This window comes from Chaetodon auriga, chromosome 16, assembly GCF_051107435.1.
Source record: "Chaetodon auriga isolate fChaAug3 chromosome 16, fChaAug3.hap1, whole genome shotgun sequence".
Lineage (NCBI taxonomy): Eukaryota > Metazoa > Chordata > Actinopteri > Chaetodontiformes > Chaetodontidae > Chaetodon > Chaetodon auriga.
Genome location: NC_135089.1, coordinates 4,066,864 through 4,585,169, shown reverse-complemented (window position 1 = coordinate 4,585,169; position 518,306 = coordinate 4,066,864). Strand labels below are relative to the sequence as shown.

Here is a 518,306-nt window from a genome sequence, read left to right as displayed (position 1 = left end):
TTCTCATCATTGGTGGATCTATCAGTATAACTGTGCTTCATAAGTACTTAAACAGCTTTATCGCCCCATGATTCAAACTTTTTGCATGTGTGAGCCTTTCATCCACTTTGTGTCACTTATCGTATTTTTAGAGTAAGAACGTCTCTTGTTGATATCTGAAGAGTTAAAGGTGGCCGCTGATCCTTCCCAGACAGTTCTGCTGGGCTAATATGGCTGCCAAACACAGCTACCAGAAGAAAAGCTCCCTGAAGCTGCAGTAAAAATAAGGATTGAAGAGAGCTCGTCTACTAAACCGCTTAGTTTCGGGTTGTCTTTAAAGTGTGAGATATGGTCAGAACTTTAGTTTAAAACATTCAACAAATGCACTAACACTACCATTGTGTTGCAGAGATAGCCACTGAAGTTGGCAAGCTAGCCCTTGCCCATCCGTTGCCCAGTGCTAACTGAGCTAACTAGCTAAAGGCAGCTACTAGCTACAGCCATAGATAGCTACAGCACAGGGTGCGGCTAGCAGAAGTTTGCAGTTACGCTGGTGAGACGCCGCCCCCTATTTGTTTAGATCAACCTTCGACAGGTCGCTGATTCTTACACATTGCACCTTTAAGAGCTCAGAAATAAACTTAAAGATGATTCTGAGTTGTGTTTTCTTAAGGTCTGACGGGCGGTTTGACCTGCCTGGCCTCTAATTTACCTCAAACATGACTAATGTCACGATGTGGGATAACAGACTGAACATGTTTTTGTCTGTGAACGACTTTGAAATTAAAAAAAGAAAAAAAGAAAATATTAGTGCCTGTATGGCTTATAGGACACTTGATATGCCTTATGGTCATTTCTGTATTTTGTCCCCTTTAGTGAATGAGCCCAGTTTGTGGCAAAGGGAACAATACATATTCTGTAACAGTGGGGTTTTTGGGACCCCAAACAGGAAGGAAGTAAAGCCAGTGCTGAGGATTAAAGGTTCCCTGTGGAGTTTTTGACCTCTCGCTGAGCTATGGAGCTGATTTCTTTGACTGGACAAGCACACAAGGACAAGGTTTCACAGTGCACAGTCCCACCAATGGTGTCACACTATTACACTGATCAACAGGTGGCGCTGACACGCCAAGACACACCTGTAAAGGCAGGGAAGAAGAAGACTGCAAGCCAGACAACATGGATGACGACAATGGTGAATTTAAAGTACTTCAGACTTAAATGAGCTTTTTAAATGTTTAATCAGGGTGGAAATACATTACAGCAGATTAGTTAGATGTCAAGGATGCACTGTTTGAGTGAGTAACACTGAATATAAACAAAACAAATACAAACATAACTCAAAGTCCACAAGGCCCCTTTTCATTTCAGTCAATCTGTCCTGTGACTCTTCTTAAATTCAGTATGTCTGGAAATTAACGCAGAGTTCAACATTCATTTGCTGTATTGCCTTTGCAAACAGCACGCTCTCATTCAAACTGAATAATAGCACCGGTGCAGTTCATTATGCAGACCACAGCAGCAGCAGAAGGCTTTTGGGCCTAAATGAATGGCCACATGAATCACAGTATTAATGAGATTATTCTTAGAGGTGGGGTTGATGTTGCATTTTACACAGAAATACTGCACCTCCCTGCCTGCTCTGCAGCACTTTGTCACCCTGAGTGATGAAGTGTTTGAAGGCCTCGGAAGTTTTATGTTGGTGTTTGTGTAAAACCTGCCGGCAGTGCGCTGCTGTGGCATTAGACTCCAGGAGGCTGCTCCTTACAGGCTCTTAAAAGCTGGGATTTGGTTTGCTGGGAGGCTAAATCTGGCTTTGCCAGGCCTTAATCTTGGGCACTGGGTCACTGGAGCACACTGTGACTGGCATACAGGGCTACAAATCAAATACACATGTGGTGTGTTCATTTGTGTTTGCATGTACAGAGTAAATGTGTGTGTGTTCATTGTGTTTCATCCTGATCTGTAGCTTAAATCAGTGGCTGGAATTTAACACTCGTCTGTCTGTGAGTGAAATAACACAAATTAAAGAGTCACAGAGAGAGAGGACGTGGTGTTTGACTGAAGTGCATTCAGAGACTCTGGATCAAGCTGCTGAGCTTTTTAACTCCTCTGCATGGATTAAAGTGGTGAAGCTGAGGCGTTGTGATGAAGATCATCACATTTCTGTTTACTGTATTTATATCAATCACGTTGTGCCTGCAAAGATTTCTTGTGGTTTCAGTTTGGCTTGAAGCCGGCAGCTGCTGTGACGTTCTTCTAGCTTTTTCTGTCTTCTTCTGGATATTGACGCATTTTGTCAAAAGTTTTGGGACAGCTGGACTGAAGCTCACTCATGTTCAATCAAACATTGACATGGAGCAGCTGAACATGTTGGTTTAGGCCACTGGACTCATTTCATTTCATGTCGTAGGGCGATGGAGGTGTGTCCATTAAGATTTTTGGCTTTGGTGTCAAATCTAGGAATATATTTTTATCTTAGATTTCCTTTTCTACCTTTATTGTTCCTCAGTGTGATACAGGCCAATATTGTAAGCCTAAAACTCTCTTAAAAGCCAGCACGTAACATGAACCTGGTGGTAAAAAAAAAAAAAAGCAGCATTTCCAAATTGCTTAGACATCAAATGTATAAACGAAATTCCCCATTAACTTGAACTACTCTGTCAACTTGATTTTCTCATTTGTAATGAACTCCCCTCTCTGTCAGCCAGGGCAGCTGTTCCAGTCTGTGCAGGAATGCATTGTATTTTACCCGTTACCTGGCCTGCTGCAGCACATCCCATCAGCCCACGGGCTCAGCTGACTGATCGATGGACCACTTAGCAGCCATGAGCTACACACATCCCCGTCATTTGACCTGCCGGAGCTGTGGGGATGGCCACGCAATCCAATAAGCATCGAACCGCTGAGACAAGCGAGCTGGACCACAGACTCGAGGAGCTTCCTCCTCCCTGAGAGGCTCGGGATGGGAGGAGGTGCAGATCACACACACTTATGGTGAGTATACAATCAGCTCCTCAATGAGCTGCTGATTCTGGCTCTCATGTTAATACAGAAAGTGTCCACTGAAGACCACAACCCCGGACGGGGACATGAAAATTCAAACTTAAAAGTAAAATACGTAAAATTTTATACAACTTCTGGGCAACAACACACTGGAAAAAGTCACAGTTGGTATATTTTGATGGTCTCTGGGGTCTTCTACCAGAAAAAAAACTCCAAAAGAATTCATCCAGGAGGCATCTGGAGCAGTTTTTCTTGTTGACATACTGGGGATTTGGAGATACAGTATATTCTGTATTACTCTTAAAAATGAATGAGCTGCCTATAATCAGTAAATCTGTCTAATCCTCCCTGGAAGCACCTGAGTTAACAGCTACTCATGGCATGAAATTTAACGACGAGAGTTTATTTGCAAGTTCATAAACGTAACAGAAATCCTGTCTGAGGATATTCCACCGGCGTGTTGCTTAGTTCTGGGACATCACAACCAAACAGCAGACAGACTGCAGCATATGAAGCAGTCTGAGGCGAAGCTCAGAGGCTTATTAACTGCAGCAGATGGAGACGATAGTTTGCAAACACTTAGGTTTACAATCAACCATCGCCAACAAAACAATCTAATAAATTCCTGCCAAAAGGCCCACAAAGGAAGCCGAAGCCACCTGCTCGGCCACTTTACTGCTGTGAATGAGTGGAAATACGCCTTCCTCCTCCTCCTCCTCCTCCTCAGCTTTCGCTCCCTCCCGTCTTCACACAGAAGGCTGTAATTCACTTCTGCTGATGCTGCTCTGCAGCAGCCACATAGCATTATGAAACATTTCCCAGCAGCCTTATAGAGCTTAAATAACACCTGCCAAGAAAAAAACCCTCCACAGTCCTCGTCAGCCTTAGAGCTGCTTGATAGAGTTCTACATGATGAAGGGTAAAGTCAGTGAAACTTGGCTTTCCAGTTTACATTCACCAAAAAACTGTTTATTCAACTGTTTAGATGTAAAACCGTCATATATAAATAAAGGAAGTCAGTGACTGAACATTTAAAGAGGATTTTATTAGACAGGAGAAGAATAAATGTGTTCGTGGTGACTTTAGCATTTCTTTAGCATGACTTTAGCAGGTCATTTTGTGTCTTTTGTCGTCATTTGCATATCTTTGAAGTTGTTTTTGTGCCTCTTTGTGATCATTTCTGCATCTCCTTGGTGTTGTTTTAGTGTCTCCTTGTGGTCATTTTTCATCTTTTTGTAGTGACTTTCCAACAACAGGTATTAAATTCCTTCCAGGTTCTGATGCTGACAAGCCAGCTGCCTATCACCTTCTTTCTCTGGTGGGGGGTGGCACCAAGGCTGGCCAATCAGATTCTGGAATGGGGGTCATGCCACCTATATGGCCCCATCTTTTGCTTGGTGTGATCACCTGATTTAAATAAAGGAACAACCTAAATGTTCCCAGAAATCTGAGCTCTTGAAGCTTGTTTGTGATCCCTCGCTTCACTCTATCAGAGTGGATCTGTAACCTGATTGGCTACAACCTGATTTGTTATCCTCCCATCTCCCATCATTATCTCAGACGGTGGGGAGGAGAGAGCAGTGGGAGGCCTTGGAGGAGTCTGAGTGCCAGCAGATAATGCAGTGAAGGCCAGACAGACAATCATATCGATGCCTTTTGGAGGCTGAGAGAATGGTGAGAAAGTCGTGGCGCCAGGTGGACATTAGTCTAAGAGGACATTAAGCCTCCAGACAAACAGCAACGATCACATGAAAGGGAGAACAGTAAATATGATTGCAGTTAATATCATGCAGAGAGGTGATACCTTCTGCTCTCTCTGTTAATCCGTCCCCACTTTCGGGTCGATCTGACCCATAAAACTCCACAAACATGGGGTGAAGAAGAAAATTGTACTTTTTGTGGAAAAACAAGCAGAGTGTTTCTCCGTGTCTGGTCACATCAGCAGCCTCAGTTATTTTTATTTTGCTGCGTCTGTGCCTCTGTTCATTGTCATCATCCACCCTTTGACTTTCCCACCTGTCACATCCACCTGCTCACTTGTGTCTCATTCTCCAATCACCTCCATCAGGATACATAACAGCCTCTTGTCTCCTCAGCGGAACCTGAATCTGAGTCTATGCTTGAAAACACCTTTCACCTGCCCATTTCCTGTTAATCTCAGGATTCTTGGCTTCTTCTGTTTGGACTGTCTGAACAGTTCTTATCAAAAATTCGGTCCTTGCCTTGTTCACACACTTTAAGCCCACATTGGGACTCTTGGCTCATACAGAGGAATGATTTGGGACTCTTCTTTTGACCTTTACTCTAATCAATAATTTATTCTGTGTGTATTTTTAAGTATGATTTTCTTTTCCTCTTGTTTTTCAACACTTTACCTCATGTGCACTTTACCCTGCTGAGTGCCATCTGACACAAAAATACCTTTGTGAATCGTGGAATCTTCAGTTTTGGCTCAGGCTGCTAACCTGCATGCTAATATTTAATTTAGTTTTTTATCGGTCCTGTAAACATTAATGTCAGACAACGCCTGTACTTTTGGTGCACCAGCTGGCTTTTGTTCCTTCATGAGAAAATGAATTGTTTTTTAGCATATTTCAGTCATTGCTGCTTTGTTTTGTTTGCAGGATGAATAAGAGACGAGAAGTCAGAAGGACTGTCATGAAGGTAATGAGGCAGACATATTTCGCTACGGGCCATGTCTGGCTTCAGCTGTGCTTTTAATAGGACGTAAATACATGGCTTCATCATTCTGTGATGCTGCAGCATTTTGTAGCACAACACATCTGCAGTCAGGTCAGAATAATGGCTCACAGAGAGTCCGGCATGTGCCTTATTATCTGAAGTCAGTTCTGTCCATGCGGTCCCCCCAGAGGACATACACAGACCCAGTTTGTGACCAATTTGTGGGGTCAGGCGCCAGCTTGGACCTCCTGCTCCACCCCTCACCGTGGACTCTCCTGCTCCCCAGAGGAGGAGGTTAGCAGATGCCTCTGAATCAATTTGGCTGAAGACCCGTAACAACCTCTGTTGTAATTAATGGGGATGTTTGGACACTCGCTCTGTCCAGCTGGCATCCAGGGAGCACCGCTGTAACAGGTCAGGACTTTTTTCATAATAAGCTTATTTTACATGAACAATATATATTAATCCGCATTTCAAATAATGTGAAAATGACATGAAGAAAGGAAAATAATAAGAAAATCTATGTATTTATTGTCAGAGTCTGCATATATATAATATAATATATAATATGTATAAATGACCAGCGAAACCTCCAGCTGGTAATTAATATGAAAATCAACTCCATGTTCAAACAAAAATCAAGAAAAATTATTCAAAATTAAAAACACTTAATCTCTACACATTTTCTTTAGCTACAGACGTGTAACCCTCTACATATAAGACAAAACTAAAACTCTCAGATTGCCCACAAAGCTGCCACCGGATCAGTTTTGGACCCTGACTTTCTTATTGCCCCTTTGTTTAGGCATCATATTGAAGAACAACACGTGGATTACCTTTGAGTTCGCTTTAATTGAATGAAATCTTGTGTGTCTGCACGCTCAGGCCTGTGTGTGCGGTTCACTTCTTTGTATCCTGAAGTCCTTGGCAGTCTGGACAGGGAGGGGGGAACCAGCCACAAAGACAGACTGGAAACACCCACAATTATCATGTGAATGCAGGGGTGAGGTGGAGGGTTTGGTGGGTGTGTGTTCAGGGGGGTAACCCCACCATTAAGATGCTGTGTGTCTGCTGCATGAGCTACATGCAGGCAGACAAAGAGCGAGCAGCCACTCCTGAGCTGGAGGTGGACTACCACAACCTCAGCTCAGTCCTGCCAGGCTCAGGGAGGGGGAGGGGGACTCTATCAGAGGCAGCCTATCGGATCCAATTAGCCAAAACAACATGCCAGAGTGGATTCAGGCCAAAATGAATGAGAAAATAGAATAAACAGCTAATAGTGGAGGCCATAGTGGTGGCGTGTTTTGGACCCAGTTTGTGGCCTTATTATCATTTGAGTTGCAGAGCTAACAGTTTTGTTTTTTTTAAAAGATAAATCCCTGCAGATCTTTGAAAGGGCAGGAACACTGATTTGCATGAACAAAATGTACGTTTTAATAGGTTTATATATATATATTATTCATATTAAAGCAGTATCAACAGATATTTTTGGCCACTTGGGGCAGCAGAACAAGCTTTAAACAACACTGATCTGTTATCACCTTGCAAAGTTGATTTAGCTCAGGTGCTTGCAAACTGTTGCCTATTTACACATCATGTAAACATGGAACATTATCAGCACTCATTTGCAAAAGAGTGCATGAGAATGACTCTCAAACTTTTCATAGCTGTTTTTGTCTCCACCAGCTCCGCAGCAGCGACATCTGTCTCTTTAGCAGCTAAATGCTAATAGCACTCTCTAGCTTTCACTTGCTAGCTAATTGCTAACTTTGCTAACAGCATCGCTGTGAACAGGAAAACCAAAACAGCTAGCTAAAAGATGCTAAAATGCTCAGTACAGATGAAGGAAACTGCAGAATCATGTGACATATCTCCGCCTGAGACCTCCTGCATGTTTGATCCATTGTTAAGATAGAACATTGATTAGTGCAGCTTTCATGTTATTTTTTTTATTGTTGTATTCACTCAGTTGCCAGTTTATTAGGTACACCCAGCTAAAACTAAAATAGTTGTTTGTGCTGATGATGGAATTTATTGCATTATACGAAAAGGTGTTTCTGTTATTTGGTAAACCTGATTTATATAAATGTGAGCTACACCCTCCAAAATGACCTGACAGTTAAATCAACACCTCTCTAAAATAGTTTCAACTTCATGAAAGTAGAGTTTACTGCAGGGCTGTTGTATTAGACTGAATTAGTTTCAGTTACAGGTGTAAATAATGAGTATATTTTCATTCATAGTATCACATTTATGTTTTTGTTTTGTTGTACTAAGCCAACAAGGAGGTACGTTGTCAGATCTTGCTCTTGTCTTTGTTGGAAAATCTTATTGTGCAGTAGACCGACTATTATTATTATTATTATTATTATTATTATGTGTGCAAACTGGGGTTGCGGCATCTCACAGGCAGTAAAATACAAAGCTCCTACAGCACTCTTCATCCACTGATGCTGTGGCCAGAGGGAGCATCGGGGATGTAAAGGGAGGAGGCTGGTTAGGGGAGGGGCTGAAAGAGGCAGAGAGAGAGGAGAGGGGAAGAGGCGGACACTCAGCGGCAGCAGGTTTGTGAGAGCAGCTGCCAGAGGAGGAGGAGGAGGAGGAAGAAGAAGGAAGGAGGAGGAGGAGGAGGAATCAGAGCGAGAGAAACAGTGTGGCTGCAGTCAGGAGGGACACAAACACTGAGAGGGAGAGGAGGAGATACAGAGAGAGGAGAAGGTGAGAAGGGAGATCCGCTCTTTTCTGTCCACGTTTGTCTGTTTTTAGAGCCTTTCTGCTTTCAGAGTGCGACGTGTTGTGTTCACAACAGAGCATCCAGTGTCTGTTTTCCTTTTCTTCCTCCGCCTGCCAGCTGACGGCGTGCTGTATGTGGAGAGAGCAGAGCAGCGTAGCACTGCAGAGTGATGCAGAGAGATGGAGGAGAGAGAAAGAGGGAGGGAGGGAGGGATGGAGGGCCGGTATTATGCTCTACAGACAGACACGAGGAAGTAAGAACAGAGAGGAAGAGGAGGGGAAATGGGGAGAAATAAACATCTGCCTGGGCTTTGCTGTGTAGCAGTGAGGGGGTGGGTGTATGGGGACTGAGGAGGGGGTGTAGCGTTTGAGTGACAGTGTGCAGGAGTGTGTCAGCTGTCAACATCATAGTTTCCCTCCATGTTGGAGATGATATAAGTTTCTGTCTGACCACACCCTCTGCTCGCCCATATGAGATGAGATTATATGACGGCTGGTTTTGTGGTTGCGGCGGTGTGAGGGTGTGAGTCTGGGTGTGTGTGTGTGTGTGTGTGTGTGTGTGTGTGTGTGTGTGTGTATGTGTGCGAGTGTGTGTGAAAGGCATGTTGGATGCTGGCCAAACATGCTTAGTGTTGCCTCCCATTACTGTCAGGGCAGTGGATTAGCTGTGTGTGAGCGTTCATTCTCGAGGCAGGCGAGGAGTCGAGCCAAGGCGCTCAATCACGTCCTGACCGAGATGCTGTCACTGTCAGGACGTCTGCATGGATGTATGCTGTCTGCCGGCGTGTGTGTTTATTTGCCTGTGTTGTGTCAGTACGCGAAGAACACGTGAAAAATGCCGTAGTGCAAAAGGCTGCAGTGCTAAACACTCATCCAGCCTTCTGCTCCTGGCATTGCTCAAATTCCTCACTTCCATCATTTGGTGACTGATACAGAAATAACACCCTCCACCATATTGCAGAAGGATGTAGCTCAGAATGAGGGTGAATGGTCCTGAAGGAGGGACAGGAGCAGGGTCGACTCCCGTCATCTGGCAGACTGAAACAGTCAACCCTCCGAAAGGCTTTCTGTTTAGAACAGCTTGACCGAGCATTTGTTGTTGTGGCGTCTCCATGCCAAGGCATTTTCACAGCGCTGTGGACAATACATTTTCATTAAGAGCCGTTATGTTTGAGAGGGTGTTCCTCGTGCTCCCTATACCCTCACAGGCATCACGATAAGCACTCCAGATGGCAAATTTTGTGTGTAGACATACATGGAGAGATGAGACATATTCTAGCAGAACATAAACAAGGGGGACTGTCCTCCCGGGACGAACAGCAGCATCAGTCGTTATAGCAAGTGGCTCCAAAGAACATATGTTTATATGTGACCTATAGAGGCCAGGAGAAAAGAGGAAGTGAGGCAAAGGTATTATTGAGCAAAACATTGGAGTAACGTAGGAAGCTGCTGTTTGATGGACGTTCTCTCACAGTTGTTCTCTAACCTTAAATTCATGTTAGACATCTGAAGATTTTCATTCATCCAGGTCATGGTACTTTGAGCTTCTGAACAACTGAAGAAACCTTTTGGATGAGAGGTGAAACGTCTTCTAGAACCACAAACAAGCAAACTGTTGAAGCAAATGGCAAAGATCAGATCAGAAAATGCTGCGTTGTTGTTGAGACGTATTTGGTTGTTTAATTTTGAGGATGCATTGAATCAATGGGAAGCAGCTCTACAGCACGATGGAAGCACAGCGTGGAAGGAATCAGTGCTGAGGATGATCCTGACTTCCATTTCAGTTTCCAGACGATAGAACGAAGGTGTATCTTAAGAGATAAACACACTTAATGGCTGTCTGTGTTTGGTATACGTTGTGCAAGCCCCTTTCTTTCCTCAAAAGGTTCTCAGACCTGAATCACAAAGTTGGTTGATTGGCAGTGTCTTCACAAACTGATTGTTTTTTGGCTTGCCACCACTGTGGCTAAGGTCTGGTTAAGGTTGGTCAAATAAAACAGCTCTGTCGAGGTAAGGAGAGGACTACCTATAACCTTGAGGAGGGTACATTAGTGAACTTGACCCTCTTTTTGGTTTATACATCCCAACCTCTTCCCCAAAAGGTCATCAATACTTCTCTCTTGGTTCCTAAACACAAACATCTCAGTAAATTTGCTCGCTAGTCTTTGTGGTGAGACCTTTTTTATGTCTGTGCCGACTGTATGTCCCAAAAAAATAAAAGCAGTAGCAGAACCAGATGTTATGTCACACTATTAAGGACACAAAAGTGGATGTTTTTTAGGTTGTTTGGTCAAGTTTGTGTTCATTCTACTGCCACTTGGAGTGGCAGAAGCTGGATGTCTCAGCCCTTTTTTTTTTTTTTAGCAATTTCACCCTTTATACAATCGTTTTACCTTAAAACGATTGTATAAACTGTTAATCCATTAATTGCAGATGTCTACTTCAGTCATGTATTTATTACAGGACATTTTTTGTTACATTCTGACGTTGTGTTGAATATAAAATGGATCAATTCATAAAGAAATAATCTACAGATTAATCAGTGATGAAAAGCCCGCCGTGTTGCGAGTCCTCAACCAACCTCATACCCACACACTGGTGGGTATTATAACCTTGCTCAGCTTCAGCACAGCAGTGGCTGCTCTGCAGTGTCTTCACAAGCTCTTAATGGCTGAGGTCTTAGAGGATGAGGGACTCTGGGAGACCCGATGAAACTCTTGGCACCGCGTTGACCGCCGCGAGGGCCAGCCGATGCCACGCTGAACCTGCTGATGTCACACCACCTCCAGGGCTCGTGACTGAAAGCAGGAGAATAAAGCGCTTCTGCACGAGCTTGTGTGACAAAGAAAAAGATGAATCAGGGATAAAAAGCCTGAATAGAGACATGAGGGGAAAGAAAAGGGAGAGTAGGAGCAGAGAGACAGGATGTGTGAGTATGTTGGTCGTGTATTCGTGTGAGTTGAGTGCATATTTGAGTCCAAACTATACTTACCTATTTCTGAATGAGTGTATCAGGTGTGGAGGAACAACACAGAGAACTCCATTCAGTGTTATTTTGGTTTACATATCCCTTATTTAACACAGGATCATGTTATTAATGCGGTGACAGCGGTCGTAACGGCTGATCCGTCTGCGTTTTAGCTAAATGTGTCTACATGAACGTCGTATGACGAAGGCTGTTATCTGGTCAGCTGACTAATGAGCTTTTTCTGTGACCTCACTGGGGCTCCATCATGTTTGTGTGATCTGCAGCTAAGCTCTTAACTAGATTTGAACTGAAAATGTCATTTTTACTGGGACGAGATGCAAAAAGTGTGATGTCTGAGGCTATTTCTGGATCAGTGACGTCGGGCGATCTGATGTTTGTAGTAGTGTTTTTGCAGTGATGTGAGACAGATAGCAGGGACGTGGTGCTTTCTGGAGGCTACACTGACTGATTCCTACTGGTTTTCTGAAAGCCACAAGTCGTGTAAGAGAAAGAGCGTATAAATATTACAAATTTTGACCGTACACCTCAGTGAACATTTCTTTAAAGCAGATGCCAGAGTTGATTCTTAACGGGATTCAGGCTTTTCTTTCACTGTTAACAAAAACATTGCTAATGAGACTTGAGTACTTGACTTAATAGTCATTATCTATCAGTAGAGTCATGTTAATACTTTTCTGGAGTACACACAACTTACCCACATTTAAAATCTAAATACACACTTGGCAACCATGACCTCAGTACTGATATGTACTATAAGAGACAAGTACAAATTTAGCATCGTTCTCCCATAACACTGTGGGATTCAGTGTGGACAATTAAAAAACACATCATTGTATCACATTAAATGTTCATCTATGTAGAAGACATTTAGCCTCTTGGGGCAATAGCCAATGTCTGGGGACTTTTTGGTGTACCCAGTGGACATCCAGGTGATGTATAATAGATATCTGGGTCAACATTTCCTCGTCTGTGCGCTGTCATTGTTTATAGTCTGATTAGAAATTTGACTTTCAAACTAGAAGAGTCAACATTTCAGGTAATCTCTACAAACAGTTATCTGCATACAAATACAGACACATTTTAAATGAGAATTGCCAAACCTTGGCCTTTGACCACCAATATCTAATCAGTTCATCCCTGCACGTATGTGCAGAATTGAACAAATTCCCTCAAGGAGTTCCTGAGATATCACGATCATAAGAATGGGACAGACGGACGGACAGACAGACAACACAAAAACGTAAATTTGCATTGCTGACCAATTGCAAATCATCTTGAAAGTGCTGATCTTTATGGAAACAGATGACCAGAGAGTCCAAAATGAAGTAAAACCTCATTCCAGCTGTGTTGTACCATCTAATTTTAGACAACCCTGCTCTGCCAGACCTAAAACTACGAAACAGCTCATACAGGCATACACAAACAAACAACACTACCTCAGTCCGTCCCCCTCATCGTTTGATCCTAACCCCCCAATGAGTGCCAATTAGCGTCACTCCCACAATGCCTCTCTCTGATGACCTCACCACGTCAGTGTAAGAGCAGCTCAGCGGATGATGTCATTCTTCCAGTTGTTCAGCTGCTGCAGAGGGAGATGTAACGCAACACACGCGTTTGATTGTTTAAAAGCTGCAATTTCTAAGCGCATCCACATCCAGTTAATTATTCAGGAGAACACAATTTGGCTGCAGATTTTATCTAATCTAACATTAATGAACTTATTTTTCTTTCTTCGGTGGCTTTTGTTTTGTTCAGGCTGATTTTCACAGCGTCGGTGGTGGAAAAAACAAAGGAGCTGATGATGTAAAGAGTGATGACAGTGATGAAGAGAGTCTTCATCAAAGGGAAGCATGTTACATGTTGGAAGCCTTTGAAGCAGTCCACAGGGCCCCAGCTAAAAAATTTATCATTTTTGGAAAATACTGTGTGTGTGAAGTCAAACCCAGAGTCAGATTTGATGGTCCTCCAGTCAGACACCTCGTCCTCATAGTCAGGCATTCGTATGTCTTAACCCTTTAGTTCCACTTTAATTCTGAATAGACAAATTTATTCCTAAAATTACGAGAAAGCTGCTTGGTCTCAATTGTCTCCTGAAAAAGGAAAAGCTGTCACTGTTTTGTGTAAAATGTCCCCATAAACCACCAAATTCAGATGCTTGATTATCCAGTCAATGCATTCTTCAGTTTTTGAATTATAGATTAGAGATATAGAATCATTGTGTGTGTGTGTGTGTGTGTGTGTGTGTGTGTGTGTGTGTGTGTGTAATGTGATGCTGTGTACATTAAAGTATATTACTGGATTCAGTCAGTTAAGCAACAGGCTACAACTTCTTTTGGTCTACATCTTTTAAGATTTTGGTAAATTGGCACCATTAGAAATATACCGAATTAGCTATTAGCAGTTTCTCTTTGCTATGTACCTGCAGATGTCCAGACAACTGGAATCAAAATGTAAAACTCAAATGAATTAAAGTCAGCTACAGCTCACATATCCATCCATCCTTTCCAAGTCTTTTCCAAGTCTCATGAACACCTTAGCTTATTGAGCTAAGTGACCAAACACTCGCCGGGAAAAGTGCTTATTAGCTTTGAGCTGCAGCACATTAAACAGTTTGTAAATGTACCTGCAGTGTCACTTTATAATTTCAGTTGGAGTGAATCAATCCACTCACACCATGTCTTTATTAAAAATCTACACTTTAAGTCTTTATTTGCCCGTTCAATCAGTCACGAGATGAATGGGAGGAAACTTTTAACAGGTTTCTTTGCTGAAGGTTGTTGGTGGCATCAGTGAAACGAACCATCAGTGAAAAGTGAATATTGATGTACAGATTAAAGCTCGACATCGTTCCCAGAGACTCTGTATGGACAACGTTTTTCCCGTCTTCTCTGAGTTAAATTTAATGAGGTTATATGGAGAAAATCCCTGCTGACACGCTGGAGAATAAAGCGATTGTCTCGTGTGTGTTGATCCCACTGATTCTCCTGACAGAACAAAAAGAGGAAGAAGTGCTGCCTTCCTCCTTCATCCTCTCCTCATCCCTCTTTATGGCTCTGTAATAACCCCTCTGTTCATTATTCATGAGCTCATTGCCGTCTCTGTCTGTCTCAGCTAATCATCCGTATTATGTACCATCAAAGCACAAGGATACTTTTAGAAATGCTTTAGGAGGATGAGAAAATCGCAAGCTTGCAGTGTAGAAACATTAAACTTCAGGCTGACATGCTGTTCGGCGTTTCTCATAAACAAGCTTACAGAAAAGATGCAGTCTGTATTTCAACAATACTGTGTGTGGTTTGTCTGTGTTAGTGATGGCAGTAAAACCTGAAAACACGATTTGTCATTCCAGCATTACATATGTGCAAAGTGGCGTCAAACTACTGACGAGTTCAAGTCTGTTTTATTTCAATGAACAACAGCACAAATGAGGTCAAACTTAATTTGCAGGTTTAGCAGTTTGTTCATGTTGCATTCAGGGACGCTTCACTTGCTGCACTACGTAGGGATGCTGATGTTTTTAGGGTAGAGAGACTAAGAATGCAATTCTGTATCACAGATTTTATGTCATGATATGGTTCCGTGTTGGATGCACATTGAATGGACAATATAGGATTTGTGAATGGATCATAAAAATGTGCATAATGAGAGTCCACAGCATGCTGGAGGCTGCACAGGGCTGTTTTTTGGGCTAAACGCTAATGCAGCATGCTAACATGCTGATGTTTACTAATGTTTACCATGTTTACCCACTTAGTTTGGTGTGTTAGCATGCTAATAATTGCTAGTCAGCGCTAAAAGCACAGTGATATGAATATAAGTTTTGTAGTTGCCATGTTTGAAAGAACTCCTGCTTTCCTGCCACTCATCTTGATGGACTGTTGATAATAATATCTTCTCTATCCTGCATTTCTAATCCCACACCTGCTGTGCCTCACCTGTCCTCTAGAGGCCAATGCAGACTTTGCTTCTCCTCTGTACCACCTGACCAAATCACCTCCCTGCACACGTTAGCTCCTCGGTGAACTGGATGTTCTGTCAGTTGTTTCCAGTATTGTTCCTGTTCGGGCCATCTGCCTTGGCCGTCTGGTCTGGTCCTGTTGACTAAGTAAAAAACTGCTTTTACACACCTGTTTCTCCAGTTTGCATATTACTCTGTAGCTTGCAATATCAGTGGCTAGCATGCTATTCTTCAGCGTTACACTGGTGCATTTTTTCCTCTTCTATGTCTTCAGATAGTGAAAAAGTCATCTTAATAATTGTGCCTCTGAAAGGCTCGTTGGTTGTTAGCTTCACTGTCTCTTTTTCTAACAAACAGTTTGAAATATTAATGCAGGAATGTCTTAAATCAAACATTACAAAATGAGGAACCAACCACACACTGAATTACTACAAAAGAGCGTGTACAAATAACAGCTGCTATAAACCCTACAGTTTCTGCATGAAGCAGTACTCCACAAAATGATGCATCATCATGGCAGGCCTCCATGAGGTGGTGGACGCTGTCACACTAACAGCCCTGTGCTGAATACATCCGTTAAAATGCTTATGTTTATTTAACACATGCAGAGCAGACAGGTGAAGCTCTTGGGCCTCTGCCTCTTTTCTAAACAGCCATATTTCACCAGAGTAAATACGGCTGATGATGTACGATTACATAAAGCAGCGCGGAGGTGTCACATCCTTAAAAAACGATCTTAAACGAGCCCTTTATGTGTGATAGAAAATAGAGAATTTCAGAATAACAGATAGCATTTAATGTCACTCATATAAAAATGTTAATACTCTTTATTGGGCTGTTCCGGCTTTGTGATGCTTTCTGCTCGTCATCGGACCAAAGTGATATGATGGAGTCTGTGGTTTATGTTATTGACTTGAGTTTCCAGTGGGAGGAAGTATGGAGAGTATTGAGTGGAGTGACAGGGATATTGATCGGTAGGGGCTGCGATAGGCCGGCAGTCTGTGCAGAACTTCAGCCGACTGTATCTTTGAGTCACTCAGGGATCTGCCAGTATATGAATACAGATATGCAGAAACTTACTGTACAGTTTATACTGCAGATACTCTCTTAGCATGTTCTTTAGTCCATTACTGAGGAATGATTTTCTTCAATTGTAATACAAGGACATTTAAATCCCTTTCAGTACAATCGAGTGGTTTATGTTATTACCAATAATGATATGTATTCTTAGCTATGCTAGCAGCGTGGCTCTAGAGATGGTAATAGCTCAACTGTTGGATGGACTGCAATAAAATTTTGTACAGATATTCATGTTTCTCAAAGGATGAATCCTAATGACTTTCATGATCTTGTGAATTTAGTTTATGAGCAAATACCTGCATAACTTCAGCTTCAGCTTTTTGTTGTGTTTAACACTAACTAGCAAAGGTTAGCATGCTAAACTAAGATGCTGGGCATGGTAAACAGTGTTAGCATTGCTAGCATGCTAGTTCACTTGACCTACTGGACTTGCACTGGAAATGTATGGGAAAAGTGGACATGCTTTTTACACTTAAACACAACATGCTACGTAGTTATTTCAGTTTATATATAAATTATTCTCCTCCAACAGAAAAAGGGCGTGAATGTTTTATGTGAAGCTTCATGCCGTCGAGCAAAGTGGGCAAATTTACGACACAACTCACGCTGTATGCTATACAGTCGCATGTGAGATGGAAAACTTCCTACAGATTAATGAGTTGTCAGTCAGACTTGTGTGGCTCAGTGTTTTATTTCAGACCGGTTTGTGCCAGATTTTCCCACTCTCTTCCTCTTATCTTACACACAAAGCTTGTAGGAGGGTGTGGTGAGAGTCCGTGTGATTAATAGTTCCAGCAGTGACTGTTTATCTAACTAGTACAGCTCTATAATACAAGTAGATGTACGTGTACACACCTACGCGTTCGCAGATGAAGCAATTGCACTGCAAAATGGGAAATGCAGCCTGGACTTATGGAATGAAGCCTACAAGGAGATGATTTACGGCCATAATTACCGCACATGGGTCTCCAGATGCCTTTATATCAGCCGTGCACGCTCACACAAACACAAAAACACCATTACCCTTCTCTTTTTATGTTATTTGCGAGGAGTGCAAATCTTTTTTTATCCTCCCAGACAGAGAAATCTCTCAGAAAGCAACAGTCAGCATCTGTATGGAGATTATAATTAATCTCTTTCTCCTCCTCCTCCTCCCAGGTTCGCCCCCACCCCTCACCTCACCGACCCATGAAAGAAGCCATGCCGGTCCTCACAGCAGGAGCAGGTGAGATGAGTTGGCACAGACGCTCAACGCTTACTGTCCACGCTGCTTGAGACGTGCTGTGCTCCATCTGTTCATGTTAATATACACGAGGGTCTTCTCACTCCCCTCCTCTGCAGGGCTGCACGAAACGTTGGCCCTGCTGACCTCTCAGCTGCGTCCTGATGCCAATCACAAAGAGGACATGGTCTTCCTCAAAGATGTCTTCAGTGAGAGGAGCCTGGGATACCTCATGAAGGTGAGGTTGTTGCTCCATGAGTAACATCATTATTTACACATAGTTTTATATGCAGCCGTGTGCCTTTTTAATGTGAGTATGCAGCTTTAGAAAATGCACACGAAACTATAAACATAAGTCATGTTAGACATTAAAGGAGATGACGGAGAACTCAGTGTATTCATGCACGGTGCAGGCCATTTTGGGTGGAAGTAATTTGATTACCTTGACCAAGGAGGCACATTTATTTATTTCCTTTTTGTTCATGGCCATTACAAGTTGCAAAGATTGCGTATTAGCAGAGATGCACACTTTTTCTGTACATATACAACAAGAGTTTTTAAGCAGTATCATTTCTGATCTGCTCTAAAGCTGCTCCATGGAGCATTTTTTAATGTGTGTGTTCCCACTTTGTCTCTTGTACGAGCGTGCTCATGCACACATACTGTATGTGCACGCTATCCATTGATCTATAGATCAGCAAGAAACGTAGCAATGCACCAACAAAGGCAGGGAAGAAGAGATTAAGTTATAACAGGCGTAAACAATGCAGGATTCAAAGGATGAATTGGTTCTGAGGGAGTGAAATGCATTCATTTGTTAGACCTAAAGGATTCACGAGAAAACTCCTGAGGGCACCTTTAACCTTCAGCTTTTTCCAAGCAGTGATAAATGTGTGTGTAATGTAATATTATGTAAGAAACTCCACGTGTTTGTGTTACAGATTCATGAGAAGTTGAGACAGTACGAGAGACAGAGTCCAACACCCGTCCTCCACAGTGCCTCTTCTCTGGCAGAGGATGTAAGTTCATCACACACACACATAATCCTCCCACGCACACACCCTAAATTACTTTTCCACTTGGGCACAGCAGTCAGTCACAATGAGTTAGCTCCTGCAGAGAAGCAACGCAGGTATCAAAAGTGAATTTTAATGTTCTCAAAGTGCTGAATCATTCCGATGCTCATCTAATGAAACTCCATATCCTGCTGCTCTCTCACTCACACCAGTCATCAGTGGGGGGAACTGCTGACCTCAGCTGCTTGCTACTTAGCTTCCCCCATGTGCCCGTCTGTGTATCTGTCTGCATTTATTCTATGGTGAACCGCAGCGTGCATTACCGACACGCCCGGGTTCACACCAGGTCAGGGCTCACGGTTCATGTGTGTGCTGCGGTCGTAGGTGGCGGAGGAGCTGCAGAGCGGACCGATGAGCACCGAGGAGAAGGAGCTGCTGCACCTGCTGACGTCACCGCATCTCAAGGTAGACACTCAGGAGGAGATGGAGCACAGGCGTACATTTCCTGTCACACGTTTTATTTGCCCTGACATCAGACGGTAACTTCATCTGCGAGGCTGTTACAGATGCTGGCAGACGTCAGGCAGCTCAGCGTCAGCAGTGTGATCAGCAGCACGTCTGTTTTCTGTCCCATCAGGCCGTTCTCTCTGTGCACGACACCGTGGCTCAGAAGAACTTTGACCCCGTGCTGCCGCCGCTGCCGGACGACTTCGAGGACGAGCTGGAGGAAGAGTCGGTGAAGATTGTCAGGCTGGTGAAGAACAAGGAGCCTCTGGTGAGTTGCGATGGAGGAGAGCGGAGAGGAGAACAGGGAGGAGAACAGGGAGCGAGACCTTTGCTCTCATTTGTTAATGATCATATTCTTCCGTCTGTGCTCCAGGGAGCCACCATCAGGCGGGACGACGCCACCGGGGCGGTGATCGTGGCTCGGATCATGAGAGGAGGTGCAGCTGACCGAAGTGGTAAATTATTATTCCTCTTTTTGACACTCTGGGCTCTCTGTACCTCAGCCTGAGGGCTGGAACACAGACACCACAGAGTGAACCGGTCTAAAGCTGTTTGATTGAACTGCAGACATGTTTTTAGAAAATCCTGAGGCTGAACTGACCCTTCGTGAGCCTCCATCATCTCTCTCTTGCACAGGAAGTGTGGTGCAACAACGTAATGGTGGAGAAAGAAACATCATATGTCTTCACTTAAAGTCGAAGACAACCAAAATACACAGCGTGCGTGTATGTTGTCATGAGAGTCCAAGATCAAAAAGCAGTATAATTAAGTGTATTAGCAGTATAATTTAAGTACACTTTTACTTTTTGTGCTTAATTTAAAGTATGTTTGCCTTAAACTTTTCAAAAGTGTTCTTCTAAATAGATGCCATTAAGTTCTACTTCAACGTATTAAAAACAAATATACTAATACTGCAATACTTTGAGTGGTATTTCAAAGTACTTATAAAGTGTACTTTATCATAAGTGTTTAATAAATTACACTTAAGTGTACTTTTAAAAGTATACTTTTAATAGTAATAAAGTGTTCTTATGAAAAGTGTTCTTCTTGTAATACAGTATTAGCATGCTTAATTATTTTAAGTATATTTAAGAATATTTCCAACACACTGGTGATATAATACAATACCTGCAAAAACTTCAGTAATTGTACTGCAGGTGTGTTTTGAATGCTCATGAATCCTGATTTTCACTGGTGTACTTCAGTAATTTAGCAGCTATTTACACTTCAAGTATACTCAAATATTGCTCAAGTGGTACTGAAGGACTACTTGAGTACACTTAAGTATACTTGAAGGCGACAAACTGTGTACTTTCTGCAAAAAGTATAATTGAAGTATAATATTTGCTCAGCTGGAGTATCACATGCTCTCCACATAATTCTACTGGAGAATATACGAGTCAGTTTACAGTTTATCAATTGAATCGATCAGTTTGTGCTGCTCACAGCTCGTGCACATGCAGCCTGTGACCAGGTGTCATGAGTAGATATTGATTAGTGTTTGGGGTCAATGGCAGAATGTTAAAATATGAGGTTTTGGGACATTTTTGGTGTTTAGTTAAAGAAATGGGACAGACTCATGGATGACAAGCAGAAAAAAGTTCCCCCACATGGACGACAGCCAGGACGTTGCAGTAATGTAGCACAGCCCTCAGGACGCCGCAGGAGGCTCCTGAGCTTCACAGCTGTGAAACGGTTTTCACACCAAAAAGTATGTGTGTACAGTACGCACGCGCTAACAAGTCAAAACCTGATTCTCTGATCGCAGTCAGATCAAAGCCACAGTGAGAGCGAGATGCAGCAGGAGGAGATAAATGATGGGATGGTGTGCTTGATGCTGAAACCCGACCCTCACCACGAGTCCCCAGAGAACCAATCACACAGCATATAGACCCCGATCCTTTCATGGGTGTTACCATGGAAATATCCGCCACATGCAGGTGTTACCTGGCATTAGAAACATGCATGCTGGGAGAGTAAACCGATCAGCGCTCATACCCATTAATCATTTATGTCTTCTTCCCTTTTCTCGCTGTGTAAAGTGATGGAAAGCGCTGCCGTTGGCGAGGAGTCTGAAGCTGTGGAGACATTTCAGGATGAGCCTCAGGTCTCTTTATATGTCTGCTGAAAGCATACAGTAAACACGTATGGACGCGCACAGTGTGTCTGCGATGTGCCGCCCTGTCCTGAGGGAGTATTGATCTGACTTCTCTCAGCCTTTGATTTCATTGTTGTGGCTGCAGCTAAACAGATCAGAGCTGAGGAGCGGCGGCCCGTATCTGACAATGATACCGATGCTAAGATGTGACTGATAAACCCCAAACACTCAGGAAGCTGAATGAAGACTCTTTGTGCTGCCGTTGATGCGCTCGGTCTGCGTCCTCATAAGGTCTCTCCTCCTCGCAGGTCTGGTCCACGTCGGAGATGAACTCAGGGAGGTGAACGGAGTCTCTGTGATCCACAAGAGGCCTGATGAGATCAGTCAGCTGCTGGTGAGACTGTCAGCTTTAATTTCTGCTTTGATTTCAGTGTGTAAAGAAATGCCGGTACTGATAAGCAGTACAGAAGTGCTCAAAAAGACGACTGAAGACTGGGTACAGGAATTTATTTACCGATTATGATTTATAATTAAATGTTTTTACAATTTAGCCTAGAATTTGCACTTTTAAGCAGTTTTATATCCAAAATACTTGTGTAATGAATGTAATTACAGGTTAGCAGGATAGAAGCCCTTTCATATCCTGTTCATGCAATCAATGTATTTGTACGCAGTGTTTTTATCACCATTAACACTTCACGCTAACGTCTTACATCAGATCTGTACTTTGTGTTACGAGGTAATATTTTCAGCTGTTCCCTTAAAAGTGGAATCCACCTTAAATCCACTTCAGGGTGCCTTTAAGTATATTTGTCTTTAATCCGAGGCTGCAGACACAATCTTGTCTCCCCTGCTTCCTCTGTCTATTTGTGATCTAGTCCCAGTCCCAGGGCTCCATCACTCTAAAGATAATCCCTGCCATTAAAGAAGAGGACCGCCTGAAGGAGAGCAAGGTGAGACGAAGCACGAGTGACTGAGCGAGCGAGCTGAAACTGAGAGGAAACGCTCGTCTGCTTTTTCATCTGTGGCATTTAATACGTCGAAAATGGTGCTTTCTGTTTTGGATTGCAGGTGTACATGAGAGCCTTGTTTGACTACATCCCATTGGAGGACAAGGCGACGCCCTGCCAAGAGGCGGGACTTCCCTTTAAGCGGGGCGACATCCTCCAGGTCGTGACCCAAGACGACCCCACGTGGTGGCAGGCCAAGCGTGTGGGAGACAGCAACCTGCGGGCCGGACTCGTCCCGTCCAAGCAGTTCCAGGAGAGGTGAGGAGCACGCAGCAGGAGGCGAGGGTCACATGACGCGTCCGTAGACTTTAAATGAACAACCTGTGTGGAAACTCATCAGCGGCAGGCGTGTGCGGCTCACCCGCTCAGTGCTGACATTTATTTTATCCAGCCATTTGTAATCTGTCAAATCCGCATTCATGTGTTCCACTTTGAGGGGTCAACTATGATTAGATGGAGCATCAAAGCAGCGTGGAAAAAATAAATTGAAACACAGCCTTGAATAGGCGCATGCTGATAGTGTTAGTGTCATAATCTGTCAGTAAGATGATCTCAGCGGGCCGGGAGATCTCTGCCAAACACTGCAGCGTCTGTTGGATTAATGACCACAGCTTAAACGCAGAGAAAGACACAGGTCAGAGGGCGTCCAGGCTCTGAAGAGCTTCAGTATGGTGTTTTATAGGTTAAATAAATGCTTAAGATGAAATAACACATTTCTGCTGATGCCGAGCTTTCGGTTGAAACAATGATGAAGGAGAAAAATGTCTTTGAATGCAACAAAATAGCATGAGCTCACATACTGTGATGAACGGAGCCTCTGTCTGAAGGAACTTTGGATATTTCTTGTTAGAAATTAAAACAACCACAAAGACGTGCAAACTAAGGACAGAGAAAATAACAACAAAAAGACACAAACCAACCACAAAGAGATGCAAAGCTAGCACAAAAAGACATAAAATGACCAAAAAGAGAAGGAAAACAACCACAAAGACGTGCAAAATAAGGACAGAGAAAACAACAGAGACGCAAAATGACCTCAAAGAGACAAAAAAGTGAAGGAAAACAACTACAAAGAGACATAAAGCTGACACAGAGATACACAAAACTACCACAAAGAGGCACAAAATGACCATGAAGATTCCCAAATGACCCAAAAAGAGACCAAAGATGCACAAAAGTATAATGGAGAGATGTATAGCAACCAAAAACGGATGAAGAACATCCACAAAGAGATGCAAAATGACTGAAAATGGAGGCATCATGTCTCAGTAGTGTCTCCTGGGGTCTGGCTGTCCTCCTCATGTGTAGCAGAGGCCTTTGACATGTTGCAGCTCGGCGGCTCGTTGTCTTGTGAACTGTTGATGTGTTGTTTGTTCCTCTCTCACCTCTCGGACACTTCCTGCTCACCTTTTGCTTGCTGTGTTTTTCTGACCTGATGATTCCTGCCTCCGTCTTTCTTTGGGCCCCGTCCTCCAGGCGACTGGCCTACAGGATGAAAATGGGCACGCTCCCGAATCCAAAATCCCCCAAAAAGCCTGTGTGTAAGTTTCTGCTCTCCAGATTCCACTGCATCTGTTTCATAATGAGCGTTCACTACCTGCAGCCTGTCTCGCTCTCAGCTCTCCTCTCTCCGCTGATGTCCTCACTCGCTCTCTTTATGGGACAATAATATCTCCGCTGGATAAATGCAGCAGTGTTTTCACTGACATTTATTGACCTTTCTGGCTGGTAATTGGCATTCTCAGAGGCATTAGCATTCGTTGTCCGTCCTCTCCATGCTGCTACGTAGACATGTTTTAAAGGGGATGAGAGGGAGACGGGGGGGCACAGGGATGGAGGGAGGGATCACAGATATGAATTAATCTCTTTCATGTTTGGTCCATCTGGCCAGCGAGCACTTCAGCTTAAGAAGATCCAGACAGCTTTACGAGCTGCGCCCACTGAGAAACAAAGCCTCAGCAATACACATTACATTCTCACTTTCTCACTCGATACTATGGAGGAGGCGTGTAAACAGACAGGTGAGTGGGTAAAGTGAGCCGCTGCTCTTCGTGGCGCGTAAGCTTCACGCGATCCGATTAGGCCCGAGCCACGGGGAGACAACAAGAGCTTAGCAATATGGCAGCTAGCCCTGCTACGCCACGCAGCAGCGGGCCTGCGGGGACTCTTCTGTCTCCTCCACGCTCCTCCAGCTCTCTGATTAATTCCCCTAAATCCCAGCAGGGGCTTTTTAAATGTGGACCCCCCGCCCCCCCCCTCTCGTCTCATCTGTGACATCACTGACGACAAACCAAAAAAAAAAAAAATTAAAAAAAATCAAATTCTACAAATCCTTCTTTCATAAATTTGCAGATCTCCGTCTTTTATCTGCCGTCTTCAGCAGAGTGATTTGTCCTTTATGTCTCTAACGCTGATGTCTTTGCACTCTGTCTTTCCTTGTTGCATTCGATTATCAGATGACCAAGGATGTGATAAAGGTGGGATTCATCTCCAACACACACACACACAAAGACCACATGACTGAAAATGTTCATGGAGGCCTCAAAGCCTCAGTGTGTATGTGTATGTGTGTATGCATGTGTGTGTGAATGCGTGTGTGTGTGTGTGTGTGTGTTTTAGTGGGGTGTGCATTTGGGATTTCTCCTGCTTCCAGCTTAATTCCTCCCCTCCTGCTGTTAGTGCACTAGACCAGAATAGAGATTCTTTGCCTCGTGTGTGTGTGTGTGTGTGTGTGTGTGTGTGTGTGTGTGTGTGTGTGTGTGTGTGTGTGTGTGTGTTGTGTACCAGGTGATGTGCAGGCAGAACAGCATCCCCGGAGACTTTAGCTCGACCAGGCAGAGGTTGTTAAAGATAACAATAGCTCGTCTTTTCTTTTGCGTCATCCTCAGTCTCTCTTATGTTTTGCTGCAGTTTCAGCTGCTGTTTTCATGTTTTCTCTTGTTTCTGTGCTCTCAGAGCTTTTTTTTCCCCCCACCCCTCATTTGTGCATTTTCTAAAATCAGCGCACATTGTCACACATCAGATTTGAAGAGAGGGCAGAATTTAGACAGACTGAGCAGGAATCGACGTGTTTCTTCTGCTGTGGATTTGTAGGTTTCTGTGTGTGACGCACTTTGTACCTCAGCTGTGCTCCTTTGGGGAGTTCAGGCTTGTTTACACATGTGCGGGGGTCACGAGACTCTGCTCACAGCTGGCTCCTCTCCAGGCGAGGGAGAGCCAGCTTTCTCCTCTCTCCTCTCATCTTTCGTCTCGTAATGTCACCTCTCTCCATCAAGCCTTCGTTAGCGGCCTTCATTTCCTCTTGGCTGCCCCTCCACTCTCGCCTCCTGCTGTCTGCCTGCCTGTCGCCTGCCCTCTCCAGCGCCCGTGGCCCGTCCCCCTCTTTAACTCCTCCACCTCCCCTACTCCTTAACTCTTCCAGGTCTCTTACCCTGTGCTTACCCCCTCTTTTCCCTGCTTGCCTCCCTACAGAGGACTGTGACTGTGAGGGCTATTTCAATGGACAGTACATAGGTGAGAGCGTGCACACCTTTCTCCTTCTCCCTGTCTGCTCTTTGCCTGCTGCAGCCTGGCTGTTCGCTGGTTCCCCGGGTGCTTTTTGGCTGGGGGTCAAATTGATGCTTGTAGGTTTGACCTGTCTGGGGCCGGGGGTTGAGGGATAAGAGGATGGGGATGATGGGGTTAAAGACAGGTGGACGATGGACGAGGGTTCCCGATTTATTTGGGCAAAGGGAAGATGTGTGCAGATTTGTATAAAACGCGAAAGTAAAGTAGAAAAAACGTGTTGGAAGTATCGTCTCGTGCTTCTGCGGGTGCTGCTAACAGACCTGCCTCTTCAGAGACTCTGTTGCATAATTAGAGTTAATAAGTAGTTCAAAGTGTCAGATGTCAGAACAGAAACAAACCTGGACTTGTTTTACTTATGAAACAGAGCTGCTGATTATGACCCTATAATTTACTTCATCCTCACATGGTTAACGGTGTGAAACAGTCACAGTTTGCTTAGGTTAACGCACCAAAACTGCTTGGTTAGGTTTAGGCAAAAAAAGGTTAATAAGGTCATCACTGTTACGTAAGTCCATCCACCCCACCTCCTCCAAATGTGGACTTTCTTGCTCTTTACGTCACCTCACTTCTTCTTTTGCTCCCGTCATATCTACTACAGCCACTAGAGGTCGCTGCCTAACAATAAACGTGAATATGAGTCGTAATGCGTACCTATATGGTCATTTCTCTAGAGAGGACGCTTCTCTCCAGGAAACTTTCCTGTAAATTATTAAAAATTACAAACCTGTAAAATAAAATAACACCATGTATTACCACAGTAAGGGCGACTGTTGGTAGTTGTTGCACTAGTGAGCTTGACCGAATTCAAATGGGGGCGCAGGGAATACGTGATTCCCCTTTATCCTCAACCCCTCTCTAGCCTTCCAGTGACCCTTCCCTCCCTCACCCCTCTTCAGCCCAACCTGACCCCCATTTACTCCCACATCCTGTGAGCTGCTGGAATGATAATAACGGAGTGATCTAAACACAGCTTATCAGCACCTTGTTAAAACACTATCTGTGCTTCCTGTCGTGCATTCTGCTTTGAGCTCTCCATCCCTCCGTCAGTCCCCTCCACCTTGCAGTGTTTGGATCCTCCTAAACCTCCCTCCCTTCCTCCCGCCCACCCTGCATCTAACTAACTGCCCCTGCTGCCGCGCTGTGGCCAGTGCACTGCTTCCCCCTTCCCCAGAACACCCTCCCCGCAACCCCCATGAGGGCCCTGCTGCGTTGGACGCATTGCACACTCAACCACCAGGCACGTTTGCTGCTCGTTCACCCTGTGTGGAGGTGTGAGGCTGGGTTGTGTGATGCTCTAACGCCAGTTATAGTCTCTCCTAAGTGTAAAGCAGTGGCGCCCTCCTGTGGCCAGGTGTTTTCCTGGGAATTTTATTCAGGTACAGTGCCCGGCTCATTCCCTCAGGTACACACCACTGACGGGGTATACAGACAGTCCTGGCCATGGGAGACCCTGATTTGCAGTCACTCTCTGGTACTGACGAGGTGTTTCTCAGGGCCAGGCTGTCCTGTCTGTCCTGCCTCAGCACTGTAGCCTCGTTCAGAGCAGCATGCCTTGTTTGGACCTTAATGTTGGAAAATGATGTGTGTTTTGGGTCACTGAGATCTGTTTTGAACTGCTGAAAGAGTCTTCATCACCGCTAAGATTGAATCCAAAGAATGTTTTGCTTAAAACAGAGTCTGCTTCAGTCTCAGGCTTTCAGGGTTCCACCTGATGTGTTGACTGTCAGCTGCATGTAATCCAGTTTTCAGTTGAAGCATGATCGGATCTAACTTCAGCTAATGTCTCACAAGTACTTACACTTCAGATAAGAGTGAGCTATTCATGTGCACTTTACAAAGGTTTTTAATGCATGATTATGTATGAGTTGGTCTTGAATTTATTGCTCTCTGCACTTTTCTAGTAACTGTCTTTAAATGCACAGAGGTTGTGTCTGCATCATGGAAGTGACGTACTCATGTAAAGTAATGTTGTGTAAATAACTTCTACGACAATCTGACCCAAGACCTGTTTTTTTCTGCTCCCTCTTTCCTCCCATCTCTGACCTTGCTGTAGCTGGTTTACGGAGGAGTTTCCGTCTGAGCCGCAAAGACAGGCAAGGATCCTCCGGAGAGGGCTCCGACCCTGGAGAACCCGACTTCCTGACTTACGAGGAGGTGACCCGCTACCAGCAGAAGCCTCATGAGAGACCCCGTCTGGTGGTCCTGATTGGTGAGACTGAGCCACTGAAAGGTTCAAATCTTCTCCTGTGGTGACAGTGACACCTAGTGGAGCAAACTATGTGTTGCAATATGCCGATGACCCATTTCTTGCAGCTTTTTCAACAGGATGATGCATGTGAGGTTAAGCATCTTCATTTTCTTCTTACAAAGGTTCTCTTGGGGCACGAATCAATGAACTCAAACAGCGGGTGATTGCTGAAAACCCTCATCGCTTTGCAGTGGCTGTACCACGTGAGTCACATTTATACACTCTGTGCTCATCAGTGAACCTTCATTCCCCTTCACATGCAGGTAAATTCCTCTTTTGTGTTGCCACAGACACGACCAGGCCCAAGAAGCCTCATGAGAAGGAGGGCGTGGAGTACCACTTTGTCACCAAACAGCAGTTTGATGCAGACGCTTTAAACAACAAGTACGTTTCCACTGATGCTGCGCTGCTTTTGTGGAAACTTTTATGATTTGCTTTCTGCTGAAGGTAAAGTTTTGTTTTCTTCCAGGTTCATAGAGCACGGGGAGTACAAGGAGAACCAGTACGGCACAAGTATAGAGGCTATCCGCTCTGTACAGGCCAAGAATAAGATGTGTGTGGTGGACGTGCAGCCTGAGGTAGGGGTCATGTAACGACCACTGAGCAGATCTGCTTTAATGTGCATCCAGATTTATCACAATACACTCTGTTAACATGTCACGAGTTAGAGATCCCGCAGGCAGCAGCAGTTTGCATGAGGGCGGCAGTCGCATCAGATCTGCTCACTGCGTGGAGCCTCTGATGCATCACTGCTGACTCTCTCCTATCATGTCTGAGTTTTGACCTCTGTTTGCTCTGTTGTATGTAAACCCTCCACCGCTCCAGGCCCTGAAGAGGCTGCGGACAGCCGAGTTCAAGCCCTACGTAATATTTGTCAAACCTCGAGTTCCCGAGAGCAGACGTCGCCGCAGCGCTGCCACCTCACCAGGAGGGGGAGAGCATGGCCGCATCACAGTGAGTTCAGAGTTTTATCTTTGTACTAATCAGATACTTTATTGGGTATCAGTGGAGGGCAGACTGGGTCAGATGCAGGTTCTCCCATTGAACAACAGTAATAAAACAGAAAAAAGACATATGAAATATCTCAGAAAACATGTAAAAATGTAAGAATTATGTAAAAATATGTACACTGAACATCAATATAAATCAACAAGAAATCATGAAAAAATATGAAATATGTAAATGTAAACCATGTATACTATGCTACAATAAATAGCAACTGTCCATATAGAAATCAAGTAACAGGAATACTATTACTCTACAACTATACTATGCTAATACTATAATACCAATAATAATATATAGTAATATTAAATCGTAATAAGAATACTAGTAGTTGAAGAATAATGCAGTATAACATGCAGATGATAACAGTTGTGTTCCAATTCAGTGGTTTTTAAGGCTTCTTTAAACTTGAAGTACATGCGTTTTTTACAGCTCTAAATACTGGATAATACTTCATGTACCAGTACATATTGAACAGGAGAAACGGAAAAAGTAAATATTAGAAGCGACACACAAACTTTACCGTTTTAGTTACTAACCTCTGGATATGTTGTTAAAAAGCATTTAATGTGTGTGTTCATGTCAAAGTGTTTAACGTCACAGTCGGTAAACTCGTCACCGTTTGTCGTCCAGCTTCACCAAATTTAAAACGTACAAGCTTGAGACGGCAAGCTTGTTGATTTATTTATCAGACGTCTGTTGAAAAACAAATTCCTGCGACGTGAGCACACAAGAGGCAAGTCGCAAATTTATCAGCAATTTGTAAGCAACAGTTCATTTCAGTTTAATTTAGCACTTTATTAATTCAGCTTGGGGAAATTCAATTTTTACACTCTGGTGTTAGTTCATTCACCACACACACACACACACACACACACACACACACACACACACACACACACACACACACACACACACAGGGCCTGCAGACATGCATTAGCGCAGAGCTGTCAGAGTTATGGGGCTGCTACACAGTCGACACTTCGAGCGGTTCAGGTGTTTGGTGACAATTTTACAAGTAGAAACCAAAAGCTGTGAAGCTAAACAGTCTGACCTGTGGAGGATTCAGCCTGCAGGACTCTTGTTCACGGGATGCATCCTTCAGAGGTTTAAACCTGCTCAGTCAGAGTGATTCTGTATATGTTTCTCTCCCTGTGTAAATCATTTCATTTTGCTCTCTGCAACAGGACGAAGACCTCCAGGAGATGCGTCAGTCTGCCATTCAGATTGATCAGCAGTATGGACACCTGGTGGACCGAGTCCTGATCAAGGAGGACTCGGCCAGTGCCTGTGCAGAACTGCGAGGTATCCTGGAGAGGCTGGAGCGAGAGTCTTTCTGGGTGCCTGTCAGCTGGGTGCGGACCTAAACTCAAACCCCTGCTTCCTCCAGAAGAACTTTACAACCCACCCACCCCAAATCCTGCACCAGTCCTCTCCCAGTGAGCTGATCCCCTTCCACCCCAGAAGGCCTGCTGGCCGGCCTGGGAGCCTGCCGGACTTCCTCCATGTGACTGATGCAAGGCTGATCAGACAGCCGTAAACCGAGGCACCAAAGGGAGAGGATGATGTCAGAGGAATACCTCACCGTCTGGGGTGTTGCAGCAGATCGGCGGCTCTCTCGGCTGTTTAAATGCCCAAAAATCGGAGTCTTACTGTCACTTCCTCGAGTCGTATTTATTCAGGTTTTGGTTTTAATTTATTAATGACTTCAAAGACAAGGGACAGATGAAGGTTTGTAGTTAAAGAAGAGCTTCTTTCCTCACGCTGAGGGTGTGGTTTCAGGTTTGGGATCCCGCTCAGAGGATCGCTCAGTCAGTCAGCTTTATTGTGACTCTTGTTGGAGTACCTTTAGTAGCATGTTTTTTGTTTTTTAAGTTTTATTCAACTCAATGCCAATCGCAGAATGCTTCCTGTTAATTGTGACTGCTCATGCATCCTGTACAGCTTAAGAACCAATCGTTAGAGTCAACAGGAGTGATTGTTATATACAAGTGAATGCCATTTTTGCTAAAACCATCATTTCCACACTGACACAAACGAAATTATATCCAAATGGAATGTGAGAATTTTATTTTCTACAAAGCTGTTTGTTTTTAGGAAACGCATGACAACCGATTATTTAATCTCAGATGTACATATTGTAAATGTTACTCCTCGCGTGCCAACGAAAGATCTCGTAGCACTTCAATGCAACCTGTTTACCGTCGATCCCGGGAACCCACGTCCGTTTGTGTGTAGAATAACGCCGTGCACGAAGTTTGTGTGGATGGATGTCACCATGTGTTTACATACACCAACCTGAGCTGCTTCTCTGACGTGCAGGAATGAGTTTTGTACAGTTTCCTCGCACGTATCTGTGCTTCTGACTGCAGAAGGAGAGACGAGTCCGAGATGTGTGCTTTCTTTGATAATCAGGGTTTTGTTTCACTGATGTCTCGTCAGACTGGAGATACAGTATCCAAAGATTTTACGGTGGAATTGAAACAGCTGGTGAATAAATCGATCAATAGGAAGTTAATTTTGCTACTATCATTTATTTATTAAGCAAAAGAGCCAATCGTTTCCTGGCTACAGCTTCTCAATGGTGTGATGGTAAACGGACAGTGCTGGAGTTAGTTGGACAAAACAAGCAACTTGCAGACATTGCCTTGAGTTTTAAAAAGACTGTAATGACATTTCTCACATTTTACAAAGAAAATAATTAATTTTTCAAATTTAGGCCTAACATTGAGATAATCTACAGTATAAATTTGATATCATTCTGGCTTTAAAGGTGGAAAAATAGTCAGGTTAAAAGAGACATTTCTTTTTAGAAACACTGACGTGCAGTGAAAGAGTTCTTGGTCATTGTAATTGTTCAGCTTCTCTCAAATGGCTGTGAAAAACATCCCTTTCAAACTGTTTTAATGAAAGTGATTAGGATCCGACAGCAGGGCTGCAGAGGTCCAGGTTAGCATATTAGCTTCAGCTGACAAAACAGAAGGATTTTGTCCTCCGTCACAAACTAAAATCACTTTAGGAAGTACGGAGAGGAGAAACTATCACAGCGACCAAGAGCTCCTTCACATCAGCATGTGAGTATTAAATCAAGACTTGAAAAGATGTGAAACTATCCTTTAATGAGAACATTTAGGATAAACTATCACTCCTACGCCGGCATTTTCTTGAGTGTGTGTTGAAAATTAAGCAGCTTCCAGACCCCTCCTGTTCTTTTTTTAACAAACATGCAACGTTCTCTTGATCTCTTCATGTTCTGTATGAACCAAGGAACCCTGAATGTTGACTTTGTACCGTGACATGTAAAAAGTGCCATAATAAAGCTAGCTGAACGAAATGCTTGGTATTTCATTAGAACGATGCTTTTAAAAACGCTGCTCGCTCGCTCGCCCTGTGAAAGCCTGCAGTTTGCAGTAACGTCGTGATGTCAAAATGTTTAATGTGTGTGTTTACCTCTGGGCTGTGGCGCGGTCCGTTTAAGTGCATCAAAAGCACCGCCAGGAGTCCTCGGCCTGCGTCCACAAAAGCACTCCACACATCACGGCTCTGTTCTATCAGCGATGTTGTCCAGGTGGTTCACTGGGGAGAGATTGTTGTCAGCGTGAGAGATAAGGCAAAAACAAATTGAAGCTCTGGAAGATTTAAATACACTTCAGAGGAACCGGAGAGCCCCAAGTTCAAACTATTTCATTTCTTCGCTTCAGAGGTGGAAGAAACTAGTTATCAGTCACTACTTAAGACGTCATGTAACGTAATTCTAAGAGTCAACAGAACAGATATATAACAAAAGTAATATTAGATACCAGTAATATGAAAGTCATTTGTCAATATCATACTCTCATATTGTTGAATTACTACTGACGCATTAACCCGTAAAGCAGCATTTTAATATTGTGCAACTGGTTGAAATGGAGCTCATTTTAACTACTTTATATACTGTCAGGTCGATTTATTGAACGATATATATACTATTTATACATATAGCTGGAACAATAAAACGATTGCCTGAACATTCATTGGTTTATGCGTGAACTGATATGTTCAGGTTTTAGATTGATTCATTAAAAATTGTTAGTTGCAGGGCTAATTTATGAGAACATATTATTGTTATTTTGCATAAAAAGTCTTAATCTGTAAAGCACTATAGGCTTCAAATTAATTCAGAGGGGTAAAAAGTACAATATACAGTATGATATAGTGCAAGTACAATGAAAATGAAAATAGAAATAAATAAGTATTTGCCTGTATTATTACTGCTGCATTTACAACAATGACTGCGTGTCAGTGAATTTGGGAACAGATTTGTTTTTAAGTTTTTTAATATAAATCTAAATATTATATTAGACTTACTATTAGAAAATGGTAATAAACTTTATCTGTGTATATAGCTGGTTTCCATGACTAAAACTGCTCCCAGCGGAGTTTGAAAACTTATTTCCTTTTTATGACTTTTCCGCAGTAAACACCTTTTTGGACTTTGCACTAATTCCTCATTACGGTCTCCAGTCTCTGTAATTGAAAAAGATAGGAAGCCCATTATTCTGTCTTTGTCGCGCAGGTTTTGCAGTAAGTTTTGTGTGGGTTCATCATCGGCTCTCTCTCATATGCAATTACCTCTGCGAGCAGCCTGTGACTCCTGAGACTGATGCTGACAGAGGCAATTAAACTCGGTAACAATCATTGTAATTAGTGGAGCTGCTCCACGGAGAAAATGGAACCATGTCAGTGTGAAGGTGTGCTGAGGCTGCACACAGATCCACTGACGTCCATTATGAGCAAACAAAATATGCTGTGACTCACAAGCTCAGCGGTTAATATGGAGGCCACATACTCTGTATACCTGCCAAGTGGAAAGAACCATTTGCTCTGAGGGAGAGCATCTGTCAGAGTGATTGCAGAGGCTGCCACAACCATTGATCCTGTTTAAAAAATAATTATGCCAGTTTAAATGTTTTTGGAAAGATTTGTTCTGCTTCTCCAATTTCATCACAATTTCCTAAGAATCAGCTGAAGACACTTCAAGGTGGTGCTGGAGTCATGATAAACTAGTGCATTAGTCAATTTTAGGATTCACGTCAATTTCAAGCGTTTCTCCCCTCCGATATCAGTGACTTTCTATTTCATTTCAAAGGAAAAGTTCACATTTTGGGAAGCACAGCTATTTACTTTCTTTCCAAGAGAGTCAGAATACCAGGATGTGTTTTGCTTCTAGCTTAGCATGAAGCTTTAAACAGGAGGAAACAGTTACCCTGAGTTTTAAGTGAGAAAGTACATCAACCAGTACCTCCAAACTTCTTAAGTTAGCTTCATGTCTTTAACCTTTACATAAGCAGGAATCTAACAAGGCTGAACATCTACAGCCATGCTAGATGCTCATGCTAGCAGCTCTGTGAGGCTGCACTGAAACAGAGTGCTTCTTTAACTTCAATGCTAACATCCTCACAGTAACAGTGTTAGCATGCTGGTGTTAGCACTGAGGAGCACCATGTCATGTATAAAAGTACATCTGCCAGTGCCTTGAAACTTCTTAAGTTGCCTTCATGTCTTTAACCTGTTCATAAGCAGGAATGTAACCAGGCTAAACTTCTACAGCCATGCTAGCAGCTTTTTGAGGCTGCACTGAAACACGGTCCTCCTTTGACCTCAATGCTAGCATGCTGGTGTTAGCATTGTGGTCAAAGGTGTGGTCACTGTATCATCTATAAAAGTAAATCTGCCAGTACCAGTAAGTCAGCTTCATGTCTTTAACCTTTACATAAGCAGGAATATAACAATGCTAAACATCTACAGCCATGCTAGATGATCATGCTAGCAGCTCTGTAAGGCTGCACTGAGACACAGTGCTCAATGCTAACATCCTCACAATAACAATGCTAGCATGCTTGTGTTAGCAGGTATGTTTGCCATATTTATACCATCTCATTAGCATGTAAACACAAAGTATGAATGTATCCAGTAGCTGCAGGAATTCACAGAGCCGTGCTGCTAGCATGATTAAAAACCAACAGTTTGTGGTTTTCATGTGCTGAAACTGATTAACAACGGCCAGTTGCAGCTTCCTCAGGTCTTGCTGTCACAGTGAGGTGGCCAAGTCTAATACCGTGGTGCTTGTACAGAGTCCAAAACCTGTAGTCACTAACTATATCTGGCAAGCTGCACGATAGCTGGAGACACTGCACAGACAACCTGGCCAGATGGAAACACTGAATAGCTCCAACACATTAAGTGTTAAACAAACAAGATAACACAGTGTAAATGAGACATCTTCAGAGATTTCAGTCCGTAGATTTTGACAGAGCCTTTAAGCTCAGACAGCCTACATGTGTCCAGACCACACATCATCAAATCTGTCAGAAAGAAAGAAAATCTCTCTTAATTTCCTCTCATTTGAGCCTTTGTGTGATTTACAGTCTAATGGCCTTTTCGCTCAATAAAGTTAAAGTGGAAATGAATCTGCTTTATGGTTCATAATCATTTCCTGTGTCAAATCTTTATCTACAGTTGTATTTCTATTCAGGCTTTAGCTTAAAGAAGTTAATGCAGAACAATTATGTGTCAGCTCAACAGGAAAGACTGCTTAAACTCCACTTCGGTTTATTCATGTCGTTCGTTAGCAAAAAGAAAATCACTGAGAGCATCTATTAGATTACATGGAGCAGTTCAAATGGGCTTAAGATTTCCTCAAGGACAAAAGAAAACAATACAAGAGAGGACAAATGCAAAAACTAGTTGAGGCAGAGAGAGGAACCATGCAGAGAATTGTAATTAGGGGTGTTTTTATTTTTACTTTATGATTCATGATATTTTCTAATAGCTTCACTTCTCTCCATTTGCTCATAATGAGGCTTTTTAGAAGAGTTTTTTTTTTTTTTAAACATTGTGAGGCCAATTAAGTGAGAGAAGAACATAATCAAATGGAGGTTTAAGACATCAGAAAACTTCATGTTCAATGGAGTGAAGTAGTCGTGTGTTTTGAGGCACGGATGGCGGAAAAATAATTAAAAAAAAGACGAACATGAACTCATTTGGGCCTTGAAGGCGGCTATAATGATGATGATATATTGAGCTATGATTGAATCTGAATTCAATTACAGGTATATGGTTTGGCCATGAGCCAGACTTGATGTAATTCAGGTTTAGCCCCGGATGAACATATAGTGGAACGTGGACGGGTCTCATCTGAGGGCTTTTTCTGGAGATGGATGAGATGACCTTCAGACTTAAGAGGGTGAACTTCATGCTCATTTTCCTGTTTGAATTACGGACTCACAAATCACTCGGAAGTGTGTTAACTAAAGCAAAGGATTAGAGGAAATAAATAACCTAAACAGAGAGTGAATTAGAGAAGGTTGACGTCTCTGAAGGATTGCAGGAGGATCTGAGGTGATTCTCTGAACGCCTACAAACAGGGTCATGCTTTGTTTGAGCTGTTCGTTGTATTTCAAATCTAATTGAATTAGAAAGAGTTTCTACATTTCCTGAAGCCTCATCTTACATGTTATGTTTTCTCTGTGGGGATGTTTGATTTGTTGTTTGCAACCGGAGATAATTTGTCATAAATCAAGCCATTACCCATCTGCTTCTCCTGTGTGTGTGTCCTCTGTGATCAGATGATGACAGGTGTTGTCAATGAGATGATTAGTCAGCTGCAGCGTGAGTCACTTTGTCCAGGGACTCGCTGTCGTTTGTAGGAACCACCGGAGCTGCTGCCAGACGCTGCCATTATATTAAAAGCTTCATAATCTATAGAACAAATGAGCAAATAAAGTAATAAAACGACAGGTGCAACCAGCTGACCGAGTCTTTAAAGCCTTTCAGTACAAAAAGAGAAAAGCTGTTATCATCAATTGGGCCAAATGTAATATATGAAAGGAAGGAGCCCTCAAGTTCCTGGAAGCCCTGAGATATTATATCACCCACAATATGGCAAAAAGTATGTGGACAGCTACATACTTTTTGTATGGGGATTTTTTATGGTTTTGTCTAAGCGGTTCTAATTAAGGAAAATCATAAAGTAATACGTCATCACATCATTTTTCTTTTTTACAGTCAAACTGTAACTGTTGTAACTGATTAAGATGTTGAAAATATGGAAGAGTTGTTAATTTTTGCATGCAAAAAATGGCAAGATGGACAGTTTACGTAGTATTACTAGTCGAGTCAGATGGGTGAGAGGATTACTCTGTATTTTTAAATGGTCTTTCATGCTTTCAGGTTGTAGAAAGTCAGATGTTTTGTATAAAGGGTTTGCAAATATAGTAATGTTTTGCACATGGAGAACAAAACCAGACCGACAGAGAGGGCAGAAAGAGACAAAGAGACCTCTGAGCAACATTTAAATAGTAAGAACTCAGCAGCGATTGGCCAATGAAAGTGAAATCTGAGCATCGAAATCTGTGTAGGTTTGAACAGGAACAGTTTGATGTGCACAAAACTACCTGTTACAAGCTGAAAGCTATTCTTCAAACTTCAAGGCGTAAAATAGAAGGTCGGTCTGAGGTTAGCTTACTTGGGATCGGATCACAGAATATCAGAAGAACATGCAACAGACTGACAAATCTCAGTTTAAATTGAATCAATCTAACCAGAGGGCCCAAAGATAAACAGGTTCCCAGAGCGTTTAGAGCCCTGCTGCACCGTCGTGGTTCAGTACTGATCTGGGATCACTTACTTTTGTCTGGACTGGAAAACAAGTCAAAATCAAAGGGTCTTTAGGGAGGAAATGGCAACACTGTGGGGACTAAAAGGAAGTTTTAATCATTTAATTATTCCTTTTTGGGGCACATGTTTGGAGTCTGAATTATGCTGTTTATTTTATCTGTGTTAAAATAGCCATTCCAGAAGAAAAGGGGAAAAACATCAACACACTCTTCAGGTAAAAGACCAACTCCTGTCTTCATCTCATCCACAGCTGTGCATAAACAAGCTAACTCCTGCAGAACGGCTCCTGAATCTAAATCTAAAGAGGCGTGGAGCAGGCTAAAGATGCTCAACAGTCACATATGGGGGACATGTTTGAGTGTCTACATACTTTTGGCCACGCATTATAATAGAAAATCTTGTCCTGATTTTAAAGATTTACATGACTTCATCATGCCATCAGAGGATAGAAGAGATGTGATATTATAGGTCGTATCAAGTGAGCTGCTGTATTGCCACAAGATGGCACAAGCAGAGCACGAGGCAGAGGAGAGCGGCCCAGATATTTTTGGCAGGAGATGGTGTTGAAGATGTTTTCACCCTAAACTTGTTTTGTGATGATCGTGTTAACATCCTAATTCTAACTGCCTTCAGGCACCGAGAGCCATGTCACACTCAACTTTGTTTACTCACTTGTGCTGTGAGATATGAGATGAAATAAAAAGCTGGTAAATACATATTTCTCAGGGGTGATTCTGATAAAGGCCACATGTTATTGAATCAGAACTCAACATCTGGTCATGATACCACGCAGCAGCGGTCGGCCTCTCCGCTATCAGACCATCTAATCTAATCCGTGCTGCCTCTTAGGTACGATACAGCATGAGGCCTCGCGCTAATCTCCCCAGATGACTTTTTTCATAATGTAACTTGTAGCAGGTGGATTTCTCAGTGATGGATGAGCCCGAGAACAAATGATTGCAATTGTGGAGGCTCCTCTGCAAAGGTTTCCCCCATGTCCTTGGTTTCATTGCTTTGGCCCTGATCTCCTCCCGCAGGTAGTGTTATCTATCACTGTTTGGCACAACACATTTCACTGAGGAGCACACACACCGTAACACACACCCACACATGAACACACATGCACTCGCGCTCATTTCCCAACCTGTTCCACCATAATGACTGTGATTGCTTTGGGATTTGCGGTCTCTTTTATTATTCATTTGTCAATTTCAATTTAAGTAAAAATTAGAATTTCGCTTGGGTTTTCCATTTGCACTGGCGAGATTAGATTCTATTTCTCCAGAAAGTTGTCTAATAATGTGCAACTTCTACAACCTGTGGCATCACTGGATGCACGATGTGTGAGGATCTCTGTTCTTTTGTTGAGGTTTCGATGTCTTTCAGTTAAATTACATCTCAAAGGGTTTTCATCAATTATTATCGACATAAAAACATCACAGGCGCATTTTTTCTTACAACCCCAGGGCCACAAAAGTTGGGACGCTGCGTAAGACGTAAATAAAACAGAGTCTGATCATTTGCTATTCCATTTTGACGTATAATCAATAGATACAGATGGGTAATAAATTAGAGGAAGAATGTGAGTAAATGAGTGGAGAAACATAAGTGCACTACATGGTACAATTATGTTAACCTTCATGTACAAAGCATGTATAAATGCTGTAATATAATATATAATATATATAATATAAATGCTAAGCAGGCCCAGCTTATTCAGATTTTCTATTAATATGCAAGTGGGAATGATCTAAGTGACTTTGAAAGAGGGTTCATGGTTGGGGCAGCGATGGCAGGAGCTTCAGTCACAGAGACTGCTCAGCTGACTCATGTTTTAGTAGGAAAAGGGCCTAAATTGACTTCTGCATGTAGGTCTATGGGAAAGACATCAGTAAACGAGGTCAGAAATGGTGTTTGACAGCTCATTTGATGGCCGCGATGCTTGTGCGTTGGTTCAATACGTAAGGACAAACATGAGCAGCAGTTCTTCAGGGTGTCAGAGCAGGACGAGATCAGTCCGTGGACAGTTACTCAGAGGGGGATATTACGGTGGGTCTGCAGCTCATAAATCCCTCATTACAAAGATGAATGCACATTTGAGAGTTCAGTAGACACTGGTCTACAGAGATGTGGGAAAGAAGTGATGGTCAGATGAGTCATCATTTATCATTTTCTCTACAAGTGGGCGAGTGCATGTGTGGCATACACCAAGAGAGCAGTGCAGGCCTGAATGCTGCTGATTCAGTGGCTCTGCTATGCAGCGGCGGGGGGGGGGGGGGGGGGGGGGGGGGGGGGTGCTCTCGTGACTGCTATTTGCTACTGGAAATGTCTGTCAGTTGTTCCACTTTTTAGTTCAGACTGAAATACCTCAACAGCTGTTATATCTGTTGATATATTAACACTTGAAGTTCAAATTAAAGAATTATGAAATTTAGTACATTCATGGTCCCCGGAGAACATTGGTGATACCTTAACTCTTCATCTAGCGCCACCATCAGGTCAAGATTTTGTCCGATACTTTTCTTTATCACCAAATATCTAATGACAATTAGCAAATGTGAGCACGCTAAGTATCAGATTGTTAGCATTGTTATTGTGACCATGTTAGCATGCTAACATTGGCGTTTAGCTCAAAGCATCACTGTGGCCGCGTGTCTTGTTTCTGATGTGCACGAGTTGTCTGCAGCTTTAGCAAAGAGACATTTCCTCTCTCAACTCCTCAGAGGCTTTCAGTGAATTAACTGTCAACTAAAAATAGACATAAATTTGTGTAGTAGGTGTCCGTCTTCATTTCTTTCGTGGCAGAGTCGGCCATAATACCATGACATGTTCGTCGAGTCAGCCTGAGGATTCACATCGACAAAGCTGATTTTAAATCCGTCTCTGGGTTTCACCACAAACGCCACAAGTTTCTTAATCTGACCGACCAGATTTTATAAAACATGTTTGGAGTTCAGGCTGAAATCTGAAGGTGTGTTTCTATTGTGCACACGAACACGGCCCAACACACACGTCGCTTTATAACTCCACTTTCACAGTCTTCCTGTAAATCTCTTTAAGGGAATTTGTACGGGGCTTTAGCTCATCAGGCTGTGACGACTTGAGAGGCATGTGGGATGTTGCAGCCTTGTTTCAGTAATTATCACGGCACGCACAGACTCTCCAACACGTCTGCAAAACTGTCCTGAAGGATCTCAGGAACATTAACACTCGGCAGCCGGTCAGGTGGATGCATGTGTCGTTTCATTAGCCAAATGGATTATTAGCGAAGCTAACTATTCGGAATACCACTGATTTCCCGCGGGCTCGTTAGGAGCGCAAGAAAAAAACGCCCTGATGAGTCTGTGGCTTGTGATTAAACTAATAATCAACTTGCTTAAGCAATAAACGGAGTCAACAGGTAATTAAATGTGATTTAGCCCCAGGTAATAGCCACTGAGTGTGTACGTTATATTAGCATTGGTGAGTATTTTTAGGGACCTGTTGTGAGAACAAACATAAGCATAAACTATTTTCGAATTCCAGTCAGCAAATAGACTCTTTCGGTGCCAACACATATCATATTCAGTCAGGTAAAGTCAAGAGCTCTCCACATCTGTTGTCTGTTTTGAGTTAGAAATTCAATTATGTCGCCAATTTCGCTTCCATGTCACCAAATGTGCGCTGGCATTAATGACAGATCTCAAGGTTAGAGGCACGGTCCTCAATGACTGAACTGAAGGCTTCCAGGTATCAGGTTGGAAACTGTACCGAGGATGGAGAATTAAATGGAATACACACTGTTCCCGCTTTGTCAATGTTCGGCGGAACTGGTGAAAAAGAGAAAATGAATCCGTGGTTTCAACCTTCCATCGCGTCCTCGCACCTAAACGGCAGGTAAGTTCTGTACTTTCGTCTCTCCAGAAGCCGTCTTACTGTCAGTTAAGGACCGTCTCTTTGTTCAAACTCTAATTATCTCTCATTTTCTCTTTAATCTGCTCACTCCGCACAAAACTGCCTTTCTCTCTCTGACACGAACGAAGAGCACAAGCATGTAATGGCTGATTAACTGTGAACGCTGAGAAGATCAAATCAAACCGACTCCAAATTCAGCTCGATCCTGTGTTCTTTCGCTGGTGAGAACGGTCTGAATTCATGAAATAAGTTAGAAATTCTGATGCTAAATGAGCATCCTGAGCTGCCTTTAAATAGACGATCGTGCTGATTTTTGAGGATCCAAATCCTGAATATGCTGCTGCACCATCCGTCCCTGAGTTACGCTAAGCAGGTGCTCAAATAGGCCACACATACAAGAGTTTGGCAAACTATCATATGCAAACTGTGTTGAATGTCAAAAAAACTAGATTCTGTACATCTGTTTTTTGATCCAAGTATTTCCTGGAACAGTTTTAGTGAAGACTGGATGAAACTGAGATGATAGAAAACATCTAAAATGGCCAAAACAAGTGTTCAGGCAGAAATGAATGGAACGAAGGTGTACTGAGACGTTAATGTGCAGAGGAAGAGGAAGACATTTGACGAGCATCTCCTTCACCCTCAGCTAAACTTTTCAAGTGCTTTCATTTAAATCAGTTAAAGACTTTTTTTGGAATCTGCAAATAAATACCCTGATCTGAAAAGAAAACCTCCTTAACAAAGGAAACAATGATCTATAAGATAAAATGCGTGTTAACAGACTTACGGACCTCCTGGGCTGTCAGGCTGGCAGATGAAGGTCTACATCCGTCACTGCTGGGACACCTGGACGCTTCAGGTTTAGCTGCTTGTGTGTTCTTGCTTCAGTGGACACAAGTCACAACAGTAATGAAACTCTTTTGATTAATTTTCTGTTTCTGTGAGAAGTGCAGGGGAGTAAAATGCAAAGAGATCTTTGGTTATGCCTCCCTCAGCATTTAGTGTAGCTCCAGGGCTGAGTCTTTTTAATTTGTCACACACCGGCTCTTCATCTTCATCACACAGAGACTAAACGACTTGTGAAACAAGGACAAAGAAGGACGAAAGAGCAGATAAACGCGTCTCTGCTTCTGAAGGCCGCATTGTACAAGATGTAGTTTTTTTTAGCTCTTCAAAAGAGCTACAAGATGCACCAGCTCTGCTTTTTCACAAAGCTTTAATGTCTGCGGCTGCAAACACAATTGATCCTTTCGGGGAAAAAGTGGATTTCTAAAATTGCCAAAGAGATGCACAGTTAAAGAGCTTTATGGATCCATAACGCCTGCTCGTGGAGAAGCAACCCCTAAAAGCCATCAACAGTCCCTCTGTTAATGAAGTGAAAGGATACAAGCACTCTAAATGACTTCTGCAAAGTGACTAAAGCAGAGCTGCTTTCAACTCTCCCTCCAAAAAAAAACTGAACAAAACAAACAGAGAAAATGAAAAGAGCATCCAGACAGACTTTGGAGCACAAACTCTTCTGGTACCGGCTGGACTCTGACATGAGTTACACACCCCGGCTCCCTTTTTGTCTTCGGCTGAGCACGACGTATCTCTCCTCTTGCTTCAGCACATGAAACTGATTCATGAAACACTTAAACGCACTGAAGTATTTATTCTTATTGTTTCTGCAATGCTCTTTTAAGTACTCGTGCTGCCTCTGCTGTGTGTGAGTCCCCAGCCTACCGAGGCAACTGGTGCGCTTACAACAAGCTGCTGATGCACTATGAGTGACCTGCAGGCAATTTCCGCTGCCTAAATATCTGCTAATTGAACTGAGACTGAACCGAGGCTGAAACCCAGCCTGCAGCAGCTCCTAGATAAGAGTCTCTGGCAATGTTTAGAATATTAATATAAAGAAACCTAAACCGGAGATCATTTCCTCCAATGGTTTACTCAGAAGAAGCGACTGCTGCTGTGCTCTGATGTTAAACTAAACCCCAAGTCCCCGTGAGGAAAATCCCTCAGCCACACGGTATTGTTCATCCATTGACTACAATCAAAAAGCCTTATTAGACTGAATTAATGGAACAAATGTGTAGCCAGGAGAAAGGACAGACATAACACTCTCTGAGCTCCGGCGCTCACTGCTACTGCTGTTGGATTTTCTTAGCAGTAGCGATGCTTAATAAAACCCGACCGTCAAGCTAAATCAGGTTTCAAGCGGATTTTTCCGCCGCTGTGGCGTGACTCCTCCATTGTCCAACTGCTGTAATCATCTGAGGCTGAATGGGGGAACATTTCAGCCGCTATTAAGAGCATGCAGCACGGACGTCAAAGGGAAATTGCACCTTGCCAAGCTACTGTGCATTTGATCCAGCATGGCTTGCTGCTCTCCGGTTCTTTCTGCAGGAGCTGTCAGTGCCGGCTACAGTCCCACTTAGAAAAGTTGAGGACGTCCCTGAGTAAGTTCACAGTTCACTGTCCAAGCCTCCCGAGAAACGACACGTTAACTGAGGGCGACTGCGAGGCTGCACACTCCCCGGCTCCTCTGTTTACCACCGCATTTCATTAGACTAAATGTGGGCTTATTTATTCGTATCTCTCGCTGCGCCGTAACTGCATGTTCAAATTTTGCTTATTTAGATCTTCCATTTTATTTGATTTCATTCTAATTGTATTTACCCACACTGGAGGCACGACTCCAGGAAGGCAAAGTCGCTCAGGCGGAAATATCTCAACAAATACACTGGATGGATTGTTTGGATTTTGTACAGACATTCATTGTCCCCAGAGGATGAATCCTGCTGACTCTGGTCAGGTGATCTGGCTTTTCCTCTAGCGCCACCAGCAGGTTGACATTCCCATCCCCCTCAGCAGTATTTGTGATTGGTGCTAATTAGCAAACACACTACACTAAGATGATAAACACTTTAGCTACTGCACATCAGCATGTTAGCATTTTCATGTTAGCATGCTGATGTTAGCATTTAGCTCAAGTCCAGCCTCACAGAGCTGTTTGCATGGACTTGTTGTAACGTCTCATGTTTCTTTTATATCACGATTTATGTAAAGCAGTTTTAATGACCTTCTTATTGAAAGACTTGAACTTGCCAACTCGCTCAGCCTCGCCACAACAGGACGCCACCACTGCAAAACAACTGTTTAATTTAATTGTTTCACATTAAAAACACACACTGTATGCTGCATCACAAAATGAGAAAATGCTGTCCCGCGACAACAATTGAAGCCAAAGTAGAGAGAAGAAACAGCCAGTGTCGTTGCCACCGGGAGAAGCGAGACGCGCTCGTCTCACGCCCCCCGCAGGTCAGCTGAGGATTGTGTTCGTCTGAAGCCACGACATGAGTACACAGAGACAGCAGGTTGAGCCACAGATGGGAAATCATAATTCAAACAGTCTCACGAAGCACTTGAATTCATTCCGACCTGTAATGTACATTATAATGATGACAGGGGCCACGCTAGGATGGCCGTCAACTCAAATCGCCCACATGGTCTCACACAAGCTTTTGGTGTAAAGCCACATATATGCAACTGTTGCTTCTGAGGACACTGAAGGTTCAGCTGAACCTGTATCGGAAAGGATGCCTGGTGCTCATAGCAGAGTGTGTCCTTCATTTTTAGCATGACATTCAATTACCCCGAAATGCTACTGCCTGTTACGTAACATCCCCACCTCCCAGGAGCCGCAGATTGAGCAATGTTATGAATAAATGTGATAAATATGTAGTCACCTCTGGACCTGGAGTCCATGCTGTACCAAAATTCTTTTAAATTAGATCTGCTCCAGGCATGTCTGCGTGGTACCCGTTTTTATGAGAAAAAAACACAGATATTTACACCACAACACAGCAGAACCTGAATCCTAAAAAAAATCTTGGCTGAACCTTCCTCATGGTGCTTTTGTAATTACTTTTATAATCATGAACATTTTTTAAAACTGTCCAGACTGGGGATTTTTTTTTTTTTCTTCTCCCCGCAAAGGACAAAATGATGCCATCCTTAATAAAGTGTTAAAATGTCTGAAATATCACCTCACATTCTCTTAATGACATAATGGTTGAACAACACCCGGAGCGTATTCATTTGCTGCGGTGTTTTGTGCACGGCTCGCTGTCTGGCAGGCAAATAAATTCAGATCGTACCTCACTTCGCTGGGCGCTGTAGTGAGGTGCAGCAGCCAGAAGCCAGTCATTTATTCCCATAGATTAACAGTGAGAGTATGACATCCCTTTAAAGATGTCTGTGGAGAACAGCTTCGCGCCCCGGGAATCACGTAGCAAACATGCCTTTTAGTAAACTGATTAAACTGAAACTGACAGGTGAGAAAAAATACGCAAAACGTGGGCCGCAAAATGTTTGGATTTCACTCTGTTGTCAGTAAACAAAGCAAAATGTTCAGGTGTTGTTTTTCCCCTCACTAATGCTCACACATCACCAACCTCTTCCCCTTCAAGACAGTTGACTAAGAAATGACAAATCGCTCAGCAGAGTAGGTTTTCTAAGGATTGGTCACATCTGAACTATGATTTTAAACAACCATATGTTCAATCTGTACATTCGTAGTTGGACATCTCACCCGGGCTCTTGTCACAGGCCTGTCCTGCAGATAGAGAGACGAATGGCACACATGTACAGTAAAGCAACACTGCAGTCCAGCATCAGCAAAGAGAGCAAGATAGGTCGACGCATGCAGTTTGGACAGTTCAAAACCAATTTTGTACAGTTCATTTGGCAGTGACCGACGTATGAATGTGTTTGTTACATAGATATGCTGCACAGGGATGAGCCCCCTTCATGGGTAACTGCCCCACCCAGTCTCTGATTTTCTGTGTGCAGGTTTGTGGAGACAGACCCCGCTGCAGGTCTGGCACAGTGGAGGCCACCCTCCCACTACAGTACAGTGCAGGGTGACGGAGAGGGCCGATAAGTCCGGCCGACAGCTCCTTAATCCCCATTAGTGCCTCAGACAGGGCGGTGTGACAGAGCGCAGCGCTGTCCTTAGACCAGGCCCTGATTTTGTCCTCGTCTCCTCCCCTCCCCTGTTACGGTCCTGCAGGGCGCCCTAACAGAGGATGTAGCGCCACCCGGAGAAGGCCGCCTCTGGACGTGTGTGGCTCTGAGGGGAAGGGGGGAGGGCCTCAGCAGGCAATCTCCTCCAGGGTGCCCAGCGTTGTCTGCAGGGGGACTGTCACAGTGTGGCTGATGGACTCTGAGTGGTTTGCCACCGGGTCACAGGAACTCTGGGGAACAAGATTGATAGGGTCTTAGTCCTGGTTCAGACTGGAGAGCGGCAACACAAACTTCAGATGGGCATCTTTGTAAAATAAGTCGAGCAGACTGCCGTGCTACCTCGGCTGAAGAGTTAGATATATGCGAACTAGCCAGCAACATGCTATCGCTAACTGGTCACAATAGTTTGGTTGTTAACAGGACAATAAGTTTTATTGAAGACATGAATCTTTAACCGTCGACTCTGATAAAATGATCCAGTAACTTCCTGCGTTTAAGACTCCCTGAGCTCATTGCTAAGTGGTGCTAAGGTTTGCAGTTTGTCCACAAAATAAATGTTCGTTTAAATATTCATTAAAGTTGAACTCAATATGAAACTTTGATGCAAACGAATTGTCTGATGTCAAAGATTTAGTTTAGGTGAATTAATCTTGGTCCTCTGGAAGGAAAAAGCACGTTAGGGTTCGTGTTCGGGCTGACAACAGTCAAAATATGCATCAAAGAATGAAAGGTCCTTTTTCAGCAGGGTGCTGCCACCGAACTGACAGCTGCTTTGTTCAAGCTGCACCATCAGTGGCTTATTTACTGCTGCTTGGCTACCAGCTCACTGAAAACATTCCAATAATATTCTGCCGTGCACATTGACCATTCTGACCTGACACATCTCACTGACTGCTCTGCAGATACTGTCATGGAAATGTCTGCAGCCGCAGCTCGCTCCACCACCGTGACCTTCTCCTTTGACTGGATCTGTGGGTGCTGATGATTTAACGAAGATTTGATGTGCATTCGTGTGTTTGTTCAGGATTATTTGCTCCTAGCAGAGTCTTTGTTGCTGATTCTGTAGCGCTCCCTCAAAGAGCAGAGCTTTTTCGTCTTAATTGGCACGCTGCTGTCGGTCTTCAGGTGCATTCACATGCGTAGCTTGTTTGTTTTGGTCCGATTCAGGGGCTAACGAACCAAGTAGAGGAGTGACAAAGGTAACTTGTTGATTAGACATTTTGGTGATTGACATCGTGCATCATCAGAACCCTCATGGGCAAATTTCGGCGACTGACAGAAGATAAAACAGCGCACATTTTTGTTGACTGGTGTCACAAAGAGCTCACAAAGAAATAACTGATTAGAAGCATTACGGGTGTCATTTCTCTGAAAATCGACCGCATGTTATGAATAATGAGTAACGAGCAGAGACGAGACGAAAAGGAGGCGTCGAGCACAGCAGTGATTCAGGGCTTATTACTGAGGAATCACTGTCACACATCTTTTAATGGACTTAATGAACTGACAGAGCACAAAGTGGGATACAAGCACAGCAGTTTTCACAGCTTTTGACCTATTAAAGTTCACGAGCTGACATTGCTATGGCTACCAAACCATTTGCATGAATATATACATAAATGCAGATCAATTATAGGAGTGCTTACTGGACAGATTTCACGATCAGTGGATGGATTTATTAGTAGTTCAGCTTTTGAAATTGTGCTAAAATCACATTGGTGCCATCACAGAATTCGGGCGGGTGGTCCATTAGGTTTCACACCACAAACAAACCGCTGCAGGGTTCCACAGGGAGTGGGAGTGCGACTGCTATGTTCATATTTGCTTGAACAAACAGATGTTTGGGAGGGAAACTCTCGAAACGTCTGCTCCAAACAGGACATGGGTGAATACGCCTTAGGTTTGCAGGGGAGGTCTTGATATGCACGACCAAAATGAGCTGACGCGCTCCACTTACACACTTCACTCTGAAGAAGGCTGACAGGTGAAAGGTTAAAGGCCGCTCTTACCACATCCTCTCCATGGCTCTCCTCCTCGTCCTCTCTGCTCAGTAAATCCAGTAGTCTGTCTTTCACCACCTGCCGATCGGGAAATAAAAGTCAGGGAGAGACTTCATTCCGTCTGTTAGAGGAGATCTCCATGAGCTCTTCTTGTAATTATTGTGTGCGGAGGAACATTTAACTTCAAAGTGGAAAGTAATTAAGTGGCAACAAACTACACCATCACAATTATGTCAGCATGAAACCTGTTAAAAGTTAGAACTGCTTATGTCAGCGACATGAGGGTTTCTTATCACCGTTACTGCATTATGGCCATTAACAAGAAAAAAAGAAATCTCTTGAAAATGACTTTTTCTGTGTATTTCCAAAAGCCTAGGGGAGGCCAACACTATTATGTGCTTGTCAGAACTCCGAGCAGCTGAAGGCAGCATGAGGAACTCTAAAGATGGGCACAGAGTACAGCAAAGGTAATGGAAAAGTATCACACACTCTCCCATCTCAGCCAGCTCTGAAGTAAATCCAGCTCTTATCTGCTTTGTGTATCAGTGACATAGTTTCTGTTGTCAGCTTCCACGGTCAGCGCTCTAACTCCTCGCTGACAAACCCCACACAAAAGCTATTTAAGTTTATTGCACCGACAAAAACTGTGAGAGGCTGAGGAGGAGTGATGTGTGGGTGTAATTACATGTTTCGGTTGGTATACGGGAGCAGAGGCGTGAAAACAGCAACTTCACACTGACCTCATAAGCATAGTCAAAGAGCTCCAGGATGGTGAGGATGCTGGCTCCAATGAACAGACCCATCTGACCACCGATATCACCTGCAGAGAGGACAGGAAGAACAAGAGGGAGATAAGCAAAGGTTAGGCCTGATGAAGGGGCCGAGGAAAAGACTTGGCTGGCGGGAATCATTCAGAACATCTGAATGTGTTCTGAGTCAGCGTGTTAGATAAATAAACCACAGGTAAGTGGGTTAAACTGTCAGTTTATGACAATTTGAATTTGCTTGCCAGTTTGCCTGTGGTTAGCGGCCACAGCACAGACACAACGAGACACTCCGAGGTGTCCTGAGGAATGACAGCAGCTCGATAGAGTTCTGCAGAGGCTGGAACTCAGTCCCCAGAGGACCTTTTGTGTGTGTGTTAGAGGCCAACATAGGTTCAGTTGGCTGCAATCTGCAACCTCACCACTAGATGCCACTAAATCCCTCACACTGGACCTTTAACATCTGACTCAACTGAAGCCAAATTTGAGACCTGAACATACACTGAGGTGATATTTCTGCCTTGTTTTATCTATTAGTGACCATTAGCTTGCGAGGCTACAGCGACACCTCAGCTACTCTCTGTCTGTTTCTCTTTTCATTGGACATTTTGTGGAAAGTGAGAGATTTCATCCTAAATTGGGTTTGAAAATAAGAAAAAACCCAAATCCGAGTCTACACGTCTGCCTCACTCCCGGCAGATTACAATAAAGACCGCTTGTCTCAGTTAATTTCTCAATATTAAAACAAGTGACAGCAGTAATCCTCCTTATGTTCAGTTAAAGCTTGTGAAGAGGCTAATTGCTGCTCGTTTCATTTATTGATTTGTCTCTGAAGAACTGGCAAAATTGTCAAAATCTATCCTCTTGCCACTAAAATCACAACACAGCGCCGGCACTTCGTTGATGTCTTGTCACACACTGCAGTGTCATCATCAGTTTGTTGACCATCTAATTATCTCATCTAAATCTGCTGCTGTGAGTCAGACTGGGCCACGGCTGCGACTGTAGACTGGATCCAGGACCGGAAAATCAGATTAACACAGAGTGAAACCTACCCAGCAAACCCGCCACCTCGTAGGCTTTCTTTTGCTCGATGGTCTCGTAGTTCAAAGCCTCAAAGAACACGTCCAGCACCAAGATGTTGTCTCTGCGAAAGGCCAAACAGGTCATTTGTCCACTCATTCATTCATTTATTCATGAAACGTGCAGGCTGCTTGCTTTTAATCCACTTGTATATCTTTGTGAATTAGACCAATAAGCACATCAGATTCATTCACAGTCTCTTGCATCACCTGCTGCCGGTCAGAACAGAGGAACAAGAAGCTCTGGCTACTTACGTGATGTACTTCTCTGACTTGTTGAACTTCTTCTGCAGGTAGCGGGCCGAGGTCTTGCTGGGGATTTTGACCATGGACAGCTCTTTGTTGTAGCGGGTCATGTTGCACGGTGTCCTGCACATGCAGTTGCTGCTCTCCACAGCCGATAGTTTGGCTTCACGCAGGAAGGGTGATGGAGGGGGGAGGCGTAAAATCGGGGGTCAAATGGAACATGATGCGGGAGGATGGGTTGAGGATGATGAAGACAAGGGAAAGGTGCTCGTTTAGACACAAAGGGAGGATTTTCTTTACATTTGTCCACGCCGAAGGCAGAAAATATCCCTGATATATTTTCCTGTTGTTACTATTTTGGGTGTAAAGTTCCTGATGTGGTCATGAATATTCTGCTGATCATTTGCAAGTTTGGCTGAGACCTTCACCCCGGCGAGAAGTCATATTGAACTGGCAAACTTAAATCTTCCCTTTTATTTGGAGAAGTTCTGTGCAGACTGAATAATGATGAAATTCAATAAAAAGGGCAGGAGGGGAGTCATCTGCACAAATCAATCCCTTCATTATTCTTTTACCTTATGAGAAAATGACTCACTGAGAGAGCACGCCAGGCAGTATGTGTTATTAAAAGTTTGATATGAAGAACGGTCAAATTAGATAAAATCAGGTATAAAGTTAACACTACAGGAAGTGACAGGCATTACACATCACTGTCCAGTGAGCTCACTGTAACCTTTTAAACACATTTTAGTCTCAAAAGAATTTAGAAACTATTTTCATACATTGCTAGAACTTGTTTTTTCTTCAAGTAAAGTTTTTCAAGCAAAAATACCATCATTTGACTTCAAACATGCAAAAACAAAGACTCTGAAGACATCAGAGTAGAATCTGGGAAAGTTCACGGCAATTTTACTCTATTTAGTGACATTCAGAGACTAAATGACCATTTGATATAGCTGAAATAACAATCAAAACATATTCTGATGATTGCTTTCCTAATAGAAACACTTATCAGGGCGTAAAATGATTAAACAGTTCAACCATTTTAAAAATATGTTATATATTGTCCTCGTTGAGGCTAAAACGTCACTAATAAGAACATTAAGCGAAGTTGCACCAGTGGTTCAGATAGCTAATTACTTGAGTAGCCACGTCTTTGCAGCGAGTCACAGCCAGCTGTGCGCCTCTGCTTTCTCCCTGCTGACAAACATTAAAGCTCGCTGTGCTCGAACTAAAGCGCCGGCCTGAAGCGTCTGCAGCTTTGTGCTCAGAGCGCCGGCTTGTATATCTTCAGAGAGCCGCGGGAAAACACATCTAGCTTCTCTTTCCTTAATCTGACTAAAAACTTGAATGTGTTCTAACCAGCTCCTTTGTTTTCTTTTGTTTTTTATGTTTTTTTTTTTAGCTTTATTGGACAGAACAGCTGCACAGAGACGGGAGAGAGAGGACGCAGCCTCGGTGCAGAACAAGAAACTCTACCGGCTGAGCTCCTTCCCCTTTGTTTACTGCTTTGAGCCACTTACCTTGAAAAACAAGGTTAGAGGGAATTGTTAGACTGTGCAGTAAAATTACAGACACACCTCTAAATGACCTCTCACAGGCGAGCCACAAACGAGGCCCAGTCACCCTCGCTGACCTTTTAATCAGTGCATCTGTAAATACATTAAAGAACTCACGGGTCCCTGCTGCTATTAGCTTTTGAATAAACTGTCATTTTTGTGTTTTTTTGTCAAAATTGTTTGTGCACTGATTGGTGTGATGATTGTATTACTGCCGCCTGCTCGACAAATCACCCCTCTGAATAATAAAGATTACTTCGACCTTGAAAAACAGAGGTCACAAACGCTGTGCCTTCACACACGGCCGTTCAAATGACACAGACGACTGCACACACAGCTCCATTCACTCTGCGTCTGCAGTCGAGAGGATGTTTACTCCATAAAAGCCTAATGAGAGCATAAGTCAATGTCATTATCAAAGTCACAGAGGAGAGAATGTAAAGCGCCGAACGTGAAGAGGCCCCGAAGCAGCAACCGTGAAACCGCCTTCACCTCAGCAGAGACAAAGTCCTGATGCAGAAGTGCCAGCCTCAATTCACGGCTCCGCTTTGTCACTTTGACTCAGAGAAAGAAAAACAAAACAAAAGAAAAAAAACTAAAATGCGCTGGATGATTTCGTGTTGAGCCCACAGCCTCAGAGATAACACCAACTCTCTGGCGGTGACGGTAATGTTAAGCGACACGAGCTTGTCAAATGCGGCTCCGTCAGAAGCCTCTCTGGCGCCGAGGCGGCTCACGCTCTTCACAAATCACTTTCTTAAGCTGAGGACTGAATTTCTGAAGTTGCAAAGTTCAAACAGATCTCATTTATTTTCACCAAAGATTACCGAGTCCTTTCTCACTCCCAAAAAACTCCTCTCTCTGGACTCCCTTCAAATCTCCCCGGCACATCCACCTCTTCCTCCCTGAACGGGAAGCAGAGGAGAAGTTATGGGGCTTATTTCTCGTGGAGACGGCTCTCTGTGGCAGAACCTACCGATCACAGAGCGCGAGGCGGCTATCCCCCACGGAGCGCTAACAGCCGGCGAGGCCACACAGTCACGTAATTGCAAGAGGAAATTCAATATGGCTTCTCAGTGGTCTCTTATTTTTATTCAAATGAGACGTTATTGGATACACAGGAGCAAGGCCTGGCGCATTCAAATGATTGATTTCTTTCTCTAAGCCTCTCACCTTTGTCCACCGCCTTCACTCCTTTTAAACGCAGAAGACCAAATCACCATAATACATTCCTCCCCGATAACTTAACACAGACGTAGCTGTTCATACCACCTGTTGAAAGGTCTTTCTGACAGGAAGTTGACTGATATAATCACTTGTTTAAAACAGTTCTGGCAGGTTGAATCTCCTGTTCAGCAGCTGTTTAAAAAATCGGAAATGTTGCGTAAATATAAGACGTATTTGTTTCCTCAAAGGCTTGATTAGCAGCTTGTTCACAGAAAGCAGATGCAGCCGCCTCCTATCAAAAAAAAAATATTTCACTGCCGTCTCCAAAACTTGAGTGACACAGTTACAGAGAGAGAAAAACCCAATCAAACTTTGCTGTGTGAAATGTCCTCTGGTGGGTGCAGCAAATTGGCACTGAGTTTAAAATGAGAATTCATTTGCATTCAATGATCCAAGTTGAGTGAATCTGTGTGTTTGCGTGTGTGTGTGTTGGGAATGTGAAAGCCCGACTGTTCCAGAAATGAAGCCAATTACAGGAAAGAGAGAGCTGTCTGGAATAAGCAGCGAAGTCCTTTACGCTGCTGCTGCTGCGTCACACGGAGTAACGTGTGGTTTCCAGTTCATGCAAATGGCACGTTGGTGAGTTACGCTGGATGTTCTTATGGTGTGGGAGCCTGCAGCCTCGATGCTGATTGCCTGAAAGTTTTGTTGCCTACAGCTAAGTTTTTTTTTTGGCAGCGTTCTGACTCTAGAAATAATTTTCCTCGGGGCGGAAGCTGAGCAGAGAGTCTGGTGTGGGAGGAGAGCGAGTTTGATGTTGCTGTAACTGACCAGCAGCTCAGGTTGAGAAGGTCACTGAGTCTGAATCAACGTACGAACCCGATTCCACAAAAGCTGTGAGGCCGCGTGAAATGCAAGTGTGATCATACTCACAGCACTGGAGTCACATCCAGGTAACCTCTAACATTACTTCACCTTGTCTCATTACTGAACATGAGACGACCGCTGAGCAGTCACTGTGTTTGTGTTCAATGGTCCACACAGAGCAGTGATGGCAGTGAACAGGAGGTCTGCAGGGTAATGGCTTTGTTAGATGGGCGTTACTGAAAGAGAAGAAGACTCGTGGAAGTCTATCTTCAGCTTGTTTAATGTTTTCTTCGCTCTGATAACCTTCTTGCAGTGTGTGGTTACATTCTTGAGGAGGAAAATGTCCAAAAGCAGAATTTTCTCCACGTGATCAGACCCTGCTTTACACGTCCTTGTTACTCTATTCTGGCCTGTTTCTTTGGTCGAATGTCTTTGTGTCAAGTTCATCATCATTTTCAAATGCACGCTGGGATAGGCTCCAGCCTGCCTTCTGATCCTTAACACGATAATCAAACACAGGAAATGAGTGAGAAAAAAAATCTTTACGATCCTGCTGCTGAGGAAGGCTCAAACCTTTAAACACTCGAAAGAATTCAATTTAGATAAAATCACAAAATAACCTTCTCATCTGACTTTCATGAGTCTCCCTCCGGTGTGCGGCTTCAGCAAACGGTAAAATATTACAGAGACATTGAGGCGGATTCAGAAAAAAACAAAACAAAGAAAATCAGATCAATACCTTAAAACATCTGGATGAGCCAACAGTTAATAAAACTGACAAAGTTAATGTAAAATCTTGAATTTGACGGGCTGGATAAAGGCTGCCAAAAGCCTCCTAACTGGCTGTGTAGTTAAGCTCAATACAGGAAATATGAGCCATTATCTATCTGACCATCCATCCATTAAATTGAACTCTAACACTGCAGTCCCTGTCTGCTCTGATGTTGGTTACAGACTTGATGAGCCCTTCGCGCACAAGGGGAAATATTGAGATGAATCCTGTCCTCTTGATAAATCAAAAAGTTCCGACCTGACACATCCACTCCCCACCATGAAGGCCTGTGGTCTAATTAGCAGACCAGTTGCCTGCAGAGTTATTTGAAAATGATATGCTGAGTTATTCCTTGACAGTGCAATTTCCTTTTTAAATGGGGTCCAATGATGGACAGTGAGGACGTACAGTACGACGGTGGACACCGCCCATTCCTGAAGTACATTTTTTTTCCTACTTCAGTGCTTTGGCATTCGTGATGAAACACTGCAGCTGCTCTTCAGCTGAGCACTTAAAATTCTCTCTGGTGTCGCTCATCTTTAAAGCAGGTTTAACATTAAAGCTCTGTATCAACAGGGAAAACGCTAATCCTCATCCTAGCAGAGGAAAATAATGATATGTAAACCAGAAAATACAGTCTGTGTGTGTGTGTTTGTCATCCTGACTCCCGCTCATGGGGTTGTGTGTTGGTGCAGACTTACCAAGGGCAGGCTCGGCGCAGTCTTTGTACTGCTCAGGTGTGCAGTACGAAGCATCACCTGGGAACAGTTTGAACGAAACACTTCAGAAGGGGAATTCAGACAATGGCAGATTTCTTGGAAGACTCCACAAACAAACTCCAAACAGTTGGATGAATGTAGAAACAACGTGTGAGGCCTTGTGCAGACACATAATCCTGGCGTTTTATTAAATGCCTAGACCTAATCCAGTATTGACTCGTCGTATCAATATGAGGCCTCTCATTGCATTTTATTCTCACATAAAATACTGAAACCTTGCTGAAAACTTCTGTTAACGACCTCATGGTTAATGCTCCACCCAAACAAGCTTACCAGGCATGTGCACCATCCTGCAGTTGCAGTTCTCCACGATGTAGCGTGTTTCACAGTCAATCCTGCAGGCGGTTACGCTGTAGACCTGGAAAAAACCCGACTCCAGAGCCTTCCACTCGCACTCTCCCCACGGGGGAGGCAGGTAGGTCAGCTGCAGGTGAGAAAGGAGGCGGGGGGTTAGTCTGGAGGGTTTCTGCAGTGTTCGCTGAATTCAATTTAAGACCTCTTAACACCTTATTAATACTACATAGAATGCAGTTTAATACCGTTTTCATGGTCACACCAGTCAAAGACTAATAGAAAACTAACAGGGACAACAGGGCCTTACAATAAATATCACGTCTTCTTTAGTACTTCTAGGCTGTACTAATTAATATCAAACAGTGTGCTCTATGCACAATCCACTGTCGCACCAATCACACTTAAATAGACGTACTGTATGTCTCCCAACAGCCCACGACCACATGCGGTGAAATAAAACAAACTTAGAGCTCATGTTACTGTGCACGGCAAGCAAGGAGAAACTATTTTAAGGACTTTTTAATAACTCTGAAGAATGTTCAAGACATCCTTCACACACACACATACAGAGAAAATCCATGTATTAAGCCTGAAATGTGGGCAGCAGCTCTCCAAAAATGCGTCCTTGAAACCCGGCCAGTACAGAGAAGCAGAAGAGCTGCACAACAAACCAGGTGGTGCGGAAAACAATTCAACAGATAGCCAGACTCTGTCGGAGAAATCCCACAACACCCGGCGATGGGAGCACAAAAACTCCAAATGTTCTCCTCCTGCTCCTGCGGCTCTGAGAACTGGGACAGCAGATGAGAAACGAGGGACACCGAGCCGAGCAGTGTGGAGGCCCATCTGCTCCACAGCACATGCAGCGCACTCCAGCCACGCTCTCGGTATCCATCACCCACCACCCTCTGTTCCCCGGTTCCCCTCATTGTCATCACAATGCATCCCAAGCGAGGCCGCTTCCTCTGCCAAGAGAGCAATTTTTTTTGGATGAGGCAAAACACAACATCCTGCCAGGTGAAATTTGGCCACCGTTTGCTTGTTAGTACTGACAGAATTTGAAACCCTGCTCCTCCTATCAGGCGATGTTGTATCTCTGCTTCCAGGGAGTTTTATGCTTTAGGTCTACAGATGCAATCGCTTCACTAACACTTAGCACAATAAATTCAAACGCAATCCAAACAGCAATCTAGCATGCTGAATATTTCAACATCCAAAAGCCTCTGGCCATTTCTGGGCTATAGTGTCTTTTGTGATAATTAAACATGCCCTCCCTGATGCCACCAGCAAGCGCGAGCGATGAACGCCGACATCCAGACGATGTAAATTTTATCAAGGGACTTAAGAAAGGTGCTTCTCAGCAATCCTTAACCTTTAAAGTCACCTTCATACCTCAGCTAATCTTCACATCTGGCCTCATTAGAGTCAGCTGGGGCTGATTCGAGATCTGATTATTTCTCTGTAATCAGATAATCCAAGGTGCTCAATATCACTTTTCACTGCGTTGAGACCTGCTGACCTGATTACGGTCTATCTAATAAGAGCCAAGCCCTGTTCCCCACTCTGTGTTATTAATCAATGTTCCTCTGTTGTACCGGAGCAATGCTTTAATTAGGCTTTACAATTTGGTCAGCAAGGGACATTGTTAAAAAAGTTGGATATGAGAACAGGTTGGGTATAATGAGGTCATTGTATTAGCGCTGGATGGGTGAGCGGCAAAGGAAACAGTAGAGTTTGAGCTGGACCCAACATCAACACATTTCTAAAAGGGCAATCTGCTGCCAAAAGAAAGAGGAAGAACCCACAGCAGAGGAGCTAGAGCAAAATACAAAGGCCCTCAGCTTGAATCAAGAGGCAGCAAAGGAGTAATGGCATAATGGAGACTTTTTTTTTTTTTTTATTCCTTTGGAAGAACGACCTTCTCAACCAAGGGACCACAATGCCCTTTCAGCTCAGTCAAAAAACCAACAGAGGGACAATTTCTGTGTTTGGAGAGCTTAAATTCAAAATTGCCTGCTCACATGAGACGACTCATCCTGTGTACTCTGTGCCTTCGGCTCACTTGATTGAGAGGCTTTGATCTTGGCCCATCATTATTATCCAAAATGAGTTCATTTAAACCCTTTGTCAAAGTCATTTTCACAGGCAGACTGACTGGCATCCTTATAAAGATCCACTAATCACCATTTTTTTTTAAAACATGCTCCACCAACCTCATCATCCTAAATCTTCGCCCCAAATACTCTACCCAATCACCATTTTCGTGGACACGTTTGAAAGTGCCCTCCGGGTTTCTACAGAACATGAAGCTTGAAGAGACAGGTGGGAACTTCACGCAGCAGGAGGGTTTTTCCCAGAATTCTGGTACAAAGTGCAGTTCTGCATTAATTAGCTGGAGCTAAATTTGCTTAGTTTCCCACTGTGCCGGCTTGTGGAGAGGGGCAGTGTTTTCACAGCAGGCAGGCAGGCAGAGGAGGGTCTGTCTTTGCCCTTCCAGCCACAGAAGTGGGCTGACAGATGAGGATAAAGAAACCACGGAGGCTCATTACCCAGGAGATCTAACTCATCTCTGGATAGATCTCTTCACCTGCCTCTCTACCGCCGAGGTGACTCTCTGTATCGCAGCACCACACCGAGCTGTGATGTCGCGCTGCAAGGTTCCAACTGAAGTGAGAAAGAAAAGTTTCTGAAAATCATTACTTTTTTATCATCCTCAAATTTCATTCACTCTCCTCCAGCGCAGAACATGTTTACATACACTGTAAACCCAGTTACTCTGACTTCCTCATCTAGAAACCATTGTGTTTGATTTCATCTGTATCAGTGATGACAGACGAGCATGAGCTGTACAAACAGTCAGTGTTTAGCTGAGGGAACTGACTTATTCAGTTTTGGTTGAACTTCAGATGGAATTTTAAGTATGCTAATAAAATCGCTGCAAGCAGTGATCTGTCCTTTTATTCTCATGCCTTTTCTGAAGCAAGTCAGAAGTCCTTGTCATGCACACGCTTGCATAAAATGGATTAGAAACCCAATAATGTATTTACGAGGCCGACAAATCTCCAGTAGAGGTTCAGCTCTCCCCTAACCTGATGATGGAAAACTGGTTTCTCCTTCACACGATGTGGCTGACTGTGACCTGATTATTTTAGGAGGCTAGAATCACTACTTTTAAATTACCAATAGATCACAATGGATCATGTGAATTTATGTTGACTTCTAGCTAATTATTTTTGTCTTACAGGCCACAACTTTATCATTTTGGTTGACTCTCACAGGTTTGCTGTTGGCTGCAGCTGGTTTCAGTGACAAAGCTCTGAAAACCATCTGCCCAACACCAAACAGCAGCCACACATGGTTAGAAACGAGCTGGTGAGCATAGCAGAGCATTTAGTGGCTTAAGATGCAGATATTTTGCTGAATATGTCACACTCTGTATCTGCTGGACGAGTAAACTGCCAACTGTTTGCTGAAGAGATCCCAATATCAGTTTTAAAAGTTGATGATATGTCAGTGTTGTTTTCACAGCTTGTTTCTCGCTGCCCCCAAGTGGCCAAAAAAATCAGTTATTGCAGGTTTAATTGCATACCAAAGACTCACTGACAGCCAGAGTCTGCCAACAGAAAAGACAATTCATTGAAAGGTATGCCAGAAACAGAGAACCACTTTAAAAATGAGAGGGGAACGAATTTATCTTGACAGAAATCTGTCTGCTCAACTCCCACTGTTGAGGCAGACGGTACATTTTTAAAAGCTTCACTTGGAGGCAGAAAAAGAAAAATAGAAAGAGACAGAAAAACTGACAATAAAAGGTATGAAACCCTCCTCAAGTCTTCTTGACACTCTTCCCACATCTTTGTTTAAACATGTTATTTATTCCATTGGTCCTTGTGTGCTTTCTATAATCAATAAGTCATTGACATCTGGTCATGCCCCAGCTTATTTCCATCAAGAGCAGAAAGAAAAAAAAAAAAAAAAAAAAAGCCAAAAACCCAAAACAAATCTTGACCCTTCGTTGCCCCTGTACTTCAGGCCTTTTGTAGCTAAGGTCAAAGAAAAAGTTGTTGCTGAGCAGCTAACAGCTGCCTTTTCCACAAGTTTCAGTCTGGTTTCCGTCAGTTGTATTCAACAGAATCAGCTCTTCTCAGTCTCAAATGGTCTGTTAATGCAGGCTGATGCCGGAGAAAGGTCTTTGGATTGGTTCTCCTTGTACTTGTCAGACAGGACCTTCTTGATTAATGTTTATAATTATGCCTCATTAACTGAATCTCTCTTTGTGGTGTTCCCCAGGGTTCTGTCCTGGGCCCAATGCTGTTTGCATTGTACAGGCTTCCTCTCAGGCAGATAATCAGTTAATTTAAAGGTATCTTCTACCGTTGCGATGCAGACGATTTCCAATCCCACATTTCATCCAAGCCTCAAAATGTTTCTGAACTGCCTGCTCCACTGAATTGCCTCAACTTAAAAAGACTTGAAGGCAGAATTTTCAACATTGACAAAGCTGAATTTCTTATTCTGCCCCAGCTGGCGTTGTCCTGAAGGACAAATTCAGGCGCATTGTGCCCAAAGCTGAGTATCTTTTTTCTTCCCCTCTTCACTACTGCAATTCCCTTTTCACCTGTCTTAACAAGACATCCCAGAACTGCTTAAAAGTGGTCCAAAATCCTGCTGCCACTCTTCTGACCAAGTCCTACACAAGGTTTCATGTAACACAAATCCTGCTTTCTTTGCAGTAGCTTCTCATCAAATTCAGATTAGCTGTTTAGAGCGTTGCACCTGCCTACATTAAGGGCTACTGCAGCCATATAATACCAGTTGGAATCTGAGGTCCTCTGGTCGGGGTTTGTTAGCTGTTCCTGGCTTCAAGCTCAACACAAAAGGAGCCTGTGTTTCTGAGGTTGTAGCTCCTAAACACTGGAACTTTCTCCCATTGACTGGAGATCTGTGGACACCTTTAAAAAGCAAAACCATTTCTTAAGGCTTGCTTTTCTCGATTTGTCTTGTTTAGGTTTGTTTTGGCTTGTGTTTCTAGCTTGAAGTCTGCATTTAATGTCTGTTGCTCTGTCTCATTTTTTCACTTTCGTATTGTGTGCTCTTGAGAGGTGCTATATAAATAAACTATAAACTGTACAAACTTACTTAAACAGTCAATAACCTTGGTAATTTCTAACTGACACAGCTAACAGGAGTCACAGTATAAAGACATGCAGCTTGGCAGTGTTCAACTTTTAAGCTAACAGGATGGAAAACAGAAGAGGTGAAAAACAACCTTGTGATGTAGTAGCCTCTGGTGACACAGAAAGGGTTATTTATACATCAAATACCTTCAGCTGTATATCGTATCTGTGAGACCTGCAGCCTTTCACACTGGCCTTGTGCGATGGAACAAAGCTTCAGTATGATTGAGTGGGTCTGAGTTCCAGTGAAGCACCTTTCTACCAGCAAGGTCAAAGCAACTGGAAGTTATCATTTGTCAGTCAACAATTACCAAGAGACCACAAAGGCCGGCGGAGGGTCCAGAGGGTGCTGGTACACACATGCGGCCACAACCTCATCCGCACACTCACACACATGCATGCACTCTATCGCATCATGTCTGTTCTGGCAAGTTATTCATCACAGAATTTTTTCCTTTTTTATCTCTGAGCGATACGCTCAGCATGCAGATTAGTTTAAATGGAAAACAGCACAAAGAAGACAAATGATAAAAAAAAAGCTATTAACTGTGTATAAGTGGAAAGATGAGACACATACCCTCTGCTCCTGTGTGGCTACAAAAGTCTGGAAGCCGGGGGCCACGCCGAAGCCCAGCTCGTGAACAAAAGGGGGCTCCGCCTGGCTGTGGATCTGCACCCGCACACCTGCCTCGAACGCTGTGTCCTCTGGAAGGGAAAGCAGATGGACAGACCCAGTTAGTGGACTGATTAGCAAACAGAAATTTGCAAAAAAAAAAAAAAAAGGGAGAAAAAGCTTAAATGTCTTTGGCTTTTTGACTGGTTCAAGGAATAGAAGAGCAAAAAAAATAAATAAATAAAAGGTGCTAACACTCAACAGATGCTGCTGCAGGCTTTTAAGAGCATTATAACGCACGCTCGGAGAGACGTGCCATCCCATTTGTCTTAACATCAAACGCAGGTAGTGAAGGAGGAGCATAGACAGGAGGCATAAAAAAGAAGGACCTCCATCGTGCGATTCAGAACACACACACACTCATGGGCATGGATGAGGAGAGCCATAACATTTATGGGGAAAGAGAGAGCAGTCTTTGTAGAAATCGATAAAGTTCTCTCTCCACGTCTTCACATTCAGTGGCGCGCTCCCGGACATTCAATCAAGGCTTTCCTGCTGCCGGCCGATCGGCCCGACACCTCGTGCTGCTCTGCGACCAAGACATTGAAGCCTTTCAGCCCGACCGGCGTCACAAACACACACACAGAGCAGCAGCGTCGCCCCACGGTGACACACTCATCGATCAAGCATCTGCAGTGACTGATACTGCGACAGCTTGGATGCATTCACACTAAGGAATAGATGAAGAGATCAAACATGCTTTTTTTGGCTGCATGTGTATGTGAGAGTATAGTAAGTGTGTGTAAAAGAGTATGAAATAAACACTGGCTGTGCGTAAGAGTGGACTCATCTGAATGTGTGTGTGTGTAAGAAATGATGTCCTGTATGTAATGGAGGTCTTGCACTGCAGGTTTTTATGTCCTTTATGTCTCTTCCTAGACTGTCCAGCTCTGTGACTTGTCCTTTTCAATGTGCTCGTTGGACCATTAAGAAGCTATTAGCTTTCTGTGTATTTAGCACAAACAAAGCTACACACAGGAAAAGGCAACTGCAGCACAACAATCTGAGCTAGAAACTAATTAAACAATTAATCTGCTGCTGTTACCGCCTCCACTCTTCTGGAACCTGGCTGCAGAGATTTGCTCCCCTTCAGCCAAAAGAGCATCAGTGATGCTGGGTGATAAGGTGTCCACATACTTTTGGCCATATAGCGTTATCTGGTGCTCTGGGTCCAAATCAGGCAACATTTCATTGAATATTTTGAGTCTAAATTCAGGGCATAAACCAGCATAAACTAGCAGTTTGGCCCGGCTTTAGCAAAGCAGACTAAACCAGTTCGCATAGTGCAAACAAAGATGAAGCTGAAATTTAATCACACTCCCTCACACAATGAATTAAACCAGTCATTTCTTCATGGAACTGGCTTTGAACACGGTCATCGTCATGTTGACCAAAACAAAGCCCTCCCCAAACTGCTGCCACAAATCTGAAAGCACATTATTGTCTAAAATATATTTATATGAGGCAGCATTAAATGTTTCCTTAATTAGAACTAAGGATCCAGAGCAAACCATGAAAAACTGCCCTCGGCCGAGAAAGAGCATAAAAACGTCATTTGCCACCGGGTGACTGAATTCCACTGATCTGAATTCGTCATGTATTTTAGTTGCTAATGTTAATGTGGCATGTAAAAGAAAACACATCAGACCCAACTACACCAGGTCTTTATCATAGTTGTTGGACTAATGCTCCATTAGCAACCAGAGCACAGCTACATCTTAAATAATCAGCCACTGCTGTCCAAAAAACAATCAAAAACACATAAAGCAGCCGTACTGTTGCGCTGGGTGACATATTCCTTCATTACAATGAGCAGTAAACAGCGTAAACAAGGAACTGCATCCCTGAGCCCACACGCTGACGTCTGCACGGCATGAAAATATCGACACTAACTATGTCAGCTGTTCATTGAGATAAAGGAATATGTCACCCAGTGCCACTGTATGGCTCTTTAGTGTGTTTTTAATCGTACTTGCACAACAACTTTTATAGTAAAGAGGTATACGCTGTCGGGCCGTCGCGGCATATACAGTAGTAGCATATAGACGTCATTAGTTTTGGTGTTGAAAACAATAAAAAGATCGAATAAATTGAACTTAATCCTTTAATACAGGCCATTCTCCATAGTTACATTTGCTAAACACAGTTTAACCAGTTAGTGACAGCAGTATGGTCACTGTTTCAGCTGCCTGTTCCCTGTTGTATCTGCTGTTTGTTCAGCTGCTGTGTGTGCCTGCTGCAACATAAACATCCACATGCTAATGAACTGGATGGATATATACTGGACTGGATCCCTGCAGTGAATACTGAGTAATGTAAGAAATGCTGGGAACAGACTGAACGTGAATTCAGAGCAGAAACATGACATCAGCTGTTTCTCTGTTATTCAGTCAACTCACAGGGGCTGGAGATCTTCACGGATCCGCTTGACTACTAGTAACCAAGACTCACCGGGCCCCGAGTTGGCCCTTAGGTCTGTGCGTCGATATTTGAGTGGATCTGAAAAGGTGTGGTGTCTTTGGGTGACTTAACACTCAGGAGGGGGCACGCTGGAATCAAACTATGTCATCCGATGTGTCGTTCAACCCTGTTGGAGGGCAAACGTGTTAACAGCTGTTCTGCACAGTCAAAGTTGAAGGTGGCGGTCGTAGAGAGGGTCGAGACATGATAACCATTCAAATATGTTCAGACAGTCGTTCCTGGAAGGCGCTCATAGTGTTGCTATGAACGGAAAGTGACAGATGTGGTCCTGTAGAGAATTAATAAAGAGAGCTTGAGAAAGAAGTTTAAACACTGCTTCTTTCTCACCTGGACAATTGCAGTGTGAAGCCAAAGTCGGATTATCAGTTTTGGTTAGAAACAGAAAGTTGCTGAGAGTTTCAGATGCTGTTTGATCATCCAGCAAGTCCTTCAGTTGGAGCACGCTGACCCTTTAAGAGGTGCATTTGCTACTCAACCTGCTCGTTATTTCACGTTGTCTCACGCTGCTGCCAGTGTTAGTGTCGCCCGTCTGTCTGGAAGAGGGTCTGCGCGTCCTCAGATCTTTCACAGACCGAGCTTCATCCTTTGAAAATGAGTTTCTGCGTGTCAGGAGGTTTTTTATGGGCCTCTCTTGGACGAGGTCCAAAATTCTGAACCCATGAAGCTTTTTGCCAGGACAAAAGAGACACTGGGCGTCAAAAAGAAATAAATGGGTGAAATTTGCACCAGCACTATGACTAACAATTCTATTCCAGATTAATCAATTAATCTTCTGGTCCATAAAATGTCTGAAAATAGCAAAACTTAGCAGTGACACTTTCCTAAAGCCCAAGGTGACATCTTCAAATGTCTTATTTCGTCTGACAATAAGTCCAAAATCCAGAGATATTCAGCATTATCCCATCAGAAACACCTGAGAAGCTTCAGCTGTCAAACGTTTGGCACTTTCGCATGAAATCGGACTCCATCTTCTTATTAATAGTCTAATTGTTTCAGCTCTAATTCCCGTCCAGATTTAGCGCATTACGCTCGCCTGTTATACTTGAGGCAGATGACCAAACAGATGCTGATGCAAACGTGTTCCGCGTGCAGATCAAACACTGGCCACACAAACTCAGAGAACACTGAATAAACTGGTGGATAAATCCTCTGCAGTTGTAAAAAGACAGTAATCCCTGACTGAGAGTGGAATTTGGATATTTGTATTTGCATCTGTATTTCTGAAGAAACAATGAGAAAGTGTGTTTGTGCGTGAGAGATGAGAGCAAACAGGCCTCGCTGTGCTTGTTTGTGCTCCAGTCGGTTCAGCTCTCCATATCAAAACATGATCAAGAGGATCATGGCTAACGATGTTGGTTGTGTATGACCACGGCTCCAGCACAATCAAAGATAGCTCCGTAGGTTTGTACTTACTATGTATTTCATCACCGCTATCACACTCATTTGGCTTCAAATGACTCAAAGTAAGAGAGGCCGGTTAAATTAAGATGCTATCTGCTGCTGCGATCGGAGCTCAGATCTCGCTGCTTTGTGTGACAGTGAATAAATTCAGGTGGTGTTCTGATTTCAGCTCCGTTCTCTTTCGGCATTTCAAGTGATTCTCGCTGTGGGAAAACACGAGAGGGAGAGGAGGGGATCGACTGCGTTAACTGAGGAAACTGTGCATCCGTGAGTGCTGCACACAAAGGACTGACGCGCAGGCTTTGGTTCGTTCTTGACCTTTGAAATCTCTCACAAAGTCTGTTTAGCAGCTGTTTGGGAGCTTTTGTCCATATCACATCATCTCCATCAGCCCATGAGTTTCCCGGTTGTCACAGAAATACAAATGTTCAAATTCCCATGTTATCTGAGCACGTTAAGGACTTCTCATGTTGTTCAATCCCTCATTACTCTGCTTCTCTACTTTCCGTTCGTTGATTGGTAGGCTACACAGTTCTACTTAAAGGTTGTTCAGATATTGTCTTCAAAACCATCCTGTCCTGTTTCCTGGAAATGTGCCATATTTTGAACCTTTTTAAGACACAAAAACAAAATAACTTCCCCTCCAGAACAGCAGGTGGCAGTATGTAGATCATTAGCTATAACACAGAGTGACAAGAAGTCATTCCCTCAATGGCACCTGCAGAGAAAACCAGAAGAAGAGGAAGAGAAAGGATGAACACGAGAGCGATGGAGCACCTGCCAAAAAGGTAGAAGTTTCTCACCAAAAGGGAGGAAGCTGACCTGAATGTAATGAAGAGCCGCGTCGGTCAAAGTCATGCTTTTTGTAAAATATGCAGACTTTAATGTATCACACAGAGGAAAAAGCGACATATCTGCCAGCATAAGCTCGCCCACGAGACGCAGAAACATGCTCCACCAATGTGCTCTTTAAGGTTTTCATTTATATAACGCAGGGATGTTCACAGCATTTCACCTTCAACCAGGCATCATCTAACTGTTGTCACTTAATGTGTTTAGGATTCACTCACATGGAAATTTCCCTTAGTTTCAAATCCCAGTGTTGACAGCTCTGCTGAAAATGAAAACGTCCTCTAAATAGCAGCAAATGAGCTCTGCATCCAGAGAAAGCTAGCGTCGCCCGTCACACTGCAGCCGAAGTTCACCAACATCAGCACGAATTAAAAATGCATCACTTTAGGATGATGCTTAAATATTAAAGAGTTACTCCTCGCAGCCATTTGTCCTCGTCGATGTGAGAAACCGTCTGCTGCACTGAAAGAAGAACGGCTTAAATCTCAAAAAAGCAAAAGCAATAGTTAGCCACAAACACACCGGAGACCATCACAGTGACCAAACACGGCAAAGGGAAGGAACACAAGCAGAAAACATAAAAGGATCAAGGACTTTCGACTTCGCATTTAGTTTAACCTGTTGTTGAACAAACAACCTTCTGCTCCTTTCAGGTGCTTCTCAGAGTGCTTTTTACCATCGCTTTGATTTAATACCAGCAGACACAAAGAGCACAGACGCACGGCCAGAGTTTAGCACTGCACTCAAACGCTCGTCGGGCTCTACTCGCCTTTTTGCCACATAAAATGAGAGTTACGACCTGACGTGATGGAGGGCGCGTTGATGGAAAACAGAAGGAAATGTCCAACTCAGACTGGAGATGAGACACGAGGCAAAGTGAGACATTAAAAAACTCCATGTAACACTGAGCGCACTCATTTCAGAGGGGTCAATAACTCAATAGCTCTTTGTACGTCTTTGGCTTTCTGCATCCGTCCATCAGCGATTGATTCAGTTAAAAATAGACATAGTGGGCGAGCACAATGGAACTGGTTGCTGGGGAACTCCGATATGTCTGATTTCCAAGTTTAGCTTCCGTACTTGATGGAAAACAAAACCCTGTGAAGTGTATGGTGAAAAAAAAAAGAAAAAAAAGTTATGGTGCATATAGGAAGAAGTTGAACGTCATCACACTTCCACAGGCTGTGATGTGTCTGAGGGGCTTTTCTCCAGACGGCAAACATTTTGTAGCTGTGCAGCCGAAGGGAAGCATGTGGCGCCGCTGAGTGTGGAAACAGACCACTTTGATCGAGACGGCTTGACGAATTTGATGTCGGAGAGGCCTGTTCCCCGCTGATACTTTAGATGACTTTTCAAAACAGGTCAGTGTGTAGAAGGAGCTGAATCACCCCCCCACCCCCACCCAAAAAACATGAAAGCTTTGACTGTACACTGTGAAAAAATTAATTTTACATAACAAAAACTGCTTGTCTGCTTGCATTTGCTGTACTTTTAATGAAGTTCAGACTGTAAACATGAAGCTTGTGTTTAGGATTGAGGGCGGCGTGTTGAAGATGGAGGTGAGGGACACTGGGTTACACTCTGCAGCCCGTCTCCGCCTCAGCTGGCCTCCATGTTACAAATACTGACGGCACAAACACAACTTGCGGGCAAAATTGTCAGATTTAGAGCCTTACATGCCACGATTGATTTCCTTGTGCCTGTTGTGTTTATATTTATGGTCCACTTGAAAAAATATGCTCTGGACATTGACAGTATGGATGGAAGTAGCACAGAGACACATCGAATCGATTCATTATTTCCATCGCTGAGCAATTTGCAGCGCAAGGAGGACAAAGCTGGGTATCCAGGCAACAAGCCATCTGTTTTCCTCCACCACTCCAACTTATATACGTCTCCATTTTTCATGCCATAAAACATGCTGCTGTTTTTTAGCGTTTGTCCATCACGATGAATTGCGGAGGAGGATCATGGCTGCCTGCAGCTCCCTGGACAGAGCAGCGCGCTAATAGAACCCCAGACGCCGACTGCCGGCCTGTGGATGATGGACAACAAGAGAAGGCATGTGAGCGGAGACGGTGTGGGGGTTGCATGGAAAAAGGTAATTGGTGGGAAGAGTCCCTGTGCAGTGTGCGCCCATCATGTCTGCTCAGTGAAGGGACCTGGCTCAGCCAAGGAGACCCGGCGCTCCCCGCTGAGGCTGACTCAGCTGATCTGGGCTAATTAAACCACGCAGGGACAAACAAGGGCACTGGAAACCTGGAGCCTGCTGGGAGACGAAGCTCCACACGCTCTCAGGGTGGTGGCCGGAGTACTGCCTGTACAAACAAAAGTAAAACCAAGAGGAGCTGAGGACAGGGGGCCGAGGGACCTGCTGTCCAGATAAAAACATAAGGAGGATTGATAGGAGACTTTCTCATGATGGATCTTCTCTAAGTTGAGCCCAGAGTAAATAATGTCCATCTGTTGTGCTGCTCGTAGCTTGGCTAGCCGCTCTGGGAACTCCCGTCTCCCCTTCCACCAGTTCAGACGTGAGCTGGTCATTCAACGAGCCTCACTGTGGAAGCACTCAGGCAGCAGGCCTCCCTCCGACACCGACACTGAACCACTCACAAGATCTCTAACTCGCACATCAGTATGGAAGCTAAGCCGCAACACTTGATAATAAAGACCATCAAAGAGGCAGCAGAGCTCGTCTTGAAATATTGAATATGCATTATGATCACTGAGATGTCGACGTGCTCTAAGGAAAATGATCATCACTGACAGTCAGAACTGGAGCTTCAGCGACTGACAGTGACTTGAGTCCAAAAGAAGTTGGGACGCTGCGTGAAACAAACAAAACAGCTTGATGTCCAGAATCAACAGCGTGACAAGAAGTGCTTCAGCTGGGCTAAAAAAGGCAGCAGAGCTCTAAAAATCAGACTTAACAACTGGGTGGCAAAATCCTTCAGTAAGAAGGACACGGCCAGTCAGAGCAGTGATAAAAAAAAAAAGAGCACTCTGAACAACAACTGTGAACCACAGCATAAAATTCACCTCATGCACATGTTTAATACTGAAGAAGATATCTGCAGCTGTTTGAGGGCCATTGCGTAAGAGCTGATGAAGATCATTTCAGACATCTTCTGATCCTAAACTTTTCTGGAGCGTTATTTGATTTAAAATTTAATCAGTTTCTGGGTGTGAAGCTGTCCCTGAAGTGATTTCATCAGGAGGACACTGAATCCGTTCTGTGTTAATTACGGCTAAATTAAATAAAGTGAATGAAAAAATACTCGTGGCCCAAAGGCTCAGCGCGAGACACAATTGGGGAAATAAAATTTTAAATACTTTATTTGATTTCCATCATGGTCTCAGATTCACTTTGAGGCTGTGTTATTAATGCACTTGTTCAGTTTGGATGGATTTCAACCTGAAACTTTTTTGGCTCCTTCTGGAGAAAAAGGTTTGGAAGAAGGTGGCGTGACTTGTGATGCAGCAGGACAGGTGAGGTGAGGAGGTGGTCGTGCCTACCCGTGTCCCCCCACACCGGCAGGTACTCGTCCTGCTGGATGTCCAGCATGATCTCCAGGCCGTTTCCCGTCCCTCCCTTCATGGTGGTGCGGAGCGTCTTCCCCTCCTCGGCGGCGTTGAACATGTAGCACTTCCCGTACCTGGTGAACACCTGAGGGGAGACACAGAGAGGGAAGGGCTGATAAGTGAGGACTCGTTAACCCTGATACACACACACACACACACACTGCAAAGATAACGCTTGCTAGCCGTACATCCATGGAGCCAGTTTATTATCATGCATGAGGAACTGTTTTTTAGCCACAAGCAAACATTTGGAAATCAAATTCACTTGTATGATGATGAGCTACAATGTTTTCTCACGTTATCAGAGTTTGATGGAACACTTCCAGAGAAAACAGCATCCCAGCAGCCAAACGTTATCCATCTGTTATTAAACTTATGGCATCGTCACTCCATGCTAAAGCTCTGCAAGCCACGAATAATTTTTTCGGTAACTATTCTGAAATGCATACGATTGGCAGTGTACATGTTCGAGGACTGTTTTTGTGGGGGGAAAGGATCAGACATTTGAAATCGCTTGGGGTGTTTCTCTCTCGATGCCTACATGGTCCAAAAACATCATACTAGTGATGACAAAAGGCTTGCTTATAGCATAAAACCAAATAAAAAAGCTCATTTTCGTGGATTTCATTTTCAATCTTTTTGTTTATCATTGCGGATTTGAGTTTTTACTGCCACAGCTCCCATCATGCTTCGGGTGATATAAACCAGGAGTGTAATGTTGCTGTGCGCTGTTGATGGATGGATTTCCTCTGACACTGAAGAAAATGTCTAAATGTGACGATTCAGAGGCAAACTCCTAAAAATCAAGCTTTTTTATGAGACTTCTGAGCAGACACTGACTCCTACCTTCTCTTATCTCATATCAGTGGACAAACCCAGCTGCAGCAGTTGTCAGAGTGTGTGTGTGCTCTTGTTCGACTCCAAAAAGAAGTTGGTCGACTTTTGACCTGAGTTACATGAGTTGAGGTCAGCGGGTTAAAGTCATTCATGTGTGATCACACTGGAGGTAGTGGTTGTATTTTTTCCTTTTTCTGTCAGAAAAATGGCTGATGTCCTTAATGACTTCCCACTATACACACACACACACACACACACACACACACACACACACACACACACACACAGCCTTGATGGCCACAGGTGTTATTGTTACAGGTGTCTTTGTGAAGAAAAGGTCTGGCAATAAATGCAGGCTGCCAGAAAAGCACTCTGTGTCACTCTCACACTGTTTCCCTTTCTTTCTGCTGGAGCGTTTGAATTGTGCACAGCCTCTATGAGCTAAAGCCAAGCAACAGGTAATATCCTGTGTATTCACTGAAAAGCAGAGAGCATTGTGCCATCACCGGCCATATTAAACAGGGCTTCAGCAGACATTATAGAAACTCTTCATTCTGTCTGTCCTATGTGTGTCTCTCTGCGAAACCATCACTTCGCCAAGAGCCACCAAACGGCTTTGAGCCATTTATGAATAATAGATAGAGTTGAGAAGTGTGTGTGTGTGTGTGTGTGTGTGTGTGTGTGTGTGTGTGTGCGTGTAACACAAGCAAACATGTAAATGAGGCTGTAGTTGTGAGGTCTCCACTCATGAATAGTAATCACCATAACAACCACCCACTTCAGTCCTGCAATGACCGATCGAAAAAACCCAGAGCGGCGATGCCCTCTGGATCTTTATCAGCAAAATTAAAACAACAACATCAATATGATGTTCTCGTATAACTTCCAGATTCCAATCTAGAAGTTCCCTTCTTTGGTTTGTGCTGCAGTGTTGTGATTTCATCGGACCTTTATACCGCTTACGCCTGGTATTCACAGACAATCTGTATGGGCCTATTTTATCTGACAGAGGAAACACGTGTTGATGCAAACATGCAAATGTAAATGTGTGTGACTGCAATCAAGCTGAAAAGCCTTTGAACTCCGCCTCATCCTGCTATCTGAAGCTGCAGTCGAGCTCTTCTTCTGCAAACTAAACAGAAGCAGCGCCCACAGAGCAGCGATGCCAGTTTCCCACAGTAAAAGTCAGGTTAGCCACGTTAGCAGGGTCGCTGAAGAGCAGGCTATCACGTGGCCTTTGCCTTGCGTGCCAGTGTTTGTTAAAAAGTCAGCCAGCTCCACAGAGATTCAAGAGAATGAAAGTTAAAATCAGCTGTATTACAAAGGCATGAGATGGTTTTTCCTCCAGTTCCCAGAATGACTTTCAACAACCTTCGAACAGCCATGCAGCATTTGTGTGAGAGTTAATGTAATTCCCACTTTCTGACTTGGAAATGTGCTTTCAGTCAACATCAAGTCATTACTGTGACTTGAGTCAGTCAGTCAGGTTTCTCTGAAAGCTTTGATGTATCCGGATAAACAATACAGCCGAGCATGAAATGGGAAACAAACGTGAATGTCAGCCAACATCTGTTATTCAAGGCAATTAAATGCAAATTTAGTGTTGGAAACACGGACATATTTTCCATCAATACCTTTCATCCTACATGATTCTGACACAGCTGCAGACTTGTTGGAAGCAGCTGTTTGTCTTCTGTTCGTAGACGGAAACAAATGATGACTGTAGTAATTATAATTATGCGTTAATAAAGATCAAGACGCACTCTCCGGGTTTTCCTGACTATTAGAAGGCGTAGGAACAGCACTCAGGATGTTTTGGCCACATGAATCTACAATGAATGTGGAGAGCATCAAACTGAATGACTTTCAACAGATCGGGTGGTTGTAGATGCCACCAGCTTCTTGGGTGTTGTTTATTTTTCATCTGCTGCAGCTTTTCCACATTTTTGTAGACAAGCATATGACCTACCCGTCATACGCCTGCACCTTTAAACCGAGCGCCGTCTCCAGTCAACAAAAATGGGATTTGTGCCTCTTACTGAAAAAATACCATCTGCACTGCATTGTGGTCTATCGAGGCTACTGTCAGTGTTGATTATTATTTATCTATAAGTCTTCTTCCTTGAATGTTCAGGACTGGCTAGATTTTCTGAGGCGAGAAATAAACGCTTTGAGATCTTAGGGATTGAAACCAGACCTGATGTTTACCCCAAACATTTCATGTCGCTGCAAAAGCCAACAACATGTAAATGCACCGCCAACAGCTTCTTTCACTGCCGGCTTGGATGGATTTTTCATTTCATGCTCCTCCTCCTTTATTGACACTGGCCATCTCATGGATGGTTTACTGACATGACTGATCGACTAGCTAATGCCATACCGCCACAGGGGTGGAGTGGATCGGAAGAATATGAAGTACCACATTACAGGTTCATTCACCTATGCTAAACAGAGGCGCTCCCGACAGATATGTATCCGCACAAAATAAATGACACGCTAGGAGTGTCGGGGCGTAGTGAAGAGGGCAGCAGATAAATATTCATGACACCATCACTCCTTGTTTGCAGGTAAAAGATGTGGTGTTTTTTTTTTTCTTTCAGACTCGAGAGACAGCACAGAGGTCTCATATGGTGGTGGTCCAGCGCTCATTTGTCATGTCTGCTGAGGCCTGGTGGTTCAATCACAACCTTACTGCACAGAAGCCAGTTTGATTAGCGGAAGCAGGGTGGTGACGTGGACCACACGCCGTGACCTTCACTCCTCCAGAATAAAACGTAATGCAGATGGAAGTGTTCCATGTAACCCTCACTGGGTAATTGGTTGAAAACTGTAGCATTAAGTGTAATTACCCAACAGCCATTTGCTATTCCATTAGATATTTGTGTGTATGACGAAAGCACAGATTAGACTCCACATTCTCAACAAAGCAATTGGCTCCCAAGTGTCTACTCTCAACATCTCTCTCGCCTCTGGCTTTCTCATATAGGAAAGAATAGCTTTCAGGGGGCCGCTGCTCGCCCCTCTTTCACATCTTTTGTCAAGACTGATGAGGTTTGACAGACAGAACCAGGCCTGGGTCAACATCCCATTAGACCCCAGCCAAACACAAAGGCTCCTCCTCAGCCACTGGATGACAAAGACACTAACAGAACCTTGACAGCGGGGTTCTGTTATTCTGAAAATCCTCACCGATGACCCTGCCTCCGTCTCTCCTCTCTCTCTGGCTTCCCGCCTGATCTGCCGCCTCAGGTAGAGCTGTCAGATGGGGGAAGTTAATGAGTTCTCAAACCTGTCCAGAAATGTAGAATGGCGCAGGAAACACTGCTGTGCCTGAGAAATGTATAGTGGCAGAAAAGACTTATCAATTCTCATTTACCAAGTAAATTGCACCAGTGAAAAGGCAAATAGATAATATCCATCAAAAATAACTATCTCCGTCTGTGTTAGGAAGTTTGTCCCAGTTGTCATTTCTGTCAATGAGGGAGAAGACTGCAACAAACAAGGCCATGATAACCTGTGCTCAGCTGGCACTTGATCAATGCCAGTGAGCCGATACTGCTGTTATTTCATTATTTGCTGTCCTGCTCTAATATAAGGTTTAATCTCTTGTTTTGTTAAAGCTGCACTCATCAATATTTTCATGTAAACAAATGCTCAAATTCCTGCGTGTAACGCCGAAGGTCTCGCTTGTAGTGCCAATGAAGTGGTCACTGAACTTATTTTATGAAGCAAAAATCCAAAAGTACAAAAGCTTTATAGGATTGTGGGGCGGGAAAAGGTCAAAAGCAGAAAAGGCAGTCTAAAACAGGCAGAGGAATCCAACAGGGAGCATGGAAGAACCAAAATCCAATAACATGAGAGGTCCAGGTAAACTCGGCGAAAATCCCAAATCATTGCAACTAAACACTGGGAAGCAGCTGGAACGGTGGACAAACAAGACCCAGTTGGTCTGGAGTGAGAGAAAAACACTGACTTAAATAGACTGCAGAGGGACGGCTAATGAGGGAAAGGTGAAACTAATGAACACTCACAAAGGTGGGAAAACACCCAGGAAAGACAGGAAGTAAAACCCAACACGAGGAGAGTGAAATCATGGCAGCAGTCCCTCTCTGCTACGGATCATCACACTGTTTCAGGTTTGACAGCCGGTAGCTTTACTGTTCTGGTTGACTGTACGTTTCCTGCCAGGAAGTCAGACGGTTAGCGACCAGCTGGTTAGCATAGTGAGGCATTTAGCAGCTAAAGAGCCAGATATTTCCCTCAGAAGCTGGTGGAGAACAAAACAGAGTGAAAAGATAAATGCTAATGTTTTTCCAGGCCTGCTGGATGTGTAAACAGGAAACTGCTTGCTTACATGTTAGCTCGTTCTGCTGTCACCACATGACCACAAGAGAAAGAAAGAGCAAATGAATGCTGTGCAACAACAAGAATAAGAGAAAGTTTCAGTTCTTATTAGGACTCCTTTGTGCTGCTCGTGTGCGTCTCATTGTTAACGCTGAACATCGTCTTGTATACGATGTCACAGAAGTCAAACTCACTTGCTGTCAGTATCACATTCGCTTCCCCCTTTCCAAGCCAGAGGTCTGAGAGCCGACCTGCGAGTGAGAGCAGACGTAGCTGTGCTGCCAATTAAAATGCCTTTTGACCGGCAAAACACGTCTCATTAGTATTCGCAGCTGTGAGTGCGAATGTCTGGAAGCGTGGAGCTGCAAACACGGCATGACCTCGCTCGCTCGCTGTGTACTGCCTCCCTGTATATTCCTGTCATGATGAAAGGTCAGTTGTTAGTTGCAACCACCCACAAATCAGATTATTAAACATGCTCCGGGGTAATGCAAGGAACTGGAAATCTATGTATGCACGAATGCAGAAACGTGCCACAGTGGGTAAGTGCCTGTGTCTCCGCTAAGCCCTCCGTGTTGGACTCTCGGAGACCCCGACCACTCTGAATTGCTTTCTTGCATAGAATCCTATTTTGTTATCAGTGTTTTCCAAATGGCTCGCTGACATGACGCCAGACGACTGGCAGCTTACTGCTCCTGAAAGGGGATGCTATCTTTTCTTTACTTTGTGCTCCCATTGCCACTTGCCCCTTATTTATCTCCTTCTGTCCATGTAGCGTTCAAGCCATCAAAATGCCCCGAAGTGCGCCACCATATTAAATCCAACTTTTAATGGCACTGACACAGCAAGGCCATATCTGCCACACTGGCCCCTGTTCAAACATCTTTTTCATTATTTGCGCTGATTCAGTGATGCAGGCAGACCATTTTCTGTTTAAATCGATAAACAGAAAGAATGAGTACATTGCGTTTGTAATATTACAGCCCGTCTGAGATTGGACGCAGCTTCTCGAGGAGCTTGTTCGTCATGTGCTGCATGCTGACTTTGCTATTACTTTCTGTCAGCTGTGTTGTTCATGCACCATTATAAAACGCATTACTTCCCACAAAACTACAGGAAATGTTCCTGAGATCTGTTTTCATTTGTTGCAGGATGAACATTCCACTGTCACCGCTCTCGTATTTTTCCATTACAGAATAAGCAGGTAATAAGACACTTCTCTGGCTCATCCCATTTGCTTTGCTGGCAAGCGGGACATAAAGTGAAAAGCACAGAGGAGTAAATTGAAATGTTAAACGTAACAGTCAGCCAGCGACTTTTATCACTTCTCATGAAGTGGCTCCAAGTTTCAAGGTTACACTGCTTCCACATGAGCTGTCTGTTGTGATCTGCTGTTATTGTTTGACAAATCAATATCCATTATGGGTGAATTTAGCAGGCGTTTTATGATAACACCAAAGCAGAAATGGAGCTTGAGGACGAGGAGACCCCTTTTATCCTCAAAGCTCACTGAGAGGAAAGAGAGGAGTAGAGTTTATGAAAAAGGTCTTTGAGTTGCAAGGTGTGCACTTTCTCCGCTGCCGAGAAGTGGTTGTACTGCTACGGAGATAAATAATGCAGAGGGCTGCTGCGTTAGCGACAGGGCTGGCACTGAGTAGAAGAAAGAAGGGGTTTAAGCACACACACACACACACACGTATACAGCTGCCTCACTCATCATTATGGCTTTATGCACGGCACTCCACTACCTGCATGCCGATCCAGCTCCCCATACAACTTAAACACCCTCACATACCAAACATATTTCATGTCACATTAAACAAATTCAGCTGTTTATGTGTTGGGAGTTTTATGGAACGTATTTACCATTGCACCCAAATGTAAATTTACCATGCCAGTCCATAATATTTTATTTTACAAGACAGCACATGCAGCGATAGGACACAAAGGATTGCAGTCGCTGCTGCCAGCTTGGTATTTATGCTCTCTGAGAGGAGGAGAAAAGAGGGCGAAGAGAGAGCAAGAGAGATAAAAATGAGAGGAGGGTAATTCAGAAAGAGAGAAACTAATCGGGAATCAAAAGACAAACACTCCTCGAGAGTGAAGGGGTGAATTAAACCCCTGTGGCTGAACTCCGTCCAGGGTTAATGTCTTCTGCGTGGATTGTGCGTTGAAGTATTACTCAGCGTTTACGAGAGCGTGGTGGTGGAGACAGAGAGGCTTTCACCGCTGCTCTCTGATGGGAAGCTGCTCTGTTCGGCTTTGTTTTCCACTACTATTCATTTCCTCTTCTGTCCTTTGAATATCATTTGTAGTAAGTGCAGCCTAAACTGAATATCCACAAAGTTTGCGGGTTGTGTTTCATGTCAGACCCATTATGAGGATATAGGTAGAAGACAAGAGAGCATGCAGCAGCAGCTGGGGGGATCAGGACAGGATCGAACCAGAGTGTTGCAGTGCAATACATCATCATGCACTGAGGCTCCTGCCTGGCCAATATGTAAAGGCCATACTATCAGCTTCATTGGTGCCTTAAAGGAACAGGTCAGCATTTTTGGAAATGCTTTTATTTGCCCTTTTCCCCCCGAAAGTGACACGAGAACTTTAATTAAAAAAAAAAAAAAAAATCTCAGGTCTGTGCAGAGCTGGAGGCACGATGTGGTTCGTCTATCTCAGGCTGGAGGTGTGAAAATATGTCCACCAGTACCTATAAAACTTCCTTTTAGTGTTGTATATCAGGGTGTGTATAGAAAATAACTAGAGGGTCAGCACTAAGGTCACACATGAGGACATGAGATGCGCCAAACAACTAGAATTACTGCCTTGTGGTTGAATGAATCTGCCACCTGGTCAAATCACCAGTTGAGGACACAGTGGCCTTTGACCTTAAACCACCGAAATCAAATCAGTCCATCCAATCCTTGCCATTACTCTGTTGGCAGGCCGTTGTGAACTGACAGAAAGACTGAATTTTAAATTTTAACTGAATATGGATTTGTCACGTCATGGCTGATCCTTGATCCCAGGATACTGGATCACTGATCCATTGCCAAGAGGACAGCAGAGGACATGGAGAGTTGCATCACCCTCAATCATTCTATTTGTTGCTTTGGACTCTATGTTGTACACCTTTTTCACCATTTAATCAAACAGTCTACATCAAGAAAGAAGCAGGTCAAAGTCAGAAAAGGGTCAACCAGCAGGATACCAGCAACCACCTCCGAACCGTTGTGGAAGTTTATCCAAAGGACAGTTTGTCTGTCCATTGTGGACTTCTGTGCAGCTATACCACAGGTTGAGCACAATGACTTTGTTTTAGTGGCACAATGGTACCAAACCTGGCAACCTCAAAAAGACTACAGGACGCTGGAAACAGTTTTAACTCAAAATGCCTACTAATTCAGTTTAGATATGCATAAAACACGAGACAAAACTTACTAATTAGGCAACTATAGAGGCATTGGTAGGTGTATTAATCTTCTCATGTCACTCTGGGTAAGAAAGCCCAGAAAGAAAAAAACACGCATTTCTCTGAATGCTGAACAAATTTTTAAAGCCAGAAGTCACTTCTAGCTTGAAAATCTTTCCTTTCACTAAAAAAGGTGTCAATTTTCTCTCTTTTCAGAATTCTACCACACACAAGTTCAATAGCTTGTTGAACATAGAGAAGGTGCATTAAAACGTATTTATCTTACGACTCTGTACTGTACTTGATTCCTTTCCCTGTTAGTGTGTTCCCCTGAAGGTCCTGAGGTTCAGATGGTGCCTCAGAAATACATAAAAAAAAACAAAACAAAGACTTTACTTTCGGTCGAGCATCTTGCCCTCTTTGAATAATAACTGTACTGCTCTCCTTCCCTTGCAGGTGCAGACAACTTTTAATATTAAAATCGCATGTTCTCTCTCGCTCTCCATCTCCCCCGGCATGCCAGTCATGTCACAGCACAAAGGTGTCCAGATATGGCAATGGACTACCAGCTGCCACCCCAAACTCATCAATCACATCACACACCCACTCATTATTTTTAATCAGTCATCTCTCGCTGATGGCCGGTGGGGTTCGTTCTCACCTGTCACAGTCTCTGCCAGAGCTGACGCAAGGCTGAGTAATGGACAAAGGGTGGGGGACCTGTGGCAGCTCTTAATCACAGACAGGAAACCAACTCATGCGATTAGATGACATGTCTTGTCTTTCTGACACTGGTATGTGGAGTGGATGTCGGCTGTGTGAGGCTGCTAACATGTGCTTCGTGCACTGCCAAGCCAAGATTATATCCATTGTCATCCATAGCAACCTTTCCAAAAGGCCTTTGTGAAGAGGACAGAGACCTTCTGACATTTCAGGAATGTCAAGAAGAATCATCTAAGACGAGTTTGTTGCTCAGAGTAAAGGACTGCTCTCCCGGTTTGTGTGACTTTTCTCCACATCAGCTCCAATCTTCGACAAGCACTATTGATGCCTACAAACGAGCAAGACAGTGGAGCTTCTTCAACCCTGATGTGATCAATACCAGCAGCAAAGCCTCATTATCCATTAATATTCGATGATGCTTGCAGCGGAGTTTTCAAATGGAGACAAAAGGGAAAACAAAACACCTGTTAACTTATTCGATGTGGTAACAACAATGGCTCCGCTCACATGCGCTCTACAACCGGAGATATGATGATCTGTCCAAGTGGGGATCAGCTTTCTACATCCAGTGCCAACGTTCAGCACCGGTATGGGATGTCTACAGCGCCCCAAGTGAAATCATAAGATGGTGTTAAAAAACTGCATGTTAACTTTGTCATGATGAGCACGTTAGCATTCAGACGTGTGCGTATAGCTCACACTCGTATGGCCGTGTGTGTGCATGTGTGTGCACCCTTGGCTGTTTGTAAAAGGGAAATCAGTACAGGATAAAGCTCTATACTCGAGTTTGTCCCAAAACCAATAAGTCTGCCCGTGACACCCATCACCCTCACAGAATGCCAAAGGCAGCTATGTTTAAAGCTAAGCTGTTTGGATTTATTTGCTCATTGCATTTCCTGTTGAAATTCAGGTGAGAACGTGTAACTCCCTCTGGAAACATTATTTTCGTCCTATCTTATCTTATTCTTGGTGGAACAGAGATACAGCAGACACATGCACACACAAGCACAATTGAATGAAAGTGTGAGAGTCAAGCTTTATAGAAGAATCCTCAGTAGCCTCTCTATGAAAAAATAGCTCACAGTATCTTGACAAGGTGGTGTTTTTTATTGGAGAATAAAAAATAAAATAACAGTGGGCCAAAAGAGGATAAAAAAAAGTCTTTGGTGGGGAGTTAACTCTTCCTGTAGACATACATTTTCCTCCTTGTGTAAGTCGCTCTAATGAATTTGTGATTTTGGCTCAGTTTCCCTGAAAATGAGGAAGAATAACCCTTGGATAATAAAGCAATGTAATGTACTGACCTGACAGCAGCTTACAGCCATGCTGGAGCAGCATTTCATGTCTGCTGTGCAGCAGAGCCACTGGTCCATGAAATAACACAGACAGAAATGAAATAACCGCTGATCACTGAGGTCACTAATGATTTTAGAGCCACAAATTTTAAAGGAGTATGTATGTATGTATGTATGTATGACAGCATTCAAGACGGAGGAGGCAAGAGATGCTGTGTTTTTACATGTATCACCATATTTATGTTTGTTTTTTGTTTATTGCCAGTCGAGAAAAGAATGCAGGGAGATAACAAATCTTAGCTGGACAAATCAGTTTTCAGCAACTTCATTTCTTTTCTTTTCTTTTTGTTTTAGTCTTACTGAGTAAACAGGAAGACGAAGGTAAAACTGCGAAGGAGTGGGAGGATTCCCACAAGATCATGCTTAATGCCTGCTATTGTGTGAAACTATAATTACCACAACATTAGCAAAAATAATAATCAACTGCACGCCAACACCATTTATTTGTGAGTGAGCAAGTGAGCAATTGGGTGTTTCCCACACAAAACCTTCATCAGCATGTGAATGAACATAAATACAAAGCTGCCTGGAGCCAAGAGGGATGCTGAGAACAGTTTCCAGTTAGATCCAACACAATAAGAACACACTGAGGTCTGTCTGATTTCATTAATAATATCCAGTATTTCACTCTGACTCTGGGACTGTAAAACAATGCCTGTGAGGTATTTTTCCATCATCAGAAAATTCTAAATAAAGTACCTGAGGTACCTCGCATGCCGCAGAGTTAATGACATCTTTGGGTTTATTTCGTGATGAATGCAAACAGCAGATTTTTGCCACAGCAGCACAGCCAGACTCCCAGCTACATGTCCCTGGAAATGAGCTCCACAAATATACAGCAGACCCACACATTTTATAAAACACCATGGAAACAGTAAGTACCTGCTCCGAATGCGCATGGCCTGACTGTGAATCACTTATGTCCCACTTTGGAAGACAAACAGCTCGACGCAGACAACTTGTACAGTGCTTTAATTCACAGCCATGCCCAGAAACAACGTTTCAAAGAGCAGGGTGCTCCATTATGATGAAACTTCAAGTTGTGCTTCAAGAGGAGCTTGAGAGGACTAAGTCAGAAAAGCTGTCCTTAGAAATGTTTTGTGAGAAAAATACGACTTTTTGAAACGTATTGATTGGCAGTGGAGAGGCGATGATGCAGGAATGGTTCGTTTCAATGCGCCCAAGCTGACATGACCTGTTTTCTAAAAGTATTCCACTTATGATCTTTTCAGTGAATCAAACAGGTCTGGTGTTGTGCTCATTGACAGCTCTGTAGCTGTCCTGAACAGCCACAGCAGAAGGTGGAATGAAAAGCCGGCCCTCATAGAGAGAGGGCAGACATTGTTTAAACATGGGGGGATAATGGTGCACATTTTCTCTTGGAGGACATTTACAGCGTTGCACTCGGTTGTACTCGTGGAACTCCGATGAAATGAAAAAAGAGAGTTAAAGAGAGAAGTTAACACGCTGCCTGCCTTCTCACCTCCACACAGGTGGCCATTTACAGCGTCAAACGGATGAAAGTTACAGAAATGATCAAAAATAAACCTACTGCAAGCTTGTGACGGGATCACAGCCACTGCAGCGTCCGTCAACACAGTGACGTTTGGACCAATGAGGACTCAGCAGTCATTAATACATGAGTACTTGGTACTCGAGGGTCAAACCACACCATTCTTCATGCTGATCTCAACTACACACCTGCAGAGTTTCCTGACTGCTTCCTGTCTGACCAGCACTCCTGGTGGAGTATACTGGCCACTTCAAGTTAAGCCAAACCAAAACCTCTGCAGAGCTCCAGTTTCATATTTAAAATACAGATTTTCAGTGTTTCATTATAAGGCTTCTGTCTGCTGGTAAGCCCTGGACAAGTTGTATTACATCTTAATAATCTAGTCCCCTTGAAAATTTTAAAGCCATGTCAAAAGTCCATGTAACTGAGAAATGCAACCGTCTCATTCGAGCTGGATTTGGTCTCTTCCTTGTGTTTCCTGTCTGCTGAGTTTCATTCCTGTTTAAACTGTAACTGTTGTGCTGTCTCGGCCAGGTCTCCCTCCAAAAAGAGATTTCAATCTGAAGGGATTTCCTGGTTACATAAAGAATAAATTGGAAAAAAAAAAAAAAAAATCCTGCTTTCACTGTCACAGAGAACTCTTTGATATTCATACAGACGATCAAAGGAGAAGGACACTCAGAAGCTCTGTGAGGTTGGAGCTCGTGCTAATCCCTGCACTCGTAAAAGTGAAGATCTGTGTGGAGCATAAAGCAGCCCATATTGCGCTGGGCAGGCGGGGTTGAACAAGAAGAGCATATGATTTGCATAGTAGCGAAATGAAATAACAATATGGCAATGGGTCCCCTCTGCAGTAGTACAGATAATATTACATCAGCAGTGAGATGACAAGTGACACGGACAGCTAAATGTAATTGGGGAGCCATCTGCAGAAATGAATATAGCTGATCTTGCATTTCCAATATGTCAAAACTGTGCAATGTCTCCCTCTATTACGATCCAGCGTCTATTCCAAGTTCTCACAATGGAAGCTTTGGCTCTCTGCAAAATTCATGGATGGAGCGGAGAGAGAAAAAAAATCAGATAATGTCTGCATTGTTGCATTCAGCTGCATGAAATTGGATAAAGTGATGGGAAATAGATGAACAGTAACGCTGGGAATCACTGCGAACAGATATGCCAAATACATAAAAAGGCATTTCCCTTAGTTTGTCATATTCATACGTGGGGACGGAGAGTGGGTGGAGGGACACACTGATGTGAAATCAGACTGATTTATTGCCAGCAGTCCCAATGTGCTGTGTGTGCAGGGATCCAGCCACATACAGACACAAGCAGGCTGGCAGTAAGAGGCTCAAATTCCCTAAAAAATCATCCAATCAACAGATTATCAGTCATCTCCTGAAGCACTGTTGAAAATGTATTCCGTGTGTGTGTGTGTGTGTGTGTGTGTGTGTGTGTGTGTGTGTGTGTGTGTGTGTGTGTGTTGTAAGTGGTTGGGCCGAGTGTGAGGAACGGTTCCAGAAGCATCTAATGAGTAGATTAAGATTGATGTCGTTCTGATTAAGAACTGGGAGAAAGCACTTAAAGATCCGTCTCACTGCTGAAAGAACAGAATCCTGATACTCTCTTCTATGACTACTACTACTACTACTACTACTACTTTCCTTTCTACTCCATTATTCACCTTGATGTTGCTTTCTTATTAGCCAGCGTGCAGTTAGCATACTGGCATCCATCTTAACCCACTTTACCGGCACGACACGTTGTCCTTGAGGTGTGTCAATGCTCCTTAAAAGCAGCCGTTTCATCACATTCGCTGCCTGCGAGCACACCGAGGCTTCCTCCTCTGTCTGCGTGTCCACCAGACTACATTCACAAAACCTGTCACTTTACCGAAGTTGCTGGCCTACCGTTGCCTCACTTGGTTAGCTTGTGTCGTTGTGTGACTTTTATACATTTTAATACACCTCGACAGACCGGACCAAACCGGATCCTCGGAACAGGCAGAACCTTTTGGTGTTGCAGTGCAACCCCTGAGATCCCCGGAGCTCTGCAAGCTGCTCCCATTCGCCAGCGGCCTATTTGTCACGTCGTCGGAGTGTAAAGGGCTTTGGAACGAAAGAAGAACGCATTAAATGTTTTTTGATTCAACTTGCAACTGCTGCACCTTCGTCTACCTCGCTGGTTACACATGCTCCAGTGCGCTTCGATACTGCAGAGCTGGTGCTTTCAGGAGCTCCTCCTGAAAGACTTTGTTATTTATGACTTATAGATTATGGAAGCCTGAACACGCCAAATGAGTTTTCTGCTGCAGTTCTGTCTTTTGCAGGTTTCCCTCAAGGAGAATCAGACATTAAACTAAAGGTTTGTTCTGAGGAACTAAATCCAGGTCAAAAATCCTGCTTGCATTCCCACCTGGTTCTTGTATATCTGTCTGCGTTGTAAAGCACTTAATCTATTCAGCGTTGATCTGAAGGTTGAAACCAGGCTGAGCTCCACTCATGTCAGGAAGCAAACACCAAGGGAGACATCCAGATAGATTATTAACCACTGCAATGAAGCAGACACATCTGGGCCAAGCTGAAATCTATTGTCTCAGTCCACTCCAGTGTGATTTATTTGGCTCTGCTGCTCAAATAACAGTTAAAACCACACAGATTATGATGGCTATGTTCTTAAGCCTGCCTGGACCTTCACAGCTCCACCCAGGAACAAGGATTGGTCTTTAGAGCCTTTGGTAACCCTGATCTGTCATGTAGTTACATCAGGGATACATCAGTATATCCACACCTCCCCCATGACATTATCAGCTGTTGGACAAAAAAAAAAGGACAAGCTCCCGCATTCCACGTTTTATGAAACAAAAAAAAAATCCTATTAGTCCCAGAAAATGTCAACAACAGGGCAAGCACTCCCCTGTCTTCCACCTCCCACACAGAGGAAACTGACAAATGTCAGGCCTTCAATCACCAGCTGCTGGCCTTTCCAAAGCTGAGCAGCCAGACACACTCGTTTCACCTCCAGAAAGAGGATGAAAGGGAAGGAATGGAGACGATCACAGGGACAAACAGAGTGTCACCTTCAGTGCATCACCTTCACTAAATGAGGCCGTCATCACACAACATTACCTCACTCAAATCAAGGACAAGCGCTGAATTTGGATGAAATCTCTCTGATTATCTCGCGCCCTCACTCACACTCTCACACACACACACATTGATTCTGCTCTTTTCTTCCTGCTGGCTGAACTTGAGTCAATGGCTGAGTCCACGCCGCAGCAGCAGAGAGTCATAAGGCTTCTCCCCAAAAGACACGCGAGCGCTCAGAGGTGGAGAGCGCGTCCATCTGTTCGTGTGCACGTCCATCTGCTCCACAGATTCACCCTTTCCATCCGCATTACCATCGACAACGGCCTCATCCGATGTCGATGGGCAGCTGGGTTTTATTCGACGCACTGTAATGCTGCTGACACAATGAACACCTGAAAGGTTTTAGCTTTTTAGGTCTAAACCTCCTCAGAGTTCTTTTAGTCACACTCACACTCTGCATGTGTCGGTTACACTTGGAGCCTTCCCAGCAGACACTCTGAATAGATGCTGATGCTGTACATTGACCTGCATTGGCGGAGTGAAACTGTAAATAACCTGCTACTGTGAAGGAGTGTGAGATCTGGAGATCTGTGGTGCTTCGTGGTTTTTCAGTCTATAGGATCCTATTAAATGTGGATGAGCTTATATTCCTGCTAGAAACTGTCACGACTGAGTGAGCATTTATTGTTAAATGAGACTAGAATTACAGTTTGGGCTGCAACTAATGACTGTTTTCATATCAAATACGTGGATATTATTTTTAAGATATCAATAAATTGCCAGAAAATAGTGAAAAAATGCTTATAATAATTTCTTCAAATTGCTTTTTTTGGCCCAGCCATCGGTCCAAAGCTCAAAGAGCCTCTGTCAATAATAGTCTGTCTGCACTGACTGGCATGAATATTAAATGCTAATACTCAAAATGCTTCTGTATTATCTCTCTGTACTACACTAAGTATTAATACAGGCACGGTTATGTGATGAATGATCATATTCCATTACACCCTTTTACAGTAATGTGTATCAAGCGACTCCTACAGTTACATATAAATGCAGTATTACATAATATTTACAATATAAGGTACTATTATCAGTGCTTTCTATTATTTACTTCTTATTTGTCAGTTAATTTTTCCTCCATCTGTGCTTCTTGTCATTATGTTGCTGCAGCACCTGGATTTCCTCCCTGGGGATCCATAAAGCCTTATCTTATCTTATCTCATCTTAATTGTAAAGGTAAAAGAACGAATCTAGTGAAAGGGGTCAATCAATACCTCGGATGAGGGTCTATAAATAACACAAAACAAAACTGCAGCAGTCATTCGTCTCTTTGTATCTCCAGCAGCAGCATTTTTAAATGTTGCCTCATGAGTGAATTTGGAGGCGTCGGCCTTCATTTCAAATAACCCAGATATTTCTGACGTGCACCGTGAAGCGGCCGCGGCTGCATTTGTCATCGCCGTGGGGTAACGCTCAACACATCCTCCCTCCGGTGAGCCTTTATTATCAGTAGCAGGTGTGCCAGTGGGACTCCTCACACCAACATTCATTACGTCTGCAAAGCTCACGCAAAGCAAGAAAAATGGCCGCCCATAGGCAATAACCAAGCGCATCCCCACAGGGGATAATAACAGTAAATAAATAAATAAATAAATAACCTGACAGCTCGTGGCTGATATTGACATGTATATTGTTGCCTCATGCATGTGGACAGGGCGACGCCTCAGTTTGATGAATAATGATCTTTATTGGAAGTGAGGTGATTAATGAGCTTCCCATTACTGACACACACACACAAACACACACAAACACACACAAACACACACACACACACACACACACACACACACACACACACACACACACAGTATGCAGCACCACTGTGGTGACGAAGACTCAGTCTTGCGTGTCCCCGCGTGGACGCAACAAGTCCAGTGGATCCTGTCTCGCACAGAGCAGAACTTCTGTAATAAATACATCGAAATGAGGCGATAAAGTCTCACAAACGGGCTCGTGAGTGAAACGAATTAGAATTGCTCATTTTCTTCAAAGCGCCAGCACGAGCCGGTTATACGGCGAGGTCCACAGATAATGTGAACTCATTATTCTTTCTTTTCTTGTATATGTGTGCTATCTATATTTTTTCAATTTGTTTCTCTCCGTCTGTCTCACAGTCTTATCGCTGCTTGTTAAAATAGCACTTATTTACAGAGCAAACCTGTGCTGTCACACACACACACACACACACACGAGTCATTTTATCTCTAACATGTAGCCTCATACTAACACCAATTACCTGATTGTATGAGAGAGGACGGGGGGGCGGGTGTTGGAGGTATTGACAGACACGGTGTCCCTCTTTTATTAAATGACCATTGTTTACTGCACTGAACATCTATCACACATATTCTAACGAGTTCACGAGCCGTAATGAGACATTTTTAAACTCGGAGCAAAAATCTGTGACTGCATCATTTGAACCTTTAGAAAGAGAGACAGGAGGATGCTAATGAGAGCAGAATCTATGTGGGATGATAACAACGGTGGGTGGAGTTCATATGAAGAAATGTTTATTCCACCTCCTTTAGGTTTAAAGGTATAACAGTATTAAAATTGAGCTTGTTTGCTTTCTGTAGTCGGTGTGTGAGTTTTCCTCCCTTAATAAATCAGCTTTAGGATCTGACAACACGATGGTGAAAATGACAAAAATCGGATGTTTACCAGACCTCTGTAGCTCTGCATCTCTGCTCGAGGCCAGAAACTCCAGGCTACATTAGGTGTTATTTGAAAAGCATTGCATTGTGGGTAATGTAGGCGCCAGGGAAGAAGAAAACAGATATCTCAGGATCTGCTGCAGCAATTTTGATCCTCTTAATTGTCCATCATTCATTTTAAACGTGCAGTGTGTAATGGAGTGGCCAGCTAGCGACTTGCTGACTTCCTCCTTCACTGTCTCATGTATCATCTGGATTTTCTTGTGTTTTCCCAAAAATTCTGGCAACTAGAGCTGATAAAGTGACGCCATTGACAGGCAGCCAAATGAAATGCACCATCACCTCCCCTAAAGTTACTCTCGTCGTCTCTCTGTTTTTAGCCATTTTAAAGTGGAAATGTTGCATATTATGACTTCAGTAATGCTACAGCAGTGCGATGATAAATCGCTGGAGAACTGGAGGAACACACGCAGTCATTTCATCTAAATAATCTAATGTTCAGTAGTCTGTAAATGACAGGTGTTCCTGGAAACAAATAATTAATATTACAGCGAGTATTAATAATGTAACTGTAAAAATGTCTATCTCCTTGAAAACACCTTGTACACCGCCACCTTCAGCCTCCTGGGTGGAGCTTCATTAATAAGGAAGAAGTCAGGTGGCTGTATTGGCCTCCCTCTGTGTCGTCATGCTCAGCTCTCCCTCTCATTCCGCTGTAATCGCCAACAGAGAGAGAGCTTGATGAGGCATTTTAGGCCGAGCAAGAGAGCCGGCATGTCCCACGGTGAGGGAGGTACACTGAAAGCCTTTTCACAGCCTTTTCAGAGGCTCTCCTCCGGCTGCTTTTATGCATAAAGGAAAGCACTTCTCGCTGAATGTTCATCTTTATCTGATGCGGACCTGCAGGAAGTTGTGCCGCAGTCAGATACTGAAGTGAGAAGAACCACTGATCCACTTCTCACTTCCTTTGCTTGTAAGCCATTAGGGAGTGTCCTTCAGTTGGTCCAGTCACTGTCTCTCCACAGGGACCCACACTAACAGCCTGTTTTCAACCTCTGAGGCACGTAAAAGAAACCTCTTCAGCCACCTTGTACGTTTTATGGGAAATGGGTCTTACAGGCAGGTGCTAACCTTCCCTCCTGTCCCCAAAATCCTGCTCGGCATGAGGGCACAAAGCAGACTTTGAAGCCGTTCTGCAGCTCCCATCAACATACACGTGTTGTTCTCAATCATAACCACTGATCTGCATAATTTTATGCCGCACATATGGAGGTGTTTCATATTTCTGCCCTGTCAAATCCCATGAGACAGACGCAGGTTTCAATACCCAATGTGCATATTTCCAATTCTTTCATTCACCCTTGAAAAGAAATTGAAAGTCAGTCTTTGCACACTTTTCCTGCCATACACGATTTATTTATACAATTTGCCTCAAGGGGCTTTAGGATCCCTGCAGCATACAACACCCTCTGGCCTTAAACCATTGATCCGGACATGGAAAAAACCCCCAGACAAACCCTCAACACAACATGGGAGACATCCCAGGAAGAGCAACAATAATAATCTCAGTGGTATAAAAGATAATGATAATAATAAAGCATGTGGGAGACATGTCTCTCGAATGCATTTGCTATAATAATACTTGCAACAGGTGGTGAAGCCAATAGGTGACAGCCTTGTTTCGACATAGCAGGTAAATATTTTCCCTGGTGAGCGTGACAGATCTGCGCGAGGCGGTTTAAAATTCACCCACAATTAACTCCGAGCTCGCCATTTCGTTTTTCCTCAAGCGAAGATGTAGTTTCGCCTTGGCAAGGCCACCTTCCTCCTCACAGCGTGTGAAAAGCAAATCTGTCTCCCACAGAGCAGTGAAGGTGTGCTGCTCCCAGAAAAAGATCGACTCGCCCAGGTTTGATCTCTGGCTTCTCATCTTTTTGTTATCTTTTAATATAAGGCATCACAGAGCAGACAGGCTGGTAAACATGAGCATGCTCAGTTAAAAAAAACTTAAAGATGTGGAAACTTTCGCCCGAAGCTTGAAGCTGCTGTGAGGAGATATTTTATTTTATGACTCAGATCATTTATTGAAGTAAAAGTAGTGATACTGCTATGAAGAAATACTCTGCTACAAGTTAAAGTCCTGCATTCAATCAAGTAAAATCACAAAAGTATGAGCATCAAAATATACTTAAAGTATTGTATTAATGATCCAAAGGTGTAAAGTAGTGTCACAGTATTCAATTTACAATGTGTCCTTCTGAAATGTAGTGCAGTCCAGGTATGAAGTAATGGAATTACTTATACTTAGTTACTTTCCATCAGGGTTTATCCATGTCTGCAGAGACAATCGTGACTAAATCGTCTTATCCTGGTTTTGATCTCCAAACCTGCTTATTCATTTCCCTGTTTACATGGTCCGAACTGTATCCACGTCTCTGTGTGCCGTCATCACAGTCCAAAAACCACAGTCCACCTTAACTGTCAGTCGACAATAGGGATGGGTACCTTTCACATCTGAATCGATACGATACCGATACTCGGTACCTGCAAATCAATACCGGTATTTTTCGGTACCTGTTTTCGATACTTTTTTGGGGGGGGGTATGTGTTTGGTAATTAAAGTTATTTTGTATATTTAAAAAAATAGTCAAAACTTCGGAATTTATAACATTTATTCTTCAATAACATCAAGTGAAATAACTCCAACATAGAACTTGAGAAAAATGTGTGTGGGGATAAAGTAAATAACTTAAAAATAAATAGATTCAAAATAAATAACTGTATAAAATGTTTCACATTTGCACCTGCTGCCTGTACAGTAACAAACAACTTTCAAAATAAATAACTGTATGAAATGTTTAACATTTGCAGCCTGTACTAGGCGGGTTTCTTTCAAAATAATGATGCTGCTGAGCTAATTGAAGCTGCGTCGTTGTCGTCGTCGTCGTCTGCCTTTTTAAAAGGGGCGGTTGTTCTCCTTCCTCGAAGCTGGCTGCAAGTGTTGAGCCGCTGGCTGCAGCAGGCTTGCTGGCGCCGGGCGAGTAGCTGTGGTAACGTTAGCCTGTGTTTTTAAACTGTCAAAAATCGTGCACTCCTCCGCCTTGAGGAGTATTTGGTGTTTAACCAAGTGCTTCCTCAAGTTGGACGTCTTTCCTTTGCTGGCTTTGTACTTCGCATCACAAATGTTGCACCGTGCGTTGTCGGCATCCAGCTTGGTAAAATGAAGCCAGACTTTGGAGCGCTTGCGGTCCACTGACGTAACCGCTTCACCGAGTCCTCCGCTCTCGCCGACGCATAACGTCAAGGTGCGTACAGGGTAAAAAAAAAAAAAGGTGCGTTCAGGTACCGAAATGTGGTACCGACGGACTTCCCGTGAATCGATACTCGGTACTTCAGCGGTAATTCGGTCGGTAAACAAAAAGTACTGAAATTCGGTACCCATCCCTAGTTGACAATGTGTTCATACATTTCACAGGTAAATTTATCTTTGCTGCGCTCTACTGTGTGAACGTGAGCCTCTTCTTTCCTGAACAGTCTCTGGCTTCTCTGACTCTGTGGCTATTCAGTGACTCCTGATGTTATTACATCTAGATTGATCCCCCTCATCTGTTTGTCGCAATTCCAGTTTGGACTGGAGTTTTAATAATCCTGCCGTAACATCCTGGACTCACGGTCGCCGCTCCTCTCTCCCCGTTATGCACTCTTTGGTTTAATCAAGTCTCACTTTGGCTTCATCTGTCTCAGCCTTAATTACCAGCTGCGACAGTGTGGCTGCTATTGTTTTCACCTTGTGAGTCTGTCTATTGTAGTGGGAACTAACACAGAAGTGGTTGTGAGGACTTTGCCGGGTCACAACTGTGCCAGCTGCAGTCATGAAACAGTGCAGGGGTGCAGTTTAGATCAAAATGAGAGCCTACAGTTGGGTTTTCTGTCTTTATGGCCGTCTTTTGTCACCGCCAAACTCTTCCTGTTCCTTTTCCAACTAGTTTCTGTGGAGTTTTAACAGTTTCAAAAGGCCTTTCTGGTTGCCAGGAAATTGTCCTGTTAATGCCATTCTTGTAGATTTATAAGTGCAGGAACAATCTTGCAGATTGTCAAGCTTGTGATCCTGCAGCAGGATTTAGACTATCCAGACAACTTTCACTGCAACGGCAGATAAGTACCTACACTGGGAAATAAATTGCTGTATTAAGTAGTATTAGTGGAAGATGATGGTAAGGTGGCTGACGGAGAGTCCTATATTTAAACTGCAATTTCGACAACTCGACCACCAACCACTAAACGCAAGCAGGGGGGCACTCGCTCAATCAATCCACCATTGATTTGTTCCGCCGGAAAGGAAGTACTCTGTGCTTTTAAGGCGAGGAGAAAAACAGCCTCCATCAGGGCACAAACAGAAGAATGACTGAAACGAGGCCCACATAGGCTTTTTAGAGAACATCAGAGTTCAGAATAGCCATGCGATGACGGTCAGTAGCTCTGGATTAGATTTCGGCTGATGGTCGGGGTAAACACAGGTGGACAGACAGTAGGAGCTGGCAGGAAATAGAGGGAGAAGGACAGCGTCACGGTAAATAATGAGCTCGGGGAGCTTTTCACATCCCCAATCCTTCTTGCGTTTAGAGAGGTCAGTCACCCGCTGGGCTGCAGGATAATTGGCTTTTAATTAACGTCTGATCAGACACACATGCAGCCACACCGACGCACACACAAACACCGCTGCCTGAATGCTGGGGGATGGGTAATGACAGGTGATCACCAAACGTCCTTGGCTGTCAGCTATTATGCATCTGAAGGGGTTTTTACTCCAAAGTTTGGCTTCCAGCTGCACACACAGCAAGGCCTGATCTTTAATCTTCATGGAAAACACGCTATCTTGCACTTTTTTCTTCTAACGACCATGCAGTGTTCCAGGAGTTGGGGATCACTAATGTTTAACCTGTGCGCCTCATCGCTCAGTAACAGGCATCACGTCTCCTTGAACTGTGAATGAAATGAAAATGAGGGTTTTGTGGGCAGAAGGGCAAAATCAAACATCTGTTTTTCATAATATAATGCTAGATACAAAGCAGGTCTCTTGAAAAACTAAAAATAAATGCATTAGTGTACTTGATAATGCAGTTTACAATGGGTCTTCATATTAAAAGAGAGCTGACCTCTACAATCATAATTCCTTCTTTGGGTTTTTCAAAGCCTCAGCCTGTAAAAGGCCAGACTCTTTGGAGGCTGTATGGCAGAGTTCACTAACTCACACTCACAGCATTTTCACAATCCTTGAAACTTTTCTGTTGTCAGTTCTGAGAGGTCAGCTGCTCATATTCTCTTCTGAGAACTGCTCAAAGTGCATCTTTTACTGTCTGATTTTAGGTCTTTGTTGATTTGTGCTCGATGCCAAACAGGCAGCTTCGGTGTAATCTTTAAAAGCAGATATGGCTTCTCTCATCTGCAGCGGATGTTTGCAGAATGACGGCCTAGACAAGTGGCTTTCAAGGCCCCTGTAGACGCTGCTATAACAGTCAACTCGCTGGCCCATAAATGTCAATGATTTGAATTGTTAGGAGAGGAGCGCCTGAGTTGAACCTGATTAAGTCGAACCAACCACAAAGAATAACAGCGCCGTTGTTCATTCCATAACCTTAAACAGGTCAACCAAGGTCCACCAACCTTAAAGAAAAGTCCACCATGTTTGGCAAACTCTGCTGATTTGAACTCAAACCGTCGCTTTTCCCTGAACCTAACGTGTCGCGTTGTGCTCGAATCTGTTGGTTTAATTTGGAGGGCTTGTAAGAGGAAGGAAGAAAAACAGAAGGCATCTGCGCCAAGCTGGGATCATTTTGGATTTCCTTCTAAGTATGAGCAGAAGACTAAAACATGAACATCAAAAAGACATTTTTCTCACTTAAACCTGCTGCTTCCCTCCACCACTCACTCCTCGGCTCCGTTTCTCCTTCTTGTCACTCTGCCATCTCCTTCCTCACCCTTTCATCTCCCGTCCTCCCCTCTCATTTCTAACTGAGGTAGTCTGAACAGCGGGAGGTCTGCATAATGACGTTAGATGTGAGACTGGTTGCGGCTTTCTGATCGCACACATGCGTTTACCGGCGGATCAACAGCACCTCCGAGCTCAATGACCTGTCACGCCCACCGAAGCCCGAGTGTGGCTTCAGTCAGACGAGAGGGAGGGAGACACATGGAGACGAGGTAACGAGAGTGAAATACAGCGCAGAGGCGAAGATAAACATCCTTTGAAATTAGGGACACAATCCGCCCTGCAGAGGACATAACGAGGCTCACACTAAAACCGGCCGTGTGTGAAAACACTCCCACCACAAAACAAGACGTTCAAGGAAATAAGAGGAGAGTTCGAGCTGCTATCTGTGTCTCCGGCAGAACAAAACGAGGGCTCGGCGGCGCACGCAGGAAGATGATATCATCCATTCTCTGTCTCTGCCAGGTATCTGCGTGGGCGTAGATGAATCGTCTGAGTCTGATGCGGTCTGATTGTACCCTCATATGAGGTGAATGTCAATAGGCATAGTGGTCTCGCAGCGAGAGCGGTGCACCTTGGGCAGCAGTGTCATTGACATTTAACTCTGACAGGGATAAAACCCCTCTCTGCGGCGATTGATGACACAGGCCAGCCGTGATGACTCAGCCGCGCTCTACTTCGCCGTGGCGAGAAATCAGGCAGGTCTCCTTCCGTGATTGGGCTCATTGTGCAGCGGTCACATCCAGTGACAGGACGGTGAGGAGGCGCAGCGGCAGATGTAAGACAACATACGGCTCCGGATTAATATCTGCTGCGCCACCGAGCCACTATGACCCTGAATTAATGAATGTGCGGTACACAGACTGCAGCTTCCCAGAACTGAGCCGTCCACAAATATCCTGCTTGATTATCTTTTAATGTGAAAAACAACTGTCCCACTGGACGGATCCTCTCCTGCTGGACGACTCTGATAACATGACAGGTCAAGATCAGACACGTCACTTTTCACCGTAGCTGAGGTCACCCGAAGCTTCGCTCCCTCTGGAGACATCTCTCATCTGCATCGTCCGTCCACAGTTCCTGTGTTCAAACAGCAGCAGAGTTCAGAAGTGGGATGAGTTATTTTGGGTGTCGTCCTGTTCATGTTCCGCACAGACAAGGTTAGCTGACAGCTGGAGCATGAAACTCTCCCAGTTGAATAATCTGTTCAGCATGAAAAACATGAGCCACTGTGTGAGAAGATGTCTGGCCTCCTGATAAGACAGACAGCGTCCATAAAACGGAAGGACAGAGGTAAGAAATGTGCTCGACTGGTCTTCAGATTCTGTTGCATGCAGCATTCACTGCAAACGGATGCTTTCAGGAAGAAAACTGGAAATTATGAAGCAATGTTTTGGCCCAGATTGCAATGATGAAGCTTTATGTGTTTGCTAAGGCTCTAATTTGTGCATCTGACAAGCTTCTCCTCCACAGAGACGGCTTGAAGCTCACGAGCATCGCACTACAGAGCAAACTGGAAAACACACAACTTTAAAGTTTAAATGATTCAAACTGTGGCCACAACAGGAACCTGTGAAATGGTTTCATTATCCAGGAGACTTGTGTGTTTTGAGGGACATGGAGGATGTCACGGACGAGTAGCTCCTCCTGTTGTTACTGGAATTTTATGGAAGTTTCTGCCCTGGGCTTTGTCTGTCAGGCTGCAGGCTGTCCAACCCTTTGACTGTCACTATGATTAAAAGGTACACTATGCAGGAATCGTTGGTTAGTAAACACAACATTGACACTCGGACCCCCTCCCTCAGATGCACACGCCACCTGCCGACTCAAGAGCAGCGTACCTGACTACCTGCAGGACAAAGAGTGATGAAGTATCTTGAAAATATATTCTCAAATACTGTGTGTGTCATGTGTTAATGGCACTGTTTGTGCATGTGAAGGAACAGCTATGCTAATATTTGGATTACTGGCCCTAAGTAGCCAGTGAGCTTAGCTGCCTTCAGTCTAGCTCACTAATGGGCATGTCATGAATCTTAATGTCATGCAAACAACGTAATTCCAATGCCTCGTAATCTGCTGAGTTACAGACAACAATCAACAAGCCAACGGCAACATTAGCTAATTGTTGATGGGTCCGAACAGGAGGATTTAGAGGAGCTTCAGATGCATATTACCACGTCAGCCCTGACTTCACCTGAGTGCCGTTATTAGCTGGAGGCTGCACACACACTGGCCAAGCAGCCCAGAAAGGTCCCGAACACAGAAAAATAAGAAGAAAATAAGAAAATACAGGCAGAGAGAAGAGCCACTGTAGATGAATACAGCACCACACACTTCTCCTGGGTCATAAGTGAGGATTGAGGGGGAGATTCTGTATGAGTTCATTCCTTGTTTTTTAGGAAAATCCTACACAATATACCTTTAAGCCTTATGACATTCTGTAGGTGAGATTTGGAGAAAAACCTCATCTAAATGCTTTAATTGCATACATTTTCCTTTCAGAGATTAGAAACAGTATGAGGAATGAATACTAGTATCACTCATACAACTATTCGTTCACAGAAACATTATCACAAGCACAAACTTAGCCGACCTGCACAGGAACCCTGGAGCGACTGCAGATTCAGCAGAGAAACACACACCTTCTCTCAATCTCCACATTAATGTGCAAAAGCAATTTTCTGGTATCAAACCGTCTCCTGCTCCACAAGGTGAGCTGGGGATTGAGACGAGGGACGAGAGGAAGTGACACGGGGAATCTCAGCTCTTTTTTTTTTTCCTTGACGGGGGGAAGCATCTAGGTGTGAGGTCTTTTAAGGAGGAAGTAAAAATCCTCCAGGGTAGTTGTCAAAGTGTGCGACAAAGCCCGAGCAAACTCTGCTGAGCTATTGCAGACTGGAAATGTGCAATATTCAAAGTGCAACATGAAAAACACGGGCAAATGCGGGGTAAACACAGGTAGACCCTGGTGTGAAGAAAGTCCCTCTGAATCGCCGCCAGCTATAAAATGGCAGCCTCATATCTTTCAGATCACCGCCACGGCTCCCAGTGGAATGAATCCTTTGAATGGCCCATTAAATCATTAAAACAACCTCCCGTTCAGAGACCCCTGCTGCATAAGTTATTAACTACACGCACTCTCACACAATACAAACCCTCTCTCACAGGAACACTCGAAACCCATAACAAAAAAAAATCTGAAAAGATAAAAGATAAAAGCGCCGCAAAGTTAACAAACACACTAAAAATTTTACATGAAATTCCAAATTCACATTCAGTCATACTGCCTCTTTCTTGCAGCATTTCTTTGAGTAGCTGATAATGAAGCCGTCTTTTGACTTCACAGAAATCAGACGGCGGGCAGCGCTGACAGATGAGACATCTGCATTTCTACAGTTGTTTTTATGTTTTTGGAGGCGTGAACGCTGGTGTTACAGGACGCGTCAGCACTCTTGATGTGATGACTTTTTTTTCCTGGAAAAATGCTTTTTTAATGTACTACAGGTCGCACAGAAAGCAGCATTTCTGTGTCTTTACAGGATCAACCTGAGGCTTTCATTCCTGTGTGCGTTTTCTACAAGCAGATGGACGGTCAAAGCCAAACCTGCTGAATTTTGTGGTCCTGCTTTGTCCTCCAGCCTCACATCTGGTCATTTTATCCCCGAGCTTATTGCTTTTCTCTTTCTCTTATTGCTAGCGCTTTACAGTGGCAGCGGGGACTGTACGTACTTTTTCTTATCGCTACAGAAGCCTCAATAAATGTGGTAATTCCTCATATATAATCCAAAGAGAACATAGATTTCTAGAAGTGAAGTGCCACAACACTGCAGGACTATTTTTAGCAGATCTTCGGTGGTTTTGTGCCGTTTGATCATTTGCAAGTCATAAGTTGTAGTTTGTATATTTTGCAGAAGCTACCGGCTGATTCTTATTCTCCAAGCAGCTTTTCTGTGTTTGTCACATGCTCCTCCTCCGCCACCACTTCCCTCCTCACGCTTCCTGTCACCACGGCTGTGAAAAACCATGCAGAGATAAAATATAAATAAAATATATCCCTTCCCTCCTCAAACGTCTCTGGGTGTGTGTGCCTATTCCTCCAGTGTCTGGGTGTCCGGGCCCATTCTGTACCTACAGCTCAGCCTGCCTCATTGCATAGTCAAGCAGTCACAAATTGTTCTTCAAATTATGGGTGACAGCAGACTGTTGGCTGGAGGCCACTGGCAGCGGTCTGAAGGGAGCTTGAGCTTTACATGCTTCGAACATTAGGATACACGAGGCCCAAAAAGGCAGTGGCCATAAAGAGAGCTAAATCATTCAGTGGATTTAGATCAGGCTCTGGGATCAAAAAGAAAACAGGATCACAAAATGTTTGTTTCGTGAATTTTCCTGTGAAGTGAAGCAATCCACTTTAATTGAAAAAAGGGCAATTAATGCAATGTGACTTTTCTTTTCTTTTTTCTCATTTCGATAAAACTTCTCGTTTTTAGAAAGACTGACATGTTTTTTAAGTGTTTATGTCAATATCGTGGGGAAAGTAACTCAGGCATGTCAGCAGCTGTTGACTTCCAAATGCAGCGTGTGATCAAAACATCAAATTACCCCTTTTATGTGATCTGCAGTGTTTATTATTCCACATGCTTCCATGCTAAACCCACAGGGTTCGACTGACAGCTTGAACTGCAGCTCTGAGGACACGGCGTCAGGCAGCTCAGGCCTTCTTGTAACGACAAAACTCTTAGCTTGATACCCCCGCTGCTCGGGGCGACTGTCAGCGCTGTCACCCACCCCTCCACTGTCCTCTTCACTACCTGCTGCATCTCTCATCTCTTTGTTTTGAAGGATTTAAATAAGAAGGTTTGTTGCGTTTTGGAGCTCAGTCAGATTTTGGCGTTTGAGAAAGCAAAACAGTTCTGAATCAGAAAGAGCAGACGACGAGAAGCCGTGAAAGCTGAGAGCAGCTCAGTGTCAGCGTTAAATCAGCAGGCACACATACAGACATGTGCACGCTTCATCCCGGGGTTTGTGTGTGAAGAGGTTTGGTTTGCTGGTTGAGAGGGCACAAGCAAATCAAGGGAAACATGTACAAGACTTTTATATTTAAAACAAAACATGGAAGCATTGCACAAGACGCATCTAGTGATTAACATCACAATAGACTGACGCTACAGAGGGTGCACAGCAAGTATCATGCATCAGATGTTAGCTAAATCCTAGCCAATCATACTCAAGAGGTCGGCGTATGCATCAGGTTTTAGCATCAACCGAAAATTTCTGTTGCTTTGCGTTCAACTCGATGATGAGCTTTGCTTCCTTTGCATGATTTTTCTGAGGGCAGCCACAGTCCACATTCTTCCAGTAACAATGAGGGAGGCATAGTTTGTGGCGATGAATCTGCAGAGAATTATCACCTGAACCTGCAGCTTCCCTCAGCTCTACGCAGCTCCACAGTGAGTTTCAGCTCATTGTTTGTCTGCCCGGCCCACAGCTTTACTGTTTTGGGCCACTCTCACTGCTCTCATAGGGTTGTTTTTCAGAGAAAAACCTGAAAAGCAGACATTTAGTGGCTAGCTGGTGAACACAGTGGAGCATTTAGCAGCTAAAGGGCCACATATTTCCCCCAGGCGGTGGTAGAGACCAAAACCAGAGCTAGAAGAGTGTGACTATTGGACTTTCATTCACCAGGTGTCCAGAAACACTACTCCAGATGAAAAATAATGCTGGTTTAAGGTTGAAATTGCTGAAACCAGATATCATTTATTCTACCAAGAAAAGTCTTTTCCAACCTTGACATCAGCCCCTCCAGGATCTTGTGAATTGGAAGATGTTTTGCACTTTTTTCTGCCCAAAGTGAACGTGTGCAGTGGCTTTTCCACTCGTGAGCTTGTTCAGCTGTAACAAATTGCAACTGCTGAAAGAACGTACTTAGCTCCAGTTCCAGTAAGAGCTGGAATCTCTTAGGACATTAGGAATGCTCTGTTGGAGTGCATTTCTGTCAGTAGCCACTGGCCTGTGCATTGAGCTAGCCACGAAGCTGAATGCAATAACAGGCTTTTTTCCCCGGTTATTAAGCCTACATGGCAACCTAATTGCTTCTTACCACCATGTAAACCAAATGTCAGCTTTCAGCGATCACACCAGGTGGAGAGATTTGGCCTCGAAAGCTACCTGCAGCATGGATGAGAAGACGACGTCTAGTCAGAAACCACAAAGTTTGTTTGTGGGGAGAGACTGAGGCGTGATTTTTATTTGGCTTTACGTCGTAAAAGCGGTTCTGATTTGTCGTCTTTTAGTTCGACCATTTCTTTGCAGTAAAAACTGGTTGAGGAGGAACAACCAGCCTTCACCGGTGCCACCTGACATTGAAACCACATGTTTCTTGGACAAGGTAAAGCTTGGCATAGAACAGAGTAAATTCTCGACCGCAGCACTGACTGAACATCTCACGATAGTCTAACCTTGCTTCCTGATACGTCGTGCAACAAGCTCACCTTCACCCACCTTCATGTTGACTTTGCACTTCATCCTTCATTTTTATCTGCTCCTGTCCTCCTCGCTCCCCTCAGACTCACTTGTGCCTTATCTTGCCTTTACTCCCCTCCCACATCTGCCTGTCCCTCCATCTCATCTCAATATTTGCTCCAACAACTGGAGAAAAAGCTCGCAGCGTGAGCGACGGCGTGTTGATACAAGTTGGTGTCATTTAAATGAAAGGAGAAATGTGCATGACAAGCAGTTAATGATGTCTCAGTGGTGAGGGAGGAGGGCGTGAAGACGGAGGTGATGGAAAAGTGATGAGAAGTCACATCAATACCTGAGTGAATTCTGAATGAGAAACTCTGGCAGAGAGATGAAGGAAAGTACAGCTAAATATAGACCCAAGGATGAGAGGAATCCTGTAAAAATGAGTCAAATTAGGAGTACGTGAGAGAGAGAAGAAAGACAAAGGGAGATTAAAAGGGCGAGAGAGCCACAGTGTATAAATAAATGCTTGACTTTCGGCATGAAACAGTGTTTAGACCATTCAATCCAGGCCTCATTACGAACATAATTGATTTTCTCTGAAGTACAAAGTCATGGGCTGACCTGCTCATTTACCACATAGAGCCACTTTAACCTCAGCCATCTGCATGAGGCTTAAACATTAAAGGTGATGGGGAGTCAATTGTCTGTGGTGCGAATGCACAGTGAGGCTGCAGACATGGTGATGGGTCTATAACAGCTCTGTCTGCCTTCGCCCGCTCGCTCTGTGCTGCCACTGAACAAACCCAGTCCACCCATCCCCTCCAATCTGGCTAACAGCTGATGGAAATAAAGGAATACAGATATGGAAGGACGGGAACAAAACTTTTTCCCACCATTTTCTCCCTGACAGCCTCTTTGTGTTTCACTGAATAAGGCTGGCAGTAAGTAATTGAGATGAGCCAAAAATGCTCATTACTTCCACACTAACTGAAGGCGGACTGAAATGAAATGCACAACGTGTTTCTCCGACAAAAGAGAGATATTTTTTCAGGGGAAGCATTTTATACTTTTGGGTATCATGTAAGGCTGGGAGTCAGTGGAAAGAAGGGATATAAAAACTATATATTTTTTTGATAGCTTGGCTTGAGAAACACAAACATGTCTTTCTACAAAAGCGTATTTTCATCTAACAAAAGAAACCAAATGTCTCAACACAAGCAAGAATTGAGTGAACTTCAAGACACGATGATGATTTAAATCAGGAGCTGTTAATGGATAAAAGTTCGGACGTTCAACACCGAGCCAGTCTCATGAGGACCACTAGCTCCCTGCATGCTGCTGGTTATGTATTGTTATAGTAATGATTATTTTCATCACTGTTGAATAGTTGATTTATGAATTCTCAAAAAGCTCAAAGTGACGTCAACAAGAGGCTTATTTCATCTGACCAACAGTCCCAAAAACATTCACATTACTATCATAAATCACAAAGAAAAGCATCAGATTCTCCCTTTTGATTAGCTGGAAACAGACAATGTTTGAAAAATGACTAAAACGATTTACTGATTATTCACTAATCGACTAATCCATGCAGCTCTAATGTATCTGTAGTTACATTGATGAATGGAAATGTTTTATTAAACTGCATGTGGAGGGAAATCAGAACAAGCCCAGGTTTCTTCTCAGCACTGTATCCAGTCTTTCGGAGATCTGCTGTATTCTTCCAGCCCTCAGCAGTAACAACCTCATGAGCTTCACTAATGATAAAACTCTTAAATATTAAAGACTAAATTCATCACCTCTCTCCCTCCACTGGTGCCGATTCCTCCTCAACCACAGGAACATTGGAAACAGCTCTAAAACCTGATGCATGTGTCGACTGCTTCTCCCATCGACCTTCACCAGATAACAACTATTTCTTCTTCCAAACCATCAACCTGAGCCCATCCCAACTAGCTGCTTAAAGAAGTTTTTCCCTTAATTGGCATTTCTTTACTCGATAGGACCAACCTGTCTTTATCAACAGGCTATGTAGCACAGGCCTTCAGAGCAGCTGTGATTAAACCTCTTCTTAAAAAGCCTAATCTTGATCCAGAGGATTTTAGCCAAATATAGACTTAAAGTTCCCTTTTCTCTCTAAAATCCTCTTAACATAACAATGGTAGCACAGAGACAGCGCTGGTCAAAGTTAGACGACCTTCAGATGCTTCAGACAAAGGACTTGACCTGATCTGCGCATCGTGATCTTGATCTTTTGTCATATATCAGACGGTGTATCAGACGGTCAATAACATTAGGGGATTGATCGAACTTAATCAAATGAAAGCTCTTTTTATCTGCTCATCAATCAATCACATGTACTAACATTCTGTCGTCGGAGTGGACCTGACAGGATTAGATGCAGGGCGGGGAGAGCAGGTTTTCACTGGTTTTGAGTGGCATGTGTGACATTCACGGACTGTGGATGCACCTTTAGCTTGGGTATAAAAAAAAAACAAAACACAATTTCAGTTTTTGCTTGCCAACTTGAGGGCAGACAAAGAACAGGGACAGAAAAGGACAAAAATTGAATCCATTTGTTGGATTTGTATTGTCGAATGTGATTTGAATCCGTGTGATTCATGACAGGTAGAGTCCCACAGGTGATTAACTAGAACGAGCCCTCGAAGGTCAGAGTGAGAAAGTGTCTGTTAAACCATTAGATGGATCATTAATCAGCGTACAGGCAGGGTATCACAGCAGCGTGCATTACAGCACAGGGTCTAACAGCTCAGCCATGGGGGTAAACATGGTATACGACCAGGAATCCTTACGTCGTTTCCCTTTATTGCTATAATGTGATCTGATGCAAACTGCTGTTTCATCATACTGTACTTCATACTGACCAGTTAGCACACATATCCACAGGTGGGTAACAGATGAATTCTGATCACAATGTTCAAAAAAATCCAACAAATAAAACAGAAGAAGCACCACAATTCAATAAAGAGGTGAGTCCTATTTGTCCAGTGTTGTAATACAATTCATGTCTGAGTCACAAATATTGGGAAAGTCAGCACAGGCCAACAGTCCTCTTACTGCCAGCAGTGGATGAAACTGCTGCTGAATCCAGAGTGAATGTCAAATATCCAACTAGAAACTAACTTCATTCCTTCATTTTAGCTTTTTAAAGCTCACAGCGCTCTGAAAGTGTATCCTACGTGCTTCTGTAACTTAAGCTAACGTAGCTTTCATCAGGATCATGATCTCACCGAAACTGTGAATGTGTCATTTCCACGATGCCTCGACGCAGATAATGTGCACGCGCTTGGTGTAAGTGCATCAAAGCAGTTTCTGAGAGGCACAAAAGTTTTGGTGAAATAAAAAAAAACTTTTGGTTTTGTCAGAATTTCCAAGAAAGGCGGCTCAGCTTTGAGTTGGACTGGGAGAAAAAAACCCGTGGAAAGAAAAAGAAAAAAGGCAGAGAGCGGAGCCACAGCGGCCGACGGGCATGTGATTCTCATCGTGGCGAGCCGGCGGTGAAACTCCTGCCCTGATGTTCTCCTTCCTCCCCCTCTCCCCTCTCACAGCCTGGTTCTGCTCCAGGTCTCTGCCTGTTGAAAGGTCCTTTTCTTTGCCTTGCTCACGATGGGAACTGTTGGGTCCCAAGGACAGTCTAGACCCGCTTTATGTGAAAAGTGCCCTGAGATAGCCTCTGTTATGATTTGCCGCTATACAAATAATATTGAGTAAAAATATGTAAGCACTGACCTCTCCGAACCTGCTGAAACACAGCCGGAGGCCACTTTGAAAACAAATGTGCACAGGAGGAAAGCACAAGTTCAGACTTTATTACTTGGCCAATTAAGTGCAGGAGGCCGACAGCTTAAAAACTAATCACGAATGTCAACATTTAGACTCTGGAGTTGCTTTAACACCACACAGCTCTGCTGCTTCAGTATCACTGCACTGATTGGCTGCAGACACTGGATCATGTCTGTTTGGCCTCATTTTTCTCTGAAAACGAGGTTGTCCTCAAAAACCTAAACTATGGTAAAACATTGTTTCCTCCCCACAGTAACACCCTGTCACTAACCTTAGCTAAGTAGTTTTTGGACTAAAACTTAAACCAAGTCTGAGCCATAGTCATTAAACAGTCATAACTCCTTTCTGTATGAATCACTTTTAATGGTTTTGGATGACATTCAGCTGCAGATGAGGCCGACACACGGGTCGTCTGACAAAGGACATATTGGATTTGTCGTTTAGTTTGGAGGATTTGTTGCTGAAAAACAATTAAATGTACTTTTTATTTCCATTTTAATTATGAAAAATGTGACTGACACATTGTGAAATCCCATTCGTTTACCGCACACGTTGGCTTTTGTCATTTCATCTGGGCATGTTCGTACTGTGAGCTGACACATGCTTGGGATTTGTTGCAATGCTTGTCTGCGGTTACACTCACAAACGCGTCTCTGAAGTGTCCTTCTTTTACCTTCCTCACATCTCCAATATAAAAGTGCAGCTGCATTCAAACAGTCAAACCTTTTTTAGCACTTATTCTCTCACAGCCTTTCATCTTCCCTTTATCTGTCCAATTTAATTAGAAGTCTGTCGACTCTCGTGCTTCTTTCTGCCTCGCCTCTTTCATCTCTTGTCCAACACAGATCAATTCTTCATGGCGCACATCCCCCCCGGTCCCTGTTGATGCTGTCAGGCACAGAGGACCAGGGAGCCACCGCAAAGTTCACACGTCCCAAAACACCACAAGACCTTGTAAAAACTCAAGTGATCGATGAGTCGCCCGGCATTTTGTGTTCTTTAAACTCTCGTGTTTTCTTTTTTCTTATTTTTTTAACCTCTGACCCTGTTAAGACAGGCTGTGCTCAAAGTCGCCATGTTGCCTCTGGCTTGTTGCCTCGCTGGTGAAAAATGTCTAAATCATACAGAGCAGCTCTCTGCAGAGGAAGCATAGAGGTGTAGGATTGGTCAGAGGGCGAGGGACCGGATCGGGGGACAACTGGTGAGGGTGAAGGATGAAGACAGAGAAAAGAGCGACTAGCGGGAGATTAATGGATGGAGGAAAATTCAAATCATGAACGCACCACGTGTATAATATGAATGTGGCTCGCACACTGTCCCCTCGCCCCCGGCCTGAGCTAATTGAATCCATTTGTTGGATTTGTATTGTTAAATGTGTTAAATTTGAATCCGTGTGATTCATGACCGGTAGAATCCCACAGGTGATTAACCAGAACGAGCCCTCGCAGGTCAGAGTGAGAAAGTGTCTGTTAAACCATTAGATGGATAATTAATCAGGGTACATTCAGGGTATCACAGCAGTGCGCATTACAGCACAGGGTCTAACAGCTCAGCCACGGGGGGAGCGGCGTATAATTGCATAATCCTTACGTCCTTCCCTGAATTACTGTAATGTGATTTGATGCAAACCGCTGCGTTTCGTCATACTGCGTTTCAGAAATCAACTTGCAGATGGATGCTCAAAGTAGAGAGCTTTGTGCAGGCAGCGCTCGCAATTAAATGCCTCGGTCCTCGGTGAGATTACATGATAAACAGCCCACTCTGTTCCGTCCAGCACCCACGGCGAGCGAAGCAAAGCGTGGCTATCTATCCATCGATTGTCTCTATCTGAGCCGGAGCCAGCCGCTGAGCCGGGCTCCAGCTGGAGGGGCCTCTGCTGAAGCTTAACAGCGGGAGCAGAAAGCACAGGCAACAGCAGCAGCAAGCAAAGGAGTGAGTGACCCTGAGAGGCGTGGGGAGAAACGTGTGTGTGTGTGTGTGTGTGTGTGTGTGTGTGTGTGTGTGTGAGGGAGGCAGGAGAGCTGGCTGCTATTAGTCCTGCTGGATTAGCATCTGACACCCAGCACCTTCAGATCCTCAGTCAAAAAGCAAAAACAAAAATGGAGGCGTCCAGCTGAAGCAGAAATGGCCGGGACACGAGGTCCAGCCATCAACACACAAACACACACACGAACACACACACAGGGGAATGGAAAGGGATGACAGGACAACCCGAGGGCCCAGAGAGCCATTCACTTCCACTGTGACAGCAGAGTGTGTGTGTGGGTGTGTGTGTGTGTGTGTGTGTGTGTGTGTGGTGAGGTGTGTGCTTTTGTCAGCCGGAGAGGAGCTCAGCTGCCCAGAACACAGGATGAAAAACTAATGATGTCTCAGTCAGAGTAAGCCTTAATCCCCAATGACATTTCTGAGTGGAATTGTTTCTGTAGTCCATCTTTAATGAAAGTGTTGAAGGGGAGGATCTTTTTTTCCTGCTGGGGTCCAATTACAACCACGAGGACGCAACAAGCGAGACGCGAGCAAAGGTCGGACTTCATCTGTGACATTCACAGGTTCGCTGTGACTGACCGAAGCAGCGTGGCTCAGCTCGGTCGGCGGTAAACGGAGAACGATTTGGAGCATTCGCGGTAAACTAGAGCATGACCACAGGGCTCAATCAATACCTCTGGGAGATTCTTTACAAATACATGAGTGTAATAGAGGCAGCAGTGCAGCAACAGCTTATCAATGTCTTGATATGTGGTTATAGATATGCAGTTTTATATCCCGTGTTGTCTTGGTCTAGTGGTCATCCACAGAATACCAACATATTATACAGCACATGCATTGTTATTAAGGTATTTGGTAAAAAATACTGTATTATGGCATTTGATTGTAAATTATGTTTATTCTGAGGTACAACTGAGAGTGAGCACCACCTGAAATGTTAGTAAGGATCAGTGGATACAAGTACTTGGATCATTTGCTTACGCAAAAGTAGCAATACCACAGAGTAAAAATAAAAAAAATCCACTAAAGTTCAAAGTGTGAAATTATGAAGCTTCAAAGTGCCAAAAGGTCATATTTTTTTCTCCCGTTGCACCTGTGAGGGCAGGTGGAGCTTCTATTCTATAAAAATGCATCATTTTTAAGATGCTGATCACGTTTTGTACATAAAATCAAACTGCTAAAGCAGTTAAATAAATGTTGTGGAGTAAAAAGTAACACAGCTTTTTAAGATATTCTTGATAATTACTGCAATGTAGAGAAAGTGCAGCCGAGCGTGAATAATGTTTAACGTGAAGATACGCTTTTAAAATGTGATATGAGTCACCCTGACACACGCAATCACCGGTCGCTGTTATCAGTCCCTGCAGTTTGTCAATTTCAGAGCTTCCATCTGACCTCACTGCGAGTGGTTCTAAAAAAAGAAATCCACCATTTCAGAAATATAACATTTGATAAAATGACTGCTGGCAGAAAAGCAAAGTACTTTTTTGGGTCGCTAATGAATTATGAGTCTTCTGAAGACCTTTTCACACACAAAAAGCTCTGTTTTTCAGGACAGAACCATCTGTGTTTTTAAATATTGATTCCAGAAGCCAGATTTCTTCCTGCGTGGTTGTGAAGAAATTTGGAATGAAACTCTCGCATTAAGAGCTTCAAACCAGCAGAATCGTCTTTGAACCTCTGAGACTAAAGATTGTAGCTTCTGGGCTACTTTATTTCTCCTTCCTCTTCTAACTTCGCTGCATTAAATGTGACTGCTGGACTCCTCTACTATGTGTTATAAACTCCCAGCCCCCCGATAAAGAGGTTCGCATCACACAGTTTTGAGCGTAAGCACACCTACACACTAACATGGGAGCCCTTACCAGTAATGGCATCTATAATTATCTCTAACCCTTTGCTTGATTGCAAATTCAAAACAGAATTTAATGAAATGCACCTTCGTAAACAGAAGTCAAGAGGCAAAAACCTGCTGCAAAACCCAAAAAAGCTTTACACTGAGTGAGCATTTTGTGCAGACGGTAGCATCTCTCAAAGCGCTGTGACTCCCTCTTAATGCATAAACGAGAAAATATCTGGCAGAGCTAATTACTCTTTTTATTGTGCATGAACTAGAGTCAGAATTTAATGGAGGAAATGACTTTGATTGTTATTAAAGTGGCATGAAGAGGGCAGGAAAGGGGGCCCACTCACAACTCAATAATTTAACTCCTAACCCGCATGCTTATGACTACTGCCCTCCCTGGACCAACATAAATTATTTGTGGGACTCTGTGACCGCTGGTATTACTGCCAGTGTCCTCTCAGTGGAAAAAAGAGCATTTTTCCCTGACAGAAAACAAGCCAGCACACACCCTGAAACAGTAGTAAAAATGCTGGCGGCGGCAAAAGAAGAAACTCATGATCTCCCGTGTTTCGGTAACGACTGCTCATTTGGCCAAACTTGGCTTTGAGAATGTTTTTGTCTTCTCAAACTGTGAGCTGAAGAAGGGTTTCAGGGGGAAAAGAGGCGAGGCAAAGACACCGCGTCAGGTGAAGGGGACAGGTGCACGCCGGCGTGTTCAGAAAACAGGAAGTTGGTTATTTTAGCTTGGCCTGCCGATGTGGTCCACCCATCAGTCAGCAGCCGAAACTGCAGCAGCTTAAGGAGGCAATTAATACACATTATAACCCTTCATGTAATTGCTGTAATTTGTGTGTTTTGTGTCTAAACTGTACTTCTTCTGTGAGTCGTAACTCCATTAACTTTGAATGCACATGATTCAGTGCGATTTTCCAAGGATATAATTTTCTCCAATGTGCACTGTGAGTTCACGTCCATGAACCTGCTCAGAAATCGCAGAAAAAATGCTGCTCCAGAACTTGCCTGAGAATCATCATGTTTTTAACTTTTCTTCAATACCAAAGCTGCCCATGCAAACAGGAGCTGCTAACAGCCAACTCGGCATCTTTTGACCTCCATATTGTATTAGCAGCATGCAGAACATACATGCAGGCAGGCTTCTCATATTTAGGATGATCTGACGCTGATGGCAGATAATTTCATCTATAAGTTATGAATGTTTATACCATAAACTACTCGCCAAAAGCCCCAAACAACACTCTGCAAGTCAGCGTCTGCTCTTGGCCAAAGATTATTTGTGAGTGAGAGAAGCTGGAACTCCAGCGCTGGTGGTTCTGGTATTCGAGCAAGGTCAGCAGAGCGCTGAATGTTTTCCACTGAAACAATCTCTCCCAGTTAAAAGTTCATTCATCTCATATCAATAATTTACGCCTATCAACTTCCTGCTTTTGCACTGGGGGCGAGAGAATTTGGATCAGGCTGCTTACGAGAAACAAGGTGTGGGAAAAGTAGGCTGAAGCAATCACCATGTCACGTCTTCTGCTGCTTGTTTTACTTTCAGGCTGAAAACAATTAACTGAAAAATGTTTCTGCTTCTCAGCCAACAATAAGTGCAAATCTATGTGGAGTCAGGAATTTATTTTTTTTTCTACCTTATTTTGCAAATGCTGAAAGCAGAGCGATAAGGAATAGAATGCTATCGAACCCCAACAATCACGTGTCAGTACTTCTAATACCCCGTATTAAAACCTGTTCAACCCAAGGCTGAAACTTTCACACAAATACTTAAAGTGTGTGTGAAAAATGGGAGAAAATTAGAGGCGTTCAGCCGAATAGTGATGTTGCCTAGATTATCGATCTGTGTTGATGCTGTATACATGAGGCATAACTCCATAAAGATGCCGTCCTGATCTTCTTCTTCTTCTTTTTTTTTTTCTTTTTTTTTTTGCAGTGGAGGAGGAGGAGGTTGAAAGACTGCGGAGCAAAAAATCATCAGAGGAAAAAGAGAGCTACATGATTCTAGCTGGCAGGCAAACGGAAAGAGAAAAAGAATAGGAACACATGAAGGTTTGAGTTTCTGCCTCATTGACAGAGCGCACAGGGAGGTCTGCACACAGGTTTCACCTCGTCTCTGCGCTAAAAATCCTTTCCAGATAAATTCACGCTGGACCTGCATGTGTGAGAAATGCCTTCACTACATAATTTCTAAACTCATTAGCGACTAAAAGGCTGAGGTGCACCGACGCAATCCAGCCTCCAACAGAACCAGCGGAACAGCAAACATGCAAAGCTCTCATGTGCTCGGTGAAACGAGGTCCTGAAAGACGCAAACAAACCAGGCGAGGAGAGCGAAGCAGCCTCATCCTGACACGACCTGCTGCACGCTGGAGTCTGACAGAGCAGCCTGCAGCGACTCAGTAACTCAACATTCGCCGCTGTTTTCTCATGAACTTGTTTTCTTCCTCCTTTTGTGCTCCGGTTCATCCTTTTTATTTGGAAGCTGTCAATAGCTCAGCTCTCGTCCTAAATCACCCGTCAAAATGCAGCGATTGTTGACGCACAGACACGAGCTCAGAGACGCGTTGGCTGATGCCGACAGACGCACGAATCACACGATCAAAACAACACAATGGTTACTGCTGGACTCTTTTCTTTTAACTCTCTGCTCCTGTTACCTCTCAGCTCTCAGTGGCTGGTTAATTAGCTACACCTAGCTAAAACTAATTAGAATTTATCACTAATTATAGCCTTCATGAATAAAGTTCAGGATTTGTGGAGGCTGTTGTAGAGAAGTGATGATTCCACTTCATGACTATTTTGGAGGACGTAGTCTGAGACGGGTTTCTGTTATTAGTCTGTCCTCATTGATATGAATGCTGTGGACAAAATAATGGAAACATCTGTCAACATAACCTTGATGAAGGTGGGATTTATTGCAGGACTGTCGTATTAAACTGCAGACCAGAATCAGGGATAACTGGACCCGATCCAACATGCAGTTCAGAGAGAAGACCAATTAAGCTAAAACACTTCATTTATATGATTGACAGAAAATTAATCAGTGACTGTAAGAATCAATCGTTTATGTAACGTCTAGCTTCTAAAATGTGAGAGTGAGTAAATTCAGTTCAATGGAACATCTTTGCATGTTGGATCAGGAAAAAAAAGACATCTGAAGACCTTGGTTTCAAAGTTTAATGGGTATTTTGCTCTATTTCCTGACACCGTATAGTATGGCATATAGTATTACACACACTGGAGACTCTATCCAGCCTGATTAGACTGAATAAAATTTGAGCCCAGGCCCGTGTCTGGCCACGATCAGGGGAACCAGAAGGACCCATTAGAGCTCCACAATGCACTTTCTAACCCAGAGTTCGGCCTCTGAGGCACTTCTTTTTCTTCTACTTATTGAATTTCACCTTACTTTAACCTTCTCACGGAAGCATTAGCATTTTGACTGGTGGAGTATGTTGGGGGATGGTGCGCGGCACTGCTGTAATTTCTGCTTGAGAGGCTGAAGGCATGTGGAGACGTGGACTTTGAACCAGCATCTGAAGGCTACATCTCAGGCAGTTGTGTAGATTTTAACCAGCTGCCGCCGTCTTGTAAATTTAATTGTTTCAACCAGGAGCGAGGCCGTAGCACCCTTCTCTCCATCCCTGAACATTTTCTTCTTGCTGTTATTGAGAAGTCATTTGGGAAATGTGTGGGTTCAGCGCTGCAGCTTTCAGCTTGACCTTCTCATGACATTACAGAAGTTCAATTCACAACAAGCTACGATGACAAGTTTCTTTGTTACACAGTTCATGCTGCAGCAGCTTTCCTCCCACTTCATTTCATTTCATTGTTCAACTCAAACTCCAAGAGGTTGAGACTCTGCAAACAAACTCTGTCTACTAACAGCAGTTTTCTGAAGTGTAGTAATCGCCTCTATCCAGCGCTCACAAAGTGGTGAACCTCGCTCCACCACGACACTCTCACCTGTTATCGATGAGCCTGTTTACCTGTGGAATGATCCAAACAGGTGTTTTTGGAGCCTTCCACATCTTTCCCAGTCTTTGAAACGTGTTGCTGCATGAAATTCAGAATAAGCAGATATTTACAAAAATCAGTGAAGCTTTGGACTGTTTTCAATTGAGTTTATGTCAGAAGGGATTAGCAAATTTTCACATTCTGTCTTACTTATGGTTTAAGTAGCATCCCAACTTTTTGGGATCCGGGTCGTATTAACAGAATCAATAACTTGTAATGTCTTAGTTTTAGTCTTAATTTCACATTTTAACATTTCCTACATTACTGTTGCAAAGCTGCCTCAAATCAATACACTCATTACAGAGGAGCTCATGTCAACATTTAAATGAATTAGCAGCTGTAGCTCCAGTTTTGGAACCACAACCAAAGACACAGCTTGATGTCCCCCAACCTGGGTTTGACATTCCTGTGCTCGTACGCGAAGATGAAATGGGTGACAGACGCGGTCGGTTTGAACGTAACTAGCCATGGACTTTGGTAGTAGAAATGTGGAGGTGTGGAGGACGAGTTGAGGAGAATCTCCTGACACGGAGGAGGCCGTGCGAAATCTGTAGAGCTTTGATTAGGAGGGATTGACTTTTCCTCTAAGTGGAGATTAAAAATGAGAGAAAATATGGGCATTGCAGGTGAAGGAGGAGTTTGAGGGAAACAGAAGTAAACTTTGTTAAATCAGAGTCTCCACAGCTCAGATGAGGATAAGAGAGAACGCTGGCTCCAGGAAATAAGTCCAGCAGCAGCAGCAGGAGATGGATTCCGGCTGGAGCTGCAACAGTGGGACACACACGGTCTAATATTTGCTTTGTGTTCAGGTCCAGAGGAGCTGAGACAACCCAACTCTTCCCCGTATGTCTATATGAGACACAACCAAACCGGCCTCTCGTTACAGTTATAGACTCATCTAACACATCTCACTAAGCACAGAGATAACATGAAGTTTAAACCAACAAACCTGTAAATGCACTATTGTCTCATTAGTCGTAGTAAAGTGACGTGTGATGATGTTAGTATGTTTTCTGTAAGATGAGAGGCGACATCACGCCACAGCACCATTGCGTGTTCGGATATTTTTGTCTTTGTGAGACAGGGACAAAAAGTTAGACTCGCTGAGCGTTAGCTTGTAACATTTTAATGAAACCAGTGAAGACGTGCGAGCTCTGACAGGAGTTCAGTGGCTTGTGGCTGATGTGAGAACCGTGTCAATCTTTAATTCAATTACCTCATGCAGTTTTAACCACGACAGATCTTTCAGAGTGATCGCTCATTTCTGGTGCTCTCTGAGGCCGACTGAGGGTTTGTTTTTAAAATAAGGGGAGTCTCAAAATCTCAGTTTTTTGCCTGTTGTTTGTTTGTTTGTTGGGTGCTTGTGCAACATCAGTTTGATTCCCATTGTTTTACCTCATTTGTGTGTGCGCACAAAAGATGATATAAAGAGCAACTGCTTCAAAAAAACGGAGAGAGAATAAATGTTTGAAGCGGTTTCCATAATAAAACAGGATATAATTGTAAAGCATTAAGGAGACATGCATTTATGAGAGCATGAGTAGGGAAATCAGGGCTGTAGCTTTCATTTTAAGAAGTCTTGAGCTCATAATCCAAACATGGCCCAGCACTCCCATTCACCCAGAGACATGTTCGACTGTTCACCACTAACACTTTCACTTTCATCGTATTTCTTCATTTAAGTTGAGTGATATTTTCTTTTAATCATATTTCCCTTCCACGGTGGTCCACAGAAAAAAGTCTCTGCACCGGAAACTAAAAGGCTTCGTCTTATTCTAACTGAACTTTCTTCAGTCACATTTAAAGATAACGACCACAAAACCTCTCCTTCAGTTTCTTTGTCACCTCCTCCACTGGTTGTTAAAACCCTTAAATTTGCAGAACTAAATAGTCCAAACATGAACTTGGTGTCCTCAAACGTCACTACAGACCTTCTGCACTCAATAATATCCTTTTCTTCTTGTTCCTACGGTTGAATGTTTGAGCTTCCTGTGCAGAGTTTGATCATCTGCTGAAAGTGGAACGCTTCCATGTGCTCGCGAAAATCCACTTTTACAGAGGCGGGCCAACGAGCAGGATGTGTGACATCACCAATATTTTGGAGGCCAATCCTGGTCCAGTATTCTTCTTAGACACGTGTGATGCGGAAACTTGAAGCCTCCGACGCTCAAGCACTGAGGATGAACCTGCAGTCAAGTAGGAGACTTCTTCTGTAAAGTGTCGGAATGACACATATTTGCATAATCATAGATTCTGGGTTTTTTTAATGAGGGAGATGGAGTAGATGTAATTTTAAGGACTTTAATAGAAGAAAAATTTCTGCGGAAAAACCACGTGAGAAACAATTAGTCAAAGTACAGTGTTTTCTACATCTTAAGTCATGTCTGGAGGGGATCTTTAATTATTTGGCAACAGGACTGAGGCAGGACTCACTCATGAAGCTGATGTCCTGTTTCTGAAAATGGACGTTTTATGGAATGACAAAAATTGTGGTTAGCCGCCACAGTGCACACGTGCTAACGCCGGATGCCCCCATGTGAAACACGCTGGTCCGTTAAAACTCCAGGCCTGTTTGATGCTTCACCTGGGTCTCCGATTTGCATAATCCCTGCCTGAAGAGTGAGGGCGATAAGCTTTTAGGTCGAAGTTGCGAGCTTGTGGCAGTCAGCAGTTTTGTCCCAGAGGCATACCGTTTGTGTTCTGTGGGCAAACATAAAAGCCCAGACAGGCCCGATAATGGCTTAACAGGTCTGCTGGGGGACAGCCTTTGCACGCACACTCACTTAAACAAGAGAGAAAGAAAAACAGCGACGACAATCTGAGCCAAAGAGCATAAAAAGTCAAGATTACCCCGCCTAGTTTCAGAGTGCTGATTCGTCAGTCTGGGAGTATTCAGGCTTATCGGCGCTCCCGTTCACTCGGAGTTCTGCCGACACAAACAACCGCCTTCAAAAGGAAGTGAAACTTTTAAGGAGACGAGATTGTAAAGCTAATAGCCTCGAGTCTCAAGCAGGCAGTCCCAACCGGGCCGGTTTCCTAAGACAGTTTCTCCATCAAAAATCTGCGTCTCCGTTTCTCTCGTGCTGGTCCTCTGCCTGATAAAACGTGGTGGACTGAAGTCTCTCCACTTCTGGTCTCTGGATGACTTCAGGCAGCTTATCCTCCTCTGGCCTGTCCAGGAGCAGCAGCCCCTGACCTCTGCTGTCAACCGAGGGCTGTGCTGCCAACTGAGGAGGCGGGTAATAAAGTCGACAGAGTACAGAGACTCTCATACATACTGGAACACGCCAGGAATGTCCAATGCACGCCAGGCGGACACATTCTCAGCCGAGACCAAACAAAGCCAACGAGCAAACACACAGACTTTTTTTTTCTTTATCGTGTTGGCATGTTTGTCGTCCGTCAGCTTAAAGCTATTTACTGTCAGGATAAACAGTAAAACACAAGTACACAAACATAAATTAACCAATGAGCTTTATCTATTCTGACACTTCACTCCATCTCATCATTTTTATTTTTATTTTTTTTTACAAAATGAAATATATATTTCTGTGACATTTGTATTTATTCACAATGTGGCCAATAGTATGCAGACACCCCCTGTCATTCATGGGCTCAGCTGTCTCGGTGGTCACACCCGTTGCTAACAGCAATAGAACAGCGAGCATTATCTCTAATGACAAACTCATAATGACACAACTTTCCACTCTGAAGAGCTCAGTGACACTGTCATAGGATGCCATCTTTCCAATGAGGTCATTTGTCAAATTTCTGCCCTAGTTTTGCCCCTGTCAACTGTACGGCTTCTTGTTGTGATGTGGAAATACCTAGGAGCAACAACAGCTCAACCATGAAGGCATGGAATGGGATTGCCGAGTCCTGAAGCACAAAGTGTGTAAAAATAATTTGTCCTTAGTTGCAACGCTCGCTAGCAAGTTTCAAACTGCCTCAAGAAGCAACATCAGCACAAAAACTGCTCCTCAGGAGCCTCATGACATCAATTTCCATGACCAAGCAGCAGCCAGACAAGCCCAAGATCACCATAAGCAGTGCCAAGCGTCACCAGTGGACAGTGGAGCGGCAAAACATGTTTTTGGGACTTAGGAATCAAAATTCAGTATCTGGCTGTTTAAAGGACAAATATGGGTCTGGACCCTAACCTTTGATGGACCAGGAATAATGCTCAGGGGCTGTTTGTCACGGTTTGGGCTAATTAAGGAAAATCTTAATTCTACAGCAGAATTCTTCACATTTTGTGTCAGCATTTTGAGAAACGGCCTGTTTTTCTTCTTTCCTTCAGTAATGGCAATATTAACACAGTTCAGCTGACAGTTCAACACAGCTAACCCCAGACTAACCTTATATTTTTAAGAATGGCTTTGCTAAAGCAACACACCTGTTCACTCCGGCTTGCTGTAGGTATTACTGTGCGCTCGATACTGAAACAGGAACCTGTTCCTATTTAGACCTGCCCAGAGTTTGATGCTGAGCTTCCACTTTCTTTAACCAGTGATTCGTGATTTTATATTTAACCGTTGTTCAGAAGTATCCTTGTTTTCTCTTCTGGTTGAACTGCTGTAGGCTACAGCGTTTGTTCTCCATGCACAAAGCATTTGCCCTTCACGTAGAATAACATCTATTTGTACAAAGGACTTTCTACAACCTAAAAGCATGAAAGACCACAAACAGTGACCAAAAACCAGACTAAAAAAAAAGCTGTGACACTGTGTAAAACATGGATAAAACTGAATATGAAATCCTGCTAATCCCTTTTGACATATCGTCAATTGAAAACCGTACAAAGACAAAATACCTGATCAGCTTCATTGATTTTTGTAAATATCTGTTTATTCTGAATTCTATGCAGCCACACGTTTCAAAAACGTTCCACAGGCTCATTGGTAACAGGTGACAGGATCATGGGCTCAGGAACACTTTGTAAAAACGTTGTCGGTAAACACAGTTTGTTTGCAAATGATTGCATTCTGTTCTAGTCCCAACGTTTCTGGAATGGGCGTTAACATCCAAATCAAGACTTCAATCACATTTCCCAGCCCAACATACAATATGAATGTACACTTCCTTCGTTTTTTGCTTTGCCATAATCCAGCATACGGAGGCCCCAGAGAGTTTCCCTTCAGAAACACCAGATGAAGGGGAGAAGAATGAGTTGCTACTGACATGGAAAAAAAAGAGATAAGGAGGTCCTCAGAGAAAATAGATGGTTCAAATTACACAGACAGGCAGGTCTATTAATATGGGGGAAGAGTATTTCTTTTGACGCCGTGTCCCCATCTAACATGCTCTATCTATCTGATGCAGCAAGTCGAATCCACACACAAACACTCGTACAGAATACAAAGACGTGTCTGGAGATTGGCGGTTGCCATGTGTGGATACATGTCGGGGTGTACTGTAAACACACAGCACATCACCGTGCGAAGCCAGGAGGCCTTTGATGTTTCTGCTGCAGTGGTGCGCAATATGACCTCAATCCACATCCTTCATTGTAACTGAGGTGAATACTGGCGTGTTCATTATCCCCCCGCCTCCCCCTCTTCTATCCAAAACTACTCACACAGCCCGAGTGTGAAGATGCAAGCAGCGTGAATATACGTGTCAGCGCCTGCACGCACGTGGAACACGCACTGCCCTCGCGCACGCACACGTGCACACGCGCCGGGATATAAAAAAAAAGTTGAGATGCACCCGGGAGTCTTCAAAGTAAGCCCACAGCTCAGCGTCTAGCCAGGAGTTATTTTTTCTGCCATTCTCTTCTCTTCACATCAAAAGCTTTCAATCGGATGACAAGCAGTGTCAAGGCAGTTCCAACTTGGTTGACTATCAGCTCTTTTAGTCAAAGGATCTCTTTTTCACTCATTGCCCCCTTTTTTTCTTCTTTACTTATAGACTCCACTTTGAAAGCATGACAGCTGCAGAAAAGGAGGGGAAAAAAAAAACAAATCACTCATTCTCACAGATTCGTAGCTGCCGCACTCATGATAAGGTGAACCGGACTATGATTTATTTCATATTTGCCAGCTGTCATCACTGTCATTGACATGCTCATCCTTCTTTCCACATCACCTGGTTTAATACACAGAAAAGTCGCGTTCAAACAGATGCACACTGCACAGGCTCAGGGTTTCTACTTCACCCGCTGACGGATTGACTGATCATTTTTTTTACAAACATCTGCTTCGATCTGCTTGAATAATAAAAGGCTAAACAGAAAACATTGCGCTGCAGGGTATGAATATATAAAACATCGGTGGGGGGGGCGGAAGGCGAAGCAGTCAGTAAGGGAAGAGATGATAATGATGAGCCCTGAGACCGGCGACTATTTTAAGACTTCCTAAAAGTGAAACAACAGCTTCAGCGGACTGGAATATGATTGGTTTTACATGAGCACATACGGTGTTCAATTCACCGGCCCACTGAACACTGGACGACGCCTGCGGTGCCGCCATTCAGGCAATTATAGATGATGGCTGGGCTGCAGATAATGATAGTTCTCCTGATTGATTAATGCGGTTATAATTAAAATGTTTTCTTAAGCCTAAAACATGTCAGAAAATGATGAAAAAACCAGCCTGTCCTCACCAGAAAAACAGTCGTTTACGTGGTCTGTGCAGGTAGGTTATTACGATCCAGTGGTCAGTGATAATCAACCTATTCAGTCAGTCAGGTATGACATGTGGGGCCTTCAAAATGCTTGTTTTTCCCCAACCAACAGTCCAAAACTCGAAGATATTTGGTTTCATAGCACATAAGACAAACACAGTACAGCTACTGTAACTCCTCACATTAGAGACGCTGACAGCACATGGCCAAAAGTGTGTGGACACCTAAACATGATACTTGCTGAACTTGTCATTCTATTAGCATATTGCTATGATATCTTTATGCTCAGAGGTTTTGTCATATTGAAACAGGTCTTCCTCAGACTGATGCCACAAATTTGGAAGCACACAAATGTCTAAAATTTCATTGTAAGTTGCAACTATGTGGCAAAAACCATTAAGAGCAGCAGCAGAACCAAAGTGCTCACAAGCATGCAGGTGTCCACATACTGTTGGCCATATAGTGCAGACAAATCAGTTGGTTTTGGATGGATGGATACATACAGTGTATGGATTTATGACAGCGGGTTCTGTAGTCTCATAAAGGCATGCTCTGCACATCTAAAATCCCTGGCCTTGTTTCTCCAGTGGACGTCACACTTTATATAATGTGTTCTGACAGGAGCATCACACCCCCTGGATTCACACAGTATACGCCGCTGAGACGCAAGAAGAGCTCCCAATATATCTACGTATATATGGACACACACACACACACATACATGCACACCATCAGCAGCAGATCCAGCAATCAGAACGCTGCAGCCCACCAGGGAGGTACGAGCTGAGTGACGACAGACTGAGAATGACAAACAGGCTATGAAACAGCATTATCAAATATAAAAGGAGAGGAGATCTGTTCCAGATCCTTCACCGCCACATTCAACAGAGGCTCTTGAATTTAAAGCAGCGAACTGAGACGGAGGATTCTGCAGCAATGCAGAATGTGTAAGTGGGGTTGTTTGGTCGAGACGCCTGGGTCCATGTTGGTTAAAGCTAGAAGTAAACACAATGTGACTTTGCTGTTTGCTCACTCGCGTCTCTCGGAGCTCTTAGGGAAGTGTGCCACTGACATCGCATGCAGCAACTGTAACTCACAGCGGGAGACGAGGGAGTTGAAGGCTGTGGTTTTAGATTGCCTGCTCTACTGTCTGGTCTCTGTCATCTGAAAATGATATTTTAAAGTTGTGTTTTTAGAGAGGAAGTCTTTGTTACTTTAGCTGTCAGGGTCCAGGGCAGAGCTAAGACCCTGCCAGACCTGCTTCAAACCTGACAAAGGGACACCACTCTAACTTAAATACTGAGCTAGTCACAACAGAGCTACTTCTGAGAGACTGGAGAGGTTGTGTTTAGAAAGAATTCTCCACATCATTACACTTCATTATTATGGATTTCAGCTGCCAGCTTTGTGAGTCATGTTTGTCTTGTATTGTATTATACAAGAGAATGGTAATAGCCCTCATTGGAATGAATTGAAATTGAATAAATTGAAAATGCCTGGCACTTTCATATTTTATTATAACAATGAGAAAAAGAGAAAGAGGGAATGAGAAAATACAATCATGTTAGAGCTGTTCATAGTTTTCAATTTTTCAACAGTAAATTAAATATATGATACAACAGTGGGAACAGTGTCGAGTCAGAGCCTGGGGCCCTGGGGGGGTGTTTCCTATGGTGTCCACTGAGAGAGACCAGCCGACAACTATCATCATACAAATGATGAGAAACACCTGCATACTGTATAGTCTACAAACACTGATATAAGTCCAAACCTGAGCTATCGACCAATAGCTATTTAAACTCTCTGTCCCTTTGCAACAGTCACAACATTTGGGGGGATCCATTGTTCACATTCAACCTGATAAGTGGAAGCTACTTAGCCTAGCTTGCTAACATTACCACTGCTGCTACTAGACATTATTGTCTACTCATGTTTTTTGAGCCCACCCTCACCTGCAAAACAGTATAGCTTTACTGTGCTCGCAGGTTATTATGACTCACATTTATTTCTTTGTTGGGTGGCGACCCCTAGTGGCCATTGTAATCATGACAAGAGCAATGGAGGACGGCAGGTAATGTAGTTTAAAGAGCAAGAAAGTCCACATATAGAGGAGGTGGGGTGGACAGATGGGCCAAGCATACACAGGACCTTCACCCAGAGGACCACTGACCACATGCCCTGTGTGAACCGCATGTCATTGCTGACTAACTTACGTAACGTACTTACATGACGTAGCAGTAACATTTTAACCCAAACCATGATCTACACTTCATCACTAAGTGGTTTTGATGCCTAAACCCAACCAAATTGCAACGTTTCACGACGTTAATCATGTGACGACGAAGATCTGGTACACCCATCGCTGGTGCTGTCAAACTGTCAAAGGTTATTTTGGGAGTCACTGGCAATTGACTGTAAATTGACTGTGAACTCCTTGTGGTGATTGTGTTGCCTTATACAAAGCAGGGGGTCTGCCTCATGCTTCCAGGTGTGGTAATGGCCAATGACTAGATTGTGGAAAAAGGTAGTCAGAGTATCAGAGGGAGTGCTGGAATCACAGACGGTACGAAGCAACACCCAACAATACTGCCCTCCTCACTGGTTAACCGCCTTTGAATGTGGAGAGTGAATTCAACCTATGAACATTAAACTCAATAGGTTAAACACAAGCCATACAGAGGAAAGTCCATCTGACTTAAATGTCACATAAACAAAGCAGCTCTCTTCTTACTTTAACAGCCAGGTGTGAATGAAACTCCTATAAAACCTGCATGTGCAGCTTTTCTGGGCTGTTGCATAAAACATCAATAAATCACCAACATGGCAGTATGAGTAATAAACTCATCAGCAATGGCTTCTTATTTACTGGGGGGTCTTATTTCCATCCCATAATTAAAGTTTTATGCTCTGTGTGTGTGGCTGTAGCAGTGAGCTGCACAGTCTCAGCTAACATTTACAGGCTAGCTGAGTGCAAAGGTCTTCTCATGGCAACCGACATGGTTTTATACCCAAATCGACATGACAGCGGCAGCCATGAGGTGCTGTAGGTCCACATGGATCCACACCTGAATGTGCAGCACACTGATGTGAGGTTAGCGGTGCATCATCTGTGCTGTTTTATCCTCCGTGATCTCAACCGCTTTTTTCAGCGTTGGTGTAATGCAGGTTAGGTGAGTCAGACTGCTCGTGTGTGTGCTAGTGCCAAGAACAGCAGGACACGCTTTGCAGTGCACGGGTCAGTGGTGTGTTCAGGCCTTTTTGACTGGGCCACTGACAAAGCCAAGGGCGGCAGGATGGCTTCAATTTACCATTTTTCATGTCTCCTTCAATCACCACCATGACAGTATCTTACAGTTTCTGACATTCCTGTGCTTAAGTTTATTTCTCTTAAATTCATTGAGCTTTCGACTTACAATAAGTATATTTAAGGGATTAAAAGATCAACAGTCCTATCAATCAGTGGCATCATACAAATATAATATAAAGCTTCCATAAGTTACTGTTAAACTACTCTGAAAGAAAGTGTACCCCCAAAAGAAGACAACAAAAGAAAACAATGCAAAGTCGAAAATACTTGTCAGACAGTTGGTTCAAACTAAGATCCCGCCTCTCCCTGGGCAGATAGCCAGTCGTGCTTTAGGACAATGGGGTAGCACTTTGGGGGGGCAATCAGATTCCAGGCTCCCTTTGTGGACACGCCACTGGCAGCGGGCAAGCTGAGGGGGAAAATCTGAGTGACGGGGGTGTCGGTGAGCTGTGGTCTGTAGCCTGAGAAGCAGCCAGACGTTCCAGTCAGAAGCCTCTGGAGACGAGGACTGTCTGTTCGGCTAGCTGACGCCGACACACACCGCGGCCCGTTTGGCTGCCACACCAGAGCTCGATCCCCTTGGTGAATGATACTGACAGCTGAGGCTTAGCTGCGACTGAAAACAACCGATAAGCCGTTTTTATAAGCTAATTGGCTTCTGTAGTTGTTGCTCGAGCTCAGAATCCTTGAACATGATAAAGTGTTGAGATAAATAGATGTAAACAAGCGTCCAAGTAGCTGAAATTAACTGTTGGCGTGTTAAGGTCTAGTGATGGAACTGAAAGCTGATTCAAGCATCCGAGGGGGACTGCAGGGGAAAACACAGTGGGAAGGTTTCTGGACTGGACTTTGCTGTGAGCTATGAACTACAACACGCTCAGGCAATTTTCATTTCCAACCAAAACTCTACAGCAGTGGGCACCAGAAGTATGGCGCCAAGAGTTTGGAAAGGCAGCCGACGACAGCTGCATTCACACGTCTCTCCCACGTTTCCCTTCTTCTCTACTTCACTGTACTCATTTTCACATTTTCACACTCGTGCTTTTTCTTTGCTCGGCTCCATTGTATTTATCTCTCTGTTGACTTTATCTTGCACTTTTGCAAACGCAGCACTTGTTTCATCATCTGTATTCCAGAGATTTGTTAATTAGTAATCCATTACAACAAGGACACGGTTACCTTGAGTTACATTTGAGATGCTACCAGCAGCGCCATGCGTCTCATAAATCAGGTTTTTTTTAAAAACCAAGCAGAGAGAGCACAAGAGGACAACATGCTTTTTAGACTTTCAGAGGGCTGAAAAACGTAATGTCATGGCTCAACGGTTCTGTCCTCCCACTGGGCTGGAACTGAGCACCACAAGCCCAGCTGTGATGGGAACAAAGGTCAGCGCTGTGCAGGTCAGGACCGGGTGGCTGGTCAGGAAAGAGAGGGCCAAAGAGGGAGAAACTTCATTTTACGGCAACACTTTACACAGCACCTGGAGCTGGAGCTGCAGCTTTATCACACAGCAAACGGATCATCACAAATGAAAAAGGCGTTGGGTTGAACGGCTTTATAATGCATACAATTCAAAATTACCGCTGTGTGAAGGTCTTGGGGGTTTCCCAGATAATCCGGGAAAATCCAGAAATAATAAACAAGACTGACAGCCAGAGCAGAAATATCACGCCTGATTTGAAGCAGCCGGGTAAAAATAACAGCAGCATGAAAGTGATAAAAACGCTCTGAAGTTTTTAAAATGAGCTTTAGATATATGAAAAGAAGTTTTCAGCTGCAGAGATAAAGATGAAAACTTCCAAAGCCACTTAACTTTTCCGAGGCAGAGAAATAAATCATACGTTGCACCTTGTCCCCGAGGATCTGCACTAAAAGAAGGAGTCTATGTACCATTATTATGATATAATCACTCGAATTCATGACTGATGGTGTGATTAGCACCTCGGTTGCGTATGATGTGTGAAAAACACCATTATGGCATTAAAGAACAAATCCAGTTTGAGTAGCACAGCTACATCTGTATGCAAATTATATAATTTACATTATTGTGTTTCATGTAATTGTGAACCCAGCAACTTTGATAATGGGGAGTTCTTGGTAGGTTTGCCTGTGTCAAATTAAAGTTAATGAATATTTCCTCATTGAATGAATGTAGCTTGTTTCATCTAATCAATGTAATTTGTTAGGAAAGCTTCGCACGACCCAGACAGTTCGATTATTGCAGCACATGAATGCAAGTCATGCCTGTTATTGGGGAACAAGGGCAGAAGCCAATCATTATGACAGTTATAGATCTGTAGAGTCTGTTTATGAGAAAATCTGCAGGATGGCATGCGTGGTATGAGGACGTGTTGCGCTCCCTTGTGCTTTGGTCCAGCGTTCATGCTGATGTTTATTAGCTTGCAAAGCTGGGCATGATACGCGCTGCAAATTACCACAGGCCCCCCTGATAAATCCAAAAGATAGGATCACATCGGACACAATGCCGCATGCATAGCAATTGTTGAATGGGTGCTTCTTATTGACTCAACCTTGAAGCGGCCTCATGTGCTTTCTGTAAATAAAGACAGAAATGTGTGTCTGTGATATTCTGAGCATGTCCCACCGAACGGTCCGAGCAGAAATTGGTCTGCATGTTTATTCGAGGACCCTCAGGAGTTCTCTGCGTTCCTAAGTGAATTATGATACACGGCGCATGATATGATTCTTCAAATAGACGACGCTGATAAAAAAGGCGGAAAGAACCAAGAGCACACAGATTCTCTGCTGTGTGGTTAACGATGGATTTAATCTCTAGTGAGATTTCTGCATCTTATTTAGAAGATTTTAAACAAGAGTTATAATCCCCGCTGTGCTCAAGCCAATCTTAACACTGGCTTAATTAGAAGCGTGTTTGGGGGATGGCTGAATAGGAAGTCTGCTGCTAGGTGACTTGTCACCTCCCAGGACGACACACTGGGAAAGGATCATGAAGGGGCAGCATAATGGCTGCCATTTCCCCGGGTGAATAGAAGCAGCTATCTGGGCCATTCAGCTTCTTACTGCTTCCTTGTGGCTGAGAGGCAGCACAGGTCCACTGAAAAGATGAGCTAAAGCTCTGCATCTGCAACAGCGGATATAAGTTACGGCAGTAATCAACATGGAGAGGAGGGTTGTTTACCGTGATAAACGTCTCAACACGTGCACACAGTCGGAGTGACTTCCATGTGTCTTGTTAATGAGGGTGGTGAGACAAGAAGACAGGCCTCCGCTAAGAGTTATGGAGATGGATTTCCAGCCTGTCTACATTACTGGTTGTAGAAAAAATAACAATCTCCCAAAATGATCACCGACCATGCATGTCAGCATGGAGAATGAATGCTGCAGGTACAGAGACAGAGATCGCTTCGAGAACACTCAACATCTATTTCTGTCTCTCGCTCTTTCCAAATTTAAATCATTTTTGAATGGTTTAAAATGTGTCATCAAATCCAGCAATATGTACAATTTCAAGAGTGAAATCAGTGATGCACCGTCTCAGCCTCTTATAGTTATGCAACACGCCTGTTGCTAGAGGGAGTTATTGAAGACATTAGATCAAATGTTTAATTATGGATATCTGATGGGGGTGAATTTGTACACGCCCCCACCACTGCACCAACTAGCTGTTGTGGGACAAAGTGCCACATACAAATGTAGTCTGTGCACACACGTGGGAGCGCGCACACTCAGACTAAGGCGGTGCATTAATCATATTATAATCACGGTCTCATTTTTAAAACCGATTAAATTCATAAACACTGATCAATGTGCTTTTGCATAAAAGCAGCCCTCTTGCTTATCCACAGTGACTCGTGATGCTGTGACATTTCAATGTGGGCACAGAGGCGACAAACAGACCAGACGTCAGAGAGAAGAAGCTGAACGCTGGAGAAACAAATAGCTTCATGCTCATAGATGAAACGAAGATCATGACGCTAACGTGGGTGACTGAAGAAAAGAAGGGCTAATTTTGGAGGGTTTACAGACAATATGGAGCGGCTGTGGTTCAGGAGGTACAGCGATCGTCCACTTATGGTTCAAGGAACACTTTTTGTACGAACAGGACACAGTTCGAAGGGTTGCTGGATTTTTCCTGGCCCTCCTCCACTGTGCTGGACAGCTCAACTCTTGGAGACCAGAACAAAAATGCTGAACATGCAGCGCTGAGCTCAGAACAGATGCCCAGAGCCTCGTCACCCTGCTGGCTTTGGTAGCAAAGTCCACGGCGCTGCCATTGCAAACAATACAAAAAATACGCTGGCCCCAGAAAAAGAAATGCTTTGATGGACGGAGTCCTTCACGCAGCTTTGGTTAAAGATTCCAAGTTTTAGACCTCCAGCAGCACCGTGGAGCTGTTTTTCTATGAGCGGGTCTCTGCTTTGTTTATCTCCTGCACGAGAGAGAAACGACGCACATCAATGCTGTCAAATGATTCCACTGATCCACAGGTGGCGGTAACACGTCAGCAAGCACTGCAGTGTGCCAACAAATGAAGGGAAGAAGAAGCCTGTTGTCACACGTGTCACTTTGTTGGACCTCAAAGACTCACACGATGCGTTTTATGAGTGACTGGATGGAAAAGTAACTTCTGTTCGTTTACAATGAAACTCCAGCAGCTCTTTGAGGTTTGGATTTAGCCACAAGAAGAAGGCTGAGGGAAAGTTCAGGGTTTGCTTTAAAATCCCTACTTTGTTAAGGTGAGGGGACCTTTGTCATCATGGTTCCAATGATAACCACTGAGCAGCTGTGGCTTCATAAGAACGTCAAAGCTCTTCCTCAAAATCTTACTGTGTGCTGAAGTCAGTCTGACAGTCACCCAACAGCAACATGACAAATTATCAGAGCAGTTTTATTCAAATAAATCTGTGAACTGCGATTTAGCGCGCTTGCCTATTATGTATGTATTTATTCACATTTGAGAATAAAAACGTATTTGTATGTGTAAATGTACACACTCATTCTTTTACTGTCTGAAGCTCCATTAGGATGGTATTAATATTACAGAGGGAGGTCGGTAATAACACATTCGACCTTATTCTCAGTAATTAGACTCATAATTCCTGATGGCATTTTACAGGTTTTGCATACAAAGATAAATTATGGGAAAAGTCTGTGACCTTCAGCAGCAGTGGGCTCGTCATAGTATTTTATTTAATATTATTATAAATATTAGTGTTATTAAATTACACATTTAAACATGTCGAGGTCACTGCACATAAAACGTCGACCTGCCACACTGCAACAGTGCAATTAATGAGCCGGTGGGTGTGGGGGTGGGGGTGGGGGTGGGGGGTAGGGTGGCTCTCATTGCTTTCCTTTCTTGTGGGTTTTCTTTATCATGAGTTGACGAACACATCTGAACTCATTACATGACACACAGTGATGCAGAGTTCTGTATTCTATGTGCAAAAGTTTCCCTTTTCCATTTCCCATAGTCAGACTGAAACCAAGCTGAATTATTTACCACAGCGCTCTCCCAGCCACATCACAAAGCATACCTAATAAATGGGCTAGGTCCTCCGACACTTATGCACTGCTCAGCCATTGTCAGTATTTAGTAGGTGAGCACCTTGTCCACGACTGACATCTGCCAAATTTATTAGCATGACTGAATGAATGAAAGAGTATTTAGCCATTCAGTTCAAAATTCTCTTTGTCTAACGGCATCTAACAGATTGGAAAATGTTAGGATGCTGCGCCCCTGAGTTTAAAACAGAGAACGGAGCAGAAGCGTTGAGCTTTCAGAAGTTCAACCGGCGAGAAAATCTGATCGGCGATATTATGCAGTTCAAGATGAGGGCAAGTGATGATGCCAGAAGAAACAGACTAATCAGTGAACAATGAAACAAACAGTATAGTAGAAACCCTATGAGACTATAAGACTTATTAAAAACCAGAATCAAAAATTGCTGGATAGATAAAATATGGAGAAAAAACATGTATCCATAGAGGGGCAAACTTTATCAAGTTTTGCCTGAGGGTGGAATCCAAAAGAGTTGTTAGCTGAATGAGAAAGTAAAAATCCTTAATCCTCTGTGCAGAAGCCACTTCAGCACTCAAATGATCAGGATCACCTGGTTCAGTCTTCATAGAGTAATTTGATCAGATGAATATTTGCTCTGCTTCTCCTTCACTCAACCTGTTAGTCTGACGACTTGAGCTCCGTCAGATGGGATCAAACTTTTAACCTTGAGTTTGCAGGATTAACTTATTATTCTGTCCATTTATGCGTATCAATGAGAGCAGGCTAACAGCGGCACCCCTCTGTATGATATAACACAGCTCAAAAGCACCATAAACTTCATCCTCCAAAATGATCAAACAGTTGAATCAGCACCAACAATAAACCTTCATGAAGGGAGGATTTACTACAGGACTGTACTGCATTAGCTTTAGCTAGGTGTACCTAATAAACTGGCAACTGAGTGAAGCCTGCCACATAACGCCCCATGAAACAAGAATTAAACAAAAACAAGACATAACATGTTAATTAGCAAGCTTTAGAGGTGCTGGTTGGTGGATTTTGTCACCTTTCGACAGCTGAGTCCCACTTGTTCACAGTATTTGTTCTCGGCTAAGCAAATCGACCGTTGGCTGTCGCCTCATAATTAAGGCACAGACATGAGAGAGCGATCTGCCAGAAAGCAAAATTAAGCAGATTTTAAGCATATTTCCCAAAATGTGAAGCTATTCCTTTAAGGTTAGGGACACATTGTGGTTACGGTCAATAAAAAGGCTTTAATTGCAGGTTTTGCTTTGGGAGGTGAGCTCTAATCTCCTGCATGAAAGCCAGACGTGCTGCATGACCACCGACCTCGACATCACTTTCCTCCTCGCTGCATGAGGGCAAACTGCGACCTGCGCTGGCACTGAACAGAGCGGGGCAGAATCATCCAGCATGGATGTAATGCTCATGGATAGCGTGCCGCTAAAGAGACGGACGGCAATGTGCACAAATGGAAAAACACATCAATGCATCCGTCCATCCACCCACACATCTCTCTGTACCTCCCTCCTCCCCACACCCACACAAGTAGGACCAGCTCAGCCACGAGGGAGGAGAGAGATTTGACAGTTTTCTCTCTGATCACTCTGATGTGGTCCTGAGAGACTCGGTTGAGGACACCAGCTTAGCGCACCGACACTGCCCAGTATTACAGCTCCACATGCCTGCTGGGAGGTCGAAGAGATGCCCTGCCCCACAGCTTCACAGCTCCACAGCTCGGCAGGCGTGGAAGGAAGGCCGGGGGATACGGCAGTGTTTGGACACGACTGACAAAACTGCACCATCATACATTCACGGCTTAGGAGCACGCAGACCATTTGTGATGCTAACTCAAGCTGACAGACAGAGGCAAAGAGACAGAGGTGCCATATGAGAAAGAAAATCAGAACTCAGATATGAGGGCAAAGGTGTGAGGAGACAGCCGTAACAGTGCAGGAACACCGACCAAAACATATGCTGCTACCTGCCCGGCTGCAGAAAATAAGTGTTTTCTTTTCCTGGAAGCAGCGACTTTGAGAAGAATGTGACAGATGACAGATGACACCTTCAATTAGAGCATCTGCTTTGATCAGGTTGTTAAGGATGGGAGGGGAAGCAGCTAACAGTTAGTACAGCTTTCTGACATCCCCTTTAATTGTTCGCTCATTTAAGGTATTTTTCATCGGCTTCATTAGCGACTGGATCTAAGTGTCATTTATTCCCTGCTAATTGTCGGGCAGAAAATTATTTTTAATACAGCCCACGTCACTGGTGGTACAATGAGACACAAATTAATCTGAATTCAACTTGTCAGCGGCTGATGAACAAACACACACAACACGAATAGATGAGTACTTTTTGTGTATAATTACCGTTTTCTTGCCGCCCTTTGGAGGAGTTTCCCCTCTCAAACTTTAAATGCAGATGTACTTCACAATGACATCTCGCTGTCAGACTCATCAAACCAACAGCTGTCTTATCGGGGGTGAAAAGGAAGCAGAAAAAACAGCTAGTAATGTAATTTTTAATGAAATACTTAGTAAAAATACAGACATTTCTAAAATATAAATGTCGTGTTTCCCGTATTTTCATAAAATATTCTGCTTATAGATACAAAAAGAGCAAAAGTGTGAGAGGAAAAACTTTTCTCTACTTTCAGGTGTGAAACAAATGAAAGAACCGAGAGGATATATTAACTCCAACGCCATTATTAACACATCATATGCAAAGTCTTTGGTTAAATTATCTTTTGTTATACAGTCAGGCAGTATCAGCTCTCACTGCATGAGTATAATCAGTGTAAAATGCAATCACGACCTCAACAAATGATGGAATGTCAAAGCCGCTTCGAGCTGTCGTCTGCGAAAGGAGCTGTGAAATCAAGCCAATGTGTGATCGCTCCCTTTTATTATCTGCAGTTCAGAATTTATGCAGATGTCCCTTTTAATCCTTTGACCAGGAACGTTTATTCCAAAGACGGAGGAAGAAAAATGTGAGGGAAGGAGTGATCCGGCATAAAGTGAGCCTCCCCTGCACTGCATACAGTGTCTATGAGAGGAGCCGATCACCACCATCACGTCACTGCTGGTAGATGGGAGACGTGCAGCTGAATATTTTGGGAGACGGAGCCGGGGAGAAAATGGCCGTTCTCAGGAGGACAGCAGTCATACACGAACAGCCTGAACCACCACGGGCAGGTGCATTACTCATCACGACACTGTGTGCTTCCGCTGGCAACATGACGGAGTCCAGCAAAGTGGAGCAGACAAAACATGAACCCGGTGAGGTTTTCACGCTGCCCGCTGGCCACGGTACAGTGGCAGAGGGGGATTTTCATTTTGCATGCTTGACTTAGAAAAGGAGCATCTTTCCTCCGGTCATCAATGATTACAGAGGAACTTCTGATATGGCTCGATTAAGCCGGTGGAAGCTTTGGCCAGTCCTGCGCCCTCCCTCCAGGACTCATCTCGGCGTCGCCCGCATGTGTTCCGCTATGGGCCATTCTCTGCTTGCCTTTGCTCAAAGCCTTTAAGAAGCTGTCATCATCAGTGAGGACGGCTCCAGCATGTCCTTTTCCTGTCCTCCGTCCAAGCAAGTCCCCTCGGGGCCAGAAGCACCTGTCGTTCAGAGGAACAGCTAGACCTGCTGTCAGGACCGCCGTTCCATCTGCAAATCTCAAGGCCTCGGGGGAAATGAGGAGGGAACAAGGATGAAGGGTTGAGTGAAGAAAGGGGGTCCTGGAGCTCAGGGTCCTTGTGCTGCAGGAACCAAGGCACGCTAGTGATTACTAATCACTCCAGTGGGGTTTACACTGGCCTTTGACGATGGCCCACGTGGGAATGGAGTAGCTTTTTCAGTTAAGTGACACTTTAGAAACAGCAGGTGAGCATTCGTGACATTTTGTGATAAATATCAGCTCGTGGCATAAACCAGTCCAAATACAGTGTGTTCAAAAGTACTTCACACAGAGTACAGGGATCTGTACAGTACACATGATGCAGCATGAGCAGCTGACAGGGACGTGTAGGTTACAGCCACCAGTTTCAAAGTGTGATTTCAAGCCTTAAATATTCTTTGTTGAACTCACAGAGAATCATCAGCTGAATGTGCAGCTCCACACAGCTTTCCAGAGCTTTCCAGCAGCTTTTAGCTCATAGTTCAGCCGTCTGGCTCCAGCTTTTCTGTTGACTGTTCACTCTCATCGCTGTTGTAGCATCGTTTTCAGCTGCAGCAGGCAGCTGTTTTCGGCCAAAAAGCACTGAAAACTGTACGGTACCTGCTCAGCATCAAACTGCAGACAGTTAGTGCGACTAGCTGGTGAACACAGTGGAGCGTTTGTCAGCTAAAGAGCCACATGCTTCCCTTGTTCAGTGGCCTGAAACAGGACCACAGCTGAGTGATGATGTTGCTCCGTAACTGCTGGATGTGGAAATAAGAAACTGTTTGCTAACAAGTTCACCACTTCAACTTTAATAGGTCAGTATTTTCTATGTCAATGATGTGTCACCTGACTCTACTGTCCAGACGTAGCAGCAGTCTGGAGTGTGCCAATCCAGACAGCAAATTTGATAGAAATTGATTTTGTGTCGGTGGGTTTAAATAGAAAACAAAAGGCAGGGGCTGTTGTTTCGCTTGTGTAATCTACATTTAATATGGTTAGGGGTGTTATTGAAGTCTCAAATGATTCAGAGACACAGACCATTTTACTCATGACGTATAAACCATATGCTTTAGTTACCTGACTGGTTCTTTGTCCAGTTGCTCAGCCTGCATGTTTGTTTTATAGACTCTCTGCAATCAAATCTTAGGCTTTTACACTGATATGGATGCACAGAGCAGCCCTGTTAATACCTGCTAATAATCTGGTTCTGTGCTACCAGATAACTCATGAGCCATGGTATGCTCTAGTTCTGCTGCTCTTCAAATACAGTATTAAATCTTCAAAGAAAAAAAATGTCTGAATGTCATCTGTTGAGGACGGTAATTCGCCACTCTGGCAGTGGATAGAGCTCATGTGAAGGGTACATTGCTTTGAGTGCTGCCAACATATGGAACCTATAACGCAGGAGGGAACGATCACAGTCTGACAACACAGAGATGTTGTCATGAATGCCATCAACGCTCTGCTGCTCACTGCGAATCACTTACACGTTCACATGCATCTCTGGATTTTACATTACGTGAATGTGTCTGTGCTTCTATGTCATACTGGGTTCAGCATTCAGCATGAATGTATTCATAACTAATGGTGGACCTGACTGTATTGTGTGTATGTGACTGGAAAAAAGAGACAGAGTGAGAGCTCCACAAACACTTTCATCTGGCCAAGTCTGACACCAATCTCTGCCAGTCTAGCAAGCTTCCCCCGCCTTATTTCTGTGCATACACTACCTACTTTTACCTGCTTGGTTGTTTTTCTCGCACACTGTGCCCTTCTATATTTACACAGTGTGCATAAATCCTCCTCAGAGACGTGTGCAGATGGGAAGCTTGCACAATGCAGGTTTAATTTACGTAAGTAGTCTGTGTTACTTTCATTGTTTGTAATGAGAGGAAGTGCAAATTTCTCTATCCTGAGAAGGAAAAGCTCAAACTGTGAAATATGCTTTTTTCTTTGAAATAGTAGATTGCCTCAATTTTCCTGGTTGTTTCTTTGTAGTAGCATCCCACACATGTCCTGACCCACACAAATACTGCTTGGCGCAGCAGGGGGCGTGCTAATAGGAGCCCATATTTCCCGTTGCCCATGAAGGACAGACCGTGGGGGTTTGAGTAATGAGCCGGTGCCACCTGTGCCCACGACACTGTGGACTATAATGCTGATGAGCTCCGTCACTCAACCTCGCCACATCTCCATCCATCTCACAAATGTTCTTCGCTTGAACTTTGCATCTCCCATTTCACCCGTTTGAGTCGAAAGCTTTGCCCGGACAGCGTAAAGAAAGCAGCATTTCGGTGAAAGAGAGTCCAGGGTCTCATTTGCTGAGGAGGGAAGTGGGGGGGCACATTCGCAGCACTGCAGTGCTCAAGCTTTTAGTCTGCGGTTGGGAACACGCACGTTTGAGGAAGGAGTGAAAAAAGGCTTTCTAATTGCTGTACTCAGGGAGCAGCAATTAACTTTCAGAGACTGCTGCGACTGGAAATTTCAGCATTAAACAGTAAATGCACCAAATTATTATTCATACAGACGGATGTAAATTTACATGAATTAAGAGGTTTTCTCAACGTGCGTGTACACACTCTGACATGCAAGAGTACAAACCGAGCTGCTATCAATGGATGACTCACGTTTTTACAACCTGGGACTCATTTTCTTACTTTTGGCCGTGATGGAATTACTCGATATTACTTCCAGTGTCGTCTTATGCAAATACTCAAAGTTCAATGAATTTCCTTCGTGACAAGAAGGGATATTCATCAATAAAGCTCTTCTGTTAAAAGCAGCTATATTTTCCATTTCTTCTTACTGTCAACAAATCCCATGAAAGCACCAGCACCAACAAGGAATTATTCATATTGCCTGTGTAGGCTATCCAAAGCCTGATTTAGCTTATTCCTCTGTTGTCAAAGGCCTCTATTGGTGTCAAACACAAACACACACACACACACACACACACACACACACACACTGTACTTTATTTTAAGTCAATCCCACATACACCCTTCTGCTGCCAGAAATACTCACCAGAGCACCAAATGTGTGTTAATCTGCCACTGAAAATGGTCCAGAACGGACTGTTTCTCCAGTTTGAGTAAAGTTCCAGTTCAGAAGTTCAGTTTTAGGAAACGGCAGCGCCTTTTATAAAAATTAAAAAAAAAAAAGATTCACACCTTCAGTTGGAACAAAGAGTTTTATGGATTTTGGTGAGAACAACAATATTTTCTTATCTCAGCTACAACACGCACTTCAATAATCACTTAACCTCAGACATTCGATGCGTCAGCACTAATCTTGGCAGGACTGTGTTCATATGCACCTTTTAGTGCAGATGATATCATAAAATTGCGGATTTGTCTGATTGGCTGAATGCTCCCGTTCTAGCATTACACCGCCGGGAAGATAAGGCCAAAAATGACAAGTTGGATTTATGGAGAAAAAAAAAACAACAAATAAACTGCAGCTGGCAACACCTGAAAACACAGAGATAAAGACACTTCAGGGTTTTTTTTTTTTTTTGGTTGTTTTGTTTATACTAGAAAAAGGGTTTTCATTCTAATTTTGTTGTAGCTGAACACTAGGCATTGTTTTATCTCTGCTCTTTTGCATATCCATACACCAACTGCAGTATTAAAATCCCCAGACTGACGAAGCCCAAATAATTCTAACACAACTAACACATAATATCCAAATTCTATAATAATATCCCTCAGACAGACAGAACAAACACAACAATAGGAAAATATGGAATTCAAATTTATATATACTGTTTATTCTAAGTTGAATAAGGACTGCAGTAATTAAATCTGTCTGACATTTTGGGGAGAGCGATGGAATATCCTATCTGCCACACTGTAGATATAAACAATGGAAATTATTCACGGTATACATTTATATATACAGCAGTGTACGGATAAGAAGGTAAATCTGAATTAAAGTGCGCTGTCAAGTCGACGGGATGAATTGCCGTGGATTGCTTCTTGTGTTTCCATTATTCATAAAGGTATTCAGGTCTGAAGGAGAGGCACAAACAACGCAGAGACATTCAGTGTGTTACATTATTGACGGGGCGTCAAGATCTCAGAGAGGTTTCTCTCTTTGATACTGTTCAGGTTAAATCTGGCAAGCCGCTGTGTTCTTCACCTCTTGATGCCCACCTCCTTTTCCAGGTTGTTTACCTTTTTCCCTTTCGACTTACACCCCCCCCCCCCCCGAGTAAGACAGACTCCTCATCTTGAAGTGGGGGATAAAATATTTAAGGGTTGCTGAAATCACAAATCATGAAGCAGGAAGGGAGACGCATTCTGATTCATTGAAGTGGCTCTAATCTTATGGTGTGTGAGATGATTAAACACACACTTACAGCTGTCTTCACTTCACACACACTGCGTCATACTGCATTTCTCAAGCAGCTGATGGATCCAAACGGCCAAGTGAAAATCCAATCCTGAGCTACTGACATGTGGAAAAGCTATAAAATATGGATTAAATCAGATGTCAATACAGTCCAGCTCAAGACGACTGACGTACCAACGGGTCAGGAAGAGTCACCGGGAAAGCGCTGTGAGTCAGAAGATTGATGGTGGACGAGGGAAATGTGTGTGAGTGATGCTAAAACAGTGGATCAGGTTTCATCAGAGATGCATAACCTTAAAACAGACTCTCTGGAGAATTCGCCAGTATCCCTCTGTTGATTCCTCCTTCAAAGTCTTGCGAGATTAAAGCGAGAACAAACATCCACGCGCCGTTTCAAGTCGGCTCACATTTGCCTCTGCTGTGGTCCTTCGCTTTAAACCCTCATTTCAACAGGTTTAGATCTACAGTAACAGTTTGAGGCTGGAGGCACACATGCTCAAACGCACACCTGCAGCTTTGTGGTGCTCAGTCCTGATCAATCCGACTGAAGGAGAAGGGGATTAAGTGCTTGCTTAAAGGCACAATGGCAGCAGCATTATGGCTGCAATCTTGTTTCACTCACCTTGAGAGTCCTTGATGATTCGGAGTTGGAAAAGAAAACTAGTGCCGTGTAAAGGAAGTGCTATCTGTTTTCGACAGATAGCCCCAGAAACGGTAGAAATTCTGCCAGCAAGCACATTTCCTGGTTGAAATAGTAGCGGCATTGCATGCAAGAATCTGATAAAAGCAAGAACAATAAGATGAAATGGCTGTTTCACTTTGCTGCACATAGCTGAGGTGGCTGACACCAGCGCCAGTTATGATCCAAAAGTCTTTGATCAAATCAGATGCATGGCAGTAATGCACACTAGGGAACCAAGCGTGATAAGCAGGGTGCAGCTACAGTAGGTGAGATTCAAACAGCATGGTTAATATCTATAACACGGCTGAATCTGCGGTTTTTGCTCAAGGCCTGGGAACTTTTGCCATCTGATGCCGAGCTGCAGTTTGACCTGAACATCCTCAGAGCTCAGCTAATCCCTGCGGACTTCAACCTACGCACCACCACACTATATAATGCCTGAGACATCGAAGGAAACAGCCCTGGGAAGGTCAAAGCGTGCTACCGCAGGGGACCGCAATGCCATGACAATCACAAATTCAGTGTGTGGAATCAGAAGTCTACAAAGTGTGTGGGATGTAATGAATGAGAAAGATGTTCTTGGCCTGTCTCCAACATGTTCCAATGTAAGTTTGCCAATGCCAAATGAAGTCTTTTGTATGTGTCTTTCAACACTTGTGCAATTAACCTTTTATGCAAGGCGAAGATAGTGTGTAATTTACTGAAAAAAGCAAGAGAAGAAGTGTGAAGCTCAGAATGCCGCTGGGAGTAAGAGATCATGTGCTGCAGAAACCAGCTTCGCCATTTTCTTCAGACTCCAATTGCATCTTGTGTCACTGTGTGTGTGTGTGTGTGTGTGTGTGTGTGTGTGTGTGTGTTTTGTGTGTGTGTTTATGGCTGTGGGCTGATGGCTGCCCTGTCACATGATAAGGGACACCTATGAGGAGGGCCAGACAGAGCCAGTATCACACGCTGAGAAGCCCATATTAGTGTCAGCGCCGTGCCTGCTGGTGATTGATCCTCCAAACAAGTCCTGTGGACACGGCCAGCTCTGTTCCCTGTCCCTGCGCTTGGCTTCAAGCACTAACGGGTTGTTTATGTGAAGGTGCAGTGCAGCTTCGCACATGCAGGCCCTTCAGGTACATTTTGTCATCATTTTAACAAAAGCACAGGTTCATAAAGACGTCACCGAGGATACAGCTTTGCCCACTCTTGCCCATATAAACAGAAAGGTGTTTCTTGACAAGGCTCAAATAAATATGTGATGACTGCATTGCAAAAAAAAAGAGAAAACGAGTGACTTTCTGCCTTAAAATCTTAGTTCTGCCGACATTAAATTCACTGAGTTAACCGAGGTTTGACTAATTGAAATAATTCAGCATTAAACAGCTGTTTAATGAAGTTGAAGGGTGGTAGTTAGGCACGATTCACAGTTGAGTTTTTTGGCATGTATAGCAGTTACAAGCCTGATCTTGCATGCACAGAGCAGCTTGATCACTACACATTCTGCTGTACTGTCAGAAACTGCCTTCACACCACTGTCAGTACTGATCAATATGATACGTGTGGCTTCAGTGAATGATAAAGAAAGAGTAAGGCGCAGCTGTTGAAGGGAAAATCTGATCATCATGTTTGCTTTACAGACATAAAAAGATTAAAAAATATCTGAAAACAAAGGTAACATACAACCCTCTCATCATCCATCCCATGTGATGCGAACAGTGCATTAGCCTAAACACAATGTATGCTGGGATACGTGCTAAATAAGCTAACAATGTTTCAAAACTACTTAATGTGAATTCATGCGCGAAGGTGGATATTTAATCAACTCATTATTTTAAGTTACCGCTGAACTAGCGGTAATATCTGAAGTGGTTCTGAATATGCTAATTATACATTATAAATTCACCTGACTTGAAACTGACAAACTCATCAATGGCAATTAAACAGAGTTAACAAGTTAATTTAATTAAAGTTAAAAGAGCGGGTGGTGAGTAAGCTGGCAGAATTATCTGCGCAGTTTAACAGTTGCACTGGAGCAATGTAATGCAATCAAATACAACAGCAGTGCAATAAATCTTACCTTTGTAAAGCTCAGAATGGCTACGTTTTAGTTGACTATGTGTCAGAGAGGGGTTGATGCAACTCCAGGGAAATTCTTGTTTTATTGTTGTAATGTTTGCTGTATTGCATTATGCTAAAGGCTGTTACTTATATTATGTCCATTATCATTTACATACCTGCCCCCTCAGAGGCAGAAACGGTACTGAAGGTGGGTGTTTGTTGGCCAAAGGTCCTCGCAGTGAATATAGATTGGAAACGTGGGCGCTGTAGTACGCATATCTTTAGTACAGGATGTGTTTGTATGCGTATGACGGAGATGAGCCGCGAGGGAAAACACTGAATGGTGAGACAAAAGGTCAAACAAGCCATACATAGTCGTTTTTCACATACTGCAATCACTGCTTCAGTCATCGCTTTGTCGAACACAACAACACATGTTTGTCTTCAAACAGTGTCAGAGCTCACCTGCAGGAACCCTTGCATGCTCCTCACAAGGTGCAATGGAGGTTGGATGCAGCCTCAGCTGTTTTATGGTATTCAGGGAGGAGTACAGCTTCCATTAGCTTTCTATTTCAAACACTAACCTTTAACAAGTCCTGTGGTTTATGCATCGACGTGACCTTATGAATACTAACCACGTATAATCTTTTGATCTGCATTCAAGGCTTGCATTACAGCGGGAGATTAAGGTGACTGTTCACTGTGGCCCATGGCTGGCTGTCAAACAATTATCGAATGGTGGCTGCATCCAGTGGCTGTGGCATATCAATGACCAGTGCAGTGGCCTTCATTATTAAGACACAGCACTGTTATGGTTTTTAATGTAAGCTGCAAGTTGGAGCTCATGAAACCACTGAAGCCATTTGTTTTGAGGGGGGGGTGGGGTTGGATTGGGGGTGCAGAGCATGGTAAGCGCAGGGGCACCTGTGTTAATGAGATCGCTGCAGTTGGAGCTGCTTCCACCTGACTCCCACTCTTGTTTATTTCAAGCCAGATCAATAGCTTATGGTCTCGCTTTCCAGAATCCTACTAAAAAGGTCAATGATGCACGAGGGGAGAGGAGACCTGCATTAATACCTGGATGTGCTTAAAACTCAATCACCAGCCCCTCCAGGCTCAGCAGTGATTGACCAGGCTTTGTGGAGGGCTTCACGAGGCCCTCTGCAAATAAGCCTCTGTCAGTCTCCACATGGCGTTCGTACGGTTAATGTGGAAAGTAAGAGGCGGGGAGTCAACAGGTGCCTCCGATCCGTCCGTATTCCCAACGCGCAGACAATAAAACTGCAAATAATTAGAGCTGAAGAGTAAAAATAGAAGGTGTAGCTGAAAATAAGTCAATGCAACGTGTATGTCTGCTGACTGAACAACACAGGGAAAAATCTATCATGTACCTGCAGCTTCCTGTTTCAGCTCTGAGACATATTCCACAAACACATCCCATAGAGCACCCAGCGGAAGTGTTTAATCGTAAAGCCGCTCTCACATTTTCTGTCAAAACGCCACCAATTCTTAAGGAAGCAGATGTGACTGAGCAGTTAAACATTCATGCTCCTCACTACCGCTGTTAACCTGCAGTATCAATACAAGGCTCAAACTGAGCTGTGTGCAGAAAAGGACGTGTAATTCATGGGGAAAAAAGCTGAAATTAATGCTTAAAGGATTACAGGTAAACATGACAGAAGATTTTGTGATTTTGAATTCAACAGTAGAGAAAAAGGATTTGTTTCTTAATTTGCTTTGCTTTCTTAATTTACATTTATTAAACTCTCTCAGTTAAATGTCAAACTCTGCACAGATTAACACCATTAAACCTGCTGATTCTTTGGTAACTTGCAGGCAGCAGAAACAAGCCGTAAATACAATATATTATCACCGTTTAAGCTGATGTGACAAATACACAGAGTTGTGTATTTACACATCCGGTCGACAGAACAACATTGAAATTCCATGGGAGTCATTTTTCTGGCTTCCTGATAAATCTAAGTCCAATATTCACTCTCCTTTTCACTCTTGGGGGAAATATCTGTCTCTTTAGCTCACCAGGTAGTCGATGGTGAGATGAACAGTAAAGCTGCAGGCCGTAAAAACCAAAAAAAAAAAAAAAAAAAAAGAGCTGAAAGATGCTAAAATATTTCAGAAACTCTCAGTCCTGCTGTGTGTTTAGCTCTGTTAGCTGTTAGCTCTGTTAGCATTATTAACTTTGTTATATGTTAGCTCCATTGGCTCTGTTAGCTCCAACACGCTGCAGGACTATCAGCTACCAGCTAACTAGCCCTCCTCCAACCGATTTCAACACGGATTTGTTGTTCACAAGGGAATAAATAGTGATTCACCTGTCGAAAGTGAGTCTTTTCAGATTTTAATGCGTTTTGTTTTTGTAGGTCTCGCGCTGAGAAGCCAGCTAGTGATGGTAACTATGCAAACAACACGAGAAGACATGCTCGCCTGTCGCCAGTCGGCTCAGTTTGTCATACATACGTACATACAAATATGCTTTTTGTCCTGGAGGCATCCCGGGGGAAGATCTCTGATCATCCTAAACACATTTTTATATTTGGGATGCTGTTCATCTCAAGCCCTGAGCTAATAACACTGAACCTGACACGCAGCATTATCCCCATATAATTCACAGTTTGAAAACACATACGAGCAAACCCGCCGAAGCCAAACACTTTAAGACTGGAGTGCAGCATTACTGTGGCTCTGCCATTATGAGATTTCTCTGGAGAGAGTTGATAGATTACAGTGGCCGGGCACAAAGATCCACCTTTTTTCATCCCCTTCCTGGAGCGTGATTAGGGGCTGCTTTCCACCTTTGAGCGCTGTTTAATTTGTCATCGCAGGTGCAGTTATCTAGCCCGGGATGAAGCTTGGGAAAGGTGGAGATGTGTATCTGCTCCACAGAGAGGCTTAGCTAGCTGTGGTTTGATAAGGTATCACTTACATTTTATTGGGGATGGTTGGATCGCTTTAGTCCAGTTCTGTTATATCTTGCTGTGAAGTTGCGACTAGCTAGGGGTGGCTGAGAGTATTGGAGATGTGGGAACAACACAGACCGCCATAAACTACAACACGGAGCTAATAGATTTATTGATTAGCCAGCCTTCTACTGGTTCCAATTCACTGTGATACAGTAGATTCAGCACATGAAATCCTGCTGGTGCAAGAGGTTGGCCAGAATTATGGGACACATTTGTATTCCCAACCAGATGCTTTCTCTCCATACCATCTCTCACTTCCAACCTCTGGCTGTACCTTTCTCCTCCTCCTCCCCCCCAAACCACCCTCTACTCGGCAGTTCAAAGCATCCTCTGTACTCTTAAGCCTGTAAAACCCAACCTCTATATCACTGGCTTTCTCACTTATTCTCCGAGACATTCATGTATGCAGGTTTACGGATTTGTACACACACAAGACAAGGTCTCTTTATTTACAAGTCTTTGCCTGTGTTCCCCCGTTTAATCTTGTTGTTGCATCCTTTTTGGTCTTGGAGTGACAGCGCTCTAAATGTAGTGATAATGAATAGGCCTCGGGGAGTCTTTGCTGACTTGCAGCAGCAGGCTAATGAGATTAGCAAAACCACATTGGGGCCGTTAACGGCATGAGGCCCCCTACAAGGTAGAACAAGATGAGGAAGCAGGCAGGACTGGGCATCGATGTGGCTCTGATTTACAAAGTAAAGCTGACGATATCCAACACACTGCCAGCATAAAAACCTAAATATTCTGAATGTAGCAGTACAGAAACACACTTCAGGTTCAGATATTATCACACATATTATTAACAGGGCTCATGCTCTCACCCCCCGTGACTGTACAGATTGGCTGTTTAAGGTTTGCACCATAGCTGTTCCTCATCATCAGCAGCTCCATTCTTACAAAATGTCCAGACATACTGAACGCCAGACAATCCTTCCTCATACTGCTGCTGCACTCCAATCCACTCAAAGAGCTCACAATGGGAGTAGTCACTGTGATAGTGAACCCACAATCTCGAATGCATTACCTTGACATAAAACCCGACCTGTCAACACTGAGGCGACAAAGAAAGCACATTAACAAACCTATACAACCTTTCCAATGCTACGCCGAACATCCAAATTCAACAAAGAGGGAATATGTTTCTCAGCACTAAAATTAATATGGTTGCTTCAAAACATTGTTGATGGCTACAATGCTGAGGGCAGAGTTCAGGCTAAACACTTAATTTGCATGCCAGTGGGCCGAGGCACCTTGTACTGTTACTGACAGAGGGTAAAGAGTCTGAATAAAGTGGACAAAAAGAGCAGCACCACCCACCAGGGCTGAATGAACTCATATATCCAGTTTTTATCAAATCAAGTACAGCTGCTGACCGCTGTTTGTGAAAGACTAATAAAAAACATGAGCGTGTGATTTCATATACTGCGTTTGAGTGAAAGGACCCCAGTGCTTCAGCATCGTAATCATGCTGCCTCCAAATGGCGACCATGAGTTTGTTTAAACAATGGGGAGTCCACTGCATGATCTGCTTGACACTCCAGAGGTTATCTGTATTAGAAAACTCTTATTTGACAAAAGGCAGCGGGCGAGTTCATCTCCATGCCGTTCAGCTTCTTGAAACGGTAAATGATTTTCTGTTTTGTGCAATTCAATGCCACGAAGCAAACAAGAGAATGGGCAAACAGAGAATAGTGGAGGACAAAAGAGACAGCAGGCTCTGCTGTTGTCAATGCCACAACCTCTGAACTTGACTGTCTTTTCCATTATGAAGTTGTGAATAAAATAACTGTGATCATTAGAATGGACTTCCTTCACAGCCCTGTATGAAGACTCTGCCAGCCAGACATCATACAATTCATCTTAACAGATTTAGACTGATTAAAGTTAGATTAATTGTGGCTGATATGGCGACATCTGTAGTTTCTTGTAGCAATGGCAGGTGCATTTTAATAATGTTTTTTTAGTGTTTAATGACCTGGAAATAAGAATTTTTGTGCTTTCGTTACCTTAGGATGAGGCCTTTATATCACCAGAGGGAGTGGGTCCTCTCCCACCTAGTCCATGTTTCTACAGGAGCCTAGAATGGACAAATCAAACAGCTTTGTGGCCGCCATAGTTTCTTCTACATGCATGGGGTATTCAGCTGGTTGCAATTTGCAAACTCAACACTAGATGTCGCTAAATCCTACAGTGGTCCTTAAGGGATCTTGAGACCGCTGGGGCAGTAAACTGGACCCGAGTAGTCATTCTATGAGAGGTGCAACAGAAAGCGAAGAACTCACATCTAGTTAAAGCAAATCCAAACAGTTTGTCATGTCACGTTGAAAGAAAGATGAACACAGACAGCTAGCGATGTTATCTGACTAGGAAATACTAAACTCATGATCAAATGTCGTATTAACATCAACAATATCATCAGTTTTATTCCACGCATTCTTTCTTGATAAGACCTGGCACCTACAGCACCCACAATGCAACTCGACCCCTCGACTGTTTGATCAGCAATTTGGGTGTTTTATGCTTGTAGTGGCTAATTTAGCCTCGAGCCACTAGCCTTAAGCATGAGATGAGGAGCGGGCTACAGAGGTCTGCTAAGCTCACTTCTTTATAACTCGACATCCCCAGATTTGATTGTTTTGTTGTCATTTTCAGCCCCAGCCGAGACTTTGCGCTGCTCCCTCTGAGGCCACAAAGGCTTTAAGCAACTTTGTGACATATTCAGAAGCACTTTGCAACACCTGTAAACACTTTGATGTGTAAAATCTGTGGAGTACATCACACGCTGTTATGTCTTCATGTTATGGACTCCACCACTAACAATGAAGACAACTAGCCAAGCAACGGCAGCAAATGACAATTATGTTGGCTATAAACAGTGTCAAAGTAGGGTTTGATGAACACTTTCATCATCATAACTTGAAAGTGCAACAAGAGAGGGCAGCAAACTCCACAGCAGCAAAAACACAGACAAGCGACACAGCAACCAGCATGCACAACCTTTCCAAACAGGTATTTATCTGCTGTCTCTCATTTCACTGACACCGAGGCCACAGACCAAAGCATGGAAAGAACACAAATGAAATAACACAAAAGAAAAAGTTTCAAAGACTCTTTGAGCGTCTGCATTACCGCAGAGAAAACATCTGCCACGGTTCAGGCGAGCTGGGGGAGTGGAGGGAAGAGCGGGCACACAAATCCTCAAACCCACAACCACCCACACAGAAAAGAAGACAGATATGAGAATGATGAGGCCCAGAGGCAGTAAATGCCTCTGAGGGGGCTGCACAGTATTGGAAAAGGAACTTTTTGATTTGTAGCTTTGCTTCATGTAACCTATTTCATCCATGTTATTATTGGACTGTGTTTTTTACTCTGCAAAAGCTTCATGCATCTGTTTTCTTTGTTGTATAAGCATCCATTTAACAAGAGCTGCAGTGCTGATTTAATAATTGCCCTGTGCAGCAACGCATTTGCTAATCTTTTTGTGTGATGACTAAGGAAGCTTTAACAGTCAGCTATAACGAGAAGTTACGACAGCTTGTATACAGTGTTTTTACAGGCTAATAACTTAGCCATTAAAGCAGGTAAGTCACAGGAGAATCTCCACTGGAAGATAATGAAATGGAGCAATATGTTGTGTCAGCATGATGCAATGCATTTGCAACTTTAAAACTGCAGCTAATGTTGAGATAACTGACAGTAAAGGCAGCATGCAAGGAGGAGGAGATACTGGAGTGTTTTTCATGCAGAGTCGGCAGAAAGCTTCCAGAAAACACGACAGAAGAAGCTGGACTTACAGAGGAGAAGTTGTGAGCGCCGCATGGCTCTCCTCTGTACTTGCATGAGAGGAGCATGTCGTCCAGCTGGTGGCTCAGCCTGTCCATAAACTCCAGGTTGGTTCCCTCAAAGTTTCTGGGTGGCAGAAAGAGCCTGAAGTCCGACAGCTTCCTGAACCAGGCCTGACGGTCCTCTTGAAGCAAGTCCAGAACCATGGGCCTCACTGTCCGGTTGGCCAGCAGCAGGCCCAACCAGTGGCCGGCGAAGTACAGGTCGCTCTTGGTGAGCTTGTAGAGGCGGATAGGGTTGTTGTTGCAGATAGTGACCGCGGGGAAGGCCAGTTCTTTGGCCCACTCGGTGTGGACCCGTGTGTATGTGGGGAAGGAAAGCCAGTGGAGGAGGCGGTTAGAGGACCAGGATAAAAGCAGCCCCAGGGAGGTGCATAGAGCCAGTAACCAGAAGGCCCTGCGGCCCACAGAGCCACCAGGGACGCAAACGTGCCTGAGGCCGTGCAGGCGTGTCCTTGACAGCAGAGTAGAAGTGACCCGAGCCAGAGTTGTCTTTGTAGGACGTCGCTGACGACCTTTTCTGATCATGGCCGGGGACCCCCGCCGGAGACAGCGCCCCTCCAGGGCCATAGCTGCCCACAGCGCTCCTACAGCCGCGGGAAAGGCTTCATTTCCCAGCCAGGCCTCAGGGGCTGGGGCCCACATGTAGCTCCAGGATAAATCCACTACTGTAATCCACACCTAGATATGTGTTTGGCCTTATGAATACTAATGACCCACGAGTTCTTAACTGTAAATCTACTGTATGCACACGCAGAGGGACCCTCGAGGAAGTCTTTGTGTTTTGAAGTCGTCTTCTTCTGGTGGTGCAGGAGCTCTAATGCACTCAGCAGCAGCTACTTGTTGGTCATCTCTCCGAGTCTCTCTATCCGAGAGTGGTGCAATCATCCAACTCAGCAGGGGAAGAAAAAAAAAAATCAGCTAGGCAAATGTGCTCCAAGCAAGGTGGCTTCTACATGAGTGATTCCAGCATCCACCGCAGTTAGTGTGACAGTGAACAAGAGAGGATGAGACAGAGAGAGCAAACGCAAGAGGAAGAGGGAGGGGAAGAGAGAGGGAGAGAGGAGGATAGAATACAAAATACCAAGGGCTAAGCAGAGAGGACAAAAAAACAAATGAAAGAAGGGAAGGTAATTAAAATAATGAGACGAGAGCGGAGGGAATTGGTTGGTGTGGTGCAGTCTGTTAGAGTGGAGCTTGCCTTGTTCCAGCGCTGTGGTTTCTCTTCTTCTGAGTTACGTGTGTGTGTTTTTTTTTTGGCTTCACTGGTTTGCAGAGGCGTTCGGCAGCCAGAGGCAGCAATCAGTTCCTTGTCACTATTAAGTACGAGCGTTAATTTAATTCAGAAAAGTCTCACACGCTCATTTGTTCTCTGTCCCACTTTGCGATCTCACTTTTGGTGCCTTGACTTCCTCGTGATGTCCCCGGTCTGCTCCTCGCCTCTCCCCCCACTTGGCTTTAACCAGTGTTATCAGGTCCTGCGGGTAACCGCGGGGTAGCTTCGTCCCGTAGCGGACCCGCTCCTCGGCACCACGGCGAGAAACATGCTACAACACACTTTCACATGGAGAAGGAGGCACTCATGCGCACACACGGACATACACTCCCAGCAGTTTCCTGCGGGGAACCAGACCAGAGATAATTTGTTCTGTCACACTCTGATCTCAACATCTCTCCCTCTTTTCTCTGCCTCCTGTTATTCTCTCTTCTTCTTCTTCCTCCCAGGTTTTTCCTCCTCCACTCAAAGACAGCATCTCTAATCTCAATATTCCTCTCATGTCTCCGCTCCTCCTTCTAAAAATACTCTCTCCAAATCACATCCATCAACTTGCCCTGACGCTCCTCCTCCTCCTCATCGCTCTCGTGTCAGTCAAGCCCCGTGAGCTCGACCTCCTGTCAGGCTCCCTCTCTTCCTCCGCTTCTTTTTCTTCTTCTTTTCCACTTTGTGCACGCGCTCCCTCACTTCTCTCCCACGTCAGGGAGGGCTTCTCTGTGCGCTTTCCTCCCTCCGTGTCCTTGTCGGCTTCATCCAGCTTGCTCCCTGTCCCCGCTGCGAATGACTTCTCTCCCCTCACTGATCTCTCTATGTTTCTGCCTCCTCCCTCCCTCGTGGTCTGTCGCGCTTTGCTCCCGGGCTTTGCTCTGTTTTTCAGGCAGCTTGTCCTCCCGTTGCACCTCCTCTGCTCCTCCTGCGCCACAGCTCTGTCCACGCAGCCGGTGAGCCCGTCACTGATGAGAGCGCCTGTCTCTCTCTCTGCTAACTCGCGCTGTCCTTCGCCCCCCTCTGTTTGTCTGCCGCTGCTGCCGAGCCACACGGCTACGGCGCAATTAGAGAGCGCCGTTTGCATGAATGTGAGGGTTTGTGCAGCAGATGAGAAGACGGCAGCTACAGAGCCCCAATTTTAATCACTGAAATGGAGGTTTTAAGTTTGCTAACGCAGTGAGTGTGAATAAAAGGGTCTCAAACCCTCTCTTAACGCTGCTCTTGTTTTTTTAAAAATGTGTTTTTATGGCATTTAAACTTTCCACTTTCATACAACTTCAGTTTTATTCAACTTGATGAAAAGTCACATTTGACATTGACGTGATTTTCTGAGTTTCGGTCAACAAAATATCTTCGTCTTGTTTGTGAGGTATTAGCATTTTTTTCCCATGCTGTTTTAAATTGCTTCTAATTGTCTTCTAAGTGTTTTGAGGCTTGTCTGCATCCTTGATGTGAACAGTTGCCATGGTTACAGGTATTAATTCTCATCTATGGCAAGGTTCGGCTTTATCTGTTGACAAAAAGTCCAAAACTGCTCTTTGTTTGGTTCTAGTTTTATTTACTCGACAAACATCAAACATTTAGCTTTCATTGACTAAACTAATACCATTTTTGGCATAAATACTGTTTTCTAAAGACTTTGAAGTTTTTTTTTTTTTTTTAATCATTATTTTTGAGTACAAATCACAGAACAACCTCATTTTTAATTCTGGATGTAGACATGTTGAAACAGTTTGAGATTTAGCCTGTTTGTGTCATCTCTGACTTAGCGAGGCCAATATCAGCGACTGACTGAAACACTGACGCAGTTACACAGTTTGCCCACCAGGGAGCACCGACAAGGTGTTTTTTTCCAATTGTCACAATTGTTTAATAACCTAATTTAAGGAGTCACTATAAATCTTTTTATCTTGTCTCTTTGTATCAGCTCTTGAACATATGTCACTGGCACACAGGAAGACCCTGACTGCTGTGATAGATGTTGTTGTAACTGCCAAGCATTCATTTTTTTAAGAGAAAGAGAAATCACCCAAACCCACTACATAAATTACCTTTAATCAACAAATCTGGAAAGATTACAGACAGGAAAGCAGGCAACTAAGTGGATAACTGCCACCAACATGCGAGCTACAATTTCTCATCTTATATTTTCCATAAAACCTGGATCAGAGCGGTACTTCACTCTCACAGCATGTCCTCACTGGCTCCATATAAACACACCAAAAACCCCACACAGGATCAGCTCTTAAACAATCTGTGCAAGGGAGATATCCTTTCACCTTAATTCTCATTTAAACCCACTTTTTATCCCATTCATGACTTCAGTGCCGAAGCGTTAGCTCGTATTGTGTCTGCCAATATCACATCACAGAGTCAAATTAAATAAGCTTCATCAAGACAAGTAAACAGAAAGCTTCTGAGCCAACTCGGCGTCCCTGCTCTTGGTCACTTGATGCTGCCGTGCGTGGTTTCATAAAATTCAGGGTTTTACTCGCTGGCATTCATCAGCGCTCTTCAGTCAATTACAGCAGAGATCCTTTTCTCTCTGTGTGGTGAAGAAGGGTGTTTTTATTTCATCTTCATTCTGTAAATTTCTTAATTGAGCTTGCCTAAGCTGCTCTCTGCAGAGACAGAAGATAGAAACCTAAACCCACAATGTAGCTCTGTTTTTAGATTTTGTCACAGCCATGTGCAGCAGCTCTGAGTCACCACAACAATCAGAGATTTTTTGCGGTTGTATGTCATCAGTCACCAAGGCTAACCAAATTACTATAACACAGTTTTATAACAACATAGAACAAGACAAATATGTGCAGGCTTGACATTATTTTGACTCAAACTCGTGCTGCTTTTCATTGTTTGGCTGGATGTTCGGCAACACTGCCTGACAACTCCCTGTGATCCAATCTTTGAATATGCGATGAAAAGACATTTTTAACTTGGGAGCTCAAAGCCCACACACGAGCCTAAAGAAACCTTTCACACTGTCAAAAGACATTAGCGCAACAACTCGAAACACACACACAATGAAAGACGGTGTTCCCAAACAGCAGAACCAGGACTACTAAAATGTTTAAAGAGTAAAGCAAATGCATGTATAATGCATAACCGGTCAAAATACAAAGAACGGGAATGTAGAAATGTCAAATGTATGCGCAAACACTTATTTCCTCTAACACCTACTGTATGCTACAGTGGCACGCACACACACTAACACACACAAACGCAGCCTACAGCTAGAGTGAGAGGCAGCCTTCCAGAGCCTGGATCCACGGGCTGAATAATTAGCTTGGAGCCATAAAGAGGGTTTCTCAGTCCAGCTATGCAGTCGGTGTAAAGAACAGCTCAAAGGCTCAACATATCCAATTTGCAATTCTAAAACATAAGGGAAATCACTGATTAATTAGGGATATATGGTAGCCAACCCATGCGTCACATACAATTACACAGCACTCTGTTGGCAGCAAAGCCATGCATTTCCTATAAAATGTTCTCGTACAGCTTTATCAACCACATCTGCTCAGATCAAAGGACACATAGTGGTAATCTGGTTGTGAGAGAGCAGGCTGTAAATACAAACACAATTAAACATTCATGGGTTCATGTTAATGAGGCCGAGAAGGTTTCAGAGAACGCCTGATGAAAATGGCTCGATAGCAGGACAGTGGCTCTGCGACGCTGGACTCACGAGGGAGGCGACAGTTGGAGATGATTCATGAGGAAACAAACTTCACGCTGGCCTCGTCTGTGAAAGCACAGGTGCGGCCCTGGCACTCGCAAGTAGATGGAAGATGAGCGAGGTGAATAAAACAGTGTCCGCCATCTTGTGGCAGACTGCGATTCATCAAAACCCCGGTTTGATTTAAAGTGACAGTGATGGCAGGTGAAGCAATCAAGGGCCGTTCTCTGCCTTATGAGTTTCCTATTCTGACTGCAGGAGCATTTGTCAGGTGGGGGGAAAAAGGTTTACACTGGGGGGGTGGCGTCACCTTCCGCCTTCTCCCTGTGCTTATTGGTTTTTTAATGAACACAAAAAGGATAAATCCCTGGGTAGCCACAGATTAAGTGAAAAGATTGATGGTCTCGTGGTTGCTGCTCATTTAATCGTCATTACATCTAATAGTTGTTGTCAGGGTTCCTGGAATAATCTAGACATGGTTTCCTTTGTGATGACGCAGTGGAGGTTTCACGGGGGCCCGTCTGTCATTTTGAGTCACTGTGACTGTTGCCCTGCGGTGATCAACGGTGGTTCTACTGCAATCATTAGCACCTGTCCTCTGGGTGGGTTCATGGAGGCAGATATACACCAATCAGCTGCAACATTAAAACCACTGACAGGAGAAGGGGATAACATGGATCATCTCGTTACTTCAAGAGGGACCACGGCATGGCAACGGCATTCCCTGATGGCAGTGGCGGCAGGACGATGGGCAAGACCACATCATAAAAACCAGGCTGATGGTGAGGCTCAAGGTGCTGACCTGGCCCCGCAAAATCCCTATGTCTAACTCCAATCAAGCATCCGCAGGATGCACCGGAACAAGTCCAATACAAGGAGACCCCGCATCGCAACCCACGACACCCAAAGAATCACCATTAACATCCTGTTGCCGACACCAGAGGAGACCCCAGAGTCCCTGAGTCCACGCCTCGATGGGTCAGAGCTGCTTTCTGGGCACGAGGGGGACCCACACAACATTAGTTTGTGGCTGATCAGTGCACAGTGCAGACTCAGCAGACAGAGATGCAGGATGCTGCTATTCTATTTAAAAGACCTTAAAAGTCAAGGTCTGATCTGATCTCACCAGGTCAGATTGTATCATTTTCATATCACTTTCAAAACTGCACCAGTCTGAACTGGATGCTGTCAGATGAATGTAAAGGCTGCAGCAACACAATGTCAGACATGCAGAGAGCAGAATGGAGATTAAACAGACGTCTTTTACTGGCCGCTAAGATAACTGAAACACGCTTTACACACAGTCTGATCAATTCATAATAAAACAATATTGTATTTCTGGGTCAATGCAGCTTTAAGTACAATATAAAGATGAACTGGATGAAGTCTTTTTTTCCTGAATAAAATCCATGTGTGTAGAGCTCCTCTCTTAAAGTTAGAAATACAGATTTTTCTAAGAATAAGCACAAAACACAAAACAGCCTTCACAACAAGTTCAGGAATCCATCCAGAGAAATAATTTTGCTTTTTGTAAAGACTAATTAATATTTAGCCTTCAGCATCCTCTGATATAGAGCAAATTTAGAGTTGTTTCCATGAACATGAGCTGTCAGTGTGCTGTTCACTGACTGTCAGGGAGTTCACGTTTTTCTCACCTCTCTCTTATCTGTAAAGTACGCCACCTGCAGATTTAAACGGGAGAAAACGACAATCGCGGATCAGACATGACAGAAGCTGCTCTTTGTACTCGCCTGTGTACTTGTTTTGATTGTAAAGTTTTTAATACTGTGACTCACAGAGAGAACAGGGAGCAGCCGCTGAGCTCTTTCTACCTGTAGACGGCAGCGCTGTCAGTTCTGCCGGGGCAGGAGGTGACACGACTCAAAGGAAATTACCAAAAAAAAGTCTCTGCAGGTAAAACCGAACATTTAACCGCAACGGAGACGTTCAGCTGAGCTGTGATTCAGCCTCAGGCAGGAAGGGAACAATCCTTGACTGAGGGAAGATGAAACCACAGGGGGGACTTGGTGTGTTTTGGACAGAGCCCTTTCATTTCATCACTTATTTTATTAACAGCAGTGAATGGAGGTTTGTCCAGTATGTACAACAGCTGAACATCTGAACACAGCTCCATGTGCAGGGTACGTGTCGACTTTAGATGAAATCACATTAAAATCCATGAAGCTTTCACGGTGACTGTGGGGATTTGGGGTCGAGAGAGGGATTTAACTAAGAAGCTGAAGCAGATCCTACAAATTAAACACAAATTAAAACAGAAACAGATTTTTTACTGTCGGTCTTGTTCCTAATTCATTCGTTTTCCTAACTAATGAAAAGCAGATCCACTTCATTTTCAGTCAGCCAGTCAAGGTTAAAGTGAACTGACTGCAGGCCCGCTGGCTCGAGGGCGCCTGGAGGCCACACAAAGCTGCAGCTGCTGATACTGCGACAGCACCGCAGGAAACTCTGTCCAATCCCCTATTGACAAGTCCTTAATTAATATGTGATTAACATCCATATCTGTGGTCAGAAGACACCAAAAACAGCAGCGCTCATTCACAGCTGGCTCGCTCACTTTGAGAAACTGGCTTGTCGGGTTGCACCCGCCCCGGTTGGCTATGGTCGTATCTCACATCAGCTGCACGTCAGGGCTGATGGTTCCTCTGCCTGCAGCATTTAGCAGAAGGTTATGAATTTATCTAAGCGGAATATTTTGTTCTTTATGAATCTTTTAAGGACAGTGAATCCAAAATGCTACAAAAATACTAGTCTTATCCAGGATTAAGAGTACTCCACATACATTACCCATAATTTATAGTTTGATAGTTAGAATCTAATGAAGCCTCAACCTGGCGGGCTGCAGAGGTCTGGTATGATCACATCTTTCTTTAACTTCTTCAACTGATGCTGAGTGTTTGGTTTGTCCTTTCTGGGCTGCTGCATCACGGAAGACTCTCTGTAGATATAAAATAAAGTTTGACTATTATATTCCATTTCTTCCAATAGATCCCCATCACTGAATAAGCTGTAGAGATATCGCTGATAATATACAGTGATTGTTCGACTCAGTGGCAATGCTAATTGAGGACATATGAGACACATGCTGCAGGGTCTGGTCAGATAAAACTGCATCCCTATAGTTCTTCATCATATTCAATGGTTGATTAAGCATATGTTCATGCTGCTCCACTACTTTTTTTTTTTTTTTTTGATCAATCCGCCACCGCCGTTTTGATTGAAAGACACTGGGAGCAGCTGCCTTGGATCAGGCTTTACACCAGGAGCAGCAAGGCTTTTACAGTTTGAGTAACAACTAATCACAACTGAAAGGTGAAGGTGCTTCGACGTGTGTGTGCGTGTGTGTGCGTGTGTGTGCGTGTGAACACCTGGTGCTCGCAGGGCTGATTACAGGGTTAAAGTGTGTGCTTAAATAAGTGTGCCTTTATTGTGATAAAAATTGATAGGTTGTTTATCCAGCTGGATTCCCATCCCTATGATTATAACATTAGCTCTGGTTAAACTAACAGTCTCCCCCAGCTGACACTACCTCAACACTGTCTGACAGTTTGGCAGCTTCCCAGCTGCTCTCCGCACACACACTGCTGCCCTTTACGGCTCCCCTCGGCCAGGAAGCGCAGGAAGATGTACATCCTTTGAATTAATCAAAAGAATAAAGGAAAGGTTTTGGAAGTGTAACGTCGGCAGCTAATATGCAATTTAGCTGGATTAATTGCTGCAGAGCATTTGTGCAAAATCAATATGCTTTCTGCTTTGTGTCGGCTTCAAAAGAGACAAAAATGTTGATTTTAATGTGCCTCAATTATTCAACAAAAAGGCATCACTGTGAACGATTGGTCTTTGAAAATGTTTTGAAAGCTAAAGAAATGCAGTGTAACCGGATACTATCAGAGCATCGCGCTGTTGAAGGTTGCCTGTTGGAAAACTGATTATTCACCAGCATATTAGGCTCTTTTTTGATCAAATAGGATCTTTTGCAAGACAGATTTTTCCAGCAGCCACTTGGTTTTACTTTGCTTCTCTGCCATATTGTGCTCGGCTGTTAGTATATAGTGTACCCACTCGGTTACAGCTTGGTTGCTGAAAATATATTTTTTTAGTTGTGGGGTTTGTTGGCAGGTTTGACAGCACATACTCAGTGTGTGCAGCCCCAAAAAAGCAAAACAATGAGCTGAAAGAGGCCAAAGGCAGCAGTGATGTGTGATAGAGACTGACAGAAAATTAATCTGCAACTATTTTCAATTTTATGACTTTTTAAAAGCACAAATACAAAAATGTACCAATTTCAAGCCTCTCAGTGATGATGTAGTCTTTTCCTTTGTGTTAGGTGACAGTAGAATGAAATGTAATTTGATTTGGGGTTTTTGGTTGGACAAAAGAAGTAATTTTAAGACCATCACTTCAGAACTCGGAGAAATGTGAGAAACATTTTCCACCATTTTTAATAATCACCAAGTTGCAGCCCAAATTTATTTAAATGAACTTTAATGCGTTAATCTTCTAGCCTGGTTTCGTGTCCATTATTATGCTTCTGCCACAGCAAGTCAGTGCAGGTGTAAGTGTTGTGTGGAGGCTGGCAGAGCTTCTCTTTGACTAACTCATTTCTTTATAGTATCTTTATGAAAGTCTCAAAGTTGTCATGCTCATAAAATGAAGTGTTTAAAACACATTTAAACTCAATGAATTCATATCTGCATGCAGTCAATGGACAAAGCCAAGATGAAGTCCCTTTCCAGATGTTTTAAAACGTATAAATCTCACCGTTTTCAGTCTGTGACTCCCCTGAAAGGATCCGATCATTTTAACTGTCAAATAAATCACATCCGTTTGCACTAAGTGAACTGACAACCAATGGCACGACTGTGGAGGCGGGGATGAGAAACCACAAAATAAGCTGCAAACTTTCTCTTCATTGCTTATTTCTTCTTCGTGCAACTTAGTGGATTCGCGAGCTTACGGCTGCAGCATGTCAGCTTTAACAAGCATCAGAACTCCAACCGTGCTCAAAGCTTCCTGTGTGTGTTGGACTGTGACTCAGTACTTATCAGCCCCGTACCAACTTTAACAGTTGGTAAGGGGCAGCATGTTGATCGTGTTGGCTCAGACGGCTGACTGCTCATGTGAGACGCCACTCCAGTGTCGACACCGTGAAGATGTCAGCTTTTGCTGCATCTGAAGATTGTCGGGGAGGCCATTTTGTGCCGATGGAGGAGGAGGACGCCACATGGATGTGGAGGATTCTGTCCAGTAGTTCATTTCACACTGGCAGGAAATCAACTACATCACAACCAACACACTTTTTGGAATTTGTACGTTTTCCTGAACATATGCCTGTTCTGTCGTTATATACATACAATCAGCACCCAGGTGCTAATGTGCCACTGCCTCTAATGATATGTACTCACAGGTCTTCCTGCAGTGGACTTGGCTGCTTTCTGTTATCATTTCTCTTATTAAAGCATTTGTCCTGGGGTTTCCAAGGTAACAGCAGCTCCAGCTGGACCGATACGCATGGGTGGGACTAATGAGAAACCTTAACCGTCCTATGATTTACGCTTTACTTTACAGAGAATCAAAGCCAATTATATGTAAAATGAACCTGTCCCGAACTACTTTCTAAATAATAAGAGAAAGGATGAAGAAAATCTCGGCGAGGGAATACAAAGCCCAGACTGCCACAACAGTTGCAGCTAATGATGCTATTAGTGCTTCGGAGCAGCACAATCAATCAGAGAAGTGATTAGCATGAGCATGTACAGAGAGCTGGGCCATTAGTCTGATGTGCTGTGTATAACCTTCAAGAAGCACGGCGTCCACGCCTGCGCACTAAGACACACTTCACCACAGTGTATTATGAGTAAAACACAGCAATGGCCCTGAAAACAATGTGAAACAGCATAATCGTGCTGTGTGGTGGTCTGTGGCGTTCAGGGCAGTCTGTTCAGAAAGGAGCTAAACATCCACACTCGGTCAAAGATCGGATAAAGTAAAGCATGCAGGTAAATCAGCTTTCGGTCAGGTGTATTATATCTGACCCGGGCAGTAAAAGCAGTCTTCACTGTCTGCAACTGCACGATGGATTAAAGTGTTCCCTCTCTCTGCTGCAGAGTAAAGAAACTTCAGAGTTAAAAAAACAGAAACAGCAACACAATGAGCTGACGCTAAGCCAGGCCAGACGAGGGTGCTGAGGTGAAGCAAGTGAGCCTCCGCTACAGTCAGGAAGCTGAAAATTCATCAGGCCTACAAAATAACACATTTCGTAACGACCTCTTTGACATTATCTGGATTTAATGTAAAGGCTCCAAAGGGAGCAGTGTCAGAAAGAGGCAGCAGAAGCAGCTGACATTTTGAAATCTGAGGGTAAATGTCAATGAAAAGACTTCATTTTCATCAAGCACCAAATTCAATATATTTCAGAATATGCAAAGGGATCATAAAACATTGATTACTTCATTCCTGATACAATTTTAATGAAGCAGGAATTATGAGACTCAGAGAGTTGAAATACGCCAAAGTCATGTGGCTTTTTGACGGATTTCATGTGAGTCCTGAGTTCATCCTTCAACCATTCACATTTCTGGCTGCAGTCTACTTTTAGAGCCACAGGTGTATAAACTGAGACAAAACACTGACAGACAGAGAGGAGGACAGAATATGAAACCGCTATTGTATTTCATACCCACTTCAACACAAGCACACAAAAGAATGTGCCTGAATACAAAAATGACGAGTGGCGAAAACCTTGGCTAAGCAAAAAAAATCCTTGAGTGAGGGGAAAAAAGCATTCAAAGGAACAACTGAAGGGATGCTCATTTGACAAGAAAAGACCTGAGCTGCTTAGTTTCTTACTCATTGGTCATTCCCTCAATCATTTCACAGCTCAATCAATAAAGAGTGTCACGAGGTTCTGCGACATTACAAAGCTCCATTCCCCATAAAGGTGGGGTGAGTCATTCTGGATGGACTGATATTACCACCTCTTCTTCTTCTTCTTCTTCTTCTTCTTCTTCTTCTTCTTCTTCTTCTTCTTCTTCACAATGCCACCTGTTGCTGATTGGCTGGAATAGTGTTGCGTGGCTCAGTCCATGTGTGCTTCCCATTTACAGAGCCAGGGCTGTGCACAAAAAACTGTGTGCGCACACACATCAGACAGCAGACCGTGAGGAGATATTCGCTGAATTTCACCTGCACATTGTTCAATATAAGACTTAGATTTTCACATTTTATCACTCCCTCATTTACATGAAAAACCTGCGTGAAGGGAAAAAGATTATCATTCTGCAGATCCCAAAGCTTTTCACTTCTTCATGACTGAAGGATAACAGCAATGTCACAGCCAAAGAAGAATTATCTGTACTTACAAAATTACAATTTGGTGAGAAAAATGATTATTATGGAAGTGCCAAAATTTGGTTTTGTCATTTCTCTAATCTCCCATGGATGATTCGAATAAGATTAAAATCAGTATCAACGTCTGCACTTGAGACAAACCCTCAATTCTCAACGGTATCAGTCACATGTGATTGGGGATTTGAGCAACACAGCAGTCACACTTAAAGTAGTTGCGAGGATCCTTCGCCACTCTTCAGTGCTGTGAATTTGCTGTATTAGGTCCAATTTTCAGCAAAGAAATAACATCCTCTTTGTCTTTTCTTTTCCATCACTTTCTAACCAGGAGGAAATTGCCACAGAAGAAGCTTTTTGAATCAATATGCACAGCAGCACCACCAGCAGCAGCACCACCACCAATGGCGGCGGCAGCGGTGCAGCTGGATTTGGAAATCCTTGCTGCAGTCTGTCAACACCATCAGCCACACTGCCCTCAGCAAGCCTGCACGCATGAGTTCAAGGACTTTGATCTTGAACCGAAAATTAATTTTCAAATATGAATAAAGTCAGAATGGTCTGATGGTGAAGCTAGACAGGCAGGCGAATCAACATTTTCCTTTCAAACCACACTAATACCCAAAACAGAATTTCTCCTCAAACCTCACCCAGCCTCCATCTTTAAAGTAAAAAAGATATGCCATTAGAACTTTCTGTGTTGGACCAGAATTCAGGATTTATGCCCCGACAACATCTGTCTGCTGCAGAAGAATCTTGCAGCTTCCTAATGTCCAGCCTGGGCTGCAGTGATAGCACACATCATTAAATCTCCTCACACTTATGATGAGTGGGTCCTTCTGAAGGAGAAGCAGGAGGGAGAACGGGAGGAGAACTGTGGAAGCCGTTCAATGGGAGGCCTGTGTCCAGCTGTTACCCCGAGGAAATGCTGACCGTCTCCGCTTTTAGCCGGGTACAGGAAGAAGATCGCCGTGGCACAGCACTCTAAGTGTTCCCATGAATTAAAGATGAGCTCAAGTTATTCTTCTGGCTTGAACTGACTGGAACAGATTTCCAATTAGCATTTTATTTGAAAGCTCATAACCATCACGTCCTTTCATTTGCAGCATCATATGTCACACTGTATGGCCAGGTGTCAGGGTCACTCTGGACTGTCAATCGGCCCGGAGTGGGACGCTCCCCCCTGCCAGCTCTCCTGACTTGTTAAAAACGAAATATGTGAAGGAGAGTCGAAAGAAGGTGTCGGCGCTCTCCTCGGCGCTAATGTGTTACCAACACTGCTGTTTGAACAGTGGATGTCTTCACGGTCACAAGTCTCAAGGCCACCATGTTCTCTCCCTCCTACAGCTGTCACTCTTGAAGGGAAGATGGGTGACAGCGTTTTAAAGGCAGATACACTACAGCAGGCCATTGGTCCCTGTTACTAAAAAAGGAGAGGAGCAAAAATCTATTGAATTGCAGCACCGTTGTGGACTGCCCACCATCATTCTGGACAAACTGTTTTAATTCAAGCCCCGATGATCCAGACACATGCAGAGTGCCGTCATGACAGGTGTCGCTGCCACGCTCTAACAGAGTGAGTGCATCACTACACCTGGGTTATTTACTTCCTTTGCTCCTCTCAGCCCCAGTCACAAAAGTGATGGAGTTATTGTATTTTAAAGAGGAAACGGAGGCCTACTCAAGAAAGATTGAGATGCTGCACAAGGACGTAGTTCCCCCAGAGCATAAAGACAGATTCTCCTGCACTTGCTGATTCTTGTTAAAGAACAAGTTGAAGAGTCCACAGCCATGCTAGCAGCTCTGTGCTGAGGTTGTACTTAGGTACAACTGTGCTTTGAGCAAAATCCAAGCATCATGCTCACAGTGATGATGCTAATATGCTGATGTTTAGCAGGTATGCTGTTTACCATGATCACCATCATCGTTTGGCATATTAGCATGCTAACCACTGCTGATTAGCAATAAACCCAAAGAATAGCTTAGCCTGATGGAGAGTTCATAAACCAAACTTTGACCTGATGATGGTGTTTGATGACAAGTGAAGGGATCATCAAAGTCATTAAAATTCATTCTCAGGGGAACGTGAACGTCTGAACAAAGTTTCAAAGGCAATCCAACGGTTACACTGAAATTTTATTTAACACCACAAATTTCAACTACTTCGTGGCATTACAGGAAAATTTGGGAGATCACCAAAACCTGAATATCTGTACAGAATTTCATGGCAATCCACCCAAAAGTCCTTGACATATTCCTGTCTTTACCAAAGTGGTGGAAAGACTGACTGGCAGACTGACAGCTCATCCTGAGAGCCATTCTGCTAGCATGGCTAAAAACTGGATATCCAACTCATTCGAGGTAAGCAGAAGAAGTAACAGGGCACAAATCGATTTGGATGCTGACTTAAAAGTAGCTGGAGCTGGTCCAGCGGGGCAACTGCTCGGGGCAAGTCATGGGACGTTCCATCACCCTTTGCTTCTCAGTGAGTAGCCTATGACTATAGCACATCACCTGGAGGCTACTCGGGCCCAAGCAGTAAGCTTAGCAGAGGGAAAGCAAGAAGTGCTAACCTAACCTAGAAACTGCCCTTTACACATCAAGAGTTCTCTCAGGTCCTGGGCCGCTCAGCTGAATGTCTTTCATCTTCATCCAACAGGGGAAAAATGGAAGAAAACCTGAAAGAAATATGTGGCTGTGCTCCGTCTTTGTTACACTCACAGCGAAGGCACCCTGCAAACCTGAGCTGGAAAGCTCTTGCAGAATGCTTCACGCAGACTATGGCAGTCTTGTTGCTTGAGCAAAGAAAAACAGCAACTCCAGGGTGACCAATTATAAATTGGGACTTACTGTAGGTCACAATGTCAGTGTCACAAGAGGAGCAAGCATTAAGCTTAATGAGATGATACACAGCCACTTTCCACGGGCGTGAATGGGCTCCTGAGCATGTGCTGTATATGTAAAGTTTGCCGCATGGTCTGGTGAAAAACTGCTCTACAACATCGATCTACAGTCAAAGGGTGACTGCGGCACTGTGAGAGATATGTTAGAAACACACACTGTTCCTCAGTGAGTTCCTGTGTTTGCCGTGGCAGCCTTTTTCTCTTGCATGTGCAGTACATGGAGTCTGAATTAAAGGTCAGACATGGTGGCACAGGGGAAAGCAGTAATGAGGTTTGTTGAGGGTTACCTGCATTACATGTACACCACTGTTTGGGACTTTTAAGATGAAAGCAGAAACCGTATATATGTGGTTTTGAAAGGAAAAATGTCACCTGTGTGTCGCTTACCTTCCACTTCTCGTGACCTTTTACCCAAACTATTTGTGATCTGCAGTATGTCATTACAGCACAGCTCGGGCAGAGCCGACTGATCCCAGATACCACGGTGAAAGGAAAGTCGTATCACAGCTGGAAACTGGTGGACTAGGTGCAGATGTTTCATTCAGCAATCAGAGGATGATCGCGGCATCAATACCTTGTAAAACTGGAGGCTGAAGGTACGTTCATGCATGTAATAACAACTAAAATGTCACGTAGAAGGTCAGTGTGGTGTAAAGCAGATTATTATGATCTTAAAGAAAAATAGGCAATAGCCAATTCCACAAAAGTGTGTGTTTTGTGGAATTGGCTGATAGTAATGACTGCTCACAGAAACATTCACAGATACATTTGGTGACTTATATATAAATGTGTCTCTCCCAATATTCATTCTACACCATCCACATCTACACATTACAACAGTATCGCCTTCCACTAATACATTGTTATCAAGATTCCAGTAACATTATTGCAATTAGCGTATGACATACTGCCTATTAAGTATTTAGCAGCTACCAGTGACATCAGGCCTTTGATGGTATTGACCAGAGGTGACACAAGCTCATAAATGCTGTCAGTCAATACAGCTGGGGTCAGGAGACGTACCACCTCACGAATGGTTCAAACTCAAGCAGCTCAAAAATGACAGTTACCAACATAAACCACCATGCTCTGAACACACACACAGCCTCTGGTCTGCCTCCTTTGCAATAAGTCGATAGGTGCATACGGTCGGTAAAATAGACTTGAAGCGTAAATAAGCACTTCAGGTCGTGGTTACGCCTGTCAGACACAGCTGAGGTGCACAGACAACCTCAGAGATTGAAGTGAGAGCTTATCTGTTGAGGAGGAGGAAAAAAACGTCCAGTGAAGCTTAAAGTTAGCTAATGTCGAGATCGGGTAACGCTGAGTCTTCAGTACACAGCGCTACTATTTGAACTCAAAAATAGTGTAATCATTTTGACACCGCAGAATTAAGAGCTGCTAAAATTTAATACGATCATTGAATGTCACTGCCCTCGTGTTTCACTGAGCTTCTCCACGCGCTGAGTGAACAGTCTCGCAGTGAACGATGAGCTAACATGCTAACAGATTTGGTGGTTTTGTGCTTTTAGCTGAGCTGGACCCGAGAATGCTCAGTTAAAACAGGTCAGTGAGCTGTTTCAGCCTCACTGTTCTCCATGAAGTTTGCTCAAAGTCATGTAAAGCAGCACTGTTTAAAAAATAGCTTTTTAATTAAAACATTGCTCGTCAGTAACCGGTCAAATGGTAACTTGAGGGGCAGTTTGGCCTCCTGTGTTCTGATTAACTTGGCATGCAGTAAACACACCAGTTCTGATTTAGTTTTCATGAGGACTCCTGGTGTTCTTCATCACTGTTTTGGAGGAAGGAAATGATGTGAGTAACAGACGACCCAGTTTTAAAAGTGACATGTTTTCTTTTTAAATAATTGCTGTGCGATGGATCTAAATTATGTGAAAAGTGGTTCATGTGGATTTCAAAAACTAACTGCACATGTAAACAAAAAAAAACTTGAAAAAGTTTGGTAGTAGGTGGAGAAATATATTTCTCAATATATTGCTGCTAGTACAAACTGAACCATGATTAAAAAAAATATAAATAATGACTTTGTGAGCACAGAAAGAACAACTCCCATGAAAATTTACAAGCACAGGTCATCGTAAATTTCACCAAAGCGCCCTTCTAAAGTCAGTTTCATCGACTCGTTTCTTGTCGAGCTGTGATGTTTAGACTCCAGAGGTCTAGGGGCTTATGGGAAATGCTGTTCCTTAAAGGCCGTGAAAAACCGGCCATCGAAAACCTTGAGACACATGACACCAGGTTTTCGTTGTTCCGTTGTTCCATGTTTTTAGGCAACAAAAAAAGGGATTTTCAACAACTATGACAAACACTATTAAAGTCACTGCATTCATCTGAAAAACAACATTTCACCTCCCTCCACCCTACGATTATGAAGGATTTGAGGATATGTGTTCCTCCAAGGAGTGAGTGATGATGAAATAATGATCTCTGAGGAGGGATGTACCTCAGGGTATCATTTAAGTAACACAGAGCGCTGCAGATCCTTCAACAGGTTTTAGACTTTCCAGTTCTCTAGAACGACCGGGATGCTCTGATCTGGAAACATTACTGAAGACATCTCATCAGCATCTAAACAACCAAATTAGGCACAGGGCTTTGAGAGGAAGCTGCTTCAGCTGCTGTTTGTTTCATGGCAGGGTGCAAATGACAAAGAGCTCTGCAGGTTAGCGGCGCTGATGATGTTGTCTTTGCAGCAGAGCACTGACGGACAGTTCAAACTATCAGCGATGTGCTTGTTTTCAGAAACATCTGCAGGATTTGCTGATTTGTATGCGTGTAGATAACATATATTGTACATGGACTTCGTGTGTTGAAAGATGGAAAACTAATTTCCTCTTTCTCTAAGATACGAATTGAGAAATGCATCAAACACGGCATGAGTCAAACGAGTCTTTGGAGAAATGATTAGTATTAGGCAAGTTGCTGTTATTGCTTGGTGTCGGCTAATGATGTCTATATTTCACTGTCTGAAGATCTAAATCAGAGAATTCAGGCTTTGTGTGCCATACTGTTGTTATACATGTCCATTTCATCAGATGTGCGGATGTTTTAAAACCAAGAACATGACTTTATAATAAAAACCATGATAATGTCTCATTCAGACAGTAAAAAAACAGATGGTTCTTGGTGTCTCTTGGCTCCTGGATTGTTTTACCGAAAGAAAATAAAAATAAAAACTCTCATTTTCCTCAACTCCAATGATGGCTTTCTTTTTATCTACAGTATCTATTGATTTGTTTTCCTCCCTTCTTTCCATAGAATAACATCCCTCCCAGGAAAGTAGCATCCACAACCAAGAAACTGTGCAGAAACATAATACACGGCCCCAGAATTGACTGCTGTAATCATTTAATCCACACTTATTGTTTACAGTGGAGACGCTGCCAGGCTTGGCCACAGCCGATGCTGACTTATCAGGAAGAAACCTCATCAATAAATGACCTTGATGTCGGCTCCGTATTAAAAATGTACTCAACGGACTATAAACTCTTCAGATAAGAGATGAGCTGAGGGAAAGGGGGGACCGGGGGGGGGGGGGGGTGCCACTGTTTGTCATGCAGCCGAGAATCCTTAGCGACACTCCTGGAAATGGCAAAACATAAAACAAAAATGACCAAAGAACTGGAAGCTCCACTTGGGCTCTTTCATCATCGTCCAACAGACCACATGCTAAAAAAAGCCCCCTGAAAGTCAGTCCGAGTGCACATGGTGGGATTTCTGAAGGATTATCTTCTGTACGCAACTTTAGCTTAATGTGTTTTTCAGCTGGTTTAATTACAGACCAAAAAAGAATTGAGTCAAACACAAAACAGGATGAAGTGAAGTAACGCACGATGTAAATGAACACAGGCTTTAAGTTAATCAGCCTCACTCTTTGCCAGCTTGCTGAGGCCTCGCCGAGCTCAAGTGTGGGTGTGTTTGTCTGCACCCTCAGGGAGTCCTCACCGAACTCATCAGCACACAGAGCACAAAAACATCCCCCAAAATCTACAGCGACGGTGATCAAAACAAGGCACGCAAACAAAATACCACTTTATTGCTTTTACAGCTCCATAAATTCTTTCTTACGGTCTTCTCTGCTCTCTGCTTTGGACTCCAGTGACCCTCACATCTGCTGCACTTCTCTCAGTTCACCCGGATAAATTTTGGACCAACCAAAACCGGAGGACACAGAGTGCAAACCAAGCAAGTAAAACATAAGTTACAAGAGGAAAAGTCCAAGCAGTTTGTGCTGTTTACTGAAACCTCCATTTCCTGATAATACACCAATAAAATCGATTCTTCTGCACAATATACACTCATTAAATCACATTCATCGAATGATTCAGAGCAACACAAACACTTAAGACTTACTCTGTTTACACGGGTTGAGGCTACCTGTTTCCACCCACAATGATTCACTGTTTATCAGAAGGCATTCTCACCGAGAACATGCTTTACATGGAGGCTAATAATTGTATTTCTCAGAACACAATGCCATAAATCAAGGTTTCTCAAAGCCCACACCTTGGTCCACATCTGGACTGAACGCTCAATCTGTATGCAGCCAATAACTCACAAACTGTCAACTGGCAGCCCACAGGTCCACATCCATCCCACACAATATTGATGAATTCAGAAAGTCTGTCCACCTAACGTTACCAGTGGAAGAAGCCCAGTCCGTCTTGAGTGTGACCACTGATTAGATTGACAAGCCCTGGCAATGAGCCCAAAAGTCTGCAATTCATCGTTCATTCCTTCTACAGCAACAGATTATTCTCCAACTCCGCCCTCTCTCCTCCGCGGACCCTCCATCGAACCACCCAGCTCCCTGGAGCAGACAGCAGCACACTTGGCTGGACTATGGGAGGTAACCCTGGAGCCTTCCCTGAGCTTGTTTATTAGACGTGAAAGCAGTTCTTTGGGTTTATTCTGGCCAACTATTGTCTCATACTGAGTATTTTTGTTTGCTTCTGGAGGTTTTTGTTGAGATTAGGACTCATTCATTGGTTGTTGAACTGTGGGTTTTGTACTGACCGTCTGCTTGGCAGATATCTGAGAGCATTTTCTGGTTATATTAAGGATTGTCTGTGTTTTTAGGAGTCTGTTCACACTGATAAAAAAAATACATATATCTTTGTAAATCTTAAAGTCCAGCACTCACAGTGTCAGCTCAGAAAAATGCTGGCTCTTGGACACATGTAGTTGAGGATCCCTGTCATACCTACAATATGTGATGAAGTACAATTTTTCTGTTTTGAAACAAATTTTCTATTGATCAACAAATTGCTGGTCATGTTGACTATACAGTGTAGCTGAACATCAAGAGTTCAGAGTCCAGAACGTGTCTCATTACCTCTAGTAAAGCTACAAAGTCTATAATGCCCAAGATTAAAACACGGCTGATGATGACAGGTGTGGTATGTCAAGCGTGCTCGAGTTTGCATTATGTGCATTTATGAGAAGTCTGAGGAAGAGCTTGGTACTCAAAAAATTTACAGCATTAAAATCCTTCCAACAGGAGCCACTTCACCCATTGTTTCAACTCAGCTTGATGTTTCTTTGATCCAGCACCTATCCTACTGGGCTTATATACACCACCAAAGTAACTTAGAACAATACTTCTTTAGGGAGCACTAGACTCCTAAATATAATCTTACATTTGTGAGGTTTTTTTGAAATTAAAACCATTACTTTGCAGATGTAGAGAGATCAGGAGGAACAAAGTGAGCTCAGCAAGAAAACAAAAAAATTATTTTAAAAATGATAAATGTATGCTCTTTCAACTTCAAAAGACACGATTTTTTTTCTTTTTAAATATCCACCAAACATGACTTGCTCTGATTTTATTTATAAATTCCCCGAGAGATGATCGCTATCCTCAAAAACTTTCAGGTTGACTATACTCAGTTGGCATGCAGTCTGACATGCAGCTGCCAGAAATAACACAGATAATGTGTGTTAAAAAGGATCTCAGCACAACTGTTACCAAGTCTGACAAATGGAAATGTTGAATGCTCCCATAGACTAACTGTGAATGGAGGGCTGGGGGGAGGCAGAGCCTGCAAAGCCACAGTTTAAAACCTGCTGCATCTTCCGTCCTCTTATTTTTAATGATCTCTAAAGGCCACATATTCAAATGCATATCATTTTGATGACCTGACTCCTTTGACCTTTTCTAATGGTCACAATACATTAAGAAACCGCCAGACAAAACGTTTCCTCTGCTGTGAGCTCCACATGACTGCAGCGGTCTGCTTCCTGGGAGGATGGAGGTTATCTTCTCTTTGATCTTCTGAAAGCTGTTTTCTTTAATGGTGTCGTCATTGTCCGACCCGGAGCTCCGCTTCCCTCGGAGGAAACACATCCCTCTTAGATCTCATGTTTTCCCTTTCAGATCTGATGTCACTTTTCATCTCTTGAGATGACACACGCTGAGATGTCACTCAGTGCACTTTTGGCAGAAGGGGCACCAGCTGATGTGGGTCCACCACTGGCTGTAAAGAGAGTCCTAATGAGTGGGCCTGTAAGTCACCGAGACACTCTGGTCCTCATTAACTCTGCTTTTGTTAGCCTCCATTTCTCATTAGCGCCCTTCATTATCATAGAATAGGCTTGGAGGGGGACTCAGCGTTTGACGCAGTGACCCTGTAAGCATACAGCCCTGGATCACTCTAAAAGGACAACGTGAATCTTACGGGATGTTGTCGGATACAGGCTGAAATGTGGACTTCATAGCCTCTTTTGATTTTCATGTCTCTGGATGGGGATCTATTATCAATACCAAACAATGACAGTTGGAGAGCCCAGTGAACTGCTGGCTCGACAACAAAAAGACTGCACGCTGTTTAATGCGAATGCTAACAACAGAATACAATCCACCTGCTCCTCTCTTACTCATGATGGTGTCTGTGTTTCAAACGCTAATCTGAGCTCATTTCCTGCTTTCAAAAGGATGCATCCATTCTGAGGACACTGACACCTGCTGGATGAAAGCAACAGACACTGACAGAAGCAGATCTTCTGCTCATACAGGCGTACATTCACCTGCTACTGGACTTCTGAGGCCAATGTCAATATTGATATTAGAGGTTTTCTTGTAGACACAAAAGATGCCATAACTAGTCAAAAAACAAACAAACAAACAAAAAAAAACTGCTGAATGTATTTTCTTCCCCTTAACACATTTGCAAAGCTGATTTTTGAAGTACTTTAAAAATGCATGTGCATTAGCGTTCAGGCTTCTTCTTTTCTGCCTTCTCTGCGCTCTGCTGTGTTTCTTGGTGCACTGCTGCCCCCTGTGGATCAGAGTAATACTGTGAAAAAGTGATGCACCTGCTGATCGACTGGGCCGGGTAATTAAAATATTCTCCCTCATAGTGGAAGGGTTGCAGTTGTGTGCACAGTAATGTAACTTCAATGATGGTTTTAATCAATGCAACAGACTGACAGGATCGATCAGGATCTAATGTTGAACGCTGAACGAATGATTTGTTCGATGCTTTTTACACCTTTGATAAGGATCCTTTAAATATGGTGGTTAATTGTACAAACAGCTCATAAGTGCTCTCTGCTGTGATGACTACTGTTTCCAAATGACCACATACGTATCTTTTGGTCCTTATTGATCGAATTATCATCTGATCACCTGTATTCAGCCAGGCTGACTCACTGGTCAGACTTCAGTGTGGATGAAAGGGAAGACAGAGGGAATAATCACACTTATTTATTTATTTATTTTTTTGTTTGCTTTGTGCTTTTACAGAGTTCTGGAGGAAAAGTTGAGCGTTCCTGGAACACAATTTGAGAAGCACATAAACAAACATGGTTGTGTTTATATCACTTTGTGTGTCCCTCAGGCGTAGCAAACATATTGAGTTCATTTCCGACCTCATAAAACATTTGCAAAGCCCATTGTTATGTTTTGAAACTTGATTCGCTTACATTGCTTGAGGTCCTCTGCTTCTTCTCTTTCATTGGTGCGATTGTACGTTTTACAGTGTATCAACAACAGCAAACGCTGATATGGATATTTACATAAAAACTGATGTTAGATAGTTTTTCCACCATTATTTACTTCCCTTTTTTAATCATACAACTGCTCTCCTCCCTTTCTTCTGATAGACTTTTTATTTAGTTCATGAATTTTCCGAAATCTAATCTTTGATGTCCCAAACCAACAATAGAATTCACAACTAATCTGATTTACTACAGTACAATATCAAGATCTGTCTGAATATTGTTTACTGCTGCTTCATTCCTTGTAGATATTGTTTATTTTATATTTCTGCACTGCTTAACGTATTCTTCAGTCTTTTGTTTGCTGTCCTTGATGAGCTTCCTTGATTCCTTGTATGTGCACAAGATTCTGATCCTCATGTTTTTCATTTGAATCATGTATTTAATTAAGTAACTATGTTCTTCTTTTGTCCTGGTTTTGGAGGACAGACGAACACACTGCTCTAAAGGGCTTATTGGATGAAATTGGCTGAAAATTTAAAATTTAAATTTGGCTAAACTTTGCAGCCTCTTGCTTGTATTTCATGCTCACCAATCAGACTAGTCCTTCCATCTATTGTACCTGTATACTTCTCTCACTTGAAAGCGTAACATAAATTATGCCTGTTCTTTGTCGATGTCATGTACTGCACAGGGACTCATGCAGAGCGTCCTTCACAGAGCTGAATGAAGCTTGTGTCCAGCGTGGCGTAATTTTTTCAGCTGAGCATTTCTGCTCCAGTTCAGTGCGATTCATCTCCTCTGGGAAAATGAAACAGGCTCCAATGATATTCACTCGCATCCATGTTACTTTGCATATTAAAGCGACAGGTGTTGGATGTTCAACTCTCATTATAAGCAGTAATTATGGTCCTTTTATGGAAAAAGCCACGTGGCAGTTCACATATAGAGTGGTAGTGTCAAAGCTAATCATTGCTCTTCTTATGGCTCCCTACAGATCTTGCTAATCTTTCTAGTCCTGGGAGGATTTGTGCGTCTGTGCTAAAGATTAGAGCTTTAATGGTAATAGAGAATCGGTAAAAGAGAGGAGCACAAAGGGGATTTTTCCATTTTGGGGCCAAGGTAATGACTTAATTAAAGTGAGAGTAGAAGTAAAGCCGATGTGAGGGAGGATGTGTCCAGAAGCACCAAAGCCCACCTGAATTGACTTCCACTTCTGACTTGGCAAAGTAGGATTTTCTGCAAGACCACGAGCTTGTCAAGAGTTTAAAGTGGAAACTGATGTAAGGCGAAGAAATATAGACGTCTTTTAAGTACCCTGCAAAACATATTTTACCACCAAACCTCCCCGGAGGGAAAGCAGGTCGTCAGAGGAAGGGACTCCATCAGTAGAAAAGTGACAATGGCGCAGAATTAATGCTACAAAAGAAGAGAATACAGCACAGTCTTCCTGTATCTGACACACACACACACACACACACATACTGCACGCACACGCCCGCTGAAAGAGCTTAGCCATACCTTTCTTGCATTTCAGTCAATACTGTGAGATTAATAGTGGGAGAGAAATGGTTTAGTCATCACAGTGAGGTGGCCTCGTTTTCTGAAAGTGCACGGCGCAGAATGCCGATTTATTTTCACACGCAGCGGTTCAGCGGCTTTGATCTCATCGTTACAGGCAGAAGAATTGAGACTCTGCATTTAATCATTTTTTTAATGAAAAAAGGAAGAAATTTGATAGGATGTGTCAGTCACCCCCAAGGGGGAACTCAGCTGATTGAGAGAGTGTAATCCATAGTTACATTTACGTGTGAATAGAGAGCACGGCGGCGTGGGTGGCAGCTCGTGCTCTACCTTGTGAAAATTACAGCTTCACAAAGAGAAGGCGAAATTGCAATATCATCTACAGAAAGGAAAATCTGGCTGCTGCCTTGGGTGTGTGATATTAAAAGAGCAGACATGTTTGTGTTTTTGTAAAGAGATGTTTGTCTCTTAAACATTATTTACACTTCTGTACGGCCAACATGGGACGGAAGACTCAGAGGAACGAGATTAAAAAGGCTAATTATTTATTTAAAAGAAGTAATGTTAGCGAGGAGGGCTCAGCAATTAGACTGGAGATTTGTGGAGATGAGCTCAAAGGGCGTATACAGACTGACTGACTGACAGAAGCTGAACTCAAACAGCTTCTGCAAAACATTTATGTACAAACAAATTCTCAGCCATTTTTATACGAGTTAACTGCAGTCTTCTTCCCACTCCAACATTTAATGCATTTTTTTTATCAAATTTACAATATAAAAACAGTACTTAGACCTTTTAATTAAAAGTGGAAATGTTAATATTTAGTAAAACAAGTCCTGCATTGTATGTACTCAAAGTCCAAATTCAAAAAGTTTGATCGCATGTTTTTTATGCAACACTTTAATCTGCAAAGAAATACAGCTGTCAAATAAATGAAGTGCAGCAAAAAGTACTATTGCTGCCTCTGAAATGTACAGAGGTGGAGTAGAAGTACAAGATGGAATAACATGAGATCAAATACAACACTAACATACAAGTACAGTATATAAAAACTGTGCAAAAGTAAATATCCTTCAATGCTTTCCACCACTAAGGCACTTAATATTAAAGCACTGACTGCTGGGTATAAAGAGAAAACATGCAAACTTGGTCATTCAGTGATCATTTTTCGTGCTTTGCTTGTGTATTCACAAACTGTTACAGCTTTTAAATAAGCGACGGAAACATCACTGAGCACAAGCAGCGTGGACGCTGCTGGAAGATTCACATGTTGCCGTCACGCTGCTTGCTTTGTGCAGCCAGTGTGGACTTAACTTAAGCGTCAGCACAAGACTGAACCATATGCTCCTGCAATCTGTTACTGGCCTACAGTAAACAGCACACCAAGTTCTGGAAAAGCTGCTGCCCAGCAAGAGTTTTCTAAAGCTGTAATATTAAAATCTGACAGTTATACAAGGAGGTACTGCTGGTGCTCACAGCCTCTTACAAGCTTGAGCATTTAGAGGCTTTGCAGAAAACATTTTAGGATTCAAGCAAACAAAAGGTATAAAAAAAAATCATTGAATTGCTGCAATGAAGAGACCTGAATAGAAAACACTACCTGGGCCTTCAATGCATGAGGCAATACCACCGTGCTGGTGTTTTAAAGCTCCCAGTCAAAACCAGGTCACTCCGAAGTGTTTTGTATTCATGTGTCAGTCAAAGAGAAAAAAGAAACGGTGAATGACAGAAGATGGGAGCCACAGAGAGAGAAATGAGAACAAGAAAACACAGGAATGCTTTTAAATCACAACCTCAGCTCCAGTTTAATATTTACTCTCTTTCTCTTCCCATCACACTAATTGATACGGCCCAAAATATTCTCATCTTGTCTGGAACGTCAAGGTTTTCAGCTCTGCACAACAACAATTACAGTCCACAAACACACAACCTCCCTTTTGTCAACGCTGGAGACGTATCTGCGAACATGAAAGTGCCTGTGTGTCGCTGTGGGGGCTTTCAGGATTGAAACTTCACCTTCAGCGCTTCAGAGGAGAAGATACTTCATAACCATGGCGGTGAAAAATACAGACATTTTCAAATCTGAAAAAAAAAAAAGAGGGAACAAATAAAAGAATAGAGAGAATCCACATCGGATGCTACGTGGGGAAGCCTGCCGAGCTTGAAAAATGAGGAGCTGCATGTCCGAGCACGTAAAACTGAAACACCTCTCCTCTATGTGGACCGGTGTTTGAGAAACATACTGGGAAATACAGTAAGTGACACAATTCTGCGGTTCAAATAGTTCATTGTGAACAGACAGACGATACAAATGCTTGAACAGCACTTGAGTGGCTGTTGTGTCTCTGACAGAAATGAATGAGGGGAGTCTCACAGCGGATGTCTGGAGAAAAACTGGAAACTGAAAGCCAGCTGGCGGACAGCCACCGGGCCTCCTGCTGGGACGGGCGAACTGCTTACCAAGACTGTTGTCCAAATCAATCAATTCAAGGGAAAAAGGCAGAGGTCCAGTTTCCAAAAATGGAGGCAGCATTTCAATCAGTTGAAAGCTGAATGATATTATCTTTCTCTGTAGACGCTGCTTCGGACTTTGCGTTTGTCTTGGACGGTTTCACCTCTTCAGGCTTCTCAAATGGTGACGAGGCATCGCAAGCAGACACGCTTCATTTTTAAGTCAGAGCCTGATGCTATTTTACATTTTTCTTGGCAGCAAGTTCCACAAAAAGACCAAACCCCCTCCCAAAAAAAATCAAGTATTACAAGTATTGTCTGTGTAGTCAAAGCCTGCTTCATCTTATTCCTCTGTGCCACAGAGCGCCACATTAAAAACACATCAGTGAGCCCCTGATATGTTTCTTTGATGGCATGAAAATGAGCAGTGTAGGTTCTTTTGTGTCAGTCCCACATACACCGCCAAGCAGCTGTCAATGCTCACTGGAGCATGTGTACTAATCCGCCACTGAAAATAGTCCCAGAAAAAGGCACTATTTAGTCCTGTTTGAGTAATATTTGCTATAAAACTAAAGCACCCAGCTGAAAATCTTTTTTTTTTTTTTTTTTTTTTTTAATGAAGCTCTACACAGTATACGTGACCTCAAAAAGTTTTCTGAAGGAACCACTGAGCTTTGGGCTGAGTTTCAAGTTTCTACAACCAAGTCCAGTTGCCCTTGATTCAACCGTCCTTGGATAGAGTCTGCATTGATACCCAGTGGAAGCGTAAGGCCTGGAGTGAAGTCAGGGGGAATCAGAGAGCAGGAAAGGGAGGAAAATACATTTTGTCTCGGAGGTCTGAATCTTCTCTACATCGTTAACCACACTGGTGTATTAATGAGGAAAGCAGCAGCTCGCCGGGGAAGGCCCCTCCCACTGTGAACCTGTGAAGTCTGAGCATGTGCACGAGCGCCAACGCCCACGCCATCCCTCGTCACCTGGTAACTGAGATCATGAGGAACTTTCTCCCATTAGAGGGTCTGGGAGCGCAGGAGCGAGCGACTGAAGCGAGGCGAGCATCACGTTCCCCTCGTGACTGGAGGCCTGACCGTGCGGTGGGAGGCGCACTGGGAGGCTGCGGTACGTTGCTCCGGAAGACAAATAGCAGCGAGACGCTTGGGTGGCTCTGCATGTGTGTGGCCAGGCTCGCATAACCGCAACAGATGGCGAGGTCGGCACAGCTCTCTCCTCCAGATTACAGACTTTCTCATGAAGCCTTAGTGTGACCTACTGCTCGTCCCCGATCACTTAGTGAGCATATGAGACAAAATGTAAAAAGAAAAAAAAACAAAGCATAAACAGCATTTATAAAATCAATTTTAAATGTAATTTTTAAAAAGCAGGCCAGAGAGTGCTTTTTGAAAGACATGGAAGGGACCAAAATAACCTCCGAATGGAGCCTATAATTCAGTACAGACCTTAATGTATTAAATTCAGACAAATGTACCTCATATTAATTCCATCAGCATTGCCCTTTTTTCAGCCCATTCCCCTCCATTAAGTTGTTTTACTCTCCTTTGTGAATGATGCAAACTCTTTTTTCTTCCCGTAGGAGCTGCAGTTTTAGCAGCCTCCTCTGCTGGAAGTACAATCTTACGGGTCTGATGTAAGGCATTACTGGAAATAATTGCTTGTTGTCTGTGTGGTGGTTTGCATTTTTTGCTTTTATTACAGCCAAAAAAGTAAGCCTCTCATTTCATCAGGCATTGTCTTCACCTGAGAGATTTAGAGGCCTGGAGGGAAAGTCATGAAAATGCATAGCGGTGAGCAGGAAAGAGCTAAAGAGCTAATTACTGTAACAACTGTTGGGACTGCCAGTCAGAGTGGCACTTTTCTGCTCAGTTGGATCCATTTTCAAGTGCAGGGCTCGGGGCGCCCACACTCGCTCCGCCTGGAGATGATAATGGAGCAACATATGCGTACATTTAAAATGTTTTTAGAGAAATCACTGCCATTACGCCTCTACAGCTGCGATGATGATTTCCAAATCAGGCATAGCTTTGAGCAAAGTCGCAAATTACAACGATAACTTGACAATGACAAGAAGGCATTATCACCTAACTTTGACTAAGAGATGAGCTTTTCTGTCCAGTCTGCTGTCGCCCACTTTCCACATGCATTAAGCTATTAAGCAGAATATATCAGTTTAGGGAATAATTTGCCATAAAGTCAGCTGAACACTGCTCAATGTCTACTTTCCACTCTGTATAAGCGAACTGGCTTCATGTTTTAGTGATTCAACTCATGGCCACTTCAATGCATCCCCACTGACAGGTGCATCTTTCCCTACCTGAGCAAAGGGGTGTTCACAGACAGTAAGTGAAGTATTATGAATTTCAAATGTTTTCCAACACACAAAGAAAAAAACAGGCAGGTGTCAGGAGCAGCTGCTGCAAATGAACGAAGAAACTACATCTAAAGAGAAACTGTCACGCCGCCGAAAGCAACAGTTTGTTTCATTTCTGATGGAGAGTCAGATGAGAAAATTGATGTCACTCGAATGTTTGTCTGTTAAATGTGAAGCTACACCCGCAGAGCGTTAGCTCAGTTCAGCATAAAGACCGGAACTGTAAATTAGGGTCTGACTTTCCAAACTGAGAGGATTTTTGTACAAACTGGTGAGTTTTGTAAAAGGGAATCTAAATAATAATTTGGCGCTGGAAGTTGTTGCTGAGAGCCTGAAGTTGTTCTTGGAGTGCCACAGTTGTGCATTTAATTAATTAAACATTTTATGAGGTGATCCAGCTGGCAGAGGAGTCCCTGCTTTCCTCCCCTGGAGTCCTTTGTTCCCACTCTGCAGAGAGATGACATTGTCTGGAGCTGATGGATGAGTCTCCGCTCTCTTCATTAAGAGGCTCGGCTCCTCCAGCACCTACTTGATTCACTGGGGTTACCTCGCTTCAGGATGTCTCTGCTAACAGCTCTGAGGTGAAAATTATTGTTTCATTATTTTGATATGCCTGCTGCAGCATGTTTCTTTCAATATTGTTTTTTGCAGGGTATGACCAGGATTAGCGTGGCTCCGGGCTTTGAGCTTGGCTCCATCTTAAAATTTACATTACCAAAGCTAATTATGCCCGAGCATTGCTTTGATAATTTCAGTCCGGGATATGGGACGTGAATGTAAAAACCTGCCGATGTACTGTAATGTACTCTCATTTGTTTTGGCTTCTGGCCAATTCTGACTGAAGTTGTCCTGAGTTGCTCTCTGACTTCAAACCCGATAAGATGCCTCTTTTAACACACAGACGCACCCACATGTGCAGGACCATCCGGCAGAGGGTGTTACACATTCAGACCCTGAACTGTGTGATTCAATCAGTGGAAAGACAAAACATAAATCATCACAGACACACAACTACACACTAAACATGTTCTCAGTCCAGGTTTCAAAATCAAAATAGAACCTGGACGGCTACACACTGAGACGGCTTCATGCATCTGAGAAGAACAGCTCAAGCACAAAACCTCACTATTGTCACTCTCAGTACATACAGCTCAAAGAAGCCATCAAGAGGGAACTAAACATCTAAATTTCCATAATGACAAAATCCTAAAGTTGCTGAAAATGCCTAAAACTATCTTTGCAGACATATAAATTTGTTCTCATCACCAACACACGCAAGAATCCATTTTAGATTGGCACAGTATATGCAACAGCACATTCTCCATGACTTGCCAATCTAAAACCAAATTAATACAATGCCAGGTCCTTCACAGAGTGAAGAGGACTCACACGGGACTTTCAAAGATGATTATTTTCATGGCTTCTGGCTCAGCACATCGCTTTAATCTCTCTGCTCATGAGCACAAGATCCTGGATCTCTGACCCCGGCATGCCCCCGCGTCCAATCATCTCACTCCCGCACTTCACATCACACAAGGCTTTAAGAAACTTATTTTAACGGCATTAACAGCGCTTCAATTGCAACAGAAGGTACAGATAGAATTATATCATCCATCCATCACTGGCAGGAACAGTTCCTCTCTCAGTACCTCGGGAGCTGAGCTCAACAACCCCGATCACCCGCCTAAACCTCAACATAAAACTTCAACACGTTATAAAACAGTCGTCTGTCTTCTACTGTACATTTAGTGACAGCCGTGGCACAAAGTGTGCATAGATAACAGGTTGTAGACTAAGTATTAATATTCGGAGAGCTTTTGAGGAGTGTTGTGTGGAAGGTGTTAACACAGGGGAGCTGGCCCTGCCAGATACGAGCTTATTGACTGTCACCGTGGTGGATCTGAAGGACAGATAACACTGGCTAAGCCCCGAGATGCTGCTGCCACCGGGACGAAGGTGGGAGCCCTCTATCAATCTAACCAGCCCTGTCCAACAGTGTCAGCTCCGTGTCTGAGAGCTCTGACTCTTACGTCTTTCCGCTGGCACTCCGAGACCCTTCTGACAGCGAACAGTATCAGAAATTAACGTTTTGGCTCACCTGCCAAGGGCTGGTACACGGAAATAAAGCAAACCTGTCAAGAAAGAATAATAAGAAATGTGCTTTTTAGATGTATACCTCACCCGCTGGGTGTTCTGTGCCATTTTCTGTGCACGATCAAATACTTTCAACAAAGAAGAAAAAACCCAAATCAACTCATTCAAGCATGTAATGAATCATGAAGCTCTTTTTGAAAAGGGAATAACATTAAATTTGAACTAATGCTTGCTCCTCGCTGTCACCAAATGAAAGGAAAAATGTTTACACTTCTTGCTGTTTTCCATGCTTTGCCTTTGCTGGTTTTGAGCAAGACTATATACAATCAAATCATTCAAATGGGCTCTCATCACCACCGCCCAGCGTTCAGCTGTGATTATGAACGACCTCGAGGGATCTTTCCACCTCCACAAGCACCTTGTGTCATTAAGGCTCCAGTTCCATTTCCATTACCTTTGCATACCACACCTGAAGGAAAATATTACAAAGGAAAGGCTTAAAAGATGAACTCTGTGTCTTTAATGCCCAATCAGATAAAACAATATCAGCCAAACAATGTGCCCACTTTGAAAGACGTACATGATAATTTGTCATTTAAGCTGTGGAGTGTAAAACAAACGCGAGCAGACCTCACCAGGCCAAAATGTGTCTGTCCTCTCCCACCTTGTTTGACATTGTCTTGACTTAACATGCTTAACACTGAACAATCATCATTTCGTACATACGGGCGGCTGTGGCTCAGGACGCAGAGCAGTCGTCCACTCAGCCGTCCATCAGTTATGTGAATGGTTAACGCTCGTAATGAGCAGGTGGCCTGGTTACCTTTGCGTGAATGTGTGTATGAGCGGGTGAATGCAGATTTGTGTTGCAAAAGCACTTTGTCTTACTTCTTTAAACATTTTGTTGAGGGTTTTGGATAAAAACTGCTGCCAGATAATAAATACAATTAAGTACAATAAAGAAAACATATCGCTACAAACTATTACAAAGTAACACAACACAAAATGAATGTGAATGTACTGCCACTGATTTACTGAAGGGATCCTACTAATTTTATTTTGTCTTTGATTTGTTCTCTTTTTGTCCAACAGCTTTTGTTTTCAGTGTGTTTTGTGAGGTTAAACGTTCACGTCATCAGACTGTCAGGTGTGTTACATGTATTACTGGTCTGTGTTAAAGAGTGTAAGCTGTGGCTGATTCAGGTTTGACATGTGGCCTGACAGGTGTGTGAAGATGAATCAGAACATATGTGGAAACCAGTGAAGTCAGAGATTCAGCTGCACTGATACACGACCGCAGATCCGACACAAACTCGGCATGAAATTGTGGGAAAAATAAATTGATACGGCTGTCAAGTAACTCTCTCTATCTCTGTCTACAGTCCTGTGCCTCTAGCCTGTGTGTGTGTGTGTGTGTGTGTGTGTGTGTGTGTGTGTGCGACCCATTACGTTCTGCAAACACACACCTGCTTCAAGCCATCCGCGACATTCCCACGCTGAAAAAAGGCTGGATGTCTGCGTACAACGCTGCCTGACATTTCATTCCATGAGTAGTCTTTAAAATGTGCATCCTAAAGTATGCTGGTGGCCCGCTGAGCTCACAACTAATTTATGAACGCACCGACATGCACACTAATATTCCACTGTTGTTCCGAGTATCACGTAACATATTACACGCACACAACATATTCCAGTAGGATATTCAGAAGTACGATGTGCAATGTGAAGATATTATCCAGGTTTTAGGAGCAGTCTTTGGACATGCATGCAGTGCATTTGGAATATTCATCCAAAATGGGGATTTTACTGCAGTTCTACGACACATGGCTTCTTGTCTGATAATGGTCAACACTGTCAACAAACTAGTTTGCAAGGTTGGTGTAGAGATGCATGCACAAAAGAAAAGCCCACATTTCTGAGCCCACATTAGAGTAAATCCAAATTACAGCTTAACTGAATCATGTCATCGGTAAAGTTATTTATATGCATTAAATAATCTGACAAAGAGAGATACACAACCCTGCAGTCAGCCATTACTCCCATTACGCGCAGGTCAACACCAATCCCTCCAGTCATCCTTTGCATGCTGCCAAAGCGTTCGGCCTTCCCGCTTTATTTACTTGTGTTAGACTAAAATCAAATCATGCAATTTGAACCTATAATCTGTGCTGTGTGTTTTCAGCTCAGAGAAGACTTGAATGCTGGGTAATTCAACTTCTCTGTTTCACACACACACACACACACACACACACACACAGATACCATCTTGGTTTTTAATCACAGACCAAAGCGAGACATTAAACAGTCAGTGAAAGGCGATGGGTGATAAAACTACACATTCACTGCTCACCAAACGGTCGCAGTCAAACCCAATTAATTTCCGGAATGTGCTGTATAGTTTGCATTACTGCTCATTTAGTGGGTGGGGAGCAACCGAGACAAGTGAGGCACACAGGAGTAATATTGTCTTCCTAAGTCACTGTGTTAAATGGGGGTGGTCTGGTATCTGTGTCACAGAGAACTCCAGCTGACAGCACAGTGGCAACAGAAGCCGACTATTGAGATAATGGTGCAATTAATAATCAGCTAGCACGCCACTGCAATTAAAATACTGAGCTCCATCAACAGCAGCAAACAGTAAAGTTATCAACACTGAACGAAAAATAATGTGCTGCCACACACAACAAGGTGGTGATATCATGGAAGAGAGAGAGTGGCCAAGAGAAGGTTTTCTGGATAACAACCTCGTTTTTAAAGAACCGCATCATAAAAGGAAAACACACATGGAAGAATTTCTATGACTTCCTATGCAATCAAACCATAAATAATGTATAAGAACGCAACTGAAATAAATGAAAGGAATATAGTGAATGATGGATGAGCCAGCGTAGGAGGTGTGTATGGACAGCGAGTAAACAGGTCAGAAATGGAGGCGAGCATGTTGGCCTACAGTGATTTGGTTTCCATACATTTTCAACATTTTATGACCGACGGTTCCTCTGAGCAGAAAATGTCAGATCAACACCGTCAGAACAGGTCATAGAAAACAGGCAGAGCATGCAGCAGCATGGTAAAACATTATGAGTGGAAACCTGTCCAAGGTTCTGATTCAGAGGAAACTAGAACCACAGAGCTGTCCAAGGTTCTGATTCAGAGGAAACTAGAACCACAGAGCTGTCCAGGGTTCTGATTCAGAGGAAACTAGAACCAGAGAGCTGTCCAAGGTTCTGATTTTGATTAAACTAGAACCAGAGAACTGTCCAAGGTTCTGATTTTGAGAAAACTATCAGACAAGAGAACTGTCCAGTAAGGTGCAAAGGTAGGGTTAGGTAGCACCTTACCTTTAAAACAGTGCGTAGAAACAGAGGGTTAACATCTCCGTTGTTAATTCAGACCTCCTTTCTATTGGAGTGCAATCCACACAATTTGTTCCCGCTCTGCCCTTTCAGCAGTCCTTCCTGTTGTTGTTGCATTTTCTTGCTAGATCCTATTATAATAGACCAAAAAGAAAACTGAACCACGGGCTCAAATTCTGTGGTATAAATATTTACCTTATGAAATAAAGCAGCCCATTATTTTTCACATGCAGTTACACACTGCCGCCTAAAACAAGAAAGCAGAGCTACAGAAATAAATAAATAAATCAACTGAGTGGCTGGTGGACAAAAAGGTCAATTTGTAATCCTGCACAGCACTCAGAGAGCTGGATTAATTACTTCAGAGCACATTTAGTTGAAACTAGAATTACTGCCCCGTGGTTGTTTCCATCCTTGTCTGTTTGGACTCGTATAACATGCTGCACGTGTGGAGACTTTAAGGAAAGGCACTGCTTTGCGATAATACTTCATTGTCATGTATGATTCCAGTGAGAAACACGCTGTCTTCACTTCGAGTCTATTTTTGCAGAGGAGCACAGAGGACTGATGGAGAGCTTCATCATGACAATCACCTGAAGCTCAATCTCAGCACAACCAATCAGCTTGTGGTGGACAGCAATGCTTCAAATATAGATGTTGATGTAGATGTATAAATGCTGCTCGCACGGAGGCATAACAATATCTCAAATGTTTCTGATGAGGGGTGAGCGGGTCATTTTGTTTCTTAGAGGAAATGACTACACAAATATGTTTTACTCTCATTTCACACATGCTGCCCACAGCTTCTGTCATGTATGCAGCTGTAAATTTGTAAAAATAAGTAAACCAGAACCCTTTCCTATTTTTTCCGTTCAGTTCAAAAATCAACTACACGTCCTGCAATGATTGTATCAAATAATTTCTGAGAGGGGTGGAAATGCTTTAGCCACCATTTTTAAGGATTGATTTTTTTTCATTGTGCTGTTGATGACAGCCTCTAGACTGACAATTCCCTGATATCATGTAATTGGCAAGAGTGGTTTGATGCAGGGGATGTGCCAAAGGGCTGCTCCACAGCTGTTATGATGCCGAGAGCATTTATGAGAGGCTCTGAAGTGGTGTCAGAGATCGCATTTTCGAGCACAGACATCATGATGAAGTGGCCACATGATCACTGTGTTAGTGGAGATTAACCCTTCCATGCCCAGGCTGAAAACTGGGTTTTTATACTACTTCCATTTATCAGCCGGTCGAAGTCTCCCCTTAGCTTCAATGCTGGATGTATCACACATTTTCCTCTTCAGGATAACAACGTCCATTTGAAAAGTTATTTGATGAGGAAAGGGTCCTTCAAGATTTATCATGGATTATAGATACATGTCAAATTTTTACATTTGCATTTCATCAAAACTCTGAAGATGTCTAATAGGATCGCTGTGGTCTGTTGTGAATGGACGCTGGCCTGGACTGAATTACTGTCCCAGTCTTTCCCTGCACCGGACCACCCTTTACAAACGGAAAGGAGATAATGTCGTCCCAGAATTCCTTGCAACATTTAATGCGACACACCATTCAGCCATTCACGACAACAAACGAACAACATGTCACGTTACATATCTACAGCCTGCATCAGCCACAACATCCTCAAACACAATAAGTCAACATTTGCATGAGTTGTGTTGTTGTTCTTCAGCTGTTACACGCGCAGGCTGTTAATCAGATCCCAATCAACATATCAACCAGAACACAGAAAAAGGGATGTGAGATGTCTTTGGCAAGATGATGTTCAGAATTCACCACAGTCGAAACTTAAGAACGATGTGCAGCGGTGGATTTGTAGGCCTGACAGGTTATGCTTACCCTGCAGAACCGTTTACACTCCAGCAGACCGTAAATTCCAGTACTTCCAATACCAACATACTGTATTTTAGCAGCCACAGCAATGACACAGTCAACAACAGGCAACTAATGTCTGAGAACCACAAGGAGATGAAGAGGGAGAGACAGCGCCTGCACGCACAACCCACAGCTCATCATAGTTTATAATGCTGCAGCGCAGTGAGGATACAGACGTGTCGTAGAGGAGGTGAGCGAAGCCGGAACATGGATATATCTGCCTCTTTGTCACTGTTAACAGAGACTCAGTCTGCAGTGCATTTCATAACGTCAGGCTTCAGGATCAAAGAAAGGTTTTAGATCACATCAACACCTCTGTCCAATGTCTCACGCTCCCTCCCTCTCTGCTGCGAGCCTGCAGCACACCTTTCTATGGTTTCATAATGCCTGATTTTAGGGGGTGCTGCAGCCCCCGCAGCATCCCTGCTCCTCACATCCATAACTACATTCTTTTTTTAAATTTATACTCCAACCTCGGTAATGAAGTAATATTTTTCACCGAGTTGTCCATGTTTATACAGCCTGCATGAAACAACAAAACTGCAGAGTCACTCGCCTCACAGGCGTCTCTGCATGTGTTAGCGTGGGGTGTTGTCAAGCTTTTATACATAAAATAGAGGTTACATGCGCTCTTTTTCTGAACGTGTTTTCATCAGTGTGCAGTTTTGTTCAGCAAAGGAGGGTCCATTTAAAAAGCAATGCTAACGTTACACGTGAGGCTAGCCAAGTTGCACCATTGTTAAGCGGTGCGAGGTTTTGGTGCTCCAAGCGCTGACAGTAAATAAGTTGGAAATGCTGTTGATAGCTACTGTGTGCAGTGTTGTTCTCTGGTATCAGGAGGGTTAGACGTGCTCATCTGAGCAGAGCTTTATCATTCATCACTGTTTAAACGCAGGACATGTGTTTGGTTACTTTCAGTTAATTTCTTTGTGTAAATGTTACACTGTAAAATGTGATGATTTGTTTTAACCCTGCTGTGAAAGGCTCACATTTTGTGTTTCCTTTTTAGCTTTCACTGTGCTGGAAGAGACGCCAGAAGAACAAATCAGCTGCACCTGTTAGAGACTCTCTGCTATTATTCTTGATGTCAAGAGCTGCGATACACAGGTGGGGTTAGGGGTTCGGGTTAGATGCACTTTTAGTAGTTCCACTTCGGAACATTGTGGTTTCACCTAAGTTGATAACATCTGTCATCTGATAATTATGTTGCAGAGCGTAGGTGCAGATTCTCTTCTCTGTCTTTTCCTAAGCCCTCATGAACTCTCCTTCACATCTTTTCTTGACCTCATCAGGGTCAAAGCAATGCGGTTCGGAGAGGAGATAGGATGTAATTTTTTGGACGATTTGTCTTCACGGCTATTGGTATGTTCTTTGACAGTGAGACAGAACAACTGGTTTGCATGCAAGCCTCACTATAACAGCGGGCGAGACATGGGTGTTCTGATTGGCTAACAGTAAACTGAAGACTGGAGGGACTAAAAGGACTGTGTGACACTGACTGTGGAAGGTCTTTGTGCTACAGCTATGTCAGTCTGACCACACTCCATGCATATTCACAAAAATGTGGAGGTTTATCGACACCCTCAAAATACTTCAAACTCCATTTTCTCCCCTAGTAGATGAGATTGAGCTGAATCTTTCCGCGGCGCTCCTCTGGTGCTACTTTCTTCTTTGAGTGAGTCGCCTGTGATCTGAGATTTGTCACTCAAAAGAAAGCAGGATTGCAGCTGTCATCCACACTTGTCAGGAACAACATGTTCCCATCCGCCTTCAGAGGAGCCAAGGTGCCGGCGAACTTCACATTCATTCGCTGCTGAGCTGAGCGTACACTGTATCAGCAGCTCTGCCCTCATAGCTGCTGACTGTGCATCAGACCAACTTTAACTTATTTTTCAACTTACTTGTCAAAACTAAACTCTCAGTTGAAGACTAGCACTTAAAATCTTCTTCTATTGTTGTGGTTGTTTATGTGTCCTGTGGTGACTCAGAAGCCTCCAAACAGCTTCTCTTTGAAGCTGTATTAAGGGAGGTTTATACAAGAAGCACAGAGCAGACAGATTTGAAATCCTTCCTCACCTTTACGGCCTGAAATGCACTGTTTGTCAACGCGGCGCCACAGCTACCCTACTTTCTGATCCCTGGGGGTCGGCTGCTTGCGTGTCTGCCAACATGCTCCAGTGATTACCTGTCTGCCAACCAGACTTACAGCCTGTCGACTGGATTTAATTACTTCTTCCTGTTGCCATTTTTCAATATCTGCCAGCAATCTGCTTCACTTCATAATGCTTTCATACATTCTAATTTACTTCTAATCAGCATAGGCTCTCCGAAAGCCACGCTCCTTGTGTGAGCAGGTTTGTGTAGCAGCATAAAATAGAAGAATATCTCATCTTAGTATCTTATTTTCAAAGACACTAACAAGAAAGTCATTACAATGTGGCAGGCAGCAGGAAGAAACTGGCCGTACAGCTCCAGCCTCTATTGACTACACTCAGCCCACAAGGCCAAGACAGGGCAAGGCAGCAGCGGAGCCAGGCCAGGTTTCATTTCACACATCACTGACCAATTCACAGTGACACAAAACAAAAGATAACCACGCCAAACGCGGCAGAGGTCGGTGAGCCTCCACACTCTCGGCCCGTGGCCTTAAAATATAGAACTGCTTGTGGAAACAGCAACAGCGAACAGCAATACTTAGACAGCAGAGGGAGCAGAGTGAATACAGCAGTGGATGTCTACATCTCTGATCTAGGCGAGCATGAAATGTTCACCTGAGTGTACAGAGGCAAACCATTTAGGCTATAAATGCTGAGGGATTGCCAAAAATACTTGATAACTGTGTTTAGCTGTGATGCCGAGCTGTGCAGGAGCAACTTCTGTACATTTAAGCTGCAGCTTTAAGCTCCGCTTCAGTTTAAAGAAGAAAAAAACATGCAAAAAAAAAAAGTGTACAACTTAAATAAAGCAGACAGTGATAATTTGCTGGAAACAGTAAAAACACAATAAATTTAACTTTTGACCTCATCAGCTTCATTGAGTTTTGTAAATATCTGCTTACTCTGAACTTGATGCAGCAACACATTTCAAACACGTTGGGACAGGAACAAAACACCTGTTTGGAACATGAAACATTGTGACATGATCAAAAGCTCCACAACAGCTACAAAAGAGACCTTCACCTGACACGGTTTGTCAACTGCTGGTTCCAAGGTCAAGAATCTGAACCTGGCTCAGCAGAGGCCTTTTGGCGGCGTGAATGTATTCAGTCAGATGAACAAAGTACTGCAAATTCAACACAGCAGCGAAATGACTGTAGCTGGATGTGTAGCTGCAGAGGACTGATGTGGAATAATCAGACCCACTCATATTCATCAGATGACACCTGACAGCTGCCTCAAAGATGGAGGACAGAATGAATGGGAAGAGCTGAGGTGTGTAAATCAAAGAGGCTGGTCTGAATGAGACGGAAATATGTCTATTATGTTCCTTTGATTGGCTAAAGTATTGAACCCACCTCCTTCTAGATTAGAAATTCTTCCTGATGATTCAGATCTTTGTGATTCGTTTGTGACGAATCCCATTTGCGTTTTGCACTTCACAAACACAGACGCACAAATGAGCATGCACACACACCCGGCTGGATGTGAGCAGTGAGGGAACATGGGGGGGCAGCGACAGTGCAGGTCTGCGGGGCTCCTCTAGGACCCTGATGCTGTTCAACACAAAGCCGGACGGGTCGTATTAGCATGCTGTGCTCACACGGCGGCACTCAGCTCAACTTTGATGGAAAAATGACACTTTTGTTGTGCCATCCTTTGGGAACGGATAGGAGGCAAAGTCATTAACACTGGCCCCCCTTTTCAAAGCTTTTGCTGGCAGATGCTCACCCCCGTCTTCAGACGAGCACAGAGTCACCACTGATGTATCTGACACCAGCTATCTAACCACGCTGAGATCCGGTCTAATCCTCAAAGCACTTCAAAGCTGAGGATGAGCGTGTGGTCCTCACTGCACTCTGCTGTGCCCTCTGTCTATAAATCTCATTTGCACTGCTTCTGAAGCAACAAACCCTCAAGTTAAATATTTGTCTCATGTGACTTGGATTCAAAAACCTGTTGTTATTTGGCTTTGATGTTTGATTAACTGGGAAAAGCTACAGAAGTGTGTTGAGAGTTGAGATGGTTTCACTTACTATCAATCAGGATGCCTCTATCATCAGTGCACCAATTGGAATCAGCTTGTGATGATAGCTGGAAGGTGTTTGCTCATGTTGCAAGGCCACTGTCAATCAAATCTATCTTATATTTCCTTTGCTTCAACACATCTCCTGCTGTTTGCACTGCACAACATGTGTTTGCTGTCCAAAACACATGGTGTGTATACAGACGAGCAGCTAAACGCCTTTCCCTCATCAGGAAAATAATTTTAAAAAATTAGCAGCTAAATTGCGACAAAGAGGCAAATAAAAAGGGAACATGAAGTTCCTTAACCTTCATGATGCAGAATATCTCACTTATAGACTTACAAACATGACACATTATGAACTGATTTTTTTAACTACAGACACACACAACCTCCAAAAAGCCCCACAAAACCATAGAGTGGCTGTTAACATAAACACATCATCCACTTAGGTGCTCATAGGTTGATTGAGAAGAAACATATGGAAGTGTGACAGCAGCTCGGCCACCCGTGTGAAGGAAAACTGACATTATGCACAAGTCATTAGATTTGCAGTGCCGAGCTGGAATCCAGCACACATGTCCGTCTTTAACTGCTCAGTAAGTCTTCCTCTTTTTTTTAATGGGATATTTTGAACAGTTCATTGGTGCAAATCTCCTCTCTGCGGTGGTCTTTGTTTAGCTATCAATCATTTAATTTCATCTAAATTACACAGTGCCTTCAGTTGCCTGGATCAAGCGCATAGCGTCAGTGCGATCAGCCATTCGTAGACCTATCAGGATAAAAATTCTTCGAATGAACACATTTTGACTCAAACCAGAAGAAACTGTGTCAACCTGGCAAGCTGCCAAAACTCTTCCACAGAAACGGGAGGTGGGGGAGGCGAATTGGGAGAAAAAAATGAGAATGCAGGATAAAAAGACTGAGCTCTCTGCTCTGGTTGTGCCTGAGCGAATCAACAAAACAGCCCTAAATCATGAATAAATTACATAAAATACATTGGGAAATTTTTCTTGATTCACTTGAGTTCGATTCTGCATCTTCTTTGCAATTCATTCTCTTTCCATTGTATTCACATTTGGCCGGGCTCTGGCTGTGCAGTGTGATTGATACCCGGCCCTGCAGCAGTGAATGAACCCATGTTAAGTAACAGCCACGTCTCAGCCAGGCATACATGTGTACCGTGCAGCAGCTTTGACATCTGGCAAGAAAAAAATCCAGCTAACGCAACGCAGAGCCATGGTTTGGGTATTCACGCCAGCTAACATGATGGCCACTGACCTGACAGAGGATGAAAGCCTTGGGGCTGGAGTCAAGTAAACACCCTCGCTTGCCCTCATTATGTAGAGTTGTCAGGGTAGACTTCAGCTCACTAATACAGTACTGCAGAGGAAGCAGGGAGCAAACTATTTGTCCTCAGATCTGACCCCTCATTTCTCCACAGACAGTCTAATTAATTTAGAGTTAAGAATTAATTAAAATGTTCACCTGTCTGTGTAGGGAACTGTTACATACTACACTGACAATGCTCAAATAAAAGCTCTCAGCAGAATGTCAAAGCCCAAAGTTGATCTCCTGAAAGATTTAAAGATACAAGATCTAATGTAGCTCTGACTGGGGGGCTAATTAAAATCTTAATACATATGAGACGGAAAAGCCCCAGTGTAAATTAAAATAACATTAGCCTCTAGGTTATATGGTATATCCTTTTGTATTCTCACCTGTGGTATGAAAATAATGAACATTATCCAACAAATGTTAAAGATAAAAACTGCATCAGTTTAGCTTCCAGGTAGAGTTATACAGCCTACATTTTGGGAGCAAAACAAACTGGTGGGAGGACAAATGTTTCTTAAATCTTTACTGTAAATGATAAGCAGAATATCAGGTGATCGGCATCATCTGTTCTCTCCATCTGCTGACAAAGACAATAACATGCAGCTGAAAAAGCTCCTGGGTGGACTTGAGTGAGCTCCATCATCGTATTCCTCAATAACTATTCATTACTGAAAAAATGGCCACTTGGGAACACTTTGTCCCATCATCACTGCTCTTGCTGTTGTCATGGTCACAGGTTGTCATTTTTGATTGGCTGCCAAGCATCAAGAGGGCGAGTCTTATCTAGTACGGTACGTACGGCTTGACAAGCTTGCCAATCAAGGCATTCAGTATATGTTGTTGCCTGTTAATGGCTGGTGTGGCCATAACGCTTAGAGGTAATCAAGGCCCCAGACCTACATGTAAACACAGGTCGATATAAACTGAGGGCTACAAGTTAATATTATTTCCATCACAATCTTCAAGCTGAAGATCACCGTCTTCATGCTGCTTTTTTCCCTTGAAACAGTCCCACACCCAGAGGCATCCAGCTTCCTAAAGACAAAGAAATAAAAAAAGCAAATGTCCACAGCTGAGAGGCTGAAACTGGTCAACATTTGGCTTCTCAGCTTGAAAAATCAAAACAATGAATCGATCATCAAAAGTGTTCATGATTAACTTTCAGTGGATTGATTGATTAGAGGTCTAATCATTCGAGCTCTGCAGAAAATAATGAGCAAGCAACAGTGTCATGTGTAAATGGTAAATGGAGTGGACATATTTATTTTTTTACATTACTGATGGCACAGCATTGCCCAAGGATACTTCGACACGTAGACTGCCAAGGCCGGGGATCAAACCGCCGACCTTCTGATAAGTGGATGACCTCCTGAGCCACAGCTGCAAACTGGCAAAACAAAGAAATTTAAAGGCGGCGAATAGAGAATAGCAGAGTCACTATCAAGATAGCGCACTGCGTTAACATTTGAGAGAGGAGTCATTGATTTGCATGATGATATTTATAGAGTAAACAGTTATTATTTTTGAGGACAGATCCGATCTCGTTTGCATCCAAGAAAGCAAGAAACTTCCCCCTCAAGTATCTGCCCACATGACAAGCCTTCTTCAAAGCGCCAGGCAAGAAGGAAATAAATTTTCTCGAAAGGCGCACTTTCACTCATTGTGAAAGGTTACAGAAGCTTAACGCACACTGTGCTTACACATCGCACTAATTTCCAAATGTAGTCAGTATTTTTTAGCTGCCAGTCACATGCTGGCAGGCCGCTGCGGCACAGCGGCTCACCTGTCGATTCTAAAAACAGTTTCAGTTTGTGATTGCATCACAATCCAGACAAGAAATGTAACCAAGCAATTAGATGTGCTTTTATACATTTATGTTTTTAGGAGACGGAAACATCGCCGAGTCGGTGGAAGGTGTTATTTTTCCTTCCCCAGAGGAGCGACTTATGATTAGAGTTGGCAAAAGTTTGCAGGATTTGTTTGCTCACAGCGTGTTGACATGCAGGCAGGGGCTACCTGTCTTGTCATAGCTCTTTTTTTGTGACTGTCAGACCTTCCCTCATCGAAAATCATTTTATGAGCATGACCCTGCTTGCAGCCAGCGCACAGATCTGCAGGGCAGCATTCAGCGGCACTTCCATTTAGTGGAAGTTCGATTTCATCTCTAGTGTATTGGAGTTTCAGTCATGGATGGTTTTTTCAGTAGATCTATGGAGCTTTATGCTGATTGATAGAGCGTAAACCGTACAAACCACGGATCATCTCTCTGCTTCAGATTTATGGGGTGTTGGACTGGGACAGGGCAGATATACCATACAGTATATAACAGGTTGGCTTTATCTTTGGCAGTAAATTACTGGGGAGGTGGCGGTAAATATGCAGTGGGAGTTGATTTGTGACTATAAATGTGATTGCATGTGTGTCACGGTACAAAAACTGTTTTTGTCATGGTAATCGGTGGTATGATCTTGGCCTTTAACACAGTTCAGTGCCTGCGTGGCCTTTTTCAATGTTTATTAACTGGGCGGCTCAGTGGTTCAGTGGTTTGGGTCATGTGTTCAGCGGTTTGCTCTCTCTGTTGCTTCACATTGACTTAATGCAGTTTCAGTACCTTCACTGCAATTATGTTTATCAAAATGGGACTTTCATCTTTGAATTAAGCCTCGCTGTGTCTTTTCGTGCTCCAGTGCACTTTTGTCTGATTTATTTGTTGTGTGGGTTCCATCCAAGCTATACAGTAATTTTGTTTTGAACCAGCGGGCCCTGTGGGCTTTTGTAGGCATGGTAGCAGCCCTGGGTTTTATTTTCTTCAGCTGTGTTTGTATGTTGGAGCATAAAGCTGATCTTCACAGTGCAACATTACATTTAAGGGTGCGTGTTGTGACTTAATAGGATGGTATTGTTGGTTGGGTTACATCTTTATACTGCAGTGACGATGGACAGTTTTCCATGACATTCAAGTGTTCAGTTCATGGGATCTTGTTCAATGGTTAGATTAAAGTAAGGATAAAGGCTTTGGCTGGCTGTGCTTGATGGTTAAGGCAACAAGTCTTTTGAATGAAATGCTCATGACAACTTGGTTAGGTACAGAGAAAGACCATGGTTTAACCTTAACTACTTTGTTAAGGTTAGGGGACCTCCATCATCAGAAGCCAATGATGACTGTCAGTAGGGGATATTGTCCATCTTCTTAACTCTATAACACTACTTCCTCAGGCTGCAAGAGGTAACATAAGTGAGGAAAATATGGTTCTCCATGTGCTCGGTGTCATTCCTGTTCCACACATGACAAAGGGGCCTGTGGTCCCCACTTCTACATATGTGCTCTCCCAGGGTCCTTTGTTCCTAAGATCCTGTGCTCCCAGGATTTTGACCTGAACACAACAGGAGGTCAGGGCTCCAGAGTGCAACCGTTGAGCTGCATTTTACAACCATTTTTGAAGAAAGTGCACCTAAATTGTAGAACTTGAAGCACTTGAACAGTCAACTTGCAAATATAATGACTGTTCATTTGTTTTTTATAATCATCATCGTATATCATGTGAAACATCAAGAGCAGTGTTTCCGCTGGTAATGTTTGCCATGGCGGGCTGCCACAGCAATATAAAAAAATCACATGAGAGAACAAAAACAAAACATGCCACAATCAATCATCTCAGCCGCTTCCTCGGTACAATTGTGTTTGCTGCTGCTGCGATTGTTACTCTACCCATGAGACCCGACCCACCCCAAGAAGAAGAAGAGGGAGCGGGACGGCGCCTGAACCCGGGTGAGCCACTCTGCAGTCATACACCTAAGTGATAAAGCAGAGGACTGTAGAGCAGAAAGTTTTTGTATCATGTGTGTTCTCTCCCTCCCTCCAGAAATACAGCACATTTAAACATTAACAATACTCTGACAAACCTCCATATTTTAGAGCAAGCTATAGTTCTCAGATCAAGAGCCAAAGCACACATCCTATTGTACAAATAACCCACGAGTGTCACAGTACGGCAGCAGTAATCACAGCTTATGTGCTCTCTCCAGGGGTCCGTCTGACCCTCATGTCACCCCAGTGCTTTTGTGTGTGATGCAGTCAGTGTTATAAGGAAATAGACAAAAAACAAAGACCATAGTTTTAACACTACGTTTAAACTTTCTTTAGCTGATGGTTTATAAAATATCTGGTCTTAGGAGGTGATGGAGAACAAGATCATGGAGAATGACTTTCTATTAAAGCACAACTTTTTCCTTTAAAATAACACAGCACATTTCTATCAATTGTCTATTTATGACCAAAACAGTCATCAGTAATACAGTTAAGATGGAAAAAAATAAAAATAAATGATGTGTTGCATTGCATGTTGAAGTGCTGCTCCAAAATTTAGAGCTGGTGCACCTAAAATTTTCAGTAGGGAGCACCAGTGCTACGAGTGCAAAGTTATTCTGAGCCCTGAGTGTGTTCACAGAATATTGAAGTGGGGAACACGGGACCCTGGGAACATAAATATTCCTGTGTGCTCATGCGTGTGTGTGTTTGCGTTAGCGCGACAATTAGTTTACAATTATGGTAAACAGTTAAGTTTGGTGTAATGGCTTCATTCAAATCATCTCGCCAGCCAAATTAGAAAGCCATCTCAAAGTAGGCAGAGCAAAAACAATACACCCTGGTGGGACATAACAGCAAATAGCCTGAAGAGCTTTGATCGGTGTTGTCTGTGCAAATGGTTGACAACGTATTGGACAGATGGCATATATACAGTGCGAACGCCTGGGGCATTGGTTTCAAGTATGGGGTTAATAGTGCAGCAGGGACAAACACTGCGAAGTGAAAAACAGTTAGCAGCAGTAACAGTACATTTATTCATTATACCGGGTCACTGCCAGAGTTTTACTCGCATCGTTTGTTAACCTGTCGTTGGATTTTTCCCGTTTGTACAGTGTTTTTCTTGTTGTTTTTGTTGTTAATCTAAGCTGTCTGTTATTCTGTCATTTTGGCCAGGACACGTTGCCCTCGTCTTGACAGACTATCCTGATAAAATAAAGAGTAAATACTAAAACTGAAAATGCATGAAAAGGGCAGGTTGAAAATGAGAAATTGCAGGTGATGATCAGTTGTTTTGGCTGCAGAAATTACTTGAAGTGATTCTACACCATAAACCCTGTTTTAAAGCAGTGTTATTCTGTCTTTCACCCAATGCATGCTGGGAAAGGCTCCAGTCCTCCCCTGACCCAGAGCATAAATAAGCAACTATAAAAAAATAAACGCACATTAGAGTCAACTTTTTCCCCGTGCCGCAGAAACTCCTGCAACGCATTCATGTGTCTCTGTGACAGATTTACTCGTTCCATATCAACCCACAGGTACTTAGTGTTCACAGGATTACAAGTTGTAAACACAAAATCAGCTTGGGAGTTATTTAAAGAGGCTTGTATCCCGACTTGAGATAAAAAGAAGCAGTGGGATTTATCAGCGAGATTGTGCAGGTTGACATTCAGACTTCGGCTGTGGAGAGCTGAGCAGCTCCTCATGCAAGGCAGAGTTTCCCTCAGAGGCCTTCTTAATGTAAAACACTTCCTGCAGTTCTTACAGGAAATGGCTTCGACATCAGCAGCAAATTTGGATAGGACTTCATTTTAGACACTATTTAACCTACCTGAACTGATGTGAACCGAAACTATTACCAGGCAACCTCTTAGACCTGAACTCATGTTCAAATTACAGTGAAGCACTCAAAGGAAAATGGCACCAGTCCTTTTTTATTCTCTTGAATCGTGGTAGAATGTATCAGGCTGTGGCTTCACAGACAATAAGATCAATTTATTGTTGGTTTGTTTGTTTTTTTCCATGGGATTTGTTGCGAATGAGAAAAACACACGCTGCTCACAGTCACAGCAGTATGATTTTTTTGATTAACAAAAAAAATCGTATTGCACTAATATTAATATTCTTGACTTGTTGACATAATAACATCATACATTACAAAAAACATGGCTAAAAGCGAAGGTAACTTTGCTACTGGCTCCACAGTGGAGGAGTTGGTTCCAAAAGCAGGAGCGGCTTCAGTAGCGTGAAAGCGGTTTGCTTACAAAAGTTCAGATGTCCAACAAACCACAGCGAGAAAGAAGTCCAAGAAAAGACGGCAACAACAAAAGGGAGAAATACAACAAACGTGTTTCACCACCTCAAGCAGAAGCACCGACTGAGTGCGAGGAATCCCGTGAGGGTTGTGGGTTCTAAACCAAAAAAAATCTTCAGTATTTTATATCATCAAAAATATCATTATTATAGAAATACCCTGAAATATCGTGATTTTTATTAGGGCCGTATCACCCACCTCAAGTTCACAGGAATCGGACAGAATACAAAGAAGCCAACAGCGTTTCAGTGTGATGGTCTTCCTTTGCAACAGCTTTTACATGAGAACACTAAAAACTCTTTTTCTGGAGGTCTGCAGGTCCAGTCAGGCCTGTTCTGAGGATGAGGAGGTGAACTACAATTGATGACTTTGCGAAACATAAAAGCAGAGCACGATGACTTTGGCAAAACCCTGAGGACACACTGGGGTGATACCTTCAGATGGACCACGAGCACGCTTCACACAAATCACACAAGGCTGTCCAAATGACTCATATACACAAGTACACACGCAGTACAACCGCAGGGCTTCATAAATTAGATTGATTAAATCCGAGTGTGGCAGTATGTGTGTTACACATTGATGTGTAGTGTAACCATGCTTCAAATGGACGGCTAATGGAAAGCCCCTTCATGACACAGTCATCACTTCTGGCCGGCGCCTCACAGGCTCTGGAGCACAAAGTGTTCTGGACGTTTTGAGGCGAAAGCAAACATGGGGAAAAATAAACTCTCCAAAATAGCACACTAACGCACAATGAGTAACAACATTTTCAAAGAGCCATCAAAGCCCATCAGCGTCAAGTCCAGGCATGACTGGCCTCCCCCTACTGGTGTTGTGGAGCTTCCAGTCTAAAAGGCTAACAGTGACTGACAACACCCCCTGATTATTTCATCATTGAGTAAGGTGTGCTGAATATAGCACCGACTTCAAAAGCAGCAGCCTTTCAGCAAGTCAGGAGACAAGTTTCCCACTTGTAGCCAAAACGAATCTGCTAATGCGGCCTATTCTGCTTTCAGATAAAAACGCATCCGCAGTTTGTTTAGTCAGCGCACAAAAAAAAAGGTCAAAACAAAACTTATTAATCACTTGTTTCACTGTTGCATAAACAAAGTGAAATTACCATGCTCTAGCTGTCAAGCTGCGCTGGTGTCTACAGAGCTGCACGTTGGTTTAATGAATTAACGAGCCAAGAAAGAAGATTTTCCATTCCGACAGCTCAGAAGTGACTCATGTTTAATTGATGAGTGACTCAGAGTTGTTCAGAGTTTGATGTTGGGGACCGGTGGGTTTTACACTTGGGGGGTTTGCTCTCATGGCAACAGCACAAGGATCCATGTTGGGATTATAGCTAGTTTATTATTGCTTATTGTTTTCCCTGATAATATCACTTTCTTGCATCTGAAATGCTCCAAATCTTTCACTGTCCTCCTCCCTGTTACCTCACCAGTTTTCAAACATTATCACACCTACTTTTACATCTTCTCCCCACGTTAAAGTAGCACATGCAACTTCAGGATAAACACCAGCTGTCCACCTCAGTAAAGATGACAAGAAAGACTGTTGATGGACTGTTTTCAAATCAATTTTTCCATATTCTCACAAGCATCTGGATTCAATGCTGAATGCAGTTGACCCAGACACTGAAATGCAGCACAAAAGTAATACAAGTTGTAGCTGGTCTTTCATACAGGGCCATTTTTGAGCAACAGAAAACAGAAGAAGAGAAAATATGAGTGAGAAAACAGAAAAGTGACATGTATTTGAAGTGCTTGGTGTTGTTTTTTTCTGTATATGCTAAACCTGTGCTTACTCGTCTCTCCAGACAACATGAAAGGTGATAGATGCTGCTCCAGTCTGCAACCTCGGTTCATATCATTCCCATTTACCTGAAAGGCACATAAACACAAGCACTGATGGAGGAGATTCTCTATGTTTTGCAGATACAGAAAACTGCAATTACCATATAGATTAGTGTAATGTCTTTGTTGTTTTTTTTGAAGCTTTGCAATGTGGAAAAACATTAACAGCACCACTGGTAGATCTCACTGCACTCGGGGAGCTGATTTAGAGACTGAATTTCTCGAAAAGTCAACTACTTCGGTGTCAGATACGACAAAAAACAGGTTAAGGAGACGTGCCATGAGCCCACGTGTATCCAGCTAACCAGAAGATGTTGTTAATGAAGTGCAGGCCATGGAGCATTGCTGGCAGTGAGTTACACTAATCAAAGCCCAGTGCTGAGCTTCTTTTGGGTCACAAACCTGCCACATGCCCTGTGAGAACACACCAGTTTCATTACTAACTGCACTCTCCCAGGCATGCTTGGCAACTGCAATATCTTAATTATCAAGTTTCAAATTTCCCATTGAGGGAGCCTCATCTGTTCTCCCTGTCTTCATTTCTCTGTGGCAAACCTGTGCTCACAGAGCCGCTAACTGGGCTTCATGTCTGCCTGGTGTGTCTGACAATGGGGAGACATTATGCATGTGAAAAACATCATTCTAATGGCTATGCATTTTGATTTCATTTCACCAATGTAGCAAATGGGATTTGTTTTTGCTGGATGCTGATCTGACTTATAATAATTTACTCAGACAAGCAGCCAGTTGTAAAAAAAAAAAGAAAGAAAAATCTTCAGGAAAAAATATCCTGGCCTCAGAAAACAAGCACTGCCTGCCAACGCGGTAACTTGCTGGGGGCTGTTTCACTTCTCCCAGTCCAGCCAAAACCATACTTAATTCATTTAAAATAAGACCGCTGTTACTGCTGCATAACTCCATCAAATATGCAATATAATTTGATATAGTGTTTAAGGAAGACTTAGGTCATCAGACTGCAATCAATAACCAAGTATTTTTAAGGATCTACAGCAGAGTTTGAACACACAGAGAGGCTGATTTCACTGCAACGAGGAAGCCCAGAGGACTCTGCAGAGGTCTGATGATCCCTCCGGTTAGTCGCTACTTCACCGTCAACCCTGCACCACTGCAGGTGACAGAGCAGCTGAGGCGGACGGACATCACTTTAGTCTATACTGTGCAGGTTACATAATACAACAGGGTGTTAGGGATAACCGGGTGCATGTTCTCTGCTATTTTAATGTCTTTAGCTGCTGCAGATGGTTGCTCTAAGTTGCACTAATTCCACTAAGTATGTAACGCTTGTTTGACTTTGATTACACATTCTACAGCCAGTGCGCAAATTGAAATACACATAAAGGAGTCTAATGTGATTACGGCAACAATGACAGTGTTAATTCATACTTGCTTAAGACTCTCATGGTTTGTACCAACGTCTGTAATTCACAGCTACTTTTAGGCTGAATAATGATTTCCTTTAATCAAGTGGCGATACAGTTCATTAAATCTGTAAAACCATGTGAAGGCAGACGGACATCTGCAGCGTCTAATTTGAGAGATGCGTTGTTAAGTTAAAACGCGTCATGTGATCATGCACTGTGATTACCCAGATTACATTGTGTGCAGACAGCAGCAGGCTGTAGCAAGCCCAGATCTTTCTGCTTTTGTGCACTAAGTGCCCGTAATTGGTGGGCTGTGATTTGGTATTTTTCACAGTGTGTCCCATACAAAGCAAATCCACTCATTTCACATCTTCATTCAACGATTAAAGCTGATCAGGCTGCAACAAGCAAACTCCATGATTTGTCCGCTTTTTTTCCCAGAAAGTCTCCCCAAACTCGGCCAGAAACAATCTTATATTTCATTGCAATGGGGAAAAGGCCATAGAGCAGCCAACAACATCATGAAAACATGATGTTGTTGCTTATGTATAACTTATGTTTTGGTCCTGTATTCTGGTATGTTACTACATACCAAGACAGACATAACTCCCAAAAAAACCACCTTCTGAAAAATTACTGCTGTTTATGGATTTTGTCGTGTTCATGTGGATTTTCTGATCACTTTGGTAAATTTGATAAGTTTATTTTGACATTCTCACAGTTGTCATTTAGTCAGGAACTAAAGGAAGAAAAACAGTATTTGTGACCATCTCCAGCGATGTAAACTATAGATGTATAAGGTTTCCACAGATTTTGTCCTCACCAAGTTGTGGTCTCATGATTATTACATATCAATACATTCGTATTGATCATTACTGTAAAAAAAAACCAAACCCTGACTTCTCCGGAGCATTCAATCATTTCTGCTGTCGGTCGATATAAATGTGCTCACAGTCTAACCATGCAGGTGGTGCAGAGGAGGAAATGTTGCCCTCCACCACATCAGCCTGGGCTTGAAACCTTCAATTCTCACTTTTACCTCTCAAGCTCTCAAAGTGTTAGTTTCTGAACTTCTCTTTATCTGCGGATCGTTTGTCCTGAATAGATTTTTTGTTATTGGAAACCTAAAGGGGAGGTTATTAAAAACCACCAGTGTTTGTGTGGATTACAGTTTGTTCTCACACTGTATGTGAGGTCAGACATGCGAATGCAGGGCCAATTAGTCAAGCTGTCTCCATGCAGAATACAAGCTGAGCTGGTTAAAGAGGAATAAACTGTTTGTTTCACCTTATTGTCTTGATTTAGTTGTACTGGGCTCCAGCCTGTGGAACAAGCTGCGCCCACTATATTGACTTTTGAACGTACTTAAATGTCTTCTCCTTAATGGGCTTCTATAATGACTGTGTGATTAGTTTTTCCTTTACTCATTGATTTCATTTTGATCTCTGCATGATTTTTGTTCTCTGGTGATCTTGTTTTCTTTTGCTTTGTTTAAAATGTGCTATAGAAATAAATTTTACTCAATTTGACTTAATTGTTACACCCTGCTGTCAGTCCTCTTTCCGCTGGGCTCAGCTGGGAGTTAATCAATTTGTTGACTCCACCACAACACTGAGAGGAACCTCACATTAAACAGAACACTGAGCAACTATCAGAGCATGAACCACTGTGCACACATCCTGCAGAGAGGACCATCACATCTTCAAGCAACTTGAAAGGAAATGTGCTTGAGTGTATAATGAAAGAGATTTTTCTCCCGAAAAACACCCTATTAAAGATTTCATGATCAATACTACTCAATGCTAAGATGAGGGCGTAAGATATTTTGAGGGCTTGTTCAACCAGTGGTGGACAAATCAGGATTAATAGCTGCTGGTGCTCTCATTAAGGAGTCATTTCACCTTTGCTTTTGACCTTTTTACAACATAACACAGGAGGAAACAATAAAAATCCACAGGAGCTTTCCCTCGAGAGGTTCAATGTGAAACAAATCGACAGTGGTTTCGTGACTCAGGCTTAGTTTTAATGTATACGTGTCAGGCTCCAACATCATCTGATCTAACTCATCCCCTGTATTTATTATTCGCAATCCAGGACAGTAACAGATTGAAACCCCAAAGTTCAGCTCTACCACTGCAATAAAGAAGCCAACCCTCTGCTGTCTCTCATTTTATCTCTGCTAACTCATTTAAAATGGCAATAAAGCCGCTCGCACAGCTTTTGTCATTAAGCTGTATTTATGCTGATCTGGATTGTACAATGATAAAATAATGCTTTGCAACAACAAGCTGTAAATAACTGCTGTGGGAGTGATTCTGAGACGCCTGATCGATTCTGTCCAGGCCATCAATTTTCATTTGTAACACAGGATTCAAGTGTGCGTGTGCCTGGACTTTCCCGCCACCTGTGAGGGTCGCACTGATGGGCTTATGTGTCAAACAAGACACACTGTGTGATCGCATAGAAGTTCAAAGAGAAGCTATCGATGAATGTCAGTGTCCATCAAACAAGAGGAAAGCTGGATCCCCTCTGTGAAAACACAGAAGGTCTAAGATAAAGTCAAGTCTGCAGTTATGTCCTGGAAAAAATACAGGCTAAAGGTGTGAATCCTCAGCACAACCAGAGGAAAAGATTGCACACAAGAGGTTTCCTCCTCCTAATCTTTTCGCATCTTTAAAAGCTGCCATCCCAGTTTTCAGTCCATCAGACTGGAGCGACCACACAACCAATGTGACGAATGCAAACGCAGTCAACACACAGAATTACAGCGACACTGTCAGTAAATAGAAACAAGCTTACCTTCTGCATTAGGCCTGCACATTTTAACAGCTTGTGTCGTTATTTCCTGGTAAATTGGAGATTGTTCAGAGCAGCACAGATTGAGGATGCAGAAACATATAACAACGCTATCTCTGTGTGTCAACGTTTCTATTTCATGTATCGGCTACGTGCAGGGGCTTTTACCTGTGTGTAAGCTCAGCATCACTCATGCTGTGCAGAAAAAGCACAGTAACAGTGTTAAGGTTTGACGCTTTTAAGGGCTGCTACTGCAATGATCGTTAGAGGCACTGGTAGGTGGATTTTGGACAGAGTCAAGCCAGCCATTTTTCCAGGCTAAGTTAACTAACTGCTGGCTGTAGCTTCACAAACTACAGTGCAGAGTGGCATAGATCTTCTCTCTAACGCACGGCTAAAATGCTAATAAGCAAATTTCTTCAGCATAGTCTTGCTCATTATTTTTGGCTTTTACCTTGTGGTGGTGCTCAATGACGAGGCTGAAGGTCGGTAAAGTGATTAGGAATCATCTTATCAGGACCATGAATATCTGTGCTGAGATATCAAAGTGTTGAACCGACAGACGGACTGAGAAGCGTCAAGTTTAGACTGGGGACATGGTGCATCAGTCACATCCATTAGCTCGTAAAGAGGCAGGACAACATGAAAAATAGGAATCACCTTACGGTCCATTTACATTTCTAAATGATCTGCCAAACTTTCAAACCTTTCATGAACATACAGAGTAGTTGTGTGAGGAGCTGCTTCTGCAAGATGAAGTGTTTCAGCTTTTTAGTTTTTCAACCCCTGTCTGCATGTTCTATTAAAGCATACAAATAAAGGATCACTTCAGAATATGTTTTGTCATTTCACTGATGGACGACCTTTTGTTATCACGAACCAGACTTTTTTTCCCTCCAGCTTTACTTTATCACCACAGCACTGCCTGCAAAGCCTGTTCATTCAAACCACCCGATGCTCATGAAGATATTGTGGAAGTGATGTGAGGGATTGTTTACAAATTACAAAAACACTCGAATATGTGCTGTCTGAGCGAACACTTTGGAAGGGTTGTCACTTTATTAGAGTGCAGCCAAGATAAGTGGGGAAAAAGGGAAAACAGTGTGGAATACAAATTGGGCTGTAGCATGGACTAAACGTTCCCCAGCAGCAGAGACACAGCCTGATTTTATGTTTGAAATGCCTCTAAATGATATGAAAATATTCAATCTCATCTCGATCTCTAAATATCTATTCTGCCTCCCAATCCGCTGAAAACAACACGAAAAGAAGCTAAATATAACTATGTGAATGCATATAGATGTGACCACTTTCTGCCTGAAATACAGGCAAAGCCACATAATTATGCTCATTTGGTGATAAAGCAAACATTTAAAATGTTCTTTTTATGTCCACAACTTAAAAGTCAAACTCAGTGCCAACGTCTGTTACTGCTTCCACACATCTTTATACAAATAAAATATTCATAACACTCAAATCTGCTACTTTTGTCACGGTGCACATACATCTTCATCTTCACTATGTGAAGAACACAGCAGAGGATTAAAGTCATGATGTCACCCACCTTTTTATATCCCCCCTCATTTAGCTAAATGCTGCCCTGTGCAGTAAAGTGAGACCACAGGCTTTCAAGACCATAAAACTGGTACCAACAAGACCCGGCATGCTCCATCTGCCCATCAGCTGAGAGCACTCAACTACAGGAGGCCTGCATGTGGCTTTCATCCAACTGGATGAATAGAAACAACAGGAGATTAAATATACATATGTACGCCTTCCCGAAAGGGATTTGTTTCTCTCGCTGGAAGTGACTGACAAACATCACAAGACAAAGTCTCTGTTAATTTCAAGCTTGTGAGAAGCCTTTAGAACTATGCTGATGGAACATTATGAGCTTCATTAGCAACATGAAACAAGTTCTGTCAATCCTGTTATCATTCTTTGTCTTCCATGTGGTGGAAAATCATGCTCCAATTTTGGATCTGCAGGCTTTGGGGGATGTAAACAAGAAGTACAATGTCGCCCTGGAGTCAGCTGGTTAGCTTTCTACTCGTGGCAAGTACACTGTGGCAATGAGGCGCTGAGGATTTTAAAAGACATTAATTGCTTCTGTGAGCTGTGTGTCATGGCCACTGCTGCAGCTTCAACCGCTGACCGTGTTGGTGAGAAAGAAAAAGCAACAGGCCAAATACAATAACTTCAGAAATCCGAAATCACCTGTCTACCTGACCTCACGCAGCATCTTTGCCTGACGCCCTACAGTTACGTCTCTCCCTCACATCAGTTGGAAAAATTCTGCTACACGTGATAAAAACTGCCTGAATTGATCTGCCGTTCACAGGCTGCTGCCATGTGAAATGTGCTGCTCGCGGTGGTTCAAGTCTTCATCTGTGGCCTTTAGAGTCCATGCAGTGTTTGCAAGAAACACAACTGGATGAGCATTCAAACACCTCTACACTTTCACACAGGCAGTGTCGTGCATTCATGACACACCTGTGGTAGCCATGTTTAGTCCTTCATTCACTTGAGACAGAGCATGACGGTGGGAGGGTTTGCACTGAAAATGTCTCCTCTGGCTGCATCACAAAACGCACATTTCCCCAGCCCCCGAAAAGGCTGATGTTTACTGACTTTCACAATCATTATGCAACAACAGTCATGTCGTATTTATTAATTCACTTCATGACTGCAAGCAACTGGACTGCAAATGACTGTGCTAGATCACCCAATATAAATCTGTCAAGCGTTATTGGACAGGAAATTACTTTGCTCAACTTGCTCTATGTTCTCTTCACTGTCAACAATCTGTCCTGGCATCTGAAACATGTAGAAGAAAACGCGATGACACTTTATATTACAGTCGTCATATTCACCATTCACAAGGTGCGTGTTCACATGCATTCTGTATCAGCAGCATATTGACTCTTTATTAGTCATTCTAAAGTGCTTATTAATGCCTCATTCTGGAGGTAAGGGTTATGGTTGGATGATTAAGATCATAATTCATGCACAACCACTTCCTTACTTAGTATCAATAAGCAGTAATTAGGAGGTTGTTGAGGGAAAACTCTTCATTAATGACCTGGTAGTTGTAGAATATGATCATGCAAAATATAGCATTAATAAGTAAAGTATAATAATAAAGAGTCAATATGTTACGAATATATGAACTGAAAACCACATGTAGACCAAGCTGACCAATTAAACTTTTTGTGGTTACTTCAACAGCTTCAGCAAATGATGCAAACACACCTATTAACAGACACAGTGTTTACAGTTTCAGTTGCAGTTTTTCAGCTGGAAAACCTCCTGTATTTTACAGCCATTAAAACGACGTCATTATGACACAGCCTGACAAAACAAAGCCCCACTGTATAATATCATAAAACAATTATCCCACCATTGTGGTTTCAATCGGGTATTTGTGCTTAGTGCACTCTGTACCTCTCAAAATCAAACAGCACTTCCCAAACAATAGTGCTAATAGTCTATGAGTTGTGTTTTCATCAGTCTGATTTTAGCTGCAACGCGTAGCTTTCCACCAGTGCAAACTCTAGCAGAAATGAAAGGCCATATTTGTTTCATCTTGTTGTTGTTGGTAACTCTAATGAAAATGGTTTTGACACAGTCAACTGAAAAAGGTGCAACCGGACAAACCCAATCAACAGCGGAGTATGAGAGGCATTTCAGACTGCGACTGAAAATGGACCATGTCAGTGCAAAAGGCCACACTGAAGCACACAGGACACTAACCGAAGGCAAGTCAGCCTAAGTTTAGGAAATGTATGGTGCACGCATAAAGGTGGATTTGAAACAATGCTGATTCGGTAACGTGCATGTGAACACAGTGCAGCCTGAAAATGCGAGAAATGCAAACATCAGAGCGACTCCTGCTGAAGCTGTGTCAGACTTTTAACGTGAAAGAGGGAGTGTCCGCTCTATCAGACAGGCAATGGACCAGCGTTATTGGGATTTAGCACTGCGATGGCTCTCTGACCTGATGGCAATTATCAGCAGGTGACACAGAAAAGAGGCAGAACTGAGACAGAATGAGAAAAGAGGCAGACGAAAAGGACACAGACGTTGCAGATGTATCTGGTCTGTGCTGTCTGCCTTCTGATAAGAGCTTGCTAATGGCATTACGGCTCCCTCTTATTACCTACTCAACAAGACAAATGTCAGGGCTGATGAACAATCACTGACAAGCAAAAGAGCCACAGGTCATAATTGCCTTGTCACACAAGAAATAACAGTTATTAGCAGTTGGAAAGGAATAGCTTGGGTTGGTTTGCGTTACTCTGCAGTTGGCCAGCTCTGCCTGAGAAAACACAAAGATATCAACATGCTAATACGCTCAGAATAGCAGCACGCTTTCATTTCGCTATCATTTCTGACCACCAATATGATTTATGTGTCAAGCATGGTCATAAATAATCATTCAAAACCAACTTTTGTCAAGATTTCGTTTTGGGGTAGGTACCATTGTGAGAACAGGGGTGAGAATTGAAAAGAAATGTCTTGTTTATTCCAAAATGTCACTTCAATTTCAATTTCCTTAAAAGCTGGTTAATAAAAAATGCATACTGTTAACACAGCAAAATAAGAGACAAAGGAGCCAATCATCACTGGGGGGTCGTTGAACTCAGCAATGTGGTTTTGATCTCAAACAAGCACAAATGTTGAGCAAAATCTTTTGTTTTCGGATGATAATGGCCCGACAATCAGGGCCGAAGCTCAGATTATAGAGGTCTAAGTGCCAGCCCACAGCTCTACCCAGAGGCAGAAAATCCTAACCAGACACCGTCTGACTTTCATTACATTTTCCTTCTTATGCATTTATATATCCGATGCATTCGTGCCAACCAGCGATCTGCCAATAACAGAAGATAAACTAAAGATAAGCACTTCAGGGGAATCAAACCCTCATACATACCAAACAAACCGGAGACAACCTCAGTGTCCTCAGTACTGCCGCCTCGCCGATATCAAATATTTCACTTTCAGCTCACAATATGCATGTAAAAAAGGTAATAATGGACAAGGAGCAATAAGTATGTAATAAGGAGCAGAGTTATGAATTCCCACCATGAAACGACCTGATCTGAACCTGATGTTGTATCTTTGTTCAAGAGGAAACGTCTCCAGTTCTTCAGGCTCTGCTCAAAGTGGCACTCGACTTCCCATAAACCTTCACTGATGCTCAGATCTGCATTTTGAGGCTGCGGATTCAGTCTGGCTTAATCTTGCTGTTCATAAACAACCCTTAATTTGTTTACCACTGTGTGAGGGGGTATCGTCATCTTGGAATGTGGGAACATCAAAAGGGAAGAATGTTTGTACCTGAGGTGCAATTCTTTCTGTCTGGAAAATGGATGTTACATCACCATGCAGAGCAGCCACTACATGAAACCATGAGACCCTCCACCATGTTAGACACTGTGCTTCTAAACAGATAATGGGGATTAAAGGAATATTTCTTACTATTAATCTATCCAGAAGCAGATGAAGACAACCCGTTCTTCTATGTAACCTCGTTGTAATGCTCAGGATTTTAGCTGCTTATAGCAGATTAATGCGTTGATGTATTTGCCTCAAATACACTCGGTTTGTGAATGTCAGCCCACTGTTATATTTGTACAGTATAATGATGCCACATTCAGAGGCTAATGATATGGAGTTTTCATTGTAATTGTTCCATGCTGGCAGATGGTACTTGGGGACAATATATTTTGGTGTTTAGAAACTATGCTCCCGCCACTGTCTCATTAATTTTGTCTGTCGGTTATTTGTGGACTTTTCTGTCTGTTTCTTTAACCGCATCACATTATTATGGTGTTGACTGAGCCAGTACAACCACAACTCAGGTTAACCCCAAGAGCTGGCCTCTTTGGAGCTTTGTTAACTGTAGAAAAGTCTACCAGCAGTGTATTGGGCATATGGGGGGATTCTGATCTGATGATGGCGTGGGATCACCAGAGTTATTATAATTTATCCAGAGAGGGACATGTGGGTGTTTACCTTATTGCATAGAACTCTTTCCAATAGTTGTTGAGATATTTCACCCGAGACCGAGACTGACACAGCCAGGCTGCTAATATGACTAAAAATGAGAACAAAACAGGATTAAACAATAAACCTGAAATGATTATTAGATGTCTTTTAGCGCAGACACACGCTGCTGACTGACTTTCACTTTATCTGACATGAATCACCGGCGTAGCTGCTTCTGTAATTGTGATTTAATCATCCAAAAAGTCAAGTATTTACTCCCACAGAGCCGCTTGAGCCCTGTTCTAGCTGTATGCATCGATGTTGAGGTGCACTTTATGACATTAATATTAATAACCTCTTGCGCAGAGTGAGTACAGTCATCACAAATTCATCAAGGGGACCTAACAAACCGAGCTTTTGTTCCCTCCAGCCTTCTGGTGCTGACATTTCCTGTCTGAGGGAAAGATAAACCAGGTCAGCTCACAGCAATTGCCTGAAAATACTGGACGCCACTGGGATGTAGAAAGACGCTCTGTACCTAATGGGCAGAGGGAGGGAGCAGCATTTGTACCAGTCTCTGAACTCGCTCCAGCAAACAAACCAGGAGACATTTCCAACCGATGAAAAGTGATCTATCCGTGGATGTGGGCTCCAGCCGTTGAACCAGCTCACACTGCCACAGATAATGGTTTGATACACGTCTGGACAGAGCTCAGCTAAGGGTGTCACTTTGAGCATTTAGTGTTTTTAGAAGGTAAAAAGAAAAATATGAGACATGCTGATGTGCACTTAAAGTACAGTGCATGCAACATAATAGAAGAAGAAAACTGTTCTTCTCCTGCTGTGGAATACATTCAGACAAGCACACAAACAAGAGAAGAGTCAAAAGCTCCTGCTCAGCCTTTTGTTTGCCACTTTTTAATGTTAGGAGCTGAATCCAAGACATCAATCTGTGCCAGTCCGTTCCCTGTTGAGAGGCCTGTTGATATTTTTACCCTGATAAAAAGGATGGTGTCTCTCTTCGTTTTTGGTAGCAGTCCACATTTCAGTGACTCAGTAGAGTGTAATCAATGTTGAGTGCACACCGATTGATTACATTTAAAAGCTAAAGGTCGAGCTGATGGAGACTTTGGTGGCTTTTTTGGTGTATTGTAAAATTTTAAAAGCTGGTTAGTGACTATTTTTATTTTCATTATTTAGTTTCAGAGGAGACGCCTGAGGAACAATGTGCTGTTTGTGAAGCTCAGTCAGTCCAAAATGCAACATTACATCACGTTTGTTTGACCTCCACTTCACAGAGAGCCAGGCTCATAATAAAGGCCAACTTCACCAAATTCAGTATTTGTCCAGTATAATTCCATCAGTACAGCAGGTCATATGAGGTACTGCTCTCAACCGTTGTCCCCAAAAAATGTCACCATGAAAGAAACTTTCCCTCCAGAATTTTCCATTTAAAATCTGGCAGTTTTGTTGACAGTAGCTTAGCATTCATCAGGAGTACAGCAATGAATAAAATGTCTGGAATTAATTGAGCATGAAAACAGTATTTCTGTTTGAAAAAAAGACAAAGTCGACAGCAGAGGGGTGAGTAACTCCTGCTGCTGATGGTGAATCAGTGGTGTAGAAATGAACGCCCAGTGTGAAACACCAGCTTTTTATGAGAATTTATGCTTAAACACTTGACACATGAGTCACGGCAATTAAGTAAACCAAGCTGATTCAAGTCATGAAGTTACTCTGGAATACATTTAGTAATAAGACTCACAGAGGTGCAGAGGAGCTGTATTCATTTCATCCTGTGACCTGGACTAATCAGCTTTATTTCCCGATAACCCTGCCTTTGTATTTCAGTTCATAAGACTAGGCTGGCTATTTTCTGAGACCAGCTGTGTCAGGGCTCTCCCCAGAGAACAAAATAATGGCACACCAACCTTGTTCCAAACTTCAATGCTGTTCACAGCCATTCAAAAAACCTGATTCAATTTTGGATTTTTGTTGCCTTTTAAACCATCAGATACGAAGCAGAAAACAGTTTTCCCTGTCTGTGCATGCTGTCGACATACAGGCACTTTAAACCTGACAGCCATCGCCAGACCATATCTAGCTCTCAAAATGAGGTGGCATGTGTAACATAGTGAGGAAATCTGGCTGAAAAGAAGGCAGACCGGACATGAGTGAGGTGCAGATTCACAACAAATCACAAACACAAAGAGCAGATTTCATTTTTCGCTTCATCATAGGTTCACTTTGCAGTTTGGAGTCATTTCAGGGGAGGAAAAAATCCTTTTTCCAGTCAGAAATATTGGAGACAAGCAGCCTACAATTAGCTGGAGATGTATGAGGAATAATTCATGGTGCGCGCGGGAAGCAGTGCCGATGTCAGAATAAAGTTAGAGTGAAGTTTGATTTTCATCACTGGGGCTTTTTTTCATGAGGTTTGACAGCATCAGATACTGTCAGAGGATGGTTTGCTTATTTTCACTGGAGTCTGCTCCCCTGAAACATCCTGCGACTGGAAAACCTCATGGGATCACACAGCTCAACCACAGGATACAGGATACAACACGGAACTCATTAAATCACTGTTTGACCTTCAGTTCTGATATGAAGTCTTATTGTACTTCTGTCGACGCTGCAGGAGCCACAGAATCATTAAACTCAATCACATCGTTTTAATTAGATGACCGACTTGTTTTGCTGCATGATAATATTTTTAATATTTTCAAGCACTCACATCCTCCAACATACTCCTGTAACACAAAGGGCAAAGAGACTCTCTGCTTTGTCATGTCGTCACGAATTATGCAGTCAGCTCAAAGCTTTTGTTCCTTACAGTTCTTACTTCACTGCAAGCTGAATAACCTTGAATAATGTTTTCAATAAATATAAATCTGCTCCGTTCAGTGAATTCTACAAGTTGTCATAAGAAACGTTAAAGTACTAAATTTTTCCCATGTTTTCAAGGTATTACAAACTGCTCTTTATTGCATTTCGAAAAATAATTATTTGTTTATACAACCCAGGACAGCTTGTTCCCACCAAGCAGCTCTGTGATGCTGTTCTTAAGAAGAACCGTGCTTTGAGCTGAGCTTCACATCAGCAATTTAACGCACCAGCAGTGATAAAGCTAGCAATGCCAACATTTAGCATATTATCATAGTAACATTTGCTAAATAGCATTTGGTAATAACCCAAAGTGGACTAACAGACATTTTGAGCCGATGGTGGCGCCTGATGAAAGGTCGGCGAATCAAAGTTCTTCCAGCTCATCCTCTGGAGACTGTGAACATGTGTATTAAATTTCACTTTAATGTCTTTGACAGCTGTTGAAATATTTTGATAAACACCAAAAATGTCAACCTTCTGGTGTCTGGACATCGCCAAAGTCATGAGAGTACAGCGTGTGGGAAATAAAAATGTCTGCATCTCATTTGGTGCCAGTCAATCAAGTCGATGTGGAGATAATTCACTGAAGAGGTGAAAACTTTGACCTACTGCTGGCAGAATATGAAAAGTCTGAGGATCACCAAAGTCATTATAATTTATCCTCCAGAGAACTTCAGTATCTGTGGCACATGATATTTGAATCTATCCTCTATTTGACAAGTTATGTCACTCTGAATTACAAATGCCAATCCCATGATGGCTGCAGAGGTAACGTCACCAACCTACGTTAGCAGGATTCTTGCTCTGGAGACCCTAAACATCTCCGCAAAATTCATGAATAAATAGTTATTTCACATATTTCAGCCTGGACCAGAGATGTGAGCTGACTGGCCGATCAATAATTCCATCCCACCCCATTAAAATGCAGATGCATCCGACCGTATGAACCCGTTTGAGTTGAGTTTAGAGGCTGGAAACTGTAATCCTGTAAATAATAATCTGACTTTCAAAAACCTTCAAATAGTGACACAGTGTTGGCTTATAGAAAGCTTGAATCTGGGTCACACAGGTTATTTGTATGTCAACAGCAATTCAATCTCATGCATCAGTTTCTGAATGCTGCTGTGGCTGATGCAAACGCACAAACGTGTGTGTGTGAACTCTGAAAAGCTTTGGATGTTTACAAGGAGAAATCAAGGCAAATAATGTGGGTAACACAATGATTTTCACTCAGGCGCCAGTGGATGGTTCATCACTCATGGAAATCGCCTCCTGCTCCCGATGTGCAGCCAGCTCATCAAACACTCGAGCTCGCGATGAGTTCTCACTTCAGAAACAGACATCTCACCTCCTCTGCCTCTCCCTTTCTCCTCTCTCGCTCACTCCAACTAAAATGCACAAAATGCCACAAATGACTCCTACCTAGAGAGAGAGAGGCTGGAAAGTCGACAACCCAAACACTAATGAAAAACAAATCCCCCCTGAATCCCATCTGAAAGGAATTGCAGCCAAATATGCATCATTCATTTCTGACTACAAATCCCCTTTTGGCATTTCACCATCCCATTGTTTCCAGCCATACCTGTGCATGTTTCCTCCCTCATACGCACCCTCAAATCCTGCTGTAATGCCAAAATAAGAGCAGGGCGTTACCAGTGCCACAACAGATTTCTGGATATTTAAATTTAAAGGTTTTAAAAAGTAATCTGGCTCTTTTTCACCATCTGTCAAAGTTGGAAATGATAATTTTTTGAGTCAGCTCTGATAGTAGTTGATAAGCAGACCTTTAGAGAGCTGCTTTAATATCATTCTTCCAGCCCTGCAGTCACTGGGGGCGAGGGTTGAAACAGACTTTGAATGTGACAGTCATACTAAGTAGCAGGTAAAAGCCGTAGGGTCGAGCAGGTGCAGCTATTGGAAACATGCATCATAATAACAGACCCTCTGTGCTCCTGCAGGGCTGTGACAATCACACCAGGAGAGACGAAGTAAGAAAAGACTGAATCACAGAGATCAGCCAATCGACTGGATTGTGTCTTTTTAAGTAATTCCTGCCAGCAGAATCTAAAACCAGCTACTGTGAGTCTGAGTCCAGCAGCTTGGGGTGTAATTTTGGAGAACTGGTCAAGTAAGTGAGCAGTTAAGTAATTGTTGTGCCGTGCTAAATGAGTGTGCTGTATTCAAGCTGAATAATTCAGAGGTTTCTGGCTTGACGTTGTTCTCTTTGAAAGCCTGGAAACACAGAGGTACATCCAGAAAAGACAGGTACGATTAATCTCCAACAGCCGTTATTCACCTGAACTGCTCAGAGGCTTTCATTTCAGACAGCCTCACAGTATATTAGACGCTGGTTTTATTCCTATTCTCTCTGTTTCATGTGTATGTTATATTTTAGTGGGAGGCATCCGTTTTTGATCCGCTTGCCTATAAATGTGCTGTTGTCTTCTTGCTGTTAGCAGAAGTTCAACACTTCCTCCATGTTTACCTGCTGGCTTGGTGATTTAATAAAATGTGTATTTGCACAGCACAGACTTAATCAGTACAACAACAAAGGCATGTCAAGTTCACCACTCTGCTGCTTATTGTCTTTTTTTTATATATATATATATAAAAATTCTGCTGTGATTCAAGCTGTTGGTAATGAAACTCATCACTTCCTGTGCACATTAAAAGTCAAACTACAGCTAAACACCTGAACCATTACAGAACAATCCCTTCGACCTTTTTTTTTTTTTTTTTTTTCATCAACTTCTGAGCATTGACAGCACTGAGCATGTAGCAGTGATTTAACAAGGCAAGCCAACACTTAAAGTAGACGGCCATTAATTCCAAAGAGTCCATTAAAAATATTTGGGTAATACACGACTTCACACTGGATCTTTCGTTGACGCAGCTTTATGAAATATTGATGAATAAGATTAAGAGATAGAATAAAATAATACGAATTTAGCTGTACAGCAGTGTGATTTGGGATTACCCATTTGGGAGGAGTAAATGGTGAGAATCCTCATTATCCATCGCCTCCCTTTCCATCTCTGCTCCCTGCCAGCATTGTTCAAAAGCATCCTCCCTTTGAAAATTGGGTTTCTGCTACCTTTTGAAGAGACGAAGACACATTCCACCACTGAGCTTCCTTTTGAAGAGGTCTGTTTCATACCATGTAGCCATTGTACAAGTTCAGCTATTTCTTACTTCATACTTGTTGGACTGCTGGTGCAACTTTCCCTCTCTTCCTCTAGAAAATCTGAAGGAGAAGCTTTCCTCTTTTTTCAGTTTAGATGTTACAGGAGATGGTCTATGAGTGACAAAGCTGACATTTTTGCAGCGTACACACCAGGCTGATTCTGGTTCTAATCTGAGGTCGATGCAGGTGACAAACACATTGAGTAAAAAATCTTGATTTGTTTGCTTGCATCCCTTTTCTTTGCAGCCAGTATGGAGCAGATGAAATAAAAGGAGAACGTGGCATTTACTTGGATTCACCTCATCAGAGTGTGCACGCTGACACACTTATACAAACACTACCACCACATTTGCAAATGTGTTGATGTTGAGTAAACAGAGAGGTGTCTGTCTATGAATAATGCACGAAGAGATGGCGGATATGCACGGCATGCTAGACCTACATGCCTTTATTTTTAAAAGCTAAGGGGACTAGGCATTATTCATGATTAAGTCTGTTAGGGACCGTGTTGTCTGTGACTTTGCTTCTGGGTAAAACTTGAGGCAACTAATCCCTTGAATACAATTACTCATGTCCTGTAATTAACGTAGAGCTTTCATGGCGTGCAACTGTTTATCACTCCTCGAGAAGCCGAAGCAACAACTTGGAAATGAGCTTCATTCTCGTCCCACACTGCTTTAAGCAAGGAAGAAAACATGTGCAGCGACAACATTACCTCACCGTCTGCGGCTCCTCATTATCTGGGTTTAATAATATTTGCTCTCACAGCATGTGCAGTGTTGTATATGGTTGTACAGTACCACAGGGTAGCTAAACATTGGACCTTACCAGAAAAAAACTGATATGAAAAATGTCCTGAAGTAAACTTGACGCACAAGTACTCCAACTATTGCTGCAGCAAAATAGTATGTGGTTCACAACCTAACCTCGCCCACACATTATTCTTCTTTTAGCATTTGAATATTTACACAATATTACACTTGCCAGTAAACAAAGTATAATATTTTCTCAAACACATCGCAGGCACTTAGGTTTCCTGTCAAGATGTGCACTCAAGTGATGTGTAAAGTAATTCATCAAGTACAGAACACTTTAGGAAACTGCCACTGCGCTGATAGGCTTAGTGTCATTGCTGTGCTGACTAAAGGGAAGTCAAATGAAGATGAAATTCATATTAATTTACTACAAAAGATCACAGCAGCTAATATAAATCTTACATCAGACTTACTTACCACTTAGACTTTATAGCTTAATGTCCTGGAGTCTTCTGTCATTCAGTCAGAAATCTAAGTTCATGCTAATTAGCTAATGTTATTTTGCTAATTACACGGTTGACATGTTTAGATTTTATGGCCACAGAGGGAGGAATCAAGCACAGATGATGACCTAATGTGTTGTTTTCTTTTATTCTCTCTTCAGGAAGATGAGTGTTTTTCACTCTGTTTGACATGCATGTCAACAAACGCTCCAACGACAAGAGCTGACAAGTGATTGTGAATTGCTACCAAGTGAGAGCATCACAGCCAATCAGAGAACAATTCCCTTGTCTAAATTCTGTGTCGTCAATCAAGCTGTCGATCCCTCGAAGATTTGGCCTTCACCAAATAGCCGAGAAAATAACAAAAGTAGCTGTTAAGAACTCTTTGCTGGAAGTGCCCATTTTCCACGATCACTGAAAGGTCGGCCATTTCAGATGGAATTTTTATAACGGCAACTGAGGAACCTGAGCATGGCTTCAGGACTGTATTGAGGAATATGTGAAGAATGTACGCGAGTGTGAGTGGTGGGAAAATTCACAGGAAGAACTGCATTCACTATGCAGGAACCAAGTCTGCTTCTATTGTACATAACATGAGACATTATGGAACTGGCTCCAACAACAAGAGACTGAGACTGAAGTAAATCAACATTTATGTTGATTTATGTTTACGGATTGTACAATTTTTCCATCGTAAAGGTCAATGGTTACAAATGAGAAGTTTAATTCTATGAATTCTTGGTCTGACAGGAAAGATAATGTCAACACTGTTTTTTTTTTAGCCACCCTGTCAGCGTGGCTGCTGTCCACACTGAAATATCTCAATGACCCTTGGGTTGAAATTTTCTGCAGGTACTCATGTTCTCTGCAGGATGTAAAAGCAGTAATGTTTCATAACTGGAGAACAAAACGCTGCATGCATCAATTCTCCCATGTCATGCAACGATGTGGGGATCAACTATCTGTGCTAAAATAATAATGACAGATAATTCCAGATCATCATAGACTGTATGAACCATTAGGTTTCTGAAGCGTCACTGCGAAGCTCAGTGACAATGATTCCAGTCGCCTCCATCTTCAGCATGTATTTGTTTACATTTGGCCAAATGGGACCATTAAAAGTATGCCGAATTAGCTATTAGCACTTCCTCATTGCAGTGTGCCCATAGATGTACAGACAGCTATCACTGGATTACACTGATACTGAAGGAAACTTAAAAATGTGACAATTCTCAGGCAAGTTCTGTATAGTCTTTTCCTCTCTGATTTCCAAGTGGATTTATTTGCAATAGACATCAGAGATGATGATATCCTCAGAAGTGTAAGTCACACTGAATTATACTAATGTGTTTCATGTATGTGTTTAGATTTTAGTTGAATTATGACTGATCAACAAGTACAACTCGGACTCAAATTCAGCTCACGCAGTACGTTTGCCTCGCGTCTCTCCCACCGCGGCTCCCCTTCAACTTCCCCATTCCCCCTGGAGGCTTTTGGCTTTCCCTCCTGGCTTTCCCAGGTAGATTTTCTGTCTGTTACAGACCATGTCCTGTAATTTTCAATGATAATTTTTTTTAGAATAACTACATCATAGTACATGCCTCCCACTACTCTCACATTTGGCCTTGTAATGATTTCTTTCACAATTGTCCGATGCAGCCTCAGAAAACGAAGACCTCTATCTGGTGCCCTGGAGGAAACAAAGCGTTTGCTTTTCCAGGTTCTTTCTGCCACCGCATAAGCAGGATAGATTTCACTTACAAATTTCATCCACAATTTCATCCACTTCAGTCATACTACACAAAAGTCAAGGCTCTCAGCATGATAGCTCCTTCACATAGCTTATCCTTTTTATCTCTTTTAGCTCTGGAATTCTTTATGTATGAATGACTAAACTGCATTTTACAAGCTGTGTGAATTTTGTGCGCCATTTAACAGACAATCCGAAGCAGAGTTATCGAAACAAAACCACCACTGAAAGGCTTGGCTATTGTTTTGAGACGCACATGTTTTCAGAGTCATAAATGGTTCAGACGAAGTTTAAAGTTGTATTTCTATGCGGTAATGGAGCCAGCAAAGCAGCTTTTTGGAGAACAAAGAAATCAGCTGTGCACATGCATAGTGCTATCAGCCAGCTAGGATTTATTCATTTGCGATTTTTGGACTGAGATAATTCCCTAATTTGATTGTGTTTTTTCATGGATCATTGTCTTTCCATCAGAAAAAAGAAAAAAGTGGCCATGGATTAAGACAGCATTTCCTCCCGAAATCTCAACTGGCAGAGCTGTGACCCCTCTGGTGCGCAGTAGTAGAGAAAATGTGTTGCTGGTTGTCTGGGCACAGACGACGAAGCCCATACAAATGAAAAGTGGAGACACTTCTCGCCGCTGCAGAAATGCTCTGCGTGATAGCGACATCTCTGTTAACTTTACATTTCTCTTGAGCGTGAACTTTGCACAAGAAATTATGCTTTCTCCGTTTACTCGGCTTTTCACCGACACTGAAATACGTCTGACAGCTGGCATAATTGAAAACCGCCTTACAGAGCCACTAATGACAGTGTTTCTCTCCAGAGTGTTTAGACAGATGTAGGTGATGTATTGTCTTTCGCTGGGAACTTGCAAAATGTTTGTTGGAGCGATTCAGAGGCTTTAAAGCGATGAGACTTTCCATCAGATTAATGGATTCTGTATATAAACACAACACTGGTGAATTCAGCTTCCAGTGTGTCTTTGAATGAATAAGGCATTGCTCTCAACCTTCGACTGTTTCATTAGCGGCGGGCTAAACATAACTCCAGACCGCTCTACTTCCATTTCATTTTCTATGTATACTGTCAGTAAAAAATAAATACAGCAATTAACTCCTAAAAAACAGAAATCATTTATTTTACACACTCTGGTTAGTGTAGTTTCATTCAGTTTTCACTTTACACTACGAAGTGTAGGACTTTCCTCAAGCAGAACACAGTCAATGTGGAAAGACTCTCACACCACACTTACTTTCTGTATGAAAGGCTGTCACTGAACGTCCAAAGCAGCTTCTTTGTTTACTGGTACAAAGACTCCTCGTCTCTGAACTGACTTCAGTTTCAGCCCCTGAATCTTCATCTCACGCCCTGAAGCAGCAGCACCATCTGTTTCCCTGTTGACACCACCGAGCCAACTGAGCCGCTAAACAAAGGGTCACACGAGTAGTACCTTTCTCTGCTAACTGGCTGAATGTGATTATAATTGGCTGTCAAAACCAAACATGAATCTAAATTTATGCGTGCTTTTACCAGCTGCTCCAGTGACGGCCACTAATAATTTTATTTGATTCATTCATGTGCTGCACACTTTTCCTGCCAAGTCTGGTTTCACCTTCATTTACTGTTCACTGTCTCATCATGTACACTTAGTGTGTAACTGTTTCACTGTTTAGTCAGCCTTCCTCATGTCCCCTAGAGATTAAAGTTATATACTAATAATTTGTTTTCCCAATTACATGACCAACGTAATCGCGGCCAGGACTATGTTTGCAGGCAAGTGGAGCAGGATGACGGCGTACAAAGAGCAGGATTTTGACAAAGGAGTTCGCGGTTCACAATCACACCATGTCACTCAATATTAAGTTACTGGAAAGGGAAAATAAAAGCTTGTTGAGCTAACAAGCCTGCTAACGTTCAGTTAGCTATTTAGCTTAGCTTGGTCAATAGAGAGACACACGGTTAATTCAAAAGAGGTATGTCAGTGTTCTCCACAGAACGACAGTGTAACTGTGGCAGAGATGAATAAACACATTAGACTATTTCTAGACTATTTCACTTTTTTAATTCTAATTATTTAATATAGTTTAGTGTTTACTCACAAACTACTTTCAGATCCCGCATCAGAGATGTGAGCATTAAGGAAGTGACCTCTAATTTAAAAACTAATCAAATAATTAATAATTATCTCTCTCTAATTAATAGTTATTTTGTTGCCTGGCTGAAATCTTGGAATTCTTGGTAAATAATCAGCTAGGGTCTCTATCAGTCTGGATTTAGGCCGACGCATCGTCCTGTTTCTGCCTCTGTATAAATACCTTGGCTAGACAATAATCTTAATTTCAGGCACCACATTAACACACTGTTAAACTGAGAACAATACTCGGCTTTCTGTACATAAATAAGAATCACTTCCATATTCATCCCATCCCATTTTTTGTTTGTTTATTTTGGATTATGGGGATGTTATACATCCCCATATACGGCCTCTACTTTGACATCCCGGGCTGCTCTCTGCCAATTAGCCTGAAGGTTTTTAAGTGTGAATGCCGACAGCACTCACTGCTGCCTCCTTCACCAAAAGGTCAGCAGGCCATCTTTGGCTGTGAGGCAGCACCAGCATTAGTTTTTATCCATTTACAAAGCTTTAATACAGATGCTTCCGCCCTACATTTCATCCCTTTTAACTCTGAACTCACATAATCTTTGTGCTCGTTCACAGAATAGTGCTGCACACTCCATTACTCAGATCTGAATGAGGAAAAATGTAATTCTCGTAAAGTGCACCTTATACATATCATAATCTGCTGAAGGCCTTAAACTTGGACTCACACCATCACTACAGCTGTTCTCAGGCCTTATTTCAGATCCTGTTTTCATTGATTATCAATGTTTTTAACTTTTTATTACTATTGCATCTATTTCCTTTTATACGTCATTGTATCCATTTCTTCTATCTTAATATTTACTCCATGGCATGTGTAATATCCTGTATTTCCAGCTATCAATCATTGGTTTATCAACTCCTCTAAAACTCACTGGGACAAGTCCAAAACCAGTACAACACTACCATGATACCTGGATGCTGATTCGATTTGTATTGCGATTCAATATTACCATTTACTGTGATTTTTGTTTGCATTTTGAATAATAGGTCATGGTGAGAAGTTGAATCATACATCTCCAGAGAATGTATATCATGAGTAATATTTCCAAAAACAATGCACATGTCAGTCAGTCTTTCTGAGTCTTATTTGAGCAGCATGTTTGCTATACTGCATAGAAAAGTGGAAAATAAAATACACCTGTGGCACACAATATCTCTACTGGGAATTTTGAGTTTTGACTCTTTCGGGTTGCTACAGCTGGTCAGTGTGTAGTGTTTCAGCTGAAGTGTAGCAGATTAAATTCATAATGGGATGTCAGCAGCTATTCATTCGCTTCCACAGAGCAGAGGACATACATGCCTGCACGTATGAGAGCACATGTCATTTTATGTTAAGCATGTGAAGTGAAACGGATCATTTGTGAAGATAATATTATTGCAGTCACAATGCTGGATTCTGTTAATAGCACATTAACAGCGATCCCCATTGTGTGATAGCATCAAGCTAACAGCCTAGGTGCTATGTACTTCATATATAAATAAAGAACAAGTTTATGAGCACGGATGTCATCTCAATGAGGCCGCATGAACTCAACAGGATTGCTACTCGTTATATCAGATTTACTGCTCATTCTGTTGAACAAGACAAAGTAAACCATTAAAGTGTAAAATGGTCTTTTTGCAGAGACACTCTTGACTGGAACCTGAGGTACTGTAAAATGATATTGCACATATTCCCTCACCTTCACAGAAGCAGGACAAATAACTAAATATTACACTCATATAACCGGGACACACATGCCCCAGGATGTGGAACACATGCCGTGCTTCACACATCCGTGCAGACTGGAATATCACCTTGGGTGCAATGTACCAACAAGCCTGAGAACAACAACAACAACTCATATGACAGCTTGGGAATTACATCCTGTGGATAAATATATGTCATGTCTTCTCCTCATCACTGAAATCTCCTTTGCGTTTTCTCCTGCCCACCCAGTCAACACCCAGGAAGCACTGGAAAAGTACGGATGGATGAATATATTCATAAATCAGGTTTGAACACACTGCATACGATCACATACACACTGACGTACAAAACGGTCTTGGCAGAAACTGTAGAACAGGTGCTTCGCCCAGGGGCAGCACTTCCTTCTAAACCCTCAGTGTGATTGTTGTGCCTCTGCTGCCAAAACATCAACCTGGGTTAACCTGGAAAACAAAAGTTAACATTTTTACCTTCAGAACTGGTTTACAGAGTAGCACGACCGCTGGATTAAACTGAACATCAAATGAGGATTGTCCAAGAAATGGCTGAGCTGATGTGACAGACCACCTGAATCAAGGCTACATTTCATAGAAATGTATTAATCTTTAGATGATATGAGCAAAGGTGGTCTTTGTTTGAGCTAAGGTGACCCACAGCCCTAAAGTACAAAAATCCTATCCATATTCCACATTTGACTTATATTTCTTAAAGTATGGTATCTAACAAGCATAATTTTGGAGACAGTACTACAACTCAAGTCTAACTCAATCCAGCCCCAGTGTTGACACATCAGCAACCACAGCAGACAGACACCCAGGAAGTCCAAAGTTCTCTTTCAGGAACCGAAAGCTTGTCAATGAATCATTCCTTCTTAAAATGTGGACACATTTAGAACTGTTTCCCAAGACCTAACGGCATCAATCAGTCTTAGGACATCTGATCATTACGGAGGAGCAGAAAGACATGGCTGCAGGTAGGTCTGTCAAATCTACTATATTTAGACTGCTGCCTCCACAGCCCAGAGCAGGAAACCAGTGGATGATGAATTAACTTGGCAAATATTTGTAGATCTTTAACAAACAGTATTAAGATTATCAAGTACGTAACCTTCACTAGCCTCTACAAATATATGTGCCCTCCAAACATGGACATAGTTCTATTCCTGGGGCTCCTCATCTATCCATTCTAATAATGTCATCAGTGCAACATGCATCCCCACAGGGCCGAGTCGCTCGCTGATACTCCTCCGCTCCCCATCAGCCTCAATCATCACTCTCTCCGCGGGGTTCCACTACAAGCCACACTTTACCAAACAACTTCTCTCAAATGGCACGTTGGCACCCAAAGGCGGAGCCGCGATGCTTTTAGTGGAAGTGGAAAGCGCATAATGCCTCTGGCCACCGGTGGGCAGGGCTACTGCCGGAACACAGGGCCAATCTAATCATACCATTTAGTTCAAACGCCAACTCACAAGGCTCTTGAGAGACAGGATGGCAATGGCTAGAGTATTAGATGCATTTGTTCTCCCTCTCGCGCTCCTCTCCCCTCATTCTGGGCTGTCCCCTGTGGCTCTCTTAATCTACTGGAGAGAATGCAAGAAATTGGCAGAGCCCCGATACCTCAGCATGGATGGAGAAAGAGTGGGATGTAAAGTCAGGTTCGGAAATTAAAGAGTGGGAGGACAGGAGAGAGAGGACAACTCATCTCGGGTCACTGCGGGAGTATGTATTGAATGGCTGCAATCCCAATGTGTGTCACTTCATTAGAGAGCTGATGGCTTCTGGAAGCAGCTGAGCTGGAACTGAACCACTAGTGGTCCATGAGGAGCTGGGTTTTCACGAAACACTCTCGATGATCGTGAACTGTGTAACACACCACCCAGCATGCAGAGTTTAAATTACGTGCAAACTTTCCTCTGTGTGGTCTGAACGTACACCTTGCATACTGTGCAATCATGTAAATAAGAGCCAGGTCATTGTGGCACACTAATTCAGAAATAATTGTTTTTCTGGCTTCCTCCTCCTCCTATGCGAGGACATATTCAACACTCGACAGGCTAAAAGATTGCCTTCTTTACTTTCACTCTGCCAACTCTAAGAATCTCCATGATTTCTTGCCTTTATTTGCTACAACACCACAGGGAACAGGGAACAATGGACTGGACGTTTATCTGAGAGAAACAATTCATTGATTTTTGTGCACAGTGGCCGAGTTGGAGAACAGTGTGATACCTGTTTATTTGTGTTTATATGTGTGCATCTTAGCGAGTGAGAAAAAGAGGAAGAACAGTATGAGTTTGTGTATTTAAGTGGGGGTATGTGCATGTTTTAGTGTCCTTGTTTGCATTTAAATTAGCAAAACTAATAAAACAACTCTGCTATTGCTAGAATCATTTCAGAATCAGCATACATCACAGCTCATGGTTGCATCTCCTCCCAGAATCCCAAACTCCCCAGTCAAAGGGCTGGCTCTCTGGACTCACTCCAGACTTCAGGACAAATCTGTACCAGTAAACCAACAGACTCTCCATGACGTCTAAACACACATGGCTGAATGCTGCCTTTCCTTCCAAAATTCCTCTTTTTTCCTCCTAAGAGAACAGTGTGGAGCTGCCAGTTGCAGCCAATTGCTAGCAAATGATTCAGCACATTGGTTTATTTGGTTCTAGCTCCTTTGGTCATGGCAGATAAGGGAGAGTTTGGGGGTGCAGGAAGGTATTTCATCAGTTGCAGAAAGAGCACAGACAAAGCCTGAATTATTGGAGTGATTAATCTTATTAAGGTGATTTGATTGTTCCGCACACTGTAACGTACCAGCAGATCACTGGCCAGACAGATTCTGCTGGCAAAGCAAATGGATTTCCCCTGAAAATGAAATCTGAATCTGAAACCACCTCATCACGCGTGCGTTGGATCTTATCAGAGGAAGGGAAGGGAAACAATAATCGAGACACAGACATGCCTAAAATTGCTCATTACTGTCTCATTAGCCTCAGGCTCAAGCTGAGGTAACCAAGGTCTCACCTGACGCAAGTGAAATACACTGAGAGACTATGACATCTGAAGGAATTCACTTTGAAAACAGTCTGATGGAAGATTTCTAGAAATTATGAAATAATGGGTATGTCAGGTTCACGGATTTACAAAAACTGGAAAGCAGGGTTAGGATTAAGAATGGTCATTTTCTATTTGTCAACTTGTTACCATTGAAATACACATGACTAAGAGTTGACTTGTGAGGCCTGAAAATACGTTAAAAGCTTAAAATGCTAATACGCTGATGCTGATCTTGGGATCTAGTTGCCAAACTCTCCAATGTCATTAATTTGGCATGAACCAAAGTATGGAGCTAATTCAAATTTTGACCCGATGATGGCGCTAGATTAACTAGACGAGCTGGACGGTTTGTCACACAGACCCATGTGGGAAGTCGTCCATGCTGCCAACTGTCTGGAAAAGCGCAGAGACTTTCAAAAAATACCTGGCAGGTGATTGGATGAACCATCTGCCTATCTACGTCCATCATGGGCTAGCTTCAACCAATGAGACCAGAAAACCATATGATGCAGAAAGACTCGAGTGAAGAGAGGAACGAAAACATCTTTTCCACGAAGAAAAGCCTTCAGTGAAGAAATACTCTCCAGTTCTGATATTACTGATGCTACAGAAGCATCTGTGTGATCTTGTGCGATCTCTTGATCTCGCAAATCCAGATGAAAGGATCATGTATAAAGTACTTGATTAAAGATGACAAGATTCAACGAGAGATTCTAAACTGGATGCAGATTTGATAAAATGCGATTGAACCCTCAAACCCATTCAGATGCAAGCGGTGTTGAGCCATTGTTCCCGGCTTTACATTTTCAAGTTCAACTCTCTGCAGAATGAAGAATTATTTATACCCACTGTAGGCTGCACAGCTGATGCTTCTATCACATTCTGTATTATGTGCCCGAGATCAACATTTTCTTCTATTTCACCACTTCAATTTATCATGCTGTTATTTTTTTTCACATTTCAAGCACTTGTAATGTGAAAAAAAAGTGTGTTTTACAGACAGCGGGACAAAGCATATCTAAATGCTTTGCAGCCTATAGTGAATCACAGCCCTCAGACGGTGACAGAGAAAGAGAAAGGGAGCAAAGGAGCACGTAAGAGTCCTCTGTTTATCTTTGGTTGAGTCCTGAGAAAACAGAGAAAAATGCGGGAGATTTTATGAAACCGCAAATTTCAAGAGCAGCTCAACATCCAGCAGATAGTCTGTAACACACGAGCAGACACCTTAATAAAGATAAGAGATTTCTCCCACAGCAGTGCAGAGCAACAGCAGTTTTTCATCTTTACCTGGATCCCCATTAGGTGCTGCTAACATGACCGCACATCTTTCTGGGGTACACGCATAAGATGAACAATTTATACGACAAGAAAGCAAACACAAGGACACGAGGCGAAGATGGGAAAAACAAACTTCTTCTCAGAACTATGGACAAAAAACTTGCCAAAGCACCAGAGGTACTGTGCGGTGCAGCGTATTCATTAATAGCAAAGTCGAGCTGACTGTCTGTGTAACTTGGAACTGAATTTGAACAATTATGAAAATCTAGGGCAGGTTAGAGAATAGCTTTGAGAACTGTCACATCATCTGTTCTGCAGATCACCTCAGGGATCATCTACTCTTTTTTTTCTCCTCTTTGCAATAATAAAACCCTCTTACCGATGACAGCCTGCAGAAATGAGGACTAATTCAAAGTACTGGAATTACTTTGTTTGAAGAGATGTTTTGGAAGAAGCTGACTTTGCAGTGTACTTAAATGTGCACACCACCAAAATGTCTGGCTATCAATCGACCTCATCAAGCACTGAGCTGCTGAGAGTGAGTTTCCCCCAGCAGCTCCTAACCTCTCTGAGACACAAGCGAGGAAACGGTCTTTCTTCAGCTTATGCGACGTGAAAACTTGTGATATACTTCAGAAGTGCCTCCCTTTTTCTTATTCAGTAGGTACGGAAGGAGTGGACAAAGCAAAACAACAGCACCAAGGGTCAGAGTGGCTATTCCTGAGGTGGCACAAAAACAAACTGTGTTTACACAGAAAAATGGCCAGTTTGAGACAAAAACAAGGTTAGCTCTGGTCCCCAAGGCATGCCAAGGCCAAACTAAATCTTTACACAGCTTGTGTCACTGCTCCCCAGGGCATGATCAATATCACAACATCACCTCATGGGTTGCATTTTTAAGTTTGTCCATATGGCTGCATTTGTAGTTCACATCACGTTTTCTTTCTTTACTTCTCTTCTCTTTTGATGAATCAGTTTGAGGCGGAGGTTTTCAAGTCTGACCATCCATCCCCCAATCCAACACAGCTGGAGCCACATTTTTTTTAGCCTATTTGTTTACATTTTGGCCAAATGGCACCATTACAAGTATGCTGAATTCGCTATGAGCAGTTCTTGTTTGCAAAGGTCACACAGACGGACGTACAGACAACAATCACTGGATTATTTTGATACTGAAGAAGACTTCAAAACACAGTTATAAGGAACTTTGTTTTCTGTGATTTCTAAGCAGATTTATGGGCGTTTCTTCATGTTGGGCATTGAAGATATTGTCCTATTTTCAGAAAGATTAGGTCACACTGAATATAAAAATATGTTTATCTATCACACCAGTCTGTTCAAATTTGACTGTTAAGACTGCGAGGAGAATGATCTTTAAGCAAATTGCAGCAATTGGCATCAAGTGCCTCAAAGCGCGTTAATTAGCTCCACGAGCTGTGCGTCACAGCCGCCGCTGCTGCACCTCCAACTGCTGACCATGTTGGTAAGCTGCCAAATCAGCGGGCCAAATTATACTAACCAACTTCATGCTTTTTTTTCAAACATCGGCATGCACCTGTCCCTTTCACATCACACAGTATCTTTGCATCACTTCACCTCCTCTGCCCCCCCTCGCATGCCTCACAGTTGGAAACCTGTGGTTTGAGGTGCACAGACAGGACTGCCTCCTTCTCCCTGGCTCCAAAGCTGGCATGAAGCAATGTACTCAGTATAAATGCTCAACAGATTTGGTGCCTTTTAACACCTTGCTAAAAGGTAGCTTTGGTCTAATTTATATTTTTCAATAGCAGTATAACATACCTGAGATTCCCTGCGGATACCAAACAATAGTCTGGTATTTTATTTTCAGCCGGCTGTTTGTTTCACCGGCTGGCAGTTTTTATCAGCTTGTTTTCACAATAATTCAGGAACTAAAGCAAAGGATCGAATCAGTCGAGAGTGCTAGAGTGGATCAAAGTTGGCTCCTCTGGAAGGCCACCACTCTATTATTTTGATATTTCACTAAACGCTAATGTGATGTGATGAAATGATCAAGCTCATTGTGTTACATCCTTTCTGACTAGGCCTTTGCATTTAGCTTGGTAATAGTCAAACTCAAACAACAGCAAAACAGCTGGCACATAATTCATCGCTGTTGGACTCTGCCAGTAAAACCTTTAAGCGTATTAATATTTCAAACTTAATTAGGATTGCACTTTTTAAACCTGTCTGTCCGTTAAGGTCTCATAAATCAAGCTGCTGTGGTGAGAAGCGAACATCTTACAGTAATGACCACTAGTGTGGTTTCCTGCTCAGTGTGAGATCCATTGTTCTGTCGGTAAACTGGTTCGCTTTGAGGCTGGTTCTCTGAAGCTTCCTCATTTCATTTAAAAGTACATTTATGTTATGTGTTTTTGAAGTATTCAGATTCAGAGTTGGAGCCAGATACGGAGCCACAGAGAGCTTACTTTTTCTCTCCTCAGAAATGCATCTTGTGAATCGTAAGAATTTAACATGAAATTACCATTTTTTGGTTTTTCTGTTTGAAAATAAGAACCCTGGATATTTTCAATGCCTTACTTTGCTGAGTAAACTTGTTTTTCCACAAAAACCCCACGAGAGGCCACACTCCTCCAGTGCATCACTGTTTAATGTTCTCTTAATACAAACAGCTGTCCAAAAACTTTGCAGCTTCCTTCAGCTGGTCCTGGAGGAACGGCAGAAAACCCACCAACCTGATGCCGACCTTAAATTACCTTTACAACGAAGAATAAGAGTGCAGCCCTCGCTCTGACTGATATCTGCGCTGAATTGCTCGAAGCAATGACCACATCACCTCAAACTCCCACAGCACCTCCCACAGGAAGCCCTGAGGTGCACGGTATGTGGGCCTTTTCCAAATCCACAAATCAGATGAGGAGAGGATTAGCAAAACTTGGACTGAACAAAGTGGAGAAAGTACATGAAGAAAGATTCAGTTGTTGGATATTGTGAAGGCTGTATGGCTGCAGTTTGTAGAAAGTACACTTCTTAAGTCAGCAGTTTACTTAATGGGCTTTGAAAGAGCTTTTAAACCTTCATGTTAAGCAACAACATTTATAGGAAGTGTATCTACATAAGTAATCGAAATTATTTTTCATTAGCTTTCTTTGTGGCTTGTGCAGGGAACTGTTTATGCATTGGGGAGATTCATGACAGTATTTCTAAAATCCTGATTACAGAAGCTCTGATCACTGCCAGCTCTGTGGACAATAACATAATCCCGGGGAAGGTATTCTGTCCAAAATTTGCTTCTTAAAAACACACATAAATAACCACTTCTAATAAGAATACCACCGCGTGGCAGGTTTAGTAACATCTGCTCAGAACTGAAATACTACAAACGCACTTCCTCCAGAGTATTGTGAAAAATTGAGCCAACAGAAAACAGTATTACTTGATTTTTTTTCTTCCTTTTGGTCTCTTGGGGCCAGCAGAAGAAGCTGTAAACATCAGACTGACATTTCATCATCTCTGAATGGCTGTTTACACATGCAGCAGATTCTGGTAAAATTAGTATTCATTAGTTGTGCTTCTGACCAGCTCATGAATGTAAGTCTAATATTCACTCTCATTTTGGCTCTGTGTTCGTCTCCATTAACTCCTGAGAAATATATCTAGCTCTTAGCTGCTAAAAGCTGCAACATGCTGACCAGCTGGGTGCCAGCTTCTTCCGTTTGGTGGTGGGCAGGTATCGCAAAGTGGATTTATCAGATTTAGAGTGAAGCTAAACAGGGAAGAAAATCCAAACCAATGGGCTGAAAGACACGTTGAAAGGCTGAGGGAAGCTGCGGTGTGATAATCCATCAGAATGAGGGATACTTTAACATTACACAGACATCTCTCAGTGAGAATCCCTGTGAGATTATCAGTGACAGAAAGTACTGCACTGATTACAGATTGTATTATGAACATGGTTTGCCGACTGACAACAGAGTATTGTATATAAAAAGAGTCCACTTAATAAACTGCATGATGCACATAATGCTGTATAATGATTACAACCTTCAACCACTTTGTCTGGAGCAATTTTGGAATATTTTCTTTCCTTTTTTTTTTTCAGACATATCGCTTCTCCAGCGGTCGGCTCCATTAGAGTAAATGACCTTTAGCAAGGTGTTGAGAAGCACTGGCACAAGTACTCATTGTTATAATTATCTCTGACTGTGAACACGAACACTGATTAGACTCAACAACACAGCCTGGAACTCTGTGGAGGGTTTTGTGCGAATTAGCAACCTTGAAACCCTCTAACTTCCTGCCTGGAACACGTTGAATATTACTGAGAGAGACTATTTTTAATGCCAGAACTCTGCCTCGGCCCTGGCATAAAATAAGTTTTCCTGAAGCCAATTTAGGCTGCTGTCAGAACATTTTTTTCTTCTTTTAGGGACTTTGCACAAGCGCACCCTGTTATTACTGGATGAGCTAAAGTCAGACAGATACTTAAAACACTACCACAGAAAAGAAGCACAAGTCAAGAGCAGGATCATCTCCTGCAGGTTTGAGGCAAAACCAAGGCCCTTGAACCAGTTTTAGTTTAGAAAAGTCTGTTGTCTGCCATGTGAGCTGGAAAATAAGAACAATCACTTCAAATATTTCTGTCTCAGCGTCTCCTGCGCTGTTGTTACCCGTCATCATGTAGGCAGCCGCATGTTGAATCGGCGCCACAATAATGTCTCCATTGTGATGCAGCCATACCTGCCGGCTGCCAGCAAACAACTGACTCACAATGAAGAAACAAGCAGCGCTGATTTGATCACCTTGCTTTGTGCCTGCGACACTGCTCGACTAATCACAGTCACCAGCGTGGTTGAAGAGTGCGACCAATTATTTTTACGCTGTTAACCCGTCAAGACCCTGTCAGGTCTTGTTATCCTGCTGCCGCGCTTCCAACAACACGTCTCGTGTTCCTCGTACCTGACAATCACTGTCAGAGCCGGTTTCAGGAGCATAGCTGCGGCACGGCCGGTGTCAGCAAACACCGGAAGCATAGAGGCAACTGACAGGTGTTAATAGGTGGATATCTACACTGACAGGTCCACACACACACACACACACACACACACACACACACACACACACACAAAAGCTAACACTCCCACAACCACATGTGTACCACGGTTGACTTTGAACCAAATTCACCCCTAAGCTGTGACAATGAGAGGGATCACAAGGGAGGATTGACAAAAGCAAATGTTTGCTCTCCGTCTCCCGAATAAAGAGCTGCTTAATCTGATGAAACCCTAAGACATACAGAAGCACACACACACACACAAACAGACAAAAACACACACAGACAACCTCCCTCCTCTCCTCCAGCAGCTACTCTTTCACTCTTGACTAGGCTATACCATCTAGTGGAGCACTCCGGTAGAGCAAGAGCTGAGCAGAGGAGCTCAGTGCTGCTCGGGATGAGATCTCAGTATCGATCAGAAACATCACGCTGACAACAAGCTGTGAATGTGTATCAGGGTGGAAAGCTTCTCCACACACAGTGCCCTCTCTTAGCAGAGAGGTTAAGGTGGGCGGAAAGGCTGTGGGAGATGTCCGATTGTGGACCTGCCACTGTGAGCATGATGGAGTCCAATAATGGGCTGCAAGCAAATCTCTGCGGGGTTTGACGGAGACGAAATGCTAGACTGTGAAAGCACCAACACAAGAGCAGGGGAGTAAACACAAAGCATTAATGTGACTGAGCACTGTATTAACATCAATACCTGTTCAGCAAATGTTAAAGCCACAGAGAGGCAGCCTGACGTGAGATTTGTGCCAGCAAAACGCCACCAGGGGGAGCAGTGATCAGACGCTTTCCATCCTGTCAAGAGGTTCAAGTGGAAATAAAAGGCCATGCTACATAGATTTATCTATCCAGGGGAAACGAGGCGGATGCTGTGTGCACGCGCAAAGAAAAGGTGTGTGAGGCTTCAGACGAGTCTGAGGAAACCAGCGGCTGCCTCAACAGTGAAATCCACTTTAAAGGATTGTTTCTCCCTGCAAAGACAGCCGCAGTCCGACAGTCAGACTTATTTTTCTATTTGCGTTGCCGCCTCTGAGGTGCGCAGTGCATTAACGCACCCCGGTGACATGGCAGCCTCTGGTACGTAAACATGCAAGCAGTTTTTGTCCTGAGACGTACGGTTTTGAACACACCTGTGCCTGAGCCACACAGCTTTAAAAAGGAAGTGAAAACTGAATTTGTGAAATCAAGCCAAAGCCTAAACTCGCAGGAGCATCAGTAACAATCCCCTTCACTGTCAGTCTGCAGGAGAGGCTGTTCGCTTAATATTCCTCCTGACCTGCTCCCTCTCTCTCACACATTTGTCACTTTTATATCAATCTTCCCTTTTCACCTCTGTATCTGCGAGCAGATTACATGTCTCACAAAGGTCTGTCCTCTTGCAGCAACCACAATTTGTAACAGCTGCCTGGCTGGCAGACCACGAAAATCATACATCCAAGCTCGGGAGGTCATGGTGGGATTATTATGCTTTTTCATTTTCTCGTTTTCTATCTCTCACAGAAGATGACATGATTATGCCTTGTTGTCATACTAGATTACATGTCATTTATTTTCACATTTCCTGAAATTCATTGCTAAAACATGTAAAATCTCTTTCATGTCTTGATACATGAATAAACCAGCGATTTCTTCTTAGTTGGTACAGCGTGTCTCTACAAGCATGTTCCACTGACTGAGTCCTAAAGTCCAGTCCAGTCTGGCCTGGTCTGGTTTGGTTTGGTTTGGTCCAGTGATAAATCTCTGCCCCACCTCAACTGTGAGAGGAGACTCTAGTGTTGGAGGAGCACCCCACAGAGCTCCACAGCCAGGGGAGGCAAGCTGTGAGTAATATTTAAAAACAGAACACTTACCTGAGACAGCCAGCCGAAAAGAGGCAGAGAGGAGGAGGTGCAGCCCAGAGGAGAGCCAGGATCAGGGGGGTGGAGACGGCAAAGGTGACCCAGCAGCATTGATGGCATTCAAGGAAAGAGACAGAAAGAGGGACATTTTTAGAATGTGCAACAGCCAACTTCAACCAGCCAGACTTTAAATCAACATTAAGATGGTCTCATCCTTCACTGCTTTATGTTAAATATTTGGGAGAGAAGTCATTTCCTTTATCCAATCATGGGTTCACAAAGTGGTGAACCTCGCTCCATCCTCACTGGGCCTTTCCAGGATGCCCCTTTCATACCCAATCATGATATTATCACCTGTTACCAATGAACCCGTTTACCTGTGGAATGATCCAAATAGGCGTTTTTGGAGCATTCCACATCTTTCCCAGTCTGAAAAGTGTTGCTGCATCAAATTCAGAATAAGCAGATATTTACAAAAATCAATGAAGCTGATGAGCTCAGAAATTAAATTTATCGTCTTTGGACTGTTTTCAATTGAGAATATGTCAAAAAGTATGTTTTATTTCTGTTTTAAACAGCATCCCAAGGTTTTTGAAATCAGTTTTGGAAAGTAAATGTCTTTGGGTTTTAAACTGCAACTTAAAATAAGACATTGAGAGACATAACCTTGGTCTCTGCTGTATTTTAACAAGCATTTTGATGATGTTTTATAGATTCAATTTGCTAATTTAATAGTAAAATAATGGTGAGCTGCAGCATTCCACTAACCCTGGACTGAAACCTTGAAGATTTACTGGATGTGTTCTTGTGTCACTAATGATCACAAATGAATCAAACACAAAATACAGTTTTCCTCCTACGCTGCAGATTGCTGGAGTCACCAACACTACATTCCTCTGCGGCTCGGTGACAGCTTTTCAACAGAAAACCTCCCTTTTCAACTGAAAAATGGGCTGCAATTTGTTGGTGCTCATATGCAACTCATACTTATCTGCCTCCTTATGTGTAACTCAAGCTAAATGTGTGAGTAACGTCTCCACTGGCGTTGTGGTTTCAGGTTTTGCTGTGTGTTGCTCTAAAGCTTTATGGTGTTTTAACTGTCAACATGAGATGAGTTATTCTGCATTCTTAACCATCAAATAAATGTTATGTATGTTCAAAGTAAGTAAATTCAATAAAGGTGTAGAGCAAACACCAATATCACACATTTAACATGAAACTTATGTACACGTGCACTGCAGAGGTGCATCATTATGATCACATATAACAGCCAAAGGAGTGAAATCAAGGGGAACCCAGAAAATCTGCACTGCCTGAAGAGTGTTACTTAGAAAGCTGAAGTTTATCAGTTAATGATATGTTTTATATACGCGGGCAGGATGAAATTCGAGAAACAGGCACTGGGGAACTGGCCTGCATTGTGTCTTTGTTGACTCGTGGGTTTGCTCTTACACATGAAGCACTACTCAGGAGGAATGTTTTAAGCTACTGCAGCTTTTGTTAACCTCCAAAATTAACATACCTGAGCTCTCTCACAGTTTCTGTCATTCATGCCAACAATATAACAGTGTGCTTAATGGATTCTTAAATTATTATCATTGTGAAACCACAATACAGGCCCTGAACTGACTTACATTTATAGAACCGCAGTTAATGGAGAAAGACCTGGAGTTGAAGAGTCAGTGCTTTCAATTTAGGCAAGACAGACGCAGCCTTGAATACAAAGAATGGAAAATGAAGCTCAGGAGAGGGAGAAGATGTAAGACAGCAGGTAACAAAAGTGCTTAAGTGTGAACTACTCAACCAATATTTATTCAAAACCAACCAGCTTCCACCTCCAGAAATCTGAATGAAAATGACAGAACAAGATGGAACAAAACGAGAGCTGGACACAAAGGACTCAAGACAAAAGAACGTATTCAATCCCAGAAACATTCGAATCAAATTATGCAATGAACAAACAATTTACCACAAAATTAACACTAATTAGGATTGTAGGGGAGTCTACATCCATGCTAGCAGCTCTGCGAGGCGAGACTGAGACACAGGGGTGCTTTGAGTGAAATGCTAACACCGGCATGCAAACATGATAATGATGTTAAGCTGTTATAATGTTTACCATGTTCACCATCATAGCTTAGCGTGGCAGCTAGCCCACATTTGCTATTTAGCACTGCACACAAAGTACACTTGAGGATGATGGAGATGTCAGTTTTGCCAGACTTGTCTGGACTAATGAGGTGGACTGACCAACAGACAGACAGACAGACAGACACTGTCACCCCTGGAGCCATGCTGCAAGCGTAGCTAAAAAAAAAAAAAAGTGCTTGAAAATAATACCTGCAGATGTATGTTAGTCAGATTAGCAACATCAGCCTGATGAAACCTCTCGTTAAATATACGGCCTTTGCTGTGTGATTTAGCATCTCTGCTCTTTCACATTTAAGGTTATATTTCATGAAAATATTCTACTTTCTTCTGACATTAGCAGTAGTGGCATTTAATTCAGGCAAAGTGGCCTCTTTCTGCTACAATGCAGGAAATTAAATTTGAGTACAAATAGATTCTCCACACACGTCGGGCCACACCAGCAGCAGACAGCGTTGAGGAAAGGTTATGCAGGCCCTGAAGTGGTGACTGGGTGATGGTGCCTCAGCACCTTGTTGCTACACAATGGGCCATTTTAGGGAGGACAGCTGAAAATGGATCTGCTTTGAAATCTCTGTTCGGAGCCTGCAGAGTATGATTTAACAAGATAATCAGGTTGTGTTGTTCCCAAGGTAACAGCCCCCCTTTTCCCCTCCTGTGTGGTGAGTGTCTGCGCCATTTGGCAGAGCAGACTCAGCTGGGGATCGTGAGAAGATGAACCGACCTAACAGAATACTCGTCCAGCCAGAGACAGACAGGTAAGGGTCCAGGTAATCCCTTAATTGGGAGCAGGACTTCGCAAGGGCGTCTGATTTACCCGGACAGTCCGCCGGGCACGGCTGTGCAGTGCTCCAGCTGTTTGTTCCATCGTCTGCGAGGCTTCAAACCTCACCGAGAGCGTTTCAGAAGCAGAACAGTTTGCTTGCCCCGTTTTGCTGACTTACTCAGATTTAGTAGATTTTGTCATTTTTCCTTGACATTTGTGCTTCTACCACAGGCTACAGTGTTTTCTGTCGATACACAATTCTCTGCGCCGTTCCTGTCTGACTCCCAGCCTGGCTCGATCTGCTCTGTGCAGCTTGACGTGGCTTCCGTCAAAAATTGACAAGGTGCGTATTCTCTGCAGAGCTGACGTCCACTTCCGAAACACACTCTGGTAATCCTGGTAAAATCACAAGCATTTTCTGGAAGGGCCGCGATCAGCTCCAGCTACTGCAGAGAACGTGGGACGGTCAGAGCAAAATGATACCTGATCAAAAAGCGATTAACAAAATTAAGTGAAGCTGAGAGCGTGACAGATGACAAAACTCTGTCTAAATGCAAAATCAAACAGTGTATCTCTCACATGCCTGCTCTGCAGCATCAGTGTAAAGAGGCAGAGTGATTACAGATGAGAGGGACTGTCTCTGCTTGTCTCTTTTTTAATTGCCTTCCCAACTTTAATAGGAACCATCTATCACTCTCTGCAGCCAAGAGGCAGCCTGTGGAAACTCTCACGCCTCTGAGGGTATTAAATACTTCTCACAGCACAACATCCATCTACTGTTCAAATCCACCCATCCCTCAACCACACACACACACACACCCACACACTCACACTCACACACACGTCTGACCTGACTGCTGTCACACACTCTGAGGATCATCTCCTGCATTTCAACCACTCAAGCCTTCAGACGTGAGTGAAGGGATGTTAAAGGAGAGGAAAGAAGGCTGACTTTCAACAGTCAGCATCTTCACTTCTCCAGAGGTCGATGAGGTTTTCTATTCCAGCCACCGCCACACTGCGACCAATCTATCACACACTGCACCTAATTTCTATGAAACAATACAGTGTTTTATCACGTGTATTAAACATATAACATTAAACAACCTTTGCAGTAAAAGGAACAGAACGCATCTGATGTGTGACTATAAACCCAGCTGCCCACTTTTTATTGTTCAAAAGGATGATTTTTATATAACAACAGACAGTTAGATGGTTGTGGTTTATGGGCTTTATTTTCACGAATGATGCTACTACACCAAGGTCTGTTATTTCTAAAAATGGTTTTGAGAAGATTAATGCCATCATGGAGTAAGAGGGTCTTGAAAACCACCACTGTGAACTCCACCTGTACCTTGAAATTCACTCATATCAAACATCTGCACGGGTGAAGCTACAAAGACCATGAGCTTGGCATTTTTTAATCAAATACTTGCTTAAGTCAGCAATTTTTTTTCTTTTTTTTGTATTCTTTGTCAAGATTTTCTAAAAATGCTTAGAAGTGACAGAGCCGGAGCAATTACTCTGCAAATATTGGCTTATTGTAGATACTTTATATATGAATATTGACACATCTTATGTACTAAGTCATGCAAATACAAACAGTAGTACATATGTGTTTTGTTGAAATCTTTCTGTTGTGGTTCTGTTCACTTAAACGTGCAGTTTACTTACTTTTACTGGTGAACACAGTGGTGCATTTAGCAACTAAAGAGCCAGATACTTCCCTTAGGAGTTAATAGAAACCAAAAACTGAGCTAAAAGAAGGTGAATACTAGATTTACATTCATCAGGTGGACACAAACATGGCTCCAAATGAATGACTTCATAGCTGCCCATAAGCAACTGTTTGCTAACAACTTCACTCAGAATATGTCAGTGTTGTGTTTAAGGGAGGGCCCTCGGCAGTCTGTCTTATTTTTTCTAGCTTCTGTGTTTTACGATTATGTCATCAGACAGCGTTTAATCAGGTGGTGGATGAATACAATTTCAAGAATTCACTAAGGAAATACTAAGAAATGTAATGAATACTAATGAATTTGATGTAACACAACCTTATCTTTTATCAAACAGCTTCAACATGCAGCACGCCGACAAAGGCTGCTCTCACATTTGGGCTTCGCTCCCCCTTGTTTACAGTGCTCGACCAGAGAGGCACTGTGGAAAAAAGCAGGGAAAACCCTGGTTTCACAAATTCTGCGATTCCATCCATGTTTTCTGCATCGCTGAAAGCATAATTTTCCACACTGTCTGCCACTATGATACTCCTCTGGAATTTAAAATAAAGTTCTGTGAGTTTGAACAAAGCTTGGCTGCACAGCATGAGTTCTGTAATGATCGGCCGACCGGTCAGTGGGGTTTGACAGGTTAATGAACATATCTGAGGAAACATTTCCATGTCATATCATTAGAATATAGCAATAACATATCAGTACACCTATATATTGTTTGAGCTCTTATGTGACAGAACCAATATGAAAATATACGGATGCACCTAGTTAATGAACTGAATAGCTGCTCTGCTAATGTAAAAACCTGATGTGTGGAGTTCTCCAGTCCCTATCAGAGCCGCGTAAACATGTGTGGTGCCATGTTTATCCGTCCCGCTGTGGGTTCGTGTCTGTCCCTGAGCTACTCTCTGCATTTATCCTGAGGGGAAATGATTTGAAGCCATGCAGCACTGTCACCAGTGAGAGTTAATACCTATTCACCTGCACTTCTGTTGAACAAATCCCTCTGTACATGCCCAGACCATTAAGGTGAATCAAAGAAATGTGCGCAGAACAACAGCAGCTTGTCACAACAGGCTGAGCAATGAGGCTCCAACAGGCTATCAAAGCAAGAACAAAGAACAAGCAACGGGGCTGTGAAAGCCCAAATTTATTAAACAAGAAGCTGCACAATACAGGTGAATAGAATACCTACAAGTCAGAACATCTTGACAGCAGTGGCCTGAGGAATGGCCGCATTTTAAACAACGTTTGGGATGTTCGACAAGCACCTAATCTTCAGCCAAACCTCTCTTCAGTCAAGGAGAAGATAGTAGAAATATCTATTGGACTAGAAATTTACTCGAATACACCATATGAAGTATTTATTATTTACTGTACAATATGTTCTGTGGATAAAACACATTACAAGTTATTTCAAACCAATCATGTGACAGTCTTTTAGGAACAAACTTCACAAATTAGGCACAGCAGGGTTGGTCAAGCAAGCTAACCATCAAATCAATACCTGTGATATAAAAATCAAAGGTATCAGTTATGCATGCATCCATTCAAAGCATGTAATTTAATACAGCAACCAGCAGAATGTAAATGTCCACAGATGAACCACTTACATCCACAAACCTATGAGTCAAACTTATCATGAATGTTGCCCACAGTCAGATGATAATCCTGATTTTTAATGTTTTGGATTTGCAGTTGTAAACTAGGGTTAGTGCTCTCTCTAAAAACAGTTCATTATGCTGAATACTGTTCCTGTTCTTAATTCGCAGTCTTCCCTGAATGAAAACAATGAAATGGAAAATGAGGCCTGAAGCGTTTTAAGCTGAGCAGACATTGTCGTGTGAATGATTGCCACGCACATGAGCTGCTTTTGAGACTTTTCATTTTCCACAGACACAAACTAAGCTCTGTTTACATGACAGGACCTGCCACAAATGACAAGATGGAGGCTTTAATGCTCCCTGAAGGACGACTGGCATCAATCTAACTCACTTCAAAGTCAAGTAGCCCTTTGACAAGCCCAGCTGCCGCCCAACTCACCTCCTGCTACAAAGCCAAATTCATTCAGCAGCACAAACGGCCCGGAGGTTAACTTCAACCCAAACAGGAAGGGAAGCCTGACTGAGGTGTATATTTACTCTGAACATCAGCCGTGATGACACTGACCAAACATTTTAAATCAAACTCTGGACAAACTGATGGCAGGCTTCCACTTTTGAGGGCAAAAGCAATGAACAGTGCAGCACATAAACCACAGTCAGACTGACTGAAGTGTCAAAGAGACACAAAATGAGCTTTCAATCTGTGTCGGACCAATATCATTTAGTAATCCCTTTCCAGAGGTGCACTTAGGGTGACAGTCATTTACTGAGGAGACGACTGACAGCGTGACATCACTAATCACACAGCTTATCGCCAACAAGCGATTCCTGCATTCAAGCGACATCACAATATCAGCATCCAGCCACCTAATGCACACACACATATACACACACATACACACACACATGCACAGAACACATCATTAAAATATTAAACGACTTTTTTCCTTCATTGAGATTTCCAAAACCTCCACTCCACTGATCCCATGGATCCAGATGAAAAGGTTTAAGTGAAAACAGTTCCACTTTTCTTTTCTCCTGCTTGCTATTCAAGAGTCTTCCCTTAAACACATTCACTTGGAATTACACTGTATAATCCATTATGAGGAAAGCTTCTCCTCCGCCTGTGTGAAAGGCAAAGCTCTATATTCTTTAATTAACGGACAGGAAAGCAGACAATAGCTGAGTGAAGCTGGTTTAAAGGGAAAAAAAGTTAGTGCAGAGGCAAGGACACATTCAGAGTCCTTCAGAAGTCACATCAACACAACATGATGTACACTCTGTCTCCCTGCAGCTCCAAAGGAAGGTTTGATTGCATGTACACAGTCGGACTGTCTGTCAAGGCCACAGTGGAAAACATTTCCGTGCTGTGTATTTGTATTTTATCTGTTTGGGTTAACACAAGACAAAGCTTTAGGCAAAGTCGAACGAGTGAGCTTCCCAAAATCGACTGTTTGTGAGAGAAGTTCAAGAGAAAAAATGCTTTTAAAGCTGCTGACACTTCATTTACACTGTGGAGAACACTGCAATTCATGAAAAACATCATGACATTGGGATGAGTTTGATGAATTTTGAACTGAGTGGGCAAAGGTTTAAATTCCCAAACTGTGGAGGGTGCGTTCAAACCTCCACCTTTTTCTCCGTGGTGGTAGAAAACAAACTGGTGCTGCTAACATGGATGTGTGAAGAGAATTGATTGATTGATTGCCTTGCTGCCAAATTGTCCCAGTGGCTCACCTGGTAAAGTGTGTCTCATGCACTGATCCGTGCAAAAAAAACCTGCCTTGCTAAAAGTTTTGAAGAATGAAACACTGCTGCTATATTTTGGTGTCACACACACACACACACACACACACACACACACACACACACACACACAAAGAAGAGGTCCACCGAGAGAAGCAGCACGCTAGCAAAACCTCATCACTTCAACAAACTGTCAGCAGTGCGAACACACGCAAGTTTGTTGAAGACGTCGTGGCTGCATGCACACAGTCAGTTTCTGTTGGAAAAAATGAAAAAGCTTTATCTGTTTCTGGTCAAACATCATGAACAAGAAGCAAAGCTGCCCAAATGTGAGCACAGATTTTGGTGCAATCAGTCTCTAAACATGCTTGAGGTTCTGCCTGAACAGGACTTAAACGAAAAGGTCACTCTAATGAACTGCCACCTCTATAATTAAGCTCTGGTTAAGTTCAGGCTATCAGAGCTAATTGGTTGAGGTCAGGGGAGGACTGTGGCCACGGTGTGGTCGTATAAGATCCCGTTTATTGTTTGATGTGCTAACACAGATCTCTGCTCTGAGTCCAGCACTCGGCACAGCCATCTGTGGCACTGACTGAAAACAAAGTAGGCCGATTTTCTGTTTGTACAAATGATAAATGCTGTCATTTTTCTCTCGAGAGGACGGTCTGCTGTCTTTATGGCTCTTACGTGATGACAGAGGCAATTTAAAAAAAAAAAAAAAAAAAAAAAAATGAAAGAACAGCTCTGTATTGAGCGAGAAGCACAAATTATTTCCCCTTGAGGTCCACAGTAGTGAACCCTGATGATGTTGCTGACTCTCACCCGGAGTAGCAGATCAGTGTGTGGTGGTGTTAAGAGGATCCTCTCACCTCTGAACACACACACGCACAGACACACACACAGCAGCAGTACATAGCAATTTGTGAGCCTCTTTAATCTGCTACTGCATCCTCTCTGGACCACTCCGTCAGCACAGGAGGGGGAAAAGAGCAGGATTACGACTCAGAGCCTTTCAATTTATTAGAGCCCCGCTGACTCCTGATACTCGAGCGTTCCAGTTCACCCTGATGCAAATCAACTCCCGATGAGACAAGAAGCGGGAGTCGGCTGCTGGGAAAGAGGAGCTGATGGTGCACGGCACTCAGAAAGCAGTAGAAATGACACGAGTGTGTAATGCAGAGAGGACCGATGTAAGAGGAAGGTCCATTACGAGAAAGAACAAAAGGAGAGAGCAGTGAGATTGAGATTAAAAAAAAAAGAGGAATGGTCGACCAGACAGGTTAGTTTATATTTATATTATATTGTGTGCATTATTGAGACATAGCTGCAGTTGTTAGCAGATGCTGTTTCATCATCTCTAGCAGGCGCCATTAAGGCTGGGATGATTTTCAGGCCATTAGAATGTCACAGCATTGCTTTATAGCTCGCTTCGCAGCTGCTTTCTGCTTAAGTTATTTCCGTCTGTGCTCACTTTCTCCGACACACTGTGGAGACAAAGTTCTGCAGAGCGCAAAACACCCTGAGCTGCTCGTCTGAATTATGATGTTTGCATAAGATTACTCTGATCCATCAGCACGGGCGATCTTCCCTCCATCAGTCCACAGCGGCGTCAACCTGTGAACGCTCATTAAACCGACAAGTTATAGTGTCCTCATCACAGCAGGAAATGAATGTTTATCTAAAAACCTCCTCACACTCAGCAGCACCGTGCACCAGGTATGAAAAGGATTGGGAAAAGACTAATTTCAGATTTAAACATAATCACAGCTGAGGTTTGTTTTTCCTGTATCTATAATCCCAGTGGCCTTCCCAGCACACTTGGTCCTGTAGCTTTTTGATGTAATCTCTTAGTGGCAGAGAACAAACTTTAGCACTTCCTGATAACATCCTGGGCACCTGAAGTGACATGTTGAATGTTTTTAACTCAAATCCCACAAATTACTCGGTTATTTCCACATGCTTGATTCTGCTTATATTTCCAAACACAAAATTCAGAAATGATGTTACCAGCCCAGATGGTGGGAACAAACAAGCTCTAACTATGTACTGTATCTACTGTGAGCTGTCCCTGAACGAATACCCAAACTAGACGTTATTCACAGAGACGTTTTGGCTCATCTATTGACTGTAACAGCCAAAGCTCAGGCAGTAACAGTGTTGAATGAGGGGAGCTTTAATTTTAATGTCAAACATGACAAACTGAAAAATGACTGCTTTAAATGTATGTCCTTTTTTAAAAGATATAAGGGTCTTTTTTTTTTTTTACTCGAAAGGAAGCTGAGATGTTATTCACACAGCAGAGAGACGATGGATGATTCATGAGCAAGACTCGAGCTGTAATTAAATTTAGGTGATGAATGCACTTTGATTTAGGAAATTAAACAGGATTATAAATGTTTGCTTTGCTTTTGCTGCAGTTAAAAAACACCTGATGCACTAAATCTTTGGAAGAGCTTCGTGCACATTGACTTTTTTATTTTAAATTAAGACCTTTCCTGTGGATCTTTGAAAAAAGCTTCAGCCAATGGAGCCAACTGCTATTTTTTTGATGTGGTAAGAGTTTTCTCCGCTGTACACAACCTTAATTTTACAGCAGGTCATAAAAAAAACTAAGATGGCAGACGATACTTTGGCTCAGTACAAATCATGTTGTCATTACGCAGTCGAGACAATACTCCCCGTGCAGTGACTGCAGCACACACCACAAAAACTGGCGGGTTACACTGCACGCCTGCCACCGAGGCAATGGAGAATAAGTTTTAATTAGACTAAATGGATATTTAGGGGGCATTGATTTTTGTTGTTTCATTCTTAGAAGCTCCTATTTCTACAACCATTTTTAGCATTCAAACTGAAACCTTTTGACTGCATATTTCTTCACAATCATCGAGGTAAACATCAGGGTGGTGGTGTACACAGACACGACACAGCTGGATTCACAAGATCACGCTAGAATCCATCTCGACAGGCTTCAAGTTATGCACACGGAGCTGAGCCACAGTGGTTTTGACCAATCAGCCTTCTGTGAGGAACTACTGGCAGCGACGGGCGTGGTTTAGGTGTGAAGACAACGAGAAGTGACTGCTCAGCTCCTGAAGAAGTTAGCATAGATGGTGCTGTAGCATCAGTTATATCAGCTTGGGAGAGTATTTCTTCTTTTAAAGAAGAGCAAAGAACAGCGCTGATGGAAATGTTTTTGCTTTTATCCCCACTGCCTTCAGCTAAGCCATATGGTTCATCGATCTGACGGTGATAGACAGACGTTTATCCAATCACCTGCCAAGTATTTTTCAAAAATGCCTTCCCTTTATGTTTCCAAGGACGAATTCTCGCATGATTCTATGAAACCATCTGGCACGTCAGCTCTCAGGTTACCATCAACATTTCACAACACTGACAGTCATGAATGCATCTACTGGAGAAAGGAGAATGTGTCTTTGAAGATTCAAGGGCATCGCCTCATGGCTGCTAACATCAAAAAGTCAAGTCAAGAAGCTCCAGATCTGGACTTGTGTCTGGCAGAAAGCAACAACCTTGAAAGACTTTAAAGAACACCAAAGGAAAAGAGACAGAGTTACTTGACAGTGTGAATGCATTGATGAGGACTCTTGAGAAGTCATGTCAGCCTGCAGAAAGCCAGTGACACTTATCCATCTGCCTGTCTGTGAGCGGAGGGGTGTTAACACTGACACGCTAACTCAGTGCTGTAATATCAGATCATGTGTGCCTTTTGAACATGCGGCAGTGAAACACCAAGAGAAATCAGACCAAGTCCAGAGCTGGCCTGGATGAAAAGCACTGAGGGACAGATGGAGTTAGTGCTGTAGCCTAATCACATCAGTTACAGTGCATCAGCAAGCTGAGTTGTTGTACTTTAATGTCTCATCACAGTCTCCGCTCACAGGCTCAAAAGAGCATCTGAGGCAAGCAAACACCCTGTCTGAGGAAAGAACGCTTTGAAAGGTGCATATAATAAAGAATGAAATGACCACAAATGGTTCTACTGTAAGTGTGGCCTTAAAGGCACAATCTGAATTCAATTTAAAGCTGCTTTTAAATGACCAATTTTCCCAAGCAGCCTCTATTGAATTAGTATTAAGCATTACAATGCAACCCCTTAAATAATGTTCTCATGATGAGCGCAGACGCTCATCACTAAATCAACTGCAACTTTATAGCAATGTCCAAGAGATTAGAGGGGGCAAAGGGGTAAAGGGGTACTCCACCAACTCTAAACATGAAGTTCAGTTTATCCATCACAGGGAGTACTGTGGAAACCCTGCTGTGATCAGGCTTGTCTCAGCTTGTTTAGTATGTCCAATAACTTGGTTAATGACCAAATATCTGCAAAACTAACAATGTGTGTGTGTGTGTGTGTGTGTGTGTGTGTGTGTGTGTGTGTGTGTGTGTGTGTCTGAGTACAGCCTCACACAGCTTACTCACAAGCTTGACACCTTCGTGACACAGCAACACTAAGTCACAACAGAGCAATCACCTGTCTTCTTCTTCTGCAGAGATGCTGCACCTGTAATGGCAGAAAACCTTGTGGTCTTTCTCTCTATGAAAGAGAATCCTTTATTTCCTCTGCATTATACAGTGTGCCAGAAAGCAACGCTGGCTGTAATCTGCAAACACGCTGAAGGTAAACCTCTGCCCAAGCTCAGCTGATGGGAGCATTAGATAGCACTATCTTGGACCGTAAATGTTTTTTGCTGTGGAGGCTTCATCCCCTAATCCCTGTAATACGATTGGTTCTGGTTCTGCCATGCTCGTTATTTAATGGCACTTTTTAAAACTCTGCTTTTGAAGCTTTATTTCAGCTTCAGCTGTTTGGGGTTAAGGGTGTCAAATAAACAACGGTCTGTGTTAGCGAAGCCCTCTCTTGCCCCACTGTATCCTGTAACAACAAACTAGTGGAGTCAGCACAAACTTGTTTAGGTGCGAAGTCAAAACCATAAATCACACCTCTCTGGCTGTTGATGTTGTTCTTTGCCTTGTTTTTGTGCTGTTGTGGGTGTAGGAAAGCAATCCTGGGCAAACTCAATCAAACTCAGAAGCTCTCCAATTATTTTCTCTAATGCACTCTTTCTCTCTCCTTCACTAAATGTGAGTCTGAGTGCGGGTGGCTTGGCGGAAACAGAATACACACCGCTGTTCAATAAAGACAAAATCATCTTGATTCAGAGAGCTTTTATCTAATCCTCACATGCTTGCAGGCAAAGCTGAGAAAGAAAGTAAGTGAAGAAGACAGAAAACGGGCAGCAGCGGCAACTAGTTGACTCGGGCTGGGACGATATGCTCATCTTCTGATTCGATACATCACGATTCTTGGCTGCCGATTCGATGTGTATTGTGATTCTTAAGTAAGGAAAGTTAAAGAAATACAGAATATGCCAGTAAGTATGTTGATTTATGTTAAGCATGTAAAATAGATTAAGATTCTATCATCACTCTCTGGAGGGTTTTATTGCAGAGGAAGTTTCAGAAAGAGCACACGCACTCTTTCTATCCTGTTACAACACACACCTTTTCTAGACAAACAGCAAATACTGCCAATGCCCTGTCATTATGGTTTGTCTGCAGAGCTCTACCAGGCTCACCAGCAACAAGAACAGGGACATACTGTCACCAGCAGTCAGGAGTTCCTCTGCCTCGTGAGGCCGTACAGAGACGCATTTATAGACTTGTGCAAACTGATATGTATACTTCCTGTCACATCACTGAGCTGGAAGCGCTGTTTTTCTTGCCTGTGCTGTTTGCAAAACTCGAGGAACAGCAGCGGGGACTCTGGAACCACTAATCTGGCACTGTTGGCTATCAGCACTGACAGAACAAAGGTCCATGACAGCCACCAAATCACTGATGCCTTAGCACTCAACCACAACAGATGCATTGTGTTATTGTGAAGAATGGAAAGCGCATGTTTTTTTCCCTCAGTTGCCTTTTATAAATTTAATGCTTTTGGTGGTTGAAGCTCAAATTCTCACCCCCTGTAGTTATCTCTACGTGATGCTCATTGATATGACATTGGGTCTGTGGAACAGAATACAGTTGATTCATTAGTCAAGGTGTTGGTTACTGGCAGCACGAGTTTGTGGCGGCAGAATCTGAGGCTGAATTGTGTACAGGTCTGTGTGTGGCTTTGTCCCTGTCAATGGCATAACTGCATGAAATTTTACACCCAGGGGTGTGTTAATGTAAGCGGGCTTGTGAACCTCACATTTGCATGCCTTGAGCTAAATATCTCGCCTTGTGTTTAACACGGAATGACACCGTAAGTGTTGCACAGCGGGTACTGCGTGTGTGTGTGTGTGTGTGTGTGTGTGTGTGTGTGTGTGTGTGTGTGTGTTGCAGTAAGAAATTAAACCGTGACGACCAGCACGTTCATGGGAAAGCCTACATTTCAGAGCACACTCACTGAAAAGTCAAACAACCCCAGCACTAGTTTAAAAAAAAAAAAAAAAAAAAAAAGGAAAAAATCTGTGGCACTGCCACCGCATGGCACCACTCTCACTCTGATAGGTGTGATTTATCCAGAGGCCATAGGGTCAAAACAACAGGAGAGAACGAAAATGAGAAAATGCGTACACAACATGAAGCCTCCTATAGTACACTGGCCAGGGTATGAATGCCTGTTATTTCACTCTGGTCTGCTCTGTTTCCAACCTACAGCCTGGTTTCTCATGCAGCAATCTGACATAAATCACAAACACACCACATTTACACCCGGTATTAAAAATGCCATCTGTATCCGGACACGTTATCTGAATAATAAACAATCCGATGTCGCCCTTGCATTTACACCTGGTATTTTCAACGCATCCTGTTCATCCTCATTGAGATCCGATCTCTGGTGGCGGTGAATCAGCCGTAGGCTCGGTGTCAACATAGCAGGTGTAAGATTGCCAGAGATGCTATTACCATACCATCCATTTCTACTTTTTCTCTGTCGAGGAAAGGGTCATTTTAAACGTTTTTCTGTTCCGAGTAAACAGAAAAGAAGACTGGCCCTGTTTGTATCAGTGGCATTTGAGGCTACTGTACGTGCTATGTATACATATATAGATGGATATATTTCTATACATGAATAGACGCAGAAGCTACAGCTGAAAGCTGGAGGTTGGAAGAAACAAAGAGTTATGTGGACGTTAGTGTATGTTCTGCTTCACTGATAAACTTCATGGGAGATTTAGTTAAAATCCTGTTAAAGTCACAGCCTTATTTACAGCAAGTGCTGCAGCAAATGCTCATTTATTTTAGAACATGGGTCGTAAAACCCATGAACACACTGCAGTCTTCAGAAGTTTAATGAGAGACTGTGCTCAGTTTCAGAGCAGCAGCAAGCTCGATCTGATGTCAGGACTTTATCTGTCTGTAGGGAAGACCTTTCAGGCTCTGCAAAGCTGCACGAAGGAGTCTATGTTCCTGTGTGAGAAACAGAGGAGTGCACAGTCAGCAGCTGTTCCCTATTCCTCTAGCATCCACACAGCCATTCAAAACACCTGGCAGCATGAAGCAAAGATTACCGCGATCAGCTGTCAGTCATAAGCTGATCATAACAGATAATAGTGAGTCAGTGTCTCTACTGGCAATTCAATAAATCTGCTTTATTGCACCGATATACAGCATGCTGCCTTTTTCTTTGTAGACACAGTGAAATGTCCACACTTTGACCTCATCAGACAAGAGCTTTGGCAAAAATATCTTTGTGACTGCAAAAAAAAAAATCTGATTTTTTGGAACAATACGTTGTGAGAGGCAAAGGAAATCAAAACAAATATGCTTGCTCTCAGGTGGTTACAAGAGTTTGTGTTTCCGCTGCGTCAGTGATGTTTAAAATATCACCCAATATACCTAAAAACAGTAAAAACTCATGTCATTACTTTTTGTGCTCTGGAGGAACCCTAGAATACTAGACTTCCTCTCGGTCCATCAGAGCCAGCCTCCTCCAGCTGCTGGACTTGACTTTATGCTGCATGAAGATTGAAGAAAGATGACAAAGAAAGGGATTTCAGGAAGAAAAAGGGGACCGGTCATCTTGGCCAGCACCATCTGGGATCTCTGGTCTGGAAATGATGGCAGGATGTGAGACACAAAGACAAATAGCAGAGGCTCACAATCAGTACTGTGTGCTCCTGGGTACAACCAGTCGGCTAATGCGCCGCTTAGGACACACAGAGCAGCGGGCGCTGAATTACCAGACTGGAGCTCGGCTGCCAGCGTATCATATATTTCTGTCAGAGTTTCCAAGGCTGACTTTCTCAAAAATTCATACCTATACACAGCCAGAGGGCAAAGAATAAGGATACAGAGAGGAAAAGGACACAAACGTCTAGGTCAACAACTGATCTGAGAAAACTGACACGAGATGCATCAGATCGTCAATAAACGTCAATAAAAAAGAATCATTTAGGGGCATTAAGGTATTTATTGCTCACACATCATGTTATTTACTGACTAACTAACCAGTTAAATGAGTCATTTCCACATTTGCTTGAACTCTCTAAAGACTAAAACTGAACTCATGTCTTGCATTATTTGCTTTCTCAGTCCCGATGATCTGCACAAATTTGACTCCTGCAGTGCTTTTACAGTCCATTGTTGTCCCACACAGCCAATGAACAGCCAGCTGCACTGATGCTGTAAGCTAGCAATAACTCATAACTCAGCAGCAATTCCAGTTGTTTCCGTTACTTTCATCACTCTCCTGTATTTCTGACTCAATAAATTGCACTAATAAAGCAGTTTCATTTCACGTGGATACAATTTTGCTTCAGTTCATGCCGCTCAGGTCAAAACCATGTCTACGTGCATCATTTCATTGAGTAAATTTTGCTTCCTGTTGAGTCTGAACACACCTTAATTCTGCAAGGCAATTACTATATTAAGGACAGTCTGAAGCTTTGAGTTTGTCAGGGGTGGAGGAGCTTTTTCCTATTTCAATTTTTATAACATCCTCAGAGGGCCATACTAAATTACTGAACACATACGTCACACTAAAATCTAATGCGACGGCTGGAACTGCTTCTCTTTGCGAGGTGTCTGATGTCAGATGCTTGTGACGATGATGCTACTTGCAGCTGGTTTTCCAGGGTTAGTCAGTCTTGAGTCTTTGCAAGAGTCAGTTTTGAAGAAAGGAGCTGCTCACAGCAATAGATTGTCCCAAACAGAGATGAAAACTTCAGTGCATGTCTCCTCAGAAAGGGAAAATCCTCAGGATGTACAGACAGTTTATAGAAGTCCAGCTGAGTGAGGTTGTCGTACCAATCCTGAGCTAGTCGTTTCTTTGGATCTCAACGAGTTCTTGACAGCACTGACTGCCAGCTTTTTTTTTTTTTTTTTAAATCAACTACTCTTATAATATCTGGTGGTAATAATACTACCTGATTAAGATAAAAGAAAGAAAGCAGTTCTGAATCATCAGGTTGAGTCATGTAATTGCCTCTTTGCCTCAAAGTAGTTCCTTCAGAGGCACAGTGTGTTGTCATTAATGTACCTCCTCATGAAAAACTAAATTTGTAGGATATACGTTTAAAAAAAAAAAAAAAACAGAATTATTGGAGTAGATACGTTTTTCAGCTGTAGTCTTACAGCTCATTAAATGCACTGTCAGAGCACATGACCGCAGCTCTTGCTGACCCTGGTTTGAACTGCCACCATGCCGACTAAACAGCGCCTGCGAGGTCTGAATTATGTGACTCACTAAGTTAAGCAATCAACAATCAACGCTGCTTGGTGCATCCTCATCTCTGATTCAGGAGTCCAGAGATAAACAAATGAATGCGGTTCAAAATATAATTCTGACTGCAGCTCTGTGAACAACCTTTCTAATCTTTTCAGCACAAAGGTTTTGTTGCCTCACAGCTCAGATGAGTATTTTTTCTGTATACAGGCTTCTTTTTTCCACAGTGACGGGGATGATCTGGTCTTCACTGCAAATAGAACAAGGCTAATGGATTCTATTCATCGGCTTTCAACACAGAGTTTATGGCGTTCTGACTGTGTGAGAGCAGGTGGACACAATCACACCTGCAAATTTCAAAAACCTGGAAGCTGTTGTGCTTTGACAAAAAACTACAGCTGAGAAACACCTGTCCAAACAACAGAGCAGCCGATGGCCCGCTCCTTTCCAACTCTCTCATCACAGGTCAGTCAGTTAGTCGTCATTACAAGGAGGCCTGGAACCTGCCCAGGTACTCAGGCAGTTTGGAGGGCTGCCGTCACTGCAGGACAGCAGAGTCTGGCAGGGCTACATTCACTCCACCCACCCACAGTGTTCCTCCCGGGCGGAGCGACGGCACGCCGGGATCAGCCTGCAATCTGCTGACTTGTTGGCAGGGATCAGTGGAAAACCCAGTCACTCTCTGCTGTCCCATCATGCATCAGTAGCTGTCAAAGAGGAATCCGGGGACACACCAAACCTCTGCATTGCTACTGAAGAGTGTGGTACCATAAGTTGGCAACCACCTAAAAATAAACTTATCTTGGTGATAGGGTGAAACCACTAAGACCTTAGTTTGAAAAATGATGGCGGTTTTAGAGATAAGTCAAACTAAAAGGCACTAAAACAACTCTATCATGTGCACCACCTGTATGGTCCACATCAACAAATTAACATCATGATAAATCATTTTCTGACCCCAAAACTCAGAAGTCACTTTGAAACATGACCTCAGTCAACAGATTTTGTCTTTATTGCAATACTGTGTTCTGTCATCTACGTTTTTGGGAAAACAAATATGTCAGAGGCCTCCATAATGACATCCCATGAATCATTGTGTGGAGCAGAATCAACCACAAATGAATCACTCATTATTTATTGCTCACACAGATCATATTCTCAGCGTCTCACTTCCCCCACACATCACAGAAGAATATATTTAAAGCATGAAAAAGATAATCAAAAACAAGCTTTCACGCGCATTACTGCATTTATGCATTTCCACTGCATTTGCAGAAATCTAGCATTTACTATTGTTTTATTGTCAGCCTGGTTTAAAAAAGCTTCATGAAATAGCTCTGTGCGCACTTTCCAGTAATGATAAATCATCTAGATTAGTAAACTAAGCATTCTGGGTTTAAACAATAGGGGTTACATGCCAGAATATTCAAAGTCAGACAGCAGCATGCTCTCTCAGCACTTAAAGCCTGGTGTTAGACACTGTGAGTTTCCTAATGTGTGTTTCAGTAATGAGACAAAAAAAGAGGAAATTTCCTCTAAAGAAGGCTGACAGAGACACTCAGAGTGTTTTGTCGATTTAAACCACGCAATCACTCTTACGGTGTCATTTATTTATTCATTTGCACACATTTGGAATACACACATTTGCATGACGGTACAGTGATGAGTACAGTATAATGCATGCATCGCTGCAAATTCAAATTCCCAAACACTCACATGGCTCACACGGCTGTGACATATGTGCTCAGACACACAGAAGAACAGATAAACACACTCACACAGAGCCGATGCCCAAAGCAACGCAGCTCCATCTGCTTCAGATTCTGTCGAGCTCTGACTCTTTTCCTCTACAGTGACCAGTGTCCCTGAACAGTGGCCATTAGCTTCACCTTTCCAGGTTCATTACTGGAATGAAGAATATGGGAATATTGCACAGGAATATGCAGGCCTTGAGTGAATTACCACCTCTGGCCGCTGCTGCAGTAAGCCTGAATCTCACAATCAAAAATGGAATGAGAGACCCTCTGAGTACAATTACATCCTCTGAAAAGGCAATTAATGACAAAAGCGCTGAAAGCTGAACAGGCTATGAGTCATGAAATCAATGAAGTAGAGAACAGAGAGAGCTCAACTTTTACAGTGAAAATTGCTGGGCAACTTTTAATGTTGCCAGTAAAATAGGACAGTGACAGTAAATCACATTTTATTGTGCCTTTCCTTGCGATACGGCAGCACGTTGGAAAAAAAGGAAGAGACAGAGGTTATCTGAGAAATGTATCTGCTTCATAGCAATGGACATAAAGCTTCTAACAAAATTTGTTAATATTCAACAAGGGGGATGGTTCAATGGGAGCACCCCTCCCCCACACCACACACACTAATGTAAATTTAAACAACTGCTTTATACATATTTTGTGTAGGCCCACTTTTTTTACTGGAAATGGACATTAAGTGTGGACCGTCAGTAGTTTTGATGGTATAAACCTTTTTCTTTTTGATGAAACTTAGATTTGGGGCTGACTCAGGCTTGCCTTGGATTGCCCCCTAGTTATTCTGCTATAGGCTCAGATCGCCGGGGGACTTCCCATGATACACTGAGCTCCTCTCTCCTCATCTCCATCTGTACACACTCATGTCCCATTAACGCATGTTACTAAGTTGGCTTCTTCCCCGGAGTCCTTGCGCTTTCTCGTCTCACAGGTTCCCCTGGATTGTGGATCATGGTTGTGGGTACTGTCGCCCTGCTTTACACCCACTGAACTGTTACTATTATTAGTCTTAATACTATTACTATTATATACTATTTATTATTATCATGTACATATACTACCATATATAATATATACATACACATACAATTTAACTATTATCACAGCTGTTACTATACTTATTATTGTCATTGATGTGCATATCACTCTCTCCATCTCCCTCTCTCTGTCTGTCTCTTAACCCCACCAGTCATGACAGATGGCTGCCCACCCAGAGTCTGGTCCTGCTTGAGGTTTCCGCCTTTAAAACAGAAGTTTTTCCTCGCAGCTGTCGCCCAGTCTTTGCTCAAGCGGGAACTGTTGGGTCTCTGTACATTGAAGATGGTCTTGATCTTGTCCTGAGACAACTTTTCTTGTGATTTGGTGGTATATAAATAAAACTGACAAACTGAAATTGAAGCTTTGCCTCAAACTGTGTAACTGCAGCAGCTGAGCGTGGCGTGGTCAGTGCAGGTTAATTTCATATTACCTTCTCCACACAAGGTTACACCAAACAGCTCAAGTAAAAACTATATCTGTAATCATGTGTCATTTAAAACAGTTTGTCACAGAGGTGGACTGGTCCGGGCTGTATTTATTAGCAGCACAGATGCTTCTGAATGATCAAAGAAATATTATAGTAATACTGCAGCAGAAGAGCAGAAAAAATGCAATTACAAGTATGTCTGCTACTTCAGCACCAGGGACAGCGCCATGGATTTATCAATACACAGCACAGTCAGACTACTGATATCTCAGAGTCATGGTCGGAGCCATTGATCGTAACCTGCACAAACCTCAGTCAGACAAAGGATCAATGAGTAAGGCAGACTAACACATTCAACTAATCAAGACCTCCGCCCCTGCACTCCATCTGCTACCAGAGGATGGAGACGGGGCGAGAGCAGGTTAACAAGGCGGATGCATTGTGGTCATTTTGCTATCAAGGGGGGTGACATTCCCCCCTCGTTTCGCCTCACGGCTATAATCTCACAGATGAGTCCACAAAATCCGCCTCTAATGACATGTTAAACAAAGAGACAGTACACCTAGTTATTCAAGTGACTGTGTTGTAAAGCAAACTGTGTATTGGGTTCTTATGTCAAAGCACAGTATCTGTAATGTCTTGTCACCTTGGTCCATTTTCCGGCCTCGGAAATCACCACTCATTTACAGGCTAAGATAAATATAATAGTACCCAGTTCCCACAAACAACCCAGAAATAACATAGTAATATGAACAGACAGAGGAGGGAGGTGAAGAGGTGAGAAAGATTCATGAACAAGCGAAAGGAAACAAGGCCTGCACAAAGAGAAAAGACTTACGCTGAGGACGAACAAGAAAATGTAGAAACTCAGAGGGGAGGCAACGAATCAGATTAGAATTAGAAGAGAATGATTGCCTTATCACGTATTGGTAATTTCATTACATGCAAATTTGTATGTGCAATGTCTGGATTTCTGTGTAAAACGTAAGGAAGCTGCTGTCTGCAAGCGCGCTGTTTGTGCTTGGTGGGAACTTGGATGCAGGGCCCAACAGCAAAGTTTTGCCCCAGGCCTCTAAACAGGTTAATTCAGCCATGAACATGGAGAGCTGAAGAAGTCTCATTAATAAGCAAATGTCTTCTGGCAAACAAGATCACCACCAGCAGCACTTCTTTGACTCAGACAGAAAGTGGATGGACTGAGTTGTTTTCTTTTCCACTCCACTATGTGGAGGAGCTCTTATGTAACAGAGTAAAAACTCCCAATTCTTTTCAATAACATACCAAGAAAAACAATGCCTGGAAACAAATCACTGGGGAAATGAACTACTTCTTTGTGCACCAGTATAGCGGCAACAACAGAAAATAACTCCCCAAATGGGACCATGTGCGTGAATTACATGGCTTAAACGCAAGCACAGCCAAAATCTATCAAGGGAGGCGAGAGAGAGCCTGTTACTGTTGAATATGTGGGTGTGACCGGAGCTTTAGCCACAGCGCTTCTAGTTTTCAAATTGATTTTAAAACTTTACTGCTTACTTTAAGGCCTTAAATTGTCTTGGTCCTAAACACATTGCTGAACTGTTGACATGGTATGTGCCCTCTGGACCATTAAGATCTGTGGCTGGAGCCCTGCTGGTTACTCCCAGGTCTCGGTTTATGACTCAGGCTGATCAGCTTTCTCTATAAGAGCCCCCACGCTATGGAGCTCCCTGTCTACCGTAATCAGACAGACCGAGTCGCAGGCTTCTTTCAAATCTCAGCTGAAAACGAATCTTTGTGTGAAAACTTTTGGAAATGTTTGATATGTTTTATTTATACTGTTTTCATATCTGTTTATTTGATCTTATTCACTTCATTTTGTTGTCTTTATTTCCCCTCTGCTGTTGTCATTGGCCTTTTTAGCATTTTATCTGCCTTATGTTGTTTTATTTTCTCCTTTTGTAAAGCACTTTGTAACATTGTTAAGAACAGTGCTGCATAAATAAAGTTTATCATTATCATTATTATTATATACCTTCACCATTTTCATATTTTCTACTTCCACACTAGCGTCAGCTGGTTAATGTTTCGTCTTTTATAACTGCCACCTGCTGTCTCAGCGTATATGTAGAATTTTACAAGCTGTATTTTACTTCAAGCTGGTGTGAAATCTGTAAACAATGGCGACAGTTACTTTCATTGTTCTTCTTCAGAGCTGACTCACCTTAGGGACCCTTTTTTTTCCCTTTTTACAGTGTGGAGATCTATAAAGCTTTGCAAGCTATTGATCCAAAAAAGTTGTGTGCACCTGACAACTTGGATCGTTATCTTTTAAAGCTTGCAGCTGATTTTTTTGCTGAGCCTAATGCTGATCATTTCTAAAGAGAGTCTCTTGATTAATTCCATCCCCCTAAAAGCAGCTTATGTTCTCCCCTTATTGAAAGGTAGGGACCCTTCAGACTTAAACAATTACTGCTGGATATCCAAACTTTCTACCCTTATGATTAAATTCATCAAAGCTAGTGCCCCATGTTTCCTACCGGTGGAGGAATGACCTGCGCAAGCATATTTTCCATGGGAACATGGCTGTTGAGGCATTGGTTATATGGAAGTGGGCACGGTTTTGTCTAAACTGGGTTGGAAAAACCAGGTCCCCCTTGAAAAAGAAGGGACTTCATGGTTAAAGTTTAAATAAAAATAAATAAATAAAAAGAAAGAGGTAGCATTACTGTTGTAGCATGACAGCAGAGAGCCCCCTCCAGTGTTATAACTACAACAGAAGCCATTCGTACATTTTACTCTAAGACGCTGACATTAAAGCCTTCGTTGCACTGCATGGAGCTGGTGGACACAGAAATTCAGGGACGGCAGAAACAGATGTTAATGGAACTTAGATAGTGCCTTTAAAAAGGCAATCTGGTGTATTTCTCTATTGTGAAAAAGCACTGTGGTGTACAGTGCTTATCAAAAGCAGCTTGGCATACGCTCCATTGAAAGTATACCGACTTAGTTATTAGCAGTTCCTGTTTGCATGTACACAACTATCACTGGATTACTTCAAATACTGAAGAAAACATTTTCAGGCAAGTTCTGAATCGTCTTTTTTCTATGATTTCTTGATGGATAAATGGACGTTAATTTGAAGGATGACATGATGATATCCTCAGGAAATGCAACACTGAATGAAATCAGAATGTGTTTCATGTCTGTATGTTAAGATTTGACTTGAGAGCTATGAATTCATCTCACACAGTATCTCTGCTTCATGTCTCTCCCTCTGCGCCTCCGCTTCAACACTCCCACGGCCCCCTGGAGGCTTTTGACTCTCTCTTTAGTCTTTGTCCTGTGGAGCGTCCATGTCTATTACAGACATTATCCTGTGATGGACTCTCCCCGCCTGTCAATGGTCACTCGTGCTGTTTCTCTCTGCACTCTGCTGGGAAACACTGTCTGTCTGCTGTTGTAGCTGCATGTCATGTTTCTCAGACGTGATGCAGGTGAACAAAATCATAGTGTTGAAATTACAGCCAGAGGAGAGCATTTTAAATGAGTGCAGCTGAGTGTTTCCGTACACTGCTTTTTTTGGGTTTTTTATTACGGGCTGACATTCCCTGGCCACCTTATTAAGTAGACCCATACAATCTAATGCAGTCCAATACAACAGCTGCTAATGAGCCCATATATTCCATATAACCCCGATTCCAAAAATGTTGGGAGGTACAACATAGCAAAATAAAACAGAATGTGATAATTTGCTCATCCCGTTTGACATAAACTCAATTGAAAACAGGCCAACGATAACATATTTAATGTTTGACTTTATCAGCTTCATTGATTTTTGTAAATATCTGCTTATTCTTAATTTAATACAGCAGCATGTTTCAAACAAGGTGGGACAGGAGCAACAAAAGGCTGGGAAAGAAGTGGAATGCTCCAAAAACACCTGGTTGGATCATTCCACAGGTAAACAGGCTCATTGGTAGCAGGTGAGAGGATCATGATTGGGTATGAAAGGGGCATCCTGGAAAGGCTCAGCCGTTCAAGGACGGAGTGAGGTTCACTGATTGGATAAAGCTACTTACTACATTACTACATGGGCTCAGGAACACTTCAGAAAACTGTTGTCTGTACACAGTTTGTTTGCAAATGATTGCATTCTGTTTTTATTAACATGTTTTCTTTTACAGAGTCGTAACTGCTTTGAATCAGGGTTGTAGTCATGATAGTCAGTCGTGTTGTCCACATACTGAGATTTCTCTGTGGTCTGGGTTATGCTGGGAAAAAAAGAGCCTTAAAGATTCCAATATCTGAACACAAAACGCACAGGAAACAGGAATTATGCCACTGCTATGTAACAACAGTGTTTGCTTTCACAGATATACACTTCATGGCTTTCTTTCTTTGAGTTAGTTAAGAAGATCAATACCGCTCTGTGTTAAATATAGAGGTAGAGACAGGATTCAGTTAGCTTAGCTTAGCAGGGAGGCAAAAAGGTCTGTCTGTCCTCCCTGCTCTTCCGTGCAGCATCTCCACTGCCTGAGTGACAACCTCACTACATGATCTATTACATGATTCAGAGGAGTCCCCGTGTCTCCCTGATGGTTTGGCGGTGAGTACGATGATGTTCATGTGTAAGTCGCAAAAGGTCGCAACTGCCTCATCACGTCTGTCCCCTGAAGCTGTCCATGGTCCTGGAACATTGTATATCTCCTAAAAACACGAGGAATGTGCTTAATTTTGCACCTGAATGAAATAAATGAACTTCTTTTTAATCAACAGTGAGCACATCTGTAGTCACGCCGGTGTGAATTAAGTGTAATAAAGCGCCCTTTGCCGAGTATAAAATATCTCTCCTGCTCACATTACTTCTGCAGCTGTGGCTGGCAATAAAAAAAAAAACCTCTGAGAGACTAAGTATTTCTCACGATTAGCTTATTCTTTTTAGTGGGGGTTTTAAAGCCTCAAGGCCATGTAAATCATACTCTTACTACCCTGTCCAAGGTTTGTGGCCTGGATTTGCAAATGTCTATTTTACAGGAATTCTTTTAATTCACAGGTAGGCAGGTTGGCAAAGACTTTTTGACTGATGATGATGATAATGAACAATGACTGCATCAATGCATAAAAGCCAGGCTTGAAGTGAACAGACAAGACTCTTTCTCCCTGCTCTGTATTCAGAGGCTTTACAGAGCTAAAACAAAAACAGACAGAGAGAGAAAAAAAAAAAAACAGGTTTCTTTCCTGGCCTACGTCGTAACAGACAGTAACAAAGGCTATGAAACTTTTCCCCCACTGTCTCCCAACTGCTCATTATCATTTCAAAACAATCCCAAAGAAGGAAAGACACAGTGAAAGATAAAATAGCAGAGATCATTCTGTTGAAATGCATGAACATCTGTGTTTATGTAGCTGAAGTATCATCATGTTGCCGTTCACCATAAGGATCAATATTCTGCTCATTCTATCTGAATGTCATGTCACACTGGGATTACTTTCCAGCAGGGCTCATCAGCTGCTCCACTCATACACTGTCTAATCCTTTCTGTGTGATTATTGGATCTCAAATTACAGCAGGTATCAGTCCACGTCTGGAATAGTAAGATGTCTGCGAAAATGCCAACTGTTTTTACAGATGCACAAGAATAATAAACAGCTGTGTCCTCTGGAGGGCGGAACTTATGATATTTATCTAAAAACAGGACGGATGCCTGGAAATGATTCAGTTCTTTTTACTCTTGTGTGTTGTATTCATGTAGAGGGGATTGTGTTGTCTGCTGATCTTCTTGGTGTTAATCATAATAATCAAACGTGAGCAGCACTACAACAGTATTAAAAATCCTAAAAAAAAAAACAAAACATTTTTTCAGAAGGAGACACACACATGACAGCTTGATTACACATGGGAAACAGGTGCCGTGTCACACTGGAATGATGCTTTCACAGATAAGAACAAATCACACCATTCTTCCACATCCCATTAAAAGACCAAATGACTGAAACGAAATAAGCGTATCTGTGTTACATTCCAATTAAGATTCCTGTATTGTCTGCGCTTCCTCCCACGCTCTGTGTGGCTACTCCGTGTTTGTTTAATGCCTGAACGATTAATATGGATAAATCCATAAATCCGCCGTGGTAATAAGGTCAGATTTGTTTAATGCTTATTTTAGTAATTTGCGTGTTTACATTTGGCATCATCCGTGCTTGAATCAGGCTGGTGTGGAGTTCTGACAAATTATATTTCTCTACCATACTGTTACAATCAGACCTGACCTTTTTTTGTAAATATTATATTTGCATCCATTGTATACCTTTATTAGACAATGGCATTAGGGAGCCGCTAACAGGCACTAATGGTGCAGTTATTGTGAATGTTGGGTGTAAAGTTCCCTGCTCAAACAAGCCAAGAAAGAATCAAAAATGTGCAGCTTGTGTTTGACCTTCAATTTGGGGTCGAGTTCAGTTGAAGAAGACTGACAAACTTATGATGTAGCGACTACTCACAGGGCCGGCTGATGAACTACTGTAGCAGGCAAGCTAACGGCTAAAATGCCAACCAGTAACACGTTAGAGGGAGTCAGTCACAACACAGCTTGTTTGTTTGCTAACGAGGATGTGTGGATGAGCCTTGCTGTGCCAGTTTCTGGTGTGACTGGTGCTTTATCCAGCAGCTTTTCAGCTGAATTTGACCACATTTTGAACCTCACACAGCATATTTTGCGATATTTCAGGTGCATGCTCACCATTATCTTGCAGTCTGCTGGTTGGTGAGGACACCAAGCTCATGCAGTTTATCCAAGAGATGTATCCTGTCTCACAACTGGCTAAAAACCATGTCTCTTTTGTGGAGTAGTTCAGACTAAGGTTTAGGAAGTTTAGTTAAAAGTGAAAGTGCAAAATGGCGAATGAGCTAAGCTAAATTCCTCTATTTTGGACACTCTGTTCCCTCAAAGGTCAACACGGTCAAGATTTGCTAGTGGTCAACAGGGCAAGTTCATCAAGCCTGAACTCAATGGCAGAGACTTAACTGTTACCGAGTCACTGAAATTCATTGATTTCGCAGCCAAATTTTGCAGTTTGCTGTTGAGGTCAGGCCCTGTGAGTTAAGATTTCAGCTCATGCCTCCAAAATCCTCCATGAATGATCAAAACAGAGCATGTCAGGTATGGAGGGGAAGTTTTTTATCATTTTTGCAAATTAATTACTGTGAGTATTTCATATCATAATTGAACAAAACAGCATATTAGCAATGTGTATCCTCAAATGAATCATTCTTCGATTCACGCTCTGAAATGCCACAGTATTTGTGCATATTGTACAGGCTTCTGTTTGGAGTTCTTGAAATTCAAGGCCTGGGTAACAAAAATAAGATCTACAAAAGGAATTATGGTGACACAAATTATTGAATGGCTTGCTGGAAAACACAACAGAGATTCAGGCAGTGTATCAGAGCAAACAAAGTCTCTGTGACTCTTGTGGATTAGATCACAGTTCTTTGTCTATCTAGGACAGTTTCTGTCAACGTCAGTGTCACCATTAATCCTGCCCCTGAAAAATCACAACCACCTCACATCTGAAGTGTTTTTTTTTTCCACCAATAGGACATCTGCATCTGCCTTCTTGGAATGTTCCACCGGAGCCTCCGACCAATCCCATCATCCTCAGAGGGCCCCATGTCTCTGTAGCCCTGCTGGATCACATTAACATCACGCTCATTGAAGCTGACAGGGCAGCAGAGCCGGGAGAAAACCAGCAGAGAGCGGAGGGATTTTAAAAAGTGTGAGGACCCTGACGCACCTTCAGTCCCGTGGTGGACACAAAGATAGATGCATCCAGCAGTGCTGACATTTCTACCAGTGCTCCTCCACTTAATTCTTCTGCCTCGACTGTCATTTCTTTTAAATCTGCTCAAAGCTAAAAATGCCTGCTGTGCTTCTTTGTGGTTTAGTGTTCGCGTTGCGAGGTCTGTCAGCCTGTCAGTGGCCAAAAATACCAGTATGTACTTCAAAACTTCACAGACATCCTTTCTTCCCAGTCTCTATGATACATGCTTCTGGGCCCAGTTCTGTAGCACAGTTACAAGCAGGAACCAGAGAAGAGGGTGGTTGTGTCGGCACGGAGAGCAGCCTCACAGCAGGTCTTGGATCGTGCTTCCAGGGGGACATCTGCTTTAAACGGTGTGAAAAACCCATCAAGTTTCCATTAACCTCATGGCCCTTCTGTTTGCACTGGGTTGAGGTGGAGGAGACAGAGAGGGCACCAAAGATCAAACACAAAGCACTTTGAAGATGATCGAAACTGCTGGAGTGCTATTAGTAAGATTATTGTCATTATAAGACAATTAGCAGGAAACATGAGGACTCAGTGGTCTGCACAGCATGCCATTTCAGCACGGTGTGCGTGTGTGTATCATCGTACAATTATGACTGCATAATAACAGAATGGCCAATAAGGTGCTTAGTATTCAGTCCATATTTACAGGTTTTTTTTGCCTTTTCATTCATTGTTCATCACCTAGATATGAACATGTCTAAAATCTCAAATCTAAAATGCAAACAACTTTAACTTTACGCAAATGCCAACTTATGTTGGCTTTTGTTCTCCCCTCCCATCCTATGAATAAACATCACAAAAATTTCCTTCTGTAAATTCAGTTTAATTTGGAAGAGAAAAGTTTAATTTAGCAAATGTTATGATGTTAATTTTTCACTTTTTAATTTAATAAAATGAATGCAGCAACAGCAATGCCGTTTTTTTTTTTGTTTTTTTTTTTTTAATTTATTGATTTATAAAAATAAGAAATTATAAGATACATTTTTAAAACTGAGTTTCAGATTTCTGAAAAATAAGATGTTTAAGTAAAAATAACTGTATATCTCTAAAGTAAAAACACCCACCAATGGCTCTGTGTCCCGCTTGGGGGTCTACACAACACTACCGAACAACATCGTAAGCAAACTGTCGGCACATTCAGATGCTTCAACAGGGGTTAAAAGTACGGAAAGAGAGTTCCGGATTTGCCAGCTTTTAATTAAGACATCTACACACTGATAACATTTGATAATGCATTCCTTCTTCACCCCCACTGTTTGCCCTGAGCCTGTTGTGCGCCTACAGCCACGGAAAACACGCCATCAGTCGCTCTGCACACTGCACACTTGACTGCACTTTGAGTTCAGTGTCTTGATTCATGAAAACAGACCCCAGAGGAAAGATACAATGTCAGATATTATCTTAGACTCTTTATATAAATTGTTGTTGATATTCTGGGGGGAGAATATATATATAATGCATTTTGTTTTGTTCACAGCTTTCGAAACCTCCCTCTGTTCCTCTGTCAGAGGTTCTTTCTTTTTTGCAGGAGTAAAATGTGTTTGCAAATGTCAGGCGCAGCAGACTTCCTGCTGTAAAAGGAGTTCATGGCAACATTGTGGAAATCAGAGCTACAGCATGTTTTCCTGCGCCACATTTTTATTTTTATCCAGTGTCATTCTGCCATTTTCAAAAGAAGCTGGGGGGCATCAAATGTAGTCCTCAGTCACAATCTCGTACAAATTGCATTCACAGTCTCTCTGTTTAGTGTCAGTTTGTTCTTCAACACAGAGCAAATAACTTCCACTCTCTCTCATCTTCTTTGGCTCTATATGGTAATGAAGTGCAGTGCAACATACTCTGTGGCTGTGGGAGGCTGTCACAGCTCATGCAGTTTCTAAGCTCATTTTAATAACGTCTTACTTTCCACCACCACTGCTAAATTCTTATTCAGTGCAGCCACTTAAAAGAGCAACATAAATGTGGTTGTCGGTGTGTCGCCACTGCCTCTCACATGTGTCACCTGATCATAAACAATATTTCACCTCATACTACATCAGCAGTCTGCAAAGCAATAACAGAAGTGTGTGAGGCAAGGACACATATTTCAGACCATAAAGAACAGCACCGCTTCGACCTTTTGCTAACAGATAAAGTGCACCATTTCTTCTGGAATCAGCTTCCAACTGAGCACTGTCACCTCACAGTTATAAAACAAGCAGGCATGAAGGCAGCCAGTTATTCTCAGTTCAATCAAACAGGAAGCACGGTGTGTGTTGGTGTGTGCTAGGATGAGAATAAGGACAGCCACACAGAGTCAAATTAAGTATTTATGCCCAATGTCATCTCTGCAAGGTTCTGAACTCAGCACATTTGCATAACAAGCACACACAAGTGTTGTCAGAGTATGAGTACAATAACAAAAAATTAGTCAAGATCACATAAGATTCTTTTTGATGTTTCACATAATATGCATTCCCTCTTATCTCTGAGGCTGGTATGATGTGTTCTGTAATTGAGTTGAGCAGTTTAAGATAATTATGCATGCTTGTCACATCTTTGGATACACTCAAATATACATGAAAACTGAAATCGAAAGTTCTTGCTAGGTTACGTGTTTATTGCTTCATTGTGTCTGTCTGAGCTTAAATTAGTTTGCAAGAAATGTGCTGTGTGTAAAGCAGATTGACACCTTGTGTTAATACGGGAGAAGCAGTGGAGAGGTGGCAGTGAAATCCTGGGCATGGAGCTTTTTTCTCAAGGTAATGAATTTCATCAGAGGACATTGAAGCTCCAGACAGGCCCAATCACAGGGATTTTTGTTAATTTCCACTGTTGCTCAGAGAGACAAATGGAGGGGAAAGTGGCAGGAGGAAATAAGGCAGAGAGATGCAGACAGATGCATCCAGAGACAGTAATGACTGCTGTTAACTGTGTGCCAAAGAGACTGCCAAGAGGGATTTCACTGGCCTTCATTATTACTAGAAAATTAGTTTCAGCTTTTGGAGCACAGCTCGAGTGGTTATCATGTTGGGATGAGCTTGAAAATGTTTTTCTTTTCTTTGTTCATAAATATCTTTCTGGGCCATCCACTGAAATTTTCAGGTTGGTGCGATTATCAAAGTAAGCATGAATCTGCATGAAGCAAACAAGTGTTGTACAGCGACGACACCTCTCATTTCTTCCAGTGAAGATCCTGACAATAAACAAAAGCAAAACACACATTTCCAGAGACTAAAGACTGGAAGACCAAAGACAATCCTGCATTACTTCATACTCACCGACAGATTCAATGAATGCTTTACTGCACACTCTCGAGAGAACTGCACCCTTAATCACATTGTTACCGAGATGAAGACGTTTTAATCTTATGCCCCAGCGTCCCGTAATAACTAACTGAAAACAAGACGTTTCATTATGGGAGAAATGAGAGTCTATTAAGGATCTACAGACAGGCCAGATGGTGGACAGATTCACAGACAGACGCAGGATATACTCTGGACCAACAGACATGCAGAAGGTTCATCAGAGGAGAAAACCGTCAAGGCCGATATTAAAGGAGAGGGGGAAAAACGGACAGAAGCTCATAATGAAGTACCGCTTCAGCCAAGAATAATGTCCATACTGTGTTTCACTTCATGCTGAGCAGAATAGCACCTTTAGTTTAAGCTAATTACCTCCCTCCTGATTTTACTGAGGTAACACCTGTAAAACAGGCAGCCTGAGGAGAACAAGAACAAGGCAATGAGCAAAAACTACATAATTCATTACATGAAAAGGACAGACAGGTGGTATATAGCTGAGGGGAATTTTGGTTCTAAAAGCACCGCCATGCTCTTTATACATGACCAAATGATATGTTCATCCAGCCAGGAGCAGAGGGGGTTCATGTTGATGTTTAAGTGGAAAACAGTATTGTTAATTTACATGGTACAGCCTATTTGAAATAACATCTCTCTTCTGTGCCACAACCATAATGAGACAAATGAAAAGTGTTGTTTGGCTTGTAGAGGCTAATTCTCCTGTAGCAATGTTATGTCTATTTCGTGTTTTGGGCTTGAGCGAAAAGAAATAAACAGAAAAAAACAAGTATTGCTTTACAGTTCACACAGACAGAATCATGATGTGAAACTGTGTATTTAACCACGTAAAAACAGAGGAGGACGCTGCTTTCACAGAACCATCATATGAAGAAAAGCTGAAGTCAGGAGAGGAAGCCGATCCTTTTGCAGCCTGTATCTCATACCATCCTGCATTCGCTCCTCTCATGTACGCTCACTACCTTCTTTGCTGTCAATTGAGATATGAGCTGTTCTCATCAGCTGGTCGCATCTATCCAATAGCACAGCGACACACCTTCATTGTGAGCCTATCGTCTTGCTGCTGTCGTTTTAAATATGACTCTCTTCCTCTGCCTTCGTTCTTTCATGCTGCTGCTGTTAAGTGCGACGCTCCATCTCCCCATCACTGCCCAGATTCTTCTGCTTCATTATTTCATCAGACTACTTCCAGCAGGATATTCAGCCACCACCTTCTCCAGTGTCTGGAATCCATGGGGGGCTTCATCTGGCTGCTGCCCGGGATGATGTCCCTTGATTACAAAATCTCCCTGCAGAGTCTTCTTCAAAGACCTTCTGAAAAGGCTGAATTATCACATATCATCAGTCATAATAATCAATGATCTTCACCTCACTCATTTGTCTCTCCTGGCTGAAGATTTCTTTCAAGCTTTGAATGGCTGATTCCAAATCATATGAAAACGCTAGGTTAAAAATCTCATAATGTGCAGTCAAGTTTAGAGATAAGTTGTCAAGTTTGATTTTTCCTACAACTGTGCATTGATTAATCAATCAAAGAAGAGTGTGGAGGCTATTCTGTAGCATGTGCTGACTGTTCTTGGGGTCACTGGATAACAAAACTCAGTAGCTCAATAAACAAGCAGCCTGTTAGTATACCTGGTTGTTATGATACACGGTTGTGATGATAATGTTGTTTAACACCCCATTAATGCAGAGTGCCCTCCATAGTTCTAAGAGTGGCCACATGAAGAGTGACATTCAAAGAAAACAGGGCCAGCGTACTGACTGACACTTCATAATAAGTGTTACTGAGTAGGGTTCAATTGAGACCATCACAGGCACTGAGAGAGCACCAGAAAACAAACACACCGCCACAGAGCTTTCATGTTGTACTGTATCATATGTGGCCATACTGCTCAAGGAGCCACATTAATATAATCAATCCAAGAGTGCTGCAGCCAAGCAGCCACAAGACAGGCGGCAATGTAATCCCTGCTGGCGTTTACGCATCATCAGTGTACTAAAAGTGTTTGTTTTGGCTCAGAATGTTAAAAAGTGTCAGACAACATTGTGGAAAGGATCCCTGCAGAGAGACCTTTCACTTAAAAGAGTAAGATTCTTTTTTATTTCACCAGAAAAAGCCGCTACATCGCTCTCGCCAAGGTCACCAGACTCCATTCACAGAAACATTAATTTTATCATCGTAAAACACACTTCATTCAAACTCAAAATAAAAGCTTCTTGGTTTGTCTGTCACTGTTCCACCGATAACTCGGGACTTATTATTACCGGCAATCATGACCACAACAATTTAAGCATGTTGGACTTCAACCACAAAAAAAACAGCAATTAACTGTGGTTGTGTGACTCTTGTTTGTCATCCAGTGCATTCCGCCATGACAGTACTGGTTTTCTCCAACAAGCCAACAATAATTCCTACAATCTGTCTTTTTTTTTGAATTGCTATGATTAAAAAAAGAAGCTTTCCACTTAGAAGCAGCTTGTCGCTGCACTAGCTACAGTTTCAAAATAACACTGAACGAACACTGCATTTTTTTTAGTTGGAAGAAGAAAACATTATTTATCAAAGCACGACCAACCAGAGCACATGGATCAGTTCAATAAATCCATTCAAGAACTATCTGCATATACAACACAGAGAAAATATTTAATTGCAGAGCCTAACGTGGTGGCTGCAGATGACATAACAGTGATTATAATAGCGAGCAGAAATACATGTTTTTTTGTTTTTTTTTTAATAAAATAGTAGGAAAGGTCATATTCTGACATTTCTTGCATGATGTGAGTGTAGTGCAGGTGGCACCAGACAGAGCTCTTATTAAATCATCAAAGTGTAGGATATTTTGTTGAGAGAGCAAGGTCTCAGTCTGCACGCTCCGCAGCACTCAGTGGGAAAACAACTATTGCAATAATTCAAACAGATTCATCTTAAAAAGAAAAAGGTCAAGACCTTGAATAGTACAGCGTGGATGGTTCACGAGCCCTAAAGAAAAATGAATAGTTGGAAAAACACAAAGGTTTCACCCTGGACTCAGACACATTGTTGCCGTATGAGCAGATGGTAATTTCGATCATCACAGAGGGTTTATAATTAAGAGGCTTTAGAAAGACTTTGGTGCATAAAAACGAGCCATAGTGTCAACCCTGCTCAAAAGAAATCATCTCCTTCAGTGCAGCACCCAAGCATGCAGAGCTTCACCCATCCTCTATACGTTTACCCCATAATAGGATAAGAAAAGCTGCTGCGTGGCAGGGTCAGATGGTTAGGTTAGATGTACACAAAGAATGAATTAAATAACTGTTAACACTGAGCCTTCTCGTTTTCTACTACGCACTTGAGCCAGCACCTTTGCCAGCGAGAGGTTTCTTCTCAGCTGCTCACAACAACAACAACAACAAAAAAAAAACTGCAAAATCCTCCCACACGGCAGCACTGTCAGGGAGAAAATGAATCGAGCCGAGTCTTTTCCTGCTGCATTCAGGGGCCATGAGAGCTGGATTTACACTCAGGCATTAGGAGTGCAGACACCTTGATAGGCTGGAGGCGCCAGATAGGGGAGTGTGCTGCTGATTCCACAGTGTGACTGATGCCCTGCAGTCGCTCAGATCCGCCCCGATCCCCCAGAGTCTCATCTCAACACGCTCCGCCTGCTGAGAGCAAGTGTTGCACAGGGACCGCTCGGGAAGCCGGCCTCACAACGGTACATATTATAGCTCTGCCATGTTTGCAGTCCACCAGGGGGTGAAAACTGGACTTCCCACAACAAATCCCCACTGAAACGGGGGGGATTCTGTGTGTGTGTGCATGTGTTTGTGTGTGCGTAATGTGAGGTTGGTTTAAAATGAGATAACTGAGGACCCAAAGTCTGAGAGGTTTAACATCATCTGCCAGACTTAGCAGACAGAGGAGGAGAAAAGATGCAGAGAAACAGGCAGTTTGTGTTGAGAGCGAGTCGTTTCACCAAGGCTCGGAAAAAAAGTTAAAATTAACTTTTCGCCAATTAGCTGCTGCAAGCATTTTGGCAAATTAAAGTGTACTATAAATATGGCTGTGTACCACACACCACTTAAACTGGAACCTGTATATAATTAATCATAACCATAGTAACGACACGCTCCGAGGAAGTCAGTGCTACTATTGATTATTCTTGGACAGATTGATACAGTACAAACATAAATATGATCAATATAAAAAACATATTTGTCCAACGTTAGATCAAGTTGTGTACAGAGGCACAAACACAAATACGCACTCTTTGCTTTTCTGCTGCTGCTGTGTGCAATCACTTAATCAGTTTAGAGAATATTTACCATAAAAGCCTGCTGTCGTGATTATCTAATTAACAAAGAACACTGAGGGACAAAGAAGTGCTTGGTGTTTGGCTCATCTCACGGTGGTCATAAAAATGTACTCAGAAGTGGTTTATTAACTGACTCGTTCTCCTCATGGATCATGACATGAGTCTCCTCAACATCTTACTACACTAGCTGACAATAACAAACTCAAAATAGATTAATTTTAACGAACCTCACAGGCATTTTCCCACTTGCCTGGAAAAAAAAAAAAAAATATGAACAGCTAACATTAACTGTGGGTGCATAGCTGTTGTTACATGCAACCAAGGTAGCAGGCAACCTAATGGCTTTCCTTCAACTCCTTAGCCACACTGACTGAACTGAAGCAATCAGTCCAACCTCTGATTTTACGCTAAAAAAAAGCTGAGAAGTTTGAGTCTGAAGATACACTCGATAAGTGCCAGTTATAACAAAATGTGCTTAAATCATAAAATGCAATTCAGAAAAATTAAAAGAGAAAATACGGAATTTGAGAAAAGACAAAACTGAATCTGGAATAAAAATTCCTGCTTGACTCTGCAGTCAACTTTGAACTTTGAAAAGCAAAAAAACACATTTCAGTAGGTTGAGAAATGGTGCATGACTTTACATCAGATGTGTTGCCAAAGACTTCCAACAGAGCTGTGGAGGACCGATGCTATCTAGTTGGTGGAAATTAGGAGGTCTGTGTGGGGACTGCAGAGTGGAGATACTCAGCATCAAAGTGCTGATATCCCAGCCAACACTGGCTACGTAGTGGAATCTATATTCACAGTTCAATAAGGTCTGATCTTTTTTAGTTAAAAAAAAAAAAAGAAATCCACTGAATCAATAACAAGTCACACTTTTAGAGGCTCAAACTGAGGTAAAAACTTGAGTTTAATTTAGGCTTGGCAGCTGAACACTGAACCACACGTGTTTCAACCCGTATTCCGATCTGCTGGTTTGTAGATGTGGGTTAGCAGCAGTTACACTGAGTGACTTCTGCTCTAAACTAATTATCCTTTTAAGGCAGAATGTCATTGATCACCAACGCTCTATATAGGTGTACTAGGTGATTTCACAGTGCGATCTATGACCATTGCTTTGGATCAACAAGGGAATGATTACACAAAGTTAAAGTCACGATTGCCACAAATCACACAGTGTATGAGGTCCTTCAGACTGAGAAGTCGAGCATAAACACAGCTGTGAGTTTATTACATACGGCCAGAGAAAGCAAATGCAGTCTTATCCAACAGTCCTGCAATAAATCCTTCAGTCATGAAGGTTATAATGTTCAGTTTGTGCTGAAACTGTTTGAGAGGGTGAGGTACTGAACTGCATTATACTGACTTACATCTGTCACTGCTGCATAACAGCATCGTTTGTGACTAAAAATACAGAAGATGCATTTTATTCTTCCTAAATCTCTGCTCTATGGGTGAACCAGCAGCAGCACAGCCGGCAGGGTAGTGGAGTTAAGTTCTGTACTGACGTTGCTTCATCATTTCTCTGTTTCTACTTAGTGTTTCCATGGCATACACATGTAGCAAGGTTTGAAATGTCATGTTTTCTGTCGAGAGAGATCAGACAAAAAGGGAGTCCAGTGAAACAGGTGCTAAATACTGCTGAAATGCCACAGATGCTTTAAATGCCAAAAGGTAAGGTAAGGTAAGCAAAAGTACGACTGATTGATGCCAGAGCACTTTAAGATCATTAATGACTGAAACTTTTCCAAACCAGGCCCAGGCAGCAGCAGTTGATTAGTGCTGTGTCCTTCATCAAACCAGCAGATAGGGGAAGGTAGTCACTCTGAAGGATAGATTAATTTGTGTCTGTGCTTATCACTGCGGCTAAGTTGGGTCATTACGGTTAAAGAGGCTGCATGATGCTTTTGGGCTTTTTCCATTTCCTTCAGTGTTAGATAGTGTTTTGTGTGTAACATCTGCAGAGTTATAAAGCCCAAGGTCCATGCAGAAGGGAGTCACTGTGTCCCATAGAGACGTCGCTATGTAACACAGCACCACCTCCAGCTCGGTGACCATCCTCCGCCTAGGTGTGGAGCTGCGGTTAGTTATAATTTTGATTCATGGTTTACAGTCTAATAATGTGTGTTTGTATTGATAACAGATGGCAGCTGATCCGGCTAATTATCAGCTAACTGCACTCAGTTTCTCACGGCAGTATGCAGTAAATGGTTGCCCGTTGTGTGTTTTTAAAACTACTTCCCTAAACACGATGTGCTTGATGGTGTTATTAATGACTACTGATGAAACTTGAAAGCTCAGCGTTCTCATTGCCCTTTTTCAGCTTCCCTTTTATCCGCCTGTGAAGATTTCCATTCCTTTTATAAGTACTAAAATTTATTCTCCCAGAAACAGTTAATATTTCTCTGTATAATATGCCATCTTCTCTCCATCAGCTGCTGTGTGTCTGCAGTGTATCGAGTGATGAGAAGAGACTAGAATCGTCTTGAGAAGTTCCTCATCAGTGTGTTTAATGTTTAACGGGTAAAAAGTGTTTTAAAATCATTTTTCTGACTGCTCTTATGATCTCAGACTCAAATGCTAACAGTTGCATGTGCGTTGAAACTTATTCAGATTAATCTTGATCACCCTTTGCTCATTGCTACACTTCATTTTATCAATAAAATACAACTTAATAGCAATACAATGAGTTGTTCATATCAAAAACTGACTCCTAATCGTTAACAGTATACTTTTGTGTTTGTAATATGTAATTATCACTGAGCTTCACACAGAGAGAAAAGCCTTGTTGCAGTAATGAACAGAATGAGAAAAACTGTGTTTTTTGAATATTAAATCATGTAAACTCTTTCTCTGTATACACCTAAAATAAAAGAATGAACCTGAAAACAAGCATAACATGACCTCTTTAAAATACACACTGTGTTTGTGGTGTGTTTGTGGATGCAGTACATGCTTAGCTTTGAGTACTTTTTCCAGATTTAACTGCCATCTTCTCAAGCCATTGTATTGTATTGATTACAAGGTCAAGAGCAGGGCTCCCACTAACCATTACTTTCATTATTAATAGATGTACTGATTACAGTTTTGATTGTTCACTACAGTGCACAAAAGTGGAAAGAAAATATGAAAGATGCCCTGTGAGCCCAAAGACGGACCAAAACCCAGAGACTGAATTTATTACAATGGAATAAAACAGAGAAGAGCAGCAAATCGTCACATTTGAAAAGCAGAGACCAGGAGGTTTTCACTGTATTTCGTTGGCAGACATGTCAGACATAAACATATCAGGGGCAATTGTGGGGTTCGGACCTGCTTAAACACCTTTCGACATGTGGACTGTAGGGACTGAAAGTTTTGCTTGAGAAACTACTGAAAAAATTAATTGATTATCAAAGTTCAGACATGACTTAGAAATGAGAAATTCTTCCACAGGTGGTTTGGCCGCAGTTCTGTTTCATATACTGCATGTAAGTGGCTTTAGCTGTCCATGGATGTGTGGATGCAGCAAATATCTGCTCTAATTAAATATCCACTGAACTGAAGTCAACCCATGCTGAGAAACAGAGAGGTTTAAAAAAGAAAGAGAGATTATCATAACACAGGCATGAATTTTGCGAGCCATTAATGAGACAGGCTGGAGAACTACTAATGACCCTGACAGCTAGTGCAATTATCAGCAGATTAATTTGCTATTAAAATTTCGAATGCTCTGTTTGCATGCATATGCATGCATATATGCACTAATGAGAGATCATGGCTCCTCTTACTACTCCATTATTAATCATCATGTGACAAAGATGAGTAGCAGTGCCATGCTGGGGAGGATAGCTGTGCTTTATAATGATCAGTCAAATGTGTCACTGGGACTCTCAGTAATAGCGGTAGCCGCCAGCCGGGGTTCACAAAAATCTGGCAGCAGCCGGCAAAATGACACACTCACTCACAGCCTGCTGCCTGTGGTATTTTTTTCAATATCCCATTTACTGGAGTTGTATAACCATTTGATGCAATAATCTTCTCTGTTCTGATCTGAGTCATACACCCCGTCAAAACTTGAAACACCTCTCAGAGAAGTTGTCGGCAGTCACTTTCCTGCCACAACCGGGGACCTGAGTTTGCCCGTAAAGGTCTGCGCTGTCTGTCTGTGCTACACAAGCTGGAGGCTTTTAATGTCAGCTATTATTTTCACAGTCATTTAACATGAAAACAACACAAAAGTTTACTTTCTAATAAAGAGCTAATATGCAACTGATATACATGTTAATAAGCAACTAGAAAATATTAAATATGTGTACCAAAATGCTACCAAACACTCTTGACCACTGCTGCACTGGTTTTAATCTGCTGTTAGTTTCTACTTCCACGAAACATCTAATTCATGTCAATTATGTCCTTAATTACAGACTTTTAAGTGCCGTAATTTATATTCTCCAGAGTCCATATGCCCGTTAGAACTTATTAAAATCAAATTAGGCTAATTTCCATATAGCATGTCTTATAGAAAGCCATGAACACATTAGCCCTGATTGCAATCAAGGGAAATCAAGAAGGAAGCACAACAGCAAACTTACAGAATGTAGATCAAAAAAAACCTGTGAATCAAGTTCATATGTCAACAAACTGCTGTTGGAAGAAACCGAAGTCTTACTGTATGCACACCCTGTCAGTCGCAGTTAGTCAGGAGGGAACACAAACAACATGGATAGGAACCAAGTGAATCAAATTGAAAAATGTTTTTCAGCATCATAAAACTAGCAGCCAGCTGCTGATAAAAAAAAGACATGTCACAAGAGCGCTGAGAAAAGTGAAAAGATGTTGTGAACATCAAATGAAATAGGGGAGAATGAAAAGAAAATGAAAATGTGACAGAAGACTGGGGAGAAATCTCATCCACCACCTGCAGTGAGACTGAGTCAGAATCTGGATGAGCTGCACTGCTCTTGGTACTAGAATGGAGAGATTTCTGAGTAAAAGTTGATGAAATGTCAGAGGATTAGCTGGATTCACCATCTGGAGACCGTGCATTTGTTACCAAACTACTCCACAACCCTTCCTAGCCAAAAGGACTGACATGGGAAAGAAGTTGGTCAACAATGGATGGTGATGAAAATTTAGACAGACACTCTTGGTTCTCAGAGGATGAATCCTGAAGACTTTTCACTTTAATGCCATCATGAGGTTTACTTTTTTCAATTTTAATTGAATATGTATACTGATTGCTGTTAAATGTGCTACATGTATATAAATAAGGTCCCGAAAGTATAAACCCTGATGGCATTGGTTATCTCTTCAGCTTTCAGTTCAGCCAGTGAAATGTTTGTGCATCTACTCGATGGGCTGGAGGAAAATCTGGAACAGATGTTCATTATCCCAATGTCTATGGAGAAAGTCTAACTTTCAATTTGCGCCACAATCACATTTACATTTTTGGATCGCCACAAAACAGACAATTGTAATAACTTTGGTAATGACATCATCACATCTGCAAAGGATCCACAATAAACTCTGGACGTTGTGGAGTATATCCTTTGTCTTTTTTTTTGTTTTGTTTTGTTTTGTTTTGTTTTGTGTTTTTTTTTTGGAGATGTCACGTTGTCAACAAGTTAGCAGCATATGAATTGAGACAGGTATCTGTCACCAGCATGGCTTTTGAACAACACCACAACAAACAAACGTGCATCCACAGAAACTAACTCACACGTCTGCAAATGCAAATCTGTCACTTTGCACTCCCTGGGTGACATCAAACAGACACATGGTGCCAAAGGGAAGCGCTCTCATCAAAGCAGTGACCTTTCAGCACCCTGTACCCCCACCTTTGCCTACACCCATCCCACATACACTGACTTACACACATACACGCAGGCCCTGACATTCATGCACATACCACAAGCATGGAAACACACACGACGCTTCATGTGGGCGACATATGAAAGGAAATCATAAGGTAATTATCCTCCCGACATGGCCGGCGAAAAGCCAATTACAGCTTGAGGGTGTAGAAAAGCAGTCAGAGATGTTCATGTGTTGCACCCTCAGAGAGGAGATGCACTGCTGGAGGAGTGCAGCTGCTGTGTCCCATCACAGCAGGATATGGACAAGTGCAGGAGAGTCAACTTTCTGAGGTGGAGAAGCATGAAAAGAGCCTCTAATTGGCCTCCATCAGCTTCATATTTGGCCCACCTGTTTAGGGCAAACACAGCAGTGGGATCTCTATTCACCTCACTCTCTGCTGCACTCAATGCACATCGTGACGGACTGCCAGGCAGCAGCAGGAGGCAGAACACACCGCTTCACCCTGTCAGGAGGTGCAGCACTTTTCACCAAACTTTTCACTGTCAGTCATCACTTCTCCCATCTGTCAACCCCTCGGCTTCTCCCTTTGATGCAGAAAAATCCACTAACATTTCCTTTTTAACTATTGTCTCCCTCACCAGTGAGACGTTTCTGTGCACCTTTCTATTCATAAATGGATTTAAAAGAGCCAAACAGTAGTCAGAGTAGCAGTAAATACAGGAGGAACACGAAGTAGAGTGGAGGTGGAGGGGGAAGCAGACAGATGAGAGAGGACCCAAAGAAAACCAATTAACAAGAGGTATCACACACTTACAAGCTGAGACATAGAGTATACAGCCTAGGGTCATGGCTTTTGTTCTTCTGTTGTGCTGGTTTTCAAACACGACAACCACAAAGTGATACTAATGAGTCACTGGAACATTTAAGCCTTTGATCACTGGTACAGACTCCGTTTCTAATTATATTTCTATCTTTGAAGCAAACAGAGATTATAGGCGACATTTCAAAAGACTTCAGGATAATCTATTTCCTGACTATTCTCTCCTCACACTGCCATGGTGTGTGTTCTTGCACCGTTTGTACAATGAATCATGAATGTGAAGGTTAAATGTAAACATGCTACCAATGCACTTCTACCATCTACGTTTAGACCACCAATGTAATTAGCTGAACACACAAAGAGACCCCAAAGCTGGAGACCCCAGGCCTAATGTCATTTAAACAATACAGGCGTCTCCATTGCTGCTGAGCTCAACCTGTTCTGTTGCTCATGCTGCTGGTTGGGCAACCGCCACACTACAATTATGTGTTTGTTTTAACCTGATTGTAGTCTTGCAGGTGGGATGCATGGCTTGTTCTTGTACACTACATTGTTATATGGTTCCTACACACTTGAAAGGTACCCTGTGCACAGTGAGTAAGGAGATTGCTCGCTTGTAAACATACAGCACACGTAATAAATGCAGACTTCAAAATGATCAAGAAAACCAGCTTTGCAAATGTTTCACAAGGAAGGAAATGCATTCAACAGGTTTATTGGAAGTCAAGGAATCACATAATCTGGTGATTGTCACTCAATGTAAACATGATATTTGTTTGTTTAACAGAAAAACTGCACAGCGGACCTTTGATACAGAGTTATTTCTTTAAGGGCCTTGAGCTGCAAACAAGTTAAAAAGATACAGGGCTGCATTTGGTTAAAGAAAACGTTAAAGTTGTGCTGTACGCTCTTAAAGGTGTAAGTGTTACAGTTTTTATTTCCTGAAGGTGCATTTTGCTTCTCTGGACCAGTAATGTGCAAACATCCCGAAAGATGACACTGTATATGGTTTTGTGGCTGCCGGTTGCAGTACTCTCATTCAATAATGGACCAATTTCAAAAATTGTTCTCCTCATTAGTCATTTGGACACATAAATAACAAATAAGGCTCTATGATCAGATAATATTTGACTGGAATTTCTCCTCTTTGTCTGAGAAGTTGAAATCTTCCAGAACATGACTGAGTGGGAGATGCAGTCCAGCGTGCTCCTCAGCACAGCGGGGAGTTACTGGTTGATGGTTGCAAAATTAACGTCAAATGACATGCCTACTCTGGATAATTTCAGACAACTAAACTGTAGTTTGCTTTAAGTACAGTTGAGTATGGCTGTAAATTGCATTATGTGATTATAGAAGCCCTGAATCAGTTGTGTGCAGGTAATAATGTGTATCTTAATGATAGCTTGCAGTGTAATACTGCCAGCAGTACAAAGTGTGATTTTAACAGCTATGAATGCATCCAGAGGTGAAAAACCACTCGACTTATGGATGTTTATGCGCTGAAATCACTGTAATGGACTGAAATGGAGTTTGACACACCCAGGGAAATGCTGATTACTTTATTTGACGTTAATATGAAGATGTAGTCAAACGTAGCAATCTGTGTCTTCATTGTTGATGAACTTTAACTGCATTTTTCAGCTGTCGGACCAGCTGTGGGATCTGAAACATTTCTCCCCAGCTATTGTGAGTAACCCACAGCCCTGCCTGTGAATATTAAGACTACTATTTAAGCAAATATGCGCAGCATGCACTGAACTGCTACAATAACAAGCTGGTCACTTTCTCCCCTTGAGTTTGATTGGCAGCACCAACAATAATCAGTGATTCCCTCTCATCTTTAGCCCTGGTCTCACCGTAAGGGGCACTGTGGTTAGCATGAGCCCACATCAGGATGCAGCTCACAAGCAAAGCGTTAGAACTGTAATGGTAGAATAACATTTCTATGAGGAAGGCATGCAACATCAGTGAACATGTTAAATATTTCATTGCTCAGTGCTTGATCAAGTCAAGTCTAATCTGTACTTGTAGTGTCTCCCAATGGAGCTTGGTAAAAACACTGCAGAAACAGTCTAAATTGATGTAAATGAAAAACACTCAGAGAGTGATTTAGAAATGACTGGAAGATTTGATTTTTATCTACTGCAGCAAATCCCTGCTAAAAGGTCAGCTTAATTAATGTGGAGAACTACAGTATTTCTAAAAATCATGTTAATATTTTCTGCAATGTTGAGAGTTGAGTTACTTTTTTTTCCTTGGAAGCACTTCAGCTCTTTAACCCCCCAAATAGCAGTATTTTATTTTAATTACAGTTTTCTCCATTATTTTTAGTGCACAGTTAGAAAACAAAGGCCTATTTTGAGAATAGGTGACATCAGAACTGCGTCCCAGTTATCACAAAACAGCAAATGCATGTGCCAAAAGGTGCTGAACTCAAGTATAATTTATAAACTCACATTCAGGTGTCTAAAAGAAAATACTGTTACAAAATACTCCAACAAACAAACAAACTTATTTTTCTACACAGGCATTTAGCAGTGATGAACAGAACAGACTGAATGAAATATTTTGTTTGTTTTCTTCCACTTATCTGGTGTCATTTACACGAGGCCACATCACAAAAAACTGAAAGAACCTCGCTGCTCAGATGCCTCAGATAAAATGGTTTGTGACAAAAACAACCTTGGCATGGTGAAACTCTTTTACATCAAAAAGAGCAAAGAGAAGCCGGTGAAATGTGAGTCTCACAGGGTGTTCACATGCTCAGGCACGCAATATCGTGTTTGTTTTGATTCATGAAATGGGTCAGAATCGACATGCGAGGAAAAGGGCCCATGTGACTTCATACGAACAGTGATTGAGCCAACAGCACAGCACCACCAACAGATTTCTCTTTATTGGGCACCAGAGGGAGAAAGCTGTGAGCAGAAGACCCTCAGGTGAAACTGAAACCTGCTGTATAGAATCAAGAAAAGGCCATAACAAAAAAAAAAAAAAAAAAAAAAAAAAAAAAAACCCCACCTACTACTGAATGAAAATGAAAGGATATGTAACACCACATTAAAACCTGTCTGAAATCTATTTGGTTTGAACTAATGAATTTGAATGAAGTTGTCTTTCTCATATCCTGTAACATTACCCAATACGACAGTTGTCCAATTAATCAATTATCCTCTGTAATTTGGATTTTGGTGACTTTTTATCTACATTTTTTTTACACCCCTCAAAGATTCTTAAGATTTAAAACTGCACAACTTGAAATGATGTTTCTAAGATGAGAACTGAAACCAGAGATTCAGGTATTAGAGAACACTGCAGTGTCTCCCCTATAATTACTGAGGTCTGGCAAAACACTGGGCCAACAGAAGCCCCCATCAGACCATAAAAAAACAGATTTCAATGCCAGAAATAATAATATGCATTCATTCGGAAATCAATGATTTGCATTTGTGGGGCATCTGTGCGGCACCATGTGTGAAACTCTTTATGACATGAGAGTGCCACTGCCAGTATATACTCATTCTGCAGCAGCATCAGCACCACAGTCATTAATATCCTCTGTTATCATGTCACTGAGGGCAGGATTAGCGCCTCCACACACAAAGAGCAGAGGAGAGACAGGTGAAGTGAAGATAGCGTTGTCTGTAGCGGTTACAAACAGGCTTGGTAGTGAATGATACGCTAATGTGCTGACAGATTCAGTGTTTTTTGCTGAGCTAGACCATAGAATATTCGATTGAAACAAATTGGAGATGCTGTTTTGCCCTTGCTGTTCTCTGTGAAGTTTGTGCATTTTATGTGAGCACTGCGCCAGACTCCATTTAAGAAAATGACTTTTAAAGGTTCCATTGCTTGTCAGCAACTAGTGATATGGTAACTTAGGAGGCAATTTGGCCTCAAGTGCTCTGGGCAGTTTGGCATACAGTGTCTAAAGTTCGCTTAATGAAAACTCAACTCTTGCCATTCACTCCTGGTGTTGTTCACCACTGCTCAGGACAAAGGGAATAACAGGCAAACCAGATTTAAGAGGGTCAAATTTCTTTTTCAATAAGTGGTGTGCTGTGGACCTAATTTATTCCAATGTGAAAACTACTTAAAGTGGATTTCGAAAAGTAACTGATAAATATTTAAAGAAACTTTAAAGTGTTAAATTTGAGAGCAGAATTCGGTGCAGTGGTTGGCAGAAGAATGAATGTTTAATTGGGTTAATTGGGTTCGGCACCCCTGGGCCCCTCCACCGTCACCCCAAAGCTGTCAACTTTGGGGAAACACTGCATTATCATACATGTGGTATATACAGGAATAACTAATCATTTCAGAAATTAGTTCAGATTTTTCTCACGTCTATTTCACTAAAATATTTCTCATATGAACATCATTTATTCTTGGAAAGAAAAAAAGTGGCAGTATTACACACAGCTCCTCCAATTGTGAGGAAATCAACGTGTGGGTGCATTTTACTTTGAGCAGAGAGAACAAAATGCTGTTTAGAAGCAGAATTAAGTAAAGATAATGTAATGAGAATAGATGACAGGGAAACTCGGACAGGGTGACTTCCAAAAGATTGAGTGACTTGTGCTTCATATCCTGCAGAAAGGCTGAGGAAAAGGAACTTTATTGTTCCAGGAGCCATAAATGCATCCAGTGATTGAGCTCCATAATCAATCGGGAATTACAAATGAATTCATCTTACTGTAGGTGGCAAAGCTCAAGTTATGACTCATAAAAGTGGAGGAGATTTTCTTCTATGACACTGAGAGAGCGATTCCAGGTAGAGTCATTCGGCTCTGCACAATATGCTATCAGTCAAAACATTAATCTCTCAAATGAGCTGGAATTAGCATTTGAATTAGCCAAGAAGTAATGACTGATGGAGAAGAAAGGAACAGATGGAGGGGGAGGATTTAGAGGAACCAGATAGGATCTTAAGGGGAAAAAAAGAAAATGATGAAAAACTGCAGCAGAGATCTGAAAATTAAACCGATTAAAGCAAGTGCTACTGCTTCCTAGTTACAGTGTGTAATTAATTCTAAACACACATTTACATGTGAATGTCCTGTGCATGTTTCAGACTTGAAGTGTGTTTTGTGGCTTTACTAGCTTGTAATCGTATCTGTTTGTACGTGCAGACAAGATTCTTCGCACTCTTCACCCGTTACTCAGAGAAAGAGGTGAAATCTTTTGTTTTCATTCACAAAGTCCAATGTCATCCACTGAGAGCAAGGTAACAAAAAAAAATACAGCTGACTTTCATCTGCCATCAATCCGTCTGTCTTTGCTGCACTCTCTCTGTCATCTTCATCCTCCTCTGTCGGTTTGAAGAAAAAAAAAAACTTTCAGCAATGCTGATTCTCTCCAGCCTCTCGCTATCAGACAGGCTGAAAAACAACAACTGAACAAAGTGTGTCTATGCAGTGTTTCCCTCCCCTCGCTGTCTGCATGTGGCAGAACTGTTAAATGGTTTCTAAAATGATATGGAAATGCATAGTTTTTAGTCAAACAACATCGAGGAAGACTGCATACAGAGAATGTAAAGTAAATTACGGTGTTTGGCAGGTACTTTTCCCTTTCATTACTTTGTCAACAGAGATGCTGAGGATCCCATCCCAAGAAACTGTCCATGAGTAAGGGCGTTTTCTCTTCAATTACAGGCTCCTACACTAATTTCTCTATCTGGTCAATTGCTCATGATTGCCATGATTGGACATGTGAGAGGGCATTTATTGCCTCGTAACTGCCGGGGTGATCTGTGCCCACATCTGAACTTAAAAGGTATTTACGGTATGATTCATGGTTATTTGGGAATCCACTCAGAGCACTCTCCATGATTGTTTTGACACCTGCGAAAGGTACTGGGGCTTTAACAGTAACTGTTCTAGTTTCTGGTTCATGTTATACTTATAAAAATGCATTTTTTTGCAATGAAGGAAGCCAAGTACGTGTAAAGTGGCCGTTTAAAACATGCATTTCAACAGTGACCATATTGATCTCATTTGGTCCACTGCTTTTCTGAAAGTAATCATCTGGTTTTAGCTGCCAACACAAAACCATATGACAAATAAGTATGGAACGGATTACATCTGGCACATCTTAAAATCTGTCAGATGTAAGACCTTTGTTCATTGTTGATGATGGCGGGGGAAAAAAAATCTTTTTTACTGCCCCACGCAGGAAATAATCATAATACAGTACAATGTACCCACGGGGAGTTGACAGGGTAATTGTGCAATAGCAATGACTCAACAATTACTTCACCAAGTAGCTTTCAAAACTCAATTTCTGCCCCATATTCTGTTTAGGAACAAAAATGTGTCTCCAGTGCAGCAACTTTTAAAAGCTCAGTGTAAGAGAACAGTGCTACAAGCGACTGGCTTCAAAAGACATTTTGTTCTGAAGCCAACTAAGCAAGTCATTGGCCAACAGCAGCTCGAAGGACTGCAGCCTTAATTTTCCTGGTTCCAGACTCCCTGCCTTATCTGGTAAAGAGACTGATTAGAGGTCTAGAGGCCAAAAAAAATTGTCTTTGTTGCCACTGCTGGGAATTTTAAAGGGAATTGATATAGTCCTTCTGTGAGGTACAGAGAGAGCTGATGAGCACAGTATACAGCACACAGAGGAGATAATGCAGAAAACAAAGCCTTACTGTAAAGGCAGTACACTGCCAATTCAAATCAAAACATTAATTGTACATTTCTAACATTTTACAACATAATCGTGAGGTACTGAAACAGAGAAACCACATAGTGCTGATTGAATGTTTGATGAACTGCTGCAAGTGACAGTGAACACTGTTCTGGACTTCAAAATTACGACGTGGAGATTGAACTGAACTCAACTGTCCAGGTATGAAATTGTCAGCTTCCACCCTTCACTGAGAACATCCAACAGAGAGTGTCTGAAGGTTAAAGAAGAAAAACGTAGCCAGAATCCCATCCATCCAGTGTGTGATGGGTTTTTTGTGGCATTTCTGTCTGTCTGTGGATTCACTAAATAGGAAAGTAATAATAACTAAGAAACAAAAACCTGAAACAGATGAGAACAAATGACCAATACTATATTCCTAAGGAAGGGATACACATCATGACTATGAAGCCAGTGATGACAAATATGATTTGGGCAGAACAACTTATTAGACCGAGCTGACTTCTGCTCGTCCTCCTCACAAAAAAATATTTTAAACATGTTTGATATTTCCAACAACAATCCAGACATTGTGTATATTTACTCAGTCATTCAGAATACGACTTTTGTACACTGTGAGTATATTCATAAGTATGAATAAAGAAACCTAAATTAGAAGCATTTAAAGTAAAATCTGAAATGTCCTGTCAAGAGAGGAAAATGGTAACTTTGAATCTTAATGTGTGATTCATTAGAAAGTGAGACAGTTCTGCTTGTGTTCATTAGTGGGGGAATGAAGGAAAATCAGCCGGAGCTCAGTCCGTCGGGACCCGAAGGGTGGCCACTTCAAGTCCAGCAATGAGGTTATTTAGAAACATCATTGGCTTATTCGCATATGCTTCCCAACGTGCACTGAATTCAGGTTAAAATGCTCCAGAAATCCGAGGTTGTACTGTGTCCGATCAAACTTAAAACAGTACAAGTCATGATGAACCAAGGAAGGTTTACATTTTCTGTGTGTAGGTTTCAGATAGTCTTTCAGGTCAGTTTCCATCTTTAGACCACTGACCACCAGTGCATTGAATGCTAGTTCTTTGGCTGTTTTTTTACTTTTTTTAATGTTATGAATAAACATTTTCAACATTACACAACATCCCCTCCACCCAAAAATCCACTTAACATTCATGTACCGTACCAACAGTGCAGCAAGCTTAATGTTAATGCTGTAATAAGCTACGTATGACAGCATGCTGTAAGTTTTAGCCAAATATGACATTCAATGATATGGTTGGCTACAACTTCACCCCAAGGGAAAACTGGAAATAGCAGAAAAACAGATATAGAGATAGAACCAAGCAGTGCAGGAGATAAGAGTTCAGCTCCAGCATCTCTCATTTACCGTACACACACACGCTAATCAAAAGAGGCATCTTTATTGAGTCCGAGTGGCCAGTTTAGCAGCCATCTGTCATGGCCTACAGTCACTGCAGTTACTCTCCCACTTTCAGATGTGTGTGATAGTCATAATAATAAAGGTGAGTAAATTAAGCGGGCTAGGTTTGATCTCTGTTCTTCACCATTTCCCTTTAGACTTTTCTGACTGATAAGAGCTCACAGCAGGCAGCCTGTGAACCCAACAAATGTCCTCATTCAGTGGGACAAAAAGGCAGGAGTGTGTGATGTGAGTAAGTGGTGATAAACACAAGCCTATATTAAAATCCTATTGGTTATTTTTCATGAATGTGGCAGACACTAGATAAGATTTAAATGAAAGTGACATTGATAAAAAGATTTTTCAGCTTCCCAATACCACAGTGTAGCATTCTACAAAAGTACAAGCTATAAAGTGTTTGTTTTTCAGGCCTAGAATGATCATAATTATAATTTGTGGTCATCATGGTTATTTTTCAATCAGCTCAATTTCACGATGTTTCATCTAAAGTGCTCTTCTGTGTGACAACATAGGACTCAGTAATCAGAGGCAGCCGTCAACCTCAGAAACTGAACACTGAAATAAATCTCACAGGATTAAACTGAACAATCACATCACGATGAAGAGCCAAGTGCAAAAACAGTTTAAATCTCAGCAAACAATCCTGGAATTTACGCTGCTAACCCCTCCGGCAGATACGGCACTGTTCTCAGCTCAATGAAGATATCAGGGTGTCCCTCGCTCCAGAAAAACTCACTACCAGTAATTTGTTTTTGTACTGTGAAAACATTCAACATCCAACACACCTGACACAAAACCAGTTTCAATTACAATTTATATCACAGTATATGCTATAAACATGTGTCTGATAGTAGTACAGACTGCTGAATATGGAGATGCAATGGCAGAAATGTGTCCACCAATAGTACCGTTTCAACTGCAAACAATGGACAAAAACTGCCACAAGAGACAAAAGACCATAAATAATATCCAAAATGCAAATTTGTACTCATAATGAGAAAGAAAAATAGCCAACAGTATCATCAGCATAAAAGTGACACAATACATTTGGTAAGTTGTCACAAACATCAAATCAAATTACAGCTCTTGCAAAAGATGAATGGCTCTTGTATAGAAGCCTGAGGGACGCCCTTTGATAGGAGAGGAGGGAAAGTGTACAACAAATCCATCTATTGTCACAGCGGTGCTACAACAAAGTTCTAAATCCCTCTCATAACTATAAATCAATTCTTAAAACCTGAGGCAACTACAGCAACAACAACGCAGCATCAAGTCATCCCACGCACAGGCCTGCAGGTTGCAGAAGAGAAAAAGGAATCTTCCAAAATGTGTTCAGATCGTCGACAACTTGTACAATTCTCTTATGGATCAGAGCCCACAGAAAACTCCACTTCTGACTTAAACAGCTGTAACTAAAGAGTTTTCAGCCTGTGTCAAACTCACATGTGCTCACTCAGCAAATGAGCTGTGAGGGTGAGTCTGTTTCCATCTTAGTGAGGCCATGAACTTATCCCATAACGTTATCCTTCAGTGGCGTTAATGAGCTCTCGATCACACTAACTCCATCTTGACAGTCCCGTCGGACACGAACCTCATAAAGCAAACACACAGACGCGGGATGGCAAGAGAGAGGAGAGGTTTTATGAGTTTGCGGCAAAGAATGTTCAGATTTTTCAGAAGTTGCAGAGAAACAGTAGCATGTTTATCAGAAAGTGCCCCGTGGTGTCAAAGTAATGAACGAAGTCATTGGTATAGATGCATCCACATAGATACAAAAAATACAACTATAGACCTTTCTGGAGCATATGCTTCACTTCAGCTGTGCTGCAGTGTTACACATATAGCAGATGCTTTTATCCAAAGAGACGTACATATGAATTCACACACTGATGGCACAGCATCGGGGGCAGTTTTGGGATTCAGTATCTTGTCCAAGGATACTTCGGCATGAAGACTGCCAAGGCCAGGGATTGAACTGCTGACCTCCTGATCGGTGGACGACCGCTCTACCTCCTGAACCACAGCCACCACAAGTTCTACGTCCAATGTTTTAGGAGAAATCCACCACTTGCAACTCATACATACTGTATCATCAATTCATTTTGTGACTTTTCTTTGTATTCACTTTCTTGCAGCCTGTTTAGTCTGTATGCACCGTTTGTACGTAGTGTGCAAAATTGTCTCTTTCAGGGCTAAGATAACAAATATGTTGACAAATCAATTTCTCTGGACAAAAGCATCCATAAACAGATATTCTTAGATTTCATTAAGGAGTGACTGACTCAAGAGATCACAATAAAAAGACAATTAAGTAACATCTTGGAGGTGAAGCATTTTGAGGGAAATATCTCTCAAGCTGCATTAATCAATATTTCTCATATGAACAATGGATGAAATGACCTTGTGTAATGTGAAATCAGGCACTCATAGTGATAAATCTTTAGAGAATTGTCAGTAAAATGTTCAGTCCTGTCATTTATAAGTTTTATCCTTTTTAGGGGGGATTTCTGGGGCACAACTTCACTGATTTGGTTCATTCTCACAGCTCTCATCAACCTGTTTTCACTGAAAAAGCTCTGATAGACTGACTGTGCTTGACCTGTCATGCACTAAACAACAACTAGTTGAACTGAGTGGTGCATTTTGTAGGTAAAGAGGCATCTATTTCCCTCAGGAGTTGGTAAGACCAAAAACAGAGCTAAGAGGAGGATGTATACTGGACTTACTTTCATCAGGTAGATGGGAACACGGCTCCAAATGAATGCTAATGTTGCACCACGTCTACCTTATCATATCTCTATTTTTATCAGTTTTATAAGGAGACAATATGCAGATGTTGTTTTTCCAGCTTGTTCTGCTGCTGGAGGAAATCTGTTACCGCAGCTTTACACAAAATTTAAATATAATGAAAATAACTGCACAGTAGAACTGTGTCACTTAAACAAATGGTTATAACTTCTACAGGACTAAAGATCTGTTCTATGGTGTTATTGTTAATAAATAATTTTTCCCAACTGGACTCTTTTGACAAATTTACAGTGTAAGACCTATTTCCCAGCCGACAACAAACATGTCTTGGAGCTGCACTGTAGTCTGATTTGATCACAGAAAGTCAATAAAAAATGGTTTGTCGAGAAAGATCCTCCTGTTCTTTGATTCTCCGGTTCTGACATCAAAAACTTGACATTTACTGTTGATGTTTTGGATCAATAAATGCTGCTCTGCTGCTGCATTTTAACTGCTGGAAATATCTCGAAGTGGAACAGTGGCTATGTTTGGCCCATTACATTCAGCAATACGAAAATACACCCAGACAACAACAACAACACAGGCTCAGAAATGTCAGATATATCGCTATTAACTGTTTCACAGCAGCATTTAGGTTTCACAGAGTGTGTTTTCCAATTTCCGCAGCTAAATCTCTCCTCCACCAGATCAGTAATAACAGCGGTAATGATTATGATAGATAGTCAAAATATTCTCCTGTTCTGCCATCTTTGTTCTCATCTTCGTTGCTTCCCCTCTGACCTCACCCAGACTAACAAAGATCCATGTCAGAGACACCAAAAAAGGCAATGCCGAGAAGTGTTCACAAAAATCATCTATCACAAGGTCTAAGGCCTTGATCTCTAACACACACACACACACAAACACACACACACACACACACACACACACACACAGAGAGGACACAGTCGCTAACCTCTGATCCACTCACTGTCCTTCTCCACACCCTGGATCAACAACAGGCCACAGGGAGAAAACAAGAGCAGCACAGCGGCTGAACTGCAAAACAAGAAAAATGAAACTCTGTCACAGTAAAGAGCACACAAAGCCTGGACACGGATTTACCGAGCAGCAACAAACAAAGAACAAACCTCCCCAAAAAAACAAATAAAAGGCTATGATTGCTGTCTCTTTCGGTTCTCGTCCACAGGCGAAAGGGCCAGTATGAATATTCCCTTTAAACTAAGCTGATACATAATGTGTATTTATGCGTGAAAAGGTGGCTTGAGAGTCATTGAGTTTGACATTTGCTAAATTCGTCCTCTGAGTCATGTCATCCTGAGCACTACAAGCCCGTACTGTGTTAATTAAATTATTCTGATGGGAAATAATATATGTCCTGAAGCCTCAGTGAAGATACTAATAGTAACAACAGCTAATAACAGCTTTGCATTGGTCAAAACGGTTTTCTATTACTCTCACTTCTTTTTTACACAGTCAAAGCAAAGCAAGCGCACTGTTTGTGTTAAACAGGAGGTTTCGATACAATATTATTTATTAATTAAGTGATTAATCCAATTAATGAAAGTATCTTGGAGGAACATTTTAACTGATCCTGCATTCTGCTTAATTTTTTTTTTTTTTTTATAATTCTGTCAGTGTAAAAAGGATGCTGCGGGACCAAACATGACACTCCTCCAGCCTGAATAAAGGTTAAACATACTGGATTCTTTCTGCTCACTCACTGTACAAACAGAAGAGGCAGATTCCACAAACTAACGCCCTCCAGTGGTTTCACGTCTCACCTCGCTGAAGTGATGTACAGTGAGTGTACTCCAAGCTGTGTCCAAACACCCAGACATCACTGTGGGTTGTGTTTGCAGGTGCAACATGTCTGACCACACCTCCACAAGATTTAAACCCAGAGAGGGAAGCCTGCTGTTCGCTTACTCTTTCAAACACAGCTTGTTGAGCTGATCTTGATTTGTATGTCAAAACTACCACAAATGTAACATATTCTCTCAATACAACACACTCTACTGCAGAATCAATAATGTGCCACATACATTAGTTTATATTAAGAGTGCACTGGGAGTCAGTCTTACATTGCATCTGCTTTTATTATTTTAGTGACTTCATTCCTGAGGGAGACTGAACAGTTTATTTGGCTCTCCTGCCAAACCTACCGTGCATCTGCAGTATTTTGACTACTAGCCTTCGTACAATACTACAAGGTAGTAAGATAATTTGAACCTCAGTTAAACCAGGTGTGCAGAAAGTTTAACCTCAGATACAAAACTGAAGAGATCTGACAGCAGCACCAAAGATGGAGACGAATCTATAAGTAAACCTCACTGTAAATAAAGATGTGCTCTGAATGAAGAGCCCCACTGAGTGCATTTTAACAGCGGATGACAGGCTGCATGACAAATACACATGCAACGTCTGCTCTGCTATCCTAAGCATAAGGCCTGTTAATGTAGCAGAGATGGCATATCATTACTTCCTCTTTCCTTCCCTACAGCACAGCCTGCCATGTCCCCCCGACTGTCACCAACGCCTCTCAGCCCCCACAACCTCCCATCTGCTCACCGGTTCACTCAGGGACAGACAGAGACAGAGGAGCAACCAGGGAGGAGATTCAAACACCCAGCAAATATGCTCTGCATTCATGGCAACAGAGCCTGAACTGCTACAGGACTAAACACTGCATTTGTACCATCTGATGAACTGACTTGTTTACTGCTTAACACTGTGCAAGTTAAACAGACGCAGCACGTTATCTAATCTGATGGGATAAAAACGTCTGTTTGTCATTGCAGGGCTGACAGTTTTTCAGGTATTTAAAACAGAGCCGGCACTGCTAAATATATACCATTTTAAACAGCCACAAACTTCATGGTCAGCATCAAACTCCAAACATCCATGGTAAATCAAAATCTTTCTTTCAGTCTGTGATGTGCTGTGCTGCCGTTTACTTATTTTTGGGTCAACTTTCATTTCCCGTCTCGTCTCTTCGGTCTACTTTCACAGTTGTCACGCTGCAGTTAAATAGAGGTGTCACTGCTCACTAGAGAGCTCAATCCTGTAACAGTCACACTTGCATCACGTGAGGAGGAAATGCAAGTGCAGAGTGTGCTGTCCAATTTCCACAATCAGAAAGATTCAGGTGACCCGCATTACAATATTGGCATATCTTAATATAATATATTTTCTGGAAATGTAATAGAGAGTAAATTGATAGAAAATGAGAATGTGCTTTCATGGTTATAAGCTTAAATTATTAATATGATTGGAATAAAAGTTGAATGCAACCCCTGAAACTGAGCTGACGTGATGTACTACAGAGAAAATGTCTCACTCTATTGGATTTGTTGGAACTAGAGAAGCACTCTTCCCTCACCAACAATCTTTGGCTGAGTACAGACAGGCTGCAGACAGCATGTTAAGCAGACAACAGACGAGTTTCATGTTGGCCTGTCACCAAATTACTCAAACAAATTAATGTTCATTAGCAACAGCTGATGTGACCCGCTGCCGGCAGTGTTGGTGAAACCGTGAGAGAGACCATCGGTGCCAGTTGGAAATAAGGAGCTGCTATTGGGATATTTTGGACATTACTCTTTGGTGTCAGAACTTGGATATTTACTCTTAGAAGAGAGCAGTGCTGCAACACTGGAAGGAAAGAAAAGCTCAGACTTTAATTGACTTTTTTTTGGGCGTTACCAATCCATTAAAATAGGCAAGGATCGGCCCAGATGCTAATCCTTTCGATCTCTGTAAGATATTATAAAAGCTTCCTCAGTGTTAACAAAATGGCAAGATGCCGTTGAAAGTTTAGATGGTCAAATGACCAAACTCTTCAGCAGTTTTGAGTGTTGCAAACTCAAAATGCATAAAATGTAGATGGTGTTACTGTGATCCATACACTATACTTATACAACAGAGAACTATGTACAGTTCAAATGAGCTGCAAAGACCAAAGTTTTGCGACAGAGGGGAAAGTGGTTAAGATGATCCACTGAAAGATTGAGCAAGGAGGAGGAAGCCAAGGAGGGGGATGAAGACAGAAAAGGTTTAAGTGACGTCGAGAGAGAGAGGAAAAGAAGGAGTCTCTTATGGATGAAGAGGAAATGAGGGACACATGGAAAGAGACGTACTGTAGGAAGACAGACTGAGAGATGGAGAAGAGGGGGGTTGTGAGCATTGCAGTGCCAGCTGATGATGGATTTGCGCACGCTCTAGTCCGTTGGTAATGGGAGCGTGTAAGCTGATAGAGCATGACTCAGTGCTGAAGGGTCGTACTGAGGCCACGCGTGAACAACGCGGCACCTGGAGCCGAAGAACGACTCCAATACAGACCAATATTCATCACATCACCACGTCGATGCTCGGCTTCAACTGAGGCCACATAGCGTCACTGTGATCATATATGTTGGATTTATTATTTTATACCTACGAGTGGAAATGCAAAATGCAAATGTTTTCTTTTCAGGCAGCTAAGAGAAAAAACAATCTGCTTTTCTTATGTTTGAGTAAAATGAAACAGACTGCTCTAACAAAAGATCAATCAGGCTGCAGAAGATTCAATTAAAAAAACATTAGAATCATGTTGGTAATAAACCCATCTGATGATCAAACAATATCCCAGACAAGTAAGGAGTGGGCAGAGCACAGGGAGATTAAAAAGAAGAAGACTGGAGGAAGACTGAGGAGGATGATAGCACAGAAATGAAAGATGTGGCTGACGAACGGGCAGAAGCTTTGTTTCATGGAGGAAGACCTGACTCCTCTCTTTGTTGGCCACTATGCTTGCTAGGTCAGTTAAAAATAGTACAAGTCTCACAATTGAGGCTAATCTTTGCAGATGGGATGTGTGCAGCGCGGCGGCGGTAGCAGCAGGGATGAATGTCGTCTCAGGCCGTTGCAACAGAGCGTGTAAACCCCTCCTACACAAACACATACACTTTCCCAGACATGTCATCTTCAAACCGTCTTCCTTTGAATTGCTCTGTCTTGATTTCTCAGTCAGTCATTTTGCATTTTGATTCATATCTCAGTATGCTCATGCAGGGGTAAATGGAGTTGCTTAGCAACTTCACACACAGCCACTTTCCTGTATGCCTTTCTACTCCAAAAATACGCTCCCTCTGTTTATCCTCTTTTCTTTGCTCTCCAGCCAAACAGATACATAATATTTAATACTGAATAGCAACTTCATTCACTTGTTTTTAGGGTCTCAATACAGAGAATATGAGACCATAGTACTTCCCAGGAATGATGGCTGGCCAAAATCTGCTAAGAACAAATACTGACGTAACCAAAAGTTTCTAATGTGTGTTATGCACCTGCAAGTTCAGGCACTGAAGACCACTGTTTTCACTGACGTACTGTATGTGCTGAAATAGTGAGCCCCTTCCAAACGTCATCAACAATTCTACACAGAACTCAGAGGTGAACTAGCCGTCCTCTTACTGTCAACACCAGGTGAAGCTGCATAATATCCAACTTAAAACCAATTCATCTATCAAGTGCTGACACTCAAAAAGTAAGCGACTGAGGTTTGATATTCAGCCCGATAGTCCATCCATCTGTGACTTTAAGTGGAGACAGACAACTTTTCAGCTTTTCCCTCCCTAGTGCTTCCAAATGGTATTATTGTTGGCACTGCTGTCGCAAAGACAACCAAATCGCTTTGTTTCCCTAAGAGCACAGAAACTACCAAAAACACAGGACACTCTTTTTGTTTCCAAGTTTCCGTGAAGAAATCATCAACACTACTTTGGAAATATGACATAAGAAAGAAGAATGTTCACTGAAGAGGCACAGCGGAAATGTCCTAATTTTATATGCAGTAATAACATAGTTTGAGTATTGCTTCAAACAAGTAAGTACAATAAGTACTGTAGTACTGTAATAAGTAGGCTACAGCAGGAGTTATGAGTAGAAGAAAACATGAGGAGAAGAAACTGAATTTATTCATTCATTGAGTGTATAATGGAGACATGAAAGCAGACAGAAATGGTGCCTGCCTGACTGTACCGCCAGTCAGCCTTTATTTTCCCGGGGGATCGCACTTGGTGGCAGACAAAATTGCATTGTGAAAGCGAGGATTACAGGGAGCCAGTCTAAACGCAGATGGTGTCATCATTCTATAGCCATTACATTGTTCAATCAACATTTACTTCATAATAACAAGTCAAAGCCAGAAACTCCCAGTTTAAGCTAAAATGGCTTTCATTACAAAGGCATTTGTTTGCCTCCCGAATAACAGCAAGTCATCCCTTAAATGATCTTGCAGAAATTGTGAATGCATCATTCTCCTGTTGCTTCCACACTGCTGTGTGTAACTAACGTGTGTGCGCTTGATATAAGCACATCAACGCTGTTGGTACTAGAAGGCACAATAGCTTAAAAATAGCCTTTGCATTTTTGGCTGAATTCTAAGCGAAGGCAGTAGCCAATAATAACAGTGTCCCGCCTTAGAGTCAGACCGGCGGGGAAAAGCCTTGTTGAAGGAAAGACCATCCTTTGGGTTAATACACTGACTTTTACCAATGTTGCCAAAATTACCACTAATGTTAGGCGACCTATCGTTGTCATGGTTAGCATAATAAACACATCATTACAGCAGGAGTCTGCCAAGTTAAAGTCTGATATTCTGTTGACCCATTGGTCAAAAACAAAAATTTTGTAACTTGATTTTGCATTTGGAGATTTTATTTGAAAACTATGCAGGGTGTGTCTGAGATTCTTTGTCCATCAATCCCTCTCCTCTCTCACAGCGTTTTATTCTCTCGATGTAACGGAAGGAATAACAGTGCTACTACAATTTCCTGAGCCTCGGTCCTCCTCTGGGAGCCTCTGAGCATGAAATCCCCTGAATCCTGAGATGGAAAAAATAAATCTTTTATGTCATGCTATGGAACCATTCACACACATGGGAAACTTCTTGAACCTCCTATAAATTCATCAAGCTGTGCTCCCTCATTGAGGAACCTGAGGGGACCATATTGACACTATGAAGTCTGTACATTTACAGTATGTTAATGATGTGGACAGCGGGTGACAGCGTATCACCACTCAGCAGCAGTATAATGATAAGAGTGCGCTTATCTGCAAAGCTGTGGCAGTAATTATGAGCTATTGGTAGGTATGTCAGAGATTTAGACTGACGACGACTCTCCCCGAGGGCTGCGCACCAGAATGTTTGAGCTAATTTCTAATTAGCAACCTCGACTGACTGCAAAATAACAGCCGATTTGGCCCGGTGTCTGTCCTCATAATGAATTCAATTACCAATGAACGCAGAGAGGAATTAAAACCACATACAGCCAACCCTCTGCTGCAGCCGAGTCCCCAAGGAAGGTTGAGTAGCGAGATTACTGCATTAAAGAAGGCTTAGCCACACAAAATGCCGACATAGCCACACCAACTCTCACAGTTTTAAATACCTTAATGATTTTACAGTGATGATATCTCTGATGGTGTTTGCGATTAGCTCCTTCATTGTTGCTTTGACAGTTTCAGAATGTGACCACATTGTCTCTTTTCTTAGTCATTTACTTGATGGGCTTAATTACCATATGTCTCTTGAGGGGATTGTGATTTCCTTGAGATTTCTCTACAAATGAAACGAAAAGACAAGTGTTAGCATGTGTGTGCTTGACCTTATATGCTGGCATATATATCTAAAGGTGTTAAATGCAGTGTTTTCACATCAGTGAAAGATTACCATGTTAATTTTGTGACGTTAGTATAATTATTACATGCAAAAAAGAGTGCTGCCAAGCAGACTGGCAGCCTCTACACTGCATGTTAGATGATGTGACACTGGTTTGGATTTGGCAGCAAGTGTGCTGAAGAGCTTAATGGCACCAAACAAAGCCGTAACTTTCTCACAGTGTCAGATGGTGGATAGCTGACGGGAAGGGAAAAAATACACACAACTCTGTCCCAACATGTTTTCTCTTTGGCAAAGTCAAAGAGAAAACTGTTAACTGATGAAGCTATAAAACAGAAACATCCTCTTTATGGGAAACCCTGTTTATCACAGCTCAGATTTTGATTTCGTACAGTAATTTTGCCCATTACTTCTACTGATCGGGATACTTGCTCAGACCTCTCAGCTAATAGGACAAAAAATCTGAAAAATGAAGGTGACCTTGCCCTGAAATACTGTAAATAAACCCTTGCTACACAAAAAAGCAGGTGCACACAACTACAGAGAGATACCACAACAGTAGTAAGGCACTTCAGAGTTGTTGACCCAGGAAGCTGGTCTTAAACTCTGATAATTTCTTGTTTCTTTTCCCAATAAGTTTACCTATCTGTGTTTGTTCGTCTGACTGCTTATGTTTCATCTACTGTTGAACTTTTTAGAGATGATACCATTCTCTGATCTGACCAATTCATCTGGGAAGAACAGCGTTATTATTACCTCCAGAATTGAGCTGCATGAAACTGAAATGTCCCTTTAAGAAACATTTAAACTGACAGCACCACTGCCATAAAACTTTTTTTGCTTGCATTATTTCCCAAGGTTGTCAGAGTTGTGCTGATTAAACTTTTCAAACTCTAGTTTTCCATTTAAATTTGCCCTTAAGCAACTGCAGAATTAGATAAACCATTTTCTCCACACTGTATGACAGTAATATTCTTTATCTGTGTGCCAAAGTCATCTCCATCTGTTGAGAAGACTGAGGAATGTGCAGGACACTGTTAAGAACATTTCTTGACACTGTGGTGGCACAGTGGTCTGCTGGGGCTGTGGGAGCTCTGAGAGGGACCGAAAAAGACTGCACAAACTGGTCAGAAGGGCTGGCTCTGTCCTGGACTGCCCTCTGGACACCATTGAGGAGGTGGGTGAGAGGAGGATGTTATTCAAGCTGACATCAAGCATGGACAACCCCTCTCACCCCCTGCATGAGACAGTGGGGGATTTAAGCAGCTCCTTCAGGGACAGACTGCTGCATCCACTGTGTAAGAAGGAACGCCACCGCAGGTCCTTCATTACAACGCTGTCAGACTGTTTCACTACAGCATCATATAGTGTAGCACTGTGTTGATGTTGTTTCATATCACAAATGTACTGTTTGCACTACTCTGTTATTAATGTCATCATATGCTAATATCATTACATCTGTGCAACTTATCCTGTGCAGTATACAGAACGTATCCATTTCTTTTTATACTGTTGTATATAATGCACATAGATGTCTAGAGTTTATCTTTTATCTTTTTATCTATGGATGATTTTATGTTGTATCTTTTTTTACTGCCAATTTTTTGCTCTACTTGTTCCATTTTTTACCTCTGCTTTTTAATCTGCTGCTGTAATAATTGAATTTCCCCAGCATGGGATAAATAAAGCCTTACCTTATCTTATCTTAATTGCTTATTCCAGCAACTTAGTGACACAACATGCAGCTGGTATCTCATAAAATATTCAAGCCTAAGTACTTCTCACTGAATAACTATATAAATATTCTAACTTATGCATCATTTTATATCAGTTTCTTTGTTTTCTCTTGATATATTTGATACCTCCAGAAGTCTTTGCCTCTTGACTAGAATTTAAACTGACCTCCGTAAGCTTTACCAAAGCTGGGCAGCATCATGGAATGGTTCAAAATGTGTGTGTGTGTGTGTGTGTGTGTGTGTGTGTGTGTGTGTGTGTGTGTGTGTGTGTGTGTGTAACCTATCCCAGCTGTCAACGGGCGAGAGGCGGGGTACACCCTGAACCGGTCGCCAGTCGATTGCAGGGCCACATATACAGACAGACAACCATTCACACTCACACCTAAGGACAATTTAGAGTCACCAATCAACCTAATGAGCATGTTTTGGTCTGTGAGAGGAAGCCAGAGTGCCCGGAGAGAACTCACGCATGCACAGGAAGAACATGCAAACTTCACACAGAAAGGCCCCACCCGACCCGGGGATCGAACCGGCGACCTTCTTGCTGTGAAAAAGAAATGTATAATTTTCCTGCTTCTCTTCATTGTCATTGCAAATCAACTATCTTTGTGTGTGTGTGTGTGTGTGTGTGTGTGTATATATATATATTTTATTGTTTATCAGACAAAATAAGCCACTTGAAGATATAACCTTTGGCTCTGGAAGCTTGTGTTGTGAACTTAACATTCATTATGTTTTATATTCAGCTGAAATGACTCGTCAGTTCAACTGTAATATAATATGGCTCATAACTATACCTGTAATGTGACAAATCTCAACACGCAGGTCAGAGGTCAAAAGATAATGAACATCAAGTCGAGCAGAAAAACAGTCCTCATAATCACCACTGGCCAATATTTTTTATTATTTTTTTTTATATATGCAAAATGACTAAAGCACCCAACCGCAGGTGAGTCGAATCAGAGGGCGAATAGAGGCCATAATAAAATAAATGAAAAATAAATAACCATAAAATCAACAAAGATGGGGAGGAAAAAACAACATGAAAAACATGTTGATGCATGGTGCATTGTAACTGGAAAAAATCAAGATGTTGCTTCAGAGCGAATTCCTTCACTTTTCTCAATTTTATGCAAATCTTTCACTATATAAATGTTTTTCAGCCTGATGGCTGCGAAAAAAACAGCAATCATCACTCCATGCCCCGTGGGCACAAGTGTGTAATGAGAACAGATCTACAGCAATAACACAAAAATCTGTGCCTGAGCTCACACAGAGAGCCCTACATGCAGGTTTTCAGCTGCATTTTTTGGTATGTTTGTATTCATCTTCTATTTCTCTCTGTGCCAAATGAGGCCATGCAATGTGTGTGGGGCAGGGAGGAGAGGAGGGAGAGTGAAGGGGGAGACGCAGGAGGCGGGAGGATGCTAGGAGAGAACACGGTTTGTCCTCAAAGGGAGCGACGATCTGAATTTCAGATTCACTGTAAAGAGGGGGAAGCATTTGATGGGTTGTTGTCCTTGTCATTTGTCATTTTCCTGAAGCCTTGTTGTACAACCAAGGTCAAAGAAATTTGACTCATCCTCAACCTGGTTAAAATTCCTCACTGTGCTCCTGTTTACCCAATGCCTTTCAGCAAAGCAAACAGAGAGTGGCATCATGGGAACAGTAGTATTTGTGGCTTTTCAGAGCTGCAGGTGAATGGAGCTGAGAGAAAGAGGATAAAAGGGAGGAAGAAAAGAAGAGATGGAGGTGGAGAAAATTGTGCTCCCCAATACAAATTCCCACAGGACAGCAGCCCAGGAGAGGACAGGGAAATTGAGAAAACGCCCCTGTGCCACCCACTGCTGCTTCAGGCTTAGATAAACGAACGAGGGAAAGAGGAAGAGGAGGAGGAGGAGGACAAAGATGAAGGTTGGAGCAAGATGAAAGACGAAAGCCAAGGTACACACCTCACAGGAAGCCGTACTATCAGATTAGAAAGTAAATTGATGGAAGTCAATCAATAACTGATTGAGCTCCACCTTTACAGTATAAGCTTGTGTCTGGTCAGTGTTGGTCTGTTGAAACAAAGTGGTAGAAGCTATGCATCTAATGTTAGCAGCAGAGCATGTCCTGTGCCAGAGCAGCTTAAATTTGAGCCTGAGGCACTGCAGCTCCACTGGTTTTCTGTCCAACCAGCTAGCTGAATACGCTCTGGGTCTGAATCACTCGCCATAGAGAGCAAAAGGAAGAGGACAAGCAAGGCTGAAGACCTGGAGGCTCAGAGTGGAGGCTAAGAGACTCTTATATGTGATAAGCTGAGAACAACAGCCTCCTGGACACGCTCATCAAGCAGTTTTGTTAGGATTTCACCAGGCCACCGACTGACACTCCAAACATAAAGACTGGGATGAATTGAAGGCTGCATTCTGAAAACTACACAGCTCACAAGCACCAAGATACAGCACATGTCAGTCAACGCTTCACTGACAGAGAGAGGCAGAGTTTCTCTACTGTGCAGGTCTTTGGTGACAAAACAGCCCAGAATGTTGATGCCTTTGGAGGCTCCGCCAAGTGACGATAAGCTCCACAAAGCCTGGGATAAACAAGGTTACATCACAGATGCATTCAACAAGCGCTGGTGGGGATTTCATGAGTAAACCCCTGCTGAATGATTGAACATTTCATGCCACTACTTGAGGCTCATAAATGACACTTTCAATTAACACATCCAAACCGTTCCTTAGTTCAAAACTCCAGGGGGTGACATACAGGTGTGATACTGTTTGATCTGACATCATCGACAGCACAACGAGCATGAGCAAGAAGAGCCACAGAAATATTCCAACACCAATACTACACAAATAATCGTCATAACCAAACAATTTCCAACATAAACAGCAAAACAAGTCGTTTATCACTGCCTTCCCAAGCAACTCGTGAGCTTTTTCTCAACACACTGTTTGTCAGTGTCTTCCAAAACACACGACTGTCACAACAATTCATATGTCAGTATGTCAGTATCATTAAATAAAGCACATCACAGCATTGGTAACCATTCCAGTTTGTCCATCGGTTGCTACCACAAGCAGGGTGTGTACATCCATCATCTGTCCATACCATTAACTGATGCGATACTCTAAAATGCATATAAAGATATGCTGATAGCTGTTAGAGACATCATCAAGACCTGATCAAAGAAATATGAATTAAGGACACATGCCAGACTGTGTGTTTTGACTTTCTAGCATAACAGTTTCTGGAGAACGCAGGACTTTCACCTGCCAGGTCAAGGTGCCTAAAAACCTACACTATCTATGGCCAAACAATGTCAAGTGTGTTGCCAGACATTCTGACGTCAGACCACACACACTCCAACAGCTGAATGTTCCTCAAACAAATTTATGTCCCACTTCATTTTGGAGCTCAGAGGTCTGCATATTTCTCCAGAGCTGATGACAGAAGCTGTAAATGACTCCCTGCCTCTGACCACATGTCCAATTTCCCCAATTTGCTCTCCAAAATAAATCTGTTGAGTGATGGTTATTTTCTGTGGTTACATTAAAACCACTTCCTGTCAATCATCGCCAAGCCGGGCCAACAGAAAAAACTTGGGGGGGACAAAAGCAAAGCACAGGCATGAGAAAACAAAGTTTGTAGTTATGACTTCATTTTACCACTTTCTTTGCTAATGGTACTAAACAGTTTATGTAGCTTGTAAAATATTTAAGGTAAAAACTAACAAGGAATTAAGGAATCACAATTATCTCACAATATTCCAACAGCTGAAAAACGACCTGCTTAAACACACAAAATGAGCATAAAACAGGACTCAAATCATAGTGGCACGTCCTGCAGGATTGAAAAGTCTTCAGTGGGCCCGACTGCAGATTTCACATACTAATTTGCAGTATTGATTCAGTCAGAATCATAAAGAAAGAGTCACCAGGCAATGTTGCAGCAGCCCACTGAATAAACTTCAACTCATTTCTTGCAGGAAGGAACTCCACAGAGGTATGTGCAATACCTTATCCTGCTGAAAATACATTGCAGTGTTATCTTCCTAAAAAATATAACATGCCAGTTTGATATCAAAGCAGAATGACACCCAAACCCACCCATACATTACAACTAAAATTAATTAGCTCATTAGTTCTCTTTCATTGGCAGCAGGGTACAGAGTTTGGAAAAATGAAAGAAAACAATCACCGACTGTGACCAAGAAGCTTTAAATCTTCACTGTCTTGAACATAATGGTGTCCGACAGAGAAAGACAGATATAAATGAGAGTGGGAGTGACAGAGATTGTAGCTGGAAAGACTGAAAGGGGGGGGGGGGAGAAAACTATTTGACTGTAACTCAAGTAGTGCTGCAGTCATTACTCACAACTAATTTCAAAAGTTATGTTATTACTTTTCTTATTACCCCCTTGGAGCAATAATTTGTCACACTGCTTGTTAAATTACTTGCACTTGAAATCCAAAAACTGGTACTTTCTTTCTCTGGTACCTTCACTCCTGTGAGTGATCACGGCAAGCAAACAATGAAGTTTCTTGATGTTTTTTTATTCGTTTTTAGAGGGAACATTCAGCTCAGGTGTTATTATAATAAAACGTGTTTGGTGTTGAGTATTAATTTAAGCATACACACAAAGACATCAAAACAAACACACAAAAACACTTAACCAGCTTATCTGCCAGTTCTCTCAAGAATTTAATCAATCGCTTTATGGCTGACAAATGAATCTGAAATGAGGAAATCAATTATTAGTATGTATAATGAAATATGAAAATACATAATTCTTATACATATATTCTATCATATTTTAGCAGGAAGTCTTACCTGTTGTTGTCTTGATTCATGAATTCAACATAATGTACATTTCCAAAGCACTAAATCCATCAATACATCACCATATTCATGTCATATTCCCCACTTTGCTTTTCTTAGATTCTTTCTAACAACAACACAGTCTTCATCCATTATTAATCCAACGTCTTCTATTTTACTGTTTTCAATTGCAACTGTGAATGAAATTTAACGCAGCACAAATGTTTGACATTAAAAGTGTCTGATTGGCCCAAACAGCATGATTCCTGCTCTTACTTGCAGACTTTTGATGTCAAACATCTAAATTGTTGAGTTGAATTGTCAGTCACTTACAATGATTAAAAAAAACAGCAGTTGAGATGTAACTGATTAGTTCTTTGGAAATGTACATTTTGCTAAATTAATTAATGTGTGCCTTTACAGCATACCCCTGTCAGTGTTTTTTTTCTGTCTTTTAATAGCAACCAAATATATCTGTCAATGCTGAGAATTAATGGGGTGGAAAAAAACAGTGCCAGTGGCAGCCAGTGGCAGGCAAAGAGTAAGAACACGGAAAATGCCACATTTCTAAATTGGAATCTAATTGCATTTTCATATTTTTAGATGCTGTAATATGCACCTAAGACCACAAATTACACACTTACAAGGCAGCCACAAAAAAACCTTTCCAAGCCATTTAACAATAGTGTAACTGAAACTGAAAGAGCAATTTGTTCCATTACTTTGACAGGTCTCTTTGATCATGCATAGTTCTCCCTTCATGCTCCAACTTAATTGTCACCTCCTTGTGTTCAGATGAAATTAGGATTTCGTTAGTACTTTAATGGGCCCATCCATGCAGACACTAAATGAGAAGAAGTATGGGAGGGCTCCTGTGGATTCCAGCTGTGCCTGCAGTAGCACAAAACTGGGCTAAAGTCTCTCTAAATCCTCTCCATCCCAGACGCCTAAGGGTTTAAAACTGCAATACCAGCAGCAGCAGGAGCAGGATCCCCAAGGTGTCTGACACCCGCAGTCAGCAGCAAACAACTGCGATTAAGAATCCAGCAAATCAACTTTTATGATATCAACGCAGAGCACTTATTGCGTATTGATATATCACACCTGCAGGGAGGACCTCATCTTTATTAATGGATGCAGAAATCAATCTGGTCAATGGCAGAGGGAAAGACGAATGTGTGTGTGTGTGTGTGTGTGTGTGTGTGTAATCATATATACATATGATTTTTATACAAGGTTAGAAGTCCGAAGTGATTGGTGATAAAATATTCATTCAATTAATTAACGTCGCTTCTCCTGATCGGGCCAGGAGGAGTCTGAGGCAGACAAGGCTCAGACAGTAAGTCCATATTTATTTCTAACTCACACACATTCTTATAACTACATTTACACTAGCTGTAGACATTCTAACTCGAGAAAAGGAGACACACACACACACACACACACACACACACACACATACACACACAGATAGCAAATTCAGTTCTGTACTAATTTGGCTGATTCAACTGTTAATTTCTAAAAGATAGTTCGGGTGTCACAAATCCTTCTAGTTCAGGTACAAATAATTTAGAAGACACTGCCAGAAGAGATCATGTGATTAACGGACATAAAAAGGAGTATTTCATTGAACATGTCTGCAAAATGTTCAGTCATTCTTCTGTTTCTTCTCTACACTATCCATCCTGACAGCTGCTGCATGATTGTTTTCATACATATGTTCTTGACTGAATACTGACAAAGTCAACCATGACGTCCAAACTGTTTCAATATATAACCAAACCACAATCTTTCCCTCACCTAACTTAAACCTGACAACGCGTGTGAAACAAATCCTGTTCTCTGGTGCAAAAAGTCTGGACTCATCCCCATCTCGCCAAGAAAAATGAATTATCAGATCGAATGTCACCCTGGTTTGGAGTTTCAAAAATTAAGTCTTCAGACAACCATTTGCTTTCATTTTGTGAAACTGAATTGGCAGTGGCAGTACAAAGTTTGGCATCCACAAGCACATGCATTGCATCATTCCCTGTAAGTACAAAACAGTGATGGACACTGATTTCTTGTATACTGACAGCAAAAACAGTAGATGACATTAATTAGTAAATAGCACCTACTGTATACGACCTGTTTATTGACTGTGTATTTGGTGACATGCTGTATATGGAATTGTAAAGCAATGATCAAGGATGGGACAAAAAATACACACATATTAATAAGAGTTCACTGCATTTCACTGCACTAGCGTTCACAGTGTTACTGTTCCACCTCGTCAGTCACACTGGGTTCCAGATGGTTCCTTTACCAGCTGAAATATGAGTTCAACACATGGCTGTGACCACTTCTAAATCAAACTGATGACAGAGCAATAGGGGTAGAAAGGGGAAAGACTGACAGGCAAAAAAGGGAGGAGGAGAAAGGCGGCGATGGAATAAATAAAAGATGAGTGGGTGACAGATGAGGAGGAAACATGCAGAAACAGAAGGAGGCACAGGAATAGCTAAATAACTTTTGAGGACAGCGAGAATAGGGAGTGTGAAAAACCACTGATAGGGTGGAGGCCGAGGAGAGCACATATTGACTCCATAGACTAAGACAGACTGAAAAGTCCAAACTGCCACGAGTGATTATATACTTCAAAGCTTTCCGAGCCTCATGATGTCACACAAATGTTGGTGCCGTCTAATGACACAACTAATGACGGAGAGGCGTGCAGGAAAACACCTCTCATCTACGGACATAAACATCCAGATATACTGTATGAATGCATAACCGTGCATTTATTACCAGCTAGAGCAGACTGTCCACCTCCTGGCTCTCATATTCAATGCACTTTTTTGTTATTAAATTCCTTGTGTCAGCTCATTTCCTCCATGGCTGCCCACCTCTCCAGGAAATACTTTGTGCCAGCTTTAATCTGTACTTCCTGCCACTCACAGGAAGTTCATTTATCTTGAAGCGGGAGAGGAAGACAGCATGCGTGATAAGACTCTGGCTATGGGGCCAGTGGAGGAGCGTTTGAGGGGAGAAAAGAGGAGGCAAATAAAACCTCTTAAAAACTGTCGCCATGGAGACAAAACATCTTGGACATGCTGAGATGCAGCCGATCCACTATACCGCTTCCCAGAGAGGCAGTAAAAACAAAGGCCTGCTTACTGAGCAGGCACTAACCATTAACACCCTGCGCTGAATTACACACAGAGAAGAAGAAGAGGTGTCACCCGGAGCTGCACAGAGCCACACTGAGATGACAGCAGTGAAATAAAAATGTCATCTCTTCTCCATCTCCAAAAATAATGTTGTAAACAGTCACTGGTCCAGAGAGACACCTAATCTCAACACAGCAAACTGCAACACAACTCACACCTGAGCAGCTCCGGTGTCCTCGCCTCCACTGCACAGCTCACTTCAGTATTCATCAAGTGTAAGTAAGTGTGCATTCAGTCAAGCCAAGCATGGATTAACTGAGGCCAAGGGGTAGGAGGAATATGTTCATGTTTTCAGCAAGCCTGTGAAAAGAAAACACCTGTAGACAGCTGAACATACACATATCTACGTTTAGACCTCACAATATCAAATACATCATGGAGTAGGTGGCGTAAAAAAGGTTGGCTATTTTAGATACAGGTGTCAATATGATCCCTGAGGTTCAGTACGGACAACAAACCTATGTTTTTCAATGCCTTACTTTACATAACATAAATGTACTCTCTGAAATATGACACTGCAGAAATGTAGGGAAAAAAAATAGAAATGAATACAAATCTGGCGTGTCATCGAGCTCAAAACAATTTTTTAAGGCTGCATCACAATACTAGTGAGCAGTACGACTATTACCAGGAGAGAAACTGAACCTTTTTAATCATCTGTCAATTCATGTTCTAATAAATCAGGAAATCAATAAGGTCAGAAACTAATAACCACAGCAACTCACAACTCAAGGTGGTATCTTGACAACAAAAAAAAGAAAGAAGTTCTTTACAATAATTAATGGAGGAAATGTTTAGCAATTTTGCAACATTAATTCTTAAAAATATTGACATAAACTCAGAATTTTTGGTTATTTTTGGTTCCACCTCTCACCCCTCTAGACTCACAGTCATATTGTGCCGTCACACAAGAAACAAATCCTCTGTAGAGGAGCCTTACAGCGTTAGACTTGTAGTTCTTTGTGTAAAAATATATGCCAGTTGAAAAGCACCACATTCAGTGTTTTTCTGAAGGTCATGTAGGAAGTCAATACGTATTCTATTAAGTCAATGAGGCGGGTTGAGAGAAAGTGCTAAACAAATGCACTGCCTTTTAAAAAGCATTTTTGAGCACACAGACATTCTTCACTGACAGCATTAATTTGTGTGTCTCCATCGATTTTCTGTCACTCAGCTTTTCGGTACATAGGACGACACGACCTCAACCTGAATCCGTGAGTGTGCTGCTATACACACTATTAGCACTACACATATTTGTGCCGCATGAAAACTGTCGCCACCAGCAGAAACTGTGAAGAATTACAACAAACGCTGCTGTTGGACACTTGCATTGGAACTAACACACCAGCTCACAAAGTGCAAACCCTCATCTTGGAGCCTCTTATGTAATAAAATTTGAATATTTCAGAGTAACTGCTTTTTTCCTCACAGTTTCCGTGTACAGATGCTGTCGAAGTCCCAGCCACATGGTATCACCCCTTTCTTCCACCGCCTTCCCCTCTGTCCATGTTTTCTAACCATGGAAAGACCTGCTTGTAATACCCCACAGCCTGACGGCTTTTTCATTTCCAGCACTGTGAATGATTTAACATATGCCCAGTCATGTCCCGGAGCAAGGAGGAAGAAGAGAGGAAAATGCAAGTTTCATTACATTTGTGCTGGGCTGTAGGCAAGTAATTACACTCCAGTAACAGCAGATTTTACTTTGACCCTTGGACGGCCACATTGAATGACCACAGCTCTGAAGCTAGTCAGCAAAAAAAAAAAACCTTTTTGTGGAGGATAGGTGAGTCTTTCACTGAAAGTATATCTTAAAGACCTCTATTGTAAAGAAAGTACAAGTCAATTCAGTGTGATAGTAGAAGAAGCAGCAGCAGAGAAAGTCAAATAGTGCTGCTGTCTGAGGGGAAGATAGTGAGATGTTTCCAGGTCAATGTGAGGTCAAACTTCTCAGGAAGGTACATCGGTTCAGATTTTTCCCACAGGATGCAATGCTAACAGGCAGAGAGCCGCTGGCTGGCTGTACCGTACTGTGCCGAATAGTGCTGAAAGGGTAAAAGTCACAACTCATGTCCAGGCAGCCATGTCAAAAAATCATATAACGGAGAAGATATGAAATCAAAAGTGGAAAGTCATTCAGGTCCACAAGTATAAAGTTGGGATTGTCCAACTCTCCCTCAAGATTCCACATGACATTTAAGCAAGCTATCATTTCGATGTGATTATATAGTAGATACATAAAGCAGAAAGGAAAGGTTCATAATTACAGCTGAAATATGAAAAAACAAACAAAAAAACAAACATCCCCTTGTTCCAGCCTCACATTTGTGAGGATTTGCTGCTTCATCAACTTGGTCTTTAGGAAAGTGTAAAAACATTTTCCATTTTCTGACATTTTATAGAAACAATTAATTGATTTAATTGCAGAAGAAATCTGTAGATTACTGAATAATGAAAATAACCATTAGTTTTTACAAGTGCATTTATGACAGTAACTGCAAGCATTTATATATTTGATATTGTTTATGACAGTGGTTCCCAACCAAGGGGTCGGGACCCCCAGTGGATTCACAGAATAAACTTGAGGTGTCACAAGAGGGGTCACAAGTTGGCGAAGAACAAAAAAAAAGTGTTTTCTCGCAAAGAAAATTCTGTTTACTTTTGAGAACATTTAACTTTTGTACTTGTAAAATACTGGATAGTTTATACTTCTTCAAGCCACTCACATTTTTTCAAATCAAGCAATCTGAAGGGGTGAACTCTGACTCTTTGCTTACTGAAAGAAATATGTAACCTTTGATGAGGTGTTGTGAGTGGACTTCCTAATGGTTTCATGCATTGTTGCAATTCATGCAGCACCTTGAAGCAAACTGTAGACCCTTTTTCATCTGTACCCACACTGAAACATGTGACTTTCTCATGAGTTACTTTTATGTGTCCAAAGATGGCAAATGACTCTTCTGCTGTGTTACGTGGAGACCTGAGGCAACTGCATTGACTGTTTGGTATTCTGTGAGAGCAGAGAGAATTATTCTATAAATTACAATTAACGAAACAAAACAAAGGCGATTGGTAATATTGGTCTTGCATTAATTGGCATCTCTCAGCGCTTTTATCTTCTTGTTCTGGGTCAAGATGTATTGGGGCTGCAATGGAAACTTGTAGAGTTTTGATTATATTTTGTCTGCAAAGTCAGGAGAAAAACTAACAGAGGAGAGCAGGCTCAAATTAATCAAAAGAGCATGACAACATTTGGTGGGGAACATTTTGTTTTTCAAAAGGCTCAATACAAACCTCCTGGGGCTACACTGCATTACTAAATCTGGTCAGTAAATTTAAACACAGACTTTAACCCCCAATCGACGGGGATTAGTGGTCCAGAGAGAGCTGGCTAATGAAATATTTGATAAGCCTCACACTTACTAAACTCATCGCTCCTGGTGGCATTTTAGCCAGTGACAAATTACAGGAGGTAGGTGTTAATTGGCCAAGGTATTTTAAGGGGAAATAATTTGACCCATGTCACCAGCAGCCCCAGATCTCTGAGATGAACTTTAAAATACAAGATAGCTGTCTGGGCTGGATGTGGACATCTGAGTGTTAGAAATAGTAGGTATTTGGGACTGTAATTTTTATGGGGGGAAAGGGTAAGGGAAAACTTCCTATGCATACACTTTGGATAGGTTTTGAATCACTGATCAGCAAATGTGATATTAAAATCATCCATCATCTCCAGAATAAGGCCTGTCAAAACAGGAATTTGCTTATTCAATTAAAATGTACCAGACAACACACAGGGGGGTGTAGGGGGGAGTGGCAAAAAAATCACAGTAGGTGTCCTCACTATAATAATCTGGTGCGAATGGGGTTTTATTTGTACAGGGAGATACCTCACATACTATTATCACTGATTGGAAAGGAACACAAAATAAACACTTAGTCCACCACCGACCAATTGACCACACAGTTCACGCCTTTTAGCCACATACCAATATTTTGTTTGAGGCTTTGAAGATGAAATAAAAAGAACATAATCCACACAGTAAGAATAGCAAGTGTCACTGTAACACATCCACCATGGACATCCTTTGACCAACTTCAAAGTGGCTTTGTAGAGTCACCACTTCACGCCTGTGCATGCAATTGCAGAACAATTTGTCAGGTGCTTATTCATAGATTCATGAGTTTTTGTATCTAAAGGTATTTTTTGACTGTATAAACACTCAACATTATTAGTGATGTATGCTTGTCAATAAACCACTTGTGTAAATATTAAAAATATGTATTATATTTCACTTCCCTGCCCAGTTAGTGTTGGTTCAGCTTACCTGCAGAGCAGTCGCCCCACACTGAACCTCTCTATCAGCTTACATTTGTGTCCTGTTTTACAAGTAAGACTCACGTTTTAATGTTTTTATTCACTGTACGTGATGTGAAAACACCAGATTTCCACAGTCAGAGAGGGTACATGCTGGTGATAGTTCGGTTAGAAAGTCCCAGTGCACTGCAAAGCATCTCCTGGCGGGCTGCTGACAGCACCGTCAGCCGAAGAGTCAATGACACTAGACAGGAATAAAGGAGATTGTACCGGCGTCTGGTTCACAGTAGTTTAGCCGACTTGGCTGACAATCAGCACCAGAGCTAAGAGCGTCGAAGCAGCAAACAGACACAGGTTGTGCTATCCTGCCCTGTGCTGTTCAGTCTTGCGTTGGTATCTTTTCCATTACCTTTCTCTGCTTCCATCACAGTGACTCTTGTGGTTCGGTCATTTTGAGACAAAGTTCGGTTTGTCAAGTTTACAGCCTGTAATACAACCTGTGGCTCGACTGACAAATGTGACTCAGGGTCTTCTGGACTCATGTCTCGAATCGTTGCCTTTTAGAGGGCAGCCTTAGCCCTCACCACCGTTGTCCCAGTAATTAGTGTAATTTAGTTACTTCTGAAAAATTCAAAAGAACATTAGAGTTAAAAAACTTTGCTACTTATCATGACTCTCCTCGATCAGTGTGAAGTTGAATTATTCAAAAACTAAACCCCACACAGCCATGAACATTTTTTTCTTTAGAATTATTCTGTTTTGATTTTATTGCACAAATAGAGGCAAGAAAATTGACTCGATCTGCTTGATCTCTGATCATTCACACAGAAGCAAATGAGGATGAGTGACTCAGGGATGAGTTATGTAGCTTTCTTATGGTAAGGGAGGATTTGTAGGCTGTAACGATTGAGCATAACCATGATTGGTATGATTAAAATCTGCTCTGAGGCAAGAAAAAATTTAAATTGGAAAAACAGTAAACAATAATATGCAGATATCTTACTTTTTTTCATTAGCAAGTCCAACTCTGACAGAGAGAGAAAACATTTTCTTGTGTGAGGTGAGGCGGAGTACAGGAGTGAAGGAAAACATATTGGAGTTATGCAGATGTAGTGAGCAGAGGTCAGATGGCTGGTGAGAGACTAATTATGGCAGAGTGATTTGGACTAATAGGATCTGAGCCTCTGCACTGAGGTCAACTCCTCTGAGGACAGAATGATGATCAGTTCAGAGACCAGACGATACGTCTCCCAGCAGGCAAACCCCCGCCTCTAATAATACCATTACGCAAATGCTTCTCATTTTGCGTCCCTCAGTCATCCTTCACTTTCATCACATCTCTTGTTCTACTTCTCCAAGCCTAGTCCTTTCCTTCTCTCTCTCATTCTTCCTTTCTCTCATTCTCCTCTTTGTGTTGCCTCTCACGCCAGTGGCTGTTGAATTATTGATGGGATGTTGAGCTGGTGAGATTTCTCCTGCTGCCGACTTGTTTGTTGGTCTGGGTTTGTGTTGCTTTCCCTTTCTGTTGTCACACTGGGTCTGTGTGTGAATGTGTGTGTGCGCGAGAGTAAGTATGCATTTGTGTTTGGCTAATCAAATCTGCTGGTGCACCACCACAAGACGATGTAATCAGTGAGTGTGCTTGTTCTAGACCGTCACTCCATTTTTAGGAGCAGAAATGTATGCAAAACATGCACAGGAATGTACGCTCTCTGTGAGCTCACAATCACGTCCATGTGTATGTGAATCATGCAAGTCATCAGGGAGAAGGAGGACAACAGCATTAATATAAAAATTTGTTTTCCTGTATCGTATCATTGAGCGTTTGCTGAAGGATTAGGGTTTGAGCCAGAGCACGCCATAACAATAATGAGCCCCCTTAAAACATCAGATATCACGTCACAACAATGTCCCTGTACCCAATTTTTCCCTCATAAAATCAAGGCCAGACTCAAAGCTGTTAGCAGGCTTTTCATTTTTAGATTTATACGGTCTATAAACATTTTTGTTTGTGAGTTAGCTAAACTGCAAAAGGAAACTGTTGGCTGTTATCTAGTAGACGTGCACTACAAATTAGCACGGGCAAAAAATATATAAATATATATATAACAGGCCTGCAGCAGTCAAAAACAGCCTCCAGGTAAAAATACAAACATTGAGTTTAGCTTGATGTAAACACTGTGGGCAATAACTGACTGACATGTTTACACCTTAGCACTTACCATGAATGCGCTTGTTGCTGAGATCTTTCACAACTACAAACCCATATACTTGACTCCACCTGACTTGCCTTGGCCGCTGCTGACAGCAGCTCTCGTACCGATTCGAACATTTGCTGTATGTACAGGAATGCTGAAGATCAATCAACCGGATCTGTTATGTACCTGAGTCACAGTACAGTCGCCTACCCAGCCAGTGGATACTACTCCTGGATGCCTGCTGACTTTGGAGAAACGAATTGCTGTACTTTTTGTACAAAAAGAAAAATGTCAAAATCCCTCAATTATGCTTTTAGGTGTATCAATTTGTGATTAATCAGGACCCACAGATGTTCAGAGCTGAGCAGCAGCTTGTTCTGAAACAATGACATAAGCTAATGTGACATTAGCTCAGCATCCAAAGGCTAGACTGAGACCTGCCATCAGGATGAAATGACATAATATCTGAAATCTTCACCTTTAATCGCAAGATGTGAAGAGAGTGACTGGTTTAAAAACCATTACTTTCATGTCTCATAGGCCATGACCTAAGGCACTTTCAGTAGTGTAAATGGGAAACACAGCATACTTGTCACCATGAAAATAGTGATGTTCGTGCCAACTTCAGCAATATCTGCTGCCTTCCTCTCGACATACAGCTCCGCTCGCTCACTGGAACAGCTCCAGTCTCCTGCTACACTCACCCAGCCTGTCTGTGTCACAGTAGCCTTCAGTGTTGATGGGCTATTACTCATGACATATAACTAACATACATACACACACACACACACACACACACACACACACACACACACACACACACACACACGTATATGTGGCCATGTATTCCTCACATTGTGGGGACATAAATCTGTTTACGCAGTCACATTGTGGGGAAGTGTTTACCAATAATAGTTATATGAATTGTTCCTGAGCCAGTGTCATGAGTGTTACTTAGTTACTTCGTAGCACTAAATGGGTGTACAAGCAGAGCTGGGCCAATTTGACCCTCTCTGAGTCAATCCTGGCTCAAACATCAGCTGCTAATTTACAGAGCTGCATGACAGTCCTGGCTCAGTCAGATCCCAGTGGCCACACAGGCAGGCTTCAGTAAAGTCCAAAGTCCCTGGGAGACACTATATTTAACTAGGCTGAGAAAATCAGTTCTAATGTTGTTTCCATGGTTGCTTGACAACATGGTGCATTTCCCTCACTTAGAAAAACCCTCTGTGATGAAATAATGCCTTTCCCTCCATAATTATAACACCACATAATGCAGAATATACAGTAGCCAAATCTTGCCATCAAAGCACTTTGAGGATTTAATGAAGAGTTTATGCCCAAAGTACTCATTGGTACTCAAAGAACACCCACACGAAGCAAGTTAATGTATTCAGTTAGACGAGCAGCCCTCGAACACGGGAGATTTCCTTCTAGTGTCTTGTTTCACAACCAATCAGCGAACCTACCTGCACTGCGAGACAAACGAGAGCTCTCACTGAACTGAGACTCCACGGTTGTTTTTACAGCTAAGGCACATGACATGAATATGCAAAAAATTTTGGTCTAAGCTACTTTAAAAAAAAAAGTAGATCCAGAGAAGAGTCATTTTTTCAACATTTTTTTCAACGATGCTTCAGGGAACTTCAGCTTGAAAGAGACCTTGAAACATGACGAAGCTCCAGGGAGCCGTTCTCCCTTCAGCAACCACCAACAAATTAATTACTCTATGCTCTCTCAATGAAGAGGACGAATGCAGAGACTTTAGTAGCTTTGAGAAGATGGGCCTTATCTCAGGCTGCTGAAAAGAGTTATTAATGTGGAGTGTGAGAATCCACATTGAGCTGCTTGAAGCCATTTACACACCGACTCTTCTCAAACCCCTTTCAGACAAGAACAAAGAGCCATATGTTGCTGGTTTCCAGGCCTGTTTCAAACGGCTTCAGGAAGACATCAAATTTTCAGCCTCTATCCTGACTTCGTTTGTCCCTTAGCAATGCAAGTGTCAACAACAGAAGTTTTGTGTTTGTAATATGTTTCTTCCGGATGCCTCATCATGTCATTTTGCCACAAATCATAGGCTGCAGTAGACGAGGTGCACACGGGGATATAGCTCTATGTTACGAAAATACAGCCTTTGTCACACCTTTACTGGAATTCCTTTTACATTTTAAGCCGTGCTTTGGGGTTTGTGTATAATGTGAGTGAATGAGATCCAGACTAGAACTAGACCAATATGTCAGAAGTTTATTACAGATGCATACACTGTATGTAAGCTGATAATTGCAGTGCAGAAATGTCAAACATTACATTTGAGACAATTCAGGAACAAACTGATTTTTCAAGTGTAAAATGTCCTGCTCTATATGTGTCCTTGGTCATAATTCAAAGGATCTCAATCAAGATTGTATATGCATTTGTTTACAAAAAGCACTTTCAGACAATATATTATTATTGGTACTTTTTCAAACCCTAACAGCTCTGCTGACACGGCTCACTGCTGTGCACTGGCATTATATCACTGATTAAAACTGCTGGCTGTATTTATTTTGTGCACTCATCAGTTTACTTGCAGTTCACTCACAACACTGCACAATGTGGTGTTTGTGGCACCTGGTTTAAGGTTCGAGGTTGAAGGTTATCTTTATGCAGCAAGGGTTCACAAAATGAAAGAATCCAAAATAACAACATTGACAACATCAACAAAAAAATCACATAACTAGTACAGGAGAAAGGAAATTCACACCCAGGACAAATATGTGCCAGATGTGACAAGGAGTGCAAAGAATTTAGCCAGCGTGCTAATTGCTCTGAAGCAAATCAAGAGCACTTGGATGAAAGAGACGTGGAGTCTTTTAGTCCTCTCAACAGGTGTCCTAAAATGGCAGCCTGGGGGCAACAGATCAAACTCCCTTTCAAGTGGGTGGTCCTGGCAGTCCAATATAGCATTGGCAATCCCAAGGACCTGCCTGTCCTTCTTACTGAGATCTTACTGGCAATTTTAATCAGGCCTATTCTTATTGGACAAATTTAGGTTTCTGAATCAAGCATTAATACAGAAGGTTAAAACAGATTCAATGAAAGGTCTGTGGAAAAGGGTCACAATCTCAGTAAAAACGTGAAAAGGGTTCATTTTTCTCAGGAAAAAGAAACTGTGATGGACCTTTTTCGAGGTAGCATCAGTACAGGATCTGAAGCATAATTTGTTATCAAGAACAATATCCAAATATTTGTAGCTCTCAACTAGATCAATATCAACAGCTTTTGTAACAGCTGGTAGTGGGCTTGGCAGTGTTCCTAACAAACAAACATTTAAAGAATGTGAGATGAATCGGGAACATATCAGACATGTTTATCTGCTCAGAACATTTCGGTCTTTGTTTTTGTTGTTTCTTTAGAATTTCAGTGGAAGGCAATGGAAGCGATCCATTTATCTGCAAGAAATGCAGACAACTGAAGAAGAAATAACCCAAAAAAGGCTTCTCTATGTATCTATGCTTTGTGATTTTTTCTGACTGGTGCCCTTTATTGTAACATGTCACACTATATTAGAGCTGATCATCAATTCTCCTGATCCTTTTCTCCAATCAAGTATATATTCATTTAGTCTATAAAATGTCAGGGAAATAGTGAAAAATCACATTCACAAAACGTGCCTTACTGCATTAGAACGACTACCAGCTCTCAAGGCCAACATATTCCTTAAGGTTGGCTGTAAATCATTAGGTTATTTAGCTGGAATGCAGAAGGGATCAGACCCTCTGTAGTGATCTCTGCCGATATTGCGTTTAAATGGACACCCTCACATATATAACAGATAATCAAATGCATGGTGATCACTCTGCTCCATAAAAAAAGGGAAACACCTGTCTTCACATATGCTGTTTTATAAATGTCCTGCTCGCGAGTGTCTGAAAGGCAAATCTCCTCTTTTCTTTGCTGCACTTGTGAGCGCTCATGGGAAGACGGAGAGCAAAGTCAACAGAGATTCCTTTTGGATAATTTCAGTGGGTGGCACTAAACCGTCATTAGCCGCATTAGAGAGACTTCTGTCTTGTGTTCGCTTGCACTGGTTTTACCATTAAGCTGATTATACGATTTTGGAGACACGTTTATTAATGCCAATAATGCTGTTTGGATTAGGAAGGAATCCAAATCATCTGTTCCATTCTGCTCTGTTTGCTATTCTGGGACAGAGACAGAACATGATAGCCGACTCTCTCCCTCTGGCTGACTTATGCATCATAAGACTGAGGTATTCCACACACATCTCACTCTTCATCTCACCTGTTGCTTGTAACAGCCCTGCTCTTTTTGGAAACCGTCAACAGAAAACCACTCGAGTCCACTCTACATTCACAAAGGGTGGGTTACGTGAATAAAATGCTTTATAAATCTGTTTTTTAAAAAAAAAAAAATAGGTAGGAAAATATAATGTGATGCTCTTCTGACCCTGCAGGAAAATGCTTATTTTTATCTTGCTTTCTGCTACAGATAGGTCAGAGGCCAGGGTCAGCTACAGTGCTGCAGGGGCTGGTTGGACTTGTTCAAAAACATCGGGTAGAGCAGATGTTTGTCCTCAGATTCTTTTGTCCAACATAATGTAATGAATCTAAATGATTTTACTGAGTACTCTGTCTATGTCCAATAGACTCTGCAGAAGCATTTATGCAATGACAATATAGTTATCAAATTTCAAAGGCTACAATCTATAAAATGTAAGGTTTTCAGCCAAATGGAGTCCTCATCTTTTTTGGGCTGTACTCAAATAATAAACTGATACCCAATGGAAATGATGTATCTCATCAAAAACATGCCAGATTCAATTTACTTATGATAAAATCTACACACACAAAAAAAAAGTGATATGAACTTCTCCTCAGCACCTGTCTCAATAATGCATTGCAGCCTCGGGGCATGCATTTGGAAATTTATAGTGCAGAATCATCCAAGGGTGAACAGCCTAACTACTGGGACTGTCAACAAACATCAGTTGATTATTTGGCGGTTTTTGAGCAGTGAGAGCTCAGACATTCAACTTTAATTATTGGTGCAGACAAAAGGTACAAAGGCAACCTCCAACCAGCTGAGCTTACGTCAGTAGCGCGTTTCTGAGCGGTGTAACCTGTGTGCCGCACCTGGGAACAAACACAAACAGCACTTAGATATGTGCTTTTTTCTGCAAGCTGTGAACATGTGGGAAAAACGGAAAAGGTGAAAAGAGGCAGGGTGTTGCATCAGCACCGACACTTGAGAAAACTATTTTGGAACCTATTTTTCCAATTTCCTGTAAATATGTATTCAGCCACTCATGTTGGATATTGCCTCTCTGTCGTTCTGTAAAAATCTACCTCAGAAAATCTCTCCTTCCTCCTCTAAACCTCTGCTTTCAAGGCCAGCATGGGTTATGAATCACAAAACACCTGCAGGCATTTGTATACACACACACATACCCACAAAAAAAACCACTCCATCTTCTGCTCACACACAAGCTACCACACTCACCTTTCAGGCTAATAATTCCTCTAACCCTAAGAAGGTGTCCCTTCTCACCCGCCCCATTCTAATATGCCACTTCAATTTGTGAGACCAAACCCCATTTACCTGCTCTTTTATTGAGTTTACAGCAGCTACATGGCTCTGAAGCTTGGCTGGACTTTGCAGAGCCTGGCCAAGTAATTTTAGAGGTAGTCTGTCATGAATGTAAGCATTGGATTAGTAGACATTTTGAACTGCTGGTTCGTATGTTTATTTATCATTGAACTTGATTCCATCCATTTCAGTTTGATTCTTGAAGATTCAAACATATCGGATAAACACCAATCAGGGACGGCGTTGATCGATTAACCACGGAGAGTTGTATGTAATGGACAAACAGAAAATAGTTCATCATTTTGAGGGGCAGAGGAAATACTACATGGGTTTCCAGATTATTTCCAAATAACAATCAAGCAAGTGTTGTGCGCATATGTATTCTTTGCTGTGAAACCCCTAAGATCAGCTGCAACCAGCTGCCTTCAGAAATAGCATAATTATTTAAATAGAGTCCACCTGTGTATAGTTTACTCTCTATAGAAATACTAATGTTCTCTAACAAACTAAGGCCTTCACAGGACAGGTGGTGTTCTGTGAGATATACAAAGTTTGGGATATTATATTATAACCAAACTGGAAAATGCAAATGGAAAGAATGTGGCACACCAGCAAATCTAAAAAGAGAAGGCCGTCCACCTCAACTGATGGACCGGGCAAGGAGAGCTTTAATCTAAAATGCAACCAAGAGGCTGATGGTAACTCTGGATGAGCTTCCAGCTGACCTGATCAAGCAAGAGATACACCAGAATGGTTTTAAAACAAAGAATGTTGATGTCTTAGAATGGCAAAGTCAAAGCCCAGACTGCAATCTGACTGTAAATCAGTGGCAAGACTTGAAAATTGCTGTTCACAGATGGTCTCCTTCCAATCTGTCTGTGCTTGAGCTATTTTGCCAAGAAGAATGGTTCAAAGCACTATGAATGTTGTGTTAATCAAATGGTAACCAGCCCAATAAAATCAATTTTAAGTTCAAGTTGCAACACAGCAAAAAGTCCAAGGAGGGCGAATACTTATGCAAGACACTGGAGTTGGATGTGGTGAGCAATGACGATAATGTACTGTGCTCCAGCACACACCCCTTGAGCAGACACACCTTCGTTCAGCAGCTAATTCAGTCGCACAATACACACGCGTACAGCAGTGATCAGCAGCTGGCAGGCCGAGTAGCCAGTTCAGACTGAAAGTTACATTTGTGATAGCTATTTGGCTTGTTTTTTTATGATTGTGACATTTAACAGAGCACAGTAGACATACATAATACAGTAGATGCAGTAAATGTATCATTACTTCCACCCTTGCAATCACAACAGGCACCCACTCCAGACTGGCAGGGTACCAGTTTAACTCATAACTAACTCAAAGTGCATTTAATGCTGAAAGCGCCTAATTTATTGGAGTGCATATTTCACTCAGGAAGAGTGCATAAAATGGTGCCGTAACTATGTCACGCTTGAAAATAATGGCTCCTTTGAATACTTTAAATCAGGAAGTGAGTTACACTCTAACCCCTGGTCTGACTCAGTTACCCACAGTCTCTCTATCAACAAAGGTCAAGTAATAAGACCCTCACAGAGTTAATCTGTTCCCCATGATTAAACTAAAAAACTAATTTCCCTTCTCACATACAGACTACATGATGCAAGCTAGCACATAACACTGAAATACAATACATATTAAAGAAATAGGCAGAGTACATACTAACTACATGATTTTTCGTCCATTAAATTCCTCAGATGGAGATTATACACCACAAGAGTTTGGTGGCTTTAGGCAGTGGGTGACTGACAGCATGAAGTAAAAGAGACAGAGCAGAGTTCCTTCATAGGGGTGATGCCTTTTAAAGCAGACTGAGCTGAATCAGATTTCACAACTTCTCACACAAGATATCTTTAGATATTGCTTTTTCACCAGAACGCTGTAAATCAAAAGGCACAAGCAAAGGACAGAAACTGACTGTGAGTAAAAAAGGCACATGCTGCCCTTAGCTGAACTGGCTGCTTAAACCAAACTTCACAGACCAAAGTACTGATAAATTTGACATTAAAAAAAAGACAGAACGGCAGTGAAAAAAAACTGTCAAATATAGTCTGATCAAAAAAAAAGAAGCCCAAATTAGAAAATAAAAAGTGTCAACTCACTATTATATGCAAGAACAGTTGAGGGCTTTTTATGAACTGACCTAAATAACATTATACATTTTCACAAACCAAGGCCAAAAGAATGCCTCCAATCATTTAGGCCTACAGTAACAGATCCAGGTAAGTAAGCAGCCATGAGCCACAGTATGGCTGCCCTCTAAAAGTCCACCATTCAAGTCATCAGTCCAGAAGACTCCCGAGTTGCAACCCATTTTGTCAGTTGAATCACTGCAATTTTTCTTTGCAGCTGCGTCCCTCTAAACAGAGAAATTGAGGAGCAACAGCATGGCAGCCAATAAATTTTACAAACCGAGTCTTGTCTCAAAATGATCAAACCACAGGACTAACTGTGATGGAGGGCAGCACATGGAGTGAATAATGTAGTTCTCATATTCGCAGGTAAGGTGCATTGAGGAGAAGATATCAGTAGCAATGTTTACCTCACGAGGCAGCTGGATTTGTGAGCCACAAATCTGTCTTGCCAGGCTTCAAGTATCCAATGAGGAACTACTGGCAACTGTGGCCGTGGTTTAGGCTGCGTGCACTGTAACTATGATTGCTGGGAATGTATGAGCAGGAAGATGGACAATGGAAAGGTTAAAAAACTTGGGTTAGTTTGAGGTTCTATGTATGTTTGGATATTTTTTAGACCATGAAAACCAGCCGAACTGAAGCCATTATACATTGATTTTGCAACAGTATGTCTTGCTTGCTTCAGGGTTTGACATCATTGTCTGCCACACACAATAGACAGGCTTGTCACAAATGCAAGTTAATTAATTAGTCTATTGAGAGAAAATTAATCAACTACTATTTTGATGATCAATTAATTGTCTACACAATTTATTCTGAAAAAATCTGTCATATTTATCACACAGTCATACAGTTTTTAACTGTTGACCAGACAAAACCAGCAATTTGAGGGTGTCACCTTGGGCTCTGGGAACTTCCAATATGTACCTTTGTCTGTTTTTTGATGTAAATAGATGAACACTATATGGTCAAAATATGCAAAACTCAATGCAGTCGTAGAAAACCAGATTCCAAAACTACGTGTCACAAACTGCTCCTCAGTTCTCTTTTCCAACCACATAGCTGTCAGCCCCGGTCTCCAGCCACATTTTCACATGTACTGTCCTTTGTTTCACAGACATGTCGTTCTCCACCTTTCCACCAGATGCCCTTGGACTCTCCCTCCTTCAGTTTCTACTTCTCATCAGTCTTGCAGTTACTTGGCCTACTCCACCATTTCCTCATCTCCACCTCATTCCCTAATCAAGCTTCTTCCCTTGAACCTTGTTCCCTTGTTCCCTGCCAGATCATTAAGTTAGTTTTTATGTGCTTCATGTTCTTGTTTTTTTAGCCCTGGTTTGCTGTTTATCTGTGTATCTGAGAGCTGTGTTCTGGAACCTGGTCTCTGTTTACCTGTCTGTTTTGGATCTTGCTTTATGTGTTATTGGACTGTCAATTCTCTTCGTGGCCTGTTGGATTTTTTTGGCTATGTTGGGCTGTTTCAAGCATTGCCTGCCTCACTATTCATGAAACCTTTGTACACTTGGATTTGATTATTAAATATTTGAACTGCATCAAGCTCTACCAGGCTCTGCCTCGGTTGTCTGCATTTGTGTCCATCCTCTGCTACCTTGCCACTGCATGGGTGGTGGGTGCATTAATCTGGAGGCATTAAATAACCTCCACATTTTTGGGTCAAGTCAGGGCTCTCTGCAGCCCAGTCTAGTTCTTATACACCCAACGGAGAACCATTTCTGTACAGACCTCAGTTTGTGCACAGGGGTGTTGTCATGATGAAACAGGAAAAGGTCTCTCCCAAACTGTTTCACAAAGCTGTCTTAAACAGTTGTTCCTGAACTTTTTTCTAATGCACTTTCCTTCAGGGGCCAGGGCTGAAGAAAAAATATGAGAAATAATATATAGACTTGATTTATTAAAATTATCCTTGGATTGTGCCCAATGAGGTCCTTTAATCCATTCATGCAAAAAACAAAAACACATTTTTCTTCATCCACACATGGCCACCCCTCCATCTTACACACTTGTTTTTTCTCCATATCCCTCACACATTCTCTCTCTCTCTCTCTCTCTCTCTCTCTCTCTCTCTCTCTCTCACACACACACACACACACACACACACACACACGCACACACACACTCACTCACTCTCAAACACACACACACACACACTGTAGAATCTGTCTGCTCGTCTCCTCCTGTCCTCATTAGTAGGCAAGGCCCCCGTTCTTGTTTGCACACTCCACTGTTCTGACTAAATGAGAAAATTAATGAGCTGGGGTAAGCTGGAGGGAACACCACAACCTTCAATGTCTCCCCCCCCCCACCTCACCCCCAGCTCCTCAGTCCACCCCTGTTTTACTCTCTCACCTTCTTGCTCCACCTCATGTACTTGTCTCCCACATCCTTGTTTAATTTCACGCCGTTGCTGATACCTGTCTTGGATGTGTAGATGGGCCTTTAGTAAACAAAGACGGTGTTGTAAGATTTGACCTATGTCTCATATCACTCACTCTACACTCCATAAAGACAAAGGAAAGGCAATACCCAATGATCACAGAGAAAAGTGGTGCATCTGCAGAACTGATCCTCAATTATAAAGTGCTTTTAATAAAATAGTAAAAGAAGCCTAAAGGCAAGAAGTGCACACAAAAGTAGAATTCCTCAAGTGCAACTTTGTAAAAAGGCTGATTTACATAAATACAATGACACAATGCGGGCGCACAGAAGCTGAATCACCCAAATACCTACACATTGTTTACACACTTATGAATAAAAGAAATAACGGATAAAAATAAGTAGCCACCTATGTCGCACAGCAGATTAATAATGGATCTGTCTCGTTTAAGCGGATGCTTTGAAAACACATGGACACAAGCGCACAAGCACGCAGACAGACGGTGGCACAAACATTTGTAAGCGAGCTCAAGGGATGTGGGTGACTGATCGAGTGGATAAAGTCCTGTTTGTACTGTCTGCTGCCTCAGCTGAACTAGATCTTTGATTCATTACCTGCCCAGAGTGTGACTGAGAAAAACACTGCATCTTTCAAGATGAAAGTTGTTCTTCTTTTCTGTCCTCCTGTATATTTCTCTGCCTCAGTGGAATACAAAGAGCATGCTGATGCAGGAAATTCAGATCAGGTTCAGATATCAGTTGACTGCTAAACCCCACTCCCCTGATGTACTGTTAAATCCAGCATGCACACACGTAGTTTGTGTATGCTTTATTGATTTTTGTTTGTCATTTTTTAATGTTTATTTAATTTCATGATAAAATATTTTGAGTTTGAGGACAAACGAATGAGAAACTCATCTCAGGTAAACTTCCTTAAATCCAACAAATACCAAGACAGGGTAGGATAACTTTAGCTTAAACTCTGATATAGCGATTAGTAGCATACATGAGGAGTGAACATGAACAAGGCTTTTTCTAACATACCCAGTAACACTATATAATAATGTAGTCAGCTAAAACAGATGCTAACTCTCAGCCCAGGAAGTAACAATAACTGTAGGTAGTAAAGTACTTATCCATGCATGCTTGCAGATAACATTAGCACAAACAAACAAACACTGTTTAATACATTCATTGCACATTCGCTCTTGCATCTCTGGTTTAGGAAAGACAAAGGAGATACAATCCTGCACGTTTTAAATTCAGAGTATTGCTCTTACTAGAGGACCATGCATCCATGTGAGAAATGTACATCTTGAGAGGCCTGCCCTGCCTAGTTACAGCACCTAAGCCAAGATTGCAAAATCATCTTTAAAATTGATCTACCAATAAAGTACAAATAAAGAACAGAAGGAGACATTTTTCATCACTCTTGCAGTCCAAATGATGCCCCAAATCCCTCCCACCTCACTCAGGTGAAAAATCAAGTCTGGTTTCTTCTTTGGTTTTGTTGTTGTTGGTGGTGGTGGCTTTTTGTCTTTTGGGGGGGCAGGGCGGTTAAGGCTTTGAACCCTCTGCTGCTCTGTGGTTATCTATATATGAGATTGCATAAATAAGAGCAAAGAGGAAAAGGCCAGAAGCAGCACTGCTACAAAGCTCCAGTGGTTTTATTTTATGTTGGTTTTAATAGCTGAATGGGTCTGGGGGGGCACTGCACTGACACCAGTGAGCACACCCAGGGTTTTTAATCAGCCTTTAAAATAAATAAACCATGACTGCATCCCCTGCTCTATCTTTCAATACAAGGCAAATGGCCTACAGTAATCAGATCAATTGATATATTAGCAAAGATAAGATCTTAATACATTTTAAGTGTGGGGGGATGATAGTAGAGTGGGGTAGGGAGATATTTATTACAGACAAGATGAATGGAGAAAACAAGCTAACTGCAATAGAGGGGCAGTGGGGGGAACATGGCGCCAAAGCAAACTCAAATAAACAACATGAAATCGACCATTTGGCTTCCACATGATGATTCCTTTGCTCTGTAGCAGTAACTCATTAACAGCGGAACTGGAATCCATATTCTAGCTCTGTGTTAAGACATGGCTTCAGGGAGGGAACTTGAGGATGCTCACAGTCTGTAAATAATAGATGCAGTTTAGGGAGTTAGAGTCTGACACACACATAGTGGATGTGTCGGGAAGTGAACGGAGGAAAAATGAAAAGGTGGTTTGATCAATCATGGAGGGCTGAAAAAAACATTCTCCGTTTGGGGGGCTGTTTCGTACCCTTCCTTGAAACTGCTTTTATTTTCAAAAAACTGAACATGAAAAGCATCTCACACTTGTTTATCCAAAATCCTCACGAGGCAATGTCATTTGAAACAACAGAAGGCTGAAATTATTGGAAAATACCCTCAAGATCGGATCAAAGCTGAAACACAAAGTCTTCAAATCTCTCCCCGGGAGATGGAGATAGAGACTTGAGAGTCTCTTTCCTTTGTTTAAATGAATGGTTCTTGAATGATAATTCAAATCCCAAATGAATTCAATGTAATTGTGAGCGAAAGAGAAAGATGCTGCCTTCAACTGGCTCAATGACAACATCACTAGAGTTTTCACATTGAGAGCCAGTCATCGTACTGCCATTACGTCATTTATGTTGGTATATTTATTATATTTCACAAAGGCTTCAATAAAACACTGTTTTGATACTAACTCTCAGGTATTATATTGGAAATAATAACAAACCATGTCAAAGGATACCCAGCCTTTGTATTTGATAACTTGTAACACCAGCAGATTAGAGGTTTGGAGGCAAAACACAACAGAAACTAGTGCTTTTAACTTTCTAAGTATGATGTACCAGTCTGCACCCTTTGCTGTGATTTACTGCCTGATATGAACATCACTCTCAAACGCTTTCTGTGCTTGTTTACTAATGTTAAGCTTCCCAAGACTACTACTGGTTGACTACGAGATGTCAAATTCTGCCTACTTACATCCGTTACACTTTTCATTCTGAGGATATTTCCTGGTTCAGATTACAGAGTCAATTGCATTTTCAGACACCTGAGTGCAGATATTTGCAGCAATTGAAACAGTTTTCATCTGCCTGAACGAACCAAACTGGTGGGGCAGAAGCTGTAGGGAAGGAGCAGGGAAAGGGCATCACATTAGTGGATGACAGGGTAATTCCCATCACAAGGGTTGAGGGATGCCAGACTCTCCTGCTCACTGCAGTCAACCTGCAGGCCTGGATCGATTCTCAGAGAGAAGCAAGAAAAGAGGAGAATGAGATGGGGAAGCCATCCAGTCGGCCCCTATATCCCTCAGTCTATCAATACCATTTGTCACCTGTCATGGCCTTGCCTCCACCAACCCTCTGTCTTGTCCTGAACACGTTATTCATTCTGACGTTTCCATACTGGCGGACAAACCTGGCTGCAGCATCTGCTTCTCAACCTTAAGACAAATCACCTGAGAGATTCTGACTGATGGATGGTTTCCTGAAAACTGTGAAGAGCGGGATTTCCCAACCCTCGACAACAGCTCTGCGTCAATTTATCATAATCACCATAAATATTAAGAGGCATTGTGTTAACAAAAAAGGGAAAAAGGCAACCAGGACGAGAGTATTTCAGTTTGGATTCACCCTGAAGCCTAAGAACACACCTCCATTACTTTCTGCCAACACTCTCAACACTTCTGCAATCTAACGCTACAGGACCTTCATCTGATTAAAACAGAATATGTGTACATAAGTACCATGAAAAACAGTCACCTCCAAGTGAAAATGGCTTATATGTTATTACCAGTGTAATACCGTTCTGTATTCAGCTCATTTAAGCAGAATGCATAGTTAATGTGCAGGCATATCAGTCATATTTATATAGTGATGAGAGAAGTGCAGACAATAAGCCTGATTCCCAGCATTTCAACGACAGCTCCAGACATGTCATCTGATTTATCAAAGCAAGAGGAGACACAGAGGGCCTGGAATGATAAAATGGCTGAGGAGTGTCAATGAAGGTGGGATGAGACACTGGGAGAGTAATGAAACACTTAAGGAAGGAGGTACTGTTGTAAAAATGATGAAAGAGAAGACAAATTATAAAGAGATCTACCAGGACAAATGCCTTGCACACTCCTATCATGCATGACTTCAGTTTGCTCAGAGTTGGAACTGCTCTCTGTGGGAGATGTTGAGACAAAAACTTTGTGACTTTCAACATATTTTTTAAACTTTAGTTGGAACATCATCAAGCTAACAAAGGATCAGGGTTCTTGTACAGCAGATTTTTGACTGTAAAAAAGCTTAACTGACTCAACTTGACTGGTCAAGTTGGGACAAACTCCTAAAAATAAGGAATATGTCAGTCCTAACCTCAAAATTCTTGGGCTTTTCATCTAACAGTAAGTCACAATGTATTTGAATGCTAAAAAGGTGTGAAATTAGAGGCATATGGTCCCTCAGTCACTAACAACTACTCACAGTCAGAGAGCTCCTAGAGGTATGCCTTATTGCTTCAGTTTTTTGGAAAAACTACAACAATAATGAACATATTTGCAAGCAGGTGAGTTAGTAAGAAACCAATGAGCTGAACAAAAATTGAAAACAATCCAATGATACCGGCCATGATGATAGAAATGCCGTTTGTGAGTCACTTGAAATATCTCAGCCATCTCTCAGAGTTACTAATCATCACAAAAATAGCTCTTTAAACCCTACTTTGCTCAAGAGTTCACCAAGTGTACATGGAATAATAACAAACTTTATTTGTATGGCACTTTTCATACAGGACTTGCAGCTCAAAGTGCTTTACAACAAAGAAATCACATACACCAAGTGAGTGCTTCACATAGCAAAGACACTGGCACTGACATCACTGGTCATGAAGGCTGGTCAAAGGGCAATTTTTGGAAAGTGTGGGGGAGGTTCTGGACTCCATGTAGTTTGCCTCATGCCTCAGTCGAATGACTCAACATCCTGTATAAACACCTAGAACGTCCTGGCACACATGCCAGACTTTTACTTTTGGATTTGTCATCAGTGTTAAATTCTATCCAGTCACATGTTTTAGCTCAGAAATTCAGCCTGCTCCATCAAGACGAAGGTGAGTTATTGACATTTGCAGAACATGATAACTAACTTGGAACAGTCATTGATAATAACCTGGAATTTGATGCAAATTCAGATGTAGTCTGTAGCAGTGTTTCCATCAATGTATTTTTGTGCACATTTTGAGGTATCACATTAGAAAAGGTTGATGGAAACAGTGAAAATTGAAAAAAAACTTGCTCAATTGCACAAAAAATGTTATTATGTTTGCTTGAGTCATATGTAATTTAGCATTCCAGAGATTTTTACGTTGTAATATTGTAGTGTTCTGTTTATTGTATGCACAGGAAACATTTCTGTACTTCTTGTTTTTGTACTTTCGGTTTTGTATTTGTGTTGTTTTCTATCTTGGCTCCCTGACTGCAAGTCAAGTTTCCCATCTGGGATAATAAAATGACTGAACTGAACTGGTATTAAACTTCAACTGAAATTAAATTGCCTTGTTTTTGTCTGCCGCAGCATACATATTTGCTCTGTAACTCACTTGTCTTGTGTTTGTCTTGTGTCCTTTCAGGAAAAATAAGAAGCCAAAAGGGAGAAACTGATATAACATATTTTTGGTTTCATGGTGGCACCCCTAGTTTTGCATTAATTCCACAGAAAACCATTCTGTATCCGTCTACACAGATGAAGACCTTATTTCCATAAAGCCAATCAAATCTAAAGCAGTACAAAAGCGTTCTATCATAGGCAGAACAGACACTGAGGCAGACAGCAACCTGCTACACAACAGCCCACTTTAGCTTTCCTGCTAAAGTTAGCTTCTCATGTAACAGGCACTGCTGCATGATCAACCTGATGGTTTTACTTTTCTGTCAACTATCATCAGGAGCAGGGAGAGGTGTCAGGAGAAAAAAGCTGATAAATACCAGGTGTGCCAGCTGATTGCTGAGGCTGAACGTCAACACATGTTAACACCCAACGCTGTCAACATCATGCAAACAGCTGCAGTTCCTCTTAGCTTTTAAACCAATATTCAAGGAAGGCTTTTAACTGCTGATGGCTAACTCTTATTTAAGAAGTAGCATCTCTCAATATTGAACCTCACCCTTTATTTCTGTGTTTTTGAATATTGTCTATAGATGATTCTCCTATTCATGAGTTGAACTGTGAATATATTGTATATGTTGTATTGTGTTTTTTAAGGTTAAACCTAACCTTTCATATTGTCATAAACATACTGTCTGGAGTTTGAAGGTTTAGTACATTGGAGTTGCCCAACCTGGGGAGAATTTTCCCTTTTGGGGATAATAAACTGTATCTCATGTGAGACATTTAATCTAACCTGTATTCTATATAAATCTCCACTGAATTAGTTCAAGCACCAAAAATAGCACCTTATTACAAAAAGAGAGCTGAAAAAAATAAATTAACACAAATCTGACCATGTTATAACACCAAATGAAGAGCAGACAGGGAGCTGCGCGGTCATTAACTGCTAATGCACTATGACGATTACTTTCTTCTGACATTTATATCGTGGTAGCTTGTATTTTTTATGTGCAATCTTTGTCTTAAATGTCACTCCACATTCTTTTCTTTAGGAGCCTGTTTAATGGATTAAATGTTCAGTGTGTGGGGTTTAGGAGGATCGATTGGCAGAAATGGAATATGATATTCATAATTGTGTTTTCATGAGCGTATTATCACCTGAAAATAAGTCTTCCACAGAGTCTGCCATATTGCACTGCCATGTTGCCAAGACCTGACAACTCATGCACCGGCTCTAGAGAAGGCCTTTGGCATTTTTAGCAGCCACCCTACACAACAGTGTGATGAGGGGTATTGACTTGGCTGTCATCTGCAACCTCACCACGACATGCCACTAAATCCTACACACTGATCCTTTAACATATGTCTTTAGCAAAGTTTTCTTAAACATGTCCAAATCGTTCGTTTTCCACGTCAGAGTTCAATTGCGGTCTTACGGTACATTTACTAGTTATTGCATTAATAATAATAAGAAGAAGAAAAAGAAGAAGAAGAAGAAGAAGAAGAAGAAGAAGAAGAATGAGTATCTCTATACTGTGATTTGTTTTCTGAACCAGTTCTCCCTCTGAAAGGTGAGCTTACGGAAAGCACCTAGAAGACCATCTCTGTCACTGATTGCAGGCTGAGCTGCTGCCTCGGTAAATCAGGTGGTAATTTCAGGCAGATTGTTAACACAAATTGAATTAGTGCAGCACAAATTTGTTCCACAAATTCAGGTACATAAATCTGGCTCTTAGTAAAACCTTATAATTTGGGGCATAGGGGGATTCACTACTGCATTTATATCAGTCAACAATGCATTTGCTAGCAAATTTGTTTAAACATCTAGATTGCTGTTACTATTTAATTAGTAAATTGACATTGAATTCATACTGTAAATGTTTGTCCTTACTACTCACTATACTAACACTATGAGATTACGAAGAAAACTTTTGGAGCAACACACACATACACAGGCAGATATTAGCAGAAATGCAACTGGAAAGTGGTTTTATTTCATTTACAATATTTTTTAGTTTTAAGGACATTTCTAATATTTCATCAGGGTAAAAGGCAAAAGGTGCTTACATCATGTACCTTTATGTGACTACTTTCAGGAGAAGTGACAAGATTACATAATTACTCAAGCATCAGTAACTCAGATAAATCAAACCATTTCACGGCGCTTCACATCTAAGATCAGAAGATGCTTGTTTTTTAATCAGTGGCATATAAATCAGCCACAACACTGATGGAGAGGGAAGTGACATGGAAGAGGCCCATGTCTGTCTACAGCTGAAGAAGCAGATGCCTAATGTGTAGGTGCCAATGTATTCAAAACATGTCTTTGGTTCAGCCTTTATCACATCTTATCTCTGTTAATATGGCAAATTTCCAACCTCTGTCAAGTGTAAACACACATGATAATTACAATTTTTCTGCTTTGTTTTTTTACATTTTCATTTTTGAATTGAACTGTACATAAAAACAACAACAACATCCTTATTTACTATCAGTAAGCAGTAAGTAGGATTTATCGAGGGAAAACTTAGTTAATGGCCTTGTAGTTGTAGAATATGGTCAAGCAGAGTAAGGCATTAATAAGTGCTTTACAGTGCTTTACAATCAGAGTCAAAATGCTCATTCAATATATGTTTCCTATTAAGAAACGAGTTATGGGTGAATGTGTCTACCTTAATATAAAAAGTTACCTATATTATAATTTGAAATTCCATTTTCGGAGCCTGTTACAAGAGAGAAACAGAAAAAAATGAAAATATTCATATTCCAAACTGAGGTTTTGAAGTTGATTACATGATGGTTAATCTGATTACAGCCGTAGATGACAACATGATTTACAGCTCAATCTGCAAATTGGATTACGCTGTTTGACACGTTCCTCGAAAGACTTTGGAATCAACGCAATCAAAAGAAATTGAGGGCAGATCACGTTACACAGCTGGACTAATAAGGTATTTTATTATTCCAATTTTAAGCAGGTCCTTGGGGCCCAATCACAAGGAGCACATTTTGGAGGCGCGCTGCACTGCCTTTTTTGTCGAAAGCTACAATTTACAATTACATAGTGCGGTGCGCTTTTTTATTGTTGCTAGGCAACTACTGACTCACGCTTCTGATTTTGCTGAGATGTAAACAAAGATCTGGACCTTTTATTTTATGATATCAACTTTCATTTACTTTATGATATCCATGGGTAGACAGATCGATCCATCGATGGACATAGACACAGAGATATAGCTATAGATATATAGATATACACTGTACTGATTGAGGGTGAGTTGCTGCTCCCAAATTATACACTGGATACAGGGAAATGGAGATTCATTCTCCTTCTCTGCCCTCCTTTCTTTCTCTCAATTTATCCAATTAGACAATGAGGAAAAAATACGTCAGCCGCTTTTCTGCCCTGAGTTCAAGTTTTTTCAACTCAAGGCGTTCAGAGCACTACAGAGGTGCCCAGGGCGTCTAAAACACAAGGCGCCCAGGGCACATATGTAACTGGAAAAAGATGCCTCTCTCTGCAAAAACTGTGCTCTGTCTGATCAGGCCCTTAAGCAGTTATCTGTAATAGATTACGCTGTTAACAGACCTGACCACACTAAGGTACAATAACTCAAACCAAACACATTATAGATGCACTGTCCACACACTCTCTTCTGTTTCCTGTTGTTTTCTCTCTCCATCTTCCGTTGTTTCAGGCCTCCAGCCCACCAGAGCTGAGAGTGATTGGATCAGACATCAGCATGCCTGTTTCTCACAGCACAGTCACAGCAAAAAACAAAGAGGCACATTGCACGGATAATCATGTATGCAGCTGCGCACATGCACAAGCTGGGAAAACACGTACGTACCACACACATACACACACCACTACATAATGAAAAAGGCATAAATATCCAGTAGATTTGGAGGCTTTTTAGCCACTTGGCATGACCCCTGGGTAAATCAGCATTTCACATTTAAAGGGGAGTATCATCCAATTTAAAAATTCTCCATTTCACTCGTATATCCAAAGATAGCCCAGTCAGTGATGGTGAGCATCAAAGCACAGAACAGAAACCGTCACAGTATGAAAACCCCAGAGGTTCTCATTTAACACTAAATTAGAGACGGACTTTAGAGTGTCATGTTATGTTTGAGTGTGCAGTAACATGTCAGTAATAATAGAAATACAGCAGAATCACAGATCCTGCATCTGTGTCATTCCTTATTCTGTGTCACGATGGCTGGAATTCCCTTGTTTGTTCATTTACTATTTGCTACATAATAAACACTCAGTGGGTCACCCCATAGTGTGTGGACTCTTCATGAATCATCATTTTGCTTCATCACTGATAAGCACATTTTTGCTTTCTTTGCATGTCAGCTCGACTTTTAGCTCATCCTTCTCCTGATAGCGTTTTTCAATGTGTTTAGTTACAGTAGTTCTCGATGGCATAACATACTCGGGCTTCAGATACTGAACTAGCTCTATGAATCCCTCCCCCACTACTACTCTGACTGGCAGCATATGGTTCTCTAATCATTTGGCATGGGTGATCGGACCAGAGTGTATCACACTGTGTGTGTTAATGCAAATTAACCGATAGGCCGACAAGAACAACACAGCCGAACAAAAATATTCTCAGTGATTAATCATTGAATCTTTAGTCTGTACCACAGAGAAAAAAATGACTCTCACTCTTCCTTTTAGTTCTGTTCCATTTTTTGTTTATACTGGCTTTTTTACAAAGCTCTGTAAACAAAGTCATGTAGACTGACAGGTACCTCATTGATCGGACAATTTGTGGTGACTGCCAACTTGCATAATCAGTGATATAATGATCAAACTCTGGCTACTAACAGCAGCTCAAGTAGCAGTTTACTGCATCTTATATGTTTATTTATCTACTCTCACAAAAAAGAAGCAATTGTGAGCATTATTAGGTAAGACTGCATCTCGACCTAACTTGAAATAATGACAAACAGGCTGAAACTGGGAAAAACAGACGTCTTTAGTTACCACAGTTACCACATTTACATAATTATGAGTCGTTTGTACAGATAAATTATCATATGACTGCTTTCTTTACAGTTCACAGCCAAGATGGATTTATAGTTTAGCTTTTACAATGATGCTAAAATCCAAAATCTACTGACATGAAAAGCTGTGGTTGGCCTGCTTTACACCACAAACAAACCACACAGGAGTCTGTTTGAACTGAGACTCATCTTTCCAGACTGTCTCTGTCCAGGTGTTTATTCCACACAAGAGTTCGGCCGACAGCGTTCACACCAGCCCAAGCAAACCAAAATGTCAAACATGTCTTAGATGTGCAAGGCTTCAACAGAGGCAGCAGAGAGACAGATAAAGGGATATGAATAAGTGGTAGGAAGGGTGTTAATTTGCCCCAGACTAACATTGATCAGTGATGTAATCTACTAGCTTAGCAGTTGAGATGCACTGATTGCAATTTACTTGTCAGATTCCAATTTTCTAAAAGTCTGACCTGCTGATCGATCGATTTTGGCCAATTCCAACTATAACTGATAGCATACACGAGCATTTGTGTGTGTGTGTGTGTGTGTGTGTGTGTGTGTGTGTGTGTGTGTGTGTGTGTGTGTGCATGTGTGAAGTAGATCCTCAAAGGCCCACCCACACTGAAACACACTGCCAGGAGCCAAAAAGAGGAGACAAAACTCTCAGGAAGCACAAGTTTCCATGATGAAAACCAGCTGAATTCCGGTCACCAGCCGATCAATCTGAGTATCTCTACTTAGTAATACAAGGTGGTGGAAGAGGTAGATGTAAGTGTAGAGTAGTAGATCTGCAGTTCTTTGGTTTGATGTACCAATGAACTTCATACATCCTTTTACTAATTTTGTGTGGCATAAGGACAGCATTAATGGATATTTATAGAAAAATACCCTCTGTTGTAATGGGGTCATAATCAATTGGTAGACTAATAAAGTGACTGCACACATTATTTAATAACTTCAAAAAGTGGATTTGGTGGTGTGGTGCTTTTGGAGGAAGTAATGATACTATTTAATTTCATCTTAAACGGTACATGCAAGAAGATCTAGATATTTAGATTCAGCCAGGGAGTTATTCTGGACATGGCCGATGTGTCATAGTTTTCTCTATGCTACATCTGAATGGCAGCAGTGAATTTTACATGAGAGATAAACAGATTAGAGGAATGACACATTATAAACTGCACAAGAGATTCCACTTGGTTGCATTGCCCTTCAAGAATTTGAAATTCCTGCACTTGTTTTGCACCTAAACTACAGAGATTAGATGGGAATATAAGAGGTCAAAAAATGAATGTACTGGATATATTGCAGAAAAAAAGGACTTTCACAGTCTTAACAAGTTTTTGGTGAAGACATAGGCATGAGACAAATAGAGTGGGTGAGAAAAAGCAAGATAAGTCAGTCATTTCCTTTTGGGTCTGTGCTCAGATGTTTTCATTATTTCTTTCACCGTATCTTAACTGACATTTTCGATCAATGCAGTTTCACACAGCTGCTTTCAGTGTTGATAACCACTCTGACAGCACAAGCGTTAGAAAATATGGAAATTTGTGTTTTATAAAACTTTCAGCCAGTACACAAGCTCTCAGACAATATATCTTCTCATCTGTCTCCATTTTTGTTTTTTTTTCACTGAGGTGAGAAAAAGAAATACCTTTCAGGAAATTAGCTCTCTTCTACCTGCAGTAATGTGCCAGTGAATAAGCAGTTTTATTTCTGCATGTTATGTATTATGCATTACGCAATTTTCTATAGAAGTGGTGCTGTGGCGGCAAACACACACAGGGCTTGAAAAAATGTAAACACTAAGGAGTCATCACCCCATGGCCACTCAAACAAAAGGTACAACTGCAACACAATTATTTAAATTGCCTGATCTAAATATCAAAATTTTAGCAGTAGCTAAAAAGTGCTGCATACCGTAATTTACATACCGATACTTGAGAGTTACAAATAATCCAAGGTCTACAAAATACTCCATTAGAAATGCTTCTACACATAAGACTGCTACAAAGTTGACAAGGCTGTCTTCTTGTTATTCTACTTTTTATTTCATTCCTGTGGTGGAAACTTTTGGTCAAAGCATATAAACAATTTCACAACACACAGCTGCCAAAACATTGTTCCGACACATCACTTTCCACAAAAGAGGCCTCACATTCAGACATCTTATCCTGGAAATGCAGTTTTAATTTTATTGGAGTATCAATAATTTAGGCTTTGAGGGCTTTTTTTTTTCCATTCTCAGCCTCGCTGTCATGCTAAAATGAGATTCTGCTATTGTGCTGCATCTTGCACCAAAACAGCCTGCGTTATGCACAAGTATAATTGCTAGAATGGCATCACTGATTAAAAGCTATGGGTGGATGCTTGCACACACCTCCAAGTCACCATTTAGTAGTGTGATTAATTCACTCAGAGGAGCCAATATTCAATTCTAAGACCAGAAGACACCGAGAGTAAACAAAGACGCGCAGGGAGAGAGAGTGAGGTGAATAGAAAATAAATAAACAGAGGAATAAAACAAAATAGGACATACACATGGCTTATTGCTCAGTATCACATTCAGTGGGGACTGAGAGAGTAGCCGCTGGTATCTCTTCAGTCTGCTCATTATTATCTTGCTGCTGCCTCTATCTGTATTATTCATCGGTCTGCCCAGGCTCTACGCTGTCTCAGACCCTGGGTGGGTGCTGTGCCGCGGGTGCTAATTGGCAAATGGTCTGATCGTAATCCCGTCTCTGATCCGCCTTTTCCGTCACTGAGTCAGTGCTGCTGCCCAAAGCTGATGAGATAACCATTTAAGCGACTCATGCGACCAGGATCGATCCATGCTCGCATCGCTGTGTCTCAACAGGTCAGCTAACGTTTATTCACATTTCCGCTGATTTTCACGGATGAGGCAGTGTCGGGATGAAACAGCGACAGTGAGCTGAGCCGCCTGCTGTGTGCTGGATGGGTTACATGGTGAGAGGCTGTGCCTGTTTAAACACCGTAGCACTGGTCTACTGGACCACAACATCAGTGGAAACACCAGACAGGCTCAATCTTACTGAGAAGAAGCAATAACAAGCACACCATGGCAAGCATAAGGCTGGTGTTATTCTATATTTTTTTTTACTCTTAACAAATCCCATGAAAACAATACCTTCTGAAATCTTTAGCCTGTCGGAGGCACTCAACCCTGACTCTATTTGTTGCTATGGAAAATGTAAATCTTGAAAACCAGGTGACACGTGCATGCTTCTTTTTTCATTTTTCCATTAGATAGTATAGTGTCGTGAGGCAGATAGGAAATGTGGGGAGAGAGGGGGATGACATGCGACAAAGGTCTACGGCCAGATTCAAAGCAGACCTTACCAAGAATGCATTGGACCTCTAGGCCACCATGACACTCCTCCTCCTGTAGTTCAATTTTTAAAAAAAGGCATGAAAACAAGACACGACAGGTCATGACACCGATATCTATGGTTTTCTATATAAGCCAACACACCATCAGTGTGAAAAAGTCAGTCCACTGTGATATTCCCAGACGCTGATACACTTCAAAGCTCCAGGAAAGCAGCACATTTATCAAATTCAGTCCCTGGATTGGCACATCCTGGCTATTGCACTGCCTCCACTACCTCTAAAAATTAAGATGAACAGAGTTTGTGCTACAAGCGTCAGTTGATGTGGATCGAATGACGTTACCCTCCCAGACACAGTCATTGTGTATTCCACATAATGAATATAAAACTTTAAAATGTCCTAAAACAGCAGGGCTCTGCAGTTTTTAGCAAACGTTACTCTAATAGGAATAGTTAGTGCATTGGATGGAGATTATTTTCAGCCACAAATCTGGTGTTCTGGTGACTCTATTCTGGTGAATATTTATGGCAACTGGGTGATGTGTTTGGACCCAAAATAAAAATAAGCTAGTATCCATGTTCCTGATAATGAAGAAAAGTGTCACCCACAATTGTGTGGTTAACTCATTTTTGGACAAGAATGGAGCTCTAACCCACAGTGAAATTCATTCAATTAATAATTCATTGTCGGTCTGGTGTTTTCATTAGTTGTCAAGAGACAAAATATAGAATATATGCCTTTTCCTTTGCAGAGTGCTAACAGAGAATTATTGCCGAGCAGCAGTTTGTTGACACATTTACAGCTGTTCTGCAAGCAGCTGCACTTCCAACTGGCATCAAAAGTTTTCACATTATTATTTCACATTCACCACAACACTGGGGAATAGGATATTTGCTCTTTTCAAAAAACACAACAGTAAACTCCACTACTGCTCACATAAATTGCCACCTACTGGGACTGCAAAGAGAACATGGCGACACAAGTTAAATGTTCCCTAAAATTCTGCCTTCCAGCTGAGCAGTGATAATAAACTGGAATGAAGATAAATCTGTTGATTCTGACTGTTGTTTGAAGACAAAATAGTGAAGAAGCAACTGATTTCCACGATGGAGAAAACACAGACGGAATCGCAGAATTTGATCATAAAAATGGAATAAACTGTTAAATGTGGAATATGGTGGAAATTGCATAAATGTTAATGCAATTTAGAAAAAACTGGGTTTTCTCTACCATTGTAAGCATTTCTTTTCACAGTGCCTAAGTGAAATGAATAGGGGAAAAAAAAACATGCTGCTATGTTCCTATGTCTCACACACACACACACACACACACACACACACACACACACACACACACACACACACACGTCAAAAAAGCCCTCTGAGAGCATTGCCTCCGTCAGACCCACAGTCACAGTATGTTCGAGCTGCACATGGAGGCTGTCCCTCAGATGATCCATTACAACAGATTGATTGATACTCGTTAAATTTTTTCTGATGACAAAATGTGCACAAATTGTAAAAGAGAAAATTCTGAATTTTTTTTCAATGAAAGACATGGAATTTGGTAAAAATTAAAACAGAATCTAGAGAAAAATCTGAATTAAAATTGGCAGCGACTCAGCTCCTCTTGCATGCTGTGAACACTGAGGAGACGAGAGAACATCACAAGGAGGAGGATGTGATCTCGAGTACCAAAAGTTAATTTCAATCAGCTCAGTTTTTTGGCACTTTTGATGCAGATTTCCATAAATAGGCATGTGGTCTGCACTCAAAGATCAGGACAGAGTTATTAATCTTTCAAAGGGAAGACAAGAGGGACAGACTGCTTTTGGTAATAGGCCATCATCACTTGTCATGTAGTTTTCCCTGGAAGATTGCTTTGGGGAAGGCAAGTTATTTTTGACATTACATCAGTGACCTAGATACAGTAAACACCTCAGGAACTGTCACTGTGTTAAAGTATGGACATTGCTGTATTAACTTGTTATACAACAATGCTGACTTGTAAGGGAAAAGGTTACAATCAAAAGGACAATTTACTTCTCCCCTCAAACTTTGATTGCTACTGTCCAAGCTAAGCAACCATAACTTGGCACAGTGTGCCTATCAAGCATTTGGATTCCCCACATGTTGAAGTGGTGTGCATGGAGCTGTGACAAAAGATATTCAACATTTAAAGAGTTGGGAGGGCGGCGCCTTTTTTTAGCGTTTCAAAAACCAAAAGAACAGAAACAAAGAGTAAGAAATGGAACGGAAACTATGTGGTTATCTGCTCTAAGGTGCAGTCCTTAGCATGTCTGGCAAACTAGACTAGCAATACCTACAGTGGTAAACAAGTGTTAATTAAAAGGCCAAAGAGCACATCATAAACTAACAACATGGGTTTGTGGGGTTACAGGTTAGTGTTTCCTCCCTGTGTGCAATGAGAGTTTAGGCTAACATTAATGGCTCTGTCCCATTCCTAATTGGGCAAGTTTACACTCCAGCAACCCCAGTCAACTCATCAATTAGTCCTCATCCTAACCTTTTCTCCTGTGAGGTTAAAAATGAAACATACTGTGTAAGTATGGAAGTAAGCAGCCAAATAGGGTGATGCTGGAGCTAGAAATATGAATCTGATCTTATATTTCCCTTTTCATATTCAGAGCAATAATTGGTTCTACACTGCAAGCTAAGCTAATGATCAGTTCAGGAAAGCCACCACCCAGAAGCAGCAGCACAGGGATGTGTTTGGATAAACATCCGTTTTTATGTGAGGGATATACAATCCCATTATTCTGATAGAGAACGGGTATAACTTAGGACAAATCTCAAAGCTAAATCTCATGTGACCTGAACATTTCTTTACATGTCAAGACATCACTGGATCTTTCACAGGTAATGTCACAAAATATTTCAGGTCTTGAGGAATTCGGGTCTGTCATGTCATGGCCACAGCAGTGTCTTCGATAATTTCCCTTGTGTTTCGAAGTCTTCTCCTCCTCCCCTGCGTCTCCTGTGTTCCCCTGTCTGTGGTGTGGGCGTGGCGTCCTTCCTGTCTCCAGCCTCTGCTCCTCCTGCACATCTACCACCAATCAGCTCATCTCCTCTCTCAGCCTACAAATCTGCCATTCATCCATCACCTCTCCAGTATATCAACCCGGGCTCTTCTCCAATTCCTCGCCAGATCATTGCTTTAAGGGGTGTGAAAGTTTGGAATATCACGGTTCGACTGCAATTCTTGGGTGCCCAATGCGATTCAGAATTGATTCAAAACTATTTTCAATTTAAAATGAATTCTCAATGGAATGAATAGAAAAGAGGGCCTTTCTTCAGTCTCTTGCTCCTGTATACTGCATGTCTGGTGTCCTTAGTCAAGTGAAATACAATATGAAACATAACTGGCAATTAAGATGATTGATCCACAGCCTTTTCATTTTAAAATGTTAAAAGCATTAATATGTAAATTAATTTGAAAGTATCTTACAGTCTCCTACCTGCATGTGAATAACAAAATGAGGAAGAGTGCTCCGCTGACTGTTATCAACGTTATATCTCAGCAGCTTGTCTGCTGTACTGTTAGCTCCGGGGAAAGCCATCGTCATACAAGAGTTGTTGATGTGAAACAGACAAGCGGTTGTTTTCTTCATCTCAGTTGGTTTAAGTTGTTTACTGCCGCAGTGTGTGTTGGTCAGCCAGTCTCATTTGTTACTGATTGCATAGGAAGTTGAAAATGGTATCATCATGAAATCGAGGAACAAAAAATGCTGTCAACTTCTGTCTTTTTTGAAAATGAACTACAAGATTGCACTAGTATGCACACGCTGCAGACTGCCCGGATACTGCACTGCCCTCTCGAAGTTGAGTTCTGCTTGCTTCGTTCCATCAACATCACATTATTAATCCATATTCTCAAAATAGATCTTTGACATTTGTAAATAGATTCCACATTACTGGAGACACGAATCAAGACTCTTAGGTGAATCAATGTTTTCCCCCACGCCTAATTACTTGTGCATCTCTGCTTATTTTTGTGTTTAATTGCTAGATCGTACTGTCTTTTCCTTGTGCTCGGGCTCATTCCTCACCTGCCGGCCTGTCTGTCAGCTCACTTGCCTGCTATCTGCTTGCCTCGTAATCCCTGTGACATTCCTGCTTGCCCAAACCATTCCCTATCACACCTCTGCCACTTTCTCCAAATAAACTTTCTTAAACCTCATCTTATCTCCCATGTCAGTATCCTGTCCTTTGGTCCACCCTGCAACACTGTGACTGTTAGAGACTTCTACATGACTTCTAGATCAAATTTGTGGTTCTTCTTAATTTCAAATGTCAATTTGAGTTTCGTGTTTTGTTAATCTTCATATGTTTCTAGACTGAAATATCGTCTCATACTGATATAATGTCTTTGTGAAGGACAAGGCTTGTTATGGGAACACAAGAATAATTCATCACATATTCTCTCTGCTGTCACTGAACACTAACCAGTGATCCTTCATGTGCATTGATCTGAGTGGAAAAATACACACACAAACACACACACACACACACACACACACACAAAACACACATATATGATGAGACTGACAAAGCTGTTTTCATTGTAACACACAAAAAAATCACTGTGACATTCATGTCCAGATAACAAGTGAGTCACAGGAGCTAAACAAAAAACTGATCTAGAATCATTCTTACATCGGAGGCTTAAAGTCTATTTTCTTCTGTAGACAAACAATGCATGAATATGGAAATGCGCCAAGAACATACCTTGTGAATCTAGTGCATGAAAAAACTCGCACAGGCCATCTTGGCTATAAAAGACTACCTTGGTAATATATTTCAGCACAATAAAGGTATCAATGCCAAGTTCCAGTCATTTGCAGTCTGAGACCAGTAATATGCCCAAACAAACATGCAGAATTCAATTTGTCTCAAATTTCGATTTACCACATACATCAAAAGCTGTTGAAAGACCCCATTAAGCCAGAGGAAGTGGTGGCTGCAATGAGTGAGCTTTGAAACAATAAGGCCCCTGAGCCTGATGGCCTAACAGCAGAGTTTTATAAAGAATTCAGACTGTTTAATGGAGCCCATGTCTGTTGTGTTGGCTCAGTGTTTTGAAGAGGGTGTACTTCAAGGCTCAACAACGAAGTCTTCTATTTCTTTGATTCACAAAAAGAACAGACCAGCAGATGAGTGCTCTTCTTCCCAACCAATTTTGTTATGAAATCTAGAGAGGAAAATATGGGTGCAGCATCTCAAGGATGTGTTACCAAGGTTAGTGTCTGCAGACTGACTGAGTGTCTGGTTTTATACAAGGACGTAATTCATTCAATAATATATGGTGGTTACAAAATACCATATAATATCATACTAAAGCTAGAGACAAATATTTTTTGTCTCATTGGATGCAGACAAGGCTTTTGATGTCCTTGCTAACTTTGGACTTGGTGATAACTTCCTTCTCCTGTCTTTACACTTGACAGGGCACTGCAGAGGGCTGCCGACTATCAACATTCCTTTTTGCTTTGGCAGTACAGCTACTTGCAGAGGTATGCAGTACATATGCTGACATTGGGGACATTCAAACCACACAAAATATCATTGCATGCTGATGACATAGTATTCTACCAATGTAATCCTGCCAGGATTAATGTTCTACTATGCTTATTATGTCCATTTAAAATGGTCCCTATACTATTGTGTAAATCACTATGAAAGTTAAATAGTGATCTTGTAACTTTCCCTCTAGGCTCAAGACTAGAACTGTCCCACCTACAGTTTCTGCTGGAGAAGGACTGTTTAGCTGCTCCTACCATTAAACTGTACAAATTCTCTTGTCTCTGCAGATATATACAAGACTTGGGGAATTATGAATGGCTTTGCAAGTAAATACTACTTCTACTGTATTTAGTGGTGAGTAGGGATGTATACCGTGGACCGGTACTTTTCGGTAACGGTCCGTAATTGGGTCGGTACCAGGGTACCGTTAAGATTCTTGCCTAACGGTACTCTTATCAGTCCATTTTTTTTTTAATTTTTTTTTTTAAACTTTATTTTGGAGATTTTTATCTGCGTCTACCCAGCCGTCGCGTAATTACGTCACTGCCGCCATCTACAGGTGATGACACAGCGCCTCGTGAGCTCAGGCTGAGCCATCATGTCGGTAAGGGTCAAGCGCTCAAAAGTTTGGGCGTACTTTGTCAAAGTTAATGATAACGTGGCTCGATGCATTCTCTGTGAGAGAGAGGTTGCGTCCAAGGGGGGCAACACTAGCAATATGACCAAACACTTGGAGCGCGCTCATAACATGAAGCTAAAGCAGTGCGGCGTGTTCGATTGCTATAAGAAAGTTAGTCAAGTTAGCAGCCCGACGACGGCTAACGCTAAAGACTGCATCACCATGTCAGCGCCAGCGGCACCCGGCTTCGTTTCTGCGACGTCAAGTCACGGTAAGTTTGTTGTAAGTTTGTTAAGTTTGTAGTCATTAATATATACTGTATGTATGCCTTGTACAGGCTCCAGTATATTACCATGTATGGCTCTGTCTGTTTACAGTCTGGTTTGAACAAGATGTTGTTCTGACACTGTTCTGTGAAGCTTTATTATTACCTTGTGGTAATTAAAAAAAGGTTGAATCTTTTAACATCTTGTAACGTCTTTATTTTTTACACAAAATTACATGTTGTAGTATCGATAAGAGTATCGATAAGTATCGGTACCGATAAGGAGTATCGGGATCAGTATCGGTATCAATAAAATCCTAACGATATACATCCCTAGTGGTGAGTTAGCAAAAATGTTGCATATAAAATAGCCTTGCTTATTGTGACTTTGCCATAGTGTAGGCAATGGTTTGTGTGAAGATCACATGACTCTCTGTGTTGATATCTGTGTATTTCCTTGTATGTCACTGTAGATTAGATGAAAAAAATCTAAAAAGAAACAGGCAGCGTCTATGTGAACAGGAAGCAGACCAGAGGTGTTCAGGAAATACATAGCCGGCGTTGAGAGGAACACCCTCAGAGCAGGGATAGAAGCACCCAGTTTACTCTCCATCATGTCAGATTGGTCAGCTAACACAGACGTGACCAGAGGAGGAGATCCTAAATGTCTGTCTGTGCTTTGCATGAATACAGGCAGTGGAGAGGGCAGACGGAAAGAGCATCAACAATGCCATAACTGACTTGATGTGGGGAGTCTGGAGACGGCAGGTGGCAGGCCAAGCTGTTTGCATGAGCAACTAATGCTGAGTCAGTGATGGTGAGGGAGGGGAGAGGTGTGGTCAGCAAGCTAAGGGCCAAGTGCAATAATCATGTCCTGGGAATCCACTGCATGACCCACCGCCTGGAGCTTCAGTAAAGAGCTGCATTATAGGGCTGGGCTGCTGACCCAGACGCCACTTGTACCCACAAGGGTTGGAGGCACCAGGTGGCACAGTCATATGTCGAGGGCCTTTGACCATTTTTTACAAGGCTACTAGGGTCTAAATAACAGATTAGATTATTGTTAATTGGCTTCACTGTAATGGCAGAGTAACATAATAATGGATAAAATTAACCTTTTAACTTTCACTGCAATTAACTCTTTGAATCTGTATAGATGCAAAGCAGAAAAGGCAGTCACCAGTTTCTGAGGAAGTGAATAATGTGCAGAGGAACAAAGCACAACACTTCTTCAAAACCTGCCAGGTTCCTGCTGTATGGATCTTCTCCTTATACACTTTTTGTACACTGCCCTGGCTCTGTAAATGGGAAGCAAAGGGGCTCAGACCAAGGTATAAGAACTATTCCAGACGATCAGCAACAAGTGGTGTTTGTGCTCATGCACAGGACACAGGGAAGGGGTGGGGAGGTAAGGGGAGCTAGAGGGACAGTAAATCTGGCATGCTAAGGTGTGATCACATTGTGAAGAAGGAGAGGTGGTATGATGATATCAACAATCTTTCTCCAAAATGACTCACGCCACCTTTTACTGTCCAGCCCTACAACTCACCCTAACTCTTAGGTTTAGCTCAACCCTCCATTCCAAATAAATCAAGACTCTTCTGCTATCCCAACACGGGAAAGGAAAATAACCTATCATATAAAAAATACAACACACCAGGCGGCCACTGATATTTCCAATGCACTGAAAAGGAATTCATAAAAAACTGTGGTGATTCAGACATTTTGCCCTGGTTTTGACATGAATAAGACTACTTCAGAGCTCCATATAAAATCTTATATCCATCGAATTAAGAATGCTGCAATTTGGGCTCAACAATTAATTACAATATGGCCAAATGCAATATTCACATTGCAAGAGCTGGAATTTTGGGATGAAGGTAAAATGTGGCACCACACAGCACTATAAATTAAGCACTGTGGTGCTACAGAGATGCCCAGCCTTCAAATCATAGTCTCCAGATATAAGAACGCATGCTTGTTTGGTACAGACCCCAACAAGAATCACATCATCATTTTAATTCATTCTTTTTTTGTGAACATTAAATACAAAAAACTACCATTCCCACTAAAATTGGAACTCATATCATAATCGCAGCATCTGTAACCACAATATTATTTATTTTGCATATTGTTTAGCCCTAGTTTCATTGTAACTAGCTTCATTGTAACTGTGCTGCTCTGTAATTCTATTTTGCTGCAGTTTTGGTGTGGTTTCGGTGCAGTAAAAATGTAGTGAGACTGCACCCATATCGGCTGTATTTGATGCCAGCAAATTTTTAAAGGTTGCAAGATAGAGCAGTTTTGCTATGGCTGTCTTAACACAACCTGGTCTGACAGACAAATATCTGCAGCTATAAGAACTGCAAAAACCTAGGCGGCACAGATTGGACTGTAAGTTTACAACAGTTGCATGATAGTGGCTGGGTTGTGGTTTCAAGTGCATTAACTCCACGTGTTCCATGTGTCCTTGTTTAAATAAAAACAAAAACAAATAAAACCACAGGTCTTTAAAAGGCTAGACATTTGTACATACATAGCAGACACAAAAATTACAAAGCTCTTTCACCACAGACATTAAAGTCTTGGCTCATTGTGCCAGCCACTTAATTTGATATAATAAAATTTCAGTTTTTCTCCCAGAGGGACCAGCAGTTAAAAGCATTCCCGTGTACTCGTCCTTGAGACCAACCAATGCCGTCATGGCTTTTAACTCTGGCTGCCCTCTCCACATGTCTGTTACTGCACTGGCCGCAGCCTTCAATTATGCTGCAGGACAAGCCACTAGCACTGCATTTACCCCCTGGATACTGACCACCTATACACTCTACTCTGTCATTGTCAGGCAAACAAAGGCTGCTTACAGCACATTCTCACAATCGCCATACTCACTTTGTTGATGGTGCTGCAGTAGGTGCAGTTTGAAAGAGTAAATCTACAGCATTTCTTGTGCATGTGTGAGAAAAGGGTCAGGAGATAAGCTCATTAGAAAACCCACCATGTGATATGATGATGGTGCTAAAGGATAAATCATTGGATCACCATAATTAGTGGGTTTCATCAGGGCTTTCCCTGCTTTTATTGGCACAATTCAATAATTATGGCAATGTTGTCAACATTACCACAAACAACCTGTATCCAGATTTCATGTAGCATTTTTTTCCTATCTCTTCCCATAAAGTGACTGATTCAGTTTGAGAAATTACACAAACATTTCTAAATGAATTTGAAAGTAATATCACCTTTAACCAGCTGGCATTAATGATGTCGCTGGCACCTTTCCATGTACACTGGATGTTGGACTGCATCCATAAAAGCCAAGATCGAAAACTGCAATCACACCAACAATCTGCAGGGTTACCCCAAAAGACATTAGTCAGCAAGGCCTAGATTAGCACACACAAAATGTCCTTACTAATTGAAACGACTTATCAAAAAGGGAAAGCAGCCTACCGATCTACCATGCGACTGCATTGTATTGAAAAATATTTCTAAATCTGTCAGAATGTCAGGAGAAAATAATTCCTCAGTTAGTTGTGAAAATATTCTGGCTGTATACGCCGTTTTCCCTGCTGATTCTCTGATGTCCGCCCTGTCTCGCTCCTCTCCTGATTCTGTGAATTAAAGGTTTATTTCAGTCAATCCAGATTTAGTGATGATCACTGGACCAGTGAAAAGTTGAACCAGAAGGTTTTGGCGAGTTTAATTCTGTTTTTATTGAGTTTTAATAAAGTGTGTATATGATAGTATATGAAAAACAGTACTGTGTTTCCGGTAAATAGCAACAACAAAAACAGACTTGTGTATATATATTTAAATTGTTATATTTTATGCTCTTATTTTAGTAGATGTGTCATGCACCAATTTCACCAGAAAAAAATCCTCGTATGTGTAAAAGCGTACTTGGCAATAAAGCTTTTTCTGATTTCTGATTCTGATTTCTGATTTCTGATGATATTGCTCCCATTTGACTGGGACATTGATGTCTTCCATGCAACATCACTCTCATTGTACAGGTTTCCCCTCTTATGGACATAATGCTCAAAAATAGATATTCATAGGTTTGAACCAGTGTTTTTTACAAATGGAATATTCAAATGTCATTTTTGGCCAGCCCTAAAACTCCATAACATCTATCATTTGACCCTCTCTGCTTGGTCAATGCACTTATCTTTCAAACTCCACATGCTGGTCTCAAAGTCTCAAAGCTCAAGCTGAGAAAATCCTGGTAACGGCATGAAGTTTATTTTCTCAGTCTTGACAAAGCTCCTCCAGAACCACAGGCTGAGAATACTCCCTCTCACGATTAAACTGACTTTCATGTGTAAAAATCAGCTGAGTTCTTCTTAAAAATATCATAAGAACATCAAGCAGAGATACTGCTCATAGGGTAAACAAACTCACCAACCAGTGCTGAAATGTATCAACCATTTGCTGGTAGCTGATGTAAACTTTTTTTAAAGTTGTTTCGAGACTGTAAAAAAGAGAATCTATCCTTGGGTGTAATATGGAGCAGATACAGAAACTACAAAATATAAGTACGAGAAAAAAAATCCTCCATCACACCCTGCTTAACCAATCCTCTCACTCCCTGAGCTCATACCACAGACGTCCCTCTGTTCTCTCAGCTCAGAACTACCTATTGTGCTAATCTACACAGCCTGCTACAGTTTTAGATAAAGATAAATGATGGTGTCTGAGGGCTTCACCTCCATATATGCAAACAAAAGTGCACATGTGCACACGCATGCAAGCGAGTACACAGTTCTCGAAAATGTACTTTCATGCACACTCGCTGAAATAACTTGAGCATGCATCACATTCCCCTCTGTATCAGGCTCAGAGACAAACTAACTTACAGTCAGACCTGCATGTTTCTTAAGTGAAAATAATTAACTTCCCTCAATCTCTGATAAAAATAGGAGGCGCGCAGTTATGCAGTCTGATGTGATAATTGTCATCATTTTGCCTAAAGTAAGGTGTATGGGTGTATTGGCAGAGGGGGAGAGGTGGAAGGAGAAGCTGACAGGTTTATCACCACAGCCTGAGTCACTCAGAACAGCCCCATGAGCAACAGCAGGGAGCTCTTGCAGACATTTTTCTAGTCTCCCCCCACCCCAGCCCCATCTCACTCACATTGCATTTGGTCACTTGTATATTGTAACAGCCTCTATCTGGTGCTCTGTCGTCCTCTCTTCCTCTCCAACCCTCCTCATCTCTTCCCCTGTTATCTTACTGCAACTATTCCCTCCATGTTGATAGCCTCACCCAGTCTCACTGTGATCCCTACTGTAATTTCACTTTATCACTCTTTCCATCTCTCCTTCACACACTCACAGTCTGGGTGTCAGAGTCACACTGTCATCCTTAATGACAATCTCTGATGCTTTTTTTTCCTGCAAGTTTTGACACCCAAGAGACCTAAAGAGCAGGCATGGACATACCCGACACTGTGAAAAACATGTTTTTAATATCCAGGCTCTGTAATTGTTTGAATGTACATGTCTTTCATTTTATCCCTCTGTTGACTAAAGCTGGTTGATTCTTTGACTGAGGACTAGAATCTATTTGGGGTGAGCAATGAAGGCACTTAGGGAATAATTATTATTGCTATTTGCATGACAATGCCATAGCCTTCAGTATTCCCTTCACATACAGCAGTCTAAGATGAGATTAATTCTGGGTTTCAGTTCTATTGATTGTCTCTGATAATGACAAACCATCCAAAGAAAGGGTATCAATCAAGCGTACTCTCTTCTGTCTGGTGGGTCTGTCTAATTCACAACAAAAAAGGCACAAACTAAATGAAAATTTAAACAGTTGTAATTGCCTCACCTATACTCTTCAATAAAGATATTTTTCTCATCAAAATCCTTATGTCACAATGTCAAAAGGCTATGGACAGAACAATACAGGGTGAGAAGATAGTTTACAATTTACAATCCACACAGTTTCTTGCAAGGTAACTATCCCTTGATATATATACAGATTTATTAGGTCATTGAAAGCCACGTTGCATATCAATGAGCATGACTGGTTTCTAGCAATATTGAATCTGCAGGATTTTTGTGATAATTTACCTTCTTTTGTCAACTATTCAAGTTAATGGGTTAGCCAAATAATGGATCATCTGCAAGGCTGCCAAAAGTTATTGAGAGGCTAGCTTGGCCTGAAATACAGACCGTGTCAGCCAATTAAAACCTTATGAAATAGCATTAACTTTCAATGCAAACAAGCAAACATCGCACATCAAGAAATCAATATACAGAATCACATAAACTGTGACAGAAGATTTTACTCGTATCGTTACAGATAAGACTCCTCTCTCCTTTAAGTGAAAAGTTCATCATATGTCAGGTCGGATTAGCTCCAGTCCCCCGCAACCTTGTAAAGAAGAGTACAGCCAATGGATGGATGGATGGCTTGATATAAATGGGTACAGCCAATGGATGGACGGAAATAAAGAAGTATAGTTCATGGACGGATGGTTGGATATAAGCAGGTATAGCTAATGGATGGATGTATGGCTGGATATTAGCAGGTACAGCTAATCGATGGATGGCTGGATGCTGGGTGCGTATAGCTACTGGATGGATGGATAGATATTAGCAGGTATTGCTAATGCATGGATGGCTGGATATAAGTGGGTGTAGCTAATGGATGGATGACGGACATAAGCAGTTATAGCGAATGGATGGATGCTGGATCTATGCTTATTAAGGAGATAATGCAGTTCCAATGAAACTGAGCAATACCAGTGACCCACATGGCTAGATATGCACAGTCACATGTACATTTCCTGTGCTGTACTAACACAGAACTGAAAACTATTTTTTTCCCTCAGTTGGCCTGCAGCTCTGTATTTGTAGTGGTATCAAATATTCATTTATATTTATGCACACAGTGCAGGGTTTGGGGCCCTCTGTTAGTGAATAGATTTGATTATGGTAAGAGTATTAATGGCTCAGAATGACTGTGGTGCAGCCAAGGAGCAAAGAAGAGCCCATGTCTGGAGGCAGAAAGTTGTTAGTACAATGGTGTAAATGTAAAGCAGTGGGAAGCTAATACCCACTCCAGCTTTATCAATGCTCTAAACCCTGAGGCTGCAAGATATGACTACCTGTGCTGCTACCTGACTCCAGCAACCCCTGACCTCAAGCCTCTGTGAGAGCTGCTACCACAGCTTTAGGGCTAGCAGGTGGAGGTTCAGTGAAGAGCACACATGTAAAAGAATAGGAGATAGTTTGTCCAAAAAAAAAAAAAAAAAAAAAAGGATAAAGAACTATGCTATGAGGGTTTAAAAACATCAGTAAATTGAGGCAGGATGACAAGAAAAAGTACAGGAAGGGCCAACAGAGAGAGGTGAGTACAGTGGAGAAAAGTGGAGATAGGGGCAGAATAAGAGTAGTTATTCAATCTAGAGCTGACATTTACTGCTGTAAACACACCATGTTTGGCATATCTTATGTTTTCTAGATATTTCTAACAATACTGTCACACCATGTGGTCTAATTTTACATGCAGTGAATTATTTTTTTAAAAATATTTTGGGAAAAATTGGTTTTGTGAATGCATAATATTCTTCAGCCATGGTGGCTATGGAGAGTCCAATTTTTGCCAGGGATGTCCTCTTTCACTTTGCTTTTGGTCTTTTATCCAAACCTTTTGCCGAAAATAGCACCCTTTTACGTGTGGTGAATGAGGATGTAGTCAACTATCTTATTCTTTGAAAAAGTATCAATTTTCAAGTAAAATCACAAAAACATCGCCTTGAGCTCATGACAGAGTAACTGACAATGAAAATAATAATTGGGTGAAGCCATATTTTACAGTGTGTGTCTGAGTGTGTGTGTTCAGCAATGTAGACAAAGCAATCAAAAGACTGATTATAAAAAATTTAAAAAAAATTATGTGTTTTACATTTACATTTCACAAAGAACTACAAATACTGTGGAGCCAAAAAGAGCTGTGACAGCCACCATGGCTAATCAGAACAAGAAAAAAAATGCCACCCACATACACCCAAACCTAATCAACAGATAATGCAAGGAAAATCACACAACTGCCCACACAGCATGACTGACAGTTAATTTATGGGAGGTGCAGTGCAAAAACATCAGAGCAGTAACAGCTGGGCCTAGTCACCAGATTTCTGGAGTAAGCACAGCAATTAAAAAATGGGGAAATGCCATGTTTGAGTTTTTTTATGTATACATCTTGGCAAAGACAAAAAAATATCTGAAAGCATTTGACTCGCACTGGTTATCAGTTTATTGGGTTTTTTTTCCACTTTCTACTTTTTTTTACTATTTGAAGTTTTTAGTATTGCATAGTATTTTCAGCATTCAGATCTGCATATGCCTGGAATCTATTGTCATTGTTTTACATTTATTCTGTCTGAAAAAATGGTCTAGTCAAGAGGATTGTTCTTCTTCTGCCTCGTTTCACATTGTTAAAACAGAATATGAATCAGAATGTGGAATGACATGCGACATTTAGAGACAGACAATTTCTTCTACATTTTTTGCATGTCCTGGTGCAACAAATATATTTTTCTCTTATGTCAGCAGGTGTGTGTTTTTTACTTAGACCAACATATATTTTAGATCTGTCATGACAGTGAAGGATGCTGGTATGCAAGTCAGTTTATAAAATCAAAGGTGAGATACACACATGCCAAGCAAAAAAATAATTGAAAACGCTGCAGAAATGGACATGAAACAATCTAACAGTGCACATTTTGAATGCTTCAACACTGTCACTTTATCCCCTAAAGGCCTCATATGGTAACAAATCAGAGATTATTTATTGACTAAAATCATGAGCATAGGTACCGCTGCTGGGATGGCTGCTTATTTTAATGTCTGTTTCAGACAATATTACTGTTTGTTTGGTTATTTGAATCAAAATGATAAAAAACAGACGTATGACCAGTTACATGGTGGGATAGACCAGCAAATACAAAATGAAAGGATAGTGAAACATCAGTCTGTGTCTCAGTATGACAAGAAAAGTCCTTCACTAGTGACCTTGTAGGGAGACAGCAAGAGAGCTGAGTCAGCAGCTCAAGTATTTATCACCTCCAACGTAGAGAACCTGCTATTCATTCAGAGCACCAACGCACAGTTAATATAAAGGCCATCTGAATGGTGGGCTTTTTACACCAGGTCAGTGAAAAGGCCCATAAACTGCAGGTTCTGTCATGGTTTTAATAGAGTGAAAATACGAAGAGGGGGCACAGGAAAATCAATATGTACATATTACAGGTGAGAAAGAAGCAAAGAAGAAGAGAGCAACACAGACATCCTGTGACAGCCAGAGAGGACACAAACACACAAAAAAAGTTTACTTTTAAATGAAATGAAATGTTGATTGCGTTATCCTCTGCAATTAAGTTGCAATCATCATCCATCAAATTCTGCACCCATTTGTCATTTTGTTCAAGAGAATGAAAAGCCAATTTTCAGCTGATTAATGCACTGCTGTGGATTATTTGTTTTGTAATAGGGCATAACAACAAAACATTAAATGACAGACAAAAGATTTGCATCCAAAACAAAATGCAACATATAACAGACAGGGAAAGGAAAAAGGATTTGAGTGATAGGAAGAACATTACAACACTTAAATCAGGCTTTTGCCAAAGGTCAAGAAGAAAGATATTTTCACTCATGACTTCATTCCTATACTGATGAATTTCTGCTATTTCTGAGTCTAATTACAAAACAGAAATTACATCACTTCCGCTTTCTCACATTGTCAACAATCTTTTCATTCATAATTCTATGTCGCAAATCCAGCCAATCATCTGTCTGCCTTAAATATTACAATGATCCTGTCATTCTGTTGTTCAGACCTCGGGTTGTGCAACTCAAGACCTCCCAATCAGCACAAAGTGAGAGTGAGAGTTTCAAATCTTCATCTATGCCTCAATTTCACCACCAGTGTCTCCACTATGAAGGGATCCAAAGTCTTGGTTACACATTACGTTGCACCACCTCTATACCAACTGATCTCTCCATACTGAAATGAACTGATATTGTCAGAAGAAAGAGGAACTGAGCCTGAGTTTGTTTAATAGTAACTCTGATGGTGATCCTGCAGATAAGATAAAATACGAGCAGCAGTTAATATGACGCTTGCAGGAAGATTTCTTGGCAGCTGTTAGAGCCATGAAGTGTAAATGCTTAGACGTCTTATTCAGGCTGATAGTGAATGTGTCTGTAAGTGACAAGGATATTAAGATAAAGAAAAGATAATCAGTGATTTCTTGCCAAAAATGTTTTGCCTGTGTGCAGTGCCAGATGGTACAGATGTAGCTGTTGCAGGTATCCTAATGTAAAACTCAATTAATCTGTTAATCTCATTTCAAACATCTTAGACCCACTAAATTACTTGAGTAGAGTGACGTTTTACTGTATTTCTCATTTTTGGGAAAAATATTAATCCCTACTGGGGATGTTACTAATCAGTTTGAATAGTAGTGGAGGAGGTTGCTATTAGTACTGTTAAGTCTGGAGATGAACTGATGACTGCTGAGATCACCTCCAATTTTATTTGGACAACAGATGCTCGAGAGAGTTGTCAAAGAGGAATTGGTTGTCAGCATTTGGACCATAAATGAGGCTGTTGATCTAGATATTTGTCATTATGTAAGCGTTCTTCAGAGCCTACTGGAAATTGCAGAGACAGACATGCCAACTTTCAAAAGTCCAGATGATGGAAAACTGCTCCAAAACAACTTAAGATTTTATTATTCTCAACCAGTCCTGCACAATAAAACAGACAGTGCACCTACAAGGCCCTGCTGAAATGAACCAGACAGCTTTCAGACAGCTTTGAGCCAAATGAGACTGATGGTCAAACCACTAAACAGTACTGCACCGAGTCAGAGACTCACTGTAGAAATCACTGCAGGTTGCCTAAGCCAGTCCATCATGTAGCTTAATTATCTTTTCCTCTTGTTTTGGATTTACGAGTAAATACCCTATGACACTGCAGTGCAGTTTAATGAGCTTTAGCTACATATGCACCGAGAGTCTTGTTTGGAGAAGACATCAGAGACCTCATGTAAATGTAGCCTCAAGGTGTAATTGACGTGCGGAGTGTACTTTCTGAAATATGAAGTATTAACACGGGTAGTTCAGAGAATAGAGAACTGCATACAGCTCATAGAAAACACAGTGAGAACTTGGATTTTATTGCACATTATGAGTGCCGGAAGGTCCACAAGAGCCAGTTTTATTATTCTCACAATCCTCATGGTCAGTCTAAATGACAACCAGTAATATGTTCAAAGCCTTAGTCTCAACGGGAAGGAATCAATTCTCACTTTTAATGAGATTTTTTATGAAAATAATCCCCTGCTCTTTTGACAGCGAGGCCTTGTTAACTGTTTTCCAAATTATCCATTTTTTGCTTCTGTGTTTTGTCACTTCACAGTTCTATGAACAATCAGGCCTGTGAAAACTGCACAAATGTCCTACTGTTTGCCTTTCATTTCAAGCAGTTAAGATATAACCTAAAGTAGGTTTTCCTGAATAAACAGTTATTCTCATTAAGCTTGTACATTCCTTAATGATGACTATGTCAGTAAGTCATGTGTAACTAACAGCAGAACAAAACAAACAATAGTAACAAACTATGAAAAATGTGCTGTGCTCATGTATATTCAGTCTACTTCAACATCTCCACTAAACTTCGCTGGTAATTTTTCTAATGTCTCTAAACTGACACTTTAAAAATAACATCAAACATTACCATTAAAGTTAATGTGAAAGTTGCTTGACTTGTTGTTTACTAAATACAAAAACACACGCAAACACATGCAGCCTTGCTCTCCAGCCACAAATGAAGTGCCAGCACGATCATTTGCTAATTAAGAATATATTACCTCCAATAAAATGTTGTATTGGATCTCTGCTTTAATTAGCAGAAATGGTGTGTGTTTATTTCTTAACAAAACATAGTTAGTGCTGTAATTATTTAGTTGCTGATACAGGTTGCTAAAAGTAATCACCTATTCAACTAAACAAGTTGGATTTTTAAAAAGTAACTAATAACTGGTGAATAAAACATACAGTAGAAGCCAAATTTAAACGATAATGTAAATATGCTCTCAAATATACATTGTAGTTGAAAACAGATGACGTCACTGTAGTTCACGTCATTCTATCAACATGTGTTCAAAGTCAAAATGTCTTTGTCTTCTGTGGTTGTTGGAAAAATTAGAATTGCAAACAAGAAAAGATTTCCAAGGCTTGCCAAGACGTTTCATGCCAAATGGGTAAAATATTGCATTGCATTAGTTGCGCTCATTTCTGTGGCCATGTTCAACTTGTCTCTGCTGAGATAAAATATGTTTTCCCTGTACAGACCACAGATTACTTCCAATCATCTCAAACATGCATCTGCAAAGATTTATGGTCAGAAGCAGACTCAAGATGAAAAATATTAATAGAAAGAGAATATAATGTCTTATACTTACTCGTGTCCATACACTATAAAAGCATAAAAATTAGCAGCACTCTTTTTTCTCTCTTTCTTACCATACACTACGCCCTCTGTGGTGAGCCATCGGATGGTTTGACAGAGAATTGGTGCAAATTAGTTTCTCATTAGACCTGATGAGCTTTACTGAGACTGACTGAGGCTTATGACCCATGAGACACAGGGGAGGACATGGCTGACACCCACTGTACTAACACAGGAAAGCTCACAACTGACACGAGCAAACACAAGGTGGGACTGTTTACAGTTGTGTGATCCTTGTCAAGGAAAGCTATAATAATTGTGTTTGTATGTGGGCAATGTGTGCAGGTATGTCCTTTGAGTCAGTCAAGTAATGCAAATATTTCCAAGAGGAACAAGTTACTGCAAACTGCTTCTGATGCAGCGACAAGTGACCTCAAATATATGGTCAGATCTGTAATTTCACTTACTTATTCTTTGATTGGATCACTCCTGGTTCATGTGCAATTTTTTGCTTTGTAGAAAAACATGTATTTCCATAAATATATTTCAATGTGAGGATTTCTGCTTTTCTCCATATTCTATCATTATTAACTAAAGACTTTCTTAGCAAGCATTACGGCCAAAAGCAATGCTGCATTTAGAAAAAAAACCCACAAGAGACTGTGATGGTGTGGGTGGGTGTGTTGCTACAGGTTCCAGTGAGAAGATTAAATACGGTCCAGGAAGTGCAGTTTCAGTAACTCATCCCCGAGTTTGAAAGCTTATCAGATGCCAAAACACCGCACAGTGGCCAGGACTGCAGCCAGCACTTAACAAATACAGAAGTATGTACAGATTTTGTTTATTTTACTAGTTTCAAAGCCCTCTCCAGACTTTAAGGAATACAATTCCAGTGGAGTAATACTGAAATGTTTCTACATTTATTTTTGTGGCCTAAAAGTTGTCAGATGTGAATGTAAAAATGCTACAACAATACTGATTCTTAGTCACTTCTTCTGATATTACAAAGGTGAAACAATATAAAGCTGAAACCATCAGACAATTAATTCATTAGGTGATTAGCAGAAAATTAGCAGAGCAACTATTTTGATAATCAATTGTTTGGTTTCAGCTTATTAAATGTTAAGATGTGCAGCTTTTGTTTGACAGATGATGATGATGATGATGATGATGATGATGATGATAGTGATATTAATAACTAGTTTAATTAATCTTATCTTAATTACTTGAAATGCAATTGACAGTCTAATTGATAATGAAAATAACGGTTAGTTTCAACCTTCCTTATGCAACGCACCTCGTGGTATACCACACAGTGCTTATACTGCAATCTAAATGTCCATACACTCACACACTGTAGCTCTGTCTTTCTCCGTTTGTCACACAAGCAACCACACAAACTTTCACCTCCTCGCCATATTCTCCACTCATCCTGCCCTTATCATGCAGTCAGCCAGGCGTGAGACGGCACCACTCTGAGTGTCAGCGGCCTGCTTCCAGCGTGATGTAACATTAACGCACATATCCAAAGTGATCTAACCCTGCTCCACTCCTCCATCGCCACCCACCCGTCTGCCCACCTGCCAGTTGTCCCCACGCTGAGTAAACGTCCATGTAGATCCCAGATCAAACACTGCCTCTGCAGCTCGCTTGATGTCAGTGCATATTCATACCAAGTCAAGCCGCTACGACCACTGACCTTCCTGCATCACAGCTAATGCTGACAATGAGCTGGCACATTCACATCACAAGGATGCACTCATCACGTCAGGAAAACCAGCCAGTATCACCACCAGCGGTACAGGAAGTGTTGTTGTAGAATGACATGATAGAGACAGTTACTAATGGTGCTAGTAGCCCTACGGTGCCGCATGTGGTATCTCAGGATGGAGTTTGGATCCAGATCCGTGGACATCCAAGAAACCGCTCTTTGAATAATGAATGGGGAGGGAAAGTGAGGCGGCAACTGCCAAAGCAGAGCAGAGTGTGAATGCTGAGAAGAGACAGAGACAGAGGTAAAAAGATAACATTTGCAGAACGAAGGCTGTTCTGGCAGGTATTTTTATGCTACTGATTTACTGATGCAACTCATTTGAATGTTTTCTGTAAAATATACAATCCTTATTTGAAAAAAGTCTCGTAGTTAAGATGCATAGTTGTAAGAGGAAATCGGGTCAGAAGAATCAGCGATCTCTATTGATTCTCTTCTTAAAACATACTTTTATTGGAGAGTTTTTCCTGATTTGACTTGTTTTCTCCTGACTGCCCTTTTCCCAGTTTTATTTGTTTTATTGACTTTATTTGTTTTTTCTGTTTACTGCTCTACCGAAATTGTTTTTATGATCAGCTTGTTATGAAGTTGCTGTTTTGCGTGAAGCACTTTGTAACATGGGTTTAGAAAACTGCTCTATAAATAAAGATTATTATTATCACTATGATTATTAAGAAAGGAATAGACTGGGTAAAATATTCATCCAAATGAGCTCTCAAAGGATGCTCCAAGCACACCCTAGCCTATTACATGGAAGGTCAGAAGTTCTGATTTATGCAACACAGCGTATGAAACAACATCTGAGATTAGTCTGTTATCGAAGGCTTTCGTGTTTATCGCCCTGATGTTCAGGAAATACAAGAGCATTTCACAGGCAGATGCTTCAAATTCAGTGTCACCACCACCCGAACTATGTCTCCTCTAAGTGCGGAAATGAGGACATGCTGTGTGCTGCTTGTGCTAACAACTTGTGTCCTCGTATTGCTGTGTTGTTTATCTCTGGTATCCCCATGGTAACAAGGTTTATGTAGCTGGTGCAGACTGTTCACCTGGAGGTAAGGTCTGTGAGCATATAGCAGAGAGAAGAGGACAGAGGAGACAGCAGAATAACAGTAACACAAACTCCATTCATTCAGCTGTTTCTAATTACACAAACAAACATTAGCCATAATGTTGTTCATGCAGACTTTGCTTTATTTCCTTCACAGTGCAGCTGCCAAACCAAAGAGGAAAGCAGTGAAGGCAGCTGGAAGTGAGACATTACTCGGTCTCAGCAGAACAAAATTTTAATATTTAAAAGAGCAGTAAACATCAAGTTTTGGGGTCGGTCTCTCACAACACAGAGAGTAAGAGGCAGAGTGAAAAGCAGATACAGTATTTTATACTAATTTCTGACAGACACACCAGAATGCAACACAGCCACAAGACATGTGTTTGAAATCTGGGCTTTATTAGATGTACCAGCTGGTTACATTTGCACCCCCACATGCACACTTTTGACTGTGACAACTTTACTTTTCCTCTCTGTGGCTTGTCAAAAAGCCATGGATATGTAGTGTAAAGTAAAAGTTTTGACAAGTAGCCATAATGGGGTGTTAAATACATTTAAAGTTGCCTGTTAAATGAAAAATGCTTCCTTTGGCATTTTTCAGTTTTTATAGCAAATATGTTATGAAACAGTAGCCTAATTCAATCGCCATCACACACAGAGCGGCATTAACATTCGTTTGCATTTGTGTTTACAGCCACCTGGCTATACTTTTATCTGTTTTTGGTCTCCTGAGGGAAAATATCTGGTCTTTGTGGTAAGTTTGTGAGTGATAAAACGAAAAAGCTAAAAGATCCTAAAATGCTTTGTAGAATTGAGGGGAACTGCAGAGCTGGGTGATAATTGGCCAAGTTCATGCAAAAAAAATTAACAGTGCAGCTTTAAATCATAAATTAAAAAAGACTACACAGGAGAATCATCTTCCTTTGTGAAATTTTAGTTATGTTTTGATGATTGGGAAGCAACAATACTCATAATAAAATGCACTGGAAGTGGATCGATGGAGGCTATGTATGCAAGATGCCCTAATCTATATTTGCTCATGCATCTTTGGCTGACATTAACTACCAACCCAAATGGCCAAAGATGGCTGTACATGATCAAGTCAGCTGACTGCAGGGTTCAATAACATCAGAGTGCATTTATTATGCCTTATGCTTGTTATTCTTCTACAATGATTTTCACAGCCCAACATACAGTGAAAAGAAAGTCTCAAATAAAGAAATAGCCAAGACAGAGAATCAATCCAACTTTGGCCTCGTGGGGCCAATGTCTGTGATTTCAAGTCATGCTGTCCTGCACACAAGTGTCATTTTGACAAAAAGAGCGCACATTGTCCTGACACCGATTTGAGATCCTTTCCAGGAGGACGGCAGCAGTTGTACCTGGAGAGAGGGAGGGCCGGCACTGGCAGGTGGAGCTACTGAAGGGATATTTTGACATTTAAAGTGCTAGCCTTGTATTTCAACAGAGGTCGCATTGTGAGGTGGAAAATGATGCATCCACATTGCAAATTACAGCATCTCATCAAATAGTCTCTGCATTTTTGGAGAGAAGGCCTTGTAGACAAGTAATCTCTAAACTGTTTCAATAATGCAAAGCATCCTAACATTTTGTGGCCTATAAGATCTGACTAATTGACTTAATTTAAAAAAATGGTTTGTGAGCTTGTATATTTGATTACAGCAGAAGTATATGCAAGAGTATGACTTCACTAATTGCTCATGAAGATGACAAAAGATACTCCAACTCAACATATCCAGGTATCCATCTAAGCAGTGGTCACTTTCCATTAAAGCTGCTAAATATCTTTACTACAGCCAACAGAGCTGTGAGGCTCAGAGCACACAGCTCTCAAGTGAGTCTGAACGCTGGGATCAAACGAGCTCCTGGGCAGCTTACAGAGATTAAACAGAGGAAGACAGGTGGACAAAAAGGGAGTCTAAACAAGTCTGCCATCCTTAATAAGGAGGGCATGTGATTTTTCAACAGTAGTCAGCCAGGTATGAGCATCTAACACTCAGGTCAGACGCTATGTGGTAAATTATGGAAAAGGAAAGAAGACTGAGACATGAAAGGTAATAGAAAAACAGAGCAAGACACCAAGTGCAGGAGGCCAAGCATCACTGGAGACAGCATGAAGTCTAATGTTTGATCACTATGTTGGTAAAATTCACAGAGCTGTCTGCAAACTACAATAGAATTATTTATGTAGCTATGATTTATACAGCAGACAAGCCGATTGATTTTTATTATCTATAAATACTTTCATTATTATAAACACTCAACATTATTACTGGTGTTTTTTCATCAATACACCTCACCTACAATTCTGAGAAATGTGTTATTCACTCCTTCACGCTGTTACAGTCAGTTCAGTGCACCTGCAGAGCAGCTGACCCACACCTAAGTCCTGTAACAGCTGCACAAGCCTCATGTTTCATCTGTAGGACTCATGTTTTAAAGCCCTTGTTCATACTTTGTGATGTGAAAATATCAGTTTTTCACACTGTCAAAAAACACACAAAAAGCAGGTATCCTGGTTATCCTAGAACACCATGGAGCATCTCTCCTGTATAGCTGCTGACAACACTGTCAGTTGTGCTAGTGTTCGGTTCAAAAGTAGTTTTGAGGAATTGACTGTATTCAACACCAGAGCACCAAGCATCGGAGCAGCTGCCCTCCGTTTCCATCAATCTTCTCTACTTCCATCACAGTTAGTTTTGTAGTTTGTTAATTTTGAGTAAAGGGGAAACAGATATGGCAAACTTGTTAAACAGTTGTCTTACACATTCAGCAGTTACAAAGTAGCATCATCATTCATTTGAAGTCCTGTTTCTGAACAAATATAAATCTAATATTCATTCTCTTTGAGTTCTGTTTTTGGTCTCTATCAACTTATGCAGGAAATATCTGGCACCTAAGCTGCTAAGTGTTCCTCTATGTTCACCAGCTAATCGCTAACTGTGTCAGTCTGCTGTTTAGTGTTGAGCAAGAAGTGCACAGTTGTGTTGACGATAAGTTTGAAACAACCAGCAATTGCCAATATATTCACAAAGGTGAGAGATGTGTGCCGGAGCTGAGCTTGCTACTTTATTTATTAGTCTCATAAAAAGTCAAGAAAGTAAATATTCTTATAGATAAGAATAAGAATATAGATAAGAGCAACTCACTGTACTCTCATCATGTCACAGGATGTTGCTGTGTGGTTGACTTTACTGTCTGCACAGGTAGGTAAACAAAAACCGGCTTTCCTCAGCAGACCAATAGAACATAACATTACCATCATCATGCAAGGCATAATGTTTCTTGGAAGCTAACTACTGGGGCAGATAGCTCATAATTTTCACTCTGCAGCATCCAAACAGATGAAGACAATTCAAGTTAACTAGCCGGTTGACCTTTGATTCCATAGCTGTTAGTGAATATATGCTGAAATCAACTGGTAGCTAGTACATCAAGCAGCTGCAGCACACACTCACTCACTCACACGCACGCACGCACATGCACGCACACGCACGCACACGCACGCGCGCGCGCGCACACGCACACACACACACACACACACACACACACACACACACACACACACACACACACACTGAATGAAAGAGAGAGAGAGAGAGACCAAACCAAGATTGACTGCATGTGACAGCATATTACAACACAAACCCACACACACATGAAAATATAAACATACCCTCCAGCACACTAAAACACACTCCTGAAATAATACACACTCATTCCATCTCCTCCATCTCTGGTGGTCGTGATGAAGTAGGTCTCCAGACAGGCTGCTGAGGTAATGGGCCGTACACGTCTCCTCTCTTCCAGCTTCCTCTTCTTTCTTTGATGGTGTGAATGCAAGCCAACATCCAGACCCAAAGCATGACTTCATGTCCTGACTTCTCCTCTCCTCAGTCATTAACACAGCTCTCTGTCTCTGTCACAAACCTCTCATTTTATGTCTTGCTTAAAAGACCATGAGGTGATTAACTAGGCCAGGAAAGATAACATACATATGAGTGAATTACAAGATTGGGATATGGGCTGATCTAGGCATTTTTGATGGATTGGTATTGACTACATAAAGCCCTCTTCATTTCCAAACCACTGTTCAGTCTCACTGTGCTTCGTTAACTGCGCAGGGAAGCAAGTATACAAAATAATGTAATGCATTCCAGCAGAGGGGTCGTTTTATGTCTATTTCTGCGGCACTTCAAGGTTAACCACACCTGTCAGGTGTTGCTCTTGGTTGAAACTGCATTTGAACTTTAATATTTTGTTCATGCTGGGAATAAAAGAAGTCTGTCTACATGTTGCTTAGTTTATCCTGCTACAACAGAATACTTTCTCCATGTCTCCATAAATACTACAGGACAATTGTGTTATCTGACTTACTGTGTTACAGTGCATACTATAGCTATTTAGCTGTGAAATATATTTAAATGAAGGCTCACTGTATTCACTGTATATAGTAGAGGTCAACCAATTAATCAGTTTGGCCGATTAAACTGCAATGCACACGCACACACGCACACACGCACACACACACACACACACACACACACACACACACACACACACACACACACACACAACTGTAAGCTTATTGCAACTAGTATTAAAAAAAATTCAAAAGCTAATCAGGAATGGGAGCAAAACTCGTGATCAGAATATGCAAACATTAATGGATTGTAAGAGAGGCATTTCACAACGTAAAGGAAGGCACAATAGAAGCAATCATGGCCAGTTAAGACACAGAATGGCTCATTGTAAATAAATCAAAGGTACTCCAATTACGTAAGACACCAAATCACACTTCAGAGCCACCTAGGCTGCTACAGAAGTTAAGAACATCAAGCATGAAATATGTTTGGTATTGGCTGATTAATCGGCCGCTGGCTTTTTCATGCCCCAAACTATTGTTATTGACCTTTAAAAATCCACTGTCGTTTGACCTCTAGTATATTTTATATACTGCACAACTTCATTACAGCCACATTTAAAATAATTCATAGGTCAAAAACCAGCTAATTTAGTTAACACAATGCAGGACCCACTGTCACAAAAGCCACATTGTTGACTGCTACATTCACATCGGCTTAGAAGAGGAAATCCACATTAACTGGCTCATGGTTTTGCTGTTTAGTCCCTCCACTTCCTGGAAGCTCAGTTCATGGCAAAAGAAAAGCTTTTCTACATTGTGTACACTTTTGGTTCACCATGAGTCCAGTGTGCAAGACCATGCCATGCTTCTATGGTGGTAATTAATTTGTGTAACCTTTTCATGATTAAAGCTTGGAAAAATGGACTTTAAAATGGACAAAATCAATTACTCTGTTTCAACATGTCAAACAAATTAGTAATTTCATTAATCACCAAGCTGATCATTTCCAGTACAGCCCAAAATCTGTATAAGTCGTCTGAGGGTGAGGAGAACCCTTCAGGGAAAATTACTGCTCCTTTAAGCCTCACCACAACACACACTATATCATCAGCCAACCATAATCCACCACTGCAGACAGCTGCAGTGTCTACCACATAAGCACTATCCACACTGAGCTGTCTGTCTGTGGCTGTACTCCAGTTTTTCTTCCAAGCTGGTTAAATAGCACAGGTTGCCGCTGCCTCTCCGGGGTGTTTTAGAGAGGCGGGCTTGTGGGATGCAGCGGTGCTTTCCATGCCCTTTAAGACACTCAGACATCATGCCTGCCGGGAATGTAAAATACCACGGTAATGCCACATTAGTGATTAATACAGTACATCCACTAAAACCTAATATGATGCATTGGGCTTTCAAATGTTGAGAAATAAATCTGAAAGTGATAAAATGCAGTTAGTGAGATGGAGCGGCCAGAGGAGGAGGGGGGAGGACAGACTAGAAAGCACACAATTCTCCCCAATGGGTGACTGACAGTAGTCTTGTGCTGCTCTGCTGGCAAGAGCGAGGAGAATCTAGCCATGCAATAATCATCCACTGAAGTGCTAAGGCCACAGGTTGTGTGTAATGGCTAATTGTTGTTGCTGTAAACAGCCAGAACCATTACATCTGCAGTACTGTTCCAACAAGGCTCTGGTCAGAGGAATGGACAAGTGGCTAATTAGTGTCTGTGTGATACAGAGCTGAGTCTGGCTGCTATCAGGTTTCACATTAAGGCTGAGAGTGTGATAGTGTCCTCCCTGGCCCACAGTGCCCGAGGTATTTATATATACTGTACATAACTGAAGCATGCAGCGAGTGCAGGCCAGGCACACTGAGCTGATTCACTCTGGCAGACACTGATGTGGCTTGTCAGTGTGATCAATCAGCATTTAATCATGGTAGTAATCGCACAAAGCAAAACAAACAGAAGCAAGCCCACTGACTCAAGTATGCAGGACACATGAAGTGAAGTGATAAGGCTCCCAGACCCTGACATCTCATCTCATAATCGATTTAGTTAATAGATGATGATGGATGACTACCTAAACGATCGTCACACTCATTAAACATGTGATATTTAGCCTTTGCTCTTTCAAAGTTTATTTATTTTCCATGTTAGCAAAGTTTGTCTTTATTTCAGGCGAGGGGCTCATCCCCTCTATTGAACACTGTGGTAGATAACATTTCAGTAACATTAATAAAAACATTAATTTGGGATGGGCATTTCAAGCAAAAATGGTATTCGATATTCACTAGGAACTATTTCACCATTCTGACACCCTCCACCCCAACACACACACACACACACACACACACACACACACACACACACACACACACACACACACACACACACACACACACACACACACACACACTGGCAGCTAGCTTTAACTGTCTTATCAAAGTTGGGAGTGCATTTCCTTTGAGTAATTCTGTCTGGCTCAAAACGGGTAACTAGCCAAAGTGAAGCAAGTGATTGTGGAGCAGAGTGGAGTGGTCTGATGAAGGATGGTAGGGAGATGTTGTGGTGCTGTTTGTAAACAGGAACTTTAGTTCCTCTGCAGCAGTGAGCACGCAGCCTACTACCACTACTAGCCTGCAACCTAAATTTATTTGTGCACTTTCACCCTGTCTACTATAACTCAATCTCTGCAGCATGTACTGGCTGTGAGAACATGCAGGTACTCTTCACTCTCACCACACGACAGAGGTCTACTTCCCACAACACCTGATGAACTATGTCACACTCACACAGGTCAAAAACAGGGGAAAACATATTTTTTAAGACAATAGTCACATTAACTATTCACATTTTTAGAATTTTATTATTCAAATGTTCAAAAATCATGGCCCATCCCTAATCGATATGTCATGATATTGTGAATGTCGGGCTGGGTTTCTTCTCTTAGATGAAATATAGGGTTTAATAGAAACCCTATCTTTGTTGGATAAACTATGTAATGTTGTCACTGCTTCTAAACTACCTACAACGTATCACTGGCATTTCTGTAGTCCAATTTCTTAAACATAGATAATTCTTTTTAACAACAGTTTGCTTGGGATCGATAATTCAAACATGAGAATTTGGTAAAATGGTAACGCAGTATGATTGTGTCAACATGACCTGATTCAAGTCACAGATTTTTCCCTTCAGCACAAGTGTTTGTAAAGATTTCTCACTGATCCACAGTCACACTTTCCTAACTGGCACAGAGCTGTACTCTGACCAGTCAGCATCCTTGCAGAGAGGCTGGATTGAAAGAATCTCTAAACAGAGAGAAGCAGGCTTTTGTATTGTTCACAAGCTCTGCTTGTAGGGGAAGATGCTGCATTTGGCTTGAGACCTGCCCTCTTTTCTTGGCATCCTTGAAAAAACAAATACACCAAAGAGCTTATTTAGGACGAATCATGTCAGCTAGGTTGCAGACATGCTCACATATGAATGTTAAGTAAAAGGATGACCAGTCTCCACATCTGAAAAATGCTAAAAATTATCTCAGGTGGCACATAATACATGCATATAGGTGGAAATGTGCACACTGATGCTGTTTCCTTTTTATGCAGCGCTCTGCTCCAGTTCCATCAGTCACATCACACTGACTCCTGTGTCCCCACAATCCTCCCCACGGTCATTCATCATCATGTCCGTCAAACGCTGACTCGGGTCCCAGGAGTGTCATGGTAATGTTGTCCCCCTGTGTGTGTGTGTGTGTGTGTGTGTATACTCACTCATGTATTCATGTATTTTGGTGTGTTTGTGTATGCGTCTGCGTGCATTCCCACATGTGTTTTTCTTTTTTCTTTCTGTTTTTTTCCCTTTCCTTTCAGAAGGCGCCAGATATATGAAGGTGTGTCGCTGCAGTGACAGACAGAGAAGAGACAGAGCGAATCGAACGAGAGGAGTGGGGAGAAGTCAGGAGGAGCTCAGCAGCAGCAACAGGCAGAGGGCAAAGAGGATGACAGTGCCTTCTAGTAGCCTCTCTGTCAACATGATTATGTTTGAACCCAGCTTGAGGTCAAAGGCGTGTCACACAGCATGCAAGATGGTTACTAAGGGGAGTCAAATAGAAACTCAATGGGCTGCATGGTAAGGTAGTGACAGGGCCAAGGTAGCTTTGCATTAATTCCCTGAAGATTCAACAGCAGGAAATTAGGAAAATCACATGTTCTCCTGGTACACAAGCAGGAAACTGCTCACTTTTATCTTTGCTGCAGCTCACTGCCATGCATGCAATGAATCAGAGCTTCAGGGGAAGCATCCATCTGAAGGCATGAATGGAAAATCACTACAGCCAGCATGTGAGCTACTATTGTTGTTTTTCCAATTAGCGTCTCTGCATTGAGTATCTCTCAAGATGAAACATGAAGATATCAATCCAACAGCAACTGGCACATAACTAGAAAGTTTAATGTCTGAGATTACACACAGCTGAGGCACAATAAAGCTGCTGATGTGCTCTGTTAATGGCAACAGAGTTTACTCTATAAAATTTAGAGCTCACCACAGCAGATCGGATCCGAGAGGCTGCTCCACAGTGTTGTTTGCGTTGTGCATGCATCGCAGGTCAGTTTTGAGCCCGACAAATGACAAGAACATCTCATTAACAGGAATCTGGATCAAATGCAATCTGTGGCCAAGCTTTAAATAGAAAGGCAGGCTGCCCATTTCATGACCCTGTGCCAGAAGACATACTGTATGTAATGCTATGTTGTTGAAATCTGAATTCATTGGCAGTCTTATTGGCAGAAACTTAAAGCTTGTCTGAGTTATGAATCTGTTACAGGGCGCATTAAGTCTACATTATATTTAGTTATGGTTAAGGCTTGGATGCATTGATATAGCCGGTTCTATTTGGGATCCAGCTCCCCTTCTGCAAAATACCTGGGCTCATTGAGATCTGACACTACACATGAAACAATAAGTTCCTTAATTGTTTAGTCAAACAGAAAAAATAATGCTCAACTACATATTTTGATAATCATTTCACTCAGTTAACAAGCAAAAATAGTGAAAAATGTCAACCTGGTTGCAGCTTCTGAAATGACAGGATTTCATGCTATTATTTCCCCAAAATTCAAATATGTATACTTCACTACATGGAACTCATTTGGATGTTTTTTGAATGTAAGGCCCTATGAAAGCTGCACAAGTATAAAACTTCTCACTATCTCTAAAAACAAGTAGTGGATTCATGACATACAGGCAAAGGATGTTGATGCTGCATACACCATCCAAACCTTAACAAGAAACATTTTCAGACAAACTTTTTTCCTTTGTCCATAATGGTATTGATCCTCTCTCTTGTAAAAACATGCATCCCTGAGTCATTTATTTTCACTTGTACGAAACTGTACGATCTGTTGATGAGAATGTGTAACTCTTACACTGCAACTCTGCACAACCCTGCTGATACATTGGATATATATTTTTTGTACATGATGTGTGACTTTCAATGGAAATTAGCAAAATGTGAAGCTTGGGGCATGATTTTTAATCGCACATTAGACTATAATTACCGAGTACAACAGCAATGTGCAATCAATTAAAACGAAAACGACCTCCGTCCAGATGAGCATCCAGACAAGAATCTGACACACACGGACTGAAAAGCTGTATCACATTTACTGTGGTAATTTCATCGCACAGATTAATTGTTTTGAAGCACGTGCAACATGTATGTTGCACTGTGCAACCTTGAGCATACTGATAGTTTTAGCTTATCTACTTGACAGTTCTGAATAAGGACATCCAGTATTTGAGCTGAAGCACCTCATGGAAAAAAAAAGGTGTGAATGTTGCTCATTTCATTTTCAGGTTGTAGCTACAGGTCATGAACCATATGTAGATTTTCACTTAAAGATTATTTATAACTTCTGTTACTTGTAAATGTTGAAAGCTGAACCAATTTAGATTCAGTTAGACATGGATTCAATGGATTACTGGATTCAATAAAATACCATCACAATCCAGCCCTACTCATAGTTAAATCATTATTATGAGGCAATGCTGTGAAGTCTTCTCAAAATAAATCTGCACTTAAACTGAATTACCAGGCAATAACAATGCAACGCCAACAAAACTAATGCAGACTCTGGAGTTCCGTGTGATGAATTAAACAACCCAAGAGTCTGCCAACAGTCTTTAACAGTAGAACAGCAGAATAAATACATCCAAAAAGTCTGCAGAAATGTTATGGATATATGAGTTGTAGAAGTGAGGGAAACCTTTCAAATCACTGGATCTTTAAAATGCCACCAACAAAATCTTTCACTTTTCCTAGACATCCTACAACATCTAAAATGGCTTTTAACACCTGGTTTGTCATTGAAGAAAGACAGACAGGATTTTAATTCCCAAGTTCTCTCAACATAAAAACTGGGCTGTGCCATTAAAGCTTCCATTTTTCTAGCATCCACATACTGAAATCAGTGTGCTCGTCACCTACTCACTGGTGGACCTAATTAACAATCAGTCTGAGGGAGTTTAAGTATGCAACAAGTGGGTGTTCAGAATAATGTTGTTGTGTCAAAACCTGCTTGTGCCAAAACTTGCTCGCTTTGATCTACCAAAAAGTAAAAATATCTGCTGAAACACAAAGGCCTTAAGTAGTCTGCATTTCAGTCAGTGCAACAAAACACATATTTTGACATTTGACCAACGCCATCTAGCTCTGGTCTATGTCAGGTTTTACAAGCACAATATTGACTCCAAACAAGCAAAACAACAGGGCACTACACTCAACAGCAAACCAGATTAGAGACAAATTAACAGCAGCAACCATCCAAATAATGGCACGTTTTGGCTGTCTTTTTCTGATTCATCAGACAATCCAGGAGGGACACAAACATCCTTTGAATGTTCACATTTGTTGTAAAAAAGAAAGAAAACTCCTTGGCTGGAGAAATGAAGAAACTGGCAGAGGGATTTGGGGGAATTTACTTTTCACTATGGCCCGAGACAAAACTATTACTTGCTTTCAGTGACGAAAATGATGTAGACCTGTTGCAGTAATGTATGTGCCAGTAAGCACAATGATATTACGTGAAGGCTGAGGACAACAACAAAGCAGCAGCAGAGAATTTGTTTGCAGAATAAAGCTTCAGACTCGACTTGTGCAGCTGAAGTCCCAAGGAGAGAAACTCAGCAAGAGACTCCCAGCACAGCAGCGTGGGAGGGAAAGAGCAACTCCACTACCAGCATACATCAGATCATTTTACTGCCAAATCCATCCATCTCTGGCAACTCTCAAGACTGAGAACACACAAACTGAACACCTCACAAGCAGAGTCCTCTGAGAGCTGGGAGGCTACAGAGGAGGCTCTGACTCCAACTGATCCCAGACCAGAGCTGACATTTAAAAAAAAAAAGACATGAGTGGACTCACGGTTTTGAAGTCACTGTGGCTGCACTCCTGGCCTTGGTAGCGGCAGTAGAGCATCATCTCTTTGAGGTCGTGGCCGACCCTCTCGATGAACTCCTTCATGCTGAACGCCTTGGGCCTGTAGGCGGTGAAGTTGGCTTTTTCCTGCAGAAAAGCCAGCACATCAGGCTCGGCCAGGTGGGGCTGGGGGATTGCCAGGTGCACATCAAGCAGGGCCAGCAGCTCTCCAGCGTGGTACAGATCGTTGCGAGTGAGGCGGCTGAAGCGGTAAGCATTGAGGTTACAAATGGTCACAGCAGGGAAGACCAGGCTGCTTGACACGACGGCATCCACGCTGGTCACATGAGGGTAGGAGAGGAAATAGGCTAGGCGCTCAGCACTCTCCAGGGCTAACAGTCCCAGGCAGGCCAGCAAAGCCACAGCCCAGAGCAAGCGGCGTGCACTGGGCTGACCATAAGGGAAGATGAAGCGCAGGCCGTGCAGCGTGCTGGTGTGAGCAAAGGCCTGCCAGGAGGTGGGGCGCAGGCTGGAGCTCTCTTGGCTCCCCTGACTGCCACAGCTCTCCTTTAGATCCATCATCAGCCCTCCGACCCACAGTGCACTCACACCTAAACAGACAGAGAGGGAACGTCAATAAAAGACTTAGATTCACAGCCCATAATCATACTGAGCATACTGATGAAGCAAGAGAGCAGCCAGAGAAAGAAAGAGAGAAGGAAGAAGGAGGAAAATCGAGGCACAAAAGACAAAGAGGCAAAAGTAGGAGAACAGAGACCTGCAGCATATCTGATAGAAAACATGAAAAACACAGAAAAACAGCAAAGACAAGCAACAACTGACGAAGAAGAGGAAGTATACATAAGGAGGCAAAGATCTTCACAACCCAAATAACTACTACAGAGAGTAAGAGACAGAGGAGAAAGATGCTCCCTCAGGGCATCCCTTTCCTCTCCACCTCCACTCTCAATGACTCCCTTGAGCTGAGAGTTACTGTGGCTGCCAGCCTGCCTGTGGCTCCTATCACACTCCCCAACACACACACACACACACACACACACACCCCCTACCAAAATCTCACACTGCCCCCCACCCGCACCCCCCCTCCACTCCATCCTCTGTCACCCTCTGTGCCGGCTCGATTTCATTGACAAAAATCCCAGAGGTAAGTCCTCTGTGACACCCGGAGCAAGAGGTGAGAATCACTTAAACCGCAAGCCAATCAAAACTGTGTATTTAACGTCCCGACTCATCTCCATTCAAACACACACACACACACACGGTAAACTCTCTCATGCATGAGTGTGCGCGCATGTTGGCGCGCACACACGTGCGTGCACACGCGCACACACGTCCAGGCTTCTCAGGATCTCCCGTGCCCCCCAACTAATGACAAGCCTAAGCACCTCTCTCGTTCAGCCTAGCGAGAAGACATCCAGCCGGCGCGAGTGTGTGTGAGTCTGAGAGCGCACGTGTGTGTTTGTATGTGTGTGAAAGAGAGACAGAGACGCACAGAGAGAGGGAGAGAGAGAGAGGAGAGAGGGAGAGAGAGCCGCTGATGATCAGAGCCGCTGGTTAGTCTCGCATGCCAGTCCAAACTCCTCCTGTTTTCCTTTGGCCAGATACATCCGCTTTCCCTCCTCTTCCCAGCTCATCTGTGGCGGCGGCGAACAACAGCGGAGCCGGGAGAGACGGGAGACGCACACACCAACACACATGCTCTCACAGAGAGAGAGAGAGAGCGAGAGACAGAGGGAGGGAGAGAAAGAGAGGGAGAGAGAGGAGGCAAGACGACACTCTCCTCCCTTGCTCTATGCACAGTAAAGTCTCTTATTGAATATGTTTCCTCCCTCCTCCTCTTCCTCCTCCTCCTCCTCCTCCTCCTCCAACACTGCCACCTTCGCTCTCATTTGTCTCTCAGCTTTTCATATTTCCACATCTCATTGCCACAAACAGAGTGATGGATGGATGAAAAACGGGAGGCTGTCGGAGAGACACACAGCAGAGGGGAAAATAGTGGTGGCTTCTCAGTCGGGGAAGGGGATACATGTCATGGGAAGTGAAGCAGAAGTGGAGACGGAGGAGGTTGAAGGGAGGGATGAAGACAAAAATAAGATAGGAAAACTAAAAAAAGCGCAAGCGAGCGAAGAAGTGTGGTCACACGGCACACGGCAATGTCACACGGAGGAAAGTAATTCAGACACATAACGTCACATGCGCAGGAGAGGTATACAGATGTAAAGGGAATAATAAGTATACTGAATGTGTTTGTCATGTGTAATAAAACACTGTGAATCCATATCTGTAATTTGGAGCATTTAATCTTTGTGAGTAGCTATGTGTTCATCCATCACGAGAGAAAGAAAACTGCCAGCATGTGAAGAGATACGAGGCGACAGGAGGAGGAAGGCAGCGAGAGGAAAATAAAAGATGAGCGTGACAGTGTTAAAAGGTGGTAAAACGGAAGAGAAAACAGCTTCAGTGTGTATTTGGACTGAATGGAAATAGGCGGTTTGTCAACATGACCTGTGAATCACTTTCAGGTGAAAGAAAAGTTAAAACCTTGATAAATTGTATTAAGGCAGGGAGACATAAACTGAATTTTTGGGCTGAGTTTAAAAAAATAACACAAAATAATAGGTAGCAGATGATGTTTGTTTAACAAACACATATCATAAACAAATATGAAATCATAAGGATTTCTTAAAAAATGATTTCTTAAAACTGTGACCAAGCAGTCAAAAAACAAAGCAATAGCAGCAAATGCAAAATACATATATTAATATAAAACTTAAATCCTAAAAAATAACAGTTACATGGATTGGGATGTACTGTGGCCAACCCTTTATTATGAACGTTAAACCTACGGGAGACGGTTAGACCTACGGCATTACTGTACTGTGATCTTATTTGACTCTAATACAGTATATCTGAAACAGGGTAAAATCAGGCTCGATGGACAAACAGACCATGCACGTCACCATCTGAACATACAGTCAGCAGCTCAGAGCATGGTACACACTGTGTTTACTCTAACATATTGAGATTAACTATGATTATGTTGAGAAAGGTCATGTGGATCATTATCCTCATCAGCAACTCTAATTGACAACGCACCAACTCCCACTTCAGTAAAAGCTTCGGTAACATGTAATGCCAACATACAAATTACAGTCATTAATCTGGTATTTGTAAATGCAGCAACAAGCACACAGTCTACAGAGTCTCTGACACCAACTGTCTGTTGGTGAAGGCAGGCAGCACAGAACTCAGTTCAAAAATTCATGTTCACATTCAGCAAAATTTGAACTTGCTGGGAATCTAATTTTCTAAAATCATTAGGCAATTACTGAATACCTATAATTAAGGGATTAAAACGTAATTGTCAGCCCACATGAAACAGCCAGTCATTAAAGTGAGTCTAAAAACTCATTATCTAAATTTGAGGAGTGCAGTTTAATGAAGTCATGTTACATAGATTGCCATCCATTTCCACAATGTAAACTGGCTGACACAGAACTGAATTAGATGAAACGTAACTATATTTACTTGACTGTATTTAAATGTAAATTGGGTCACTGGTACTATACTTTAGTATTTTCATTTTACGCATCTTTATACTTATACTCCACTACATCTCAGAGGCAAATATTGCACGTTTGTCAGCTTTAGTTACTAGTTACTTTTCAGATTACCACGTTTCATACCCTTCCTGTCCAGTGAAGACCATGTATCACCAAAAGACTGAAACTTATTTTTTCTGATAAACTGGGTTTCACTTATTGTGGAGTATTTTCAAAGTGTGGTATTACTGTTTGTACCTACATAAAGAGCTATGCTTATTCCTCAACTTGATTTAACAGTAGTAATCAACAATAACTCATTACTATCAGTCAAATATGAGCGTTAACATTACTTAACGTTAGCTAGCTTTTCCTTCCTGAATACCTGGTTTCAAACGCCACATTAGCTGTCCTTATGCTAATTGTTAGGTAGCTAGCAAGCTAACGTTGGCACATCAAAACTTAGTAATCTAAACTCGTTTATCCTGTATTTTACAAAGTTTGTATTATAATGATCATGTTTTACGCGGGTACAAGTTAATTTCTGCGTCACACGTCGAAACATTAACATTAATACGTCGCCATGTTTGGCTAGTTTTGCTAATTTTGTGTATGTTAGCTTGTATACGTTAGCTCACCCGTTGACGTTGCGGAGCTCCCCGTTCCGCCGCACGTTGGTGCCTGAGTTACTTGTTTGAATCCTCCTCCTCTCATCGTCGTCCAGATAAATTAATCCGTTCGCCATGTAAAGTTTCTGTTTGTTTAAAGAAAGCGGTACTGAGTTATACACAGACAGTCCTGTATGCGCTCCTCACCGCGCGCGCACCGTCACCCGCCGCTGAATTACAGAAACTGGTGAACCAAAAATGGCGGCAATAAAACGTTGTTTGATTGGAGGAGATGAACCATATGATCACAGCAAATAAGATTAATACGGAGTGAATTATGGCATGTTGAACGCTGAGCAGTGAATACCACACATGACTTCTATTTACCATATTTGACTGCACAGTACTCACAGTTTGGAAAATGGTTTAACAGTTTTATTTAGTGTAACGTCTGACTTCTATTTGTTCGTGGCTTCTGCTGAATATAACAGCCTTTTGTAAAAATCTCCAAACAATGCTGTTGAATTACCCGTGAGGGGTTTTTTTTTGTAAGTCTGGCTTGTGGGCTTTTTGTCTTATCATTTGTTCAACACTGTAATGCAAAAACAGGCTTGTGTGAAGCCATAAAGTCAACAGGACTGACACAGCCTCATAACTTTCCCAAAAAGATCATTTTGCTGCCAGGAACATCACAGCTACACATAGCTTGTTTTGGAAGTCCAGCGTCAATAATTTATTATTAATTGTTATCATTATTATTATTAGCAGTAGTAACCTTTACTGTTCCATGGCCTGTCACAGTACAACAGGCCATGTGTTTCATGTTCATCTTGGGGCATCTGCTCATCACTTTGCACTTTGACACAACTCTAATTAAAAGTAAAGGATAACAAAGGAGTACTTCCTCTTAATTTTTCTGTCAAACACACACTCATTTACACACACACACACACACACACACACACACACACACACACACACACACATCACACACACACACACACACACACACACACACACACACACACACACACACAGTGTCAGTCGATCACACAAGCCTTTCTCCCAAATGAAATTTGCTGTGGTCTCAGACAGCTGCAGGGTTTGCTGGTTTCTTAACAACTTAATTAAGCAAATCTCCCTTTTTCCACCGAGGTAATGAGCGTAGTTTTACAGGGATTAAACAGTCTCCAGAGTTGAAAATAAGGCTTTGTGCTTTAGCAATCTTATCTGTCTTTATCCATCCAGCCAATTTTCCATCCAGTGGATTATTAAAGGCAGGAACCTTGTTAGCTTTACCATATTCTTCTTTTAATTTGCAAGGTATTAATGCTAAAACGCTTAGTGCAACATTATGAAATATGAGCAAAGGCATAAATGTGCCTGCTTGGATTAACATTGACAGTATAATCGTTCATAAGCTGTCAGAGCAAATGCATACATGCAGATGAGTGACAAATGAAAGAAACCCCTCCCCAAAAAAAGTGCTTTATCAAGCCCACCATGGGCAACCAGACTCACAGTCTTGTCCAAGTCTGTTGAACTCTACAGGAGGTACAAATGCTGTTCCTGCACAAGATATTCCCTCATGTGACATTTTGATGATGATCTCGAACATGTTGTATGGAAATCTCCAATTGCTAGTCGGCTGGAAACAGCTAATTATTCACATAATTTTAATACTCCTCAAACAGGTCAGTGACCCTGGTGTAAGGTGTACACTGTGAATATATACACTGTATATGTACAGCTCTCCATCTGCTGGTGAAGATCATGTGATATGACTGAAAGCTCCAGAACAGCTACTAATTTGGCCCCTGAGAGGAGATTGCATAGTTTATGAGTTCATTGTTTTCATGACATGAAATGATTAAACTTTCACTTCTGGACCCGTGTCTCAGATTTTCTTTGGCCACGGCTTAATGATGTTACTCTACTTCCTGTCTTAGTCCAGTATTTATAGTGTAAATACATTGGATAGATTGTTTTGATGAATATTCGTTTTTTCTTTCTTACCTTTTTTGTACCAAACTAAAAGCATGGATGACAGATTTTTCCTCCCATTGTGAGTCATCAACCACTTCAGCAGAGTCTGAACTTAAAAAGGATGGGTGTTGGATACTTCAGGCCCCTCTATCCAAATCTCAGAGAGTTATCAGTACTTTACATCAGAGATGAGAAAGTTCTCTTTCCTCTTGGGACTCTAAACCCAAGAAAACCACAGATAAGAATCTTTTTTATTATCTTTTTTGGATCAGTCGGCACTTCTTATACCACATGTATGACGAGACTGCAAGAGTAATTACACTCGCAGACTATCTTAACGGATTATGAAAAATAATAAGCTCTTACCACGAGATAATTAGGATGTGTAAGTACCAGAGTAGCTGAGACTGGGCATGGCTGATTACTACCTCTGGCGAGGGGCGACTGACGTTGAAGGGCAAAATTATTCCAGAGTGTGAGCAATAGCTGCAGACTTGCTGGAACCGAGCCCCTCTTTTGTGGTCTTAATTGGTAGATGTGCAGATAAGGAAAGGAGGAACCCCCTCTGCACACACACAAGACAGTTTCAAAGAGCCTTGTTCTGGTCAAATGAAGTTTCACTCCAATTAAGAATTCTATCATCAGGGCTCTTAACTGGAGTCAGATGTCCTTACGCTCTCATAAGCTCATGAACTTGACTAATGATGTCCACCAGGACTTGAACTGCCGACAAGGGTGTCAAATGCTACCCCCTGCTGGTGTTAAGACTACTGTAATATATACTTTGTACTAATGTACTGCAGGAGTTCCCAACTTTTCTGGCTCATCACCTACTAAAATAAAGCTGTTTCCTTGTAAGCCCTCATCACAGGTAATGGCCTGAGTGAGAACAAGAGTTGTGAGCAGCTTAATTAAAGAGGGATTTTTGGGGGATTTTAAGAGGCCTGAAGCATCAGTACTTCTCTTGAAAAAAGAAGCAGAATATAAATATATTTTCTCCCCAGTATTCCTTTAATTACCTAGTGCAGCAGCTCCTAACCAGAGGGTCACAACACCACTCTGAGATGTAATGAGATGTTGATCAGAACCGGGTAGCAGAAAAAACTTTTCTGCTGTAATAATAATAATAATAATAATAATAATAATAATAATAATAATAATAATAATAATAATAATAATGAGTCTTTCAGAATGTCATCCAATCTTTTTTTTTTTTTTTTTCCTGGATTCTTTTACCTCTCGGTTTCTAAATAGCTTGTGATGAGGGGCTCCATGCAGACTTAGCATGCAAAGTATTTATTTATATATATTTTTTGTCTGTTTATTTTTTGGTTCGATGCGCCCCACGCCACTGGACTTGGAATGAATAAATGGCTGAGATTACAGTACTGACTTTCATTCTACATTTAAGGGAGTTAACATCAATACTGGCTTCACGTATTTCAGTTCTGCTCTCATCATATGGATGTAAACACCCACAAATCGCAGCCGGGCCTAAATGTAAAAAAAAAACAAACTTTACATGCAGATAGTTTTGGTTTTATTTTCTCAGGATTTGAGATTTCTACCACACCATGAAGCTTTGTGCTGCTTCAAACACAAAAACAACACTGGAAAATTCCAACAGCAACATATCTTTCTAGAAACAGTGTCCCAGTTACTCTGGATAATCCACTGTCGACACTTCTCATTCATCTGCAGTGTAAAGGGGCTTCACCGAAAACTGTTCACAGTGAGAGGAGTGGATTATCCAGAGCACTGTTTTTGGAGAGACATGCTGCTGCTGAATTGTTTTAATGTCTCTTCCCAGTGCTCAGAACATCAGAAATGACGTTAAAAGACTCAAAACCTGGACAACTAAAACCAAACCTGTCTGTAAGGCAAGATGCCACAAGCAGTGAGGCGTTAAGAGGGATGTACTCGGGGCTCTGTTTCTAAACTTTCCCCAGTTTTTCAAGCAGCGGGATAACATCAAGGCTACAAATCCCTCACAGTTCAGTCAAATGTAAACTGAAGGTCAGCACTTTATCCACATCGTTATTGTGCAGCATAATTTAAGGTCAAATTTGCAGCAGTAAAAGCCAAACTGAAAATGTGTCACAGTCTAAATATCTACCAACTGAACTGTAAAACTGTACTTATTTCAGAAAAAAACAACTAAGAGCAAAAAGCATTTGGGATGATTGGAAATGCACCCAATTTCATCACCCCCTTCTCTTTCTTTTGAGCATAAACCAGGCAATTTAAGCAACTGCATTCTACACAAAATGACAAAGAGGCAGATTAACCTGAATCTGTAACAGTGAAGCGGGGTACTGGAGGAGTCTGGATCTGGGGCTCTGATCCTGTTGGGAAAGCCTCCAAAAGAGCCTGTTAGTCACAGTGCGACTCCACCCCGATGCTGTGGCTCTCAGCAAACAGGGCTGAGTAAACACTTTTGGGTCAGGGAAACCACACGGGACGCTGAAACTACATCCCTGCAATCCCTGCCCCGAAAAACCCTCAGATACACCTCTTAATGCATGATAAACAAGCCCGGGTCACAGTTTATCCGCTCCACTCTGCGGCCCGGAGGAACGGACACGACTGAAAATGGAGGGAAAAGGCATGAACGGACGGGAAAACGCTACAGACAAAGAAGCCTCACCTCCCTTTCATTTAGCATAATTAGCAAATTAGTGTGTGCAGATTAGTCCCCCACTTCAAGGTCACTGAAGCAAAGTGCAACAATGGATGAGAATGATGGAAAATTGAGGGGATCACAACCTTAATGCGCACAGACACACAGACACACACAGACTAATTAGCCTTTATGAGAATATAAGACATGAATCTGAAACCAAACAGAGCTGATTTATAGAGCCGTGTAATTAATAAGCATGTGTCGGCTTCTTATAACCCATCAATCAGCAGTGATGCACAGCAGTGACACAGTAACGACAAATTAACTCAAGGCTTGTCTCTGTGGTATTAATGAACACAGTCGACTTACTCAGAAAAAAACATTACAACATATACACATTTTCAGTCCCTCAGTGGTCAGAGAAGTCTGTTTCAAAGAGGTGATGTCAGGACAGGATAACATCTTCCCTGTTGGTCAGTCGTGAAATGACTCGAGTCAGTGAAGACGGCCTGTGCAGAAGGTTTGCTGATGTAACGTTACATCAAAGGCTGTAGGCGTCCTCAGGTAACTCTCCCAGGAGCTCATCCAGCTCATCATCTGCACAACATACACAGAAACATGAAGCAAAGTGTGACTCTCATCCAATTCAACGAACACGGGAGGAAACGGAGAAATCATTACATGTGTGGAACTAGTGTTGTTTTCATGGAAATGTGATTCTTAGGGAAGTGCACTTGAGAACAAAACTTTGACATCTTTTTCTGAATTTTATGAAGACAGAATTTGCTGTTTATCAGAGTGTTGAGTTGGGAAACGTTCAGAGTTAAAGGACCAGTGTGGAGGATGTAGTTCACCTCGCCTCACCCTCACTTTCCAAGCGTGTAGGAGATCCTGTGGTGGCCGTGAAACTCAAAAAACACGAAATACCCTCCTTAGAGCCAGTGTTTGCTTTGACCATTCTGGCTAACCCTAGAAACATGGCGGTGCAACATTGAGGACTAACTCGATCTGACTCTCAGGTAGACTCTTATTTTCAGAGTGAAGCTGTCAGTCAGGCTGTATTATGTGCAGCAGGTAAACTGCAGCTCCGTCTGCTGTATGAGCAAGAAAAACAGACACATCCAGAGCTACACATAATACAGCCTCTTTGTTTGACTCAAACTAACTCATTATGTCCTTCAGAATAAAGTTTTCCCATTACTCAGCACTCTGACAAACAATAACTCTGAGATCCATAAAACGTAACTGTCTGCTAAGGACTTTTTGGGCATTCATGCCTTTATTAGGTAGCAGACATCGGCTGTCTGTCGGCAGTTTAATGTTGTTTTGTGTGTAGAATAAGGTGTTGTACAGAGCGACATTTATGCAAACGATCAACTCTGTAAATCACCACAAACTCCAACAGAAGTACAACACAGTCCACCCAGATGGCAGAGAGACAGTGAGGCGCCGTGTTCAAACCGTTAGTCACCTGTTCAGAAAACCAATCAGCGAATGTGGAAGTTCTGTTTGGGTCAACTCCGCGGTGAAAAGAAACAAACTCATTTCTTGGTTTTAGTTTTAGGACGTCATGCTTTCTGCCCCAAGGCCGCAGTGGTCGATACGTTAGCCCACGATCCCGTGATGAGAGTTTGGTCCTTTGCTTCAGAGGTACAGGAATCTGACCTCGTTGAGATCTATGAAGTCTTCCCTTATTATTTCTGATACATAGTATGCTTACTTCAGATCTGTTGTTGGCGCGAGATGAAACGTCAGACGATTATCTAACTCTGGACCGATCTCTGACTGACCGGCTGATGGAGAGACAGTATTGTCCCTGGAGCCATTTCACGGCTGAACTTGGCTTGACTTTACATTTCATATCATTATTGGATGAATATGCACGAGCTGGCTGCTGATCAGACTAAAGCAGCGACTTTCAAACACAAATTCAGGCGCTGCTCTGTTGCACTCTGAATCATCGCGTGCATCTTTTATTTTTGACGTTTTACTGACAAAGAAGAATCAGACTAATCAAAGTGAAAACACTGGTTAGTTGCAGCTCCAGTGCAGAACAATTCAATGAGCAGCAGACTGGGTTTTGGATTAGCGAGTCAAATGTTAATATCTCAAAACGTTAATGTTGCTTTTTTATTCAACAGGAATGTGATACTTGGCAAACCCAAGACGTGACTGGAATTAATTTCTCTCATCACCATGTCATTACATATGAGGCGCCCCACCTGAATCCCAGCCTGAGTCCTGCGGTGCTGGGTTCCAAGTAGGCTCTTGGGGGCCTCTGCTGGACCCGGCTTTAGTGTCTCTTGAGGTTTGGGAGCCATTCCCCCCCTGCTGTCCTTCATCCTCGTCCTCGTCAAACGCCAGGTGCATCTGAGACACGGGCTCCCGGAGGACCCTTGAAGATGGAGCGGGTGACGGGGACATCGGCTCCTGGAAAGAAGAAGAAAAAAGACATTTAACGTTTGTTGAAATGGAAAAGTGCTCCTCTTGTTTTCAGCTGACGGTCGTGCTGCTCACCAGGATGAGCGGGGGGAGCTGAGAGGAGGACAGACTGACTCCATCAGGGGCGTAGATCCTCAGCAGGTTGTTGGGCGTCACATTCAGGTAATGGTTTCGATGGGAGGGGGAAAACACACCCACCTGTCCACAGCCGGAGCACAGATGGAGAACAAACGGCGTAATTGGGTTTGAAACTACACATTTAGCTTCAGCTACAATGCTAAACGGGGGTCGCAGTGAGTCTTACTTGTTTGAGCAGCAGCACAGCGCCGACCTTCAGCTCCTCCGCTCGGTCCTCGAGGAGGCGACGATGCACAGTTCCCTGAATCTCCCCTTCAGTCCAAAAAAAAATATGAGCAGAACAAAGAGAGTCATTAACAGAAACTCTTAAAAACGATGAACTGCTGCTAATCCATGTTGGCACTCTAAGTTACAATCCGCTGACCTTTTTAATGCCAATTTCACTGAAATTGATTGACTCCATTTCCTGTTCACCTACATAATAATACAGGTTAATGAGGGGGAAACATGAAAGAGCATTAAAATATACTTTTGTTCGACCTCCAGAAACTAAATATCATTAAATAAGTTACATCTAAGCAAATGAACAACCTTAGCCTCTTCAGTTTTAGCCAACACTGTCACTGCACTGAGGACATTCTGGTTGGTCCTTGCACCTTCAAAGGGCTGTTTGAAGGTCAAGACTTGGTTTTAAGGTTGAGGGTTAGGATGATTAAGATTCGGGTTAGGGGCAAGTAAAAGCATGATGCCAGCGAGGATCCTCACAAGTGCAGACAATAAAATATCAGAAAGGAGTGAAAAATGTCCACAACCTCGATAGAAAGCACAGGATGACACCTTCACATTGTTTGTTGTCTGACAAACAGCGAAAAGACAGAACGACATCTTGAGAAGCAGGAAACAAAACATGGTCTGTATTTGCACTTGAGAAATGACTCAAGCCATTAAGCAGGTGATTCATTTTCAGCCGATCGATCACCTGGTTTTTTTCAGCGCGAGCACGCAGTCGCCAGCAGGCTGACAGCAGCTTCTGCCTGCCGGAGAAGAAAAAGCTTCAAATCTTCCAGCAGGTGGGAGGCACATCACTGTCAGAAGCGTCCCTCGTGGAGTCAGGAGCACTTAACACCCTCCCACCGCTCATGCCAATCTACGGCGATTGAATCACCAATAAGCACTTAAGTCCGGCGTTGAGCACAACATCCACTCCTGAGTGTTAATAATCAGCGCACCTCATGCGGCTGCTCTCTGGGGGCCGTGGCAACTGCCTCAGCTTAGAGGTGGATCCGACAAAAGGGCGAAGGCTTAAGAGAGAACAGGAGGAGGGAAAGCTGGAAAGGCAGAACATACGACAACTGGACTGACTCTGTATTATATACACATGTGTATCTGTGTGTGTAATCACGTATCAAGCATGTGCTGAGGCTGAACTCTGCTCTCATTGCATGTAGAGCTGAGGTGAGTCCGTGACGTGCAAAATGTGCAGCACAAAGCTCCCCACCGCCTCTTTCATTCACCATCACTCAACAGGCGCCTTCACTGTGTATTTAGAGCCTGGAGTGTTTCCACCAGCTTCGAGGTACTGTAGCGTGCGAGTGCCTCTGCTACCTGTTGGGTCTTTAAACACAGCCTTGGCATCAGCGTGTGTGTGGATGATGCTCTTCAGGAGTACGGCCATGTTGGGCACTTTGTTTCTTGTCAGCTGTTTCAGTGCAGCCTGCAGTGATGAGGGGAAACAAACGTCACATTACTGTTATTTTATCAGAATTCAGGTAAGTTTGCATCAATTTCCACCCACGTTACTGTGGTGTGTACACACCATTACAGCTGTGATGGTTCATTGATCGATTGGTTGAATAGTAAACCAAATATTTAGGGATTTTTTGTGTTAAAACAAGCATTTTCAGTCTAGATACATAAATTCGATTCGATAAATTCGAGAAATGTTAATTAATTAATTAGATTGATTATAAAAGAATCCCTAAACAGTTTACTTGAGCTGGGATCACATCACTTTGTCCCGAATATTGAAAAGTCCCTTCACTCCCACTAACTGTTTCAAACTGCACTTATAACACATTTGCATGTTTCTATGCTAGCCATGAAATCAACCCTCGATAAAAATAATGCTGTTTCGACTCTTGAGACGTGTACATGTTTTATCATTTGTGTAAGACAGTTCGCTCAAATGACAGTTTTACATCTGTTTACATGATTACTTCAAGTGATCCATCTGTCGAATTTGAACATTTCATTTTCTGGCGCCATCTGGTGGTAGCATTGAGAACCACACTGCTGCACGTTACTGATTAAAATTTAAGAGGCTGTTTAGTCAGTTAGTCAAATTATCTCCGCGTCACAAGAAATGTGACCCTGCTCACGTTTGGTTTTCACTGTCTGCGCAAACACCAGCGTTGCACTGGGTTTGGATGACTTACTGCTGGCAGCACATAATCAGCAGTGAGCAGCAGCTACTCGTCCTCTGTTTTCTGCTGCATTAGATGTAACAAGTTTTTTATTCAGTCAACAGATGTGAGGAGGGCTGTGCGTTAATTTGTTTATTCATGCAAATAGGGATTTGGGGAAGCTGCGGTTCATGTAAACAACCTAACCTGAATGAGCTCAGCCAGCATCTTGCCAGCGACTGTGCGTGTTAACAGCCACGACAGAAACAAACATGCTTCAGCGCTCGCAACGACTGACACTCAAAAACACTGGTAAGTTATTCCACAGGGGCTGACCCACAGAGAGAGCAGAACAAGAAGCGGAGTCTCCATTAGAATGATTGATGAGTGATTGTACTGTTTATAATTACAAAACACCTCTGGTACAGCTCCTGCATTTGTCCTGATTATGCCAAAAGACCTCCAGCAGTGACACACAGTCTGGTATGATGGAGGAGAAATAATACAAGAAACACGCCGACCTGAATAAAAACGTACTTGCTGCAATGCTTGAATCGAGTGGAATTCAGAAATGCGGTTCAAAGCGTAATCCTGTAACCTTGAACCCGGAAACCGTTTGAGTACCATCTTTTTTCGGTGTATTGATGTTTGAAACTGAACAACGGAGCGTGTGAAACGGTCGTGGGAGATCACCTTTCGAAGCACCATGACAACACTGTAGGAGTGCAGGAAGCACGAGGGGTTCCTGTCATCCAATCCCATCTCTGCCTTCATCGCTGTCCAGGCACCGCCGCTGAAGTCGTCTTCCTCGGTCTGTGAGCTGGAACCCTTTAAATCAAGTGAAACAGTTTATACGCTCACAAATCTGCAGTCATTGTGCTGATGGCATCCTTGGCTTATAATAAACAGCTTAAAATGACATCACACTGCGCACACCTGGATGAAAATATCAGGTTTGTGTTTTTACGATCCATTTTTTTATCCTCTCTGCCTCTTTACGGTGCTCAGATGGTCAGTGTGGCTTCGCTGCAATTAGACTGTGTGAACATTCATTTCACACCGTGAGCTGGAACTCTTTAAGGTCTCGTTTTGAAGGTGTGGAAATATTTAAAACAAAAAAAAAAGAAGAAGCACAAAACCTGCCTTCAAGCCATGTAACAAATATCATAGCAGGAAGTAATGACTGAATTGTTAAACCCACTGATTTCTCCATGTGCTGCTGTTGAGAGGCCTAAACAAACATCACGAGATAATGAAGTCTTGTCAGCTGCAGACAGGAAAAATACTAGTTATCGCTCCTCCTGTTCCACAAACAAAGAACAAGGAAATGTGCTCATGCCGTGTGTTTGGTCAGTTATTGAATCTATTACCTAAATAACTGGACAAACACAACAGCTCTGTTAATGCACATCGATCTCGTTCCTTTGCTCACTCGTCTGATTCAGTGTTGCAGAGATGTGGAGTCTGTCCCAGGATGCACTGGGTGCGAGGCAGAGGAGGCCATCGTGCCACCGTTAGAGGAGGCGTATCCTGCTCCAAATGGATGCAGAATGCAGCAATAATCGATAATGACGGTAATCGTTAGTCGCAGCTCTACATTACATCAGTGCTTTGATTCCCATTTTTTCATATGGTGCTAAAAAGCCTTCTAAAAACAAGCTTTCCTGCGTTTTGTGCGGTCTCTATGTGTTTATTACCTGGCTTGGCAATCGGGCCACAACACCATGAGCAGGAGTCAGAGGAACAGAAACCACGATTTGGTCCAGGCTTTGACCCTGCAGCTGAGAGAGAAGAATTAAATCATCACATGGCAGCAAGGTGTAAAAACACACACAAAACCATTAGATTTCCTCGACAGTCACTGACACGACCTCAGAGCTGCAGCAAAAATGAGGTTAAAGGAGACTATGAGGGTGAAATGATATGTGACGTGACTGATCTGGAGTCAAACCCACACAGATCCAGACAGATGTATGAATTTCAGGTGTGTGGCAGAGGAAGAGCACCAGAGCTGGATGAGACTAACCTGCTGAGGCAGGAGTCCAGCAGGGCCAGGGAAGCGCCGGGTCCTGGGCCGGGGAGGTTCAGAGCGAGGCCTCTTCTTGGGAAGCTTATTGGAGGCAGATACCAGCTGGACCAGGCGGTTGGTGAGGACCGGTGTGTGAAGAGGATGAGGGCTCAGAGCGGAGGAGCCCATAGGTGAGGAGGGAGAGGGTGCTGGGGAGACTGTCTCAAAGAGGCTACGAGACTGGGGGGAGGGTCCTGGAGTTGCCCGTGGTCTCTGTGGATACTGGGGCCTGTTGAGAGTCCTGGAAATGGGGCTGGGGGCAGGGGAGGTCGCAGTGAAGCCAGGGAAAACACTTGGGCTCTGTGGAGGGGCTGACACGAAAGCAGGACGGGGATTTTGAGATCGCAGAGGAGTGGAGACAGCCCGAGGAGGCAGGTTATGACTGGATGAGCCAGAAGCCTGGCGTGCAGTACTGAGCTCTCTCAAGCTCCCATCAGGTCGCGTCTGAACCCCTCCACAGGTCAGGGGGCGCAGCAGTTTGGCTGAAGATGCAGGATCAGCCGGGGGCGCAGGTGGGGTTGGAGCAGGAGGTTGAAGCAGCTGCCCCATCTGGCGGTCACACTCATCCAGGTCTGCCAGGTCAACATCCCAATCATCAAAATCATCCTGAGCCACGCAGGACTTCAGCGGCCCCTCCGTGTCAGCACGACTCTGTTGTGATGCCAAATTAGGCGCAGAGGTATTCAGTGCGGGGGGACAGGGGGGGCGAGGCCGAGCCGGGGAGGAGGGCTGCCTGAAACCCAGAGCAACAGTTTGTCCAGCAGCAGTGTGCGTGCTGCTCCTTGATGCTGTGCCATTACACAGAGCAGCTGATCTCTCGCCAGTTTGCTGAAGGCAATTTTTCTCCGGCTCTCTGTGAGCAACAGAGGAGGCCCGCAGAGCACAAGATGACACAGCAGCTGCCACATCGGCTGGTCCAGACGCTGAACGGACAGCCCAGTCTGTCCCCAGCAGGTCCTGGGAAAGACACACACGCACAGTGTGAAAAAGGGGGAACAGAAGGAGGATCATTATGTTACAGAAAGTGAGCAGCCCGCACTGACAGTTTGATAACAGCAGAAATCAGGTGTGTTGCGTTCTGCAGGGTATCACCTCATCATCAAAGTCCTCGCCAATGCTGAACAGGCCACTTAATCTGCAGGTCTGTAACAGAGGTGACAACACACTGATGAAATGTCTCCGCAGCAAGGGAAGCAGTAAACGTCCACGTTTAGCAGACGAAGACGGCCTAATAAACCACAACGTGTCATTAACTCCATTTTTACCAGCGTGCATCAAGCGTCTTGTTAGCGTGAGCTAGCTTAATTAGCTCAAACTGTTTTTAGTTTGCTCGACTGGTTCACTTACCATCGCAGTCATGAGTTATCGCGATGTTTGATCCGATTTAGGTACATCAACCTTTTTGAGACATCGAATGCCATTCAATAGCAACGTATACATTTAATTTGTTGTTGTTATGATAGCTCTAAACGAACAAACGCTGCTAGCCAGCGAGCTAAACAGAACTCTGGGGGGACAAACTTTTCTGCTGCTTGGTACCGCGCCGCCTTGTTTAAACACGACGTAATGACGTAAAGACGTAAAGACACGTTTGAACGAAGAGTGTTGAAGCAAAGCGAGAGAATTCACTCCCACTCACGTCCGTACCAGCATTCCAAGTAGCTTCCTGTTTCTTGGAGTTTTATCTTAACTACACCTTATTTACGGTTTTCTTTTTCATGTATTGTTATGTTGAATTATTAAATATTGAAATGCCAACAAGTGGAACATACCTGGAATTTATAGTTCAAGTGAGGCATAAGGGGCTCAATAAAAGAGGCTACAACTGACAGTGTGGGCTGAGAATACAAATGAAAACTTACACGGAATAGAAAGGAGAACCAAGACAGTCAACCACCCACTTTGAGAGCACTGGGTTTATTCAAACTGTGGCCAAGATAGCATAAACCAAAATCCACATTTCAAATAGTAAACCACACGAATAAAATGTGCCTCCACGAACCATATCAGCATCAAAAGTGAATGGGCTCCCAGCACAGCAGCCACACCTGTGACAGGAGGCCACTGCCAGCTGAGGCCCAAGAAACTAAGAGACAGATTGTGAACCAACGAACTCTAAACTATTTATATTCAAACAACATGACAAACAATAATATAAATAAGCCTAAAATTACCTGTGCTAAAAATAATACTATATAAACTACAGCCAAATATGTAGCACGGTAAACACTGATAATAAGGAGTACCGATAATAAACTGACACCTTACATCCCTGTACCTTAAAGAGAAAATATCTTTTTCAGCTTCTCAACCTTCATGTAGGGTTTTGCTTAACTGTTCGCCTTGGCTGTTACCTTGAGGTCGGTGTGGTCTTGTCCTATTTTTTGTTATCCTGTACAGAACACACAGTTGTCGTGGGGGAGTCTGTCACTGCCATGTGGTCTCTATTAGGAATTCAGATTTAGACAACTCATCTGTCATGATTAAGACTTTTTCTCATCCATCAGAGACAGTGAACGACAGTGAAGTCTAAGATCTCCAAAAAATCATCCCATCATCCAAACATTAAAGCAACAACCGAAAACTCTGATCTCCAAATATCCTTTTCATTTGGACTGTCTGTACTGGGGGCATAACAGCTGTACACTTGTACACTGTACACTCATCCAGTTACTTCAGTACATCAGACCTGCTGGATAGGCTGCCTTGGTTAACCTCGGCATTTGATCTCCAACAAGATTTATATCATGTTATTTAATTCTACAAGAGCAGACTACATGAAAAATAATATTTATGTCAACAAACATTTTTCTATTACACAGAAAACACATAAACAGGTCAGACCTTTCACAGGGAAAAAGAGAAATTCAATTTTCCTTTTTGTCCCTGTGGTGCACAGTGCATGCTTCACCCTGTACCTGTTCACCTCTTGCACATATTTTGCATTTCCTCTTAACCAGTCCCTTCATATATACACTGTGTTATTATCATACAGGGAAATATATATGATGAGGGAGGCGGCCAGTAGCTCCTTGGACTTTAGCACGTGGTTCTTTTCCCTGTAATCTGCTGGGCCTGTTCCGGTGATACACAGACATTCACCGGCGCCTGGAAACGATTGGATGAAGCGCAGCGGACCTTTGGACCACCTTCCACCTGCTCAGCCCGACCGAGCGCCGCCGCGAGCGCAGTGACCGCCCCGGAAAGAGGGGGACTGGTCTGGGATTTAAGGCTACGATAAAATGGATGAAATAAGTCTACGGGAAATCAAAGACTGCCGTGCCGACATCTTTACAGAACCCTGGATCCATCACAACCTCCCGGATCAAGCTGCAGACATTCGGACCGTGTTCCTCCGAGCCGACAGGACTCAAGACTCCGGCTAAGACTTCAGTAAGACGAGAGGACTCATGACGTCATGACCACACGCAAATGATGACAAGTGTTGGTTTTTAATGTGAACAGTCTGACCGTGTGTAAAGTGAATACTGATACCTTCATACACTAAAACTGAAAACCAATTACTCTTATTGTATTTCATTCGTTTTTAATCAGGGAACAACTTTCTGGACAGTTTCGGAGTCCAGTTTTTTTTTTTTTTTTTTTTCCTGGTCTTGTTTTAGTTTTAGTTTTAAGTTCACGGTCCAGGTCTGGAGGGGCAGTTTGGCTTCTTAAATGCTTAAAAACATCAGTATGAGGCATACATGATGCATAAATTAAGGGTGACCTCCCAATGCTGTCTCAGTGGTATTACCTTTAAACCAGATGGAGGCTGTTGGTGGAGGTTGTCCTGATCAGCTTACTTAAAGTTTCACACATAACCAAATTCTACTGACCTACAACATGTTTTAAAGCTGTGAGGTCCTCTTTGTACTGGACTGGGACATCTTGACATTTCTTGGTTCTTTGGTTCAGATGGCTGTTTTTCGGGACACAAATACCGGATCAATGCTGCCGTTTGGTGGCCATTTTTAGTAATGCAAGTGTCAGCTTGCACTCTGGTCTATTAATAGCTAGTGCTGAAGCTGTATTTGAGCAACAGTCTTGCGGGCTGTGTCCTCAACATTTGAATTCTCCTTGTCATATTTACAGTATTTTTTTTAAGTAAGGCTGGTTTAAAGTATGAGAGTTTGAGCACTGACCCCTGTGACCCCCCCGGTGAAGGGTGAGTAAGAGCTGTTGGCTGACATTTCTCTGAACAGTACTGCCCGGTGCTTCAGACCCTGTGGCTTTAAGGACTTTTCTGCTTGGACCTCTGGCTCGGATCAAACAGGGAAATTGTTGACTATTTAACCTGTCGTCTTTGTACGTCGTCTCTAATGTTAATCTTTGATCTTTGTGGTGGGTTGACTTTAAGGTGCCATGTCAAAGGACACCTTTCCCTTCAGCTCTACCTCACTGCGTTCTCTGAGACTGGAGCAGGAGTTTCAGGAGTGGGAGGATGCTCGGCGAGCTTTGGCTCAAAGGAGAGCCATGACCAGGGCCCCGCTGCCCCCGGCCCCCAGGCCTCCTCCCAGGCAGCAGCGCCTCCAGGAGGTCCGGGCCCCTCCGTCCCAGGTCCGGTGCAGGGACACGGCCATCCACAACACCTTCATGTGTGGGGATATGAAAGGAGTGTACGCCGTGCTGAAGGACCCTGGGATGGTCAACGCCCTGATGGAGACAGTGCATGAGGAGATGGTGTGGACTCCAGAGATGGGTATGAGTTCAAGGCCTCCTTCTGATGATCTCACATAAATGCGAATAACGCTCGGCAGCCTTTTTGTTCCTCCGCCAGGCATGTGGACGCTGAGCTCCAAGGTGAAGCAAACTTCAGCGTTACGTCTGGCTGCCAGCAGAGGACATGCAGGATGTGTGGAGGAGCTGCTGTTTCGTGGGGCTGAGGTGAACGATGACCCCGGAGGAAACACCGCCCTCCACGATGCCTGCATAGGTGGCCATGCTGTCTGCGTCCAGCTGCTGCTTTCTCACGGAGCAGAGCCTGAACTGCCGGCTGCAGACGGCAGTGCTCCTCTTCACCTCTGCACATCTGCCCAGTCATTCCAGTGAGTGCTAAAGGAGCTGACAACTAACCATTTTCTACTATATATTTCAATAATAGGTTCCCTACTAGCCCCAGTTTCACCACTGGGATAATGTTCATCTTTAAAAGTAATATCCTTCTGTTACAGTAATAAAAGTCGTATTATAAAAACCTAATTTTCTTATAATAAGACAAACGGCTTGCTGAGAATGTGAGGAAATTAAATTTTGTCTTGACACTTTGAGAGAAAAGAAATCACTTCTTTCAAGAAATCACCAACAGAACTGAAGCAGCAGCAGCTTGGCTTTATTTTATTTAAACTAATGTCAAAGAGAGAAGACTTGGGATGAACTCGATGCTGATGCTGGCACACGGTGTGATCTGAATATGCGCTTTTTGTTCCAGGTGTGCCCAGCTGCTGTTAGAGGGAGGCGCTGAGGTCAACGTGAGGATGAGGGAGTCCAGGCTCACACCTCTGCACGTGGCCGCACGGCGAGGCCTGGAGGAGCACGTGGAGCTCCTCCTCAGCCACGGAGCAGATGTGCTGACCACAAATCGAGAAGGTGAGACCCCTCTGAATGCTGCGTGCTCCGGCGCCGAGAGGCCCTCTGAGGCCGGCCGCTATTTACGTGTGATTCAAAAGCTGCTGGATGCAGGAGCTGATCCCAGAACTGCAGGCAGGAAGCAGCACACCCCCCTGCACAATGCCTGTGCAAACTGCAGCCCCCGGATTGTCAACCTTCTCCTGCAGCATGGAGCTAAGGCAGATGTTGCCAACTGTGCAGGATACACACCAATGGACTGTCTGTTACAGGTAGGACAGGGTGGATGTCAAGGCTGAGGTTACTGAGAGTCATGTGAAACAGCTAAGATCTGACATTTACAAACTAGAACATATTGATCAAGCAGAGATGTTATTTTTTTTTTACTGCAGTGGCATAAACACGTTTCTGCTTGTTCTTTAAGGTGGTTGAAGATTACCCGGACCAGCAACCAGAAGAGATAGCGCGAGCACTTCTGAACCATGGAGCAAAGCCTGTTTCCCCGAAGGTTAGATAAAGCAACCGCACAGACAGAATGTGATACCATAGATGAAAAATGAGCTGGTTTCTAATGCACACCAGGTCAACAGGTGAGCAAATGGTTAAAGAATACAAAGAAAAGGTAAAACAAGAAAAAAACTGCTAGTGGGGGAAGGTGCATGAACCTTGAAAAAAGGCTCGCTTTGACTCGTTTCTTTAACATCCTCTCCTGTATTCAGTCCGTTTTTCAAGGAAATTCTTTAAAAAGCTGGACAGATGTGACATTTTGCTCTCCTCTCGGCAGACGCTGAAGCAGTGCGTCCTCTCTGCTGCCACTCTGGAGGTGATGCTGAACTCGTATACCTCCATCCCGCCCTGTGAGTGGATGGACTCTCTGTCCGCTCAGATATATGAGGTGAGCTGCCGGCAGCGTTAGATCCTCTCTTGGTTATAGTCCAGTGCTTCAGTGTTTTTGTTTGTCTCTGCCTGCTTCAGGATCACCGGGCTTTCTTCGACTTGGTGCGTCAGCGGAGCGGTCAGCCTCGCTCTCTGCAGCATCTCTGTCGATGTGCTTTACGCCTGCGGCTCGGAGCCCGATGTTACTCAGCAGTCAGTAAACTGGACATTCCCAGCTCTGTGAGGGATTACCTGCTGCTGTGTAATGATGGGACCCTCCACTGACTTCACATTGTATTTATATTTTTAACAATATGGTGCCTTTACTAACTAACACTCATTCTTGACATGAATACTTTTAGTGGGATTCTTTTATTTGGTAATTTGTAATTTCTTTAAGAAAATACAAATAAACAACTTTACCTATTGGATTATTATTTATTACTTCTAATTTATTTATCCTTAATTCATATTGCATTTCTGAGTTGATACTATTGTTTTAACAAAAAATATATCATTATGAAAGTGCAATTATGTGCAATTATGAAAGTATAATCTTACAGTTATTATATGCATAGGCTCGAACACAATGCACACAAATGGAATAACATGAGAAATATGTTGAACTCAACTCAGAACAACAGTGATAGTAATATAAGGTGAATGCATCTCGCTTGTACTTTAAGTCGTGAGTCATATAAAATTTCAGTACATGAACAGATCAGTGTGCAAATACATGCTAATGTATGCTACTTCTTATCTCTGCTTCCTTCAAATTCACACACACACACACACACACACACACACACACGTATGTATGTATAATAATCCAACATTCTAATATATTATAATCTAACGGTGACAAATCTGGCAGCAGATAAAATACTTGACTTTGATACTTTTAGTACTTCTTGCTGTAAGTGTATCTTTACTTCAGTGTTTTTACACTGATGTCGCTTCTCAAACTGAAGGAAAAGACGTGAATACTTCTTCAGCCACTGCTTCAAATCTCCAAATCACCAGCCCACCACAGGCTGACTGCACTCCATCTATAGCTGTTACTGTAAGAGCCGGAGGCGCTGCAGGCGTGACCCGTTTCCAAAACACGCGCCCCCATTGACCCGCAATGACGCGGTGACGTCACGCCGTCACGTCGCCTCTGTGTTTATTATGTGGTTGTTAACAGCAGCTACTAACTAGCGTTGAGCGTCGTCTTCAAACATGCTGTGATTTTCCAGCTGGCAGGTAAGCTCGTACGTTATCCACACGGATAAAGCGCACAGACGTCCACACGACCCCCGCCTTCGCTTTGAAAACTGTCGGCGACAAAACAAATCGAGCGGCGAGAAGCGTAAAACAGTCGAAGGTCGTTTTTCAGCTAGCAAAGCAGGCTAGCCTGCGAGCTAACTTAGCTCGCTAACAGCAGCGTAAACTAAGTTACAGTAGAAGTTCGCGACGCAGAAGATGAGGTTGAATAACAGCTGATCCTTTGTTTTAAAGGGTTCAATGTCGAGTAAAATGAGAAAAGTCTGTCCCACTTGGAACAGCTGGCTGTTTGGACGTAGCTTCACAGCTATAAGACACAGCTGTTGTCCAGCCCTGAAAGCTGCTGCGGATCTATATGTTGAGTAACTTTCATCCTGCAGAACAGCAAAGACTTTTCCTCTTGGTAATACCTCGTCAAGGGATTACTGATTATCTGCCAGAGATCCTATTTATAATCAAACATCTATATGCAGCACTGAGCTTTGAAACACTCTTTATAGTATGTTTATATGTGAAGACACCCGAGGGTTGTGCAAACTAATGGATGTCTTGTTAAAGTGGCTTTGTCCTGATGTGCAGGGGCTCAGTTTCCTGAATCTACATACATTTCGTTGTATTACAGTTTTATTGTGCGATTATGAAGGTGAAGGTTTGTAAGCAAGTTATTACAAAATAGCAAAGCTCTTTGCAGCCATCATAAAGGCTATTTGTGGGCTGTGTGGATAAATCTAATATCCTCTCTCATATGTTTATGTAATGTGTGATTATGAATTGACAAAATGAATGTCAACTATTGTAATAATCTTCATGTTCTGTGATGGTTAAATAGACATCTTTAGGTTTGTGGTGTTGATAAACTTCCAGCTTCTGTCTGCCCTGTTCTTATTGACTTCAGGCTCGGAGGACAGAGATGGCAGTGTGTGCACTGACCATGTTGGATGGGATGGAGGATGAGGTGACAGCGGCAGGTGGTGCGTTGCTCCTGGCCCTGGCCCTCGTCCTGGCTTGGCTCTCGACCCACGTGGCCGACCGGGGAGACCACATACTGGGCACAATCCTCACCGTGGGCGCTCACGCCTCTCTGATCGGACTGGGAGGCCACGACAGCTACAGCGGAGGGCCTCCCAGCGCCGACACCCCTGAACAGCAGACTCCTCCACCTTCGCAGGAGAACAAGCCGGATGACGGCGAGCCGGGGACTGAGAGAGGAGAGGGTGATGGGACAGGGGAGGGAGCTGAGGGGGTCAGGACAGATCTGCTGCTGGACATACAGAGCAAACAACCACAGGCTGGAAGGCTGCACACTTCAGATGAGGAGGAGGATGATGACGAGGATGATGATGATGATGAGGAGCTGGAGGAGGAAGATAAAAAGATTATAAACCATATCCCACTGTTGTCCAGCACTATTTCCCCCACCACTACCACCTGCATCTCTGTCCGTCTGAAGTTTTTAAACGACACGGAGGAGGTGGCTGTTGTAGAACCACAGGATACAGTGGGAGGACTGAAAAGGTCGGTGAAACCTCCTCAAACCTACAGGCTTCAAATATAGACTGTTAAATGAGTCATTTTATATTTTGGGAAATACGCCTCAGTGCTTTCAGGGAGTTGGATGCAAAGACCGATGCCACTCCCACGTCTGTACGGTGAACATGAAGCCACAGCCATCAGACAGTTAGCTTAGCCGAACACACAGACTGGAAACAGCTCACCTGGCTCTGCTGGTTAACATGTCTTCTTCTTCTTGAAGTTTTTAAAAAGGCAACGGGCAGAGAATGCAGGTCCAAGAAATAGCCCCCTGCTGTTTTAACACTTCGGTTTTTATCAAACAAACAAGACATCACGTTAGTCAGCAGCATCAGAGGTGATAAAATCCACCTACCAGTGTTGTGACTTTCTGGGCAGAGCCGGTCTAGCTGTTCCCCCCTGCCTCCAGTCTTTATGCTAGGCTAAGCTAACCAGCTAACAGAGTGGTATTGATGTTCTCATCTGACTTTCTGCAAGACAGCGAGTTCCCCTAAATGCTGCACTACTCTTTCAATACATCGTCTAACAGCTTTTCTTTCTCGTCTCTCTTCCTCTCCAGTAAATTCTTCTCAGGTCGGGAGCATCAAATAAAACTTATCTACCAAGGCCAGTTGCTGCAGGATCCCAAGAGGACTCTGTTATCCTTAAACATCACAAACAACAGTGTGATTCACTGCCACGTCTCCCAGGCCCTGCACGAGGCTGCTCCAGAGGAAGGGGCTCAGCCTGGGGCCGGAGCAGGAGTTGGTTCTGGGGTCTCTGGAGGAATCAGGGCTGCCGGTGTGGCCATCAGCACCAGCAGCCTGGTGGTGCCTGTGTTTGTGGTGATACTGGCTGTGGTTTGGTACTTCCGCATCAACTACAGGCAGTTTTTCACCGCGCCTGCGACCATCTCCCTGGTGGGAGTCACTGTGTTCTTCAGCTTTCTGATATTTGGGATGCACAGCCGCTGAAAAGGCAGAGAGAGAGAGCACATGCGTACAGCTGAATGTCGTGAGGTAAAACAAAAATAACTCCAGCAGTGGGTGGCGTCTGGAAACTCGGACTAATCAAAAAGGGGCTTGGCACAGATGCCGCGGCTGATTGGATCCTGCAGAGCGTGAGCGAGTGCGTAGGCGGCGAGGTGAGCCTGTTCGTGCATGTAGCAGGATTAAAAAAAAAAAAAAAACAGACGAGTGATTGTTGAGTAAACGTGAGGTAAATAATAATCTGCCGTGAGTGAAGTTCAGCTGAAACTGAACCACAGTTTAGCTTCTCCTCAAACATGACTTAGTGGTTCACACCATATTTAAACACTCTCTCTCGTCTGCTCTTGTATTGTTACTAAAGATTTACGATACTTTCCCGTGCAGCATTGTTTTCGAAGCCATTGTTTCTGTGTTAAAAAGAACTAAAATTTACAGGTAGATGCGAGAATCTAAGATCTTTTGGAACCAGTCACTGTTGTGCTGTGTGTGGCAGTTTAACTCTTTACCATTATTTTGTGTTATCTGAATGACTCAAGCTCTGTGTAAGCAAATATGGACTGTACAGCTGCCTCAGTGCTAAGCTGAACGTTTCTTACTGTCGCTCAGAAACTGTTGCTTTGTAGAACTAGGCTAATTTAAATAATCACTAGACATGACAATAGACACTTTTTTGAGAGGATATTGTAAATATATTGTGTATTTTCTGTAAATAAAACGATAGAATGAATCAGATGAACCTGCATCTGGCACTTAAAGATTTGGGGGGGGGGGGGCACAGCCCTCCTGATTATGCTGGACTGCTCTGGCTTCAGTGATGTCTCAAATTAAAGCATTTCAAACCAAACCTGCTTGTGTGTGTTTGCAGTGTGAACAGCTGAGCCTCTGGGTGGGGTCTGTGTTTATTTATATACAAACACCAGTATGCATGGCAGTGAAGAAAAATCCACCACATTATGTTCATACACAACAATCATTCCCACAGGCACAGATCTGTGCTCGTGTACTGGAAAGTCACGACATAGCCTTCTTTGTTATTGCACTCGTACGGCACAGAAACACGGAGCCACAAGAGAACATCAGCTGTTAGCTTCATCCACCAATGGCGGCCAAAGAATCTAATATCTACCAAAGAACCGTTCACCTGTCGTTAGTGCACATCACAAGACTTTACTGAAAAAGATTCAAAGGGCACGTTCAAAGTTACTACAGACCTGAACAGAAACGTGGAAATATGAATCGTACTGGAAATTAAATCAAGGTTTGACAGATTGTCACATTCATGACATTTGAGACATAAAACTAAATGCACTCAACTTTAGGGACTGTATGGAAATTACTGGGTGGGGAGGGGGTTGAATCTTTATACCTGCCTCTTAACTTGGAGAACAAAAGGAATACCTCTACTCCAAAACCTGGAAATAAAATACTGACATTCAAAAAAATATGGTGACTATTCAAGTCATTAAAAATGGCTCCACGGCTTTTTTTCTCCACCCTGTTTACCCCAAATAATTTTCATACAGTGGTAAAGTTTTACACTGAAAACATCACGTCTGCTCTCAACTCTGCACTTCTGACTCTACAATGATATCTGCCACAGTGAAGAGCTGCATTTATGAAGCCAGTTTAAAAGAAAAATGCTTCTCTAAGACATCGACTGTGAAAAGTATAAATCTTACGACTTTAACATTAGACACAGTTGGCTGCAGACTGAGCAGTCATAATGGTGAATAACAAGCTGAACTGCAGCGCTGGTCTACTGAACGTACGGTGTGATCTATGAGCAGAGACCGAGTTAAAACACAGGTTTTGTAATGAGGAAAGACAGTTAAGTCGCATTCATGATTACTTTTCCATCTCACACATCATGTTCTGTACATGTGCCCCAGAAGCCTACTGGCCCATCCAATATCAAAATCTGCATTTGCACACAGATAATAAACACACAGCATCACTGCGTAGGCACTGACACATAAAAACTTAAATAGATCGTTGATGTAAACAAAAGAAAGTTAAATATTTAAAATGGCACACATACTTTCACAAAAATGTCACATTCAAGGATGCATAGTTTTATGAAAATAGATGATTACACACACGCACGCACACACACTCTATCCGCTCACACACACACTACACGAAAAAGTGACGTTCACACTGAATGTCAGCATCCAGAGGCACTCACACACACAACTGTGCAATACAATGCTAGAATTAAAAAGCCACTGATGAGCACTCCAGTATACGCGAGTCAAGTGTCCACATGTCTGCTCAAAACATATCCACGAACTCAGAGTCTAGAAAGGGGGACGGGTCACAGGACCACCAACACTGACAGAGTACCTGCAGGCTTCACAAAGCCCAATTTAAGACTTCTCTGTGCCGTTCTGTGGAAAGTTTGGGGCCAAGAAAAGGTCTTTTTTGGAGATTAGGAGAGCTAAATGGAGTGCAGCCCTCAGTAATATTAACTCCACCTGTGACTGTACAGCTCTGCCATGGATTAAAAAAGATGGACTGGTTTGAGACGAATCCTACAGCTGCTTAAACTAGATGATCAACAGTACGTGGACACACAAGTGCTTTGTAGTCTGGAGCTGTTTTTCATGGTAACATGATGCTATTTCTTGCTAATAATGTGCTTCCAGCTTTGTGACAACAGTTTGAGGAACAACCCTTCACTGTTTCAACATGATATTTCAGCCGTGAACAGGAACAGTTTGGTTTTTGAAGAGCCTGACCTGGAACATGGACTTCGAAGGCTGAACCCCTCTGAACCCACCACAATAATTCGGTCAGGTCTGTTTTCGGGTGGAGTTTTCCCAGTAAGTTCCTGCAGGTACTCTGATTGGACTCTGTGACCAATCACAGTTTTTAGAACGCTTTGTTCATAATTCAGAAGGAGAAATATCCATTAAATGCCTGATTTGTTGAGGCTGAATCAAAAAGAAGTACTAAGTCAAGTCTGATCCCGTCCTGTTGAGGCCTGGAGACGCAGCTATGAAAGGAGGGACGTCACGGAGGAGGCCAGAGCTGCTCTGACAGGAAGGGTTTATGCTAGTTTAAGTCATCATAGATGCTGGAAATAGAAGGTGCTGAGAGTTTGGGCCTCTTTTTTTTGGTCGATAAGCTGATATTACTCTGAGAGCTGCTGCTGCTGCTGCCGCCTCCAGTCAGACTTCCTCCTCCTCCTCCTCCTCCTCCTCCCCCTCCCCCTCCACTGTTCAAACCAACAGACGTCCTCTTCTTTTTCTTGGGCCTTCTTGAATCTGAATGGTTGGTGCCTGTGTGAGGGACAGAAAATGTATTTATCGCCTGTCTTCACCGTTTATCACACATGACTTTCAGCGTTCGGCGTGTTGCTTCCTTACTGGCTTTGGACGAGGCGGAGTCAGTGGGTGAAATATCGGGGGAGTCTTCCCACTGCAGGCGGCTCATCAGGGTTTGTCCGTCTGGAATGTCAAAGCTGTCGTTCTCCACAGCAGCGTCTGCATCAGGCAGCGACGGCCTATTACAGGAAACCCAGACAGAGAATAAACTGAGGCCGAGCACGCAGGAATAAAAACGTCTATGGATTTCTAATATTACTGGCACAGAGTCAATGATCTCTGCCGGTGAGGAGTTGAGGGGTCTTACTGACTGTCTGACATACATATAACTACCATTTTTCAATAAAAACTCCTCACATCCTCACAAAAGTCTGTTCTCTCCTTCAGCCAATGCCACCGCTGTGTGGACACTGGGTTCAGGATATCATGCATACAACATATGACATTAGTAGTTTTCTCATAATATTGGCAAAGGTATTTTTATGGCACTCATACTTGTTGGCTGTAACGACTTAATTTCCCCAGTGGGATCAATAAAGTCTTATCTTATTTACTGTCTTATTGTACTAAAAATATTTGTTTCATATGTTGTGTGTGTGAATGGATACTTCAGCCTTTCTAAAGCTTGAACTGTGATGTGGGGTTTGTGGTTAAAAGTTACATGTACAGGTGGCATAAAACTGCCTTCATGAATTATGCAGGCAGCACCACAGAGTTTGGTGAATCACCCGTCATGATGGTTAGTACATGTGCTCCTGCACTGAGACCCAGTATGGTCCAGGGAAAACACTGGTGGTAACTGGTGGCTGACCTTCTTTAAGGGTAAAAGGCCACAGAGCACTCAGCCCCCCTTCAGCTGCAGAGTTCACACCTCTGTTAGAGGACAGACACAACACTGACCAGCAGCGCTGCTCTGCTCCTCACTGGCAAAGACAAACTGATCAGCAAACACCTGCACCACGAGGCTCACAACACTCATTCACACATGACGCTGGTTAAATACAGCTGTGCACGAGAGGGGGGGGGGGGGGTAAGGAAGGGGACAGGGCACACTCACGCGGACGGCCCCAGGAGGAACACCCTGACGGCCCTCCTCTGTTCGTCCGTGTGCTGGGGACATCTCTGAGACCTGGTGGGACACAAGGTGGCATTACACATCCCTAACTGACGGCCGCCCACAGCACACAGCTCCACGCATCGCCCTGCATGCATACGGCCACAGTGGGACGGACCGCCGCGGACACAACCAGTGACCAATCAGAGGGGGCAGAGCGGATATGAGGTGTTAAAGGGATTAAATGTTAAGGTTGGTCACTGACAGGGTCCTCCACGGTCCGATCAAAACGTCTCTGTGTAATTATTGCTGTTGCGGAGATCTTTGCAGAATTTGGGGTTTCAATCATTGGTCCAGATGAAAAACAATGAGTTGCCACCTGTGTACCCGAGTTAGTCCCGACACACATGATCACTTTCATGAGTACACGGATGAAGCTGATCATGTTTCCAGAATCAGTTTCACAGTTTTTATGATGTTTCACAGAAGGGCTGAACTGAGGGACACGAAGACACTGACCTCAGAATTTGGATTAAATAACAAAGCGACACCATCACGAGGTCAGGTGTGACAGGACCTGAAACTGTTCTGCATCATCCAGACATAAGCACCTCAGAAAGGGCAAGTTTCATCAGTAGTCTGTCTATGTGCCAGTGGATTATTGAGTAATTACCTGGTACACATCTTCTTGGTGTGCTCAGAGATCACCCCGCATTGCTGGAGAAACAAACACGACTTTAAAGATCAACATCTGTCCAATCCAAACAAGTCAGAGCAGTAAAACAGTGAGAACGTTGACATGATGGGGCACATTTATGTTGCTCACCGTCGTTAAAAGGGATCTGACTTCATCAGGGCCTAACGTTTCATAGCTGATGCCAGTATTATAGTTGTACTGAAATGAAAGACAGACCAGGAGACATCATCAATACTCTGCACTGTAAAACAGAAGACAGACAACTTTGTGGTCTTACAGGCAGAAAGAACAAAAGGAGGATTTGTCACCTTGTAAGTCTCTGAACTGACGCTGCTCACAAGTTCACCTGGAGGAAAAAAAACAAAACAAAACAAACTGTTGTTCCTCTTCTTACGTACCACTTTTTATCCTCTTTATTTATTTGCATGATCTTAACGTTGCAGTTACAATCATTAAATCATCTTTATCAAAAGAAAACTGATCTCAGGGCAGATGGCTGCACATCACGACCGACAAGGTTTCCAACCACTCCACCTTATGTACCTGGAACCAGCTTGCAGCTCATCAGATATCATTTGCTCCTCCTTCACAAACAGAACTCTCCTGCTGCATAAAACCCTCCCCTAAAACCACAAACTGGTTTAAGGTTCATGTCAAACTTGAACCTTTTAGCAGCGCAGGAACACTGAATTGTTTAACATTATTCTTCTGCCACCACGATTCACATAAGAATCCCAAAGTTTGGCCCAAAAATTTGCAAAATTCGTTCAACTTTTCATCTTCTGTGTTCACTCACAGTGCACTATGCTGACATTTTGGCCCTGGATGGGTCATACCTAAAATATGAACCTTTGACTTGTATAACCTCTCTACACTACACTGTGGTTGACATTAGACAGCAGGTGTCCATATTCTACTTCCTGTTCCTGATCCTCCAGCTTCAAGGCTGCTGAACGGACCAGAGAACAAAACATCCGGCAGCAGTTTGAGCCCAGAATCAGTTAAAACACCAACACCACATGCAGAAACACCACCAATACACTAGAGACCAAATACCAGACAGACTCACCATTTTTATGTTTTATAGATTTGGATCTTCTTGGGGAATTCTGGTTCTGCACAGAGGAATTCATTCAGATTAGATTCACCTTCTTACATGCTTTAAAAATAGAAAATGTACTCTAATATCATCTGTAAAAGTAAATCAAATGAGAAGATGTACCTTATCTGACTTTCTCTTCTTGGCTGTAACATGGAAATAAGAAGTTTGGTCATTATGTGGAAGCTACCTGGATGCAGAGTACTCAGGTGGCACAGAGTAAATGAAAGTTATGGCATTTTTGATCGCTCACCTTTCTTTTCTGCCCCGTACGACCAGTCGTTATCATTGAGGTCATCATTATCTTCCTGATCACTCTCTGATTTGCTCATGTTATTATTGCTGGCAAGCCTGTTAAAAGGTGCAAAATAAACAATCTAATCAGCTGTTCATGCCCGTTTTGGATCCGAACAACCTGAATGACCTTTACTGACCGACCTGCGGCTGGCGATGCGGCTGCTGTTGCGCCCCATGCCGAGGCATTTCTCCAAGTGCGGGGCGAAGCGAGAAGCTGCGATCAATCGTTTGCAGTTCGGACACTCGCACTCTTTGTTTTTCCACTGATTGTACACTTGGCCAAATATGTCCACTCCTGGCTGATCCACAATTTCTGGATGAATCACAAAGAAAATACTGTGAGCAAACACACCAAAGACAAATGAGAGGACCAGTGGACCAAAGCGAACTGAAACCCGAAGCACCAACCGAACTCCTTCATGCTCTCTTGGTCCGTTTCATCCAGGAAGAAGTAGCCCTGTTTCACAGCACGATGTACCTCAAAACACAGGCCCAAACAGGCGTCTTCCACCAGCTCAGAGTAGATGTCATGGACCAAGGCCTACAAGACAAAACATGGTAAGATCATTCAGAAACAAACTGAAACTGGACGCCACTCTAAACAGATGAAAACAGTGACAATCACACATCTTCACTCACCTCCAGCTTGGTGTTGTCTGGGCCTGACAGGGGCATATCCTCCATTTTCATTTGAAAATCTGTATGGGAAATCTTGATCGCAAGGTAATGAGATGCTGACCTGCGAATTTTCAACAGACAAAAATCAAACTTAACCTTCACGAAAAAAAAAATCAAGGGTCCAGTCTATGAACCAAACAGACTGTCAAATACCTACTTTTAAAACAGTTTCCGACACTTGTTGCAGATTTGTCTTCATTCTGTTGTCAAGAGCAAAACATAGAAGTTCATTAATGTCACAGTTTTTCTTTGAGTAAACATTTTGAGCTATCCTCACTGTTGATAAATTGGTTTATTATTTTCCCGGGTAATCGATTAGTTTGGTCTATAAAACGTCAGAAAATGTTGATCAACGTTTCCCATCGACCAAGATGACACCCTTTATTGTCTTTTTTATCCACTACCCAAAAATATTCAGTTTACTGAGATACAGGAGTGAAGAACAGGACAATATTCACATCTAAGGAGGTGGAATCAGAGAGTTTAGACTTTTTAAAAGATTCCCAAACCATTAATTCATTAACAACACAACTGCTGATTAATTTCATAGCTGATAACCAATCAATTAATCGTTGCGGCTCCAATTTGAGCACACACACATGTCAAGCATAGGTCTGGACATACTAATCATGATTAACACTTTATCAGATGCATCACATGTTGTTACGGTATCTTTTAATCACTGCGATGCAACCGGCGATTTCCATTCACGCTTCATCCTCCTGCGTCAGGTGAGGGTAACAGAGACACGATGAGTTTTTATTTACACCACAAACACGGAAAGAATAGCTCCATTTTAACCATGAAACACCGATGCAATCAACCTTGTGGACGGCTAGCTAACGTTAGTAAGAAAAGAAGAACAGAGCGACAGGCTTGACTAACAGTTGTTAGCAAACTCAACACTGTTCAACGTCGACCGTCGTTACTTTTTACTGTTAGCATTAGCTAGCTAGCGCTGCTGCTCTGCTAGCTAGCTCAAGAAAACGCGTTTGTGGCACACTGACGCTAAATACTCGGATAATTTGTAGTTACGTTGACTGCTCAATTTCACGAAAACAGTTTCCTCTTACCCTGCCATACCAAAAACTCAGCCTGAGCCAGGCAGTTTCTGCGAGGGAGGCAACAACATCACCGTGTCAGTCCACAGAAAATGCGCTAACAAGAAGCCCGTCAGACGTTCATCCTTTCATCGCCGGTGAAACAAAATCCTCGGTTAAAGCGTTTGTTGTCGCAGGTGTCGGTTAGGAAAACGTTACAAACCCGCTTGACACCGAGAACCAGGCGTACCAAACGAACCCACGTAGAACCAAACAGAAAAATACAACTGACTTCCGGTTTTAACCTCAAAAATAAAAGCATTGCCTCCGAGGAAGAGCGGACAAAGGTGAGGTGAGACGGACAAACAATGCAAATCATTACCAGAGGTGGAAGAAGCAAAAGTGACAGTATCACTGTGTAATAATACTGTCCGACAAGTACTAAGTCTTACATTCAAGATAAGCAGCCTATTATCAGTAAAGCCTCCTTAAAATATGAAAAGTAAAAGTACTTGTTGGACTTAGTGTTCCCAGTTTACAAAGGCCGTTTTTCTACATAACAATTGTTTTTTGCCTCAGAAAAGATTTTGAATTCAGACAGGATTTGCAGTTGTACGTCAGAATGGTTTTTATTAAAAAGGTTCTGTCTCCTACATAAGTGAAAATAAAATAGAAACATCCCTCAAGGTGATTCAGTTCAATACAACTGCGCACTCCTGTTGAATCATAGTGATGTAATATTATTTAATGTTGACGTTAATGTAATTTCCCACCCATTGTTACCATACCAACATATTTAAATGTTACCAAGAGCATCCTACACACGCTCTTCAGATGTCACGCTGTTAGCCTTGCTCCATCTATATTTAGCCAGTAATTTTGTAGACAAGCCAATAAAAGCTGTGGTTGCTAGGAGATCTTGTGTGACGCAGCTCGGGCCCCGTTGATTTTATTTTGAAGGTACACTCAGTATGCTTCCGGTGTTGCTGACGGACTTGACGCAGGCCTGGGACTCTTACCGTCCACTTTAAGGCGTCAGTAAATGAACATTAGATTTTATCTGTGATCTTACTATCTGTGATCATTTGGTTGTGCCTGAGCGGTTGAATGAGGTCATCGTTAGAAATAATGCGCACTGTATGGCCAAAAGTATACGGACACCTGAACCTCACATCCATATTTGATTGTAACACATGTCAAACCAAAACCACATGTGTTACTCTGCTGCTGTAACAGCTTCTGCTCCTCCGTGAAGGCTTTCCACCAGATTTTGGTCCCTGGCTGCTGGGATTTGCTCCCAGTCAGCAACAGGGGCGTGAGTGAGGTCCAGGTGTGATGTTGGTTCAGGTCTGGCTCACAGCTGGTGTTCCAGTTCATCCCAAACGGAGCTGGATGGGCTTGAGTCAAGTTGTTCGGCTCCACAGTGGGAAAAACACTTTTTATGGAGCTTCCTTTATGTGGCTTTATGTGCAGTAGCGCTGACATGTTGAGACAAAAAGGGCACTCCCCAAACTGTCAAGGCTGGATTACCATCAGGGATAAACAGGAAACTGTCCCAGGAACCCCAGAACTTCAGCTCCTGTATGGACACGTGGTTTTGCTTTGGTTTTTGAACATTGTGAGTTTGCAACACAATAAGGTCCTTCTTTCTTTCCTGTTCTTTCCTAACATTGAGGCCTAGATGTGAGCAGGATCCTCCTGCTAAAAACTACTTTTACAACCATGATTTCTTCTTTAGTAAAAATGTTCAAAATAAACATTATGAGAAGGAATAACTGGTTGTGACTCATAAACGTGTACGGGAACCCACAGAAGTTTGAGAACTGGTGCCTTAATGTCTTTAATCAAATTGTGTTACAGCAAATCTGGAAGTGGGGAGTGCTCCAGCGAGACAAACTGTAAATGCTGCAAAGGTTGACCTCATGCACTCATGTTTGGCCACGTCTGCTTGTACGAGGTTACAAATGACACACACTTCTACCTGTTAAAGATCATTTTTTATTTGCCCAAAGACTTGAACTACAAGGACATAAGAACACCCTCAGCTATAGAAAACATCAAATTTTGTCAAATGATCAGCAGTACAAACTTGTAAAGCTTTGCTGTCTTAGATATCTCTATAAACCAACAAAAGGGAGAGAAGAAACAACTAAAACAGGTGAATTAAACCAAAAACTCTCCCCTGTGAGTGAAAAACTCACTGGCCTCAGAAGTCACAGATGAGGGTTTGCAAACTTAAAGCACTAACAAAACAATAAGCGCTCAATACAAAAACAGTATTTACAGAAAAATTACAAGTTTTTAACCCCAATTCCTCTGGCAACTCAGTTCCACAAATCCCTTTTACAAACGCCCATTGATCAATATCAGCAATAGCTTTCTTATTCCCTCCCGAAATTATTCAAATAGTCCACGCTGGTTTTGTTTCAGACAGTGATGAGATTCACAATGATCGAAATCAGTCCATTACTAATAGATAATCAATAGTTGCCACGTCCTCATCTGTCTGTGGACCCAAAATGACAGTCATGGAAGTCTTGTCATTCGTCCGTTTTCAGGTAACCAATGACACGACAGCGCTGAGCAGAAAAATTACTAAAGACCTTTGGAGGAAAAAAAAAAAATTGAGATTTAACAATATCTACATTCATGGTGTTGGTAAGATGTCCCCACACAGGCACAAACATGCATGCTGCAGTCACATCATGGTATGCAACAAAAACAATAAAAACAGCACACATTAAAGCAAAGAAACACACTCACACCCTCATATATACACAGTTCTGTGCATGCATGCATGCACACAAACTCACACAGAGGGACAGATTTACGTTAAGTGCACACTTTTTTGGGATAAGCATCGGACTAAAATCCATATGGACTGTAGTCAATACCATTAAAATTTCAAAACGAACTTGGAAAAAAAAAAAGAAACAAAAAAGATGAAAACCATTCAGTTCGACATCCACAAATGAATCCAGATGGATCAGAACACAACAATTAAAACAAACCTATCGACAATTCAAATAAACCACAAACGAAACGTAAAACAACGGTTCAGAGAAGAAACATGCACCAACAGTGTGACGTTTTCCTTAAAAAAAACTCAGTCACATTGAGCTCTAAATGTGGAAAACAACAGTAATCCCTTCAATGACAAACTGCTCTGGTCGCACAACAAACACTGTTTATTACTGTCAGGCCAGAACAAACTGCTGAGTCACACAGAATTGTTTCAGACTGATGGATTTCTGTGTACAAAACGTTTGATAAATGACAGACAAAAGGCAATGGATCCTACAAAAAGCCTTCACCTCCTTTTTTTTTTTTTGTTTCACAGCTCTGAAGAACACGGCAGTGGATGTTATCAGGATTCTGTTTGACACAAATCATCAGACCGGTCCAAATTGAGTCCTAATACAAAACAAAAATGTCTGATGACAGGCGCAGTGACGGGAGCAGGAGGATGTTTCTCTAAGTCACACAAGATGAGTGTTCTCCTAAAGAACATGTTATGAGGATAAAGGAATATTCTGAGTAAACTGCAACAGGTCACCTGAAACGAGAAGACTGTGAAGGCACAGAGCAGTCTGCACACAACAGTTGGCTCGATGTTAAGAACACTGCGCAGCTGTAAGTCTGCTGACAACAGAAGCTGAGAGAGAATCTGTGGCAGGAAGCCGCTGCTCACTCACCGTCCGCGGACACCTCGCTGGGCAGTTTTACGAAAAGAAATGGGAGGGGTGAACACTTCCTGTAGGAATGGTTGTCTTTTAATGAGAAGATGGCGAGTAACAAGTTGTGAAGTTTTCCAGCAACAAAAAGACATTCATAATGGCTTGTTTTTAATTTCCTGAAAAAATACCACCTCTTTAAGAACCAAATGATAAAATCTACATCAGAAATTGAGAATGGAGAACAACGCGACAATGTTCTGGAAAAAAAGAAAATAAAAAAAATAATGGAAACATTCTGAAGAGTGCAATTTTTCAGTACCCTGAACCCCAACCCCGACCCCCTCCCTAAAGTGATCCACCATTCTATGTTCTTTGGCTCTATGAAGCCACCTGTCTTCAGCTAATTACCAGAACAATAAAATAAACATTGCAGAGTTATTAATTACCCTCGACATTAAAACTCTAACCTTAAACCGGTGAACCTGCGAGTCGAGATTGAAACCAACGGCAGAAACGTTCAGGACATCACCAAACCAGTGGGATGCTGTTTTTGGCGTAACGTCAGCGGCCCGTGCTGTCAGGCGACCATCACACCGGGGAGGGAAAGAAACTGATTTTGGACATAAGGGCAGGGTACCTCCATGAGAAGATCACCAATGCAGCAACACAAAATGGGTGAGTGTGAAGTGGATGAGGCAATGCAGTGGCTCCCCCTGGTGGTGGGAGGAGAGCAGGGTTGGCACAGTGGCAGAGCTCCCTTGACTCTTGGCTCAGCTCAGCGCTGCTCAGTTCGTCCGGCGACGTCGGCCCGTTTCAGTCCGAATCAGAGTCCGACGACCCCTGTGAGTTCGATTCGCTGCTGCTGTCCTCCGACTTGTTCTCCTTGTCTTCCGCCTCGTCTTCATCGTCGTCGTCGTCGTCTTCATCGTCGTCCCCCTCCTTCTTCAAACGAACGATAGAGAAAATATATTCAGCACAATCAACTTCTGCTTCCTGTCGTCACCACTGTGGAAACAGAAACGCAACTCACGTCTTCATCATCGTCGTCGTCGTCATCCTCGCTGGATGAGTCCGCCTCAGAGGAAGCCTTCTCCTGCTCATCATCGTCTTCGTCCTCGTCGTCATCCTCCTCCTCCTCCTCCTCTGTGTCCTGTGGGGAGAGATGTTTTCAGGTGTGACTGACAGCTTCACTACACGACACAAGACAAAGACGAACTAAGACGAAGAGTGGGCACTCACAGATTTCTTGGACTTCGCCTTGGGGCCTCCTGGTTTTGCCGTGGTTCTTCTTTTCTGAAACGTCAAACAGTTCATCAGTTTTAAACGTGCCACCGTGAGATTTCTGTCCCGTCTGTGGCAGCACAGTGGCGATCAGAGCAGTGAAGTAACTGACTTACTTGTGAATTATATTCTTTGTAGGTGTTTCTCTCCTGTGAAGACAAGCTCTGTGGAAACGAGGAAGTGTATGTTAGATAAGTGCCCAAGAAGTCTCTACAACCCCCCTCAAACAACCAACAGCCACTTCTTACAGCGAGCCACTGTTCCAGCTGGACTTTGTACTGTCTCTGCTTCTCCTCTGCGATCTTCTTGTAGCGGTCTTTGTCCTTCAGCGGTAACCTCTGCCAGCGGCTTCCGATCTCGGTCATCCGCTCTTTCATCGGGAGGTGATTCAGCTCTCCGTTGGACAGCATCTCCTGAGAGAACTTCTGATATCCGTTTCTAGAGAGACCAAAGCGTGCAAAAATCACAACGCTGCGCTTCAAATAGAATCCACACACACACGCAACACGAAGAGGAGTTGGGTGGGACAAACGTACGATGGTGGTTTCTTGGGTTCACCCTCAAACTTCATCTTCTTCCCTGAGGCAATGGCGGCAGCAGGCGAGCGCATCTCGCACAGCTCTCTCTGTTGAGGACAGTTGGGTCAGCTGTTAGTGCTTTCTGCTCAGTATACAGATGCTGTGGTCTTCTACTGGACAATATCAGTGAATTTCCACTAACCTCGTATCTTTTCTGGTCCTCTGCTGCCTTTTTGATCCACATAATTTTCTCTTTTTTCTCCATGGTGCACCAGGTTGCCTCCATAGCTTTTTGTGCCTTTGGCCGGTCACTCTGCGAAGCAAAGATTCACATACAATCAGTAATTAAGTGAATCTGTTTCAGCCTTCTGGCTCGCTCGTTATCTATATGCTGTGAACGGAGCACTTTGACTTAACATCTGAACACCATGCGAGCCAGACGACCTCCAGACGTGGTCAGACTGACCCGATCACGACACATTGGGACCCAGCATGAATCCCCATCTGGGCAACATGTCTGAATACAGATTGCACTCTAATGCCCCGTGTGAACGGGGTCTAGGAGTCATGCATACCTTAAATCTGGCCAGGTAGTCTCCGATGACACTCTGCTGCCAGATGTCCTGCGCAGTCTTGGGTGGGTCCGGCAGACGACTACGATCCTCCTTCTCCTTCTTCTCAGACTCAGCCTTCAGGACTGTTTCCAGGCGTTTATATTTCTCCTAAATGACAATAAGATCATGAGAAAAATAAAACACACACATCAGTATGTTTGGCTCCTGTGATCCACTCACTGTCCTGACATTTCTTCTACCTTATAATACTACATTGCATTGCCGGGTTACCTTCTTCTTGTCTGGTAGCTCATTCCACATGCGGGCCAGGAGCCTCGTGAGCTCGCTGTCAGAAAGGTCCGGGCGCTCCTGCTGCAGTTTCGGACGCTTCTCCTCAGAGAAGATGAACATGGCTGAAATTGGCCTTTTGGGTTTCTCTGGATTGGCCTGCAAGTTACAGAGAGTCAGTCAGGAGGTCGGTGGTTCGATCCTTGGCCTCCACAGTCATCGGTGTGTGAATTCATGTGTACGCCACTTTGGATAAAAGCATCTGCCAAATGACTAATTGTAATAGTAATATCAGAGAAGGACGCTACAACATCTAAGTAACTATTAAATGCCCAGAAAATACTGAACTTTTAATGCCTTAAAATACGATATCCAGTGCTGGAAATCAGTTTGTTTGCCTGTTTCTTACCTTTGCTTTAGAGTTCTTCTTTTTGGAGGCAGGACTGCTGGCTCCACTGCCCCTCTTAAAACCTATCTTCTCCTCAGATAAGACCCGCTGCTGCTCCTCCTCTGACAAACTCTGCAGATCCAACGGCAGAGGAAAATACACTTCAGAGAGTCAAGCACACAAATGAGGAGTGACGGCTGTGACGTGCAAACAATGAGCACAACAAAAACAAAGGCTGAAGCAGAAACCAGGCAAATGAGACTCACACTGACGAATCTGTTCATCTCAATTTCATACTCCTTCTTCCTCTGAAAAGACAAACATGACATTTTTAGACAAAGTTGTTTTTTCTTGTCTTTCTTGACTTGCTGGTTCTGAGCTCACCTGTTCACAGCGTTTCTGGTAGCCGTCCTTCTCGGCCTGTTTCAGCAGCTTCCACCGCTGGCTGCACATCACCATACGCTCTGTGCTGGGCACATCCTTCATGTTTGACATCAACTCCGCACAGAACATCGAGTAACCGTTTCTGAAAGCATATGCACACCATAAATTATACTCAATTGGCTCGCTCACGGGTCAGCGGCCCACCACCAGCGGCATGCATCTGTGACTCACGGAGGAGGTTTGTCGGGTCGGCCGTCAGATTTGTCTTTCAGGTGCCTCTCGGCCTTGGTCAGGGTGGACTTCACGATGTCGTCTTGTGTCATGTTCAGCTCCGGGTGCTGCTGGATGTACTCTCGCATTGTCTCCTAGAACATGGTGAACAAAAACACAGTTAACATTGAGGAAAGGTGGAAGGTAGTCATCACCGCCCTCCATAATTCTACCACAGCCCAGTCTCACCTCGTACTGCTTCCTCTGCTCCAGAGACTTGCTGATCCACTTGAGTCTCTTCTTATCAGACAGCTGCGTCCACTGTTTGCCAAGACTGTCCTTGATGTCTTTGGTGGTCGCCTGGTGTCGAACAGAGAAAATGAGCATCCGTGGCATCACAGTTACAGTTCAATGCTGCATTTTATTTATTGTGTTGTCGATGTTTAATCTTACGTCTGGGTGTGTCTTGAGGAAGGCCTTCTTTTCATGGTTGTACCACAGCTGTTGGGGTGTCTTGGGCTTCTCTGGTACATTTGAACCTTTCTTGGTCATGCTCTCCACAAGATCTGGGTGCTCTTCCCTGCATTTACACACAATAAACCAACATTTAAGCACAACTATCGCCCTTAAATTTGCTGCACATGCAGACCTAATATCCCCACTGTTTATGACATGTGCTCATCATCTCACCTGAACTTCATCATGCTTTGCACAAAAGATTCTTTGTCTCTTAGGAAGTCGTCGACATATTTTTTCTGAAAAGAAAGCAATATTTTTGTTAGAAACTGTATCAAACAGCGCTCGGGTCAAGCTTATTATTGTGGCATCTGTTCTTGGCTGACCTTCTTCTTGTCAGGCAGCTCCCTGTACTTCTTGGAGAGGATTTTAGTCAGGTCGAGGTTGCTCATCTCAGGGTGCAGCTTTGCATACTTGGCCCTCTTTTCCATGAAGAAGCGGAAGTATGGAGTCAAAGGCTTCTTGGGGAAATCTGGGTGTTTCTGTGTATCAGGGGGGAAAAGTGGAGCAAAGAGACTTAAGACTCAAGCTCCACTCAGACGGCGAGTTTTTCGTTAGCTGTGTGAAATATGGACTGTGACTCACTTTTATTTTCTTGCCCTTGTAAGGGTTTTTGATGTAGTCCTGGGCATCGACTATCAGCTCTGTGAGGGTCCGGAATTTACGAATCTGGGCAGACAAAGAACACGTAGATTCAGCAGAGCACAAAACAGACGATAAACAATCAATATGAATATCACTAAACATGCCTCACCTCTTTGGAGACTTCCTGCCACTTCTGCTTACACATCTCTGCTGTGTAGGAATTGAAAGCCACCTTCTGCCAGTCGAGGTGGGACTCCGACGTTTTGTATTTAGTCAGGTCTTTCTGAGGCAGGGCCACTTTCATGGCCTCCAGCAGTTTTAATAGGTCATCCTGTGCCCACACTGCCAGAACACAAAAACAGATGAACGGTCCGTAACTGTCAGCTAAGTCACAACACTAGCTCTAACATCACTTTGTATGCCTAATATGATCCTTCCCCTGAGATAAAATCAGTCTGGTATGTTTTTAATCTCACAGGGTGTCATCACTGTGACTGCTACAGGGACCTGTGAAGTACTGCAATGAAGTGCACCATGATAGAGTGAATGTGCAAAGTTTGAACAACAGCTGATGAATGGTGGTTGTGGGAGTTTTGAAAATGATAATTAACTTATTTCCATGAATAGATTGTGTGATACGTGTAAACAACGCTGGCACAAAATCTCACCTTGGACTTGGGCTGTTGCCTCCATTTCTCCATTCATTTGTGGGTGTACTGTCTTGTATCTACAAAAGCAACAAAAATCAAGTTATCAAACATCTTTTCCAGTAATATCAACTATAAAAACACTGAAATGCATAACTATGTATGTTCATATTTTGCCCGTACTTCCAGAACAGTTGTTTTTAAACCGCCGAGTTTTTAGTGATAATGTTATTTTAAAGTGTAAATTATTTATATGATCGACGATGATTTCTTAAAAAAAATAAGGAAAGAAAAGTGTTTTGATTTAAACGTAAAACAGTTTCAAAGTGGTGTCATTTAAATTTGCCTCGACATAATGGTTTATGTTCATTACACCGCCCCTTAAACGTTTACGCTACATGGTGAGACATAGGCTATTGCTTGTGACGGCTTCAAATCTCAAATAACACTGCGGAGGGTTCAACTAGCACAACTAGCTTCGACAACAGGAGTCTCCGTCGAGCAAAATTCTGCCAGCCGGAATTTGGCGTATTAGTCCCGTCATGATTCCACAACCTAAGTATCGTGGACACGCAGGAGCGACCATTTTCTCGCCCGGTCCGCTCGGTAATGGAGGATTTTCTGTCGGAATGGAGGTTGGGGAGGATACGCGGAAGGAGGAAGCGAATGGACGTGGACGGACAGGCAGCTGTAGGCGACCAGCTGACCACGGACGGGGGATCTGCTTTCGGTCTCCGACAAGGGGGAATGGTGGCTTGGAAGTACTGCAGCCAAATGCGCCACTCGGCAGAGGCGCCTCATCACCGATGGACGCGGATCTAGCTCCGCCGTGCAACCCTATAATCTTCCCCTCCGACGGTTACTCTAACTGGGGCGAGGAAATCGATAAAATAATCGCTTGTGGCTAATAAATATGTTCCAAGAGTACGTAAAGACCGCTTTATTCAAGTTTTTGGCGTTAAATGGTGCGATTTCAGAGCAAAACCCCGTGCATTCTTCAGCGAGGCGTAGCCGAGCTGTGATCCAATGATGGCGGCTGCTCGTTGTTCAACGTGTCCTTGGTGGCCCCCAGCTCACTGTGGTGTCCACGGTGTGACCTAGCTGCATTAAAACCTCCATTACCGACATTTATGGGACTAAAGAGCCGCCTTATCATACACTCTGAGCCGTTAAGGCATCAAATATACCTCGAATTTCATCATAATATACACATTACCACAGCATATGGATGGTGAAAAATCGGGAGCTGAGGCATTACATGACCAAGGGCAACTTGGCACGACGAATAAAAATTAAATTGAACTTTTAGCTAATATTTGTCGCCATACATTTTTAGAAAGGCTAACATTTAATTAAAAAAAAAAAACTTTAAGCTTATATTAAGAATCTCCAGTTTCCAGGAGGGTAACTGAGACTTAACGGTACTGTTTACAACAAATCATTCAAAGCAGTAACGGCGGTAATTTTAGCTACCGTTAAACGTTCTAGTTTCGACAAACCGTGCCAAGTTCCCGGCAAAAGACATTTTTAATAACTGTAACAATGTCCGAGATAAATTCATGGTGGTGGGCTGGAAGGACTTGCGGAGGCGCAGGAAGAAAGAAGAAAATGGAAAATATGCTTAACGGCCAAACGTTACAGCCACGACCGTACTTTAAGAGTTCATTTTAACGGCGACTGTTAGCAGTTTCGGCTACGGGATTTCGCGGTTAAACTGAACCGAAATTGTTCGTTAAAGCTCAAAGGAAACACGTTAAGAGCCGAGGCTGAGCGGCTTTGACTGGCGCGACAAACAGCTCCTGGTCCGCCATGCTTCAGCTCTGCTCTACAAGGAAACCTACCGTGACAAGGTCCAATGGCGCACTGCAATCACAGAAAACGGGGCTTAAAACTAAAGCCAGGGCGTTGCAGACTCCCTTCCCTCGGTCCAAAAGCGTACAAGCGAGATCGAGAAGGCGGGTACTCGGAGCTCGGTCGTCGGTGGTTCTGGGGTAGTCGGTGAGAGAGAGAGGGGGAGAGAGAGGGCGAGTCTCTGCACGGTGAGATATTAAACCGAGATCCCTGATGGCTAACCGAGAGAGGCGGCTGGCTGTTCCGACAACAGCCGCATGGAGGTCTCGGCGCGGAAACCGCTGCTAATTCCCCCACGCAAATACCCCGGGTGCAGCACGAGTAGTCGAGTTTCGATGAGGGGAAATACCGCAAAACAGTCGCTGGGTGTAATTTGGAGCAAATACCACATTTACCTACGGGTCCCATCAAGTTTCCTCCCCGCTGTAGAGGACAAGAAATTCGGCTATGGCCGACCTCGTCTGTACCCTGCCACAGCGGTCGGTTTATTTCACTGCTACAACGCGGCTACCGACCGAGGCGCTTATAAGAAAACTAAAGCAAGCATTAAAAGTCGATTTTGTGTGTTTTAGACGGTTATTCTGCTTTGTTTTGTCGTGTTCTCTCGCCGTATTATGAAACCGAGCGGCTGTTTGGTTGGCTTACCTGTCTCTCGGCGTGAGCCTCGGCGTCGTTGTGGAGGAAGAAGGGGAGGGTTGAACGATAGCCAGCACTGCGCCGTCGGTCCTGGGCTCCAGTCCCCGCAGAGATGGTCCTTCCCCCCCGCCTCCATCTCACTCGCCGTCTCCCTCCAGTCAACGCACAGCAGCTCCTCTCTCTCCATCCAACCATTTCGCTACGCCGAGACATCCACATTTTTCCGACCCCGCACCGTCGTTTCTGAACCCAACCGACGGCGATTAGTTTTACTCCGCAGGCCGACCCTGTCAGATACTGAGCCGAAGTTTGCACCACGAATATTTGATCAGGTATCTGAAGGTTTCATGGAAGCCAAAGTTATTCTTATCTACTTTAAGTGCAAACATGTTATCCCTATAACTTAATATAATTAACATAAAAAATCTTTTGTTTTTCAAAAGTTTATCACTTGCCCATATCAATATCAGATTTAAACTTTAGAAAGAACTATCTAAAATGTCTTCAGAGTAGCCTCCATGCATTTTCACATTGCTCGATTCCCCATTTAGCAAATTGTACGAAGCTGTTTGACAGCTTCATTTCGGCCCAGCATGTTTTTTCTCTTCAACTCCACCTTGTGTGTTTGTGGGCGGAACCCCCGGCCGTCCAATCAGTCCGTCCGATTCGAGGAAAACAAATGACTTTCAGGCAGTCGGCCTTGTTAAAACTGTGCTGCATTCGCTTGCTGTCGGAAAAGTTGGCATCAGAGCCTAAGAGCAGCCGTAGACATCGACGCTGGTGTGTTCAAGTGTTCAAACAAAACACTGCGACATAATGAAGTAAATAATAACACAAACAAACTTGTAGGCCTAAAACCAGAGTTTAATGTGGTCATTTTTATTTATTTAATTCAATGAGTTTGTAGTTTCTAAATGTCCTTTTGTTTTTTTTAACTCTTACTTTTAATTTTCAATATGTCTGTATTTGACTCTGCCCCTGTTTTGATTGAAAGGTGATGACTTTTTTTTCACCAAATAAGCCTAAAGAAAGTATAATTAATGGTAATCATAATAGCAGAATAAAATAGGATTTTATAACATTGAGCTGAGTTTTCAAAAGTATTGGATATGTACAGTATGTCACAGTTTCCATTATGTAGTATATTGTGTCTGTAGATAAAATGATATAAGTGAGCTGTGAGTGATGTGAAATATATTGTATTATCAATGTATTGATAAAAAAATTGACACCTTTAAAGGCTGTTTTTGTTTTTAATAAAATGAAAATCCAAAGCATGTACAGTGTTTCATCACACAAACACATGATAGGCAACATGACAAGGCATCATAAGATACATTTACAAATAAGTTCTTCCCTGATTATATCATCAGTACAACAATCAGCTCAAACAAATATGTCATCCACTATCAACCCATCACTGCTCATCCCATTTTATTATGATGAAAGTAATTACACGCTTAAAGTAAGATATAAGTGCATTACACATCTTTCGATACATATTCTAAACAGGTCATCTGAACAGGAAAGACCAAACTGTTCAGCAAACCATACACAATATTTCAAATGAGGCAAACTTGAGTAACACAATTTAAAACATATTTTTAGACTAAACAGGAAAGGCTACTGTATAAGGCAGATGTGATAATCCCACAAAAATCTGTTCATATGTGCATATCTAAAGAGCTGAATAATATTATATATATATTATATATATCAAATTTGCTGAATTCAAATAGTGAAATAGTGCTTAGGTGGAATCATAGTCTTACAATCGGCAGAGTCACTCTGAAGCTATAGCGTAGTGATGCACTGAATGAAAAACTAAATCCTTAAATGGATTTATCTCACATTTGAAGTGAAGTACTTCTCATTTAAAGAAATAAAATGTTCCTGCATTATGAAATAACTAAGCAACCTGATAAGAAACTAAAGGGAAGCGTTTTTAATAAATTCAAACTAATGTCACATGAAAAAAATTAAATATGAGTATGAAATGTGGAAAATGAGGGGGGTGGGGACATGCTGTATTTCTTGATGACATTATGGACTCTATTCCCGGTTCTCTGCTGTGTTTCATGGCCACAAACAGATTCAGCTGCATGAATAATGGATGCATTCTAGAAACGAGAGGTATTTTCCTTTAAAGATAACAGAGTAGTTTATATATATGTTTACAAAGGCATATTTTTAAAGACACCTGATTACTGGCAGTCAAGAATTCAGTTCATTTGTAAGTTTGTAAGTGAATCATGAGTGATGTGGTGTTCATGGCAGTGGGGACTCATCGTACACATCCTTCCCAGGCTCCTCCTCAAACGTCACTTTGGCATCATCTGCGTCCAGCTGCAGCACAAACGCATCCAGTCACATACCAAATAACATGATAATGTGTGCCTTAACTTGGCTGTGTAACGTGTTACAGACACAGAGGGCTACTTACACATTTCATCTCCATGACAGAGAAGAGCCTGCCAGTCATGAGCATGCGCAGAGGGATGGTGAGAATGAGAACAAAAGGCAGAGCCAGAGAGAAGGGACTCATCTTCACTATCCACAGGATAGCCAGGCACACGAGCTGGATCAGAGTGAAGAGATGCATCCGCAATGTCGACACCTGCACAAATGACATCGGACGAGAGCGTTCGAAGGCAACACAGAGTTAAAGACTAATATGAAAATGAACAGAATGCTAATTTTCATTAGAATGATTTACAGGGGGATTATCATGGGCTAAAGGACACTAAAATATAAGGGAAAATAGAAGACATAAGCCCAGGAGTTCAAGGGGTCAGAGGGCCCCTTGGACGGGTGTGCTTATACTTCCTTGTTGGAAAGTCAGTCAGATGACTCTAAAGAGCTGCAAAATGACCAAAAAAAAGACTGCAATGACTTATCTCCAAACATAAGGGTGTTTCACATGAAAATATATTAATGGTTAAAGTTCTGAGCTCTATTTGAGGAGGCTTCATACCCTGGTGGCGTAGGCATCAGAGGGATGGTATTTCTTTGGTGTAATCAACAGAAGCATCCTGTCCCACATCTGGATTCCACTCAGAGAGGTGATACCCATGTAGAGGAAGATGCCAAACAAGGCTGTCATTGGAATCATCTTCAGAATAGGTTCCATGAAAATGGAAACACCTGGAAGTCACAGAAAGTGAATGATTATTAAAGTAAAAATGTAAATTATTGTGACCTGTCTGTGTCTGCAGCAGAACTGTAGATGGCAGCACCTACCAACCATGATGGCCACAAGAATGCCGCTGATCCTCTGTTCAATCACCTTCTCGATCTCTGGTTTCGGACCCTTGGACATGACGGTGAGAGCATTGGCGTGGGTGACGGATCGCACGGTGGCAGCACTCAGCCAGGGCACACCGAAAATAGAGGAGATGCCCCCCATGGTGACCAGGATGAGCAGATCCCAATGGAAACCGGATCCTTTCACCATCTTCCTTTCAGGTTTGCTCACAATCAATCTGGCAATTCACAGAGAGCGTTGAAAGTCTTATCTTAGCTTCACAAGTGATAATGAAGACTGACGTATCATTATTTACAGTGTCACTCACGTAGTAATCTGGGACTCCAGGAAGATGAGGATGAAGACAAGCAGTGCTGGTACACAGCATGCGCCCATCATCCAGATGGGGAAAGGCTTCTTTTCTCCCATGGGGTTGATGAACCAGCCTCTGACTTTTGGGTTGGTCACCTGAACACCTTTTGGCACAACCAGTTTCTGCAAGGGGGCAGGATGATATTCAGTCAGCTCATGTTTCACCAAAAAAAAAATCACAGAACGACAAAAGCTTTTCAAAAACTTTGAGACAGACATGCCAATAAATTCTAAGATTTAGGATTAGTACTGTCAGAAATGATTTAATTCGCCATGACACAACACTCACCTGAGTGTAAGCATCCTCAATGCTGATATCCACAGCGATCATGAAGAAAATAGCAATGGGGACACCGAAATCTCCAATCAAACGACGGATCTAGAGACAAAGAGAGCAGAGGATCCCTGATGGTCAAAATCACAGAATCTACTTAATAGCTTTTTCAATAGTGCACAATGTCTAGACACAGAGAGTTGATCTTACTGGGCCGGGGAGGAAATGACCATTCTTGAAATGGCGGAGGAAGTACGCAATGAAGAAGCAGCCAAACATCAGGCACATGGACAGCAGGGCAGTGTTGGGGTAGGCCCTCTCAATCTCCAGCTCGTGAATGGTTATATTGCCATCCTTATGGTACTCAACATGCTCCTTGATGACCGGGTGGAAGGGGTTGTCCAGTGTGCTGTTCAGGTGTTCATAGTTCAGAATCAGAGGGTGGGTTTTGAAGATCTGAGATGAGAAGTCAGAGAGAGCAAAATAAGGGACAGCAAATGATGCGTTTACAGCAGTGGCTGAAGGGAAATGATATCTGTGATGAGAAGTGGATGATGAGATGAAGTGAGGAAACCTTGAAGAGCTTATTGAAGGTCTCATAGATGAAGATGAGAGAGATGAGGATGGAGAAGATTTCCTGAGTGAAGCGGGAGATGAATCTGACCAGGAAGCTGCCTTCCACAGCCACGATGATGACCACGATCACTACCAGCCACATCCCCACCCAGATACGGCCTACAATGTACTCGATGCCCTGGGACTTGCAGAACTAGTGCGGAAAGAATGAAGTAAATGAAGTAAAAGTAGCTTGATAAAGACTTATTTTGGAGTTTTGACACCTGACAACTTGTACGTACAGCATAAAAAGCTTCCTCAAACACCAGCAGTGGGCCGGAGAAGCCGATGACAAGGACAGGCTGGGCGGCGATGAGACAGAAGATGACGCCCTGGATGCTGGTGGAGATCATAAGCTCTGACACACCCATCATTTTTTCTGTTTTGTCAGCTAAAGATAGACAACAGAAAGAGTTAATAATAATATCAAAGGCCAATAAACTCCTGCAAAACATATCTCTCTGTCTGGAACTCTGTTTTACCCAGAAGCCCTCCAAAAGTGATGGCCGGGGACAAGGCAGCGAAGTAGATGAAGATGACGGCAGCGAGGACCTGAGGGTTCACAGCGTCTGTGTAGTCGCTGATGTAGTGACGGTAACGGCGCTTCAGGTCCTTCACCATCCCACCGAAAGGGTAGCCTGTACGGGCCAGAGGGTCCTCCCGAGGCTCCTCCGGAGGTTTGTCAACTGGACAAGCAAGCAAATAAAAGTCACATTAATATTATTTACACTGAACCGGCCTTTTCTTCTATTGCCTTTAAAATAAGGTTGTTTTATTAGCCTTTTTTTCTCCAGCACAGGCTACATCTGTCTGTTTTTTTGTTTTCCAAGTATAGATTTCACCTGAAGGTGCTATAAATGTTAGAGCTGATGTTCTCAAGATTAAGCAAAGATGACCTTGCTGCTTGCCCCTCCCACCCCTGTGGCTCAGTATGTGTTCTTTTCTCTGTCTTAATGCTAAGTTAAGATAACTTAGCATAAAGACTGGAAACAATGGGGAAAGCAGGGTTAATCTAGCTTTAAGTCTTGGTTGCTGTGCACTGTAAGTATGTCATTGCATGCTGACCTTTGACCCTGTCGCCATAGGCAAGACGGGAATCGGTGGGACGCAATCTGTCACACAGCATCTTCCTCTGGAAGTTGATGACTGGTGCAAGCATTGCCTGATCCTGGATCTCAGTGGGAGGGATCACAACGCTGCAGTCCATGAAGTCAGCGATGGCGTTGGTCAGATCTTTGTCAGTCTGGGCCAAAAAGGCCTCCATACAGAACACCTGTGAGAACAGAAACACAGGAAGATTTGACTCACCTGTGCAAAAGCTACTTTTCATTGGTGGGGTTGTGTGTGGTGTCTTCTTTTCTTCTTTTCTCTCTCACCCAGTCAGCCATGAGGGCACCCATGGCTCGGCCACTTTCCCTGTAGTCTACTCCGCTCTGGCTGGGACCCACCAGCACAAAGACAAAGCGGACAGGGACGGGACTCTCCAGGGCGGACTCCATCACCACAGAGTCACGCAACCTCACAAAAGCCACCGCTGGTTTCTGCAGGAAATCCAGGACCCCTATCGAGAACACCCTCGTTTAACCATATTCGCCCCAGAGCTACATACAAACACATGGAGACACATAACTGCATCAGATGTACGTGAACATACCTGAGAGGACCACTGAGGCCTCCACGTTGTCAGTGCTGTCTCTCTGCAAAAAACAACAGCAGTACACTAAATGTAAGCTCTGTTATGTTAAGACATGATAATAATGAAAGGATGAAAATTGATTTAAAAAAGTATAAAAACCCAAAATGTATACCGTCTTGGTAACAGAAAAGGTCTGCATCTCAATGTCTCCAGAGGGAGTAACCACTGGGCCCTCAGACTGACTGGAAGGACAGACAAAATGAGCACGTCGCACACTTTTTTATGGCATTGTCATCTTCCAGGAAGAGAGGGAGAAACGAGTTACCTGCGTCTCAGGAGGAGAGCTCTCAGCAGGCCATCCCGGTCACTGGCACGAATCTCATCCTTGTTCAGCAGCTCATCAGCTACCTTCTCAGCCACAGCAGACAGACTGCTGGCATCCAGGTCGAGAACGACGGCACCTGAGCACATTTGGGTTGTTTTTAACTGGACGTATTCATCAAACATGCACTAAATTTCAGCTTCATTTGAGGCTGTAAAGGCACCTGTGCTCATGATCTTGCGGAGTTGGATCAGGCTCTTAAAGCTGAGATAGGAGACATGAGAAGGACCCCATTTTCCTGTGGCGGGGTTGAAGTTCTCCTCGTAGCCCACCCAGCGGCCAGTCTCCTGCCAGCAGCTGCCCTGGAGCTCATTCAGCTCCACATAGGCCTGTGATAAAGCAGTGTGGGTCGTTCATAAGCATACCAGCAGTTCATGTTGGTTTATATTAATGAACTTTTATATCTGACGTGAGTGAAAAACGTCCACTAACTTGGGCGTCCCCTCTTGTGGTGGCGTTGGTGTTCACATTCAGATAAGCTGGAAAATAGACACAGAAAAGTGAAATTTGTGAACAAATATTAAAAGTCAAATCACCATCAGCTGCATGGCCTGCGAGGGGAACCTACCATCTGAATTGCTGGGGATGATGGCCTCAATAGGTGGCTCATTCTCCTCCTCCTCCTCCTCCTCCTGCCTCCTCCTCTCCAGGTCATAGATGCCGCTCTGGCCCGGCAGAGAACTGGTGATGTGGAGAAACAGAAACATTAGGGATGAGCATGAGTGCTCCACAGCAACACCTCCTGATGTCTCACCAGGGCATCCATTTTTTTTATGATCTGTGACGTGATTCAAGTCAGAAGGGAGAGGAAATGTGGGATTTCTTTGAAAATGTACATAATTGTGTCTATTTGTTAAATTACTCAAACGGCAAATGGCTTAAAATCCATCCAGGAAAGAGCCTCAGTTTAGGCTGATTAAGTTCTCCGTAAGTAGGAAATTTTGCCATTCTCCCTTTGGCCACAAGAGGGCACGATTGCTCAACCTATTTCTTACCATGGACTGCTTTATACAGGGATTTTGTACCCTGCGTTTAGACTCTCAGGTTGTTTGCTTATGTCTCAAGGCAGCAATATTATTATCTTATTATGATATGATACTGTGTAAAAAGAAATACCATCAGTAAGAAAAACATAGTGACACACTGAGACAGAAGCAACCAGCTGAGGGCTTTTCCTAACCCCAACTCTAACTGGAAAACTGCATTAATTTAGCTCTCTGGGCACTTGGGGAAAGTGTAAACAAGCTGGTTAGCTAGTTACATACTCAGCAGATACGGTGCAGCGCTGGTTCAGTCTCCACTGACTCCAGAGGGAAATATCTGGCTTCTTTAGCTGCCACACTTGCCCCTATGATCATGACCTAGTCCGCTGTTTTGTGGTAAGTTGGCATACAGTAGTGTTCACTGGAGCTTTTCACTTGAAACAGCTGCCTGCTGCAGCTGGGGATAAATCAAAACCAAAACAATGAGCTGAAAGAGGCTGAAATGATCTGAGCTGGAGGGAAGTGCACACTCTGTCATAAGACCCATAAAACTACTGTTTAGAGCAGCTTAACTATACTGAACTTGTTTGTGTGGGTGGTGAAGATATGAGGGAGCACTGCCTGACATGCTCAGCTCAGGGCAAGAAAGACCCCACATCTTTTGTCTTATCAGATGCAGAATTTCAGCACACATGTACAGCTCTTATACACAGTGGTGGTAGGAACACAAGTGCAGAGGCCTGAATGAGAGAAAGGACTCACAGTCTCACTGGAGAGGGGAAGGCCGAGTCATTGTCTTCATACGACATGTCGCTGCCCTAAACAAGAGGAGAGTTGAAAAATAGAAAAATATTTAACAGAAGATATCGAGCACATCGACAGCTCCAGACCAAAGCTCCAGGATCCCTTTGTTTTGTTTCAACTTCTTGAAATGTTACCTGAGCACACAAGTGCAGAGCTTCAATGCAAAATAATAATAATATGAGTCTTAACGCTGAAGATGTTACACTGTTGAAATATCAAAGGAAAAAGACAAACCTCCTCAAAACTGAAGTTGTTTTCCATTTATGCTTTTTAGATGTTGAGTCTTTGAACACTTTTATGCATCCCCTAAAACAGAGAAAGAGTTCAGAGTTTTTTTTTTTACTGGTGATTTGTGAACACAGAATCTGGAATAAACAAAGAATATTTCTACTGTAAAAGTGAGCCTGGCAGGGTGTTGTTACTCTCAAGGAAAATGTTTCTGAGCCACTTAAGGCAGCATCGATGTAGATATCGCCATCTACCATCACACAGCTGCTCTGAGTCTGCAGCAGAGCCGCGACTCGGCCCGATAGTCAGTTAGCAGTTGAGAATGTGAACTACGTTATAGTTTAAATAGAAGACGTACAGAGTCTTATCTCTGGGTTACACCCTCCTTCAACCAGACTCCTCTGTTCTCTTCAGGAACAGTACGCTGAAAAATGCTCCATTTAGACTGAAATACTCCAAATTCACACCAATATATTTCTCATGATGTGAGATTCAATTTCACCAAAAACTGAACAAGCCTGGCACTTTTTTGTAAAATTGAAAATATTTCTCGCTCACTCCCGTGGAAAAACATAGTCTTGTGTTTTGCACTTCCACTTTACAGTTGCACAAAATTGATAAGATTGATTGTAATGTTTGAAAGAAACAAATCTACAGAAATGGCCAGTACATCATAGAACACATCATGTAGCAGTCACAGTTTTTAACTCAGTAACAACGAGAATAGGCAGATATTTAAAAAAAAAGAGAAAAAAGCAGGTGAAATACTGTCTGAAGATAAATATCCCACGTGATGTTTGAATTCTTTACAGAAAATAATATTTTCTTTGTAAATGTTAAAATTATTTTCCTGGAAAATTATTTCAGCTCAAGAAAGAACTTCAGTCTGAACTCCTGCTGTCACCGAACAAACATGGCAGAGACGTCAAAGGTTAGAACATGCTTGAATCCTGTCAGGGTCCATCCTGTTTGACCTCTACCCTCTAGTCCAGTTGTGTCATTATGTGTGTCTGACCCCTGTCGGGGGAGGCCACACCCTTACCTGCACGCAGGTCCTCCCACCTGGTCTCTGGCACTGGGAACAGGACGATCTCTGTTCTGTCAGCCTGGACGAGCACCGGTGATAAAGTGAGCCAAGACAAACGAAAAGAGCGACAAGAGAGGAGCGGGAACACCCATATGAAACTACGTCGACCCTAAGAAGCGCTGTACCCCACAACCGCTGTGGTTGCTCAGCAACCTGGTGGGGGGGTGGGGGAGATAAGGCCTGTGTGACAGAGAAGCAGCCCTATCGGCTGCAGACACCTTGAGGCAGGGATATCCCAACCCTAGTCTGCCCACTCCGCCCTCCCGGCACGAACCAGGTTTGAGTTTTGGGGCAGTGAGATGAACCTGAACCTGGACCAGCAGGCCTAACCCCATCCTCCCTGGGGGCCATACTGGGGGTAAAGAGGGTAGGAAAGGGGGCAACATACAGCGTCAAGAGGAGAGCATCTCAGTACGTCATCATGTTTACTTTCTGGGGATTCCCTCATGATGTGGTGGGGGGAGGGGGTTGGGGGGGGGGGGGTTATTCCCCTGCCCCTGATTATCTTGAGAAAAGAGATGAGTTAATACATGACTTTTTTCATCCCAGCTCTCCAGCGGCTTGTCTCATGACGACTGTGTGATTCCTCAGAGTTACTGAGGTCTTTTCTGTGCGTGGCTGACACAGAGACCTTAATTCACCTGTTTGTTTCCTGCTTCCTGTCATGTTCTGTTGCCACGTGCTGGTATAAAAAGTAGTCAGCTTGACCCTTAACTAAAATAAGCAAATCCGCCCATATCACACCAGTTTCAGCTGCACTTCATCGGCTTCCTGTCACACCAGTTAACAAGAAGTCAGCTGGCCTGTTGTGCCACCTTCCTCTGGAGTAACATCCCTGATGATATCAGTCTTTTGATGTCTTTAAATCACTCAGCTTTCTGCCCTCGTGCTCATCCTTTCACACCCTCGTCCCTGTGAACATTATCCTCACGGTGGGTTGGTCTCGCTCTTAATGAGCCGATTAACTTCATTACTTATGGTTCATGTTTATCCTGCTGATGAGATGTGAACAAACAATCTGCAGCTGTCTGATAACCAGTGAATCTTTCTAGCTGTCTGTTGTTTTTGTTTCTGGTTCCCACAAGCTGCCAAGCTGTCGCTCTCTCTCTCTCTTTCGTCTCCATCTCTCTCTAGTTTTCCCCTCCTCCTCCTCCTCGTCCCCCCCCCCCCTCTCTTTTCACTCTCCTCCTCTGTGCTGGACCATCAGCTGCACAGGAATCTCTCTCTGCTGGAGCTGCATGGATGAAACAATCAGTATTATGCATGCAGACATGTGCCTGTTTGTAAAATAAATTAATGTAAAAAATTAATTTGTAAAATTAGCATGCTAGCATTCCTTAATTAACGCTGAACACAAAGTACAGCTGAGGCTGGTGTTATTAGTTTTGCAGGTCACAAACCAAAGTGTTCTGCACCAATCCATCCAATAATTGTTGAGACACTTTGACGAAAAAACCTCATGGTCCACATTCACCACGCAGTGAAAGTACATACAAAGACCCCACAGTGAGGGACGGTGGGCCCCCAGCTGAAGACAGTGTGGCACAGGCCTGTTATCACCAGCGTGGAAGCTATCTGCTGTGTCCATGTGTCTCCACATAAAGTGGACACTCCCAGTCTTCATATAGCCATTTTCACCCAGACAGACGGTTTCACAATCTTTAGTCTTAACACAATATTTGAGAAGTTTTGTGGAGCGTGAAGCACACAATGGCTCTACAGACTGCAGGATTCGGACAATGTGTAAAAGAACAAAGCATATGATGAATAGGAGACCGTAGAATAATCTACTTTTAAAGGACATGACTCAAAGCAGCTGCAGCCATGTGGATGAAAAGTGATTTGGACTTTTTAACCTACATTTGAGGAAGCTAGAAACTCATTCACTGCAAGCTTCCAGGTATTATTGCCTAAATACAAAATACATGTTTGCAGACATATTCAGCACCTCTAACAGGACGCATCTAAATCATCACTGGAAATCATCTGCGTGTAGTACTGATTGTAGTACAAATACGTCTGTATCTGGAAGGTCCACACTGAATACTTTTTATAGGCGCTGTACATTTACAAACCTCTAATTAAAAACAAACTGAGGCAGCACAGATGGTCTCTATCAGCATGAGAACAAGCAGACTAGTGCGAGTTATCACTGAGAGCCAGAGGCAGCAGCAAAGACCCACCTAGTCACAGCGTATTACTCCAAACTACACAACCCGCTAACAAGCAGCGAATACAGTGTGGCTCATTGTGACTTCACCTCAACAAAAATACAAAGTACAGTTAACCAGTATTAGTGTTACTTAAGTGAGAGAGCTAGAAAATGCTATTTTTTAAATTTACAGTCAAATTCCAAATAATGGATTCTCATTTTCTTCTTTCATAAATCTAATTTTTGTGCTCAATGGCCACTGAAGCCCCCTGGAGACACAGTGATTTATATTTACTTTTGGTGTCTTAAAAGAAAAAACTACAACTTTGGCAGTTAATCAAGTTTGTAGCATGCAGTTACAACCTGCATGTGACTTCTGAGCTGCAACAGCATTTCATGAACAACAGTACATTAAAATTTCTCATCATTTACTGCATAAGAATCAGTTTGTATTAGAGCAAATTGTGTGTAGCAGTATAAGAGACATGTACTCGTGTCTTCATTTGAATTCTGCTTGACTCCAGCATGGCGATATAGTCTTTCTGAGTGAGGGGATGCCAGAGGTCTGACAAATACTGGAGACGGCAGCCTGTGCAGAATTTGGCGCCCCTTAGTGGAACCAGGGTGGCAGAGACACTGCATGACGAAATGATCTGTCTTCTGCTCCGCTTCACACGCCACCTGTATGACAGAAGTTTGTGATAATCATGATTTCCCTCCATCTATCCTGTTTTCCAATACTGACTCGGTCAAGCATGTTTTGTTTCCACAGTGGTAGATATAAGATTTGGTAAAAAGAAAAGGGTTAAAAGCTCATCAGTATCATCTGAAAAGTCACTTCCGTTCAGGTTCAGAAAGGAACAAAAACTGCACAGTCATCCAGTGTTCTTTCAACCAAGCAACTGTAGCCATGCAGGCTGTTAACATAACAAAAACTGCTGCAGTAAATAACTGGTAGTTGCTGGCCAACGAGAGAGTCATCCTCTTAATAAACACTGGATGCCTCCCATAGGAGCAGATCTACGTAAAGGCTGCACTGCACCACCAAACCCAGTTAGGAACTCTCACAAAACAACTGCATGTTGTTTAAACATTGTCAGATCTCTGATATGCAAAACTAGAAGAGAAGCCTAATTATAGAGCAATTAGCAAAGAATCCTGCATAATAACTCTCTCACAATGAGACATCAAGACAACAGCACTTAAACAACCATCACGTTTATTCAAAGTGTACAGTTTTGACATCTGAGGAAACAATAAGAGACGAGTTGTGGAATGAGCCGACATCTAAATAGCGTGAGCCGACAGACCAGTGGGTGGTGGTCTTCAGAAGCACTTCTGATGATCGCTCTGGCACTGACCAGTTTAAATTACAGAGGAGCTTATCCTTTAAAGGAAACCTGACAGCAGAACAACAGATCCAGGTCAGACGTTTGGACACAGCAGCATCAGCAGCGAAACCATCTTAATGTTTAACGCTACTTCAATTTGATATGTAACAAGGCAGAAAAGCCAAGTTTTGCATTCACCAAGCACAAATTAGAGGACACTGCTTGTCAGTTTTCTGCAAGTACTTTGCCCGTACTTTGATAGAAAACTGTTAAGTGCATATGACATCAATAAACAAAGCCTGGAAAAACAACAAAACAATGATTAGGCAGTTAGAGAACGCCAGGCAATTAGGCTGTAGAAAAAGAAAAAGTGAGCTCCCTCCTATGGTTCTGCGACATCTTCTCCCCATCTCAGCTCCAATAAGGAAGGAGCTCCAGGACTAGATTCATCAGACCGTAACCTTTAACCTTTTAGGCTACAGTCATCATTAACAGCCTGGAGCACCGCAATGAGAACAGAGAGGGGAGCCAGAAGGCCGAGCAGAGTTTGGTGATCTGCATCTAAGAGAGCAGCTCGTGGCCATCGTGCATCTCTGTTGGGTTTGTATGAAGCGAGGTTATATCCCGGCCCACTGCAGCTGGGTTGGGATCCAGATGTGGCCTCGGCAGTACACAGCTGCACTGGTCTGTCATGATGCTGCTGGTGTTAAAGCAGGACAGACTGAGGTTTACATGATGACGCATGGCGCACGGCTTCTGGTGATCTTCTGCGTAGGTTTCCCATCGTGAGCGTCCTGGACCGCGTTCAAGACCTGCAGCAGGAAACAGAAGCATAAGTCAGAAGCTGTTACTGTTGAGATTTACATTTAATGAGCAGTTAAATGTGTGTTCAGCCTGTATGTTACTCACATCATCGTCATATGGGAAGCCGCTAGTCTCTAGCTTGGAGAAGACCAGCTGCCCGTTGATTTCAATCTCGAAGCTGCCTGCAGAAGGAAAACAAATCAGGATCACCTTCACGCTCTGTGGAGTGAACTGTGCCTTAAGTATATCACAACACATGCCGTCACATTAGTGATGAAGATCAGAACAGACAAAACAAGGCGTCGGTCACAGGTCTGTGAGCGCTACATGCCCTCTCAGATGAAATTTTAGGCTAACGTTACTTACCCGATCTTCCCACGAAGCCAGACACAACCGCCTCGGGAAACTCACCCCTCACAACCTCGGCGAGCTCCTTGTAGCGGGGTTCGTATCCTCATCCGCCACTACAGGGAAAAAACACACAGACTTTAAGCATCGTTAGCAGAGTACATGCTAATGCTACTAGCAGTCCTGCACAGTCACTAATCTTAGCTTAGCTTTGAGCTAATAATGCTAATCTGCGCAATGGTCGTCTTTAGACCCTGAATTATGGGACGAGCCCAGACACAAACAGAAGCAGGGTTGCTAAAAACTTACACAAAATGAAAATGAATGTAATAAAATATGTAACTACCAGTACTCGACTTTAATTGTCACCCCCATCGCTGTTGTTGTTGCCCCGGCTGTACCAGAGCGACGGAGCTGTATGTGATTTAGTGCGTTCGCTGCCGTTACGACAGCGCCGCCGAGCGGGGCGGTTTCTAAGCGGAAGTCAGTCAGACCGGAACCTGCAGTGAAAGAATTATTTACAGTATAAAAGATTTACTATTGGTATTCTGAGTAAACTATGCTGATAATTCAAGGAAGGTTTCAATGTAAGTATTATCACTAACAATAATTACAATACATAATTACAACTGAAAGCATATTTGAATTAATATAAAAGTGATTTATATTTTCAACTTTATTTTAAGAGTAAAAAGAATGTTCTCCATAACTATATTGTTTTGAAATGCGGCACCGGAAGCCTCGTTTGTTATAGTCTTATTGCAACTTTACGCACGTTAACGTAATTATGAAACATAGGCTGGGCCACATACCTGTGGTGGGAGAAGTATTCAGATCCTTTACCGAACTAAAAGCCTTAATGCCAAATGGTAGAAATACTCAAAGTCAAACAGTTAAAGTATGCTGTACACCCAAAATCTTCTTGAAGTATCAAAATAAAGTATTCATTTTGCAGCAGTAGAATAGTTTCTGTCAAACTTATATTACTACTGCTATAGTTTAAACTACTTTGTATACTGTTGGCTTAGTTTATTAATCATATATATAAAATTATTATCACCTGCAGCTGTTAAATTAATGGAGTAGAACACAATATTTCCCTTTGAAATGAACTGGAGTATAAAGAGCAATGGACAAGGAGCTGCAAAACTGTACTGTGCCTGAGGAAATGCACTAAATCTCAGCACCATACTGAGCCTGAACTAGAGGAAAGTGTTAGCTTTTAGTTTTACTCTGTATCTTGATATTGTTGATCTTTGTGCACCTCAGTTAAATGCCTGTCTTTATGTGTACTGACAATGTTGAGACGGACTATCTGCACGTCAATGAAAGACCCCTGTGGGTGAAACCTTTTCAGCAACAGGAAAGAGCTCATCAGGGGAGGCTGGATTACTGGAGTCACACCTAAACTCACATGGGAACTCCCTTTGTTTATGGAGTTTCAGCCGGCCCCCTTTACTGCTTTTTGTCATTACAATAGCAGCTTATCTTAAGATGGGCATCATGTAACTCAAGTAACCTTTAAGTGTAAATTGCATTTTCTAGAAATTCTAAGAGTTCAATTTGTCCTCGGGCCTAAACGGCCCCAAAGGTCCCTCGATCACAGCATGTCAGTAAAAGGATCTCACGCATGTAACTGGAGTTGTTGTGTTGTTTGAATCACACTTGTCACGCAGGCTGCTGACATAACAAAGACTCACCCTGTCTCCCAGGATGCCTCCCATAGCATCAGCTCTGTGTCAGAGGTGATAAATGAACAGAAAAAACTCACAAAATGTGAGCAGGCGAGCTTGACAGGTGGCCAGTTCTTACACATTGGCAGCACAGCATCAGCAAACCCAGTTATGAATCCTTAGACAACAGGTTTGTTTGACAGTCAGATCTCAGTCATGTAAAACTGGAAAAGCTGGCGTATCACAGAGCAATTATTAAACCTTACTGCATGATAACTCCCTGTACTCTGGTCTATAAAGTATGTTCATAAAAAGAAACAACACTGTGACATCATGATAAAGTCACAACAGCACTTCAGTAACCATTATCTTTATTCAGTTTTGACATCTGGGGAAACAATGCAAGAAGATTTATGCAGAGATGATCACATTATTATCTGACCATCTGAAGAGTTTATCACTTCACAGAAACCTGACAGCAGAGCACCAGCAATAAAAATAATAACCTTTATGTCTAAAACTACTCCAGTCTGACAGTGTTAAAATAGCAGAGCTAAATTTTGAATTCACCAACCACAAATTAGATGACACTGCTCTTCAGCACAGAGCAGTGCAGAGGCACAACAGAGAGGTTGCATTTATGCTTTATAATGATGCATTGAAAGAAAAGTGTCAAGTGCAAAAAAAAAAAACAATAATAAGGGAGTTAGAGAAAACCAGGCAATGAGGCTGTAGCAGAATAAAAAGTGAGCTTCCTCCTACGCTTCTGCGACATCTTCTCCCCATCGTGGCTCTAATAAGGAAGGAGCTCCAGGACTAGATTCATCAGACCGTAACCTTTAACCTTTTAGGCTACAGTCATCACTAACAGCCTGGAGCACCGCAATGAGAACAGAGAGGGGAGCCAGACGGCAGAGCATCGTGCATCTCTGTTGGATTTGTATGAAGCGAGGTTATATCCCGGCCCACTGCAGCGGGGTTGGGATCCAGATGTGGCCTCGGCAGTACACAGCTGCACTGGTCTGTCAGGATGCTGCTGGTGTTAAAGCAGGACAGACTGAGGTTTACATGATGATTTATTAATGCCTTCTGGTGATCTTCTGCACAGGTTTCCCATCCTGAGCGTTCTGGACCGCGTTCAAGACCTGCAGCAGGAAACAGAAGCATAAGTCAGAGGCTGTGTCTGTTGAGATTTACATTTAATGAGCAGTTAAATGTGTGTTCAGCCTGTATGTTACTCACATCGTCGTCATTTGGGAAGCCACCAGTCTCTAGCTTGGAGAAGACCAGCTGCCCGTTGATTTCAATCTCAAAGCTGCCTGCAGAAGGAAATCACAACACATGGCATCACATTAAGATCCGGACAGACAAAAGCAAGCCGCCGGTCACATTTCAGTGAACGCTACATGATGAAATTTTAGGCTAAAATGACTTACTTGTTCTTCCCACGAAGCCTGACACATCCGCATCGAGAAACTTGCCCGACACAACCCGGGCGAGCTTCTCATAGCGGGGTCTGTATCCTCACTTGCCACTACAGGGAAAAACACATAACAATAAGCTATTATGTACTTTACACACCATTATCAGCAGTCATTAATCAGTTAATATTTAACGGGGATGTTGTGCCAAAAGTGATTGTTTGCCAAAAACTGACTCTAGTTTTTAAAGGTGTGCAGCTGCTTTTATCTCGATCAACCAGTCCTAACCTGCAAATACACTTTCTGTGGTTAACTGCATGAGTGTGGTAATAGCAGAGCAATGCATTTATGAAACGTCTCTTGTAATCAAATAATCATGATTGAGGCCACAGAAGCGTTTGCAGTTCACAGTGTAATCAGACATCACATTTACATGATTATAGGCAACAATACACTACTGTTTACAATGTTTATATATGTTCAATATGTATAATGTCCAGCTGAGGACAAGATGGACTGTACTTAATATTATTTATAATTGGGTCGGTCACCTGTCTATCCTGGCGTGCATCCCCCTCAAACTGTTTGTTAGCTCGCAGAATACATTTTAAATGCTGCTACCAGTCACTTAGCTTAGCTTAAATAGCTCATAATGCTCATCTACTTCAGGTCCGTTTTAAAGTAATTTGTGGTTGATGGGACGGACCCAGATGCTAACAGGTTTGCTAAAACCTTCCACAGAATGAGTATAATAAAAGCTGTACATACCAGTATTCGACTTTAATTTTCACCCGCATTGTCGCGGCTGTCGCGCAGGTTGCGTTCACGGGACGGAGCTCGGTACGGTACGGCTCGGTGCGTTCGCTGCTGTTATGTCAGCGCCGCCGAGCGGGGCGGAGTTTAAATCCCGCGAACACAGCTGAGACTAGGCGGAACCAGCAGGAGTGGAGTTAAAGGGACAAACTGTGGCGATTTTAAAAGTTGAGACTTGAGAGCAACTCATGCACACTAACTCTGGATCTTTGATTTAAGTAGAAGTACTAACATCAGGCCGTAAAAATACTCACAAATCCTGCATTCAAAATGCTACTTCCTACCTAAGTATCATCAGGAAAATGTAGGGTTACATAAAGAATGATAATTATGATGATAATGATTGTGCTGAAATTTCATCTTTAAAATGCAGCTGTTAAAAAAATGCCTTTTCATTTGAGTATAGAATAAGAGTAGAAGAGCACAAGATGAAAGTGAAAAAAAAGAAGTAATGTACAGTTAGAGTCTGTCCTGTCTGTTTGTTTTTGGTAAATGATAAAATCGTGAGTGGACTGTCGACCTGCAGCTGAGAGGTGTGGTTATTCTTCTGTGCTGCATGTGCCACTGATTACTCATTGATCGCAACCTTCAGCCTCATAAACTCATAAAACACAAACTTCTGCCTGTGCACATTTTTCACAAAGAACACGGAAAACACAGACGCGACCTGCGAATCAAGGATGTGTGTTTTAAAATCTACCTGCTTATGATGTGAGATGGCAACCAGCGAGCTGTCAGCGCGTAAGTTTTGATTCTGATGATGATTTTAGATGGAAAGATTTCAGGGAATAATATATTTGTTTTCAAAGTAGAATCAACTATCAATTAATTAATCTTCCTGGTAATTTCTCACTTATTTGTTTGATCTAAAAAATGTTAGAAGATTATAGTTTCTCAGAGCTGACGTTTCTAAATTGCTTGTTTTGTCAGGTTAAAAGCCCCAAAACTCAGAATTTATTAACATAAAGAGAAGGAAAACCAGCAAATATTCAGATTTCAGAAGCTTAAACAAATGAATTTTTGGGGGATTTTTGCTCATAAAACACAAAGACAGACAAACCAACATAGACGGATAGACAAAGACGGATGATCAGAATCGTTGCTGCTTAGTTTTCTGTCAAATATATCTAATTTACTCTCATAAATGACAAAGAAAACTAGCAAATATTCCAATATAGGAAGCTGAAATAAATGTAGTTTTGGTATTTTTGCTACAATCAATCATCCGAATTGTTGCTGCTTCATTTTCTGTAAGTTGACTTATGGATTAATTGGCTAATTGCTTCAGTGTTATACGTTGTGCTCGTTATTTGCATGGTATGAAAGCCTTTGGTGTTTTCCTCCTGAAATGAGAATTTGTCCATTTGAACCAGAAGGAATTTCCTCTGTGTGAGTCGACTCACTGCTTTCTAGGAAAACCCTGCACAGTATGCCTTCAAGCAGCTTTAATATGAACCCTTCTCATCCTTGTTTCCCTCTTTTCCTCTCAGGGGACGGCTGGTGTACGTCACAGTTAAACATTATCCTTCTTGGTGGCAGAAACTCCGGAAAGAGCTCAGTGGGGAACTTTATCTTGGGCAAAGAGGAGTTTGACACCAAAGAGAGGACCTCGTGCTCTCGGAGGCTGGGTGTGGTGGCCGGACGGTGGCTCACGGTGGTGGACGCTCCCGGCTGGTGGTGCGACTTCAGCGCTCAGGACACATCCGAGCTGGTGAAGAGGGAGATTATAAGCAGCGTCTCTCTGTGCTCACCAGGCCCACATGTATTTCTGATTACGGTCAAGGCCAGCTCGGCCTTCTCAGAGAAGCGTCGCAGGGCCGTGGAGGAGCACGTGGCCCTGCTGGGTGAGAGGGTGTGGAGTCACTGCATGGTGGTCTTCACCTCCGCTGACGACAGGCCTAAACACGCAGAGGAAGAGGGGGGAAAGGCCCTCCGCTGGCTCACCGAGAAGTGCAGCCAGAGGTGTCACACTGTTATCTGGAGCAGTGATACTGAAGTCACAAAGCTGCTGGAGAAAATCCAGAAACTTGTGACAGAAAATGGAAACAGAGTGTTTGAGATGCAGGAGAAGCTTTTACGGGTGACTGAAGAGGAGAAGAGAGGAGTGGAGGAGAGGGCTCAGCAGAGGTTTACAAGAACCAGGAAACACAGATGGCTCATGAGAGGTGAGTTCATGATGGTGTCTGAGATGTTTTTGCTTAGTGTTTTCAAAATATTCTGAATAAATAACAAAAGAAGAGCTCCATATTTCCACTTCCAGAGTGGCTGCAGCCTATTACTGATATCCGGATTGTGCTGGTGGGAGCAAAGGGTTCTGGGAAAACTTCCACACTGAACACAATCCTGAGCAGAGAGAGCGCCGAGCGGCCGAGGAGAACGGCCCGGTGCCGGGTGGGAACAGGTGTGGTGTTTGGGAGACGTGTGACGGTGGTGGACACACCCGGCTGGTGGATGAACTACTTCTGTGACGAGAGTCCCGTGTTCGACCGCAGGGAGCTGCTGATCAGTCTGTCTCTCTGTCCTCCGGGGCCTCACGTCTTCCTGCTGGTGATCCGTGTGGACAGAGCCTTCACTGACACCTACAGGAGAGCCGCGCAGGAGCACCTCCAGCTGATCGCCGAGCACATCTGGAGTCGTGTCATCGTGCTCTTCAGTTTTGGGGACTGGCTGTGCGGCACGACTGCAGAGCAGTGCATCGAGAGCGAGGGGGGGCCTCTGCGGTGGCTCGTTGACAGATGCGGCAACAGGTATCATGTCCTGAACAATAAAACTAAAGGGGATGGGTTTCAAGTCAGAGAACTGATTGGGAAGATTGAGGAAATGTTGGCCGGCTGCAGCGGCGGCCAGCATTATGAGATCGAGAGGAAAGCGATGGAACAGATGGAGGACGAGATGAGAAGAGAGAGGGAGAGAGCCAAGGAGAGACTGATGAAGAAGGAGAAGCAAAGACAGATGGCGAGGTCTCAGCTGGGTGAGTCAGATGCATTTAAAAGTGATAAACAATGTCAGCATGTTCTTGTTTTACTTATTTAATAAAAACTATGTAATTCAGCTGATTTCTGGACACAATTCAACCACGAGGAGTTTGTTTCTGACAGATTTCTTTCCAACAGAGAAGCTCAATCCTCTTCCAGAGCTGAGAATAGTGCTCGTTGGTGGCAGGAAAACAGGCAAGAGCTCCTGTGGAAACACCATCCTGAGCAGAGAGAGCTTCCCCACAGAAACACAAACCACCTCCTGCTCCGAAAAACCAGCCAAAATCAGCGGGAGGATGGTGGCAGTGCTGGACACGCCGGGCGGCCTCTCCGTGACCTCTGACCTCCTCGGGCCATCCTGCGCTCTCCTCCTGGTTGTCAATGTGAGCTCCTCGTTCAAAGACACCCACAGGGAGGCCCTGGAGAAACAGCTGGAGGCAGGAGGAGGCCAGACGTGGAGCAGAGCGGCGGTCCTGTTCAGCCACGGCGACTGGCTGGGCGACACCAGCATCGAGCAGCGCATCGAGAGCGAAGGAGGGCCGCTGCAGAGGCTGGTTGAGAGGTGTGGGGGCAGATATCATGTGCTGGACAATAAACAGCGCGGGGAGGGAGCGCAGGTCAACGAGCTGATCGAGCTGATCGAGGAGATGCTGGTAGGAGAGAGACTGGCTGTTCGTCATGGAGGCGTGTGGGAAAGTGTTTCTTCAGCAGGAGGGCAGCAGACAGACGCGGCGACGCTGTGCAAAAGAGATTCAAAGGTGCTTACGAGCTGCAGCCACCAGCTGTCTAATGACTGTGAGTAAACTTTGTGCACTGACGCTTTTTCCAAACATGTTTCGTCACTTCAGGTTCAGAGAGTTCTGGACTGTTCTTCAAGAGCAGTGGTTCCCAGCCAGGGGTGAGAGGACAGATCTGAAGGGTTTGTGGGACAAAACTAGAATTACTGTTTCAGATATTTCACTGATCTTTGTTTTTTATGAATCACTGGATAATCTTAATTCCCCTGGTTTCTAAAACTTACTGAAACAGTCACTTATTGGTTTATTGAGACATATGCAACCATCCACAATGAGTCAAGAGTTTCTTCATTTCAGAAAACAGAGTTTTAGAACTAAAATGTTTGTACTGTGTTGTTACAGCTTTAAAAATTCAAACACAATGCAAACACCAAAAGACAAACTCATGATTTCACTGGTATTTTAAGGGAAATCTGATGGTGATTATCAGCCAATATTCCCTTTTTACTCAAACACCTAACATCTAACAAACATTTGTGGCATCAAATTTGAATTTAAAGACTTCTGACAAAAATATGTACAGAGGCAAGATATTTTATATTGTTTATTTATTGTTTATAAAGCGTCACACTTTATTCCCTTTGCAGTGGCTGAATCAGTCGGCTCCACTGCTCAGACATCACTAAACTGCTCAGATGATGGAGGACAGATAGCGGCAGTGCCAGCAGGAAGACGAGGAGGACGGACTGGACTCACCATCCTGGACAGAGACAGCTTCATGTCCTCTTTAGTCTCTGTGCTCTCTGGTAAACAGAGACTGAGGTGGACTATAAATCTGCCTGTCTGGTTCTCGGCTGATGATCTTCACCTGAGACTGAACGGTGAAAGTCAGGTGCATCTGCTCTCACCTAGACATCAGACAAAGCTTCTGGCTTTACCTCAAACACAAAGCAGGAAGCTGGAAAATGTCATCAGTGTGAATAATCTCTGCCATCCTGCACTGAGAGAGCAGACCCCCAGGAGGCCCAGTGAGCCTGGAGGTCTGCAGGCCCTGATCGACCAGTGGGACCACAGCACCCTGGAGGAGCTGGAGGCCTTCATTGACTCCTACTTCGAGATGGTCTGGGAGCAAACCATGGGGTCGTGTCAGAGCACTGAGCCTGACTGTCCCACCATAGAGCAGGAGGCTGTCGACGAGGCGGCTGCACAGGAGGAGGTGCTCTCATCCATCGACAGGAAGCTTTCAAGACTGGACCTCCTTGAGGAGATCAGGAGGGATCTGGCAGAGCTGAGGACGAGTCTGGAACACAGCTGGAAGGTTATAGAGGAACTCAGAGAAAAAAGTAAACAGGATGATAATGATGATGTTGATAAAGTGTAACTGAACATGGAGTCAATTATCTTCATGTGGTCTAAATTAAATCCCGTGTTTTTCTCATTAGTTTATGTCAGGAAGTAACAATAAAACAGGGCCACAAACTTGCTATGGCATTTCACCACAAGGGGGAGCTGTTGTATAGGAGTAGGTTAATCATATCATGTGGCCACTGAAACATCACACTTCTGCAGAGAAGAAAGAAGTTCGCAGCTCATTTACATTTAAAGCGAAAGCAGCAATACCACAGTGTAGAGGTACTCTGTTACAAGCAAAAGTCATGCATTCAAAATTTAAGTACGACATTGTGAGCATCAAGATATACTTTAAATAGCAGAAATGTACTTAGTTACTGCCTACTGCTGCACTTGAAATAGAAATCTTGAAATAGATGGAAGAATGGGCACTGACTGCAAATAAACAAACACATTTTCTCCATTATAAACAATTTAGACCACAGGATGTGGCCAAAAGTTTGTGGACACCTGAACGTTGCATTTCTAGTCTGTCGGCAGATTTCTTCTGTTGTTTGTGTGTTGACCCAAATGTCAGATAATCTTCGAGCCTGTACTGTGTGGTGGTCTTGTTTTGGACTCCATCACATGGAAAGGTGTTTCTAATATTTTGGCCGCTTCATTTGCACGTAGCAGAGAAGCAACATAATACAGTGCAACTCCACCAACAGTCTTAACACAGCTTTTGGCACTCTGTGAAGAAATTGATGATTGCATGAAGAGACATTCAGTATGTGGCCATAAGTATGTGGACACCTGAACATTATAACCATATGTGATTGTGGGCAGCACGATGGCTGTTCACCTGCTTCTATAACAGCCTCCACTTTCAGGTTTTACGCTTTCTTGGCTGCAGGGATTTGCTCCTGTTCAGCCACAAGAGCATCAGTCTTTTTTTCCTCATTGTTTTCTTCCTCCATACCTCATGCAAACTATACAAAACTCTGCAACCTCCTGAACAGCAGAGTCAAACACATAAAGCACCACAATGCAGGCAGGTTGTGTGTGACATCACCTTTCATGACGCCTTGTTATTGAGGTTTAACTTTTTCAAGCCGTTATCTCTCACTGCAGACGTGCAAAGTTACCTAATGCAACTTTAATAAAACGGAAAGGAACACAATGATGTTTCTGAGGAGAGATACAGCTGAAATTAGAAAAACTGTGCTTTCATATTTCGGATATTTTCACTGTTTCATATGCATATGTACATCAACTCCATCAAACCCATTTATTGAAAAGGCCGCCTGCCTCCTGGAGTTATCATTCATTTTCATTTGGTGGGATTTAAAAAACAGCCTCGACAGCAGGGGACTTCCACAGTGTTAATTCTGCCAGAGCCCTTTTAGCCTCAGTAATCTGGAGTAGTATGTGTCTCACTTGAGCGTCCTTTGATTCTGAGAAAGAAGGCTGAATGGAAGCTCTTCAGATCCTCTGTTTTCTCAACACAGAACATCGACGTCCTGTTTTTAACCGCTGTCAGAGCGGTTAGCTGGAAACTGGGAGAAGCAACCATGTGGGCTCAGATGAACGCAGTTAATTTCAACCTTTCGAGGCTTTCATGTTCGTAAAGGTGAGGCACTTATCAGAGAAACAGACAGGCACATCCCTTCCCTCCACTGTCAGTTATTACTTCTCCCGGTTACACTCTGTCTCTGTTTTCCACACCTGTTTCACGTCTTCTGGTGGCAAACAGATGGAATAATTTAACAAAATTCTACCCCAATACAGAGATTTTCTTCTAAACTTGTGCGCTGAGTATTAATCTGCATGGCCAAAAGTATCTGGACACATCTTGCATGCTTGCAACATGAGGTCAAAAGGTGAAAATGTCTCTATATTGTAATTTTACAGTTATTTCTGTCTACTCTGTGTGCATAACATGTATTCAGCTGCTATTCCTGAAATGGTTTCTGACACCAGAAAATCACTTTTTGAGATGTTATGGATTCAGGATTAGACTCTCTTTCTCACTATGCGACCGTTACAGCTGTATTCTGAGATAAAAACCTTGAAGTCCAGTATGTTTCTCCTCTTGCTGTACAAGTGAGCTTCTCTTATCATCTGCAGTGTTGTTGACTGATAACCCAAAAACTCCCAAAATGTTGAGACGACTGATAAAAGACAAGAGAAATCTCAACTGTGGGGATGCAGGAGAGGGACGGAGACGTATTGACGATGGACTTACAGGAAACATAATGGTAAAAGGGTGATTTGTAGCCAATCACAGTCTATTTATCTCTGCCAGTCCTCATCTCAGGGCTTTCTCTCTCTCTGCATTACACTTGTTTGGGTGTCATTACTCCTTCAGCCCTTCTCCCTGCTGTCTTATCATCTATCTTCCTCTGTTGTGAACATGTCCTCATTTTCTCTCATTCTCTCCTCTCTGTCTCCTCTCATGTCTTTTCTCTCTGCCATCCCATCCTCTCTGCCGTCCCCCCCTCCCTCAAATCAAGTCGGCCCCCTCCTCTGAGCCCTGCAGCCCAGGAGGGAGCTCAGGAGAAATGGATCTCCTCTCTCTCCCTCTCCATCGTCGAGGCTGTTTGGGAGACAATTTTGAGCCCGCATCCATCTCCATTAGCGGGACAGCGCAGCGACCGGCACGACCCCCCATCCGCCGCCTTGTATCACGTTTCACTGCCTGCTATTTGTCCAGGTGGAAAACAAAAGGCAGGCGGAGAGATGGGCAGAGGCTGGGAACGAGGATGCAGAGGGAGGAAGAGAGGGATGATTTAGACCTGGTGCAAAGGAATCATCCATCCCCCACTTCCCTCCATGCTCCGATACGATGACGTCCCCGGGGGGTGATGTCTGGGACGTGGTGCGGTGTAGACCTCAGCGGGAGGACTGAACTTTTCTACCCTTTCCAGCCCATAAAGACAGTCTGCATCATGTCCTCACAGTTATACAGATTTCACAAAGTCTTTAGGCTTAAACAGACGGAGGACAGCACAGAATCAGGTGATCAGGCCAGGTGATGGTTCTGTGATGCAAATTATTACTGAGGCTGAAACTAAATTTAGGTCAAAGCTGCGATAAACAACAGAGAGAAAGGCTTCGGTGATGCTGCAGGGACTGCGTCTGTTCAAGGGATTATTCTTCTAACAAATAAGATGTTCTGTATGCCGACGGCACCGTCCAACCAGAGCTTCATCGTCACCTGTTTTGGGTCAAATCTCAAGGAATTTGAAAAAAACCAGGGTTTTTCGTTAAACAGAGTGTTTCCAGGTCTTGAGGAGTCTTATGGGTCGAGTCTAGGCCAAGTCTCAAGTCCCTGAGGGCAAGTCCAGGACTCACTAGTCTTCATAAGCAAATTGCAGGTCTTTCAGTTCTGTGAATGATGACCTTTACAGTGAAACTGTATTTGAAAGCTGTGTTAAGAGTGTTTTCTGCTTTCAACATATCGGTCTAATAAAACCATTCAAACCAGGTGCTTGTCGGATCATCCAAAGCCCTTTTTGATGTTGGAATTAATGGCTATGTCCGATCTTTATTTTAACTTTCTGAAATCAACAGTTAAGCCCGCTTAACACACAGCTTGTCCAGGGTTTGAACTCCTCTCTCAAGCTTTTGTTCCTCATTTTTCAAGTTCTTCAGTCACTTTTCATTTGTGCGACCACAGTTCAACACCATCAGAACAGGTATAAACATTTTCATGCTCGGGTGACGCTCTCTGCCATCTGGATGGTTTGAGGCATACTGAACATTTACAGCAGTCAAATCTTAAGTCTTGAACTTCTGTGTATGTAAACTTTGGCTCCCACCTCGCCCTGGAGGATAGATAGATGGATGTAAATCACAGCAGCCATGTTTTAGTGACGCAAGTCTGACTTAAATTAAAGTCTCAATTCTGCAGCTCTGATTCCAAACTATCATCAATCAGCGAAGCACAAGGCATTAATGCGGGAGCCTCCGGTCTCGTTTAGCCCCCATTACAACGTCACATTTAGTCTGTTGGGAACAATTTCAGTGGAATGGCTGAGGAATACTCCGAATAAGTCCAGGCTTCAAGTGCGGAGGTGATGGAGGAGTGTCTGCCAGAAGTAAATGAGGTACATTTGGCTTTGCTGCCACCTGGCCCGGACCAGAACAGCCACACACACAAGCACACACACTCTCACGCTCTTCCATCTTCCCAAATCCACGTCTGTCACTGATCCCCGTCAGGATGTGCCCGGTCAGGGAAACCCTCAAGGGCAAAGTTCAGGAAACAATTAAGGGAAATAACTGCACACCAGTGCAGCGAATTCCAGCTCCATTTTGAATGTGTGTCTGTTTCTCAGAAGGTCTCACTCGTTAAATCATTAACCCCACGACTGGAGACCGCAAAAGAGGAAAAGCAACGCGGCTGTATGTGCAAAATTTAGATTCCATCTGCTTTGCAAGTGGCTATTACAAGAGCTATTACAGCGAGGGATGAGAGGAGAGCCCCTGCAAATCAATGGAGGCTTACTGGGTTTGTGGTTTGACCCTGAAGTCGGTTTCACCTTCAGACATTTAGCTCCCAAAGACGGCCGACGAGGCAGAGCGCTGCCACAGCATTTTATTACTGCAGTATGTCAGAAGCACTTAAATAAGATATATATCATAAAGAATCCAAACATCTGCACCGGAAAGAATTAAACTTGAATCAGCTTGAAAAAATGAAATATTTGATGTCGACTGAATGAAATGAACTCATTGAGTTTAATCTAACAAGAAAGTTTCAACCCTGAGCATGAATTTGAAAGTTTAGCTTAAATTTCCAGTTATTGGAGGGAGAAGAAACACTGAAGCGTGTGCTCTTACAACATCACCGCTGTCTGTGTGCAGGTGTAACAGCAAAGTATGAATGCATGTATGAAAGCATGGCAACAGGGTTTGAACTCATATTGATCTTATTTAATGATTTTTGAGCTTTTCAGAGTGTTTTCCAACCCAAGGAGATCAGTAGCTATGCTAGCAGCTCATAGCTCTGGAATATTAATCTCAACAACTATTCAATGGATTTTTATGAAGTTGTTCAGACAATCGTGGTCTCCAGAGGATGAAGAACACCTTTGGTGATCCCCTGACTTCCTCTGTAACGCCACCAGCAGGTCAACATTTATGTCTGTGTAATTGTTTGTTTTAACTTCCTCTGCGTGTCCAAACCTGGACGCTCTGGGTAAGCAGTCGATGGACTCATTCAGATTTTCTTCTCATCTTTGCTCTTTTCTTGTGAAATACTGCACGTTTTTCCCTCTTCATACCCCCAAATGTATTGAAATAAAACAGTCTCAGGAGGTAAAATCACTTTCTGGTTGAACTGCATTCAAACATAACTCGAACCAAGAACTGCAAATCTCTCAGTGTGACACGGAGTCATAAATTGCTTCATTTTAATGGTCGCAAGCCAAAAAGTTTGAGAGCTGGTTCTTAGGCTGCGCATGTATTTTTCTGCTGTGCTACATTAACATGCTAATCAAGGTTATTTTATACATGGCAGGGTCCATGAATTTAGTCTGCCGTTGATACAATCTTTAACATTATATCTGGATGAGTGACTTTAATCTGCTATACGATGCCGCAGCCGCTGGAAGCTGAGCTCTGTGCCTGAATGACAACAACACGAAGGGATGTAAAGAGCTTATTGGGATGCACGTTGTGCAAAGAGTCATGCGATGGCGCTGGCTGGAAAACAAGATAAAGCAAAAAACAAGAACAGGAAAGAAAAGTGGGCGAGTGAATACAGATTTTATGTTTAGGGCTGAGATTTATAGCACACAGACTCACACCACACGCTGACTCACATACAAGCAGACACACACGCTGCAAAGGTTTGTGCTGTGTTGAGGATTTCCAGGACATTAGCAGCCATGCACGCCGGTTGAGTGAACGCGACCGACCTGCAGAAGGTTACGGCCTTTGACCGCCACCAGTGAGACGAAAAACACGGAGGGACGGAAGCACAACCTGACTACACATCTAACAGACAGTATACACAAATGCACACATTAACTGTACATGCTGCATGCAGAGGTAATATCTCGTCAAGATGCACGCATTGATTAAAGCCGCCATTTCTCGATGATAGTATTGAGCTGTTTGTGGAAGTCCAGAGCTCGGTGTGATCACCTTCTGGAAGGAAAAGATGCTTGGAGGAAGGTAGAGGAGGAGGATCAGGTTATCTATGATTGCTATTCAATACCGTCCAACCAGCTAATCGTATTACTCCCCTTTCTGTGCCCCCCCATCAATACTCATCCTCAGTTTGCTCTCAGTCGACGGCTCGCTCTTTACTTGCCTTTTCTCCTCCTCTTTGCTCTTAACACCTCTTTTCATTTGTTTCGATTTCTCTCATGGCCTCTCTCTCACATGACTCCTTGTCTGCCTTCCTCCAGGTGCTTTAGACGTCAAAGCGGCGGTGGCCTGTGAGATCCCAGGATGCTCAAACAGGCCAAAGGAAGCCTTAAACAACAGCGTCCTGCCTTATCCGCAGACATTAAACTCCTTTGATCCCAGGATGTTGTGCCCGCTTGAGACAAAATGTGTGCAAGGAAAGTGAAATGTAAATGCCTCCGCCTGCAGGGGTATTATGTAGATGTCCTATTTCTTCTATTTGAGGAAACAGCTCCAATATAAATGCAATTCTCAAATTTGAATATATTTGAAACGCAATTTGAGCCGAGGAATGGCAGCATTTATCCGCTGAGGCGCCTGACGCGCTCAAAGAGCGGGGAATGTCCCCATAGACGCCAAGGTTTAAAATCACACAACGCCATCAATATTCCATCACCATCACCTTGAGTGATGCAGCTCATCCATTTGGCCGATTATAGTGGTTAGCTGAAGCGTCACCATGAAGAGGATGGAGAACGGAGGAAAGACAGCAGATAAGAACTACTTCTCTCGATTACAGCGGATAAATGGTCTTATCTGAGGCAGTGCTTCACCTCACTCCAGGGAGAGGAGAGGGTGACGGAGAAAGAAACTGTTCTGAATCTCAAATCCGCGTCATTAAACTGATCTTTATTGTCATTTTCGAGAGGAACAAAATGATCAAGGCAATAACGCACACAATCAGATGATAATTAAAGTTAAAGCAGCCCTGTGGGATGATAGAAACAATGATCAAAAAGTTAATAAGATACAGCAGGAGGAGAAAAAAAAGACAAAAGGCAGCCCAACAATTAAAGCATCATCTGGACCCTGGAGCAGAATCAGATCAGTGATCTAAAGTCCACCTTCTGCCAAACTAATCGAGCTTGTTTGATGTAGGTTATCTTATCCACAGCGAGATAAAAAGTCGTCTCTTTTAGCCACTGGGAAATTCCGCGCAACGTTCCCCTCAAAACCTTTTAAATGATTTTCTCATTAGATTTAATTATCAGCAGAGGACCGCAGATGATCTGTGAATGTGATCCTTTCTGCTGACTGTAAAAGGGAATCTGTATTCAGCTACAGTGCACAGAGAAATGTCTATGTGGCCCCCGACTTTAACCATTCAGTGTTAAATGGGCAGCTCAACTTAAAAAAGAAATCAGCCTTCATTCTGGTTTCACACGGGACACAAACTCCGGCCTCCTGGGTGAAACCCCACGGTTCATTTGGGCCTATTTCTTTTGCAGAAAGTAGCTCCAGCTGAAACTAAACTGATAGACGTAGCCTTATTTTCCTGATATTTATTTCCACTGTAAGTCCAATTGTGCTAAATATTCACCTGAAATACATGGATTTTTCTCATGAGTCTCAAATAAAGACACTGCTTTCTGAATTCCCGACGCTGCAGTGGAAACATCTGAAAAATACTTAAGAAAAATAATTTCAAAACTAAACATGAGATGAAATGAGTTGTCAAGCATGACTTTTTTTGGCAGTGAGTGTGTCAGTAAAACGATCTGTTTCCTGAGCGTCACCTGTGTAAATACAACCTGTGTGTGCTGCACCTTTCAGCTTCTGGTTCCCAGGTACATGAAGGTCATCTGTTCTGAGGGGTCACATGTTTTACAACCTGCTGCTTTCATGCTGCTGCCTCTCCACGCCGTGACAGCAGGGGGTCCGAAGGTGAGTCTGGGAGTGAGCACGCTCCGACCGCCGGCCGCGTGGAGACAGAACGAAGGAGAGCACGGGCGACGTTTTTACGACTGTCAAGGAATGTGATGGTGCACCTGCTCAAAGATGTGTCTGTCTGGATTTGTCTGGTTTCAGTCTGGACTCAGATGCTTTACTGCTTTACTGTTGCATGCGGTTGAGTTCAGAACACAAGCCTCTGGAGCCTGCAGAGAATCCACCCACTCATGTCAGGAAATATCAGCTTTCTAACAAGATACAGCCATCCTGCACATGTGCATCAGGGTCATAAGTGCCACTCTGATGGAGGTGCTTTTGTGTTATGAAAGTATAATATTTAAAAATTGCAATGAGTGGGAAAAAATTAAGGAGGAAATCAGGAACTAACTGCTGCTAAAGAATGTCCAGTTATTATGATGGCCAGGACACTGATTATAGTCTTATGATAATTATTGTTTTAGAAGTTGTAATCTCAGCTCACAGCAGATCTCTGGAAGTGTTTTTTTTCTGAGGGTTGAGAAAGTTTTATAGAGAAAAAAAAAAAAAAAACACATTTCGCACTGAGAAAGTTGGCTGAAAAATGAGCGGTTTGCTCCAAAACACCCTCTGGTCTCCTGCTGAAATAACGGATAACCTCTGGAGATCTGGTGTGCAGTCGTGCTGGAGTAAATCAACTGTAGTCTACATTATTGCTCTGATTGGAAAAATAACTCCCAATAAAAACATTCAGCAGAAAAACATCAATACAGATATATAATGCGTGTCATCAAAGCGAGATTTTTAATGGGTTTATGCAGGCCCAAAGCACTAATTTTACTGTGTCAAGCTGGAAAATCAGCCATGGTTTTATAGCGGCCACATATGCCGGGAGGGGATTTATGCATGTTCCTGGGGCTGAATGAGACAAGGCATTAAGACGAGGAGTCTACAGCAGATCTGTGAGTACTTAGGCACATCTGTACTGTGAGCTCAATGCTGATGTCAGCAAGCTAACATGCTCAAACAACAGTGTGTTACTTTACCAGCATTGTCATTTTAACAGGTATAAAATTTACCATGCTAGCTATCTTAGTTTAGCGTTTCAGCATGCATGAAATTTTTGATGATAGTAATGGCGCGAAATGAAAAGTGAAGAGATCATCAAAGTTATCGTATTTCCTTCAAAACTCGTCAAAAAATGTCACTCAAAATTACACATTTCACCCCATGGTGCCACTACAGGAAGAGTCAGGGGGTCACCAAAGTCAGGAGGACCCCTCCTCTACAACGACACAGCAAGAGCTAAAACAACAATCATCACATACAGAGCACATTTATATTGATGAGATGATGCTGATCCTGAACTGATCATTAAATTCTAATGAACAGAATTTAACGTGTTCTGCTGGAGTCTGTAATTCAGCAGCTACTCGGTGCTTTTTTAGTTCAGTCCTTGTTTGTTTCTTGGCATCTCGCGTCTGCGATTTGTGTCCTTTATGCAAACTGTTATGCTGTTAATTCTGCTCAAGCTCTCTGGTGTTTGCCTCCAACTTGGCATCCCACATGAGCGGTGTGGTTGGCTGCAGGTCCCGCTCCTTCACTATGGAATGTGCATTGGAAGTATACGGCTGAAAACAACGCTTTGAACATCCAAGAACAACAGATGAGAGGGAAAGTGCATGATGAAAAGTCCTGAATGTTGACTCCTGCTTTGATTTTGTGCAGAGTAGTGTTTCCAATAAATTGCTCTTGAACTCAGAGAGAAAAATCAGGCTTTGTAAAAATGCAGAGTAAACATGAGTCATTGAAGCACATTACCCGGGGGGACAGTTTCTTTCTCAAACACAGAAACACACCCGCCTTATGAAAATAACACAAGCAGAAATTAGGGCTCAGCCTGCTCAGCGGATCCAAACGCAGTGGAAGTCTTTAATCACTCACATACTGTAATTAGCAGCCGAGTTAATTTATGCTTAACTAATTCACTTAGCACTGCTCGCAGTGAAGAGTGAAAAAAGCTCCGTGATGTGTCTTAGAACATGTAACGCAGCCTTTTGTGCAAGTGCTGGCAGGCTAAATATATCAGCAGGAAATGTTGGTCATTGTAGGGAAGCCACAGGAAGGAGAAACCACGAGCAGCGGCCAAATATTCAAAAACATTGATTACAGCTTGAGCTGAAAAATTACCACGAATTCAGAGACAAAAAGAGTCACAATGCTTTTGCATCTGTGTCTGTTTTACGTGGATATATGAGGACATTGTTGTGAGAAAAGCTCTTTGGTTCTGGTAATAACGCTGCAACAAGGCCTGTTAAACGACCCTGATGGGATCAGCTGCTGAAAAATCCATTTTTATTCTTCTCTTTGAACCTCTGATATTTGAGCTTGACATTCTGGACGTGGGCAATCTTTCAGAGTTAAAGTTAACCAAGGAGAAAAAAGCCCAACCATGAATATGACAGCGTAAAGACAGCCTGCCAGGAGTAAAGTGTACGTTCCAATACAGCTCTGGCTCAAGTCCAGCTTTCAGCGAGTACTTTTTGTAGTTTATATTTGCGGACGGTTTGTGAAGGGTGAATTCAACTCCTCCTCTGTCTTAAACGGCAGCTATAATTCTCGTTTTTAGATGTGTAACCAGTCACAGGTGACGTCCTCTCCCCTGCTTGGCAGACTATTCCAACACATATGGTGTCTACCCTCTTGACTCAATACGCTGCTCCCAGCAGTTCCCTCAATGCATGCTAGGCTATAACTTTATTCAGTGGTCATCCAACTCTTATATCATCCCAATCTGTCACCCCAACCGCACAAACCTAAGAAATCACTGCACTGTTGTAACATCATGCCAGGGTCACACTGTGTTTACGCTGCAGGAGAAGCCTCTTGTCTTGACTCCACTTATCTGTGTCTAAACAGTACAACATCTGTATTTTATGTACCCGGACAAGCATTAAAGAGGAGAAATGCATTCCTCTAGTTCGAATCCTCATCTGGCCTCCTTTAGATCTCGAGCCATGTTTTTAATAAAGCGGTGTTACCCTATTTGTCTTGGTCCTGCAATCAGGACGTGAACGACCAGGAAGTGATCGATTGTGTGGATCATCTATGCTCTGGCCAAAAAAATCCTTCAACCACGTTCAAGGTCGAGCCGACTGTCCGATCGGGATAAATAAATGACTCTCAGCTTTGATTTGAGGCACCTAAAGTGGAGGAAAAGCGTGTGAACTGAAAATTAGAGGGTATATGCATATAAAGGCCTATGATTCCTCTTCACCCAACATGGATGAGAACACGTTCAAAGCCCCTTAAAGCTGAACGTCATTACACCTTTTGAGCTGCAGTACACAGCCTAAACCATGTGCCTCTGTCCGAATACTGTAGACACAACTGCAGGAGGTTCAGCGTCTAACAAAACAATGTATTTGAGTGAAAAAACAATGTATTCGCAGGTTGTTAAGAATCTGAATCATAAGCAGAAAAAACATCAACAAGAGATGGAAATGTGTCTTCAGTGTGACTCACAAGTACGTAAAGCACACAGCAGAAGAGAGAAGCAGCAGATTAAAGAGAAATATAGTAAATATAAAACAGCAAAATACACATTTTCAGCCTCCAAAGTATGGTAGTGAAACGTAATTTAAACGTAAGATGATCGTCACATGCAGCCGCGTTAACAACTAACAGCTGCAGTAAAATTCAGTCCCACACAAAAAGAAAGTGTCCCGGGGAATTTCAAGTGTTGCTGCCCTTGAGTTCCTCACCTTAACGACTTCCCCTGGGTGGCAAGTTGTCCTCATCTAGGTTATGTTTTATTAGTGACCTTGCAGACTGACATGACATTTCCTTTCGCTGACCAGTCATATGGTTGGAAACGTGATATGTAGGGAGAAAAATACATGTATCCCACCAAAGGCCCTGTCAGCACATATCCATATATCCATAACACTACTAATAGAGCTCACATTCAGAGGACATTTTTCTATTTCTGGCTGTTGGATGGATGCATTTCAGCCTAGAGTTGTAGTACATCTCTGCTACACTGCTGTTGGACTCAAACAACAAGATGGCCGCTGATATTAATTATTAGCATTTATTTGCCAGATGAGTCGGAGATTCGGTGGCTGTGGTGGATTGACGTGAGTACAATATCAGAGAAGGCTACTGATGGAGAAGAGTGCTGTCAGAGTCATCAGAATGGGGGATAGTCATTGGTGCTGCAGGGGTGATCTCAAAGGAGGATGTAGGAAGTGGGAGAATTGATGTGTCCCAAGATCAATACTGGAGAGCATTCGGATCTCAACAGTGTAACTAAATCACCTTGTGGCTTCTGCTGCTGCTGCTTCTTCGGGGGCAGCGGCCTCTGCGTCCCCTGGGCCGATGATCAGTGTGCAGGAGGTGGAAGTGGCAGCGATTGCACAGGGAGGAGATCCTGGAAAAGGCCTCACGCAGATAAAGACGTCCATTTTTTGGTAACTACTCATCGTCGCATCGCCTCGGATCAATATCCATCAACACTGGCTTTTCCTTAAGTGTAAAGGCTGAGTACCTCAACGAGCATCAAACACAATTACAATGCTTGGGCGTGCATTAGTGGTTTTGGAGTGGTCGCACCAAATTTAGTATCATCTTAAGAAAATAAATAAATAAACAAAGAATAACTGTGATGCAGCAGACAGTGCTTAATGGATGCACGCCATCCAAAACCTCAACAAACCCCAACATGCTGAGCGGGTTTCCAGAAAGCTACAGAGCAATACCAGACAAAAATAGAATATTATTTAATAATTTAATGAAATAAAGAGATAAATGTCGTGCTGTAGGATAATATTTCTTTAATCTCACTTATGAGCACCATTTACAGCACAGTCATCTTTAAATTGCCGTGTTTTAGTGGATCTACATGCAAAGCGTAGCAGGATGATACAGTAACACGCTGAAGATGAAGCCTTTTCACACACTGAAGTGGCTCCTCTTAGAGAAAGAACAACCTCATCCTTCATTGTTAAGCTCAAGATCACCAGACACAATCTGAGTGAGCTGCAGCTGATCTCAGCTCAGCAGAGTCGCCCTCTTGTGGTGCGTGATGATAACGCACCCTGAGATTGACCGATGGGAATATGCTTGGATGTTTATGTTTCTCAGTAATCGGCGTAGAAAAACATGCATTTGTTTCGCGCAGACATAAAGTCACAAAGTTCATTTAAACAGTCAGATTTTGTGCGATAGATTGATCAGATATGGAGCGTAAGAGAGTAGACAGAAAAATAGAAACACCTGCTGCCCCTGCAGTCACTGAGGTTTCTTTAGTTGTTTGTGTGTTGACCCAGTTCTCAGGGCGAGTTCTGGGGCTGTACAGTGTGGAGGTCTTGTTGTGGAGTGTATTTCATGGAAAGGTGTTTCCAATATTTTGCCTCCCCTATTTATGTCGAGAGGAAAACAATATTAGAAACACATGCCAAGATAATGCAATCCACCCTTAGTAGTGCTAAGACTTTTTGCGCAACAATAATTCATTTAGATTAGGTGACAGACATGTGCAGCATATGGCCAAAAGTATGTGGACGCTTGTAATTCCAGTAATCTGCAGCTGTAGCCGCCTGCACTTTTCTGGTTTCAGGCTTTCCGCCAGATTTTGGAATCTGGCTGCAGGGATTTGCTCCATTTAGCCACAAGAGCATTAGTGAAGTCAGCCTCGGATGTTAGGCGATAAGACCCAGCTCGCAGTCGACGTCTCAGTTCATCCCGAAGGTGCTGGATCGGGTTGAGGTCAGGGATCCGTGCAGCCCAGTTCAGATGATCCCCAGCAAACAATGGAGGCTGGCTTCACGCGTTCAAGAGGGAGAAGTGGGAGGGGGTGTGATGCTGCTGAACGTGTCAGACATTACTGTTGTACAATTAATGTAACTCATGTTTCTGTCACTTTTGAATCAGACCTCACGTGAGATTAAAGCAGGAGAAGCAGGAGAGAGAGAGAGAGAGAGAGAGAGAGAGAGAGAGAGAGAGAGAGAGAGGAGCAGGTTGTATAGACTCACTGCAGTTCTATCAGGGGTAATAAACTGGAGGGTGGACGTGCCCCCTCTCTTCTCTCCTCTCGCCTCCTCCGCAGTGCACTTGCAGCTGAGCAGCACTCCGGACAGGACGGTCTCCTCCTCCTCCTCCTCCTCCTCTTCCTCTCTCTCTCTGTGTTGGTGAGGTGGTGTATGGTGGTGGTGCCGCGGAGGGGGTGCACCGACAGTCGCATCTGACTCCAGTCCAGAGGTCCCGGACGGACGCGTGATGGTGCGGACTCATTGATAAAATCCGCGCCGCTGGAATTAAAATGAGCACTCCTGCTGAGCGGCTCTCCTCCTCCTCCTCTTCCTCATAGCGCTGCCTTCTCTGCACAAGATCTGTTTTATGTGAGTCCAGCAGGCGACACAGGATGACTACTACCTTATCGCTGGTGATTTTGTGCGCTTTGGTAAGTAGTCTTTATTATAACTAATGCGTGTTGCTGCGCTAATACTGCTTTATTACTCTGTGCATGAGTTTGTAGGGACCTTTCGTACTTTGTGATATTATTTTCTAAAATATCCCTTCATTAATATTTCTGTGTGGTGCTTATAATGTCCCAGTTGGAGCTTAGATTATGTGAAGGGAACCTGTGATATTGCTAACTAATAATCCTGCAGAGACTTCTGTAGTGAGTTTCTCTTGACTTCAGAGCTCCTCATGGCATTTATAATCCCTTTTGTGATGCCTGTTATATTTCTGTGATATTTTGGACAGGGTTTAAATGTGTACTGTACCAGTGCTGTGATATTTCCCTCTGAAATGCTACATTAAAGGACCAATATGCTATTTTTTCCTACTAAACATGCAGGCACTGCATGCAACACCAACTGGTTTGCATGTGTTATTATGGCCAGGTTATATTATATTCCCTCCAGCTCCACACATACTGTACACATGCCCCTACATGCACACTCATGCACACACCCACTTCCCTCTTGGTTTTCATCCAGGCAGGAAAAGTTAGACAGCCTTGCTGTGATTAGTTTCTGGAAAATCGAGATTTCTGCTTCACGTTGGGCTGCATCCAGACACCCAGGAGCAGTCTGCTGACAGGCGCCTTGACCCAGACTGTAAAGAGCAGCAGTAATTTAAGTCTAATTTTTAGTTAATTTAACATAAGAAGAGATAAAAATGCTGCGGCTTATGGAAAGTAATTGATTCATTAAATCCGTATCCAACACGAGCTGCAAATAGTTTGGCTAATTCCAACACAAAACAAGTCTGATAATGTGAAGGAGCTGATTATGGAGGACGGTGGTGATAAAGCACAGAGCAGAGGGCACATCCTCCCAGCGCCCTGGTATGTCCACAGCAGCTGCTCTAATTGGGCAGCTCAGTCATCATGTGAACAGCCCTGGATGTGAGGGGACACTCTGTTATGACAGCTGGTTTAAAGGGCGGTGACGGTCGGGTGCACTTTGGTTGAATTAAATTTAGAAATAAACTCTCAAATTGAGCATGAAATTGGGGAGAACACAAACCAAGCATATCGCAGCTGGGTCATTGTATGATTTTTTGTGAATGTGTGTGCGTGCGCATGCATGTTTCTGCTGCTGGTGAACAAATTTCCTGCTGATTTTGCCATTAATCTGTGTTTGAGATAAGTGATATTCCAGAGAGATGTCACAGGAAAGGGAGCTGGCGCAGCAGTCACGGACATGAATCCTTCCCTTGCAGATACAAGAGGGAACCCTCTTGAGGGTCTGGGCTGCACCCAGAGTTCATTTTAACAGATAAAACCTGACGTTATGTCAGTGTATTATCAGTGTTAAAAACAGAGGTTTGTGTAGAAATGCTGCGATAACTGGCTGTAAAGACGGGAGAGATGAAACGCACCTCGAGAGCAAAAGTGGAATGACAGAAAGGGGGAAATCTTGAGCAAGAGGAGCGAGAGTGAGAGAGAGAGAGAGAGAGAGCTGCTAGCTGCTCAGTACATCTGTTTCTGAATGAAAGCAGGGCCAGCAGAGAGAGGAGGGACGAACGAGAGAGAAAGACAGAAAAGACTGAATTGATGTCTCAGCAAATGTGAATTAAGTGGAAATGAGCTTCTGCTTGTTACATAATAAGAGCCACGGGACATGAAAGTGTTTCAGCATAATCATTTTCATTGTTCTGAAACGTCAGGATATGAATTCCTTTTATTTAACGTTGTTGAAGACACACCAGCGGAACAAGCCTCAGTTCTGTTGCCAGAAGAGCTGCGTGGCATTTATATCAGAGGGGACCGAGAGAATACAACAAGAGAGGGAGGGAGAGAAAGAAGGTGGCAACTGGAGTAGATTATACAGATTAGAGAGGATGAGGGATAATTCAATTATGAATGAAAGAAATTTAAACCAAATCATGTATGGAGATATTCATGTGCCAAGAGAAACATGGAGCAAATAAATGTGTATTTACAGTAAAATGTGCTGCAGGTATTTAAAGCTGGAGTGCTACATTCAAGCCCTTGACAAATGACTTCCCACAATGACTAATTAAGCCTGTCACCGTCAGGTAAATCTGTCAGTATTTTGCAGTATAATAGAGTTTTTAAATCTGGTGTCTGTGGCGACTTTCCCACGCCGGCGCACCGGTAGTGATGTGATTTACATCAAGCAGAAAAATCTGGTCTGTCAGAGCTGAAGAGGGGAGCAACCGAAGTGACTGAGCAGTCAACAGCAGCTAACAGTATGGAGGAGCCTATGGCGTCAAAAGCACGTCGACAATGTGTGTGTGTGTGTGTGTGTGTGTGTGTGTGTGTGTGTGTGTGTGTGTGATTACTCTCACTGCCAGAAGGGGGAGTTCTGCACTGCAGGTATTTAAGGCGAAGCTAAAATCTTGGAGTTTTATTATTTAATGCGAAAACAGCTTCATCACCTCAGCAGTGGCCGTGAAGGTTTGCACATTTGTTAATCCCCCAAAATCTGCATGGACACATTATGGGGACTCATCTCATGTTTAAGTTAAAAAAGTCCCACCAAAGTAAACCATTAAATTGTACTATTAAGACGTGTTTTGTGGTTAAAGTTAAGTCAAGTCAAAGCAATGTCCTCCTAAGTGACAAAAAGTGTTTGTTTCTCTGTCTTTGTGAGGACCAGTTTGAGTGTTAGACCTTGAGGACACTTCTGGAAAGTGAGGACCGGTCCCCACTTTGTTATGGTGCAGTTGGATGATGACGTTTTTCTTTTAGCATTTATGGTTACAGTCACATTTAGGCTAACGGATGAATTTACGTAAGGAGTTCGGTGGGAGGGAGTGCTTTCTTTTCCTTTGCAAATCCTCACACAAAGAGGGCAACAAGCATATGTGTGTGTGCGTGTGTGTGTGTGTAGGGTGCAGATTGGAAACCAGGATTGATGTTTGCAGCTACTCTCACCTTTAGACAGTAATTAGGGCGGGCATGTGTATAATGTCGTGCACACATGATTTTATGGTAAGTGCCTCGGCCGGAGCTTGTCATAAGTTTACTATTAGAGCTGATGTGCCTTCAGGAGAGCTATGAGGGCAGTTCAGACGACTGCCATGTTCAAAGTGTGTCTAATATAAGTGGAGACAACATGATTTATGATGAATCCTGATCGCGGTTGGATTTAAGGAACAGGTTGGACACCTGGCAGCAATTTTCATCAATTTGTTTTGCTGTGTGTGTTTAAAGTCACGCTGGCCCTGCGCTGTGAGTTTGTATATGTGTGAGTTTGCTCTGCTCTCATGTACTGCACCGCTGTCCCGCTGTGCCAGGTGGCGTTAGCGTTGGCGTCAAAGACGGAGCGGGCGGTGCTGCTCCCCTGTGACTCCGGCCAGTACACCACCAGTGGAGAATGCTGCCAGGAGTGCCCACCTGGAGAGGGAGTGGTGAAGAAATGCGGCGCCACGCAGACGGTCTGTGCCCAGTGTTTGGACAGTGAGTAGAGATTTTACATTGTTTGCATGTTTGTACGTGAGCATGCACTGAACTGATCAAAACTTCCATTCAAAATGGTTCAAATTAAGACATTCAACTATATCCAATCAAATCAAACATTAGCACTGATTTCTAATAAAGCTTTATACAGGCGTTATATGTGTTTATATGCTTTTTGTAAATATCTGCTTATGCTGAATTTGATGCAGCAACATTTTTCAGACTGGGAAAGATGTGGAATTCTCCAAAAACACCTGTTTGGATCATTCCACAGGTAAACAGGTTCATTGGTAACAGGTGATAGTATCATGATTGGGTATGAAAGAGGCATCCTGGAAAGGCTCAGCGAGGATGGAGCGAAGTTCACCACTTTGTGAACACATGATTGGATAAAGGAGATTACTAGATGGGCTCAGGAACACTTTGGAAAACCATTGTCAGTAAACACAGTTAATTTGCAAATGATTGCATTTTGTTTTATTTATGTTTTCCTCAGCGTCCCAACTTATTTGGAATCAGGGTTGCATAAACAGCGGTGGGTTGCCAGGTTATGAAAAATGCCTTGAGATCATCTCGACAAAATGTCCGTGAAGAGTTTGGACCACAATCCACGTTTGACATTTTGTTAACATTACAACTACAGACTTGATTAAATATTGTACAATCCCTTAATTAATGATTTATTATGATTTATTACTGCAGACATGATGGTTTATTGGAAACTCACAAACGTTTATACCAAAATAGGAAGATTGAACAGAAACGAGCCAAAGGGATTTTCCCTGAAAGCTGCTTTTATGAATGACTTATAATTGACCAAAATTAACCATGGCAACTTAATTCAGACAACAACAACAACTTTATTATTTGGAAATAAGTAAAATCATCTCACTTCAGCGACAGCAGTGTCTTTCCACAAACATAACACCTGCCAACAACCTTCACTGGCAACGATTTTCATCTTTTACAATGTGTTTCCAATCTGCCCTCACTCAGGTGGAAATATGTTTTTTATTTCATTCATTTGGGTGAAGTGACCCTTTAACGTGCAGGAGAAGTAACTTTTAACACCAAGAATGCTAAAACTTGACTTTACAGAAACTCTCACTTCCTGTCAAATGTAAAAGGATTAAATCCAATCTGGAGACAATCAAACACAGTGTAAACACATGTAACAGACGCACAGCTGCAAAGCTACACATCATCATCGCGATTATACACACTCGAACTGATCAATGCGAAGTTTCTGCACTTAAATCCTCTGTATTTACACATCCACTTCTTTTTCTGTGCCTTTAATGGTGGTTTGTGACCTGAACTCCAAACAAAAAGAATGTTCAAGCCAAAACAAACTGCTATTGTCCAATTTTCTCATTTGTGTGAAGTGTCTGTTTTGGCTTTATCGAGTGTCCTCAGAAATAAGGCAGGAATTCTTATGTTTGATGCTTGTAAGTGGGTCCAAATGTGTTACAGCTCGGCTCAGGCTGTGAACCATTAGCACTCGCTCTACAGGCTAGAGCTGGGAGAGGTGCCAACACCCAACATCATGGACAAGAAGAAGAAGAAGAAGAAGAAGAAGAAGAAGAAGAAGAAGAAGAAGAAGAAGAAGAGCCAATGCTGCAAGCACATGTGTTCTTCTCAGCTCAGGGGTCTTTCTGCATCACATTCCTGCAGCTCTTTCTGCCCTTTAAGGATGTCAGAACACTAAATAAAGTATAGGTCACAGGCATCGCGGCATCATTCAAGAGGAGCTGAAGAACTGGGACCAGACACATACATCACAGTCTGCAGTGCCACCTTTTTTTTTTTTACCTCTTAAAAGCACATGCAGGTGCAAATTGAGGCAGTTTGAGACTTTGTGGCCGACAGAGTTGAAATCTAAAATTAGCCAGGTTTAGACATTTGGAGTGCACTCTCCGTTGAACATTGATTGATTGCATTAATCCTTTCAGACAACACATGTAAACACTCGCAAATGGTGCATGTAAACAAGAACCGGATGTCATTTTGAGGGAAATTATAAAATTCTCAAGGAATGGTTGCAGACTGGCACGAATGCTTTCTGTCCAAAGAAAACTGATACTCCGATTATCCTTGAACTTGTGAACTTCTTTGCACAACAGATGCTAATCTCTATTTTGTGTTACGTTATTGAGAATCTCCAGTCTGGCTGATTTCACCCCTTTGAAGTTTTTATTCTTTGCCTCAAGGAACTCAAGAGCTGCAGCAATGGGTACAGGGGCAGCGAGCCAATTCTCTACATCTAGAGCGCGACAGTGCCACAGGGTTAAAAAAAAAAAACCCTGTGAGTCAACCAACTCTGTCAAACAGTCAATGTTAGAAAAGGTAGCGGCGTGAAATTGACAAAAATGGGTCTGTGTGCAAAATAAAAGAGAAATAAAGTGGACTTCTCATGCTTTTGCGTCAGTGTTGTTAAAAATCCAGTCACACCGGTGGATGAAGAGTGAGCGAGCAGCGTAATTAACAGTCATCATCAAACATTGCCAGACTGGAGCAGGAAATTGGTTGAGTGGAGTCGAGGTGCCTGGAGTCTTTAGAGAAACATGTCGCAGCTCCTCAAGCGTCTGGACTTTATCTTTGGTTTGACGTCATGAAGAATTAGTCTTGCACGTCATATTCCTTTTCACATTCCCGTCGTAAACGGCGGCAGACGACGCGTACATGGTAAACCGCAGCTTCCTATAATGTGGGCTGGCCCTCAGGACTGCAGCTCTGATGAGCCCCTTTCCCCTCATCCCCCACCCCTCCACACCAGAGAATCCCACTAACTCTTGTCGTGCCTCCTCTTTTCTCCACTCTGTACTCCCTTTTCTCATCCAGCACCCCCCTCCTCCTCCCCGCCTCCTCCCCGTTGCTATGACTCATCGTCTGTATTAGCGGATAAAATGGTATTAGAGAGCCAGGCACCAAAGGGCACGATCTGCTCATTCATCATGCATACTGTTACATCAGTGCATCTTTACTCATTTGATCCAGCTAATTAAACCATATTGAAAAGCCTATTGTGCCTCTAACAGTGAACAATTATCTTGCTCTGCAGTACAGGAACGGTATTCACTGCTGATAAACACTCAACAATTAAGCTCAAATACCCAGGAGGTTGCACTTAATTTCCGGTGCGAATGCATTTTCATTGGTTTCAATATTGTTTTTGTTTCTGCAGATAAAATCTTAATGTACCTGAGGCCCACAGGAGAACATACACTAAAATAAGGCTGGGTGGGATTTATGTGGAAGATGGAAGCTGAAACACTGACCTCACCTCAAAAACTAAAGCTATAAATATATTCTCTAAAGTGCAGAAATGAATAATTGAAGAGTCAAATTTCAACACATCCATTTCCTGCTTCATGGTAAATATGGGTGAATCTTTACTTACCACGAACCCCCTTAATTCCCCACTTCCTGTCAGTGTAACCCCCCTCTCCTTCACGGCCTCCCGATCCCGACTTGGGACAAGTGCCAGCGTCAGCAGCGCTGAAATATTTATCAGTCTCCTCCACTTTTCTCTGCTGTCATGGGAGACAAGACAACCGGACCTGCCTCACTTAGTGAACCATTCAGAAAAAACTTGCCCTGCAAACTGATTGAAGATCTGAGAGGAAAAAGGCAGAGCCTCACGAGTCAATGCAGCGTTTAAGAAGAGCCCTGCTGGCTGACTGGACCGGGGATCACTGGGGATTTAGAGGAGAAAGGAAAGTACAATCACAGCCTCGTCTGGTGAAGGCTGACACAGAGCACCGAGAACCGCTTCCAGCGTTGGATCTTGAGGGATGAGGAAAGGGGAAAGGGTGATTTTCTACTGGCAGGTCGTCTGTGGCAGCGGAGGAAGCTTTCTCCATACATGGCAGCCCAACAAGGCAAAAACCAAAAACCCAGCAGAGGATACAAGAGAAACTGTTGATTGTTAAATTACAACTTCCCTCCTTTGGTCTCTTAATAATAGCTTTGTTAATATCCTAAAACACCTGTTTCAAATTAGGAAGGAAGCTAAGTGGACCAATAAAGCGGGGCGATAATTACACACAAAAATGTTGCACACTGAAAGACAGAAATAAAGCCGTCACGCAGCTTTTCAAATGTTGGGAATATATCCACGGTCGGCAAAAGGTCAGGAAGAAAATGGTGTGTCTGCCGAAAACGTGGACGCTGACACGCTGTGGAGTGGGAGAAATGGCCATCCTCACTAAAAGCTTACACCTAAAGTGCTGATTGTGGAGATCATCGGGCAGTTTCAAGGCCCTCCACAGCTACATTATTGATGACACTAATGGGGCAGAAGCGCATCAGTGTTTTGAGGGGGGTCTTCACGGGCTGAAGGGGCACCTTTTAAGTGCGTCATCCCCCCGGTACGCAGCCACATCTCCCTTTACCAAAATCCATTTTTACTGCCGAGCTGTAAACTGACGGCTGAGACCTGATCATCGCTCAATTGGGGACAATTAGAAAAAGGATCATATTTTATTAAAGAAGACACTCTCCACCTGATTCTTGATGGCCTTTTACCTTCTTTTTTTAGCTCCCAGATGAAAGCGCTGACACATAAATTAGACACGCACAAACCACACACACTCCTCTCCTTTGCCTGTTGAACCCTCGGTGCATATGGTCGCATTTAGACGTGTTTACGCACAAGGACTGGAAAGGGGCTCATGCATGCAAACTAAAATTAGCAAGGAAGCCTGTGCGCTGTGGGATAATTGAAATGAATGAGGAGAGCTTTACCGGTTGAGCCTGACTGCAAAGAAAACAAAGGCTTCAAGCTCACAAATTCAACCTCTGTGGTCTGTTATACATCCAGGTCTGGATCGTTCAATCAGTGTCTCACTCTTCCATCGCTTCTGCCTCCGGACAGTAATAAGAGCACAGAGTGACGACGGACAGAGAGAAGGAAAAACACTGAATCTATTGGCGCTTGTGTCGATCCAAGGAGGAAACTGAACTCACTTACATCCCTGACTGCCCCGTTTCCCCTGACCCTTCCCCTTCCAGTCGTAGATCAGCACTTCCTCAACACTTTGATCTATAAATCATGTGTTTCAGTCTCAGGTTGGACTCACTGGACCACCCTCAAAGCCTGCTTCAAACAAACAGTCAGAGACTCATTCGAGCAAATCGAGCGGCCTCTCCTGCTTTCTGCACACTCCCTACCTGTCTCTAAATCATTACCTCCGTCTGCTGCACTCAGGCCGCCTGTATAATGTGACAGCCCTCGTCTACGGCTTCTTAGCTGTGCTGCTGTTTACAAGGTGTCCCGAGCTTCAGTCTGTGCCAGTATTTACATGCCAGAGCCGCTTACAGTGCAAAGCAAGTGCTGGGACATTGCTGAAGTTCTTTTTACACTGACAACATGCTGTTGCTCAACACGACACCCACTAAGCAGTTCTGATGGAAAACACACGCGCTCAGGCGCATGCATACGCAGATAAGAGTTGTGCAAAATTCACAGTATTTACAGTTACAGCAAATCCCAATGATTTATTTCACTGTGAGACAGCGTGTTCAAGCAGCGAGCAGAGTTTAAACCAGTGTTAACCGGCTGCATGCTTCATTTAGTGAAAGACAGAATGAAACAGGCAGACTCTGGTGTTCAGTTAAGAGTTTACGGAGCTGTTTCTGCATGCATTCTTGTCTCATAATCTCATTTTGTGAAGTGTTTGGGCTGGATGGGTAGATGCTAAACTTCCTGCTGCACTCTGCCAGCCTTACAATGATTTCTGCATGCAACGTCCCACATTGTGTCATCTCTGTCTGATCTTTCAAGGTGACTGCTCTCATGTTAATCGTGCCACAAAAACAGTAAAATGGGATTTGGAGAACAGTGAAGCTGCCTCTGAGCTGTTCTCTGCTCCCATCTCATTCAACCAGTGAAACACACTCGTACGACACACACTCACAGACCCCCTCTCTCTCACTGTATGCATAATTCAGCAGGCATCCAATTATATCTGAAAATAATTCTATATGAACATGCAATATTAATAGATTACTTTGTGCCCTTAGGAAGTCTCAGTGTAAGAAATAAGCCAATTTGAGGTCATCACTTCCTCAGTGATGAACTCTCCCAAACCCTCCTGATGCAGACGTTCCTGGAGAGCAAATCTGAAATGTTTGAGGTAATTGAAAAGCAGCAGGCAATTAGTCAGCGCAGATTTTACCTCATTCTGTTCAACAGTACTCTCCACAACTCAACTGTGGTCTATCTGGTTTGCTCACAGTTATAAATCAACAACAGAAGTGCAGAACAACATTTGTCCAGCTGAGCAGTCTGAGCCCTGCAAAGCTCTGGGGATGGTTACTTTGGAGTCTAGATCACTGTAAGCTTCACGCTGTCACTGTGAGGTGAAGACTACAAGAGGTCTAGTGTCCCTGACCAAGACATAGTCCAGCATAAAACCAGAACTTGTAATTTTCATACTTTGTTTATTCTACAGATGAAGCAAAACAAACAAACTACAGTTGGTAATTAATGAGGTGTGGAACCTCTGGATTTTGTTACCAATGGACAGAGACATGCTAGCTGTTTCCCTCTGTTTCCAGTCTTTATGCTAAGCTAAGCTAAGCTAAGCTTGTGCAGGCTGAAGCTTCATATTTAGCATGGCTTCAACAGTGCTCGATGCAGGAACAAAATACGTTGCATCAATTTCATAAAAGCACTGAATTAATCATGCGTATGTGACTTATGTTCATGTGTAGATGAGTCACATCACTATGTGAAGGAAAAATGTGCACAAATTTTATTCACGCACCTGACAAATGACTTGTTAAAACTCCCGAAAGCTTTTAAATATACCCAAGGGATGTCTTGATGACTTTTAAACAGGTTTTCACCATCTCTGCATCAGTGAGAGCATGTCGATGCATCTGCACTTCACTCCGTGTGTATAACTGAGATTAAAGTAGTTTACTCAGCGCAGCACAAACACATTGGGATCGATATCGTAATGAGCACAGCAGGCTTTTGACTCGCTCCCCAACAAGAGCACCTTTCTTGTCCCGGAGCACAAATCACTAAGAGCCCAGTGGATCAATGTGTCCTCCCTTCTAATGAATGTGCAGTAAACATGATTAATGTCATTAGACTCACTGTTTATCCTCCTGTTTATCTCCTTGTATTTCCTGCTCTCTTCATCTTCTAACCTCCTTCACTCTTTACCCCGTCTCTCGTTTCCTCCCTCTCGCTTTTCTGTCTCTCGTCCTTCGACCTGTCCTTTCATCTGCAGGTGAGACCTTCTCAGAGAACTACAGTCACACAGAGCAGTGTAGTCCTTGCACCGAGTGTACCGGCCTGATGCGGATGGACACGCCTTGCACCGACTCCAACGACGCCATCTGCGTCTGCAACTACAACTACTTCTTCGACACGATGTCGGGCCAATGCGCGCCGTGTACGGTGTGCCCGGCGGGCCAGGGTGTGTTTGCGCACTGCGAACACAATCACGACACGGTGTGTGAGGAGTGTTTGGACGATACCTTCTCTGACCGGGAAAGCTCCCTCGACCCCTGCCTGCCCTGCACCATCTGTGATGAGGAAACTGAGATACAGCTGGCTGTGTGCACACCAACCAGCGACTCCGTCTGTCATAGTAAGTCTGCCACATGCTCAGGTCGCTTTCACACCTTTAGTTCAGGTAACTAAACGTAACGTAACTCGATACAGAGCAAAGAAAAGAAAGACCATTTCTTGTTCACACTGACTCATTGCAAACAAACAACTCATCTGACTGACATCATCTTGCAGCATCAGCATTGCACGATGACTCATCATGTAGGGAAATTTATACTAGAGCTGAAAAGATATTTTATATTTTATTTTAACAATGATTCGCCGTATTTTTCCAAATACCAAAAATTCTCCATAGTTTCATCTAAATGCTGACGATTCTCTGCTTTTCTGTAACAAATACGATTGGTAAACCAAATATACTTTGGTTTTCAACTTTTAATTAGGCAAAAAAATTTAGCAAATGGACCAGAGTTTAATTGAACTGAATAAAAACAAGTCAGAAGTGAAAGCACCATTAAATAGAGACCAATTACAGCCCACATACTGCACGCTGGTTGCCAGGAATTTCAAAGCTGTGTTGAAGCCATCATATATGTCTCACTCACAGTCAGAGGTCGTCGCTGGTCAGGTTTTCAAATGGCAGGAAGTTGAAAGCTTTAGCATTAAAAGGTCAAAGACTGCTGCAGTGTCAACACAGCAACAATGAATAATCTGCTCTCCCACAAAGCAGAAGGCAGCGTGCGAGGAGCAGAGTTGAGCTCGGTGTATGAGGAAGTTCCTAACCAAGGAAGCTGTAAATTTTCTCAGGCTGGACGAGGCATGAAATCGAAATCATCAGGGGGCTACAAGGCTCAAATCTGGGAGGGAAGAAGTCTTAGGCGGCATTATTGTCAGTTTCCTTCATAAAAATCTGCTTTCTTTCTTTAAACCAACATCAGAGAAATGACGACTATAAAATAAGGCTTGAAATCTTCAGTAGTCACAAAAACAACCTTTTCCCAGCAGCCTAACCCTGACTTCAGGAGAAGTTTGTCTTCATGGTCTGTTCCTGGGAACTGCGCTTTTCCTTCCATGTTTGTTTTTTTTTATACAAACTTTGACCAAAGAGGCACTTACGTTGTGGAGTGATTAAATGCTTCGAAGAGAGCGCTTAATAGCAGGAGCACTTGCTAGTGCAGGGCCTTTTATTGATCTCCTGTGTGCATTATAATTTTTAAATGAACAGTTTTATGAAGGCTTTTGATATGTATGGAGGGCTTTAGCCTTGAGCTGCAATATCTCTCATTGGAAGGCTGACGTGGTCAGGATTTCACAGCCTCAGACGCTGGCAGGTATTTGGACCTACCAAGTTAATGAACCTCAAAAATCAACACCCTGTTGTAGTACAGCGGATGTGGTAGCACCGCACAGAGGGTGCAAATTCCTCTTTTAATAGACTCTAATAGCACTGACAGGCGGTGGAGAAATGGACTGGGGAAAGATAAGAACGGGAAAGGTAGATGAGGTGGAAGAAGGGCTCATAACGTAGACGATGACTTACTACCTTTCCTTTCACGTCTACCAAACACCATCAAATGTGCTACATTTAGATTATTTTATCATCAATAAATCATCACCACCACAGTAGTTCTGAACACAAACAAGAGAATATAACATCTCAGCTACTATTGGATTGTCATGAAACTTGCTCAGACAGTCATGGTGCCCTGACTTTTCCACTAACGCCAGCACAAGTTTGACATTTGTGGTTTGGAGTTAAATGTCTCAAAAGCTACTGGATGGATTAGCATGAAATTTTGTATACACATCAATGTCACCCTCAGAATGAATTGTGAAAACTTTGCTGATCCCAACTTGTCATCTAGCACCATCACAAGATAAAAAAAAATGTATTTGTTGAATACTTTGCTTTATGAACTAACATCCCCACCAGCACAGCTTTGCTGTGTGGTTTGTATCAGCTAACATGTTAGCATGCTAACACACTCTACTACACTCTACACCTCGGTAACCATTATTAGCATTAGCATGTTAGTATATATCTCTGAGAGTGTTTTAGCATGCTGATATTAGCGTTTGGTGCTCATAGCGCTGCTGTGCCTTTTTACAGCCTCACAGCTGCACAGCACGGTCTGAGTTTTGTTTACAATTTTACATGATTGAGTGGAGTTGAAAGACGATGCAACAACAACAAATCAAATATTTGTTTTCTTTCTTCTCACTGCAGAGCATGGACAAATGTTTATTGCACAAGTCAATGTCCACATCTGTGCCAGCTCAAGCTAAGATCAAATTTCAAGCTTGTTGATTGCGGTTCATCACACAGAATAGAAGCAAAGACATGAGGAATAAAAAACATCCCTGCAGTGTTAACATTTCCTCAATCATGCAACAACATCCTGGAAACAAGGGTGTAACCAAATTCCACATGTTTTCCAGATTCCACATATATCTATCTAAGATTTACACTGCACAGGAATGTAATCTGTTCCTCAGCAAGGACGGAGGACGCCATGCCAACTCGGAAAGACCCGTGAGGCTTTAATGTGACAGAAGTGACAGCAAAACAAACTGCACCCTATGCCCCCTGAAACACCCAGAACGTCTACTGTATTCTAGACATATCTGGTGTGCAGTAGGTCACAATACAGCCTTTTGCTGCCCGTTTTGCGCCCACCCATGCAGCTGGTGTCACCTCTGACCTGCCTTGTCCTGAGTAATAGCTATGTAGCAGCAGCAATGGTGGTGACTAGAGACGGCACGATAAGTGACCTTGTGGGACGTCTGTTTGAAATGAGAGCTCTGTCATGCAGGCTGTAGTCACATGTGTTGGTGATGATGTTTCCAGGCCCTCCATGGTGGTCTATGGTGGCTCTGCATGCAGATATGTTTTCTGCAGCAAAGATCATCCAGTCTGCGTATTGTTTATGTGAGGAAAATATTTTTTAATTGCTATCCTGCTGTCTTTCTCCCCTTCTGCACGTGGTAAGAAAAGATACGATTGGGGGTATATTCAATTCCCTAAGACCCCAGTTCATATCCAGCTGTCACCAAGTGTCAATTACACGATACAATGACAGAGACAGCAAGAGAGAGAGGGGAAGAAATAGAGATGGAAACAGACAGACAGAGCTGCAGCATATGCGCTGTGCTGGTATTCTATGCTGAGGAGTCGATATGAGTCCTGGGATTACTTCTGCTCCTGCTCAGGTTTCGCTGAATGACCTCTATGAGCACCCACGCTCGACTGCAGGACACACACACACACACACACACACTCACACACAGCATAGTCCTCTCCAGCTTCAGACACACAAACACTCTTTATGAGCATCCAAAATCAATACCGCTGATCGCAGGCTAACACGGCACACGCACGCTCTTCCCCCTGCCAAGTGCGCTTTAACTTCTACATTTTTCATTAAACTCCGGACACGGCACATGTGTGAATCCCTTTGATCTGAAATTGAAAACACATCCTGCATCTTTTATTGACAGTCTCTGTCCGCTTGGCCCCGGCAGAGTTTTTCCAAAAGGTGCTGTTCAATCTCCGGTTGAGAAGATTTGCATTAAAAGCGAAGTGTCGAGCGTCTGTTTGAGTGTTTGTCCTCCGGAGCGAGAGAGCGAAAGATTAAAAACACAGATAAAAGCCGGCTTCTTTTCTTTTTATTACCCTGCTCATCGCTCTCTCTCCTTCCTCCCCCTCTCTTCATTTGCTCTTTCTATCTCTTCCCACAGCGGCCCTCGAGTGGCTGGGCTAGCAGAGTGGTGGAAGGTGGCCAGTGTGCATTCAGTTCCTTCACCGCTGCAGTATAATTACTCCTGCTAATCAGAGCACTTTACAGCAGCTTCTCTGTTCATCTGCACCCCCTCCCCAGTCGCTCCTAACACTCTGCCTCTCTGTCTGCCCTCCCCTCCGCTCTCCCTATTAACCCTCCCTAACAGAAGACAGAGAGCTCACTTGAATAATTTGTAGTACGTGAGTGTTTGATGGATGTGTGCGCGCCAGGCGACAAACACAGAGGAAGCTTCAGATAGAGGCTGAGCTGGGACAGAGGAAGAGTGTTTGGCGGCTGATAAAGAGGGCATTGTACATGTGCTGCGCCTGATAGTTGCTCATCTCCACCCTGACCTGGCAGAAGCCGAGACATCAACCTCCGCGCAAGACCCTGGGGTTAACTTCACCATAAAGACCTCAATGGCTCATAAAAATTAAATCTTTTTTTCTCCCCCTCTCGTCCACACCCCGCCAATAAACACATCTCCCTGCACACACAGCCCGATGCTCATAAAGTCCTGGGCCAGTTTTATTTTGTTTCATGAGTGTTTTAAACCCACTGAAGCCAAAATGAAATTGTTAAAGCTCCACCGCCGCCTTTAAGCTCCCATTCTGTTCCAGCTGAGGTATGCAGCCTCTGGAGCCCCACGTTTATCCTTTGGTCTACAGCCAGACGTGTTTTCTGCATCAGCCCAGAGAAATAGAGAGAAAGAGGGGGAGTTACAATAAAGAGGTAGTGTACTGTAGTTAAGCTGTTCCCGCTCTCTGTGTTGAGTCAGTGCTATGTGAAGCAGACTCTCAGGAGAGCCGTCATTTTGGCTCAGAATGAGAAAGACAATTTACAGCGAGTCCAGAGGTGCGACTGATGCATGTGAACGTCTGCATGGAGACAACATTCATTGCAGCAAAGAGAGGCACTTACAGTAGTGCAGGATGACTGATAGCCCAGTTGGCTAAAGGAGAGGCCGTAAAGATTGCAACTTCTTTGACAAACTGTATATAAGGCCAGACCGTATGCACACTTTCACTCACTTTCACACCTTCCATTCGCAATTTATTCTATTTGCGTGCTCATGTTGCATTGCTAATACCATTAGCCTGCCCTGCATTAGCTGGATGATGTATGGCGGAGCTGAGGAAACCTGACTACATCCCAGGAAAGGTCAAGAAATGCCTGTAATACAGACAGCCGTGCTCCACAGCTCTGAGCGCTCCCTCCTTTTAGACAGATCAGAATCAATAGCCCTGCTTTAAATAGATCTCCGCATTATTTCTGTGTTTCTAAGTATGGCACGCACATGTGGCGTTTTTTCTGTCCGTGAGAGATATTTTTTACCATATCAGTAAACCAATCCGCCCCACGGGAGGCAGGCATGCCCCGTCATCACCATGCAGAATGACAGACCAACGTGGACTCTTAACGATCAACAGAGGTTTTTCTAATATGTCCACATAAGTTGCCCGTCAAGGTCCCTTCTGACTATTAGAGTGAGTAACTGTGTGTAAATTATGCAACAAATCAATGTGGAGAAACTTGACTATCTGCCATGTCAGTGAAAAGAGGATATATGTGTGGACAGCCTTTGGCCGTGATGGTCCACTGAACTTTTTTTCCCCTTCATCTGACCACATTACTCATTTAATTTTTGGGGAAATTCCAGTTGGTCAACAAAACAGTTAAATAATGGGACACATAAGTCTCTGTCGGTCTTAGCAGGTGAACAAAAATGAGGTGACAGCTCTTAGATGTTATTATAATAACTTAATTGGCAGCATTTTAGGGTTTATTCATCAAAGTTTTGAGATATCTACCTCCAAGATTTATGTTGTTGCTTCAATAAAGTGAAGGTGAATAGAAATTGTGGTGCTTAAAAGCATCAGAAGTGACATTTAAAACAGTACTATGTCTTTGCAAAAACAACATCCCCAAATACCCAATATCACTGTCAACAGGAGTCTATTCATACAGACTATTTCTTTGGCTTAAAGTAGTGCCAGCGAACACTGTGACAGACAGTGAGGACTGCGGATTATCCAGAGTAACCGCGACATAGTTTCTGGAAAGACACACTGCTGCTGAATTATTAAAATGTAATTTTTCAATGCTGTCAGCAGCACAAATGAAATTTCATTCACCTCCAGTGAATTGGGGCGGATGCGACATTTTAAGAGGTGGATCTCTCAAAGTCTGAGCAAATAATGTGAAAAGTATTTGCATTTCTATAGATGTCAGAGGAGTGAAATGAGAATTTTTTATTTCAGAGAACCAACCGTTTGAGTCATTACTAACTTATGAAGTCAGTAAGTTTTTAAACCACTGTACAGTAAATGTAAAACAGGCTATGGATGTGACCTAGTACTCATATATATAATAGATGTATTAATTCTCAGTGACGAGGGCTGAATCAAGTTACAATACGTGGCAACCAGTAAGCAATCTGAGTCACCCACTGTAGTCACCATATTGGGCTTAACCATCAAAAACAAAACAATTGTAAAGTAGGACGACCCCTAAAGTTTTCGGGATAGCGCGTCCCAGTCTGTGGCCTTGAAGGAAGCCTCAGGGGTCTCCACAGGGTTAATCCTGTGAGCGCCAGTACGAAGCTAATGAGGAGCAGCCTGAGGTTCTGCTGGGAATAAGAGGCTCAGATCTGAACCAGGCTGCACATTCTCCGTCCCCACCAGGCTGCTGAGCTCAGAGGAGTTTTGGTTTTGGCTGGACAGGCCCTCTCCTCAGCCTGCTGTACCGTGCCCTGAGGGATGAAATAATCTGCGTGACAACTCTGAGCTTTTCCGCCATCTCACACAAATCACCGCAGTGTTACTTACAGAGCTTTTCCAAACAGAAGCATAATATGACAGGTCTGTAGGAGAGATTTGATGGGTAAACTGCGTTGTCAGGACAAGTCATGCCCATCAGAGTGGCCATGGTGCTGCTGCAGCATGGGGAATTACACTGAATCATTAATGGTGCTCACAAAGAAAGAGGAAATAGGACAATTTATGAAAATGACTCTTCTCTCCAGGCTTTGCAATGATAGAAACCAGATCCATCCAGTAGCACAGAGCCTTCCTGCCTCTCTGGCCTCAGCAAAGGCTAAATTCAGAGCAATGACCTCCCTAAAGCTCCGGACTTTGTTCTGCACAGATCCATATGGCCTTAATGTCATGCAATGTGCCGAGATCACATAGATGGGGACGTGTTGAAAAGGGACCTGGTGTGCAGGACCAGGCCTTGCGTGGGGTGGGCTGGTGGGTGACTGATACTTTGCCCCCCTCATCGAGGAACATTCCTTTTCTTTCTGCACAGAGCAACTCACCCAGAGCCCATCTGTCTATCAGAAACAGCTGCCGCATGTGTGCAGTGTATCAGACATCTGTTCGGGGGCTTGGTGACTACATCCCAGCAAACAAGCTCTCACAGATAAGATGTGAAAGTGTCTCGTCATGATAGGAGTGCTTGGTCTGTTGGTCCAGCACTTTACTTCAGGCTGAAATCACTCAACAACTACAGGAAGGAGTGAAATTGGGTACATATATTAATGTAGAACTTTGGTGATGCCTTGACTTTTCCTCTAGTGCGAGCATGAGGATGACATTTGCGGTTTTGAGTGCCATGTTTGAACAAGTATCCATGAATTGCCATAAAATTTGGTACAGATGTTCACGTTCCGTAGAATGAGTTATAACATCTTTGGTGATCCCTTAACTTCCCATATCATCGGGTCCAATTCCAATTTGTCAAATACTTTTATGACTAAATGCTGAAAACTAATGAAAGCCTAAGCTCTACTTTGTGTTTAGAGCTAATGTTAGCATGCTAACACACTCAAAAAATGGTGAGCACAGGCAAAGATAAGATAAAACTTTCTCAGGGATTAAAACAAGTTCATCTTTATCAGCTGCAACATTACAGTGATTTTTGTCCATTTTATCATCCAGTGCATTTTTCTGAAAGGTGCCACTCCGCATAATGGGTGCTTTTACTCTTTTGATGCTAATACTTAAATTTAAAGGCGGAATGACTCATAATATTCCCTCTCAAACATCACTTATGATGCTCTGGAAGTGTGTATCTGCAGAGACCCTACCCTCTGCCTGTATTTTGCTGTGTTCGGGGCTTCAGCCTTTGGGCAGTGGGTGTGTAGCCCCCAGCCAATAACAGTGAGCAGGGTGTAAAAGCAGGATTCAGTAACAATAATAACAGCCCCAAAGAGGTGCTAGCATGGCTATAGATTCTTTGTTTTGTTTCTTTTCTCACCGATCCTCCTTTCTCTCCCATGCAGATCCTCTCCTCCCAACATATTTCACTCCCACCTCCGATATGAGTCTGTCCACCCCCTCCTTCACCAATTACTTCCCCCCTGATGGCTCCAATAGCCCGATGCCAGGAGGAGAGACGACCACGTCCAGCGCCGGCTCTCCTCGCTTCCTCGGCCACGGGCTCAACGAAAACCTCATTCCCATCTACTGCTCCATCCTGGCTGCCGTGGTGGTGGGCCTGGTGGCTTACATTGTTTTTAAGAGGTCAGTTGGTAGAAGGAGATGAAAAGCTGCTTTGTGGTTCAGTGGGCCTACATTAGCACAACTGAGTTTTGCACCTCAGCCACAGTATAATCTAGGGCAAACAGTTGATGGAAATGATAGTGTGGTGGGTGGTGTTGGGTGGTGCCCCAGGCTAAAATGGCAGCGAGGTTGGTGCAATATTCAGGCCTGCCATGGTTGAAGAGGTTTTGACCCAATTCTAGACAATCGCTCAAATGTACTACAATAAGTTTTAGCTAAAAAAAGAAATAAAAAAGTCACTCAATGCATTACAGAGGTCACGCACACACATATTACAGAGTACACGCAACCACACATGCAAGCACTCACACAGACAGATACAAGAGCTAAGGCACATTTGAAGCAAGTAAACAAGCTCATTAGAGGCTGTGATTGTTTGAGAAGTGCCGACCAGAAGAAATTCAAGTGCCAGATCTGTCGGCAGTCACGCACACATCTGGCTGGAGCTCCTCAAGTCCGTATCATCATACATGAACAGACTGTAGATGATGTGGCTTCCTTCAGCACCCGGTATTTTATAAGCAAACACTTCGAGGTGTTAACTGTGCCACTCAATAACTCATGAATATTTTAGTCATTGATTCGTGAGTCATTCATGTTCTTAAGAACAGCTTTTTCATTCTTTCTGAACATATTCTGAGCATCTTATTATAGTTTCAGATTCTGCTCTCAGGCAACTATGCGGCACATGATGTACTATTGAAATATGTGGGAATTTCAACATTTTAAGGGTTGTATCTGAAATAACTCCAACAGAAGCATAAGTTACAACTTACCTCTAACCCTTAGCAAGTATAAGTCCTCCACATGACGTTACAATATGTTATTGGGCTAGTAATGCTACATGAACAACACCTTTCTGTTGTTGTTTCGTGATTAACGTTAGCTATGTTTAGCAGTTAGCTTCTTCGCTATTACGAGAGATAACACTGACATAAACACCTCATCAAGAATAGTGCTGTTCACTGACTGACCGCAGGGTGGGAAAACAGCATTTTCTGCAGCAACATTTTGGTTAGCCTGGACTTCCCGTCGGAGTAGTTAAGATGAGCCTTACATTTCCATGGTGCAACCAAACATCAACATGACTTTAGTATCAAACTAGATTCATGTATTATTTTGTGTGGACTTTGAACCCAAACCTAAGAGAGAACAAACGTATACGTGGTGCAACGGGCCGCTGGTCACTGCAGCTATTAAGCTAGTTAGCCGGATAGTCTAACGATTGGAAATGCTAAAAAGGAGAAGCCAAAGGATCTTCCTGGAAAAAACAAAAAAAGTCAAAGCTTCATAAAAGCAGACATAATTTAGTTTAGAAAAGTGGTTGTTTGCCCACTGAGATCTTTCTTACCACCACACTACCTCTGAATATCCGACAGCAATCATTTAAAACACGGTTATCGCTTAAATCTATTGCTTTATAACGTTAGCTCGAAACTGCTGTGAAATCCGAATATCTAAAACTCAGATAGCATCACATAACTGTATTATATTGAGCGGATCGTTATCTTCCTCTGACATGCCACTTCTCCACAGGTGGAATAGCTGCAAGCAGAACAAGCAGGCAGCTAATAACCGTGCGGCTACAAACAACCAGATGGTGACGCCGGAGGGAGAGAAGCTGCACAGCGACAGCGGCATCTCGGTGGACAGCCAGAGTCTGCAGGAGCAGCAGCAGCAGCAGCAGCAGCAACAGCAGCAGGCCCAGGCTGAAGTCCAGGCTCAGCCCTCACGCTCACACACACAGGAGCAGATAGGTAAGCCTTAAACTCACATTTTAATTTGGCGATAAACAGGAGTATGTGAATATTTTCATGATGCAACCAGGTTATTAGTTACGGCTGGGCTAGGGCTAGTATAATCATTGCATCCATCTTCAATTTGAGCATTTTATATGGAACAGGTGTACAGGTGTACCTATTGGTATAGGAAAAACATTTTAAGCATCAGTTATGAAACCCTAAGGTTTGTCAACCTATTTGCATTTATTATCTGTTAAAAATAAAAACATCTGACAGCTGGCCCTAACCCACGACTTTATATTCATCACAGAAAGTCCAACTGAACACAAGGCACTCATCCAAGTCTGAATATATTCCTGCTTCACACCACGGCACTAGCTGCCAAAGAAAGTCATCATCAATTACATCAAGATACTCTGCTGAGATCTTGTGAACACGTGTGGTGGTTTTCCAGCGTTGTGCAAACCTTTTCCGCAGAGCACAGACACATCTCAGGGGATTGAGATCAAAAACTATATATCATCTGCGAGCAGGACGGACACCTAGCTGCCAGCAGCAGATAGGTGAGGCCAAATCTTGAATGCACTCATGATGCATTAGACTCCAGGAATGTAGAGATTATGATTGTGAGGCTCTGCAGTGGCGTGAATGTGAGACTGAACATTCAACTTTTGCTTGTATGCTTTATGTGTTAGTTTGACTTTACGGCTCCTAATCACAAATGCTGAGGCGCACCATCAAAATGAGGCTAAAACAGTCACTGCTGACAGATACAGCTTGACACAGTTTCTATCTTAGTGCACAGAATATGACTTATGATGTATAAGGAAAGTATGTAACTGCATATGTTTGATCTATAATTACCTCGTACTCTGTATCTATATTTGTGTCTCTTTGACTCAGGGAGTATTTTGGGTGCATGTCTGCAGGACTTGTGAGATTAACTCACTAGATCATGTCTGGCTTGGAGGGATAACAACAACATTATGCACTTTACTGATCTATTATAACGCAATTTGCCATGAGCTTAATTTACTTCTTTCAGTGCAGTGCAGTTCACTGAGAGAAACAGTGTTTAGTTGTGTTTTTTACCATTCTATAAGTGCTACATGAAGATTTAATTTAATAAGAAAATGAACCAAAAATCCCATGAAAACACCAAATGCATCGAGCATGATGTTGATGTTCCTAAAGACCAACCTTCTGTCTCGATCCAATTTAAATCTTTTAGTAATCAATGTATGTGATCAGGGGATTTCACTCACTGCTCAACGCTTTGTACCAGCAGTGAGGTGCATAAGAGGGAATCTGCACTTCTAAAGGAGGATAACCTCTAAACATCTTGGAGAACAGAGGGAAGTGCTGCAGGGATGAGATGTGACTTGTGTAGAGGAGTCTGCCTTCCCTCAATGCTCAAATCGTGCTTACGGTGCAGAGATGAAACCAGCATTCTTACTCGATCTATACTCATAAACCTGAGAGGCTTTTTACCTGAAGAAGGAGTCTCAAGTTCAGCCGTGATCTTGTTATTCTTTTAGTCATTCGTGCTCTCTAAGGATGTTTCCTTCCTAGTCTTATTGCGAATTATTGTACAGCCTAAAAAATGGTTATACATGGATAATAATGTGCTAACAAGCCAAACAGCTGATAAATCCTCCCTCGAACAATCCCCACCACTGTGTCTTTTCTGGGATACCCATTACATTCTAATGAGGCTTGGGAAAAGCTTATTTTGTTTTGTGTTTTGTTTGAGTCCCCCTTTCCATTCTTCCACTGAACAAATGTAAAGCCTGCTTGCGTGTTGAAGAAAAGAAGGAATTTCTTTTGGAGGAACGGCCCGGGATTGGCTCATTGAGAAGATGACTGCCCCGTTAACCCCGTCGCCTCTTTAACTGATTGGCTCATTAGCAGGTGTTATGAGATGGGACGCAGGCCTGGTCTCACTGCCTTTCAAAATCCGATCCAGCATCAGCGTTTAGCACCTGCTAATTGGCATTAGCACCGTCTCTGGGTGCGGAAGGCATTAAAAAGGCAGAAAATTCCCTCAGGCTGGGGGTCGGTGGTCTATCCACAACCAACTGGGTCTGTTAAAGCACGCGAGAGGCTGAGAATATGCACCATAAATCCACAATAGTCGCAGGGGGTTTCCTGTTGCCAATGAACCATATTTTACTGGCAGCTAAAATAATGGGAACACCTCCAGTCAAAACAAGTCAAATAAGCCTTTAAAAAGAGAAAGAAAGCAGTCAAATTGGCCCGTGTTTTGACTGACAACATTCAGAGAGGGTATTCCTTGCATGAGTCACTGGCGAGGGGTGAGAGCTCCGACATGAAGGGTGCTCGGCCTCATTTCTGTCTACTCATCTCCATGAAAAAGCACCTCTCCCTGCCCCCACAACCTCCTTTGCTGCCTGCTTTCCCCTCTGAGTTGTGCATATTGAATGTGTTTAAAATTTAAACAAAACTCTAAGCCCTCACGTCACCCACCCACTCATCCCTGTCCTGTGTTTCACCTCACAGTCTACACAAAATGGAGTCAAGGCAAATGTCAGTCATGAAATGAAAAAAACAATGAAAACTGTGCAGCAGCAGGCATACAGTCCAGAATATAAGACACAGATTCATATTCATCAGAATAAAATGTAAAATCAGTACATGGTAGCTGTTAGCATCTCCACTTTTGTAGCAGGCAGCATGTTAGCATGCTATTTTGAACACAGCGTCAATACACAATCCTGATTGATGCACTGAAGTACGTGACATCGCAATTTACCTGCAGAGTCTGTCCCACAGGGAAAAGTTTTTCGGGCTTTTAAGAGTTAAAGTTATCATTCATAATACCTCTCAAAAAGATGCAAAATGGCCACGAGTGAAGGGGCATTTACTTGTCCAACCACATGAATCCATTGACTCATAATCTATCCATTGGAATTTGGTGTTTAAATGCAAAGGTAATTAAATGAGTTGCGCAATGAACCATTGCCCTCAGGGAGAGGTAAAAGTACCAATATGAGAAACAAGTAATGTGTTTTTCAAATTAGTAAAACAATCCTGGTGTCTCTAAAGTTTTCCCCGGGCGCTCTCGTGATTACCACGACGGCATCTGAAAGTCAATCCCAATCAGCACATTTGAAAGCTTTATCGTGACTCAGGGTCCAATCAGGACTGCCTGAGCGTGCTGATTAAAAAGAGAAAGAAGAAGAAAGAGAAAGCTTTGCTGCGATTTGGAGTTCACATTCTCAGGGCAGACTGAACTGGTTCAGTGAAAGACAGCTTGTATTGATTCTTGGGAATAAGATTGGACCCTTTAAAACATCAGAACTCCACGTGGCCGTTATTCCCGACGTTGCCTTTAAAATGAGCTGCATTGCCAGCTCAGGCAGAGCTGCACCGAGGCAGAAAGCGCCGGCCGCTGCGCTACAGATGGCTTTGCGCTGGCCAGCGTCAGTGTCTCTCTGCTCTTTGTCACTGATGATGTCTGCAGAGTGTCTGTTTAAACAGGAAGGAAGAGAGTGGAGCGCTATGGACCGCAGCCATCAGAGGACAGAGTCAGTGTGGGCAGAAACAGTGAGCAGAGAGGCTGGCATAGCAACCCAAGTGTATTTAATAACAGAAAAATATGTACAAAAGATGGATGTTAGGAAGGGAAAAGGGAAGAAAACAACGGAGGTGTATGACGTTATAAGTCGACAAAAGAAGCCCCCTGTTCCAAAGCTTTAAAATAGACCCTCTTGTACTGCACTTCCCTGGCACATGGATGCATTTATAAAGGCCAGAATACACCCACCGGACTCGGGGGTCCTCTCAGAAACGCCTCTGCATTCCCGAGACGTTTCCATGGCTTTCCCCAATTGACAGCAGGTTAAGAGGTTTGTGGGAAAAGAGAGCATTTGTCTCCCATCCTCATCCGGCTAATGACTCCAGTTTGAACAGGTTCGGATGAGTGAGTGACACCACAGGGCCCCCTGCAGGGAGAAGTGTGATTATCAGGGGCTTTTCCAAGCAGAGGGACTTTAGGTGTGCCGGTTTGTTGGTTGATATGAAGTTATAAACTAATATGAAACCAATCTAGGTGCACTTAGTCAGATGACTTACTAAAGAGAAGCTGCTCAGTGGGAAACAAGTCAGAATCTGCCTCATTGTGTGAACCACCGCTCATCTAAATATCACCTGTCTTCCTCCTGACATATTTCTGTCCACTTTCTCTCCTCAGTGGTGAGGGTGGACGGCGGCCCCCAGCCTGACACGCCTCCCCCTGAAGTCTGAGGAAGAGGAGGAAGAAGAGGAGGCGACATGGCTGAAGACAGGGAGAAGAGAGTGAGGACTTGAACGGTGGACCAAAAAAGAAAGCGGGGGGCCCACATGGGAATGTAAAACTGACTCTGATTCATACTAAATGTGATGTGGCCACAGAGCACAGACGTGACTTGTATGGACCCCCCCCCAGCACCTTTGGGCCACAGTTTGACTCTTCATCCCTGCACATAGAGCCCGACTCTATCGATCAGCGTGCCTGGACACGACCTCGACGGCAATATCAACCACGATCTGGACTAATGTCACTGCAGATACATAATCATAGATATATGCCAGTGCATCTCGTATTAACTGACTATTCCAGTATCTAATATTGACAAAATTCTCACTAACTGCCAATTTAGTAACCTTCCTACGCTTTCCATTCTCCCTCTAATTCCGCAATCACTAGCCATGAAACGTATGTGCCTGAAAGGTAAATAGGCAGAGAGGTTCTCCATTATCTCCCCTTTCTTTTCCCCGTGCATCAAAGACACTTTTCTCCTCTCACATCTTCCTCTGTGGCGTCCCGTCCTCAGATAATCCTCGTCTTTCTCCGTAGGATTCGCTCCATTACACCCCCACCGTCATCAGCTGTACAAAAAGCAGCGGGGGAGCCGTGAGTCACTCCCAACTTCATCTGAAGTTTCTTTTATCTTATCACCGCAGACGCATTTCATGGCATGTTGTCTTGTAAGATGTTTGCGTCATTGTTTGAGATTGGCTGCGCTGACTGATGCAGGTGACTCATGTTTGGGAAGAAAGGTCAACTGCCATGTGGTCCAGGCGTAATGAACTATTTTTCTACCTGCACTCTCTAACCCATCGCTCACATAGACCCCTTCACAGGGATTGTGTTTCAGTAATTTCATACTCATAATGTAACGCACCCCAAATGTTTGCCTCCTGTTTGTGGTGCATTACTTTCATGTTGTGGCTTCGGTTACATGGCTGATTCAGCAGGGTGCCTCCACGGTCCTCGAGGGAGCCTGGATGTGCGACATGGGAGAACCATCTCTGGACCGTGGAGCTCTGCTGACTCACTGCGATGAGTTGACGTGTCTGAGGGGAAGCAAAGATGACCAAAAAAGGAGCTGTGACGCCATCAGCGACCCAGTAGACAGAGCTGCTCATTACACAGAGGCTTAAATGAATTTTGGTACTGAAAAAACACGAGAAAAGGAATCCCATCTGTCAGTGTCATTACACTTACTGAGTGGAAAATTGGGACACCCCTCAAAGGCAAACTGTTTTCGCTGTCCTCAGCTCAGTGACACCACCACCCTCCACGCGCTCACTCGTACAGTCTTGCGTACAGCTCCGTCTGCGTGATGGAGCCTGATAAGCAGGGTTGAGGCGCTAATGCACAGGTGGTGGCGGCGCTCACGTCAACACGGGGCCCATTAGAGAGACGTCCTGACAGGCAGGTAGTAATTACCTCAGGGTTTCAGCTTCATTTACCCTCTGCTCCGCTCGGCTCAGCCACTTCTCATCGGGATTAATGCTGCGGACGACAGAGGGGCGACACGGCTCTCTTTGAAGCCCCAACATGACATTACAGATCCCTTATCCGAGTCCGAGGCCACTGACATTTACTATATTGCCATGGTGATATAAAAGCACTTAGCAGCGAGGCTGGGTGGCACCTTTTATCACACAGGACCACTTTTATGTTGCCCCCCTGCTGCTTGCAGTAACTGTAAAAGCAGTTGACATAGATATCTTGTGAAAGAGGAGTACTGGAGCTGAGCTTTGACTGCAGTGCTTTAGCATTCATTCCTACAGGGGTACTTTCTCAGGGTCCCTCTTGTTGTGGTGGAAAAAAAGGAAAAGAAAAAAAAAACCATCGAGATCTGGAAAGGATTTCTGTAAACAACCTGTAGATGTACGAGTAGGTAAGTAGAGATATAAAACAGCGGAAAAATGATATAGCTACGGGTCGACATGCAGACTAGCTAACGCGATTCAGACACAGATGGATTTAAAGTAATAAAGTAAGTAATAGAGTTTGACATTTTCATGCCAAGACTGAGATGAGAAGATTGATTCCACTCTCAAATCTCTGCAGTAGATATAAAGATAGTGGCAGCAGCTGGTTAGCTTATCTTAGCAGAAAGACGGGAAATTAAGGGAACAGGCCTGGCTCCGTCCAAAAGTACCAAAATCTGCCAACCAGGCCCTCTAATTAAAACTTTCTATCTGATTTGTTTGGTGCATGAGTAGCATCAATCTTGTCATGTAGCTCTTGCAGCTTGCTTTAAAGGAGAAATGAGATGTGTTTGCTTGTGAGCAGAGTTTAGTGAGCAATAGCTGGATAAGAAATGTCAGGCAGACAGAGAAAGTGAGTCATTGTATGCTGTGCGATGCTGCATGGATGGGTCACATGGTCACCAACATCTCAAGACAATTAAACTTTCTGCTCTTTTCACTTGTGATTCATCCTGTATCACTGCAGCGTTATGAATGGAAACAAACCAAATGCTGCTGTACTTCTGCTCGCAGCTCCTCAGTGGATGTGGGCGTGCAGTGTGGACATGTGACCACACACACACACACACACACACACACACACACACACACACAGTGTATGATTCACTCCTCCATTGAGAGAGCCGGCATGATTCATCCTGATCCTTGCTGTGGCAGTGACATTAAAGCAGACGCTGCTACAGTATGATTGACCAGAGTGTTGATTTAAAGAAAGAAAAAGCCTCCTGCTCGATTCTGTCTCCCCCTGAGGCCCAATCAGCCCTCCGGCAGTGCACTCATCTACCCTGAACCGACTTATTCTCTTTCTCTAGCAGCTTGTGAAATGAGACACACAGTGTAAGAATGTACAACCCAAATATAAACAGAAATATGCAAGACCCATTCAAGGAAAAGGTTTAAATTTGCCCTCATTCTGTTGTCGTAAATCGTTTTTGTCTTTACATTTTCCTGTTGGTTTATATTATGAATAGTATTACACTTTTGGACTCAGTATTTTTTCTAACTGATATGTTATTTTGTAGCACTTATTAGATGTAAAATGAATGCACTCAAAGAGTGTACCACAGTTCAAGTGCCTGTGTACAGTGTCGGGTGTCTTTAAGTTCAGAAGTTTGACTATATTTTTGGCAGTTTTTCCCACTTACGTTATGATTTTATGTGCATTTCTTTGATATTTTGAGAGCTAATGAAGGTTTTTGGTGAGCAGAAGTCAGAGCTAAAGATGAACCTTGGAGACTCAAGCAAACTGTATAAAACCTGGCACCAATATAGAGAGACTTACAGTACAAATAGGTTGCCAGTGAACACATACTGTATGTTAACATGCTATAAATACTGGCAACTAATATGGTCATGTAGCATTACAAAACATATACATGTCACCTAAGACTTCTATTCTAAGACTCACATATGCTAGTTGTCAATAGAATCAGCTCTACTGTACAGAGGTCTGCATGTACAGTAAGTTTCATCATTTACCTCCATTTCAGAGGCGGCAGGACATGTAATATGCTGTAACATGAAATCTGTGGGGGGGTTCACTGTGATATTATTACAAACATGATACTGATAGATCAGGACCTGCTCCCGAAGAAGCTGAATGTCACCTGTACTTACTTACTAATGTAAAATGCATTGTGTAAATGTGAATTTCTTAGAGTTGATACAAGATACAAAAAGACACCATAAAATGTAAAAAAAACAAACAAACAAAAATAAAATCAAAAATGTGTGCAAATGAAGTGGACATCTATAATACAATAAACAGAGATGTCATTGCATCATGTGTCCGGTTTGTGTTTGGGGCTAAACTAAGGCTGGCTGTGTTTGCATGTGCAGACAAATCTGATGTCAGGTGTTCGTTTCGGGAAATATGCTTAATTTTCTTGCTGAGACTTGGTGAGAAGATCGATACTCACACGTATTTTGAGTAAATACACTGTAAGAAATGATTCTGTGATGAGATAGATTTGAATTAATGTATTAGGTAAAATATATTCAATATAATTGTGTCTTTGATTTTGTGGCAATTATTTAATTAACTTTCAAATAAAAATGTTTGGAATAAAATCCACTCATTGTAGTTAGATAAAACATAAGCATTCTGTTTATTTAATTCCAAACAGAGAGAATATTGAGTGAATTCAAATCAATGTAATCAGGCAATTTTTAATTGAAAAGCACTTCCTGCCAAAGTGCGTTTTTTTTTAAATGCAGCGGGCTATCATCTAGCCACAAGACATTTGAAGAGAGTCCAGACCGTGAATGCCCATCTTCGTCCCCATTGCTCATCTTGCAAAATTTTAGCTGGTTGGCTAAGGTAAGGAAACTTATTTTGTTTTCACTGGGCTAATAATGACAGCGCATGTGTGGTGGCATATTACAATATAAAATGAGCTATCACAGAGAAAGAGGCTCAGCAGCAACAGAAAGTTAGCTTCTACTGTCAAGCTTATATGTTAATGTAGTACTGCGATGTTGTTGCACTATAGCCTAATATGAACGGGGCTTTATACATTTTGGAAGAATTTCACTGGATTTCATATGGATCGAAGCGCAAACTTTTACTTTGAAGGATGCGGGTTAGCATTTCCGCTATCATGTTTCCTATGTCCAATACGTGTTGTTGATATATCTTCAGTATGTTCATATGAACTTGCGCAAACAAGAACATTGGGTTTAAGGTTAGGGTCAGACGCCTTTCCATAAAGGGAAATATAAGGGATTATCGCTGGAAGTATAACGAGCATCTTATTCTTGAAACTGCTCTTGCCGCACTTCCGTTGACTTTACTTCCTTCTTTGTGGCGTCGTCTTCCCGGGCAGGTAAGGGAGCTAACTGTCTCTGTTCTTTCACTGTTTTGATTCAACTTGCAAGTTTGACGGTAACTTACCTAAAAACACAAGTGAGGTCAGTGTATTAACAGTGTTACGTTCTAGAGTTGTAATTGTATTTCTTTTCATGCATTAATATGTTCATACTAGTGTGTTAATGTCCCGCTAGCATCGAGACTGTTAGCATGTTGGGGGAGGGGAACAATGCGGCCGCGACACTAACTTTCTCAATTTACTGCTTAACAGTAAACTTAAGAGGTTTCTGAAAACATTTTAGGTAAGAAATGGGACAGTACCGCGTTATTGATATTTGATTAGCGATGTTTAGTGCTGTTTTTCCATTAGAAAAAACGGCCATTTCACATAAAGATGACTGTTTAGGGATGGCTTGTTAATAGTCACTTAAGCTACGTTTTTACGCCACCTCCCTCCCGAAGACTTCTTTTAAATTGTACATTTTTGTTAGGGAGTTGTGCATTAATTTAGTCTTAGAGGTTGTAGTTGTGGCATGTTTTCAGCGCCTTTAGCGGACACACCCCCAAGTGTCTCAGAGCAGAGGATACTGCCCATTTTCTAGTGCAGTGTCAAATCTGTGGATTCAGAGTGACAACAGGGAGTGATCTTCTGCAGTATTACACACACGATGTTAAAGATTGGATATTAGGTACCTTTTCTCAATTATGATAGAATTGTAATTTGTAATTCCTGTTAAGAGATGCGAAATGAAAATGTGAAAACAATGACTCTGCAAGAGATTGCTTGCAGAATTTTGATCAAGGCACTTGTTCAAAGGTTCTTTCTAGACATTCATGAAAAACTTTAGGATTTATAAATATGTAAATATTTTTCATTAATTTCATTTTCACATGGGAATGATTTTCATCTGTAGATGTAATGAAGAAGTAATGTGAAGCTGAAAGGCACTTCTCATATCTAAAACTTTGTGTTTTCTTTAGATGCCCCCAAATGAGATGGCAATGTAAAGTTTGTGGATTCGGAGCAACCACCCGGGGTGATCTTCTGCAGCATTACAGACTACAGCACAGGACGTTTGAGATTGGAAATTCGGTACCTTGTCTCGATTATGATTGTCCATGCTCCTTTAAAACATTAAGTGCCCTCCGCACACATTTGTCAAGATATCATGCAGAGGATGAAGCTAAGGGGCCAGGAGTAGTCCTCTCTTTCACGTGTGTTATTTGCTCAGCTAAATATCCCACTGAAAAAGAATATTTCCAACACCTTGGCAATCACCTAAGGAGTCATGAAACTGTAGAGTGCGTTTTTGTTGGATGTACATTTAAGACAAATATATATGGAACATTTTTTGTGCACAAAAGCAGAAAGCACAACCCTCATTCACTTGAAGACTTAAAGCCAGATGTTATTGGTGAACACAAGACTTTGCCAAATGAAAGTGATTTTTTAGTCCCAGGTGATAGTGATCATGATGATACCAGTATAAACCCTCCAGTGGATATATCAAATGAAATTCACCAAAGAATTGGCTCACTTCTCTTGAAGTTGGAAAGTGTGCACAACATTTCTGGTAAATGTATTGATGATTTGGTGGAGGAGCTTCATTTTATATACACTGCTTCTGCTCCAGTAATTCATCAGCTTGTTGATGCAAGTTTGAAGAAGTATAATTGTGCTGTGGAGGAGAACATTGTTAACGAATTGGTAGAGGAACTATGCAAGTCACACCCTACAAGCAAGGCACTGGGAGTAGATGGGCCCTTTGGTTCTGTGTATAAGAGAAGACAGTATTTCAAGACACAGTTTGAATTTGTCCAGCCAGTAGAGTACATCCTTGATTCGCAGGAGGATCTCAGCTTTCAATATGTTCCCCTTCTTCAGATCTTGGAGCATATATTGACCAATAAGGATATTGCACATGAGGTTTTAAAAAAACAGCCAAGCTCATCCACTCAGTATGCATCATTTCAAGATGGGAAATATTTCAAACAAAATCCATTTTTTGCCGTAGAAGAACCGAGAATAGCGTTAATTCTCTATGTGGATGATTTTGAGATTTGCAACCCATTAGGAACGTCACGTAAGAAACACAAGATCACAGCAGTTTATTGGGTTCTGGCAAATGTACCACCTGGACTGCGCTCTACTCTTTCTGCAATAAACTTGGCCATTCTCTGCAAAGCCATTGATGTTAAACGTTTTGGCTATGATATTGTTTTAGAGCCTCTCTTGAAAGATCTGTCTGTCTTGGAACAAGAAGGAGTTTTTGTTTCCTGTGCTGGAAAGAACATAAAAGGGACAGTATATTGTGTGGCAGCAGACAATCTTGGTGCACACTCCCTTGGTGGACTTGTTGAAAACTTTACCGGTCCTTACATTTGCAGGTTCTGCTTAGGATCTCATTCTGAATACTCTCAAAAGGAGGTACGCTGTGGAGAATTTCCACCCCGAACAGAGGAAGCCCATAACTTGCATCTCAAAACTCTCGAAAATGAACCCACCTTGCCTCATTGCTATGGAGTCAAGAAAGCTTGCCCACTGACTAAGAAGCTGAGTCACTTCAGTTTTGTTAGAGGTTACCCTCCTGACATTCTCCATGACCTTTTTGAAGGCATTGTCCCGTCAGAATTGGCACGCTGTCTGAATACTTTCATTAAGAACAAATACTTCACATTATCAGAACTTAATGACTTAATCAAGCATTTTCCTTTTAAGTTCACAGACAATCTTGACCGCCCTCAGTCCATCCCAGTAAATTTTGCTAGTCGTGGTACTATAGGAGGAAATGCTCATGAGAACTGGGCACTCATAAGGTTACTGCCACTAATCATTGGCCCAAGGATACCCTCTGATGATCCAGCGTGGCAAATTCTTATGACCCTTAAGGACATTGCAGAACTCTCTGTGACCCCTCACCACTCCCTTGAAAGTGTTGCTTATCTTGACCAAAAAATATCTGAGCATCGTCATAGATTGCAAGAAGTTTTCCCTCAGCTAAGATTGACACCCAAACACCATTTTTTGGAGCACTATCCTGCTCTCATAGAAGCCTTTGGCCCTCTAGTTGGATTGTGGACTATGCGCTTTGAGGCCAAACACAAGTTCTTCAAGCGTGTTGTGAGGTTCTCAAGCAACTTCAAGAATGTCTTGCTGTCACTTTCAACAAAACATCAGCTGATGATGGCTTACAGTTGGCAAAGAAATGTGGCTAAGCCTGCCCTGGTAATCAGTAAAGTGTCATCTTTGCCTTTGGAAGTACTGCATGTTGACATTCAGGAGTCTGTGAGGAAACTGTTCCCTGAGCTAACAAGTGTACAGTTGTCAAACACTGTCATATACCATGGAACAAGGTATTCAGCTGGGATGGTCTTGCCATATGGTTCAACAGGAGAGCTCCCAGACTTTGTAGAGATCATACAGATGTTGATCTTGGAAAGCAGCCTTTACTTCATTGTTAAGAAACTCAATGCTTGGTACCTGGAGCACCTCAGATCTTTTCTGTTGGAAACCTGTAAGGAAGTGAGTCTTGTTCATCACTCCAGCCTTCAAGATGTCTATCCACTTGCAGCTTACAATCTTGGAGAAAAGCGTGTGGTTACACTGAAACGTTACATTTGTTGTACATTTTAGATTCTATCTTCCCCTCGATCACAAACTGGGGTGTTGGTTATTTTGTGAATTAGCCTATTTTCAAAAAAACGGCTACCCACATATCAGTCACTCTCAGAGGGCTTGAGTAATTTTGGTGCATAATGGAGGTGTAACCTTTGTTTTGATTTCATTTCTTCTGACTAGGCCATCTGACATGGATTCAGCAGTGCTCCGGGTGATCTTTGGTCACAAAATAGAGAAACTGACTCTTCCATCTGGAATACCAGAGACTATGGAGGAGCTGAACTTGGCCATCAAGAAGACATTAAGTATACTCGACAACTTCAGCTTGCAGTATTTAGATCCAGAGTTTGAGGACTTTTTTACTCTCAACTCCACCGCTGAAATTTCACACAAAGCCACAATTAAGGTTGTGACCATCGATCCAGTTGTTCTCAATTTGTATCCAGTACCTCATGATGAAACCTACGATGAAAGTTTCACCTCAGAGCAATCCTGTGATCCTCCCTCCACAAGTTCCACTGCTCCAGATTCCCATGAGTCATGTGATTCATCATCGGCAAGCTCAGCCACCATGCCATCAAGCAGCAGCCTACAAAAGAAACCATGGCCATCTGAATTCATCATTCCACGATTCTCTGTTGAAACCGAAATGATTCTTGAAAGAGCCAATGAAATTTACAGAGAAGATGGCACACTGCTGACTACCCCAAACATCAAGTCAGACATACTTGAAAAGCTAGCTCAGTCTATTTACACATACACTCCTTACCCATCATTCCAGAATCGTCTTTCTGTTGCTGAAGCACTTATCAAGGCACACCCATGTCTGAAGGATCCGGGGAGCTCTTCAGGCATCATTGGATGGCAGAATAGCATTAAATACAAGATGGCTAACTACAGAACAAAGCTAAGAGGCCTTGGTATTCCAGATGTTACATGCAATGCTCTGAAACATAAACTGCCTGCTGACAGGAAGTCTGCAAAAAATGTGAAAAAGGCAAAAAGAGCAGAGGTCAATTATCTGCCACCCTACCCAGCTGGTGAAAATGAGCAGAGCTTAGAGAAAGCAAGGGAAGAGCTGGTCACCGAGTCAAAGAAGAAGAACAATGAAAAGATAGTCAAGGACAAAATGAGCAAAACATTTGCCCTCAGACGACATCAAGTCATCAATCAGTGTCCAAGTGTTCGAGCCATGAAGGACTGCTGGCCTGCACTGTTTGAGCCTTCTCAAGTGAGTTGTATTTTGTAATTCTTGTTAAAATGAAAACAATGACCCTGTAAGCGATTGCTTCCAGATAATTCTGTCAAATTGACTTCATCAAAGCTCACCCCAGACACGTTTTAAGGTCTATAAAATACTTAAATTGTAAAATAATTTAACATGGTTTTTCCACAAAAAGTTTAAATTATGTAATTAAAATTTTTAAAATTACATCTTCTAACTCTCCCTCATTAAAAATTCCAAAATGTATAAATATGCAAATATTGTGGAGGGGCTTAAGTACTCTTGACAGCGACAAAATGTGTTGAATGTTAGACAATTAATACAAAAGAGGTTTAAGAGGCTAAGAACTGATGTGCTAATATACTTTGTGGGCATTTGTCTCTTGTTGCCTTTGTTTTTCAGATCAACGCAGAATTTCAGAGAATAACCACTCTGCATCTGGAGCCAAAATTTATGTCTGCGTTAGACCGTCACACTCCCAAGCTACTGACGCTATTTCGTGCCAAAGGTGGAGCACTTGGAAGAAGACTGGAAATCATAATGGAACTGCTGGAGGTACAATACTTTTCAAAATTAAAAGTAGCTTTGCTCTTTAAGATTTCCAAATATCATGAATCAGGACATCAAAATGAATGACAGTTGTCCTCCAGAAATTAGTTGCTGCCCTAATACAGTGAAGAACTATTCAGTGGGGCAATATTGAATACATAAAAAGAAAAAGTAATAACAGCTCATCCTTTTAAGATGCGCCATTTTTTTAAAATTGATCAGAGATGAAAAACTAGCCTGGATACTTGCTGTATTTGGAAAAAAGCAGTTTATCTGGAACTAACCGTAGAACTCATTCAACTCACTCATCTATTCCTCCACACAGTTGTATCGGAGTATACTGCGCGCCATAGCAGCTGATTGGTGAACTGCTTTTGTCTGACTAGTTGAAGCACTGTAGATTTTCTTTGTATAGGGTACACTTAACTGGTGTATTATTTTGAGATGGGACTTCTTGTAGGCAGTGAAAATATGCGGTTAGTTTGGGACTGTTCAGAGCTGTTTATTGCCTGCATCTCTGACTAGCACGATGTGCTGGTATGGCTAACTGGGGGAGAGCAGAGAGCTGTCTGCTGCAGCTAATATACTTTGTAGGCATTTTGTACCTCATACCACCCACTTTAAAAAAGATCTGAACTATTCCATTAAGTCCATTTAATGTCTGATCCAGCAGATCCAAACATTTGTGCCCATGCATACAGCTCCTTATAATTTCAGGGTTGCGGAGTGCAAAAGGGGCTAATGGATAATCGCGAAATCATGTACAGTACATCGTCTTCTTTGAAGCCATTGTGAAGCTGTGCCTGGTCTGATGAAGCTTTATACATGTAGTACAGCAGGCATGTATCAGACTTGATAGGCATGATGACCAAAACCACAAAAATGAGATTCAGAGTGTACAAAAACAGATTTTGTGTGTTATTTGTTTACATTTTGAAATTACAGAAACATCCACAGTGATTTTTTTTTGACTTATCTGTTGTTCCATTCCTCTCCAGGAATCAGTGCACTCTTCTATTGAGAGGACCAGAGAGGTTGTCATCCGGTGCCTAACGGAATACCTTGGAGAACATGGGGGACATCTCATCAAAGTATTCAATGTAGGTGAACTTAATTTGCATTAACCTAATCTAAGGACCATAATTCCTTAACTCCTCGAGTAGATGATGTAGACAAGTAGATTTACACAGATCTGATCTTTTGTTTTTTGTAGTATCTTTTTTTTAACAGCTTCAGTGATGCGATATGCTTGGAATATATTTTTTGACAGTTTTATACTAAGACTCAATTTCATGTTGCAGGACATGGTGAACGTTGAGGAACTTGAGCAGCTAATAATGGCAATTACTGTGACCACAAAGCCCGGAGCTTCTACAAGCAACAGCCCAAAGGACATTGGAATTGTCATAGAGGGCGTGGAAGTCATCACAGGACTTGGAGATGTTGCCAGGGCTTGCGCTATCCTCCTTGGTTTGACCTACGCACTGAATCTCGATTATCCCAGACAGCTGAAGTATACCTTTGAGGTATTCCAAAAACTGTTCTTGGAACTTGACGACTCAAAGCTGTCCAACAAAGTCCAGTCCCTCAAGAGCAAACTTCTGGCTTGAAACTGAGACTGGTTGCAGTGCACACTTTTGTGCTACACAATGTTCAGCTTCTACGGAGCTTGAGAATTACACATTTGATTGTGCTATGTTTGTAAGTTAGCACAGAATTTGACTAACCCACAAATGTCAAGGAAATTTCTGTTGTGGTTCAAGGTACAAATGTTGTTTTTTTTTTTTTTTTGCACTTTTATGGTTTAGTTTTGGCACATGCACTTCTGGAGGATTTTTTCCTTTAAGATGATTATTGATCTAAGTTAGTGGCTAACTGAGTTGATAAAGCATGGAAACAAATGTTTACGGAGACACATGACCATCATGTAATAGGGCATTTATTTTTGTTTTTACAAAATGGTTTGAAGTCAGCAAATGAGACCATGCTTGCAGTACACACTTTTTGGGCTACACAATGTGTAGAAAGTTAATAAATGTTTTATTTGAGTAACATTCAATGTCATTTGAGTTCTTACTCTCTGGGACATATGCTAGTTATTCCAAAGAAAGAAGAATATTTAGATTTAATTGATTGCATTGATCAAATTCAAATCAATGCACTGATCAATGTAGATGATTATTACTCAATTATATAGAATTGATATGTAGAATTAAATTAATTTTTATTAATACTATTTACACATTAAGTAGTTTATCTTTGTCATATCAAGTCAATATTTTTGTTTAGGTTTTAATTAATTCCATATTGTTTTGCATTTGAATCTACTCATATTAAATGGATAAGTATTAAGGGCTTCATTTAATTAACGTTTACTCAATACTAAACATAGTGAAATTTAATTAATACTATTGCTTGTAATCTGTTGCCTCATTTTTATTGAGTAGATATGGTGTATCTTTTCTTACAGTGTATGAAGCGACAGCTGCCAGCTGGTTAGCTTAGCTTAGCATAAAGAGTAGAAATGGCGGGAAACAGCTAGCCTTGCCTATGAGTACCTTTGAAGTTGGCTAATTTACACATTTTATCTCCTTTTTAAAATTTCTTACCATTCATGTAAAATGAGCCTAAAACACCTACAAAGACGTACTCGAAGTAAACTGAAATCTGTTCTTGAACCATTTGGAGTACAAGCATGTTTTTTTTTGGTCTCTTTTGAAAGGCTTTGGAAACTCTGAAGCTTTATTCCCAGGAGTCAGAATCACTGAAAGTGCTACTAGCGTAGAGTAATAGAAGTTCTTCACTAAAGTAAAAGATTTCTATAGTCAGCTGAATATTTTCTATTTTTTTTGCAAATAGATGCCTGCGGATGAATATATCTGGGACCACAGCTTGAAGCATTACCCTAGTCCGAGTTAAAGAAAATGATAGCACAGAATATGAATATGTCCAGATGTTCACCAAGAAAAGGCCATTTATTCCATTTATCTAGATAAATATCTTCTTAATCAGCCAATCAAAACTCACATTTAGGCTATATATCTTTACACTGAGGCCATTTACTATATTTATCATTCACACTGTGTGTATTATCCCTCATTTGTTCTGAATTCTTTGATTTTATTGGAAATTACACGCTGAAGCTGCAATCCTTGTTTTAATTGGAATTCCATTGGCTTTACGAAGCGCCGCTCATCCGCACAATCAGTTGCAACTGACTGGATCTTTACACAAAAGAAACCCTTGTGTTTTTTTTTAATCCCCACAATAAGATACAACAGTTTGCTGTTTTACAGACATTATGTGTCAGTGACTTCCTGGATTCTCCGCTTGTTGCCTAGCAACCTAAAGGTGATGACAAGAGGTGTTGTTTTTACACTTTGGTTTGTGTGAAGATTAAATGAGCAAGGTGGTTTTTGAGGATCGTTTCCTCATGTTTGGACAGAACCAGGCAAGCTGTTCCTACTGTTTCCTGTCTTTATGCTAATCTAAGCTAAGTGGCTTCGATCTTCTAGTCTAACTCCCGGCAAGAAAGCGAATTAACATTTTTCCCAAATGTTAAACAATTCCTTTGATTCAATATCGGGTTCAGGATCGACACATGTATGCAGAGGGTTGGAGAAACTTTAGTGAGCTCCTGCTCTTACAGAGAAATATTTTAAATCATTCAAGTTATTCCTGAAGTTGACTGTACAGACCCCAACATCTCCTGAGGAAATGTCCACAATATGTCACACAGACATGATGTTACAGGCTTATGAAAAGCACTTTTAGTATTTTTTCCCCCTCTTTACAAAACACCCAAGAGCATTTGTGAAAATGACCTCAAGCAAATGAAAATAAAATGCTGAAACCAGAAAGTATGGAGTGGCGAACCAGCAGCCAAACCGCAGTCAAAAGCGGGAACATATGTGTGTCCATTGGACCTGGAGTGTGGTTCCCTGCAGTCTTATCACCACTGAAATATTCTGCGATCCGATGGGGTTTTCCCCCTGCTACGTGTCATAGATGAGTCCTCAGTGAGAAATCGTCCACAGAAACACAAAGGACAAGAGGAAAGTCGTCACAGTACAGATGTCATGTAGTTGGTGCAGTTGTGGGGAAAAACGCCAAAGCTTCAACAGCTTGACAAACAAAAGAGGCAGTGCGACGTGTTTCTCTACAGCTTTTTTCCCTCCATGCCTGGATCCTATAAGAGGCCCTGAATGCAGCAAACCAGCCTGAGATGGGGTTGACAGATAGACTGCAGAATTTTAATTTGATCAGCAGGGAGCACTTATGTGGAGACACTAATCAAACTAAGTTTTTTTTCCCTCTGTCAAGATTAATCAAGACTGCAATTCAGCTGAAATGGCAAAAAAAGAAGAAGTTTTAAGATAAAAGAGAACAGACTTGCCCATTGTAGGAAAAGCAAAGACATATTATACGCTCGGGGTGATAAAACTCAAACGCGACGACGTCACCGACTCGAGTCATAAAGAAACGCACACAGTCACCTTCAGCCATTAGAAGATGAGTGTCTGCTGTTGTGGCCCTCCTTTGTTAACAGACACTTTTATTAGCAGCTTAAAATCAATTAAATTAGTACGAGTTACACCAACTAACTAAATTATTGGATTTACAGCCTCCATCATAACCTGCTGCACTGAAATAACCATAACTTCTCACTCCCAGCTCGTCACATGTGGACGCCTGGTCAGGACCCCTTTTTGAGGCACAGGATAACCCTTCACTGTCATTTCTCAGCGGTCTGACTTTTATAGACAGCCCATTCTCCCTCTCAGTACATCAAATGACGTAGTTTAAAGAGCCAGAAACGCCTGTATTTGGAGGGTGGTGGGTGTTTGGATGGGTCAAGCACAGGACCTCCACCTAGAAGACGGGGTTTCATGTCTCGTGATGAAAAGGGGTACCCAGCACCTTAGAAAGGGTCCTTCAAAGTGAGACATTTTTAAAGGCATGCTGTCCTGGAAATCTTTTGAGTGTCAAACACTCAACCTCAGTATGTCTGAATGAAGCTCTGAAGGGTTTTCGACTGCCCCTTCATAGAGGACGACAGCTTACATCAAAGCCAAAAAAAGAGCAAAAACGACATAAAAACGACATCATTGGTCATTGTTCAAAAGACTGAAATCACAATGTTTACGTTCACCTGACAAGGTACTTTTCTGGCTGCGCAAAGGCGGAAAAACCTCTCAGGTGTTAATGAATTGTCTGTCCAGTATAACCAGCTTTATTCTGCAAACTTTTACACTTAATGGACACAAAATTTGTGCAAAATAAATAATACTACAACCATCCTGTCAGAATATCCTCGCCTGCATGTCATCCGTTCATTCAATTATTCAATTAAAAAAAAAAAAAAAAAAGTCAGAGTTTTGTCTTTTGTGTTTTCATATTGTGGGTAACCAAACAGAAATACCACAACCAAAACATATAAAACAAAATAAAAAAGCTCAACTCTAATTTCTGCTTTTGAATTCTTTTCAGATTTGTGGATTTCTGACTTTCCTCAGTGTGCCCACAGTAAAATAAAAAGTGGAATATGTTCAGTCATTTCGGTGATTTCTGGGTGGATTTAGTGTTTATGGCAGATATTTATCTTTACTATCTGGTTCACCAGTGTTGAAAGAGGAAGGAAATGGCTGGACTCCAAATGCACAGACAGATCACAGACAGTGAGGATCCGAATAACAAATAACAAAACGGTTTATCGGTACAAAAAAGGTGTATTGATCCAGCAAGGAGCACGCAGGTGAGTGAGTCTGCAGGTTTTCAGGTGGTGTACTGGAGCTGGGCAGACTCGGCAGGTCGATAACACACTTAATAACTCGAAAACAGGCAAGACAAAGCAAGTCGCGTGTGAACAAAGCACAAAGAGCGACGTGGCTGAGACGTGTTACCGGGAAAGCGAGTGCAAGAATCTGACAAAGACTTGGGAGGAGAGCCGGGTTTTTGTTCTGTGGCCGGCGATTCCTGGATTGGCTGCAGCTGTGGTGGCTGATTGGCACGAAGGGCAGGTGCAGGTGAGACATGATGACACACACACACACACACACACACACACACACACACACACACACACACACACACACAGACACACACAGGGGGAAAACAGAAGGACAGAGCGGAGGAGGCAGAGGCTTCCTGACACTGAAGATTAGAATTTTCAGTCTATAGTTCTTCAAACTGAAGTAAATAATCGAATGACACACAAACCAATCTTTCACCTAAACCGCCAACATTAAATGAGAAAAAACAAAAAATGCATTTTTCAGCACAAAGGGAAACTGTGTATTCTTTCGGTCTGATTTGGGGCTCTGAATTTTCTGCACTGTACACCCAAATCATTCCCCTCTCATGAATAACCCTAATTAAGTCAATCTGCGGTTGACCTTAACACGTCCGTCCCTCAACTAAATTGTTCTACAAAACAATTCTGTCCTCTGAGAGCAAATATAAATCCAGAACAATCTAAAAAATCAACGTAGGCTTGTTTTGACGATGGCTTTGATCTTTTCATAACTTTATCCAAGTGTTTTTGTGCCTAAACCAAACTTTAACCACAGTGGTGGAAGTCAAACCCCAAATTTTTATAACATGTGCTTTGCAAGGCAGTTACAACTGGCTTGTTTTGTTGTTTAGTTGTTGCAAGAAAACAACATGCAGTGCAAGCGAGGCTATGCATTATGCTGTAAAAGTGGTTTGAGAATTATCTGTACACATTTTCATACATATTAACAACTTTTTACTCTTGCTGTCATCTGCTTCCGTTGTAAATGCTGTGGTTTCAAACTGACTAGTGCCATACATTTGCATATTTTGGTTACATATTCCTTCAACAACAAACTTCACTCCAGGTCCAACATTACAGCTGCATGTCATCAACTTCACGTTATCTGGTCGTATAGTATCTGAATTCATATGGGCTGTTAGCTCATATCTTATTCTGACTTTTCCCCTTTAAAATAACTGAAGTGACAACAGGGAGGAGGGAGAAATAGCTACGTCCCCTGAGACAGGAAGCGCTGGGATTTATGGGAAATGTGGCTCTGATTTTTAAAACATAAAACACTACATGTCGCACCTCTAACTCAGCGTTCCTCAGCACATCCAGAGAAGGCTGGAGGGAAAGAATAACGCTTGCAAAGCTGACACACATCTGCACTGACATATCTTGGACTGCGGCGAGATCATCTGCACACAATGTGAGCTGACGTCCTCGAGGAGGATATTTTTGGAAAATGGCGCCTTTCCACTTTGGAGGAAGGAGGGGATCTGTTAAGGTCTTTCAATCTGTTCCAAATGGTCGAACTCCTTGTTGTGAAACACCTGACAAATAAATATACAAAGCACAGAGGAATAAAACACCGCACACACACACACACACACGCAGCTGCAGAATAAACTGGAAACATGAGAGCATTTCCACCAAGAGCTCGATCAAGTTTAAGTGTATGCATTTCTGTTTTACCAGTGTTTTCATACAGGTCTCTGCAGGGTGAGAAATCAGTGCTGGAGAGCTGGCCGCCAGCCTGGATACCAGCTCCGGATCGTGTGTGGAGCACATGAGGAAACCATCCGGCACAGCAGCAGTTAACACACAAGCAAATCAATCAGTCCACCTCTGGCCTCTCCCATCTGCCTGCGTCCCACGCAGAAAGACGGGGACCACCCTGCCCCGACTCACTCAGCTTCAACTATAAAGAAAGAAGAGCAGGAGACAAAAAAGATAGGACTGGAGCTGGAAAATGAGAAGCAATAGAGTGGAGAGTGATGGCGACCAGCTGTGGGAGCCCCATCCTGTAACACCTCGCTGTGGTGGATAACCAGCCCACCAAGTCAAACACGCCCCACCACAAACCCTCATCGGTCAGGCTTCTTTTAATTTATCACGTTGCACTTGTTGCTGTGGGACTGCGAAAGCACGTCAGCTGGAAACAAAGCGAAAAAGAAGACCGAGTGTTTTGTCCTTGTCGAGACATACGACCCTCCAGGTATCACACAGCACCACGTACATCTTATTCTCTGCACAAATCCATGAATCAAAACCAGATGTATACACACCCCTTCAACTATTTACACCTTCGCAATAGAAAAGGTAAACACGGTCAGCTTCATTATATAAACTTATTCCCTTTTGATGACAGCTAATCAACGAGACACATTACTTGTTAAATAAACTTTGGCTTTAGTTATTTCTTTTGTTTAAGGCTGTATTTTTAGATCTACTAAAAAAACCTCAAATATGTCTCTGCTCAGCGTTGGTGCAGTAACGCGGCTAAATTTTCATGCATGGATCTGGTTTGCTTATTTCCCGCTCTGCTGTAAAGTAGAGCGGACAACATAGTTGACTAATGAAACGTCAGGGTGAGACTCAGCGGGACTCAGTTTGCCCACATCTATAACTTAACTGTCGCTTCGCATCAGGATGGAGATGAATTATTTGAGGGCAGTTGGATTTTTCTTTTCTCCGTTCAGCCTCTGAGGGAGGAAGCGGGACTGTCGCCGTAATGCATGCACCCTCCGCTTTACATTTCTTTTTTTTTTTTTTAAATGCATGCATTGTTAGGCAGTAAACAAGGCAGAGAGTGACAGAGAATTTCAATGAGGAAATAAAGTCACATTTTCAGGGAATGCAGTGTGAGAAATAACCAAAAGCACTTTGCAGCACAGGCTACTTAATATATACAGTCACCTTTCTGAATGGTGCCACAGTTCACACATTTCAAAGAATGATTCATTATAATATCATTTAATGATATAACACTGTTTTCGCCAAGAAGCTAGCGACAATCTGTTTGACTATATATGTGTGGACAAATGAATTGAGCTGGGCATAAAGTAGCTGGTGCAGCTGTGGCTCAGGAGGTAGACCAGGGTGTCCATTAACCACAAGGCCTGAGACTCTGAACTCCAAATGTCTCCTGATGAGAAGGCCAGTAGCTTTACTCTCCAAGGTAGGTGCAGTCCATTTATGCAGATGACTCTAAACTCTTGGGCTGTGTCCTTCCCTTTTCCCACCAGGCTTCGTGTGTCGACTCGCAACACGCGACACGACACGGATAACTGGACCAGTCACAGAATGAAAGAGGGAAATTTGTTATGTAAAAACAGTGAGAAGGCTCCCTTCAGTGGGGCTGTTCCTGACTTGGGTTTATTGTATTAGTACTGGGCTCATTTCATTGATCCTATTGTTGGAATCACATTTTGCATTTTGTAATTCTATGAACGGTCTCAACACTGTGTTCATTGTTTTTCTTTTTCCATTCAGACGGTTGCTGTTGTGAGCCTGTAAAGCTCATTGAGACACTGTATATAATATAGAGCAATACAAATAAACTTGAGTTGACTTACTGTATACACCCCACAGATGACACAGCTCCCCCATAAGCCCTTCTTTGTTCTGGAGTAGCATTCACTCAAACCACAATAGCAGAGCTGCACCACATGTTTATCTGTGACACCCACAGGAGGCAAAATGGAGCATTAAACCGCTACTTCCATAAAGATCTGCGAACCACTTATTGCCAACAGTAAAATTTGTGTGTAGTTTTTTTCCTCGAGCTTCTCAGGCACAAGTTTGTGCCACGTCGAAGCACCTGGTTTCATGTGCTCAGAACTTTAATAGAGAGCAGACGCAAACCATCAGACTGAACGTACAAACTGTGTTTACTGCTGCGAGACGCACCTTCTCCTCTGTTTGATTACAGGACGAGCCATGATGTTTCCTCTCTAATCATCCTGCCTTTTCACCCTGCTGGGACTTCGTATATGACAAACAGATAAACAGCTCACACACATGCCCGTGCAAACATATATTTAAGCACTTGCACAGACAAATTAAGCCTTTCTCCTGCACACAGGCGGCCGTTTGGACCACATTTGGCAGCGTGGCTGATGGGCCACAGTGAGTCAACTACCTTGGGGTCCTGAGGCCGATCAGAGACATCACACCGTTCTTTTTTTTGACATTCCTGACGATAAATAGAAAAACAGAGCAGGGTAAAGTGATCTCACATCATTACACTGAACTGAGCTTCATCAAACATTGTTGATATCAATTACATGAAGTGGAACAGCGAAAGCGGCGTAACTCATGTTTTCCAAACTCCTCTTATCAATCAAGCACAGACTGGAGGGCAAACAGAATCCGACTTTCAAGCGAAGCGAATTTAACAATCAGGTTTTCTTAATGACTTCGCCGTTCTCACCTCTCTTTCTGTCAACAACAATACATTCATGTTTTTCCTGCACTGACCCTGAGCTGCTGCTGCTGCTGCTGATGCAGTTGCAGTGCCCAGATGCTTTCAGCTCTATGCCACATGAATACTGAATATCCAGCGCATGCATAAAAAAAAGGATAGATGGACTCCCCTGTGTGTTTATTCAGTAGGTGTGTAAAAGAGGATGTGTGGGCGAGCCCTTCAGTGTTTCTGATGAATAAGGACTTGTAAATATGCAGGAGTGCACGATAAGAAAGAGCGAGGAGGAGATGCTTTCGGAGATAGGAAAGATAGCCAGCGAGGAGTTGGGTTGCTTTGGAGCCTCCTCCTCCTCCTCCTCGGGGCCGGAGATGCTGGGTACCCAAAGCACGTCTCGCTGCATCTGCACCAAGCTGGCTGCGTGCGTGTCAGTAAGCACACGGCTCGATCTGCTCCACAGCACACCTCGGTCCTGCGAATGGACCCGGAAATCGGTTTTATGATAACACATTATCTCCTGCGTGTGTTAGGGCGGAGACTATTACGCTGAGACAATGAAGTAAGGCTGTCTCACGGTGGAGGGAGTCATTTCCATTTCTCCCCGCTCCTCTCTGAATAAACTCTATTTGGGGAAGTCATCATTTATAAAAGCAGAGAATAGCAGATGGCCCACAGCGACTTGTCTCCTCAACTAATTTCTAATACCTGAAAAGTCACAAAAGTCAAGGAAAATACAGTGAAAAATCCAGGATTTCAAAAGGCCGATTGTTAAAATCTGAATTTGTCCAATACTTTGCTTTCAAATACTTGAAAATGGTGAGTGCTAATTAGCACGCTAGCATGCTAAATGCAAAATCAAGAGTGTAAGAATGCTAAGTTTAGCATTTAGCTCAAAGCACCACTGGGCAGCCTGGGGGGCGATGCAGCCTATCCCAGCATGCACTGGCCTACAGGTGATTTAATTTCTTCCCTCTGCAGGGTTAACAGAAATCCAATTTTCTACCTGTGATTTGACCCATTAACACAGCTGTTGTGTGCTGCTTGGACTGGCAGTATCGCAGCAGGAGGCAGCAGGCTCATATCAAAGGCGTGGAGGAGAGCGGAGAAAGTGTCTATAGAGACACACCATCACATGTACCTGTTGGTAAATAAGGAAAATGTAGAGGAGAACACAGAGTGGCAGAACAGCTGACAGCAGTCTTCTCTTTTCTGTCTGTGGCTTCGTATTAAACTGCTTCTGTCTCTAATATTTCATCAGGGAAATTCGCACTTGTGGCCAAAACACATTTATCAGACAAAACAGGGAATTACGTCAAGACCAGAGCGAAGTAATACTGAAGCCAAGAACAGGGCTCAAAACAAACATGACACAGTGAAAAATTAGACATCTCAAATAAGAGGGGCCCTCCGAACTGAGTCTGTAACTGTATATCAAGGACCCCGCTGTATTGAGGTTTTATGCTTGTGAGAGAGGTACAGCGACACATTATCACAAAATAAAAGCTTTAAGGCCATATGGTGAGATACGACATTAGATGAAGATGTGAGTAAACATAATGAGTATTTAAAATGTTGATTTAAAACCTTATCACTCGTCTTTTGACATTCAGGGACAGAGAATGGGCTCAGGCGGACAGTGGAGGGGTACCCAGTGCCTTAAAAACTCACCTTAACACCTAACCCTGACCAAGGGACTGAGAAGAGCTTTAACATGTAGATCATGATACATTTCTTGAGAACACACTTCTAGACAATATGCCAGTTTTGCAGTCCTTAATGATTATCTGTTAACTATCCTTTTTCTCTGACTTCAGCAGTTTTTTAGAAGAAATAAAAGTCTAAATACTTGCAGTTTTCTCAGCTGTCATAATACGAGCTCCCTTCATAGTGATTAATCACTTCTGCTCAGTACCAGCGGTTCATTTTTAAGCGTCTGCCGTAAAACTTTTGAATTACAAGTCGTTTGAGGACTTGGATTTCTGTAATGTCTTTATTTTGAAGTTTTATAAAATTTGCACAGCTCTGAAGCTTATGAATGACATGTGAACAGTCCACATGTGGATTTTTGATCTGCAAATATAAAATCCAGACCTGAACTGTGCCTGGTACCAATACTTGTGGCTGTGCTGATTAGCCGGTAGAGACCAGCCCCTCCAGGCTGCCATTCAGCGAACCAAGAATGCACGAAAAAAGATGGAAAACCGGAAAAAAACAAGGATTACGTGACTGCAGAGCCAATATATCAGGAATGAGGAAAGTGTCTTGCTCTTAAACACACGCACAGGAATGAATATCATGTAATTAAAAAAGTCTTTGCAAAATATGCTTTATTAAACACAACCTGAACATATATTGAGTGAGGTTATACTATACGTTTCATGCATACTATTGCACTTACATTGATTAGCGGGAAAGCACTTGGGGAGAAAGCTGACTTAATTGATCTGGAGTTGTTGTTACTTCTTGCCATCACTTAGGTCATGTACGAGAGCTCATTACCTGTCATTATGAGCTGACTTTCAGGAAAAACAAAAATCCCAGACATGCATTTTAGCTGACCATTCGGAGAACATCTAAGGGATCTGACACATCTAATGGATAATTACTTCTCCTGTGAAAAACCACACATCAACCACAGTGGCTTTTATTGTTCCGAAAAGCCATGCTGAAACAATGCTGGATTTCACAACACACTTGGCACATCAACATATTGCCATAAAAAAAGCTTTATTTTCCCACTAGAATCCTCTGCTGACCGATCCCTGATTGCTGACTCTTCTAAATGAGAGATAAAGTGGTGATTAAAACGAAAAGAGGCCGCAGGATCCATTACGGGTCGGAGAAAGCAGATAATACAACGATGAGATAAAAACCGTCTCAAGACTTTGTGGAAATTTTTTTTACTTCAAGGAAAACACCTCCGTACTCATCACCCTTGTGCCTTTGCAGGAAATGAGAGGCTTCACCCAGCGGACACCCACATGCTGCAGAGGAACCCCAGAGCACTGGTGTCATCAATCAGAGCTTTATAGCTTCATCAACACCTTGAGGATGTGGGTGTGCTGAGAAGCGATGGGACCGCACAGCTCCGGCCTCTCCCTCACCGAAACCTACTCAGTCAAAGGCGGGACTTCTTGCTTTTGACTGTATTTATCACCTGTTGGTTGCCAAAAAGAATGAAGTGCCTTGTCTGTTCGCCACATGCTGAGGCTCAAGGTTTTGAGAGATCAGGTGACAACAAGCGGCGATGGCGGCTGAGCGCGGAACGGTTCAAGGTATCGAGTAAAGGAAGACAATACAGGGCGTGAGTGCGCGAGTTGACACAAAGTGTGTCGTGTTAACTCCCAGATGAAGTCATCAATCAGTGCCACAGTGCGAGGGGGTCTGACAGCTGCTAATTTAGAGGAGGGATGAAGGGTTAGCCTGAAAGAGAATATGACTGAGCTGAGAGTGAAACTGAGCAGAAGGCAGAGGAGAGATTTTTTTTCTTTTAAGAGTCTCCTTCTTTTTCTTGTGTTCGCTCTTCTTTTTCAGCCCCATCTGTCCCATTTTCTCTTTCCTGCGCTGCCGCCTCTCACAGCATCACACCGAAGCCTCTCCTTCTGAGGGCTTATCAACACATCTGTCTGGACAAGTTAGTCTTCCCATCCATTTTTACACCATGTTTTCCTAAAGTGTCACTGGATCCCCGAACAGCTCTACTAGCTCTCTGTTTCCCTTCAGGCCTCCCGGGGGAAAAAAACCAGAGTGTGAAACTAAAGACTGACCACCGCCTCACATTAACCTGCAGAAACCGCCCGGTCTGATCAGACAAGGCTTGTGGGAGCTAATGAAGCAGGGACAAGGTGCGGCGGGTTTCACTGGAGCATACTGGCTTCGCGTGAACAGGTTGATCTATAAATGGGGTCCGATGAACATCTGTTGAGTCACAGCTCCTTGTTAAAGTTTGTCGCTCATTGTGGACTCTCTTAAACATTAAACTCTCCTTACAGATGGAAAGCTAATGGTTTCCAAATGGTATGACGCCATCACATTTATTTGTAACTGTACTGGTAAACTGTGAAGCACTGGTGAGCTTATCGATGAGGTTTCGTTTTGTACCACGTTCAGAATGCTGGAAAAAAAATACGGCACCGCAGTCTGTGCAGCGCGGTGTCTGTGCTTTCTTTGGAAAAGCTGCTTTCCATCCAGAAACCGCTGCTCAGACATTGGATGAATACATTACTTCGATATTGACACGGTGATGCCAAACGTCATCTGAGAGCGACTTTGAGTAGACCCACTGTTTTTCTACCCGAAAGGAAAACAGAATTTGCGAGCTAAGAAGGTCCACCCAGCGAATCAGAACCTAAGGAGCGCTAACTGACAGCCAGCCAATCATTTTCTTCTGAGCTGAGGGATTGGGCAAATTTGCAGATGCAGCTGCGGTTGTCGTTAGTCAGCCCACGTGGATCCACTCACCGTCTTTATGGAAGCGCTCCTACTAAATTGTATCATATTAGACTTCAGCGTTCCTCCCCTGCTTCCCTCTCTGGTCTCACACTCCTGCTCTCCGAGCAGCACTTGGCTGACAGTGAACAGCCGGAGCAGAGTTTCTTTGGCTTTCAGGACACACACTTCAAATGACGGCAGGGGAGCAGTGCTACTGGACAAACCCTGTTTCTGTGCTTAATTAATGGATGTGAGAGGTTGTAGGGACGATCCAGAAGCTCTCCTTTGTAACAGTAAATATGCTGAAATACCCAGAGGTCCTGTTCACAGCCCAACACATATACAGTTAAGCTGCGCTTACAGAGTCATTAAAACTGCATTATTGCACTAAGTGCTGTGAGGAGAGTAACTAAATGAGCACTTGTTAGCTTTATGGCACTGGTGTTATTGGCATGGAGTCTGAAACCTGCAACAACATCATGCACCTCAGAAATTTATTTCAAAGAAGGCTGTCGAGGTCGTATTGATCCAACTCTGAGTGAAATCCTGCAGCATGAGCAGCGGTAAAGCGCATGCAGTATATTCAAATCTGGATTAATGAGTGACGGATTTTTAAGAGCAGAAAGCTGGAGGTGAGAATAGAATTAAAATGATGACAGTAGAAGGATCATGGACAGAGTCAAATAATGACATTAAGATGTGCAGACAGACCTGAATTGCTTTTCCTTCAGTTTTGGTTAAACTGCTTTAAAAACTCACTTCATGTGTAGATTTCAGTCTCTACACTCTGTGATTATGGGTTGTAGAAGTAGAGTAGAGCTTCTGGCACATCTTTCCATCTCAAGTCCCAAGTAGCCACAGACAGATTACTGACAGTTACCAACAGGTGTTTATTCACAGTGTGATTCAGAACAGATGGACTTGACAGCTGAAGTCAGGGTGGGCAAAGGCCAAAATAACAAACAAACAGATATAACCAAACAAAACAAAGAAACCAAATTACAATAACTTTCCTCCATAACTGAAATAAACAGGGGAAATAGAGACCAACAGAAGCGGCACCCGCCCCCCCGAAACTACAACGCACCCAGCTGCAGCAGAGATAAATGTGGCCTGTTGGGATTACAGGGAGATAAATTCTGCACCACACAACTCTGCTGCCACTGATATCATCGACTACATCAGGAAGGAGCCAATCACCTGCAGGTATGCAGTCGTCCAATCACCTTTGTGAAATTTCCCTCTCCTGCACACATCCCCTCTGACTTGCACACACCTGCCCCACGTCATGTCATAACTGTCATGCATGGAGAGGAAACACAGTCTTAGAAGGACAAAACTCAAGCAAAGTACTCAAAAAAACGCCTTTATTGTGGGACCAGCTGTTTCATCATACGGCCTTCATGAGGGATTTTGGGCTGTCCAACATGAAATCGTGAGATAATGTGCTAAAATCTTAGGTCTTCAATCTGATACGGCCCCAATTTAGAGCTTTGGAGACCAAAAAACGCCTGCATCAAAATGTTGAAAGCGACAGAAAATGCGATGCGACATTGTAAGCGCCATTTAGATTTAAAAAGAAATGCTTCATTTCCCCACCATGAGAATACTGTGGACTCATCTCAGTCTGACATACCTCTAAACTGTGACTGACAGAGATGCCGAGCGAGCATTTTATTTGACTCGTCTTGCACGGCGTGATGTGCAGTGAACCCTTAAAGGCGGTATTTCACGGTGTGTCAGGGACTTTTAAACATGAACGAGGAAAGGCTTTTTTCCAGCAGCCTGAAAAGCTGCTCACCTCATACAGCAAAACCATTTAGATGTAATTTGTATTCAGTCCAAACTACAATAACATTACGGGCCACGAGCAACATAATGCACCACTAATGCACAACATCATGATAACAGTAAAATGTTACAGTCTGGCTTTAAATGTGTCTGTGTGGAGATGGGTGGCTTAATGAACTAAAGAGTCAGATTGTGCGGTGAGGTCTGTAGGGCCAGATTTGACAATGAGGCTCATAGAGAGGCTCCTCAACATGAAAAATGAAGTGACTCATCTGAGAGTGCATCTGCTGAAAGAAGCGAGTTAATGCATCACAGACAGCTGGGGGAAGATCAGAAATAAAGACCTGAGTTCTTGCTCGCAGGGCAGTCCAGCAGAGTGGACATGCTCATCATAAATGCCACCCTTAAGATATCACTCAAACACATCAGATAGCTGGCCATCTCTAAAGTGAGCTGGGATAAGAATGCAAAAAGTGCATTAATGGGTTTGGATGAAAGCGTCGGCGCGGAGCTCTCTATTTCTGTCCATAATGACTTGAAAGATGGCAAAGCTGAGAGCGGCAGTTATGCGAACCGTACTTTGTTTGGCGTCGCTCGGCTGTTTATATTGCTGTGGGTCTATAATTAGGATGGTGCAGACATTTGATTCGAGAGAGGAAAAGGTCACGGAGGATTTAGAGTAATAAACTTTAACTGTCCAGAAGCCAAAGTCAGAGCTAACAAACGATGACGTACGCGATATCGTTCACTGTCGTGGGAATATTGTGCGGCTCGGTGGCGTTTCAGCATCCAGCGCTGTCATGCCGGCTGATGTCTCTGCAGCTAACAGACAGCAGATGCTCTCCCCTGCATGGTGCCTTTGATACGGGGCGAGCTCATATTCACCTTCACCTCCATCCACTGACACCGTCCATCGCCTCGCCTCAACCTGTGAACCAAACATCACCCCGGTCTGGAGGGAACTGATGTGTTTTAAATGTGGAACTGCACCTACTATTAGGTTCAATCAGGAAAATCATAAAACTGAACAATAGGTGTGGCTCAGTCCTCCAAACTGAGATATTCGGAATCCAGCTCAGTGGAAATTGTGGTGAAGGGTATAAAAGTGAAGAGGGAAACTTTCTCCATTCCACTCTCTTAAATCTACTGTCAGTTAAGTTTTTACACCAATTTAAAGTGTTTATGTTAATGAGAGCAATCTTCCAAGTCAAATTTCTTGCATGTGTAAACTCACTGCGCCTATAAATCCAAAGGTAATTTCCATCCAGAGAATACTTCTTTCTCCAAGAGCGTCTGAAGCCGCAAGCAAAGTTTATCAGGCTGCAAAAAAAAAAAAAAAGGTACAAAAATCTGAACCTACTGGATGAAGTTCCACTGGAATAATTTCAGATTTGGAAAGTTAAACGTTTGCAGGATTTGATGAGTCGATTTCTTGGTTTTGGAGCATTCAAGTCAAACAGTTATTTCTTGCTGCATTTTACCACACCAGCTCTTACAGTTCTACAAAATGCTAATGAGCCTGGGCAGGGTACAGTACAGGGTACAGTACAGGGTACAGTACAAATACCCGCTTCATGCACATTTCCACTGGACAACTGTTAACAGGAAGTAGAGCTTTGATTCGTCTATTGTGTCTCTTGAATCCATTCAAAGAGCAGGTGTTTAAAAAGGTTAATTTTCACAGATTCAAGGTCAGTATTTTGCATGTGGAGGTTTTATAGGTTGTGCTGAAGAAGAAGGCGAAGTTAATTGAAATAAAAACACAAAACATCCCTTTATTTACAATAAACTGTGTTGTTATAGGTCAGGACCTTCTGATTTCACACCCCTGTGGAGGTCTTTAATCCAGCCGTGGTTACACGCATTAATGTGTTCAAAATGAAATGTGAAAACGGGCTTTTCGTTGTCTGTAATCGTTTCATTATTGTCTTAGTTTAGCACCATATTAAACACAATAAAATCTCCTGACTCTTCTCTTCAAAGGTACGACACTCTCAACCTGCCTGGATGCAATTTCAATTAAATAGTTTCCGAATCGTAAACTCGAAATCTGGCTGAAAACATTTGCGGCGTTACATTATCGTGAGGTCCAATCAAAGCTATCGGCTAACCACAGGCCTTTCAACTGGTTTGGAGGTAGATTCTTTCACTGCGGATCAGGGAACAGTTTGTGATCCCACAAACAGATGCTCCGAGAAGTATTTACTGTAAGAGTCTAATTGAAAGAACAGAGACGCTGCATGTCATCTTTACCTACAGTCTCTGTTTATGTCTCTTCCTCTTCATCCTTTTCTTTTTTTGTCTTCTTGGCTTTCTCCCAGCGACACCTGTTCCTTGTCCTTCAATGCCTCCCAGTCTTTTCTCTCTCCTGCAGGAGTGAGGCAACTGCAACTTGTTAGGAGGTTCCTTATTATCACAAAATGGCCTCCAGGTTCCATCAATTAACTCATCAAAGGTAAGGGATTTAAGAGGGATCTGGACCGACTCTACTGTTCTGAGTGTCGTGATAAAAGCTGTGAAGTAGTGAGACCAATTGTAAACCAGAGAAAAACTTTTAAAACATTTTCCTCTGCATGTGGGCCTTTTCCTTCACATGCACATTTTAGCCATATTAGGTCTGTGTGTACAAGTGAACAGAACACACAACATCACCTCATGTTAGCATGTTAGCACGCCCTCTGAAATTTGCACATATTGCAGCTGAGGCTGATGGCAGTGTTATTCACTTTGCAAGTGTTTGGAGACCAAAAGTATTGCAAATGTTAAAATTCTGACCTGATAATGATGCAAAATGAATAGTCGGGGGGTCATCAGAGTTATTACAGTTGTCATGTCATGGCAATCCTTTCAATGTTTGTTGAATCGCTTCCCTAAAAAAACCACAGTCAGCCTCATGGTGGTGCTAGTTTCAGTCTTGACCACAGTGTTGGACTGAAATTACCGTCCACTACTGTGCCCCAAAACAAGCCGCCACTTTTTGTCCAGTCCACACTAATACATGCAGGAAAGTACCGCACTAGGTAAACATACCAGAATACAGGCGTGTCTGAACACACACAGACTAAAGGTCACGCCCCTGTGAAAGTTATTTAAGATGAAATTAGCAGACAGAGCGTCAGTCTCTGCTGTGTTGTGACAGTTGAAACAGCAGTGGGTGTCTGGATCGACTGACATGTGAACAAACCTCCAGGAAGTCGCAGCAGGTGTTTGAGCTCCAGTCGGAGGAGGGAGAAACCAAACCATGTCAGGTGTGGGCACAGACAGGCCCGGAGGTACCTCCACTTTTATCCCTGAAGGGCCAGCTCCTCTTATACCAACCTGTGAGGTCTCCTCCAGGTCCTGCTCCCTCTGCTCCCATTTTGCAGCTGTCCAAATTGATTACACAATAGTTTTAAATGAGCTCCAGCTGTCAGGAAAAACAGGAACTAAGATTTTTGAAGGTACTTATGTGAATCAGTTTGTCACAGTCAGTTTCTTTTTTTTTTGGTTGCTCTTCTTTTAACTTCATTCTCAGTCCCTGTTTTTCTATTATTCCATTTTTTCACACTTGCACCATTTTTTACAGCCGTGTTTCTTTTTGCTTCATTAGAATAAAAAGCACACACCAACTTCAGTTGATGAACATCAGCAGCAATTAAATCCCCCTCCTGTCTCACTAAATTGGAAAATATACTGTACCTCACTGCGCCTGTAGAGCAGAGGCCAGTACACATGACGTTGGTGTGGTTTGTTTGCGAGGCGGCGCGGAGGCTGGAGGTTATTTTCTCAGCTCAGACATGCTCTCAGCCTGGCAGAGGAGGAAATGCAGTGGTGTGGAATAGAAAGCTTTTTAAAAGCCAGTGAATAAAAGCTTTGACATCCCCTCTGCCCTGCGTCCCCGCCACCGTACCCATCTTCTGTTTCCTCCAGCCGCCCTCACGCCACTGTTTCTAGCAGAGCACGATGAGACGCAGCGAACACAATTAAGCCCGATGTAATGAAATCACACTGTGCTCTGGTTAATGGAGATGTTGGTGAACGGGGTCAGCGAGTGTACTCTGTGAGGGTGTGTGTGTGGAGAGAATCGAGGCAGCTGTCAGGCGTTTCTTTTATGATTTTCAAATGGACGACCAGCCTCACCTCTCTCTTTAAAATAGAGTCAGCGAATTAAAGATTGAGGTTAAGGATATACTACAAAGGAAGTGTACAAGCTCTTATAAACGCCCCCACTTAGATATGATCTTATCTCATCAATATAAAGTATTTATTTGACAGAGATATTACAGTGGATTAGAGTGTCCTCATACCACATTTTCTTGATTAACCTCATAAAAAGTAGTGGCGTGTTTAGTCTGGCTGACGGACAAAGTGAAATGTTATATCTCAGTCTCGCGTGCTGCCAAGAACAGCAGCTGACAAATTGCTTTGAATATGTTATTGCACACGTTCTTAATAAACGTAAAAATCCTTTTTCCACTGCACTTTGAATAATAAATGTAGTTTTAACATCACTGCCAAGTTGCCCACTAAAAACCTCATTACACTGAACATAACAACACTTCATTATGCTCTCCGCGACCTTATCCAGCAACACCTCTATGCAGATTCCGATAGATTAAATACTCACTGACATTTAATTCCTGGATCACATCGTGGCGAGCTGGTGACCTCTGATTGGTGCAGAGTGACTCGGACTGACGTCTCATTATACACTGTACTGTAGATGTCAAGCCCTCGCACACAGGACTGAGCAACGCTGCGATACAGAAATCAAACTTCTCCCTTGACCTTGGATATTCAAGCGGCTCTTGAACAGATGATTCTGAGCAGTAAATCAAGCAGATAATGAAAAAGGTCCATACAAGCAGCAGCAGAAGCACAAGACCAGATTAATGGATCTAATGAGGTGGATATGTAGCACGGCAGCACTGGGCGGGTGGCTGTTTGGGGATATGAATTACACAGAGTCATTCAGCATGTTCCAATCTCTGTGGAAATACGAGCATTCCTGTGTCACACCCTTCATGATAAAATAACCAAAATAATGTGTTATCTAGAAGCCAGATGTCCACATGTTATTGTTGTTATTAGAAACTAAGAGTAGAAGGGTTTTTTTTAGGTCTTGACAACACATATACTCATATTTTCCTCTGCGTCTGGGCCTCTGGTTCACATGCAAACAGCATTTTAAGTCCCTCAGATGTAGATTTCACCTTCTAAAGTGCAGATTTTTCAAAACGAGGACGTCATCACCTCAGTTGTTTCTTTGTGCAGTGAGCATGCATCTGAAACAACAGCATATTTGAAACAAGTGGATGGAAATTTGCATTATTTCACATTTTCTGTTGCTAATTTTCAGGAAATTCAGTTAAAGTTTTCTCCCTCATGCCTGGAAGAAACAAATGAACCAATGAAGAATCACCAGCAGAAGATCAACTTTAAATCCCAACAGGAAGTGCAACACCGTCATTTTAAATGTTGCCATACATTAGCCTCAGAGAGCTAGCATCTCGGTTAGCAGTAAAATTGATTATGGAAAAACCAAATTAACAAATCAATAAACACAAAAGAGTTTTTTTGTAAACGTAACCATACAGTAAGTCTGAAGGCCAATATCAGCTGTTCCATTTGGCAAACCAGTTGGAAATAGAGAAGCAGACGTCTTGTGTTTATATTTGGCTTTGCCTTAAATGTCTTAAACTGCTGGTGAGAGATTTACAGACCAGTGGAATATGCCGTTAAGAGACTCCTGCTAAGGTGCTGTTTACTGACATTTGGAGGAGGTCCTGCTGTTTGTGGTCTGACTTTGAACTGTCATGTGGACGTGTGACACCCTGCAGTGTTTTGCACTGGTTATACTTTATGTTCAAGCGGTTGTTGTTTATTTGAAAACAGAGTACATGTGTGTGCCGGTGATGTATCGAGCACACCGTTCACGTCTCTATCCCCTCTTTCCTTTCCGACCCCTCCCTCCTCACCCACTCAGGCTGCAGTAGTAATGGGCACGCCGTGGGTTACCAGGTCCTCTGGGGTATTAATCAGCTAACCGGCTGCCATGGAGGTGGGTGAGGCTCCTTACGCTGATGCACAGGCTTTTTAATCAAAACTTCCTGCACAAATTGCCCTGCGTTTGAAAGACTGATTAAATTACTGCTTTGATCTCTTGAAGCCCATTTGGCTCCTCCTGCCAGATCACACATGAATGTATATGTGCAAGCAACCACGCGTACCAGAAGGTACATGTGAAAAACGAACCATCAAGCTGAGAGTTTAGAGATTCATGATTCAGGAGCTTTAAGGCGGCGTGAAATTCAACTTTCTTGCACACGGCAGACATTGAGTATAGCTCCACAAGGATTCATGAGGTGGATTGAAATCCCAGTTAGAAATAATGCGACGTTTTCATCTGCACACTGAAACTCTCCCTCAGGTGCATAACGCAGACATGCATCGAACAGCTCCTCTGCAGCCCACGCTGGCTCCAGACCAACATCATTATTGCCGTCTTTATGTTTAAAACCTCACATATGGCTTGATCCAGAAATGATTTGTGCGTCCGCAGTTTCAAACATCAGAGAAAATGATTCGGGGAGATTTTCAACAAGGCTCACCTGGGGATTTGAACCCCGTGCCCTGTGATCACATGACACCTGAGAAGCTGTAGGAGTGATGGAGGAGAGGGTAATCGTGGTAATCTGACGGCGGTGGCATTGCAGTGGAGCATTCGTTGCAGTGTGCTGCTCTGTGTGGGTCAAGTGCTACATAACATTTTTGCATTTCGGCTATTTTTCTTGGGGAACACCAGATAACATAAGGTAAGCTGAAAATAATGGGAAAAAAACTAAATTAACTGTATCTGCTGTACTTGTAGCCTTCACTCATACATGGCACCTAAGCAGACTCACACAAAATGTATTTGCAAATGCACTGTCGCCCAGCTCCTGTGTGTGCTGTTGAAACTCATCTGTAGTCCATTAAACAGCCCGTTCAGGACGAGCGCTTCAGTTTCACGGAGAGCTTTTCTGTCAGAGCTTGTTTGCTGTAAACCGGCTGCAGTCCTGCAGATTTTTAGAAAGTACAGCGAGTACATTTCAGATATCAACAACGAAGACAGTGGCCACACTTCCGACAAGCAAATGACGCAGATAAAAAGGGTCAAAACCAAATTATGGGTGAATTCAATCTCTCCTGCAGAAGCACTTTGTACTGCAGGAATCCAGGAAGCACAACACTTAAACAGAGGAGAGAGAGAGAGTGAAAGGGTGGGAAAAAAAGTGGCTGATGGAGAGGTAATTTAAGAAGAATATAAGAGGGAACACAGTGCAGGAGGCATGAAGAGCAGTCTGGAGAAGATGGTATAGAGAGGAGAGAGGACTCTTTCTCTGTGGAGGACTGTCTGGATGAATCATGGGCTGGACCAAACGCTGTCCAGTTTAAACTAATGGGGAGGGAATTTATGGTAACACTTAAAGAATGAGATCAATAGGAGCAGTGCTTCCAGCAGTTAGGAGAAGGAGGAGAGCGCCGGCCCAACAGAGGGTCAATATCATCCAAACAGGATCAGTTACAGCTCTGTTACAGCAGGCAGAGAGGAAGTAACAGAGGTCAGTGCAGGTACCTGTGACACGTTTAAACAGCCTCTCAAAGTAAATACACAAACACTTCTTAACAATATTCACTTAAACCGGCAGGATTTAGCAGTTTTTGTGTGCGTGAATGTGCAGGATTTTACCCCAATTTAACTTTGGGTCGTTAAAGTGGTTCTGGGAGCAATTATCTCTATGCAGATTCATTCAAATATCAGTTATTTAGCTTTGCAAATTTTGTTTTTGATATGAAATGTTAGCGCTGCTGGGATTATGTTCACTGCACAGCAAGTTGGAAGGAGGTGGCCTGGGTAGAAAGTGGGCGTACAGAGCTCAGGAATTCCACACTGGAGACCTGAGTCCTGTGTGTGGTTGGATTTAGGCAACAAAAGATCTTTGGTTAAAGTTCGGGAAAGATCCCGATCCTCAGATTCTAGTTAAATGTTAAAAATGTGAACACATGCTTTTAGTCACTGTAGACTTTTTTTAATATTAAACCAAAAACCACGATTGTTCCATAACATTTACAGAGGACTGTGAGTGCCTGCTGGAGTATACAAGCACAATTTCTAGGAAACAGGGCTGTTTTGTGATCATTCTAGTTAAAAATGATTGATTAAGCTGCTGGTTTTTACTGTAATAAAGCTTGTCAAAGTGGTTCTACGTCAGATTGTTTTTATGCAGAAACTGCATAAGCATTGGTGGAACACAGCATTGCAACTGCAGGATCATAACGTGCTGGAGTGAAAATGCAGATGTTGTATAATTCTGAAAAAGTGCAGATAATGTTCAATGAAGTAAAAGTACTTCTTTCTACAATATCTACAAATGGCAACTCTGGTGTGGTTGAAAGCTATAGAGGGAAAAAGGTTTAAAAAGAGGCCGTTATTAACTGTGAAGTTGGATGTGCTGCATGTGAATTCGCCCCCTCAACCACCATTCTCTCACTAACTAAAGGGAACACTGCTCCCTAAACTGCTTCCTGTCAGATTCACACCTTCGCCCCCCACAGGAGACCCTTCCTCTCTGAATCTGATTTTCCTTCTGACCATGAACGGTGTTAAAACGGCGCTACAAGATGCTCGCTCGTCTTTGAGGGGGCTGCTTTACCCCCATTAAAAACAGTTGCCCAGGATGGAGTCGCTGCCTCTCCACAGCGGAATATTCTTTTTCTTTTCAGCAGTAATTATCCAAGGTGTTTCTTTTGATATTCACAGTGAAACGCCTTTTCGTTTGCGCTTGGCTTCAGCTAATACTGCATTTACTCAGGCAGTGGGTGGATGCTTTTTGAAGACATCAGATTGTGACATTTAAGCAGCGGGGTAAAAGCTTTGGACATGAATGAGCAGTCCTGGTTTTTATTTTCCTCTCGGCTCTTTCCCACGTTGTTTTTCTCTCCTCTTCCCTTTCTCTTCACTCGCTCGACCAAAATACTGAACTTACTGACACGATGGCTCAAATCCCAATCGAACATGTTGCAGTGATCACAATGCCGCATCCAAAATAAACTGCAGCCTCATGAGGTCTGAAGTTATCACACAGACTTTGCTCCAGGATCTGTTTCTTCCCTTTGACTCGACTCTCGTGCCTTTTTAGTCGGCCAGCGTCAGACTTGTTGGACCTGAATATTTTATGGGTTTACTGTGGGAAAATTAGATATGATCCAAACAAGGCAGATGTTAAGGAAGTTAAGGGAGACGGGGGCCGAGATTTCAGAAATCTTAAATGGACCACCAGCCAAGGTGGTAGCTAAGGATTCTGGGTCCCAGACAGAATATTGCTCTGCCCCCCCCCTTAAAACACCCCTGCTTTTAGCTAAGATAATCCTGCTTGAATTTTTGTGGGCAATCTCCAGCTGTGGGCACCAAGGATCATGACCACCTTCCTGCCACTGTTACCAGCCTGTGTGTGTGTGTGTGTGTGTGTGTGGGTGTGTGTATGGGTGTGTGGGTGTGTGGGTGTGTGTGTGTGAGCATGACAGAACATGAACTTTTCTTGAGTTCAGCAGAAAAATAGCCATTTAAAAGCCAATTTAGAGAAGTATTAAATCCTTGTTAAATCCATTTTTACTGTCATCTTAGAATTTACAGGAAGAATTTAACCATTTGAGGTCATTTTCCTTTGATTTTCTTTAAAATGATTGAAAGCCATTTTCTGTATTGCTCCTTTGATACCTATACATCTCTTTGAATTTATAAGCAATATACTGCACACATGGAAAATGTCAGTGTCTTGCCACCACTATGCACTTATTGCGCACTGTGGTCTGGAAATGTGTTAGAGAAAGAATCACTGACATGAGACAAAAGGTGTGAAGCACTAAAGATGTGAACAATATGGCTGTTTATCTCCTCGGGTTTCAGGACTGGCTCCAGATATTTGCACCTAACGGGTCACATGAAAAGAAAAGAGCCGGGGACATTATTGTGGTGCAGCATGATTGGTTCAGTACATTTTGATTTAGCGTCTCAATATATAATTTTAATAATAAGCTCCACTTTCAAAGGCAGGGAGGGCCTTTAAGTCTGCTTCTGATCTAGAAAGGAACACTTTAATTCATGAGGTAGTTTGATGGGAGGTCAATGCTTTCCATGCATAGACACAGTAAAAATACCAATAAAGTGAAGTCCAATATTAGCGTATCCTGTGTAGGCTGGGGCTGCAGATCTGGGCTGTTCATCGAGGTTGGAAAGGGGACGACATGTGCTGTGTATCAGAGAGGAGTTACCTGTCTGTCTCTCTGAAGTCTGGCATGTGTTTGGCTTTGGTTTGGAAGACCGGGACCTGCTGTCGGTGTGATGGAGAGTGTGGAGCTCTGGGGGAGGAGATGGTGATGACAGCGTTTAATCTCTCTGTGGCACAGGCCTGCTGTCCACCTCACTGCCTCTCTGGCTAAAAAAAAGAACTCTTGACCCTGAAACCGAGCAGGAAGACGACCACGCTTGGGACTCAGGAAGCTGAGAAGAGGGGAGTGACGGACATGCATGTGGGGGTGAAAGCTCTGAAGTGGATGTCTGGATGGACACCAAGGTTATGTTCTCATGAGCTATGTCTTGAGAAAAATCCCCCTTGCACTACCTTGACTGTTACTGTACCCCATTACACGCTCACTAAATCTATCGTAGACTCCTGGTTTCTCTCTGCTATCCTGTACAACACAGTGCCCAGCTGGAAGTATGGCATGTCTGTTTCATTTTAAAGATCCAAACCTCTTATTACAAGGGTTTGGGCCAACCGGGGGCCACTCTGGGAAAGCTGTTAGGAGGTGTGTGTGAGCTGAGCCAGCCTCACTGTGGTTACAGTAGTCCAGGGCTCGGTCTAATGGCTGGAGTGGCCTGTCTCTGCACTGTAATGAAGGCAGGAGTTACTTAATCTTCAGCCTGACTTTATAAGGTGTCCTTTCAACCCCATTGGAGCGGGGATAAGTGTAACACAAGAGACAAATCCTTATAAAGATCTGCAGTTGGACTGAGCACACCGTGCAGGAGCAGAGCTAACAGCCCGGTGACGCGCAACGCTCGACTCAGCTTGTAAGGTCAGACCGTTTGTGCCTCCATTATGAAAACTACCTGTTTTATTGTTCTATGAGATGTTGCATTCCATGGCAACAGTGATTGGGCTGTAAATCCACTGATGATGGGTGGAACGGTGTGGCGCAGAGGGCTGGAGAAGGGTAGCAGGAGGAGGGGAGGCAGGGGCTGCAATTAGAGAAGTGAAAGACCACCAGAGCGGCTGCTGCCCACCTCAGCTGCCACACATTTAAAGAATTTGGAAGAAATAGCAGCAGTGGCAGTGAGTGAGAGTGAGAGAGGCAGATTGCAATTTGAGCTGTATAAATATTGTTGCGGTGGCAGAGCCGCTCCGGAGAAAGAAGTCATCTAACTGGCTGATTTAAACCTCAGTGGGTGGGGACGAAGTGACTGTTAGGAGGGTGGATAAGCCATAGCAAACAAAAAAACCCCCCAAAAACTGTGGTAATCACGTACAGAACAATAGGCACTTAAGAAATGTGTCCTAGTTCGTTCAGCATCATGTAGGTTTTACTGTTTGTAAAAGTCACTTACAGCAATAAAGTCTTAATTTCAGCCTCTGCGTCTTCATTATAAGTCAATAAAAAATACAATTATTGCCAACGTTCACAATAATTTCAATCAGTTCAACTCACGGAAAGGGAGCAAATTCTGCTGCAAGGTCTTTTTTTTCCCAGATAAATGGATGGAAGGATTGATAAATAATATAAAATAACATGAAGACTGAAGTAAAAGCTGAAAATAGAGCCTAAAGGTAGAACTATAATCTTTAACTGTGGTAAGTGCTGAATATACTGTGTACAGTGATTGTGCCCTGTAATATACTGTGCATTAGCAGTGCAAATCAGCAGATAATGTTACACCCTGTACCGGAGGTAAGGCACAGGATTATCCTCGGACATAGCAATAACATTTAGTGTAAATTGAATGAACTCAGACTCAGAGGTCAGTGCCATGCCACGACACAAATGTGAGCTGGAGTTAGAGAGCATAATAACTATAAGGAACAGGAGATTGATGATAATGACAACATCGCAACGGTATGTGCTGCAGAGAAATCTCAACCACACAGCATCTGTACCAGGTTACAGGGTTCAGCGTTATTGTCCTTACGTGGAACACGATGAAATGCACAATGAATATGAAACTAGAAAGTGAAATTAGAATAGAACAAAGCAGAAGAAGTAAATGAATGCCAAATACAGCAGCACAAAAAGCTGTATACAGGTATGTGTCAGTACAGCACATATAGAAAGAATTAAGGGTAGTAAAAAGCTGAAAAGAAACAAAGAAAACAAGAGCCTGGTGTGTGCAGTGTGTAGTATATAGTGTGTATAACATGAGGAACAAGTAGAGTGGTGATATCGCACGATGCTGCGACTTAAACATGAATACTTATGACGTAGGTGTGATGCAGTGATGCTGTAGCATTTAAAATCCCCAAATATCCAGCTAAGCATGCTAGACAAACTGTTCGCAAATGGGATTTATTTGCTGCCCTTGAACTTCATTCAGAAGACAGTTTACATTCACCAACCACAGAGCAGGGAGACAGTGAGTCCCTGCAGCAAATCCTGAAAACCACACATGGAGTCACAGTGAGTGCTCCTCTGGCTGATTGAAACAAACACTGAGAGTCGTCCAGGAGCCGTCTTAACCTGTCGTTTCCTGCCTTGATGGAGGAAGGAGGAAAGGGTTCTGTGCATCGCGACAGAGAAGTTGCCTTTAACGACGCTTGTGCTGCTTATTCAGCTAATGAGTGTGTTTGCTTTTGACAGAAACTCTACCTTCACTCGACTTCTTCTCGGTCTTCTCCCTCAAAGTTGCTGTTGACCTTTCGCCTTCAGGAGAGCAGAAATCTAAAACGATTAATATGTTTACTTAAAGCACAGACCGCTGATTGATACCTTGATTGATTGAGTTGGGGGCCAATTACATGAATCAAAAGATCAGCGCTTTCCAAACAGTGTAAACAAGCCATTACCTCTGAGCCTTTCCTTCCTTATAAAGCTCAAGAACAAATTCAGGTAGAGCTCCCGTCCACATCCTGCTGGGTTTCCACTGGTCTAAAGTCTACCTCTGGTCCACATGCAACCCCCTTAATGACCCGAGGTGACCTTTCTAATGGGCAGGGGCGCTGAAGAATCTACGAAGTCGCTGGTTCTCCATCATGGCAGAGAAAATAAAGAGGAAGGAAGTGACAACTTGGAGAAGGCTGATGCTTCCCATATGTCAGTGTTACCGGGTTTCTAATCATGGCGTAGCCTGGAAACATGTAAGACAAACTTTAAATAAACCAATCAATGGTTTTACTCCCCTGATGGCAATTAATACAGGATGATGATGGGCGGCGGAGACGTTCAGATGAGATGTAAGACATACATTAGCTCTCTGTTAACAGAAGGCACGTATTCACACATGCAGCCCTCAGAGCTGTACTGCTTCTTTAGGGCAAGAGTGTTTAGATTTCACGCATGTGGAGGAGTGTGAAGTCATGTGTCTGTTTACACCCAAAACACTAAGTGGAAGAAGTCACCACAGTAACACGTCAAATTAGAGGGATCTTGTCAAACAGACCCAGCGGCAGCCCTCTGAGTGACAGGGGTTAACCATGCATGCAGATATCATCAAAGGAGGAACGCAACATCACCATTAGCCTCGTCTGCTTTCCACCAATTTCTCTCGCGTCAGAAGAACCAGTTGTGGTGAGAGCGTCTTCGCGGCATCAATCCCCTCCTCAGTGAGCCAGAACAAGAAAATTCCCATTTAATAAGGAACCGCTCGGAGGACATGATCTAGACAATTTATAAGAAAAGAAGGACTGCAACATCCCCGACATGAGGACTTAATAGAAATGGACTCAATTAGTTTTACATGTATTATTGCCGCATGGCTTCACCGGCCATATGGTGTGTGTAGGAGAAGTCATTCTTCACTGTCAATAAGCTCGCAGGCTTTTTTTTCCTGTATTTGTTGCCCATGTAGCAATCGCAAATCAATTACAAGTGTTATGAGGCTGAACACATGTTGTATGGCTTAAACGCTGTACTTATCTCTCGAGCTGTACAACAGGATATCAAGCATGGTTCACTGTATTGCTTTGGGACATCAGCACCAGGCACCTGTCGAGTTAATGTCCACTGGGCTGCATTACTGCTCTCAGAGCGGGTGATAACAGAGTTTCCCCCCGGACACAGAGACCATCAAACCTCACCTGTCTGCTGGCTGAGAGAGAAAGCCCTTTCAGACTGGACCTCAGGCTGTCAGTGTGGATTATACCGCCAGTGTGTCCGGGATGGGACAAGGGACAGGCCCCCGCCAGCCTCCTACAGCCCAGTTAATGGCTCCCCGACCAGACCGGGTTTCTGACTCGTCCCCCGACAGCCTGAAAACATCCGCACTGATCCACCGGAGTCTCGCTGTACAAATACTGCTGTTAATAATACATTTTATTTAAATCACAATCAAGTGCTTCAAATGAAAGATTCAGACGAGACGAAGCAGTATTCAAACAGGACATTCAGAATTAAAGATGTTAAGACTGCGAGTGAGTTCAAGCTCAGTTCAAGCTCCACTTACTTGTTTTGCTGATGCTGTTTCCAAGATCAAGGATGAACTGTCATGAACGACTTTAGGCCAGCAGTCGTTCCTGCCTTTCCTAGCGTCCCGGCTAGCAAACCAAAACTTTAAGCTAAAAAACAATCAGGCTTCAGAGCTGATTCTCAGAGAGACGGGCAGCACCAGAAAGTAAGATAAGATAAGACTTCATTGATCCCACCCCAGGGATGGGAAATTAAGTCGTTACAGCCGGCAAGTATTACAAAAAGCAAAAAACGGAGGCACAGAAGGGAAACTGTTCATGGGCTTAAGCAAACAGAATCGTTTATTAGCTCAGGCAGATTTCTGAATTCATACAGACATTATCTGATCTACAGCTGCTTCGCTCGTGCTTCACCATCTGTGGCTCATTTATCGGCTGCTTATCTGCCAGCTGACTGCCAGCGTCTAATGGTATTAATACAGATACGATAGAAATACATTCAAAAATGTACTGCGCTACTAATTTACTACAATAAAAGTACAAAAACTTTAGCATCAACCTACTCAAGATACCAGAAGTCAAAGTACTTATTTCAGAATATTCAATACATAATTTCATTATTGTTTTATAATTATGGATGTATGATTGTAATGTTTTACCTCCACTGATCAATAAAGTTTTATCTATATAAATCTATAATAATACATCATCATTTATTTGTTCATTATATTATGTGTTATTAATCTGAATCTGCAAAGTAACCAATAAGAAAAGTTGTCAGATAACTGGAAAGGAGTAAAAAGGACAATATTCCCCTTGAAATGTAGTTCAGAAGAAGTATAAGCATAAAAAGGAAATACTCAAGCTAAGTACATGTACTTCAAAATTGTACTTTCCACCACTGTTTGCAGAAATGGTGAGTTCCTTGACGTAAGTGTCTCTGATTGAAACATCTTCACGGAGCTCTGACTGCTGATGGGCCTCATGTGACTCATGTTCAAACCGACGCTGGGATGTAAAAACAAAGTTCATGAAACGGGTGAGCGAGCGAGCGAGCGTCCAGCATGACATAAAGATGTCGTCACTGCCACACGCGCACGGCGTAACACCTGAGAGGGTCTCGTTTTATGGCAGAAAATCAGCAATAAATAAGTTGTGACTTCTGCTGCGTCTGAGGGAGATCTCGACGGGGTCGGCGCTCTCAGCGGAGCCCAGTAAACCGTCCTTCCCACGGGCCCCCAGTTTAATGACAGAAGTGGGAGAGGCAGGCTCCACACCTGGACACCATCCAGGATCTCCCTCTGACTGTAAAGAAAGGCTGCCTGTGAACTGAACTGTGCACATGCAGGTCCGTGACTTCACTGTGGGCGTCGGCCTCGGCTTCGTGACTGACGGCCTGTGAGAGCGAACCCTCGATGACCCGCTCGAGCTGGCCTCCACTCGTGTTGACGTCGGCGAAGCTTGATATCAACACTGTCAAACAGCTTTGTGTTTGTGTTTGTTGTTGAGACCAGAGGTGATGCTTGGTGTGTAGGATGTTTATTCCATCGATGCTGTGGGTATCCCGCCGCAAAGCATGCTTGTTTATGGAATTTGGACAGTGGTGGCATTGACGGCGCTGTCAGAGCGAATTACAGAACAGTCTCATTCGCACACAAAGAGAGACAAATGGACACACACATGCTCCGCTGTTGTTGCTGTTTCTCATTAGCAGTCTGTATGTGTCGCAGTTGTCTCATCTCTGTTAAATGGGAATAGAAAAAAACTTGAAAGAAACACAATTGGCCGGGGACAATTTAATCAATGTTTGTAAATGTGGACAAATCTCTCCCGGAGCTCAACACTGTCATGGTTTACAGCCTGGAAAAGCTCCACTGACAATAAATTGGAGATCCACTGTGACTCATGGAATGTTTTTCGAGGTTTTGTACCCAAATGCAGCTTAATTAAACAGCAGAGCCAACGATTACAGAGCAGAATGTGTGCATCCCACATTCCTGAAAATCACTGTGGGCTCTGTCTAAATTCCCATCTGTTCTGGGCACATCTGTGATATTAGCTGACATGTATGAAAACCTCTTTTCTGGGATTGATGGGGACACTCCTCTGGTGAGGTCAAAGGTCAGGGGCAGCTGTGGAGCCGGCTGAGATTCACTCAGTTTTATTAAATGGATGGATGTGTAGATTCACTCAGTGATTAGTCTGTGCCGTCCATAAACGCTGATGAAGAGACGGTAATGGGAGCCTCTCTGGTGTCCCCTCTGCACCCTGGAGCTTTTGGGGGGTGGATAAGAAGAAAAAATATGCATGTGGCATAAAGATTCAATTACAGGCTCTCAAGTGGATGATTTAGAGTAAAATGTGCTCAATAAATATCAGCTAATATATTATAATAATGACACACACACATATACATCGCATAGCCCCTTGATGAGGTGAAGATAGATTTGGGGATTAAAGCACAGCATGCCGGAGATGATTTGTTGTTTACGTCTGCATGTTTAAATATTTTGGAGCAACTTTGTTTTTTTTGTTTTTTTTTCAGTGGATTCAATTGATCTGTCTATGAAATTAGACAGCAAGTAAAGAAGAAGAAATGTTTGAGGAGAAGAAGGAAACGCACTGAACGTGTTTGTAAGACCACTCTTTGGGGAGTAACACTGAATGGAAACTGAGT

At 42.7% G+C, this 518,306-nt stretch overlaps 11 protein-coding genes, 1 long non-coding RNA gene and 1 pseudogene across 21 annotated transcripts; 6 read left to right on the top strand and 7 right to left on the bottom strand.

The window, feature by feature from the left end:
* The first annotated feature begins 8,175 nt into the window (after positions 1 to 8,175).
* On the top strand, positions 8,176 to 30,974 carry mpp3a (MAGUK p55 scaffold protein 3a). Of its 3 annotated transcripts, XM_076752059.1 has the most exons (20): positions 8,176 to 8,382; positions 17,583 to 17,649; positions 17,766 to 17,884; positions 18,588 to 18,665; positions 19,047 to 19,127; positions 19,300 to 19,437; positions 19,543 to 19,624; positions 21,576 to 21,661; positions 22,146 to 22,220; positions 22,339 to 22,535; positions 23,754 to 23,818; positions 24,734 to 24,754; positions 25,749 to 25,790; positions 27,155 to 27,220; positions 27,898 to 28,053; positions 28,215 to 28,295; positions 28,383 to 28,476; positions 28,562 to 28,670; positions 28,918 to 29,046; positions 30,285 to 30,974. In XM_076752059.1, exons 2-20 carry the CDS (start codon positions 17,613 to 17,615, stop codon positions 30,462 to 30,464), a joined length of 1,836 nt encoding a protein of 611 aa, XP_076608174.1. In that variant the 5' UTR covers positions 8,176 to 8,382; positions 17,583 to 17,612; the 3' UTR covers positions 30,465 to 30,974. The 3 variants fall into 3 exon arrangements, with proteins under 3 accessions (XP_076608174.1, XP_076608175.1, XP_076608176.1); XM_076752060.1 differs by lacking the exon at positions 27,155 to 27,220; XM_076752061.1 differs by lacking the exons at positions 25,749 to 25,790; positions 27,155 to 27,220.
* Positions 30,975 to 43,220: 12,246 nt separating this feature from the next.
* On the bottom strand, positions 43,221 to 367,216 carry asic2 (acid-sensing (proton-gated) ion channel 2). Of its 2 annotated transcripts, XM_076752155.1 has the most exons (11): positions 366,956 to 367,216; positions 365,556 to 366,160; positions 70,293 to 70,443; positions 61,947 to 62,074; positions 56,172 to 56,322; positions 55,821 to 55,877; positions 50,764 to 50,917; positions 50,482 to 50,573; positions 49,403 to 49,482; positions 48,672 to 48,740; positions 43,221 to 46,892 (listed from the first exon to the last, which is right to left on the bottom strand). In XM_076752155.1, exons 2-11 carry the CDS (start codon positions 366,129 to 366,131, stop codon positions 46,791 to 46,793), a joined length of 1,560 nt encoding a protein of 519 aa, XP_076608270.1. In that variant the 5' UTR covers positions 366,132 to 366,160; positions 366,956 to 367,216; the 3' UTR covers positions 43,221 to 46,790. The 2 variants fall into 2 exon arrangements, with proteins under 2 accessions (XP_076608270.1, XP_076608269.1); XM_076752154.1 differs by lacking the exons at positions 365,556 to 366,160; positions 366,956 to 367,216 and adding an exon at positions 145,419 to 147,776 and having other exon boundaries at positions 43,830 to 46,892.
* A 7,283-nt stretch (positions 367,217 to 374,499) lies between these two features.
* Positions 374,500 to 382,856, bottom strand: hrob (homologous recombination factor with OB-fold). Its single transcript, XM_076752830.1, has 10 exons — positions 382,667 to 382,856; positions 382,412 to 382,462; positions 381,278 to 382,276; positions 380,949 to 381,032; positions 379,945 to 380,079; positions 378,455 to 378,563; positions 377,076 to 377,161; positions 376,847 to 376,969; positions 376,552 to 376,759; positions 374,500 to 374,926 (listed from the first exon to the last, which is right to left on the bottom strand). Exons 1-10 carry the CDS (start codon positions 382,676 to 382,678, stop codon positions 374,871 to 374,873), a joined length of 1,863 nt encoding a protein of 620 aa, XP_076608945.1. The 5' UTR covers positions 382,679 to 382,856; the 3' UTR covers positions 374,500 to 374,870.
* A 2,825-nt stretch (positions 382,857 to 385,681) lies between these two features.
* Positions 385,682 to 388,045, top strand: asb16 (ankyrin repeat and SOCS box containing 16). The gene is made up of 6 exons (XM_076753563.1): positions 385,682 to 386,018; positions 386,097 to 386,364; positions 386,748 to 387,156; positions 387,309 to 387,392; positions 387,669 to 387,779; positions 387,860 to 388,045. Exons 1-6 carry the CDS (start codon positions 385,682 to 385,684, stop codon positions 388,043 to 388,045), a joined length of 1,395 nt encoding a protein of 464 aa, XP_076609678.1.
* An 867-nt stretch (positions 388,046 to 388,912) lies between these two features.
* On the top strand, positions 388,913 to 392,360 carry tmub2 (transmembrane and ubiquitin-like domain containing 2). The gene is made up of 3 exons (XM_076752076.1): positions 388,913 to 389,005; positions 389,922 to 390,541; positions 391,116 to 392,360. The coding sequence occupies exons 2-3, from the start codon at positions 389,937 to 389,939 to the stop codon at positions 391,507 to 391,509; spliced, it is 999 nt and encodes a 332-aa protein (XP_076608191.1). The 5' UTR covers positions 388,913 to 389,005; positions 389,922 to 389,936; the 3' UTR covers positions 391,510 to 392,360.
* A 47-nt stretch (positions 392,361 to 392,407) lies between these two features.
* Positions 392,408 to 400,017, bottom strand: atxn7l3a (ataxin 7 like 3a). Of its 2 annotated transcripts, XM_076752074.1 has the most exons (14): positions 399,749 to 400,000; positions 398,833 to 398,875; positions 398,637 to 398,736; positions 398,406 to 398,538; positions 398,139 to 398,310; positions 397,954 to 398,051; positions 397,824 to 397,846; positions 397,671 to 397,716; positions 396,910 to 396,947; positions 396,731 to 396,799; positions 396,578 to 396,621; positions 395,908 to 395,979; positions 394,893 to 395,029; positions 392,408 to 394,805 (listed from the first exon to the last, which is right to left on the bottom strand). In XM_076752074.1, the coding sequence occupies exons 3-14, from the start codon at positions 398,685 to 398,687 to the stop codon at positions 394,579 to 394,581; spliced, it is 1,110 nt and encodes a 369-aa protein (XP_076608189.1). In that variant the 5' UTR covers positions 398,688 to 398,736; positions 398,833 to 398,875; positions 399,749 to 400,000; the 3' UTR covers positions 392,408 to 394,578. The 2 variants fall into 2 exon arrangements, with proteins under 2 accessions (XP_076608189.1, XP_076608190.1); XM_076752075.1 differs by lacking the exon at positions 395,908 to 395,979 and having other exon boundaries at positions 399,749 to 400,017.
* A 1,682-nt stretch (positions 400,018 to 401,699) lies between these two features.
* On the bottom strand, positions 401,700 to 411,918 carry ubtf (upstream binding transcription factor). Of its 5 annotated transcripts, none has more exons than XM_076753403.1 (21): positions 411,260 to 411,918; positions 408,785 to 408,843; positions 408,286 to 408,458; positions 408,117 to 408,200; positions 407,858 to 408,013; positions 407,706 to 407,770; positions 407,469 to 407,595; positions 407,265 to 407,375; positions 407,037 to 407,170; positions 406,806 to 406,947; positions 406,688 to 406,729; positions 406,443 to 406,553; positions 406,037 to 406,192; positions 405,767 to 405,913; positions 405,394 to 405,504; positions 405,210 to 405,298; positions 404,922 to 405,111; positions 404,790 to 404,837; positions 404,632 to 404,685; positions 404,414 to 404,542; positions 401,700 to 404,328 (listed from the first exon to the last, which is right to left on the bottom strand). In XM_076753403.1, the coding sequence occupies exons 2-21, from the start codon at positions 408,819 to 408,821 to the stop codon at positions 404,206 to 404,208; spliced, it is 2,229 nt and encodes a 742-aa protein (XP_076609518.1). In that variant the 5' UTR covers positions 408,822 to 408,843; positions 411,260 to 411,918; the 3' UTR covers positions 401,700 to 404,205. The 5 variants fall into 5 exon arrangements, with proteins under 5 accessions (XP_076609518.1, XP_076609519.1, XP_076609520.1 ...); XM_076753404.1 differs by having other exon boundaries at positions 401,700 to 404,334; positions 404,423 to 404,542; XM_076753405.1 differs by having other exon boundaries at positions 401,700 to 404,331; positions 404,423 to 404,542.
* A 568-nt stretch (positions 411,919 to 412,486) lies between these two features.
* On the bottom strand, positions 412,487 to 420,993 carry slc4a1a (solute carrier family 4 member 1a (Diego blood group)). The gene is made up of 21 exons (XM_076753402.1): positions 420,831 to 420,993; positions 419,795 to 419,866; positions 419,519 to 419,574; positions 418,342 to 418,454; positions 418,206 to 418,252; positions 417,937 to 418,102; positions 417,717 to 417,852; positions 417,564 to 417,633; positions 417,410 to 417,452; positions 417,132 to 417,316; positions 416,821 to 417,028; positions 416,238 to 416,441; positions 415,998 to 416,146; positions 415,715 to 415,909; positions 415,351 to 415,596; positions 415,156 to 415,245; positions 414,823 to 414,989; positions 414,491 to 414,732; positions 414,225 to 414,394; positions 413,694 to 413,867; positions 412,487 to 413,596 (listed from the first exon to the last, which is right to left on the bottom strand). The coding sequence occupies exons 2-21, from the start codon at positions 419,819 to 419,821 to the stop codon at positions 413,519 to 413,521; spliced, it is 2,766 nt and encodes a 921-aa protein (XP_076609517.1). The 5' UTR covers positions 419,822 to 419,866; positions 420,831 to 420,993; the 3' UTR covers positions 412,487 to 413,518.
* A 3,236-nt stretch (positions 420,994 to 424,229) lies between these two features.
* On the bottom strand, positions 424,230 to 425,968 carry LOC143333453 (migration and invasion enhancer 1-like). The gene is made up of 4 exons (XM_076751494.1): positions 425,857 to 425,968; positions 425,529 to 425,626; positions 425,268 to 425,344; positions 424,230 to 425,170 (listed from the first exon to the last, which is right to left on the bottom strand). Exons 1-4 carry the CDS (start codon positions 425,883 to 425,885, stop codon positions 425,087 to 425,089), a joined length of 288 nt encoding a protein of 95 aa, XP_076607609.1. The 5' UTR covers positions 425,886 to 425,968; the 3' UTR covers positions 424,230 to 425,086.
* A 1,569-nt stretch (positions 425,969 to 427,537) lies between these two features.
* On the bottom strand, positions 427,538 to 429,496 carry LOC143334120 (migration and invasion enhancer 1-like; annotated as a pseudogene). The gene is made up of 4 exons (XR_013078318.1): positions 429,373 to 429,496; positions 428,620 to 428,717; positions 428,426 to 428,502; positions 427,538 to 428,328 (listed from the first exon to the last, which is right to left on the bottom strand). The product of XR_013078318.1 is annotated as a migration and invasion enhancer 1-like (transcript).
* A 637-nt stretch (positions 429,497 to 430,133) lies between these two features.
* LOC143333842 (GTPase IMAP family member 8) lies at positions 430,134 to 434,510 on the top strand. Its single transcript, XM_076752206.1, has 5 exons — positions 430,134 to 430,158; positions 430,908 to 431,582; positions 431,678 to 432,388; positions 432,531 to 433,187; positions 433,777 to 434,510. The coding sequence occupies exons 1-5, from the start codon at positions 430,134 to 430,136 to the stop codon at positions 434,508 to 434,510; spliced, it is 2,802 nt and encodes a 933-aa protein (XP_076608321.1).
* A 14,106-nt stretch (positions 434,511 to 448,616) lies between these two features.
* Positions 448,617 to 478,145, top strand: ngfra (nerve growth factor receptor a (TNFR superfamily, member 16)). The gene is made up of 6 exons (XM_076753082.1): positions 448,617 to 448,988; positions 452,303 to 452,465; positions 459,710 to 460,072; positions 468,058 to 468,298; positions 469,874 to 470,094; positions 474,293 to 478,145. The coding sequence occupies exons 1-6, from the start codon at positions 448,950 to 448,952 to the stop codon at positions 474,343 to 474,345; spliced, it is 1,080 nt and encodes a 359-aa protein (XP_076609197.1). The 5' UTR covers positions 448,617 to 448,949; the 3' UTR covers positions 474,346 to 478,145.
* Positions 478,146 to 485,531: 7,386 nt separating this feature from the next.
* LOC143334425 (uncharacterized) lies at positions 485,532 to 486,620 on the top strand. The gene is made up of 2 exons (XR_013078333.1): positions 485,532 to 485,666; positions 485,868 to 486,620. It is a non-coding gene; the product is annotated as an uncharacterized LOC143334425 (long non-coding RNA).
* The last annotated feature ends 31,686 nt before the right edge of the window (positions 486,621 to 518,306 follow it).

Coding starts and splice junctions, on each gene's coding strand:
- asic2 (XM_076752154.1), bottom strand. CDS start 146,111: ATGTGGGCCCCAGCCCCTGAGGCCTGGCTGGGAAATGAAGCCTTTCCC. Junction 50,918..55,820: donor CTGCGCCGAGCCTGCCCTTG/GTAAGTCTGCAC, acceptor TCCTGCGTGAAG/CCAAACTATCGGCTGTGGAG. Junction 48,741..49,402: donor TCTTTGACTATGCTTATGAG/GTCAGTGTGAAG, acceptor CCCGATCGGCAG/GTGGTGAAAGACAGACTACT.
- hrob (XM_076752830.1), bottom strand. Junction 382,277..382,411: donor GCGAGGACTTTGATGATGAG/GTGATACCCTGC, acceptor TGTCTTTCCCAG/GACCTGCTGGGGACAGACTG. Junction 381,033..381,277: donor CTGGACTCCTGCCTCAGCAG/GTTAGTCTCATC, acceptor CTTCTCTCTCAG/CTGCAGGGTCAAAGCCTGGA.
- mpp3a (XM_076752059.1), top strand. CDS start 17,613: ATGAAAGAAGCCATGCCGGTCCTCACAGCAGGAGCAG. Junction 22,536..23,753: donor TCCAAGCAGTTCCAGGAGAG/GTGAGGAGCACG, acceptor CCCGTCCTCCAG/GCGACTGGCCTACAGGATGA. Junction 24,755..25,748: donor TGACCAAGGATGTGATAAAG/GTGGGATTCATC, acceptor GCCTCCCTACAG/AGGACTGTGACTGTGAGGGC.
- atxn7l3a (XM_076752074.1), bottom strand. CDS start 398,687: ATGAAAATGGAGGATATGCCCCTGTCAGGCCCAGACAACACCAAGCTG. Junction 397,717..397,823: donor AGAAGAGAAAGTCAGATAAG/GTACATCTTCTC, acceptor TCCTCTGTGCAG/AACCAGAATTCCCCAAGAAG. Junction 394,806..394,892: donor CTCCGCCTCGTCCAAAGCCA/GTAAGGAAGCAA, acceptor TCCCTCACACAG/GCACCAACCATTCAGATTCA.
- ngfra (XM_076753082.1), top strand. CDS start 448,950: ATGACTACTACCTTATCGCTGGTGATTTTGTGCGCTTTG. Junction 460,073..468,057: donor CAGCGACTCCGTCTGTCATA/GTAAGTCTGCCA, acceptor TCTCCCATGCAG/ATCCTCTCCTCCCAACATAT. Junction 468,299..469,873: donor GCTTACATTGTTTTTAAGAG/GTCAGTTGGTAG, acceptor ACTTCTCCACAG/GTGGAATAGCTGCAAGCAGA.
- slc4a1a (XM_076753402.1), bottom strand. CDS start 419,821: ATGGAAAACAACTTCAGTTTTGAGGAG. Junction 415,910..415,997: donor TTGAGGAAGCTTTTTATGCT/GTACGTACAAGT, acceptor TTTCCGCACTAG/TTCTGCAAGTCCCAGGGCAT. Junction 414,395..414,490: donor TCTTGTGGCCATCATGGTTG/GTAGGTGCTGCC, acceptor TGTGACTTCCAG/GTGTTTCCATTTTCATGGAA.
- tmub2 (XM_076752076.1), top strand. CDS start 389,937: ATGGCAGTGTGTGCACTGACCATGTTGGATGGGATGGAGGATGAGGTG. Junction 390,542..391,115: donor ACAGTGGGAGGACTGAAAAG/GTCGGTGAAACC, acceptor CTTCCTCTCCAG/TAAATTCTTCTCAGGTCGGG.
- LOC143333842 (XM_076752206.1), top strand. CDS start 430,134: ATGGCAACCAGCGAGCTGTCAGCGC. Junction 431,583..431,677: donor ACACAGATGGCTCATGAGAG/GTGAGTTCATGA, acceptor TTCCACTTCCAG/AGTGGCTGCAGCCTATTACT. Junction 432,389..432,530: donor GATGGCGAGGTCTCAGCTGG/GTGAGTCAGATG, acceptor TCTTTCCAACAG/AGAAGCTCAATCCTCTTCCA.
- ubtf (XM_076753403.1), bottom strand. CDS start 408,821: ATGAATGGAGAAATGGAGGCAACAGCCCAAGTCCAAG. Junction 407,596..407,705: donor CAAAGCATGATGAAGTTCAG/GTGAGATGATGA, acceptor GTGTAAATGCAG/GGAAGAGCACCCAGATCTTG. Junction 404,329..404,413: donor ATGATGAAGACGTGAGTTGC/GTTTCTGTTTCC, acceptor TTGAAGAAGGAG/GGGGACGACGATGAAGACGA.
- asb16 (XM_076753563.1), top strand. CDS start 385,682: ATGTCAAAGGACACCTTTCCCTTCAGCTCTACCTCACTGCGTTCTCTG. Junction 387,393..387,668: donor CAAAGCCTGTTTCCCCGAAG/GTTAGATAAAGC, acceptor TCCTCTCGGCAG/ACGCTGAAGCAGTGCGTCCT. Junction 387,780..387,859: donor TGTCCGCTCAGATATATGAG/GTGAGCTGCCGG, acceptor TGCCTGCTTCAG/GATCACCGGGCTTTCTTCGA.